This window comes from Dendrobates tinctorius, unplaced genomic scaffold, assembly GCF_039654945.1.
Source record: "Dendrobates tinctorius isolate UK_male_01 unplaced genomic scaffold, ASM3965494v1 ptg000226l, whole genome shotgun sequence".
Taxonomy (NCBI): domain Eukaryota; kingdom Metazoa; phylum Chordata; class Amphibia; order Anura; family Dendrobatidae; genus Dendrobates; species Dendrobates tinctorius.
Genome location: NW_027361893.1, coordinates 4,711,845 through 5,126,524, shown reverse-complemented (window position 1 = coordinate 5,126,524; position 414,680 = coordinate 4,711,845). Strand labels below are relative to the sequence as shown.

Below are 414,680 nucleotides of genomic sequence, written 5' to 3'. Positions count from 1 at the left end.
ATCCATACATCCAAAGGACCAAAGACAATACAGCAGCAATTTTACATCATGGTTCCATCACGAGGGACACGGATCTATCATTCTATAGGAAACAACCTAGGGGTTTTCAGCCTAGGAACAATACAGATTTGCTCCATTGACCATCGCTGAATCACGGATATGTTTGGAGAAGCCAGGTTGTGATCCTCGGATCAACTGGCCTTGTATGGACTCGATGTGATGTCATCTTCCTACGCTTGTTACCTCCTTTCTGTGTGCATGCCACAGGTGGGGCAACGACGCTGGAAGCTCCGAAGTCATAGCTGCTCTTATCGAATCAGCAGAAGGGTGAGACTCTGTAATGTGCACCATCTTGGATATTTTGCTGGGACTGCTCTGTGTTATCTGCCTGTTTTTTTTTTGGTTCAATGAAGCCCACATTAAAAGGAGAGCGGGAGTTTAGCTGGGCGATCTCTGGCCCATGCGGTTTCAGCTAGCGGACCGGGGCGCCCGCTGACCCTCCCATGTCTCCACAGGCATTCTTCAATAGTTTCCATGGGAGACTAGTAGCTGCCATAACCTGATCGGCTCAGGTCTGCTGGAGACCTCTGGTTGTCATGCCAACCCATCATCGGTGACCCGCGTTCACGTGACAGGGTCATCTATGGACGGGATTTCTGGCCTATCGTGTGCCGGAAAAGATGTGTGCTCAGCGCCAGAACCCAAATCAAAGGGAGGGAGTCTGACAGCGTACATTTACACCTGATGTCGGATAGGGGTTAAAGGAGATTGATTACCACTTCTGTTTCTGTAAAAACAATCATGTATACATACAAATAATTACAAAATTACTCAGCTTATAATGTTAAATAGTATATAGTTTATACAAGAAAATATAATGTGTGTAAACCATGTGTAGATATAAAAATTCAGGCAAATGTAGCTTCATCTAGTGGCTGTGTGCAGAAGTGCCATCATAGAGTAAAATGTATCCTAAGAGCGTGTCACTATCAAGGTGGAAATGAGATTAAGTGCACCGTATTTATTTAGTATAAGATACACTCCCATTCAAAAGTTTAGGGTCACTTAGAAATTTCCTTATTTTTGAAAGAAGCAGTTTTTTCCAATGAAGCTAAGATTAAATGATTCAGAAATACACCCTATAAATCGTTAGGCTATGTGCACACGTTGCGGAATTGCCGCGGAAATTTCCACGGCAATTCCGCAACTCCCTGCCGCAGGAAATATGCGAGAAAAACTAGCGGCTTTTTTTGCTTTAGTCGGACCAGTTTCATCTGAAACAAATTTTGTTTCATGAAACCCGATCCGACCAAAGTCGCTCAACTCTACTGTCCATTCATTAATTAAAATCATACAAGATCTCTCTCCCATTATTAATTTCCAGAATGGCGGGGTTGATTGCAAAAACAAGAATATTTATCATATGGGGCGTCGGTAGCACAAATCGGACTTTGCAGGTTATCTGTTTTAATGAGTGAGAAATGTCCTCCAGGTTCTTGATCAGGCGATAAATCAAATGCAAATTCACGATCTATGGCCATGGCACAATCAACCTTTTGCTTACTGGATATATGGGAAAGAGCCATATACTCTCTGATGGCTAAATCAACATTAAAATTAGGATTATAAGGCCTCGCCGGGATCTGTTGCCCGTCCAGATATAGCGTGGCTGACATTGTAGCAATGGAACAGCAAAAGGTTTTTAGCATACAAGCCGCTAAATGCTTCATCATCTACAATATAACCCAATATAGCCGTTTTAGGTATCTGTCCTGGGAAGAGGTTCTCGTGGTTTGTGATCCGTGTTCCGACGGCTAGACTACACTTTCATGCATGTTCGGTCAATAGCATACTTGGCTGTTGCGGATAAGAGTGCCTGACTGTGGAGATACCTGCACTCTCTTTACATAGAGAGCCGCTTGTGAGATTTGCACTTTCAGCAGTTCGGCTTCAGCCGACATGAGGCAGAAAGCGTCCATATTTCTCGTTAACTTAACCTTAATGTCCAGTCTGTTCAATATTAGCTTTGGCTGATAAAATATATCACCTAAAATGGAACCCAAGAGATCCACAGGTTTGGAGTGGGAGGTTGCAATGGCTCTTTTAACAAAACCGGCATTTGTGCCATCCAAGCTTCGGTCATTATGATGTCCCGCTGTGTCTTATAGAACAAACTGACGGTTAATTGTGAGGACAGCATCTGCGAACTGTAATTTAGAAGGGTCTCTATGTATGCTCTACAGCTGTAGAGATTGTCCGATTGTGAGATAACTCAGGCCCCCAGAGTAATATCGACCTGATTAAAAAGAGTGGCTAGAGGATAGTTTATGAGCGCTACACGCGCGCCATCAGCGATAGCCGAATTATCTTGCTTGAAGATGCGGCAATTTATGTACAGCAGGGTGTTCAGATCATAATAATAATCTCCGCTCCCGGATATGAAAAATTCCAACGGGACATTGTCTGACAGAGAGGCAACCGGTTGTACTTCTACAAATAGAGATTTCTCTATACTTGTCTGTGTCGGAGGTATGTCAAAAATATCTAGTTCAGATGTTATGCGCTCTACAGAAGCCATATTGATCAGAAGATGTCCTCCGCACTGAATCTCACTCTTTTCTGATGGGTTCGTCTCTTGGTTGTATTTTTATTCAAGAGCATCGGCGGTAAAGGCGGACACGTGCGTGTTTCTTTTTTGTGATTTTAGCCCAGCACCATCTTGCTGGGGCTGTATTTATCCTATTCATAATGGCTGATGAGACCGTAGTGACCGCATCTTTAGCAATGTTTCTGACAGCCGTCTTCACGTGCGGTTTTACTAATTCTAAACCTTTTCTGAAAAGCGTTACTGCACGGCGAAATAAGCCTTTAAATATCCCGGCCAGGCCGGAACCATACATGTACTCACTGCTGCTGAACCCCTCTAACTCGTGCCCGACTGGGCAAAATAGTAGCAGGGTTTCCGAACGGCCTTTGAGTAACCATTTTAGCGTGCTAATCGCGGCGCTTCCTAAAATGCAATCTCACTATACTGTTACCGTACTTGAATTTAACGGGTGTGCCTTGGTCTGATAAGATATTGTCACAGAATCAAAATGGTGCTTGCATAAGGGCATGTAATCGGGTCGTGTGTATTGAAGAGTGATAATATCGCCTCTCTTGCCGCTTATCTGCGCAGTTCTCAGAAGTTGGACGTAACTGTCCCCCACAAGTTGATGTTGAATTATTATATGTAAGTAGATACACTACTTACATTATACTATATGAGGGGGCGACATTGTATTCTGTGGGGGCTGCATTATACTATATGAGGAGGTTGCATTATATTCTATGGGGGTCTGTATTACACCTTATGAGGTGGCTGCATTATATTTTAGGGGGGACTAAATTATTTTGTATTGCGGGGCTACATTATAGTCTGTTGGGTGGCTGCATTATACTATATGGGGGCTGCATTATACTGTATTGAGGACTATGGGGAATATATTATACTATATGAAGAACTATTTGGTGCATTATACTATGGGAAGTGAATTCTACTACATGGAGGATTATGGGGGTGCATTATACTATACGGAGCACTATGAGGAGTGTATTATGCTATATGGAGGACTATGGGGAGTATATAATACTATATGGAGCACTATGAGGAGTGTATTATAATATATGGAGGACTGGACTGAACTGTATTTATATAGAGGACTGAGGAGTATATTCTACTATAATAAGGACTATAGGGAGTGTATTATACTATATGGAGGACTATAGAGAGTGTATTATACTATATGGAGGACTATAAGGAGTGTATTATACTATATGGAGGACTATAGGGCGTGTATTATATGACACATTTTATTATATGGAGGACTATGGGGTGTGCATTATACAATATGGAGGACTGTGGTGCACATTATACTACATGGAGGGCTATGGGGTGTATTATACCAAACAAGCAAAATGCTGCATATTCAAGTGATTGGATTGTTTATGCTGGAACAAAAATCATTGTTCTCAGCAGCACATCGCCGGCTTAAGTTGCAGATGTGCTGTTGATAGCATGATACTGTATGGGGACAGATTGATCTAATAGTGATTGTTCTGTCCCATCATTATTCCTGAACCGGTGGAAAGAAGTCGGGAAACAAGTGTTGAACGACTTCAGGCTGCTAAATGAGTGTGATCTACAATATTGAACTCAGAAGCACTTTGGTTGTATTTACGTGCGCTGTGTGATGGTGATAAAAAAAAAGGACACAGACAAAGTAAGTAATGTGATGTAAAAACAATATTAAAAAGCCACAAAAATAATCGAATGACAGAAGGCGGCAAGGAGGCAGGTGGGGGTTAACCTTGGTTTTACCCTTATTTTCAGATTGCACTTAGACACTTTTACTGCACAGGCACCTTATTTGGTATGTGTGCGCATGCGGGCTGTCTCCCCCATGCTATCTCCTCGCGTCCTCCTGTCTTCCGGCTTGTTGAGTTGCGTAACAACGGCCAGGCCCTGGCCGTACACATGACCTGGCTTGTCTGATGGGATGATGCAAGTTGCCACGGCGGCAATGCGCCGCCATGCCATCCTGATTGGTTTACGCCGATCATGTGATCGGGTGAATCCGATACATATTCAGGGACATCTGATCTAATAGGTCATGCCGCCTGATGAAGGAATTGTACCGTTGGGGGCCGCGTTTCCAGACGTACACTGCGCAATATGCTTATTTTTGTGTGCGCTGAGCTGATGTTTTTAATAATGCCATTTTGGTGCAGATAAGATCTTTTTGATTGCCCATTATTTCATTTTATTGCAATGTTACGGTGGCCGAAAAAATTTAATTCTGGCTTATTGACTTTTTTTCTCATTACGCCATTTAGCGATCGGGTTAATTCTTTGGTTATATTGATAGATCGAGCGATTCTGAACGTGGTGATACCAAATATGTGTATGTTTGATATTTATTTATTGTTTTATTTTGATTGGGCAAAAGGGGGGTAATTTACATGCCTCTGTATAAAGAGACAGAGAGAGAAACAGCCAGAGAGATTCTGCCAAGACATCCATACATCCAAAGGACCAGAGACAATACAGCAGCAATTTTACATCATGGCTCCATCACGAGGGACACGGATCTATAATTCTATAGTAAACAACCTAGGGGTTGTCAGCCTCGGAAGAATACAAATTTGCTCCATTGACCATCACTGAATCACGGATTTGTTTGGAGAAGCCAGGTTGTGATCCTCGGATCAACTGGCCTTGTACCTTGTATGGACTCAATGGAATGTCATCTTCCTATGCTTGTTACCTCCTTTCTGTGTGCATGTCACAGATGGGGCAACGACCCTGGGAGCTCTGAAGTCATAGCTGCTCTTATCGAATCACCGGAAGGGTGAGACTCTGTAGTGTGCACCATCTTGGCTATTTTGCTGGGGCTGTTGTATGTGTTATTTGCCTGTTTTTTGGTTCAATAAAGCATTGCCACACTTTTCCCTCACCCTGTGTTGTCGGAGTAGCGTTTTGCCCACATTAAAAGGAGAGCGGGAGTTCAACGAGATGATCCATGTGGTTTTGGCTAGCGGACCAGGGAGCCTGCTGACCCTCCCATGTCTCCACAGGCATGCTTCAATAGTTTCCATGGGAGACTAGTAGCTGCCATAACCCGATCGGTTCTGCTAGATAGAGGCGATGACCAGATCGCTTGTACAGTGTAGCAGAGTTGCTCACTTGCTATGAGCGCCAACCACCAGGCAGTAATCATAGGATCCAGCAGTGACAACCATACAGGTCTGCTGGAGACCTCTCGTCATGCCATCCCAGCGGTGACCCGCGATCATGTGACAGTCACCTATGGGCGGGATTTCTAGCCCATCATGTGCCGGAAAAGGTGTGTGCTCAGCGCCAGAACCCAAATCAAAGGGAGGGAGTCCGACATCCACATACATTTACACCCGATGTCGGAAATGGGTTAAAGGAGATTGTTTTTACAGAGACAAGTGGTAATCAATCATGTTTACATACAAATAATTACAAATACACAGCTTATAATGTTAGTATATAGTTAAGACAAGAAAATGTATGTAAACCATGTGTAGATATAAAAAGTCAGTCAAATGTTGTAACTCCATCTAGTGGCTATGTGCAAAAGTGCCATTATAGAGTAAAATGTATCCTAAGAGAGTGTCACTATCAAGGTTGAAATGAGATTAAGTGCACCGTATTTATTAAGTATAAGATACACTACCGTTCAAAAGTTTAGGGTCACTAAGAAATTTCCTTATTTTTGACAGAAAAGTGTTTTTTTTCTAATGAAGCTAAGATTAAATGATTCATAAATACACTATAAATTGTTAGGCTATGTGCACACGTGGCAGGCAACTCCCTGCCGCGGGAAATACGCGAGAAATCTGCATGCTTATTTCCCACGAAAAACTAGCGTTTTGCAAGCGTAGCATTTTCCAAGCGATCTGTAGGATCGCTTGGAAAACTGATTTGACAGGTTGGTTACACTTGTCAAACATAGTGTTTGACTAGTGTGACCAACTTTTTACTATTGAGGATGCCTATGTGGCATCAGTAGTAAAAAAGATATAATGTTTAAAATAATTTAAAAAAAAAATAAATTGTATTCTCACCTTCCGGCGTCCCATGCAGCGTCCCCAGGCCTCAGCGATGCTCCTGGCAAGTCCCGTTCCCAGCAATGCCGTGCAACAATGACCTTTGATGACGTAGCAGTCTCGCGAGACCGCTACGTTATCAAAGGTCATTGTCGCAAGGCATTGCTGGGAACGGGACTTGCCGGGAGCATCGCTGGGGACACTGCGGGGGATGCCGGAAGGTGAGAATATCACGATTTTTTATTTTAATATCTTTTTTTTTTTTTTAACGGGGATATGGTACCCAGGGCCTGGAGGAGAATCTCCTCTCCTCCAGACCCTGGGTACCATCCGCACATTTTCCTATGTGTGCGGAATTCCTGCTATTCCGCACAAAGAATGAGCCTGCTGCATATTTTTCCCCGATGCGATTCCACCGCGGAAAAATACGCAGCATTAGCACAGCATGTGCGGTGTCATTGAATTCAATGGGTTGCTTATTTTATGCATTTTTGCAGCAAAAAAACCATAAAATCCGCCAGATTTCCAGACGTGTGCACACAGCCTTAATGTGGTAAATGACTATTCCAGCTGCAAAACTCTGATTTGTAATGCAATATCTTCATAGGTGTATAGAGGCCCATTTCCAACAACCATCACTCCAGTGTTCTTATGGTACTGTGTATTTGCTAACTGTATAAGCAGGCTAACTGATGGTTAGAATACCCTTGAAAACCCTTGTGCAAGTATGTTAGCATAGCTGAAAACAGTTTGGCCAATTAGAGAAGCTATAAACCTGTCCTTCCTTTTGAGCTAGTTGAGAATCTGGAGCATTACATTTATTGGTTCCATTACACTCTCAAAATGGCCAGAAAAAAAATAACTTTCATGTGAAACTCGACAGTCTATTCTTGTTCTTAGAAATGAAGGCTATTCCATGCGAGAAATTGCCAAGAAACTGAAGATTTCCTACAACGGTGTGTACCACTCCCTTCAGAGGAGAGCACAAACAGGCTCTAACCAGAGTAGAAAGAGAAGTGGGAGGCCCCGCTGCACAACTGAGCAACAAGACAAGTACATTAGAGTCTGTAGTTTGAGAAATCGACGCCTCACAGGTCCTCAATTGGCAGCTTCATTAAATAGTACATGCAAAACACCAGTGTCAACATCTACATTGAAAAGGTGACTCCGGGATGCTGGCCTTCAGGGCAGAGTGGCAAAGAAAAAGCCATATTTGAGACTGACTAATAAAAGAAAAAGATTAATATGGGCAAAAGAACACAAACATTGGACAGAGGAAGATTGGTAAAAAGTGGTATGGACAGACGAATCCAAGTTTAAGGTGTTTGCATCACACAGAAGAACATTTCTGAGATGCAGAACAACTGAAAATATGCTGGAAGAGTGCCTGACACCATCTGTGAAGCATGGTGGAGGTAATGTGATGGTCTGGGGTTGCTTTTGTGCTGGTAAAGTGGGAGATTTGTACAAGGTAAAAGGGATTTTTGAATAAGGAAGGTTCACTCCATTTTGCAACGCCATGCCATACCCTGTGGACAGCGCATGATTGGAGCCAATTTCATCCTACAACAGGACAATGACCCAAAGCACACCTCCAAATTATGCAAGAACTATTTAGAATACCAGCTGTCTGCGTCTTCCCTATCTGTAATGGAGTGTCCAGCGCAGTCACCAGGTCTCAACCCCATTGAGCTGTTGTGGGAGCAGCTTGACCGTATGGTATGCAAAAAAGTGCCCATCAAGCCAAACCAACTTGTGGGAGGGGCTTCTGGAAGCATGGGGTGAAATTTCTCCTAATTACCTCAGCAAATTAACTGCTAGAATGCCAAAAGTCTGCAATGCTGTAATTGCTGCAAAGGGAGCATTCTGTGACGAAAGCAAAGTTGGAAGGAGAAAATTATTATTTCAAATAAAAATCTATTTTTTTTTAACCTTGTCAATGTCTGGACCAGATTTTAAATTCATTTGATTAAAAAAAAGTATGAGTTTTCATGGAAAACAAAATTGTCTTGGTGACCCCAAAATTTTGAATGGTAGTGCATATATAAACGAAATATAGATATATGACTTGGTATCAGTTTATAAGGTGAATAGATACTGTGCACTTATAGATGAATAGCTTATATAATGAGAGGGCACAGAGCAAAGGGTATAAATAGTAAGAAAATAGAGCTAACAGCGCATTACATTCCTGGAATACAAATAGGAGATATAAAGTGCAGCAAGTGCCATATGGAATATTCCAGGAATATATTACAGCCCATATAGTGTATAGGAGGAAACCTCCTAACAAGAGATGGAGATTACACATCCTATAGACGACATGCCAGTAGTGTACAGATAAAGATGGCAGATTCACCACTATTCCCTCTTACACGCGTTTCGCCACTCAGCTTCCTCAGAGAGGGTATGGATAAGGGTTTCCAAAGGTGTATTTATATGGGTTTCCAACAATCCAAGGTCCTGCACTAATCCAGGCATGGAGAGTAACTCTGGGATAGAGTGGGAGTGTTTCTAAAGGAATTTGGGCTGTTCCCTGGTCATATCTATGGAACACATGATTGGTTTACATTGGTAGACTCATTGGTGGTTATTGTTTATACCACCCCCAAGGCCAGCGTTGGCAGGAGGCAGACTAGACAGCTGCCTTCGGACCCTGCTCCCCCAGCAGGTGTCGTGCCGTTGATAGCACACCACGCAGCCGCTATGGGGTCCGTGAGTCAGGGGGGCCCGCCCGGCACCAGCACCGATTTCCCCCGACACGCCGCATCCAACTATATCGACATCATTATGCCAATACAGTTGGAAGCAATGATGGAGGAGAGAGCATTAGATCATGCTCCTTCTCCCATCATTCCTCTCTGCCTCACACTGCTGGTGCGCGATGACATCACTTCATCGTGCATCCACTGTGTGCCTGGCAATGTAGCCACTGACACTAGAGCTGAGTCGGGAGTAGCACAGGGAATGAGGAGAGATGAGGATTGTGTGGTTTGTTTGTTTTTAAATATATCAGTGAGTGAGTACTGGACTGTGGGGCAGAATTATATTCTCTGAGGTGGGGGGCTACATTATAGTCTGTGCAGGCTGTATTCTGAGAGGGTTGCATCATACACTGAGGGGGCTACATTATTTTTATAGGGAGGCGGGCTGAAGTTGGAGAGGGGCAATAGGGCACTGGGGGTAAATGTGAGAGGATGGGAGTCGGGGTGGTGTGACGACTCTTTTGGCTTTTCCCAATTATCTTCTATTGAGTGAAGTCAAACTAATCTAGTCGAAACGTTCAAATAGCAAACGTGGTCGCATGACCATCTGATCGCACCAATGGTATTGGGGTCTCATGACGGCAGGCGCACCCCATCATGATTTTGCAGTCCTTAGTCTCAGAGTGACTACAGACAATTATCCCAAGCCTTTATTAACTTTATATTAATAATTGCTTATTATTAAATTATTAAATAGAATACGGCTCGTGGTTTCTGTATGGTTATACATGTTAGTGGGCAGACAGACGGGCATATTTCTCGTGCGAGGATCGCATCTCAATCCACAGACTGGCCATCAGCTCTCCACACCAGAGTGACAGCTGCATAGTAATCCATCACGCTCATGTCAGGAGCGGTACCAGCCAGTCCAAAGATTGTGGTGCGATCCTCGTATGAGTTATATGGTCGTCTGTCTGTGCCCTTGTTATACTAATACTGAAATATTAATCTATTATTAAAGTATTAACGAGCTCACAAGTAAAAAAAAAAAAAAAGATCCCTACCTCCCCATCCCCCTCCCACACCCCATCAGCCCATCCTCTCACATGCACCCTTCAGTGCTCTGCCCCCCTGACCCCATAATACCCCCATCCTCTTACATTCTTCCCAAGTGACCTGTCCTCATTGCCTCACAATACCTCCATCCTCTCACATTCACCCCAAGTGACCTGTCCCCCCTGCCTCACAATACCCCCATCCTCTCACATTAACCCCCCCAGTGCCCTATTGCCCCTCTCCAACTTCAGCCCTCACAATACCCCATTCTCTCACAGTAACCCCCCAGTGCCCTTTACCTCCCCCCCACAATACCCCATCCTCTCACATTCACCTCCCCATGCCCTAGCCCCCACAATATCCCCCATCCTCTCACATTCACCCTATAGTGACCATGATATGCCTAAGCATCCTGTCATTCCAATTCTACATGCACTCCCTAAAACACTTAAGAATCTATTTCCCCCTCCCATGCGCCCAATAGTGGCAGACATAGGTTCAATGAATGAACGTTTGGGTCAGTGGTTGGATTCGGTTCTCCAGCCTTTAGTGCATCGTATTCCAGGGTTTATAAAAGATACAAAAGACGTCTTAGGTATTTTTCACAATGTTTCTTGGCACACTAATTGGACATGGCTTACATGTGACGTAGTTTCCCTATACATGTGTATTCCCCATAACATTGCAATGTCAGCCGTACGTTATCATCTATGCACATATAGTTCATATTGGATGGAACTACAGAACTCCATTGTTGCGGTGTTACAGCTTCTGCTGTCCCACAATTACTTCTTATTCAATGAGAAATTCTATCTACAGAATAGTGGTGTGTCGATGGGGCCAAGTTCACCCCTTCGGTCGCTGACTTGGTGATGGCATGGTGGGAGGAGCTGTTCATCTTTGATGTAAAGAATCCTTTCTTGGAAAACATTGAATGGTATATAAGATACACAGACGACCTGCTCATCATATGGACGGGTGACGTCTGCCTCATTCCTCTTTTTATTGATTACATTAATGTTAATCAATTTAATTTGAAATTCGCACATAGTGTTGATAGGTCTACAATTTGTTTTTTAGATCTCCGTTTAGTTGGGATACCGCCACAGTGCATTTCCTCCTCCACCTATCGCAACGAGGTTGCTGGCAGTACAATCCTGCATGCACATTCCTTCCACCCCGCTCACACAACTAAAGGCGATTCCTGTGGGTGAATTAATCAGAGCGAAGAGAAATCGAAGTGAAACTTCGTCTTTTGACAGGGAATTTATTTCTATAAAAAATCGTTTAAATAAACGTGGCTCTCCAAACTGGACTATAATAGAGCAGCTAATATCGTAAATGACAAAACAAGGGAAACATTACTCAAACCGAAACGTCATAGTAAAAATAGAACTCAGCAGAATGATAGTCCCACACTGGTTCTTACCTACAGTCCATACTTCAAAGAAATCAGTAAAATAATTAATAATAATTTACATTTACTCCATAATGACGATGTTATGGACAAGCTATTAAAAATGGGACCAGGATTGTCTCTAGGAGAGCCTCAACTTTGGGGAATTGTTTATCTCCTAGTTTATACAGTACTAATAAAAATTGGTTATCGGTAACGGGCTACCACAGGTGTGGTCGGTCTCCCTGTAGAACCTGCACCTTTTCATCCAAAACCCTGTCTTTTTTTGATTCCTCAAACAGCAAAGAATATAAAATAAAACATTTTTTGAACTGTAATTCAAACTTTGTTGTTTATATTGTGGACTGTACACATTGTAACCTAAAATATGTGGGTTCGACCATCCGTAGATTAAAGGATAGGATTCGGGAGCACCCGCATGACATTGTTCAGCCCACAGCCCGCAATATATCCAATGTGTCGAGGCATTTTGTGTCTGCTCACAATAGGGATCTTTCTTCCATTAAAATTTATGCTATAGAACAAATTCAAAAAAGAACCAGAGGTGGAAATAGAGAAAAATTACTAAGAGACAGGGAGGCATTTTGGATTTACCTTCTTGATACACGAACACCTATGGGTATGAATTTGAGGAAAGAGTTTATGCTTTATTATTAATTTTATTTTTTGTTTTATTGTTGATGTGATATATTAATTTAATGTCATGTATACTTCACTTATATTTGTGTTTTTGTACGTTTGGGATATATTCTTGTTTTTTTTTCTGTGTCTATTTTAAATAATTAATTATGTGCACCTGTGCACTTTCCTTATATTCTGCTGTGTTAGCTCTTTGGGGTTATTCTGAGTCTAAGAGCGTACACCGCTCGTACAGAACCTCCTGGGCACTCTCTGTGCGGCTATCCCATGTCAGGGTAAAAACCGCAATGACGACTATAGCAGCCAAAGAAAATTCTGGATTTTACTCCTTGAGCTAGACTTTCCTTTTTCTGTGAAGTATTCCAAGACGTCCAAGTGGAGACGTGTCCTTGCTCGGACCTTGCTGCAGCATCAATAAGGGGGGAGCTGAACGAAATCCTTTTTTCTCCAATGTGAGGGCATTTGTCCCTTACATATGGTATTATTGGTCATTTAAAAAAAATGTATATGACACATTCCCTTAAAGAAAAAAATAAAAATGAACCTAAAAAGAGTATTGGATGTTTAATAAGTTAGAGTAGAGTATTACCGTCCCAAAAGAGTCTACCTTGTCGTGGTGGTGGATGAAAAAAAACTTTTGGCCGAAACAAAACCTGTTGGCTAAGTGTGTGATCTGGTGTTCGATGGGAACTGATAATGTGTGATTGGTGAGGACGGAGTGCAGAAGTGGAGTTTTTCCAAGAGTGGGCAGTGGGATTGTGGAAAGTTCAATGGGTGGAAGCGGAGCTGGGGTGGAGCCTGGGCGGAGTCTCAAGGGGCCCCAAAAATTTTGCCAGTATGGAGCCCTGAAATTCCTGGTGGCAGCCCTGGCTGTTACTATCACGCAGCCATGACAAATGCAGCTGCGGCGCCGAACAGCTGATTATGGGGAGCGCAGCAGAGTCCTGCATACACTGAGGCCGCTGATCATGTGACCCCCTGACTCCTCCCCTCCTGTGACCTCATCACAGGTCCTGTGCGCACAGAGCAGCCATATATGTGGCAGACACTGGATCTTCTCCTTTCTGGGCCGGTTCGTTCTGTAAGTCCTATTAACCCTTTTACTCCCTGTATTCTCCTTCCTGACAGGACAATATCTGAATTCGGATTGTGTGACAGGAATTTAAGCAATGTGGAAGGAAAAAAAATGACAATTTTACTTTTTTCCTCAACAAAATGTCACTTTAGACCCAAATTTTGCATTTCCATAAAGGTAAGAGGAGCAATGACCCCATACACTGTGCTGTGCAATGTCTCCTGAGTGCGCCGATGCCCCATAGGCTCGGAAGGGAAGGGACGCCATTGTGGCTGGAATAGATTGCGGACGCCATGTCTCGTGTGAAGAGCCCCTGACAAACCAACAGCAGAGACCCCACAAGTGACCCCATGTTACACCCTCCACCTCTGGGGGACTCATCTCGGGGGCAGTGAGTATTCCTAACCCTCAGGGAGTCACAGAATGGTATAACACTGAGCGGAGTACATGAGATACGACCATTGTTTCCACTAAATTGTTGCTCTGTCCCCAAGTCTGGAATTATCAAAGGGAAAATAGGAGAAAACAAAAACAATTTGTTCCACAATTTCTCCTGAGTGCGCTGATACCCCATAAGTGGTGGAAAGCTACTTTACAGGCTCAGTGCAAGGCTCAGAAGGGAAGGAGCGACGGTCCGAGGGGGCCATGTCACATTATCAGAGTCCCAGAACAGCAGGATCCCCAATAAGAGACCCCATTCCACAAACTCCACCTCTTGATTAGTTCATCTTTGTCCCAGAATTTTATACCATTGGGCGATGAAGAAATAATAATTACATTTTACCACAAAAATATTGTTTAGCCCCATTTTTACCTTTTTACAAGGGGAAATAGGTCTGTAATTTTTATTGTAGGAGTACTTCAACTGTGCGAGACAGAATCTAACAATGAAAAACAGTAAATCACATTGTATGATTTTTAAATAACTAGTTTGAATTTTATTGCATGAAATAAGTATTTGATACAATAGAAAAGCAGGATTTTTGGAACACTCCTTCATACAGATCTTCTCCAGATATTTCAGTTTTCTTAGCTGTCGCTTGGCAACATTGAGTTTCAGTTCCCTCCAAAGATTTTCTGTTGGGTTCAGGTCTGGAGAGTGGAGACTGGCTAGGCCACTCCAGCACCTTGAAATTCTTCTTAAGTAGCCACTCCTTAGTTACCCTGTCTGTGTGTTTTGGGTCATTGTTCTGCTCGAAGACCCAGTCTCGACCCATCTTCAATGCTGTTACTGAGGGAAGGAGGTTGTTAGCCAAAATCTCCCGATACATGCCTCATCCATGCTTTATTCAATACGGTGCAGTCATCCTGTCCCCTTTGCAGAAAAGTACCCACAGAGTATGATGTTTACCCTACTATGCTTCATGGTTGGGATGGTGTTTTCGGAGTTATACTCATCCTTCTTGTTACTCCACACATAGCGTATGGAGTTGATACCAAAAAGTTCTCTTTTGGTCTCATCTGACCATATGACCTTCTCCCAAGCCTCCTATGGTTCATCCAGATGGTCATTTATGACCTTCAAATGAGCCTTGACACGGCCTGCTGGCGTGAAAAGGGGAACCTTGTGTGCCATGCAGGATTTTAATCCATGACGGTGTGGTTTATTACTAACGGTAATGTTTGAGACTGTGGTCCCAGATTTATTCAAGTCAATGACAGGTCCTCCTGTGTAGTTCTGGACTAATTCCTGACCTTTCTCAGGAACATAATTCCAGTTATAAAACCTCAGGACTTGTGCATATGACCACATACATCTGCCCCCTAGATTATGTAGGCACACCCAAGAGAGAGACTTGATGGAGGGAGGGGGGAGTATTTGGGCGATATATGCCATGGCTGGGATACCAAATTAGCGAGACACATGAACAGTGTACATCGAGGTGAAACCGTAGACGTCTCCTTTTGTATCATTGAGGTAGTTAAACCCAGTGTGAGAGGAGGTGATCACTATAAATGTGTCCTCAAATAGGAAAGTGAGTTGATTTTTAGACTGGATTCATGAGCCCCTTAGTGACTCAATGAGCAGATTTCCTATGCCTGTTTTGTGTGAATATAGCCCCATCCTGGATTACATTTTTGGATTTTATCCTCTACCTATTGCTACTCAGCTCCCTGTGAATGGGGTTCACATATTGTTGTACTTCATTGAGATATCTGAGCTTCTATATCAGAATTATTTCTTATCACTTACATCCCGCTTACTGTATACTATTTAGTAATTATCAAGTGTGGTGATCCTTGTGTATCTCTAATTATGCAATAGGGGTCACATTTGACCATTTAGGAATATACTGTGGGCCATCATCCCATATTTTATGGAGTGGTAAAGTAGATCTACATGCCTATTGTATGATGGGAGGATGTGCAATACTTGTTTTAGTCTCCCAATGGCGGTGATATCAAAGATTGGTGTTAGGGCTAGCGGAACGCACCAAATAATAAAATAATAGTAAGGTGCATTCGCAGCCCAGGGTCCACCGTGCAGGGGTGGTAAACTGCTGCTTAGTAATGGCGGAAGTATAAAGCGGTGTACAAAAGGTCACACATGGGATAATGTAACCCGGTGTGAACAGAAGCGAACTCTGTTAACTCACAGAGCTGAGCTACCGCAGAACATAAATGCCAGTGCCTGTTTAGCTCACAGAGCCCGGCCACGGAGCGCACAGAAAGCGGTCACAGAACTCTTCCCCAAGGACATGGGGTCAGAGTCCCTCTAGACCTTCTGAGCGCGCGGCATCGCACCTGCGGACGCCACTATAGACGCTGACTATGGCATGTCGAGCACGTGCACTGTGGACACTGATGCCTGTCTCGGACTCTGTCCTACCTACACCTAAGCCTGGGCGCTTAACAGGCTAGGCTGCACAACAGATGCGTACCAAGAGTAGGGGTTTCTTAATTAGTCATTCACCAGAGACATTCATACATGCATACGACACTCACTCCTCATAGTCTGATAATGCAGTCTTTACTAGCGCATGGCCGAGTGGCCATGCGAACCTTTTATAGCCGCGTCCTTCCGGGACCTTCCTGACATTTCTGATGGTCCAATCCGAGCTGGAGAAGGACCTGAGCATGTGACCTCCGATCTCCAATGAGAGATCGTCCCACAGGCATGCTCAGTGGACCAAAAGGAGGATTAAGTCCCTGGAGTAGCTCGCTGCTGACCACCATGCGTTGCTATAGCTGGGCCAGAGGTGGCAGCAGCAACCAAACCCACAGAGCTGGTTTGAGCAGAGCTCTGGGATCAATGAGTCTGCTGAGCAGGTTCCTCTGCAGCCAAAGAGGAAAGGGAGACTGCTGGATGCAAGGTTCGGGATTCCTGCTATGCAGCGACAGGAACTCGACGCCTAACAATTGGACTTTGCAATACTGGTGGAATGCAATCTAAATGCATTATGGTCTCCGGCGTGGAATGCATGCTTCTGGACATGCGCAGTCACAGATATGAGACAACGACCCTAGATGCGCTACGGTGTGGAACACATAACTACGGGTGTGTGCAGTCCCGGGTATGAGTGACACGGTGGCAATCAGTTTATCTGGCGTTTCAGTTTAAGGCTGCTTTCAAATATCAGTTTTTTGGCATCAGGCACAATCCGTCACAGATTGTGAAAAACTGATGCGATGGATCAGTTTTTTTACGGATCTGGCAAAAAAACGGATTCGTCGCATCAGTTTTTTCATCCGTTTCTTCCGTTATTTTATGGATCCATTTTTAAAAATGCCCACAGATAGATTGACAGATCTATAGATAGATAGGGGATAGATAGAATACAAAAATATATACATAGATATATCTCAATGATAAATATAGATATATTATTATTATTATTTATTATTATAGCGCCATTTATTCCATGGCGCTTTACATGTGAGGATGGGTATACATAATACATACAAGTACAGTAATCTTAAACAATACAAGTCACGACTGGTACAGGATGAGAGAGGACCCTGCCTGCGAGGGCTCACAATCTACAAAGGGATGGGTGAGGATACAGTAGGCGAGGGTAGAGCTGGTCGTGCAGCGGTTTGGTGGATCGGTGGTTACTGCAGGTTGTAGGCTTGTCGGAAGAGGTAGGTCTTCAAGTTCTTTTTGAATGTTTCCATGGTAGGCGAGAGTCTGATATGTTGTGGGAGAGAGTTCCAGAGTAGAGGGGATGCGCGGGAGAAATCTTGTATGAGATTGTGGGAAGAGGAGATAAGAGGGGAGTACAGAAGGAGATCTTGTGAGGATCGGAGGTTTCGTGCAGGTAAGTATCGGGAGACGAGGTCACAGATGTATGGAGGACTCAGGTTGTGGATGGCTTTGTATGTCATGGTTAGGGGTTTGAACTGGAGTCTTTGGGTAATGGGAAGCCAGTGCTGGGATTGACAGGGTAGAGGCCGGGGAATAGAGGGGGGACAGGTGGATTAGTCAGGCAGCAGAGTTTAGAATAGATTGAAGGGGTGCGAGAGTGTTAGAGGGAAGACCACAGAGCAGGAGGTTACAGTAGTCAAGGCAGGTGATGATGAGGGCATGGACTAGGGTTTTTGCAGATTCTTGGTTGAGGAATGTACGGATCCGTGAAATATTTTTGAGTTGAAGTCGGCAGGAAGTGGAAAGGGCTTGGATATGTGGTTTGAAAGAGAGATCAGTGTCAAGAATAACCCCAAGGCAGCGAGCTTGTGGGCAGCCGTTTACTTTAATGGATAGGTCCGTTGGGGGGGTCACGTGAGATGGGCGAAAGATAATTAATTCTGTTTTGTCCATATTAAGTTTTAAAAATCTAGCGGAGAAGAAGGATGAAATAGCAGACATTGAGGGATTCTGTTTAATAGGGACGTGATATCTGGTCCAGAGATGTAGATCTGTGTGTCATCAGCACAGAGGTGATACTGGAAGCCATGAGATTCTATGAGCTGTCCGAGGCCGAAGGTGTAAATGGAGAAGAGAAGGGGCCCTAGGACTGAACCTTGCGGGACTCCGACGGATAGGGGGCGCGGTGAGGAGGTGGTGTGCGAGTGGGAGGAGATGCTGAATGTCCGGTCTGCTAGGTATGACGCAATCCAAGATAGGGCCAAGTCTGTGATACCAAGAGATGAGAGGGTCTGTAGTAATAGGGAATGGTCCACTGTGTCAAAGGCAGGTCCAGGAAGAGGAGGACAGAGTAATGTCGCTTGGTCTTGGTGGTTAGTAGGCCATTGGTGACCTTAGTTAGGGCAGTTTCAGTGGAGTGGTGTGGCCGGAAGCCAAATTGCAAGTGGTCAAGGAGGGAGCAAGAAGAGAGGTGGGAGGACAGTTCAAGATGGACGTGTTGTTCCAGTAGTTTTGAGGCATAGGGGAGAAGTGATATAGGGCGATAGCTAGATACAGAGGATGGGTCAAGAGAGGGCTTTTTGAGGATAGGTGTGATTGAGGCATGTTTAAAGCTTGAGGGGAAAACACCAGTTGTTAGTGAAAGGTTGAAGAGATGGGTTAGGGTTGGGATGAAGACTGTGGTGAGGTTTGGGTTTATCTCCAGATATATATCCATACATGTATCTATGGATATATCCATAGATATATCTATAAATATATCCATAGATATATCTATAGATATATCCATGGATATATCTATGGATATATCAATGGATATATCTATGGATATACTGTATCTATCCATACTATCCATATCTATGGATATCTATCTTTTGATATATCTATGGATATAGATATATAGATAAATGATAGCAAGGCCATTGTTTATTAATGAACAATATTTTTTATTTAAAAAACAGAAAAAAAATGGCGTGGGCTCCCACGCAATTTTCTGTGCCAGAGGGGGAAACCCGGGGGCCAATATTTGTAGCCTGGGAAGGGGGTAATACCCATGTCCCCTTCCCAGGCTATGAATATCCGTCCACAGCTGTCTGCATAGCCTTTACTGGCTATTAAAATAGGGGAACCCCCCAAAAAAATGACTTGGGGTCCCCCTATATTTTATAGCCAGAAAGGCTACGCAGACAGCTGCAGGCTAATATTCATAGCCTAGGAAGGGGCCATGGATATTGGCCCCCCTGGCTATAAATACAAATGGTGCATCTCTAAGATGTGCCAATTCTGGCATTTAGCTCCTCTCTTCCAACTGCTGTGTAGCGGGTGGCATATGGGGTAATAAGGGGTTAATGTCACCTTGCTATTATAAGGTCACATTAAGCTCGGTTAATAATGGAGAGGCGTCAAAATGTTACGCCGATCCAGTCGAAGGCATCGATGACCTGCAAAAAAGTTTTTAAAAAAACCTACATATGGGGTATCGTTGTACTTAGTTCAAACTGCACAACAACTTTTGTGGTCCAATTTCTCCTGTTACCCTTGTGAAATTAAAAAATAGCGGGCTAAAAAATCATTTTTGAGGAAAAAAAATGAGTTTTTATTTTCACTGCTCTGCGTTATAAACTTCTGTGAAACACTTGGGGGTTCAAAGTGCTCACCACACATCTAGATAAGTTTGTTAGGGGGTCTAGTTTCCAAAATGGTGTCACTTGTTGGGAGTTTCCACTGTTTAGGTACATCAGGGGCTCTGCAAACGCGACATGGTGTCCAATCTCAATTCCAGCCAATTCTTAATTGAAAAAGTCAAATCGTGCTCCTTCTCTTCTGAGCTCTATCGTGTGCCCAAACAGTGGTTTATCTCCACATATGGGGTATAGGTGTATTCAGTAGAAATTGCACAACAAATTTTTGGGTTAATTTTCTCTCTTAACACTTGTGAAAATAAAAAAATTGGTTCTGAAGATAATTTTTTGCAAAAGAAGATAAATGTTAATTTTTTCCTTCCACATTGCTGCAGTTTCTGTGAAGCACGTAAAGGGTTAATAAACTTCTTGAATGTGGTTTTGAGCACCTTGAGGGGTGCAGTTTTTAGAATGGTGTCACTTTTGGGTATTTTCTGCCATATAGACCCCTCAAAATGACTTCAAATGTGATGTGGTCCCTAACAAAATGGTTTTGTAAATTTTGTTGTAAAAATGAGAAATCGCTGGTCAACTTTTAACCCTAATAACTTCCTAACAAAATCAAATTTTGTCTCCAAAATTGTGCTTATGTAAAGTAAACATGTGGGAAATGTTATATATTAAGAAATTTGTGTGACATATCTCTCTGATTTAAGGGCATAAAAAGTTAATGTTTGAAAATTGCAAAATTTTCAAAATTTTTGCCATATTTCAGCTTTTTTCCTAACTAAACACAAGTCATATCGAAGAAATGTTAGCACTAAAATGAAGTAAAATATGTCACAAAAAAAACAATCTCAGAATCACCGGGATCCATTAAAGCGTTACAGAGTTATAACCCCATAAAGTGACAGTGGTCAGAATTGTAAAAATTGGCCCGGTCATGAAGCTGCAAAATGGCTCTGTCACTAAAGGGTTAATATGGTAAAAAAAGAGAATGGACAGCACCTCCAATAGTCATACATTGATCTAATGCCGCTAGACAAAACTATATATAACTGAACATGAGGTTCTTAGATTAACATTCTGATCAGACTGTATGAAGCCCACTGCCACGTCACAGCAAACCGCTCAGTGGGCCCCTAGCGCCTTAAATGAGCGGCGTCGCGCGCCGGGGTCACCATGACTCAAGAAAGCACCACCCCACCAGCACAAAACCACAGCTAAAATGGGCGCCACACAGCACCAACCCCAAATGAAAGGCGCATTGAAACTCCCCTTCCTCAAGCTCTACAATGAGAACAAAAATAGACTGGATCCCTTTCTTTGCAGTTTCAGCTAATTTTCCGGTTCATTTTAAATTAGCAAGAGATTGCAAGGAAAGGGATCCAACCTGTTTTTGCTCTCACTGGAGAGCTTGAGGAAGGTGAGTTTCAATGTTCCTTTCATTTGGTGTTGGTGCTGTGGTTTTGTGCTGGTGGGGCGGTGCGATCAGGAGTCATGGGGGCTCAGTCTTGCAGCATGGGCGCTGTGAGGCACCAGGCCACCCATCCTGCTGGCGCATTGTCACTGTGTCTGTGGTTAACGTATGACATTGCTCCTTTAAAGTGATATGGACCCACTGAGCGGTTTGCTGTGACATGGCAGTGGGCTTCATACAGTCTGATCAGCATGTTAAACTAAGAACCTCATGTTTTGTAATATATAGTTTTACCTAGTGGCATTAGATCAACATATGATTTCTTTGGAGGTGTGGTCCATGCTCTTTTTTTGGCGTATGATATTTAAACATGTACACCTGGCTATTGGGCACACTTTGCTGAACATCATGAATTAACATTCCTGCATTAAACATTCTGTGATGGGTACCACACCCTTTCTTTTATATATCTGGTTCTATTTAATGTAATAGTGTATAAAAAAAACTTCCTTCCAATGGGGGTGGTTCTTTCTCATTCTCGGGTCCTCTACCAGAGGCCTGGGAGTTTGAGGGTTCTACGCAGGATCTTAGTTTTTCCCAACATTGCACTTTTCTGGACAGAGAGCTCAGAACTTAGGGGGTCACTGCTCCAAGTGCTCCTATCACCTCTGGAATCACTGTTGCCTTCACCTTCCACATTTTCTCAATTTCTCCTTTGAAAGGCCCTGGTATTTCTCCAGCTTCTCATATTCTTTCTTTCTGATAATGCTGTCACTTGGCACTGCCACATCTATTATCTTCTGATCCTTGTACACTCTCACAATATCTGGTTGGTTAGCCAACACCTCCTTATCTGTCTGGATCTTGAAGTCCCACAGAATTTTAGCCCTTTCAATCTCCACCACTTTTTCTGGGGTCTCCCACCTGGACTTAGGGGGGCTTAGCCCATAAGATGTTCCTGTATACAATTCCCACTACTTTGTTGTGGCATTCAGTATACGCTGTTCCTGCTTGCGATTTGCATCCTGCCACTATGTGTTGGACGGTTTCTGAGGTTTCTTTGCATAGTCTGCACCTTGGGTCTTGTCTTGTGTGATAGATTCCTGTTTCTAGGGATCTGGTACTTGGTGCTTGCTCTTGTGCTGCTATGATTAGTGCCTCTGTGCTGTCTCCAGCTTTCTCCAGCCATAGGTAGGATTTCTCCATGTCAGCCACCTCCATTAACTGTCGATGGTATGTAGTACGTGTGCCGACTTGGGGGTGGTCCCTTTCGGCTGTGGAACAGACTGGAGACAGATGCAGGAATCCTTTCAATCAGGTCCAAACTTTATTGGGTGTCCTCCTGACATCCACGGCATACACGACAGCTTTTGCCCCTATACCCGGGTACCCGTCATCTCCTGCTGTTCCTATTGACAAAGCCCCTCCGGGTTACTTCACCGTGGCTGCCGTAAGGCCCACGGCCACAGCGCTTCCCCCTGGCTGAGTCTGCCCGCTGTAACACTTACTCATTCTTCGATGTCCAGCCGTCCGGTACCTCAGACCTTCCATTAGTCACTGCGATCCTGTCCTGCGGCTGTCCTCTCAGGGCCACCCCCCTCTCTGAATGTCCGTCTCTCTCTTATATCTCTCCTGAGCTTCTCCTTTCTCCGTCCTCTCCTGAGCTCTTCTCGCTTCTCTCTTCCTCCTGGGTGTCTGCCCTACCCCTGGGACTCTCCTTCCTTATATCTCCTCCTTCTGGAAATCCCCTTCCCAGTCCCGTAACTCCACCCACCATGACTATGCAGTTTCCCTAGCCTAAAGCTTGCTGTTGAGTCCATTTCTCACTACTCTATATCCCCATCTTGTGGCCAAAACCCGGTACTACACCATCTTTCACTAATTCTAGCTGTTGTCCCACACATATACATACAAGTCAGAATAAAGCATTGTATGCATCATCTTTTTACATTTCCCTCTTTATCAGACAGGTCCATAGGTCAGCCAATCCCCTACAAGTACATCCCATGCAGCGACTTGCCTTGCCATGGCGCTTCATGTTCCTGTTCTTCCTTCCAGATCAGTTGTTGTTGCTACCTTAGGGTATGTGCACACGCTGCGGATTCCGCTGCGTTTCTGAAGCGGTTTTGGCCGCTACGGACCCGCAGCAGTTTTAGCTGCGGTGTACAGTACCATTCAAATGAATGGTAACAAAAAAACGCTGTGTAGACGTTGCGGAAAAATCCACGCGGATTTGCTGTGGTTTTGAAACCGCAGAAAGAAGTGACATGTCAATTCTTTCTGCGGAATCTGCAGCGGGTTCCTATCTCCACCATTGTGGAGATGGTGAATCCGCAGGACCACACCGCAGGCAAAACCGCAGATAATCTGCGGTTTTTGCAAAATCCGTGCGGATTAATCCGCAGCGGATTCCGCAGCGTCTGCACACACCCTGAGGCTTTCTCTCAGCATCTCATCTTTTGGTGTCATTTTTCTGATGTATTCCTGGATACTCCTTGTTTCATCCGTGATAGTGGCTTGGATGCTTGTCAAGCCTCGACCACCCTCCTTTCTGTTGGTATGCAATCTTTGGGTGCTATACTTAGGGTGGAGACCTCCATGCATTGTGAGATTTATTGTCTTCACATCTGCAGCTTACATCTCTTCTTTTGGCCAGCACACTATGACAGCAGGGTATCTGATAACTGGCCGGGCATATGTATTAATGTTGCGGATTTTATTCTTCCCATTGAGCTGGCTCTTCAGGACCCGTCTTACCCTTTGATGGTATTTGGACGTTGCTGCTTTCCTTGCCACCTCATCATGGTTACCATATCCCTGTGGGATGCCGAGGTACTTGTAGCATGTCTGTACATCTGCTTTGTGCCCTGCTGGTAATTCCAATCCATCAGTCTTGACTACCTTGCCTCTCTTTATTACCAACCGGCCGCACTTCTCGAGTCTGAAGGACATCCCGATGTCTTCACTGTAGATCCTTGTCAGCTGGATCAGTGTATTGATGTCTCATTCATTTTTCGCATACAGCTTGGTGTCATCCATGTGGAGGAGGTGGCTGATGGTGCTTCCACTTTTGAACTTGTATCCATAGCCAGACTCTGTAATTATCTGACTGAGGGGGTTCAAGCCAATGCAGAACAGCAATGGGGACAGTGCATCACCTTGGTATATGCCACATTTGATGGTTACTTGTGCTAGTTGTCTTGAGTTGACTTCCAATGTTGTTCTCCATAGCCCCATTGAGTTTCTGAGGAAGGTTCTTAATTTCCTGTTGACATTGTAGAGAGCCAAGCATTCACAGATCCATGTAATAGGCTTTTCTGTAGTCTATCCAGGCTGTGCTGAGATTGGTCTGTCTGGATCTTGAGTCTTGAGCGACTGCTCTATCTACTAGGAGCTGGTGCTTAAAGCCTCTGTTGTCGGTCCCAATGCCTTTCTGAGCTGGATTCATGTACTGGTTCATATGGTTCTGTAGCTTGGTGGCTATGATGCCTGACAGGAGTTTCCTTGTTATTGTAAGGCAGGTTTTTGGGCGGTAAGTGGATGGAACTGTTCCTTTATGAGGATCCTTCATGATCAGCACTGTTCTTTCTTGTGTTAGCCAAGCTGAGTGGTGGCCTCCTTTTAGCAGTTGGTACATCTGCTTTGCCATGCGTTCATGAACCGCTGTTAATTTCTTTAGCCAGTAGGTGTGGATCATGTCTGGGCCAGGTCCTGTCCAGCTCTTCATGTTCTTGACCCGCTGTTAGATGTCTGCTTCTGTAATGATGACTGGTTCTTGCTCTAAGTGGTTGCTGTGTTTCATTCTCAGGTCGTGCAGCGACATTGCATTGGTGATATGTTTTTTTTCCTTCTTCCATATGTTCCACCAGAATTGTTCAGTCTCTGCTATTGGTGGAGTTGCTGCCTTTGTGCTGTTACTCTGTAGCTGGGAGTACACCTTGCATGGTTCTTTGGAGAACTGGGCATTTATCCTCTTGGCTTCAGCTTCTCTAGTGTATGTCCCCAGTTTGCAGCGAATGCTGTGATTCTTTGTTTAGCTTTCTCTAGGGCTTCAGTTGGGGTCAGGCCTTTATACTTTTCCAGCTTGGTCTTATTCTTGATCTTTACACCCTTCTGTATTTCCGTAAGTTGGCTGACTTCCCTTCGTGTCACCTTGATCTTTGTCTCCAGTCTTTTTTTCCAAGGGAACATGTACTTCTGTTGTTGTTGCTGATTTCATAGCCACGCATTTCCATGATTGCTGAGGCAGTAGCATAGATCAGTTCATTAGTTTGAGTTATGGTGGTGGTAGCTATTGATGCAAGTGCTCTTTTGGCATCTTCTAGCATACTGTCTGGTGGTGTTTCTTTGCTGGGCCTTGCCAGTCGATCTCTGGTATTGATGGTATTTAGTTTATCTAAGATCTTCTGTTTCAGATCAACTGGAAAACTCTCTAGCTGCAGGATTGGATCAGGGTCTTCAGGGGGTAGAACATCTTGTTCTTCCAGATCTTCATACAGTGCAGTTGATGCATCTCAAGTTGTGATAATAGCTTTCTCTTTATGATATTGAATTGTTGGGTGACCTGCCCCCTAGTTTACATAATGAATACCATCACATACTGAATAAAAAAAAATGCTTCTGCAGGCAGGTGCCGGCCTTGATATCGCTGACATACGCTGGCGGTACCATCTTGGAGGAGGACATTTTTTTTTCTCGAGCAAGATACCGCCACCGGCGCCTGCTCAACAGCAGCTGTCGGATCTTTATGCAAACCGATAGTTGGTACTGCGCAGACGCCCTGGGCCCCATTTTCAGAATGACATTTTTTTCCTCACTCATGTAACTCTGCAAAAGGGATTAAGTGCACAGTAACCATGTGATTATGCTCCAGCGCTGGTGTCACAGCCGGCACCTTCCTGCAGAAGTGTTTTTTTTTTACTCAGTATGTGATGGCATTCATTATACTAACTAGGAAGCAGGTCAGTGAGGGAGCAGAGACCTCTCAGCAGTCTGCATTATGAATAGCTAATCAGAGCACCACATACACCAACACCACCTTAGGGCATGAGAAACCAAATTAAAACAAAACTGAAAATAAAGATTTAGAAATAGCAACAAGATGGATTTCATCACCCAAGGTATCATTGTAATCATTATAACGGCGCCGACCTGACACTGTCTGTAGGTTACTGTGCACAATCCTGCTGACAGGTTCCCTTTAAATTAAAAAGAACCTATACATATTTGGTGCCTTCAAACTCGTAATGACCTGGAAAATCATAATGTCAGGTAAGTTTTAGCATTTAGTGAACATTGTAAAAGAAAACACCCAAAAAACAATTGTGGAATTGCACTTTTTTTGCAATTTCACCACACTTGGAGTTTTTTTTTCCTGTTTTACAGTACACAATATGGTAAAGTAACTGGTGTCGTTCAGAAGCACAACTCATCCCGCAAAAACACAAACTCTCACATGGCCATATTGATAGAAAAATAAAAAAGTTATGGCTCTGGGAAGAAGGGGAACAAAAAACGAAAATGCAAAAGCGGAAAATCCCAACGTCGGGAAGGAGTTAAACCTTTTTAAACCCCTCTCATCAGTGAGGTCACACAACATACAAGTCTCTGGATTGCTTCGATGATGCACTGTGCTACTGTAGTGCCGTGTATCATCACTGCCTGTCAGTGTAATACTAACGGCCCCATACACATGAGATAAGAGTTGGCTGAACGGTCATTTGGCAGATGGCTATCTCTCCCGACTCCCCCATACACACAAATATTCCAGCTTTCCTGTGGTCTGTATGAGAGAGTAACCACCAGACTCCTCTAGGGGAGGATTATCTACAGGAAGAACTAACGATTATCCTCTGAAATTCAGGATGCCAGATCCTTCTCTGCCCTGACATCATCTGTCGGGAGGCCCCCAAACATATTATATAGTCGCCCAACCCCCCCAAAATTAGTGCTTTCATGCAAATTTAGTCTAATGTGTATGGGGGCGATAAAAGGCAGCTTATTGGATGCTGCCTCTGGCCTGGCCTAATAGACGTTCGTACATTGCAGGCCTAGACGCCATTATTAAGCATGTAAGTATCATAGTAACTAGGTCGCTCCATACTATCGAGTACTTGAGGGAGGAGGGCATTCAGCCGAACTCTGTCACACCTTCTTAGATGCCATGTCTGCAGCAAGTGGTTAAACTGTCAGGGTTTTTGTTGCAGCCGCATCTTTGCCATCCCTGCGGTATATATCTATGTCCTGGTGCCCAAAAGAGTTGAAAGAGGGACAAAGGCTGCGGCATGCACAGCGCACCGTGGCAAATTTTAAGCCATCCCCCAACCACACCCATTTCAAAACTAGTCACACCCATGTCCACACCCAACCACATCGATTTAGCAGTGCTGATCACAGTGACTGGTACTTAGGGCACAGTGGCTGGCATTATGGGCACAGTGGATGGTACTGAGGAAAACAAAGAAAGAACAGCGAGAGAAAAAAGAAAACAGAGAGATGGAAAGAACAGAGAGAAAGAAGAACAGAGAGAAAGAAAGGGGGAAATAAAGAACAGAGAGAGAGAACAGAGAGAAAGGAAGAACAAAGAGAGAGAAAGAAAGAAAGAAAGAAAGAGAAAGAAAGAAGAAAGAGGGGAAAGAAAGAACAGAAAAAGAGAACAGAGAGAGAAAGAAAGGGGAAAGAAAGAAAGAAAGAAAGAACAGAGAGAGAAATAAAGAGGGGAAAGAAAGAAAGAACAGAGAGAAAGAAAGAACAGAGCAAAAGAAAGTGGGGACAGAAAAAAAGAACAGAGAGCGAGAAAGAAAGAACAGAGAGCAAAAGAAAAGAGAGAGAAAGAAAGGGGAAAGAAAGAAAGAACAGAGAGAAATAAAGAGGGGAAAGAATGCAAGAACAGAGAAAAAGAAAGAAAGAACAGAGAGAAAGAAGGAGGGGACAGAAAAAAAAGAACAGAGAGAGAAAGAAGAAAGAACAGAGAGAAAGAAAGACGGGAAAGAAAGAACAGAGAGAAATAAAGAACAGAGATAGAAAGAGAAAGGAAGAACAGAGACAGAGAAAGAAAGAGGGGAAAGAGAAAGAACAGAGAGATAAAGAAAGGGGAAAGGAAAGAAAGGAGAGAGAAAGAAAGAACAGAGAGAGAAAGAAAGAGGGGACAGAAAAAAAGAACAGAGAGAGAAAGAAAGGGGAACGAAAGAAAGAACAGAGAGAGAAGTAAAGAGGGGAAAGAAAGCAAGAACAGAGAAAAAGAAAGAAAGAACAGAGAGAAAGAAGGAGGGGACAGAAAATAAGAACAGAGAGAGAAAGAAGAAAGAACAGAGAGAAAGAAAGAGGGGAAGAAAGAAGGGAAAGAAAGAACAGAGAGAAATAAAGAACAGAGTGAGAAAGAGAAAGGAAGAACAGAGACAGAGAAGGGAAGAGGGGAAAGAGAAAGAACAGAGAGAGAAAGAAGGGAAAGAAAGAAAGAACAGAGAAAAAGAAAGAACAGAGAGAGAAACAAAGAGGGGAGAGAAAAAAAGAACAGAGAGAAAGAAAGGGGAAAGAAAGAACAGAGAGAGGAAGAAAGAAGGTAAAGAAAGAACAGAGAGAGAGAAAGAAAGAACAGAGAGAGAGACAGAGAAAGAACAGAGAAAGAAAGATTAGAGAGAGAAAGAAAAAACAGAGAGAGAAAGAAACAGAGAGCGAGAGAGAGAAAAAAAACAGAGAAAGAAAGATTCTATAAAGATACTAAAGCAGCCCGGTTCCCACTGTAATGCCCACCTGAGCATCCCCGATGTCAAGGCGATCCCGCTGTCTCCGCTGGGACAGAAAGAAAGAACACAGAGAGAGAAAGAACAGAGAAAGAAAGAAATAACAGAGAAAGAGGAAAGAACAGAGAGAGAGAAAGAAAGAGGGGAAAGAAAGAGAACAGAGAGAGAAAGAAAGAACAAAGAGAGAAAGGAAAAACAGAGAGAGAGAAAGAAGGAGCAGAAAAAGAAATATTAGAGAGAGAAAGAAAGAGGGGAAAGAAAGAGAAGAAAAGAGAACAGAGCAAAAGAAAGAACAGAGAGAGAAAGAACAGAGAGAAAGAAAGAGCGAGAAAGAGAGGAAAGAAAGAAAGAACAGAGAGAAAAAAAAGATTAGAGAAAGAAAGAGAACAGAAAGAAAGAAATAAGATTCTATAAAGATACTACAGCAGCCCGGCTCACATTGTAATGCCCACCTGAGCCTCCCGGTGCAGGACATATCATGATCCGCTCACATGGCTGGCATCCCAGATTTCAAGGCGATCCCACTGTCCGTGCTGTCAGAGAACGACATGGGGATGGATCTGAAGCTTTCCCTGAAGTGCCACCATGGTTCCGTCACAATCTCCTCCCAAAATTACCTCATTTCCGGTCAGCTTCCAGCACATCACTTCCGGTGCACCGTCACATGCGAGTTTTAAATGCTCCTCAGGGCTCCGCCATGTACTCCTGTGTCCATGGGAAAAGTAAGCTCCCAGCTGGGACAGCGGGGCAGACTCTCAAAATCGGGACTTTTCCGCTGGATCCGGGACGGCTGGGAGGCATGAATGTTTCCACCATACACCTTGAACACGCATGGCTCCAGACACCTCATACACACATGGTTCCGCTTTGTATGCCTCGTACACACACAGCTCTGCTCTGTGCGCTTCACACACACACGGCTCCACTCAGTACACACGGCTCCACTCCGTAAACCTCGTACCCACACGGCTCAACTCAGTGCACACATGGCTCCACTCAGTGCACACATGGCTCCACTCTGTAAACCTCATACACACACGGCTAAGCTCCGCACACGCCATACACACGCGGCTCCGCTCCGTACACCTTGTATACACACGGCTCAGCTCCATACACCTCATACACGGATTTGCTCCATGCAACACGTACACATACTGCTCTGCTCCACTCCGTACACACATTGCTCAGCTTTGTACACTTCGTACACACACGGCTCCACTCCGTACACCTCGTACACACACGGCTAAGCTCCGCACACGCCATACACACGCGGCTCCGCTCCGTACACCTTGTACACACATGTCTCAGCTCCATACACCTCGTACACACACAGATCTGCTCCATGCACCAAGTACACATATTGCTCTGCTCATTACACCTTATACACACACGGCTCCGCTCCGCACACTCCATACACTGGATATTGGCCATTGCAGCTGAAAAGAGGAAATCGGTAAACCAGGGGAAGAGTCCTGAGGAGAGAATTTGCATATTCCCAGTGCTTTCTGGGATAAGTGAAGAGTCTCCGCGAGCTCAGCGATCACTGGATTTTGGCCGTTGCAGCTGAAAAGAGGAAATCGGTAAACCAGGGGAAGAGTCCTGAGGAGAGAATTTGCATATTCCCAGTGCTTTCTGGGATAAGTGAAGAGTCTCCACGAGGTCAACGATCACCTATCGGCGCGTGAATTTTGGCTCATTGTTTCATCGCTTTGCAATCTCTTTAACAATAACAATATGGAAGATGCCAGGAGACATTTGGTGAACTGCATTTCTTGCTACATGTTCACAGACTTACCAGTGGAAAAGCCAAACTTCACATGCCACAAATGCAAGCTTGTGTCCCTGTTGGAGGAAAAGTTGCAAAATCTCGAAGAGAGGTTAACTATATTGAAGATCATTAAGGAAGGTGACGAGTTCTTGGACAGAGCAGAATTATCTCTTCATGTTACAGAAAGAGAAGAAATTCTAAGTGCACCTGAAGAAATAGAGGAATGGAGACATGTGACCCAGAGAAGCCGGAGGATCAGGAGGCAGTCAGCACCCATACTGCTAAGGAACCAGTACCAGGCTCTTACACAGGAGAAAGATGAAGAAATACATCAGGATAAGACTTTACCTACAAACAGCAACCTTGTACGCTTTCAGAGTCCTCCTGGATGGAGAAAGAAAAATGTTGTGAAGAAGAAACGGAGAGTGGTGGTCATGGGGGATTCCCTGTTGAGAGGAACAGAGGCCGCTATCTGCAGACCGGATATAACCTCAAGAGAAATGTGCTGTCTTCCAGGTGCAAAAATTAGAGATGTGTCTGACAGGATATCAGGACTCTTCAGACCTACAGATGACTACCCATTCCTGCTATTACATGTGGGGACAAATGACACAGCAAGAAACGACCTGGAAACCATCTGCAGAGACTTTGAAGACTGAGGCTGTGTGCACACGCTGCGGATTTTGCTGCGGTTCCGCAGCAGTTTTGGCCGCTGCGGACCCGCAGCAGTTTTTGCTGCGGTGTACAGTACCATGATTCCCTATGGGAATCAAAAACCGCAGTGCAGACGGTGCGGAATTTTCCGCGCGGATTATCTGCGGTTTTCAATCCGCAGAAAGAATTGACATGTCAATTCTTTCTGCGGATTCTCCTGCGGTTTGCCATCTCCTCTATTGAGGAGATGAAAAACCGCAGGACAAAACCGCAGAGCAAGCAGGTCTTTTGACCTGCGGTTTCACCTGCGGATTTTACAAAATCCGCGCGGATGAATCCGCACCTAATCCGCAGCGTGTACACACAGCCTTAGGCAAGAAAGTGAAAGAACTGGGAGCGCAGGTGGTCTTCTCTTCCATCCTCCCAGTGGATGGCCATGGAACAAGAAGGTGGAGTAAGATTCTGCAGGTGAACAACTGGCTACGTCGATGGTGCCGTCAGCAACGATTTGGATTTCTGGATCACAGAGTGAATTACCTATATGATGGACTACTTGCTAGAGATGGGGTGCACCATACGAAGACTGGAAAACATGTATTTGGAAGTCGCCTTGCTACACTCATCAGGAGAGCTTTACACTAGAACAATGTGGGAAGGGAAGCAAAAGACCAGAAAAAGCCATACACCTGACAAATGCTATTGAGAACTCTGCTAGAAGTGGAAAGGAAGAACAAAGACAAAAGAATCTAAATAATAAAAATATTGGAGAAAGAGAAAAAAAAACTAAAATGTTTCTATACTAATGCACAAAGCATGGGCAACAAACAAGGAGAATTGGAACTACTAATGCAGGAAAAGAAATATGATGTCATTGGAATCACTGAAACTTGGTGGGACAATACACATGATTGGAATACAAGACTAGAAGGATACAACTTATTTGCAAGAAACAGACTTGATAAACGAGGAGGAGGTGTTGCATTGTATGTCAGAAACGCGTATATCTGCACAGAGATTGAAGCTTCAGAGACTGGGAGTTCTGTGGAAACTGTTTGGGTAAGAATACAAGGACAGAACAATGGAAAGGACACCATTGTAGGCATTTACTACAGGCCGCCTGTGCAAGCTGAAGATATGGATGAACTCTTTATGCATCAAATGGCCAAGTTCTCCAAAAATATGACATAGTTGTCATCGGAGATTTCAACTATCCTGACATTTGTTGGGAATCTCTTTCAGGAAAAACTAATAGATCAAGGAAGTTCTTATCCTCTCTTGCTCACAACTTTATCTTCCAAAAGGTAGGGGAGAAAACAAGGGGAACTGCTACCTTGGAACTAATCCTTGTAAACAGGGAGGAATTGGTTGAGGAGGTAAAAGTGGCTGGGACCCTAGGAGGAAGCAACCATGCTATTTGGAATTTTGAATAACTAGAGGAGGAAGACCTGTGAAGACTCAGACGTCAAGGATAGATTTCAGAAAGGCAGATTTTAAGGGATTCAGAAAGAGAATTGGAGGGATCCAATGGCTGGATATCCTTACGGACAAAAATGTCCAGGAAGGATGGGAAATCTTGAAAAATGAAATTCTCAAAGCACAATTATTAACAATTCCGAAAAGAGGGAAGAATAGGAAGCATTAAGGAAACCAGGATGGATGAACACAGAACTTAAGCACATGCTAAAAAGGAAAAAAAGAAATGTCTATAAAATGGAAAGAGGGAGGCATATCTAAAGAAGAATATAATGCTGTCTGCAGAACCTGCAGGGCACAAATCAGATTACTAAAGCTGACAATAAATTGAGGCTTGCAAGAGACGTCAAAAGCAATAATAAAGGATTTTGGGGATATGTCAAAAGTAAAAGAAAAGTCAAAGATACTATAGGATTTTTACAGGATGAAAATAATGAAATGTTAAGACAGGATGTAGAGAAGGCCGAACTTTTAAATTCCTATTTTGCATCTGTTTTCTCTCAGAAAGGAAATGTAACACGAACTGTTCTTCACTGTCCTATTAAGGGAATAGAAGAATCCAGGATATATATAAACAGAAATATAGTGAGGAAACACTTAGCTAACCTAAATTAATTCAAGTCTCCAGGTCCAGATGAATTACACCCTAGCGTACTGAAAGAGATAGCAGAAGAAATTTTTGAACCCCTCTCCATAATCTTTGAAAATTCTTGGAGAACAGGAGAAGTCCCAGAAGACTGGAGAAGAGCAAATATTGTTCCCATCTTCAAAAAGGGGAAGAAGGTGGACCCAGGCAACTATAGGCCAGTGAGTCTGACTTCTATACCAGGAAAGATCTTTGAACAAATTATTAAACAACATGTATGTCAGTACCTGGTTAAGAATGAAGTGATTAAACAGAGTCAGCATGGGTTTGTAACTAATAAGTCATGTCAGACTAACTTAATTTCCTTCTATGACAGAATCACTGATTGGGTGGATCAGGAAAATGCTGTAGATATAATATATCTTGACTTCAGCAAAGCATTTGACAAAGTATCTCACACAATCCTTATTGAAAAAATGGCTAAGTATAGAATGTACAAGGCAACTGTTAGGTGGATTCATAACTGGCTTAGTGATTGGACCCAAAGAGTGGTCGTAAATGGCTGCACATCCACTTGGAAGAATGTCTCAAGTGGGGTACCACAGGACTCTGTCCTGGGCCCTGTATTGTTCATCTTTATCAACGATTTAGATGAAGGAATTGAGGGTAAACTGATTAAATTTGTTGATGACACAAAGCTAGGAGGGATAGCTAATACTAGAGAAGAGAGAGAGAGGATTCAAAAAGATATAAATAAACTGGAGCAGTTGGCAGCAACTAACAGAATGGTTTTTAACAGGGAAAAATGCAAAGTACTACATCTGGGCAATAAAAATGAAAAAGCATATACAGAATGGGAGGAATAGGCCTAAGCAACAGCACATGTGAAAAAGACTTGGGTATACTAATAGATCACAAACTGAATATGAGTCAACAGTGTGATGCAGCAGCAAAAAAGGCAAATGCAATTCTAGGATGTATTAACAGAAGCATACAGTCTAGATCACGTGAAGTCATTATTGCCCTCTACTCCTCTTTGGTCAGATCTCATCTGGAATACTGGGTCCAGTTTTGGGCGCCACATTTTAAAAAAGACATCAACAAACTGGAGCAAGTTCAGAAAAGAGCGACCAGAATGGTGACCGGTCTGCAAACCCTGTCTTATGAGGAAAGGTAACAGGATTTGGGAATGTTTAGCTTGCAGAAGAGAAGACTGAGAGGAGACTTAATAGCTGTCTACAAATATCTCAAGGGTTGTCACATTGTAGAAGGATCATCGTTATTCTCATTTGCACAAGGAAAGACTAGAAGCAATGGGATGAAACTGAGTGGGAGGAGACACAGATTAGATATTAGAAAAAACTTTTTGACAGTTAGAGTGATCAATGATTGAAACAGGCTGCCACGAGAGGTGGTGAGTTCTCCTTCAATAGAATAGAAGTCTTCAAACAGAGGCTGGACAGACATCTGTCTGGGATGATTTAGCGAATCCTGCTTTTGAGCAGGGGGTTGGACCAGGAGGTCCCTTCCAACTCTACGATTCTATGATTCTACACACACGGCTCCGCTCTGCACACCTCGTACACACGCGGCTCCGCTCCGTACACCTCGTACACATGGTTCCGCTCCGCAAACCTCGTACACATGCGGCTCTGCTCGGTACACCTCATATAAACACGGCTCTGCTCCTTACCCTTCGTACACACACGGCTCTGCTCTGTACACCTCATACAGACACGGCTACACTTGGTACACCTCGTACACACGTGGCTCCGCTCTGTATGCCTCGTACACACACGGCTCTGCTCCGTACACCAAGTACACATACGGCTCTACTCCGTACACCTTGTACACACACGGCTCCACTCCGCACACTCCATGCACATACGGCTCCGCTCCGCACACCTCGTACACACACGGCTCCGCTCCATACGCCAAGAACACATACGGCTCTGCTCCGTACACCTTGTACACACACAGCTCTGCTCCGCACACTCCATACACACACGGCTCCGCTCCGTACACCTTGTACACACAGCTCTGCTCCGAACACTTCGTACACACACTGCTCTCCGTACACCAAGTACACACATGGCTCCGCTCCGCACAACCCATACACACGCATCTCCGCTCTGTACACCTCATACACACACGGATCCGCTCCGTATACCTCGTACAAACTCGGCTCCGCTCTGTACACCTTGCACACACGCAACTCCACTCCGCACACCTCGTACACATGTGGCTCTGCTCCGTACACCTCATACACACACGGCTCTGCTCCGTACACGTCGTACACAAGCGCGGCTATGTTCCGTACACCATGTACACCCATGGCTCCGCTCCGTACACTTCGTACACACACAGCTCTGCTACTTCCACCCTGTTAACCCCTCCTGACCTCACACAAACTTCCCCTCATCCAGCACCATAACAGCCAGCACAGCAGAGTCCTGAGCATACACTGAGGCCCTTGATCATGTGACCCCAGACTCCTCCCCTTCTGTAACCTCATCAAAGGTCCTGTGCACAGAGAGCAGCCCAGCGATGTCATTGCTGGGATTTATCAGTGAGGGGCTGCAGTGGCCGGTGGGTCTCTCTGGGAGGGCGAGGATGAGGTCAGTGCATGGGGGGCGTGGCAGCTCAGTGCAATGCAGGAAAAATAAGCTCCCGGGCGGAACAGCGGGGCTGGCGGTCAAAATCGGGACTGTTCCGCTGGATCCGGGATGGTTGGGAGGCTCGGTTAAACATTTGTTGTTAAAAAAAAATAATAAAATGTCCCTTCTGCTTTTTCCATGTTTTCTTTTACAAGAATTATTGGAGCAAATTTTCTTTTGAAACATTTCAATATCTGTTTTTTTCTGGTGTTTTTCTAGTAATATAGGAAAGCCTAAGGCGAGAAATAAACCTCATAAATCACTGTACATGGAGACTTTGGGATCAGATAATTTATGTCCATTGTGTTTGTGGAAACAAAAAATCTTTTCTAAAAGCCTCAAACTTCTGTGTGTGAATCAGAGCTGAGATCTAACGTGATAGAAGATTACAGTGCGGGGAAGACGGGAAACCTTCATATAGACGGCCGGTGGGGATGGAGTCAGTGACGGACTCTGGCCAAATATGTTTCTAGAGCCGTAGTAGAAGATGAAGATGTCGTCCTCATCATGAAGTAGTTATTTCTCCCGTCACGTGTAATGAATATCTCCTGCAGTATTGCTAATGCCGATTCCAGTGTCGGTAATGAGACGAGAATTAGCGTTATGGAAGATGAGTCTATGAGGAACGTATTCAGCTGCCGACTCCGAGGAAGAAACTGCTTGTTGTCTGTGGCCTAAATATATAGGTTTTATTAGTAGATGTAAAGAAGAAAACTAAATACTGTAAAATAATAAATCTCCTCATATGTTTCCCTTATTATCTCCAGTAATTGTATTATTACACAGGATTTCTATGATGTTACATCGGCTCATCTTCTCATTCAGGTCTCTACAATATCGGATCCTCTCAGTGAAGATCTTCTACATAACAAAATTTTCCTGATTCACCCATCAAAGATGGATATGGACAGAGACAAGATGGCGGAGAGGATATTACACCTCACCCTAGAGATCCTCTTCCGGCTTACTGGAGAGGTGAGAGATTCTGATGACGTCACATTACATCATTCTTATCTATGGGAATAACAGTTGGACAGAACTGGAGAGGTGAGGACTCTGGGAGTGTCTGTAGTGAGATTTGTTACTGTGTCTCTCCATAACCAGGATTACACAGTAGTGAAGAAGACCTCTAGTGAGCGCTGTCAGGACCCTGTGTCTGAGGGATGCGGAAGACCCCTGAGTCCAATTATGGGGCCTCCACCTCATCCCCTGTTACATGAGGACATCAATGACCAGAAGATCATAGATCTCATCTACAAGATGATTGAGCTGCTGACTGGAGAGGTGACACTGCTGGGATTGCTGGGACATTATACAGTAACACTATGAAGGGATCGGGGGGATGACAGTATCATTGTATGTGTCAGGTTCCTATAAAGTGTCAGGATGTCGCTGTCTATTTCTCCATGGAGGAGTGGGAGTATTTAGAAGGACACAGAGATCTGTACAAGGATGTTATGATGGAGGTTCCCCAGCCCCTCACATCACCAGGTAATAGACAGGACTAAATACACACGGCCTATAATTATCTGTATGTAAAGAATGAATTCAGTCCCTGTATGTGTTTCCTCCAGATCTATCCAGTAAGATGACAACACCAGAGAGATGTCCCCGTCCTCTTCTTCCACAGGACTGTAAGCAAGAAAATCCCAGTGTTCCGCAGGATCATCAGGTAGATGGAGAGAAGGTGTCAGGAGATCTCCCCTATGATGTGTAGACGGCTGTGAAGGTCTTGTGCTCAGTCTTGTTTTATCCACCAGTATTATATGTTTTATACTTGTGTAATGAGAATGGTGGAGATGGCAGGATTAGAGCTGATCATAGATGTGACTTCTCCATCTGTCTGTGACTTTTACAATATTTGTTTCAGGGTGAAGATCTGACCCATATTAATACTACAGAGACATATGTGACGGGTGATGAGTGGTGTAAAGAGGAGATTCCCACATATGACTACCCAGGTGAGTAGTAACCACTAAATGCAGAGAAGTCACAGATTCTTTTCAATCACCAGCTGTGGCTGCTTTATCAGTGGTGTAGTCCGGCCATATTACTATGTTCACCATTTTGCTTTCCGACTACAACATTCTTCACCCAAAACTGTATGTGTTTCCTCCAGTTCTATCCAGTATGATGACAACACCAGAGAGATGTCCCCGTCCTCTTCTTCCAGAGGACTGTAAACCAGAAGATCCCAGTGTTCCTCTGGATCATCAGGTAGATGGAGAGAAGGTGTCATGAGATCTCCCCTATGATGTGTAGACGGCTGTGAAGGTCTTGTGCTCAGTCTTGTTTTATCCCCCAGTATTATATGTTTTATACTTGTGTAATGAGAACGGTGGAGATGACAGGATTAGAGCTGATCATAGATGTGACTTCTCCATCTGTCTGTGACTTTTACAATATTTGTTTCAGGGTGAAGATCTGACCCATATTAATGCTACAGAGACATATGTGAGGGGTGATGAGTGGTGTAAAGAGGAGATTCCTACATATGACTACCCAGGTGAGTAGTAACCACTAAATGCAGAGAAGTCACAGATTCTTCCCTATCACCACTGTGGCTGCTTTATCGGTGGTGTAGTCTGGCCGTATTACTATTTTCACCATTTTGCCTCCCAACTACAACATTCTTCTCCACCCAAAACTGTTCTAATGACTTTGGGCATTGAAAGCCCTTTTCTATAGAACTTACCAACTGGAGAATCCACTTCACGTCATAAATTCCATTATGGTTTTGATCCTGAGGAATTCAGATTATTGCACAATCTCTCCTGAAATGACGAGTTCTAATACTTTCTCTACTCTTTTGGTCAGGACTCATAGTAGCTGCAATTGTCCACCGGACCACCACAAATGAATGCAATTCTGGTTTAGTGTTGGAGTTCTCCCCTCATACATACGTTGTTCTTGGGGATGTAACATAATTTTTTACTCTGTTTTTTTTACCTGTTTATTCTGTATGATAGTTTGATTGTGGTGGGATTGTCCTGCCTCAGTTATGTGAAGTCTGTAACTTCCTTGCTAGTCTTAATAAACTCTCTCCATCGCCTTTTCCAAATGCCTAAGATCTAAATTTAAAGTGAACCCTTCAGCAGGATTGTGCACAGTAACCTACAGACACTGTCAGGTCAACATTAGTGATGAGCAAGCACTAAAATGCATCAGTCGCCATTACTATTCTTAAAGGGCCATTATAAGGCTGAGTTCACACGTGGCATTTTTTTTGCGTGTCCGCGGCGGTTTTAGCCGCGCGATTTTGCCATGAAAACGTGAAAAATAAGCATCCCATGGATTCCTATGGGATTCCGCAATGCTGTGCTAATGCTGCGGTTTTTACCGCGGCGGAATCGCTTTGCGGTAAAAAACGCAGCATGCTCATTAATTTTGCAGAATCGCGGCGATCCCGCACCCATAGGAATGCATTGTTCTGCTTACTTTCCGCATATGGCTGTGCATACCATGCGAAAAGTAAGCAGAACAATTGCGGATGGTACCCACGGTCCGGAGGAGAGGAGACTGTCCTCCAGGTTTTGGGTACCATATCCCTGTAAAAAATAGAATTTAAAATAAAAAATATTGTTATTCTCACCTTCCGACGTCCCACGCAGCCTTCCCGCCTCTCTCCACGCTCCCGTTCCCAGTACTCCTTTGCGAAAATGCCCGCGATGACGTCTGTTCTCGCGGGATCGCGAAGTCTCGCGGTCATTCGCGCGACGTCATCTCGCAATTACCGCGAGACGTCGCGATCCCGCGAGAACGTACGTCATCGTGGGCATTTTCGCAAAGGATTACTGGGAACGGGAGCGTGGAGAGAGGCGGGAAGGCTGCGCGGGACGTCGGAAGGTAAGAATAACACCATTTTTTATTTTTTTAATTATTTTTTACATTTTATCTTTTACTACTGATGCTGCATAGGCGGCCTCAGTAGTAAAAAATTGGTCACACTTGTCAAACACTATGTTTGACGAGTGTGACCAACCTGTCAATCAGTTCTCCAAGCGATGCTACAGATCGCTTGGAAAACGCTAGCATTTTGCAAGCTAATTACGCTTGCAAAATGCTAGTTTTTCCGCAGAAAATCGCGGGAATTTAAAATGCGATTTTCCCGCGGAATGGAATTCCGGAACTCTCGCGGTAATTTCAGCGAGAATTCCGATACGTGTGAACCCAGCCTAAAGCAGTGTGTCTCCTATACAGTTATTGCCTATGCATTGGGTGGGTGAGCAGCCAAAAATTAGGACACACCCCAATACCCCTTTCATGAGATGTACAGGAGGACCTCCTGAAAAAACGTTCCCATTATATGAAAGTGGGTCTCCCATAGTGTTTGCCCATGCTTTGAATGCAAGGCCTGGCAAATATTAGGAGGCTTGTGTAGGAAGGCCTCTTAAAATTTTGTTCCCATTATAAAGGAGCAGGTCCTGAGGGGTGCATATTTTTTAAAAATTTTTGACGGGCATCTTAAAGACCCTTTCAACAAACTAGAGTGGCTGTAGCAGCACTGAATACGGTCACCCTCGTGTTCTAGTGCTGGTGGGCTGGTGGATGATGATGAGGAGGATGACACCAAATAGCCAAAATCAGGAAGCATATACCCATGTGTAGGTGTCAAGAGGTGCATGGGAATACACCTCCCAAAAAAAAGAAACTGTAATAGAGTTTATGTTTCGCTGTTATCATTCGGTGGTGTAGAGAAGTCTGACCCAATGCAGCCTTTGTTCATTTGTAAAGAGTCAGCCTGTCTGCATTTTCAGTTGGCAGGCAAATAAGTTTATCAGTGGGGTGTGGCGATGTAGTGGAGCAGAGAGGAAGTGTCTGGGCAGAGCTCTCATAATCCTGATGTAAAACTTGACCCAAGAGGACCTACCCGGACGTTGCTGTGATCCCCTGGGCTCCTGGAGACGTCGGGCTCCTGAGGAAGTGCGGAGTGCGGCTCCGGTTGGATTGGATTCGGGAAAGCTCAAGTGGAGGAGAGAGTCTGCAAGAGACGGTGACCATTTTCTTTGCTGCATGCTTCAGTGGTGGAGAGTGCGGTGTGAGGACATCTGTCTCAGGAGGAGCTGGCTGGACAATGCACGGAACTCCCGGAGGTACGTGAGGGGGTTTGCGCGGTGTGAGCCCTGAGAAATGGGCCCCATGCTCTCTCCCTCATTAATGACATAGAACGCCAGCCAGCCCCAGGAACTGCACTAACACTAGTGCTTTTCCCTCTGCTCCCACTACCCGGATCGAGGCTGCAGAAGCTGCAGCAATTAGCTGGTGGTATGATATATTGGTTAACACACTGAGGTCTGCTGTAAGTCTTTTATTATAATTATCGCTCAGAAGGAGAGACTGCAGTCTTGTCATAACAAGTTACAAGTAGGGAGGTGTGCATATCAGATTATGTGCTGAGCCCTCTCTACTTTCACTTTCACTTCCCTGGCCTTCTCCCCTCTGAGGCCACAGCTGCAAGTGTCCTAGCAAAATGCATTCTGTACAGCTACTCGGCACAGAACTGTTTATATTGCGTGAACCAGGCAGATAATGCCTGCACCTTACTAAAGTGCTGTTGTGGCTGAAAACAAAGGGATAAGAAATCTACTTAATCAGTCTATCATAATTTATAAAAACATCAACCATGCACCGCTCAAGAAACTCGGGTGCGGCTCAAAAGTTAAGAAAAATACATAAGATCTGACCCCACTGATAACCCACGGCCACACAGAGATAACCCATCAGGGGTGAAAGTCAGTGTCCCATGAAAAAATCTTGATTCTGATGGTGAGGAAAGTGGGGATCAAGACGATCTAACTTTGAAACAGGTATCCGAACAGTTAATGCAAGCTATATCTCTAACTAGGACATCCCTGACTGGGAAAATAGAAGAGGCGCATTCTGAGGTGGGGCGTCTCCGACAGGATATGCAGTCCATGGGAGGTTGAATCACGGGTGTCCCACCTAGAAGATAATATTATACCTATGGAGACTAAACTGACAAAAGTGGCTGGTTCCATAATTGCTTGGAGGCAGAAGGCAGAAGACTTAGAGAATAGACTATGCCGGAACAATATCCGCATTATTGGGCTACTAGAGCGTTCAGAGGGTCAGCAGCCAGAGCAGTTCCTGGAGAGCTGGCTTAAATATACTCTAGGGGATTAATTCTCCTCAACATTCTAATAGGGTTCCTACAAGGCCTCTTCCTCTGGGCACCCCACCGAGACCTTTCCTGGCACGCCTCTTAAATTGTAGAAAGAAAAAAGGGGGGAGACAAAAAGCGCAATAGGGTCTTATCCACGTTACAAAAGACAGTATATCTTGAAATATGCTCACCTGGTTAGGATGAGATAAAGGCGTGTAGGTAGCGGCTGCTGCAGATCCACAGGTCTTCAATGACCAGAAGAAATGATAAAACCAAGGGGAATTCGTAGTTATATTCCGCGCTGCCACTAAGACAAATTCCAGGAGAATGCTGTATGATTGCAGTGATTTTATTCTACGCGTTTCAGGGGTCTCATGCCCCCTTCATCAGGAAATATGGTATTTCCAGTTGAAGGGGGCATGAGACCCCTGAAACGCGTAGAATAAAACCACTGCAATCATACAGCATTCTCCTGGAATTTGTCTTAGCGGCAGCGCGGAATATAACTACGAATTCCCTTTGGTTTTATCTTAAATTGTAGAGACAGAGATCCTATACTCCGCATGGCAAGGCAAAAAAGCCCCATCAAATTTAATAATGCTACTATTTCCATATTTCCGGATTTTTCTATGGAGCTTTAGAAGCAGCGGCTCAATTCATGGAGATTAAGAAACAACTCCGAGAAAAAAATATTCTATACTCAATGATCTATCCAGCCCGACTTCGAATTGTTTATGAGGACGCTTCCTTTTTTTTACGGCCCCAGCGGAAGCCGAGGAGTGGATGCGGTCCCACATGGGAGCGAGTGGGAAAAAATCCTGATCTGTTTGCTGCCGTCTATATATATGGGTGCATAGGAAATGGAATTCTTTCATCATTTTTTATGATAGGAGCTCTTTCCGCCAATGTCCAATATAACAACCATACCTGTTATGAATGGGTCATCGAGGAGAGAAAAAACAAAACAAGCTAAGCCACAGAAAACCAGAGAAGTTGGTAACTATGCAGATTGCAGATCCCTGATCTTACCACACAACTAGCAGTAGCCGTGGAGCGTGCCTACGATGTTCCTAGACGCCTCGTCACAGCCGGAGGACTACATAAGCCTAAAGCAAGAAAAGGGAAAACTAACTGCCCCAGAGCAGACCCCAAAGGAGTAGATAGCCCCCACACATGTATTGACGGTGAAACAAGATGAAGGCACAAACACAGGCAGGAAAATAGGCTGAGCAAATGATGGGGCCCAAACTAACTAGACAGGAAAGGAAAGGCAAGTCACTGTCTGCAACCTGCAAAAAACCCTACAAAAATAATGTCCAACACTTCTGATAGCAAAATTAACCCTGAAGTCACTAGACTTCTCCCACTATATCAGCACTCTGGAATATTCTGAGACAGAGCAAAAAGAGACCGAACTAGTAAGGGACAAAAAGCCATTTGGCAAAATACTGATAAATAAGAGTGGAAATTCAGCACAGCCCCCAGCCGGGGCTGGCTGAACACACAAAAAACTTTATAGACCAACAAAATCAAGTGTGAACATTAGCAGAAAAACTTAGCTTTAGATGACTGGAACAGAGCTGAAAGCCAAGAGCTGACTAGCCAGAAGGAATCACCAGCAACTGAATAGGGCGTCGGCTGTCTTAAATCCAATCTGAGAATCCTGAGATCCAATCATCATCCTCATTTCCTCATTCTCAGGTGGCAGATCTCCACCGATCAAACCAGCCGCACCACCTCCCGTCACCACCAGAGGTAGTCCAGAAGGGAAACTCACAACTGGTGAGAATGAACTCACAACAGTACCCCCCCTTGAGGAGGGGTCACCGAACCCTCATCCACACCACCAGGCTGATCACGATGGGCCCGGTGAAAAGCACGAACCAATCTATTGGCATGAATATCGGAGTCAGAGACCCAAGAATTATCCTCCTGACCATAACCCTTCCATTTGACCAAATACTGGAGTCTCCGTCTAACCAAGCGAGAATCCAATATTTTCTCTACCTCATATTCCACATTGCCTTCGACCAACACAGGGTCAGGAGGTGCTGCCATAGGAACCACTGGCTCAACAAACCTCTTCAACAGAGATTTGTGAAATACGTTATGGATCTTGAACGTAACCGGAAGAGCCAATCGAAACGAAACAGGATTAAAAATTTCCAAAATCTTATAAGGACCAATAAATCTTGGCTTAAATTTAGAAGATGCAACCTTCATAGGAATATTCTTAGACGACAACCAAACCATATCACCCACTTTAAACCGGGGACCAATGGTCCTATGCCGGTTGTAAAATCGCTGGGCCTTTTCCTGAGAAAGTGACAACTTATCCACCACTTGGTCCCATATCTGCTGCATTCTCTTAACCACAGTGTCCACACCTGGGCAGGACGAAGATTCCACTTGCCCTGAAGAGAACCGAGGATGAAACCCAAAATTACAGAAAAAGGGTGAAATCAAAGTGGCAGAACTAGCTCTATTGTTCAGCGCGAATTCGGCCAAGGGCAAAAATGAGACCCAATCATCCTTATCAGCAGATATAAACATCTCAAATAAGACTCCAAGGTCTGGTTTGTTCTCTCAGTCTGTCCATTGGTCTGGGGATGAAACGCGGAGGAGAAGGATAACTGAATTCCCAGATTGGAACAAAAGGCTTTCCAGAATCTGGAAACAAACTGGACTCCTCTGTCGGACACAAAGTTCTCAAGAATCCCATGTAACCGAACCACTTGTTGTAAAAACAAGGGCACCAACTCAGCAGAAGATGGCAACTTTGGGAGTGGTACAAGATGGACCATCTTCGAAAATCTATCACAAATCACCCAGATAACAGTCATTCTCTGAGACAGGAAGATCAGAAATAAAATCCATTGAGATATGGGTCCATGGCCTCTTGGGCACCGGCAGGGGCATCAGCAACCCACTAGAACGAGAACAGGGTTTAGACCGAGAACAAGTCCCACAGGACTGCACAAAATTCCTGACATCACGAGATAAGGCAGGCCACCAAAAGGACCGACTCACCAAATCTCTGGTACCAAAAATACCTGGATGACCAGCCAATGCGGAGCAATGAATTTCAGACATCACTCTGTTTCTCCACTGGTCAGGAACATAAAATTTTCCCATAGGGCAACGCTCAGGTTTATCTTCCTGAAATTCCTCCAGGGCACGTCTCAAATCGGGTGAAATGGCAGAAAGAACTACCCCCTCACCTAGGATAGTAGTAGGCTCGGTCACATTAAGAGAATCGGCAAAGAAACTCCTAGAAAGAGCGTCTGCCTTAACATTCTTAGTGTCCGGAAGAAAAGAGACCACAAAATTAAAACGCGTAAAAAACAAGGCCCATCTAGCCTGTCTAGTATTCAAGCGTTTGGCCGACTCCAGATAAATCAAATTCTTGTGATCGGTGAGGACCACAACTTGATGTCTAGCTCCCTCCAACCAATGTCTCCACTCCTCAAATGCCCACTTCATGGCCAACAATTCCCGATTCCCCACGTCATAGTTGCGTTCAGATGGGGAGAACTTTCGAGAAAAGAAGGCACAGGGATTCATCTTAGAAGTCACAGGGTCTTTTTGGGACAAAACAGCTCCTACACCAATCTCAGAAGCATCTACCTCCACCTGAAATGGAAGTGAGACATCAGGTTGCCGTAAAACTGGAGCTGAAGTAAATCTCTGCTTAAGCTCCTGAAATGCTGAGATAACCTCAGGAGACCAATTCAGCACATCAGTGCCCTTCTTGGTCAGATCAGTCAGTGGTTTGACAATACCAGAAAAATTACCTATAAATTTACGATAGAAATTAGCAAAACCCAAAAACTTCTGGAGGGCCTTCAAAGAAGTAGGCTGAACCCAATCATAAATGGCCTGTACCTTGGCCGGGTCCATTTCAATAGTCGATGGAGATAAGATAAATCCCAAAAATAAAATCCTCTGTACACCAAAGAGGCATTTCGATCCCTTAACAAACAGGGAATTCTCTCTCAAAATCCGGAACACAGTCCGGACGTGTTCCACATGAGAATCCCAATCACTAGAAAAGATCAAAATATCATCCAAATAGATGATCAAAAACTTATCCACAAAGTGACGGAAAATATCATTCATAAAGGACTGGAAGACAGAAGAGCCATTAGTGAGCCCAAAAGGCGTCAACAGGTACTCAAAATGTTCCTCCGGAGTATTAAACGCCATCTTCTATTCATCCCCGTGCTTGATGCGAATAAGATTATACGCCCCCCTGAGGTCAAGCTTAGTAAACCAGCAGGCACTCTTAACTCTGGAGTAAAAATCAGACATCAGAGGTAATGGGTACCGATATTTAACCGTCATCTTGTTAAGGGAACGATAATCAATACACAGTCTTAATGAACCATCTTTCTTGGCCACAAAAAAAACAGCACCTAAAGGTGACGAGGATGGTCTAATATGACCCTTCTCCAATGACTCCTTAATATAGGATCGCATAGCATCATGTTCGGGTACTGATAAGTTGAAAAGCCGACCCTTGGGAAATTTACACCCAGGCATCAACTCAATTGCACAGTCATAACTCCTATGAGGAGGCAAAGACGCAGACTTGCTCTCACTAAATACATCAGAAAAATCGGCTAGATAATCAGGAATAACATGAGACTGAGGAGAGGTAGGGAAAACAGGAGCGTCCCTAAGAACACACTGACAACGCCAACTCACCACAGACCCAGATTTCTAATCCAAAACTGGATTATGAGTTTGCAACCAAGGAAAACCCAGAACAATAGTATCATGCAAATTATGCAGCACCAAAAATGTACAATTTTCTTGGTGGTCTGGGGCAACCCGCATTGTCACCTGGGTCCAAAACTGAGGTTTATTCTCCGCCAAAGGAGTAGCATCAATACCCCTCAAAGGAATAGGTGTCCGCAGAGGCGTCATGGAAAAACCACAACGTTTAGCAAAGTCCAAATCCATCAGATTCAACGCTGCTCCTGAATCCACAAAAGCCTTCGTGGAAAATGTGGATAAGGAGCAGATCAGTGTAATTGCCAAAAGGAACTTAGGTTGTACACTGCCCACAGAAAATGTGTGTGCAAAACGTTTCTCTCGTTTTGGGCAGACAGAAATAATATGAGAGACGTCTCCACAGAAAAAACACAGCTTATTACGCCTTCTAAACTCCTGACATTGCACCCTAGATAAAACTATCACATTGCATAGGTTCAGACATTTGTCCAAAAGGTGGCAACTCCTGTCGTGTAGTTTTGCATTCACGTAAACGCCGATCAATTTGAATGGCTAATGACATAGAATCGTCAAGACCAGAGGGAACAGGAAATCCCACCATAGTATCTTTTACGGTTTCTGACAGACCCTTCCGAAAGAGAGCTGCCAAGGCACCATCATTCCAGGTAGTAAGGACCGCCCACTTTCGGAATTTTTGACAGTATAACTCTGCAGAATCCTGACCCTTGTTCAATGCCAATAGGGCTTTCTCAGCTTGGTCAATAGCATTAGGTTCATCATACAACAACCCCAAGGCTTGAAAAAATGCATCCACATTAGTCAGAATAGGATCTTCAGGTGTCAAAGAAAACGCCCAATCCTGGAGATCGCCGCGCAGCAAAGAGTTGACAATTTTAACCTGCTGCGCATAGCTCCCCGATGAATTAGGCTTCAAGGCAAGAAATAATTTACAATTATTCTTAAAATTCAAAAATTTAGACCGATCCCCAAAAACACATCAGGAGTAGGGATCCTTGGTTCAGCAGCATGTGAATGAGCGAGATAGGCGGAAATTCCCTGCACTTCAGCAGCGAGCTGCTCCACACGATCAGACAATTGCTTAATCTCCATTTAAAAAAAAAAAAAATCCTCCTACGTCCCCAGAGAAAAAGAGGAAAAAATATACATATATAAAAAAAAAAACATTCTGACACTTTTTTTTTTTACAATTCTTTCCTGCTTTTGAGTACCCTAGAATATGCGGTAAGGCTGGTGATTCTGTTATGAATGGGTCACCGAGGAGAGAAAAAACAAAACAAGCTAAGCCACAGAAAACCAGAGAAGTTGGTAACTATGCAGATTGCAGATCCCTGATCTTACCACACAACTAGCAGTAGCCGTGGAGCGTGCCTACGATGTTCCTAGACGCCTCGTCACGGCTGGAGGACTACATAAGCCTAAAGCAAGAAAAGGGAAAACTAACTGCCCCAGAGCAGACCCCAAAGGAATAGATAGCCCCCACACATGTATTGACGATGAAACAAGATGAAGGCACAAACACAGGCAGGAAAATAGGCTGAGCAAATGATGGGGCCCAAACTAACTAGACAGGAAAGGAAAGACAAGTCACTGTCTGCAACCTGCAAAAAACCCTACAAAAATAATGTCCAACACTTCTGATAGCAAAATTAACCCTGAAGTCACTAGACTTCTCCCACTATATCAGTACTCTGGAATATTCTGAGACAGAGCAAAAAGAGACCGAACTAGTAAGGGACAAAAAGCCAATTGGCAAAATACTGATAAATAAAAGTGGAAATTCAGCACAGCCCCCAGCCGGGGCTGGCTGAACACACAAAAAACTGAATAGACCAACGAAATCAAGTGTGAACATTAGCATAAAAACTTAGCTTTAGATGACTGGAACAGAGCTGAAAGCCAAGAGCTGACTAGCCAGAAGGAATCACCAGCAACTGAATAGGGCGTCGGCTGTCTTAAATCCAATCTGAGAATCTTGAGATCCAATCATCATCCTCATTCTCAGGTGGCAGATCTCCACCGATCAAACCAGCCGCACCACCTCCCGTCACCACCAGAGGGAGTCCAGAAGGGGAACTCACAACTGGTGAGAATGAACTCACAACACATACCGGACTCTGTGTTCAGAGATGGTACCCTCTTTTTTGTACTGAAATTAAATGAAACTATGCTCCCTTTTGAAGCATATTTTGTTTTTTCTTGTTTTAGTTTTGTTAGTTGTTTATATAGAAACTACTGCCATGATATTATTCATTATACATGGAAAATGTGATCTGTGTGACAATGTATATGTCATGATCCAGGTTGGATCTGACAAGTTAAATGGACAAGTGAACTTTTTTCCTTTGGCTGTGTGCCAAAGTGTGGTGTGATTGCCCCCGGTGGCCATTAGAATTATTGCACTGTGGTGTCGTTTGTTCTAAGTTGCCCCGGTGGTGGTGAGCGGTAGTGCATATTAGTTTCTTTGGTTAAGTGCACGTAATTATAAAACAGGTGTGATGCTCTATAAAAGGGTGTCAGGTATGTTCAATCATGGTTGGTGATAGGTCTTCATTCATAAGTAAGCCTGGGTGAAAGATGGAGCTGAACAAGAGTCCTGGGCAGCCCAGCCAGAGGGGACGAATGGCAGCTATGGTGTCTGCAGGGAGTGCTGGCATGGATTGGTGGAGTCCAACAATGGGGTCTGTAGGAAGGGCTGGCATGGCATGGTGGAGTCGCAGTTTATGGTGTCAGCAGGAAGTGCTTGCTTGGCTTGGTGGAGTGGCGACTATGGTGAGAGTTGCACTCAGCATGCTGAACTTGGTTACTGAAAGCTGGACTCAAGCATGCTGGACTTATTGGCAGAAAAGTTGGACTCAAGCATGCTGGACTTTTTGGCAGAAGCTGGACTCATCTTTGGGACTCTGTTTACTCGGCAGCTGCAACTGGTGGTGGACTCTGCTCCAAGGCTGCACTATGGTGATGGATCCGGTTATGGTGATGGATCTGGTTGAAGGAGAAGATGCACGCAGGTGGTGGGCTCTGCTGCGGGGAGCATAAGCAACAGAGCAAAGCTAAGTGGTGTCCCCCTGTATTGTCATTTTTCCTTATGTGTGTTTAGTGCAGTGTTGGGATTAGCTTCCACACCGACCAATTCCCTAGTGAGGGTTTAGGTGCAGGGCGAGTCAGGGTTTTGACGTTCCTGTGCGTCGCCCGGTGCGGAACCGGCATAGGGAACGATAGGAGTGTAGAGACACTGACTCAGGGGAGTGCAGAAGGTCTCCACTTCTCCGTTTCCCTATCGCAAGGCCCTCCATTGTTATTGTTACCCAGGTTCCCCCTTTATTGTTTAAATTCGCCTTACTGGAGGCGGGGTTTCCAGACTTCCGTGTATTACCTAAATTCGCCTGTTGGAGGCGGCGTATGCAGCTGCATGTGTTATTATTTAAATTCGCCCAACTGGAGGCGGTGTATCCAGGGTCATGTGTGTCATATGGGTTCGCCTTGCGGTACTCGCTGCGTCCAGACACACGTGACCGTGACATTATCACCAACCCTACTTTTTTTTTCTGTGAGCCTTGGCCATGTGGAGACCTCTGAGTAATTGCTGCCGGGCCTCACTGAGGTGAGTGAGGAGCGGCATGGTGTGTTAGAGCCGCTGCAGCAGTAGTTATCAGGGTCTGGGGCCTTCCCTTTGGCTTCACCAGAGAATCAAATGGTGGCTGTGGTCTGGCAAAAAGCCCCTAGAGTCGCTGCTGGGGAGTGGGACTTGTTCATACAGGCGGACGTAACCAGACAGGTGGGTGGAGTTGGGGATCCCCATGGTGCTGTCTGGGGTTCCCCGAGGTGAAGGGGTACATCCCTGTAGTGAGCAGACTGGTGTGTAGTCCACGGGGCTCACGCCAAATCTTCAATACCACCGAAGAAGTCACCCCTCCTGGTCATGTGGAGGCGACCAGCGAGTGTGTATTTCTCCTACAGGTGTGACCAGCAGGTGCGCTGCAGGGGAGTGGGGGCATATCTCAACCCTCGCCATTAACCAACCCTGGGAGGAGCAGACCTCATGGTGAAAGGGTTGGAGGGTGGTGTCCCTTGGTGAATAGCGGGGGTGTGAGTGTGGTGACACAGGGGGACGCCTCTGTTGTCGATTCCAGAATGAGTTCACCGAAATATGACAATCGAATGTGTGGCAATAAACGTTCAGGTCCGGACCTGTGTGTGAACGAGCATGTATGGGTGGCCACCAAAAACCATCTTGTTGGAAGTGTGTTGTGGAGTCTTACCAGCTCATAACAAACATACACATACATAAACTTGTTCCCCGGGTCGGCGCTTTGGAGATGAGTGGTGCCTCCAGAACATATTTTGCCAATACCAGCGGTGCGTTTGTCATTAACCTGAAGTGTCAGGTAGTTGTGGGGTGAACTCAGGATCTCGGCATCCCTGCTGTAGGTGTTTCCCTAATGAGGAATGGTCTTGAGGGTCCTGAGGCCCCTCATTAAGGGGAGGGTACTGTCATGATCCAGGTTGGATCTGACAAGTTAAATGAACAAGTGAACTTTTTTCCTTTGGCTGTGTGCCAAAGTGTGGTGTGATTGCCCCCGGTGGCCAATAGAATTATTGCACTGTGGTGTCGTTTGTTCTAAGTTGCCCCGGTGGTGGTGAGCGGTAGTGCACTTTAGTTTCTTTGGTTAAGTGCACGTAATTATGAAACAGGTGTGATGCTCTACAAAAGGGTGTCAGGTGTGTTCTATCACGGTTGGTGATAGGTCTTCATTCACAAGTAAGCCTGGGTGAAAGATGGAGCTGAACAAGAGTCCTGGGCAGCCCAGCCAGAGGGGACGAGTGGCAGCTATGGTGTCTGCAGGGAGTGCTGGCATGGATTGGTGGAGTCCAACGATGGGGTCTGCAGGAAGGGCTGGCATGGCGTGGGGGAGTCGCAGTTTATGGTGTCAGCAGGAAGTGCTTGCATGGCTTGGTGGAGTGGCGACTATGGTGAGAGTTGCACTCAGCATGCTGGACTTGGTTGCTGAAAGCTGGACTCAAGCATGCTGGACTTATTGGCAGAAAAGTTGGACTCAAGCATGCTGGACTTTTTGGCAGAAGCTGGACTCATCTTTGGGACTCTGTTTACTCGGCAGCTGCAACTGGTGGTGGACTCTGCTCCAAGACTGCACTATGGTGATGGATCCGGTTATGGTGATGGATCCGGTTGAAGGAGAAGATGCACGCAGGTTTTGGGCTCTGCTGCGGGGAGCATAAGCAACAGAGCAAAGCTAAGTGGTGTCCCCCTGTATTGTCATTTTTCCTTATGTGTGTTTAGTGCAGTTGTGCGTTTAGTTTCCACACCGACCAATTCCCTAGTGAGGGTTTAGGTGCAGGGCGAGTCGGGGTTTTGAGGTTCCTGTGCGTCACCCGGTGCGGAACCGGCATAGGGAACGATAGCAGTGTAGAGACACTGACTCAGGGGAGTGCAGGAGGTCTCCACTTCCCCGTTTCCCTATCGCAGGGCCCTCCATTGTTATTGTTACCCAGGTTCCCCCTTTATTGTTTAAATTCATCTTACTGGAGGCGGGGTTTCCAGACTTCCGTGTATTACCTAAATTCGCCTGTTGGAGGCGGCGTATCCAGCTGCACGTCTTATTATTTAAATTCGCCCAACTGGAGGCGGTGTATCCAGGGTCATGTGTGTCATATGGGTTCGCCTTGCGGTACTCGCTGCGTCCAGACACACGTGACCGTGACAGTATATCATATTTGGATGAGGGGGCATTGAATTTGATATTATATGAATGACCTGGAATGTGAAAGGTCTTAGATCGCCCCGAAAGAGAGTTAAGGTCTTTTCCCAAATACGACGTTATCATCCTCATATTGTAGCCCTGGTTGAAACGCACCTGACCAGAGATTCGGCCCGTTGTGTGCAGAAGCCATGGGTACAATGGTCCATACACGCATTCCACACTACACTCCCTGGCAGAAGTTGTGTCGCTTATCCATGTTATGTAAATAAAAGCTTATAGCCTGATGTTAAATTCATCCATTGGTTGTATAAATTACTCTTTTGAAAGCTGAAACCCTCCGAAATGTGGTTTAGGTTAAGAAAATAAATTGCCATCAATGCAGAAATATTGATCATTTAATGGACACAGAATGGTGAGATTTTGGCAAGACAAAAGTTTTGTCGGACACAGAAAGTAATGTGATATTCAAGCAAATAATTAACTTAAAATACAACAATATGTTGCATAACATTGGGGAATGAAGTTGTGGTGCTATTAGAGTCATATTTAATATTTTGTGTGACTTCCATGAGCTTGAAGGACTGCATCCATGCTGTTCAACAATGATTCAAACAATTTATTGATGAAGTCATCAGGTAGCAAAGAATTCAGTCTTACATGCCTCCCAGAGTTCATCTAGATTCTTTGGTTTTGTCTTGCAAGCTTCCTCTTTCATCCTACCCCAAATATACTCAATGATGTTCATGTCTGGTGACTGGACTGGCCAGTCCTTGAGCACCTTGATCTTTGTTGCTTTGGGTAACTTTGTTGTAGAGATGGATGTATGAGATGGAGGACCATCCTGCTGCAGAATTTGACCCCTTTTATTATTTGGAATATAAGAGGTAGCTAATACTTCTTGATATTTTAGGCTATTGATATTGCCTTCCACCTTGCAAATGTTTCGCACACCCCCATACTGAATGTAACCCCAGACCATGATCTTTCCACCACCAAATTTAACTGTTTTCTGGGTGTATTTTGGATCCATACGGGCTCCAGTAGGTCTCCTGCAGTACTCGCGGCAGCTGTGTTGTAATTCTACTGAAGATTCATCAGAGAAATCCATCTTCTGCCACTTTTCCAGCATCCATCTGTTTAGCAGGCAGTGGGACTTTGCAAATGCCACACAGTTTTTTTAATTTGCCTTTTGTTTAGAGCTGGCTTCTGTGCACTGATTCGACCATGGAGGCCATTTCGATACAGAATCATACAAACTGTTCTAGTTGACACAGAGACTTGAGGTGACCAGGCCTGTTGGAGCTCTGCTGCAGTGGAAGAGGGGCTTGCTTTGGATTTTCTAACCAACAAACGTTCCTCCTGAGCAGTTGTCTTGCGAGGTCTGCCCGACCTGGGCTTGTCAAACACATCTCCAGTCTCTTCAAATCTTTTTTTAATTCTTTGTACTTGACGATGAGACACATTAAAGGTGCCAGCCACCTCTGCAGTGGATCTGGTCTTCAGCCTCTTCCTAATCCAGGCTTTGGTCGCAGGGTGGATTTTTGGCATGTTGTCAGAGCTCAAGTTGCAGCTCAAGTGAAGGTCTGGGATGCTGGGTTTCTTTTTATACACACCCACTAATTAACCGATCATTTACTGAGCACAGGTGAGGATGTAAACTAGGATTGGGTGCATTATATGACCTGGCGACAAAACTTTTGCTTTGCCAAAATCTGATCATTCTGTGTCCATTAAATGATCAATATTTCTGCATTGATGCCAATTTATTTTCTTAACCTAAACCACATTTCAGAGGATTTCAGCTTTCAAAAGAATAATTTATACAACCAATGGATGAAATTAACGTCAGGTCTATAAGCTTTTATTTACATAACATGGATAAGCGACATAACTTCTGTCAGGGAGTGTAGCTACGCAAGAGGGGTGTCTGTGTTAATTCACAAAGATGTTAGGTGGGAGGTTAGAGAGGTCCAGAGAGATCCCGAGGGGCGCTTTGTCTTTGTACATGCATCAGTGAACCTGAAAGACTTCGTTATAATGTGTATATACAATCCCCCCAGCTAATATGTCAATTTTAAAAAGGCCGTAAGTTTCGCTTTAAATTATCCAGATGCGCATGTTATGTGCATGGGGGATTTCAATCTAGTTATGGATAATTGCCTTGATAGGCTCAGATTGGATGGCGGGGTTTTGGGGGTCACGCCCTCTCCGTCTCGACTATCAGTAATCATGGAAGGTAGTGGTTGGTTAGATCTGTGGAGGATGCACCATTCTGACATGAGAGATTACACCTGTCATTCATCTGTTAGACGTATTCTGTCCCGATTGGACTATATATTTTAATCCAGTAACCTAGCGGTGTGGGTGGGGGAGGTCAAACATGGGAACAGGGGTATTTCAGATCATAGCCCGGTAATACTTAAACTTCGATTCGGCGAAGCAAAACATAGCTTAGTTTGGAAATTCAACCCATTCTGGCTGAAGCTGATAGGCCCCCAATGACAGGATCATAGACCAATTGGAGTACTTTGTCTCGTCCCATCTTGAGCCACAAAATATTAAAATGTTTTAGGATGCCCTCAAAGCATACTTGAGAGGGTGTCTATCCTCCACAATATCTTAGATTAAACAAGTGACTTCACAAGGGGATGATGACATAGAAAAGTGTTTGAGGGACTCAGAAGCAGCTTACATAGCTAATCAAACAAATGAGAACAGAGCTGAGTGGTTGAACTCTTATAGATTATATAATCAATATGCAGACACTAAATCTAAGCGTAAACTGTTCTTTACTTGACAGGCGTATTTTGAACTGGGAAACCAATCCAGTAAGCTTTTAGCATTTATAGTACACCAACATAATACATCTAATATTCTACTTAAAATTCGGAAACCAGACTGTTCAATAGTGACTTCGACAGATGAAATACTCTAATGTTTTCATGATTACTACAAAACATTATATAGATCCAAAGGGGGCTTTAGTACTTTGGATTGCCTTGATTATTTATCAGACATAGTTTCCCGCACTGAGTCCCATTCGACAAGCCTTTCTAGATGCAGATTTTACTCTTGAGGAGATAAATAAAGCTATGTCGGATATGGCGGATATGGCTTCTGGAAAGGCGCCCGGTCCGGATGGATTCCCCATAGAAATGTTTAGGAAATATCGAGATATTTTGGCACCACTCCTTCTGAAGGTGTTTCAGGGGTTTTGGGAGGAGGGCTCTCTACCAAACTCCTATTATGAAGCAAACATCATAATTCTAAAGAAAGAAGGGAAAGATCCCCTAAAATGTGGATCATATCGCCCTATATCATTGGTAAACGTGGACTATAAAATTTTTACTAAAATTCTGGCCACTAGGCTAAATTCAGTGATATTAGAAATAGTACACCCAGACCAGACTGGATTTATGCCTGGTAAGAGTACATCTGTTAATATTTGGAGGGTTCAATCAATAGCTCAATATAGCTCGCTAGTTTTAGGAAACAAATGGGCTATAGCCTTGTTGGACACGGCCAAGGCATTTGACTCTCTCGCGTCAGGGATGTCCTCTTTCCCCGGCCCTCTTTGCTCTTGCAATTGAAGCACAAACGTTAAATTTGACGTATAAAGACGTATAAATTTGATTAAAATGATACTACTTCCGAAGCTTAATTACTCCTTCCAACATAGTGCAGTACCGGTTCCTAGATCTTTCTTCTCAAGCCTAAATTCATTAACTTTGTCCTTTATATGGGGGGAAAGCTAGACCTAAACTCAAATTATCCACCTTGCATAGGCCTAAACAAATGGGGGGAGTGGCATTACCGGACTTTTTTTTGTATTATTTGGCCAGACAGATCAGGGCTTTGGGTAAATGGATGCCCGGGAGTTATTTACCAAATTCAGAGAGCCACCTGGCCCACATTTACCTAATGTAAATATAACGTAAATAATATCATCCTTCCCACTAATAGGGATCTTTAAATCACAGGGACCCCGAGGTCTAAAGGTACTGTCACACTTAGCGATGCACCAGCGATCCCGACCAGCGATATGACGCGGTCAGGATCGCTGGTGCATCGCTAAGTGGTCGCTAGTGAGCTGCCACACAGGCATATCTCACCAGTGCATAACAGCGGTCAGGGGTCGCTGCTTACCTGTCAGACGAGGCGATACTGACGTCCTCCCGCCCGAGTCCACGCGTCACTCGTCGGCGCCACAGGAAGCCCAGCAGGAAGCTGACGACGAGAAACGGTCCAGGATGTTCTCGCGCGATCAGCGATAACCAGCGGGGGAGCCGGTCGGAGGTAAGTATCAGACATAGCGATATCACTAGCAATATCGCTATAACGTCACAAAAACCAGTAACGTTATAGCGATATTGCTAGCGATATCGCTTAGTGTGACAGGCCCTTTATCTCTGCTCTATATACATACATGTTATCCGTGGGCGCTGATTCTGCTTCATTGACAGTAAGAGAAAAATGGAGACTCCTTGTTCCTGATCTCCAAAATAAGGACTGGGAGACGATCCTTGAATCCCCAACTGCAACCAGATGGCAGCAGTCGCATAACTCCTTGACTCCTGAGACTGTGGACCTAACACTGGCACACAGCAGCTTCCAGCCAGAATCTTTACCTCCATAACAGATTGCAGGTGTCTGAAGGTTCCGGCGGATGATGACCAGGGGGAAAACCCATAATCGTGGATCTCCATCAAGATTGGAGGACTTCTTTTCCAGAGGGAAGCCTGCTGGGAGTTCAGGTAAAATGGTGCCTGCATCTCACTCTGGGTCCTCTCACTCCTCACATGGCATGGAGGGAGGTGCAATGGACACAGGGGAGCAGGAGCATAATGTACCTCTCTCAAAAGGAGATATGGAGAGTCTCCTCTCTTCCTTAAGAGCCTCATTAAGAGAGGACTTGAAATCCATGCTGATGGAAATGAAGAGGGGAGAATGCACTTCCCATGTGGAAAATAAGATTGCAGAATTCACCACATCATATAATGCACTGATTAACGAGAATGAAGCTCTGAAAGAAGAATTAGCCCAGCTTAGTGACAAAGCATATGATCTAGAGGACAGATCTTGAAGGAATAATGTTCGCATAAGAGGCATCCCAGAGGGGATTGCTGATAACAGCCTACATGCTTTCCTGCAATCATTTCTGCAAGCAGTTCTCCCTGATTTAACCCCTAGAGATCTGATGGTGGATAGAGTTCATTGAACCCCTAAGCCACGGCATATAAATCCTGATCTCCCTAGAGACACATTAGCCAGAATGCATTTTTTCACCACGAAAGAAACATTTCTGCAGAGATTAAGGAAGAACCCAAGCCTGCCAGAGGATTTGCAAAACCTCCAAATTTTTCCATACCTTTCTGCAGCAACATTGGCCAAGAGGAGGGAATAGGCCCATGTTTGTAAGTCTCTCAGAGACAACAATGTCAGATACAGATGGGGTTTCTCGCCAGTGAAGTTATTGGTCTTGTATGAAGGTCGACTGGTGGTATGTCACTCTCCCAAAAGTAGAAAAAAGACTGTCTGAGTGGAAGATTCCTTTGTCTCCTGGGAAAATCAATCAGGGGAAGAAATCAACCTACTGTAGGAGTGGTCTAACCCATGATCTGGAGGTTTGGAGTAGGTCCATGTCTCTGAGGCCCAGTGTGGGGCTGGTGGAAATAGTGCCTTTGCAGCAACTTTTTCTGTTGATCCTTGACTTAACAGTTTGCATTCTGTTTTTTTTTCTTCTTTCTTTTTTTCTAGCTATCGCTACTTTTGATTTTTTTCGGTTGTTTTCTTCTTTTTGCTTGTTCAGGTAATGTGCGATTTTGAAACCCTGACTTGTTTAGAAGCATAGAATCGTAGAGTTGGAAGGGACCTCCTGGGCCATCTGGTCCAACCCCCTGTTTACATTTATTGATGCATCTATGTTCTCAAAGTAATACTACGATGGAAGAGTGTATAGTCAAATTGATTACATTGTTGGAATGTACTTGGAGGCATATGTTCCACCATGAGCATCCAAATACTATCACTCAATGTTAAAGGACCGAACTCTCCAGGGAAATCGTTCATGATGTGGAAGGGGAGGTGCGGAAATCACAGGCTGATGTATTGATTGCAGGAGACCCATTTGCTTGAGTCCGATAATGATAGGATTAATCATCCCCATTTCCCACACACATTCTTTGCAAATAACCCTGGCAAGAAAGCAGGGGTATGTATATTAATTAAAAATCCAGTGGCGTCTCAGTGTATAAATTCTTATAAAGACCCAGCAGGTGAATTCCTGATTTTAGTGTGCTCTCTTAATGGTGAGGCGCATACTATTGTTGCAGTATATGCTCCAAATAATGCACAGATTCCCTTTCTGCGCAAGGTATTTCAGAAGGTAACTGAATTATCTCAGGGAGAGCAAATTATTTGTGGAGATTTCAATATTCCTGTGGATAGACTTTAAAACTGTTCTATTAAATAGAACTAGTTCCGGAAAGAATTAACCCCTTCACCACCAAGGGTGGTTTGCACGTTAACTCCCGGGCCAATTTTTACAATTCTGACCACTGTCCCTTTATGAGGTAATAACTCTGAAACGCTTCCATGGATCCCGGTGATTCTGACATTGTTTTCTCGTGACATATTGTACTTCATGTTAGTGGTAAAATTTCATTCAAATAACTTGTGTTTATTTGGGAAAAAAATGGAAATTTGGCAAAAATTTTGAAAATTTTGCAATTTTCCAACTTTAAATTTGTATGCCCTTGAATCACAGAGATACGGCACACAAAAATCTTAATAAGTAACATTTCCCACATGTTTACTTTACATCAGCACAATTTTGGAACCAACATTTTTTTTTGTTAGGAAGTTATAAGGGTTAAAAGCTGACCAGCAATTTCTCATTTTTGCAACACCATTTTATTTTTACGGACCACCTCACATTTGAAGCCACTTTGAGGGGTCTATATGATAGAAAATACCACAAAGTGACACCATTCTAAAAACTGCACCCCTTAAGGTGCTCAAAACCACATTCAAGAAGTTTATTAACCCTTCAGGTGCTTCACAGGAATTTTTTGAATATTTAAAAAAAAAATGAACATTTAACTTTTTTCACAAAAAAAATACTTCAGGTTCAATTTTTTTTATTTTACCAAGGGTAACAGCAGAAATTGGACTGCAAAAGTTATTGTGCAATTTGTCCTGAGTACGCTGATACCTAATATGTGGGGGGAACCACTGTTTGGGCGCATGGTAGAGCTCAGAAGGCAAGGAGCGCCGTTTGACTTTTTCAATGCAAAATTGGCTGGATTTCAGATCGGACGCCATGTCACGTTTGGAAAGCCCCTAATGTACCTAAACAGTGGAAACCCCCCACAAGTGACCTCATTTTGTAAACTAGACCACCCAAGGAACTTATCTAGATATGTGGTGAGAACTTTGAACCCACAAGGGCTTCACAGAAGTTTATAACGTACAGCAGTACAATTAAAAAATCATATTTTTTCCACAAAAATGATCTTTTCACCCCCAATTTTTATTTTCCCAAAGGTCACAGGACCCTAAAAGTTATTGTGCAATTTGTCCTGAGTACGCTGATACCCCATATGTGGGTCTAAATGACTATTTGAGTACATGGCAGTGCTCAGAAGGGAAGCAGGGCCATCAGACTTTTTTGGGTGGAATTGAGATCGGAGACCATGTCGCGTTTGGAAAGCCCCTGATGTACCAAAACAGTGGAAACCCCCCACAAATGACACCATTTTGGAAACTAGACCCCCCAAGGAACTTATCTAGATGTGTGGTGAGAACTTTGAACCCCCAAGGGATTCACAGAAGTTTATAACGTACAGCAGTACAATTAAAAAATCATATTTTTTCCACAAAAATGATCTTTTCACCCTCAATTCTTATTTTTCCAAGGGTAACAGGACCCTATAAGTTATTGTGCAATTTGTCCTGAGTACGCTGATACCCCACATGTGGGTGTAAACGACTATTTGGGCGCATGGCAGAGCTCGGAAGGGAAGCAGGGCCATTTGACGTTTTTGGCTGGAATTGAGATCGGACACCATGTCGCGTTTGGAAAGCCCCTGATGTACCAAAACAGCGGAAACCCCCCACAAATGACACCATTTTGGAAACTAGACCCCCCAAGGAACTTATCTAGATGTGTGGTGAGCACTTTGAACCCCCAAGGGCATCACAGAAGTTTATAATGCCCGGGCGTTAAAATAAAAAAATTGTATTTTTTCCACAAACATGATCATTTAGTCCCCAATTTTTTTCTCTATTCCCAAGGGTATCAGGAGAAATTGGACCCCAAAAATTGTTTTGCAATTTGTCCTGAGTAGGCTGATACCCCATATGTGGGGGTAAAACACCACGTGGGCGCCGCTGATCGCTATGACGTAATATTCCGTCCATGGGAATTAGGTCCCAGGTCACATTGACGGAATATTACGTCCATTGTAGGAAAGGGGTTAAAATCATTGATTAGCGAGTTCCATTTACATGATTACTAGAGATATTCTCATGCTACCGAAAGGGACTTTACTTTCTATTCCTTTCGACATCATTCCTACAGTAGACTGGATTATTTTCTAGCCGATAGAAAGGCCTTAGGTAGATGCATCTCAGCAAAAATTGCTCGCCCTGCGACACCAAACAAATCCATCCTCTAGGTGGAGATTAAATACCTCTCTTCTCCTTGACAAGCATGGGATGGAGAAAGTGTTATCAGAACTTTTACATTACTTTACCACTAATGATGTGGGGGAGGTTTCAGATGAGACCTTATGGTCAGCACATTAGGCGGTCATTAGAGGAATATTCATTCAACAGGCGTCTTATTTGAAGCGGAAAAGAGAGAGGAGCAGAAATAAAATAATAATGCAACTCCATCAATTAGAACTAATTAATAAATCCAACCATTCTTTCAATAGCTCAGAGGCTATATGTAAGCTTAGATTAAAGTTAAGACAAAATCTCCTTTCTATTTATGCATATAATCTTAAAAAAATGAAAACGAGATTTTAAGCAACTGGAGCCAGAGCTGGAGCCCTACTGGCATGCAGAGTTAAAAAAACAGAATTGATCACCTTGTAGTCCCTCATGGAAATTATGTTCGGAACCCCACGGAGATAGCAGGCCTATTTGTCCAATACTATACCCATCTTTATAATCTACATAGCGACCCTCAAACTCCTCAACCATCTCAGTCGGAGATTGAGCAATATTTACAAAATATTAATTTATCCCGAGTATCCCAAAACCAGCTAAACTGTCTTAACGCTCCCTTCACTGAGGAGTAGATTGGGACTTCTATAAAATTGACGAAGAGTAATAAAGCCCCCCGGACCAGATGGGTTGCAAATGAATATTATCGCCATTTCCAGCAAATAGTATCCCCGTTTCTTTTGCGACTTTATAAGCATTGGCAGGTAAAAGAATCTGTGTCCACTTCTAATCAGGAGGCTACAATTGCTATATTACCGAAACCAGGTAAGCCACCTACATGCCCAGGTAACTTCAGACCTATTTCACTTTTGAATTGTGACGTGAAGACATTTTCAAAAATATTAGCAATGAGATTGTACCACATTATCCCTTCTCTTATCTCCCCTGACCAAGTTGGGTTTGTGGTGGGATGCGAGTCGAAGGATGTGACATGTAGAATGATTAATCTGATTAAAGTTGCTGAGCTATGTGGTTCCCCCAGTGCATTCTTGTCACTCGATGCTGAAAAAGCTTTTGATAGGGTGCACTGGGGTTACCTAAAAAGTGTACTAGGTAAATTTGGACTGGCAGGTCCCATCTTTTCAGCTGTGGTAGCCATATACTCTAACCCCCACGCAAGAGTGCTATCCTCAGGCTTCTTGTCATATCCATTTCAAATATCTAATGGTACCCATCAGGGGTGTCCTCTATCCCCCATTATTTTTGCCCTGTGTATGGAGCCATTGGCTGAAAGGATTAGAACTTCCTGTGGCATCTTGGGTATTAAGGTGTGGTCGGTGGAATATAAAATTGACCTATATAAGCAGATGATATTATATCATGTACAAATGTAGAATGATCTTTTCAAAATATTCTATCTGCATTGGAGGAGTTTGCCAAAGTATCTTATTACAAACTTAATGCCTCTAAATCTCCTGAAGCATCAATACCCTTTTGAGTGGGTGGAAGATGGAATCCCATACTTGGGTATTATGCTCACTCCCTCCAAAAGTCTCTAGACAGTAATATACCCAAATTATTGAAGTCTATAAAAAAGGACCTAGAGAATCTTCAAATTGTATCTGTGTCGTGGATAGCCAGAATTAATTCTTTTAAGATTATTTTACTTCCAAAAATTTTATATTGCTTTAGATGCCTCCTGATTAAGATTCCCCTGAGATATATATCTTCCCTTCAGAGGATGACCAACCAATTCATATGGGCTAATAAGAAGCCCAGAGTGGCCAGTAAAGCAATGTACTATCCTTATGATTTGGGGGAATGGGAGTTCTGAATATATTAGCATATCATAGAGCAGCCATTCTAGGGGGGATCCGGACTTGGTGGCTAGTCGACAACCCCAACAAATGTTTTCAAGCAGAATCTTTCTTTGCTAAAGGGGCTCAACCAGATCGGTATTGGAAACTGAGACAATTAACCATAGCTCCTATACTCCGTGCCTCACGACAATGGAGGTTACCTTAAAATATTGGAGAACACTGGCAACAAAATTTATAAAAATTTCCTTAACGGACATTTCACTAAGAGCCCATGAATCTCACATTCCCTTTCTTAATCTTCAAAAATGAGTAGAGGCGGGAGTAAAAAATGTACAAGACAATTGTATGGACAATTGGACAATTTCTCGGTCATTGCCTTTGATCGATTGACAGCAAAAAATTTCCAGAGATTCTGCGTTATTTTTTACCAATACCTACAACTTTGACACCTCATCCAGACCTCCCCTCAATCTGTATTTTTCACTCTCCCCATAGAACACTGTGCTAATAGTTATATTCTACGACCGGAATCTAATTCTAAAGGGGTTTACATTTTATACAAAGCTTTGAATGAGATAGATTTAGTTGATAAACTACCCTATATGAAGCAATGGGTATTAGAATTAGACATATCCCTGGAACCGGATGAGTTCAGAGTGGTTTGGGAGTGGTACAACGTGTATCCTCGTGTATAAACCATCTTGAACACATGAAAAAGATACACCTACGATGGTACCAGTGGCCAGCAAAACTAGCTCATTTTGTTCCAAATCAGTCCTCACTATGTTGGAAAGGATGTGGGGAGAAAGGCACATTAGGTCATCTGTGGTGGTTTTGTCCCATAGTCACTAAATTTTGGAATGGGGTAACTGATCTTATTAAAAAGTTCTCAAGATGCAGATATTATTGGACCCCAGTCTTAATGGTACTTCACATTGGAACGGGTAAGGTTCCTTTTGACCTTAGAGGTTCCCTAACTCATTTTAATTGCGGCTAGATTAACTCTCGCGGCTAAATGGAAAGATCAGAATGTACTTATTATTAGAGAAGTGGTTGACAGAATTAACGTAAATTGTCAACATGAATTATCTTTGGCTCAGTCCTTAGCAGCTAAGAATAGAATATCCCGCATATGGGATCCCTGGTTAGAGAGTCCTATGTCCACCCCACTTCATTGAGACAGGATGAGAATTAGAAAAGTAACGATGGAATCGCCAGCTCCTATGTGACCATGCACATGTTGATTTTTGGTGTAATTATAGAGTTACAGTTCATATTGCCTTCTTGTCCAATACATTATGTGTACTGCTTAATATTCAAAAGTTAATATACAATACATGATTACTTGATGAAAAGCTGAAATCACAGGGTTATTGCTAAATTGCACTGATATCCTATTAGTTATGTGGTTCTCTCCAGCCAAGTTGGCAGGTGGCTGTTTGTATTGAATCTTGAAAACTTAATAAAAATTTATTGGATTAAAAAAAAAAATACACAGTTGAACACCACGCACTACTCGTTCATCCAGTAAGGTTTTCGAATAGACTGTGAACTGTCATTGTCTTGGTAAATAAAGTTTTTTACATAGCTTGCTATTTTTAAGGACAATTTAAGTAGAACTGTTCAAAAATATAAAACTCAAGGATATTTTATTAAGCAATAATGATTGTTTTTTATCTTACTAGATGACTGTACCAGGAGATCAGAGGGACAGCTGACATCTTCAATTTTTAAATCTGATGATCTTGAGATCCTACAAGATACAATTGAAGTGATTGTTGTTACTCCAGATATACTATCATCCATTCACAGCAAAGATCTGTCATCTGATCCTATGGAACAGGTCCCATCTTCTGACTCATTACCGACTACTAAGGAAAATCAAAGTCACAAAAGAGGCATTAAAAAACAAACTTCTCCTGAAGCAAAGAAGTCATTTTCATGTTCAGAATGTGGGAAATGTTTTACATGGAAATCACATTTTGTTACTCACCAGAGAACCCACACAGGGGAGAAACCTTTTTCATGTTCAGAATGTGGGAAATGTTTTGCACGTAAATCATATTTTGTTAACCACCAGAGAATTCACACAGGGGAGAAGCCTTTTTCATGTTCAGAATGTGGGAAATGTTTTGCACGTAAATCATATTTTGTTATTCACCAGAGAACTCACACAGGGGACAAGCCTTTTTCATGCTCAGAATGTGGGAAAAGTTTTGCAAATAAATCACATTTTGTTGAGCACCAGAAAGCTCACACAGGGAAGAAGCCTTTTTCCTGTTCAGATTGTGGGAAATGTTTTAACCGGAAATCGGTTCTTGATAGCCACCAGAGAACTCACACAGGGGAGAAACCTTTTTCATGTTCAGAATGTGGGAATTGTTTTGCACGTAAATCAAATTTTGTTACCCACCAGAGAACTCACACAGGGGAGAGGCCTTTTTCCTGTTCAGAATGTGGGAAACGTTTTAGCCGGAAATCAGTTCTTGATTGCCACCAGAGAACCCACACAGGGAAGAAACCTTTTTGATGTTCAGAATGTGGGAAATGTTTTAAGCGGAAAGCACATCTTGTTAGACATCAGATCAGTCACACAGAGGAGAAGCCTTTTTCTGTAATGCTGTAGATAATCCCCCGATGTAACCTGAAAGATAAGAAAAAATAGTTATATTATACTCACTCCGGTGTTCGGTCCGGTCCGATGGGTATTTTGGTCTGGTACGGCGCCTCCCATCTTCATATGACGCCGTCTTCTTTCCTTTTCGTCGTGGCTCCTGCGCAGGCGACTGCGCACTGCAGTATTCTGCTCTGCTCTCAACAGGGCAGAGCAGTACGCCTGCGCCGGAGCCACGACAGGAAGCAAAGAAGAGGACGTCACCGATAGAAGATGGGAGGCGCCGGACCGCAACACCCATCGGACCAAGACCGGACCACCCCCGGTGAGTATAATTTAACTTTTTTCTTATCTTTCAGGTTACATCGGGGGCTTATCTACAGCATTACAGAATGCTGTAGATAAGCCCCTGATGTCAGTGGCGGCAGCTCATAATCGAAAAAAAGGGTGACAGATTCCCTTTAATGTGTGAAATATTTAACTTGGATATCAACTGTTAATAAACATCAGAGCTAGCTGTCACATAGGGGAGAAGCCTTTTTTATGTCCAGAACTAGCTGAAGAGCCCGGAGTTGCCCGAGCATAGTAACTAATTATGGTTAGTTATAACAAAGTTCTAACCAAAATTGGATCTTCTTAAAAGGGTTGTCTCTTGTCATTCCTCTTGTTTGCTGACAAAAGAATAAAACTAAACTTTATTAATTCCAAATGTAAAACTATACCCATATACCCTGAAAGTTAGTCAGGAGGTGACTAATAGAAAAAATATGTACCCCACATTTCAGCATATAGGGTGCGGTGACGTATACACACTCACTCTCCAAGCCTCTCATTTCTGCGGGTTTCATCGTTCTCACCAAAGGCGACTCATCAGGAGACTTTATTTAATATTGACCTACTGTATATTCAAGTGAGATTGGACAAAAAAAAGCCTAAAATCATGTATCGTTATCCAAAACAGTCAGAAAACTAGCCACATATAGGCAGATCCCTGACTTAAAATTATATACTTCGTAAGTTTACAAGCCACTCCAGTGGTGGTCAGTCAGGAATAGAAAGTGAGAGAAAATGCAGTATAGTTATCCTTTTAAATATTTTTAACTAACTGTGTGTGGTTTTTCAATAAAAATTCTTTTGTATTGTATCCAATCATTGTGCTTAAAATTGTGCCATTTCAGGCCTCCATAGAATTTTTATTGTTGTGTCTTAGCCTACTTATTGAATGAAGATGGATTTAAGGTACAATGATACATAATTCAAGGAACTTTATTGGTGCCTACGCGTTTCCTGAGCTGTTCCAGCTCACTTCATCAGTCCCAGCTCAGGAAACGCGTAGGCACCAATAAAGTTCCTTGAATTATACCTTCATTCACAAGTCTTTGGACTCTGTGCAGACTGCAGCAGCTGTTTCATGCGTTTGTAGGTGTTGTGACCGAAGCTTCACAACCCTATCAGGCGAGTCTCTCCTTGCCTCACCATTGCAATTGTGTTTTAAAGGTTTCACACAGTGGATGCACCCTGTTTTGTTTCTTTTATTAGCCTACTTATTGACATAATTTAGCTGGGCTAAAAAAACAAAAAACATAAAGGCCAGATATTTGAAAGTGGGCTATCTCCATCGGCGCCTCATCTATTTGTGGCCTACAAATTGTGTTATTTCAGGCCTCCAGTTGACTGTTTTTGCTGTGTCTTACCCTATTTCTATACAATATTTTGTGATAAAAAACAAAAATACAGGCCACATATGTTACAGTGTGGTATCTCGGTCACACGCCTCATCTATCTGTGGCCTACAAATTATGGCATTTCAGGCCTCCATTCAACTGTTTTTGCCGTGTCTTACCTTGATGCTATATACTATTTTGCAGGAAAAAAATAAAAATACAGGCCACGTATTTTACAGTGTAGTATCTCCGTCGGATATCTGTGGCCTACAAATTGTGGTATTTCAAGCCTCCAGTTAACTGTTTTTGCTGTGTCTTACCCTTTTTCTATATATTATTTTGCAGTAAAAAAACAAAAATACAGACCACATATTGAACAGTGTGGTATCTTGGTTACATGCCTCATCTATCTGTGGCCTACAAAATTGTGGCATTTCAGGCCTCCAGTTAACTGTTTTTGCTGTGTCTTACCCTATTTATATTCAATATTTTGCGGTAAAAAAAACAAAAATACAGGCCACATATTTAAGAGTGTAGTATCTCCATCAGATGCCTCATCTACCTGTGGGCTAAAAATTGGGGCATTTAAGGCCTCCATTCAACTGTTTTTGCTGTGACTTACCCTGGTGCTATACATTATTTTGCGGAAAAAAATAAAAATACAGGCCACATATTTTACAGTGTGTTATCTCCGTCAGACACCTCATCTATCTATGGCCTACAAATTGTGGCATTTTGTCATGGTTTGCTCAGCTTGTGGGATTAGGTAGTTCAGAGGTTAATGTGGACGGCCTCACTCTGAGATTCTAGGAGGCTTTTTATAGCATCATTATGGACTCATTCCTCGTCGCTTATACTCAGACCCTTGGCCGAGTATGTGACCCTGGTGTGCTTTGTGACTGTGATACTTTATGCTTGCTTGGTTTTGATCCCGTTCTGTCCCTGTTACGAGTTCTGCCTGTTCCCTTGTACTGCATTGCTATCTCTGTGTATGATTCATTGCTTACGTTTTGACTATTCTCTGCTTGTCCCTCTGGTACCGCGCCGCCCTCTCCGTATTTGACCCCCATTTGTCTGACCTTAGTTTCCTTAGCCTTTACTCCAGTATTCCTGTAAAAGAACCCTATAGTCCTCTCCTGCAGCAGGACGCTAAGCCACGCCCCCGTGGTCACATGATCGTAGGTCCTTGTACTGTTTACTACTTTCAGTGTTGCAGGTCCTGTTCTCTGAACTTTCCCTGCAGTATTGGACCCCGGGCCCTCCCGTAGCCTGGGTGAATTACCGGCTCAGCCGCGGCAGTCTGCCGGCGCTGACCGGATCCTGATATTATAAGCGACCGCACATTTATTAGGGTTGGGGAAAGTTGTGTATATTTTCTGGGCAAATTAGCACTATGGATCCCCTGCAGGCTTTGGCTGATCAGGTCTAACAGCTAACCCAAATGTTCCAAAAACTCAATGTGGAACAACGCACGATGGCCCATACACAACAGCAGTTGGTGGACACTCTGCAGGGGTCATGGCGGCAGGGTCTCCTGGTCCCAGCAATAGGGACGTATCTGTGGGATCCCCTGAGTCTCCGGTCAAATTGCCCGACCACTTTTCAGGGGATAAGAAGGAGTTTAGGTCCTTCAAGGAGGGAAGTAAGCTTTTTTTTTCTTTGAGGCCCCGTTCCTCTGGGGACGAGTTCCTGAGGGTGGGGGTTACTATTTCTCTGCTGCGGGGTGCCCCCCAAGCTTGGGCTTTCTCTCTGTCTCCCGTCGCCCCCGAGAGAATGACAGTGGATGCCTTCTTTGATGCCCTGGGCCGCATATATGATGAGCCTGACAGAGTACACGTGGCTGAAGATATGGTCATGAGTGTGCGTCAGGGTAAACGCTCGGCTGAGTGGTTTTGTGCAGAGTTCCAACGCTGGGCTGCGGAGGTCTCATGGAATGATGCCGCCCTTCGGGGCTTATTCTGCAGAGGCCTGTTCGAACGCCTCCAAGATGCTCTGGCCCTCCATTGCCCACCTGACACTTTGGAGGATGCCATTACTCAGGCCGTGCATATGGACCACAGACTGTGGGATAGGGGTGTCATGCATTCCGAGACATCCCAATTCTCCGGCAGCAAAGAGACCGGTGCTGCTCATGAACCCATGGAGATCGGCGCCACTTCGGTCAAAGAGAAGGAAAGGAAACGCTGTCGTGAGAAGCTGCTCTGCTTTTATTGTGGGGAGTCTGGTCATTGGAAAAAGGATTGTCCCTCATGCCCATCGTCCTCCAAGGCGACGGGAAATGACTAGGTCTGGGTAGTGATCGAGGAGGCTGCCCAGACCTTCAGGTACTTTCTTCCTCATGTTCTAAAGTTTTGCTAAGGGTTGAACTGTTGATAGACAATGTCCGTTTTTGATCTACAGCACTGGAGGACAGTGGTTCATCACTCAACCTGGTCAACTCTGAGGTTGTTTCCCAATACCAGATAGGGACAGTCAGGCTTTCCACACCACTTAAAGTCGTGGCTATCGACTCATCTCCTCTTACCCGAACTGGGATAATTTCGGTTTCTGAAAAATTTACATTGAAAATTGGTTCTTCCCATGTGGAAAAAAATTGAATGTTTTGTCATGGACAAATTACCAGCAAGACTGGTGCTGGGCATGCCGTGGCTTCGGTGCCATAACCCAGTGATTGACTGGAAATCTGGGGAGATTGTTAAGTGGGGGTCTAAGTGTGCTGATTGTTACCATAAATCAATCTGTTGCATGAAAATAGCAAAACCTGTCTCTGTGTCCTCTACTAGTCTGGAGGGTATTCCGGAGTGCCTGAAAGACTTTGAGGAAGTGTTTTCTGAGAGCGAGGCCGAGGCGTTACCCCCTCATAGGCCATTTGATTGTGCCATCGATCTGATTCCTGGAGCCAAATTGCCCAAAGCTCGCCTGTTCAAATTGTCAGGCCCCGAGCGCCTAGCTATGAAACAGTACATTTCTGAAAGTCTCCGTAAGGGGCACATAAGACCCTCGGTTTCCCCGGTTGCAGCGGGAGTTTTCTTTGTTAAGAAAAAAGATGGCGGCCTACGTCCCTGCCTCGACTTTCGTCAACTAAATAAAATTACTGTCAGGAACACATATCCCCCTACCGTTGATTCCTGATCTCTGTAACCAGCTCTCCGGTTCCAAATGGTTTTCTAAACTGGATCTGAGAGGGGCTTACAACTTAATAAGAATACGAGAAGGGGACGAATGGAAAACTGCTTTCCTTACATCTGAGGAGTTGTTTGAAAATCTAGTAATGCCTTTTGGTCTCACCAATGCACCCGCAGTGTTTCAGAATTTTATCAATGTGGTATTTTCGGATCTTATTGGCCACTTTGTAGTGGTATACCTAGATGATATCCTGATACATTCTGTTGACGAAGTTTCCCATTTGTTGCATGTTAAAACTGTACTCCAGAGGCTCAGAGAAAACCAATTGTTCGTCAAACTCGAGAAATGTTCATTTTTTGTTCATGAATTGTCATTTCTAGGTCTGATAATTTCACCTCAGGGGTTTCGCATGGATCCCAAGAAGGTGCAAGCTATTGTGGAGTGGGTCCAGCCCTGGGACCTTAGGGGACTCCAGCGCTTCTTGGGATTTGCGAATTATTATCGCAAGTTTATTAAAGGGTTTTCTCAGGTAACTAAGTCTCTCACGGACCTCACTTGTAAGGGGGCAGATGTCAGAAACTGGCCCTCATCAGCTAAACAGTCCTTTCTGACGCTAAAAAACTGTTTCTCATCTGCTCCTATCCTGGTCCAACCGGATCCTTCCAAACCATTCGTGGTCGAGGTGGATGCTTCCGAGGCGGGGGTTGGGGCAATTTTGTCACAAGGATCAGCTTCTCTGACGAATCTCAGGCCCTGTGCCAATTTTTCTAAGAAATTTTCTTCAGCGGAGAAAAATTATGATGTAGGCAACAGAGAGCTTCTGGCTATTAAATTGGCATTCGAGGAATGGAGGCACTTTTTGGAGGGGTCGGCTCACCCTATTACAGTTATCACTGACCATAAAAATTTAGAATACATCAAATCGGCTAAAAGACTGACTCCCAGGCAAGCCCGCTGGTCACTTTTTTTTTTCCAGATTTCAGTTTTCAATTACCTTTCGGCCAGGGTCTAAGAACGTAAAGGCTGATGCCTTATCACGTAGTTTTGAGCCGCTATCCGCCCCCGATCCGCCGTCCCCCATTCTTCAACCCAGTCTCGTGGTTGACGAGGTGTCGTCGGAATTGGAGTGAGAGATTGTGGGGGCTCAATCTTTGGCCCCAAGCTCCAAACCTGTAGACAGATTGTTTGTCCCGCAGCATTTGCGCAACAAACTCCTGTGGGAGTTCCATGATTCAAAGTTGAGTGCACACCCTGGTATAGCCGCCACACGGGAAGCAGTGGCAAGGGTCTTTTGGTGGCCTTTAATGGCCTCAGATGTCAAGAAACATGTTGCATCATGTGGGATATGTGCCCGTTCTAAGAGCTGGAGTTGCCGGCCGGCCGGGGAATTGGTGCCTTTGCCAGTCCCAGGAAGGCCATGGACTCACTTGTCCATGGACTTCACCAACCTTCCATCATCCCGTGGGTATACTGTTATTTGGGTTGTGGTGGACAGGTTTTCTATATTGGCACATTTTGTACCCATGACTAGTTTACCAGCAGCAGAAACGCTCTCAAGACATTTCCTGTCCCAGGTGGTACGCTTGCACGGGGTTCCCACTAATATTGTGTCAGACAGGGGGACTCAGTTTGTGTCTAAGTTCTGGCGGGCCTTCTGAAAAAAATTGGGGATATCTCTGTCTTTTTCCACAGCGTATCACCCAGAAACCAACGGACAAACTGAACGCACCAACCAGTCGCTTGAACAAATTCTTCGGTGCCTGACTTCTACCCTGCAGAGCGACTGGTCTGATGCCTTACCATTAGCTGAATTCGCCTTCAACAACCGGGTAAACCAATCTACTGGTAGGTCACCATTCTTTACTAATTATGGGATCAACCCTCATTTTGGCGAATTTTCTCGGATAGATTCTGGTTGTCCGGGGTCAGAGGACGGGGTCAATTGTCTCAAGGACCTTTGGACAAAGGTTTGTGTAAATATTTCTAAGGCTCAGGAGAAATATAAACGATAGGAAAAGGGACGCTGCTCAGACACTGTCTTGTGGGGATAAGGTGTGGCTGTCCACACGAAATATAAATCTTCGATTGCCTGCCCTCCACCAAACAGGCCTAAATTTATTGGCCCCTATGAGGTCATCGAAGTGGTGAACCCGGTAACCTACCGCCTCCGTCTCCCTCCCTCCTTAAAACTCCATAATGTTTTTCACAGGTCCTTACTTAAACCCTTGGGGTCAGTGAGGGAAGGTACTGACACTGTTCCTTCTCCAGTTTTGGTTGAGGGACATATGGAGTTCGAGGTACAACATATTGTGGACTCCAGGCGGGTTCGGGGCTCTTTGCAGTATTTGGTACATTGGAAGGGGTACGGTCTGGAGGAGCGGCCATGGGTACCAGCCAGGTCAGTACACGCTGACCGTCTGGTTTGTGCGTTTCATGCCCGGCATCCTGGGAAACCTGGGGGTCCGGAGGCCCCCCATTGAGAGGAGGGTACTGTCATGGTTTGCTCAGCTTGTGGGACTAGGTAGTTCAGAGGTTAATGTGGATGGCCTCACTCTGAGATTCTGGGAGGCTTTTTATAGCCTCATTGTGGGCTCATTCCTCGTCGCTTATACTCAGACCCTTGGCCGAGTGTGCGACCCTGGTGTGCTTTGTGATTGTGATACTTTATGCTTGCTTGGTTTTGATCCGGTTCTGTCCCTGTTATGAGTTCTGCCTGTTCCCTTGTACTGCATTGCTATCTCTGTGTATGATTCATTGCTTACGTTTTGACTATTCTCTGCTTGTCCCTCTGGTACCGCGCCGCCCTCTCCGTATTTGACCCCTGTTTGTCTGACCTTAGTTTCCCTAGCCTTTACTCCAGGATTCCTGTAAAAGAACCCTATAGTCCTCTCCTGCAGCAGGACGCTAAGCCACGCCCCCTGTGGTCACATGATCGTAGGTCATTGTACTGTTTACTACTTTCAGTGTTGCAGGTCCTGTTCTCTGAACTTTCCCTGCAGTATTGGACCCCGGGCCCTCCTATAGTCTGGGTGAGTTACCGGCTCAGCCACAGCAGTCTGCCGGCGCAGACCGGATCCTGATACCTGTTAACTGTTTTTACTGTGTCTTACCCTATTTCTATACAATATTTTGTGGTAAAAAACGCAAAAAATAGTATTAGTCTTACCGGTAATTCGGTTTCTAGGAACCTTCCACGACAGCCATATCGGAGGATGTCTCCCTGCCCTAATGGGGGACAGGAAATGCACAAGAGGTTAAATAACCCTCCCCTTCCTGCTACCTCCAGTGTTTTTTCTGTACACACTAGTATGCATAGTTAGCACCAAAGTGCAGGAAGCATTCAGTAGAGTATCAGATAGGGAGTACTAATACAGCACAGTACAAAAAGAGGACTTGAAAATCCTCCAATAATAGAAAACAGCAAGAGAACAACAAGGTCAACGTGGAGATCTTTGACGTAGGTTACGGGCTCACATATTTTGGCCAAAATATCAGCTAATACTCCACACTTTTTTTTTTTTTAAATGTGATTTTTGCACTTTTTATTCGGGGTGCAGCTGGGCCCATTTGGTCTTGTAAACTGCGGTGTCTGTTCACACGGCATGCATTTTGTTAGCGCTGGGCAGCCCGCCTGAGCTAATAGAAGGGTGTTGGTACTAGGCTGGCCTGGATGCTGTGCATGGCCTTAGTGTGAACAGCGCTGCATACAAGTTGTTTTGTGCATCAACATACCAGGCAACCGCCCCCTCCATGTATTGGTAGGCTGCGAGCGGTTTTTTGATTGGTATTCTTGCACCTGTGTTGCCATCTTAATTATATGGGTCCACTGCATTTGTTTGGAGGCCTGTACGGGTAAACCTTGTTGTTCTCTTGCTGTTTTCTATCAGATAGGGAGGGAAATTAGTGCTGTCGTGGAAGGTTCCTAGAAACCGAATTACCGGTAAGACTAATTCTATTTTCTCTAGTCACCTTCCACGACAGCCATATCGGAGGAATACCAACAAATAATTTCTTAGGGAGGGACAACAGCCTGCAGAACACGTCTGCCAAATATTAAATCCCTGTTGAAATTTAGTCTATAATGTCTGGTGAATGTATGGACAGACGACCAGGTGGCGGCTCTGCATATCTGCTCAGAAGATGCGTTTCCTCTTTCTGCCCATGATGTTGATACTGAACGAGTAGAGTGGGCTCTTAAAGATGTAGGAGGGGGAACGTTCTGTGATGAGTAGGCGAGGCTGATAGCTTGCTTGATCCAATTCGCGATTGTATTTTTTGCCGCTTTTTGCCTTTATTCCGACCGGAAATTTGAATGAATAAATTCTGGTCAATCCTCCAACTCTCCCTCTGCTGGAGGTAGAAGAGAACTATTCTACGGACGTCGAGGGTGTAAAACACTTCTTCTTTCGTTTTGGAGGGGTTTGGGCAGAAGGAAGGCAATACAATGTCCTGGAACCTATGAAAGTTCGAGACTACCTTAGGCATAAAGGAGAGATCTAACCTCAGGATGATGCTATCCTCTGTGATGGTTAAGTATGGCTCCTGTATTGAAAGGGCCTGCAATTCTCCTATGCACCTTGCGGTAGTAATTGCTACCAGGAACACAGTTTTTAGCGTTAAGTTTTTCAGAGTCATGGAAGACAGTGGTTCAAACTTCTCCCTGGTCAAGCCCCTGAGAACTAGGTTCAAGTCCCAGGGGGAACCTGACTACGGAGTCTGGGACAGATCCTAGATGTTGAGGTTATGAATCGCTTGATCCATCGATGGTTTGCCACATCTTGGTCGTAGAATGAACTAAGGGCTGACACCTGAACCTTTAAAGTACTAGGTGTTAACCCACAGATCTTGGCCGTCCTGAAGAAACTCTAAGATCTGTGCGATATTAGGATGAAAGGGATCTGGAGCATTTGGGGAACACCAAGATGAGAGCTTCTTCCAAACCTTCCCGTAAATGGCATTAGTCACTGGTTTCCTACTCTTCTGTAGAGTTAATGCTGCCTTCAATGCTTCTTCTACAGCTTTCAGTTCTCTCACATTTGAGGAGCTGGCTCTGACGTCTAGGGGCCATATCCCCTGGAATTGTCATTTCTCCAATATAGCACCCCAGCCTCTCTGACTGGCGTCTGTGGTGACAATTTTCAGGGAGAGCTGATCCCAGATGACACCCCGCTGGAGATTCTGGTAGTTCAGCCACCATAGGAGGGACGCCTTCACATGACCTGGAAGAGGGGTTCTCTTGGTCAGTGTATTCCAACATTTCTTCGACCATCGAAGTACATAGGACTGAAGGATCTGAGTATGGGCTTGAGCTCAGGAGACGGCTTGGATGCACGCTGTAAGCGAACCTACGATGGACATTGAGTCTCTCAGGGTTTGTGCCCTCTGGTCTCTGAACTTGGAGACTCTCTGAACAAGGTTGAGCTGTCGTTCCCTGGGTAGAAAAGATGTTCACTTTTCTGAGTCCAGGAGTATCCCCAAGAACTTTCTCCTTGCAGGGGGATGAAGGTCTGATTTTTCCAGGTTGGGAATCCAGCCCAAGGACTGTAAAATTTCCAGAGATTTCTCTACATCCTGGTTCAGGCGAGATATGGATGGAGCTATTATTAGAAGGTCGTCTAGGTATGGGACAATGCAGATCCCCTGCTGGCGAATGAAGATCATTGCCTCTGCCATCACCTTGGTAAACACTCGAGGGGCTGATGACACCCCAAGCGGCAGGACATTGAACTGGTAGTGGTTGACCTGGGACCCCTGGGACACCGCAAACCTGAGGAATCTCCTGTGGTCTGGATGAATCGGGTCGTGATAGTAAGCGTCCTTCAGGTCTATAGTGGCCATCACCCAGTTTTGTCTTGTGAGGGGGATTGCTGATTTGACCGACTCCATCTTGAATCGTCTGTACTTCTCCACTCGGTTCAAGGGCTTTAAGCTTATTATAACCCTGTGCTTCCCTGAGGGTTTTACAATTACGAAGAGGCGAGAGTAGTGGCCTCTGCCTATCTCCTGTTGTGGAACTGGGGAGATCGCTCTTGCTTGCAGAAGTGTTTTTATGTCTGACAGCAAGGATCTTTGGAGGTGCGCCTGTAGGGAGATTATTCTCAGGCATTGAGGGGAAGGACTCTCGAATTCCAAACTCATTCCGTCGCGAATGGTGCGAAGAACCCATTGGTTTGAGGTTATGGACTGCCATTGATCTATGAAATTCGAGAGTCGGCCCCCGACCGGAACACTGCCATTGTATGTCCGTAGGGTTTAGTTGTTCTTGGGGGACCAGAATATTTCTGCCCTTACCTCTTTTCGGATATCTCCACGGCCCGATTTGCCCTTCCCTTTGAAATCTCTCTGGGAGGGCTGGTCACGGGGGGGACGAAAAAATCGTTTCCTAGGTTTCTTTTGTTCTGGAAGCGACTTCTTCTTATCCGTGGCTTTCTCCAGGATGTCATCCAGAGCTGGGCCAAATACATAATTTCCCTGGAAGGGAGTCGCACAGAGTTTTGTTTTTGACGTAAAGTCTCCTCCCCAAGATTTCAGCCACAGTGTTCTTCTGGCTGAGTTGGAGAGGACCGCAGACTTTGCTGCTACTCGTATGGATTCTGCAGAAGCATCAGCTAGGAACCCTGTTGCTTTTTGTAATAGGGGAAGAGAGTCAAGAATTTCTTCTCTGGAGGTCCCTTGAGTGAGGTGATCTTCCAGCGTACGCAGCCAGCAAAATAGGGACCTGGCTACACACATAGAGGCTATATTGGCAGGGTTGAGGAGCCAACCCAGGATTTCCTGAGCAGGCTCTCCGTTTTCCGATCCATGGGATCCTTGAGCTGAGATGAATCTTCGAATGGAAGAGCCATTCTCTTAGTCACCCTGGACACCTGGACGTCCACTTTAGGGACCTCCCATAGGGCGCAATCACCCTCTAAGGAAAACCGATTTCTCAGATCTGAGGGGACACTAAGCCCCTTCTCGGGGAGGGCCCATTCCTGCATAACCAAGTTTCGGATGTTTTCGTGAATGGGAAACCCCTTTTGGTCTTTGGGCTTCAGTCCCCCAAACATTTCATCCTGAATAGAGCATTCCACTTCTCCAATCTCATAGTGCCCCTTACCATATTAACTAAATCCCCAATGTCCTCAGACGAGAAGTAGTATTTTTTATTATCGGGTTTGGGGGTGGAAGTGGAACTCTCATTTTCCAGGGCGTCCCTCCAGACAGCACCAGGGAGGACGTCCCTCGCCTCCTTGCAGGGACAGGAAGAGCACACAAGAGGTTAAAAACAGTCTCCACCCCCATTCCCTCAGTGTTTCTTCCTGTCCCTGCACGGAGGGACGCACAAGAGAAGTCGGCTTACCGGAGGGGTCCAGGGGGATCGGGCGGCCCTGCCATCCCTTCCTCCTGTGAAGCGGCCCCGGCGCTGAAACCCTCCTGGGTGGGGTCCCTCAGACATGCCCCCTGGGTAGAGCTGCTTCCTCTCGCAGTGGAGGCTCTCAGCTCTGACACCGGCAGCAGTGCGGGGACCAGAAGTCACGTGCAGTGAGACCGCGGCACACTTCCGGTGATGTCAGAGCGCCGGAAATACAGGCCACCAGCGGGCACTCTGAAGGAGCAGAGCGCAGCATCAGCGAGACAGGCAGCACCCGCATTTCCTGACCTCGCAGAGGCTCACAGCAAGGATGGAGAACCAGGGCAGAATCGACGCGGACAGGGTAAGTGCGCATAGCGCAAACCGACCGACACCCGGACTGCCCAGACCAGAGCCTGACTGTCCCTCTCTTGCACTATGCAGGAAAAGGCACAACCGACAGCGCCCACTCCCACGGCCAAGCAGGTGGAGAAAGACCCAGGGAAGCCCAATAAGTGTACGCAGGGTTAAGCTCCCCAGCAAGCACAATAAGTTTCTGTGCGACACCTGTTCGGCCAAAGTAATGAAGGGTGAACAGCCGTCCCTCCTATCGGAGATGAGATCGCTGATTCGAGAGGAGGTCCAGGCTTCCGTGGCCACCCTGTCCCGGCCACAACGAGCCAGTCCAGGCCCCAGTGCGAAACGAACCAGACAGGACATGGAGCCTAGTTCAGAGGAAGGTTCCTACTCCTCAGAGTTGGATCAGGAAGAAGGTGAGCTGGGCACTAACGAACTGGAGTATGGGAAAAGATACCTCTTTTCCTCGGATGATACAGACAATCTGGTACAGGCGGTCAGAGGCACAATGCAGATTGAGGAGGTCCAGAAACCTCAGTCCAGACAGGACATGATGTTCGGGGGCCTTAGGGCGCAGAGGAAAGTAGTATTCCCATTGAATGACCATGTGCGAGCTATCGTCCTGGAGGAATGGGAGGAGGTGGAAAAGCGTCTCGTGATATCTCGGGACTTTAAGAGATGTCTCCCCTTAGACCCCGAGGACATTAAAGAATGGGAGGTAGTTCCCAAAATTGATGTCCCTGTGGCAAAAGTGGCCAGGAAAACAATGATCCCCTTTGAGGATGCGTCTAGTCTGAGGGACCCCATGGATAGGAAGGCGGATAACCTACTAGAAGAAGAATCCAACTTCACCTGCCAGAAGTGTAGATTAGTGGTCCTTTTAGAAGAAAAGGTGCCTGGTCTGGAAAAAAGAATTGCAACTTTGAAACTCATCAAAGAAAATGAAGACTTCCTAGACAGAACAGAAGCATCTCTACTGGTCACAGAAGGTGAAGAAAGTGTCAGAGAACCTCCAAAAGCAGACAAGTGGAAGCATGTGACCAAAAGAAGCAAGAAGACCTTAGAGACATCACCAACCACACAACTGACAAACCGATACCAAGGCCTTGCAGAGGATGACGATGGTACATCTAATGATGAGGCACAACCAGCAAGCAAAGAAGAAAAGGGCACACAGCAACATCCAGAAGTGACAAAAAGTACAGCCAAGAAGAGTGGTAGTGGTGGGAGACTCACTACTGAGAGGCACAGAAGCAGCCATCTGCAGACCGGATATAACCGCAAGAGAAGTATGCTGCCTCCCAGGTGTGAAGATCAAGGATGTGACCGATAGGATACCAAAGCTCATCAGTTCCAGGGACGTCCACCCATTTCTTCTGATACATGTTGGCACCAATGACACGGCAAGGAAGGACCTACCGACAATCTGCAAGGACTTTGAAGAGTTGGGGAAGAAAGTAAAGGAACTGGATGCACAGGTAATATTTTCTTCTATCCTTCCAGTAGTCTGGCATGGCACCAGGAGATGGAACAGGATCCTTGATGCGAACAACTGGCTAAGACGATGGTGCAGACAACAAGGATTCGGATTCCTGGACCATGGTGTGAATTACCTGTATGATGGACTCCTCGCCAGAGACGGACTACACCTCAACAAACCTGGGAAACACACATTCGCCAGAAGACTCGCTGCACTCATCAGGAGAGCGTTAAACTAGAAGAAGAGGGGATGGGAAGAAAAACATTAGACATGAACATGAAACCAGATATTATACTGATGAATGATATGAGGTGTGGCAAAGAAAATCCAAGACAACATACTCAGAAGGGAGGTAAGAAAATTTCTAAAACAATCAACAGGGAGGAGATTGGAACAAAGCAAAATTCTCTAAAATGCACGCTCGCAAACACCAGAAGCCTGACAAACAAGATGGAATAACTAGAAGCAGAAATATCTATAGGTAACTATGATATAGTGGGAATAACCAAGACATGGTTAGATGAAAGCTATGACTGGGCAGTTAACTTACAGGGTTACAGTCTGTTTAGAAAGGATCGTAAAAATCGGAGTGGAGGAGGGGTTTGTCTTTATGTAAAGTCTTGCCTAAAGTCCACTTTAAGGGAAGATATTAGCGAAGGGAATGAGGATGTCGAGTCCATATGGGTCGAAATACATGGAGGGAAAAATAGTAACAAAATTCTTTTTGGGGTCTGTTACAAACCCCCAAATATAACAGAAATCATGGAAAGTTTACTACTAAGGCAGATAGATAAAGCTGCAACCCATAATGAGGTCCTTGTTATGGGGGACTTTAACTACCCGGATATTAACTGGGAAACAGAGACCTGCGAAACCCATAAAGGCAGCAGGTTTCTGCTAATAGCCAAGAATAATTATCTTTCACAATTGGTGCATAATCCAATCAGAGGAGCAGTACTTTTAGACCTAATACTATCTAATAGACCTGACGGAATAACAAATCTGCAGGTTGTTGGGCATCTAGGAAATAGCAACCACAATATTGTACAGTTTCACTTGTCTTTCGCTAGGGGGACATGTCAGGGAGTCACAAAAACACTGAACTTTAGGAAGGCAAAGTTTGACCAGCTTAGAGATGCCCTTAATCTGGTTGCCTGGGACAATGTCCTCAGAAATAAGAATACAGAAAATAAATGGGAAATGTTTAAGAACATCCTTAATAGACACTGTAAGCGGTTTATACCTTGTGGGAATAAAAGGACAAGAAACAGGAAAAACTCAATGTGGCTAAACAAAGAAGTAAGAGGGGCAATTAACAGTAAAAAGAAAGCATTTAAACTACTAAAGCAGGATGGCCCCGTTGAAGCTCTAAAAAACTATAAGGAGAAAAATTCTTTATCTAAAAAAATAATTAAAGCTGCCAAAAAGGAAACAGAGAAGCACATTGCTGAGGAGAGTAAAACTAATCCCAAGCTGTTCTTCAACTATATCAATAGTAAAAGAATCAAAAGTGAAAGTGTAGGCCCCTTAAAATATTGTGAGGAAAGAATGGTTATAGATGAGGAAAAAGCTAATATATTAAACACCATCTTCTCCACAGTATTCATGGTGGAAAATGAAATGCTAGATGAAATGCCGAGAGAAAAAGAAAACCCTATATTAAGGGTCACCAATCTAACCCAAGAAGAGGTGCAAAACCGTCTAAATAAGATTAAAATAGATAAATCTCCAGGTCCGGATGGCATTCACCCACGAGTACTAAGAGAGCTAAGTAATGTAATAGACAAACCATTATTTCTTATATTTAGTGACTTTATAGCAACGGGGTCTGTTCCATAGGACTGGCGCAAAGCAAATGTGGTACCAATATTCAAAAAGGGTTCTAAAAATGAACCTGGAAATTATAGGCCAGTAAGTCTATCCTCTACTGTTGGTAAAATATTTGAAGGGTTTCTGAGGGATGTTATTCTGGATTATCTCAATGAGAATAACTGTTTAACTCCATATCAGCATGGGTATATGAGGAATCGCTCCTGTCAAACCAATCTAATCAGCTTTCATGAAGAGGTAAGCTTTAGACTGGACCAAGGTGAGTCATTGGATGTGGTATACCTTGATTTTTCCAAAGCGTTTGATACCGTGCCACACAAGAGGTTGGTACACAAAATGAGAATGCTGGGTCTGGGGGAAAATGTGTGTAAATGGGTAAGTAACTGGGTTAGTGATAGAAAGCAGAGGGTGGTTATAAATGGTATATTCTCTAACTGGGTCGCTGTGACCAGTGGGGTACCGCAGGGGTCGGTGTTGGGACCTATTCTCTTCAACATATTTATTAACGATCTGGTAGAAGGTTTGCACAGTAAAATATCGATATTTGCAGATGATACAAAACTATGTAAAGCAGTCAATACAAGAGAAGATAGTATTCTGCTACAGATGGATCTGGATAAGTTGGGAACTTGGGCCGAAAGGTGGCAGATGCAGTTTAACAATGATAAATGTAAGGTTATACACATGGGAAGAAGGAATCAATATCACCATTACACACTGAACGGTAAACCACTGGGTAAATCTGACATGGAGAAGGACTTGGAGATCCTAGTTAATGATAAACTTACCTGGAGCGGCCAGTGCCAGGCAGCGGCTGCCAAGGCAAACAGGATCATGGGGTGCATTAAAAGAGGTCTGGATACACATGATGAGAGCATTATACTGCCTCTGTACAAATCTCTGGTTAGACCGCACATGGAGTACTGTGTAGAGTTTTGGGCACCGGTGCTCAGGAAGGATTTAATGGAACTAGAGCGGGTACAAAGGAGGGCAACAAAATTAATAAAGGGGATGGGGGAACTACAATACCCAGAGAGATTAGCAAAATTAGGATTATTTAGTCTAGAAAAATACAACTGAGGGACGATCTAATAACCATGTATAAGTATATAAGGGGACAATACCTTCTGATTATACCATGGAAGGTGACGGTCACAAGGGGGCATTCTCTGCGTCTGGAGGAGAAAAGGTTTTTTCACCAACATAGAAGAGGATTCTTTACTGTTGGGGCAGTGAGAATCTGGAATTCCCTGCCTGAGGAGGTGGTGATGGCAAACTCAGTCAAAGGTTTCAAGAGAGGCCTGGATGTCTTCCTGGAGCGTAACAATATTGTATCTTACAGTTATTGTTAGGTTAATTAGAAGGATGTAGATCTGGGGATTTATTCTGACAGAATTTTATATGCTGAACTGGATGGACTAATGTCTTTTTTCGGCCTTACTAACTATGTTACATGTTACTATGGCGGGCCTCGGAAAAATCAGCAGCCTTAATTAAAACAAACGTAGCAGCTACTTTGGTAGCAAGGTCTATGTTTTTATGGTTGGGGCAGTTAGAGGAACAATTAACTAATAAAACCCCAAGGGACGAAATTATAGATTCACTTCTGATCATGAAGTCAGCCACAGCTTTCCTAGCCGATGCATCAGCAGAATACGTTAGAATTTCTGCCCGGATTGGCTCTTTGTCAAATTCGGCACGCAGAGCCATCTGGTTAAAGACCTGGACGGGTGATGGAGCCTCTAGAATCAAGCTCTGTGCCCTTCCCTTCTCCGGGTTAAAAGTCTTTGGCCCAGCATTAGACGATATATTAGAAAAAACATCTGATTTAAAGAAAGGGTTCCCAGAGAAAAACCTAACCTAGGGACCAGCCCTTTTGTAGACCTGGGGGATATAGAAGACAGCAGTACTATAGATACCAGGGGAGCTCTCAGAGGGGTTCCTACGGTAGCACCCACTCTAGAGCTGGAAGATCTAGAGCCCCCCTTCTGGATATCGTACTAGATCCAGAAGAATATGACTATACCAACATAGGGGGTCGACTCAGAGAATTCAGTTCCCAGTGGTCTCAGATCACAAAAAATCAGTGGGTTCTGAGAGCCATAGCAGAGGGTTACCAAATAGAATTTTCATCCCCTCCCTCTGAAAGGTCCATTTCTCCCTGCAGAATAAAAGACGATTCCCAGATGTGGGTCGACGTGACAGACCTGGCAAACTCCGGTGTGATAATTCCAGTTCCCCGGGCAGAAATTAGAGCGGGTCACTATTTGTCCCTATTTGCCATCGCGAAACCATCCGGAGAATCCCGTACCATTATAAACCTGAAACCCTTAAATTCCTGGGTCACGTACAAAAAATTCCAAATGGAGTCAATCAGATCCACAGTCCATCTCATAGACAAGAATGCCCTGATGTGTACCCTGGACCTGAAAAGTGCCTACTATCAGGTACCATCAGAGTAGCAATGCGCGCTCTGGGCCTCATGACATCCTGCATCCCTTGTGTCCGATGGACATAGTTCCATTCAAGAACCCTTCAAAAAGAAGTACTTGCCGCCTGGGATCGTCACCAAGCCTCCCTAGACAAGAAAATGGCTTTGTCTCCAGCTGTAAAAAGATCCCTGGTGTGGGGGATGCAGGGACAAAACCTAAGGAAAGGTGTCCGCTGGATCACCTCCCCATGCGTCATAATCACTACAGACGGCAGCAAATGGGGCTGGGGGGCACATCTAGAAGGCAGAATTCTTCAGGGAGAATGGCAGGCAAACATGCAGTCTACTTCCTCCAACTACAAGGAACTTTACGCCAAATGGGAGGCCCTAAGAAGAAATCAGGACCGACTAAGAAACCAACACGTCAAGATTCTATCGGACAATGTGACGGCGGTAGCCTTCCTCCGGCATCAAGGGGGAACAAGGCATTAGGCACTCCAGGACCTGGCAAAAAAGATTTTTTCCTGGGCAGAGAATACGGTTCTGTCAGTAACAGCCGACCATCTCGAAGGATCACAAAATACAATCACAGATTATTTAAGCAGACAGAAGATCTGTCCCACGGAGTGGGAGCTGAACACAGAGATTTTCCAAGACCTATGCCAGCGCTGGGGAACTCCGCACATAGACCTCTTCGCAACCAGAAAGAATACCGAGACGTACAGGTTTTTCACTCTGAATCCGCTGGACAATCCAGAAGGGGTAGACGCCCTAAGCCAGAAGTGGGGGCAGACTCTCTCATACGCATTTTCCCCGATAGCTCTCATTCCAGCCATCCTCAGGAAGATTCAGGAGGATCAGGCAAGAGTGCTACTGATAGCACCTTATTGGCCGAAAAGGAGCTGGTTTCCACTCCTGGGGATTATGGCAGAAGATCGACCACTCCTGCTTCCACAGAGGGAAGGCATCATTCACCAGGGGCCAGTTCTTCACCAAGATCCAGGAAGATTCACCTGTCAGCCTGGATCCTGAACGACAGATCCTGAGGGCTCGAGGCCTGTCAGACCAGGTCATATCGACTATTCAGGCCAGCAGAAAGCCCGTAACTTCTGTGATATACCACAAAATTTGGAAAAGATTCTGTCTAGATTGTGGCAGGCCCGACTCAGCGGAAGGGAAACCAGACATCCCAAAGATACTAGATTTCCTTCAGGCAGGCTTTGATAAAGGACTTAGGCCTAGGACGCTGAAGGTCCAGATCTCGGCATTAAGCGCCTTTCTTGATTACCCCTTGGCCTCCCATCCCTGGGTAATAAGATTTATCAGGGCAATTCAGAGGTTACGTCCCACAATCAGGAGGTCAGTCCCCCCATGGGATCTTAGTCTTGTCCTGCGGTCCCTTTGCTTAGATCCCTTTATCCAGAGCCAGGAGATACCCATTTCACATCAAACCATGAAGGTAGCATTCTTAGTGGCGATCACCACAGCGAAACGGAAAAGTGAGATACAGGCGCTATCTATCCGAGACCCATATCTCCGAATCTGGGAGGATCGTATAATGATGAGACTAGACCCCACCTTTTTGCCCAAAGTTGCGTCAGTCCAAAACTTAAACCAGGAAATAATTTTGCCTTCCTTTTGTGAGAACCCCTCAAATGACAAAGAAAGGGCCCTGCACGAAATAGATGCACGCCAGGCAGTTATTGATTACATCAAGTCCACGCAGGGTTGGAGACAGGACTATAACCTATTCCTACTCTTTGGGGGGAAAAACAAAGGTAGGAAAGCCTCAAAAGAATCCATCGCGAGATGGATAACATCGCTAATCAGTTTAGCCTATGTCTCTCAGGGGGTTCCTCCCCCAGGGGGGTTAAAAGCTCACTCAACATGAGCATTATCAGTTTCCTGGGCAGAAAGGGCAGGGGATTCAGTAATCCAAATCTGTAGGGCCGCAACCTGGTCCAGGTTGGACACATTCTGTAAACATTACAAATTAGATGTATTGTCTAACCAACAGACTGCTTTCGGGAGAATGGTTCTCCAGGCAGTCATCCCAACCTAAGGGAATACTTTGGTATTCTCCCTGGTGCTGTGAGGAGGGACGTCCTGGAAAATAGGCATTAGACCTACCGCTAATTACGTTTCCAGGAGCCCATCCTGACAGCACGTATAGTTCCCTTCCCGAAATAATTATGTCATATGTTATGTCGTAATATGATTCTGTAAATAAAGTGTTCAGTTGCATCATCCATGGTGTGGTACTTGGAAAAACACTGAGGGAATGGGGTGGAGACTGTTTTTAACCTCTTGTGTGCTCTTCCTGTCCCTGCAAGGAGGCGAGGGATGTCCTCCCTGGTGCTGTCAGGATGGACTCCTGGAAACATAATTACTGGTAGGTCTAATGTCTATTTTCCCATACATCCTCTGAGTTAGAGGTATCAATTTCTTCTGAGTCAGATTCCACAGGGGCCGCTTTCCTTTTCCTAGCACGAGGGGGCTGTGGAGTCGGGGTCTGGGCAACAGTCATCATAGAAGTTTGGACTTCTTGTTTGATAAGGGTTTTTATACTGTCCAGTAGGGAGGGCTGCTCTGCACGTATTACGTCATCCGTGCAGGGCTGACATAGCTTCTTCCTATATGCCGAGGGAAGTTTGGTACCACACACACACTTGCGGCTCGGTTTCTTTATAGGGTCAGGGGTCTTGTCTCCCTAAAACAGAGAGAGAAGGCATTCTAAGTCACCTCAGAGGCCACCCAGACAGAATAAAGGGGGGACCCACCCTGCTACTTACAGAAGGAGGGTGAACGCTGTGCTCCGCAGAAGCAGATCGTGAGGGCTTCTGCGTGATGGTCAGTCTGTCAGTCACCTGTACAGAAATGGCCTTACCTGGACGCACCCAGTCCAGGGTTTTAATAGCCGAGGTCCAATCCAGTGTGTTCCGTGCTCCTCCTCCCCTGGTCCACAGGTGGGGGTCATTGCAATCACCCCTCCTCGTAGCTGATTCTGCAGCTGTAACGGCCATCCCTTTCCCCCACCCCGTTTGGGGTTGCTGGCTCCGCCCCATTGTCCCGGTCCAGCCTCTTGCTTAGCGGCCGGGCGGTGTGACGCTGGGGGTTGGTAAAGCCACTGATGGGGGTCCGAGACGCTATCGGCAGCCCGGTAATACCGGCCGCATAAGCGTTCCAGCCAGTAACGCAGGAGGGAGGCAAACCAGAAGTTCAGCGCCGATCCCTCCGTCACTTCCGGTGCGTGCGTGTGCCTGCCGCATGGGGAGGAGGATGCCGGGGAGCTCACAGAGGACCCTGGCCGCACATCACCGCCTCGCTTTACCCCGCAGAGGGGCGCAGGAGAGGCAGACAGGGGTCCCGTCTCGCCAAAGCGGAGACGGGAGCAGCCATCACGCGGAGGAGAGCTGAGCCCCCGACCGTCGGCCGCCCGGCTCCAGGTAGTCGTCGTAGTGCCTCCGGTCGCCGGCCACAGCAGCACTATCTGGACCTCTTCATTCCCCATAGGGGACAGGAAAAACACTGGAAGTTACAGGAAGGGGAGGGTTATTTAACCTCTTGTGCATTTCCTGTCCCCCCATTAGGGCGAGGAGACATCCTCCAATATGGCTGTCGTGGAAGGTGACTAGAGAAATACAGGCCACATATTGAACAGTGTGGTATCTCGGTCACATGCCTCATCTATCTGTGGCCTAAAAATTGTGGCATTTCAGGCCTCCATTCAACTGTTTTTGCTGTGTCTTACCCTATATATACAATATTTTGTGGTAAAAAAACAAAAATACAGGCCACATATTTTACAGTGTAGTATCTCTGTTAGAAGCCTCATCTATCTTTGGCTACAAATTGTGACATTTCAGGCCTCCATTCAACTGTTTTTGCTGTGCTAACCCTAGTGTTATACACTATTTTGCGGTTAAAAAAATACAGGCCACATATTTTACAGTGTAGTATCTCCGTCAGATGCCTCATCTATCTGTGGGCAAAAAATTGAAGCATATCAGGCCTCCATTCAAATGTTTTTGCTGTGTGTTACCCTAGTAACTAGGGCCTAGTTCTATACACTATTTTGCATTAAAAACAAAAATACAGGCCACATATTAAACAGTTTGGTATCTCATCTATCTGTGAGTTACAAATTGTGGCATTTGAGGCCTCCATTCAACAGTTTTTGCTGTGTGTTATCCTAGTTATTGACACCAGTTTGCTAAAATAAAATTGTTACCTACAGGCCAGATATTTTAAACTGTGGTTTTCCCACGCACGGATCACATATAAGTTGGCTCCAAATTCAGCCATTTGTAGTGAACGTGGAAAATATTGTAGTCCATTTAAAATGGGCAAGGCGCGTGGCAAGGGACGGGTAACTGAACGTAATGGTGATAGTGCATGCAGAGGCCGGGGGTGTGGGCAAGCAGAAATTGGGCCACAGCAAACAACTATATCTGCTCGCTCGATCTTCCTGTCCCAATTCCTAAGGGACCGCAGCAGCACACCACTAGTGAAGATAGAGCAGTGTCAAAAGGTTGTTGGTTGGATAGTGGATAATGCTTCCAGTCACATTTCCACCACCACCAGCACCCTGTTTTCCACAAGGTCAAGTCTGAGTAGCCGTGAGTCTGGACCGCATACTCCTCACCCTGATCCTCCTTCCTCCCACCATGCCGAGTGCCCGGAGACAACTGATCCCACACTTGGACACTCCGAAGAGCTGTTCACTTTTCCATTTATAGATTTGGGCCTCTCTCCCGGTCCACTTGACGCGGGGCAAGATAAGATCACATGTAGTGATGCCCAAATATTTGAGCAGCCACAGTCACATGAAGGTGATGGTGGGAACGTGTCACAAGAGGTGGACGATGATGAGACACAATTGCCAGAAAGTCAGGAGGAGGACCAGGGTGCTGATGTGGAAGACGAGATGGTTGATGATATAGTAACTGACCCAAGCAGGCAGGAGGACATGCAGAGAGAGGACAGCAGCACATAGGGGGGAGACGTAGCACCACAACAGTCAGGAAGAAGCAGTGTGGTGGCAGCAGACAGAAGGCGGGCAACCATTCCCTGTAACACCAACATGACGGAAGTTGACAGATCAACTGTTAGGTCTTCCTGAGTCTGGTTGTTTTTCAAAGACTCTGTCGATAACCCCAAACAGGCCATTTGCACCACCTTCCATGCCCGACTCAGCAGGGGTAGCAAAACTACCAGCCTGTCCACCACCAGCATGATCAGGCGCATGGCAGGAAAGCACCCGACTTTGTGGGTCGAACCCCAGGCTCCAAGAACAGTGTCTCTGGGTGACACCACTGCTTCTTCCACTGTTGTGCATGCAAGCCAATCCCCTTGTCCATGGTACATGCGAAGATGCCTCCTGCCCTGCATCTGTCGTTGCCCACACTCAACTAGCACCATCATCAAGCACGTCCACGTCCTTGTCCCAGCGCAGCCTTCAGTTGTCCATACCCCAGTCATTGGAATGTAAGTGGAAATACGCAGCCAATGCCCCGCAGGCCACAGTACTAAATTCACACATTTCTCATCTGCTCGCGCTTGAAATGTTACATTTTAGGCTTGTGGAGATGGAAGCTTTCCGCAACCTGATGGCGGCAGCCATCCCAAGATACTCGGTCCACAGCCGCCATGATTTCTCCCGGTGTGCCTTCCAGGCATTACACAAGCCTCAACATTACCCGTGCCCTGAACAATGCTGTTACTGGGAAAGTCCACCTAACCATGGACATGTGCCTGTGGGCAGGGACACTATATCTCACTGACGGCGCACTGGGTTAACATAGTGGAAGTCGGGACCCAGACAGACCTTGGAATGGAACATGTCCTTCCAACGCCGAGGATTGCGGGCCCTATGTCAATCAGGGTTGCCCCCAGAGTCTACAGCTCCTGCACCTCCTCCTCCTTCTCTTCAGCCTCCATCTCTGAAATGAGCAAATCAGTCACAAGTTGGAAGCACTGCAGCTCTGCCTCAGCAAAGCGGCAATGGGCTGAGCTGAAGCTAATATGCTTAGGTGACAAACCGCTCAATGCTGAAGAGTTGTGGACAGCTCTGAAAGAGCGGTCAGATCTGTGACTGACACCGCTGAACCTACAGCTAGGCATGGTCATGTGTGACAATGGCCGGAACCTGGTGGTGGCTCTGAGGTCAGACAAGCTCACACATGTACCATGCCTGGCCCATGTGCTTAACCTTATGGTTCAACATTTTCTCAAAAGCTAACCAGAGCTGCCGGATCTGCTTGTGAAAGTACGCCGCCTGTCTGCCCATTTTAGAAAGTCAGCTACAGCTTCAGCTGCCCTTGCCATGCTTCAGCAGCATTTGCAGTTTCCCGCTCTCCGACTGGTGTGTGATGTCCCCATGCATTGGAACACTACACTGCAGATGTTGGAAATGATTTGTGTGCAGAAGACGGCAGTTGTTGACTACCAGCATCAACAAGGCCGTCGGTATTCAGCTCACACTCCACACATAAAAACTCAGGAGTGGACATGGATGTCAGGCATATGTACCATCCTACAAAACTTTGAGTACTCTACCAAGATGGTGAGCGGCGATGATGCCATAATTAGCATCACCATCCCGATTCTCTGCATACTGAAAAGCTCTCTGCTCACAATGAAAGAGGATGCATTGCTGGCGGAGCACGATGAGATGGAGCAAGGAACCATACAGGGTGATTACGCACAGCCCAGCCTCATGTCATCACAATGTGGATTGGTTGAGAATGAGGAAGAGGAGGAGTAGGAAGAACAGGAACTAGTTTTATGCGCTATAGACGGTATTACAAGCACAACTGTCATACCATCTGTTCAGTGTGGATGGCCTCAGGATGGGGGGAGGAGGAGGAGGACATCATGGTCAGTCGTCCTCTTGGTGAGGACATGGAAGTCTTGCCTGTTAGTAGTCTGGCACAAATGGCTCACTTTATGTTGCGCTGCCTTTCCCATGACCCTCGCATTATCAAAATTTTCGGTGACACTCATTACTGGTTTTTGACACTTCTAGACTCATGCTACAAGGAGAGCTTTCAATCTCTTCTTCCAGAGGCAGACAAGTGTACTAAAATGGTGCTGTACCAGAGGGCCATTATTGTGGAATCATTAAAAAAATTCCCATCTGAAAATGCTGGCGGCAGAGTTTACAGCTCATTGGACAACCAAGGAGTACAGGTGAGAGAGACACAACTCCAATCCAGCAGAGGCAGGGGAACACTGACAAAGTTCTGGGAGAGTTTTCTCAGACCCTCACCCTGATCCAGAGGCGTGGGGTACTCTCCCAATGAGTGCAATGTTTGGGAAGATACTGAGGGAGTACCTTGCTCACCGTACCATCATCCTCCGTGATTCCTCTGTGCATTTTAATTATTGGGTATCCAAGCTGGATACGTGGCATGAACTGGCTCTCTACGCCTTGGAGGTCCTGGCCTGCCTTGCTGCTAGCGTTCTGTCAGAGAGTGTTTTTAGTGCTGCTGGTGGAATTATAACTGATAAGTGCATCCGCCTGTCAACTGAAAGTGCTGACAAGCTGACTCTTATGAAAATGAACAAGGGCTTGATTGGGCCAGACATTTCTACACCATCGAATGATAACAGCGAAACATAACCTCCAATAAAGTGCACCTTTTCACACCCACACATTGGTATACGCTTCCTGATATTGGCTATTTGCTGTTCTCCTCCTCCTTCTCCTCATCCTCATCATCCACCACCACTAGATCACCATGGTGACCGTGGTCCGTGATGCAACAGCCAACTTATTGTGTAAAAGGGTGTTTTTGATGCCCTTTAAAAAAATAATTACACAGTATGTTGATGTGTACCCCCCAAGGGAAATGTTTGTAGTATAGAAGACCTGCTCCTTTAAACTGGGAAAAGATTTATAGGAAGACATCCTCCACGTTTCTTCAGACACCACCACTAGAAGACCAGGGTGAACGTGTTCCGTGATGCAACAGCCACTAGAAATTTTTACAAGGGTGTTTATGATGCCCATAAAAAATTTAAAAAAAATATGTTGAGGTGTACCCTCCAGGAGGAAATGTTTGTCAGCCCATAGGAGCTGTATGAGTGTATGACCATTACAAGTATAGGAGACCCACTCCTTTATAAAGGCCCTCCTCCACGTCTCTTTCAAGGGACATTGGAGTGCCTCCTAATTTTTTGAACCTTGCATTCACAGCATAGGCAAACACTATGGGAGACCCACTTCCTAATAATGGGAACATTGTTTTCAGAAGAACCTCCTCTACGTCTCTTGAAAGGGGAATTGGGGTGCGTGTAAATTTGGTGAAAGGCAGGCCTTGCATTCAATGTATAGAAAAACAGTATAGCAGTACCAAATGAAAAAAAATGGGAGCTTTGGTTTCATGCGGCCATCCAGGACGTCTGATCCAAGTGTTATTGTGGTGCGTGTAACTTTGGGGAAAGGCAGTCCTTGCATTTAATGCATAGGCAAACTTTATGGGAGTAAAAAAAATCATAAAGGGGATCTCTGGCTTCATGTGACCATCCAGGACGTCTGTTCCAAGTGTTATTTGGGTGTGTGTAACTTTTCGGCAGGGAAGGTCTTGCATTCAATGCATAGGCTAACAGTATGGCAGCATTAAATGAAAAAAAGGGGAACTTTGGTTTCATGTGGCCATCCAGGACGTCTTTTCCAAGTGTTATGGGTGTGAGTAACTTTGTGGCAGGGCAGGCCTTGCATTCAATGCATGAGTTAAAATTATGGCAGTACCAAATGAAAAATAATGGGAATTTTGGTTTCATGGTGCCATCCAGGATCTCGGTTCAAAGGGTTATTGGGGTGCATGTAACTTTGGTGCAGGGCAGGCCTTGCATTCAATACATAGGCTAACAGTATGGGAGACCCTGTTCCTAATAATCGGAACTGTAGGGATTGGTCAACTGCTTCAACAATGCAATTCTCCACTTTTCGGTCTTCATCCTCAATACAGCAATTCTTGACTTCAATTTCTTCATCCTCGACATGGCAATTCTCCACTGCTAGGTTCTCTTTAGCCTCAACACTGCAATTCTCAACAACAGGTTCGTTCTTCAACCTCAACACTACAATTCACCAATGCAGGTTCTTCAGCGTCAACTCTGCAATTCTCCTCTGCCGGGTGTTCTTTAGCCTCAACACTGCTATTCTCCACTTCAAGTTCTTCAGCCTCAACACTGCCGTTCACCAATGCAGGTTCTTCAGCCTCAACACTGCAATTCTCCACTCCAGGTTCTTCAGGCTCACCACTGCGACTCAAAAATGCAGGTTCTTCAGGCTTAACACTGCAATTCAGTGCATAGTCAAACAGAATAGGAATACTAACTTACTAATAATGGGAAGCTTGGTTTCATGTGGCCATCCAGGATGTCTGTGTTTTGGGTTATTAGAGTGCATCTAGATTTGGAGCAGGCCTTGCATTCACTTAATAGGTAAACTTTATGGTAGTAAAAAAATTATAATGGGAACTTTGGTTTCCTGTGGGCATCCAGGACGTCAAGTTTTTTTGTTATTGGGGGTGTGTCCAAATTTGGAGCAAGCCTTGCATTCACTTCATGGGCAAACTGTATAGGAGTACAAAAATCATAATAATTAGAACTTTGGTTTCATGTGGCCATCCAGGACATTTGTTCAAATGGTTATTGGGGCAGGGCAGGCCTTGCATTCAATGCATAGGCAAACACTATAGGAGACACATTTTCTTCTAATGGGAACATTTTTGTCATGAGGCCCTCAAGTACATCTATGGAAAGGGTAATGGGGGGGTGCTTGTTAATTTGGTGCAGTGCAGGCCTTGCATTCAATGCATAGGCTAACAGTATGGCAGTACCAAATGAAAAAAATAGCAACTTTGGTTTCATGTGGCCATCCACTATGTCGGTTCATAGGGTTATTGGGGTGCGTGTAACTTTGGGACAAGGCAGGGCCTTGCATTAAATGCATAGGCAAATACTATGGGAGACCCATTTTCTTATAATGGAAACATTTTTTTCATGAGGCCCTCCTGTACGTCTCATCAAAGGGGTATTGGGGTGCGTCCAAATTTGGTGCAGGCCTAGCATTCAATGCATAGGCAATAACAGTATAGGAGAACCACTGTTTAATAATGGGAACAGCAAAGCATAGCCAGCTGATGGTCCTTTAAGAATATTAAAGTCCGCCTGATGGCCCTTCTCCTTTAACAGTCCCTCCTTTATGAATGAAACAGGATGTGTCTGATGATGTGTCACACACCACATGGCTAGATAAGGTTGTTAAATGTTAAAATGACATTTCCCAGTGAATGCATTTGTGTTGGTTGAAAGCAATGCTACAGTTGAAAAGCGCATCAAATACGCTACATGTGAACATAGCCCAAGTGGCAGAGGTACATTTTTTTTAGGGTTATTTATTTTGCCTTACATATAAGTCATTGCTCTGAGAAGGATGATCCTTAACATATTCCCCAGGAAAATCCATTTTGGTTTACTTTTTGTATGTTTTATTGTTCGCCTGTAAAAGTGGCGTAATACTCAGACAACATTGTTCACAGCTGCGACCTGGGAGTCAGAAATGCTTCCAGGGGTCTTCCCCATGATGTTCCCATGTCATTTGAGCACTATTCCCATCGTTTTCCCGGGGGGATTGCGGCAAAAATGCTCGGGTTTCCCATAGACTTACATTGGGCTCGTTGCTCGGGTCGAGCACCCGAGTATTCCAATGTGTTCGACCCGAGCAATGTGCACCTGAGCATTTTAGTGCTCGACCATAACTAGTGGCCCACTATGAAAAAGGGTGGACAGTGTGAAGTAGAGGGCATGTACCATAAGAGGGGGAGTTTGGGGTCATATTTTGTGCCGGGCATATAGTGAGGGGCAATTTTTTATTCAGGGGCTCATCGTAGGGCAGATATTTTTATTTATGAGCATTATAATGACACTGCTATCTTTAAAGGCGTTGTGTGGGGATGTGCTGCAGGAGACCGGAGAAGATGAGAGTCTGCAGAGACAGCTGTGGATGAGAAAACTCATGGAGTCTGGACAAGATGAAGAAGAAAAGAAAGAGAATGACTCCAGACAACATCATCTATTAGGTACCTGGAAGTAAATGTTTTTTTGTGATTCTATTTCTCATATTCTTATTTATGTTAGGAACATTAATGGGGTTGTCCAGGTTTGTGATGAGTCTGTAGTCATTCTATGTGACTGCAGACTTCTGAATTCTCACAGTGCACATTACACGCTGTCAGGATTCTCTGGTGCCGGTGATTTGCATACATGTGGTCATGTGCTGACTTGATATGCGTTGCCTCACTCAAAGAAAAAGAATTGAGCGAGTCCGGGTAAAAATTGAGCGAGACCGTGCACGTCTATTCGGAATGTGGCCAGAAGTGCACAAATCACATACTTGTGCAATGGAGAATCCTAAAAGTGTTCAGTGCATACACTGAGAATTCACTTATAGTGACTGCAGACTTTCATCTCAAACCTCGACGCACTCTTTAAATATAAAGTGACGCCCTGCAGCCAATCCTAACAGCATGTTATATCCTCACTGTCAGGATTCAGCTCTGCTTGCTGGTTCCTGCAATCATCACATGGCCGCTTCACTCATATGCGATTTTCATACTGTCGCGTAACAACGAGCTTCTCTTTTGCTTCTCTCAGTTTTCAACTGAATACTGAATTAGGGCGAGCAGCTCGTTGGTGCGTGACTAAGTGTGCAAATTGCATGTGTGCTTGAGGGGTGGGGGCGCCAAACTGAATTCTTGCCCCGGGTGCCAGAAAACCTAGGTACACCTTGGCCTGAGCGGTATATACTGTATTTTCACATACTTTCTATTCCTGACACTGGAGTGGCTTATAATGAAAGTATATAGTGTGAAGTCTGGGGTCTGCCAATATGTGGCTAGTTTTCTGACTGTTTCGGATATCATGATACACTTGATTTTACGGTTTTCTTCTTCTAGTCTCGCTTGAATATAGGTCAATATTAAATGAAGTCTCTTGATGAGTCGCCTCTGGTGAGGACGACGAAACCCGTAGAAATGAGAAGGTTGGAGAACGAGTGTGTGTATACGTCACCTCACCCTATACACTGACATGTGGGGTATATGTTTTTTCTATTAGGCACCTTCGACTAACCTTCAGGGGGTGAATTATGGGTATAGTTTTACATTTGGAATTAATAAAGTTTAGCTTCAAAAATTCATAATTCACCTGCCGGCTCCACTTCAGTGGTGTCGAGACTCGCTGTCCCGAGGCTTATGTGGGTTTGTCACATCACACGAGCCCTGCGCCCAATTAGCGGCAGCTTCACTGTTCCCACCCTCGGATGTATTGAACATCAACAGAAAGCCAGGGCCGCGGCTGCTCTCTGACTGCCTCACGATGCTCGATTTGTTCGAAGGTGAGAACAGTGACACCAGCGCTGATGTCGGGCCGTACTCCTAATGGAAGGTCAGGTGAGACTCTAAAAAAGCACTGAAAGGTAAAAGAAAATAAGAGGCACATACGTCCAATAATAAGTAAAAATTATTTCATGTTTATTCAAAACTCATGAAAAACATGGAATCCAAAAGATATACAGCTCTGGCAAAAATTAAGAGACCACCACATCAAAACTCTGTCATGGGCATCCCATTCTCCAGACCTGAACCCCATTGAAAACCTCTGGAATGTATTCAAGAGGATGATGGATAGTCACAAGCCATCAAACAAAGAAGAACTGCTTAAATTTTTTCACCAAAAGCAGTGTGAAACACTGGTGGAAAGCAGCCAAGACGCATGAAAGCGGTTTTTAAAAATCATGGTTGTTCCACAAAATATTGATTTCTGAACACTTCCTGAGTTAAAACATTAGTGTTGTTTCTAAATGATTCTGAACATGTTTTCTTTGCATTACTTGAGGTCTGAAAGCACTGGATTTTATTTTTAAATTTTGACAATTTTTCTTTGTCAGAAAAAAAATACAAAATTTATTGCTTGGAAATTCGGAGACATGTTGTCAGAAGTTTATAGACTAAAAGAACAATTTACATTTTACTCAAAAATATACCTATAAAGAGAAAAATCAGACAAACTGAACATTTGAAAGTGGTCTCTTAATTTTTTCCAGAGCTGTCTATAAAACCTGATATATTTATGGCGTCCAAGTGCCCTTAGTCATCGGATATGGCAGGATATTCTGAGTGAACTGATTTAATTACAGCATAGGTGGAAAATCATTGTGAAGCATGAAGCACAGGAGTTACCACAGATTACGTAGATCCATCATGCGAAGGCCTCTTCCACACTTCAGGTTTTTCCAATCAGTTGCAATCCGTCAAAGTTTGAAAAAAACGGATCCTGCGCAGATTGTAAAAAACCGATGCGACGGATCAGTTTTTTTTTATGGATTCGTTGCTGGAGCTTGAGGTAAACTTTGAGAGAGAGACCACTACCGACTACCACATTTTTTGTTCTTGATTTCTTTTAGTGTTTCTTAAAGCCAGAAAGTTGCCATTTGAATTGACTTTAGTTTTATGCCCTGTCTGTGATCTGCTTTTTTTTCTACAAAATTAAACAACTGAATGAACATTCTCCAAGGCCGGTGATTCCAGAATTTTTGCCAGGGGTTGTAGGTATAGAGAAAGTGGTCAAACCGTTCAGAGGTGGAGATCTGAGAAGAAAACTATTAAATAAGGAATCGTACGGGATAATCAAATTACAGAAAAGGATTCCGCAAGGTCTGAAGGTGCGACAAGATCTCACACTTCAGTACGATCTATAAAAAATGTTTTCTGTTTAATGTGTTTTTTCCGGGTTTGATTTCTATCAATTTGATCTTGCATTGGAATAAGAGTCTGTCTCATCCGTGGGATTAGTAATTTTGTGGTTGGATCATTTTTTTTGCTTAGTTTTTCTTTTCCACGTTTGCTTTCTCATCAGTATGAATATGCATTGGAATAATCTGTCTCATCCATGGCATTAATGATCTTGTGTTTGCAGATAATTATTTCCCCTCAGTTTGTCTGTTCCATGTCTGATTTCCTATCAGTCCGGATATTCATTGTAATAAGAGTCTGTCTCATCCATGGTATTAATTATCTTGTGTCTGCATATTGTCTTATCATGATGTATCGCTTTTATTTTACATGCTACATGCATGTTGCTGAAGTGCTTTCACAAAGAGTTAAATCTGCTCACTTTGTGATTTCATCAATAATTAGCACTGACTTTCTCACCTCTTTGTTTCACAAAAGGTTTCTAAGCCTCCAGTCTGACAACCTATACTAACCATGATTAAGACCGAAGTGTCGAAACGCGTCGGTTTCTCTCTGGGATCTGTTGAGACTACACATGCCTATATAATATTATGCTACTGGGGCCAAATAAATACATATACAGGAAGGGGTTTCAGCCCCTATGAGATTAGTGTGGCCCTGTATTGTGGGCATGGTCTTGTGTTGTGCTTTTTAGATAATCCATTGTGCTACGGATTTTACATGCTTCCACATTATATGTTCAGTTGCTGCAAAAAATGATATATTTTCTTTTGTGCCTTCTGCTTTTTATTATAGGCTTCTTGCATTTGAGCAGTAGGTCTGTATGATCTATGTCTTCTGTCTCTGATCCGTGACCTCTCGTTATTTCTTTTCTCTATCACTACGAGATATTAGACATACGGAGGATATATGTATGCAGCATCTTTTCTTCTCTGTAGCATCCATCCATATCTGTGCTCAGGACAGATTAAGCACAATGGGTCAGTTGTACTTTTTGCACCACTAGCACTTTGTTATAGGTGTTTGGTGGTGGCTTTTGGTAAGGAGTCATGCTGAGGGTCAATAAGGGTCAGTGGACGTGGAGCGGAGGCGCCAAATAGCTACCCAGGGTTCCAACCTCCGCTGTAAGGAAGGGATATCTACATAGGGTCATGCACAATCTACCTTCCCTAGATATTTCCTGTCTGCTATTTAATTAGTGCTAAACCAACACGTTATTTTTGCATCTTGGTGACTCAAGTTGACCGGCATTACTACCACCAGACCCCCCATTACTCCTTCACATTGAAAAGATTTTTCTTGGTTATTTTTGTTAAAATTAGATACTTTTTAACCCCTTTCTGCCATTTGACGTACTATTTCAATTGTCCAATTACTTTTGGTCCCTTTAAAAACAGGGTGGCACATGTTAAGGAACTGAAACTCCTAAACCTTTCATCCAATTTTAATGTGGATACCCTCAAATGAAAGCTGAAAGTCTGAACTTCAACTGCATCTGAATTGTTTTGTTTAAAATTCATTGTGGTAATGTCTAGAACCAAAATTAGAAAAATGTTGTCTCTGTCCAAATTTATATGGACCTAACTGTACAGTTGTGGCCAAATGTATTGACACCCCTGCAGTTCTGTCAGATAATACCCAGTTTCTTCCTGAAAATGATTGCAAACACAAATTCTTTGGTATTATCTTCATTTAATTTGTCTTAAATGAAAAAACACTAAAAGAATTGTCCTAAAGCCAAATTGGATATAATTCCACACCAAACATAAAAAAGAGGGTGGACAAAAGTATTGGCACTGTTCGAAAAATCATGTGATGCTTCTCTAATTTGTGTAATTAACAGCACCTGTAACTTACCTGTGGCACCTAACAGGTGTTGGCAATAACTAAATCACACTTGCAGCCAGTTGACATGGATTAAAGTTGACTCAACCTATGTCCTTTGTCCTTGTGTGTACCACATTGAGCATGGAGAAAAGAAGACCAAAGAACTGTCTGAGGAGTTGAGAAACCAAATTGTGAGGAAGCATGAGCAATCTCAAGGCTACAAGTCCATCTCCAAAGACCTGAATGTTCCTGTGTCTACCGTGCGCAGTGTCATCAAGAAGTTTAAAACCCATGGCACTGTGGCTAACCTCCCTAGATGTGGGCGGAAAAGAAAAATTGACAAGAGATTTCAACGCAAGATTGTGCGGATGTTGGATAAAGAACCTCGACTAACATCCAAACAAGTTCAAGCTGCCCTGCAGTCCGAGGGTACAAGTGTCAACCTGTACTATCAGTCGGCATCTGAATGAAAATGGACTATATGGTAGGAGATCCAGGAAGACACCACTTCTTACCCCGAGACATAAAAAAGCCAGGCTGGAGTTTGCCAAAACTTACCTGAAAAAGCCTAAAACGTTTTGGAAGAAAGTTCTCTGGTCAGATGAGACAAAAGTAGAGCTTTTTGGGCAAAGGCATCAACAGAGTTTACAGGAGAAAAAAAGAGGCATTCAAAGAAAAGAACACGGTCCCTACAGTCAAACATGGCGGAGGTTCCCTGATGTTTTGGGGTTGCGTTGCTGCCTCTGGCACTGGATTGCTTGACCGTGTGCATGGCATTATGAAGTCTGAAGACTATCAACAAATTTTGCAGCATAATGTAGGGCCCAGTGTGAGAAAGCTGGGTCTCCCTCAGAGGTCATGGGTCTTCCAGCAGGACAATGACCCAAAACACACTTCAAAAAGCACTAGAAAATGGTTTGAGAGAAAGCACTGGAGACTTCTAAGGTGGCCAGCAATGAGTCCAGACCTGAATCCCATAGAACACCTGTGGAGAGATCTAAAAATGGCAGTTTGGAGAAGGCACCTTTCAAATATCAGGGACCTGGAGCAGTTTGCCAAAGAAGAATGGTCTAAAATTCCAGCAGAGCATTGTAAGAAACTCATTGATGGTTACCGGAAGCGGTTGGTCGCAGTTATTTTGTCTAAAGGTTGTGCAACCAAGTATTAGGCTGAGGGTGCCAATACTTTTGTCTGGCCCATTTTTGGAGTTTTATGTGAAATGATCAATGTTTTGCTTCATTCTCTTTTGTGTTTTTTTCATTTAAAACAAATTAAATGAAGATAATAATACCAAAGAATTTGTGTTTGCAATCATTTTCAGGAAGAAACTGAGTATTATCTGACAGAATTGCAGGGGTGTCAATACTTTTGGCCACAACTGTATATACCATATGGGAATAAACATGCTAGAAATAGGAGGAAACCACTATGGCTAAATAGAGCTGTAAGGGGCGCAATAACAGATGAAAATAATGCATTTAGAGAATTAAAGCAAGTAGGTAGTGATGAGGCATTAAATAAATACAAAAAATTAAATAAATTCTGTAAAAAGCAAATCAAGACAGCAAAGATTGAGACAGAGAGACTCATTGCCAGAGAAAGTAAAAATAATCCCAAAATATTCTTTAACTACATAAATAGTAAGAAGCTAAAAAATGATAGTGTTGGCCCCCTTAAAAATAGTCTGGGTGAAATGGTGGATGAGGATGAGGAAAAAGCCAATATGCTAAATGACTTTATTTCAACAGTATTTACACAAGAAAATCCCATGACGGATAACATGATCAATGATAAAAATTCTCCATTAAATGTCATCCTCTTAACCCAGCAGGAAGTACGGCAGCGTCTAAAAATCACTAAAATTGACAAATCCCCGGGCCCGGATGGGATACACCCCCGAGTACTGCAGGAATTAAGCACAGTCATAGATAGACCATTATTTTTAATCTTTAAAGATTCCATAATAACAGGGTCTGTACCACAGGACTGGCATATAGCAAATGTGGTGCCAATATTCAAAAAGGGGACAAAAACTGAACTTGGAAATTATAGGCCAGTAAGTTTAACCTCAACTGTGGGTAAAATCCTGGAGGGTTTTCTAAGAGATACTATACTGGAGTATCTGGAGAATAACCTCATGACCCAATATCAACATGGGTTTACAAGGGACCGTTCCTGTCAGACTAATCTGATAAGCTTTTATGAAGAGGTAAGTTCCGGACTGGACCAAGGGAATGCAGTGGACGTGGTGTACATGGACTTTTCAAAAGCTTTTGATGCGGTGCCACACAAAAGGTTGATACATAAAATGAGCACAATGGGGATAGGGGAAAATATGTGTAGGTGGGTTAAGAGCTGGCTCAGGGATAGGAAACAAAGGGTGGTTATTAATGGAGCACACTCGGACTGGGTCACGGTTAGCAGTGGGGTACCACAGGGGTCAGTTTTGGGCCCGCTTCTTTTTAACATTTATTAATGACCTTGTAGGGGGCATAGAGAGTAGAATTTCAATATTTGCAGATGACACTAAACTCTGCAGGGTAATCAATATAGAGGACAATTTTATATTACAGGAGGATTTATGTAAACTAGAAGCTTGGGCTGATAAATGGCAAATGAGCTTTAATGGGGATAAATGTAAGGTCATGCACTTGGGTAGATCGAACAAGATGTATAATTATGTGCTTAATTGTAAAACACTGGGCAAAACTGTCACTGAAAAAGACCTGGGTGTATGGGTGGACGACAAACTCACATTTAGTGGCCAGTGTCAGGCAGTTGCTGCAAAGGCAAATAAAATAATGGGATGCATTAAAAGAGGCATAGATGCTCATGAGGAGAACATAATTTTACCTCTATATAAGTCACTAGTGCGACCACACTTAGAATACTGTGTACAGTTCTGGAGTGCATTCTGACAGCGCACTTAGTTTCCCTCCCTTAGAATGTCTAATGTTCATGTGAGTTAACATTTGTATAGAAAGATTCAATAAGGCAACTTTTACACATGCCTTTTTTTTTTTTGGCGGCCCGTTTTTACGGGCCATATTGCCATGATTTTTGCTGTCTCCCGCAAAAACGGGCCGCAAAAAACCTTCTCGGATCGCCGTTTTTCCCTGTTATAACAAATAGCAGGGAAAAAAACAGCGATCCGCAAATACGGTGTACCGCAAAAACAAGCTAACGTTGTTTTTGCAATACCATTGAAATGCATTGCGGCCGTGTCCATAAGCCGTGAAAAATATCGAGCAAACTTGATATTTTTTCATGACCGCAAATACGGCCCTCACAACCCTACGGAGCACAGCCCTCTTAGTAATTCTTGCGGCCCGTTTTTGCAGCCCCATAGAAATGCATTGAGGCTGCAAAAACGGCCAGCAAAAAAACGGCAAGTGTAAAACCAGCCTAAAATAGCGTCCTGGTGTGGAAAAGACACCACGACTATGTGCACATGCTGAGTAAATAGATGTGGAAATTTCTGCATCTCTTGGCAAGAAAAATGCAGCTGCAAAAACGTATTTTTGATGCATTTTTTCACTGATTTGAGTGAGGTTAATGGAGAAAAACACTGGCAAAAATGCACAGAGAATTGACATGCTGCAGATTATTTTCTGCACCAATACTGCAAGTCAAAAATACTCAATGTGGGCATGACATCTTGGGTTTATCATTCACTTTGCTGGCAAGAACGCACCAAATCTGCAATATGTGCACAAGCCCTTAAGGGTGGGATGGGCCTTTTAAAATTCTCATATGCTTCCGATAAGGATGTTAAGGATGAACTCCATGGTACTGTCAGAATGGACTCGTCGAAATATAATTACTAGTAGTACTAATTGTCCTTTTTTTTACTTTTATTGTTAGCCCCCTTAGGGGACTTGAAGATGCAATTATCTGATCACTTGTGTTATATACAATGATGTGACAGTATCGCTACATATAGCAGAAATCACGGTCTCCTTTGAAGCCCAGCCAAAGGAGCTATGACAGGCATGGAGGTCATCAGCTGACCCCTAGCTGTCATAACAACCCATCAGCCACCTGCGATCACATCATGTGCACACCGATGGGCGGAGATACTGACACATGCGTACGTTGGCGCAGAGATTAACAGCAACATTTAACAAGTTAACAATTGCGGGTGGAATAGTAATGCACAGTCATAACCTGCCTGGTATGGGGCGGTCTTACTGCTTGAGCCAGCTCCAGACACCTGCTTTCGACATGCGCCATACATTTAAGTTCCTTGATCTAACTTGGTGGAAAGTTCTTCAGCTAATCACTCAGGACGTGCAGCCTCTGTGCAGGTTCCAGTACCTTCCTCTCCTGCTCTTCATTAATCAGTTAGATAAGTGTTGGGCTACTGGACAGCAGTTCTCGTAGTGATCAGAAAGGACACTCTCTCAGCGTTCTGCTGTCACAGGAAGTTTCTTCCAGTCTAAGCAGCACTCACTTCTACTGAGCTATTTTTCATGGTCAACAAAATACAATTTTCCAGCAATTCATTTTTCACACTCTAGGTATGATATTGACTTCTATGTGTGATTTTTGATGTTTAATAGGGTTGTCCACCACTTGAACAACCCTTTCACATTCCTCGTGTTTTAAAATAACAACAATTATACAAACCTCCCATGCCGGCACAGTTCTACTGGTGTTAGCACTTGCGTTCCTGGAGCTTATGTGAGGTTGTTAAGTTATGTGAGCCTTGCATCAAATCAGCACTGGTGTTACTGTCCCCACCTTTAGACAAATCAAGCATCACAAGGAAATTAGAGAACGGCCACAGCTTTCTGTCGATGCTAAATACGTCCAAAGGTGGGGATAACTTCACGTGAGCCCCAGGAAGGCAAGTACAGACAACCCTGGAACGGCGCCAGCACGGAATCTGAGTATGACCATTTTTTATTTTAACGAGGCCAAAGATGAGGCATGACAAGGGGTTGTCCTAGTAGTTGACAACACCTTTAAGAAGTTACAATTTTTGATTAAAACATTTCTAACATTCTGAACATGAAAAAAACACTCAACTTTGTGACCTCTCTGATGTTTATTGAGAGTTGATTTCCGTGTAAAATATTTCACACATTAAGAACATGAAAAAAGCTCTTAACCTGTGTGGGTTCTCTGGTGGCCATCAAGATGCACTTTCTGAGCAAACATTTCCCACATTCTGAACATTTAAAAGGCTTCTCCCCTGTGTAGGTTCTTTGGTGTTAAACAACATCTAATTTCTGGTTAAAGCGTTTCCCATATTCTCAACAGGAAAATGGCTTCTCTCGTGTGTGAATTCTCTCGTGCTTAACAAGATATGCTTTCTGGTTAAAACATTTCCCACATTCTGAACATCTAAAAGGCTTCTCCCCTGTGTGGGTTCTTTGGTGTTTAACAACATCTGCTTTCTGGGTAAAACACTTCCCACATTGTGAACAAGAAAAAGGCTTCTCCCCTGTGTGAATTCTCAGGTGCTTAACAAGATATGCTTTCTGGTAAAAACATTTCCCACATTCTGAACATGAAAAAGGCTTCACCCCTGTGTGACTGCTCTGGTGCCTAACAAAAGATGATTTCCTTACAAAACATTTTCCACATTCTGAACAAGAAAATGGATGCTCCCCTGTGTGACTTTTCTGATGTGTAAAAAGAATTGCTTTCTTTGTAAAACATTTCCCACATTCTAAACATGAAAATGGCTTCTCCTCCCCTGTGTGAGTTCTCAGATGTGTAACAAGATCTGATTTCCACTTAAAACATTTCCCACATTCTGAGCAGGAAAAAGGCTTCTCCCCTGTGTGAGTTCTCTGGTGACTAACAAGATATGATTTCTGGTTAAAACATTTCCCACATTCTGAACAAGAAAAAGGCTTCTCGCCTGTGTGAATTCTCAGGTGCCTAACAAGAGATGCTTTCTGGTAAAAACATTTCCCACATTCTGAACATGAAAAAGGCTTCTCCCCTATGTGAGTTTTCTGGTGACTAGCCAGATCTGATTTCTGGTTGAAACATTTCCCACAATCTGAACAGGAAAAAGGCTTCTCCCCTGTGTGAGTTTTCTGGTGACTAACAAGTTCTGATTTCCGGTTAAAAAATTTCCCACATTCTGAACAGGAAAAGGGCTTCTCCCCTGTGTGAGTTCTCTGGTGAATAACAAGATCTGATTTCTGGTTAAAACATTTCCCACATTCTGAACAGGAAAAAGGCTTCTCCCCTGTATGAGTTCTCTGGTGTCTATGAAGATGTGATTTCTGGTTAAAACATCTCCCACACTTGGAACAAGAAAACCTATTCTCTGCTGTGTGAATTCTTTGATGTCTAAGAAAAGACTTTTTAAGAGGAAAACATTTCCCACATTCTGAACAGCAAAAAGGCTTCTCCCCTGAGTGAGTTCTCTGGTGACTAACAAGATCTGATTTCCAGTTAAAACATTTCCCACATTCTGAACAGGAAAAAGGCTTCTCCCCTGTGTGAGTTCTCAGGTGACTAACAATATATGATTTCCGGTTAAAAATTTTCCCACATTCTGAACAGGAAAAAGTCTTCTCCTCTGTGTGAGTTCTCTGATGACTAACAAGATGCAATTTCTGGTTAATACATATCCCACACTTACAACAAGAAAACTTATTCCCTGCTGTGTGAATTTTTTGATGTTTAAGTAAAGACTTTTTGAGGGAAAAACTATTTCCATATTCTGAATGTGAAAAAGGCTCCTTTGCTGTAGGAGTGGCTAATTTTTGAATGCTTATTTTTGAACTTTGATTCTCCCTCGTAGTCGGTAATGAATCAGAAGACAGGATCTGTTTCAAATCAGATGACTGATCTTTTCTGTGAGTGGATGATGGTATATCTGGAGTAATGGCTTTCACTTCAATTGTATCCTGTGAGAGCTCAAAATCATCGGATGTAAAAATTGAAGATGTCAGCTGTCCCTCTGATTGCCTGGTACAGTCATCTGCCAAAGAGAAAACCATATATTATTTTTGAATGAAATATAAATTTCAAAGATATTTTTGAACATTTCTACTTAAAACTGTCCCTAAAAATGGCAAGTTATGTAAAAATACTAAATTATTCACCAAGATAATGACAGTTCACAGCCAAATAAAAAACCTTATAGGATGAAACAGTAGAGCGTGGTGTTCAACCGTTTGTTCATTTTGACTCCCAAACATGGAATAAAAAGCCACTAATGAATGTTATCCAAGCGAGAAAATTACCAATGAAAACTACTTATCTCACGAAAAACAAGCCCCCACTCAAGTCCATCATCTGTCAATGGAAAAACAGAGGTTTCCACATTATTTGTGGCTCAAAGGCTCTTGAAGAGCAACATGGCTTCCATAAACCAATCCAGCAATACCCGCTCTCCCAAAGTCAAATCTCCTCCTTGCTTCTGAGCCTTGCCGTGTGGTTAAACCACATATAACATCCATGTATTTTGTATTTCTATATTTAGAACAACCCACTTAACTTCCAATATGTGCTTGTCTGCTGGAGCACAATCTGGACGCTAAATGTTGATTAATAAAATGGCAAATGTACAATTTTCACTCTGCAACATCCACTTAGTGCTAATTTACAGAATGTGGCTGTGGAGTCAAAATTGTCACTACTCCTATAAATTAATTCACTGAGGGTATAATTTCCAAAATGTAGTCACTCTATGGAGATTTCTACTGCACTGGTGGTTTTCTGTCATTTTGTTATAGTATGGCTTCTGCAAATGGTGTGTCCCTTTCTTCTCTGGGATCTGCTCCTGCGATGTCTGCTTCTGTGACCAGACGAGGCCTTATTCATTCTGCAGGCGGCGCTGCTAATGGAGGAGAAGTCGGAACCAGAAGCTCTGGCAGTATTGGTGAGTGTGCTGTCCAGCTGGAGTAATCTGCTCCCTGTTTCAGCCAACTGGAAAGCACCACACACTACTAAAGCCTGAAAAATGTTACCGGAAGCTGCCAGATACAGCCTTGTTCTCCGCAAGTTCAGTCCTGTGTGCTCAGCTCCAGCTTAGCTGTGATCCTGGCCCATCTACTGACTACTCTTGTGTCTTATGATTTTGCATTTTCTCTGCCCTCCTTGTTTTGACAAGGCTGCCTGACTATTCTTCTTGCCATCTCACATCACATATCAGCAGATAACACCGTGACCCAAGCCTAGAGGTCTCTGTGTACGTTCAGATCCATGTAGGAGGCTTAACCCCTTACCTACAATGGACGTAATATTCCGTCCATGTGACCCTGGACCTAATTACCATGGACGGAATATTACGTCCCAGCGATCAGCGGCGCCCACTTGGTGAGCGCCGCTGATCGCGGCCGGGTGTCAGCTGATTATCACAGCTGACACCCGGCACAATGTGTCAGGGGCGGTCACGGACTGCCCCCAACACGTTAACCCCTTGTATACCGCGATCAAACGCGATCGCGGTGTACCGGGGGTTAAAGGGAAGCATCGGCAGGGAGGGGGCTCCCTCCTTGCTTCCCTGAGCCCCCCACGGCAGCGCAATGTGCAGCGCTGCTGCGGGGGTCTCTTTCCCTACAGGCCCCCGGATCCAAGATGGCGACGGGGGCCTTCGGGGGCCTGTAGGGAGCTGACTTCCTCACTGCCTGCAAAGCGCAGGCATGAGGAAGTCTGCAGAACTGCCTGTGACAGATTGCTGATCTGTCACAGTGATCTGTGATGTGACAGATCAGCGATCTGTCACAGGACAGTGATGTCCCACCTGGGACAAGGTAATAAAGTAAAAAAAAAAAAAAAAAAGTGTTAAAAATAATTTTTAAAAAAATCGCTAAATAAATTAGTAAAAAAAAAAAAATATTCCCCAATAAATCCATTTTTTCAAAATAAAACAAAAAACAATAAAAGTACACATAATTGGTGACTAAAAGATGATGTTTGTTGAAAAAATACGATATTTTTATTTTCACGCCCGGGCGTTATAAACTTCTGTGAAGCACTGGGGGGTTCAAAGTGCTCACCACACATCTAGATAAGTTCATTAGGGGGTCTAGTTTCCAAAATGGGGTCACTTGTGGGGGTTTCCACTGTTTAGGTACATTAGGGGCTCTCCAAAGGCAACATGACACCCGCAGACCATTCCATCAAAGTCTGCATTCCAAAACGTCACTACTTCCCTTCCGAGCCCCGACGTGTGCCTATACAGTAGTTTTCTCCCACATATGGGGTATCAGCGTACTCAGGACAAATTGGACAACAACTTTTGGGGTCCAATTTCTCCTGTTACCCTTGGGAAAATAAAAAAATTGGAGACTAATTGATCATGTTTGTGGAAAAAATACGATTTTTTTATTTTCATGCCTGGGCATTATAAACTTCTGTGAAGCCCTTGGGGGTTCAAAGTGCTCACCACACATCTAGATAAGTTCCTCAGGGGGTCTAGTTTCCAAAATGGGGTCATTTGTGAGGGGTTTCCACTGTTTAGGTACATTAGGGGCTCTCCAAAGGCAACATGACACCCGCAGACCATGCCATCAAAGTCTGCATTCCAAAACGTCACTACTTCCCTTCCGAGCCCCGACGTGTCCCCATACAGTAGTTTTCTCCCACATATGAGGTGTCAGCGTACTCAGGACAAATTGGACAACAACTTTTGGGGTCCAATTTCTCCTGTTACCCTTGGGAAAATAAAAAAAAATGGGGACTAAAAGATGATGTTTGTGGAAAAAATACGATTTTTTTATTTTCACGCCCGGGCGTTATAAACTTCTGTGAAGCACTGGGGGGTTCAAAGTGCTCACCACACATCTAGATAAGTTCCTTGGGGGGTCTAGTTTCCAAAATGGTGTAATTTGTGGGGGGTTTGTACTGTTTTGGTACATCAGGGACTTTCCAAACGCGACATGGTGTCCGATCTCAATTCCAGCCAAAAACGTCAAATGGTGCTGCTTCCCTTCCGAGCTCTGCCATGCACCCAAATAGTGGTTTACCCCCACATGTGGGGTATCAGCGCACTCAGGATAAATTGCACAATATCTTTTAGGGCCCTGTTACCCTTGGAAAAATAAGAATTGTGGGTGAAAAGATCACTTTTGTGGAAAAAATATGATTTTTTTAATTGTACGGCTGTATGTTATAAACTTCTGTGAAGCCCTTGGGGGTTCAAAGTTCTCACCACACATCTAGATAAGTTCCTTGGGGGTCTAGATTCCAAAATGGTGTCATTTGTGGGGGGTTTCCACTGTTTTTGTACAACAGGGGTTTTCCAATCGCGACATGGTGTCCGATCTCAATTCTAGCCAAAAACATCAAATGGCGCTGCTTCCCTTCCGTGCTCTGCTATGCGCCCAAATAGTCATTTACACCCACATACGGGGTATCAGCGTATTCAGGACAAATTGCACAATAACTTTTAGGGTCCTGTTACCCTTGGAAAAATAAAAATTGGGGGTGAAAAGATCATTTTTGTGGAAAAAATATGATTTTTTAATTGTACCGCTGTACGTTATAAACTTCTGTGAAGCCCTTGTGGGTTCAAAGTTCTCACCATATATCTAGATAAGTTCCTTGGGGGGTCTGGTTTCCAAAATGGGGTCACTTGGGGGGGTTTCCACTGTTTAGGTGCATCAGGGGCTCTCCAAACACGACATGGCCTCCGATCTGAATTCCAGCCAATTTTGCATTGAAATAGTCAAACGGTGCTCCTTCCCTTCTGAGCTCTGCCATGTGCCGAAACAGTGGTTCCCCCCCACATAACAGGTATCAGCGTACTCAGGACAAATTGCACAATAACTTTTGCAGTTCAATTTCTCCTGTTACCCTTGGTAAAATAAAGAAAATTGAACCTGAAGTATTTTTTTTGTGAAAAAAAGTTAAATGTTCATTTTTTTTTTTAAATATTCAAAAAATTCCTGTGACGCACCTAAAGGGTTAATAAACTTCTTGAATGTGGTTTTAAGCACCTTAAGGGGTGCAGTTTTTAGAATGGTGTCTCTTTTGGGTATTTTCTATCATATAGACCCCTCAAAGTGGCTTCAAATGTGATGTGGTCCCTAAAAATAAAATGGTGTTGCAAAAATGAGAAATCGCTGGTCAATTTTTAACCCTTATAACTTCCTAACAAAAAAAAATTTTGGTTCCAAAATTGTGCTGATGTAAAGTTATCATGTGGGAAATGTTATTTATTAAGTTTTTTGTGTGCCGTATCGCTGTGATTTAAGGGCATAAAAATTCAAAGTTGGAAAATTGCGAAATTTTCAAAATTTTCGCCAAATTTCCATTTTTTTCACAAATAAACGCAAGTTATTTGAACAAAATTTTACCACTAACATGAAGTACAATATGTCACGAGAAAACAATGTCAGAATCACCGGGATCCATGGAAGCGTTTCAGAGTTATGACCTCATAAAGGGACAGTGGTCAGAATTGTAAAAATTGGCCCGGGAGTTAACGTGCAAATCACCCTTGGTAGTGAAGGGGTTAAAGGGTGATGAGAAAGGCAATCCCTGTGATCTGGAAAAGAGTAGATAGCGCCAAGCTTGTTCATAGTATCCAACTTATGAGCTGCCTGGTGACCACAATACATTGTGTTTGCAAACTATTCAAACAAGATCTTCATTCAAATAGCTAAATGGCGCTCCTTCCATTCTGAACACTGCCATGTGCGCAGACAGTAGTGTACAACCATGTATAGAGTATTGTGCAAAGATGGAAAATAATTTGCAAGATCGTTTTGTTTTCTATTATCCTTTGTGAATAATTCCAAAGTTATCACCACAAAGTGACACACGTCAGATTTTAAAAATGGAGCCTGATGAGGAACACAAAACTGGCTGCAGGAAGAGGTTAAATCAGAGTATTTTGGACACTACTGTAGTCAAAAACTGACTACAGACAATAACATCTACTGAAATGATCAAACCCAACAGTCTTCATCAGTAATAAATGAGTAAATAGTGGTGAAACCTCTCTGGGGTAATTAGAGTATGTGACTCTTGGAAATCGCAACTATCGTTGGGGCCAATATTTGCTATAAGATGAATTTATAAGAAAAAAAATATTAGACATTTAAAGAGAAGTTTTTAAAATAGTGCAGAGCTGAGGTGTCTTAAAAGGGAAATTGTCAGGTCCCCTGTGGTCTCAGAACCACCAGCAGTCGTCTCTACATACTGTAGCTAAATACCTTGCCTAACGGTCCCTTTATTACATTACACAAACAGATCTCTAACCCCTTTCTGTCATGTGACGTACTATCCCGTCCATGTGCCCTGGGACTTAATTCCCAGGGACGGGATAGTAAGTCACAGCGATCAGCAGCGCCCACGTGGTGAGCGCCACTGATCGCGGCCGGGTGTCAGCGGGTTAAAGGGAAGCAAAGGCAGGGAGTGGGCTCCCTCCGTGCTTCCCTGAGCCCCCCACAGCAGCGCAATGTGCAGTGCTGCTGCGGGGGGCTCTTTCCCTACAGGCCCCCGAATCCAAGATGGCGACGGGGGCCTTCGGGGGCCTGCAGGAAGCTGGCTTCCTCAGTGCCTGCAAAGCGCAGGCAAGGAGGAAGCCATGTGCAGTGCCTGTGACAGATCGATCAGATCAGCGATCTGTCACAGGACAGTGATATCCCACCTGGGACAATGTAATAAAGTTTAAAAAAAAAAAAAGTGTCAAAATAATTTTTAAAAAAATCGCTAAATAAATTAAAAAAAAAAATATTCCCTAATAAATTCATTTTTTGGAAATAAAAAAAAACAATAAAAGTACACATATTTGGTATCTCCGCGTCCGTAACGACCCGCCCTATAAAACTGTCCCATTAGTTAACCCCTTTAGTGAACCCCTTAAAAAATAAAAATAAAAAACGAAGCAAAAAATAATGATCTATTATCATACCACCAAACAAAAAGTGCAATAACGCGGGATCAAAAAGACACATATAAATATCCATGGTACCGCTGAAAACGTCATCTTGTCCCGCAAAAAACGAGCCACCATACAGCATCATCAGCAAAAAAATAAAAAAAAGTTATAGCTCGCAGAATAAAGCGATGCAAAAATAATTATTTTTTATATAAAATAGTTTTCATTGCATAAAAAACGACCTAAATGAGGTATCGCTGTAACCGTACTGACCCGAAGAATAAAACCGCTTTATCAATTTTACCGCAGGCAGAACGGTGTAAACGCACCCCACAAAAGAAATTCATGAAACGCTGGTTTTTGTTCATTCTGCGTCCCAAAACTCGGAATAAAAAGCGATATAAAGATGTCACGTGCCCGAAAATGATATTAATAAAAACGCCAACTTGTCCCACAAAAAATAAGACCTCACATGACTCGGTGGGTCAAAATATGGAAAAATTATAGCTCTCAATATGTGGTGATGCAAAAACTATTTTTACAATGAAAAGCATCTTTTAGCGTATGACAGCTGCCCAACATAAAAACCGCCATAAATAGTAAATCAAACCCCCCGTTATCACCCCCTTAGTTAGGGAAAAATAATAAAATAAAAAAATGTATTTATTTCCATTTTCCCATTAGGGTTAGGGTTAGGGTAGGGTTAGGGCTAGGGTTAGGGCTGAGATTAGGGTTAGGGGTGTGTTGGGGTTAGGGTTGGAGTTAGAATTGGGGGTTTCCACTGTTTGGGCACATCAGGGGCTCTCCAAATGCAACATGGCGTCTGATCTCAATTCCAGCCAATTCTGCGTTGAAAAAGTCAGATGGTGCTCCATCCCTTCCAAGCTCTGCCATGCGCCCCAAACAGAGTTTTACCCCCACATGTAGGGTATCAGCCTACTCAGGACAAGTTGCAAAACAACTTTTGGGGTCCAATTTCTCCTGTTACCCTTAGAAATTGGGGGCAAAAATATTTTTGTGGAAAAAAATGATTTTTTTATTTTCACGCCCGGGCGTTATAAACTTCTGTGAAGCACTTGGGGGTTCTAAGTGCTCACCACACATCTAGATAAGTTCATTAGGGGGTCTAGTTTCCAAAATGGTGTCATTTGTGGATGGTTTCCACTGTTTAGGTACATCAGGGGCTCTCCAAAAGCAACATGACACCCGCAGACTATTCCATCAAAGTCTGCATTCCAAAACGTCACTACTTCCCTTCCGAGCCCTGACGTGTGCCCATACAGTAGTTTTCTCCCACATATGGGGTATCAGTGTACTCAGGACAAATTGGACAACACCTTTTGGGGTCTAATTTCTCCTGGTACCCTTGGGAAAATAAAAAAATTGGTGACTAAAAGATCATGTTTGTGGAAAAAATACGATTTTTATATTTTCACGCCCGGGCATTCTAAACTTCTGTGAAGCACTGGGGGGTTCAAATGGCTCACCACACAACTAGATAAGTTGCTTGGGGGGTCTAGTTTCCAAAATGGAGTCATTTGTGGGGGGTTTTCACTGTTTTCGTACATCAGGGCCTTTCCAAACGCGACATGGTGTCCGATCTCAATTCCAGCCAAAAACGTCAAATGGCGCTGCTTCCCTTCCGAGCTCTGCCATTCGCCCAAATAGTGGTTTACCCCCACATGTGGGGTATCACCGTACTCAGGACAAATTGGACAATAACTTTTAGAGTCCTGTTACCCTTGGAAAACTAAGAATTGAGGGTGAAAAGATCATTTTTTGGTAAAAATATGATTTTTTAATTGTACGGCTGTACGTTATAAACTTCTGTGAAGCCCCTGGGGGTTCAAAGTTCTCACCACACATCTAGATAAGTTCCTTGGGGGGGTCTAGTTTCCAAAATGGTGTCATTTGTGGGGGGTTTCCACTCTTTTGGTACATCAGGGGTTTTCCAATTGCGACATGGTGTCCGATCTCAATTCCAGCCAAAAAAGTCAAATGGCGCTGCTTCCCTTCTGAGCTCTGCCATGCGCCCAAATAGTCGTTTACACCCACATATGGGGTATCCGCATACTCAGGACAAATTGCACAATAACTTTTAGGGTCCTGATACCCTTGGGAAAATAAAATTTGGGGGTGAAAAGATCATTTTTGTGGAAAAAATATGATTTTTAATTGTACCGCTGTACGTTATAAACTTATGTGAAGCCCTTGTGGGTTCAAAGTTCTCACCACATATCTAGAGAAGTTCCTTGGGGGGGTCTAGTTTCCAAAATGGGGTCACTTGTGGGGGGTTTCCACTGTTTAGGTACATCAGGGGCTCTCCAAACGTGACATGGCGTCCGATCTGAATTCCAGCCAATTTTGCATTGAAAAAGTCAAACGGCGCTCCTTCCCTTCTGAGCTCTGCCATGCGCTAAAACACTGGTTCCCCCCCACATGTCAGGTATCAGCGTACTCAGGACAACCTGCACAATAATTTTTGCAATCCAATTTTTCAAGATACCCTTGGTAAAATGAAAAAAATTGAACCTGAAGTATTTTTTTGTGAAAAAAAGTTAAATGTTCATTTTTTTTTTTTTAAATATTCAAAAAATTCCTGTGAAGAACCTGAAGGGTTAATAAACTTCTTGAATGTGGTTTTGAGCACCATAAGGGGTGCAGTTTTTAGAATGGTGTCACTTTTGGGTATTTTCTATCATATAGACCCCTCAAAGTGGCTTCAAATGTGATGTGGTCCGTAGAAATAAAATGGTGTTGTAAAAATGTGAAATCGCTGGTGAACTTTTAACCCTTATAATTTCCTAACAAAAAAAAATTTTGGTTCCAAAATTATGCTGATGTAAAGTAAACATGTGGGAAATGTTAGTTATCAAGTTTTTTGTGTGCCGTATCTCTGTGATTTAAGGGCATAAAAATTCAAAGTTGGAAAATTGCAAAATTTTCACCAAATTTCTGTTTTTTTCACAAATAAACGCAAGTTATATGAATGAAATTTTACCACTAACATGAAGTACAATATGCCATGAGAAAACAGTGTCAGAATCACCGGGATCCATGGAAGCGTTTCAGAGTTATTACCTCTTAAAGGGACAGTGGTCAGAATTGTAAAAATTGTCCCGGTCATGAACGTGCAAACCACCCTTGGGGGTTAAGCATGCCGGCTTCAGAAAGGCGCACTTGCGCATGACCGGAGATTTTCTACACTTCCGATCAAATGCAGTGCACCTCTCTGAAGCCGGGTGTACGCCCAGCTTCAGAGGATCAATGCAGTAAGGGAAAGATACAGCGTGTATGCACAAGATTTGTATAGCGTTGGCGAGGACGCTTGTAAGTCATGTTATTACGCACACATAGGCGTAAAAATATGCCATGTAGGCCCTCTAGTCTAGGGAGACTAACGCTCCATCGACTAGTCAAAGGCCTCATTTACATATTATAAAGGGACTTTAGAAATATGTTTTCTATGGATCTGTTTGAGACTGTTAGGCAGTGTATTTATCTATGTAGACACAACTGCTGGTGGTTCTGGAGGGAAAGGGGGACCTAACAGGTTTCCCTTAAATTTAGATGTCGTGCATTTGGAAGAGATTGTAGAGACCTAAGTGAGGCAAGCTAATACCACCAAAATCAAACATACCATACAGAATGAACCTGTAACAAAAAAATACAGACGTAGAATAAAAATATCTATCCCCAACAACAACATATGGTTAGGCAGAGAATTGCAATATTAACCCCTTTACCACCCTAGGTGTGTCCACATGTCCCTGTGACCTGGTACTTATTGACCGGGGATGTAAGGATACATCCTGCGAAATTGCCTCTATGCGCGCGAGGTCGCCGCTGGGTGTCAGCTGATTCTGACAACTGACACCCGGCACGCAGTGCCAGGAGCAGGTCACCAGTGCTAGCAAAGTTGCTAGATCATGCTCAGAGCATGATGAAGCATCTTTGTCAGTGCAGCGCTGACAGTTTGCATAGCATAGGGATGTTCCTGCATCCCCATGCTATACAAGCTATCAGCCTGCAAAAAGTGAAAGTCCCATAGAGGGACACAGTAAAAAGTAAAAAAAAAAAATGTAAAAAAAAAAAATTGTAAAAATATATATTTTTTAAATAATTATAAAAAAAAAAAATCAAAATACATTGTACCCATTAATATTTGTCTGAAAAAAATATAAATAAAAGTACAAATATTTGGTATCGCTATGTCCATATCGGCCCGACCTATTAAACTGTCCCACTAGTAAACTCCTTTATTTACCACCATAAAAAAATAGATAAGAAAAGTCAAAAAACAATACTTTATCATTATACAACTGAACAAAAAGTGGAATAAAAGGCAATCAAAAAGACAAATATAAATAAATATGATACCGCTGAAAACGTCATATGTCCTACAAAAAAACAAGCCATCATACAGCACCATTAGCGAAAAATAAAAAAAGTTATAGCTCTCACAATAGTGATGCAAAAATAATTATTTTTTTCTATAAAAGTTGTTATTGTGTAAAAGCGCCAAAACATAAAAAAAACTATAAATGGGGTATCACTGTAATGATACTGACACGAAGAATAAAGCTGCCTTATCAATTTTATCCACACGCAGAAAGACATAACCCCCCAAAAAACAAAAATTCCTGAATTGCTGCTGTTTGTTCATTCTGTCTCCCAAAAATCAGAATAGCAAGCAATCAACCAATGTCAAGTGTCTGAAAATGGTACCAATAAAAAAGTCAACTCATCCCGCAAAAAACAAGTCCTCACATGACTCTGTGGGCTGAAATATGTAAAAATTATAGATCTCAAAATATAGAGATGCGAAAACTAGTTTTTGCAATAAAAGAGTCAATGTGTGACAGCATCAAAACATAAAAACCAGATATAAAATCTGGTATCGCACCGACCCAAAGAATAAATGACCTAATCACTTACACCGCACAAAGAATGGTGTAAAAAAATATAAAACCAATTCTTCACATGCTGTTTTGTTCATTCTACCTCCCAAAGATCGCAGTAAGGCTTGGCACACATTTATCCTGTGCTCTACGCTGAGTGCTTACAACGGGGTTTCTATGTAAAGCTCTGAAATACGTGATTCAGATGGAACCCCTAGGGGAAGATTCCCTATGAGGCAGATGGAGGCACTATGGCTGCCATAGGATCGGTAATTGGGCTGTGTCCGTCGTTTTAGGGGTGTATAAAAGTGCTGTCGACCACAGTTTTGTGCACTTCTCAAAAGAAGGACATCTCTGAACAGAGGCCAGACGGCATCCAGATTAACTCTGCTGCCTCATTATAGTGAATGGATCCCTCAGGGGTTTCATCTGAATCACATCACTTGGAGATTTTGATGGAAATCCCACATTAGGTGCTCAGCGTAGAGCGCTGGATAAATGTGATCCCAAACGTTATGTAAAATGTTCCCAATAAAAGCTTCGAATCAATCTACAAAAAAAGGAAGTCTCCACTCAGATCTGTCATCCGTTATCGGAAATATAGGGATCTTCCACGTTACTGCTATATAATGGCTCTGGAAAAGTGAAATGGCTCCTTGCTCCTCAAATGAAATTTAGCAAATTCTGCGCTCCCGAATCCAAATTCCCCACTCTCTTCTGAGCCCCACAGTGTACCAAAACCACATATAGTGTCCACATGTTTGGCATTTCTGAAGCAATGAGAGCCTGACTAACTTCGGGTGCATGTCTCTACAAGCTTGATTTGGTCATAAAGTACTGGTGACTGCAATGTACTGGTCACTACGGCGTACTGGTCACTACAATTACAGTTTGCACTTTTCACTCGGCAACATTCATTGCTGCTTGTTTCTGGAAACCACCCATGGAGTCAAAATCTTCACTACACCTGTAGATAAATTCCGAGAGGGGTATATTTTCCAAAATGAAGTCACTTGAGGGGGGATTCTGCTCTTCTAAGCAATTAAGGGGCTCTGTATATGGAGTCCACAAAGTAATATAAGAAAATCTGCGCTCCAAGAGGCAAATGGCGCTCCATCCCTTCCAAGTCTCTCCTATGGCCAAACAGTACTCTACAGCCACAAAAGGGTGTAATGTCACCTTCAGTAGAAATTGTGGGACAAATTAGGGTGTTTACCCACTTTTTGTGTGAAAATGTAAAATCTTGGGCTAAAACAAAATTTTTGTGGTAAAATTGTAGTTATTTTTTCTTTACTGCCCAATGGTATAACATTGTGTGACACACCGTGATGTCAATATGATCACTGCGCCCCCTAGATGAATTTATTGAGAGGTGTAATTTGTAAAATGGAGTCACTAATGGAGGTTCTGTTGTTCTGGCAAATCAGGGGCTCTCCCAGTGGGTCATGGCACCCACAAACCATAACAATAAAATCTTCACTATAGTATGACGCTCTTTCCCTTCCTAGCTTTGCACTGTCGGAAAAATATTTCCTGATTACATGTAGGGTAATGGCGCACTCAGGAAAAATGGTCCTCAGTTTGTTGTAAAAAAATTCCTATTTGCCCTTAAAACAACATTTTAGTAGTAAAAATGTAATTTATTCTTTCTTCACCAGTCAGTGGTATAAAACTCTGTGAGGCACATGTGGTGTTAATATGATCACTGTACCTCTAGATGAATTCATTGGGGAGTGTAGATTGAAAAATGAGTTCACACATGGGGAGCTTCTGTTGTTCTAGCATCTCAGGGGCTCTGACAATGTGACACGGCACCCTCAAACCATTCCAGCAAACTCTAAACTCCAATATGGCGCCTCTTCCCTTCTGAGCTTTGCCTCAAAAGTAGTGTGAAGGAGAGAATGGCTAATGAAATCAAACCTTATAAGCTAGTTCAGATATGGTGTAGCAACATGGCATCTGTGTCCTGGGACAACACCCTGGAAGGAATCTTTGGAATGTGAAAGTGGAGACACACTGAAGACACCATATATGGAGTGGAGTTGGCATTGACCTATCATAGACTGTCACTGGCTGTTCAGAAGATTGTGTGATGCCCTTTTCCTGTCTGTTACAAGATTCTTTGTAAGAATAAAGTCCAATTGTGGGCCAGCCTTTGCTGAGAAAGGAGTATACATCTGACTCTCTGTTCGGTTTGTCTCTTTTAAGCGCGCTGTAAGGATTCCGGACTTTCCTTTGTGCCTGTTTGCCCTGATCCAAGATGGAGTCTTGTATCTCGCCCTGTCATGGAAATTCCTGTCTGTCTTGATTATTTAAGTCCGGGACGTGTGCTCCTCTTTGCCTGAGTATTTTGTTGCTGTTGGCTCCTGCTTTTCTGCTGGTGGACTCACGGCGGCTGCTGCTCGTTACTCGGTGTTCTGCCTCTCCTTGTTCTGCTGCCTACAGTCCTCTAGGCATCTCCCTGATGCTGTCTGTGCTTAACTACTGTCTGGATTTCTAGTTGGAGCTATTCACCCCGGGAACTGTTGTGGCTTGTAAGGAATCCTGACATCATCTTCTCCTCTAGGTCTGTGTTTGTGTGGCTGCTGTGTGGGACTCACAGCCCAAAAGGTACACATAGTGACCTTCTCTTGTTAACGCCAGTCCGGTATAAAGCTGGACTTCCATGTTTAAGTGCAGAGTGCATTCCCACCTTTATAATATCGCTGGACTGCCTCATTAAATGCGGTGTGCTTACATACTTTCTGCTGGACTCCTACATTCAGTGCCTTGTATACACCTGCATTATATTACTTTTGGTCTGGTTATATTAGCGGTCGTGCCACGCTCTTCAGTTACTCTAGACATTTCTATATTGAGCTGTGTTTTCGTTACAATTGCAGGAAGTGCTGTTTGTTTTGCTTTACTTGCATCATTCCATATTGTGCTGTGTTCTCGTTACTATTGCAGGAAGTGCCCTGTTAGTTTGGTTACACTTGTTAAATATACTTATTTGCATCAACTTTGGTCTCAGTGTCATATTATCCCACGCAATCAAATTCCGTAGTACTCATGTAATTGTTACACGTGCACTCGGCTCATATTTATAAGGTCAGGTACAAGCAATCATTTAGATCTCATTTTAATAGATGGTCGACTTTTAACCCTTATAACTTCCTACCAAAAACAATTGTGCTAATGTAAAGTAGGCATATAGGAAATGGTATTTATTGACTATTTTGTGTGACATATCTCTGATTTAAGGGCATAAGAATTCAAAGTTTGAAAATTGCAAAATTTTCCAAGTTTCCTTTTTTTTTTCCACAAAAAAAACTGGAAATATCAAGTTATATAAAATAAATTTTACCACTACCATGAAGTACAAGATGTCAGGAAAAAACAAGTCTCAGAATCAGTGGGATCCGTTGAAGCATCCCAGAGTTATTACCTCATAAAGTGACAGCGGTGAGAATTGCAAAAACTGGCCTGGTCAATGACGTGCAAATCACCTTGGTGGGTAAAGGGGTTAATGTTTTCTATCATAAAAGAAAAGTTTGGTCAGAAAGACTAGACCAGGTCTTGTAGGGACCATATGAGCACATTCAGCAGCACAGAAGGGAGAGAAGGTAGATTCATCCAATAAGACAGTGATGTCAATACAGAGAGGGCCAAATTAAAAAACTTGAACAAAGTGCCGTATATACTCGTGTATAAGCCGAGATTTTCAGCCCATTTTTTTGCTCTGAAAGTCCTCCTCTCGGCTTATACGCAAGTCATATACGCCAGGGGGTCGGCGGGGAGGGGGAGCAGGGGTGTCACCCCCTTGTGCGTCTCTGCAGCCCCCCCTTCTCCCACGGTATCAGGCTCCTTCCTTCAGCGATCACGTGGTATCACTCATTAAAGTCATGAATATGCGCATATTCGCATATATACGAGAGAAGCAGGGGGGCTGCATAGACCGTGCCAGGAGGAGGTAAGTATATGCAATATTCACCTGTCCCCAGCTCACCGCTCCGCATGGCTCTATGGAGCAGCATATGGGGGGCATAATCTATGGAGCATCTTATGGGGGCATAATCTATGGAGCATCTTATGGGGCCATAACCTTTATGGAGCAGCATATGGGGCATATTATTCTATGGAGCATCTTATGGGGCCATTATTAACCTTCGTGCAGAATTATATGGGGCGTATTTTGTATAGAGAATCATATGGGGCCATTATTAACCTTTGTGCAGCATTATATGGGGCATATTTTGTATGGAGCATCTTATGGTGCCATTATTAACCTTTGTGCAGCATTATTTGGGGTGTATTTTGTACGGAGCATCTTATGGGGCCATCATGAACTGTATGAAGCATTACATGGGGCTCCTGATTCAATATGGATATTCAAAAACATTTAACCTACTGATGTCTCAATTAATTTTACTTTTATTGGCATCTATTTTTATTTTTGAAATTTACCAGTAGCTGCTGCATTTTCCACCCTAGGCTTATACGCAAGTCAATAAGTTTTCCCAGTTTTTTGTGGCAAAATTGGGGGGTGGGGGGGGTGGGTCGGCTTATACACGAGTATATACGGTAGTGGGACAACCTTGATATGTATTAACAGCTCTCCACATAGTATAACAGGCACCACAGAGTCCTCCATACAGTAAAATGGGGGGACGGTGCCGGCATAGCGTTCCAAATTGGCCCACAAGACGTAGTTTGACATGTGTGCAATAAGATATCGGGGATCTAGGAAGCCAACAACATCATTACCCTCCACTTTCTCTTACAGACCATGGTAATATTTTTCTTCAAGTGGTTTTCTTACTTGTCAGCACATTCTACATATGCTGTCATTTGACTTTGTAGTTTACAGATCTGGGCAGGTAATGGTCAGCTTCTCCTAATCCCAGGGGGTAGGTGGATCCTCCAGGTTGTAAGTTCTATAGACTAGGGCTTTCAATGCCCAAAGTAATTTGATCTGTTTTGGGTAGAAGAACATTTTGTGGTCTAGAAGCAAAATAGTGATCACACAATTGTGATACGGCCAGACTACACCACCGATAAAGCAGCCACAGCCGGTGACTGAGAAGAATCTGTGACTTCTCTGCATTTAGTGGTTACTACTCACCTGGGTAGTCATATGTAGGAATCTCCTCTTTACACCGCTCATCACCCCTCACATATGTCTCTGTAGTATTAATATGGGTCAGATCTTCACCCTGAAACAAATATTGTAAAAGTCACAGACAGATGGAGAAGTCACATCTATGATCAGCTCTAATTCTGCCATCTCCATGTTCTTATTACACAATGTAAGGCAGTGACCCCTGTTACAGCTAGGGAGTGCTGTATGTGCTCCTCAGCGTATGCACAGAGGCGTATTGAGGCCACAGGACTGCATGGCAGTCGCAGGCGTATCTGTGATAGTGAAACAGTGTCTAGCAGGATTGTAAATGGCCGGTATGTGTCGCAGAGGTCCTCTGCAATGTAAGCCCGAAATGTAGTTGCTCTGAGACTTGTAGTTCCACAAGTGTTAATGTTTGTTTTGGTTTTTTTTAAATTCGTTTATTAAACCATAAGCAGTTATACAATACACACATTTAGTATATGATGTTACTCTTGATACAAAACATACATATGCTCAGGTGACATGAAAATGTGAAGCATAATGTGCGCATCAGTTGTATATAAATAAAGCAAAACATAATACCAACTAAATCACAATAGCTTCGTGTTATTATTCCAATGATGAAACCTGCCTAGCTTCTAAACCATACCTACGTCTACAAAAAACAAACTATTCCGCAGCCTACTTCCACATAATGGGCTGTTTACTGTGCGACATCTCTACTCTGCAAAGTGAGGTGAGAGGAATTCCACCTCTCCCAAATCTTTCCGAATTTACCCGGTCACCCTCTGTTTTGATACAACGTACGTTCATATGGGATAATCGAATTTACTAGAGTGATCCAGGACCCAAGAGAAGGAGGTGAATTTCCCATCCACCGTAATGCTAGTACCTTCCGTGGCAGAAACAGTGTCTCCCGTAGAAAAATCCCAACATAATGACCCCATGCCTCCTCATCCCATACTCCAAATACACAGATCAGTGGCTCAAGGGGAACAGGGGTTTGTACCAAGGATGTTAATAATGACGTCGCCCCCCTCCAGAATTGCGCAACAACAGGACAGCACCAGATCATATGAATAAAGTCTGCATCCATTGAGTGACATCTCAAACATTCTGATGACTGGTACTGGCCCATCTTAAAGAGTCGGATAGGAGTTAAATATGATTGATTAATAATATACAACTGTATCATCCTATTGTTGGCAGACAGAGACACCCAGATTGGTGACTCCAGGATTTCTTCCCATTCCTCACCCTGTGTATCTGGGATGAGCCTCTCCCATTTCTTCTTAACGGAATCTAAGGCACATTCTGTCCCCACTGACAACATATATGTATACAGAGAGGAGATGAGACCTTGAGGGCCCTGTGATTTAAGGATCCCTATCAAGGGTAGACACGAAATGGCATTATTTATGCCTACTGTATACATCTCATGTGCGATTGAAAAGCTGACATTAATTGCAAATAACGGAAAAACCTGGATCTCGGGACACTGCGATTAACTTGTAATTGTTCAAAGGACATCAAAGTTCCATGATCATATAGATCACCTATCGTAGAGACACTATACTGAACCCAAAACTTGGCAGATGGATGTTCAAGTAGCACCGGGAGGTAGTCATTATTCCATAGGGGCATTTCAGCTATAATATCCCTAAATCCAACCACCCCTTTAATCTGTCTCCATATCGATCGTGCCAGACGAAGCAGGGGTAACAGTCTCGAGACAGTTATTTTCCTCATTTCCAAAAATCCCAGTGGGAAACTAGCCTGTGCAGCATGAAACAGATGACTTTCAGAATTAGGGAGATGACCTCCAGGCATCCATGTACTTATGGCCTTGGCCTGTCCAGCCAAATAATATAGGAAGAAATCGGGTAACGCTGCCCCCCCTCCCCTCTTGGGTCTCTGTAGAGTGGATAGTTTAAGTTTAGGCCTGGTTTCCCCCCTTATAAAGGATGTGATCTGGGAATTTAGATTAGCGAAAAAGGATTTGGGCACCACTACCGCACTATGTTGAAGAAAGTAACAGAGCTTGGGGAGTAATATCATTTTAATTAATACGTCCGGCTACAGACAGTGGAAGTTTACCCCAGATCGCAAATTTACCTTTGACTGTCTCCAGCAATGGTTGTATATTGAGTTGCAGATCAAGTTTACTGCCCTGAGAAATATGGACACCCAGATATTTAAAATTGGTTACAATGGGCAATAAGGAGAGAGTCTCAAGTCTTGGCATTGGAGCGTGGGAAAGAGGCATCAAAGCAGACTTCTCCCAATTTATGTATAGGCCAGAATATTTACTGAATTTATTTATAGTAGTGATGACTCCTGTCAAGGTTTCCTCCGCTTTGTCCATAAATATCACCATATCGTCAGCATATAGGCCTATGGTGTCTGTCCGACCCGCTATTTCTATACCAACAACACTAGGGGAAGATCTTATACGAATTGCCAGCGCCTCAATAGCAAGAGCAAAAAGGGCCGGGGAAAGGGGACACCCCTGACGAGCTCCCCTATGCAGTAAAAATGGCTCAGATATGAAGTTATTTATGATGACCTGGGCCTTAGGCTTCATGTATAAAACACTGACCCATTTTTGGAATCTATCACCGAATCCATACCTCTGCAAACATGCATGGAGAAAAGGCCATTCAAGAGAGTCAAAGGCCTTGGCCGCATCCAGCGATGCCAAAGCCCATTCATTATCTGGTACCAGAGAGCTATATTGGACCACTGACTGGACTCGTCTAATACTGATGGAGGTGCTCTTACTGGGCATAAAGCCAGTTTGAAAAACCCAAGATCAACCTCTAATTGAAGTACAGACCAAAACCAGAGCATTTAAATAGTAAAACATCATTTCTTTTATTAGTACAAATGTCAAAAATTTAAAAGACATACATGTTCACAAGATTAGTGCAAGAAAAAAGGGACAAACGACTCCCATTATATGTATTTTGCTGCATAGTATTGAACCTCATAGCTAATAAACAATCAATTTGTATAAGCTGATAGAGACCTATACTATAGTGTCTGCTGTTCAATAAAACATGCAAAGTACATTCACTACACAGCTGATGCACATAGGCTAAGATAAACACTAGCCTAGGCTATCCTAATACTAGACCGAAGATATGTTTATGATTTATAACCAACTAGAAGGTATATATATATATTAACTAATTAGCGCTAAAGCTACTGAGGCCATTACCTGGATCCTGGCAGCGTTAATATAAGTCCCGTGGGAGACAAATCCCTCCACCCCGACGTGCACGTTTCGCCCAGCTTCCTCGGGGGGCGTGTCTAGGCCGTGGGTGTGTGGAGTTAAAATGCAAGCCTCAGCCAATCAGAAGGAATCTTTCTCCCACGCTTCAACCAATGAGCCAGGCTCTTCCAAGAAACGCTGTAGGGATGGTTGTAACGGCGCATGCGCCGATCGCACTCCACTCCACTTAAATAATTAGACATCCAGCCGCGGTCACAGTGAATGGCCTCCTATCCCCCACCATATAACCAATGCTGAGGGACGAGCGCCATCAGTGTAAGCGTCCACGGCACGTATGTCAGGAGGGTGCCGATCCACGCATGCGCACTCCAAACCCCAGGACTGCTCATATTTCTGGCCCACATAACTAAACGGCTGAAGCAAAATCAGTAAACTAATAAATCTAAAGCCTAAATAACATTTGTATGTGCACAAAATTCATTTATAATAATCAGAACAGAAAAATTTCCGTCCCCCCTATCTGATATAAATGTACATATTCAGAGGTGCCATAGGAAATTTACCCCAATCACCTTTCTTTACTATGTTTCACCATTTGTCATGGGTAAAGGATTGGAAAAGGCATATATACTTTATCAAAAATGACACATCACAATAAATACCTATCAAGAGATGCCCAATACTAAATATTAACAATTATTGCAGCAGTTATACAAAATTATCCAATAAATACGCCAAAATAATGGCAAAAATATTGGTGCATCTCAAAATACTAAATTCTAAACCCACAATACTCCAATAAACAGGCAAGGTCCACCAAATATGAAAGGCAGGGAAAAATCCTTCATAGATGATCTTATATCAATCCATTTTCTGTATGGCTTCACTCAGATGGATTCCGACCGACTTGCTTATAGGCTTTTCCTAAAACTCTCCTTTCATCCTGAATGAGGCTCGTAACACAAAACCCAAAAAATAGAAAAGAAAAAAAGGTAAGTACAACTACAACACAAACAATAAAAACACCCCTGCCCTAAAATTAAACAGGAGAAAACTCAATAATGTCCTATAGAAACGCACCAAAACCAGCATTCTCATTGAGACCTTGTGGTTGAAGTGTACCCAATTTAAATATCCACCTACACTCTAATTTGGCAAGTTCTTTACCTAAATCTCCTCCTCTTGAATTTAATACAATGCTGTCAATACCTTTAATTTTCAACAAATGTGCTTTGCATTCGTGGTATCTCAAATTAGCACAAGCCTTGCAGACCCCACAAGGAAAAAAGCCAGGATTATCACACATCATAGATTTTGTCCTTTTATTAGGTTCGTAGTGGCTATGCACCAATCACGTAATGTCCGTGAGCACCTTGCTACCATTGAGGGATATGGATCCAGAATTTTATTTAAAGTCGGATCACTCAGTAGCACATTCCAGTGTTTGTTTAAAATATCCCTACATTCGCTCCATTGATCATGGAACGTAGTTATAAACCTCACCTTGTTCCCAAATGAGTGATTATTCTGTGCTCTGCACAATAGAGAATCCCTTGGTGTCCAATGATATAGTTTCCTTGCCGCAAAAACGGTTTGGTCAATCTAATTTAACAGTCGAAGAGAAGAGGGCTCTGAAGACAATGGAATCTTGGGATGATGTGGTGTTTAAGATGGCGGATAAAGGGGGTAATATAGTGATCTGGCCTAATTGCATGTATATCATGCAGGCGGAGAAACTATTGAACAACAAGGACTGTTATAGACAGTTAACGTTTAATCCCTCAGTGAAGTTTCAACAGGAGTTAATTGAGATCTTGGAAACCGCACTTGAACACCACATCATTCCCAAAAGATTGGTTGACATCTTTAAGACCATGAAACCTAAGTTGCCAACATTCTACCTGATTCCCAAAGTCCACAAAGATATTCAAAATCCCCCTGGGAGACCTATTGTTTCGAGTAATGATGGCCTTTGTGAAATCATTTGTGATGTTGTGGATTATTTTCTGAAGCCATTGGTCCAGGAGTTGCCTTCATGTATTAGGGATACAACTGCGGCTTTAAACCATTTCAACCAGGTCCAATTGAGTGATGATATGTTACTCGTGACAGCCGATGTGGAGGCGCTCTATTCTTCGATTCGACATGAAGATGGCATTAGAGCGGTCCAATGGTTTCTGAAATCCAGCAACATACCGAAACCCATGGATGAATTACTTATCCAATTATTGGATTTTGTACTTAAACATAATGTTTTTACATTTAATAAAAAAATCTATTTACAAATACAGGGGACTGCGATGGGGGCCTCTTGTGCCCCCTCGTATGCAAATTTATTTTTGGGGTTTTGGGAGCGGGAGATATTTCTTGATGATGCCATACCAGGGATGAAGCAGATCCACAATTGGATCAGGTTCATAGATGACGTGCTATTTATTTGGGAGGGTTCGATGGATGAACTGAACGAGACAATGAAGGTCCTTAATGTCAATCCATATAATATTCCTCTGACACACACGTTTGGCCGAAGTATTGAATTTTTGGATATTCTCATTTCAGCATCTGATGATGGAGTTCTTTCCACAACTGTATTTCGTAAAAAAACAGCTACTAATTCCCTCTTGCATGCGGGATCTTTTCATCCGAAAACTTTGATACAAGGAATTCCGATTGGCCAGTTTTTACGTATTAAACGCATCTGCTCAGATGACCACCAGTTTGAACTACAAGCCAAGGAATTATCACAACGTTTTAAAGAACGTAATTATAGTCATAGGAGTATTCGCAAAGGTTACAATAGAGCAAACCAGACACCGAGGGATTCTCTATTGTGCAGAGCACAGAATAATCACTCATTTGGGAACAAGGTGAGGTTTATAACTACGTTCCATGATCAATGGAGCGAATGTAGGGATATTTTAAACAAACAATGGAATGTGCTACTGAGTGATCCGACTTTAAATAAAATTCTGGATCCATATCCCTCAATGGTAGCAAGGCGCTCACGGACATTACGTGATTGTCTGGTGCATAGCCACTACGAACCTAATAAAAGGACAAAATCTATGATGTGTGAGAATCCTGGCTTTTTTCCTTGTGGGGTCTGCAAGGCTTGTGCTAATTTGATAAGGGCAAACACTTTTAAGAATTTTAATGGTTCTAAATCTTTTGAAATTCGAAGACATTTAACATGTTCAAGTAAAGGGGTGATATACCATGCCACTTGCCCATGTAATAAAGTGTATGTGGGTTTAACCACTCGCGAATTAAAAATTTGCACAAGAGAGCATTGCTTGGATATAGAAAAGGCCAGAACAGTTGAGGATGAGAGTGTTCTCAAAACATTGCCAAGACATTTTAAGAGATACCACGAATGCAAAGCACATTTGTTGAAAATTAAAGGTATTGACAGCATTGTATTAAATTCAAGAGGAGGAGATTTAGGTAAAGAACTTGCCAAATTAGAGTGTAGGTGGATATTTAAATTGGGTACACTTCAACCACAAGGTCTCAATGAGAATGCTGGTTTTGGTGCGTTTCTATAGGACATTATTGAGTTTTCTCCTGATTAATTTTAGGGCAGGGGTGTTTTTATTGTTTGTGTTGTAGTTGTACTTACCTTTTTTTCTTTTCTATTTTTTGGGTTTTGTGTTACGAGCCTCATTCAGGATGAAAGGAGAGTTCTAGGAAAAGCCTATAAGCAAGACGGTCGGAATCCATCTGAGTGAAGCCATACAGAAAATGGATTGATATAAGATCATCTATGAAGGATTTTTCCCTGCCTTTCATATTTGGTGGACCTTGCCTGTTTATTGGAGTATTGTGGGTTTAGAATTTAGTATTTTGAGATGCACCAATATTTTTGCCATTATTTTGGCGTATTTATTGGATAATTTTGTATAACTGCTGCAATAATTGTTAATATTTAGTATTGGGCATCTCTTGATAGGTATTTATAGTGATGTGTCATTTTTGATAAAGTATATATGCCTTTTCCAATCCTTTACCCATGACAAATGGTGAAACATAGTAAAGAAAGGTGATTGGGGTAAATTTCCTATGGCACCTCTGAATATGTACATTTATATCAGATAGGGGGGACGGAAATTTTTCTGTTCTGATTATTATAAATGAATTTTGTGCACATACAAATGTTATTTAGGCTTTAGATTTATTAGTTTACTGATTTTGCTTCAGCCGTTTAGTTATGTGGGCCAGAAATATGAGCAGTCCTGGGGTTTGGAGTGCGCATGCGTGGATCGGCACCCTCCTGACATACGTGCCGTGGACGCTTACACTGATGGCGCTCGTCCCTCAGCATTGGTTATATGGTGGGGGATAGGAGGCCATTCACTGTGACCGCGGCTGGATGTCTAATTATTTAAGTGGAGTGGAGCGCGATCGGCGCATGTGCCGTTACAACCATCCCTACAGCGTTTCTTGGAAGAGCCTGGCTCATTGGTTGAAGCGTGGGAGAAAGATTCCTTCTGATTGGCTGAGGCTTGCATTTTAACTCCACACACCCACGGCCTAGACACGCCCCCCGAGGAAGCTGGGCGAAACGTGCACGTCGGGGTGGAGGGATTTGTCTCCCACGGGACTTATATTAACGCTGCCAGGATCCAGGTAATGGCCTCAGTAGCTTTAGCGCTAATTAGTTAATATATATATATACCTTCTAGTTGGTTATAAATCATAAACATATCTTCGGTCTAGTATTAGGATAGCCTAGGCTAGTGTTTATCTTAGCCTATGTGCATCAGCTGTGTAGTGAATGTACTTTGCATGTTTTATTGAACAGCAGACACTATAGTATAGGTCTCTATCAGCTTATACAAATTGATTGTTTATTAGCTATGAGGTTCAATACTATGCAGCAAAATACATATAATGGGAGTCGTTTGTCCCTTTTTTCTTGCACTAATCTTGTGAACATGTATGTCTTTTAAATTTTTGACATTTGTACTAATAAAAGAAATGATGTTTTACTATTTAAATGCTCTGGTTTTGGTCTGTACTTCAATTAGAGGTTGATCTTGGGTTTTTCTATTTGATTGTCTTGAGAGCATTACTTTTGATAATTTTTGGCTGGTTTAGCATAAAACCAGTTTGGTCAGAGTGTATAAGGTCTAATATGACTGAGTTCAACGTTTTGGCCAAAATTTTTGTAAAAATCTTATAATCCACATTTACTAGTGATATGGGCCTATAAGATCCACAATCTAAAGGGTCCTTCCCCTCCTTTTTAAGATCTATTATACTAGCCTCATAAAAGGATTCCGCCATACATCCCCCCTCCCAAATCCCATGAAACACCGTCAACAAAAGGGGCGCCAATATCTCCTGGTATTTCCTATACAATTCAACAGGAAATCCATCCGGTCCAGGGGCCTTCCCGGAGGCCATGTCTTTTATGGCATCCTCTACCTCCTCTAGAGTAAACTCAGCACCAATATAGGCCTGTTGGGAAGGACTCAGTGTAGGAAACTCTATATCTGACATATAATTTAGACACCCTGGGCCATCCACATCAGTCTTAGAATTGTATAATGAATCATAATAGTCAGAAAAGCACTTCAGCATCTCCTCAGTTGAGGAAACCAAAGTACCACCCGAATTGTGAATCTGTAGAACCATGTTAGTCGCATTATGCTGTCGTACTAAGTAAGCCAAAAATTTGCTTGCCTGATTCCCCATCTCAAAATAAGATTGTCAGGCAAAAAATAATTTACGTTTTGTTTTGGTGTCAATATATTGAACATATAACCTTTGAACAGTCAGCCACTCCACCCTATTACTGTTAGTTTGATCGGACATATAGGCTGCCTCTGAATCTTTCAGACGTCGCTCCATCTCGCCATCCTCCTCCGATGTCACCCGTTTAATGTAAGAAATCGTAGAGGATAAACAACCCCGTAAATAAGCTTTAAGAGCATCCCAAAATACATTAATATTTCGGGGTTCAGGGTGGGACGAGATGAAGCAACGTAACTGATCTATCGTTCTATATCAGGGGGTGTTATCAACTTCAGCCAAAAAGGGTTCAACTTCCATGTTATCCTATTGGTCGATCGTCCATATTTAAGTTTAAGAACAACTGGGCTATGATCTGAAATCCCCCTACTTCCATGTTCAATATCATCTACCCATGTCGCAAGGCTGCTGGATCCAAAGATATAATATATGCGAGACAGAGAGCGTTTAGTGGAAGAATGGCAAGTATACTCCCTTGTCTCAGGATGGCGCATTCTCCAAAGATCCAGCCACCCACTACCCGCCATGAATTGTGACAGTTGGGAAGCGCCCGGGGGGGCGGACCCCACTTTGTACTCCATCATCTAATCTCAATTTATCAAGATGACTGTTCATGACCAAATTAAAATCTCCCATACAGATGACATGTGCGTCTGAGTGATTCAGAGCGAAGCTCAATGCCTTCTGGATAATTGACATATTGGCCGGGGGGGGGGATTATAAATACACAGAATAACATATTTCTTAGAGTTGATCAGTGCATGTACAAACACAAATCGTCCCTCAGGGTCTTTCCGGGCCTCTCTGGTCTCCCACCGAACATCTTTATGGATTAACAGTGAAACTCCCCTCGAATAGCTGGTGTGAAAAGCATGTGTAAACCATTGCACCCACGGTTTCTGTACCCACCGAACAGTATCCCTGCTCAGGTGCGTCTCCACCAAAGCCACAATGTGAGGACGATAGTGTCTAATTTGTGAGAACACCTTAATTTTCTTTTGAGGGGTTTTTATGCCTCTTACATTCCAAGTCATACAAATCAACTCAGAACTCATTCCCGTCCATCTGGATATGTTGCATAATGGTGCCCGAACCAAGTGCAGAGATCCCACCCAGATAGCAATATTGGCGTCGGCTGCGGCATTTACCTAAATATCTATAAAAACAAACTTTTGAAAAAGAAAAAACAAAACAGGAACCTAGTAACATAGGAGCACAGTCTCTCGCCCCCATCAAAAAATAAACAAGGGGATACCATCACTGAGCACAGCGTCCGGTATTGTTGATATCTGGAAATTCGCCGAGAGAGCTCCAATTAGACCTTTGGTTGAAAGGATCGAAAGTAACAGCCGCCACATTAGGATTCCTTCGCAGGGGATCCCCTATGGGACCGCAGCCATTCAGTCGCCTCCGCTGGATCAGTGAAAAACACGGAGGAACCTTCATGAACAACCCGAAGTCGGGCCGGATATATCATCGAGTATAAAATGTTTCTGTCCCTGAGCCGTTTCTTGACCTCGATGAATTGTGCCCGCTGCTTCTGCAGTTCCATGGAAAAGTCCGGAAAGATGGAGCATTGTTGAACTTAACAGGACTTTTTAGTCGTGCAAGACGCAGAATGGTATCTCTGTCCTTACAATTGAGCAAGCGTGCCAGGAAAGGCCGAGGCGGGGCTCCCGGAGGAAGGGGTCTTGTAGGGACCCTGTGACCTCTTTGAATAGCGAACACTGAGGAGAATTCATCTCCCAGGGAGGCCTTAAGCCAATCATCCAGAAGCTGCTCAGGATGCTGACCGTCCGAGCGCTCAGGCAGACCAACGAAGCGGATATTGTTCCGGCGCATTCTGTTCTCCAAGTCATCTGCCTTTTGCTTCCAAGCATTCATGGAGCCCGCCACCTTCGTTAATTTAGCCTCCATAGGTGTAATGGTGTCTTCTACCCTGGACACCCTCGTCTCCATCTCCGTAATGCGTCCCTTCATGGCCTGCATATCCTGACGAAGTCTCCCTACCTCCGTATAAACATCCTCAATTTTCTCCGTCAGGGATGTCCTGGTCAGAGAGATAGCTTGCATCAACTGCTCAGACGCCTGTTTAAGGGTCAATTCCTCTTGTTCCGTCTCTTCCTCACCCCCAGAAGGGCGATTTTTGCGCTGAGCTTGAGAGGAAGTGCTCCTATTATGTCGTGCACTTTCAGCGGGGTCAGGTCTGACAAACTCTTTCAGTTTTTCCGCCGCTCCTGACCCTTTAAGTCGACTCATGGTTAACTGCAGTGCGGTCTAATGAAATAGTTGAAAACGTGTGGTCCGGGTATCACCCACCACAGATGGGGATCACAGCAGTGCTAGTAATGGTTAATTATAATTCGGGCCACAGAAAGGTGCCACAGGCATTATGAGGATGGCAACCAACACTATTCAGCACAGTTCCTTGTGGCCAGGGGAGGGAGAGGGGGCCCCACAGAGACAGCTGCAGTGGGGGAGGATGTACAGAGCCTCCCTTAATAATGGCGCCAGCCAGCGCAGTGAGCAAATGATAGAGGAGGGATAACACGCAGGGCCCACTTTTTCAGGGCACTCACCGCGCGTGCCCTCAAGACTGTCAGCCGGTATCTTCACTGCCCGGCGGCGGTGCAGCGGTGTGAGCTGACGCTGCAGCTCTCAGTGGCAGAGCTGCGCGTCCAAGATGGCCGCCGCCTCGTGGAGGAATAGCCACCTGCTCCTGTCTCCCCCGCAGCCCACTATCAGAAGTTGCCTCACGACCTGCTGCGGGGTACCCGGGGGGTCCCGACGTCTAGGGGGTCCAGACAGCGCCAAGCAAGCCAACAGGAAGGGGTCCAGAATCCAGGATGCAGCAGGATATTGAGGAGCTCTCCTAGCCAGCGTCCTCCCCTGTTCACTGCATAGCCACGCCCCCAGTGTTAATGTTTGTTTACTAGGGAGGCTTATAGGAATAGTCAGAGGGCTGGGCGGGAATGACTAACCACACATACACCGCCCACCTGTGGGGGTGGTTACAGGTACATATTGTGACCAGTAGAGTTGAGCGACTTTGGTCGGATTGGGTTTCATGAAACCCGACTGAAACAAAATTTGAGTCAGATGAAACTGGTCCGACTAGGGCAATAAAAAGTCGGAGTTTCGTCCGAAAACCGACCCCAATGCAAGTCAATGGGGAATAAAAGTCGGCATTGAGCGGATGACATTCATCCACTCAATGCCGACTTTTATTCCCCATTGACTTGCTTTGGGGTCGGGTTTTCGGACGAAACTCCGACTTTTTGTGCCCTAGTCGGACCAGTTTCATCTGACTCAAATTTTGTTTCAGTCGGGTTTCACGAAACCCAATCCGACAAAAGTCGCTCAACTCTAGTGACCAGGGTGTGGGTCACATGGTCCGAGTGTATGGACCTGAATGGTCTGTGTATAAGGTCCTGAAGGTCTCTGTGTTGGAAGGTCCTGTGTGTATGTGGATCGGATTCCTGGAAGCACGGGGTGAGGCCATGGACCCGCAGAGTCTGTGATGGCCGCTGCGTTGAGGAAGCTACCGACCTGCTGAGGATCTGGACTGTCGGGTGGCCTGGTGAGCAAGGCACTGTCCGGGACGGTGATCCCAGTCAGGCAGCTTCCTCGGGGACCTAGGACTGACAAGGAGTCAGCATGTGGAGCAAGAGCTCCAGTAAGTTAACTCTACAGACTGTTGGTGCTTGTGATGTTCCGTGGATGTTACTGAACTGTTCGGCGTGTGGTCTCCCACGGTAACTGGACGAAGTGAGAAGTCCGGCGTGTTTAGAGTCTGCAATATAATATTGTGTATTATGAAGTGCTCTGGACTATGAGTTAGGTCAGTGATGTGCAACATGGCCTACGGTGTGGTTTATGTTGAATAAAATAAACCCGAATAGACTGTTTTATGTGCAAAACCATGCCTGTCTACGTTAATCCCTTGCCAAGTGAGTTTCCCCTAACACACTCAGTAAGTGCTGTCTTACAATAAGTATAAAACATACTGTATAATACTGGTGGGTAAAACAAGACTGAGCACAAGACCTTCACAGCCATCTACACATCATAGGGGGAATCCCATGACACCTTCTCTCCATCTACCTGATGATCCTGAGGAACATTGGGATCTTCTTGTTTACAGTCCTGTGGAAGTAGAGGACGGGGACATCTCTCTGGTGTTGTCCTCTTATTGGATAGATCTGGAGGAAACACATACAGGGACTGAATTCATTCTTTACATACAGATAATTATAGGCCGTGTGTATTTAGTCCTGTCTGTCACCTGGTGATGTGAGGGGCTGGGGAACCTCCATCATGACGTCCTTGTACAGATCTTTGTGTCCTTCTAAATACTCCCACTCCTCCATGGAGAAATAGACAGCGACATCCTGACATCTTATAGGAACCTGACACATACAATGATACCGTCATCCCCCAATCCCTTCATAGTGTTACTGTATAATGTCCCAGCATTCCCAGCAGTGTCACCTCTCCAGTCAGCAGCTCAATCATCTTGTAGGCGAGTTCTAGGATCTTCTGGTCATTGATGTCCTCATGTATCAGGGAGTGAGGTGGAGGCCCAGTGATTGGGCCCAGGGGTCTTCCCCATCCCTCAGACACAGGGTCCTGACAGCGCTCACTAGAGGTCTTCTTCACTACTGTGTAATCCTGGTTATGGAGAGACACATTAATAAATCTCACTACAGACATTTCCAGAGTCCTCACCTCTCCAGTTCTGTCCATCTGTTATTCCCATAGATAAGAATGATGTAATGTGACGTCATCAGAATCTCTCACCTCTCCAGTAACCCGGAAGAGGATCTCTAGGGTGAGGTGTAATACCCTCTCCGCCATCTTGTCTCTGTCCATATCCATCTTTGATGGGTAAATCAGGAAAATTCTCTTATGTAGAAGATCTTCACTGAGAGGATCCGATATTGTAGAGACCTGAATGAGAAGATGAGCCGATGTAACATCATAAAAATCCTGTGTAATAATACAATTACTGGAGATAATAAGGGGAACATATGAGGAGAGTTATTATTTTACAGTATTTAGTTTTCTTCTTTACAGAAGCCACAGACATAAATGATCTGATCCCAAAGTCTCCATGTACAGTGATTTAAGGGGTTTATTTCTGGCCTTAGGTTTTCCTGTATTACAAGAAAAACACCAGAAAAAGCAGATATTAAAATGTTTCAAAAGAAAATTGTCACCAACAATTCTTGTAAAAAGAAAAAAAACATGGAAAAAGCAGAAGACACATTTTGTTATTTTTAACATCTTAACCCCTTTACCCCCAAGGGTGGTTTGCACATTAATGACCGGGCCAATTTCTACAATTCTGACCACTGTCCCTTTATGAGGTAATGGAACTCTGGAACGCTTCAATGGATCCCGGTGATTCTATGAATGTTTTCTCATGACATATTGTACTTCATAAAAGTGGTAAAATTTCTTTGATATGACTTGTGTTTATTTGTGAAAAAAACGGCAAAAATTTAGCAATTTTCCAAATTTCAATTTTCATACCCTTAAATCACAGAGATATGTCACATAAAATACTTAAAAGTAACATTTCCCACATGTCTAGTTTACATCATCACAATATTGGAAAAAAAAGTGTTCCGCAAAAACGGAAGTAACGGTCCATTGATTTTCAATGGGGACCGTGTCCGTACACCGTGAAAAAGATCGAGCAAACTTAATCTTTTATCATGGCTGCAGATATGGCCCTTACGGCCGTACGGTACACCGTGGATTTTTTGCGGGCCGATTTTGCAGACCCATAGAAATCTATTGGGGCCGCAAAATCGTCCCGCAAATTCACGGAAAGTGTAATAGCAGCCTTAGAGCCGTGAAAATAAAAAAATCATATTTTTTTCCACAACACTGATCCTTTCGCCCCAATTTTTTAATTTCCCAAGGGTAACAGAAGAAATTGGACCCCAAAAGTTATTGTGCAATTTGTCCTGAGTATGTTGATACCCCATATGTGGGGGTAAACCACTGTTTGGGCGCATGGCAGAGCTCGGAAGGGAAGGAGCGCCGTTAGACTTTTACAAAATTGATTGGAATTGAGATCGGACGCCATGTCGCGTTTGGAGAGCTCCTGATGTGCCTAAACAGTGGAAACACCACAAATGACACCATTTGGAAACTAGACCAACCCCCCCCAATGAACTTATCTAGACGTGTGGTGAGCACTTTGAACCCCCAACTGCTTCACAGAAGTTTATAATGTAGAGCTGTGAAAATAAAAAAAATCACGTTTTTCACAAAAATAATCTTTTCACCCCCAATCTTTTATTTTACCAAGGGTAACAGGAGAAATTGGACCCCAAAAGTTGTTGTGCAATGTCTCTTGAGCACACTGAAACCCCATATGTAAGTGAATACTACTTTTGTGGCGCAGTGCAAAGCTCAGAAGGGAAGAGGCGCCATACTGGAGTTAAGATTTTGCTGGAACTCTTTGAGGGTACCATGTCACATTGGCAGAGCCCCTGAGATACCTGAACAACAAACTCCCTATATGTGAACTCATTTTACAAACTAAACTCCCCAATGAATTCATCTAGGGTGTGCAGTGATCATATTAACACCACAAGTGCCTCATAGAATTTTATACCACTGATCGGTGAAGAAAGAATAAATTACATTTTTACCACTAAAATGTTGTTTTAACCCCAAGTTTTTAATTTTTCTAAGGGCTAATAGGAATTTTTTTTTACAACAAACTGAGGTCCATTTTTTCCTGAGTCTGCCAATACCCTACATGTAAATCGGGAAATATTTTTCAGGCACACTGCAAAGCTCATAAGGCTAGGAGCGCCAGATTTTACTGTTATGGTTTGCAGGTGCCATGACCCACTGGGAGAGCACATGAGGTGCCAGAACAGCAGAACCCCCCCCTCCCCATAAGTGACCCTATTTTATGAACTACACTTCTCAATGAATTCATCTAGGGGTGCAGTGATCACATTGACACCATGGGTGTGTGACAGGATTTTATACCATTGGGCAGTGTAGACAAAATAACTACATTTTTACCACCAAAATTTTGTGTTAGCCAAATATTTTACATTTTCACACAAGAAGTGGGTAAAAATGGCACCAAAATTTCTACTGAACGTGGTAATACCCCATATGTGGCTGTAAAGTACTACTTAGCCATGCGGAGAGACTTGGGAGGAACGGAGCGCTATTTGTCTATTCAAGTGAATGGTTCTGTGCACATGTCACGGTGTTTCAAAGGACAATGTGTCCGTGGGCAAAACATGCTGACATGTCCGTTTTTTAATGTCAGCACAGGACACAAAATGTCCCGCACACGTGCATACACAAAACACACATGGATATCATCCATGTCACATGCATTGGTGCCGGGGAAGAAGCGTTACAGTAAGCGCTGTTCCCCGGCACCGGGTGCTGAACACGGCTCTCATCATTCGCACCCCTGCTCTGCCGGTAATCGGCACAAGCAGGGGAGAATGATGAGAGTTATACTTAAGTAATAAAAGAGACAGCGGCTGGCGGCTGATGGGACTATTACTCCCATCAGCCTACCCCTGCTGTTGCTAAAAACAGTAAAAGCAGGAGTGGCTGATGGGGGTATTCATCAGCATCTGCGCTATAAATAAATAAAAGAAAAAAGTGGCGTGGGTTCCCCTGTACTTTCTATAACCAGCCAGGCAAAATTCACAGCTGGGGGCTGCAACCCTCAGCTGTCAGCTTCATCAAGGCTGGTTATCAAGAATAGAGGGGTCCCCATGCTGTTTTTTTTATTATATAAATAAATTAAAAAAAGGCATGGGGTCCGCCCCATTTTTGACAACCAGCCTTGCTAAAGCTCCCAGCTGGAGGCTGATATTCTCAGGCTGGTAGGGGGCCATGGATATTGACCCCCCAGCCTAAACATAGCAGCCCGCAGCTGCCCAGAAAAGGAACATCTATTAGGTACGCCAATTCTGGTGCTTTGCCCGGCTCTTCCCACTTGCCCTGAAGGTGTAGGGAAGGTGACCTGACGGACGGACGGACTAGTCAGAGTGAAGAAGGAAAGGTTTGCACAGTGTAGGTAGGTGTCAGTTATTACAGTGGGGAAACAGCTAGGAAAGTGTAGTGGACGTGCAGTACCTTGGGTTGACCATTAGATGGCAGGGAGGAGTGTGAGCAAAGGACTTGACATCAGCTTAGGGCTTTAGAAACCGTTGGTCATGAGGGGCGTGGTTACAGTGACAGGGGACCGGGAGAGCTATGAATACTGAGGGAGGGTTCCAGAAGGTTCCAGTCCCCAGGGGGAGCTCCAGTGACAGGAGGACTGCTACAGTCTGTGCGCTGAGGTGAATCCAGACCAGGGGGACTGAGCAGAGAGAACGTCAGGGGGGTGGTCCTGACAGGAAGAACCGCAGAAGGGACGAGGCACTGGGTGTGAGACACCGTATTTGACACGACGACTGATTAGTGGAAGCGCTGTTGGTTTACAGGCCTAAGGCGGCCATAGGGACGGACCTGTCAGGAGCGTTGACGAGTGAGGAGGGGACGGTGTGTGCAGACATGTCCCCAGCATAAGGTACGGTGTGAGAAGCGGCTCTGGAAACGGAGGGCCGTCAAGGGAAAGTGTATTGCTTGGAAGTGCGGTATACTGTGAAGGCTGTCAAGTGGATGGCCAGAGAATAAACTTGGACCTGTTGCACCCAGAATCTGCCTCATCGTGTCTCTGTTTCGTCTCTGCGCGGTAAGAAGAGGGACCACCCCCCCAGTCTGGCCCACCCACCTCTACAAAGGAGTGATAAGTGGGGTTCATATTTGTAGGGTTGATGTCACCTATGTTTTGTCAGGTGACATCAAGCCCACGGCTTAGTAATGGAGATCTTCTGTATTAAAATTAAAAAACAACAATATACCATACCTATCTGTCGTTGTGTCCCACGCCATAATCCATACCTGGGGGATAATTAGTTTTCAAACTGGACAGTGCCAAGATGTGACCGTCCAGACTGAGAACCACTGGTGAATGAGCTGCTGGGAATGCAACATCAGTGACCGGGGGTGATGTCATAGAGGTTACCTGTGGTCACTGGGCTCTGTTCCCAGCCAGGCTGAGCTGCGGTGAGGTCCCTGCTAGCGCTGTTTTTTGCCTTGTTTTTTATTTCTTTTTATGGTGTTCACTAAAGGGGTTATCTAGTGGGACAGTTTTATAGGTTAGGTCGTTGCGGACGCAGCAATACTAAATATGTTGTGAGAAAGCGCTGTCATTCACTTAGGGGATTCACGCTTGCAGCGAACAAAAAACCAGTTCCGGCACAGGAGTTTCCATCAAATCATGCAGTCCTTGCGGTTTATTCACGCCTCATAAACCACAGCAGCAACAGAAAGTTCACTTAATAGCATTACCAGCATAGCATCCATTATAATGCTTCACTCTTATTATCAATGTCCAGTACGCAGGCTCACTTAGCCTCACAATTATCTCACCCAAGTCAGGGCTCCTCATGCGGCTTCATTATTCCGCACACGTTCATTCCCTCCAGGGAACTCTCAGGCACACATCGCCATTGCTCACAGCCACTTCACACGTGCTGTCAGTCAGGAAGTTCCATCTCTGCAGGACCTTCCACACTGGACCAACCAGGTCCCAGAATTCACCACATGTGACCTACCCTGGCCACATTATATGGTCTATAGCCACACCCACCGGGTCACGTGACTATGACCTCATCACAGGTCCTTCACACCCTCACATAGTCTTTTACTACAGGCGTTTTCAGACACACCCCTGGGTGGGTTTGGAGGTAACTGGCCCGCCCAACTCCCAAGTTACCTAGAGACTTCTCCCTTATACCTTGAAATAACACCTCAGCAATACCATTGCTGATCAATATGCATAACTAAGGCTGTGTGCACACGCTGCGGATTCCGCTGCGTTTCCGCAGCGGTTTTGGCCGCTGCGGACACGCAGCAGTTTTAGCTGCGGTGTACAGTACCATTCATTTGAATGGGAAAAAACCGCTGTGCCGACGCTGCGGAAAAAAACGTGCGGATTTGCTGCGGTTTTGAATCCGCAGAAAGAATTGCATGTCAATTCTTTCTGCGGAAACCGCTGCGGGTGCCTATCTCCACCATTGTGGAGATAGTGAATCCGCAGGACCAAACCGCAGGCAAAACCGCAGATAATCCGCAGGTCTTTGGACCTGCGGATTATCTGCGGTTTTTGCAAAATCCGTGCGGATTAATCCACAGCGGAATCCGCAGCGTGTGAACGTGGCCTTAGTCTTCATCTCAAAGCCACCCCCTTTGATATACACAACCATCCTTCAGGATTCTGCCACTCATCCTCTCCCTTGGAACCTCCACACAGCGCCCCCTAGCGGACATAGTGGTTACTACACCACAATGTGTACTTTGATTGTTTGTTTTTTTTTCAAATATTTATTTACAGATATATTTTTTATTATTTTTGTTTTTCTAAAATATTTTTACAATTATTTTAAATTTTTCTTTTTACTTTTTTCTAACTTTTTTTTACTTAGTCCCACTATGGGACAATCATTTTTTGCAGGCTGAGCGTTTCTAAAGCATGCAAATTAAGCACCATCTGCATGCCATATAAGCTGTCAGCGCTGCACTGACAGAGACTTGCTGATCATGCACTGCACATGATCAACAAGTATCCTAGGCTCTGGTGACCCGGATGTCGTCATGATGACATCCGCTCTCCATGGCAACAATCGGGACCCCGCATCATGCTGCGGGTTCTCCGATCCAAAGGCAGAAGGGCTGTCAGCCCTGTGCTGGCTTCCGGAATGCTGCGATCATGTTCGATCACAGTATTTCGGGGGTTAAAGTGCCGGAAGCGGTCTGTGACCGCTCCTGGCACGTAGTGCCGGGCGTCAGCCGTCAGAATCAGCTGACATCCGGTGGCAATTGCCTGCGCACCCCCCATGAACGTGGCTAATCGCGATAACGTAATGATCCATTCCTGGTCAAATTGGCCCAGGTCACATGGACTGATCATTCTGTCTGATGTCAGAAAAGGGTTAAACGTTATTTTAAAAATAATTAAATCTTTTGGTCACCAGAACGTAGATGTACATCACAGGGATGGCACGGGTCTCCTGATACCTCGTCTGCCAAGATTTCAATCTACGTATGCCTTCAGATTATGAGAGACACCCCTCAAATTTGGAGGAAAAAAGTGTGCTTTATAATCCAAATAAGACGGTACATCAGATAGGAGACACTATACTTTATGAATGCTTCTTCTACATTATGTGGAGTCAGGAACATTCTGGTTACATGTGGCGGTACATAACTTTTGTTATAAGCTAACAAATCATCTTCTGTGTGGACCATACGGGGTGAGATGTGTCACTACGGCCCTTCAGAGCTCATCTCAGCTCCCAGATGATCTGTGAGGACCTCACTGGCTGAGGTGCATCAGTACGACTGCTCACTAGTACTCTCCTAGACCATTCGATGAGGGCCACACACACTCTGCTTGCTGTCACACTGCATCTTCAAATCTCTGTAGGAGAACTCATGTCCCAGTTTGGGGACACTGTTGCTTCCTCTTTAGTGTAGATAATTGTTTGCTTAAATCCTGGTCTAAAATAAGGAATCCATCCTAAAATTAATCCCCTTTAATTTAGCCTTCTTCTCACCCAGGGCAAAGGCTCCCTACCGCCTAAAGGGAAGGTGCCATAAAAAAAAATGTATAGTATAATAGTTTGAATTAAAAAAATATTTTTAATGAAGTTGATTAAAAATAATTTAAGGTTTGATAATTCCACTTTTAAACACTAGGGGGAGCAGATGCTGAAATTTGCCATGAAAACCTAGTGTACAGCTAGCTCACGGCAACTGCGTGGGCTGATCACATCTGTGTGATGTTACCACTCTCCTCCCCTTCTGGGTATTTGTAACAGGATAAGAGAGGATGAGGTTTAGGATCACAGTGAGGAGCCATTTTGTTGGTGACTGCCATCGATACTGACAAGTATACAGTGTCAACGAGGACGGACAGCAGCACCGATTCTGTTAGTTGGTGCTGCTCGCTGTATCATAAGCTGGAGTTAGATATGTGGAGTGTACCACGTGCTGTGATTAGATACGCTTAGAGTAACACATGCTAAGATTAGATACAGGGCTAAATGTAGTGTATCACATGATGGGATTAGATTTTGAGCTCAGCGGAGTGTATCACACAGCATGGGGTCCCGCTGCTCTCCATGAATCTCGGTGGCTGTGATAAGCAGTGACGTCAGTAACTACACTGCTCAACAGTCATCGAGCCCTCTATATAATGGTCCCATATAGTTGCCCCACAGTATAATGGCCTCATATAGTGCCCCACATAGTGACCCAAAGTGCGCACCCTGTGCCACCAGTATGTGACGATCCCACCACTGATACCAGTATGTCAGCGGACGGAGGGACGCGATGCACTGCCGGCACATGGCTATCACAGGCACAGTGGGGGCTTATCTTAGTTATCCCACCACCGGCACCATGTGACAAAAATATACAGCAAGCTAATCTTGCCCTAACAATTTACCGCAGGGGGGTAGTTTGGATGCCCCACCACTGCTAACAACCTTCCAAGAACTGCGGGGATTTATGGATATCCCATTTTCGAACTCGCAGCTCTCCGGCGCCCCCCTTACCCTCAAGTCAGTCAGGGAACTGCACCTAGGATAATTAGTCGCCGGATGGGCTGCTTGTTGTGCACGGGCAATTAGACTTACTGCAGTCAGGGAATTATCGATGCTTTGGCCGCGGCCACTCATTCAGCATCTAAGACCCTTCCGTACTGCCAACTAGCCCAACCAACCGAACACACCATGCTGCCACCAGCCACGATTCACTTAATCAAAGAGTTAATTAAGCGGGTCCGTGGCAAACCCCCGAATTAGTAGCGATTATCTAAAAAAGGCGCATAGTTCGTTTCTTAGAATATGGAGACAAACTGATGATTTTATCATTTATTCCCAAAAAGGTGGGCAGTGATTACACAGATAAAAGTTGTTACAAAGTTGAGACATTAAATATGTACATTGCAAATATAAAAAAATAACATGGATTAAAAAACATAATTTACACTAACAGCTGCTTATGGTTCTTTAGGCAACCCATGTGGCTCGGGGGAGGGGCAGTCAACCACACATCCCCGGACATCTGCAGGTCTCTCTAACATGGCATCTGCAGCTTCAACTGAGGTATTTCAAGGATGGATATCTTATAGCCTAGGGTCGGTTACATCACGAAAGGGGCAGTCTGCAGAAGTTCAGCCCCCCTTTCCCCAAGTTGCCATTTAACTAAAAACTTATAATAACCATATCTAAACAAGGGAAGCTCGTATAAACACACTGAGGGTCTCATTGGTTGTAGTTTATCGAATACAATAAAACAACATCAAACATGCCATAATTAAGACACTCGATTTGGGAGCAATCCATATCTCAGTTTCTGGAGGGGATAGAGTCGTGAAAATTAGGGGTTTGAAAGCAGGCTTTGTTGCCTATGCAGAGATGTGATTATTATATCTCTGTGGTGTATGGTTCTTGCGATATGACTTGTTTTAATACTTCCCATAGCTGAATCCAGCCTCATGGCCAGGACAAAGAAATCCTTTCCCTTAACTAATTAACATTCCTTTCTGTGGAGAGGGGCCAAATGCTTGTAGAGGAAGTGTTCCTATTACCAATGCGGACACAGAGCTGCTAAGGAGGGGGAAACAAAAGGAGGGGGGCTGCAGCTGTATGGCAAGCAGCTTTCTCATAGCATGGAAAATTCTGGAAGGTTCCAGCAGAATCAAAAGTTACTTAACATACATATCTTGCAGTACATTACAGGTCCCAAGTTGTGCACCACAGTATAATGGCCCCATATAGTGCCCCACAGTATAATGGTTCCATATAATGTCCCCCCAGTATAAAGGCCCCATGTAGTGCTCCACAGTATAATGTCCCCATGTAGTGCTCCAAAGTATAATGGTCTCATATAGTGCACCATAGCCCCATGTGAAGAGCCGGATTATATCTTAATTACCCAGACGACTATTTTTAACAAACTAAGAAGTCCATGCTGTTATTTACACTTTTGCTTGTGTAAGCCCGTAATACTGACTTGTAAACTGATATTTCATATAACATAGTGTGCTCTTATCTTTGATGACTAGTGATGTTTGCTGATATGCCAATTATGCATTGTGTTGTGGAGTCAGTTTCTTGACTCCGAAAGCAGAGAGGGAAAAACTATGCAAATATATTAAATAATCAAGTAATGCTACTTGAGCTCATCCCCATTGTTCCCCTAAACTGTGAGGCTGGACTGAAGGACACTTGTTAGATCTAAAAATAGGTTACATGCTTCTGTATAAAAAGAGACTCCGAGACAGACAGACAGCGATTCTGCCAAGACATATACATCCAAAGGACCAGGGACAGGACAGCAGCCAATATCATGGCTCCATCACGAGGGACACTGATCTGTCATTCTACAGGAAACACCTTAAGGGATTTCTGCTCCGGTTGGAAGAATACAGATCTGCTCCATTGACCATCGCTGAACCATGGATACATTTGGAGACAGCCAGGATTTTGACCCATTGGTCGCCTGGTTCCATGGAGACGTTTGGAGAAGGCAGTTCGGATCAATTGGCCTAGTACTTGTTATGGTCTGAATGGACTGTAATCTTCCTACGCTTGTTGTTACCTCCTCTCTGTGTACATGCTAAAGGTGGGGTAGCGACCCTGGAAGATGTGAATTCACAGCTGTTATTATCCCGGTGAGTCAGTAGAAGGGTGAGACTCTGTAATATGCACCATCTTGGGTACTATGCTGGGATTGTTTGTTCTTTTGAACATTTTTTCTTTCGTCAATTAAAAGGCTGCGCAATGGGGTTGAGATTCGCTCCCAGTTATGCAAATCTTTTTATGGGGGCATTTGAATCCATCTTCATCGCACAGTCTACTCTGGCAAGGGGTAAGATAGCCCTATACTGCCGCTTTATAGATAATTTATTCGTTATCTGGACTGCTTCTCCCCATGAAGTCTCTGATTTTATTCAAACATTGAATATTAACTCCAGGAGCCTCACTTTTTTCAGCTCAAACATCTAACACAGCTATACAATTTCTTGACTTAATGGTGCATGTAGATTCCACAGGCAAATTTTCCACATCCACACACTTCAAAAATGTTGAGTGAACAGTGATTTGGGTTTTAAATAGTGGTCACCTTCCGAAATGGATTTTAAACATCCCACATGGATAATATTGGAGGATAAGCAAAAAATTGTACACATGATAATGATTTTTTTCAAAGAAGCAAACATTTTGAAGTAATGTTTCCAACAGAGAAGGTATCCTAAGAAATTAATTCATGATGCCTTTTCCAAGGCCTAAAGATTCTCACAGGAATACCATCAAAATTAAAACTAAAGCCAATACAGTTACTAACAAAACTACCTCAGAAATTGGCAAATGGAGTCTTGTTACCACTACTTTCAATCAATCTCATACAATTATTCGTGACCTTCTTAAAAAATATTGGTTCATCCTGAAAGGTGACCCGATTCTTTCAATACCTCCCCACTCAACCAAGAACAGTCTATCGAAAAAAACGTACACATGGAACAAGGGAATTCAAATCCAAACACCATGGGAACCATTTTTAAAATTAATTGCCACGTCAACTGTCAACCAATATTTGTGATATATTTAATAGAGTGCACCTGTGGTGTTCAATATGTAGACCAGTACATCCAGACCATCCACATAAGCTGAAACCAACGGCGTCAAAATATCCAGAACGGTTTTCTATTACGTAATCTATCTAATAGTGTTGAGCGATACCATCCGATATCGTGAAATATCGGATCGGATTGGATCGGACCGATACCCAAAAAGTATCGGATATCGCCAATTCCGATACCGGAAACCAATGCAAGTCAATGGGACAGAACTATCGGAATTAAAAAAACCCCTTTCTTTCCTTGTAGGTTAATTCTACATGAAGAAAAACAACTAGTAATAATGTAGAATGTATTGGGGAGGTGGAGGAGATATTAAAGGCATAGAGGTTTAGCCCAATCAAATGGAATAGCAGGAATAATTTTTTTTTTTTTTTAAAGACGTTCGGAGTTACAAAGATATTGACTATGTTAACCTTTTTTATATTTTGTCAGATATATATGTTTCACTACTTCCATGCTCTTCACCTTCTTTTTTACTTCTCCCACACTTTCTCCTTCATGATCCTCAGCAGCAGCAGCATCTTCATCAACTTCTTCTTCACCTTATTCATCTTCTTCTTCACCTTCTTCCTATTATTCTTTTTTTTACATTCTTCAAATTCTTCTTATTCAACTATTCTTCTTCTTCATCTTTTTCCTATTCTTCTTCTTTATCATATTCTTATTTGTGACAGGCATTCCTGTAGTTGTTATCTATAAAAGTTTGAAGATTACACCTTCCGTTCTGCCTGTCACAAAAGATTTACAACAGGATTTGTCCGTGTTCAGTTTGGCCTGCAGCAGCAGGCATTTTCCAGGGGCACCACGAGGAGGAACGGACTCACCCCCATACACTGCTTAGTCTTCTTCTGCTTATAATTTAGATAATATCTTTTGCTCTGATTTTTAGTCTTATGCTTAATGTTCTTCTGCTACTTGGTCTTCTGCTTCTTGGTCTTCTGCTTCTTGGTCTTCTGTATCTTGGTCTTCTGTATCTTGGTCTTCTGTATCTTGGTGGTTGTCTTCATGTTCTTTGTCCTCTTGGTCATCTTCTTCAGGGTCATCTTTTTGGTCTTCTTCGGGGTGGTCTTCCGGGTCATCGTCTTCAGGGTCATCGTTTTCCTGGTCGTCGTCTTCTTCGGGGTGGTCTTCAGGGTCGTCGTCAGGGAGATCCAGAGTGATAACAAAAACCATTTCCAAAAGCTTGAACTTGGAAATGTAGCAGAAGGTACAAGAAGGCTGAGGAACTGCCGAGAACCAGCTGACGGTACTGGAACCCGGATGGGTAGCAGATGGAACAAGAGCAAATGGCACTACCGAGGACCAGCTGACGGTGCTGGAACCCGGAGGGGCAGCAGAAGGAACAAGAGCCAATGGCACTACCGAGGACCAGCTGATGGTGCTGGAACCTGGTTACTAAGCAGGAGGTACCTGTAATAGAAAGCACTACCAAGGACCAGCAGACGTTGCTGGAACTCGGATACCGAGATGGAGGCACCTAAGCCAAAGGCACTGCCAAGAACCAGCTGACAGTGCTGGAACCCGGAGGGGCAGCAGAAGGTACCCATGAAAAACAAAGTTGCAAGGCCACGAGCCGGCCGCAGTTACTGAAACCCACAGTCCTACAGAGGGTGCTTGTACTATTGGAACCAGCCTTTATTGCCAGAACCCGCAGCCCACATAGGAAGCACCTAAACTGCAGGCACCATAGTCAGCTAACCCGACCGCAACACGACAGGACAACGTATTGGTGGCAAAGTGACGCTGACACTACCCGGAAACAGCTGGCATGCTGGAACCATTCTGGGCAGGAGGGAGTACCCATGCCAAAGACACTGCCGAGAACCAGCTGACGGTGCTGGAACCCGGATGGGTAGCAGAAGCTACAACAGCCAATGGAACTACCGAGGACCAGCTGGCGGTGCTGGAACCCAGTGAAAATACTACAAACAGAGTGGAGACAGAGGCCTAATTGGAGTAAGTTTGAAATCAGTAGTAGTGTGAATGTGGAGACAGCAGTAGACTTTGCCGGATACACAGCAGGGGAGCAGCTGGAGTTACTGAACCCCACTAACACTGGAGCATGTTTTTCTCTGTGCAGACGGCACTTCTGAGCAGCAACTGGCGATGTTGGAGCCCAGGGTCAATCATGGAATAGGCTGAGGCCTACTTGGAGCAAGTGTAAAATCTGATGTAGTTTGAATGTGGAGGGAGCAGGAGATTTTGCCGTACACACAGCAGGGGAGCAGCTGGCGTTACTTAACCCCACTAACACTGGAGCATGTGTTTTTCTCTGTGCAGATGGCACGTCTGAGCAGCAACTGGCGGTGTTGGAGCCCAGGTTCAATTAGGGTTTAGGCTGATGCCTGTTATGAATGGGAAACCGAGGAGAAAAAAAAGACAACAAGCCAAGTCTCAGAAAACCAGAGAAGTTGGTAACTATGCAGATTGCAGATCCCTGATCTTAACCGCACAACTAGAAGCAGTCGTGGAGCGTTCCTACGTTGGTCCTAGACGCCTCGTCACAACCGGAGAACTACATAAGCCTAAAGCAGGAAAAGAGGAAAACTAACTGCCCCAGAGCAGAACCCAAAGGAAAGACAGCCCCCCACATGTATTGACGGTGAACAAGATGAAAATACAAACAAAGGCAGGAAAATAGGCTGAGCAAACGATGGGGCCCGGCTAACTAAAAAGGACAGAAAAGGAAAGACACTGTCTGCAATCTGCCAAAAACAACCCACAAAAATATTGTCCAACACTTCTGATAGCAAAATTAACCCTGAAGTCACTAGACTTCTAAACCTATATCAGCACTCTGAAATATTCTGAGACAGAGCAAAAAAGAGGCCAATCTAATAAGGGACAAAAAGCAGATTGGCAAATGCTGATTAATAGGAGTGGAATTTCAGCATAGCCCCAGCAGGGGCAGGCTGATTACACAAAAAACTGAATTGACCAACAAGCGCAAGTGTGAACAATAGCAAAAAACAAACTTAACTTGAGAAGACTGGAAGAGAGGTGAAGTCCAGGACCTGAGAAACAGACTGAATCACCAGCACCCGGATAGGGCGTTGGCTGTCTTATATCCAGTCTGATACTCCAGAGATCCAATCGTTATCTTCCTCATCAGGTGGCAAATCACTAACACTTAAACCAACCGCACTACCTCCTGTCACCACCAGAGGGAGAACGGAAGGGGAACTCTCAACTGGTGGAGCAGAAAATGAGTTCATGACAGTACCCCCCCCTTGAGGAGGGGTCACCGAACCCTCATCCATGCCACCAGGCCGATCAGGATGGGCCCGGTGAAAAGCACGAACCAATTTATTGGCAGGAATATCAGAGGCAGAGACCCAAGAATTATCCTCCTGGCCATAACCCTTCCTTTTGACCAAATACTGGAGTCTCCGTCTAACCAAACGAGAATCCAATATTTTCTCTATCTCATATTCCACATTGCCTTTAACCAATACAGGATCAGGAGGTGCCGCCACAGGAGCCACTGGCTCAACAAACCTCTTCAACAGTGACTTGTGAAATACGTTATGGATTTTGAACGTAACTGGAAGAGCCAATCGAAAAGAAACAGGATTAAGAATCTCCAAAATCTTATAAGGGCCAATAAATCTTGGCTTAAATTTTGGAGATGCAACCTTCATAGGAATATTCTTAGACGACAGCCAAACCATATCACCCACTTTAAACCGGGGACCAATGGTCCTACGCCGGTTGGAAAAACACTGGGCCTTTTCCTGAGAGTGACAACGTAATCACCACTTAGTCCCATATCTGCTGCATTCTCACAACCACAGTGTCCACACCTGGGCAGGACGAAGATTCCACTTGCCCTGAAGAGAATCGAGGATGAAACCCAGAAAAATTACAGAAAAAGGGTGACATCAGAGTGGCAAAACTAGCTCTACTGTTCTGCGCAAATTCGGCCTAGGGCAAAAATGAGACCCAATCAGCTTGATCAGCAGATATTAAACATCTTAAATAAGACTCCAGGGTCTGGTTTGTTCTCTGTCTGCCCATTGGTCTGGGGATGAAACGCGGAGGAGAAGGATAACTGAATTCCCAGATTGGAACAAAAGGCTTTCCAGAATCTGGAAACAAACTGGACCCCTCTATCGGACACAATGTTCTCAGGAATCCCATGTAACCGAACCACCTTTTTTAAAAACAAGGGCACCAACTCAGCTGAAGATGGTAACTTTGGGAGTGGTACAAGATGGACCATCTTAGAAAATCTATCACAAATCACCCAGATAACAGTCATTCTCTGAGAGACAGGAAGATCAGAAATAAAATCCATTGAGATATGGGTCCATGGCCTCTTGGGCACCGACAGGGGCATCAGCAACCCACTAGAAAGAGAACAGGGTTTAGACTGAGAACAAGTCCCACAGGACTGTACAAAATTCCTGACATCACGAGATAAGGCAGGCCACCAAAACGACCGACTCACCAAATCTCTGGTACCAAAAATACCTGGATGACCAGCCAATGCGGAGCAATGGACTTCAGACATCACTCTCTTTCTCCACTAGTCAGGAACATACAATCTTCCCATAGGGCAACGCTCAGGTTTATCCTCCTGAAATTCCTCCAGGGCGCGTCTCAAATCGGGCGAAATGGCAGAAAGAACTACCCCCTCACCTAGGATAGTAGTAGGCTCGGTCACATTAAGAGAATCAGCAAAGAAACTCCTAGAAAGGGCGTCTGCCTTAACATTCTTAGTGCCCGGAAGAAAAGAGACCACAAAATTAAAACGCGTGAAAAACAAGGCCCATCCAGCCTGTCTAGGATTCAAGCGTTTGGCCGACTCCAGATAAATCAGATTCTTGTGATAGGGGAGGACCACAAATTGATGTCTAGCTCCCTCCAACCAATGTCTCCACTCCTCAAATGCCCATTTCCTGGCCAACAATTCCCGATTCCCCACGTCATAGTTGCGTTCAGATGGGGAGAACTTTAGAGAAAGAAGGCACATGGATTCATCTTAGAAGTCACAGGGTCTTTTGGGGACAACACAGCTCCTGCACCAATCTCAGAAGCTTCCACCTCCACTTGAAATGGAAGTGAGACATCAGGTTGCCGTAAAACTGGAGCTGAAGTAAATCTCCGCTTAAGCTCCTGAAATGCTGAGACAGCCTCAGGCGACCAATACAGCACATCAGCTCCCTTCTTGGTCAGATCAGTCAGAGGTTTGACAATACTAGAAAAATGACCTATAAATTTACGATAGAAATTAGAAAAACCCCAAAACTTCTGGAGAGCCTTCAAAGAAGTAGGCTGAACCCAATCATAAATGGCCTGTACCTTCGCTGGGTCCATTTCAATAGTAGATGGAGACAAGATAAATCCCAAAAATGAAATCCTCTGTACACCAAAGAGGCACTTAGATCCCTTAACAAACAGGGAATTCTCCCTCAAAATCCGGAACACAGTCCGGACATGTTCCACATGGGAATCCCAATCACTAGAAAAGATCAAAATATCATCCAGATAGATGATCAAAAACTTATCCACAAAATCTCAGAAAATATCATTCATAAAGGATTGGAAGACAGAAGGGGCATTAGAGAGCCCAAATGGCATCACCAGGTACTCAAAATGTCCCTCCGGAGTATTAAACGCCGTCTTCCATTCATCCCTGTGCTTAATGTGAATAAGATTATATGCCCCCCTGAGGTCAAGCTTAGTAAACCAGCAGGCACTCTTAACTCTGGAGAATAAATCAGACATCAGAGGTAACGGGTACTGATATTTAACTGTCATCTTGTTAAGGGAACGATAATCAATACACGGTCTTAATGAACCATCTTTCTTGGCCACAAAAAAAAAAACAGCGCCTAACGGTGACGAGGATGGTCTAATATGACCCTTCTCCAACGACTCCTTAATATAGGATCGCATAGCATCATGTTCGGGTACAGATAAGTTGAAAAGCCGACCCTTGGGAAATTTACACCCAAGCATCAACTCAATTGCACAGTCATAACTCCTATGAGAAGGCAAAGACGCAGACTTACTCTCACTAAAAACATCAGAGAAATCAGCCAGATAATCAGGAATATCATGAGACTGAAGAAAGGTGGAGAAAACAGGAGCGTCCCTAAGAACGCACTGACAACCACAACTCACCACAGACACAGATTTCCAATCCAAAACAGGATTATGAGTTTGCAACCAAGGGAACCCCAGGACAATAGTATTATGCAAATTATGCAGCACCAAAAAATTACAATTTTCTTGGTGGTCTGGGGCAACTCGCATTATCACCTGGGTCCAAAACTGAGGTTTATTCTCCGCCAAAGGAGTGGCATCAATACCCCTCAAAGGAATGGGCGTCTGCAGAGGCGTCATGGACAAACCACAACGTTTAGCAAAGTCCAAATCCATCAGATTCAGAGCTGCTCCTGAATTCACAAAAGCCTTAGTGAAAAATGTGGACAAGGAGCAGATCAGAGTAATTGCCAAAAGGAACTTAGGTTGTATACTGCCCATAGCAAATGTGTGTGCAAAACGTTTCTCTCGTTTAGGGCAGACAGAAATAGTAAGAGGCGTCTCCACAGAAAAAACACAGCTTATTACGCCTTCTAAACTCCCGACGTTGCGCCCTAGAAAAAACCCCATCACATTGCATAGGTTCAGACATTTGTTCAAAAGGTGGCAGCGCCTCCCGTGTAGTTTTACGTTCACGTAAACGCCGATCAACTTGAATGGCTAATGACAGAGCCATCCAGACCAGAGGGAACAGGAAATCCCACCATAACATCTTTTACGGTCTCTGACAAACCTTTCCGAAAGAGAGCTGCCAATGCACTATCATTCCATGTAGTAAGGACCGCCCACTTTTGGAATTTTTGACAGTACAACTCTGCAGGATCCTGACCCTGGTTTAATGCCAACAAGGTTCTCTCAGCTTGATCAACGGAATTAGGTTCATCATACAACAACCCCAAGGCCTGAAAAAATGCATCCACATTAGTCAGAATAGGATTTTCAGGTGTCAGAAAAAAAGTCCAATCTTGGGGATCGCCGCGCAGCAAGGAGATGACAATTTTAACCTGCTGCACAGAGCTCCCCGATGAGTTAGGCTTCAAAGCAAGAAATAATTTACAATTATTCTTAAAAGTCACAAATTTAGACCGATCCTCAGAAAACACATCAGGAGTAGGAATCTTGGGTTCAGCAGCATGTGACTGAATAAGGTAGGTGGAAATTCCCTGTACTTCAGTAGCAAGCTGCTCAGACAGTTGCTTAATCTCCATTAGGAAAAAAAATCCTCCTACGGCCCCAGAGAAAAAAATACATAATAAAAAAAAAAAATTCTGACACTTTTTTTTCCTTTTTTTTTTCTTCTTTCTCTAACAATTCTTTTCTGCTTTTGAGTACCCTAGAATCTGCGGTATGGCTGGTGATTCTGTTATGAATGGGAAACCGAGGAGGAAAAAAAAGACAACAAGCTAAGTCTCAGAAAACCAGAGAAGTTGGTAACTATGCAGATTCCTGATCTTAACCGCACAACTAGAAGCAGTCGTGGAGCGTTCCTACGTTGGTCCTAGACGCCTCGTCACAACCGGAGAACTACATAAGCCTAAAGCAGGAAAAGAGGAAAACTAACTGCCCCAGAGCAGACCCCAAACAAGTATTGACGGTGAACAAGATGAAAATACAAACAAAGGCAGGAAAATAGGCTGAGCAAACGATGGGGCCTGGCTAACTAAAAAGGACAGAAAAGGAAAGACACTGTCTGCAATCTGCCAAAAAAAAACAACCTACAAAAATACTGTCCAACACTTCTGATAGCAAAATTAACCCTGAAGTCACTAGACTTCTAAACCTATATCAGCACTCTGAAATATTCTGAGACAGAGCAAAAAAGAGGCCAATCTAATAAGGGACAAAAAGCAGATTGGCAAATGCTGATTAATAGGAGTGGAATGTCAGCATAGCCCCAGCAGGGGCAGGCTGATTACACAAAAAACTGAATTGACCAACAAGCGCTAGTGTGAACAATAGCAAAAAACAAACTTAACTTGAGAAGACTGGAAGAGAGGTGAAGTCCAGGACCTGAGAAACAGACTGAATCACCAGCACCCGGATAGGGCGTCGGCTGTCTTATATCCAGTCTGATACTCCAGAGATCCAATCGTTATCTTCCTCATCAAGTGGCAAATCACTAACACTTAAACCAACCGCACTACCTCCTGTCACCACCAGAGGGAGAACGGAAGAGGAACTCTCAACTGGTGGAGCAGAAAATGAGTTCATGACAGTACCCCCCCTTGAGGAGGGGTCACCGAACCCTCATCCATGCCACCAGGCCGATCAGGATGGGCCCGGTGAAAAGCACGAACCAATTTATTGGCAGGAATATCAGAGGCAGAGACCCAAGAATTATCCTCCTGGCCATAACCCTTCCTTTTGACCAAATACTGGAGTCTCCGTCTAACCAAACGAGAATCCAATATTTTCTCTATCTCATATTCCACATTGCCTTTAACCAATACAGGATCAGGAGGTGCCGCCACAGGAGCCACTGGCTCAACAAACCTCTTCAACAGTGACTTGTGAAATACGTTATGGATTTTGAACGTAACTGGAAGAGCCAATCGAAAAGAAACAGGATTAAGAATCTCCAAAATCTTATAAGGGCCAATAAATCTTGGCTTAAATTTTGGAGATGCAACCTTCATAGGAATATTCTTAGACGACAGTCAAACCATATCACCCACTTTAAACCGGGGACCAATGGTCCTACGCCGGTTGGAAAAACACTGGGCCTTTTCCTGAGAGAGTGACAACGTAATCACCACTTAGTCCCATATCTGCTGCATTCTCACAACCACAGTGTCCACACCTGGGCAGGACGAAGATTCCACTTGCCCTGAAGAGAATCGAGGATGAAACCCAGAAAAATTACAGAAAAAGGGTGACATCAGAGTGGCAAAACTAGCTCTACTGTTCTGCGCAAATTCGGCCAAGGGCAAAAATGAGACCCAATCAGCTTGATCAGCAGATATAAAACATCTTAAATAAGACTCCAGGGTCTGGTTTGTTCTCTCAGTCTGCCCATTGGTCTGGGGATGAAACGCGGAGGAGAAGGATAACTGAATTCCCAGATTGGAACAAAAGCCTTTCCAGAATCTGGAAACAAACTGGACCCCTCTATCGGACACAATGTTCTCAGGAATCCCATGTAACCGAACCACCTTTTTTAAAAACAAGGGCACCAACTCAGCGGAAGATGGTAACTTTGGGAGTGGTACAAGATGGACCATCTTAGAAAATCTATCACAAATCACCCAGATAACAGTCATTCTCTGAGAGACAGGAAGATCAGAAATAAAATCCATTGAGATATGGGTCCATGGCCTCTTGGGCACCGACAGGGGCATCAGCAACCCACTAGAAAGAGAACAGGGTTTAGACCGAGAACAAGTCCCACAGGACTGTACAAAATTCCTGACATCACGAGATAAGGCAGGCCACCAAAACGACCGACTCACCAAATCTCTGGTACCAAAAATACCTAGATGACCAGCCAATGCGGAGCAATGGACTTCAGATATCACTCTCTTTCTCCACTGGTCAGGAACATACAATCTTCCCATAGGGCAACGCTCAGGTTTATCCTCCTGAAATTCCTCCAGGGCGCGTCTCAAATCGGGCGAAATGGCAGAAAGAACTACCCCCTCACCTAGGATAGTAGTAGGCTCGGTCACATTAAGAGAATCAGCAAAGAAACTCCTAGAAAGGGCATCTGCCTTAACATTCTTAGTGCCCGGAAGAAAAGAGACCACAAAATTAAAACGCGTGAAAAACAAGGCCCATCCAGCCTGTCTAGGATTCAAGCGTTTGGCCGACTCCAGATAAATCAGATTCTTGTGATAGGGGAGGACCACAAATTGATGTCTAGCTCCCTCCAACCAATGTCTCCACTCCTCAAATGTCCATTTCCTGGCCAACAATTCCCGATTCCCCACGTCATAGTTGCGTTCAGATGGGGAGAACTTTAGAGAAAGAAGGCACAGGGATTCATCTTAGAAGTCACAGGGTCTTTTGGGGACAACACAGCTCCTGCACCAATCTCAGAAGCTTCCACCTCCACTTGAAATGGAAGTGAGACATCAGGTTGCCGTAAAACTGGAGCTGAAGTAAATCTCCGCTTAAGCTCCTGAAATGCTGAGACAGCCTCAGGCGACCAATTCAGCACATCAGCTCCCTTCTTGGTCAGATCAGTCAGAGGTTTGACAATACTAGAAAAATGACCTATAAATTTACGATAGAAATTAGAAAAACCCCAAAACTTCTGGAGAGCCTTCAAAGAAGTAGGCTGAACCCAATCATAAATGGCCTGTACCTTCGCCGGGTCCATTTCAATAGTAGATGGAGACAAGATAAATCCCAAAAATGAAATCCTCTGTACACCAAAGAGGCACTTAGATCCCTTAACAAACAGGGAATTCTCCCTCAAAATCCGGAACACAGTCCGGACATGTTCCACATGGGAATCCCAATCACTAGAAAAGATCAAAATATCATCCAGATAGATGATCAAAAACTTATCCACAAAATCTCAGAAAATATCATTCATAAAGGATTGGAAGACAGAAGGGGCATTAGAGAGCCCAAAAGGCATCACCAGGTACTCAAAATGTCCCTCCGGAGTATTAAACGCCGTCTTCCATTCATCCCTGTGCTTAATGCGAATAAGATTATATGCCCACCTGAGGTCAAGCTTAGTAAACCAGCAGGCACTCTTAACTCTGGAGAATAAATCAGACATCAGAGGTAACGGGTACTGATATTTAACCGTCATCTTGTTAAGGGAACGATAATCAATACACAGTCTTAATGAACCATCTTTCTTGGCCACAAAAAAAAAAACAGCGCCTAACGGTGACGAGGATGGTCTAATATGACCCTTCTCCAACGACTCCTTAATATAGGATCGCATAGCATCATGTTCGGGTACAGATAAGTTGAAAAGCCGACCCTTGGGAAATTTACACCCAAGCATCAACTCAATTGCACAGTCATAACTCCTATGAAAAGGCAAAGACGCAGACTTACTCTCACTAAAAACATCAGAGAAATCAGCCAGATAATCAGGAATATCATGAGACTGAAGAGAGGTGGAGAATACAGGAGCGTCCCTAAGAACGCACTGACAACCCCAACTCACCACAGAGACAGATTTCCAATCCAAAACAGGATTATGAGTTTGCAACCAGGGGAACCCCAGGACAATAATATTATGCAAATTATGCAGCACCAAAAAATTACAATTTTCTTGGTGGTCTGGGGCAACTCCCATTATCACCTGGGTCCAAAACTGAGGTTTATTCTCCGCCAAAGGAGTGGCATCAATACCCCTCAAAGGAATGGGCGTCTGCAGAGGCGTCATGGACAAACCACAACGTTTAGCAAAGTCCAAATTCATCAGATTCAGAGCTGCTCCTGAATTCACAAAAGCCTTAGTGGAAAATGTGGACAAGGAGCAGATCAGAGTAATTGCCAAAAGGAACTTAGGTTGTATACTGCCCATAGCAAATGTGTGTGCAAAACGTTTCTCTCGTTTAGGGCAGACAGAAATAGTATGAGAGGCGTCTCCACAGAAAAAACACAGCTTATTACGCCTTCTAAACTCCCGACGTTGCGCCCTAGAAAAAACCCCATCACATTGCATAGGTTCAGACATTTGTTCAAAAGGTGGCAGCGCATCCCGTGTAGTGTTACGTTCACGTAAACGCCGATCAACTTGAATGGCTAATGACATAGAGCCATCCAGACCAGAGGGAACAGGAAATCCCACCATAACATCTTTTACGGTCTCTGACAAACCTTTCCGAAAGAGAGCTGCCAATGCACTATCATTCCATGTAGTAAGGACCGCCCACTTTTGGAATTTTTGACAGTACAACTCTGCAGGATCCTGACCCTGGTTTAATGCCAACAAGGTTCTCTCAGCTTGATCAACGGCATTAGGTTCATCATACAACAACCCCAAGGCCTGAAAAAATGCATCCACATTAGTCAGAATAGGATTTTCAGGTGTCAGAGAAAAAGTCCAATCTTGGGGATCGCCGCGCAGCAAGGAGATGACAATTTTAACCTGCTGCACAGAGCTCCCCGATGAGTTAGGCTTCAAAGCAAGAAATAATTTACAATATTCTTAAAAGTCACAAATTTAGACCGAGCCCCAGAAAACACATCAGGAGTAGGAATCTTGGGTTCAGCAGCATGTGACTGAATAAGGTAGGTGGAAATTCCCTGTACTTCAGTAGCAAGCTGCTCAGACAGTTGCTTAATCTCCATTAGGAAAAAAAATCCTCCTACGGCCCCAGAGAAAAAAATACATAATAAAAAAAAAAATTCTGACACTTTTTTTTCCTTTTTTTTTTCTTCTTTCTCTAACAATTCTTTTCTGCTTTTGAGTACCCTAGAATCTGCGGTATGGCTGGTGATTCTGTTATGAATGGGAAACCGAGGAGGAAAAAAAAGACAACAAGCTAAGTCTCAGAAAACCAGAGAAGTTGGTAACTATGCAGATTGCAGATCCCTGATCTTAACCGCACAACTAGAAGCAGTCGTGGAGCGTTCCTACGTTGGTCCTAGACGCCTCGTCACAACCGGAGAACTACATAAGCCTAAAGCAGGAAAAGAGGAAAACTAACTGCCCCAGAGCAGACCCCAAACAAGTATTGACGGTGAACAAGATGAAAATACAAACAAAGGCAGGAAAATAGGCTGATGGGGCCTGGCTAACTAAAAAGGACAGAAAAGGAAAGACACTGTCTGCAATTTGCCAAAAAAAACCAACCTACAAAAATACTGTCCAACACTTCTGATAGCAAAATTAACCCTGAAGTCACTAGACTTCTAAACCTATATCAGCACTCTGAAATATTCTGAGACAGAGCAAAAAAGAGGCCAATCTAATAAGGGACAAAAAGCAGATTGGCAAATACTGATTAATAGGAGTGGAATTTCAGCATAGCCCCAGCAGGGGCAGGCTGATTACACAAAAAACTGAATTGACCAACAAGCGCTAGTGTGAACAATAGCAAAAAACAAACTTAACTTGAGAAGACTGGAAGAGAGCTGAAGTCCAGGACCTGAGAAGCAGACTGAATCACCAGCACCCGGATAGGGCGTCGGCTGTCTTATATCCAGTCTGATACTCCAGAGATCCAATCGTTATCTTCCTCATCAGGTGGCAAATCACTACCACTTAAACCAACCACACTACCTCCTGTCACCACCAGAGGGAGAACGGAAGGGGAACTCACAACTGGTGGAGCAGAAAATGAGTTCATGACAGATGCCTAATTGGAGTAAGTTTTATATCTGATGTAGTTTGAATGTGGAGGCAGCAGCAGACTTTGCCGGACACACAGCAGAGAAGCAGCTGGCGTTACTGAACCCCACTAACACTGGAGCATGTGTTTTTCTCTGTGCAGACGGCACTTCTGAGCAGCAACAGGCGATGTTGGAGCCCAGGGTCAATCATGGAGTAGGCTGAGGCCTACTTGGAGCAAGTGTAAAATCTGATGTAGTTTGAATGTGGAGGGAGCAGGAGACATTGCCGGACATACAGCAGGGGAGCAGCTGGCGTTACTGAACCCCACTAACACAGGAGCTAGTGTTTTTCTCTGTGCAGACGGCACTTCTGAGCAACAACTGGCGGTGTTGGAGCCCAGGGATTACAGTTCAGGTGATAGAAACATGAACACAACAGGAGACCTGCATACTGTTGCCAACCAATTATTTATTCTGGAAGAGGACTGGCAAATTCCGGCGAGATCCAGGACTTGTTCATTTTCAGAAAAGTAAGCCGGTCAGCGTTATCGGAAGATAGTCGCGTGTGATGGTCTGTTAGTACACCACCTGTGGCACTAAAGACACATTCCGATAATACAGTAGCAGCAGGGCAAGTCAGCACCTCCAAAGCATACTGGCTAAGCTCTGGCCATGTATCCAGCTTAGAGACCCAAAACTTGAAGGGGGAAGAGCCATCTGGGAGTACACTGACAGGGCAAGACATGTAGTCTGTCACCATCTGATGAAAACGTTGCCTCCTGCTGACTGGAGCCGTCTGTGATGGTGTAGACATTTGTGGCGGGCACACAAACCTTTGCCACATTTGGGCCATACTGGTCTTGCCTTGTGCTGAGGCGCTGCCTCTGCTCCCTCTTTGTGCAGAGCTTCCTCCACTGCCTCGACACACAGAGCTGCTTTGTAAAGCACTATCAGCACTGTTCTCGGGTGGAATGGAGAACATGATGGAATGCACCAGTGTGTCTTGGTACTCCCGCATTTTACGCTCCCGGTTCAACGGTGTTATGAGGCTTTGTAAGTTGTCCCGGTAGCGAGGATCTAGGAGGGTGTACACCCAATAATCAGCCGTGTTGAGAATGTGGGCGATGCGGCGGTCGTTTCTCAGGCACTGCAGCATGAAATCAACCATGTGCTGCAGACTCCCAACTGCCCAAGAAACGCTGTCCCCTGCTTGAGGCGTCATCTCTGCCTGCTCTGCATCACCCCACCCTCGCTGTACATACTGACTACTAGAGCATTGTGTACCTCCCTCCTCTGGAGAGATGTCTTCCTCCTCCATTGACTCCTCCTCATCCTCCTCACAAAGTGTCCCCTGCCTAGGCCTTTGTGAGGAACCACTTTGAGCAGACTGTCCAGAAGCAGATGGCATTTGTGACTCATCCTCCACCTCTTCCAAAACCTCCTCCCTTAGTGCTTGCAGTGTTTTTTGAAGCAGGCAGATAAGGGGGACAGTCATGCTGACTAGTGCATCATCTGCACTCGCGATCCGCGTGGAATCATCGAAGGCACGCAAAACGTGGCAGATGTCCTTCATAGAGGCCCACTCAGTGGTGCTGAAGTGTGACCGGCGCACAGTGCGACTTGTTTGCGCCTGATGCAGCTGGTACTCCATTACTGCTGCCTGCTGCTCACACAACCGCTCCAACATATGTAACGTTGAATTCCAGCTGGTGGGTTGGTCACATATGATGCGATGTTCCGGAAGGCGGAATCGGCGCTGCAGAGCTCCAATGCGCGATCTTGCCATGCTGGAACGCCGCAAGTGAGCGCACTCTATGCGGACCTTGTGCAGCAGTGCATCAAGATCCGGATAGTCCCTCAGAAAGCTCTGCACGACCAAGTTCAGCACATGTGCCAGACATGGGATATGAGTGAGGTTGCCTAGGCCCAGAGCTGCCACCAGATTTCGGCCATTGTCACACACTACCAAGCCTGGCTGGAGATTCGCTGGCACAAACCACACGTCGCTCTCCTGCTTGATGGCATTCCAGAGCTCCTGCGCTGTGTGGCTTCGATTCCCCAAAGAAATTAATTTCAGTACGGCCTGTTGACGTTTGGCCATGGCTGTGCTCATATCGGTCGTAACAGGCTCCTGCAGCGCTGATTCTGAGGAACTGGAGTATGAGGAGGAGTCAATGTGTACAGACTGGATTCCTGCAATCCTTGGAGCTAGCAGAACATTTACAGCACCACTCTCAAGATCTGTACCCGGCTCCACAACATTGACCCAATGGGCAGTGAGGGAAAGGTATCGTCCCTGTCCATGGTTACTGGTCCACGCATCGGTGGTCAGGTGGACCTTGCTACTGACGGCGTTTAGTAGCGCATGTTTAATTTTTCCCTCCACATGCTTTTGCAGGGCAGGGACGGCTTGCCTGCTGAAATAAAAGCGGCTGGGCACTGTGTATTGTGGGACTGCCAATGCCATGAAGTTACGGAAGGTGTCAGTCTCCACCAGCCTGAATGAGAGCATTTCAAGGGCCAGTAGTTTTGCAATGCCAGCATTCAGAGCTTGTGCTCGGGGATGGTTTGCCGAGTATGGTCGCCTTTTCTCCCATGCCTGTGCTACCAATGGCTGTAGAGTGGCCTGGGAGTGTGAGGATGACAGGGAAAGTGGTGCTGTGGGTGGAATGTCACTGGGTCTCTGGACAACAGTGCCAGAGGTTCTTCCATGGTAATCCTGTGAAGTCGAACCAGCTGTGTGTGAGCTGGAGGAAGAGGCTACAACATGAGCTGAAGAGGTGGTAGGTGGTGCTGTAGGTTGGCCTACGTCTTCAGTGTGTCTTTGTAACTCCACCACGTGCTTGGTCCGCACATGTTTCCACATATTTGTGGTATTCAGGTTGCTGACACTTTTCCCTCTTTTGACTTTATGATTACACAGCTTGCATTTGACAAAGCAAATGTCATCCGCAACTGTGTCAAAAAAGGACCACGCACTGCAAGTCCTGGGAGCGCCCGTTTTGGGTTTTGGAAGAGGAATGCTCCTAACGGGTGCCGAAGTGGAGGCTACAGGCAACCAAGTCTGCCCCCTCCCTCCTGTTTTGGCCGTTCGGGGAATCTCAGAGCTGCTCCCACCACCTTCCTGTTCCTCACGCCATGATGGATCAAGGACCTCATCTTTTACACTCCCCTCTTCAAACACCTGCTTCTCCTGGGTAGTCTCGCCAGCACCGTACGCACCAGAAAGTGGCACCTGAGTCTCATCATCTGATGCGTACTGAGGTGTGCTGACCATAGGCACTGGCCCACCCGCCTCTTCAGATTCAGAGGGACAAAGCAGTTGCACATCACTGCATACTCCCTCTTCTTCACATTCTAGAATGCTGCTTGGCTGGCCCCCTCTTTCCAAGCCAACAGATTTAGAGAACAGAAGTAGAGAATGAGATGGCTCCTGTCCAGGGCTCTCTGACTGCCTGGGCAATTTGGCAGGTAGTGAAGAGACAGATGGTTGCTCTTCAGTGCTCTGGCCCTGAGAGGATGTGGAAGTAATTGAAGTTGATGCGTTAGCTGCCATCCATCCGACAACGGCTTCAATTTGTTCGTCCCGCAGCAGTGGGGTACGGCGAGGTCCTTCAAAGCTGAGCATAAAGGACTGTTGCCTGGTAAAACTGGGGGATGCTGAGTCACTGGTGCCCGCAGCAGGCACAGAATCCCCACGTCCTCTCCCTGCTGAAACTCCACGCTCACGACCACGTGCCTTACTCCCTGCCTTCTTCATCCTGGTAGACTGAAAAAGATAGGCAGAAAAGTACAAAGGGGGGCTTAGTGTGCTTATTCCTGAACAGCTGCTAACAGGTATAAGAAACACTAATTTTATAAAGTGTGTGGACTACACTTTAATATGAGCTAATGTGGCCTATACAACTGTCAAGTGGAGTGTTTGGTGAACTTTATTTACGTGTTTTTTAAAAAAAAAAACAAAAAGGATGTGACCAAAGTTGTGAAAGCGATAGTATCACAAACTTTTTGGAGCTATTACAATGCAGGAAGGTAACCTACAATGCAATAGAGGAGGCTCCAAAAAATAGGCTAGTACTAATCAGGGCACAAGCCAGCAAAAAGGCTCCTCTATCTACTCCTATATAAAGTAGTGTTTGCAACCAACCAATGTCCAAGAAGCATCATTTCTCCTTGCGGAGAATGACATGCTAAGCATGTCGAGTAGATGGATACAGATGGAATCACACTAATAGGAGAAAAAAAATCAGGAAAAATGAGCTGCAATAAAACAAAAAAAGGTCTATGTATGAGGCAGTGACGCACACTGAGCGGACTACAACCAGAGGTGGCTGCAGAGCACACTACAACGTGAGCTGCACTCACACACAGAGACCTCACAGACAGCCGTGAACAGTGCAGAAAACTGGGCACTAGCACTGAAAGGCTGCAGAAAGGCTCCGCTGTCTACTCCTATAGTGTTTGCAACCAATGTAGATGGATAAGGATGGATGCACACTAATAGGAGAATTAATGAAAAATGAGCAGCAATAAAACAAAAGTAAATATTTATGAGGCAGTGACGCACGCTGAGCGGCCTACAACCAGAGGTGGCTGCAGGACACACTACACAGCGTGAGCTGCACTCACACAGACCTTGCAGACAGCTGTGAACAGCCCTGCAAGGCAAAAGAAAGCTACAGTGATTGATAATGTAGCCTGGGTAAAGCACGATATTATATAGCAAATCGCTATCTCTAACTGTCCCTCAGAGTCTTGAACAGCAGCCTGTCCCTAACTGAATTCACAGCAGAGTGAACCTGAAATGGCGGCGGCGGCTTTTATAGTGCATCATGACATCATTTCAGCAGCCAATCACAGCCATGCCATTAGTTAACATGCCTACATGCCTAACAGGATGTACCCACACTTCTGAGGATTACCCATTGGCTGAATCAAATCAAACTGGCTCACAGCATTATGGGAACTTCCGATTTCGGTATTCGATATGCAAAAAGTATCGGAACTCAGTATCGGAATTCCGATACCGCGAATATCGGCCGATATTTGCGGTATCGGAATGCTCAACACTACTATCTAAACATTTTTCCTTAATGCACCAGAAAGATCCAAGGCATCTTAAACTTACCATCATTGATCAAATACCAGACAATGTCCCCAATCGTTACAGGAGTTTAATTAACAGAGAGAGCTACCGGATATTTAAATTAGGCACACTTGCTCCAGAAGGTCTGAATCGCATTATTGAGAATGTAACAAGATAATTTTATTGTATTTTATTTATTTTATGTTTATTTTATATTTTTAGATATTAATTTTGTTGCAACCATTTAAATTTTTATATATATATGTGTGTCACCATTTTTTATACTCATGATTGTTTTATTGAACGTGATTGGCAGTTCTATTCTTGATTCTTATTGGTTACTTCCATTTTAAATACCCCTTCCTCTTGATCTAATTATGTTGCCACCTGATGAAGACGGCGGTTGGCCGTGGAATCACGTTGTGGAATAAAGGAACATTTTCTGCAATATCCTCTGGCGCTGCTTTGACCTTGAAAGGTGGGAAGATCTGAATTCACAGCTGTTGTTATCCCAGCGAGTCAGCGGAAGGGCGAGACTCTGTAATGTGCACCATCTTGGGTACTGTGCTGGGACTGTTCTACGTGTTACCTGCCTGTTTTGTGGTTTAAAAAAAAGCATTGCCACACTGTTTTACCCTCACCCTGTGTTGTCTGAGTAGCATTACGCCCATGTTATAGGGAGAACGGGCGTTAGGCGGGACAATTCCTGGTCCATGTGGTTCCAGCTAGCAGATCTTGGGTGCCCGTTGACCCCCCCGTGTCTCCACACCCCATATAGTGCCCCACAGTATAATGGCCCCATATAGAGCTCCACAGTATAATGGCCCTATATGTTTCCCCACAGTATAATGGCCCCACATATTGCTCCACAGTATAATGGCCCCACATATTGCTCCACAGTATAATGGCTTCATATAGTGCTCTAAAGTATATTGGCCAGATAAAGTGCTCCACAGTATATTGACCTTATATAGTGTTCCACAGTATAATGGCCCCATATAGTGCCCTAAAGTATAATGGCCTCATATAGTACTCCGAAGTATAATGGCTCCATATAGTACCCCACAGTATAATGGCCCCATATAGTGCACCACAGTATAATGGCCTCATGTAGACAACATCTGCAAGGAATTTGTATGTTCTCCCCGTGTTTGCGTGGGTTTCCTCCCACAATCCAAAGACATACTGATAGGGAATTTAAATTGTGAGCCCCATCGGGGACAGCGATGATAATGTATGTAAATCGTTGCAGAATATGTTGGCGCAATATAAAAAGAGATTATTAATTATTATTATATAGTGCACCACACTATAATGGCTCCATATAGTGCTCCACAGTATATTGGCGCCACATAATGCTCTATAGTATAATGGCCTCATACAGTGCCCCGCCGTATAATGGCCCCATATAGTGCTCCAAAGTATATTGGCCCCATATAGTGCACCACAGTATAATGGCCCCATATAGTACTCCACAGTATAATGGTGTCATAGTACTCCTCAGCAAAATGGCCCCATATATTGCACCACAGGATAATGGCCCCATATAGAGCACCACAGTATAGTGGCAACAAATAGTGCCACACACTATAATAGCCTCTTATAGTACCCCGCAGTATAATTACCCCATATACTGTTTCACAGTATAAACAGCCTCTCATACTTCTCCACAGTATAATCGCCCCATGTAGTGACCTAAAGTATAATGGCCTCATATAGTGCTCCACAGTATAATTGCCTTATATAGTGCACTACAGTATAGTGCCCCACAATATAATGGCCCCAAATAGTGTTGCACAGTATATTGGCCCATACAGCGCTCCACAGTATAATGGCCTCATACAGTGCCCCACAGTGTAATGGCCCCATATAGTGCCCAACATTATAATGGACTCATATAGTTCTCCAAAGTATAATGGCCCCCATCCTGGCAGATGGCCCCATCTTGGCATATGTCCTTCAATCCTGGTATGTGGCCCATGATATATGGCACCCATCCTGGTATATGGCACCCATCCTGGTATATGTCCCACCAACTTGGTACGTGGCCCTCGATCCTGGTACACAGCCCCCATCCTAGTATATTGCTCCTCCATTCTGGTATATAGCCACCATCCTGTTATATGGCCCCTCCATCCTGATATATATGTCCCCACCCTCGTATATGGCCCCATATATTCTAATACATAGAAAAAACCTTCCCTGCGCTCCCACACAGCACTGCATCCTGTTAATTGTGTTCAGAGCACAGCAGATGGATGATCTCCCTGCTGTGCTCTGAACAGGTAGGCAGTGAGCGGTGATCAGCAGCCTGTAATGTAATACTGATAACAGGCTGCAATCACCGCTCCCTGACACCTCTGCAGATACTCACCTCACCCGGTACCTCCACTCCCTGGCAACTCCGATCATCGCACGCACTGAGTAGTGTGTACAATATGTCCGCTGCATACACTACAAGCTACACAAATATGGCCGCCCCAGGGGGCGTGCCCAGGTTACAGCTAAGAGGCAGGAGAAGCAGCATCAAAAGCAAGAGATGTGGTCAGACAGTGACCAGTTTCTTGTGCCCATGGGCTGCTGAATTTGAGGTGTATAAGTGTCATGCTCTCACACACACACCCAAAAGCAAAAGACAGCCCCAAGTGGCTGAAATAAAAATTAATTTAAAAGAAACTATTAAAGTTGTACATTTAATTTTGGAATTAAAATAATTGATTATATAATCAGTAATTATTAAATATAAAATTAAAAATCAAGGCACCTTCACTTTAATCAGGTCTCCTGGCTTGAGCTAAGGACCTCACCCTGCTGTTTGTCTCCACTATGCTCCTTGCCTGGAATCTGGATTCCCACTTCCATTTTGTCTTTGTTTTCCTTCAGAACGTACTATCACAGTATGATGGCCCCCATACACCCCACACAGTATTATGGCCACCGCAGTCTGCTACACAAAATAAGGACCCCCACTCAGTATGGAGACCCTTATAGTCTACCACATCCCTTTACTAATTGTGGTAATTACTCATTACCCTTTAATCCAATTTACTCAGTGAGGGGTGCACGCATCCCCTCAGCAAAGCATCCAAGAAGCTAAGCATCTAGAAAAAGCAGTTAATCCATGGCAAAGAATTAACATCCATCTTCACTTTTCACACAGGTGCAGCTACCCACCTCTGCTTCCTGTCTCATCTGCTTCAATATATTCTAATGGTACAGTTCCCCACTTCTGCTTGCTGTCTCATCTGCTGCAATATATTCTAATGAACTCTGCTTATTGAATATTTGCTATAATTCATCTGTAGCATTGTACCCAGTACTCACTGTTGTATATCCATGGATGTGGGTCACTGTAGATACTATCTTGGGAAAGGTGTTATAGCATAGAGATGGAGGCAAGACTATTGTCTTTGATCTATCCACACCAGGGTGTGTAGAGCAAATGCTGCTAATGTATCCCAAGCCAGCTCCCACAATCCCTCTCTCCTGACCCTGTATTGTGGCCTATAAATTTAAAAGCATTCTAAGGGGTCCATGCAGTGTGGAGTGCACGCATCCCCTCAGCAAAGCATCCCATAAGCATCTGGAAAAACAGTTAATCCATGGCAGTTAGTCAGGGCAGGAGACAGGTAACCCACACTTTGCTCTCTTTTTTAGCTATGTCCTTTATTTCTATCCTCCTATGTTCCCTTGCTATCCACATTCACTGCCCTATCTCCCTCCATCACAACTCATACACATCAGCCCTTTTATACTCCCCTCTCCCATGTACAGCTCCCATGCACTTCTTACCTTCCTGAAATACCTCAGCCAATCTTGCTCAAACACATCTTCCGACTCCTACTGATTTCAGGGGACATCTCCCCCAACCCAGGTCCACCATCCCAAACCTCAACCCCTACTCTACCTCACATCGAAACCTTACTAACCTTATTTACATTTGTTGCACTCCATCTCCTTCTTTTAATTGTGCCCTCTGGAATCCACGGTCTGGTACAAATTTCCTTTCCTGCACAACTACTTTATGACCAACTCTCTTAATCTATTGGTTTTCACTGAAACCTGGATTCAGGATTCTGACACTGTCTCCCTTGCTGCCATTTCCCATGGTGGCTTACAATTCTCCCATTTCCCGACCCCCACAAACAGACCTGGAGGTGGAGTCGGAATACTCCTGTCCCCACAATGCACCTGCTAGGTCATCCCCCCAGTTCAATCACTCTCATTCCCTTCTTTTGAGGTCCACACCATCTTTCTCTTCCGTCCCCTCTCCCCCAGGCTCACCCACCCAATTCCTTGACCATTTCTCGGCCTGGCTGCCGCATTTCATGTCTTCAGAACTATCAACCCTCATCCTGGGAGACTTCAACATCCCCATTAACAGCCACACCTCCACATCTGCATCCCAGCTCCTATCACTAACCACTTCTCTAGGCCTCTCACAGCTCTCAACCTCTGAAACACACAAAGACGGTAACACCCTTGGCCTGATCTTTGTGCGGCTGTGTTCAATCTCCTACCTAGATAATTCACCGATTCCCCTCTCTGACTACAACATTCTCTCCTTCACGCTCACAATTCCTCGCCCACCCCAGCACACGCCTACCTACCACACATTCAGAAAACAGAGCTGGTTGTTCGATTAATCCGGGCCATTGCTTACAGCACGGATTTACGGTACAGAGGTTGGTCCAGGCTAGTACAACAGACAGGAGGGTGTCCAATGAAGCAAAGACGGACCAGCGAGTCTTGATAGACTTTATCAAAAGGACTTGCAGCCTAGTGGGAAGAGCCAGAGACCCCTGCTAAGGCCCGTGTTCCCAGAAGACATAGTGTTATGGCCTATACAGTGGGGAAAAAAAGTATTTAGTCAGTCAGCAATAGTGCAAGTTCCACCACTTAAAAAGATGAGAGGCGTCTGTAATTTACATCATAGGTAGACCTCAACTATGGGAGACAAACTGAGAAAAAAAAATCTAGAAAATCACATTGTCTGTTTTTTTTTTCATTTTATTTGCATATTATGGTGGAAAATAAGTATTTGGTCAGAAACAAAATTTCATCTCAATACTTTGTGATATATCCTTTGTTGGCAATGACAGAGGTCAAACGTTTTCTGTAAGTCTTCACAAGGTTGCCACACACTGTTGTTGGTATGTTGGCCCATTCCTCCATGCAGCTCTCCTCTAGAGCAGTGATGTTTTTGGCTTTTCGCTTGGCAACACGGACTTTCAACTCCCTCCAAAGGTTTTCTATAGGGTTGAGATCTGGAGACTGGCTAGGCCACTCCAGGACCTTGAAATGCTTCTTACGAAGCCACTCCTTCGTTGCCCTGGCGGTGTGCTTTGGATCATTGTCATGTTGAAAGACCCAGCCACATTTCATCTTCAATGCCCTTGCTGATGGAAGGAGGTTTGCACTCAAAATCTCACGATACATGGCTTCATTCATTCTTTCATGTACCCGGATCAGTCGTCCTGGCCCCTTTGCAGAGAAACAGCCCCAAAGCATGATGTTTCCACCACCATGCTTTACAGTAGGTATGGTGTTTGATGGATGCAACTCAGTATTCTTTTTCCTCCAAACACGACAAGTTGTGTTTCTACCAAACAGTTCCAGTTTGGTTTCATCAGACCATAGGACATTCTCCCAAAACTCCTCTGGATCATCCAAATGCTCTCTAGCAAACTTCAGACGGGCCCGGACATGTACAGGCTTAAGCAGTGGGACACGTCTGGCACTGCAGGATCTGAGTCCATGGTGGCGTAGTGTGTTACTTATGGTAGGCCTTGTTACATTGGTCCCAGCTCTCTGCAGTTCATTCACTAGGTCCCCCCGCGTGGTTCTGGGATTTTTGCTCACCGTTCTTGTGATCATTCTGACCCCACGGGGTGGGATTTTGCGTGGAGCACCAGATCGAGGGAAATTATCAGTGGTCTTGAATGTCTTCCATTTTCTAACTATTGCTCCCACAGTTGATTCTTCACTCCAAGCTGGTTGGCTATTGCAGATTCAGTCTTCCCAGCCTGGTGCAGGGCTACAATTTTGTTTCTGGTGTCCTTTGACAGCTCTTTGGTCTTCACCATAGTGGAGTTTGGAGTCAGACTGTTTGAGGGTGTGCACAGGTGTATTTTTATACTGATAACAAGTTTAAACAGGTGCCATTACTACAGGTAATGAGTGGAGGAAAGAGGAGACTCTTAAAGAAGAAGTTACAGGTCTGTAAGAGCCAGAAATCTTGATTGCTTGTTTCTGACCAAATACTTATTTTCCACCATAATATGCAAATAAAATGAAAAAAAAACAGACAATGTGATTTTCTGGATTTTTTTTTCTCAGTTTGTCTCCCATAGTTGAGGTCTACCTATGATGTAAATTACAGACGCCTCTCATCTTTTTAAGTGGTGGAACTTGCACTATTGCTGACTGACTAAATACTTTTTTTCCCCCACTGTATGTGTCATGACTATCACCCTTGTCAGTAGCTAAGAAGTAACGTACGGTTAAGGGAGGTTATTAAACTTAGAGTGGGCAGGAGAATTCATTGTATAATGTGGCACGTAAAAGTTTGGGCACCCCTGGATAATTGTTATCGTGGACAGCTAAGCATGTTGATGATGAAATGATCTCTAAAAGGCTAAGGCTGGGTTCACACGTAACGGAACTCTCGCGGAAATTACCGCGAGAATTCCGGAATTCCATTCCGCGGGAAAATCGCATTTTAAATTCCCACGATTTTCCCGTGAAAAAAATTAGCATTTTGCAAGCATAATTAGCTTGCAGAATTGCTAGCGTTTTCCAAGCGATCTGGAGCATCGCTTGGAGAACTGATTGACAGGTTGGTCACACTCGTCAAACATAGTATTTGATGAGTGTGACCAACTTTTTACTATTGAGGCCGCCTATGCGGCACCAATGGTAAAAGATAGAATGTAAAAAATAATAATAATAAAAAAATATTGTTATTCTCACCTTCCGGCGTCCAGCGCAGCCTTCCCGCCTCTCTCCACGCTCCCGGTCCTAGTAATCCTTTGCGAGAATTACCGTGATGACGTCCGTTCTCGCAGGATCGCGACGTTTCGCGGTCATTCGCGATGACGTTGCGCGGATGACCGCGAGACTTCGCGATCCCGAGAGAACGGATGTCATAGCTCGCAAAGGCTTACTGGGACCGGGAGCGTGGAGAGAGGCGAGAAGGCTGCGCGGGACGTCGAAAGGTGAGAATAACAATATTTTTTATTTTAAATTCTATTTTTTACAGGGATATGGTACCCAAAGCCCGGAGGACAGTCTCCTCTCCTCCGGACCGTGGGTACCATCCGCAAATGTTCTGGTTACTTTTCGCATGGTGTGCACAGCCACATGCAGAAAGTAAGCAGAACAATGCATTCCCATGGGTGCGGGATCGCCGCGATTCCGCAAAATTAATGAGCATGCTGCGTTTTTTACCGCAAAGCGATTCCGCCGCGGTAAAAAGCGCAGCATTAGCACAGCATTGCGGAATCCCATAGGAATGCATGGGATGCTTATGTTTTGCGTTTTCGTGGCAAAATCGCGCGGTTAAAACCGCCGCGGAAACGCGAAAAAAACGCCACGTGTGAACTCAGCCTTAAAGTTAAAGATGACACATTCCCTTTGTAGTTTAGGCAAAAAAATACCGTATATACTCGAGTATAAGTCGATCCGAGTATAAGTCGACCCCCCTAATTTTGCCACAAAAAACTGGGAGAACTTATTGACTCGAGTATAAGTCTAGGGTGGGAAATGCTCCATAGATTATTCCCCCATATGCTGCCCCCATAAGAAGCTCCTTAGATTATGCCCCCCATATGCTGCCCCCATAAGAAGCTCCTTAGATTATGCCCCCATATGCTGCCCCCATAAGAAGCTCCTTAGATTATTCCCCCATGTGCTGCCGCAGCATGTAAAAATAAAAAAATGACATACTCTCCTCTCCGTCGCTGGGTGTCAGATACTCACCTGTCCTGCGTCCATGGCTGCTCACCGCTATCTGCCACGTCATCAGTCAGTGACGTTCAGACTGCAGGGGGCGCGGCGCGCAGTAACCACGTCACCGCGCCCTCTGCTGTCTGAAGTCACTGACCGATGACAGACAGCAGCAAGCAGCCATGGACGCAGGACAGGTGAGTATCGCTATACTTACCCGTCCTGATGCTGTGTCTTGAGCCCCCAGCTTCTCCACGCTCTCTCTTCCTGCCTTCAGCGGTCATGTGGTACCGCTCATTAAAACTCATGAATATGCGCAGGAGAGGTTTTCTTCTGATGACTCTTCCATGAAGGCCATATTTGTGCAGGTGTCTCTCAACAGTACAACAATGTATCAGAACTCCAGAGTCTGCTAAACTTTTCTGAAGGTCTTTTGCAGTCAAGTGGGGGGTTCTGATTTGCCTCTTTAACAATCCTACAAGCAGCTCTCACAGAAATTAGAAGACCATATCTTGACCTCCACTTTTCTTTTTAGCTGCCATTTTTTTATTACAATTTGAACTCAGGAAAGGGCAACTTGAATGTGCTTTTCTACCTTCTTATAGCCTTCTCCTGCTTTGTGGGCCTCCACCATTTTCAGAGTGCTAGGCAGCTGCTTAGAAGAATTAATGGCTGCTGTTTTTTTGGCACAAGGTTAGAGGAGGCTGGGTTCTTATAAAGATGGGAAATGTGCATCACCTGGCCTTTCCTAACGATGATAGTGAACAAGCGATAACCCTAACATGCTAATCAAGGGCTGAAACCTTGGTCAAAGTTATCTGAGCACTGAAATCTCCAAGGGGACCCAAACTTTTGCATCAGCCCATTTTCCTTTTCGTAATTTTTAAAATGTGAAAGATGGAAATTTTTTGCCTAAAATACAAAGTAAATGTGTCATCTTTACCTTTAGGTATTTTTAAGATCAATTCATCTTCAACTTGTTTAACCATTCACAACAGTAATTTTGACCAGGAGTGTCCAAACTTTTACATGCCACTGTATAAAACATATAATAATGGTGGATAAAACAAGACTGAGCACAAGACCTTCACAGCCGTCTACACATCATAGGGGAGATCTCATGACACCTTCTCTCCATCTACCTGATGATCCTGAGGAACACTGGGATTTTCTTGCTTACAGTCCCGTGGAAGAAGAGGACGGGGACATCTCTCTGGTGTTGTCATCATACTGGATAGATCTGGAGGAAACACATACAGGGACTGAATTCATTATATACATGCAGATAATTATAGGCCGTGTGTATTTAGTCCTGTCTATTACCTGGTGATGTGAGGGGTTGGGGAACCTCCATCATGACGTCCTTGTACACATCTTTGTGTCCTTCTAAATACTCCCACTCCTCCATGGAGAAATAGACAGCGACATCCTGACACCTTATAAGAACCTGACACATACAATGATACCGTCATCTCACCGATCCCTTCATAGCATTACTGTATAATGTCCCAGCATTCCCAGCAGTGTCACCTCTCCAGTCAGCAGTTCAATCATCTTGTAGATGAGTTCTAGGATCTTCTGGTCATCGATGTCCTCATGTATCAGGGGGTGAGGTGGAGGCCCCATGATTGGGCTCAGGGGTCTTCCCCATCCCTCAGACAGAGGGTCCTGACAGCGCTCACTAGAGGTCTTCTTCACTACTGTGTAATCCTGGTTATGGAGAGACATTAATAAATCTCACTACAGACATTTCCAGAGTCCTCACCTCTCCAGTTCTGTCCATCTGTTATTCCCATAGATAAGAATGATGTAATGTGACGTCATCAGAATCTCTCACCTCTCCAGTAAGCAGGAAGAGGATCTCTAGGGTGAGGTGTAATATCCTCTCCGCCATCTTGTCTCTGTCCATATCCATCTTTGATGGGTAAATCAGGAAAATTCTCTTATATAGAAGATCTTCACTGAGAGGATCCGATATTGTAGAGACCTGAATGAGAAGAAGATGAGCCGATGTAACATCATAAAAATCCTGTGTAATAATACAATTACTGGAGATAATAAGGGAAACATATGAGGAGATTTATTATTTTACAGTATTTAGTTTCCTTCTTTACATCTACTAATAAAACCTATATATTTAGGCCACAGACAACAAGCAGTTTCTCCCTCGGAGTCGGCAGCTGAATACGTTCCTCATAGACTCATCTTCCATAACGCTAATTCTCGTCTTATTTCCCGACACTGGAATCGGCATTAGCGATACTGCAGGAGATATTCATTACACGTGACAGGAGAAATAACTACTTCATGGTGAGGACGACATCTTCATCTTCTACTACGGCTCTAGACACATATCTGTCCAGAGTCCGTCACTGACTCCATCCCCACCGGCCGTCTATATGAAGGTTTCCCTACAATACTGAGTATGGCGGCCTTGTGCTATGAGAGTAATACAGGTTTCCTCGGTTCCCGTCTTTCATAGTTGGGTCGTTTGTATCAATCAGCGGAAAAGGAACAAAACCATTGTGATTCTTATAAGGAGACAACACAAAACCCCCTAAATATAACATTTTATAACAACCCCACAATTTGTGACTCTTCAGGGTAAATCGCTCTCTCACCATTGGATTAGAGCTGATACTATGAAGATAAAGAGACTAAACAGACTTTCTGTCCCCTCCATAAAGGGGCACTTTCCCGTGTTTGTCAGCACTGTCCGAGGATTATTAGGGGTGATAGTTTCCCCCAATTAGAAGGGACACCTGTGGATATCGGGGTCTTTACCTGCTACAGTCCTGGTGGGATTTCCTCCGTAAAGTGGACGTTCGACAAACATCACGATCAATTAACATCAGGCTAAAGGAACATCGCTCCTCTATTCAGCTCTAAAGATCTATGATGAAATTTACTGCGGCCCCTGCAAGAAAGGAATGTGAGACCACCGTGGCCAGATATTTCTATGGCAGCTCTGTGCGCACAGGACCTGTGATGATGTCACAGGAGGGGAGGAGTCAGGGGTCACATGATCAGGGGCCTCGGTGTATGCAGGACTCTGCTGTGCTGGTTGTCATGGTGCTGGATGAGGGGAAGTTTATGTGTGGGGTCAGGAGGGGTTTACAGGGTGGATGTAGCGGAGCTGTGTGTGTACGAGGTGTACGGAGCGGAGCCGTGTGTGTACGAGGTGTACGGAGCGGAGCCGTGTGTGTACGAGGTGTACGGAGCGGAGCTGCGTGTGTACGAGGTGTACGGAGCGGAGCCGCGTGTGTACGAGGTGTACGGAGCGGACCCGTGTGTGTACGAGGTGTCCGGAGCGGAGCCGTGTGTGTACGAGGTGTCCGGAGCGGAGCCGCGTGTGTACGAGGTGTCCGGAGCGGAGCCGCGTGTGTACGAGGTATACGGAGCGGTGCCGCATGTGTACGAGGCGTTCGGAGCGGAGCCGTGTATGTACGAGGTGTACGGAGCGGAGCCGCGTGTATACGGGGAGTACGGAGAGGAGCTGTGTGTGTACGAGGTGTACGGAGTGGAGCCGTGTGTGTACGAGGTGTACGGAGCGGAGCCTTGTGTGTACGAGGTGTACGGAGCGGAGCCGTGTGTGTACGAGGTGTACGGAGCGGAGCCGTGTGTGTACGAGGTGTACGGAGCGGAGCCGTGTGTGTACGAGGTGTACGGAGCGGAGCCGTGTGTGTACGAGGTGTACGGAGCGGAGCCGTGTGTGTACGAGGTGTACGGAGCGGAGCCTTGTGTGTACGAGGTGTACGGAGCGGAGCCGTGTGTGTACGAGGTGTCCGGAGCGGAGCCGTGTGTGTACGAGGTGTCCGGAGCGGAGCCGCGTGTGTACGAGGTATACAAAGCGGAGCCGCGTATGTACGAGGTGTACGGAGCGGTGCCGCATGTGTACGAGGTGTTCGGAGCGGAGCCGTGTGTGTACGAGGTGTCCGGAGCGGAGCCGCGTGTGTACGAGGTATACAAAGCGGAGCCGCGTATGTACGAGGTGTACGGAGCGGTGCCGCATGTGTACGAGGTGTTCGGAGCGGAGCCGTGTATGTACGAGGTGTACGGAGCGGAGCCGCGTGTATACGGGGAGTACGGAGAGGAGCTGTGTGTGTACGAGGTGTACGGAGTGGAGCCGTGTGTGTACGAGGTGTACGGATCGGAGCCGCATGTGTACGAGGTGTACGGAGCAGAGCCTTGTGTGTGTACAAGGTGTACGGAGCGGAGCCGCGTGTATACGAGGTGTACAGAGCGGAGCCGCGTGTATATGAGGTGTACAGAGTGGAGCCGTGTGTGTACGAGGTGTCCGGAGCGGAGCCGTGTGTGTACGAGGTATACCGAGCAGAGCCGTGTGTGTACGAGGAATACAGAGCGGAGCCGCGTGTGTATGAGGTGTACGGAGCGGAGCCGCATGTGTACGAGGTGTACGGAGCAGAGCCGTGTATGTACGAGGTGTACGGAGCAGAGCCGCGTGTGTACGAGGTGTACGGAGTGGAGCCGTGTGTGTTCGAGGTGTACGGAGCGGAGCCGTGTGTGTACGAGGTGTACGGAGTGGAGCCGTGTGTGTTCAAGGTGTACGGAGCGGAGCCGCGTGTATATGGGTCGCCCTCCCAGGGCTGTGGGGTACTCGGTACCGGGCCAGTGTCAGGGGGATGTGTCACAGCAGCGGTGACCCGGTCCATGGCCCTGGGCGCCCAAGCAATGGGGAGATGTAGTTAATGGTAGGATAGTTCGTGACACCACCTGTGGTGTTTGGCAAATATCAGCTGCAATGCGGGTGTCAAAAGTGTTCTTCAGCTTGGCCAGGACCTTTGCAACAGTCTCTTTATCAGTATCCTGCCAGGCTTTCACCTCCCTCAGTGCTGCACCCGTTAGCTGTCCAATCAGGTTATTCACTTTCTGGCTTTCAGACAGGGTAAACTTTAAACAAGCTGCACAGTCTCTCTTTAAATTCACTCAGGGTATGTGACTCACCCGAGTACTGCGGTAGCCAGACCGCTCCCGGTATGTAGGGCATGGATAGCGGCATTATGGGGTCCGCTGCGGCGGGTGCTCCTGGCGGTACTGTGGGGTTGGCAGCGGCGTCCGCCACTGCATTGGCTTGTGGCACAGACATTCTCTCCCCCCTAGTTAACGTTAGCCAGGGCCGGGGGTTGCGGGAGCTCACCGGCGGCCGCTTCGCAGGCCCGACGCTCCAGGCTGTAGGCCTCAGCTCCTCCTCCTCTCGCGCGCTGTCCTCTCTTCCCGCGCGGCACTTCTCTTCTTCGCGCTCTGCGGCAGGCTCCGCCCACGAACGCCGCCCCTCTTTCTTCCCGCGCGCCAAGCAGCGCGGCAATGGCGGCAAATTCACACAGTTCACAAACACAGTCTATGGCACACAGGACCCGGGGATACCGGGCTCCGTAATCCTGTTCGTGACGCCAAATTGGGTCGCCCTCCCAGGGCTGTGGGGTACTCGGTACCGGGCCGGTGTCAGGGGGATGTGTCACAGCAGCGGTGACCCGGTCCGTGGCCCTGGGCGCCCAAGCAATGGGGAGATGTAGTTAATGGTAGGATAGTTTGTGACGCCACCCGTGGTGTTTGGCAAATATGGTGTTAGGCCAACGCTGCATACAGATCCGCTGGGACTGATGGTATGTGCAGCTTAGATGGTAAAGCTCCCCACAGGTGGAGCTGTAGTCCCAGGGCAGTGTAGATGTAGCTGGCACGGGGTTGTAGCAGTGCCGAAAGCATAGGGAACAGACAAGACACAGCAGTTGTAGTTTCTGTACCTTTACTGAGTATATGCAGTCCAGAGTCCTGATTACAGATGGTATTGGAGCAGGTTAGCCTGGAAGCAGATCAGGATTCTCTCTCAGCAGAAGGGCTGTGCAGTCTCCTTCCTAGCGCTTTGTAGTGTGAAGCACTCCAGTACTTAGTTACTCTGAAATGCCTCTCTTTAGATGTTCCTAGAACTTTACTTGTATGACAGACAGCTGTAGCCTCTCTCGGGGACTCCTCTCCTGAGTCCTGGCTCACTAGTCAATTGCTGTTGTGTCCCAAGTCTTTGCTGGGAGCAGGGCATTTACAGCCTCCTACTCCTCTGGTGTCTGTGATAGGACCTTCAGTATCCGGACCACCGTGGAGACCAGGCTCCAGTTCTGTGCGATCTCAAGCTGAAGGAGCTCGCCTTCTGCAGCTCAACCTCTCAGCTTCGCACCTCGTGTCCGCACACTTCACCCTCCGCAGACTATATCCTCTCTTTCCCCCCTGGCCCTCAGAGGACACCCCTTTCCAGAATCCTGGTTCAGAGTTCCCCCTGCTGGCCCGGAGTGGAACTGTGTTGCATGCATTAGGTTAACTGCTGGAGAGACCCATCACTGCTTCCAAGCCTGGCATTACCCTCCCCTGGAGGATGGCAAAGCCAGTGTGGCAACCATACCCCTGGGGGCGCCATATTCCACCCTAGTGAAAGTCAGCACTCCTGGGCTGAACAAAAACATGAAAAACAACATATAGACATTTAAACAACAATAGTTGTACAAGATTTGAAAAAGAGAAAAATGTACAAAAACCAAGAGCTCAAAAATGGTCCTATGATGATAAGTCCAGCATCAATGTCCATGGTCCATCCCTGGGCAAATGGTAAAAGTTTTTAACCACACACAAGTCCTGTGGTTCAGTGTCCACAAAACAAACCAAAGAGAACTCTTACAGGTCACCTGTAGGTACAAAACTTGAAAAACAGTTACATATTTACACAATTTCAACAATTACATTACTTTATATACGATATCTAACTGGTAGTATGCCTTGTGTGGTGCGGGTAGATGTGCGTAAGACTGGTGCAGTGGGTAATGTACTGGATACACCACATGGCACAGGAATTCTAGATTGTCTAGTAACTCTTGGACTCACCATGGGCATAACAGGTTCACCACTGGCAGGGCGAGGGTTCTCTGGCTCCACTGCTGGTGTGGCCTCTGTTGCCTGATTTTCTCGATCTTCAAGGTCTTCTTGAGTCCTATTCCCCTGTGCTTCTACTTGGGGAAATAACAACACCGGCACCACAATTGCATCATTAACTCTAGTTCAATTCGCAGGGAACTCTCCCAGCACGGTACTGACTGTCTTTTCTTCCTCTGTAGGTGGGATGTTATCCGATCCTCCCTCTTTTTCTTTCAACTGGACAGGGCATAACTTCAAGTGATCCCTGGATACCGCTGCTGAGGTCTCTCCATCTTTGCTAACAAGGCATACTTTGGCATTATCAAAGTTCAAGGGCAGAATTGTATAGGGCTCCTCCACCCATTGATCATCCAGCTTACGCAGTCTTCTTTTTCTCTTGAGAACTTGTTCTCCTGGCGAAAAAGGAACAGCAGGTGCATTTTGGTTATAAAGTCTCTCCTGCTTCTGCCTTCCCTGAGCCAAACTCTTCTCCATACCCTCCTGTACCCTTCTGTACTGCTGCTGCCTCTCCTTGTCCCAGTCAGCATCTGGTGACATTACTTCAGGCGTCAGGACTCCCATGTCCAAGTCAATAGGCAGCTCACCAGGCCTTGCTCTCATCAGATACGCTGGAGTACAGTTGGTAGAGTTCACTGAGATATGGTTGTAGAGATCTACCAGATCGGGTAACTTTTCTGGCCACAGATTTCTCTCCTCCAAGGGCAATGTCTTCAGTAAATCAATCACTACCTGGTTCATCTTCTCGCACATGCCGTTGGTCTGTGGGTGATAAGGTGTTGTCCGGATCTTCTTACAACCATACAAGTTGCAGAACTCATGGAACACTTCTGCCTCGAAAGCTGGACCTTGATCTGTGAGTACTCTTTCAGGATACCCATGTGGCCTACAGAAGTGCTGTTGGAAGGCTCTGGCCGCTGTCCTGGCCGTTAGATCTTTGACGGGCACAACCACCAGGAATCTTGAATAGTGGTCCACAATGGTAAGGGCATAGAGGTAGCCTGACCGGCTTGGAACCAGCTTCACATGGTCCAGGACTACCAACTCCAGGGGCTGTTTGTTGATGATTGGCTGTAAGGGAGCTCTCTGGCTGTCTCAATCCTTTCTGCGCAGATTACACTGTCCACACTCCCAGCACCACCTCTCAATGGCCTTCCGCATGCCAGTCCAGTAGAACCTCTCTCGGAGCAATGTTTCCAACTTCTTCCAACCAAAGTGTCCAGCTTCATTGTGGTATGCTCCTAGGACCATTGATGCATCTCTCTTTGGGACCACCACCTGCCAGACCAGCTCATGTGTGCGGGCATTGATACTCCTCCGACACAGCTTCATTCATAAATGAACAGCCGACCTCTTTCCTTCCACAACTGATGAGTTTCTTCAGGAGCATTCAACTCTTGGCGTGAGTCACCTTGTGTCAGCAGCTCTTTCACCAGGCGGACTGCAGGGTCATTATCTTGTGCTTTTGCCCAATCATGATGGGGCAACGGATTCAGAGTGACTTCCTTCAAGCCAGGCCGCCTGTTTCTCACTCCTTGAGCACGTTGGGCCGCCAGTGGCTGGTGGAAGGGAGGCAATTCTACCTCTTCCAGAGCCTCAGGGTCTTCTCCTGCATCTGGCAGATTAGGCATCCTCGATAGCGCATCAGCATTGGCATTCTTGTGCCCTGCCCGGTACTTGATGGTAAACTCATAATTGGATAACCGAGCCATCCATCGCTGCTCCAGTGCTCCTAGCTTGGCAGTGTCCAAGTGGGTCAATGGGTTGTTGTCCGTGAAGATTGTAAATTTGGCCGAAGCTAGGTAATGCCTGAACCTTTCGGTGACAGCCCAGACTATGGCAAGGAACTCCAGCTTAAAAGAACTGTAATTATCAGGGTTCCTCTCAGTGGGACGCAGCTTCCTGCTGGCGTAGGAGATCACTCTCTCTTTTCCATTCTGTACCTGCGACCGTACTGCTCCTAATCCCACGTTGCTGGCATCGGTGTACAGCACAAAGGGTTTGTCATAATCTGGGTAGGCCAGAACTTCGTCACCTGTGAGAGCCATCTTCAATCTGGTGAAAGACCTCTCCAACTCTTCAGTCCATTCAAATGTGGAATTCTTCTGCTTGCCTTTCTTGGACAGCCCCACCAGAAGGTTTTGCATCGGGGTGGCTATTTCAGTAAAGCCTTTGATGAATCTCCGGTAGTAGCCTACTAGTCCAAGGAATTGGCGTACCTCATGGAGGTTGCTGGGCTTTGTCCAGTCCCGGATGACTGTGACCTTGTCAGGATCTGGTGCCACACCTTCTGCACTGACCACATGACCGAGGTACTGTACCTTAGGCTTCAGGAGGTGGCATTTTGAAGGCTTCACTTTCAGGCCAAAATTGGACAAAGCTTCAAACACTTCGGCCAGGTGTTCCAGATGCTCTTCATAGGTCTTGGAGAAAACAATGACATCATCCAGGTACAATAGGACTGTTTCAAAGTTCATGTGTCCCAGGCAACACTCCATCAGCCGTTGAAAGGTTCCTGGAGCAGTGCAGAGCCCAAATGGCATATAATTGAACTCACAGAAACCCATTGGAGTGGTAAATGCAGTTTTCTCCTTGTCTGCCTCTGCCACATCCAAGGTGGAAAAGTAGTTAGCAGTTTTAAGTGCAGCTAATGACTCTTCAATTCTAGGCAATGGGTAGGCATCTTTATGTGTGATACTGTTAATTTTCCTGTAATCAACACACATTCTCATAGTACCATCCTTTTTCTTTACAAACACTATTGGAGCTGCCCCTTGGCTACAACTGTCCCTAATGACCTCAGCTTCCTTCATCTCTTTCAACATACTCTTAGCACATTGGTACTGTGTTGGGGGTATAGGTCTGTACCTCTCCTTTATGGGTGGATGGTCTCCGGTGGGGATATCATGTTGGACCCCTTTTGCTTGCCCAAAATCTAGTGGGTGTTTGCTGAATACCCGCTCATACTCTTGTGTCACTCTGTAAACCCCATTTCTCTGGTATGAAGGTGTAGAGTCAGTTCCCACCTGCAGTTGCTGGCACCACTCTTCTAGCTGCTTCACAGGGCCATTGTCCTCCACCGGATCGGATGAGACCAAAGGCTCTGCTGCCTGCAATGAGTTGTTATTAACAGTGAGCAGTTTAGCAACTGTGGCATACCGAGGTATTGTGGCTTCCTCCTCCCCACAATTCAGAAGGCGTACAGGTACTCTCCCCTTTCGTACATCAACCACCCCTCTGGCTGTCAGGACAGTGGGTCTGCTATCTGAATATACTGGCTCTACCAATGCCTGGCAATCCTACCCTCTGAGCCCTATGGCTGCCCGACACCAAACCCACATTTCACATCTGGGGGGTATTACAATGGGAAAAGCATCACTCACTCTGACGCTGCCAATCTCTCCACCAGAGAGTTCTACCTGTTGCCTTTGCATCAGGGCTCGGATCTCCTTCTGCAGGACTCTTTGTTCTCCAGAACCAGCAGTCTCAGCCACCTGTTGCAACAAGACAATAACCTCGGACAGACAGTTTTCAATTACATTTGTACCAAGAGTCATCATGGGATTACATTCACGTCGATCAATATCAACAATTATCAGACCTTGTGATTTTAGCTCCACGCGGCCCACTTTAACAGTAATTTCCTTGCATCCAATCTGTGGCAAGGTATGCCCATTACTAGCAACTACTGTTAGTTCATCAGTTGGGCCACGGGTGAGTTCAGAATCAGCCCAGTACCTCTTGTACAAAATATACGGCATAGTGGTCACCTGGGAGCCAGTGTCCAGCAAAGCGTTCATGGGGATGCCGTCAATCACCACAGGAAGGATCGGTCTCCCTCCCACATACTTGGCTCTCCAGTTCTTTGGGCCTGGTGATCCTACTCCTGGGGGTTGGCCCTCTGCCCCAGGGGTTGCTCATTTAAAGGACAGTACCTTGCAAGATGACCTGCCTTGTAACAGCAGCGACAGATGGGACGTCCGTTCTGGTCGTAGCGATCGTTGTTCCTTCCTCGAAGTGGCGGGGTTCTCCTCCGGAGCCACGGGGCATCCTCTCGACTGGAAGCAAGCTGGACCTTTTCTTTGGAGGAATCCTGCAGGGACTGCACGGTTCTGGTGAGTGCAGCCATCCCTTTGGTCAGCTCCTGGACTTGAAGACGCAGCTCCTCAGTTGGATCTTTATCCAGGGTCTGGGCATCAGCCTCCACAGGGATGGAAGGAAAGGATGTAGCTTCCTGATGGTAGGTGATCGCTGGGCGCCTAGGGGGCGCTGGACGGCTGTCAGAGGATTCCTGTAGTACCCAGATAGCCCTGTCCTTGAAATTAGCAAAGTCCAGATCAGGGTCTTGCAGGGTTAAAATACGTAACTGCCCTCTGTGGGTACTGGACAGGAGTCCTTCAATGAACTGCTCCTTTAACAGTTGATCTTCCTTTACACTGTCAGGGTCAACTTGTTTAACTGCTCGCAGCGCCTCCTGCAGATTGACAGCATAGTCTCTGATACTGTCCTGTGCCCTCTGTTTACAGTCAAAGAACCTCATCTTGATTTCAGCTGCAATGCGGGTGTCAAAAGTGTTCTTCAGCTTGGCCAGGACCTTTGCAACAGTCTCTTTATCAGTATCCTGCCAGGCTTTCACCTCCCTCAGTGCTGCACCCGTTAGCTGTCCAATCAGGTTATTCACTTTCTGGCTTTCAGACAGGGTAAACTTTAAACAAGCTGCACGGTCTCTCTTTAAATTCACTCAGGGTATGTGACTCACCCGAGTACTGCGGTAGCCAGACCGCTCCCGGTATGTAGGGCATGGATAGCGGCATTATGGGGTCCGCTGCGGCGGGTGCTCCTCCTGGCGGTACTGTGGGGTTGGCAGCGGCGTCCGCCGCTGCATTGGCTTGTGGCACAGACATTCTCTCCCCCCTAGTTAACGTTAGCCAGGGCCGGGGGTTGCGGGAGCTCACCGGCGGCCGCTTCGCAGGCCCGACGCTCCGGGCTGTAGGCCTCAGCTCCTCCTCTCGTGCGCTGTCCTCTCTTCCCGCGCGGCACTTCTCTTCTTCGCGCTCTGCGGCAGGCTCCGCCCACGAACGCAGCCCCTCTTTCTTCCCGCGCGCCAAGCAGCGCGGCAATGGCGGCAAATTCACACAGTTCACAAACACAGTCTATGGCACACAGGACCCGGGGATACCGGGCTCCGTAATCCTGTTCGTGACGCCAAATTGGGTCGCCCTCCCAGGGCTGTGGGGTACTCGGTACCGGGCCGGTGTCAGGGGGATGTGTCACAGCAGCGGTGACCCGGTCCGTGGCCCTGGGCGCCCAAGCAATGGGGAGATGTAGTTAATGGTAGGATAGTTTGTGACGCCACCCGTGGTGTTTGGCAAATATGGTGTTAGGCCAACGCTGCATACAGATCCGCTGGGACTGATGGTATGTGCAGCTTAGATGGTAAAGCTCCCCACAGGTGGAGCTGTAGTCCCAGGGCAGTGTAGATGTAGCTGGCACGGGGTTGTAGCAGTGCCGAAAGCATAGGGAACAGACAAGACACAGCAGTTGTAGTTTCTGTACCTTTACTGAGTATATGCAGTCCAGAGTCCTGATTACAGATGGTATTGGAGCAGGTTAGCCTGGAAGCAGATCAGGATTCTCTCTCAGCAGAAGGGCTGTGCAGTCTCCTTCCTAGCGCTTTGTAGTGTGAAGCACTCCAGTACTTAGTTACTCTGAAATGCCTCTCTTTAGATGTTCCTAGAACTTTACTTGTATGACAGACAGCTGTAGCCTCTCTCGGGGACTCCTCTCCTGAGTCCTGGCTCACTAGTCAATTGCTGTTGTGTCCCAAGTCTTTGCTGGGAGCAGGGCATTTACAGCCTCCTACTCCTCTGGTGTCTGTGATAGGACCTTCAGTATCCGGACCACCGTGGAGACCAGGCTCCAGTTCTGTGCGATCTCAAGCTGAAGGAGCTCGCCTTCTGCAGCTCAACCTCTCAGCTTCGCACCTCGTGTCCGCACACTTCACCCTCCGCAGACTATATCCTCTCTTTCCCCCCCCTGGCCCTCAGAGGACACCCCTTTCCAGAATCCTGGTTCAGAGTTCCCCCTGCTGGCCCGGAGTGGAACTGTGTTGCATGCATTAGGTTAACTGCTGGAGAGACCCATCACTGCTTCCAAGCCTGGCATTACCCTCCCCTGGAGGATGGCAAAGCCAGTGTGGCAACCATACCCCTGGGGGCGCCATATTCCACCCTAGTGAAAGTCAGCACTCCTGGGCTGAACAAAAACATGAAAAACAACATATAAACATTTAAACAACAATAATTGTACAAGATTTGAAAAAGAGAAAAATGTACAAAAACCAAGAGCTCAAAAATGGTCCTATGATGATAAGTCCAGCATCAATGTCCATGGTCCATCCCTGGGCAAATGGTAAAAGTTTTTAACCACACACAAGTCCTGTGGTTCAGTGTCCACAAAACAAACCAAAGAGAACTCTTACAGGTCACCTGTAGGTACAAAACTTGAAAAACAGTTACATATTTACACAATTTCAACAATTACATTACTTTATATACGATATCTAACTGGTAGTATGCCTTGTGTGGTGCGGGTAGATGTGCGTAAGACTGGTGCAGTGGGTAATGTACTGGATACACCACATGGCACAGGAATTCTAGATTGTCTAGTAACTCTTGGACTCACCATGGGCATAACAGGTTCACCACTGGCAGGGCGAGGGTTCTCTGGCTCCACTGCTGGTGTGGCCTCTGTTGCCTGATTTTCTCGATCTTCAAGGTCTTCTTGAGTCCTATTCCCCTGTGCTTCTACTTGGGGAAATAACAACACCGGCACCACAATTGCATCATTAACTCTAGTTCAATTCGCAGGGAACTCTCCCAGCACGGTACTGACTGTCTTTTCTTCCTCTGTAGGTGGGATGTTATCCGATCCTCCCTCTTTTTCTTTCAACTGGTCAGGGCATAACTTCAAGTGATCCCTGGATACCGCTGCTGAGGTCTCTCCATCTTTGCTAACAAGGCATACTTTGGCATTATCAAAGTTCAAGGGCAGAATTGTATAGGGCTCCTCCACCCATTGATCATCCAGCTTATGCAGTCTTCTTTTTCTCTTGAGAACTTGTTCTCCTGGCGAAAAAGGAACAGCAGGTGCATTTTGGTTATAAAGTCTCTCCTGCTTCTGCCTTCCCTGAGCCAAACTCTTCTCCACACCCTCCTGTACCCTTCTGTACTGCTGCTGCCTCTCCTTGTCCCAGTCAGCATCTGGTGACATTACTTCAGGCGTCAGGACTCCCATGTCCAAGTCAATAGGCAGCTCACCAGGCCTTGCTCTCATCAGATACGCTGGAGTACAGTTGGTAGAGTTCACTGAGATATGGTTGTAGAGATCTACCAGATCGGGTAACTTTTCTGGCCACAGATTTCTCTCCTCCAAGGGCAATGTCTTCAGTAAATCAATCACTACCTGGTTCATCTTCTCGCACATGCCGTTGGTCTGTGGGTGATAAGGTGTTGTCCGGATCTTCTTACAACCATACAAGTTGCAGAACTCATGGAACACTTCTGCCTCGAAAGCTGGACCTTGATCTGTGAGTACTCTTTCAGGATACCCATGTGGCCTACAGATGTGCTGTTGGAAGGCTCTGGCCGCTGTCCTGGCCGTTAGATCTTTGATGAGCACAACCACCAGGAATCTTGAATAGTGGTCCACAATGGTAAGGGCATAGAGGTAGCCTGACCGGCTTGGAACCAGCTTCACATGGTCCAGGACTACCAACTCCAGGGGCTGTTTGTTGATGATTGGCTGTAAGGGAGCTCTCTGGCTGTCTCAATCCTTTCTGCGCAGATTACACTGTCCACACTCCCAGCACCACCTCTCAATGGCCTTCCGCATGCCAGTCCAGTAGAACCTCTCTCGGAGCAATGTTTCCAACTTCTTCCAACCAAAGTGTCCAGCTTCATTGTGGTATGCTCCTAGGACCATTGATGCATCTCTCTTTGGGACCACCACCTGCCAGACCAGCTCATGTGTGCGGGCATTGATACTCCTCCGACACAGCTTCATTCATAAATGAACAGCCGACCTCTTTCCTTCCACAACTGATGAGTTTCTTCAGGAGCATTCAACTCTTGGCGTGAGTCACCTTGTGTCAGCAGCTCTTTCACCAGGCGGACTGCAGGGTCATTATCTTGTGCTTCTGCCCAATCATGATGGGGCAACGGATTCAGAGTGACTTCCTTCAAGCCAGGCCGCCTGTTTCTCACTCCTTGAGCACGTTGGGCCGCCAGTGGCCGGTGGAAGGGAGGCAATTCTACCTCTTCCAGAGCCTCAGGGTCTTCTCCTGCATCTGGCAGATTAGGCATCCTCGATAGCGCATCAGCATTGGCATTCTTGTGCCCTGCCCGGTACTTGATGGTAAACTCATAATTGGATAACCGAGCCATCCATCGCTGCTCCAGTGCTCCTAGCTTGGCAGTGTCCAAGTGGGTCAACGGGTTGTTGTCCGTGAAGATTGTAAATTTGGCCGAAGCTAGGTAATGCCTGAACCTTTCGGTGACAGCCCAGACTATGGCAAGGAACTCCAGCTTAAAAGAACTGTAATTATCAGGGTTCCTCTCAGTGGGACGCAGCTTCCTGCTGGCGTAGGAGATCACTCTCTCTTTTCCATTCTGTACCTGCGACCGTACTGCTCCTAATCCCACGTTGCTGGCATCGGTGTACAGCACAAAGGGTTTGTCATAATCTGGGTAGGCCAGAACTTCGTCACCTGTGAGAGCCATCTTCAATCTGGTGAAAGACCTCTCCAACTCTTCAGTCCATTCAAATGTGGAATTCTTCTGCTTGCCTTTCTTGGACAGCCCCACCAGAAGGTTTTGCATCGGGGTGGCTATTTCAGTAAAGCCTTTGATGAATCTCCGGTAGTAGCCTACTAGTCCAAGGAATTGGCGTACCTCATGGAGGTTGCTGGGCTTTGTCCAGTCCCGGATGACTGTGACCTTGTCAGGATCTGGTGCCACACCTTCTGCACTGACCACATGACCGAGGTACTGTACCTTAGGCTTCAGGAGGTGGCATTTTGAAGGCTTCACTTTCAGGCCAAAATTGGACAAAGCTTCAAACACTTCGGCCAGGTGTTCCAGATGCTCTTCATAGGTCTTGGAGAAAACAATGACATCATCCAGGTACAATAGGACTGTTTCAAAGTTCATGTGTCCCAGGCAACACTCCATCAGCCGTTGAAAGGTTCCTGGAGCAGTGCAGAGCCCAAATGGCATATAATTGAACTCACAGAAACCCATTGGAGTGGTAAATGCAGTTTTCTCCTTGTCTGCCTCTGCCACATCCAAGGTGGAAAAGTAGTTAGCAGTTTTAAGTGCAGCTAATGACTCTTCAATTCTAGGCAATGGGTAGGCATCTTTATGTGTGATACTGTTAATTTTCCTGTAATCAACACACATTCTCATAGTACCATCCTTTTTCTTTACAAACACTATTGGAGCTGCCCCTTGGCTACAACTGTCCCTAATGACCTCAGCTTCCTTCATCTCTTTCAACATACTCTTAGCACATTGGTACTGTGTTGGGGGTATAGGTCTGTACCTCTCCTTTATGGGTGGATGGTCTCCGGTGGGGATATCATGTTGGACCCCTTTTGCTTGCCCAAAATCTAGTGGGTGTTTGCTGAATACCCGCTCATACTCTTGTGTCACTCTGTAAACCCCATTTCTCTGGTATGAAGGTGTAGAGTCAGTTCCCACCTGCAGTTGCTGGCACCACTCTTCTAGCTGCTTCACAGGGCCATTGTCCTCCACCGGATCGGATGAGACCAAAGGCTCTGCTGCCTGCAATGAGTTGTTATTAACAGTGAGCAGTTTAGCAACTGTGGCATACCGAGGTATTGTGGCTTCCTCCTCCCCACAATTCAGAAGGCGTACAGGTACTCTCCCCTTTCGTACATCAACCACCCCTCTGGCTGTCAGGACAGTGGGTCTGCTATCTGAATATACTGGCTCTACCAATGCCTGGCAATCCTGCCCTCTGAGCCCTATGGCTGCCCGACACCAAACCCACATTTCACATCTGGGGGGTATTACAATGGGAAAAGCATCACTCACTCTGACGCTGCCAATCTCTCCACCAGAGAGTTCTACCTGTTGCCTTTGCATCAGGGCTCGGATCTCCTTCTGCAGGACTCTTTGTTCTCCGGAACCAGCAGTCTCAGCCACCTGTTGCAACAAGACAATAACCTCGGACAGACAGTTTTCAATTATATTTGTACCAAGAGTCATCATGGGATTACATTCACGTCGATCAATATCAACAATTATCAGACCTTGTGATTTTAGCTCCACGCGGCCCACTTTAACAGTAATTTCCTTGCATCCAATCTGTGGCAAGGTATGCCCATTACTAGCAACTACTGTTAGTTCATCAGTTGGGCCACGGGTGAGTTCAGAATCAGCCCAGTACCTCTTGTACAAAATATACGGCATAGTGGTCACCTGGGAGCCAGTGTCCAGCAAAGCGTTCATGGGGATGCCGTCAATCACCACAGGAAGGATCGGTCTCCCTCCCACATACTTGGCTCTCCAGTTCTTTGGGCCTGGTGATCCTACTCCTGGGGGTTGGCCCTCTGCCCCAGGGGTTGCTCATTTAAAGGACAGTACCTTGCAAGATGACCTGCCTTGTAACAGCAGCGACAGATGGGACGTCCGTTCTGGTCGTAGCGATCGTTGTTCCTTCCTCGAAGTGGCGGGGTTCTCCTCCGGAGCCACGGGGCATCCTCTCGACTGGAAGCAAGCTGGACCTTTTCTTTGGAGGAATCCTGCAGGGACTGCACGGTTCTGGTGAGTGCAGCCATCCCTTTGGTCAGCTCCTGGACTTGAAGACGCAGCTCCTCAGTTGGATCTTTATCCAGGGTCTGGGCATCAGCCTCCACAGGGATGGAAGGAAAGGATGTAGCTTCCTGATGGTAGGTGATCGCTGGGCGCCTAGGGGGCGCTGGACGGCTGTCAGAGGATTCCTGTAGTACCCAGATAGCCCTGTCCTTGAAATTAGCAAAGTCCAGATCAGGGTCTTGCAGGGTTAAAATACGTAACTGCCCTCTGTGGGTACTGGACAGGAGTCCTTCAATGAACTGCTCCTTTAACAGTTGATCTTCCTTTACACTGTCAGGGTCAACTTGTTTAACTGCTCGCAGCGCCTCCTGCAGATTGACAGCATAGTCTCTGATACTGTCCTGTGCCCTCTGTTTACAGTCAAAGAACCTCATCTTGATTTCAGCTGCAATGCGGGTGTCAAAAGTGTTCTTCAGCTTGGCCAGGACCTTTGCAACAGTCTCTTTATCAGTATCCTGCCAGGCTTTCACCTCCCTCAGTGCTGCACCCGTTAGCTGTCCAATCAGGTTATTCACTTTCTGGCTTTCAGACAGGGTAAACTTTAAACAAGCTGCACGGTCTCTCTTTAAATTCACTCAGGGTATGTGACTCACCCGAGTACTGCGGTAGCCAGACCGCTCCCGGTATGTAGGGCATGGATAGCGGCATTATGGGGTCCGCTGCGGCGGGTGCTCCTCCTGGCGGTACTGTGGGGTTGGCAGCGGCGTCCGCCGCTGCATTGGCTTGTGGCACAGACATTCTCTCCCCCCTAGTTAACGTTAGCCAGGGCCGGGGGTTGCGGGAGCTCACCGGCGGCCGCTTCGCAGGCCCGACGCTCCGGGCTGTAGGCCTCAGCTCCTCCTCCTCTCGTGCGCTGTCCTCTCTTCCCGCGCGGCACTTCTCTTCTTCGCGCTCTGCGGCAGGCTCCGCCCACGAACGCAGCCCCTCTTTCTTCCCGCGCGCCAAGCAGCGCGGCAATGGCGGCAAATTCACACAGTTCACAAACACAGTCTATGGCACACAGGACCCGGGGATACCGGGCTCCGTAATCCTGTTCGTGACGCCAAATTGGGTCGCCCTCCCAGGGCTGTGGGGTACTCGGTACCGGGCCGGTGTCAGGGGGATGTGTCACAGCAGCGGTGACCCGGTCCGTGGCCCTGGGCGCCCAAGCAATGGGGAGATGTAGTTAATGGTAGGATAGTTTGTGACGCCACCCGTGGTGTTTGGCAAATATGGTGTTAGGCCAACGCTGCATACAGATCCGCTGGGACTGATGGTATGTGCAGCTTAGATGGTAAAGCTCCCCACAGGTGGAGCTGTAGTCCCAGGGCAGTGTAGATGTAGCTGGCACGGGGTTGTAGCAGTGCCGAAAGCATAGGGAACAGACAAGACACAGCAGTTGTAGTTTCTGTACCTTTACTGAGTATATGCAGTCCAGAGTCCTGATTACAGATGGTATTGGAGCAGGTTAGCCTGGAAGCAGATCAGGATTCTCTCTCAGCAGAAGGGCTGTGCAGTCTCCTTCCTAGCGCTTTGTAGTGTGAAGCACTCCAGTACTTAGTTACTCTGAAATGCCTCTCTTTAGATGTTCCTAGAACTTTACTTGTATGACAGACAGCTGTAGCCTCTCTCGGGGACTCCTCTCCTGAGTCCTGGCTCACTAGTCAATTGCTGTTGTGTCCCAAGTCTTTGCTGGGAGCAGGGCATTTACAGCCTCCTACTCCTCTGGTGTCTGTGATAGGACCTTCAGTATCCGGACCACCGTGGAGACCAGGCTCCAGTTCTGTGCGATCTCAAGCTGAAGGAGCTCGCCTTCTGCAGCTCAACCTCTCAGCTTCGCACCTCGTGTCCGCACACTTCACCCTCCGCAGACTATATCCTCTCTTTCCCCCCCCTGGCCCTCAGAGGACACCCCTTTCCAGAATCCTGGTTCAGAGTTCCCCCTGCTGGCCCGGAGTGGAACTGTGTTGCATGCATTAGGTTAACTGCTGGAGAGACCCATCACTGCTTCCAAGCCTGGCATTACCCTCCCCTGGAGGATGGCAAAGCCAGTGTGGCAACCATACCCCTGGGGGCGCCATATTCCACCCTAGTGAAAGTCAGCACTCCTGGGCTGAACAAAAACATGAAAAACAACATATAAACATTTAAACAACAATAATTGTACAAGATTTGAAAAAGAGAAAAATGTACAAAAACCAAGAGCTCAAAAATGGTCCTATGATGATAAGTCCAGCATCAATGTCCATGGTCCATCCCTGGGCAAATGGTAAAAGTTTTTAACCACACACAAGTCCTGTGGTTCAGTGTCCACAAAACAAACCAAAGAGAACTCTTACAGGTCACCTGTAGGTACAAAACTTGAAAAACAGTTACATATTTACACAATTTCAACAATTACATTACTTTATATACGATATCTAACTGGTAGTATGCCTTGTGTGGTGCGGGTAGATGTGCGTAAGACTGGTGCAGTGGGTAATGTACTGGATACACCACATGGCACAGGAATTCTAGATTGTCTAGTAACTCTTGGACTCACCATGGGCATAACAGGTTCACCACTGGCAGGGCGAGGGTTCTCTGGCTCCACTGCTGGTGTGGCCTCTGTTGCCTGATTTTCTCGATCTTCAAGGTCTTCTTGAGTCCTATTCCCCTGTGCTTCTACTTGGGGAAATAACAACACCGGCACCACAATTGCATCATTAACTCTAGTTCAATTCGCAGGGAACTCTCCCAGCACGGTACTGACTGTCTTTTCTTCCTCTGTAGGTGGGATGTTATCCGATCCTCCCTCTTTTTCTTTCAACTGGTCAGGGCATAACTTCAAGTGATCCCTGGATACCGCTGCTGAGGTCTCTCCATCTTTGCTAACAAGGCATACTTTGGCATTATCAAAGTTCAAGGGCAGAATTGTATAGGGCTCCTCCACCCATTGATCATCCAGCTTATGCAGTCTTCTTTTTCTCTTGAGAACTTGTTCTCCTGGCGAAAAAGGAACAGCAGGTGCATTTTGGTTATAAAGTCTCTCCTGCTTCTGCCTTCCCTGAGCCAAACTCTTCTCCACACCCTCCTGTACCCTTCTGTACTGCTGCTGCCTCTCCTTGTCCCAGTCAGCATCTGGTGACATTACTTCAGGCGTCAGGACTCCCATGTCCAAGTCAATAGGCAGCTCACCAGGCCTTGCTCTCATCAGATACGCTGGAGTACAGTTGGTAGAGTTCACTGAGATATGGTTGTAGAGATCTACCAGATCGGGTAACTTTTCTGGCCACAGATTTCTCTCCTCCAAGGGCAATGTCTTCAGTAAATCAATCACTACCTGGTTCATCTTCTCGCACATGCCGTTGGTCTGTGGGTGATAAGGTGTTGTCCGGATCTTCTTACAACCATACAAGTTGCAGAACTCATGGAACACTTCTGCCTCGAAAGCTGGACCTTGATCTGTGAGTACTCTTTCAGGATACCCATGTGGCCTACAGATGTGCTGTTGGAAGGCTCTGGCCGCTGTCCTGGCCGTTAGATCTTTGATGAGCACAACCACCAGGAATCTTGAATAGTGGTCCACAATGGTAAGGGCATAGAGGTAGCCTGACCGGCTTGGAACCAGCTTCACATGGTCCAGGACTACCAACTCCAGGGGCTGTTTGTTGATGATTGGCTGTAAGGGAGCTCTCTGGCTGTCTCAATCCTTTCTGCGCAGATTACACTGTCCACACTCCCAGCACCACCTCTCAATGGCCTTCCGCATGCCAGTCCAGTAGAACCTCTCTCGGAGCAATGTTTCCAACTTCTTCCAACCAAAGTGTCCAGCTTCATTGTGGTATGCTCCTAGGACCATTGATGCATCTCTCTTTGGGACCACCACCTGCCAGACCAGCTCATGTGTGCGGGCATTGATACTCCTCCGACACAGCTTCATTCATAAATGAACAGCCGACCTCTTTCCTTCCACAACTGATGAGTTTCTTCAGGAGCATTCAACTCTTGGCGTGAGTCACCTTGTGTCAGCAGCTCTTTCACCAGGCGGACTGCAGGGTCATTATCTTGTGCTTCTGCCCAATCATGATGGGGCAACGGATTCAGAGTGACTTCCTTCAAGCCAGGCCGCCTGTTTCTCACTCCTTGAGCACGTTGGGCCGCCAGTGGCCGGTGGAAGGGAGGCAATTCTACCTCTTCCAGAGCCTCAGGGTCTTCTCCTGCATCTGGCAGATTAGGCATCCTCGATAGCGCATCAGCATTGGCATTCTTGTGCCCTGCCCGGTACTTGATGGTAAACTCATAATTGGATAACCGAGCCATCCATCGCTGCTCCAGTGCTCCTAGCTTGGCAGTGTCCAAGTGGGTCAACGGGTTGTTGTCCGTGAAGATTGTAAATTTGGCCGAAGCTAGGTAATGCCTGAACCTTTCGGTGACAGCCCAGACTATGGCAAGGAACTCCAGCTTAAAAGAACTGTAATTATCAGGGTTCCTCTCAGTGGGACGCAGCTTCCTGCTGGCGTAGGAGATCACTCTCTTTTCCATTCTGTACCTGCGACCGTACTGCTCCTAATCCCACGTTGCTGGCATCGGTGTACAGCACAAAGGGTTTGTCATAATCTGGGTAGGCCAGAACTTCGTCACCTGTGAGAGCCATCTTCAATCTGGTGAAAGACCTCTCCAACTCTTCAGTCCATTCAAATGTGGAATTCTTCTGCTTGCCTTTCTTGGACAGCCCCACCAGAAGGTTTTGCATCGGGGTGGCTATTTCAGTAAAGCCTTTGATGAATCTCCGGTAGTAGCCTACTAGTCCAAGGAATTGGCGTACCTCATGGAGGTTGCTGGGCTTTGTCCAGTCCCGGATGACTGTGACCTTGTCAGGATCTGGTGCCACACCTTCTGCACTGACCACATGACCGAGGTACTGTACCTTAGGCTTCAGGAGGTGGCATTTTGAAGGCTTCACTTTCAGGCCAAAATTGGACAAAGCTTCAAACACTTCGGCCAGGTGTTCCAGATGCTCTTCATAGGTCTTGGAGAAAACAATGACATCATCCAGGTACAATAGGACTGTTTCAAAGTTCATGTGTCCCAGGCAACACTCCATCAGCCGTTGAAAGGTTCCTGGAGCAGTGCAGAGCCCAAATGGCATATAATTGAACTCACAGAAACCCATTGGAGTGGTAAATGCAGTTTTCTCCTTGTCTGCCTCTGCCACATCCAAGGTGGAAAAGTAGTTAGCAGTTTTAAGTGCAGCTAATGACTCTTCAATTCTAGGCAATGGGTAGGCATCTTTATGTGTGATACTGTTAATTTTCCTGTAATCAACACACATTCTCATAGTACCATCCTTTTTCTTTACAAACACTATTGGAGCTGCCCCTTGGCTACAACTGTCCCTAATGACCTCAGCTTCCTTCATCTCTTTCAACATACTCTTAGCACATTGGTACTGTGTTGGGGGTATAGGTCTGTACCTCTCCTTTATGGGTGGATGGTCTCCGGTGGGGATATCATGTTGGACCCCTTTTGCTTGCCCAAAATCTAGTGGGTGTTTGCTGAATACCCGCTCATACTCTTGTGTCACTCTGTAAACCCCATTTCTCTGGTATGAAGGTGTAGAGTCAGTTCCCACCTGCAGTTGCTGGCACCACTCTTCTAGCTGCTTCACAGGGCCATTGTCCTCCACCGGATCGGATGAGACCAAAGGCTCTGCTGCCTGCAATGAGTTGTTATTAACAGTGAGCAGTTTAGCAACTGTGGCATACCGAGGTATTGTGGCTTCCTCCTCCCCACAATTCAGAAGGCGTACAGGTACTCTCCCCTTTCGTACATCAACCACCCCTCTGGCTGTCAGGACAGTGGGTCTGCTATCTGAATATACTGGCTCTACCAATGCCTGGCAATCCTGCCCTCTGAGCCCTATGGCTGCCCGACACCAAACCCACATTTCACATCTGGGGGGTATTACAATGGGAAAAGCATCACTCACTCTGACGCTGCCAATCTCTCCACCAGAGAGTTCTACCTGTTGCCTTTGCATCAGGGCTCGGATCTCCTTCTGCAGGACTCTTTGTTCTCCGGAACCAGCAGTCTCAGCCACCTGTTGCAACAAGACAATAACCTCGGACAGACAGTTTTCAATTACATTTGTACCAAGAGTCATCATGGGATTACATTCACGTCGATCAATATCAACAATTATCAGACCTTGTGATTTTAGCTCCACGCGGCCCACTTTAACAGTAATTTCCTTGCATCCAATCTGTGGCAAGGTATGCCCATTACTAGCAACTACTGTTAGTTCATCAGTTGGGCCACGGGTGAGTTCAGAATCAGCCCAGTACCTCTTGTACAAAATATACGGCATAGTGGTCACCTGGGAGCCAGTGTCCAGCAAAGCGTTCATGGGGATGCCGTCAATCACCACAGGAAGGATCGGTCTCCCTCCCACATACTTGGCTCTCCAGTTCTTTGGGCCTGGTGATCCTACTCCTGGGGGTTGGCCCTCTGCCCCAGGGGTTGCTCGTTTAAAGGACAGTACCTTGCAAGATGACCTGCCTTGTAACAGCAGCGACAGATGGGACGTCCGTTCTGGTCGTAGCGATCGTTGTTCCTTCCTCGAAGTGGCGGGGTTCTCCTCCGGAGCCACGGGACATCCTCTCGACTGGAAGCAAGCTGGACCTTTTCTTTGGAGGAATCCTGCAGGGACTGCACGGTTCTGGTGAGTGCAGCCATCCCTTTGGTCAGCTCCTGGACTTGAAGACGCAGCTCCTCAGTTGGATCTTTATCCAGGGTCTGGGCATCAGCCTCCACAGGGATGGAAGGAAAGGATGTAGCTTCCTGATGGTAGGTGATCGCTGGGCGCCTAGGGGGCGCTGGACGGCTGTCAGAGGATTCCTGTAGTACCCAGATAGCCCTGTCCTTGAAATTAGCAAAGTCCAGATCAGGGTCTTGCAGGGTTAAAATACGTAACTGCCCTCTGTGGGTACTGGACAGGAGTCCTTCAATGAACTGCTCCTTTAACAGTTGATCTTCCTTTACACTGTCAGGGTCAACTTGTTTAACTGCTCGCAGCGCCTCCTGCAGATTGACAGCATAGTCTCTGATACTGTCCTGTGCCCTCTGTTTACAGTCAAAGAACCTCATCTTGATTTCAGCTGCAATGCGGGTGTCAAAAGTGTTCTTCAGCTTGGCCAGGACCTTTGCAACAGTCTCTTTATCAGTATCCTGCCAGGCTTTCACCTCCCTCAGTGCTGCACCCGTTAGCTGTCCAATCAGGTTATTCACTTTCTGGCTTTCAGACAGGGTAAACTTTAAACAAGCTGCACAGTCTCTCTTTAAATTCACTCAGGGTATGTGACTCACCCGAGTACTGCGGTAGCCAGACCGCTCCCGGTATGTAGGGCATGGATAGCGGCATTATGGGGTCCGCTGCGGCGGGTGCTCCTCCTGGCGGTACTGTGGGGTTGGCAGCGGCATCCGCCGCTGCATTGGCTTGTGGCACAGACATTCTCTCCCCCCTAGTTAACGTTAGCCAGGGCCGGGGGTTGCGGGAGCTCACCGGCGGCCGCTTCGCAGGCCCGACGCTCCGGGCTGTAGGCCTCAGCTCCTCCTCCTCTCGCGCGCTGTCCTCTCTTCCCGCGCGGCACTTCTCTTCTTCGCGCTCTGCGGCAGGCTCCGCCCACGAACGCCGCCCCTCTTTCTTCCCGCGCGCCAAGCAGCGCGGCAATGGCGGCAAATTCACACAGTTCACAAACACAGTCTATGGCACACAGGACCCGGGGATACCGGGCTCCGTAATCCTGTTCGTGACGCCAAATTGGGTCGACCTCCCAGGGCTGTGGGGTACTCGGTACCGGGCCGGTGTCAGGGGGATGTGTCAAAGCAGCGGTGACCCGGTCCGTGGCCCTGGGCGCCCAAGCAATGGGGAGATGTAGTTAATGGTAGGATAGTTTGTGACGCCACCCGTGGTGTTTGGCAAATATGGTGTTAGGCCAACGCTGCATACAGATCCGCTGGGACTGATGGTATGTGCAGCTTAGATGGTAAAGCTCCCCACAGGTGGAGCTGTAGTCCCAGGGCAGTGTAGATGTAGCTGGCACGGGGTTGTAGCAGTGCCGAAAGCATAGGGAACAGAAAAGACACAGCAGTTGTAGTTTCTGTACCTTTACTGAGTATATGCAGTCCAGAGTCCTGATTACAGATGGTATTGGAGCAGGTTAGCCTGGAAGCAGATCAGGATTCTCTCTCAGCAGAAGGGCTGTGCAGTCTCCTTCCTAGCGCTTTGTAGTGTGAAGCACTCCAGTACTTATTTACTCTGAAATGCCTCTCTTTAGATGTTCCTAGAACTTTACTTGTATGACAGACAGCTGTAGCCTCTCTCGGGGACTCCTCTCCTGAGTCCTGGCTCACTAGTCAATTGCTGTTGTGTCCCAAGTCTTTGCTGGGAGCAGGGCATTTACAGCCTCCTACTCCTCTGGTGTCTGTGATAGGACCTTCAGTATCCGGACCACCGTGGAGACCAGGCTCCAGTTCTGTGCGATCTCAAGCTGAAGGAGCTCGCCTTCTGCAGCTCAACCTCTCAGCTTCGCACCTCGTGTCCGCACACTTCACCCTCCGCAGACTATATCCTCTCTTTCCCCCCCTGGCCCTCAGAGGACACCCCTTTCCAGAATCCTGGTTCAGAGTTCCCCCTGCTGGCCCGGAGTGGAACTGTGTTGCATGCATTAGGTTAACTGCTGGAGAGACCCATCACTGCTTCCAAGCCTGGCATTACCCTCCCCTGGAGGATGGCAAAGCCAGTGTGGCAACCATACCCCTGGGGGCGCCATATTCCACCCTAGTGAAAGTCAGCACTCCTGGGCTGAACAAAAACATGAAAAACAACATATAAACATTTAAACAACAATAATTGTACAAGATTTGAAAAAGAGAAAAATGTACAAAAACCAAGAGCTCAAAAATGGTCCTATGATGATAAGTCCAGCATCAATGTCCATGGTCCATCCCTTTGCAAATGGTAAAAGTTTTTAACCACACACAAGTCCTGTGGTTCAGTGTCCACAAAACAAACCAAAGAGAACTCTTACAGGTCACCTGTAGGTACAAAACTTGAAAAACAGTTACATATTTACACAATTTCAACAATTACATTACTTTATATACGATATCTAACTGGTAGTATGCCTTGTGTGGTGCGGGTAGATGTGCGTAAGACTGGTGCAGTGGGTAATGTACTGGATACACCACATGGCACAGGAATTCTAGATTGTCTAGTAACTCTTGGACTCACCATGGGCATAACAGGTTCACCACTGGCAGGGCGAGGGTTCTCTGGCTCCACTGCTGGTGTGGCCTCTGTTGCCTGATTTTCTCGATCTTCAAGGTCTTCTTGAGTCCTATTCCCCTGTGCTTCTACTTGGGGAAATAACAACACCGGCACCACAATTGCATCATTAACTCTAGTTCAATTCGCAGGGAACTCTCCCAGCACGGTACTGACTGTCTTTTCTTCCTCTGTAGGTGGGATGTTATCCGATCCTCCCTCTTTTTCTTTCAACTGGTCAGGGCATAACTTCAAGTGATCCCTGGATACCGCTGCTGAGGTCTCTCCATCTTTGCTAACAAGGCATACTTTGGCATTATCAAAGTTCAAGGGCAGAATTGTATAGGGCTCCTCCACCCATTGATCATCCAGCTTATGCAGTCTTCTTTTTCTCTTGAGAACTTGTTCTCCTGGCGAAAAAGGAACAGCAGGTGCATTTTGGTTATTAAGTCTCTCCTGCTTCTGCCTTCCCTGAGCCAAACTCTTCTCCACACCCTCCTGTACCCTTCTGTACTGCTGCTGCCTCTCCTTGTCCCAGTCACCATCTGGTGACATTACTTCAGGCGTCAGGACTCCCATGTCCAAGTCAATAGGCAGCTCACCAGGCCTTGCTCTCATCAGATACGCTGGAGTACAGTTGGTAGAGTTCACTGAGATATGGTTGTAGAGATCTACCAGATCGGGTAACTTTTCTGGCCACAGATTTCTCTCCTCCAAAGGCAATGTCTTCAGTAAATCAATCACTACCTGGTTCATCTTCTCGCACATGCCGTTGGTCTGTGGGTGATAAGGTGTTGTCCGGATCTTCTTACAACCATACAAGTTGCAGAACTCATGGAACACTTCTGCCTCGAAAGCTGGACCTTGATCTGTGAGTACTCTTTCAGGATACCCATGTGGCCTACAGAAGTGCTGTTGGAAGGCTCTGGCCGCTGTCCTGGCCGTTAGATCTTTGACGGGAACAACCACCAGGAATCTTGAATAGTGGTCCACAATGGTAAGGGCATAGAGGTAGCCTGACCGGCTTGGAACCAGCTTCACATGGTCCAGGACTACCAACTCCAGGGGCTGTTTGTTGATGATTGGCTGTAAGGGAGCTCTCTGGCTGTCTCAATCCTTTCTGCGCAGATTACACTGTCCACACTCCCAGCACCACCTCTCAATGGCCTTCCGCATGCCAGTCCAGTAGAACCTCTCTCGGAGCAATGTTTCCAACTTCTTCCAACCAAAGTGTCCAGCTTCATTGTGGTATGCTCCTAGGACCATTGATGCATCTCTCTTTGGGACCACCACCTGCCAGACCAGCTCATGTGTGCGGGCATTGATACTCCTCCGACACAGCTTCATTCATAAATGAACAGCCGACCTCTTTCCTTCCACAACTGATGAGTTTCTTCAGGAGCATTCAACTCTTGGCGTGAGTCACCTTGTGTCAGCAGCTCTTTCACCAGGCGGACTGCAGGGTCATTATCTTGTGCTTCTGCCCAATCATGATGGGGCAACGGATTCAGAGTGACTTCCTTCAAGCCAGGCCGCCTGTTTCTCACTCCTTGAGCACGTTGGGCCGCCAGTGGCCGGTGGAAGGGAGGCAATTCTACCTCTTCCAGAGCCTCAGGGTCTTCTCCTGCATCTGGCAGATTAGGCATCCTCGATAGCGCATCAGCATTGGCATTCTTGTGCCCTGCCCGGTACTTGATGGTAAACTCATAATTGGATAACCGAGCCATCCATCGCTGCTCCAGTGCTCCTAGCTTGGCAGTGTCCAAGTGGGTCAACGGGTTGTTGTCCGTGAAGATTGTAAATTTGGCCGAAGCTAGGTAATGCCTGAACCTTTCGGTGACAGCCCAGACTATGGCAAGGAACTCCAGCTTAAAAGAACTGTAATTATCAGGGTTCCTCTCAGTGGGACGCAGCTTCCTGCTGGCGTAGGAGATCACTCTCTCTTTTCCATTCTGTACCTGCGACCGTACTGCTCCTAATCCCACGTTGCTGGCATCGGTGTACAGCACAAAGGGTTTGTCATAATCTGGGTAGGCCAGAACTTCGTCACCTGTGAGAGCCATCTTCAATCTGGTGAAAGACCTCTCCAACTCTTCAGTCCATTCAAATGTGGAATTCTTCTGCTTGCCTTTCTTGGACAGCCCCACCAGAAGGTTTTGCATCGGGGTGGCTATTTCAGTAAAGCCTTTGATGAATCTCCGGTAGTAGCCTACTAGTCCAAGGAATTGGCGTACCTCATGGAGGTTGCTGGGCTTTGTCCAGTCCCGGATGACTGTGACCTTGTCAGGATCTGGTGCCACACCTTCTGCACTGACCACATGACCGAGGTACTGTACCTTAGGCTTCAGGAGGTGGCATTTTGAAGGCTTCACTTTCAGGCCAAAATTGGACAAAGCTTCAAACACTTCGGCCAGGTGTTCCAGATGCTCTTCATAGGTCTTGGAGAAAACAATGACATCATCCAGGTACAATAGGACTGTTTCAAAGTTCATGTGTCCCAGGCAACACTCCATCAGCCGTTGAAAGGTTCCTGGAGCAGTGCAGAGCCCAAATGGCATATAATTGAACTCACAGAAACCCATTGGAGTGGTAAATGCAGTTTTCTCCTTGTCTGCCTCTGCCACATCCAAGGTGGAAAAGTAGTTAGCAGTTTTAAGTGCAGCTAATGACTCTTCAATTCTAGGCAATGGGTAGGCATCTTTATGTGTGATACTGTTAATTTTCCTGTAATCAACACACATTCTCATAGTACCATCCTTTTTCTTTACAAACACTATTGGAGCTGCCCCTTGGCTACAACTGTCCCTAATGACCTCAGCTTCCTTCATCTCTTTCAACATACTCTTAGCACATTGGTACTGTGTTGGGGGTATAGGTCTGTACCTCTCCTTTATGGGTGGATGGTCTCCGGTGGGGATATCATGTTGGACCCCTTTTGCTTGCCCAAAATCTAGTGGGTGTTTGCTGAATACCCGCTCATACTCTTGTGTCACTCTGTAAACCCCATTTCTCTGGTATGAAGGTGTAGAGTCAGTTCCCACCTGCAGTTGCTGGCACCACTCTTCTAGCTGCTTCACAGGGCCATTGTCCTCCACCGGATCGGATGAGACCAAAGGCTCTGCTGCCTGCAATGAGTTGTTATTAACAGTGAGCAGTTTAGCAACTGTGGCATACCGAGGTATTGTGGCTTCCTCCTCCCCACAATTCAGAAGGCGTACAGGTACTCTCCCCTTTCGTACATCAACCACCCCTCTGGCTGTCAGGACAGTGGGTCTGCTATCTGAATATACTGGCTCTACCAATGCCTGGCAATCCTGCCCTCTGAGCCCTATGGCTGCCCGACACCAAACCCACATTTCACATCTGGGGGGTATTACAATGGGAAAAGCATCACTCACTCTGACGCTGCCAATCTCTCCACCAGAGAGTTCTACCTGTTGCCTTTGCATCAGGGCTCGGATCTCCTTCTGCAGGACTCTTTGTTCTCCGGAACCAGCAGTCTCAGCCACCTGTTGCAACAAGACAATAACCTCGGACAGACAGTTTTCAATTACATTTGTACCAAGAGTCATCATGGGATTACATTCACGTCGATCAATATCAACAATTATCAGACCTTGTGATTTTAGCTCCACGCGGCCCACTTTAACAGTAATTTCCTTGCATCCAATCTGTGGCAAGGTATGCCCATTACTAGCAACTACTGTTAGTTCATCAGTTGGGCCACGGGTGAGTTCAGAATCAGCCCAGTACCTCTTGTACAAAATATACGGCATAGTGGTCACCTGGGAGCCAGTGTCCAGCAAAGCGTTCATGGGGATGCCGTCAATCACCACAGGAAGGATCGGTCTCCCTCCCACATACTTGGCTCTCCAGTTCTTTGGGCCTGGTGATCCTACTCCTGGGGGTTGGCCCTCTGCCCCAGGGGTTGCTCGTTTAAAGGACAGTACCTTGCAAGATGACCTGCCTTGTAACAGCAGCGACAGATGGGACGTCCGTTCTGGTCGTAGCGATCGTTGTTCCTTCCTCGAAGTGGCGGGGTTCTCCTCCGGAGCCACGGGACATCCTCTCGACTGGAAGCAAGCTGGACCTTTTCTTTGGAGGAATCCTGCAGGGACTGCACGGTTCTGGTGAGTGCAGCCATCCCTTTGGTCAGCTCCTGGACTTGAAGACGCAGCTCCTCAGTTGGATCTTTATCCAGGGTCTGGGCATCAGCCTCCACAGGGATGGAAGGAAAGGATGTAGCTTCCTGATGGTAGGTGATCGCTGGGCGCCTAGGGGGCGCTGGACGGCTGTCAGAGGATTCCTGTAGTACCCAGATAGCCCTGTCCTTGAAATTAGCAAAGTCCAGATCAGGGTCTTGCAGGGTTAAAATACGTAACTGCCCTCTGTGGGTACTGGACAGGAGTCCTTCAATGAACTGCTCCTTTAACAGTTGATCTTCCTTTACACTGTCAGGGTCAACTTGTTTAACTGCTCGCAGCGCCTCCTGCAGATTGACAGCATAGTCTCTGATAATGTCCTGTGCCCTCTGTTTACAGTCAAAGAACCTCATCTTGATTTCAGCTGCAATGCGGGTGTCAAAAGTGTTCTTCAGCTTGGCCAGGACCTTTGCAACAGTCTCTTTATCAGTATCCTGCCAGGCTTTCACCTCCCTCAGTGCTGCACCCGTTAGCTGTCCAATCAGGTTATTCACTTTCTGGCTTTCAGACAGGGTAAACTTTAAACAAGCTGCACAGTCTCTCTTTAAATTCACTCAGGGTATGTGACTCACCCGAGTACTGCGGTAGCCAGACCGCTCCCGGTATGTAGGGCATGGATAGCGGCATTATGGGGACCGCTGCGGCGGGTGCTCCTCCTGGCGGTACTGTGGGTTTGGCAGCGGCGTCCGCCGCTGCATTGGCTTGTGGCACAGACATTCTCTCCCCCCTAGTTAACGTTAGCCAGGGCCGGGGGTTGCGGGAGCTCACCGGCGGCCGCTTCGCAGGCCCGACGCTCCGGGCTGTAGGCCTCAGCTCCTCCTCCTCTCGCGTGCTGTCCTCTCTTCCCGCGCGGCACTTCTCTTCTTCGCGCTCTGCGGCAGGCTCCGCCCACGAACGCCGCCCCTCTTTCTTCCCGCGCGCCAAGCAGCGCGGCAATGGCGGCAAATTCACACAGTTCACAAACACAGTCTATGGCACACAGGACCCGGGGATACCGGGCTCCGTAATCCTGTTTGTGACGCCAAATTGGGTCGCCCTCCCAGGGCTGTGGGGTACTCGGTACCGGGCCGGTGTCAGGGGGATGTGTCACAGCAGCGGTGATCCGGTCCGTGGCCCTGGGCGCCCAAGCAATGGGGAGATGTAGTTAATGGTAGGATAGTTTGTGACGCCACCCGTGGTGTTTGGCAAATATGGTGTTAGGCCAACGCTGCATACAGATCCGCTGGGACTGATGGTATGCGCAGCTTAGATGGTAAAGCTCCCCACAGGTGGAGCTGTAGCCCCAGGGCAGTGTAGATGTAGCTGGCACGGGGTTGTAGCAGTGCCGAAAGCGTAGGGAACAGACAAGACACAGCGGTTGTAGTTTCTGTACCTTTACTGAGTATATGCAGTCCAGAGTCCTGATTACAGATGGTATTGGAGCAGGTTAGCCTGGAAGCAGATCAGGATTCTCTCTCAGCAGAAGGGCTGTGCAGTCTCCTTCCTAGCGCTTTGTAGTGTGAAGCACTCCAGTACTTAGTTACTCTGAAATGCCTCTCTTCAGATGTTCCTAGAACTTTACTTGTATGACAGACAGCTGTAGCCTCTCTCGGGGACTCCTCTCCTGAGTTCTGGCTCACTAGTCAATTGCTGTTGTGGCCCAAGTCTTTGCTGGGAGCAGGGCATTTACAGCCTCCTACTCCTCTGGTATCTGTGGTAGGACCGTCAGTATCCATACCACCGTGGAGACCAGGCTCCAGTTCTGTGTGCTCTCAAGCTGAGGGAGCTCGCCTTCTGCAGCTCAACCTCTCAGCTTCGCACCTCGTGTCCGCACACTTCACCCTCCGCAGACTATATCCTCTCTTTCCCCCCTGGCCCTCAGAGGACACCCCTTTCCAGAATCCTGGTTCAGAGTTCCCCCTGCTGGTCCAGAGTGGAACCGTGTTGCATGCATTAGGTTAACTGCTGGAGAGACCCATCACTGCTTCCAAGCCTGGCATTACCCTCCCCTGGAGGAAGGCAAAGCCAGTGTGGCGACCATACCCCTGGGGGCGCCACATATACGAGGTGTACGGAGCGGAGCCGTGTGTGTACGAGGTGTACGTGTTAGGGTCGGCGGAACGCACCAAATATAAATAATAGTAGGTGCGTTCGCCGCCCGGGGTCCACCGTGCGGTAGGTGACAAGACCGCTGCTGATTAATGGCAGCTGCACCTAGTAGGTGCGGGACTGCGCTCGGGTTAACGTCACCCGAACGCTAAGGGCGACTCCGTACAAACACAGAGTTGCTTGCAGAACACTAAAGCAAAGGCACAGGCCCTGTTAGCATCACAGAGGCCTGCGTGTGGCGTCGCAGCCGTGAACACCAATAGTTGCTGTTATTACAGCGCAGCGGCAGAGAAAAACCGCAAGCGTTGGCGCGAGGACCGGGTGCCGATGGACGCTAGTGTAGGTGTGGAGCAAGTGGCGTGTAGCTTGCCACAACCCTGGAGCTGACTATTCACACTCGGTCACCACTCGTAATATCAGAGGGTAGGGGTTTCATAATGAGTCAGACACCAGTCCATACATCCATCACCATACACACACAGAATAATATGCTACACTAGCGCATGGCCGAGACGCCATGCGGGCTTTTTATAGCCATGCTCTTCCGGGACCTTCCAGTACTTTGGGAAGGACCAATCAGATCCGACATAGGACCTGCACATGTGACCCCTGCTCTCCACTGAGAGGACAAGTTGCGGGCATGCCCAGTAGCACGGCACGAGGACTTAGCCTCTGGAGCAGTTCCCTGCAAAGCAGGTTGCGCTACCATTGCTGCACCAGAGGTGGCAGCAACATCCAGGCTCACAGAACGAGTCTGAGGGAAATGCCTGGCTCGCTGTGATTGCTGAGCAGGAGTCTGAGCGGTCGGAGGAGAACGAGAGACCACAGGATGTCTGGCTCTGGATTCCTGCTGTGCAGTGCCAGGAATCCGACGGTTAACAGTACAGAATGGAGCTGTGTGTGTACGACGTGTACAGAGGGGAGCAGCGTGTGTACGGAGCGGAGCTGCGTGTGTATGAGGTGTACGGAGCGGAGCTGCGTGTATACAGGGAGTACGGAGCAGAGCCGTGTGTTTATGATGTGTACAGAATGGAGCTGCGTATGTATGAGGTGTACGGAGCGGAGCTGCGTGTGTATAAGGTGTACGGAGCGGATCTGTGTGTACAAGGTATACTGAGCGCAGCCGTGTGTGTACGTAGAGGAGTCGCATGTGTACAGAGCTGAGCCGTGTGTGTACGAGGTATATGGAGTGGAACCGCATGTGTACTAGGTGAGCAGAGCTGTGTGTGTACAAGGTTTGCAGAGCTGTGTGTGTACGAGGTATACAGAGTGGAGCCGTGTATTTACCATGTGAATGGAGCCACGGGTTATTGGAGCGGAGCTGCATGTGTATAAGGTGTACAGAGTGGAACCGTGTGTACAAGGTATACTGAGCGCAGCTGTGTGTATACAAAGTGTATGGAGAAGAGTCGCATGTGTACAGAGCTGAGCTGTGGGTGTATGGAGCAGAACTGCATGTGTACTAGGTTTGTGGAGTGTAGATATACAGAGTGGAGCTGTGTGCATACAAGGTGTATGGACCAGAGCCATGTGTGTATGAGGTGTACAGAGTGGAGCTGTGTGTGAGCGGAGTGTAGATATACAGAGCGGAGTTGTGTGTACAAGGTGTATGGAGCAGAGCTGCCTGTGTATGAGGTGTACAGAGCAAAGCTATGTGTTTACAGATTATGTATTATGCTTATAGAGCGCTATCAAATTCCACAGCGCTTTCCAAACATCATCACTGTCCCCATTGGGGCTCACAATCTAAATTTCCTATCAGTATGTGTTTGAAGAGTGTGGGAGGAGACTGAATTCCAGAGGGAGGTAAAGAACAGACTGGTGTTCTATGGCCTAAACCCTGCAGTAGAGATCATACGAGAGGTGATTGCTGATGTGCGTACTGATCTGATGGAAAAGATGGCTGAGCGGACCAGGATAGAGCTAGCCAAGATGGAGATGGCAGAGAGGAGAGTCAGCGAGCAGGGGGAGCTCTGGCCTTCGACCAGGTACCTTCAACAGTAAGCCACAAAAAGATCCAGTAAAATGCCTTCTGACATTGATGGCTTTGAGCGGCAGTGTGCCCTTCATCAAGTGAAGCCGGAGGAACGGGTTCAGATTCTGGCCAGCAAGCTGACAGGCCGGGCAGCGGACGCCTATCGCACGGTACCTGATGAGGACTGTATGGACTATGAGCGGATCAAAGAAGTGATCTTGGCCCGGTATGCGCTGACACCAGAGGCCTACCGCCAAAAGTTCCCCGGACTTATAAAGCGCGTAACCGATACCCATGCTGAATGGGCCTGTAAATTACGGCGGTCACTGCTACAGCGGGTACAAGGGAGCCAAGCAACCACTAAGGAGGATGTCCTCCAGCTCTTCCTGTTAAAACGATTCTTTAATGGACTAAACCCCGAGGCACAGGAATGGCTTCGGGACAGGCGGCCAATGACTCTTGAGGAAGCCGCTCGTCTGGCCGATGAACATCATGATGCCAGGAGGCCGCAGTTGTCCGGATCAAAGGTGGTCACTAGGGGCCCACCCATGGACCCGGAGGGCCCCAAACCACCGAAGATTGTAGGGGGACCAGCTAGAAACCCGGCCTACCACAGTCCCCCTGGGGCGCGATGCCACACCTGTCGTCAGCTGGGCCACCTGCAAAGACAATGCCCCAACCGGACTCAGCATACCCAGTGGCCAAAGGCGGGAACAGCTACCTTCAGCCGGGCTGCTGTACACTGCTACCAAGGCGAAGCTGACCCGGCATTGGGGGCTACGATTAACCAAGGGGTGGAAGAGATGGAGGAAGTGCTGCATGAAGTAGACCCCGTGCAGGCAGCCCGGGCAGATAATCGACAACAGCATCGACAGGTCGTGTGGGTTAATGGGAAATGTATGCAGGGACTAAGAGATTCCGGGGCAACTTTGACCCTTGTGAAGCCTCATCTTGTCCGGGACCAAGAGAAGATGGACCGGACAGTGGCAGTCCGTGTAGCAGGGGGAGCTATACATCGACTACCCACTGCCAGGATTCACCTGAACTGGGGAGTCAGGGATGGCCTTGTTGAGGTCAGATTGATGGAGGATTTGCCTGCAGACGTCTTGCTGGGAAATGACTTGGGGCCCATGTTGTCTGCATTCTCGGTGGCCCCTCTGGCTGAGACCTATCCTGTGACCACCCAGAGACAAGCTCGAGCTACGGAGGCGGAATCACACTCAGAGGAGGCCCAGGTAAGACATCCCAGCCCTGCACGTATTCCCATAGCCAGACACATTTCTTGGGCCATCCCCAGATGAATTTAAGAGGGAGTTACTTGAGAATCCTTCATTATAGGGATATCGTGGGAAGGCACAGGAGGGGAGAGGAGTACAGGAAGGGGAACAGTTTGTATGGAAGCAGGGACTCCTCTACCGGATCACAGAGCAGCACCACACAGGGACGAGCCCCACTATAAAACAACAACTGGTAGTTCCCAAGAAGTATAGGCAGGAGTTACTGCGAATCTCTCATGATATACCCTTGGCTGGGCACGTCAGCGTCGGTCGCACCAGGCATCGTCTGACACAAAACTTCTTTTGGCCGGGGGTAACCTATGATGTTCGTCAGTACTGCCAGACCTGTGACAGTTGTCAGCGCATTGGCAAGAGGGGGGATCGATGCAAGGCCAAATTACACCCCCTCCCCATTGTGGAGGAACCATTTAGCCGAGTAGCGGTCGATCTGATAGGGCCGAGAGCCAAACCCAGTCCATCCGGGAAAAAGTATATATTGACAGTGGTAGATTATGCCACACGGTATTCAGAGGCGGTTGCATTACCTAACATACTGGCAGAGACGGTGGCGGCCTCCCGGCTCCAGGTTTTCTCACGGGTTGGATTTCCCCGGGAGATTATCTCGGACCAGGGTACCCAGTTTACACAGAGGTGACCAACCAACTGTGGAAGCTGTGCGGCGTAAAGTCCATTAGAAGCGCCCCGTACCACCCGCAAACCAATGGGTTGTGTGAATGCTTTAACGTGACATTAAAACAGCTCATTGGGACTTTTACCAGGACCTACAGGGACTGGGAGAAATTCTTGCCACACATCCTGTTTGCCTATTGGGAGGTGCCCCAAGAATCCACGGGGTTCTCCCCGTTCGAGCTGGTATACGGGAGACGGGTAAGGGGACCCCTAGACTTAGTGCTGGAACACTGGGAAGGGGAGGGCCTCATAGACGGGGTACCTATTGTACCCTATGTGCTGGAATTCTGGGACCGCCTACAGGAGCTGACCCAGGTTGTACGTGAGAACCTGCAGGCGACACAGCGGCGCCAGCGCGTATGGTACGATCGGAGGGCCAGAGAGCGCACTTTGGAAATAGGACAGAAGGTCCTGGTGTTAGAGCCCACTAAGCAGAATAAGTTTCAAGCTGCATGGCAGGGGCCCTACCAGGTAGTGGGGAAAATAGCCGACACAACCTATAATGTCGCCGATTGTGACGACCCCAGGGTTATCCGCATGTTCCACGTGAATATGCTGAAGCACTTCCGGGAGCGCCCTGAAGAGGTAGTGGCCATCTGTGCACCTGAAGCAGAGGATTTAGCTGGACTTCCCTTGCCGGATGTCTTAGGGGAAAGGACTCAGTCTAAAACTTGGGACCAGGTACACTTGGGTGAAGACCTAGGCCCCCGGGAGAGACAGCAGGCGGAGGCGTTGTTGAGGCTGCGACAGAGGATGTTTTCAGAGAGACCGGGGTACACTCGCCTGGCACAACACAAGGTTGAGACCTAGGATCGGACCCCCCTGCGACAAAACCCCTTCCGCGTCCCTGAGTCTGTACGAGAGGGGATGCGACAAGAGATGTTGCGTTTAGGGGTCATTGAAGAGTCAGATAGTCCCTGGGCATCCCCCATAGTGTTAGTGCCCAAGAAGGATGGGACTACACGGTTTTGTGTAGACTATCGTAAGCTCAATGAGAAAACAGTGACAGATGCATACCCCATGCCGCGTGTGGATGAGTTGTTAGACCGGCTGGCGGGGGCAAAATATTTTACCACCATCGATCTATGCAAAGGCTACTGGCAGATTCCCCTTAGTCCTGACGCTATTCCCAAGTCGGCATTTGTCACCCCGTTCGGCTTATTCCAGTTTCGAGTTATGCCATTCGGGATGAAGAATGCCTAGACGACCTTCCAACAGCTGGCTGACTGGCTTCTGGATGGTCTCCAGGACTATGCTTGTGCCTACCTGGACGACATCGCCATCTACAGTGCGACATGGGAAGAGCATCTAAATCATCTAGAGACAGTATTGGACAGGATCCACCAGGCCGGAATCACCCTGAACCCAAACAAGTGTCACGTGGGCAAAGCAGAGGTTCAGTATTTAGGGCATTGGGTGGGAAGTGGGAAACAGCGACTAGAACCAGCCAAGATTGAGGCCATAGCCAAATGGCCCATCCCACGCACTAAAACCCAGGTCATGGCGTTTCTAGGGACAGCGGGGTATTACAGGAAATTCGTTCCCAATTACAGCAGCCTAGCCAAGCTCCTCACTGATGTGACCCGTAAGAACCAACCCCGCCAGGTAACCTGGACCTCAGAGTGTGAGGAAGCCTTCCGCCAACTAAAGGACGCCCTCACCAATACCCCTGTATTGGCCGCACCCGATCCAACTAAACGTTTCCTGGTTCACACAGACGCTTCTATGTTTGGATTGGGGGCAGTACTGAGCCAAGTCGGGCCGGATGGCCAAGAAAACCCGGTAGCTTACCTGAGTCGGAAACTACTGCCCCGTGAAGTAAGCTATGCGGCCATCGAGAAGGAGGGCCTGGCGGTAGTATGGGCACTCAAGAAGTTGCAACCATATTTATATGGACAACAGTTTTCCCTCCTAACGGACCATAATCCCCTAGTCTGGCTTAATTGGGTCTCCGGAGACAACGCCAGATTGCTGCGGTGGAGTTTAGCCCTACAACCTCTGGACTTCACCATCCACCACAGACCCGGCAAAACAAATGGTAACGCCGATGGACTAAGTCGACAAACGGAACTTGTACCAACCCCATAAACTTCGGTCATCCCCAAACCGATCCGTTGAGGATCAGACTGTGTATGCCGATCGCGTCGCTGAAAAGGGGAGCCGTGTTACGTGTTACAGAACCACTCAGCACCCAGAATATGTTGTGCAGTTATATGTATGTATAATAGGTTCTATGTGAGATGCATGTCCCTAATGCATCAGCCGACAGGCTGCGCCCCTGGGCAGAGGGGACATGATATTCTCCTTTTGTCTGCCCTCCCCCCACCTTTGCAATTCCCACAGTAAACATCGGCAGGCTCCAGCCAACTGCGGCTATTGTAATGCATGTCTGGCCTGCCGCTTTTCTATTGGCCTGCCCTCTGTATCTGTGTGATATATTCTGTGTCCTGTGAGTAAAGTGTTGTCAGACTGGAAATACGTGGAGAAGCAGTGATCTTTTATATACGCCCATGTAACCAAGGAATTCCAGCCAGTGTCATTCATTCAGACTCCAGCCAACGCAGAGCGGACCTCCGAAAACATGGGGTGGTACTGAAAGAGGTACCCCAGCTTGGGTAGACCCCGTTACAGGGGCGCTGTGGGTGAGAATATCTTATGGGGCGCTGCACAATTTGTAAAGCAATTTCTCGAGAATGAGCCGACCCCCAGAATGTGACAGAAGGTCTTGCTTCTGCGGCTCCGGAGGGAAGAATCACTGACTGTTTTTGGATTGGACATTTGTCTGGAATAATATGCAGCTGCCAGAACAGCAACCTCCCTCTCCCCAAAGTGACCCCATTTCAGATCGACAGTCCTCAGCGAATCCATCTTGGGATGTGAGGGGCATTTTCATCCCACAAGTCCTTTATAGATCTTTATATTTCTGTGTTGTGGAAAATAAAAAATATTTTTTCCACAAAAATGTTGTTTTAAGTCCAAGTAATATTACATTTGTTCAAAGTTGCAGTGATGGGTTTAGCTCGGGGGGGGGGAGTCTGAGTGGGCTCCTAACCAAGTGTTATGGTGATATTTTACATTCCCTCTCAGCGCCTCTCTACTCACTATGGTCACCTCACAGTTTCTCAGCATGTTGCTTCCATTGTCCAGTCATTACAGGAATTTAACCCTGCTGTGTCATTCAGAGATTAGGTTCCCCAGCCTATCCTGTGCCGGCAGGTCCTATATTAGGCAGCTCCACCCACCACTCTCTGCTGAATGTTGGTTCCTAGGCAGTTCATGCTGTTGATGCTTAGTTTGTGTTTCTGACTCTTCCATCAGTTGCTACAGTAACGGGGACTATCCTTGAGTAGTACCTGGTGTCTACCGGCTGTTCAGCCTATCCTCTCCACCAGTTACACCCCTCCAGAGTAAGCCCAGCCTGTGGCGCAGTGGGTCCACATCCTCCAGTGTTACTCCAAGTAACCGTGCACACCTCCCAAATTTTGAAGAACAGAAAGAGACACAGATCATGTGGCGCGCATAGTGAGAAATATTGACCATGACCCAATTCACACACTTTTTCCACTTCTTTTTCCCCCAGCAGGAGTTGTCAGAGGTGCTCTGATAGTGAGGGAAATTCAGCAGATGCCTGAGACTGCAGCATATAGACCCAAATCCAGGATTGCCTGCTGTACAGGACAGTTGGGACTAGGGAGGAGGGGATAGATTCATGGGTCGCTGGTACTGTATGTGTACGGAGCAGCGATTGCACAGGCTCATGCTGAGCGCCGCCACGATTGGGTTCCGGTGTGAGCTCTACATAAGAACTGACACGCTACAGCAATGCCCACATTTGACACTAGCACCGATCATGGACTTTTAACTCCTTTGGTGCCGCATAGTGACAGTCGAGGAGCATCACACAGGGATTGAGCTCCCTGTGTGCTTCCATCAGCACAAAGCTGTGCAATCGCGTTGTGCCAATGGTCTCAATGGTGACCCTGGGCCTCAAGATGGCCACAGGGTCCTGCAGGGAAGGTGGCCTGTGAGCACCTGCTAAGAGCAGAAGCTGAAACTCCTCTCTGCCTGTCAGATGCTACTTTGATGTTGTGCAATGCAGAAGCATTTCAGAGTATCAGATCAGCGATCTGTCAGTATAAGGATGATGTCCCATAGTGAGACAATGTAAAAAAGTAAAAAAAGATATCAAAAAGTAGAGATATTTAAAAAATCCTAAAATAAAGAGCAAAAAAAAGAAAAAATATTAATCCAATAAATACATTTATGTAAAAAAAAGAGGTACACATATTTGGCATCACCTTGTCCATAACGACCTGCTGTATAAAACTGCCCCACTAGTTAATCCCTTCAGTGAACATCATAAAAAGAAAAAAAGTGGCAAAAACTATGCTTTATCATCATACCGCCAAACAAAAAGTGCAATAAAACGCGATGAAAAGATGAATGTAAATAAAAATGGAAACGTCATTTGTCCCTCAAAAAACAAGCCTCTATATAGATACGTCAGAGGAAAAATAAAAAAAGTTATAACTCTCAGAATAAAGCGATGCAAAAATATTTTTTTCTATAAAATAGTTTTTATTGTGTAAAAGCACCAAAACATAAAAAAAGATATAAATGTGGTATTGCTGTAATAGTACTGACGCAAAGAATAAAGCTGCCTTATCAATTTTACCACACGCGGAACGGCATAAAAAAACACAAAAAACAATTCCTGAATTGCTGGTTCATTCTGCCTTCCAAAAATCGGAATATAAAGCTATCAAAAAATGTCATGTGCCCAATAAAAATGTTAACTTGTCCCACAAAAAACAAGCCCTCACATGGCAGAAATAAAGGAAAATTATAGCTATCTAAATATGACGATGCAAAATCTTGATTTTTGCAAAAAATAAGGTTTCTTTTAGTGTGTGCCAGCAGGTAACAGAAAACAACAACATAAATCTGATATCACTGTAATTGCACCAACCCACAGAATAAAGTCACCTAATCACTTATACCACATGAGGAAAGGCCTAAAAAAAATAAAACTAATTCTTCACCTGCTGTTGATTTGTTCATTCTGCCTCCCAAAGATCGCAGTAAGACTCGGAGAACATTTATCCTGTGCTCTGCGCTGAGCGCTTACACCAGGGTTTCTATGTAAATCTCTGAAATACATGACTCAGACAGAAACTCGGGTGGAAGGTTCCCTATAATGAGGCAGATATAGACACTGTGGATGCCATTGGATCTGTGATTCGGCGATGTCTTTTTAGGCGAGTATAAAAATGCAGTCGACCACAGTTTTGTGCAAAACTATTTTATAGAAAAAATAATTTTTGCATCGCTTTATTCTAAGAGCTATAACTTTTTAATTTTCCGCTGACGGAGCTGTATAGTGGCTTGCTTTTTGCAGGACAAGATGATGTTTTCAGCGGTGCTATTCTTATTTACATTCGTCTTTTGATTGCGTTTTATTGAACTTTTTGTTCGACGGTATGATGATCAAGCATTATTTTTTGCCTGTTTTTTTTACGGTGTTCACTGAAGGAATTAACTAGTGGGACAGTTTTACTGTATATAATGGGTCTTTCCAGACGTGGCGATAACAAATATGTGTACTTTTTTATATAAATGTATTTATTGGATTAATTATTTTTTTTGTTCTTTATTATGGATTTTTTTATATTTTATACTTGTATAGTGATAGATCGCTAAACTGATACTCTGTAATGCTTCTGCACTGCAGAGCATCAGAGCAGCGTCTGACAGGCAGGGGAGGAGGTGTGTCAGGTACTGCTCTTAGTAGGCGTTCACAGGCCACCTTCCCTGAAGACCATCAGCACAACGCAATCGGATGGTGTTGTGCTGATGGAAGCACACAAGGAGCCCCTTCCCTGTGCGATGCTCCTCAATGTCACTCTTGACAGTGGCATCAGAGGTGTTAAACGTCCACAATCGATGCTAGCACCGATAGTGGGCTTTGCTGCAGGATGTCAGCTCTCATATAGACCGCCAATTGCATCAGCGCTCAGCAAGAGCCCACTTGATCGCTGTGTCGTGCATACAGTGGGTACTGTATTGTTCTCTTTGCAGGAACACAGCTCCAGCAGAGCAGTATATGTACGGCGCATGTCGAGAAGGGGTTATATGTCGCTTATTTTGCTTTTATTTGGTTCCTGTTTGAGTCTACATTACTGTGCATTTATAATCTGTCTCCATCCTGTTTTTACCCCATTCATGTAAAAGATCCTTAATAAAAACTACTTTAATATGAAAGGCACCCTCTGTGTGCCCAAAGACGCAGCTAATCTGTGCAGTTTTGGTGCTGTTTCCTCTCTCTTCTATGTGGAGCCTAATAAAAACGCAGATAAAAAACTGCAGAAACCTTTCTGTACTATAAAAAGCACATTATAAACGCGGCTTCACATCTGCACCAAAAACGCATCAAATAAGGGGGAGAAGATTGTTATCGTGTAGTTTGCTGTGGATCCTGCAGAAAACAAAAAAAAACAGTATTTCTGCAAAGTGTGAACACGGCCTTACAGACACAAAAAGCCGGATGTTGCATAGTGATGCGACATAAAGATGAAAGAGTTCTGGAGGGCTCCGACTGTGAATGAAGGAACAAAAAATAATCCACAGATCCCATGCACAATGAACCAGAGACCCATGAATACACTTCCCATCTCTAGTCCCAACTGCCCTGGAGACAGCGGGCAGTCCTGGATTTGGGTGTACTCCTTGCAGTCTTAGGCATCTGCTGAATTTCCCTCACTGCCAGTGCCCCTCTGACAACTCCTCCTGTCAGGGCAGAAAGAAATGGCAAATGGGCATGGATTGGGGTGTGGCCAAGATTTGCCGCTATGTGCGCCTCATGATCTGTGCCTCTTTCTTTTGGGAGGTGTGCACAGTTACTTGGTGTAACACTGATGGATGTGGACCCACTGCGCCATGGGCCAGGCTTAACCTGGAGGGGTGTAATTGGGTGTCCACCAGGTCTTCACTAGAGCTACTGGTGGAGAGGATAGGCTGGAAGTAGGTAGACACCAGGTACTAATCCAGGATAGTCCCTAGGACTGCCGCAGCTGATCGGAGGTCAGAGACACGAGTGTGAGGTACAACAGGCAAACCCAACTGGACACTTAAAGAATGAACTTCCTAGGATCCAACATTAAACAAAGAGCGGTGGAGCTGCCCAATATAGGACCTGCCGGCACGGGATAGGCGTGGGAACTTAATCTCTGAAGGACACAGCATGGTTACATTCCTGAAGAGACTAGCCAAAGTAAGCAACATGCTGAGAAGTCGTGCTGTGACCATAGTGAGTACGGTGGCGCTGAGAGGGCATGTGAGATAACGCATTAACAACAGGCTTCCGATCGGTAAATGCCACCCAGCTTGCTAGCCTCCAGCAGGAACTCTCAAAGCAGCGAGATACTCAATCTCGCATGCTGAGTTACTGTTAGGGCTGTCGGAACGCACCAAATTATAAAATAATAGTAGGTGTATTCGCAGCCCGGGGTCCACCATGCAGAGGTGGTACACTGCTGCTAAGTAATGACGGAAGAATTAAGCGGTTTGAAACCAGTCACTCGTGGGTTACGTCACCCAATGTGAACAGGGCGAACTCTGTTACTGCACAGAGCCGCACCACCACTGAAAGTAGATGCCGGAGCCTGTTAACTCACAGAGCTCGGCCAAAAGAGCGCACAGTGTACGGCCACAGAACTCTACCCCAAGGACACGGGGTTAGAGTCCTTCTAGGCCCACTGAACGCGCAGCGTCGCTGCCGCGAGCGCCGCTATAGACGCTGGCTATGGAGCAAGTGCACTGAGGCTTGCCGAATCCCTGGTGAGGCCAGATGCCTGACTCAACCTCAGACCTACCTACGGCTGAGCCTGAGTGCTAGCAGGCTAGGCTGCACAACACAAGCGTACCAAGGGTAGGGGTTTCTTAATGAGTCATTCACCAGAGACATTCATACGTGCATACATCACTCACTCCACATAGTCTGTAAATAAAGTCTATACTAGCGCATGGGCGAGCGGCCATGCAAACCTTTTATAGCTACGGGCGTCCGGGACCTTCCTGGCTTCTCGGATGGGCCAATCCGAACACGAGCAGAACCTCAGCACGTGACCCTCGATCTCCAATGGGTAATCACTCCACGGGCATGCTCAGTGGCCCGACATGAGGACTTAGTCCCTGGAGAATCTTGCTGCTGAGCAGCATGCATTGTCATATCTGTGGCAGAGGTGTGGACCGACGAATCTGCTGATCAGGCTCCACTGTGGCCGAAGAAGAATGGGAGACCGCTGGGTGCAAGGCTCTGGATTCCTGCTGTGCAGTGGCAGGAACCCGACACCTAACATTACCCCCTCTCCTAGGGCCCCCTCCCCTCTGAGCCTCGCTACGCTCAAACGCCGCAATGAGGCGCGGAGCGTGGATGTTCTCCACTGGCTCCCAGGTCTGAGCCTCTGGACCATGACCCTTCCAATCCACCAAATAAAACTTTTTGCCCCGCATCACCTTGCATCCCACGATGGCATTGACCTCAAACTCGTCCGAAGACAAGTCTGATGTCCCGGCAGATGACTCGGAGAACCGGGACAAGTGAACAGGCTTAAGGAGGGACACGTGGAATGTATCAGAGATAGCCAAGTGTGGTGGAAAGACCAGACGGTAGACCACAGAGCTGATCTGCTCGAGGACCTTGAAGGGGCCAATGTAGCACGGTGCGAACTTAGTGGACTCTACCCGCAGCCTGATGTTTTGGGCGGAGAGCCACACCAAGTCGCCAGGGGCAAAAGTCGGAGCAGGGCGCTGGTGTGCATCAGCGGAGGTCCTCATTCTCTCCGTGGAAGCCCGGATAGCATCCTGGGTGCGATGCCAAATGTCGCATGCCTCCACCGCCCAGTCTGCCACCCTGGAGTCGGTGGATGACACGGGCATGGGCACAGGGACGCGCGGATGCTGACCGTAATTTAGGAGGAATGGGGTCTGACCGGTGGAGTCGGCCACAGCATTGTTCAAAGCGAACTCTGCCCACGGCAGCAAGGATGCCCAGTCGCCCTGCCTGGCCGAGACAAAATGTCAGAGATATGTGATCAGGGTCTGGTTGGCTCTCTCTACCAACCCGCTCGTCTCGGGATGATAGGCCGAGGAGAGATTCAGTTCGATGCTGAGCAGGGAACAAAGCTTTCTCCAAAACCGGGACGCAAACTGAGGACCCCGGTCACTGACAATCTTGTTCGGCATGCCATGCAGGCGGAAAACGTGCTTAATGAACAACACTGCCAGGCCCCGCGCAGAAGGTAACCGGGAGAGAGGTACCAGGTGCACCATGTTAGAGAAATGGTCAGTGACAACCCAAATGACCATGCTGCCACTGGACTTGGGTAGCCCCACCACAAAATCCTTACCAACCATCTCCCAGGGCCTGTCCACTACTGGCAGAGGAAAAAGAATCCCAGCGGGCCGCTGCCAAGAGGACCTATTCTAGGCGCAAGAGACGCACGCCTGAATATAGTCCCTGACGTCTCGGGCCATATGCGGCCACCAGTACGTCCTCGCCAGAAGCTCAGAGGTCCGTTTTATCCCGAAATATCCACCCACCCTGGATGAATGAGCCCAAGAGAGGACCTCCGGTCGCAGACGGGCAGGGACAAATGTCTTGCCCGGAGGTACTGACTCAAGGGCAACCGGAGCCACAGTCCTCAGGCTCTCGGATGGGACGATCAGCCGAGGTTCCTCCTCCTTTTCCTCCGATGACACCACGGAGCGGGAGAGAGCATCGGCCCGGACGTTCTTCTCCGCGGAGAGAAAATGGAGGGTGAAGTGGAACCGGGAAAAGAACAAAGACCATCTGGCCTGGCGAGAATTTAGCCGCTGGGCTGTTTGTAAATACACCAAGTTTTTGTGGTCAGTGAACACCTGGAAAGGATGGCGAGCCCCCTCCAGGAGGTGTATCCACTCCGAGAAGGCCAACTTCATCGCTAGCAACTCCCTGTCCCCGATGGCATAATTCCTCTCCGCCGGTGTGAAGGTCTTGGAGAAAAAGAAGCATGGGTGCTTCCGACATTGCGTGTCCTTCTGAAACAGAACCGCTCCAGCACCGACGGAAGAGGCATCCACTTCCAGAATGAAGGGCTTATCTACATCGGGGCGATGTAGAATGGGAGCGCTAGCGAAATGGGACTTAATGGAGGAGAAGGCCTTGGACATCGGTTCCGACCACAACTTGGGGTTTGCACCCTTCTTGGTGAGGTCTACCAAGGGTGCTACCAAAGTCGAGAAGTGGGGGATGAATTGGTGATAGTAATTTATGAACCCCATAACCGCTTTAAGAGAATGAGTGTGACGTATACTGACCACAGGTAGGTTACGTCCGAGAGTGGACCCTCTGGATCGCGGCACTGGAGCTCCCAGGGGCGAGCGCGCCAGGTGGTGCCGACCCCTATGCAGGGGCCGTTAGGGGCAGGCCCTCGGAAGAAAGATGCCGCAACTGCTAAACCCAAGAGGGGCGGCTCACAAGACTGAGTGAGGGGTGCCGGACTGAGGCACGGAATGCAGAAGGGAGTAGGAAGTATGTAGTGGGAGCAGGGCGGAAACACGGAGTATAGGACCAGGCACTGAGAGGGGAATACGGGACGGAGACACGGAGTACCGGACTGGGCACTGGAGTAAAGGACGGAGACACAGAGTATAGGACGGGGCACTGGAGTACAGGACGGAGACACGGAGTACAGGACAGGGCACTGGAGTACAGGACGGAGACATGGAGTACAGGACTGGGCACTGGAGTACAGGATGGAGATACGGAGTACAGGACGGGCCACTGGAGTGCAGGACGGAGACACGGAGTACAGGACTGGGCACTGGAGTACAGGACGGAGACACGGAGTACAGGACGGGGCACTCGAGTACAGGACGGAGGCACGGAGTATAGGACGGAGACACGGAGTATAGGACTGAGACAGAGAGTGTGAAGGGGAAACCCCTAAACACTTGGCCAGGATACCGTAGGAAGGCACACAATAATCAGGCGTCTCCACCATGTTTAGCTCAGAGGCCGTAGGCAACCCGGGCAGCGGGATGAAATGGGCCATCTTGGAGAAGCGGTCGACCACTACTAAGATGGTAGTGCACCCGGAAGAGCATGGTAGATCGGTGATGAAATCCATACCAATCTGTCACCAAGGGGCTTCAGGAAGAGGCAAAGGGTGGAGCAGCCCGGACGGCAGACTTCTAGGTACCTTGTTCAGAGCACAAATCGTGCAGGAGGCTATATAATCGGTCACATCTTGGTGAAGGGATGGCCACCAGTAGTAGCCTGAAAGGAGGCTGAGGGTTTTCTTGACCCCAACGTGACCCGCAACCTTGGAGGAATGCCCCCAATCCAGGACCTCTGACCTCTTATTCTGCGGGACGAAGGTTTTGCCTGGCGGAATGGGAGAGAGCGTCACGGGCGCCACGGTGATAAGTTTGGCAGGCTCAATGATGTGAGACGAACCCTCCTCTACCTCAGGTGACTGTAGGGACCTGGACAGAGCGTCTGCCTTGATGTTTCTGTCCCCAGGCCGAAAATGAAGTTTGAAGTCAAACCGGGAGAAATATAGAGACCACCTGGCTTGCCTGGAGTTGAGCCTTTGCGCCGACTGAAGATACGCCAAATTCTTGTGGTCCATGAAGATTACAAAGGGATGAACTGCCCCTTCTAAAAGATACCGCCACTCCTCCAGAGCCATCTTAATGGCCAGTATGGCCAGTAATTCCTGGTCTCCAATTGCATAATTGCATTCTGCAGAAGAGAATGATTTAGAAAAGTACCCTCAAGGTACCACTTGACTCGAAGTTGTCCGCTGAGAAAGGACCGCTCCCCCACCAGTAGAAGAGGCATCCACCTCTAGGATGAAGGGCCTATTGACTAGCGGCCGATGTAAAATCGGGGTGGAAGCAAAGGACTGTTTTAAGGCGAGGAAGGCTTCTTCAGTCTCTGGAGTCCGGGCATTTGGTTTGGTCCCTTTCCGGGTCAACGCAGAGATGGGCTTAGTCACTGAAGAGAAGAAGGGCACGAACTGTCGGTAGTAATTTGCGAAGCCCAGGAACCGTTGGATGGCTTTTACTCCAACCGGACGTGGCCATTTGAGCACAGCAGATAACTTTTCGGGATCCATCTTTACTCCGGAGTCTGTGATGATATACCCTAGGAAGGGCAGTGAGGTTTGCTCGAACAGACATTTTTCTAGTTTAGCGTAGAGTCTGTTCTTTCGTAGACGTTGCAGAACCAGCCGAACACTCCTTCTGTGAGTGGATAAGTCAGGGGAAAAGATGAGAATGTCATCTAGGTATACGACGACACATGAGTTCGTTAACGAACTCCTGAAAAACCGCCGGAGCATTACAGAGACCAAAAGGCATAACTAAATACTCGTAATGCCCGTCCCGAGTATTGAAGGCCATCTGGATCGCGGCACTGGAGCTCCCAGGGGCGACCGTGCCAGATGGTGCCGACCCCTATGCAGGGGCCGTTAGGGGCAGGCCCTCGGAAGACAGATGCCGCGACTGCTAGACCCAAGAGGGGCGGCTCACAAGACTGAGTGAGGGGTGCCGGACTGAGGCACGGAATGCAGAAGGGAGTAGGAAGTACGGAGTGGGAGCAGGGCGAAAACACGGAGTATAGGACCAGGCACCAAGAGGGGAATACGGGACGGAGACACGGAGTACCGGACTGGGCATTGGAGTACAGGACGGAGACACGGAGTATAGGACGGGGCACTGGAGTACAGGACGGAGATACGGAGTACAAGACGGAGATACGGAGTACAGGACGGGGCACTGGAGTACAGGACGGAGACACTGAGTATAGGACGGAGACATGGAATATAGGACTGAGACAGAGAGTGTGAAGGGGAGACCCCTAAACACTTGGCCAGGATACCGTAGGAAGGCACACGATAATCAGGCGTCTCCACCATGTTTGAGACGCCTGATATACCCTGTGCTGCCGGCTGATTGGGCGCCTAGGCTTCTGGGCGGGCGCGCCAGGGTTAAGAAACCTGGAGAGCGTGCGCCCGCGGCCTAAGGCGCCCGCAGGAAGCAGGCATGCGCCGGACAGAGGGGAAGGAGGAGGAGGCGGGCACACAGCGGGGAGGCAAGCGCCGGTAAGTATAGGCGGCGGCAGGCCCCGCAGCTACTGGTGCGGCGGCTACCGCCGCCGACGTGACAATGAGGTTCCTGCCAATCCATCACCGCCTGTATCTTGGCAGGATCCATGGCCAACCCCCCGGGCGGAGATGATATAGCCCAGGAAAGGCAAGGACTCCTGCTCAAACACACACTTCTCCAACTTTGCATAAAGGGAGTTTGCCCGTAGGCGATCGAAAACTTTGCAAACATCTCTCCGGTGGGAGTCAATATCGGGTGAGTAGATGAGAATATTATCCAGATAGACTACAACCGAGGTGGTAAGCATATCCCGGAAGATATCGTTCACAAAGTCTTGGAAGACGGCCGGGGCATCACCAGGTATTCATTGCGAGGAACTGGATGGCAAAGTGGCTGACCATGGACGAGCCCTGTGATAATGCCAGCAGCCGGAGCGCGGTGTCATGGGTGACTCGTGGCCCCAGGAAGACCTGCTTCAGTGTCCAAGAACCGCGAGACTCTCTGCACCACATGATCACCATGCTCCCACAGCGGTGTGGCCCACTCCAAAGCCCTGCCCGACAAGAAGGAAATAATAAATCCCACTTTAGCCCGCTCAGAGGGGAATCGTGCGGCCAGCAGCTCCAGCTGTATAGAGCACTGGCTTACGAAACCCCTACAAGAAGCACTATCACCCGAGAACTTCTCGGGCAGCGGGAGGCGGGACAATGTCGGGGAAGGGATGGCTGTGGTCACACGGGAGACAGCCTCTGAGGCTGCCTGTATAGCGACTGCAGTAGCATCCGCAGCTGAGGCTGAACGCTCGAGAGCCGCCAACCTGCCCTGCAGCTGCCGGATGTACTGCAGCAGTCGCTGTTCATCCGCCATTACTAGCCAGACCCTGGCGCTAGTATAATGTAAGGGCTGGAGGAACGCACCAAATTATAAAAATAATAGTAGGTGTGTTCGCAGCCCAGGGTCCACCGTGCAGAGGTGGTACACTGCTGCTAAGTAATGGTGGAAGAATTAAGCGGTTTGAAACCAGTCACACGTGGGTTACGTCACCCAATGTGAACAGGGCGAACTCTGTTACTGCACAGAGCCGCACCACCGCTGAAAGTAGATGCTGGAGCCTGTTAACTCACAGAGCTCGGCCAAAAGAGCGCACAGTGTACGGCCACAGAACTCTACCCCAAGGACACGGGGTTAGAGTCCTTCTAGGCCCACTGAACGCGCGGCGTCGCTACCGCGAGCGCCGCTATAGACGCTGGCTATGGAACACGTGCACTGAGGCGTGCCAAGTCCCTGGTGAGGCCAGATGCCTGACTCAAACTCAGACCTACCTACGGCTAAACCTGGGCGCTAGCAGGCTAGGCTGCACAACACATGCGTACCAAGGGTAGGGGTTTCTTAATGAGTCATTCACCAGAGACATTCATACGTGCATACATCACTCACTCCACATAGTCTGTAAATACAATCTATACTAGCGCATGAGCGAGCGGCCATGCGAACCTTTTATAGCCACGGGCGTCCGGGACCTTCCTGGCTTCTCGGATGGGCCAATCTGAACACGAGCAGGACCTGAGCACGTGACCCTCGATCTCCAGTAGGAGATCACTCCACGGGCATGCTCAGTGGCCCGACATGAGAACTTAGTCCCTGGAGAATCTCGCTGCTGAGCAGCATGCATTGTCATAGCTGTGCCAGAGGTGGCAGCAGCAAGCAAACCCACGGAGTTGGCCTGGGCAGAGTGTCGGCACCGACGAATCTGCTGAGCAGGCTCCACTGCTGCCGAAAAAGAATGGGAGACCCCTGGGTGCAAGGCTCTGGATTCCTGCTGTGCAGTGGCAGGAACCCGACGCCTAACAGTTACATGGCTTCTGTGGATGACCGTTTGTACAGTCTCCAGTCTGCCGCCTCTGCCTCGGTTTTATCTCGTGACTCAGATCTTGTCCCTGCGCCACATTCTCTGCCACGCCTGGAGAGACCACCTAGGTATAACGGAGGGGGTTTCCTGAACCAGTGCAGTGTTCATTTCAAACTACTACCCCTACAATACTCCACTCACTGAGCCAAAGTGGCATTCATTGTGTCCCATCTTGAGGGAGAGGCCCTAGCTTGGGTAAACCCCCTGTTCGAACATGACGATCCTATAGTGTCTAGTTTACAGACCTTTATGGATACGTTTCGTAGTGTATTAGATGAACCAGGCCAGTTGGCCTCCGCCACAGAGTCCCTCTTTAATCTTCACCAGGGTGCCCTCATGGTTGGACAGTATGTTATTCGCTTTCGTACATTGTCTTCTGAGCTGAGGTGGAATAATGAGGCACTGGTTAGGGCTTTCTGGTGGGGAATTTCTAGCAAAATTAAAGATGAGCCTATGGGATGGTATACTCCATCTTCCTTGGAGGATCTAATATCTTTAGCCACACGTATTGACCTGCGCTTTCAGGAGTGTTCTCATGAGACAGTTAGGGAGAGGTCTTTCAGACCATCTCCCTCTATTCACAGGCCTCCCAGTCTGCTACCCACCGGGACTTCCAGTAGTTTTGCACTGGAACCGATGCAGGTGGATCGGCACAAAATGGCGGAGCTACGTCGGAGGGAGAGACTGGCGCAGGGCTTGTGCTTCCAATGTGGTGGAGCGTCTAACTTACTTTGTACTTGTCAGGTGAGGTCGGGAAACTCTTACACCTAGGTGAGGTAAGAGAGGCCTCCCTAGGTGTGTGTGACTCCTCTCTACCCCTAACTGTATTTGTTTTAATTATTTTGGGTCAGAGACGTGGTTCGGAGGTGGCTTATGTGGATTAGGGTGCGGCGGGAAACTTTATCAAGCTCAAAGATGTAAACAAGTATCGGATTCCCGTTATTACCCAGAAGAATCCACAAATGATTGCCTCGGTGGATGGCAAGCCCCTGCAAGAGCCCATTACCATGGTTACCGAGGAGCTGGTGCTGCAAATTGGAGCTCTGCATCAGGAGAAGATTGCTTTCTACGTGTTGCCCAACCTGTCTCATGCACTGCTTCTTGGCCTTCCCTGGTTTAGGGCGCATGAGCCCATCCTCAATTGGCGCTCGGGTGAGGTTCTCTGATGGGGGAACCCATGTCATGAAAGATGCCTGTTGCCCATTTGTCCAGCAAGATCTCAGTCTTTTTCGATTCCCGCAGGATTGCCTTCGACCTACTGGTCATTTGCCGATGTTTTTGACAAAAAGGAAGCAGAGAGTCTTCCGCCGCATCGGCCATATGATTGCCCAATTGAGCTAATTCCCGGGATGGCTCCGCCCAGGGGTAGAATCTACCCGCTGCCTCCTGCTGAAACCTCGGCCATGTCTGAATATATCCAGGTGAATCTGGCCAAGGGGTTTATACGGAAGTCTGTTATGAATGGGTCACCAAGGAGGAAAAAACCTAAACATGCTAAGCCCAGAAAAACTAGAGAGGTTGGTAACTATGCAGATGGCAGATCCCTGATCCCACCACATAACTAGCAGCAGCCGTGGAGCGTGCCTACAATGAACCTAGACGCCTCGTCACGGCCGGAGGACTAAATAAGCCTAAAGCAAGAAAAGGGAAAACTAACTGCCCCAGAGCAGACCCCAAAGGAATAGACAGCCCCCACACATGTATCGACGGTGAAACAAGATGAAAACACAAACACAGGTAGGAAAATAGGCTGAGCAAACGATGGGGCCCAAACTAACTAGAGAGGAGAGGAAAGGAAAGACACTGTCTGCAATCTGCCCTAAACCCTACAAAATAAAGTCCAACACTTCTGATAACAAAATTAACCCTGAAGTCACTAGACTTCTCCCACTATATCAGCACTCTGAAATATTCTGAGACAGAGCAAAAAAAGGCCAATCTAATAAGGGACAAAAAGCAAATTGGCAAATACAGATAAAAGAGAGTGGAAATTCAGCACAGCCCAAGCCGGGGCTGGCTGACCACACAAAAAACTGAATAGAACAACAAAATCAAGTGTGAACATTAACAGAGAAACTTAGCTTAAGCTGAATGGAACAGAGCTGAGAACCAAGACCTGACAAGCAGAAGGAATCACCAGCACCAGAGTAGGGCATCGGCTGTCTTAAATCCAATCTGAGATTCCTGAAGTCCAATCGTCATCCTCATTATCAGGTGGCAGATCTCTACTGATTAAATCAGCCTCACTACCTCCTGTTACCACCAGAGGGAGCCTGACTGGTAGACCAGAAAATGAACTCACAACAGTACCCCCCTTGAGGAGGGGTCACCGAACCCTCATCCACACCACCAGGCCGATCAGGATGGGCCCGGTGAAAAGCATGAACCAATCTATTGGCATGAATATCAGAGGCAGAGACCCAAGAATTATCCTCCTGGCCATAACCCTTCCATTTGACCAAATACTGGAGTCTCCGTCTAACCAAACGAGAATCCAAAATTTTCTCTACCTCATATTCCACATTGCCTTCAACCAACACAGGGTCAGGAGGTGCTGCCATAGGAACCACTGGCTCAACAAACCTCTTCAACAGAGATTTGTGAAATACGTTATGGATCTTGAACGTAACTGGAAGAGCCAATCGAAAAGAAACAGGATTAAGAATCTCCAAAATCTTATAAGGTCCAATAAATCTTGGCTTAAATTTTGGAGATGCAACCTTCATAGGAATATCCCTAGACGACAACCAAACCATATCACCCACTCTAAACCGGGGACCAATGGTCCTATGCCGGTTGGAAAATCGCTGGGCCTTTTCCTGAGAAAGTGACAACTTATCCACCACTTGGTCCCATATCTGCTGCATTCTCTCAACCACAGTGTCCACACCTGGGCAGGACGAAGATTCCACTTTCCCTGAAGAGAATCGAGGATGAAACCCGAAATTACAGAAAAAGGGTGACATCAAAGTGGCAGAACTAGCTCTATTGTTCAGCGCGAATTCGGCCAAGGGCAAAAATGAGACCCAATCATCCTGATCAGCAGATAAAACATCTTAAATAAGACTCCAAGGTCTGGTTTGTTCTCTCAGTCTGTCCATTGGTCTGGGGATGAAATGCGGAGGAGAAGGATAACTGAATTCCCAGACTGGAACAAAAGGTTTCCCAGAATCTGGAAACAAACTGAACTCCTCTGTCGGACACAATGTTCTCAGGAATCCCATGTAACCGAACCACCTGTTGTAAAAACAAGGGCACCAACTCAGCGGAAGATGGCAACTTTGGGAGTGGTACAAGATGGACCATCTTCGAAAATCTATCACAAATCACCCAGATAACAGTCATTCTCTGAGAGAGAGGAAGATTAGAAATAAAATCCATTGAGATATGGGTCCATGGCCTCTTGAGCACCGGCAGGGGCATCAGCAACCCACTAGAACGAGAACAGGGTTTAGACCGAGAACAAGTCACACAGGACTGTACAAAATTCCTGACATCACGAGATAAGGCGGGCCACCAAAAGGACCAACTCACCAAATCGCTGGTACCAAAAATACCTGGATGACCAGCCAATGCGGAGCAATGAATTTCAGACATCACTCTCTTTCTCGACTGGTCAGGAACATACAATTTTCCCATAGGGCAACGTTCAGGTTTATCCTCCTGAAATTCCTCCAGGGCGCGCGTCAAATCGGGCGAAATGGCAGAAAGAACTACCCCCTCACCTATGATGGTAATAGGCTCGGTCACATTAAGAGAATCGGCAAAGAAACTCCTAGAAAGGGCATCTGCCTTAACATTCTTAGTGCCCGGAAGAAAAGAGACCACAAAATTAAAACGCGTGAAAAACAAGGCCCATCTAGCCTGTCTAGGATTCAAGCGTTTGGCCGACTCCAGATAAATTAAATTCTTGTGATCAGTGAGGACCACAACTTGATGTCTAGCTCCCTCCAACCAATGTCTCCACTCCTCAAATGCCCATTTCATGGCCAACAATTCCCGATTCCCCACGTCATAGTTGCGTTCAGATGGGGAGAACTTTCGAGAAAAGAAGGCACAGGGATTCATCTTAGAAGTCACAGGGTCTTTTTGGGACAAAACAGCTCCTGCACCAATCTCAGAAGCATCTACCTCCACCTGAAATGGAAGTGAGACATCAGGTTGCCGTAAAACCGGAGCTGAAGTAAATCTCCGCTTAAGCTCCTGAAATGCTGAGACAGCCTCAGGAGACCAATTCAGCACATCAGCGCCCTTCTTGGTCAGATCAGTCAGTGGTTTGACAATACCAGAAAAATTACCTATAAATTTACGATAGAAATTAGCAAAACCCAAAAACTTCTGGAGGGCCTTCAAAGAAGGAGGCTGAACCCAATCATAAATGGCCTGTACCTTGGCCGGGTCCATTTCAAAAGTCAATGGAGACAAGATAATGTGACGACTCCTGGAGTGGACCCTCTGGGTCGTGGCACCAACCCTCCCAGGGCGAGCTGACTTAGAGAAGACCACCCCTATACAGGGAGTGTCAGGGGCAAGCCCCAGGGGGTGAGGTACCACGACTGCTGGCACCAGGTGGCCGGCTCACAGGAGACACGAGTGGGTGAGTGTGTCTGCAGGAATGTGTAAAGCGTGGACACGGGAACACGTGGTATACAGAGACTACGTACGTCCGGGTGTGAGTGAAACAGGATGCGTGCAAGGAGCACGTCAGAACACTGAATCAGGCAGCAGGTGTGCCAGGAGGTGTAACAGAGTACAGGAGCAGGGTGTGTGCCAGAGGGCACAACTGAGCATAAGACAGAGTGCAGGATTGGAACGTGTGCCAGGAGGCACAACTGAGTAAGAGACAGAGTACAGGATCAGAGCAGGTGCCAGGAGGCACAACTGAGTATGAGACAAGGCACAGGGTCCGAGTGTGTGCCAGGAGGCACAACTGAGTATAAGACAGAGCACAGGATCAAAGTGTGTGCCAGGAGGCACAACTAAGTACAAGACAGAGCACAGGGTCAGAGCGTATGCCAGGAGGCACAACCGAGTACAAGGCAGAGTGCAGGTTCAGAGCGGGTGCCAAGAGGCACAACAGAGTGCAAGGCTTGGGACCCAAATACAGCGCACAGCCAGGCAGGGACACGGCAGACCAAGCCAGGAAGCACAACAATAATCAGGCACCTCCCCTAGGAAGAGGTAGCCTGATATAGCACATGATCACGAGAGCTTCCGGGTCATGTCCTCCAGTACCATAGAGAGAACTGACCTGGAGACCGAACTGAGAAAAGCGCGCAAGCGCAGACATAACATGAAGGAGACAGGGACCTAGGTACGAGAGGTGCGCGTGCACACCCGGCGGGACCCCCGGAGTGACCGTGGCTCCGGAAGAGATGACGTCGGGGCCGAAGTCCCGCCCCCAGGTGAGCGTGGCGTGACAGTACCCCCCTTTATGCCCCCTCTTTCTAAAACTGGAGAGGAACTTAGACAAAATCTGGGGTGCGTGGATATTCTCCCTGGGCTCCCATGACCTCTCCTTGGGGCCAAAACCCTTCCAATCGATCAAGAACATGGTTCTCCCTCTTACCTTCTTCATGGCCAAAATGTCATTCACCTCAAACTCATCCCCCAAGCCAACAGGCTGGGGTGTGTGGCCTGGAGAAGGATGAAATTGGTTAAGAACCACAGGTTTAAGGAGAGACACATGGAAGGAATTGGGAATACGGAGTGAAGGAGGCAGCTTCAATTTGTAAGCAACATCTTTAATCCGCCTGAGGACCTCAAAAGGACCAATGTAACAGGGACCCAGTTTGTAAGATGGTACCTTAAGGCGGACGTATTTGGTGGAGAGCCACACTTGTCACCAGGGAGAAATGGAGGAATGTCCAGGCGCCTCTTGTCAGCGTGTAATTTCATTCTGTCCCGTGCTTTGAGAGCGGTTTTGGTCTCCTGCCATACCCTGGAGAACTTCACAGACAGACAGAGAATCGGCAGCAGGTACCCCCGAGACAGGAACTACCGGTAGAGGCACATTCGGATGCTGTCCAAAGACGATGAAGAAAGGAGACTTGGTAGACGATTCACTGGAGTGATTATTGTAGGCGAACTAAGCCCAAGGAAGTAGACCGACCCAGTCATTCTGATGAGCATTAGAAAAATGCCGGAAGTAGGATGTAAGGATCTGGTTGGTACGTTCCACCTGCCCATTGGTTTGGGGGTGATAGGCGGAAGAGAAATCCAATGACGCTTTCATGAGTCCGCATAGAGCTCTCCAGAACCGAGAGGTGAATTGGACCCCTCTGTCTGACACGATGTGATGGGGAAGCCGTGAATCCTGAAGATATGGGAAATGAAGATCTTCGCCAAGTCAGGAGCAGAGGGTAGTACGGGAAGAGGAATGAAGTGAGCCATCTTTGAAAATCGGTCTACAACCACCAAGACCACAGTACAACCGGAAGAACAAGGCAGATCAGTAATGAAATCCATGGCTATGTGCTGCCATGGAGCCGACGGAACGGGAAGCGGGAGCAGAAGACCAGAGGGTGGTTGTCTGGGTATCTTGTTCTGGACACAGGACGGGCAAGATGCCACAAAGTCTTTAACATCCTGGGAGAGTGAAGGCCACCAATAATAGCGAGAGATTAAGGCCAAAGTCTTTTAGACACCAACGTGGCCGGCAATCTTGGATGAATGTCCCCAATTTAACACTCGTTTTCGGTTATTCTCAGCCACAAAGGTTCTTCCCGGAGGTAACGTAGTTAACTTGACAGGAGCCACGGTAATTACTTTTGATGGATCAGTGATATGAGAGGGTTCTTCCTCTGCATCAGACGACAGGAATGATCTTGACAACGCATCCGCTCTAACGTTTTTATCGCCGGGCCGAAAATGTAGTTCAAAGTCAAAGCGGGCGAAGAATAGGGACCACCTGGCTTGCCGAGGATTGAGCCTCTGTGCGGACTGGATGTACGCCAGGTTCTTATGGTCCGTGAAGATCTTCAATGGATGTATGGTGCCTTCCAGTAAGTACCTCCACTCCTCCAAGGCCAATTTAATGGCCAATAGCTCTTTGTCGCCAATGGAGTAGTTCTGTTCAGTGGAGGAAAATACTTTAGAAAAGAAGCCACAGGTGACAAAACGTCCAGAAGAGGATTTCTGCAGAAGGACTGCGCCAGCCCTGGTAGAGGATGCGTCCACCTCGAGAGTGAAAGGTCTACTAACCTCAGGTCGGTGAAGCGCCGGAGCAGCGGCGAAGGCTTGTTTCAACGACTGGAAGGCCTCTTCAGCCTCAGAGGGCCAAGCCTTTGGGTTAGCTCCCTTGCAGATAAGGGACGAGATGGGGCGAACCAACGAGGAGAAATGAGGAACGAACTGTCGGTAGTAGTTGTTCGCAAAACCAAGAAAGCATTGGATTGCCTTCACCCCATGGGGCTGTGGCCAATCGAGGACGGCGGACACCTTTGCCGGATCCATGCGTAGACCTGATTCTGAGATAATGTACCCCAAGAATGGCAGGGACATTTGCTCGAAGGCACATTTCTCGAGCTTGGTATAAAGGCCGTTCTCTCTCAGGCACTGGAGGACTTGACACACGTTCTTTCTGTGGGCGGAGAGGTCTGGAGAAAAAACAAGGATGGCATCCAGATAGACTACCACGCAGGAGTATAGGATATCCCGGAAGAGGTCATTCACGAACTCCTGGAACACCGCTGGGGCATTGCAGAGGCCGAAGGGCATGACCAAGTACTCGTAGTGACCGTCTCTGGTGTTAAAGGCGGTCTTCCACTTATCACCGGAACGAATGCGGATCAAGTTGTAGGCCCCACGAAGATCCAGTTTGGTGAAAATTTGAGCTCCTCTAAGCCGGTCAAAGAGTTCCGGGATCAATGGCAATGGGTACTTGTTCTTGACCGTGATATCGTTCAGGCCTCGGTAGTCTATGCAAGGACCGAGGGAGCCGTCCTTCTTTTTGACAAAGAAAAATCCCGCTCCTGCGGGCGAGGAGGACTTACGGATAAAACCTCTCGCAAGGTTCTCCTGGACATACTCAGACATAGCTTTGGTTTCAGCAGGGGATAGCGGATATATTCTACCCCTGGGTGGCGTAGAACCAGGAATGAGGTCAATCGGACAGTCATATGGCCAATTTAGGGGCAGAGTCTCAGCCTCCTTCTTGTCGAAGACATCTGCAAAGGACCAGTAAGCCGACGGCAGACCTGTAGATGCCGGGGATGGACAGGCAGAGTTCATCGGATGGATGGGCAACAGGCACTTCTTCTGACAGGACGGTCCCCAACGGAGTATCTCGCCCGACCGCCAGTCCAGGGTTGGCTCATGAGTCCGTAGCCAAGGGAGACCTAGAAGAAGCGTGTGAGACATGGTAGACAAGACGAGGAAGGGGATCTTCTCCCGGTGCAGGGCTCCGATCTGCAGCTCAATGTCTTCGGTGGCCTGGGTAACGGTCTCCTGCACGGACGTACCATTGACCGAAACTATCGACAGAGGAGTCTCCAGGGATCTGACAGGAATCCGGTATTTTTTAACCACCTCGAGTGTGATAAAATTCCCCTCCGCGCCAGAATCCAGAAAAGCCTCCTCAGAATAACGCTTGGCACCGAGATTCAATAACACGGACACGAGCAGGGGAGGAGAGGGATCACGTACACCTAGGGAGGCCTCTCCTACCAACCCTAGGCGGAGAAGTTTCCCGGCTTCTTGGGGCAGGAACGAAGGAGGTGAGAGGAGCTCCTCTCTCTGGCTGATTCACGGGCACATTCCTGAAACCGCAGGTCAATGCGTGTCGCCAGAGAGATCAGATCCTATAAAGAGGTGGGAGTATCCCGACCTGCCAGTTCGTCTTTGATCCGACCGGACAGGCCACGCCAAAAGATCCCTACGAGAGCCTCGTTGTTCCAACCGAGTTTGGAGGACAAGGTACGAAAACGGATGGCATACTGTCCCACCCGTAGCGTACCCTGATGGAGGTTAAAGAGAGACACGGTGGTAGAGGCCAGCCTGTTGTGAGTTCATTTTCCCCTTCAACATTGAGGTCTGATGAACTCCCTCTTCTGGTGAAGGAAGGTAGTGAGGCTGATTACCAAGCACCTGAGCAGTATGATGATGACTGGGTGACTGGAATTGCTGACTGGATATAAGGCAGCCGACGCCCTTCTGCCTTGCGGGTGATTTCTCTGAGGGATTCTAGGAGACCAGTATGATTCCTGCTCCTCAAAAGCTAAGTTTTCTGCTCTGCTTTTTGCATTTGTGTTTTGGTTTTGTTTTGCCTTGTTTTTCTGGATTTCTGCTATTCCCTGCTGGGGTGAGCTGAATTCCTTTTTGCTCTGTCTTTAGAAAATACCTGAGTACTGATATAGTCTTTTTGAAGCCTAGCGTCTTCAGGGCTTTTTTCCCTATCAGTCTGTTGGCTCTTGTTTCGATAGGGTTTTGGTGGATTGCAGACATCAGCTTTTTCTATCCTGTCCTATTTAGTTAGCTTGGGCCCCATCATTTTCTCAGCCTATCTTTCTATCTGTGTGAGTGTTTTTTCATCTTGCTTCACCGTCATTATATGTTGGGGGCTGCCTATTGCTTTGGGGTCTGCTCTGGGGCAGTTTAGATTTCCCTTTCTGTCTTTAGGCTATTTAGTTCTCCGACTGTGATCAAGGGGTCTAGGGCACCGTAGGAACCCCCCCCACGGCTACTGCTAGTTGCTGTTGATAGGTTCAGGGGTCTGCAATCCGATAGCTGCCAACTTCTCTGGTTTTCTGGACTTAGCTAGAATTTCTGTTTTTGCCTCCTACAGTCACTCATTCATAACAGAATCACCCACCATACCGCAAATCCTAGGGTACTCAATAGCAGGAAAGAATTGTAAAAAAAAAAAAAAGTGTGTATATTTTTTCCTCTATATCTCTGAGGCCGTAGGGGGAATTTTTTTTTTCTCTCAATGGAGATAAAGCAATTGTCTGATCGTGTGGAGATGCCTCGCATATTTTTTCTGTCTGTCCTAAACGAGAGAAACGTTTTGCACACACGTTTTCTGTGGGTGGTGTTCAACCTAAGTTTCTTCTGGCAATTATTCTGATCTGCTCCCTGTCCACATTTTCCGCCAAGGCTTTTGTGGATTCGGGAGCAGCCCTGAACCTAATGGACTTGGATTTTGCTAAACGTTGTGGATTTCCGATGACACCTCTGCGAACGCCTATCCCTTTTAGGGGGATTGATGCTACTCCTTTGGCGAAAAATAAACCTCAGTTTTGGACCCAGGTGGTAATGCGGGTCGCCCCAGACCATCAAGAAAATTGCAGATTTTTGGTGTTGCATAATTTGCATGATACCATTGTTCTGGTGTTTCCCTGGTTGCAAATTCATAATCCAGTTTTGGATTGGAAATCTGTGTCTGTGGTGAGTTGGGGTTGTCGGTGCGCCCTTAGTGAGGCTCCAGTTTTTTCCACCTCTCCTCAGTCGCATGATGTTCCTGACTATTTGGCGGACTTTTATGATGTATTTAGTGAGAATGAGTCTGCGTCTTTGCCTCCTCATAGGAGTTATGACTGTGCAATTGAACTGAGCCCGGGGTGTAAATTTCCCAAGGGTCGGCTCTTCAATTTATCTGTACCCAACCACGAGGCTATGCGATCCTATATTAAGGAGGTGTTGGAGAAGGGTCATATTAGACCATCCTCTTCACCCTTAGGTGCCGGTTATTTTGTCGTGGCCAAAAAGGATGGTTCATTAAGGCCTTGTATTGATTATCGTGCCCTCAACAAAATTTCTATTAAATATCAGTATCCGTTACCCCTGATTTCGGATCTATTCTCCAGAGTTAAAGGTGCTTGCTGGTTTACCAAGCTTGACCTCGGGGGGGGGGGGGGGGGTATAATCTTATCCGCATACAATCAGGGTAACTGTCCATACAATCAGGGTAACTGTTACCACCCACCTTTCGTGTCTCCCTCTTTCCTCATAGACTGTAAGCTTGCGAGCAGGGCCCTCACTCCTCTTGGTATGTGTTATAATCTACTGTATGTGATTATTGTTATGCTGTAATGTCTATTGTCTGTACAAATCCCCTCTGAAATGTAAAGTGCTGCGGAATATGTCGGCGCTATAAAAATAAAATTTATTATTATTATTATCCGCATTAAGCATGGGGATGAATGGAATAATACTCCGGAGGGACATTTTGAGTACCTGGTGATGCCTTTTGGGCTCACTAATGCCCCTTCTGTCTTCCAGTGCTTCATGAACGACATTTTCCGAGACTTTGTGGATACATTTTTGATTATCTATCTGGATGATATTTTGATCTTCTCCAAGGATTGGGATTCTCATGTGGAACATGTTCGGACTGTGTTCCGGATCTTGAGGGAGAATTCCCTGTATGTCAAAGGATCGAAATGCCTTTTTGGGGTACAGAGGATTTCATTTTTGGGATTTATTTTGTCTCCGTCAACTATTGAAATGGACCCGGCCAAGGTACAGGCCATTTATGGTTGGGTTCAGCCCACTTCTTTGAAGGCCTTCCAGAAGTTTTTGGGTTTTGCTAATTTTTATCAGAAATTTATAGCAAAATTTTCTAGTATTGCCAAGCCATTGACTGATCTGACTAAGAAGGGTGCTGATGTGTTGAATTGGTCTCCAGAGGCTGTTTCTTCCTTTCAGGAGCTGAAGCGAAGATTCACTTCTGCCCCGGTTTTGCGGCAACCTGATGTCTCACTCCCGTTCAAGGTAGAGGTGGACGCTTCTGAGATTGGTGCAGGAGCTGTTTTGTCCCAAAAGGATCCTGTAACATCTAAAATGAATCCCTGTGCTTTCTTTTCCCGAAAGTTCTCTCCATCTGAACGTAACTATGATGTGGGGAATCGGGAACTGTTAGCCATGAAATGGGCATTTGAGGAGTGGAGACATTGGTTGGAGGGAGCTAAACATCAAGTCGTGGTCCTCACTGACCACAAGAATTTGATTTACCTGGAGTCGGCCAAACGCTTGAACCCTAGACAGGCTAGGTGGGCCTTGTTTCTTACACGTTTTGATTTTGTGGTCTCTTTTCTTCCTGGCACTAAGAATGTCAAGGCAGACGCCCTCTCTAGGAGCTTCTTTGCTGATTCTCCTGTGGTGACCAAGCCTGCTACCATCTTAGGCGAAGGGGTAGTTCATTCTGCCATCTCGCCCGATTTGAGACATGCTCTGGAAGAGTTCCAGGAGGACAAACCTGAGCGTTGTCCCAGTGGAAAGTTGTATGTTCCTGACCAGTGGAAGAAGAGAATGATGTCTGAAGTTCATTGCTCTGCATTGGCTGGTCATCCAGGTATTTTTGGTACTAGAGATCTGGTGAGTCGGTCTTTTTGGTGGCCCGCCTTGTCTCGTGATGTCAGGAATTTTGTGCAGTCCTGTGGGACTTGCTCACGGTCTAAACCTTGTTCTCGCTCTAGTGGGTTGTTGATGCCTTTGCCGGTCCCCAGGAGGCCATGGACCCATATTTCAATGGATTTAATCTCTGATATGCCTGTCTCTCAGAGAATGACTGTTATTTGGGTAATTTGTGATAGGTTCTCTAAGATGGTTCATCTTGTACCACTCCCTAAGTTGCCATCTTCCTCTGAGTTGGTGCCCCTGTTTTTGCAACAGTTGGTTCGCTTGCACGGGATTCCTGAGAACATTGTATCTGACAGAGGAGTTCAGTTTGTGTCTAGATTTTGGAGGACTTTCTGTTCCAAGCTGGGAATTCAGTTGTCCTTCTCCTCTGCTTTTCACCCTCAGACCAATGGGCAGACGGAGAGAACAAACCAGACCTTGGAGTTGTATTTGAGATGTTTTATTTCCGCTGATCAGGATGATTGGGTTTCATTTTTGCCCTTGGCCGAATTTGCTTTAAATAATAGAGCTAGTTCTGCCACTTTGATGTCACCTTTTTTTTGTAACTTTGGGTTTCATCCTCGATTTTCTTCAGGGCAGATGGAGCCTTCTGCCTGCCCAGGTGTTGACACTGTGGTGGAGAGAATGCACCACATCTGGGACCAAGTGGTGGATAAGTTATCTCTCTCCCAGGAAAAGGCCCAGCGGTTTTCCAACCGACATAGGACCATTGGTCCCCAGTTTAAGGTTGGTGATATGGTTTGGTTATCATCAAAAAATATCGCTATGAAGATGGCTTCTCCTAAGTTTAAGCCTAGATTTATTGGACCTTACAAGATTTTGGAGATTATTAATCCGGTCTCTTTTCGTTTGGCTCTTCCTGTCACATTTAAAATCCATAATGTGTTTCATAAGTCCTTGTTGAAGAGGTTTGTTGAACCAGTTGTTCCTGGGGTGGTACCTCCAGACCCTGTATTGGTTGAAGGTAACATGGAATATGAGGTAGAGAAGATACTGGATTCCCGTCTGGCTAGATGGAGATTCCAGTATTTGGTTAAGTGGAAGGGTTATGGTCAGGAGGATAATTCCTGGGTCTCTGCCTCTGATATTCATGCCAAAAAATTGGTGCGTGCCTTTCATCGGGCTCACCCTGATCGCCCTGGTGGCGTGGATGAGGGTTCGGTGACCCCTCCTCAAGGGGAGGTACTATTGTGAGTTCATTTTCCCCTTCACCATTGAGGTCTGATGAACTCCCTCTTCTGGTGAAGGAAGATAGTGAGGCTGATAACCAAGCACCTGAGCAGAATAATGATGACTGGGTGACTGGAATTGCTGACTGGATATAAAGCAGCCGACGCCCTTCTGCCTTGCGGGTGATTTCTCTGAGGGATTCTAGGAGACCAGTCTGATTCCTGCTCCTCAAAAGCTAAGTTTTCTGCTCTGCTTTTTGCATTTGTGTTTTGGTTTTGTTTTGCCTTGTTTTTCTGGATTTCTGCTATTCCCTGCTGGGGTGAGCTGAATTCCTTTTTGCTCTGTCTTCAGAAAATACCTGAGTACTGATATAGTCTTTTTGAAGCCTAGGGTCTTCAGGGCTTTTTTCCCTATCAGTCTGTTGGCTCTTGTTTTGATAGGGTTTTGGTGGATTGCAGACAGCAGCTTTTTCTATCCTGTCCTATTTAGTTAGCTTGGGCCCCATCATTTGCTCAGCCTATCTTTCTATCTGTGTGAGTGTTTTTTTATCTTGCTTCACCGTCATTATATGTTGGGGGCTGCCTATTGCTTTGGGGTCTGCTCTGGGGCAGTTTAGATTTCCCTTTCTGTCTTTAGGCTATTTAGTTCTCCAGCTGTGATCGAGGGGTCTAGGGCACCGTAGGAACCCCCCACGGCTACTGCTAGTTGTTGTTGATAGGTTCAGGGGTCTGCAATCCGATAGCTGCCAACTTCTCTGGTTTTCTGGACTTAGCTAGTATTTCTGTTTTTGCCTCCTACGGTCACTCATTCAAAACACCAGCCGACCCGGCTCGTCGAACACCTTGCGGAAGGTGTCCAAAAAGGTGGAAAGCTGAGAGACGAGTGGGTCATTGCGCTCCCAGAGGGGGTTCACTCATGCTAACGCCTCCCCCTCTAAGTGTGAAACAATAAAGGCAATTTGGACGCGCTCAGTGGGATAGTGCTGCGGCAAAAGCTCAAAATGTAACCGGCATTGGTTCAGAAATCCTCGACAAAACTTAAACAAACAAAACTCCCTGCTATATCGGGGTGGCTTGCTGAGGCGCGGCAGCGGGTGCGGGGCCGAGGACTGGGCAGAAACGGCTTGTATGGAAAGAAGCCGACTGTCTACCGACGCCATATAGTTGAGGATATGGACCTGGGTGTCGCGTTGCTGTGTGAGTTCTTGCTGGAGGCTGGCCAGCTGGGAAGCATTCCCAGGGTCAGAGGACTGCATGGCCGACAAACGGGACTCCATGGATTTCAGAGAGGACATGATCCTGGTCTGACTCTCCCGTAGGAACAACAGTTCCTTTTGGACGGAGGCGGTGGTACCAGCGGGGTCCATGGCCTGATTATACTGTGACAACTCCTGGAGTGGACCCTCTGGGGACCGGCAAAGGCACCAACCCTCCCAGGGCGAGCTGACCTAGTGAAGACCACCCCTATACAGGGAGAGTCAGGGGCAAGCCCCAGGGGGTGAGGTACCACGAATGCTGGCACCAGGCGGCTGGCTCACAGGAGACACAAGTGGGTGAGTGTGTCTGCAGGAACGTGTAAAGCGTGGACACGGGAACACGTGGTATACAGAGACTACGTACGTCCGGGTGTGAGTGAAGCAGGATGCGTGCAAGGAGCATGTCAGAGCACTGAGTCAGGCAGCAGGTATGCCAGGAGGTGTAACAGAGTACAGGAGCAGGGTGTGTGCCAGAGGGCACAACTGAGCATAAGACTGAGTGCAGGATTGGAACGTGTGCCAGGAGGCACAACTGAGTAAGAGACAGAGTACAGGATCAGAGCATGTGCCAGGAGGTACAACTGAGTATGAGACAAGGCACAGGGTCCGAGTGTGTGCCAGGAGGCACAACCGAGTACAAGGCAGAGTGCAGGCTCAGAGCGTGTGCCAAGAGGCACAACCGAGTACAAGGCAGAGTGCAGGTTCAGAGCGGGTGCCAAGAGGCACAACAGAGTGCAAGGCAGGGGATCCGAATACAGTGCACAGCCAGGCAGGGACACGGCAGACCAAGCCAGGAAGCACAACAATAATCAGGCCCCTAGGAAGAGGTAGCCTGATATAGCACATGATCACGAGAGCTTCCGGGTCAAGTCCTCCAGTACCATAGAGAGGACTGACCTGGAGACCGAACTGAGAAAAGTGCGCAAGCGCAGACATAACATGAAGGAGACAGGGACCTAGGTACGAGAGGTGCGCGTGTGCACCCGGCGGGACCCCCAGAGTGACCGCGGCTCCGGAAGAGATGACGTCGGGGCCGAGGTCCCGTCCCCAGGTGAGCGCGGCGTGACAGATAAATCCCAAAAATGAAATCCTCTGTACACCAAAGAGGCATTTCGATCCCTTAACAAACAGGGAATTCTCCCTCAAAATCCGAAACACAGTCCGGACGTGTTCCACATGAGAATCCCAATCACTAGAAAAGATCAAAATATCATCCAGATAGATGATCAAAAACTTATCCACAAAGTCACGGAAAATATTCATAAAGGACTGGAAGACAGAAGGGGCATTAGGGAGCCCAAAAGGCATCACCAGGTACTCAAAATGTCCCTCCGGAGTATTAAACACCGTCTTCCATTCATCCCCGTGCTTGATGCGAATAAGATTATACGCCCCCTGAGGTCAAGCTTAGTAAACCAACAGGCACTCTTAACTCTGGAGAACAAATCAGACATCAGAGGTAACCGGTACTGATATTTAACCGTCATCTTGTTAAGGGAATGATAATCAATACACGGTCTTAATGAACCATCTTTCTTGGCCACAAAAAAACCCCCAGCACCTAAAGGTGATGAGGATGGTCTAATATGACCCTTCTCCAACGACTCCTTAATATAGGATCGCATAGCATCATGTCCGGGTACAGATAAGTTGAAAAGCCGACCCTTGGGAAATTTACACCCAGGCATTAACGCAATTGCACAGTCATAACTCCTATGAGGAGGCAAAGATGCAGACTTACTCTCACTAAATACATCAGAAAAATCGGCCAGATAACCAGGAATATCATGAGACTGAGGAGAGGGGGAGAAAACAGGGGCGTCCCTAAGAACACACTGACAACCCAAACTCACCACAGACCCAGATTTCCAATCCAAAACTGGATTATGAGTTTGCAACCAAGGAAAACTCAGAACAATAGTATCATGCAAATTATGCAGCACCAAAAATTTACAATTTTCTTGGTGGTCTGGGGTAACTCGCATTATCACCTGGGTCCAAAACTGAGGTTTATTCTCCGCCAAAGGAGTAGCATCAATACCCCTCAAAGGAATAGGCGTCCGCAGAGGTGTCATGAAAAACCACAACGTTTAGCAAAGTCCAAATCCATCAGATTCAACGCTGCTCCTGAATCCACAAAAGCCTTAGTGGAAAACGTGGATAAGGAGCAGATCAGAGTAATTGCCAAAAGGAACTTAGGTTGTACACTGCCCACAGCAAATGTGTGTGCAAAACGTTTCTCTCATTTAGGGCAGACAGAAATAGTATGAGAGGCATCTCCACAGAAAAAACACAGCTTATTACGCCTTCTAAACTCCTGACGTTGTGCCCTAGACAAAACCCCATCACATTGCATAGGTTCAGACGTTTGTTCAAAAGGTGGCGGCGCCTCCTGTGTAGTTTTACGTTCACGTAAACGCCGATCAACTTGAATGGCTAATGACATGGAATCATCCAGACCAGAGGGGACAGGAAATCCCACCATAACATCTTTTACGGTCTCTGATAAACCCTTCCGAAAGAGAGCTGCCAAAGCACTATCATTCCATGTAGTAAGGACCGCCCACTTTCGGAATTTTTGACAGTATAACTCTGCAGAATCCTGACCCTGGTTTAATGCCAACAGGGTTCTCTCAGCTTGATCAACATCATTAGGTTCATCATACAACAAACCCAAGGCTTGAAAAAATGCATCCACATTAGTCAGAATAGGATTTTCAGGTATCAGAGAAAAAGCCCAATCCTGCGCAGAGCTCCCCCGATGAGTTGGGCTTCAAGGCAAGAAATAATTTACAATTATTCTTAAAATTCAGAAATTTAGACCGATCCCAGAAAACACATCAGGAGTAGGGATCTTAGGTTCAGCAGCATATGACTGAATGAGGTAGGTGGAAATTCCCTGCACTTCAGCAGCAAGTTGCTCCACACGATCAGACAATTGCTTAATCTCCATTAGGAAAAAAAAAGATCTTCCTACGGCCCCAGAGAAAGAGGAAAAAATATATATAACAAAAAAAATTCTGACACTTTTTTTTTTTTTAACAACTTTTTCCTGCTTTTGAGTACCCTAGAATCTGCGGTATGGCTGGTGATTCTGTTATGAATGGGTCACCGAGGAGGAAAAAACCTAAACATGTTAAGCCCAGAAAAACCAGAGATGTTGCTAACTATGCAGATTGCAGATCCCTGATCCTACCACACAACTAGCAGCAGCCGTGGAGCGTGCCTACGATGAACCTAGACGCCTCATGACGGCCAGAGGACTAAATAAGCCTAAAGAAAGAAAAGGGAAAACTAACTGCCCCAGAGCAGACTCCAAAGGAATAGACAGCCCCCACACATGTATTGACGGTGAAACAAGATGAAAACACAAACACAGGTAGGAAAATAGGCTGAGCAAACGATGGGGCCCAAACTAACTAGAGAGGAGAGGAAAGGAAAGACACTGTCTGCAATCTGCCCAAAACCCTACAAAATAAAGTCCAACACTTCTGATAACAAAATTAACCCTGAAGTCACTAGACTTCTCCCACTATATCAGCACTCTGAAATATTCTGAGACAGAGCAAAAAAAGGCCAATCTTATAAGGGACAAAAAGCAAATTGGCAAATACAGATAAAAGAGAGTGGAAATTCAGCACAGCCCAAGCCGGGGCTGGCTGACCACACAAAAAACTGAATAGAACAACAAAATCAAGTGTCAACATTAACAGAGAAACTTAACTTGAGCTGACTGGAACAGAGCTGAGAACCAAGACCTGACAAGCAGAAGGAATCACCAGCACCAGAGTAGGGTGACGGCTGTCTTAAATCCAATCTGAGATTCCTGAAGTCCAATCGTCATCCTCATTATCAGGTGGCAGATCTCTACTGATTAAATCAGCCTCACTACCTCCTGTTACCACCAGAGGGAGCCTGACTGGTGGACCAGAAAATGAACTCACAACAGAAGTCCTCCTCTCCGGCAGGAGCTGGATTTTTCTTTGTCAAGAAGAAGGACGGCTCTCTTTGGGCTTGTATAACTTCTGGGGCCTAAATAACATTACGATCAAAAACAAGTATCCCCTGCCGCTCATCCCTGAGCTTTTTGACCGCCTGAGAGGAGCCCAGATCTTCTCTTAACTAGCTCTCCGGGGAGCCTACAATCTTGTCCGTATATGATCAGGAGACGAGTGGAAGACCGCCTTTAATACACAGGATGGACATTACGAATATTTGGTCATGCCCTTTGGTCATTGCAATGCAACTGCGGTGTTTCAGGAATTTGTTAACGACATCGTCCGGGATCTGCTATATTCGTGTGTTGTGGTGTACCTAGACGACATCCTCGTCTTTTCGTCAGACCTTTCTTACCATAGGAGAAGTGTTCGTTTGGTGATGCAGCAACTGCGGGAGAATCGCCTCTATGCCAAGATCAAGAAGTGTGTTTTTGAGCAGACTTCTTTACCCTTCCTGGGGTATATTATCTCCGACTTTGGATTGAAGATGGATTCTGAGAAATTGTCCGCTATTCTCAAATGGCCACGTCGTGTTGGGACTAAGTCCATCCAACACTTCCTTGGCTTTGCAAACTATTACAGGCAGTTTGTTCCTCATTTTTCCTCAGTCATCAAGCCCATCTCTTCTCTCATTCCAAAGGGGGCTAATCCCACGGTCTGGACTCCAGAGGCCAAAGATGCTTTCCAGAACCTGAAACAATCCTTTGCGGTTGCTCCTGTGTTACATTGTCCCAAGGCCAACAGGCCATTCATCCTCGAGGTGGATGCTTCTTCCATGGGGGCTGTATTATCCCAAAGGTCTTCCTCTGGTCGAGTAGTTACTTGTGGTTTCTTCTCCAAGACCTACTCTACTTCAGAATGCAATTACTCAATTGGAGATCATGAGCTATTGGCCATAAAACTGGCTCTGGAAGAATGGCGCTCCCTGCTTGAGGGGGCAGTTCATCCCTTCATAATCTACACCAACCATAAAAATTTGGCCTACATACAGTCTGCTCAGAGGTTTAACCCCCGGCAAGCCAGATGGTCTCTGTTCTTTGGTCGCTTTGATTTTGAACTCCATTTCCGGCCAGGCTATAAGATTGTCAAGGCAGACGCGTTGTCCAGGTCCATTCAGCCTTCAGATATGGCAAAGAAACTCTCGCACATTATTGAACCATCCAAGACTATCACTGTGGCTCCCTTGAGTCTAGTTACCCCTCCACCAAGCAAGACTTTTGTGTCTGAGGCCGATAGAAGAAGAGTATTATGTTGAAGTCATTCCTCTAAGTTTGCTGGTTATGCTGGAGTTAAGAAGACTCTTGCCCTAGTCTCTCTTTACTACTGGTGGCCTTCTCTGCGCCAAGACCTTGCAGACTTCATTGCTTCCTGTCCCTCCTGTGCCAAGACCAACGTCACAAGACATTTACCCTCGGTTCTTCTGCTTCCTTTTCCAGTTCCATCAGCTCCTTGGCAACAAATAGCCCTGGACTTCATCACCGACCTCCCTCATTCTTCTGGTTGTACAGTTATTCTGGTGGTCGTGGACGGTTTCTCTAAAATGGCTCACTTCGTTCCCCTACCTGGGCTGCCTTCTGCTCCTGAGTTAACGAAGATTTTTATTCTTCACATCTTCTGACTCCATAGATTTCCTCATCAAATCGTGTATGATCGAGGAGCCCAGTTCACTTCCCGATTCTGGGGAGCTCTATGCAAACTCTTGGATGTGACTCTGGATTTCTCCTCTGCGTACCATCCTCAGACCAATGGTCAAATGGAGCATTTTAACCAAGTGTTAGCCTCTTACCTGCGTAATTTTTCCAATGCGCATCAAGACGACTGGGTCAGCCTTCTCCCCTGGGATTTGCTTTTAATAACCATCCCAGTGAATCTTCCAAGTCTTCGTTTTTCATGGTCTTTGGGCAACATTCTGGTATTCCGCTTCCAGTATTCCCAGCCTCGAGTGTGCCTGCAGCAGACTCTTTGTCTATGGAATTTTCAAAGATTTGGCAGGAGACTAAAGGCCCCATCACACACAGCAATCTCGATAGCGAGAGCGCTGATTTTGTGATGCCACAGCGATGTCACCAGCGAGATCACTGTGTGTGACGGGGATCAACGACCGGCCCCCCCCCGCTGGGTATTGCTGATCGTGCACGGCCGTTTTTTGATTGTTGCTCTCCCGCTGGCCAGCGCGCATCGCTGCGTGTGGCAGCGGGAGCCAACGATCAGCGAGTCTCCCAGCGCTCTAAGCAGGCACTGGGAGCTGGTTTCTAAGGTAAATAAGCGGCGACTAAGAGGCGTGAGTCACTTAGTTACCGATGTGTATCTTAGAAACCTGCGTGCTCGCGATGAGCTGCGAGCACGTAGGTTTCTAAGGTACACATCGGGTAACTAAGTGACGCGCGCTGCTTAGTAACCTGATGTGTACCTTAGAAACCAGCGTCCTTGCTGGTGCTGATCGCTGGTGAAGCTGCCTATTTGGCAGCTCACCAGCGATCATGTAGCGATGCACCAGCGATCCTGACAAGGTCGTATCGTTGTCGGGATCGCTGGTGCATCGTTTAGTGTAACGGGGCCTTAAGAGAGAGTCCGAAAGAGCCGGAGTTCGGATGAAGAGGCATGCTGAAAAGAGACAACTGGATTCCCCAGTTTATCTTCCGGGTGATAAGGTTTGGCTCTCTTCCAATTATATCAGACTGAAGATTCCCTCCTTCAAGTTGGGACCTGGTTACATTAGTCCTTTTGAAATCCTCAGACGCATCAATGATGTAGCCTATAAATTCAAGTTACCTCCGTATTCCCAATGCCTTACAGGTTTCTCTCCTAAAGCCTGTTATATTTAATCGTTTCCACTCTGCCTTACCCCTCAGCCGGTTTGTGCCGACAATGTTTTTGAAGTAAGGGATATTCTTGCCATGAAGAAAGTTAGGGGGAGAACATTCTTTCAAATTGATTGGAAAGGTTTTGGTCCTGAGGAGAGATCCTGGGAACCACGGGAGAACATTAAAGTGCCCTATATTCTTAAGAGATTTCTATCCAGTCTCAGGAGAGGGGCGTCTTGCTTACATTGCTGCTGCTCCTGCTGCCATTGCTGAGTGTTAGTTTTGAGACCACCCGCTCCTCCGCCACTGGCGGTGTGCCTGCCCGGCTCCCTGTTGCCACTGCTGGGTCTGTGCGATCCGCTGTGCCTCCTCTCCGCTCCTGCATCCGGACTGTCAGTTGCTCGGGGTTTGTGTCATGTTTCGCCTCCACTTTCAGTCTTGCGCACGGCTGTCTTGCGCATGCGCCTTAGGCCCCGGCCACGCGAACTCTCAGGATCTTTAGCTACTGCGGTTACCTGACCCTGAAGCACTGCTTGTCCAATGGGGGCATGCGCCAGGTATATCAGGCCGCCCACCCTTAGTGGAGGCGTCTGATTATTGTATATTTTTCTTGTACCTGTAGTTGGCTCTCTTGTTAGATCTCTCTCATACTTCAGTTTTCCCTGTGGTCTTTTGTGTTAACCCCTCTCTTTGTCTCCTGCAGTTGCAGTCTTCTCCGTCCGCTCCTGTTGGCCTTCTGTTCCTGTTCCCTTTCCAAGTACCTCCCGTTCCCAAATCCTGGTCTGACAGCTCCAGATCCTCTCCGGTCCTCCTACTACTGTCCTCATCTTCCACTTCCCAGTTCCTACTGTTTGTGTGCTCTGTTTTTTGCTCCATTGAGCCGCCCTCTTGCTCCGGCTGTCATGGTATTGGAAGCCCCTGGGCCTGTCCCTAATGATCCCTGTATAGGGGTTGGTTCCACCTGGTAAACTCACCCAGGGGAGGTTCAGTACCATGACCCTGAGGGTCCACTCTTGGAAGCTCGCCCCTCTAGGTGTGACACTGAGCGAGGACCAACTGCTTAAAAAGCTCCTCCATTTTGTCAGCAGGCTTGAGCTGTAGTGTTGCAGGCTTAATTACTGACATACAGTGGGCTTTGGGTATGCCTCAGTTCCCACTGCCCACATTCTACAACCATATGTAGTGCAGCGGGGTAGGTACAGAGTGACAGACAGGCAGTGACCACAGAAAAGTTCAAAATAAAGTCTCTTTAATGTCCATTGTACTCACAAATTGAAAATAAATGGTATCCTCTGAAGAGCAGCCAGGAATCAAGTCAGTCCGTATCCGAGACTAGTTGCAGTGAGCAAGGGGTGCCAGGCCTTATGGCTGCACTTGGCTCCGTGTTACTTCACACAGGCTAAGTTTTGCAGAGCCACCTGCTCTTCAAGTTTGCAAACCCAGACTGACACACTCAACCCTCTGCTGCAGGGTTTTTAAATGAAATCTGTAGCCATGGGCCACTTGTAAGACACGGCCTGGAAGAATCGAACTGCAACACTTCCATCCTGTAGTTCGCTCCAAAAATAAAAGCCCATGCCGGGTTTTCTTAGATCTGCCTTGGGCAAATAGCTTGGCCAAGACCAAACTTACTTATTTTGCACTGCAACCACAGCTACAGTTGTGTTCCAAAGTTTACATACCCTGGCAGAATTTTTGCTTTCCTGGCTTTTTTTCAGAGAACGTGAATGATAACACCAAAATTTTTTCTCCACTCATAGTTAGTGGTTTGGTGAAGCCATTTATAGTCAAACTACTGTGTTTTCTCTTTTTAAATCATAATGAAAACCCAAAACATCCAAATGACCCTGATCAAAAGTTCATATACTCCGCTCTGTACACCTTGTCCACACATGGCTCCGCTCCGTACACCTCGTACACATGCGGCTCCGCTCCATACACCTCGTACCCACGCGGTTCCGCTCCGTACACCTCATACACACGCGGCTCTGCTCCGTACACCTCGTACACACACGGCTCCGCTCCGTACACCTCGTACACACACGGCTCCGCTCCGTACACCTCGTACACACGCGGCTCCGCTCCGTACACCTCATACACACGCGGCTCTGCTCCGTACACCTCGTACACACACGGCTCCGCTCCGTACACCTCGTACACACGCGGCTCTGCTCCGTACACCTCGTACACACACGGCTCCGCTCCGTACACCTCGTACACACACGGCTCCGCTCCGTACACCTCATACACACGCGGCTCCGCTCCGTACACCTCATACACACGCGGCTCTGCTCCGTACACCTCGTACACACACGGCTCTGCTCCGTACACCTCGTACACACGCGGCTCTGCTCCGTACACCTCGTACACACACGGCTCCGCTCTGTACACCTCGTACACACACGGCTCCGCTCCGTACACCTCGTACACACGCGGCTCTGCTCCGTACACCTCGTACACACACGGCTCCGCTCTGTACACCTCGTACACACACGGCTCCGCTCCGTACACCTCGTACACACACGACTCTGCTCCGTACACCTCGTACACACACGACTCTGCTCCGTACACCTCATACACACGCGGCTCCGCTCCGTACACCTCATACACACGCGGCTCCGCTCCGTACACCTTGTACACACGCAGCTCCGCTCCGTACACCTCATACACACACGGCTCCGCTCTGTACACCTCATACACACACGGCTCCGCTCCGTACACCTCATACACACACCGCTCTGCTACATCCACACTGTAAACCCCTCCTGACCCCACACATAAACTTCCCCTCATCCAGCACCATGACAACCAGCACAGCAGAGTCCTGCACACACTGAGGCCCCTGATCATGTGACTCCCCACTCCTCCCCTCCTGTGACCTCATCACAGGTCCTGTGCGCACAGAGCAGCCATATATGTGGAGTGCGGCTCTGCGGGTGGATGCTCCTCACCAGGACTGTAGCAGGTAAAGACCCCAATATCCACAGGTGTCCCTTCTAATTGGGGGGGAAACTATCACCTCTAATAATCCTCGGATAGTTCTGACAAACACGGAAAAGTGCCCCTTTATGGAGGGGACAGAAAGTCTGTTTAGTCTCTTTAGCTTCATAGTATCAGCTGTAATCCAATGGTGAGAGAGCGATTTACCCTGAGGAGTCACAAATTGTGGGGTTGTTATAAAATGTTATATTTGGGGGGTTCTGTGTTGTCTCCTTATAAGAATCACAATGGGTTTGTTCCTTTTCCGCTGATAGATACAAACGACCCAACTATGAAAGACGGGAACCGAGGAAACCTGTATTACTCTCACAGTACGGGGCCCCCACACAATATAATGTTCCTCCAGTAATGCCATCCTCCACACACATTATGATAGTACAAGAAGCCCCACACAATATGTTTCCACCCAAACCATGAGATAATCAATTCTCACTTTTCCCCATACTTAATGCCATAGAGCCCCTTTCTTGGTTCCCACACACAGAATTATGTTCCACAGTATCTCCATCCCCAGTTTCCATTTTGGAAACTAGACCCCCTAAAGAACTTATCTAGATGTGTGGTGAGCACTTTGAACCCCCAAGGGCTTCACAGAAGTTTATAATGTAGAGCCGTAAAAATATCATTTTTTTCACAAAAATGATCTTTTCACCCCCAATTTTTTTTATTTTCCCAAGGGTAACAGGATAAATTGGACACTAAAAGTTGTTTTGCAATTTGTCCTGAGTAGGCTGATACCCCATATGTGGGGGTAAACCACTGTTTGGGCGCATGGCAGAGCTTGGAAGGGAAGGAGTACCGTCTGACTTTTTCAACACAGAATTGGCTGGAATTGAGATCAGACACCATGTTGCATTTGGAGAGCCCCTGATGTGCCCAAACAATGGAAACCCCCCCAATTATAACTCCAACCCTAACCGCAACACACCCCTAACCCTAATCCCAACCCTAACCCTAACTTTAGCCCCAACCCTAACCCTAATGGGAAAATGGAAATAAATACATTTCTTTTAGTTTTATTATTTTTCCCTAACTAAGGGGGTGATAACGGGGGGGGGTTTGATTTACTATTTACGGCGGGTTTTTATGTTTGGCAGCTGTCACACGCTAAAGTACGCTTTTTATTGTAAAAATAGTTTTTGCATCACAATTTGAGAGCTAAAATTTTTCCATATTTTGGCACTCAGAGTCATGTGAGGTCTTATTTTTTGCCGGACGACTTGACGTTTATATTGGTACCATTTTCGGGCACGTGACATTTTTTTATCGCTTTTTATTCCGATTTTTGGCAGACAGAATGAAAAAAACAGCAATTAATGAATTTCTTTTTTGGGGGGGTGCATTTACACCGTTCCGCGTGTGGTAAAATTGATAATGCAGTTTTTTAAGTTTTGGCGCTTTTATACAATAAAAACTATTTTATAGAAAAAATAATTAATTTTTCCGGTGATGGAGCTGTATGGCGGCTCGTTTTTTGCGGGACAAAATGACGTTTTCTGCGGTACCACGATTATTTATATCCGTCTTTTTGATCGCGTGTTATTCCACTTTTTGTTTGGCTGTATGATGATAAAGCATTGTTTTTTTGCCTTGGTTTTTTTTTAATGGTGTTCACTAAAGGGGTTAACTAGTGGGACAGTGTTATAGGGCAGGTCGCTACGGAAGCGGCGATACTAAATATATGTACTTTTATTGTTTAGATTTGTTTTAATTCAAATATTGATGATTAATTAATGATAGAATAAATATTGATTTTTTTTATTATTTTTTTAATATTTTTAAGATTATTGAACTTTTTTATTTATTTCATTCTATGTTTTACACTATGTCCCACTATTGAACACTGATTTTGTGCAGGCTGACCTCTTAGGGTATGTGCACACGTTGCGGATTCTGCTGCGGAACCGCAGCGGATTTGGCCCTGCGGATCCGCAGCAGATCCGCAGGCAGTGTACAGTATAATGCAAATCAATGGGATTTGAAAACATGCTGCGGATTTTTCCGCTCGGATTTGCTGCGGTTTTAAATCCACAGCATGTCAATTCTTTCTGCCGATTCCGCAGTGGTTTGACACCTGTTCCATTGCCCAGGGAGCAGTTTGTTGGATCCAGTTTCTATTACTTTTGCGTGTCTGCTCCTTAATTGTTTTTGTTTTTCATTGCCCAGGTGTCATATCGCAGGAGAAAACTGCAGGTCACTTTACCTCCGGTTTTACCTGCAAATCTGCAGATGATTCCGCACTGTTTGCACTCACCCTTATATGGCATGCAGATCTGCATGCCATATAAGCGGTCAGCGCTGCATGTAATTTCTCACTAACCTCAGAGACTTCCTAGCAGGCACTGAGCTCTAGCAACCCGGATGTTTCTGTGAGTGATTGGGAGAAGGTGCTGTGGTCAGAGGAGGCAAAAATTGAGCTCTTTGGCATTAACTGAACTCGCCGTGTTTGGAGGAAGAGAAATGCTGCCTGTGACCCAAAAAACACCTTCCCAAGTGTCAAGCATGGAGGTGGAAATATTATGTTTTGGTTGTGTTTCTCTGTTAAGGGCATAGGACTACTTCACCGCATCAATGGGAGAATGGATGGAGCCATGTACCATAAAATCATGAGTGACAACCTCCTTCCCTCCACCAGGACATTAAAAATGGGTCATGGCTGGGTCTTCCAGCAAGACAATGATCCAAAACATACAGCCAAGGCAAGAAAGGAGTGGCTCAAAAAGAAGCACATTAAGGTCATGGAGTGGCCTAGCCAGTCTCCAGACCTTAATCCCATAGAAAACTTATGGAGGGAGTTGAAGCTCCGAGTTTCCAAGCAACAGCCTCAAAATCTTAATGATTTAGAGATGATGTGTAAAGAGGAGTGGACCAAAATTCCTCCTGACATGTGCGCAAACCTCATCACCAACTACAAAAAATGTCTGACTGCTGTGCTTGCCAACAAGGGTTTTGCCACCAAGTATTAGGTCTTATTTGCCAGAGGGATCAAATACTTATTTTTCACTGCAAAATGCAAATTTATATAATTTATACAATGTGATTTTTTTGGATTTTTATTTTTGATATTCTATCTCTCAATGTTAAAATTAACCTACCCTTAAAATTTTAGATTGTTCGTCTTTGTCAGTGGGCAAACTTATAAAATCAGCAAGGGATCAAATAATTATTTTCTTCACTGTATATAAAGCAGAAAATGTGAGACTGCCTCACAGTCAGACTGTTCTAGTTGTCATTGGCAACCAATCAGAGCTCAGCTTTCACGTTATCTCAGTTGCTTTAATGCTGAAACTGCACTCTGGTTGCTATAGGTAATCAGAACGATCTTACTGTGAGACAATTCTCATAAATGAGGCCTCAGTTACTTCTCCAGCAGCCATTGTTATAATTATAGACTTTAGACTTTACCAGGTTGCCCCATCTTAGCGACTATATGGTTGCTGTCCCTTTAAGAATGACTCTTTGGGAGCCATCCTTCTTGATCTTTAGGACCTTTGGGCAACAACTGTCATTTTGCATTCAACACACAGACACCAATTTTCTCCTTTATTTCTGTAGTCTTATTCTGGGGGCCAAAACTCATGAAGGGGGGATATTTTGAGTTTTAATGTTCGCAGTATTTTTAGTCTGGTGTTAAAGACGAGCCATGCAAAATATCCCCAAAACCAGGTGAAATATGTGGTTTTGTATTCCACTGGCACCCACACAGATTTTCTCTTTTACGTATATAAATTTAAAGAAGAAAACTATATACTGTAAAATAATAAATCTCCTCATATGCTTCCCTTATTATCTCCAGTAATTGTATTATTACACAGGATTTTTATGATGTTACATCGGCTCTTCTTCTCATTCAGGTCTCTACAATATCGGATCCTCTCAGTGAAGATCTTCTACATAAGAGAATTTTCCTGATTTACCCATCAAAGATGGATATGGACAGAGACAAGATGGTGGAGAGGATATTACACCTCACCCTAGAGATCCTCTTCCGGCTTACTGGAGAGGTGAGAGTTTCTGATGACGTCACATTACATCATTCTTATCTATGGGAATAACAGATGGACAGAACTGGAGAGGTGAGGACTCTGGAAATGTCTGTAGTGAGGTTTATTAATGTGTCTCTCCATAACCAGGATTACACAGTAGTGAAGAAGACCTCTAGTGAGCGCTGTGAGAACCCTGTGTCTGAGGGATGGGGAAGATCCCAGAGGCCAATCATGGGGCCTCCACTTCACTCCCTGATACATGAGGACATCAATGACCAGAAGATCCTAGAACTCACCTACAAGATGATTGAGCTGCTGACTGGAGAGGTGACACTGCTGGGACATTATACAGTAACACTATGAAGGGATCGGGGGATGACGGTATCATTGTATGTGTCAGGTTCCTATAAGATGTCAGGATGTCGCTGTCTATTTCTCCATGGAGGAGTGGGAGTATTTAGAAGGACACAAAGATATGTACGAGGATGTCATGATGGAGGTTCCCCAGCCCCTCACATCACCAGGTAATAGACAGGACTAAATACACACGGCCTATAATTATCTGTATGTAAAGAATGAATTCAGTCCCTGTATGTGTTTCCTCCAGATCTATCCAGTAAGATGACAACACCAGAAAGATGTCCCCATCCTCTCCTTTCACAGGACTGTAAACATGAAGATCCAAATGTTCCTCAGGATCATCAGGTAGATGGAGAGAAGGTGTCATGAGATCCCCCCTATGATGTGTAGACGGCTGTGAAGGTCTTGTGCTCAGTCTTGTTTTATCCACCAGTATTATATGTTTTACTAGTAGAATACCCGTGGCTTCGCTCGCGGATATAAGTTAAATTGTTGATTATGGTAGCTAAAGTAAAATTTACAGCTGTCGTACCAAAGGATGTCATCTGTAAAGATGAATTGTATCTCCTAATTGTGACGCTCGCGCCCTGACTGATTGGCGCGAGCGTGGGGGTGTGACCGCACTGTGCCACAAACCAGACTACGCTGGAAGGGGCATGACTAAGCAGCTACCTTGGTGTTCACTGGAGCCTCTGATGGTGAGGTCAGGCTTGTGCAGCACATAGCTGCCAGGTGCCACTCCAGGGTGGTGTCTGACTGTGACTGCTTATCCCACTGGGGAACGGAATGCTAGGATAGGTGCGGGCGACAGGCACGACTGGCAGACAGGCAGGTGAGCACGGCTGACACTCGGATGAGTATGCAGGCTCGGCTGGTACTCAGGCAGGTGGGCGTGGCTGGCACTCAGGCAGGCGTGGCTGAGACACTGGCAGGCGGGCACGGCTGAGACACTGGCAGGCGGGCACGGCTGAGACACTGGCAGGCGGGCATGGCTGAGACACTGGCAGGCGGGCACGACTGAGACACAAGAGGCAGGAACTGACTCGGAAGGCACAGACACAGGCAGGAAAGAGTAGTGTCTGGAACAGGTAGAGACCTGTTCAGACTGGAGAAGCAGGGACGGACTCGGGAAGGACGGTAACACAGACAGGTAAGAGTAGTGTGTTGGAACAGATAGGGACATGTTCATACTGGAGGAGCAGGGACAGATAAAGAGCCGCAGGAGCAGAACCACAAGGTTGCGGAGCGACGAGCTGAACAGAGTCGCTGGTTGCAGTGCAGCGAGCTGAACCGCAAGGAGCGCGGAGCAAAGGCAGAGCCGCAAGAGCGCAGAGTAAAGGCAGAGCCGCAGGAGTTTGGAGCAAAGACGGAGCCGCAAGAGTGCAAAGCAAAGACGGAGCCGCAAGAGTGCGAAGCAAAGACGGAGCCACAAGACTGTGGAGCAAAGACAGAGCCGCAGAAGTGCGGAGTAAAGGTGAAGCCGCAGGAGTGTGGAGCATAGGCAGATGGAGAGGACACAAGGATAGACACAGCAGGGAAAGGAGCAACAGATAGGAGACCAACAGACAGAGGTTAGGACTTAGATCAGACAAAGTCAGGAACAGGACAAGATACAGGAATAGGACACAGTACACACAAGGACAGACACGGGAACAAATACTGGACAAAGACACAGGCCTGAGTTTGCAGCCCTCAGGAAGACGGAAACATAAAACACCAAGCGCACGGAAACAGATCTGGGTATGCAGCCCCCAGAGAAGACAGAAACAGGACAGGACCTGGCACCTCAGCAGCAAGACACTGACTGAGGGAAATAGTTGCCCAGGCATCCTCTTATGGGCGAGGATGCCTTAAGTACTGGAGACCTCTTGACAACTGGCCGGAGACACCCTAGGCAGATGCACACTGACTCAATAAGAGCCAGAGAGTGCCGGGCCACCCCCCTATTCACAGAGCCAGGAGGTATGCAGAGAGCAGGCAAGAGGCATACAGCATGGAGCCGGCTGAAGACAGAACTCACAGTATGGCCCTGAGTAGTGAGTAAGTTGGTGTGTAAGGCAGGTGGGGGATGGGAGGCCATGCAGTGATGCCGGCAGGGTTGTTACACTAATATTTTGCAGAAAATGCTTGGACTCAGGAGTTGTTCCTGACATGTATGAAAGAAGTGGTTCAGGAAGTAGATCTAAAGGTGGCAAACTGACTTTGCCATTTGAGCAGCACATACCATGCGATTCCAGGTTAAATTTCTTTGCTTGACAATGTTGTAATATTATGTCCATTTTGACAATTATGACTTTCTGATGTTACCTATATTATTGAATTGGGTTGTAGTGAAATGCTTCCAAACTCAAATCAGCCTGCCTACATCTTGGCACACGTTGCATATGTAGTATGCAATCATTTTCACAACGTTCATCCTTTTGTTCAGATGTTTCCATATTCCTTGTTTTAGCCTGCTTTATCCGATTCGTGTGAAGACAACATTCCAGTTGCTGTGATGTCTCAGCTGCCTTAAGGCCCCGTCACACGTAGCGATCTCGCTAGCGAGATCGCTGCTGAGTCACAAGTTTTGTGACGTAACAGCGATCTCACCAGCGAGATCGCTGTATGTGACAGCGATCAGCGACCGCCCCCCCTGCCGGTATTGCTGATCGCTGTAGGAATGCCCTGGACATTTTTTTGGTCGCTGGTCTCCCGCTGGCCAGCATGCATCGCTGCGTGTGACAGGCGGGAGACCAGCGATCAGCTGGTAACTAAGGTAAATGCAGGGTTTCTAAGCACAGCGCTGTGCTTAGAAACCCTCTGTGTACCTTAGTTACCAGCTCGCTGATGCAGGGAGCTGGTAACTAAGGTACACATCGGGTTTCTAAGTGACGCACGTCCCTTAGAAACCTGATGTGTACCGTAGTTACGTGCTCCCTGCATCAGCGCGCTGGTAACTAAAGTACACAGCGACGCCGCGCGCTCGGCGTCGCTGTGCTGATCGCTGGTGAAGCTGTCTGTTTGACAGCTCACCAGCGATCATGTAGCGACTCACCAGCGATCGTGACATGTTGATATCGTTGTTGGGATCGCTGGTGAGTCGCTATGTGTGACGGGGCCTTTACATTTAGCCTGTCTCATCCGTTTCTTTTTAAGCCGCGGGTCACGTTGTTCATTTGTCTCAGCTTTTTGACATAATTTTGCTTTCTTAGCTTTTGGATAAACCTGTCCAATAGATGGTCGTTTTTTGGGCGGCATTTTAAAAAACAGTCCTTAGTATTTTGACTCTTTAGTATTCACCTGACACTGATAAGAGATGTAATAGGATGAATAATAAATGAAGAGCAGCCCTCACACAGTATTACTATGACCTGAAGGAGCTCACATCTCAGTAATGGAAACCGCCTCGCAGGCAGACTTGTCTAGTTGCCCATAGCAACCAATCAGAGCGCAGCTTTCACTTTACATCAGCATCTTCAGTGATGAAAGCTCCCTGTATAGTAAGCAATAATGACAATCTTAATATGAGGCATTTTTTGCCTGACCAATATTGCTGCTCAGTAATGTTCGTCCGTGTGCGTAGGGTGTATCCATCTGAGTGTGTTTGCATGTGTGTGTGTGTGTGTGTGATGTGCATGTGGTATTTATGGGGTGGTGTTGTGGTATTTGTGGGGTGGTGTTTGTGTTGTGTGTGTCTAGAGTGGTCTGGTGTCTGTGTGCTGTTTGTATGGTGTTTGTGAAATGTTTGTGTGTTGTGTGTGGTGGTGCGGTTCCTTTAGCAGCGACTCTTTAGCGCCGTCGCTATAATCCGTCCCTGTCAGTCACAACTGTTGTTTTCCCCTAAGCACTTATACTTTCACCTTCACATTTCTCCATTATATGTATAGGGCTTTGGGAGCCCCAATCTCATGACGGGGGGACGCTAGCGAGATTTAACGTGCGCAGTATTCTGACCCTGTGGGTGGAGAGGGGGCTTGCCAAATTTCACCCAAATTGGACGAGAACTGTGGATTTGTATAGAGCGGGCTACTGCAGATTTTGTTTTATTTATATATATATATATATATATATATATATATATATATATATATATATATATACTTATGTAATTAGAACGATGGAGATGGCAGGATTAGACCTGATCATAGATGGAGAAGTCACATCTGTCTGTGACTTTTACAATATTTGTTTCAGGGTGAAGATCTGACCCGTATTAATACTGCAGAGCCATTTGCGAGGGGTGATGAGAGGTGTAAAGAGGAGATTCGTACATATGACTACCAAGGTGAGTAGTAACCACTAAATACAGAGAAGTCACAAATTCTTCTCAGTCACTGGCTGTGACTGCTTTATCGGTGGTGTAGTTCGGCCGTATCACAATCGAGTGATCACCATTTTGCCTCTCAACCACAACATATTCAAGCACCCAAAAGTTTTCAAATGACTTTAGGCATTGAAAGCCCTATCTATAGAACTTATATCCTGGTAGATCCAACTATCAACTGAAGTAAAAAGACTCTGACCGTTACCTGCCCAGATCTGTAAACTACAAAGCCAAATGACAGCGTACATAGAATGTGCTGACAAGTTGGAAATCATTTGAATAAAAAGATTATTATGGGCCTGTAAGAGAAAGTGGAGGGTAATGATGCTGTTGGCTTCCTAGATCTCTGATATCTTATTGGATGAATCTACCTTCTCTCCCTTCTGTGCTGCAGAATGTTCTCATATGGTCCCTACAAGACCAGGTCCAGTCTTTCTGGCCAAACTTCGCTTTTATGATCAACAACCTTAAATGTGCAGTGAGGCCAAGTGTGAATTTCTGTACAATAACAACAGAGTTTCTCTTTATCCTGACTTTTCAATTTATTTTTAAACCAACTAACTTCAAGGAGGACCGTGATAAACTACATAAAACCATTACACCTGTGCCATGATATAGCTATAAGCTGTGCGTGGCTGATGGCTGTAATATACATTTATTCACGCCTGCAGGAGATGTGTTGGCATGGCTCGAGCCCTGGTTTCATGGATTCACTCCACGTCATAAATTCCATTATGTTTTCAATCCTAAGGAATTCAGATTACTGCACAATCTCTCCTGAAATGGGGAGCAATAATACTTTCTCTACTCTTCTGGTCAGGACTCATAGTAGCTCCAATGGTCCACTGTTATGATGAGTCACCGAAGGAGGAAAAAACAAAATACCAGCTAAGTCCAGAAAAACCAGAGAGGTTGGCAGCTATCGGATTGCAGACCCCTGAACCTATCCACAACAACTAGCAGTAGCCGTGGGGGGTTCCTACGGTGCCCTAGACCCCTCGATCACAGCCGGAGAACTATATAGCCTAAAGACAGAAAGGGGAAAAACTAAACTGCCCCAGAGCAGACCCCAAAGCAATAGGCAGCCCCCAACATATAATGACGGTGAAGCAAGATGAAAACACCAACACAGATAGAAAGATAGGTTGAGCAAATGATGGGGCCCAAGCTAACTACATAGGACAGGATAGGAAAGCTGCTGTCTGCCATCCGCAAAAACCCTATAAAAATGAGCCAACCGACTGATAGGAAAAACAGGCCCTGAAGTCGCTAGGCTTCAAAAGACTATATCAGCACTCAGGTATATTCTGAAGACAGAGCAAAAGATCAACAGATCAGAGACAAAAATGGAATTCAGCTCACCCCCGGCCGGGGATGGCAGAACTCCCAAAAAACAAGGCAAAACAAAAAACAAAACTGAAGAGTACAAAGCAGAGCAGAAAAACTTAGCTTTGAGATGCAGGAATCAGACTGGTCTCCAAGAATCCAGCAGGAAAATCACCAGCCAGGAAGAAGGGCGTCGGCAGCCTTATATCCAGTCCTCAATTCCAGCCACCCAGTCATCATCTAGCTGCCCAGGTGTCTGATAATCAGCCTCACTACCTTCCTTCACCAGAGGAGGGAGTTCATCAGACCTCAATAGTGAAGGGAAAAATGAACTCACAACAGTCCACCATAAATGAGTGCAACTCCGGTTTACTGTTGGAGTTCTCCCCTCAAACATATGTTATTTTTAAAGATGCAATATAGAATAAGAAAATGTCTTTTTTTTACAAGTTCATTCTATATATTAGTTTGATTGTGTTGAGATTGAACTGCCACTACAATTCCCTGGTATCTTTAAAAAAAGGTCTCTATTTCTTCTGCCAAATGCGTGAGACCTAAATTTAAGACACATCAGCTCTGCACTATTATACACAGTTCTCTTTAAATGTGTAATATTTCTTCTTGAAACTCATCTGACAGAAAATATTGGCCCTTACGATAGTTTAGATTGTGAAGTCACCGAGACCCATACTCTAATTACCCCAGAGAGGTTTCACCACTAGTTACTCATTTATTACTGATGAAGACTGTTGGGTTTGATCATTTCAGTAGATGTTATTGTCTATAGTCAGTTTGTCACTACAGTAGTTAGTGTCCAAAATACTCTGATTTATCCTCTTCCCGCAGCCAGTTTTGTGTTCTTAATCAGGGCCTATTTTTCAAATTTGACGTGTGTCACTTTGTGGTGATAACTATGGAATTCTTCACAAAGGATAATAGGAAACAAAAATGGATCTTAAAAATTATTTTCCAATTTCGTACAATACCCTACATACGATTGTACACTACTGTCTGGGCACATGGCAAGTTAAGAAGAGAAGTATCACTATTTAGCTATTTGAATGCAGATCTTGCTGGAATAGTTTGCAGACACAATGTATTGGGGCATTGTTCATGGTCACCTGACAGCTCAAAAGATGTCCACCATGAACAGGCTTTGTGCTATCTACTCCGTTTTCCAGATCCCACAGATTGCCTCGCTCATCACACTTTTACTAATCTACAAGAATTTAGACTTACACAGAGACCCCTATACTTGGGCCACGGTGTTACCTGCTGTTCTGTCACGTGAGATGGCAAGAAGAATAATCAGATAGCTGGGTCAGAACCAGGAAAGCAGCGAAAATACAAAAATCAAAAGATGCAAGAGTAGTCAGTAAATGGGCTAGTGTCACAACAGCAAACAAATATACAAGCCGGGAGCTGAGCACGGAGCACTAAACCAGTGGAGAACAAGGCTGTGTCTGACAGCTTTCAGCAATATGCTTTGAGCTTTAGTAGGATGTGGTGATTTCCAATTGGTGGAAGCAGGGAGCAAATTACTCCAGCTCGACTATACACATCCATACTGCCAGGCTGGATGGTACTAATGGCCCAAGCAACCCTAATCTTAGTGGCTGGACAGAGCCTGCGCTGCCCAGACCTTATTGTTCCAACGTCTCCTCCATTACCAGCACTGTCTGCAGAATGAACAAGGCTCCTGGTGACAGAAGCAGATGTCGCAGGAGCAGGTCCCAGAGGAGATGGAACACACCATTTGCAGAAGCCCTAATATGAAAAATGTCAGAAAACCAGAGCAGTAGAAATCCCCATAAAGTGACTCTATATTAGAAATTATAAGTCTCAGTGAATTAATCTCTAGGAGTAGTGACTATTTTGAATCCACAGCCACTTTATGGAAATTAGTACGCAGCAGATGTTGGAGAATGAAAATGGCACATTTGCCATTTTATTGCCCAACATATAGTGCTCAGCTTGTGCTCCAGGAGACACACACACCGTAAATTATTTTGGATCTTCTCACTATAGTAATGCCAAATATATTGATGCTAAATGTGGTTTTGTCACAATGTAAGACTCAGAAGAGAGGGGAAGATTTGACTTTGGGAGAGCTGATATTACAGGATTGATTTAAGGAAGCCATGTTTCTTTTCAAGAGCTTTTAAGCCACTAATAATGTGGAAGCCTTTGTTTTTCCATTGACAGATGATGGAACCAAGTGGGGACTTGTTTTTTTGTGAGAAGAGTACATGTTTTTATTGGTATTATTTTCACCTATATAACATTCATTGGGGGCATTTTATTCCATATTTGGGAGGCAGAATGAACAAACATTTGAACACCACGCTCAACTGATTCATCCTATGAGGTTTTCAATTAGACTGAATTGTCATTGTCTTGGTGAATAATTCAATATTTTTACATATCTTGCTATTCTTCCAGACAGTTTCAGTAGAAATGTTCAAAAATATAAAATTCAAGGATATTTTATTCAAGAATAATTATTTATTTTATTTTTGGTAGGTGCCTTCACCAGGAGATCAGAGGGACAGCTGACATCTTCACAGCAATCACATTTTGTTATGCACCAGAGAAGTCACAAAGGGAAGAAGCCATTTTCATGTTCAGAATGTGGGAAATGTTTTACACAGAAATCAGATTTGGTTAAGCACCAGAGAACTCACACAGGGGAGAAGCCTTTTTCTTGTTCAGAATGTGGGAAATGTTTTACACAGAAATCACATTTTGTTAATCATCAGAGAATTCACACAGGGGACAAGCCTTTTTCATGTTCAGAATGTGGGAAATGTTTTATCCTGAAATCAGATTTGGTTAAGCACCAGAGAACTCACACAGGCGATAAGCCTTTTTCATGTTCAGAATGTGGAAAACGTTTTATCCAGAAATCAGATTTGGTTAAACACCAAAGAACTCACACAGGGGAGAAACCTTTTTCATGTTCAGAATGTGGAAAATGTTTTATCCAGAAATCAGATTTGGTTAAACACCAGAGAACTCACACAGGGGTAAAGCCTTTTTCATGTTCAAAATGTGGGAAATGTTTTAAACAGAACTCAGATTTGGTTAAGCACCAGAGAACTCACACAGGGGACAAGCCTTTTTCCTGTTCAGAATGTGGGAAATATTTTACACAAAAATCAAATTTTACTAAGCACCTGAGAATTCATATTGGAGAGAAGCCTTTTTCCTGTTCAGAATGTGGAAAAAAATTTCATCAGAAATCATATCTTGTTGTACACCAAAGGAAACACACAGGGGAGAAACCTTTTTCATGTTCAGAATGTGGGAAATGTTTTACACAGAAATCAGATTTAGTTAAGCACCAGAGAACTCACACAGGGGAGAAGCCTTTTTCCTGTTCAGAATGTGGGAAATCTTTTACACGGAAATCCCATTTTGTTATACACCAGAGAAGTCACACAGGGGAGAAGCCTTTTTCATGTTCAGAATGTGGGAAACGTTTTATCCAGAAATCAGATTTAATTAAGCACCTGAGAACTCACACCGAGAAGAAGCATTTTTCTTGTTCTGAATGTGGGAAATGTTTTAACCAGAAAGTGCATCTTGATAGCCACCAGAGAACCCACAGAGAGGAGAAGCATTTTTCATGTTATTAATAGCAAAAAGGAAATAGGACTGATGCAAAACTTTGGGCACACGTGGATATTTGTGTGCCGAGATAATTTTGAGCAAGGTTTCACACCTTACTCAGCCTGTTAGGGTTATGGCTTGTTCACTATCATCATTAGGAAAAGCCAGGTAATGAAAATTTCCCAGCTTTATAAAAGCACACCCTTTAACCTTGTGCTAAAAACAGCAGCCATGGGTTCTTATAAACAACTGCCTAGCACTCTGAAAATGAAAATGGTGGAGGCCCATAAAACAGGAGAAGGCTACAAGAAGATAGCAAAGTGTTTTCTTCAAGTTTCCCTTTCCTCAGTTCTAAATGTAATTAAGAAATGGTAGTTAACAGGAACAGTGGAGGTCAAGATAAAGTCTGGAATATCAAGCAAAGTTTCAGCAAGAGCTGCTCGTAGGATTGCTAGAGAAGCAAATCAGAACCCCCCGCTTGACTGCAAAAGACCTTCAGAAAGATTTAGCAGATTTTGGAGTTGTGGTACTTTGTTCTACTGTTCAGAGATACGTGCACAAATATGGCTTTCATGGAAGAACATCTTAACAAGCTTGATGCATTTTGGAAACAAGTCCTGTGGATCAACGAGGTTAAAGTAGAACTAACTCCTGCCACAGTTATTAAAGCTATGTGTGGAGAAAAAGTGCATAGAATTTCCAGAAAAGAGCATCATTCCCACTATTAAGCATGCTTTGGGGTTGTGCTGCAGCCAAAGGCACGGGGAACATTTTAGAGTAGAGGGGACAATGGATTCAATGCAATTTCAACAAATTCTTGATACAAACATAACAACATCTGTAAAAAAAAACTGGAGCTGAAAAGAGGATGGCTTCTACAAATGGATAATGATCCTAAACATACATCAAAATCCACACTAGACAACCTCAAAAGGCGCAAGCTGAAGGTTTTACAATGGCCCTCACAGTCCTATGATCTGAACATCATTGAAAATCTGTGGCTAGACCTCAAAATATCAGTGCATGCAAGATGACCCAGGAAGCTCAAATCTCAATCGTAACATTGAGTCCCTCATATGTTGCTTCCTCATTTAAAAACATCAACACATTCCCCCGCAGTGACATCACTAGAACTAATTAATTATATGCAAACACATGTAGTGGATCAATAAATTTGAATATCAACATATACACAATATTCCAAAATTTAAACATTGTTTCACACAACAAACAAAACAATATAATAATAATAATTTTATTTCTATAGCGCCAACATATTCCGCAGCACTTTACATTATAGAGGGGACTTCTACAGACAGTAGACATTACAGCATAGCAATAAAAACATAGATCAAAACAGATACCAAGAGGAATGAGGGCCATGCTCGCAAGCTTACAGTCTGTAAAGAAAAAGGGAGACACGAAAGATGGATGGTAACAATATCTGTTAACAATATCTATAACTTTGTATGTAACCCCCCTTCTCATGTACAGCACCATGGAATTAATGGCACTATATAAATAAAATAAAAAATTGCTTTTATTGTTTGGACGTGCTATAGTGTAAGAATCGAGTGTTCCTGTTGCTGCATGAACCAGTTAACAGTCTAAATATGCAACAGTACAGACACAGTGCTATTAAATGCATAAAGCATGTGAGCACATGATGCGAGGAACCGGGTTGAATGAGCCACACAGGGATATTTAAGTTAATGCATTGAGGCGATAGGCCAGTCTGAACAAATGCGTTGGGGATTGGGGATTAATCGTATTAACCTGGGTAGTGCATTCCAAAGAAATGACGCAGCACGTGAAAAGTCTTTGAGACGGGAGTGGGAGGTTATGATTAATGAGGATGTTAACCTCAGGTCATTAGCAGAACGGAGGGCACAGGTAGGGTGGTAGACTGAGATGAGGGAGGAGATGTAGGGTGGTAATGAGCCATGGAGTGCTTTGTGGGTGAGGGTAATAAGTTTATACTGAATTCTGGAGTGGATGGGTAACCAGCGTAAGGACTGGCACAAGGTAAAGGCATCGGTATAACGATTGGTGAGGAATATGATGCTAGCTGCAGCATTCAGGATGGATTGGAGAGGGAGAGTTTGGTAAGAGGGAGACCGATTAGTGGAGAGTTACAATAGTCCAGACGAGAATGAATAAGAGAAACAGTAAGAGGTTTTGCAGAGTCGAAAGTAAGAAAGGGTCGAATTCTAGAAATGTTTTTGAGGTGCCGATAACAAGAGCGAGCCAGTGATCGGATGTGGGGGGTGAATGAAAGCTCAGAATGAAGTATGACCCCCAAGACAGCGGGCATGTTGCTGGGGAGTAATGGTGGAACCACACATGGAAATGGCAATGTCGGGCATAGGTAGGTCAGAAGAGGAGGAAACACGAGGAGTTCAGTTTTTGACAGGTTCAGTTTCAGATATAGTGAGGACTAGAGTTGAGCGAAACGGGTCGAAAAAATTCAAAAGTCGCCGACTTTTGGCAAAGTCGGGTTTCATGAAACGAAACCCGACCCTAGGATGAGGTCGGCCACGAGGTCGGCGACTTACGCGCCAAAGTCGCGTTTCAAAAGTTTGTTTTGCGCTCTTTTTCAGCCAATCAGGATCCACGGACACTGTGGGCAACGTGATGACATAGGCACGGGTCACCACCATCTTTCAGAAGGGCATGCAAGTGATTGGCTTGCTTTGGTGGGCGTCACAGGGGGTATAAAAGGGCGTGCACGCAGACCACCATCTTACTTCTGCCGATCTCAGTATAGGGAGAGGTTGCTGCTGATTCTGTAGGGAGAGCGTTAGGCAGGGAAGAAGACCAAAAAACTGCTTCTGCTGCTAGCGATTTGGCCTGCACAACACACCAGTCACTGTGTGTGCAGTGCAAGGGGAGGCTCTATAGTGGTGTATCAGTGGTGTTGGTTGTTGGGCTGCCTTCTAAGGCTTCCTGACAGGCTGGCATTGCTGTTTACCCACTGCTCCGCAAACTGCTTTTTTAAAAGCAATCCAATCTCCCTTATCCTCTAGTCACTTTGGTCACAGCTGTGCCATCGAGCCTGTCACATAGCGCTCAGATATTCATTGGGCCTCAAACTGCTTTTTTAAAAGCAATCCCAATTTTTTTTTTTGTCCTGCTGAGAAGAAAAAAAAACTGCTTCTGCTGCTGATAGCAATTTGGCCTGCACAACACACCAGTCACTGTGTGTGCAGTGCAAGGGGAGGCTATATTGTGGTGTATCAGTGGTGTTGGTTGTTGGGCTGCCTTTTAAGGCTTCCTGACAGGATGGCATTGCTGTTTACCCACTGCTCCGCAAACTGCTTTTTTAAAAGCAATCCAATCTCCCTTATCCTCTAGTCACTTAGGTCACAGCTGTGCCATCGAGCCTGTCACATAGCGCTCAGATATCAGTGGGCCTCACACAATCCAAAAGTGTCCAGTGTCCAAAAGTGTGTGCAGAGATTCAAAATCTCACTTATCCTCTAGTCACTTAGGTCACAGCTGTGCCATCAAGCCTGTCACATAGCGCTCAGATATCAGTGGGCCTCACACAATCCAAAAGTGTCCAGTGTCCAAAAGTGTGTGCAGAGATTCAAAATCTCAATTATCCTCTAGTCACTAAGGTCACAGCTGTGCCATCGAGCCTGTCACATAGCGCTCAGATATTCATTGGGCCTCACACAATCCAAAAGTGTCCAGTGTCCAAAAGTGTGTGCAGAGATTCAAAATCTCACTTATCCTCTAGTCACTTAGGTCACAGCTGTGCCATCGAGCCTGTCACATAGCGCTCAGATATTCATTTGGCCTCACACAATCCAAAAGTGTCCAGTGTCCAAAAGTGTGTGCAGAGATTCAAAATCTCACTTATCCTCTAGTCACTTAGGTCACAGCTGTGCCATCGAGCCTGTCACATAGCGCTCAGATATTTATTGGGCCTCACACAATCCAAAAGTGTCCAGTGTCCAAAAGTGTGTGCAGAGATTCAAAATCTCACTTATCCTCTAGTCACTTAGGTCACAGCTGTTCCATCGAGCCTGTCACATAGCGCTCAGATATTCATTGGGCCTCACACAATCCAAAAGTGTCCAGTGTCCAAAAGTGTGTGCAGAGATTCAAAATCTCACTTATCCTCTAGTCACTTAGGTCACAGCTGTGCCATCGAGCCTGTCACATAGCGCTCAGATATTTATTGGGCCTCACACAATCCAAAAGTGTCCAGTGTCCAAAAGTGTGTGCAGAGATTCAAAATCTCACTTATCCTCTAGTCACTTAGGTCACAGCTGTTCCATCGAGCCTGTCACATAGCGCTCAGATATTCATTGGGCCTCACACAATCCAAAAGTGTCCAGTGTCCAAAAGTGTGTGCAGAGATTCAAAATCTCACTTATCCTCTAGTCACTTAGGTCACAGCTGTGCCATCGAGCCTGTCACATAGCGCTCAGATATCAGTGGGCCTCACACAATCCAAAAGTGTCCAGTGTCCAAAAGTGTGTGCAGAAATTCAAAATCTCCCCTGTCCTATAGACACCTTGTACCTTGTTTTACATACTATATAGTTTGTTGGATTTTGTCTACATTTCTACCAAAAATGAGGAAGGCTGGTGGAAGAGGCCGTGGAATTGGGCGGGGGTTGGCAGCTGGTAATGATGGTGTTGGTGGTGGATCTGATGGTAGTGGCAAGAGCAAAATAGGACCAAATGCAGGAGGTGTTGAGCCTGCGTCATCGTCTGGCTACATAAGGCCTCGAACGCTTAGTTTTCTAGGAGTTGGCAAACCGCTTTTAAAGCCAGAGCATCAGGAAAAAGTTTTGTCTTACATTGCTGACTCAGCCTCCAGCTCTATCGCCTCCTCTTCTTCAGTTGTAAAAAGTAAAAGCACTGAGTCGTCATTGGAGGCTCATGTTCATGAACCACACCTTTCCTTGTGTCCTTCACCCCAACCAAGATTGAAGCATGACTCAGGCCATACTACTGATTACTCCATGGAGCTGTTTTCACATACCATGCCTGGATTATCAAGTGAAATGGTGAATTACCCAGGCCAAGATGAATCTGACATGGAGTGCACTGATGCACAGCCGCTGATGGATGATTCTGCTGGTACATTCACTCAGAGCACTACATTGTCCTCGCAGTGTACAGAGCCAGATTCTGACCCTGATGAGACTCAGGTGCCCCTTCCCGCACACTATACCACCATACACGGTGACACAGAGGAAGGTGCACATGACATAGAAGAGGAGGTGATGGATGACCCAGTTGTTGACCCAGATTGGCATCCATTGGGGGAAGAGGGTGCTGCTTCCAATAGCTCAGATGAGGAGCATGCACAGCAGACATCGACATCGCAACAGCTGTTATCTGGCAGGCCCGGAGCACTCAAAAGACAGGTTCCAAACATCAAAAGAGTTGCTGGACAGCTTGTCCAGAGGGTCAAAAGATCACAGCGTGCTAGGCCGCAAAATGTCTGCCAAAGTAGGAAGAGTGCAGTGTGGCACTTTTTTGAACAAAATCCTCATGATCAGGCCAAGGTTATCTGTAAGAAGTGCGCAAAGACCTTTAGCCGAGGGAAAAATCTGAAAAATTTGAATACCAGTTGCATGCTTAGACATTTAACCAGCATGCACTTGCAAGCATGGACACAACACCAAACCTCAAGTGCCACATGTGCAACTGATCACAACGAAGGTAGTCATCAACGCTACATTGTTTCCCCCACTGTAAGCCCACCGGTTAGCACAGCAGCAAATGTTGAGGTGTCGTTGCAAGGCCACAGCAGTCAGGGAATCCCACTGTTATATCAACGAAAGACTGATTCTAGGCCATCAGAAAGAACACCAACTCCATCACCATCATCAACCCTCTCTCAGTCCGCCCTGTCCACCGCTACTTCCACCATATGCAGCTCTCAAGTCCAGCTCACCCTCCCAGACACTATGAGTAGGTCAAGAAAGTACTCAGTCTCTCATCCGCGTACACTGGGTATGAACGCCCACATTGCCAAACTAATCTCGTTTGAGATGATGCCGTTTCGGTTGGTGGAAAGCACAGCTTTCCGCGAACTCATGGCCTATGCAGTACCACGCTATGACCTACCCAGTCGCCACTTCTTCTCTCGCAAAGCCATCCCAGCCCTCCACCATCATGTGAAAGACCGCATTGTCCATGCACTCAAGCAGTCAGTGAGCGGAAAGGTGCACCTCACAACTGATGCATGGTCCAGTCGGCATGGCCAGGGCTGTTACGTGTCAATCACTGCGCACTGGGTTAATGTGGTGGATGCAGGGTCCACAGGGGACAGCGGTGGTGGGACAGTGCTGCCTAGCCCACGGTATAAGAAACAGTTGGCTGTAGGCGTTCCACCCTCCTCCTCCTCCTCCTCCTCCTCCTCCAGAAGCGAAAGCTCGTCCACAGAGCGCAGTCGTACGAGCACTCCATCTGCAGCTGCCACTGTTGCACACGATGTGTCCCCCTATCGAGCAGCTAGTGGAAAGCGTCAGCAGGCTGTGTTGCAGATGATGTGTTTGGGCGACAGACATACCGCCGAGGTGCTGGCCGAGTACTTGAAGCGACAAACTGAGTCATGGCTGGGCAGTGTACATCTTAAGGCAGGCAAGGTAGTTAGTGATAACGGCCGTAATTTTGTGGCAGCCATAGCCCTTTCAAAACTCAGCCACATACCTTGCTTGGCTCACACCTTGAACCTGGTGGTGCAGTGCTTCCTCAAAAATTATCCGGAGTTAACAGCCCTGCTCCAGAAGGTGCGAAGACTGTGCGCGCACATCCGCCGGTCGCCTGTACACTCCGTTCGTATGCAGAAGCTGCAGCGATTGCTCCACCTTCCCAACCACCGCCTCATTATCGACATTGCAACAAGGTGGAACTCCACCCTGCACATGGTGGAGCGGCTGTGCGAGCAGAGGCAGGCCATAATGCATTTGTGGGAGGATACACGGCCAGGCACTTTGAGAGCAGACATGGAGTTGACAGGTGTGCAGTGGTCGAAGCTGAAAGACCTCTGTAAAGTCCTTCAGTGTTTTGAGGAATGCACACGGCTGGTAAGCGCAGACGACGCCATCCTAAGCATGAGCATCCCACTTATGCGTCTGCTCATGCAAACTTTGACGCACCTTAAGGAGCAGGCGTCTGCAGCCAATGTTGATGAGGAGGAAGAGGAGGAGGGAATCCTTGATGACATTCAGCCATTGTCTGCTCAGGGACCTCTCCTGGACGAGGTGGAGGAAGAAGAGGAGGAGGAGGAGGATGATGATGGGGATGATTACTTAGGGGAAATTAGGGGAGGAGGATGCATCTCGTGGGGCAAGTGAAAATGTTGGCGTGGCAAGGTCTGGTACAGGGTTTGTGCGTGACTGGAGGGATGTGGATTTGCCAGAAAGTGCTCCTCCAACCAGCACTCGCAGTGCATCATTGACACCGGGAACATTGGCCCACATGTCAGATTATGCCTTGCGGATCCTAAAAAGGGACCCCCGCATTGCCAAAATGATGAACGATGACGACTACTGGTTGGCCAGCATCCTGGATCCACGCTATAAAGGCAAATTACAAAACATCATGCCACAGGAGAACCTTGACCTAATATTGGCTAATAAACAAGCAACTCTGGTAAATCGGTTGCTTGAGGCATTCCCAGCACACAGCAGCGGTGATGGTTCTCACACGAGCCGTACGGGCCGGGGGCAGCTTGGCAGAGGTGTTCGTGGTGCACACAGCAGAAGTGGCGTTGGAGACAGGGGTTTCATGACAATGTTGTGGACTGATTTTTCAAATACCGCTCACACAACTGGTAATACTGCATCGATGGAAAGTGACAGGAGACAGCAGTTGTCAACCATGGTTACAAACTACTTTTCCTCCCATATCGATGTTCTCCCACACAGGTCATTCCCCTTTGACTATTGGGCCGCTAAACTGGACACCTGGCCTGAATTGGCACAATATGCCTTACAGGAGCTCGCTTGCCCAGCTGCAAGTGTGCTATCGGAAAGAGTCTTCAGTGCAGCTGGATCAATCCTGACAGAAAAAAGGACCCGTCTGTCAACCCAAAATGTGGATGATCTAACCTTCATTAAAATGAACCATGCATGGGTTTCCAAGGATTTTGTCCCACCTTCCCCTGATGACACATAGGGTGACAGAAAAATGGCTTGCTTTGGTCCACCTCTTCCTGGGACTTGACCTATTTCGCCTTTTGCATCAGCTGAATGTCCAACATCAACATATGCCACTTTCTAAAACTCCCTAACTGTGCTGCCTCCCCCCCCATGGCCGGGGTCACCACCTAGCGCACGACACCGTGCGAGTGCCGTTGCCCTGGACAGGTGAGTAGGCCGACTCTTGGGCGCGGGCACTGGCACAGGGTCCCTCATAGTGCAATCAAGTGTCTCTGACGGTGGTGGTGCACACCCGCCGTCAGACACACCGCTGTACTATGAGGGGCCCAGTGCCAGTACCGACGCCCATGAGTGGGCCCCCCTTGCTTGGGCAGGGCCCCAGCATTTGCAATCTTTACCTCTCCCTGCTCCTCCGCTGTGTAATCTGGGCCGTCAAATCCATACTGTGCCTGACACCGTCTGAGCCTGCCTCCTGAGACATATATTTTGAATGTGTACGCTATCCATACATGTTATCCGGGGATACGGTACCCTTTCTAACCTTTGTGCAATCACGTGCAATCCATACTGGGCCTAACACCGTCTGAGCCTGCCTCCTGAGACATATATTTTGAATGTGTACGCTATCCATACATGTTATCTGGGGATACGGTACCCTTTCTAACCTTTGTGCAATCACGTGCAATCCATACTGGGCCTAACACCGTCTGAGCCTGCCTCCTGAGACATATATTTTGAATGTGTACGCTATCCATACATGTTATCCGGGGATACGGTACCCTTTCTAACCTTTGTGCAATCACGTGCAATCCATACTGGGCCTGACACCGTCTGAGCCTGCCTCCTGAGACATATATTTTGAATGTGTACGCTATCCATACATGTTATCCGGGGATACGGTACCCTTTCTAACCTTTGTGCAATCACGTGCAATCCATACTGGGCCTAACACCGTCTGAGCCTGCCTCCTGAGACATATATTTAGAATGTGTACGCTATCCATACATGTTATCCGGGGATACGGTACCCTTTCTAACCTTTGTGCAATCACGTGCAATCCATACTGGGCCTAACACCGTCTGAGCCTGCCTCCTGAGACATATATTTTGAATGTGTACGCTATCCATACATGTTATCCGGGGATACGGTACCCTTTCTAACCTTTGTGCAATCACGTGCAATCCATACTGGGCCTGACACCGTCTGAGCCTGCCTCCTGAGACATATATTTTGAATGTGTACGCTATCCATACATGTTATCCGGGGATACGGTACCCTTTCTAACCTTTGTGCAATCACGTGCAATCCATACTGGGCCTAACACCGTCTGAGCCTGCCTCCTGAGACATATATTTTGAATGTGTACGCTATCCATACATGTTATCCGGGGATACGGTACCCTTTCTAACCTTTGTGCAATCACGTGTAATCCATACTGGGCGTGAGAACGGCTGGCGAGCTGTTAAGCAAGCTACAGCACCTGTGGTTTGCACACGTAAGTTTTTCATTTTTTCAGGAATGATGGTTAGGCCTAATTCCGGAACTGCAGTTGACCTGCACTTACTGGGAAATCATTGTTCGCGGGTAATAATTGTAATCAGTGATCCCCATCACTAACGTTGTTCAGCGGGTTATCTGCACCTGTAAGCGACAAACGCTGGCCTTTTCAGTGTAGCGCACATGCAGCCACGGACATGTAAGGGCATGACACACCAGTTATTGGCCAATATCATGTTCCAGAGCCTCACGTGTCCCTCTAGTAAGCTGGACTCGGACCGCGGGGCATGACGGAGTCTCGTTCGTTAACGGAATTAAGCTTGCAATGTGTGCATCTGTTCTGTAGCTGGCATGGTTGAGGTTTCCCAGGTGGAGTCGAATTTAACCGTAGGCTCCACTCCTGGTGGTGCCCTTCTGGACATTCCTTTAAGGTTCAGCTTTGCAACCATACTGCCCACGTAAAACAAACACTTTGCCTTCATGAACGCTGTTTGGAGGGTCATGACTCGTGGGAATAACGCCGCCCAATCAGTTAACCTGCTAGAGAGATCGTTCGTTGCTCCCAAGCATGACATCACACTCCCTAGGAAGAAGGTAATGCCACTGTGGCGACCGTACTCCTGGGGGCGACACAAGTGCACTGATGCCCAGCCACTGCTCGATGAATCTGCTGGTACATTGACCCAGACCACTACATTCCCCTCGCACGCTACACGGCCTGAATCTGACCCTGATGAAACTCAGGTTACCCTTCCCATATACAGTTCCATCTTACACGGTGACAAAGAGGAAGCTGCAGATGAAAGTGCAGGTTCGGCCCACCCGCCATCAGACACACCACCGTACTATCAGAGGCCCTGTGCCAGTGCCGTCGCCAACGAGTGTGCCCCCCCTGCTTGCTCAGGATCACAGCACTTGCAAGGTTGAAATACTGTGCAGTGAGATGGAAGATGGGGACGACGAGGAGTCCAGACTAGTACAGGGATTCCCTAGCGAGGAGACTTATTTGATTGTTTTCAATGTTGGGACAGCAATTTTTGGGGAGCACTATACTCTGGAGAATGATAGATGGGGCCCACCATACACTGGAACATTCCAAAGGTGGACATCAGACACTGGAGCAGCATTTACAGGGCCCATTATACACTAGAGCATTAGAAATGGGGCCCATTATGTTTGGAGCATTATTTGGGCCCATAAGACAGTGGAGCTTCATCCATGGGGACCAACATATACTGTAGCATTATGTGGAGCTCATCATATACTGTTTCAAACATTATAAGGGACCAATGATTCTGTATGGAGAAATAGATGGGCCTTGTCATGAGATGTAAAAAGTGAAGTATTTTTCATTGTACTATACCGCTATTTCTCTGCCGTATCGGAGCATGATGAGTTGTGGTATGTGTTAAAGGGGCGCTCTTTCGCCCAGGGCACATGAAAACCTGGAGCCAGCCCCCCCCCACAACTTTAGCCAAATAACCCCCATTTTTCAGTGCGTAACTTGTATTATGAAGTTAATTAAGGTTGACAAGCTTAAGTAAGAAGAATTGATGCTTTTGGCATTCAAATGGGCACTGTAGGTGTGTTTCCTGTCCTCCTCTCACTGCCGACTTTTATTCCCCATTGACTTACATTGGGTTTCGTGTTTCGGGACGACCCCGACTTTTCCCTATAATCGGACGATCTTGCTCTACCCGACTTTTGGAAAAGTCGGGTTTCACGAAACGAAACGCGACCCTAAAAAACCAAAAGTCGCTCAACTCTAGTGAGGACATGATGTTAGACACAGCGTTTAGACAATCACTAGTGTTTTCCAAAAAGGCAGACGTGATATCAGAAGTGTATAATTGGGTGACATCAAAATAGAGATGGTACTGGAACCCAAATCTACTGATTGCTTGACCAATAGGGGAAGTATACAAAGAGAAGAGGAGGGGGCCTAGAACCGATACTTGAGGAACCCCAACAGTAAGGGGAAGATGAGAGGAGGAGGAGCCAGCAAAAGATACAGTAAAGGATTGGTCAGAGAGATAGGAGGAGAACCAAGAGAGAACGGTGTCCTTGAGGCCAATGGAACGAAGCATAGTGAGGAGGAGCTGATGATCCACAGTGTCGAATGCTGCGGAGAGATCCAAGAGAATTAGCATGTAGTAGTGACCATTAGATTTAGCTGTTAGAAGATAATTAGAGACTTTAGTGGGGGCAGTTTCAGTAGAGTGTAGAGAGTGGAACCCGGATTGTAGAGGGTCGAGGAGAGAGTTTTCTGACAGCGGATAAGTCAGGTGAGAACCAGGCATTCCAGGAGTTTAGAGATGAGGGGAAGATTACAGACAGGTCTATAGTTAGCGGCACAGTTTTGGTTGAGGGATGTTTTTTTTAAGTAATGGCTGTATGATTGCATGCTTAAATGAGGAAGGAAAGATACTGGAAGAGAGAGAGAGGTTAAATATTTTGGTTAGGTGAGTGGTGACAGCAGGGGAAAGGGACTGGAGGAGATGTGATGGAATGGGGTCACTGGTGCAAGTGGTAGGGCGAGAAGATGCAAGGAGCCTGATTACTTCTTCTGTTACTGGTTCAGAATCAGAGAGTGAGCTAGACGCAGTGGGGGGGAGGACAGTGCATGGTATGATATGATTGGGAGATAATTTCCTGTCCAATATGGTCAATTTTTTCTTTGAAATAATTGGCCAGATCATCAGCTCGGAGCTCCGTGGTTGGGGCCTGCACTCTTCGGTTGAGTAGGGAATGAAAAGTGCCAAAGAGACGTTTCGGGTTATTGGATAGTGAAGTGATGAGGGTGTTGAAATAGGTTTGTTTGGAGAGGTGAAGGGCAGTGTTGTATGTTCTAAGCATAAACTTATAATGGATGAAATCTTTGGGTAGATTGGATTTTCTCTACAGACGTTCGCCTCACCTGGAGCACCGCTGTAGGAAGCATGTTGGCAGCGTGTGCCAGGGTTGTCGCCGTCTGTGCCTAGTTATTCTATGTACTGTATAGGAGGTGCAATTTCATCCAGGACACTTTGAAGTGTTTCATTGTAATGCTTCAATGCAGAATCAGGACATGAGAGGGAGGAGATAGGGGCCAATGAAGACTGCAAGTTCTTCATAAGTTTCTGGGTGTTAGGCTACTTTCACACATGCGTTTTTTTGCACTGCGTACTGTGCGCAGTGCAAACGCACATAAAAAACACATGCGTTTGTGTGCGGGTTTTTGCGTTTTTGCGCATGGTTTTTAAAAACGCACCCATAGACTATAATGGGTTTTTGGGTGAATTTTGTGCGCATTGTGTGCACAGGCGTTTTTTTGAGACAAGTCAGGCGCACAAAAAATGCAACAGGATGCATTTTGTGCGCCCGGGCGCACACTACAAAAAAACGCATGCGCATACAAACGCGTACAAACGCATGTGTATGCGCACCCATGTAAAGTATAGGAAAAAAAACGCATGCGTTTTTTGTGCAAAAAAACGCAAGTGTGAAACCAGTCTAAATGGCCTGAACATAGCATAGCAGATGAGCATTTTAGCTACACACAGCAGGCTGAAGCGCTTCTATATGTAGCAGAGGCGACTGGATGATCGCAGCTTCTTGTGTCCCACGCAGACTATTGAAGTGAGTAAAAAGTGAGAAAAATGTTTTTAAAAATACAAAAAAAATAAAAGATATAAAAGTTCAAATCACCGCCTTTAGATCCATTCAAAATACACCAATTAAAAAATACACATATTTGATATCGAAGCATTAAGAATCACCCGATCTATCGATATATAAAAAGAATTCATCTGACCTGTAAACGGTGTAATGAGAAAAAAAATCAAAACGCCAGAATTACTTTTTCTTTAGGTCTCCACAACATTGAATTAAAATGCAATAACGGATGATCAAAAGATCAAATCTACATCAACATGGTATCAATAAAAACGTCAGCTCAGCACACAAAAAATAAGCCCTCACTCAGTCCCAGATCACGAAAAATGGAGGCGCTACGGGTCTTGGAAAATGGCGCTATTTTTTTTTTCAACAAAATTTTGAATTTTTTTCACCACCTAAATAAAAAAGAGCTTATACATGTTTGGTATCTACAAACTTGTAATGACCTAGGGAATCACATTGGCAGGTCATTTAGTGAACATTGTAAAAAAGAAACCTATTGTGGCATTGCACTTTTTTTTTTTTTTTTGCAATTTCACTGCATTTTGAATTTTTTCCCGTTTTCCAGTACACTATATGGTGAAACCAATGGTGTCCTTCAAAAGTACAGCTGATCCCACAAAAAAACAAGACCTCACATGGCCCTATTTACAGAAAAATAAAAAAAGTTATGGCTCTGGGAAGGAGAGCAAGAAAATGAAACACAAAAAATGAAAAATTCAAGGTGGTGAAGGGGTTAGTGTTATATTATTTTTTGTGTTTGCATATAATTAATTAATTCTAGTGATGTCACTGCGGGGGGAGTGTGTTAATGTTTATAAATGAGGACCCAACATACGAGTGACATAGAATCATAGAATGGTAGAGTTGGAAGGGACCTCCTGGGCCATCTGGTCCAACCCCCTGCTCAAAGCAGGATTCGCTAAATCATCCCAGTTAGATGTCTGTCCAGCCTCTGTTTGAAGACTTCCATTGAAGGAGAACTCACCACTTCTCGTGGCAGCCTGTTCCACTCATTGATCACTCTAACTGTCAAAAAGTTTTTTCTAATATCTAATCTGTGTCTCCTCCCATTCAGCTTCATCCCATTGCTTCTAGTCTTTCCTTGTGCAAATGAGAATAAAGTTGATCCTTCTACAATGTGACAGCCCTTTAGATATTTGTAGACAGCTATTAAGTCTCCTCTCAGTCTTCTCTTTTGCAAACTAAACATTCCCAAATCCTGCAACCTTTCCTCATAAGACAGGGTTTGCAGACCGGTCACCATTCTGGTCGCTCTTTTCTGAACTTGCTCCAGTTTGTTGATGTCTTTTTTAAATGTGGTGCCCAAAATTGGACACAATATTCCAGATGAGGTCTGACCAAAGAGGAGTAGAGGGAAATAATTACTTCACGTGATCTAGACTGTATGCTTCTGTTAATACATCCTAGAATTGCATTTGCCTTTTTTGCTGCTGCATCACACTGTTGACTCATATTCAGTCTGTGATCTATTAGTATACCCAAGTCTTTTTCACATGTGCTGTCACTTAGCCCTATTCCTCCCATTCTATATATGCTTTTTTCATTTTTATTGCCCAGATGTAGTACTTTGCATTTCTCCCTGTTAAAAACCATTCTGTTAGTTGCTGCCCACTTCTCCAGTTTATTTAAATCTTTATGAATCCTCTCTCTCTCTTCTCTAGTATTAGCTATCCCTCCTAGCTTTGTGTCATCAGCAAATTTAATCAGTTTACCCTCAATTCCTTCATCTAAATCGTTGATAAAGATGTTGAACAATACAGGGCCCAGGACAGAGCCCTGTGGTACCCCACTTGAGACATTCTTCCAACTGGATGTGCAGCCATTTACGACCACTCTTTGGGTCCGATCACTAAGCCAGTTATGAATCCACCTAACAGTTGCCTTGTCCATTCCATACTTAGTCATTTTTTCAATAAGGATTGTATGAGAGACTTTGTCAAATGCTTTGCTGAAGTCAAGATATACTATATCTACAGCATTTCCTTGATCCACCCAATCAGTAATACCGTCATAGAAGGAAATTAAATTAGTCTGACATGACTTATTAGTTACAAACCCATGCTGACTCTGTTTAATCACTTCATTCTTATCCAGGTATTGACATACATGTTGTTTAATAATTTGTTCAAAGATCTTTCCTGGTATAGAAGTCAGACTCACCGGCCTATAGTTGCCTGGGTCCACCTTCTTCCCCTTTTTGAAGATAGGAACAACATTTGCTCTTCTCCAGTCTTCTGGCACTTCTCCTGTTCTCCAAGAATTTTCAAAGATTATGGAGAGGGGTTCAAAAATTTCTTCTGCTATCTCCTTCAGTACTCTGGGGTGTAATTCATCTGGACCTGGAGACTTGAATTCATTTAGGTTAGCTAAGTGTTTCCTCACTGTCTTTCTGTTTATAGATATCCTGGATTCTTCTATTCCCTTAATAGGACAGTGAATAACAGTTGATGTTACATTTCCTTTCTGAGAGAAAACAGATGCAAAATAGGAATTTAAAAGTTCAGCCTTCTCAACATCCTGTCTTACCATTTCATCATTTTCATCCTGTAAAAATCCTATAGCATCTTTGACTTTTCTTTTACTTTTGACATATCCCCAAAATCCTTTATTATTGCTTTTGACATCTCTTGCAAGCCTCAATTCATTTTCAGCTTTAGATAATCTGATTTGTGCCCTGCAGGTTCTGCAGACAGCATTATATTCTTCTTTAGATATGCCTCCCTCTTTCCATTTTATAAACATTTTTTTCTTCCTTTTTAGCATGTGCTTAAGTTCTGTGTTCATCCATCCTGGTTTCCTTAAATGCTTCCTATTCTTCCCTCTTTTCGGAATTGTTAACAACTGTGCTTTGAGAATTTCATTTTTCAAGATTTCCCATCCTTCCTGGACATTTTTGTCTTTAAGGATATCCAGCCATTGGATCCCTCCAATTCTCTTTCTGAATCCCTTAAAATCTGCCTTTCTGAAATCTAACCTTGACGTCTGAGTCTTCACAGGTCTTCCGCCTCTAGTTATCCAAAATTCTAAAATAGCATGGTCGCTACCTCCTAGGGTCCCAGCCACTTTTACCTCCTCAACCATTTCCTCCCTGTTTATAAGGATTAGATCCAAGGTAGCAGTTCCCCTTGTTTTCTCCTTTACCTTTTGGAAGATAAAGTTGTCAGCAAGAGAGGATAAGAATTTCAAAGTTTGTGATTGGTTTCTCTTTCTCCAATATTTTTATTAATTAGATTCTTTCGTCTTTGTTCTTCCTTTCCACTTCTAATAGCAGAGTTCTCAATAGCATTTGTCAGGTGTATGGCTTTTTCTGGTCTTTTGCTTCCCTTCCCATGTTGTTCTAGTTTAAAGCTCTCCTTACAAGTGTAGCAAGGCGACTTCCAAATACCTGCTTTCCAGTCTTCGTAAGGTGCACCCCATCTCTAGCAAGTAGTCCATCGTATAAGTAGTTCACTCCGTGATCCAGAAATCCAAATCGTTGCTGACGGCACCATCGACGTAGCCAGTTGTTCACCTGCAGAATCTTATTCCACCTCCTTGTTCCATGGCCATCCACTGGGAGGATGGAAGAGAAGGCCACCTGCGCTCCCAGTTCTTTCACTTTCTTGCCTAAGTCTTCAAAGTCTCTGCAGATGGTTTCCAGGTCGTTTCTTGCGGTGTCATTTGTCCCCACATGTAGTAGCAGGAATGGGTAGTCATCTGTAGGTCTGAAGAGTCCTGATATCCTGTCAGACACATCTTTAATTTTTGCACCTGGAAGACAGCACATTTCTCTTGAAGTTATATCCGGTCTGCAGATAGCGGCCTCTGTTCCTCTCAACAGGGAATCCCCCATGACCACCACTCTCCGTTTCTTCTTCACAACATTTTTCTTTCTCCATCCAGGAGGACTCTGAAGGCGTACAAGGTTGCTGTTTGTTGGCAAAGTCTTATCCTGATGTATTTCTTCATCGTTTTCCTGCGTGAGAGCCTGGTACTGGTTTCTGAGCAGTATGGGTGCTGACTGCCTCCTGATCCTCCTGCTTCTCTGGGTCACATGTCTCCATTCCTCTGTTTCTTCAGGTGCACTTCGAATTTCTTCTCTTTCTGTATCATGAAGAGATAATTCTGCTCTGTCCAAGAACTCTTCACCTTCCTTAATGATCTTCAACGTAGCTAACCTCTCTTCGAGATTTTGCAACTTTTCCTCCAACAGGGTCACAAGCTTGCATTTGTGGCATGTGAAGTTTGGCTTTTCCACTGGTAAATCTGTGAACATGTAGCAAGAAATGCAGCTCACCAAATGGCTCCTGGCCTCTTCCATCTTGAGATTTCTTAAAAACGATGAAAGATGAGCCAAAATGGGAATATGCAAATGATCTCCTCAAGACTCTTCCCCTGGTTTTCCGATTTCCTCTTTTCAGCTGCAACGGCCAAAACCCAGTGATCGTTGAGCTCGCGGAGACTCTTCACTTATCCCAGAAGGCACTGGGAATATGCAAATGATCTCCTCAAGACTCTTCCCCTGGTTTTCCGATTTCCTCTTTTCAGCTGCAACGGCCAAAACCCAGTGATCGTTGAGCTCGCGGAGACTCTTCACTTATCCCAGAAGGCACTGGGAATATGCAAATGATCTCCTCAAGACTCTTCCCCTGGTTTTCCGATTTCCTCTTTTCAGCTGCAACGGCCAAAACCCAGTGATCGTTGAGCTCGCGGAGACTCTTCACTTATCCCAGAAGGCACTGGGAATATGCAAATGATCTCCTCAAGACTCTTCCCCTGGTTTTCCGATTTCCTCTTTTCAGCTGCAACGGCCAAAACCCAGTGATCGTTGAGCTCGCGGAGACTCTTCACTTATCCCAGAAGGCACTGGGAATATGCAAATGATCTCCTCAAGACTCTTCCCCTGGTTTTCCGATTTCCTCTTTTCAGCTGCAACGGCCAAAACCCAGTGATCGTTGAGCTCGCGGAGACTCTTCACTTATCCCAGAAGGCACTGGGAATATGCAAATGATCTCTTCAAGACTCTTCCCCTGGTTTTCCGATTTCCTCTTTTCAGCTGCAACGGCCAAAACCCAGTGATCGTTGAGCTCGCGGAGACTCTTCACTTATCCCAGAAGGCACTGGGAATATGCAAATGATCTCCTCAAGACTCTTCCCCTGGTTTTCCGATTTCCTCTATTCAGCTGCAACGGCCAAAACCCAGTGATCGTTGAGCTCGCGGAGACTCTTCACTTATCCCAGAAGGCACTGGGAATATGCAAATGATCTCCTCAAGACTCTTCCCCTGGTTTTCCGATTTCCTCTTTTCAGCTGCAACGGCCAAAACCCAGTGATCGTTGAGCTCGCGGAGACTCTTCACTTATCCCAGAAGGCACTGGGAATATGCAAATGATCTCCTCAAGACTCTTCCCCTGGTTTTCCGATTTCCTCTTTTCAGCTGCAACGGCCAAAACCCAGTGATCGTTGAGCTCGCGGAGACTCTTCACTTATCCCAGAAGGCACTGGCAATATGCAAATGATCTCCTCAAGACTCTTCCCCTGGTTTTCCGATTTCCTCTTTTCAGCTGCAACGGCCAAAACCCAGTGATCGTTGAGCTCGCGGAGACTCTTCACTTATCCCAGAAGGCACTGGGAATATGCAAATGATCTCCTCAAGACTCTTCCCCTGGTTTTCCGATTTCCTCTTTTCAGCTGCAACGGCCAAAACCCAGTGATCGTTGAGCTCGCGGAGACTCTTCACTTATCCCAGAAGGCACTGGGAATATGCAAATGATCTCCTCAAGACTCTTCCCCTGGTTTTCCGATTTCCTCTTTTCAGCTGCAACGGCCAAAACCCAGTGATCGTTGAGCTCGCGGAGACTCTTCACTTATCCCAGAAGGCACTGGGAATATGCAAATGATCTCCTCAAGACTCTTCCCCTGGTTTTCCGATTTCCTCTTTTCAGCTGCAACGGCCAAAACCCAGTGATCGTTGAGCTCGCGGAGACTCTTCACTTATCCCAGAAGGCACTGGGAATATGCAAATGATCTCCTCAAGACTCTTCCCCTGGTTTTCCGATTTCCTCTTTTCAGCTGCAACGGCCAAAACCCAGTGATCGTTGAGCTCGCGGAGACTCTTCACTTATCCCAGAAGGCACTGGGAATATGCAAATGATCTCCTCAAGACTCTTCCCCTGGTTTTCCGATTTCCTCTTTTCAGCTGCAACGGCCAAAACCCAGTGATCGTTGAGCTCGCGGAGACTCTTCACTTATCCCAGAAGGCACTGGGAATATGCAAATGATCTCCTCAAGACTCTTCCCCTGGTTTTGTGCGACATGTTACATCGCATTTGCTCAACGGACAAACTCTATGACCATTAAGCATTAGAATTGAAGAGTATAGATCGGCACTACAAAAATGACGTCAGCGAGGCCTTGAATGGGCAAAAGCCACCCCACGAGACCAGCTCGTAAAACCAGCCCAGCGAAATATTAACAACCAGGTAAGACTAATTACACCTTACCATGCATACTTCAGAGAAACGACGGACAACTTCAAAGGGTATTAGGGTACCCCTAATAGGGGCATTAAACATCTATTACATGACTGTATCACAATCACCTTATGATAACAATCTTAAGCACGTAAACTCTACCGGCTATAGGTTGTAGACAACAAAAACATGTTACAATATGCAAAACACTAATGTTACAACAGACAGAAATACAGAGAACAGATGTTAGTACATAATGTATTAACAATGACATTTAACAAACGAGAGCTCCGTATATTACTCTGTCGAGCATGAGGTTGTCGCACGGATTTTCTCAGCCATGTTTGGAGACTTTTTTGGGACGTAGTATTCATGCAGATGTTACAAAGAGATGAGTCACGTCAAAGGCAGGGTTAGGAGACACGTAGACACCATGAACAGATATTAAGGATTATTAGTCACTGAAAAAGAGGGACACAGACAAAGTAAGTAATGTGATGTAAAAACCATATTTAAAAAGCCACAAAAATAATCGAATGACAGAAGGCGGCAAGGGCACAGAGGCAGGTGGGGATGTTTCAGTAGTCCTTAATCGTATCTCACAAAAAGGAGGCAAACCCCCTGTGATTCATTTAGGCCATGATGGGACATCGTCCCCAAGATGGTAATCCACCTGCACTCCTATTGAGCTAGAAGGCGCATGATATCACCTCCCCTAATCCCACACTGGACATGCTGAATGCCTCTGACCATGAAGGATTTAGGGTTACACTGGTGGAATCATTTATAGTGCCTTGGTATGGTCTTTAACCTAGTTAGATCCGTAATGGTAGCTGCGGCTAGTATGTCCCTAACATGTTCCCTTGTGCGTGTGCCAACATATATTTTTTGACAGCCACACGTAGCATAGTATATAACCTGAGCAGCTACACAGGTGATATGTTGCTTATAAGAAAATTCCTGGGTACCATCGGCTATACAATTCCCACAAGGAAAACATCCCTGTGGTGTGCCTCGGGAGTTAAAAGGATTTTTTATGGCTTGGGCATAGTGACTGTGAACCAAAATATCAGCCAAATTTTGACTTCTTCTGGCTGTTATTAACCCCTTAAGCCCCAAGGGTGGTTTCCACGTTCATGACCGGGCCAAATTTTACAATTCTGACCACTGTACCTTTATGAGGTCATAACTCTGAAACGCTTCCATGGATCCCGGTGATTCTGACAATGTTTTCTCGTGACATATTGTACTTCATGTTAGTGGTAAAATTTCATTCAAATAACTTGCATTTATTTGTGAAAAAAACGTAACTTTGGCAAAAATTTTGAAAATTTCGCAATTTTCCATCTTTGCATTTTTATGCCTTTAAATCACAGAGATACCGCACACAAAAAACTTAATAAGTAACATTTCCCACATGTTTACTTTACATCAGCACAATTTTGGAACCAAATTTTTTTTTTTTAGGAAGTTATAAGGGTTAAAAATTGACCAGCGATTTCTCATTTTTGCAACACCATTTTAATTTTACGGACCACATCACATTTGAAGCCACTTTGAGGGGTCTATACGATAGAAAATACCCAAAAGTGACACCCTTCTAAAAACTGCACCCCTTAAGGTGCTCAAAACCACATTCAAGAAGTTTATTAACCCTTTAGGTGCATCACAGGAATTTTTTGAATATTTAAAAAAAAATGAACATTTAACTTTTTTTCACAAAAAAAAATACTTCAGGTTCAATTTTTTTTATTTTACCAAGGGTAACATGAGAAATTGGACTGCAAAATTTATTGTGTAATTTGTCCTGAGTACGCTGATACCTGATATGTGGGGGGGAACCACTGTTTCGGCGCATGGCTGAGCTCAGAAGGGAAGGAGCGCCGTTTGACTTTTTCAATGCAAAATTGGCTGGAATTCAGATCGGACGCCATGTCACGTTTGGAGAGCCCCTGATGTACCTAAACAGAGGAAACCCCCCACAAGTGACCCCATTTTGGAAAATAGTCCCCCCAAGGAACTTGTCTAGATGTGTGGTGAGAACTTTGAACCCCCAAGGGCTTCACAGAAGTTTATAACATACAGCCGTACAATTAAAAAATCATATTTTTTCCACAAAAATGATCTTTTCACCCTCAATTCTTATTTTTCCAAGGGTAACAGGACCCTAAAAATTATTGTGCAATTTGTCCTGAGTACGCTGATACCCCATATGTGGGTGTAAATGACTATTTGGGCGCATGGCAGAGCTCGGAAGGGAAGCAGCGCCATGTGACGTTTTTGGCTGGAATTGAGATCGGACACCATGTCGCGTTTGGAAAGCCCCTGATGTACCTAAACAGTAGAATCCCCTCACAAGTGACCCCATTTTGGAAACTAGACCCCCCCAAGGAACTTAGCTAGATGTGTGGTGAGCACTTTGACCCCTCCAGTGCTTCACAGAAGTTTATAACTCCCGGGCGTGAAAATAATAAATATTTAAATAATAAATATTTTTTCCACAAACATGATCTTTTAGTCACCAATTTTTTTATTTTCCCAAGGGTACCAGGAGAAATTGTACCCCAAAAGTTGTTGTCCAATTTGTCCTGAGTACGCTGATACCCTATATGTGTGAGAAAACTACTGTATGGGCACACGTCGGGTCTCGGAAGGGAAGTAGTTACGTTTTGGAATGCAGACTTTGATGGAATGGTCTGCGGGTGTCATGTTGCTTTTGGAGAGCCCCTGATGTACCTAAACAGTGGAAACCCCCCACAAATGACCCCGTTTTGGAAACTAGACCCCCTAAGGAACTTATCTAGATGTGTGGTGAGCACTTTGAACCCCCAAGGGCTTCACAGGAGTTTATAATGCCCGGGCATGAAAATAAAAAAAATCTTATTTTTTCCACAAACATGATCAATTAGTCCCCAATTTTTTATTTTCCCAAGGGTAACAGGAGAAATTAGACCCCAAAAGTTGTTGTCCAATTTGTCCTGAGTACGCTGATACCCGATATGTGGGAGAAAACTACTGTATGGGTACACGTCGGGTCTCGGAAGGGAAGTAGTGACATTTTGGAATGCAAACTTTGATGGAATGGTCTGCGGGTGTCATGTGCGTTTGGAGAGCCCCTGATGTACCTAAACTATTGAAACTCCCCACAAGTGACCCCATTTTGGAAACTAGACCCCCCACGGAACTTATCTAGATGTGTGGTGAGCACTTTGAACCCCCAAGTGCTTCACAGAAGTTTATAACGCCCGGGCGTGAAAATAAAAAAATCATTTTTTTCCACAAAAATGATATTTTTGCCCCCAATTTTTTATTTTCCTAAGGTTAACAGGAGAAATTGGACCCCAAAAGTTGTTTTGCAATTTGTCCTGAGTAGGCTGATACCCCATATGAGGGGGTAAAACACTATTTGGGCGCATGGCAGAGCTTGTAAGGGAAGGACCACCATTTAACTTTTTCCACTCAGAATTGGCTGGAATTGAGATCAGACGCCATATTGCATTTGGAGAGCACCTGATGTGCCCACACAGTGTAAACCCCCCAATTATAACTCCAACCCTAACCCCAACACACCCCTAACCCTAATCTCAGCCCTAACCCTAGCCCAAACCCTAACCCTAATGGGAAAATGGAAATAAATACATTTTCTTTTAGTTTTATTATTTTTCCCTAACTAAGGGGGTGATAACGGGGGGTTTGATTTACTATTTATGGCGGTTTTTATGTTTGGCGGCTGTCACATGTTAAAAGACGCTTTTTATTGTAAAAATAGTTTTTGCATCACCACATATTGAGAGCTATAATTTTTAGGTATTTTGACCCACAGAGTCATGTGAGGTCTTATTTTTTGCGGGACGAGTTGACGTTTTTATTGGTACCATGTTCGGGCACGTGACATTTTTGGATCGCTTTTTATTCCAATTTTTGGGACGCAGAATGAACAGAAACCAGCGTTTCATGAATTTTTTTGGTGGGGTGCGTTTACACCGTTCTGCGTGCGATAAAATTGATAAAGCGGTTTTATTCTTCGGGTCAGTACGGTTACAGCGGTACCTCATTTAGGTCTTTTTTATGTTTTGTCGGTTTTATGCAATGAAAACTATTTTCTATAAAAAATAATTATTTTTGCATCGCTTTATTCTGCGAGCTATAACTTTTTTTATTTTTTCGCTGATGATGCTGTATGGCAGCTCGTTTTTTGTGGGACAAGATGACGTTTTCAGCGGTACCATGGATATTTATATGCGTCTTTTTGATCGCGCGTTATTGCACTTTTTGTTCGGCTGAATGATAATAAATCATTATTTTTTGCTTCGTTTTTTAATTTTATTTTTTAAGGGGTTAACTAATGGGACAATTTTATAGGGTGGGTCATTACGGACGCGGCGATACCAAATATGTGTCCTTTTATTGTTGTTTTTTTTTTTTATTTCCAAAAAATGAATTTATTGGGGAATATTTTTTTTTCTAATTTATTTGGCGATTTTTTTAAAATTATTTTAACACTTTTTTTTAACTTTATTACATTGTCCCAGGTGGGACATCACTGTCCTGTGACAGATCGCTGATCTGTCACATCACAGATCACTGTGACAGATCAGCGATCTGTCACAGGCACTAAACAAGGCTTCCTCGTGCCTGCGCTTTGCAGGCACTGAGGAAGCCGGCTCCCTGCAGGCCCCCGAAGGTCCCCGTCGCCATCTTGGATTCAGGGGCCTGCAGGGAAGGAGCCCCCAGCAGCGCTGCACATTGCGCTGCCATGGGGGGCTCAGGGAAGCACGGAGGGAGCCCCCTCCCTGCCGATGCTTCCCTTTAACCCCTGGTACACCGCGATCGTGTTTGATCGCGGTGTGCAAGGGGTTAACATGTCGGGGGCGGTCCGTGACCGCCCCTGACACATTGTGCCGGGTGTCAGCTGTGATAATCAGCTGACACCTGGCCGCGATTAGCGGCGCTCACCACGTGGGCGCCGCTGATTGCGGTAGACGTACTATCCCGTCCCTGGGTATTAAGTCCCAGGGCACATGGATGGGATAGTACGTCATATGGGATTAAGGGAATGTGGGTTCACTCTGTAAGATATTCCAGTGGCGCTTGAGACATTCTCTCAGTTGCCCATTCCCCATTAAATGTAGATAGAAATCTAATTTGATCGTGTGCTTTTTTATCTATACATTGGGGATGTAAGAGTGTCGCATGGTGACTTCTTTTGGCTCCATTGTAGCCCTGCCTGATGCACCTATTACTATACCCTCTGGTATGGAATCTCTCCCTGAGATCTCCTGCCTGATGTTCAAATTTATCTTCGGACCAACAAATTTGCCTCATCCTAAGAAATGGTAGCATGAAGATGGCAAGAATCTGCATGTAACAATGAGTTGGCCGAGGTCGGCTTTTTCAGTAGACATCAGTCAGCAATTGCAGATGTTCATCCACTGATATTTTCATGTCCAGAAAGTCCAGCTCGGTCCTACTGGATATATAAGGCAATTTGATATTGAATGGATTAGAGTTCAAACCATCCATAAAATGTTGTAGCTGTAACACTGTGGCCACGGTGCAGGGTTATGCGTCGATGTTCACTTACTCCCGGATACACTCACATCTGATTTCATATAAAGGAGTAATTTTCACTCTGATCCCCCTTCTCTTTTATTATTGATCAGTATATAATGGGACTCGTATCTAAGTATTAGACTAGTACATTGCTTTACTAGCTCCGGTCAGCATTGTAGGATATTAGCAACCAATATACTGCATTTACCATCAGTGATACGTCTGGTGCTCGTGGTTATTATTTTTGGGTTTACATGTCACTTACCTGTCCTTATATTCACTGTATCTTTCTGATCAAGAAACCCCCTTTTTTTCTATATTTCATATGTGTTTATTATTAATTGTGAAATTAAAATTTATACCTTTTACTACATAGCTCAGACTCAGGTTCTCTTTTTATACAACTGAAAAATAAAGTGCAGAAAAATACATATAAATAAATGTGAGGTATTAGTCGATATTTTGGCCAAGATATACAAGCTCGCAACCCACGTCAAGGGAACTCATGCTTGCAAATCCTAACACTAAACAACAAACCAACTAAAAGAAGACCTAAATTCCTCCAAAAATTTTCAAAACCCAACAGAAGGAAGGCAGCGATGTTTACCTTTCCAGACCTCCAGATAAATGCAGCAGACCCATGTAGTTAAGATGGGTCTGCTGCATTTATCTGCAAAAATACTGATGAAACAACCACTCTCGGCTATTTCATCAGTATTTTTGCTCCTATGTTACCGCCATCTTAACTATATGGGTCTGCTGAATCCTGATACTGAATTAACTATGCTAAAAGATACCTGTGGAGCTGGGCATCAGCGGTGGAGATGCGTGCTTCAGGCAAACAGGACCTGAAGCACGTGACTGCCAAGGGGCGGAGCCGGATGTAGGTCTCACAGAGGGAGCAGGAGCAGAGAGAGATGCCGGCCAGAAATAAAGATCCTACCAGCAGGTATAGCACAAACAGAAGCGCCGATGAGCGCTAGACAGGAGGGATGTCAGGGACAGACTAAGGGTCAAACCGTATGGACAGCAAAAGTACCAGGGGCGTAGACAGGAGAATCACCAGAGACATAGCCGAAGTCAGAAACCAGGAAAATAGACACACAGTACCGAATCAGCAGTCAGAACGGATAGTCTGGACTTAGCAAGTGATCAGTAAACCAGAACGGGCAAGAGACGGTACAGAAACGGCAGGCAAGTGCACAACAGGGACAGACCGGGTCAGAAGCCAAGATATCATACACAGAAGCATGCACACTGCACAAGGCACAAACGCACAGGGGTCACTTAAACTAAGCCAAGGGAAAAAGTATAGCTGACAGAGAACCCTGGTAGAGAGTGAGGATAAATATCCCTCCCAGATCCAGAAAAAGGCCACATACACTTAACCCTGTGAGTGCATCGCAAGAACCCTGTCCAAACCATGACAATAATATACTCCTCAGTCCTCCATATATTAAAATACAATCCTTAGTCCTCCATATAGTATAATACACTCCTCATAGACCTCCATATAGTATAACACACCTCCTATAGTCCTCCGTATAGTATAATACACTTCCTATAGTCCTCCATATAGTATAATACACTCCCCATAGTCCTCCATATAGTATAATACAGTCCTCAGTCCTCCATATGATATAATACACGCCTCAGTCCTCGATATAGTATAATACACTCCTCATAGTCTTTCATATATTAAAATACACTCAATTCTCCATATAATATAATACACTCCTCAGTCCTCCATATGGTATAATACACTCCTCATAGTGCCCCATAATGTACCCCATATTCCTCCATGTAGTACAATTCACTTCCCATAGTATAATGCACCCCACAGTTCTTCATATACATATTCCTCGATATAGTATAATGCAGCCCCATATAGTATAATACAGCCACCTTAGAGAATAATGTAGCCACCCCACAAAATTAAATGTAGTCCCCTCAGAGTATAATGCAGCCCACCATACAAAATAATGTAGCCCCCACAGAATATAATGCAGCCCCCTCATATAGTATAATACAGCCCCTCCATAGAGTATAATGTAGCCCCCTCATAAGGCATAATGCAGACCTCCATAGAATATAATGCAGCCCCTTATATAGTATAATGTAGCCCCTCCATAGAATATAATGCAGCCTACCCATACAGTATAATGCAGCCCCTCATAGAATATAATGTAGCCCCCCCGTATAGTATAATGTAGCCAACACAGAATAAAATGTAGCACCATCATAGAGTATAATGAAGCCACCCCTTACATTATAATGCAGCCCCCAATAGAATATAATGCAGCCCCCAATAGAATATAATGCAGCCCCCCATAGAATACAATGTAGTCCCTTGATAGAATATCATGCAACTCCCCTCATAGAATACAGCCCCCATGGAATATAATGTAGCCCCCTCATAGTGTATAATGTAACCCCCCTCAGAATATAATGTAGCCCCCCATAGAATATAATGTAGCCCAATAGAATATAATGTAGCCCCCCACCCCAGAGAATATAATTCAGCCCCACAGTCCAGTACTCACTCACTAATATATTTAAAAAAACAAAAACAAAAAAAAAAAGCACAATCCTCACCTCTCCTCCTCGTTCTCCGTGCTGCTCCCGGCTCTGGTCTCAGTGGATGCACTGCCCAGCACAGTGGGTGTACAATGAAATTATGTCATCGCACAACCCACAGTGTCAGGAGCAGAGGGGAATGATGGGAGAGGGAGCGTCATCTGATGCTCTCTCCTCCAACATTGCTTTCAACTGTATCGGCAAATGACGGCGATATGGTTGATTGTGGCGCGTGGGGAGGAATCGGCACTGATGTCAGGCAGGCACCCCTGAGTCACGGGTCCCATAGCGGCTGTGTGGTGTGCCGCTATTAGCTGCACGCCACTGGCTGGGGGCCCCTGGGAGGAGCAGAAGTCCTAGGCAGCTGCCTGCCGCTAACGCTGGCCCTGGGAGTGGTATAAACAATAACCACCAGGCTTACATTGGCAGACTCTATCATGTGTTCCATAGATATGACCGGGGAGCAGCCCCAATTCCTTTAGAAACACTCCCACTCTATCCCAGAGTTACTCTCCGTGCCTGGATTAGTGCAGGACCTTGGATTGTTGGAAACCCATATAAATACACCTTTGGAAACCATGATCCATACCCTCTCTGAGGAAGCTGAGTGGTGAAACGTGTGTAAGAGGGAATAGTGGTGAATCTGTCATCTCTATCTGTACACTACTGGCATGTCGTCTATAGGATGTGTAATCTCCATCTCTTGTTAGGAGGTTTCCTCCTATACACTATATGGGCTGTAATATGTTCCTGGAATATTCCATATGGCACTTGCTGCACTTTATATCTCCTATTTGTATTCCAGGAGTGTAATGCGCTGTTAGTTCTTTATTCTCTTACTATTTATACCCTTTGCTCTGTGTCCTCTCATTATATAAGCTATTCATCTATAAGTGCACAGGATCTATTCACCTTATAAACTGATATCAGGTGATATATCTACAATCCGTTTATATATATCTATGTATGTATTTATCTTATGCTCAATAAATACGGTGCACTTATTCTCATCTCCACCTTGATAGTGACACTCTCTGGATACATTTTACTCTATGATGGCACTTTTGCACATAGCCACTAGATGGAGCTACAACATGTGACATTTGCCTGAATTTATATATCTACACATGATTTACACACATTATATTTTCTTGTCTTAACTATATAATATTTCACATTATAAGCTGTATATATTTGTAATTATATGTATACATGATTGATTACCACTTCTGTCTCTGTAAAAACAATCCCCTCTAACCCTTTTCCGACATCTAGTGTAAATATACGCTGATGTCGGACTCCCTCCCTTTGATTTGGGCTCTGGCGCTGAGCTCACAATTTTTCTGGCACATGATGGGCCAGAAATCCCGCCTATCGGTGACCCTGTCACGTGATTGTGGGTCATCAATGGGTTGGCATAACAACCAGAGGTCTCCAGCAGACATCTATGGTTGTCAATGCCGGATCCTATGATTGCTGCCCGGTGGTCGGCACACATAGCAAGTGAGCAACTCTGCTACATACAGGCGATCTGATCATCACCTGTATGTAGCAGAGCCAATCAAGCTACTAGTCTCCCATAAAACGCTACTCAGACAACACAGGGTGAGGGTAAATCAGTACGGCAATGCATTACTGAACCACAAAACAGACAGATTACACGTAGAAGAGTCCCAGCAAAATACCCAAGATGGTGCACACTACAGAGTCTCACCCTTCCATTGATTCGCCGGGATAAGACCATCTATGACTTCAGATCTTCCAGGGTCGCTACCCCACCTGTGGCACGCACACAGAGAGGAGGTAACAACATGCGTAGGAAGATGACAGTCCATTGTGTCCATACAAGGTACAAGGGCAGTTAATCTGACAATCACAACCTGGCTTCTCCAAATGTATCCATGGTTCAGCGATGGTCAATGGAGCAGATCTGTATTCTTCCAACCGAGGCTGAAAACCAAAAAGGTTGTTTCCTATAGAATGATACATTCGTGTCCCTCGTGATGGAGCCATAATGTAAAATGGCTGCTGTCCTGTCTCTGGTCCTTTGGATATATGGATGTCTTGGCAGAATCTCTGGCTGTTTCTCTCTCTCAGTCTCTTTATACAGAGGCATGTAACCTATTTTTAGACTTAACAAGTGTCCCTCATTCAATATTTACATGAAGGATAGGAATGGAGATGAGATCAAGCAGCATTACTTGATTATTTAAACTATTTGGATAGTTTTTCCCTCTCTACTTTTTTTTTTATTCGTTTATCCAAGAAAAACAAGAAAACAACATGTACACATATGCATACATCAAAATAATACAAGTGCATTTTGTCAAAATAATTATGGGAGAATAGCAATTCGCACATTAAATTTTTTATACAATTTAGTTTCACAGTTCTATGAGTTATTGCTTAAATAGTAGATAATTGAACAGGTGAGCAGAAGCCTAGTACATTACACAGTATCAGAGGTGTAGCTAGGGTTTTGGTTCAGGGGGGAGAAACTTCTGAGTGGGCCCCTAACCAGGTAACCTTGATTACAACTCGGTGACGCCCCCTAATAGTGGAGGAGAACCTCAGCAGATGACTGCGCTGTTACTGAAAATAATCTCTATATAAAGACCAACATGGATATTACCGCCATATGGTCAGGGGTAGCTACCAGTCATACAGAACATATACGTGATTACTGAAAATTTATAGTTGGTGTCTTACCGCTGACATTCTCTCTGATGGAATCGCTCACTTTTCACATCTTTTCCACCTGGCCCAGACTGACAATGACAACGTCTCCAGCCAGGACTCGGATACAGAGAATACAAGAAAGACATGTTTCACTTCTAATATTCCAGCCTCATCACCATCTATCCCCAACCTGTGGAAACCCCTTCATCCTGCTGATACCCCAATGCTGAGCCACTGCTGCTGTATGTGTCCCTATTACTGCACCTGATACCCCAATACTGAGCCACTGCTGCTGTATGTGTCCCTATTACTGCACCTGATATCCCAATGCTGAGCAGCTGCTGCCGTATGTGTCCCTATTACTGCACCTGATACCCCAATGCTGAACCGCTTCTGCCGTATGTGTCCCTATTACTGCACCTGATACCCCAATGCTAAGCCGCTGCTGCCGTATGTGTCCCTATTACTGCACCTGATACCGCAATACTGAGCCGCTGCTGCCGTATGTGTCCCTATTACTGCACCTAATACCCCAATACTGAGCCTCTGCTGCCGTATGTCCCTATTACTGCACCTGATACCCCAATGCTGAGCCGCTGCTGCCGTATGTGTCCCTATTACTGCACCTGATACCCCAATGCTGAGTCGCTGCTGCCGTATGTGTCCCTATTACTGCACCTGATACCCAAATACTGTGCCGCTGCTACCGTATATGTCCCTATTACTGCACCTGATACCCCAATGCTGAGCCGCTGCTGCCGTATGTCCCTATTACTGCACCTGATACCCCAATGCTGAGCCGCTGCTGCCGTATGTGTCCCTATTACTGCATCTGATACCCCAATACTGAGCCGCTGCTGCCGTATGTGTCCCTATTACTGCACCCGATACCCCAATGCTGAGCCACTGCTGCCGTATGTGTCCCTATTACTGCACCTGATACCCCAATGCTGAGCCACTGTTGCTGTATGTCTCTATTACTGCACCTGATACCCCAATACTGAGCCGTTGCTGCCGTATGTGTCCCTATTACTGCACCTGAAACCCCAATACTGAGTCTCTGCTGCCGTATGTGTCCCTATTACTGCACCTGATACCCCAATGCTGAGCCACTGTTGCTGTATGTGTCTCTATTACTGCACCTGATACCCCAATACTGAGCCGCTGCTGCCGTATGTGTCCCTATTACTGCACCTGAAACCCCAATACTGAGTCTCTGCTGCCGTATGTGTCCCTATTACTGCACCTGAAACCCCAATGCTGTGCCGCTGCTGCCGTATGTGTCCCTATTACTGCACCTGATATCCCAATGCTGAGCCACTGCTGCCATATGTGTCTCTATTACTGCAACTGATAACCCAATGCTGAGCGCTGCTGCCATATGTGTCCCTCTTACTGCACCTGATATCCCATTGCTGAGCGCTGCTGCCATATGTGTCCCTATTACTGCACCTTATACCTGAAGGCTGAGCCGCTGCTGCCGTATGTGTCCCTATTACTGCACTTGATACCCCAATACTGAGCCGCTGCTGCCGTGTGTCCCTATTACTTCACCAATTGTGTGGTTCTGTGTGACCTCTAAATTCTAAAGCATCCCTCTATAATATAGTAATGCCGGGTGCAAGTGCCCTAGAAAACAGTGCCCACATTTTGTCCTCTAGAAAGTAATATTGCCCTGTGTGTGCTCCTTTGACAGTCCCAGTTGCCCGAGTTCCACTATAACAATAAGTGCCCACTTTATATTTTATAATGTCCTGAGTCTCCCCCTGTACAGCTCCCCTATACACAGTATAATGCCCCCTCACTGTATACATACTGACCCCTTAGTATCCCCCACTGATGGCTCCAACACTGTATGATGGCCCTCCTCACTGTAATCTCCATATTGTATGATGGCCCCTTCACTGTAACCTCCACACTGTATGATGGCCCCCAAGATAGCCTCCATATAGTATACTACACCAGATAGTCCTCAATATAGTATAATGCAGCCCCCATAGGCAGACTCTACTGTATAATGCAACCCCCCCATAGGCAGACTCAATAGTATATTGCAGCCCCCCATAAGCAGTCTGTAATGTAAGGCAGCACCCAAGTATAGGCAGACTGCAATATAAGGCAGCACTCCCCCCATAGGCAGACTGTAGTATAAGGCAGCCCTCCCATCCCCTATAGGCAGTCTGTAGTATAAGGCATTACCCCCCATCCCCTATAGGCAGACTGTAGTATAAAGCAGCCTCCCCATCCCCTATAGGCAGACTGTAGTATAAGGCAGCACCCCTCATCCCCTATTGGCAGACTGTAGCATAAGACAGCACCCCCCATCCCCTATAGAAACAGAGAGAAAGAACAGAGAAAGAAAGAAGCAGAGAGAGAAAAAAAGATTCTATAAAGATACTATAGCAGCCCGGCTCTCATTGTAATGCCCACCTGAGCCTCCCGATGCAGGACATATCATGATCCGCTCACATGACCGGCATTCCTGATTCCAAGGCGATCCTGCTGTGCATGCTGTCAGAGGACATGGTGATGGATCTGAAGCATTCCCTGAAGTGCCTTCATGGTTCCGTCACAATCTCCTCCCAAAATTACCTCAATTCCACTTCCAGCACATCACTACCAGTGGAACGTCACGTGCGAGTTTTAAAGTGCTCCTTGGGGCTCCGCCATGTACTCCTGTGTCCGCAGGAAAAGTAAGCTCCCGGCCGGGACAGCATGGCAGACTCTCAAAATAGGGACTGTCCTGCTGGATCCGGGACGGTTAGGAGGTATGAATGCTCCCCACCATACACCTTGTACACGCACGGCTCCGCACACCTCATACACACGGTTCCGCTTTGTATGCTTCGTACACACACGGCTCCACTCCGTACACCTTGCACTCACCTGGCTCCACTCACTACACACATGGTTCCACTCCGTAAACCTCGTACACACACGGCTCTGCTCTGTACACACACTGCTCAGCTCTGTAACACTTCGACCACACATGGTTCCGCTTCGTACACCCCGTACACACACGGCTCCTCTCCGCACCCCCTATATACACACGGCTCCGCTCCATACACCTTGTACACTCACAACTTCACTCCACACACCCCGTACACTCATGGCTCTGCCCTGGCACACCCCATACACACACGGCTCTGCTCCGCACACCCCGTACACACGTGGCTCCACTCTGTACACCTTGTACACATATGGCTCCGCTCCGTACACCTTGTACACAAACGGCTCCGCTCACACCATTCACACAGGGCTCCACTACGTACACACATCTCTGCTCCGTACACCTTGTACACACACGGCTCCGCTCTGTACACCTCATACACACACGGCTCTGCTCCATACACCTTGTACACAAACGGCTCCACTCCGTACACCTTGTACACAAACAGCTCCGCTCACCCCATTCACACAGGGATCCGCTCCGTACACCTCATACACATCTCTGCTCCGTACACCTTGTACACACACAACTCCACTTTGTACACCTCGTACACACATCTCTCCTCCGTACACCTTGTACACACACGGCTCCACTCTGTACATCTCGTACACTCATCTCTGCTCCGTACACATTGTACACATACGGCTCCATTCCGTACACCTCATACACACACGGCTCCATTCCGTACACCTCATACACACACATATCCGCTCTGTACACCTCGAATACACACAGCTCTGCTACATCCACACTGTAAACCCCTCCTGACCCCACACATAAACCACCTCATCCAGCACCATGACAACCAGCACAGCAGAGTCCTGCAGTCACTGAGGCCCCTGATCATTTGACCCCTGACTCCTCCCCTCCTGTGACCTCATCACAGGTCCTGTGTGCACACAGGAGAGAGCAGCGAGCCCAGTGACATTATTTCTGGCTGTGAGGTGGGGGGCCCATAGCAGCCGGGCGGCAGAGTAGAGAGATCAATTCTCCTTGCTCTGCCGCAAAATGTAAATGTATCGGCGCGGGCCAGGTGGGCCCCCTCAGAGCGCTGGGCCACTGCCCCCTCTGCCCCCCCGGTAGCTACGCTACTGCACAGTATTTACAAAATATATACAGTATATAGTATGTGATGCCATAAATATATCTCAATGCATTTCAACTATAACAGTCACTGTGATACCGAGCCTCCATTCCCAGAAATATTGAGATGAGAGGAATTCCATTTATCCCAGATTTTGTCGAATTTCCCTAGACAACTCCTATTTTGTTAAAGTGTTCGCTCATATGGAATGACCGAGTTTACCAGGTCAATCCAGGCTCTAACAGAGGGGTGTGACCCTTCCATCCAACGTAGCGCCAACACCTTCCTAGCAAAAAAAAGTATCTTACATAGAAAGATCCTAACATAGTGTCCCCATGTCTCCTTGTCTAGCACCCTGAATAAACAAACTAATGGACTGAGAGGAACAGAAGTTTGCACTAAGGATGTTAACAATGATGTTACTTCAGACCAGTATGAAAGAACAATGGGGCATCCCCACACCATATGTATAAAGTTTGCTTCCATTATATGACACCTCAAACATTCCGAGGACTGGAAACAACCCATTTTGAAAAGTTGTGATGGAGTTAGGTACGACTGGTGTAAGATATATAATTGTGTCATTCTATTATTAATAGATGGAGAGACTTTAGTTGGAGATTCAAGAAACTCTTCCCAATCCTCAGCCTGAGCATCAGGAATGAGATCTCCCCACTTCCCCCTAATCATCATCATAGCAGTTCCCACAGACAACATGTACGTATAAAGAGTAGAGATAAGGCCCTGAAGGCCTTGGGATTTAAGGATTCCTATTAAAGGGAGAGATGAGATAGGTTGGGTCGTGCCTTAGGGTACCGTTACACGTAGTGATGCACCAGCGATCCCGACAACGATATGGATCGCTGGTGCATCGCTAAGTGGTCGTTAGTGAGCTGCCGCACAGGCAGATCTCACCAGCGACATCGCTGGGGTCGGGGGTCGCTACTTACCTGTCAGACGCGGCGATCCTGACGTCCTCCCGCCCGCCTCCACGCCTCGCTCATCAGCGCCGCAGGAAGCGCCCGACGAGAAATGGTCCAGGACCTTCTCGCGCGACCAACGATGAGCAGCGGGAGAGCCGGTCGGAGGTAAGTAACACATGCAGCGATATCGCTAGCAATATCGCTGCAATGTCACAAAATCGGTGACTTTACAGCGATATTGCTAGCGATATCGCAGTGTGTAACGGGGGCTTTAGATGTGACTGGACAGCTGATCTGAGTTGAAGATAACGAAAGAATTGGGATCTATGGACATTATATTAAAGCTGGATTTGTTTAAAAGACATTAGGATATTAGGATATTACCTTGATATAGGATATTACCTTGATATTAATCAAGGAAACATTATGTCAGATCCAAAAGCCAGCGGACGGGTGGTTCAACAGCACCGGGAAATAGTTATTGTTCCACAGTGGAATTTCAGCTATGGTACGCTTAAAGCGGATCACTTTTTTGACCTGTCTCCAGACCGACCTCGCCAAACGAAGTAGAGGCAACAATCGGGGGGCATTAATTTATCTGTTTCAAGAAAACCCAACGGACAGCCAATCTAGGCAGCATGAACAAGATGATTTTCCGAGGTGGGCAAATAATTATCCGGCATCCATTTACTTTAATCTTTCCGGCTAGATAATACAAATAAAAATCCGGCAGCGCCGCTCCCCCCATCCGCCTAGACCTCTGTAAAGTGGATAGTTTAAGCTTAAGTCTAGATTTCAACCATATAAAGGACGTAGTCAGGGAGCTCAGATTGGTGAAGATTGATTTAGGAACCAGCACCGCACTATGCTGGGGGGAGTATCAAGTTTGGGAAGTAGAATCATTTTAATTAGATTAATACGGCCGGTAACAGATAGAGGAATGTTATGAGTTCATTTTCCCCTTCACCATTGAGGTCTGATGAACTCCCTCTTCTGGTGAAGGAAGGTAGTGAGGCTGATAACCAAACACCTGAGCTGGTAGAGGGTGACTGGGTGACGGGAATTGCTGACTGGATATAAGGCAGCCGACGCCCTTCTGCCTCGCTGGTGATTTCTCTGAGGGATTCTAGGAGACCAGTCTGATTCCTGCTCCTCAAAAGCTAAGTTTTCTGCCTTGCTTTTTGCATTTGTGGTTTGGTTTTATTTTGCCTTGCTTTTCTGGATTCTGCCATTCCCTGCTGGGGTGAGCTGAATTCCTTTGTGTCTTTTTGCTCTGTCTTCAGAAAATACCTGAGTACTGACATAGTCTTTTTGAAGCCTAGTGCTTTCAGGGCCTTTTTCCCTGTCAGTCTGTTGGCTCTTGTTTTGATAGGGTTTTTGGCGGATTGCAGACAGCAGCTTTTCTATCCTGTCCTATCTAGTTAGCTTGGGCCCCATCATTTGCTCAGTCTATCTTTCTATCTGTGTTAGTGTTTTTTCTTCTTGCTTCACCGTCATTATATGTTGGGGGCTGCCTATTGCTTTGGGGTCTGCTCTGGGGCAGTTTAGATTTCCCTTTCTGTCTTTAGGCTATGTAGTTCTCCGGCTGTGATCGAGGGGTCTAGGGCACCGTAGGAACCCCCCACGGCTACTGCTAGTTGTTGTTGATAGGTTCAGGGGTCTGCAATCCGATAGCTGCCAACTTCTCTGGTTTTCTGGACTTAGCTAGCATTTCTTTTTTTGCCTCCTACGGTGACTCGTTCATAACAGAGGAAGTTTACTCCATGAGGCGAATTTGAGTTTGATTAGTTCCAGTAATGGGAAAATATTAAGTTATAAGTCAAGATCACTGCTTTTAGATATGTGGGTTCCTAAATATTTAAAATGAGACACCATAGGAAATAAGGACAAAGAATTAAGATGGGTCACAGAGCAGTGAAAGAAAGGCAAAGAGCGGATTTACTCCAGTTGATATATAGGCCGGAGTATTTACTACATTTATCTATGGTAGTAATGACATGTGGCATGTCTATATGTGCTATACTTATACCTCTAATACTTGGAGAGGACCTCACATGTATTGCCAATATTTCTATAACAAGGGCAAAGAGGGCCGGGGAGAGGGGGCACCCCTGGCGTGTCCCCCCTAGATAGAGAAAAGGATTCCGATATGGAGTTTTTTATGATTATACGAGCTTTATGTTTTGCGTATATTACACCAATCCATTTTTGAAATTTAGGACCAAAGCCATATCTCTGTAAACATGCAGACAAGAATGGCCATTCAAGGGAATTGAAGGCTTTGGCTGCTTCTAGCGATGCCAGGGCCCAGTTATTATCTGGTACCAGAGAGCTATATTGAACCACCAACTGGACCTTCCTAATGTTGATAGAGGTGCTTTTACCAGGCATGAAACCTGCTTGGTCCGGGTGTATAAGATCCAATATAACTGAGTTTAATCTAGTAGCCAGAATCTTAGTAAAGATTTTATAGTCTACATTTACCACTGATATGGGGCGATAAGAGCCTTCCCTTCTTTCTTAAGTATAATAATGTTTGCTTCATAAAATGAGTCAGGTAAGTATTCCCCCCTCCAAATCTTTTGAAATACCTTAGAAGAAGTGGTGCCAGAATATCTTTATGTTTTCTATACATTTCAAAAGGGAACCCATCTGGTCCAGGAGCCTTTCCAGGGGCCATAGCCATCATAGCATTTTTAATTTCCTCTATAGTAAAATCAGCGTCTAAAAAAGCCCCCTGGGTAGCATCCAGTGTGGGGAATTCTATATCTGATAGGTAATTTACGCATTGTGGAGTATCAAGACCACTCGTTGAATTATCTAATGTTGTATAATACTCGTAAAAACAGTGAAGTATATCTTCAGTTGAGGTCACTATTGAACTGTCCGATGTCCGGATTTGGAGTATAGTATTAGATGTGTTATATGTGTTATATTGATGCACTAGGAAGGCCAAAAATTTACCTGCCTGGTTTCCTAGTTCAAAATAGGATTGCCGAGTGAAAAATAATTTGCGCTTACCGTATATACTCGAGTATAAGCCGATCCGAGTATAAGCCGACCCCCCTAATTTTGCCACAAAAAACTGGGAAAACTTATTGACTCGAGTATAAGCCTAGGGTGGGAAATGCTTCATAGATTATTCCCCCATATGGTGTCCCCAGAAGAAGCTCCATAGATTATTCCCCCATATACTGCCCCCATAAGAAGCTCCATAGATTGTTCCCCCATATACTGCCCCCATTAGAAGCTCCTAAAGATTATTCCCCCATGTGCTGCCGCTGCTGCAGCATGTAAAAATAAAAAAAATGACATACTCACCTCTCCGTCGCTGGGTGTCAGATACTCAACTGTCCTGCGTCCATGGCTGCTCACCGCTATCTGCACGTCATCAGTCAGTGACATTCAGACTGCAGGGGGCGCGGCGCGCACTAACCACGTCACTGCACCCTCTGCTGTCTGAAGTCACTGACCGATGACAGACAGCAGCAAGCAACGATGGACGCAGGACAGGTGAGTATCTCTATACTTACCCGACCTGATGCTGTCTCTTGAGCCCCCAGCTTCTCCGCGCTCTCTCTTCCTGCGTTCAGCAGTCATGTGATACCGCTCATTAAAACGCATGAATATGCGCATATTCATGAGTTTTAATGAGCGGTACCACGTGACCGCTGAAGGCAGGAAGAGAGAGCGCGGAGAAGCTGGGGGCTCAAGAGACAGCGTCAGGACGGGTAAGTATGATCTGTCACCCCCGCCCCCCCTCCCCCTCCGACCCCCCGGTGTATATGACTTGAATATAAGCCGAGAGGGGGACTTTCAGCCCAAAAAATTGGGCTGAAAATCTCGGCTTATATTCGAGAATATAAGGTAGATTTGGTGTCCATCTGCTGAGTATATAGCCTATGGGAAGTCAGCCATATTACTCTATTCTCATTAGTCTGGTTAGATAGATATGCTGCTTCTGAATCTTTAAGTCGCCGTTCCATCTCATCATCTTCCCTCGAGGTCACCCGTTTAATATAAGAAATCATAGAGGATAAACATCCTCTCAAGTACGCCTTAAGGGTATCCCAAAACAGGTCAATATCTTGGGATTCAGGGTGAGACGAGATTAAGCAATTTAATTGGTCTGTAGCTCTGTCTTTAGAGCCTATCAATTTTAGCCGGATTTAGTTTCCAGAAAACATTATGTTTTGATTGACCAAAATTAAGTCTAAGTATAACCGGACTATGATCTGAAATCCCTATGTTACCATGTTCTATGTCAACTACCCACATCGCTAAGCTACTGGAACCAAATATGTAGTCTATACGGGATAGAGTACATTTAGTAGACAAGTGACAGCTGTATTCCTTTACCCTGGGTGGCGTATCCACCACAGATCCAGCCAACCACTACATGAACAACGTCAATGAAGAGGGAGATGAGGGTAAAGGGGAGGTCCCTCCAGAAATCTCGTTATCCAGTCTAATTCTATCAAGACAGTTATTCATAACTTGATTAAAGTCCCCATACATATAATGTGTGCATCAGGATAATTTTAAGCAAAGCTCATTGCAATTTGAAGAATTGACATATTGGCTGGGGGAGGATTGTATATACATAATATAGCGTATGTCTTTGAGTTGATCAATGTATATACAAAAACAAAGCGGCCTTCCGGGTCTTTTTGAGCCTTCTAACATCTTTGAGCATCTAACATCTCTGTGTATCAGTAATGAAACCCCCTTGAGTAACTGGTATGAAATGCGTGAATAAACCACTGTACCCATGACTTCTGTACAAATCGGGCTGAATCTCTGGTGAGATGTGTCTCAACCAGAGCTATGATGTGAGGGTGATAACGCTTAATCTGGGAAAAAAACCTTGATTCTCTTGCGATGAGTCCCAAGACCCCTCACATTCCAGGTCACACAGACAATTTCAGAACCCATGTCCCCTTATCCAGATATGAAGTACCGCATCACACGAGTAGAGGTTGCAGGCAACACATAGAGATTTTTGGCAGCAGTAGCTATATAAACTCCAACAAACAGAACTAGCAAAAAAAAGAGAACAACAAAGAGTTCAAAGATAAAGGAGCAGAGTCCTACGCTCCTACTGTAGATCAAATATGGGGATACCCTCACTGAAAACAGTGTCCGGTATGGTTGTAAAGTCGGACGCCAGAGGAAGGAGCTCCAATTCTACAATCATTTGGATAAAATTCAATTAGCTGAAAACATATCAAGACTTTTTGTCACGAGATGTTATATGGGAGCGGAACCACTCAGCTGCCTCCACCGCATCCGTAAAAAATATGGAAGAACCTTCATGGACAACGCGGAGACGAGCTGGAAACACCATGGAATATAAGACGCTCTTATCTCTGAGCTGCTTTTTAATGTCCATGAATTGTGCCTGTTGCTTTTGGAGTTCCATAGAGAAATCGGGGAATATCGAGATCGTGGCATTGTAAAACTTTATAGGGCTTTTTTGCGGTGTCAGATGTAATATAGCATCTATGTCTTTGCAATTGAGGAGGCACACCAAGAGTGGTCTGGGTGGACTGCCCGGTGGAATGTGGAGGAGAAATTACCTCTCAAATTATCTTTAAGCCAGCCCTCTAAAAATTGCTCAGGTAGCTGACCCTCCGAGCGCTCCGGCAATCCTATAATCCGAATGTTATTTCGGCGCAGTCTATTTTCAAGATCATCCGCTTTTTGCTTCCAGGCATTTATAGAGCCGGCCACTCTTGTTAGCTTAGTCTCTATGGGTGGGAGGTTATCTTCTAAGTGGGATACTCTCGATTCATCTTCTGTAATGCGCCCCCTCATGGTTTGCATATCCTGCTGGAGACGGCCCACTTCTGAGTGCACATCTTCTATCTTTTCGGTCAGGGATGCTCTAGTTAAAGACATGGCTTGCATTAACTGTTCGGATGCTTGCCTAAGAGTTAGATCCTCTCGATCCCCACTTTCCTCATTATCAAAAGCACAGTTTTTATGCTGATCTGTAGCTTTAGCATGTGATGAATTATGCCTAAGAGATCATGCACTGTCAGATGGATCAGTGCTTGCAAACTCTTTCAGTTTGTCAGCCATCCCCGACGTTTTGAACGATTTATATTTAACAGTGATGTAAAATGGCAGACTGAATAAGCGTTTACCCATAGAGTCCCCTCTTCCTCTGACTCCAGCCACAGTAGTGTTAATTCAGAGTATGTGTATATTCGTTTAGGCTTGATAATATAAATGAGAGCGAAGAGCTCAGAATAGGATAAGTAGATAGAGTGCTGAGCCTGTGACTAGCCCAAGGCCATCATCCAGGTCCTGTTACGCAGGGTATATTGCAGTGCCTGCAGGGGGGTGTAGCCTGGGTATACAGACCCCTAAAATGGTGGGAACCGCAGGCCAGCTGTTACCACCATGGGAGCACGGGGCTCATTTCCCAGAGCTCACACCGCGCTACTCCTTTGAGTACCTCCAGAGAATCACCGTGCCAGTCGGTCAGTCTCCTCAGGAGCAGGATCCACAGACTGGTATTCCTCTCCTAGCAGGGAGCGCAGGAGAAGATGGCCGCCATCCACCACAGGCCCCACTCTCCCGCCAAACACCCACGGAGTTCGCCTCAGCGGAGCCGCTTATCACACCTCTCGGGGAGCCAGAAGCTTTCAGGAGCCCAGGGGACTGTGTCATCGGCAGGTGCAGTGCACTCAGGGGGCTTTTTATGCAGGGTGAACACCAGGATTATGGGAGCTCCTTCTGAGTGAGTCCACACAGCAGTGCTACATCGCCACACCCCCTTCCCTCTCTACTTTAGAAGTCAACAAACTGGCTCCATACCACAATGCATAATTAGCATATCAGCAAACATCACAAGTGATCAAGGATAAGTGCACTATCAAAGTCAATATTACCGGCTAACACAAACAAAAGTCTGTTTTCTTGATGAACCAAAAATCAACACTTAAATGTGAAAGCCAACATACAGATAACATTGTTATTCTTTGTTTGCTAAAACTAGTCGTCTGGTTAATTAAGATACAATGCTATATGTCTTCACAATGCCAAAAGTAAAAAAAAAATTTTAATAACATTAAAAAAAAGCTCAAATTACCCCCTTTTTGCCCCATTCAAAATAAAACAATAAAAAACTCAAACAAGCACATATTTGATATTGCCGCATTCAGAATTACCTGATCTACCAATATAAAAAAAGAATTAACCCGATCGCTATTTGAAGTAACAAGAAAAAAAGTCAAAACACCAGAGTTACTTTTTTTAGTCACCGCAACATTGCAAAAAAATGCAATAATGGGCGATCAAAAGATGGTATCTGCACCAAAATGGTATTCATGAAAGGGAACCTGTCACCTCATTTGGCTGCTATAAGCTGTGGCCACTGCCTTTCAGGGCTCATCTGCAGCATTCTATAATGCTGTAGATAAGCCCCTGGTCCGACCTGAAAGATAAGAAAAATAAGTTTTATTATACTCACCCGGGGTGGGGGAAGCGGTCAGATGGGTGTCACAGGTCGGAGTATGGTGCATCCCATCTTCTTACGACGCTGCCCTCCTGCTTGCTTCATGACTCCCCGGCATCGCGCTCCTGGTCAGGCATACTTCTCTGCCCTCTGACCCTGGAAAGGTCAGAGAGGCCCAGCGCCTGCGCACTGCAGTATTTTGCTCTGCCCTCAACAGGACAGAGAAGTACACCTGCACAGAAGCGCTATGCCGGAGATCGATGAAGCAAGCAGGAGGGTGGTGTCGCAAGAAGATGGGAGGCGCCGGACCTGGACCTGCAATACCCATTGGACCGGACCGCATCGAACCGCCCCCCGAGTATAACAAAACTTATTTTTCTTATCTTGCAGGTTGGACCAGGGGCCAGAGGTATATCTAGGCTTTCTGGAACCTGGGGCAAGAATTTGATTCGGCGCCCCCCCTCCCCCCGCACACATGCAATTTGCACACTTAGTCATGTACCCACGAGCTGCTCTCCCTAATGCTCTCAATGTTCAGTAAAAAACTGAGAGAAACAGGAAGAGAAGCTCGTTGTCACAGGACTATAAGTATGAAAATCGCATATGAGTGAAGTGTCCATGTGATGACTACTGGAACCTGCAGAGCTGAATCCTGACATTGCACCTTCTGAATTCTCACAACTAATGCACTGCACACATTTAGAATTCTCCCTTGCTGATGTACAGTCCTGTCAGCACAAGTATGTGATTTGTATACTTCTGGCCACATTCCGACTAGACGTGCCCAGCCTCGCTCCGTTCATTTTCATGGAGTGAGGCCACACACGTCTAGTCAGCATGTGACCGTATGTATGTAAATTACCGGCATGAGAGAATCCTAACAGCGTACAGTGCGTACTGTGAGAGTTCAGACGTCTGTAGTCACATAGAATGACAGCAGACTCAGCACAAACCTGGACAACCCCTTTAATGCTCCTAACAAATAAAAACATGAGAATTAGTCAGTATCACAAATAATATTTACATCCAGGTACCTTATAGATGACGTTGTCTCTGCAGTTGTTCTCCTTTTCTTCTTCTTGTTGAGACCCTGTGATGAGTTTTCTCATCCACAGCTGTCTCTGCAGACTTCCATCTTCTCTGGTCTTCTGCAGCAAATCTCCACACGATGCCCTTAAAGATAGAAGTGTCATTATAATGCTCCTAAATAAAAATATCTGCAATATACTGTACTGTCGCCTCACACTATTCCCCTCCCTCCTCATACTGTCTCCTCTAACATTCCCCTGTTCACCATACTGTCTCCTCATATATTTACCCCCTCACTCTCTATACTGCCTACTCACACGTACCTCTGACTCCCCATACTGTGTCTGCACACATCCCATCACTCTCACTCCCCATACTGTGTCCACATACATTTACCCGTTCGCTCCCCATACTTTCTGCACTCATCCCCATTCACCATACTGTGTCTGCACCCATCCCCCATACTGTTTCCTCATACATACATACTCTTCATTTTGTGTCCTCAAATTTCCCCACATATTAAATCCCCCATCCCCACTCCAAATCCCCACACACACATTAAGTAGCCCCCATCCCCAGTCCAAATCCCCCCACACATTATGCACCACCCACACCAAATCCCCACACACATTAACCACCATCCCCACTCCAAATCCCCCACACATTAACCCCCATCCCCACTCATTAACCCCCATCCGCACTCCAAATCCCCCACACATGAACACCCATCCCCACTCATTAACCCCCATCCACACTCCAAATCCACCCACATGAAAACCCATCCCCACTCATTAACCCATATCCTCTCTCCAAATCCCCCCACACATTTACCCCCATCCCACTCCAAATCCCCCCACACATTAACCCCCAACCCCACTGCAAATCCCCCAAATCATTAACCCCTATCCCCACTCCAAATCCCCCCACACATTAACTCCCAACCCCACTCATTAACCCCCATCCCCACTCCTAATCCCCCTATATATTAACCCCCATCCCCACTCCAAATCCCCCCACACATTAACCCCATCCCCACTCCAAATCCCCCCACACATTAACCCCCATCCCCACTCCAAATCCCCCCACATTAACCCCCATCCCCACTCATTAACCCCCATCTGCACTCCAAATCCCCCCACACATTAACCCCCATCCCCACTGCAAATCCCCCCATTCATTAACCCATTTCCCTCTCCAAATCCCCCATGTTTGGTGGTTCTTCAGCTCCAGAGTGGAGCACACTTACCACCAGTGTTTGCTCGGGGCGCTGGGGAGTGACGTCAGCAGCGTGATCACATGACCTGATCATGTTGCTGGCGTCGCTCTGACCCGGTGGTCAGAGCTTCAATTGTACTGGCATCTGTACAGATGCCAGTACAATTGATCACTGGGAGCCAGCGCACGCAGCTTCACTGCGTCGGCTGTCAGCTTGACTCCCAGTCCGGGGGACGGCAGAACACAGCCGCCAGGGGAGACACTGTGGACCGCCGCATTAGGCAGCCCGACTGCGCCCCCTGCAGGCTGCTCCCAGGGCAAATGCCCCGGCTGCTCCCCCCTGGATACGCCTTTGCCAGGGGCTTATCTACAGCATTATAGAATGCTGTAGATACGTCCTGAAAGGTGGTGGACACATCTTATAGCGGCCAAAAGAGGTGACAGGTTCCTTTTTGAAAGCGTCAGCTCGGCATGAAAAAATAAGCCCTCATCCAACCCGAGATCATGAAAAATGGAGATACGACGGGTATTGTAAAATGGTGCAATTCCTTTATAATTTACCTAATAAAGATGAGTTATTTTTACTGATAAATGTCTGTTTTGGGTTGTTTATTTTCTGTTGGTATTTGGTTTATCCTATAAAACTCTTATATATCATTCTCACCATGAATTTATTCTATAAAACTCCCATATAATATTCCATCATTGAACGCACGCAGGGCGCATCACGTTTTTGCACAATTTGTACTAGCTTGGTCCATGCGAAATTTTCGCACATTGGTAGTCGGGTGCGCAGGCAATTTCAGAAAAAGCAAGCTGGTCAAATGTAAATGTATTTCATGAGCTGATGAACACAGACAGGTATTTATATATGTGAGGAATGTGGAAAACCACAGAAAAAATGCGACTCTAGATCCGTAGTATTAGCATATTGAACATCTTTATTAGACAAGGACAAAAAGGACAACTGGAAGACATGTGCAAATGGCAACCAAAGTGCAAGTAGTGCAAAGTGCAAATCAAGCAATCCAGCCCTAGTCCCCTGAGGAAGGAGCTTTAGAGCTCCGAAACGCGCGTCGGGGAGTCGAGCAGTCCGCCCGGTCATCCTGAAGTAGCGAGGTAATGTTTTGATGCAGGAGTAACCCTTTGAGGGTTGGCTATGTTTATATGTGAGTGGATTGGGAATTTCCCTTTTGTTTTTTCATATATGTAAACAGCCTTACTTACCTCTCATTGTTAAGTACTTTATGTGCTATATTTACCTCCTTATTTTTTGCTATTTATGGATATGTACAATGGTTTATTCTGGTACTGGGTCTGACTAGGGCTGGATTGCTTGATTTGCACTTTGCACTACTTGCACTTTGGTTGCCATTTGCACATGTCTTCCAGTTGTCCTTTTTGTCCTTGTCTAATAAAGATGTTCAATATGCTAATACTACGGATCTAGAGTCGCATTTTTTCTGTGGTTTTCCACATTCCTCACATTTTAAGTTTTGAGCGACTGATCCTTGATGGTCCGGTGTTTGCTGCACCTGTGTGTCAATTCATGACATGCAGGATGCAACACTTCATCATTGCTGTTTTGTGTAGGTATTTATATATGTAGATTGGTAATACAATAAATTGGTTTGATAAGTAGAGGCCAAAAACTGTCTTCCGGTTGAGTTGCCACCTGCAGGACATTATGTCTTTCTGCAGGTTTATGAAAATGAATATTTAAACTGTATTTAGTAGAGTTGAGCGAAACGGGTCGAACAATTTCAAAAGTCGCCGACTTTTGGCAAAGTCGGGTTTCATGAAACCCGACCCTAGAATGAGGTCGGCCACGAGGTCGGCGACTTACGCGCCAAAGTCGCATTTCAAAAGTTTGTTTAGCACTCTTTTTCAGCCAATCAGGATCCACGGACACTGTGGGCAACGTGATGACATAGGCAGGGGTCACCACCATCTTTCAGAAGGGCATGCAAGTGATTGGCTTGCTTTGGTGGGCGTCACAGGGGTTATAAAAGGGCGTGCACGCCGACCGCCATCTTACTTCTGCCGATCTTAGCATAGGGAGAGGTTGCTGATTCTGTAGGGAGAGCGTTAGGCAGGGAAGAAGAAAAAAAAACTGCTTCTGCTGCTAGCGATTTTGCCTGTGCAACACACCAGTCACTGTGTGTGCAGTGCAAGGGGAGGCTATATTGTGGTGTATCAGTGGTGTTGGTTGTTGGGCTGCCTTCTAAGGCTTCCTGACAGCTGCATTGCTGTTTACCCACTGCTCTGCAAACTGCTTTTTTAAAAGCAATCCCAATTTTTGTTTTTGTCCTGCTGAGGTACTGAGCGTGCATTTATTCACACCATACAGCGGTGTACGCTCCTCACACAGTTACCGTGTAACGGCTGTTATCACAGCCACATTGAAGCTATCTGTGTGTCACTGTGGAAGGATAAGTGGAGGACTTGTTCCGTTCTTACAGACCTACACTCTAGGGAGATTCCTATTCTGCCCAATTCTACAATTCACTTTTTTCACACCTGTGCCATCGAGCCTGTGACATATCGCTCTGATATTCAGTGGGCCTCACACAATCCAAAAGTGTCCAGTGTCCACAAGTGTCTGCAGAAACTCAAAATCTCCCTTATCCTGTAGTCACTTTTTTCACACCTGCTGCATCGAGCCTGTGACATAGCGCTCTGATATTCAGTGGGCCTCACACAATCCAAAAGTGTCCAGTGTCCACAAGTGTCTGCAGAAATTCAAAATCTCCCTTATCCTGTAGTCACTTTTTTCACACCTGTGCTATCGAGCCTGTGACATAGCGCTCTGATATTCAGTGGGCCTCACACAATCCAAAAGTGTCCAGTGTCCACAAGTGTCTGCAGAAATTCAAAATCTCCCTTATCCTGTAGTCACTTTTTTCACACCTGTGCCATCGAGCCTGTGACATAGCGCTCTGATATTCAGTGGGCCTCACACAATCCAAAAGTGTCCAGTGTCCACAAGTGTCTGCAGAAATTCAAAATCTCCCTTATCCTTTAGTCACTTTTTTCACACCTGCTGCATCGAGCCTGTGACATAGCGCTCTGATATTCAGTGGGCCTCACACAATCCAAGTGTCCAGTGTCCACAAGTGTCTGCAGAAATTCAAAATCTCCCTTATCCTGTAGTCACTTTTTTCACACCTGTGCTATCGAGCCTGTGACATAGCGCTCTGATATTCAGTGGGCCTCACACAATCCAAAAGTGTCCAGTGTCCACAAGTGTCTGCAGAAATTCAAAATCTCCCTTATCCTGTAGTCACTTTTTTCACACCTGTGCCATCGAGCCTGTGACATAGCGCTCTGATATTCAGTGGGCCTCACACAATCCAAAAGTGTCCAGTGTCCACAAGTGTCTGCAGAAATTCAAAATCTCCCTTATCCTGTAGTCACTTTTTTCACACCTGCTGCATCGAGCCTGTGACATAGCGCTCTGATATTCAGTGGGCCTCACACAATCCAAGTGTCCAGTGTCCACAAGTGTCTGCAGAAATTCAAAATCTCCCTTATCCTGTAGTCACTTTTTTCACACCTGTGCCATCGAGCCTGTGACATAGCGCTCTGATATTCAGTGGGCCTCACACAATCCAAAAGTGTCCAGTGTCCACAAGTGTCTGCAGAAATTCAAAATCTCCCTTATCCTGTAGTCACTTTTTTCACACCTGTGCCATCGAGCTTGTGACATAGCGCTCTGATATTCAGTGGGCCTCACACAATCCAAAAGTGTCCAGTGTCCACAAGTGTCTGCAGAAATTCAAAATCTCCCTTTATCCTGTAGTCACTTTTTTCACACCTGCTGCATCGAGCCTGTGACATAGCGCTCTGATATTCAGTGGGCCTCACACAATCCAAGTGTCCAGTGTCCACAAGTGTCTGCAGAAATTCAAAATCTCCCTTATCCTGTAGTCACTTTTTTCACACCTGTGCCATCGAGCCTGTGACATAGCGCTCTGATATTCAGTGGGCCTCACACAATCCAAAAGTGTCCAGTGTCCACAAGTGTCTGCAGAAATTCAAAATCTCCCTTATCCTGTAGTCACTTTTTTCGTACCTGCTGCATCGAGCCTGTGACATAGCGCTCTGATATTCAGTGGGCCTCACACAATCCAAGTATCCAGTGTCCACAAGTGTCTGCAGAAATTCAAAATCTCCCTTATCCTGTAGTCACTTTTTTCACACCTGCTGCATCGAGCCTGTGACATAGCGCTCTGATGTTCAGTGGGCCTCACACAATCCAAGTGTCCAGTGTCCACAAGTGTCTGCAGAAATTCAAAATCTCCCTTATCCTGTAGTCACTTTTTTCACACCTGCTGCATCGAGCCTGTGACATAGCGCTCTGATATTCAGTGGGCCTCACACAATCCAAGTGTCCAGTGTCCACAAGTGTCTGCAGAAATTCAAAATCTCCCTTCTCCTGTAGTCACTTTTTTCACACCTGTGCCATCGAGCCTGTGACATAGCGCTCTGATATTCAGTGGGCCTCACACAATCCAAAAGTGTCCAGTGTCCACAAGTGTCTGCAGAAATTCAAAATCTCCCTTATCCTGTAGTCACTTTTTTCACACCTGTGCCATCGAGCCTGTGACATAGCGCTCTGATATTCAGTGGGCCTCACACAATCCAAGTGTCCAGTGTCCACAAGTGTCTGCAGAAATTCAAAATCTCCCTTATCCTGTAGTCACTTTTTTCACACCTGTGCTATCGAGCCTGTGACATAGCGCTCTGATATTCAGTGGGCCTCACACAATCCAAGTGTCCAGTGTCCACAAGTGTCTGCAGAAATTCAAAATCTCCCTTATCCTGTAGTCACTTTTTTCACACCTGTGCCATCGAGCCTGTGACATAGCGCTCTGATATTCAGTGGGCCTCACACAATCCAAGTGTCCAGTGTCCACAAGTGTCTGCAGAAATTCAAAATCTCCCTTATCCTGTAGTCACTTTTTTCACACCTGTGCCATCGAGCCTGTGACATAGCTCTCTGATATTCAGTGGGCCTCACACAATCCAAGTGTCCAGTGTCCACAAGTGTCTGCAGAAAATCTAAATCTCCCCTGTCCTATAGACACCTTGTACCTTGTTTTACATTACTATATAGTTTGTTGGATTTTGTCTACATTTCTACCAAAAATGAGGAAGGCTGGTGGAAGAGGCCGTGGAATTGGGCGGGGGTTGGCAGCTGGTAATGATGGTGTTGGTGGTGGATCTGATGGTAGTGGCAAAAGCAAAATAGGACCGAATGCAGGAGGTGTTGAGCCTGCGTCATCGTCTGGCTCCATAAGGCTTCGAAGGCTTAGTTTTCTAGGAGTTGGCAAACCGCTTTTAACGCCAGAGCATCAGGAAAAAGTTTTGTCTTACATTGCTGACTCAGCCTCCAGCTCTATCGCCTCCTCTTCTGAAGTTGTAAAAAGTAAAAGCACTGAGTCGTCATTGGAGGCTCATGTTCATGAACCACACCTTTCCTTGTGTCCTTCACCCCAACCAAGATTGAAGGATGACGCAGGCCATACTACTGATTACTCCATGGAGCTGTTTTCACATACCATGCCTGGATTATCAAGTGAAATGGTGAATTACCCAGGCCAAGATGAATCTAACATGGAGTGCACTGATGCACAGCCGCTGATAGATGATTCTGCTGGTACATTCACTCAGAGCACTACATTGTCCTCGCAGTGTACAGAGCCAGATTCTGACCCTGATGAGACTCAGGTGCCCCTTCCCGCACACTATACCACCATACACGGTGACACAGAGGAAGGTGCACATGACATTGAAGAGGAGGTGATGGATGACCCAGTTGTTGACCCAGATTGGCATCCATTGGGGGAAGAGGGTGCTGCTTCCAATAGCTCAGATGAGGAGCATGCACAGCAGACATCGACATCGCAACAGCTGTTATCTGGCAGGCCCGGAGCACTCCAAAGACAGGTTCCAAAACTCAAAAGAGTTGCTGGACAACTTGTCCAGAGGGTCAAAACATCACAGCTTGCTAGGCCGCAAAATGTCTGCCAAAGTAGGAAGAGTACAGTGTGGCACTTTTTTGAGCAAAATCCTCATGGTCAGGCCAAGGTTATCTGTAAGAAGTGCGCAAAGACCTTTAGCCGAGGGAAAAATCTGAAAAATTTGAATACCAGTTGCATGCTTAGACATTTAACCAGCATGCACTTGCAAGCGTGGACACAACACCAAACCTCAAGTGCCACATGTGCAACTGATCACAAAGGTAGTCAGCAACGCTACATTGTTTCCCCCACTGTAAGCCCACCGGTTAGCACAGCAGCAAATGTTGAGGTGTCGTTGCAAGGCCACAGCAGTCAGGGAATCCCACTGTTATATCAACGAAATACTGAATCTAGGCCATCAGAAAGAACACCAACTCCATCACCATCATCAACCCTCTCTCAGTCCGCCCTGTCCACCGCTACTTCCACCATATGCAGCTCTCAAGTCCAGCTCACCCTCCCAGACACTATGAGTAGGTCAAGAAAGTACTCAGTCTCTCATCCGCGTACACTGGGTATGAACGCCCACATTGCCAAACTAATCTCGTTTGAGATGATGCCCTATCGGTTGGTGGAAAGCGCAGCTTTCCGCGTACTCATGGCCTATGCAGTACCACGCTATGACCTACCCAGTCGCCACTTCTTCTCTCGCAAAGCCATCCCAGCCCTCCACCATCATGTGAAAGATCGCATTGTCCATGCACTCAAGCAGTCAGTGAGTGGAAAGGTGCACCCCACAACTGATGCATGGTCCAGTCGGCATGGCCAGGGCCATTACGTGTCCATCACTGTGCACTGGGTTAATGTGGTGGATGCAGGGTCCACAGGGGACAGCGGTGGTGGGACAGTGCTGCCTAGCCCACGGTATAGGAAACAGTTGGCTGTAGGCATTCCACCCTCCTCCTACTCCAGAAGCGAAAGCTCGTCCACAGAGCGCAGTCGTACGAGCACTCCATCTGCAGCTGCCAGCAGGCTGTGTTGCAGATGATGAGTTTGGGCGACAGACACACCGCCGAGGTGCTGGCCGAGTACTTGAAGCGACAAACTGAGTCATGGCTGGGCAGTGTACATCTTGAGGCAGGCAAGGTAGTTAGTGATAACGGCCGTAATTTTGTGGCAGTCATAGCCCTTTCAAAACTCAGCCACATACCTTGCTTGGCTCACACCTTGAACCTGGTGGTGCAGTGCTTCCTCAAAAATTATCCGGAGATAACAGCCCTGCTCCATAAGGTGCGAAGACTGTGCGCGCACATCCGCCGGTCGCCTGTACACTCCGTTCGTATGCAGAAGCTGCAGCGATTGCTCCACCTTCCCAACCACCGCCTCATTATCGACATTGCAACAAGGTGGAACTCCACCCTGCACATGGTGGAGCGGCTGTGCGAGCAGAGGCAGGCCATAATGCATTTGTGGGAGGATACACGGCCAGGCACTTTGAGAGCAGACATGGAGTTGACAGGTGTGCAGTGGTCGAAGCTGAAAGACCTCTGTAAAGTCCTTCAGTGTTTTGAGGAATGCACACGGCTGGTAAGCGCAGACGACGCCATCCTAAGCATGAGCATCCCACTTATGCGTCTGCTCATGCAAACTTTGACGCACCTTAAGGAGCAGGCGTCTGCAGCCAATGTTGATGAGGAGGAAGAGGAGGAGGGAATCCTTGATGACATTCAGCCATTGTCTGCTCAGGGACCTCTCCTGGACGAGTTGGAGGAAGAAGAGGAGGAGGAGGATGATGATGGGGATGATTACTTAGGGGAGGAGGATGCATCTCGTGGGGCAAGTGAAAATGTTGGCGTGGCAAGGTCTGGTACAGGGTTTGTGCGTGACTGGAGGAATGTGGATTTGCCAGAAAGTGCTCCTCCAACCATCACTCGCAGTGCATCATTGACACCGGGAACATTGGCCCACATGTCAGATTATGCCTTGCGGATCCTAAAAAGGGACCCCCGCATTGCCAAAATGATGAACGATGACGACTACTGGTTGGCCAGCATCCTGGATCCACGCTATAAAGGCAAATTACAAAACATCATGCCACAGGAGAACCTTGACCTAATATTGGCTAATAAACAAGCAACTCTGGTAAATCGGTTGCTTGAGGCATTCCCAGCACACAGCAGCGGTGATGGTTCTCACACGAGCCGTACGGGCCGGGGGCAGCTTGGCAGAGGTGTTCATGGTGCACACAGCAGAAGTGGCGTTGGAGACAGGGGTTTCATGACAATGTTGTGGACTGATTTTTCAAGTACCGCTCACAAAACTGGTAATACAGCATCGATGGAAAGTGACAGGAGACAGCAGTTGTCAACTATGGTTACAAACTACTTTTCCTCCCATATCGATGTTCTCCCACACAGGTCATTCCCCTTTGACTATTGGGCCGCTAAACTGGACACCTGGCCTGAATTGGCACAATATGCCTTACAGGAGCTCGCTTGCCCAGCTGCAAGTGTGCTATCGGAAAGAGTCTTCAGTGCAGCTGGATCAATCCTGACAGAAAAAAGGACCCGTCTGTCAACCTTCATTAAAATGAACCATGCATGGGTTTCCAAGGATTTTGTCCCACCTTCCCCTGATGACACATAGGGTGACAGAAAAATGGCTTGCTTTGGTCCACCTCTTCCTGGGACTTGACCTATTTCGCCTTTTGCATCAGCTGAATGTCCAACATCAACATATGCCACTTTCTAAAACTCCCTAACTGTGCTGCCTCCCCTCCCCATGGCCGGGGTCACCACCTAGCGCACGACAGGTGGGTAGGCCGACTCTTGGGCACGGGCACTGGCACAGGGTCCCTCATAGTGCAATCAAGTGTCTCTGACGGTGGTGGTGCACACCCGCCGTCAGACACACCGCCGTCCTATGAGGGGCCCAGTGCCAGTACCGACGCCCACGAGTGGGCCCCCCTTGCTTGGGCAGGGCCCCAGCATTTGCAATCTTTACCTCTCCCTGCTCCTCCGCTGTGTAGTCTGGGCCGTCAAATCCATACTGTGCCTGACACCATCTGAGTCTGCCTCCTGATGTATAGACATATCTTTTGAATGTGTACGCTATCCATACATGTTATCCGGGGATGCGGTACCCTTTCTCACCTTTGTGCAATCACGTGCAAGCCATACTGGGCCTAACACCGTCTGAGCCTGCCTCCTGATGTATAGACATATCTTTTGAATGTGTACGCTAGCCATACATGTTATCCAGGGATACGGTACCCTTTCTCACCTTTGTGCAATCACTTGCAAGCCATACTGGGCCTAACACCGTCTGAGCCTGCCTCCTGATATATAGACATATCTTTTGAATGTGTACGCTATCCATACATGTTATCCGGGGATACGGTACCCTTTCTCACCTTTGTGCAATCACGTGCAAGCCATACTGGGCCTATCACCGTCTGAGCCTGCCTCCTGATGTATAGACATATCTTTTGAATGTGTACGCTATCCATACATGTTATCCGGGGATACGGTACCCTTTCTCACCTTTGTGCAATCACGTGCAAGCCATACTGGGCCTAACACCGTCTGAGCCTGCCTCCTGATGTATAGACATATCTTTTGAATGTGTACGCTATCCATACATGTTATCCTGGGATACGGTACCCTTTCTCACCTTTGTGCAATCACTTGCAAGCCATACTGGGCCTAACACCGTCTGAGCCTGCCTCCTGATGTATAGACATATCTTTTGAATGTGTACGCTATCCATACATGTTATCCGGGGATACGGTACCCTTTCTCAACTTTGTGCAATCACTTGCAAGCCATACTGGGCCTAACACCGTCTGAGCCTGCCTCCTGATGTATAGACATATCTTTTGTATGTGTACGCTATCCATACATGTTATCCGGGGATACGGTACCCTTTCTCACCTTTGTACAATCACGTGTAATCCATACTGGGTGTGAGAACGGCTGGCGAGCTGTTAAGCAAGCTACAGCACCTGTGGTTTGCACACGTAAGTTTTTCATTTTTTCAGGAATGACGGTTAGGCCTAATTCCGGAACTGCGGTTGACCTGCACTTACTGGGAAATCATTGTTCACGAGTAATAATTGTAATCAGTGATCCCCATCACTAACGTTGTTCAGCGGGTTATCTGCACCTGTAAGCGACAAACGCTGGCCTTTTCAGTGTAGCGCACATGCAGCCACGGACATGTAAGGGCATGACACACCAGTTATTGGCCAATCTCATGTGCCAGAGCCTCACGTGTCCCTCTAGTAAGCCGGACTCGGACCACGGGGCATGACGGAGTCTCGTTCGTTAATGGAATTAAGCTTGCAATGTGTGCATCTGTTCTGTAACTGGCATGGTTGAGGTTGCCCGTGTTGAGTCAAATTACGCCATAGGCTCCACTCCTGGTGGTGCCCTTCTGGACATTCCTTTAAGGTTCAGCTTTGCAACCATACTGCCCACGTAAAACAAACACTTTGCCTTCATGAACGCTGTTTGGAGGGTCATGACTCGTGGGAATAACGCCGCCCAATCAGTTAACCTGCTAGAGAGATCCTTCGTTGCTCCCAAGCATGACATCACACTCCCTAGGAGGAAGGTAATGCCACTGTGGCGACCGTACTCCTGGGGGCGACACAAGTGCACTGATGCCCAGCCGCTGCTCGATGAATCTGCTGGTACATTGACCCAGACCACTACATTCCCCTCGCACGCTACATGGCCTGAATCTGACCCTGATGAAACTCAGGTTACCCTTCCCATATACAGTTCCATCTTACACGGTGACAAAGAGGAAGCTGCAGATGAAAGTGCAGGATTGGCCCACCCGCCATCAGACACACCACCGTACTATCAGGGGCCCTGTGCCAGTGCCGTCGCCAACGAGTGGGCCCCCCCTGCTTGCTCAGGATCACAGCACTTGCAAGGTTGAAATACTGTGCAGTGAGATGGAAGATGGGGACGACGAGGAGTCCAGACTAGTACAGGGATTCCCTAGCGAGGAGACTTGATTGTTTTCAATGTTGGGACAGTAATTTTTGGGGAGCACTCTACTCTGGAGAATGATAGATGGGGCCCACCATACACTGGAACATTCCAAAGGTGGACATCAGACACTGGAGCAGCATTTACAGGGCCCATTATACACTAGAGCATTAGAAATGGGGCCCATTATGTTTGGAGCATTATTTGGGCCCATAAGACAGTGGAGCTTCATCCATGGGGACCAACATATACTGTAGCATTATGTGGAGCACATCATATACTGTTTCAAACATTATATGGGACCAATGATTCTGTATGGAGAAATAGATGGGCCTCGTCATGAGATGTAAAAAGTGAAGTATTTTTCATTGTACTATACCGCTATTTCTCTGCCGTATCGGAGCATGATGAGTTGTGGTATGTGTTAAAGGGGCGCTCTTTCGCCCAGGGCACATGAAAACCTGGAGCCAGCCCTACCCCCCCACAACTTTAGCCAAATAACCCCCATTTTTCAGTGCGTAACTTGTATTATGAAGTTAATTAAGGTTGACCAGCTTAAGTAAGAAGAATTGATGCTTTTGGCATTCAAATGAGCACTGTAGGTGTGTTTCCTGTCCTCCTCTCACTGCCGACTTTTATTCCCCATTGACTTACATTGGGCTTCGTGTTTCGGGACGACCCCGACTTTTCCCTATAATCGGCCGATCTTGCTCGACCCGACTTTTGGAAAAGTCGGGTTTCACGAAACGAAACTCGACCATAAAAAACCAAAAGTCGCTCAACTCTAGTATTTAGTGATAAAATCTTGTATGTGTGGTTCGCTTGGCTATTTTCTTGCTGAAGGGGGCAAGTTTACCTTTCAAATGGTGTATAATTTGTGTGTGTGTGACGAAGTAATCACCGAAAAAGCAGTGCATGTTTCCAAATGTGTTTGCATATGTGACTCACCATTTGTGTGTGTGGGGCGAAGTAATCAATGAAAAAGCAGTGTATGTATACAAATGTGTTTGCATATGTGACTCACCTTCAGTGAAGTGTGAAATCCTCCAATGTGCCTGAAATAGGCTGGGCAAGCACTTGAGCAAGCTGGAAAGACCCCAAGGCAAATGTTTGGATTTGTTTGTGATGTCTGTAAACAGCTTTGTGGTAGTGTGCTCTGGGGTAGTGTGCTGCTATCTGCAAGTCATTTGACCTTTCCAATGGTGTAGGATTTGTTTGTGTGGGTGGAGTATAAATGGAGCAAGTGTGCAATTCAATAGGCAGTGCATGTTTACAAATGTATTTGTGTCATGATCCATGCTGGATCATGACTGATATAAAGCACAGGTAACCTTTTTTTTTCCTAAGCTGTGCTTAACCCTCCGTCAGGAACAATATTCGTAATAACTCGTAATGGAACAATGTGCCTTTCAAGCGCAGGCTAGAAAAATGCCTAGAATATCTAATTTTCTCAATTTCAGTGATCTAAAAGTGATCAGAGACCTTCATAGGGATGTAATAAAAGAGACTACACATTATCAGGTGCAAAACAAACCCATTTACTCAACATAAAAGTAATAACTTTGATATACACAAATTTCAAAACTCCTGAGTACACTTTCATTTGTAAGAAAATCTGCCTTATTTATATGAAATATCCACAAACCTTTCTCTATCAATTCATAAAACAATCTTAATAAACAATAGTAATGACTAAAAACATTACATACCATCCTTATAAAGTGTGATGTGTTCGGGACCAATGAGCCTGAGAAGCCAGCACAGCTATATCTTCCTTCCTGAAGCTCTGCAGACCAACTGTGGTATCAGGCTTCACATAGCAGCTAGAGCCAGGAGACTATCTAGAGGGAGGGGGTTTCCTGAAAATCTGGTGAGAAGGGAGAAATGAAAGTAGAAGAGCTGCGCCTGTCAGATCCATTGTTCCTGATGGAGGGTTAAGGTGTTTTTGCCCCCGGTGGCCATTAGGATTATTGCACTGTGGTGTCGTTTGTTCTAAGTTCTCCCCCTGTGGTGGTGAACATCATTGCACTCTAGTTTCTTTTGTTTAGTGCACATGATTATAATGCAGGTGTGATTGCTGTCTCTGCTATAAAAAGAGTCACAGGTGTTGCAATCAGTGATGGTGATAGTGTTCATTTCAACCATCCTTGGTGGAGGAAGGGGTTTAATGTTATGATCCCAGTGCAGGCTCTTACCTGCACACCTGGGGCTTATTATTGTGGCCTCTCCTTGGTTCTGGGAAAGCTTTTTATAGACTCAGGAAGCTCCAATCCCCGTCAGTTATACTTTCGCCCTTGGCAGAGTGTGTTGACCCCTGAGTGTGTTTGTGCTGTGTTCTTGTTTGCCTGATACTTTGGTTACGACTCGGTCTGTTCTCTGGATACTGCTTGTTAGATTCTGCTTGGTACCTTCTATGTCTGTTTGGCTTTGACCACTGCCTGGCCCCGACTATTCGTTCTGTCTCACCCCTGGTTCTTTACTGCTATCTCCGTGTATGACCCCGTTTGTCTGACTTGAGTATTCCTTTATCATGTTCTGCCGATCTCTGGCAGCAGGACGCTAAGCCCCACCCCTTGCAGTCACATGACTGTAGGTCCTTAGCTGCTTGCTATCTACAGCGTCTCCAGGTCCGGTTGGCGTGAGCTGCCCGGCCGTATCTGACCCCGGGCCCCTCTGCAGTGTGGGTGAGTCCCCGCTCGGCAGTGGCTGCATGCCGGCGCTGACAGGACCGTGACATTATAACTGACTATTAAGTTTTTGCAGAGAATTATGGATCCCATACAATCTCTGGCTGAACAGATGAAAAATCTGAGTCAGATGTTACAGGGTTTATCTCTGGAGCAGCAATCTCTTGCTCGTTCTCAGCAGCAGGTTTCTGAGACTGTGCGAGAGGCTTTATCTGCTGGGTCTCTGGGGGCTGGGGTGAGTGATGTTGTTCTGGTGTCCCCAAAATCACCTGTTAAACTGCCTGACTTCTTTTCTGGGAACAAAAAGGAGTTCAGAATCTTCATGGAGGGTTGCAAACTCTTTTTTAGTTTGAGACCACGTTCCTCTGGGGACGAAAGCCAGAAGGTAGGGGTCATTATGTCCTTATTAAGAGGGTCCCCACAAGCTTGGGCTTTTTCCCTTCCTCCCACTGCCCCTGAGAGAGTGTCAGTGAATGCATTTTTTGAGGCCCTCGGGCACATATATGATGAGCCAGACCGAGTACGATTGGCAGAGGACATGGTGATGAGTGTCTGTCAGGGGAATCACTCGGCTGAGTGGTTTTGTACTGAATTCTGCCACTGGGCCGCAGAGGTCTCTTGGGACGATGCCACGCTCCGAGGACTCTTTTACCAGAGGCTTGTCCGAGCGGCTGCAGGATGCCTTGGCATTACATCCCCCACCTAACTCTCTCGAGGACGCCATGACCCAGGCCTTCCGGATGGACTGCAGGTTGCGGGCCAGGGGGATGATGCAGGTGGAAACTCCATTGTTCCCCAGTGGAAAAGAGACTGTTTCTGTGCCCATGGACGTAGACGCTCTCTCCCTGAAGGAAAAGGAGAGACAACGCCAGAGAGAAAAGCAGTTATAATATAAAAACCTCAGTGGCGCTCAAGTATATATAGGGACTCCAGCAGCAAAAGCAGAAAGACACCAGTCACCATAGATGTCAAAGGGAAAGTCTGTATAGATAAATTAATTACTACTGTGCTTAGAGTCACTGGTATCTATTGTCTTACTCAAATCGATTTGAAGAGAAAAAAAAAAAAATCAAAGTCCAGAGCACAATAAAAGAACCAGGTTTGGACAGAGAACAACAATAAGTAACACTAAAAAAGTCATATATATCCCTTTGGATGCTTAATGCCAATTGTAGAGCAAGAAACCAAGATTACCTTGTAAAGCAGTAGGGGTTAACAGCCACAGAGGGGGAGGGCGGGCTCAGTCTCACAAGTGAAGGCTGATTCTGTGTTTGGAGATCCCAAAAGTCCTTCTGTAAGTAATAACACTCCTCCGGTGGGTTGCTGATTAAATGCTTCTTGCTTAAGAACTGCAGTAATCCTTTTAGCGATGCTACCCCGGCCGGTGGCAGCAGTCGCTCTAATGGCAGGCTGGGTGGGAAAACACACTGAACTAGGTGCCTGAACTTCACACTATGCTCGTCAGCACAGGACCTGTGTGAAGTCAGAGACACGTGATGCACTGGGCTGCAGCCTAGAGATTGCAATGAGGACCAAAAAGCTATCCTACATGTTTCAGAGACTCCTGTCTCCTTCCTCCTGTCTTCTTTTTTTTTTTTTTTTCTTTCTTTCTCTTCAAATCCATTTTGAGTAAGACAATAGATACCAGTGACTCTAAGCGCAGTAGTAATTCATTTATCTATAAAAGCAGTTATGCTTCTACTGCGGAAAAACGGGACATTGGAAAAGGGAGTATCCTGATTGCCCGTCCTCGACCCGATCGGCGGGAAACGACTAGGTCTGGGTAGTCAGCGGGGAGACTACTCAGACCCTCAGGTACCCTTTTCCTCGTTTTCTAAGGTTTTGCTTCATGTGGAACTGTTAGTGGACGGTTGTTTTTTTCCCTCTACAGCCTTCGTGGACTGCAGATCATCCATCAATCTTATTGACTCCCAATTGGTCACATGCTGCAAGATAGGGACAGTTAGGTTCAAGGTTCCGATCAAGGTGGTGGCCATTGACTCCTCCCCCCTCACTAAATAGGGAATTCTCTTTATGTCTGATGTGTTTTCGCTCAGAGTGGGCGCTACCAGGGCTACCAGGGCCCAACTAGAGGGACAGCCCTTCTGGACTTAATTTTAAGCAACAGGGCAGATAGAATAACAGAAGTACGAGTCGATGGGCACCTAGGGAACAGTGACCACAATATAATACAATTCCACTTGTCCTTCAGTAAGGTGCCCTGGAAGGGGGTTATGAAAATGATGAATTTCAGGAAAACAAAGTTTGATCAGCTTAGAGTGGACCTTCGCCGAATTGATTGGGACAACGTCCTCAAAAATAGGAGCACAGAAAATAAATGGGAAATATTTAAATCAGTTTTACACACCCACTGCGAGCTAGCCATACCGTACAGAAATAAAAGGGCTAGGAACATGTGGCTAAATAAGGATGTAAAAAGGGCAAAAAATAACAAGAACAAGGCATTTAAGAAGCTAAAACAAGAAGGCAATGAAGAAGCATTAAAAAGTTATAGAAAAAAAAATAAAATGTGTAAAAAACAAATACATCTAGCAAAAGGTAAAACTGAGAGACTCATTGCTAAGGAAAGTAAAACAAACCCCAAACTATTCTTTAATTATATAAACAGTAAAATGATTAAAATTGATGATGTTGGCCCTTTAAAGAACAATGAGGGTGAAATCATAGAGAGCGATGTGGGAAAAGCAAATGTTTTAAATACTTTTTTCTCAACAGTGTTCACACAGGAAAAGGATTTGCCAGGGGAAATGCAGAGTGATAATGTAAACTTCCCATTAAGTATTACCTGCCTAACCCAGGAAGAAGTGCAGAACCGCCTTAGTAAGATTAAAATTGACAAATCACCAGGCCCTGATGGCATTCACCCTCGGGTATTAAGGGAGTTAAGTAATGTGATAGACAGGCCTCTATTCCTTATATTTAAAGACTCTATAGAAACAGGTGTACAAATTAGTGAACGTACCAATCTAATACAGATAAAGGTCCATTACTGTTAAACTACCTATGTCTAAATAGGGGTGTGTGATGGCTACGTTCTAATCTGCATAGTTTAGGACAAAATATTAGCACAAATATCGCACCGAGTGCATATAGGTACATTACCTTCAGTCATGGTTCGGTATGAACGTGTGACGGGGGGACAAATGGCGCTTCCTAGGGCCTCGACACGCATTTCACCACCTCTGTGGTTTCATCAGGAGGCGTGATAATAATGTCAGCGTCATGTGTTTAAATACTCCAGCCTTGATAACTTGACAAATCGGCGCACATCCAGCATGTTATGCCCGCCTATGGGAGGGGAAGACGCGCGCGCTCACAGCGATAGGTGGGAGGATCTGCCGATCATCACCACACATCGCCCAAGCGCCACACGCGTCGCCCCGACACCACGGCGGGATCACAGCGCATGCGTGGAGTGCGTCTGTGCCATGGTAACTAAAAGGGTTGGCGCACAACAAGAGCACTGTTGCTGCCCGTGGACAGGGGAGAACGGGGGCACGCCTGCAGCAGCGAGCAGGGGAGATCAAAGAGATCATTGCCGCTCGTCACCCGGGCACTGCGTCCGTCATCCCGAGGCCCAGTCAAGATTGTGGTGCACGCATGAAATGCGTATAAAATAGGGGCAATAAACAGTGGATTCTGACCAAGGATGGGAACTAGCTGCAAGAATGTAGTCTAAACTATCTGATAGGACTTTTTATGGTTCCGTATATTTTGGAATTGTATCGGTAACCTAAGCGGACCTCCGAAAACACGGGGTGGTGCTGAAAGAGGTACCCCAGCCTGGGTAGACCCCGTTACACTGGTGGCAGCAGTGGGATTTGATACCCCTTCTACAGGAGGAAAGGAATGAATGGAAAATAACTACCAGAAGTTAAAGAGGACTACATTAAAAGATCTGGTGGAAGCCCGAGGGTTGATCGCCAGCAACAAAACAAAAGCGGATTTGATAGCAGCCATCATGGAACATGACAGTGCAGCGCCCCCCAATGTGAATGTGGAGGAGACCGAACTCCAGAGGGAGGTAAAGAACAGACTGGTGTTCTATGGCCTAAACCCTGCAGTAGAGATCATACGAGAGGTGATGGCTGATGTGCGTACTGATCTGAAGGAAAAGATGGCCGAGCGGACCAGGATAGAACTAGCCAAGATGGAGATGGCAGAGCGGACCAAAGTGGAGCTGGCCAAGATGGAGATGGCAGAGCGGAGAGAGGAGAGCCAGCGAGCAGGGGGAGCTCTGGCCTTCGACCAGGTACCTTTAACAGTAAGCCACAAAAAGATCCAGTATAATGCCTTCCGACTGTTGGGGGAGGCAGAGGAAGACATTGATGGCTTGCTGCAGGACTTTGAGCGGCAGTGTGCACTTCATCAAGTGAAGCCGGAGGAACGGGTTCAGATTCTGGCCAGCAAGTTGACAGGCCGGGCAGCGGAAGCCTATCGCACGGTACCTGATGAGGACTGTATGGACTATGAGCGGATTAAAGAAGTGATCTTGGCCCGATATGCGCTGACACCAGAGGCCTACCGCCAAAAGTTCAGCGGACTTATAAAACGCGTAACCGATACCCACACTGAATGGGTCTGTAAATTACAGCGGTCACTGCTACAGTGGGTACAAGGGAGCCAAGCAACCATTAAGGAGGACGTCCTCCAGCTTTTCCTGCTAGAACGATTCTTTAATGGACTAAACCCCGAGGCACAGGAATGGCTTCGGGACAGGCTGCCAACGACTCTTGAGGAAGCCGCTCGTCTGGCCGATGAACATCATGATGCTAGGAGGCCGCAGTTGTCCGGATCAAAGGTGGTCACTAGGGGCCCACCCATAGACCTGGAGGGCCCCAAACCACCGAAGATTGTAGGGGGACCAGCTAGAAACCCAGCCTACCACATTCCCCCTGTGGCGCAATGCCACACCTGTCGTCAGCTGGGCCACCTGCAAAGACAATGTCCCAACCGGACTCAGCATACCCAGTGGCCAAAGGCGGGAACAGCTACCTTCAGCCAGGCTGCTGTACACTGCTACCAAGGCGAAGCTGACCCGGCATTGGGGGCTGCGACTAACCAAGGGGTGGAAGAGATGGAGGAAGTGCTGCATGAAGTAGACCCCGTGCAGGCAGCCCGGGCAGATAATCGACAACAGCATCGACAGGTCGTGTGGGTTAATGGGAAACATATGCAGGGACTAAGAGATTCCGGGGCAACTTTGACCCTTGTGAAGCCTCATCTCGTCCGGGACCAAGAGAAGACAGACCTGACAGTCGCAGTCTGTGTAGCAGGGGGAGCTATACATCGACTACCCACTGCCAGAATTCACCTAAACTGGGGAGTCGGGGATGGCCTTGTTGAGGTCGGCTTGATGGAGGATTTGCCTGCAGACGTCTTGCTGGGAAATGACTTGGGACCCATGTTGTCTGCATTCTCGGTGGCCCCTCTGGCTGAGACCTATCCTGTGACCACCCGAAGACAAGCTCGAGCTGCGGACGCGGAATCACACTTAGAGGAGGCCCAGGTAAGACATCCCAGCCCTGCACGTATTTCCATAGCCAGACACATTTCTTGGGCGACCCCAGATGAATTTAAGAGGGAGTTACTTGAGGATCCTTCATTAGAGGGATATCGTGGGAAGGCACAGGAGGGGAGAGGAGTACTGGAAGGGGAACAGTTTGTATGGAAGCAGGGACTCCTCTACCGGATCACAGAGCAGCACCACACAGGGACGAGCCCCACTATAAAACAACAGCTGGTAGTTCCCAAGAAGTATAGGCAGGAGTTACTGCGAATCTCTCATGATATATCCTTGGCCGGGCACTTCGGCGTCAGTCGCACCAGGCATCGTCTGACACAAAACTTCTTTTGGCCGGGGGTAACCTATGATGTTCGTCAGTACTGCCAGACCTGTGACAGTTGTCAGCGCATTGGCAAGAGGGGGGATCAATGCAAGGCCAAATTACGCCCCCTCCCCATTGTGGAGGAACCATTTAGCCGAGTAGCGGTCGATCTGATAGGGCCGTTAGCCAAACCCAGTCCGTCCGGGAAAAAGTATATATTGACGGTGGTAGATTATGCCACACGGTATCCAGAGGCGGTTGCGTAACCTAAAATACTGGCAGAGACGGTGGCGGCCGCCCTGCTCCAGGTTTTCTCACAAGTTGGATTTCCCCGGGAGATTATCTCGGACCAGGGTACCCAGTTTACAGCAGAGGTGACCAACCAACTGTGGAAGCTGTGCGGCGTAAAGTCCATTAGAAGCGCCCCGTACCACCCACAAACCAATGGGTTGTGTGAGCGCTTTAACGGGACATTAAAACAGCTCATTGGGACTTTTACCAGGACATACAGGGACTGGGAGAAATTTTTGCCACACCTCCTGTTTGCATATCGGGAGGTGCCCCAAGAATCCACGGGGTTCTTCCCGTTCGAGCTGGTATACGGGAGACGGGTAAGGGGACCCCTAGACTTAGTGTTGGAACACTGGGAAGGGGAGGGCCTCATAGAAGGGGTACCTATTGTAGCCTATGTGCTGGAATTCCGGGACCGCCTACAGGAGCTGACCCAGGTTGTACGTGAGAACCTGCAGGCGACACAGCTGCGCCAGCGCGTATGGTACGATCGGAGGGCCAGAGAGCGCACTTTGGAAATAGGACAGAAAGTCCTGGTGTTAGAGCCCACTAAGCAGAATAAGTTTCAAGCTGCATGGCAGGTGCCCTACCAGGTAGTGGGGAAAATAGCCGACACAACCTATAATGTCGCCGATTGTGACGACCCCAGGGTTATCCGCATGTTCCACGTGAATATGCTGAAGCCCTACCCGGAGCGCCCTGAAGAGGTAGTGGCCATCTGTGCACCTGAAGCAGAGGATTTAGCCGGACTTCCCTTGCCGGATGTCTTAGGGTAAAGGACTCAGTCTAAAACATGGGACCAGGTAAACTTGGGTGAAGACCTAGGCCCCCGGGAGAGACAGCAGGCGGAGGCGTTGTTGAGGCTGCGACAGAGGATGTTTTCAGAGAGACCGGGGTACACTCGCCTGGCACAACACAAGGTTGAGACCCAGGATCAGACCCCCCTGCGACAAAAACCCTTCCGCATCCCTGAGTCTGTACGAGAGGGGATGCGACAAGAGATACAAGAGATGTTGCGTTTAGGGGTCTTTGAAGAGTCACATAGTCGCTGGGCATCCCCTGTAGTGTTAGTGCCCAAGAAGGATGGGACTACATGGTTTTGTGTAGACTATCGTAAGCTCAATGAGAAAACAGTGACGGATGCATACCCCATGCCGCGTGTGGATGAGTTGTTAGACCGGCTAGCGGGGGCAAAGTATTTGACCACCATCGATCTATGCAAAGGCTACTGGCAGATTCCCCTCAGTCCTGACGCTATTCCCAAGTCGGCATTTGTCACCCCGTTCGGCTTATTCCAGTTTCGAGTTATGCCATTCGGGATGAAGAATGCCCCGGCGACCTTCCAAAGGCTGGCTGACCGGCTTCTGGATGGTCTCCAGGACTATGCTTGTGTCTACCTGGACGACATCGCCATCTACAGTGCGACATGGGAAGAGCATCTAAATCACCTAGAGACAGTATTGGACAGGATCCACCAGGCCGGAATCACCCTGAACCCAAACAAGTGTCACGTGGGCAAAGCAGAGGTTCAGTATTTAGGGCATTGGGTGGGAAGTGGGAAACAGCGACCAGAACCAGCCAAGATTGAGGCCATAGCCAAATGGACCATCCCACGCACTAAAACCCAGGTCATGGTGTTTCTAGGGACAGCGGGGTATTACAGGAAATTCGTTCCCAATTACAGCAGCGTAGCCAAGCCCCTCACTGATTTGACCCGTAAGAACCAACCCCGCCAGGTAACCTGGACCTCAGAGTGTGAGGAAGCCTTCCGCCAACTAAAGGACGCCCTCACCAATACCCCTGTATTGGCCGCACCCGATCCAACTAAACGTTTCCTTGTTCACACAGACGCTTCTATGTTTGGATTGGGGGCAGTACTGAGCCAAGTCGGGCCGGACGGCCAAGAACACCCGGTAGCTTACCTGAGTCGGAAACTACTGCCCCGTGAAGTAAGCTATGCGGCCATCGAGAAGGCGTGCCTGGCGGTAGTATGGGCACTCAAGAAGTTGCAACCATATTTGTATGGACGACAGTTTTCCCTCCTAACGGACCATAATCCCCTAGTCTGGCTTAATCGGGTCTCCGGAGACAACGCCAGATTGCTGCGGTGGAGTTTAGCCCTACAACCTCTGGACTTCACCATCCACCACAGACCCGGCAAACAAAATGGTAACGCCGATGGACTAAGTCGACAAACGGAACTTGTACCAACCTCATAAACTTCAGTCATCCCCAAACCGATCCGTTGAAGATCAGACTGTGTATGCCAATCGCGTCGCTGAAAAGGGGAGCCGTGTTACAGAACCACTTAGCACCCAGAATATGTTGTGCAGTTATATGTATGTATAATAGGTTCCATGTGAGATGCATGTCCCTAATGCATCAGCCCACAGGCTGCGCCCCTGGGCAGAGGGGACACTATATTCTCCTTTTGTCCGCCCTCGCCCCACCTTTGTAATTCCCACAGTAAGCATCGGCAGGCTCCGGCCACCTGCGGCTTTTGTAATGCATGTTTGGCCTGCAGCTTTTCTATTGGCCTGCCCTCTGTATCTGTGTGATATATTCTGTGTACTGTTAGTAAAGTGTTGTCAGACTGGAAATACAGGGAGAAGCAGTGATCTTTTATATGCGCCCATGTAACCAAGGAATTCCAGCCAGCGTCATTCATTCAGACTCCAGCCAACGCAGAGCGGACCTCCGAAAACACGGGTTGGTACTGAAAGAGGTACCCCAGCCTAGGTAGACCCCGTTACACCAAACATTATATATAAACATCTTATTATATTAAAATATACATATAGATGGAAACAGGCTATTGGCATAACCATTATTATGCAATGTAAGACATACAAATTACACATACTCATAAATCATATGAAATATAGGACAGATAAATTAGACAGACAAGAGATGTCCATCATCAAAAAATTCTCAGGAACAGGGAATGTCCATGATGACAAGTAGTTCCAACTGGTTACAGCAAAGAATCCATTTCAAGGCAGAATACCAATCAACATCAAAGGCATGGAAATGCTATGAAAAAGGAATAAGAAGAGGTTAAAAAACAAATAAAAATACCCTGACAAGAAAGTGAAAGAATTAAAATATTTTTTGAAACTAAAAACATCAGTACTGAAGAAAAGGCTTGAAGCTGATGGCCTCATTGAGACCTCTAGGAGTGAGTGTATTTAGGATTGTCATTCATCTGGTTTCTTTTTGAAGCAATCTGTTTTAGATTGCCACCACGAATTCCCATATAAACACGATCTATACCCCGAACTGTAAAACCCTTGGGGTCACAGCTGTGTTTATCAAAAAAGTGTTTGGGGATTGTTTTAAGAAGATGGGGTTCGGGACAGTCTAACGCATTTTTAATGTCTCTAATATGTTCCTGCACACTTTTTTTAACCCCTTCATGACCAAGCCTATTTTGACCTTAATGACCAGGCCATTTTTTGCAATTCTGACCCTTTATGAGGTAATAACTCAGGAACGCTTCAACGGATCCTAGCGATTCTGAGACTGTTTTTTCGTGACATATTGAGCTTCATGTTAGTGGTAAAATTTTGAATTTTTATTCTGTTAAACCAGAGAGTTATGTGACACAAAATAGTTACTAAATAACATTTCCCACATGTCTACTTTACATCAGCACAATTTTGGAAACAAAATTTTTTTTGTTAGGAAGTTATAAGGGTCAAAATTTACAAAACCATTTTTTTTTTTTAGGGACCACCTCACATTTGAAGTCACTTTGAGGGGTCTATATGGCAGAAAATACCCAAAAGTTACACCATTCTAAAAACTGCACCCCTCAAGCTACTCAAAACTACATTCAAGAAGATTATTAACCCTTCAGGTGTTTCACAGGAACTAAAGCAATGTGGAAAGAAAAAATGGACATTTTAATTTTTCCAACAAAAATTTTCTTTTAGCATCAATTTTTTCATTTTCACATGGGAAACAGGATAAAATGGATCCTAAAATTTGTTGGGCAATTTCTCCTGAGTACAACGATACCTCATATGTGGTCATAAACCACTGTTTGGGCGCACGGCACGGCTCAGAAGGGAAGGAGCGCCATTTGACTTTTTGAATGGAAAATATGCTGGAATATTTAGCGGTTGCCATGTCGTGTTTGGAGAGCCCCTGTGTGCATAAACATTGGATCTCCTCCACAAGTGACCCCATTTTGGAAACTAGACCCCCCAAGGAACTTATCTAGATGCATAGTGATCACTTTGAACCCCCAGGTACTTCACAAATTGATCTGTAAAAAAAAAAAAAATACTTTTTTTTCACAAAAATTTTCTTTTAACCTTAGTTTTTTCATTTTCACTGGGCAACAGGATAAAATGGATCCTAAAATTTGTTGAGCAATTTCTCCTGAGTGCACAGATACCTCATATGTGGTCATAAACCACTGTTTGGGTGCACGGCAGGGCCCGGAAGGCAAGGAGCACCATTTGACTTTTTGAATGGAAAATTAGCTCCAATCATTATCGGACACCATGTCGCATTTGGAGAGCCCCTGTGCACCTAAACATTGGAGCTCCCCACAAGTGACCCCATTTTGGAAACTAGACCCCCTAAGGAACTTATCTAGATGTGTAGGGAGCACTTTGAACCCCCAAGTGCTTCACAAAAGTTTATAACACAGAGCAGTGAAAATAAAAAATAATTTTTTTTCCTCAAAAATGATATTTAGCACACTATTTTTAATTTTCACAAGGCTAACAGGAGAAATTGGACCACAAATCTTGTTGTCCAGTTTGTCCTGAGTACGCTGGTACCCCATATGTGGGGGGGGGGAACCACTGTTTGGGCACACGACAGGGCTCAGAAGGGAAGGAGCGCCATTTGACTTTTTGAAATGCAAATTACTTCCAATCGTTAGCGGACACCATGTCGTGTTTGGAGAGCCCCTGTGTGCCTAAACATTGGAGCTCCCCACAAATGACCCCATTTTGGAAACTAGACCCCCTAAGGAACTTATCTAGATGTGTGGTGAGCACCTTGAACCCTCAAGTGCTTCACAAAAGTTTATGACGCAGAGCCGTGAAAATAAAAACAAAATTTTTTCCCTGAAAAAATTATTTTTTAGTGCGCAATTTTTTATTTTCACAAGGGTACCAGGATAAATTAGACCCCAAAATTGGTTGTCCAGTTTGTCCTGAGTACGCGGATACCTCATATGTGGGGGATGACCACTGTTTGGGTACACGTCGGGGCTCGGAAGGGAAGTAGTGACATTATGAAATGCTGACTTTGATGGAATGGCCTGCGGGCATCATGTTACATTTGCAGAACCCCTGATGTACCTAAACTTTGGAACCCCCCCACAAGTGACCCCATTTTGGAAACTAGACCCCCCAAGGAACTTGTCTAGATGTGTGGTGAGCACATTGAACCCCCAAGTGCTTCACAGAAGTTTATAACGCAGAGACGTGAAAATAAAAAATATTTTTTTTTCCCTCAAAAAAAATGATTTTTAGCCAGCAATTTTTTTTTTCACAAGGGTAGCAGGATAAATTGGACCCCAAAAGTTGTTGTACAGTTTGTCCTGAGTATGCTGGTGCCCCATATATGGGGGGGGACTATTGTTTGGGCATACGTAAGGGCTCGGAATGGAAGTAGTGGCGTTTTGAAATGCAGACTTTGATGGAATGGTCTGCGGTCGTCATTACGTTTGCAGAGCCCCTGATGTGCCTAAACAATAGAAACCCCCCACAAGTGACCCCATTTTGGAAACTAGACCTCCCAAGTAACTTATCTAGATGCCTGGTGAGCACTTTGGACCCCCAAGTGCTTCACAGAAGTTTATAACGCAGAGACGTGAAAATTAAAAAAAAAACTTTTTCCGCAAAAATATTTTTTTAGCCCCCAATTTTTTATTTTCCCAAGGGTACCAGGAGAAATTAGACCCCCAAAGTTATTGTGCAATTTTTCCTGAGTACGCTGATACCTCATATGTTGGGGTAAACCACTGTTTGGGCACACGTCGGGGCTTGGAAGGGATGAAGAACCGTTTAACTTTTTGAATGCAAAATTGGCTGGAATCAATGGTTGCACCATGTCGCGTTTGTAGACCCCCTGATGTGCCTAAAAAGTGGAAACCCCTCAATTCTAACTCCAGCCCTAACCCCAACACACCCCTAACCACAGCCCTAACCCCAACACATCCCTAACCCTAATTCCAACCCTAACCATAACCCCAACATACCCCTAACCCTAATCCCAACCCTAACCATAACCCTAATTCCAACCCTAACCCTCTTTCCAACCCTAACCCTCTTTTCAACCCTAACCCTCACCCTCTTTCCAACCCTAACCCTCTTTTTAACCCTAACCCTCTTTTCAACCCTAACCCTAACGGAAAAATAAAAATAAAAATATTTTATTTTATTAGTTCTGCCTACCTATGGGGGTGATAATCGGGGGGTTTATTTACTTTTTCTTTCATTTTGATCACTGTGAGAGTGATCAAAATGAAAGAATGGAATCTGCAGCCGGCAGATTCGGGCGGGCGCACTGCGCATGCGCCCGCCATTTTCCAAGATGGCGACGCCCATCATCCGGACCCGAGGGACACCGAGAGGGACGGGGGGACTCAGGAGGTTACGGGGGGGTGAGGGGGGGGAATCAGAGGCTGGCGGGGAGCAGAGGGAATGGGAGGGGGGGCAGATGATGACAGCGGCGGCAGATCGCCGCTGTCATTCAGTTGCGGGGGGGGGGGGGGGATCTCCGGTGGGGGGGTGGAATTGGTGTCTCCAGCCATGTCCGATGCTACAGCAGCGTCGGACATGGCTGGATTGTAATATTTCATCAATTTTCATTGATGAAATATTACTATCGCTCTGATTGGCTGTTAAAAGTGAAACAGCCAATCAGAGCGATCGTAGCCACATGGGGGCGAAGCCACGCCCCCTGTGGTGAATTACAAAGCCCCCTGTATCTGCGGGTCGGGTGACCTTTCAGTGACCCCGGTCACCCGACCCGCAGGGGGGCTTTAAAGTCATGACGCCACATAGGCGTCACTGGTCAGATTTGAACCAGGTTTCATGACGCCTATGTGGTGTCATTGGTTGTGAAGGGGTTAAAAGTCTCGTCGTCATACCTATATATATATGAGCTCACAGGGGCAGCTAGCATAATATACCACCGCCTCTGTGTTACAGGTAATATGATGGACAATCTTAAATTTTTTCAATTTAGAAGAGTCTGAAAATTCCTTAATCCGCAGGATATTGGGGCAAGCTGAACATTGGCCGCATGGAAAACATCCCCATGGTGGTCCCTTACTGGATGTCAGGAAGGGGTTCTTTATGGGTGGGATATAATGACTGCGGCAAAGAATATCACCCAGAGAGTGAGACTTCCGCCATGTAATAGATGGATATGGGGTCAAGTGCTGTAGTAAATCTCTGTCGGTTAACAATATTGACCAATGTCTTCTGAGGATATCATTAAGGTCCTTCCAATTTGAATTAAATTTAGTGATAAATCGTGGTATATGGTCATTGCTATCATTTGCTCTTTTGATAGAAACACGCTTTTGCATAAACCTATCGGCATATGTTGGTCGAGAGAAGCCTCTATGGATATCTCTGATGTTATAACCCCTATCTTTAAAGCGGCGAGATAATTCCCCTGCTTGATGGCGAAAAGTGGCTTCATCGGAACAGATGCGTCGTGCCCTCAGAAATTGACTGATTGGAATAGAAATTTTTAGTTTTGGAGGATGAGAAGATGTGTAATGCAACAATGCATTAGTAGCCGTACTTTTTCGGAAAATATCCGTATGGAGTAACCCATCACGGCCTTTTGAAATTAGAAGATCCAAAAAGTCAATATTTTGTTGACTGTATTTCCAAGCCAATCTGATGTTATGATCATTGTTAGTGAGGTGGTCAAGAAAGGCCTCCAGTTACGACGTGGAGCCCTGCCAAATGAACAAAATGTCGTCAATATATCTCAGCCACAAGATAATATGATTATGGCCAGGTGTGTCAAGGACCGTATCCCTCTCCCACAGCCCCAGGTAAAGGTTCGCATACGAGAGCGCACAAGCAGCCCCCATAGCGGTTCCCTGGAGCTGTAGGAAGGGGCGGTCCTTGAACACACAAAAATTATGGGTCAGAATAAAAAGCAATAAATCCAATATAAATTGTATTAAATTAGACTCCAAGTTGGTCATGTCAAGAAAAAAATTTACTAGCCTGCATCCCGTGACTGTGACATATCGACGTGTACAGGGACTCCACGTCGCAAGTGAGGAGCCACATATCCTCATCCAAAACAAGACCGTCCAATCTTCTAAGAACATCTGTAGTGTCCCGCACAAAAGAGGGAAGTGTTTCTACACATCTCTTAAAATGAAAGTCAATGAATCTGCAAGCTGGTTCACAGAGACCCCCCAGGCCCGAGACTATAGGTCTCCCTGGGGAGCATAGGGGGTCCTTGTGAACTTTAGGAAGTAGATAAAAAGTAGGGACTATTGGGAAGTCCGGTAACAATCCCTCCATCTTTTTGGAAATAACATTATTCTCGACACCATCATCAAGGACGTGGGCAAGCTCGTTATAGAATCCTGACAATGGTATTGAGTCAAGACGTCTATAACAGTCCCTATTATTAAGTTGTTTAAAAGCTTCTGCTTCATACATTTCCGTCGGCCACAGAACCACATTGCCCCCCTTGTCTGCCCATTTGATGACAACATCCTTCATCTCTTTTAATGAGCGTCGGGGCGACGCGTGTGGCGCTTGGGCAATGTGTGGTGATGATCGGCAGATCCTCCCACCTATCGCTGAGAGCGCGCGCGTCTTCCCCTCCCATAGGCGGGCATAACATGCTGGATGTGCACCGATTTGTCAAGTTATCAAGGCTGGAGTATTTAAACCCATGACGCTGACATTATAAATCACGCCTCCTGATGAAACCACAAGGGTGGTGAAACACGCGTCGAGGCCCTAGGAAGCGCCATTTGTCCCCTGTCTCATGTTCATGCCGCACCATGACTGAAGGTAATGTACCTATATGCACTTGGTGCGATATTTGTGCTAATATTTTGCCCTAAACTATGCAGATTAGAACATAGCCATCACACACCCCTATTTAGACATAGGTAGTTTAACAGTAATGGACCTTTATCTGTATTAGATTGGTACGTTCACTAATTTGTGCATCTGTGACACGTTTTCTCTGGCGGGCTCAGATGATTGCTTCCCCCATTTTTCTTATGTCCGGTGCATGTTTATAACTTATTGGTTCGCATGAATTCATAAATGACCACTGTGATATTTCATATATTATGTGTATTTCTATTATCTTGGATATTGCACTATTGCGAACCTGCCACCTTGTATTCCTACTCTGGACAATTTTCTCCCCTTTTTCCCTTCTCCCACTTCCTACCTTCTGTGTGTGCATACCCAGACACTTTGTCACATTGTCAATGTTCAATAAATTTTGTATTACTTTTGAAATCACTTTGAGCCTCTATTTTTCTTCAGGATGTTTTTGATGTATATGATTATATTCTGGAGCATTTAACTATATATTTACATTTGGCTGACGTGTGAGCATGCTCAGTTAATACTTCAATATCTTTCCTGCAATTGTTTGGTCTTTTTTGGTATAATTAATTGGTCTAGAGGCCTTTCCACCTGAGCATGTGGAATAGTTTTTTGGTTTAATCTATAGAAACAGGGTCTGTTACATTTGATTGGCGGCAAGAAAATGTGGTACCAATATTCAAAAAGGGGTGTAAAAGGGAACCTGGAAACTATAGGCCGGTAAGCTTAACATCTGTTGTGGGTAAAATTTTTGAAGGGTTTAATAAATGTTTAACTCCATATCAACATGGATTTATGAAGGATCGCTCCTGTCAAACTAACCTGATCAGCTTCTATGAAGATGTAAGCTCTCAAATGGACCAAGGAGAATCATTGGATGTCATTTATCTCGACTTCTCTAAAGCATTTGACACTGTCCCACATAAAAGATTGGTAAGTAAGATGAGAAAGCTTGGGCTAGGGGAAAATGTGTGTAGATGGGTAGGTAGCTGGCTTAGTGATAGAAAACAAAGAGTGGTTATTAGTGGTGCATACTCAGATAGGACCAGGATTACTAGTGGGGTACCACAGGGTTCTGTATTGGGCCCCCTACTATTTAATATAATAATGATCTAGTGGCTGGCTTACACAGTAAAATATCAGTATTTGCAGATGATCCAAAACTATGTAAGGTAGTTAACACAAAGGAGGACAGTTTGCAACTACAGACAGAATTGGGCTGAAAAATGGCAAATGAGGTTTAACACAGATAAGTGTAAGGTTATGCACATGGGAAGGAGAAACAGATGCTACAATTACTTACTAAATGGGAAACTGCTGGGGAAATCAGACATTGAAAAATACTTAGGCATCTTAGTCAATAAGAAGCTAAATTGGAGTGCCCCGTGTCAGGCAGCTGCCACCAAAGCAAATAGGGTCATGGGATGCATTAGAAGAGGTCTGGGGACACGAGATGAAAACATAATTCTCCCTCTGTACAAATCACTCGTCAGACCACACTTGTAGTATTGTATGCAATTTTGGACGCCGGTGCTCAAGAAAGACATTACTGAACTTGAAAGGGTTCAAAGGCGGGCAACTAAAATGATAAATGGAGTTGGTTCACTACAATACCCAGAAAGGTTATCAAAATTAGGTCTATTTACTCTAGAAAAGAGAAGACTTAGGGGAGACCTAATATATATGTGCAAGTATATCAGAGGGCAATACAGAGATCTCTCAAAAAAACTGTTTGTACCAAGGACTGTGACAAGAACAAGGAGGCATTCTCTTCGCTTGGAGGAATGACAATTTCTGCACCAGCATAGAAGAGGGTTCTTCACGGTAAGAGCAGTGAGGCTCTGGAATTCTCTTCCTGAGGAAGTGGTGATGGCCAACTCACTGAATGAATTTAAGAAAGGAATGGATGCTTTTCTTGTGAGTAACAGTATAGAAGGTTACAAATAACATAATATTATAGGTAGATGGTTGACCAAGCTTAGGGGAAGGAATTTTTTTCCCTATGGAGAAAATTGGCTTCTACTCTGTGGGTTTTTTGCCTTCCCCAGGATCAACAATGCTGAACAGCTGCACTAAAAATAGGCTGAACTAGATGGACATAAGGTCTTCCTTCAGCCTTCAAAACTATGTTACTCATGTGGAAAACTTAAGTTGTTTGGTTCTGGACAATCTTCCAGCAGGATTGGTGTTGGGCATGCCCTGGTTACAACGCCATAACCCAGTTATTAACTGGACCAGAGGGGAGATTGTTCAATGGGGGTTTAATGATTCTAAGTTATGTGATAAATCTGCACTACTGGTTGAACCTGTTAAATCTGTGTCTGTGTCATCTGTCGAGCTGGAAGGTATTCCTGAGTACCTAATAGACTTCGAAGATGTATTCTCTGAATGCGAGGCTGAGACGTTGTCGCCACATAGACCCTTTGACTGCACTATCGAGTTAGTCCCGGGGGCTAAATTGCCTAAAGCCCATCTGTTTAATTTATGTGGCCCAGAGCGCTTAGCTATGAAGGATTACATTGCTGAGAGCCTTTCGCGAGGGACACATATGTCCCTCAGTCTCACCTGTGGCGGCAGGGTTTTTTTTGTCAAGAAAATAGATGGCGGTTTACGTCCCGGTCTCGATTTTCGAGAGCTTAATAAGATTACTGTAAGGAATACGTACCCCCTTCCGTTGACTCCCGATTTGTGTAACCAAATTTCAGGGGCTAAATGGTTCTCCAAACTGGATCTTCGGGGGGCATATAATTTGATAAGGGTCCGGGGGGATGAAAGGAAAACCGCGTTCCTCACGACCGCGGGACTGTTTGAAAATTTAGTCATGCCGTTTGGTCTTACCAATGCCCCCATATTTCAGAATTTCATCAACGTAGTATTCTCACATCTCATTGGTCGTTTTGTGTTATTTACTTAGATCATATTCTGATATACTCCTCCGACAGTCATTCCCATCTGAAACATGTACGAACCATTCTCCAAAGACTGAGGGAAAATCATCTGTTTGCCAAATTGGAGAAATGTGTATTTTTTGTTCAGGAATTGTCTTTTTTGGGATTGTGTCCTGTGAGGGTTTTCGCATGGACCCCAACAAGGTGCAAGCCAATGTGGATTGGGTGCAACCCCAAGATCTTAAGGGTCTTTAGCGCTTCTTGGGGTTCGCCAATTTTTACCGCAAATTTATTCAGGGGTTTTCACAGGTGGTCAAACCACTCACAGATCTAACATGCAAAGGTGCGGATGTGAGAAATTGGTCCTCGCTCTCAAAAGAGGCCTTTGCGACCCTGAAAAAATGGTTTGTCTGCTCCTGTGTGAATACAGCCAGATCCGTCCAAACCATTTGTTGTGGACGTGGACACCTCTGAGGTGGGGGTGGGGCGGTGTTGTCCCAAGGGCCTGCCACTCTAACCAACCTCAGGCCATGTGCTTTCTTTTCCAGGAAGTTCTCTGCTGCTGAAAGAAATTACGATGTAGGCAATAGAGAGCTTCTTGCGGTCAAATTGGTATTTGAAGAAAGGAGGCACTTTTTGGAGGGGGCCAGTCCCCCGATTGCTGTGATCACAGATCACAAAAATTTGTCTTACATTGAGTCTGCTAAAAGACTAACGCCCAGACAGACCCGTTGGTCGCTTTTTTTTTTCCCATTTTCAATTTACTATTACATTTCATCCAGGGTCTAAGAATGTCAAGGCTGACGCCTTATCTCGCAGTTTTCAGCCTGTGTCTTCCCCTGAGCCACCGTCCTCAATTCATCACCCTGGGGTTGTGTTAGCAGGGGTCTCATCTGAATTGGAATGGGAGATTGAGGGGGCCCAGTCGCTGGCTCCTGCGGCCAAGCCAGGGGGTAAGTTGTTTGTCCCAGAGCAACTTCGCCTTAAACTCTTGCAGGAGTTCCATGAATCCAAGCTGAGTGCTCACCCTGGTATATCAGCCACGCGTCTGGGGGTGGCTAGGATCTTTCGGTGGCCTACCCTTAGCCCTGACATAAAAAAATTCATTTCTGGTTGTGGAGTCTGCGCTCGTTCTAAAAGCTCTCATAGCCGGCCGGTGGGGGAGCTGATGCCCTTGACAGTTGCCGAAAGACCATGGACCCACTTGTCCATGGATTTTGTTACCAATCTTCCTCCATCCAAGGGTAATACGGTGGTATGGGTAGTGGTGGACAGATTTTCAAAGCAGGCTCATTTTGTACCCCTGTCCGCACTACCTTCAGCTGAGACTTTATCCAGATTGTTTGTGCAGCATGTGACCCGGTTGCATGGGGTACCCCTGAATGTGGTGTCTGATCGTGGTGTGCAGTTTGTGGCTAAGTTTTGGCGTGCTTTCTGCAAAAAATTAGGGATGTCTCTGTCCTTTTCGTCTGCATACCATCCTGAGAGCAATGGTCAGACGGAACGCAAGACTCAGCCTCTGGAACAGATCCTCAGGTGTCCGACTTCTGCTAGATAGAATGACTGGTGTGATGTACTGCCGTTGGCTGAATTTGCCTTCAATTGTCGGGTCAGTCAATCCATGGGTATGTCTCCTTTTTTGATTAACTAATGGTTCAGTCCTCATTTTGGTGAGTTTTCTCGTCTGGATTTGGGGTGTCCCGGGGCTGAGTGCTCTGTTCAGCGGTTAAGGAATATGTGGGCGGAAGTCCAGCGGAATATATCTAGGTCTCAAGGAAGGTATAAGTTTTTCGCGGACAGCGTTTCGTTGTCCTCACCAAAGGCGACTCATCAGGAGACTATTTAATATTGACCTATATTCAAGTGAGACTAGATGGAAAAAAAACTAAAATCATGTATCATGTCATCCGAAACAGTCAGAAAACTAGCCACATATTGTCAGATCCCAGACTTCAAACTATATACTTTGTAAGTTTGTAAGCCACTCCAGTGTCAGGAATAGATAGTATGTGAAAATACAGTATATACCGCTCAGGGAACACTTAACTGCTCCAGATATTATTTCCATATTCATACTAAATAATGGCACAGATCTCCCAGACATTATGGTGGCACATATCCCTAGTCTTTATAATGATATTGCACTCATTCCCTGACAGACTGCAACATGGTCATTAGTTAGAAACTGCTAATGATCTTTGGAGCAGGTAAGTTTGCCAGTCGTGCCTGTCGCTCGCACCTGTCCTAGTGTTTCGTCTCCCCAAGTGGGATCAGTAGCCACAGCCAGACATCACCCTGGAGTGGCACCTGCCTGCTGCACAAGCCTGACCTCACCATCAGAGGCTCCAGTGAAAACCAAGGCAGTTTTCTTAGTCACGCCCCTTCCAGGGTAGACTGGATTGTGGCACAGTGGGGCCACAATCCCCTGGCTCACGCCCATCAATCAAGGCGTGAGTGTGACATATATGTCACCCAGGGATGGGATTCAAATTTTTAACAACAGGTTCTGTGTTTGTGTGTAGGAAAACCACACCCATTTTAAGCCACATCCATTATTAAGCCACACCCATTTAACCGCACCTTTTCCTCAAACATATACAAGTAGGGGCGCAGTCAAACAGTTGAAAAAAAATAAAATGGAATGAGATCAGAATAGTGCACATTCTGGCCAGCTGCATATACTTCTCCCCAATAGGCAGTACAGGTCCCCAATAGGCAGGCACAGGTTCCCAATAGGCAGCACATACTGACCTGGCGTGTACAGTACACAGTGCAGGCTGCATCTGAAGTAAGTCCCACGGTTTACCAGGCCTCCTGGATGGCCCCCAGGCCCCGCACCACTCATCCTGCTCCAGTGGCAGCAAACCACCGCACGGTCCGCATCGGTGACCGGGCCGGGTGATAGAAGAATGATGATCGATGTGGCACACAGGTAGGCCACAGTCCGAGTCCAGCGCATCTCACACTGGGCAGCGGCGCACGGTGAGTTACCTGCCAATAGCTGCACTGACGCCAGTATCAGTGCGCGGGGGCCGCCGGGGTGTGCATGCTCAGTCCCAGTAGTCAGAGCACGTATCGGCGCGCGGGGCTAGGAAGCAGAGCAAGAGTCCTCCTCTGCTCCGCCTCCTCCTGCAACAAAGTACCGAATCGCGGCTCTTGATCTCCCCGATTCGGGGAACCGGCTGCTTTTTTAACAACCGGTTCCACCGAACCGGGGAGAACCAGCTGAATCCCACCCCTGATGTCACCTCACCCTATATACTGAAATGTGGGGTATATGTTTTTTCTATTTGTCAGCTTCTGACTAATCTTCAGAGGGCGAATTATGGGTATAGTTTTACATTTGGAATTAAAGTTTATTTTTATTACCAAACATGAGAAATGACAAGAGACAACCCCTTTAAGAAGATCCAATTTTGGTTACAACTATTCCAACATTATGAACATAAATAAGGCTTTTCCCCTATGTGACATCTCTGATGTTTATTAACAGTTGATTTACAAATAAAATATTTCCCACATTAAGAAAATTAAAAAGGCTGCTCCTGTGTGTGACTGCTCTGATGTCTAACAAGACACTCTTTCCGGTTAAAACATTTCCCACATTCTGAACAGGAAAAAGGCTTCTCCCCTGTGTGAGTTCTCTGGTGACAATCAAGAGGCTCTTTCCGGTTAAAACATTTTCCACAATCTGAACAGGAAAATGGCTTCTCCCCTGTGTGAGTTCTCTGGTGATTAACAAGATGTGATTTCTGGAGAAAACATTTCCCACATTCTGAACAGGAAAAAGGCTTCTCCCCTGTGTGGATTCTCTGGTGCTTAACACAATCTGATTTATAGTTAAAACATTTCCCACATTCTGAACAAGAAAAAGGCTTCTTCCCTGTGTGGGTTCTCTGGTGATTAACACAATGTGATTTATTGTTAAAACATTTTCCACATTCTGAACAGGAAAAAGGCTTCTCCCCTGTGTGAGTTCTCTGGTGAATATCAAGAGGCTCTTTCCGGTTAAAACATTTTCCACATTCTGAACAGGAAAAAGGCTTCTCCCCTGTGTGAGTTCTCTGGTGCTTAACAAGATGTGATTTCTGGTGAAAACATTTCCCACATTCTGAACATGAAAAAGGTTTCTCCCCTGTGTGAGTTCTCTGGTGACTAACAAGTTGTGATTTCTGGTGAAAACATTTCCCACATTCTGAACAGGAAAAAGGCTTCTCCCCTGTGTGGATTCTCTGGTGCTTAATAAAATGTGATTTCCATGTAAAATATTTCCCACATTCTGAACATGAAAATGACTTCTTTGCTTTAGGAGCAGTTTGTTTTTTAACACCTCTTTTGTGACTTTTATTTTCCTTAGTAGTCATTAATGAATCAGAAGATGGGACCTGTTTCATAGGATCAGATGACAGATCTTTACTGTGAATGGATGATGGTATATCTGGAGTAGCAGCAATCACTTCAGTTGTATCTTGTAGGATCTCAAGATCATCAGATTTAAAAATTGAAGATGTCAGCTGTCCCTCTGATCTCCTGGTACAGCCATCTGCTAAGATAAAAAACAATTATTTTTTCATAAAATATCTTTGAGTTGTATATTTTTGAACATTTCTACTTAAACTGTCCATAAAAATGGCAAGCTACGTAAAAAACTTTAATTATTTATCAAGACAATGACAGTTCACAGTCTAATAGAAATCCTTATTGGATGAACCAGTAGTGTGTGGTGTTCAACTGTTTGTTCATTCTGCCTCCCAAATATTGAATAGAAAGAAACTGACGTTATGTAGGCAAAAATAATACCAATTCTCAACTCACAAAAATCAAGTCCCCACTCAGGTCCATCATCTGTCAATGGAAAATCAGAGGTTCCCACACTATTAGTGGCTCAAAGGCTGTTGAAAAGCAATAAGGTTTCTATAAACCAATCCAACAAAAACCACTCTCACTGCTGAGTCTTGCAGTGTGCTCAAACAACATTTAGGATCCCTGTATTTATCATTATTATAGTGATAAGAATCTAATTAATTTGCAGTGTGTGTCTCCTGGAGCACAAGCTGGGCACTATGTGTTGGGTACTAAAATGGTAAAAGTGAAATTTTCACTCTCCAACATCCACTGTGTGTTAATTTCCAGAAAGTGGCTATGGAGTCAAAATATTCAGTCCTACTATAGATTATAACCCTCAGTGAATTAATTTATAGAAATTGAATCACTTTATGGAGATTTCGACTATTCTGGTTTTCTGTCATTTAGTTATATTATGGCTTCTGCATATGGTGAGTCCAATCTCATCTGGGATCTGTTCCTGGTGTCCAGCTGGAGTAATCTGCTCCCTACTTGAGCCAATTGGAAAGTACCGCACCCTACTAAAGCTCAAAGCATATGGCCGGAATCTGCCAGAAACAGCGTTGTTCTCCTCTGGTTCATTCCTCTATGCTCAGCTTGCGACTTGTGTGTCATTTACTGTTGTGACAGTGGCCCATTTACTGACTACTCTTGTGTCTTGTGATTCTGTAGTCTGTCCTTCTGGTTCTGACCCAGCTACCTGACTATTATTCTTGCCATCTCACACAACAGAATAGCAGGTAACATCATGGTCCAAGTCTAGGGGTCCCAGTGTAGGTTCAGATCCATGTAAGGGTGTTGAAGGGTGATGAGCAAGGCAATCCACTGGATATGGAAAGCAGAGAAGATAGCACCAAGCATGTTCATGGTGGCCATCTTTTGAGCTGCCAGGTGACCACGAACATTGCTCCCAATACATTGTGTCTGCAAACTATTACAGCTAGATCTGCATTCAAATAGCTAAATGGCGCTCCTTCCTGTTAGAGACACCGCACTGAACTTGCTCTCTGAGCCAGTGCGCATGCCCTGAGTAAAGGGAAAGCGTGCTCAAAGCTACCTGTGGAGCGGGCAGCAACCGAATAGATGCGTACTTCAGAGCCGCAGGACCTGAAGCATGTGACTGCTAGAGGCGTGGCCTAAACTCCACAGAGCTAGGAGCTGCAAGACAATTCCTAGCAGAGTAACTGCGAGACAAAGTTACCAAGGGGCATAGACAGGGAGAATAGTCAGGACGTAGCCAATGAGTCACACACAGAGATAGCTGCAAGGTACCAGAGGGGAGAGCAGAGAGTAGTCAGGTCACAGGCAATGAGTCATACACAGATAATAACGCAGTACAAAAACAACAGGCAAACTCACAACGGGAAACAGAATCGGGTCAGAACCATATAAACAAGCTATAGCAACAAACAGGCACACAGGGGTCAGCACACTAGGCCAAAGGCAAAAGTATAACTGGCAGGGATTGAAGCTACCCAGAGGTTTATGAAGCTCTCCCAGAACCAGAAAGAGGCCACAATCATTAACCCCAAGTGTGCAGGTCAAAACCTGCACAGAGCTCCAGACATTAACCCCCGGTGTGCAGCTCAAAAACCTGCACTGGGATCATGACAGTACCCCCCTCTCAACGGGGGGCCTCTGGACCCCCAGGCTTCCCCGGGTACTTGGCATGGAACGCCTGAACCAGGCGATCTGCATGTACCGAACGAGCAGGGACCCATGAGCGCTCCTCTGGTCCATATCCCTTCCAGTGGACCAGCTACTGCAAAGAGCGGCGCACCCGCCGAGAGTGCACAATATGTCCGACCTCATACTCCAATTGACCCTCCACCAGCACTGGAGGAACAACAGTCTCAGAGTTCTCTTTGACAGATCCTGCTGGTTTCAACAGAGACTTATGGAACACATGAGATATTTTTAAGGAGGCGGGGAGACGCAACCTATATGCCACAGGGTTGACTATCTCCATAATCTCGTACGGACCAATGAACTTTGGTCCCAACTTCACTGATGGTACCTTTAAGTTGATGATACGCGTGGAGAGCCAAACCTTCTCTCCCACCTGAAACACGTCTCCCGAGGCTCTCTTTTTGCCCGCAAAATATTTGTATCTCCCCTGGGCCCGAGAGATATTACGCCGGACTTCAGCCCAGAGGTTTTTTAACCGTTGAACGGACCCCTCTGCTCCTGGACAACCGGAATCCACCCGAGAAAACTCCCCAAAATGCGGATTAAAGCCGTAGTTAATCAGGAATGGGGACATGTTGGTGGACTGACTCACCCGGTTGTTAAAAGCGAATTCAGCCAACGGTAACGCATCACACCAATTCTCCTGTCTGGCCGAGGTCAGACACCTGAGAATTTGTTCCAGGGATTGATTGGTGCGTTCCGTCTGACCATTGCTCTCCGGGTGATATGCCGACGAGAAGGAAAGTGAGATGCCCAATTTCATACAGAACGCCCTCCAAAATTTGGCCACAAACTGCACACCTCTGTCAGACACAACATTCAGGGGTACCACATGCTGCACAAACAACCTTGACAATGTTTCTGCTGAAGGTAATGCTGCCAAGGGAATGAAATGGGCCTGTTTAGAAAACCTGTCCACCACCACCCAGATCACGGTATTGCCCCCGGAAGGTGGAAGACCGGTAATAAAATCCATGGAAAGATGAGTCCATGGCCTATCAGGAACCGGTAAAGGTATGAGTTCCCCAGCCGGCCGGTTATGCGAGCTTTTTGAACAGGCACACATGCCACAAGCAGAAACAAATTCCTTGACATCGGACCTTAATGAAGGCCACCAAAAACCCCTGGTTACTGCCTCTCTAGTGGCCGTGATACCTTGATGAGCACTCAGCCTAGAATCATGAAACTCCTGCAGAAGTCTAGGCCGCAATGAATCTGGAACAAACAGTTTATCGCTTGGCCTGGTTGCCGGAGCTAGGGCCTGAGCCCTTAGGATTTCTTGTTCCAACTCAGTTGAGACCCCCGCCACTACCACCCCTGGGGGAAGAATGGAGGACGGAGGCTCAGGGGGAGACACTGGATCAAAACTTCTGGATAGGGCATCCGCTTTAACATTTTTGGATCCCGGTCGAAAAGTAATTGAGAACTGAAATCGTGAAAAAAAAAAGTGACCAACGGGCCTGTCTAGGAGTAAGCCTCTTAGCAGATTCAAGGTATGCCAAATTTTTGTGATCCGTGACAACCGTGATAGGGTGAGCCGCCCCTTCCAAAAAGTGCCTCCATTCCTCAAATGCCAGCTTGACCGCAAGAAGTTCTCTATTGCCTACATCATAGTTTTTCTCAGCTGAAGAGAACTTCTTGGAGAAGAAGGCACAGGGTTTGAGATTGGTAAGGGTGGCCGGACCCTGGGACAGCACAGCCCCCACCCCCACTTCAGAAGCATCCACCTCCACAATGAATGGTTTGGACGGGTCAGGTTGCACCAACACCGGGGCAGACATAAAACATTTCTTAATTGCTGAGAAGGATTCCTTAGCGAGTACAGACCAATTTTTTACATCAGCTCCCTTCTGGGTAAGATCCGTGAGTGGTTTAACCACTTGTGAGAAACCTTTAATGAATCTCCGGTAATAGTTCGCAAATCCTAAGAAGCGTTGGAGCCCCTTGAGATCTCAAGGCTGAACCCAGTCAGCGATCGCCAGCACCTTCTTAGGATCCATACGAAACCCCTCACAGGACACAATCAACCCCAAAAAAGACAGCTCCTGTACAAAAAACGAACATTTTTCCAATTTGGCGAACAATTGGTTCTCCCTGAGTCTCTGGAGAACTGTCTTTAGATGTTGCAAGTGAGATTGACTGTCCGGGGAATACACCAAAATATCATCCAAATAAATAATAACAAAACGGCCTATCAGATCAGAAAACACAACATTGATGAAATTTTGGAAAATAGCAGGTGCATTAGTTAACCCAAATGGCATTACCAGGTTCTCGAAGAGTCCTTCTGATGTGAGGAATGCCGTTTTCCACTCATCCCCTTCCCGAACCCTTATCAGATTGTAGGCCCCCCACAGATCCAACTTGGAGAACCATTGGGCCCCAGCTAACTGGTTACATAAGTCTGGGATGAGGGGAAGCGGGTAAGAGTTCCTAACCGTTATCTTGTTCAGTTCCCGAAAGTCGAGGCACAGCCGCAAACCACAATCTTTTTTCTTCACAAAGAAGAACCCTGCTGCCACAGGTGACACAGAAGGCCTGATATGCCCTTTGCGGAGACTCTCAGCTATGTACTCCTTCATGGCTTGGCACTCAGGCCCAGACAAATTGAACAACCGAGCCTTAGGTAACTTGGCTCTGGGTACTAAATCAATGGTACAATCATAGGGTCTATGTGGTGGCAGCGCCTCAGCCTCACTTTCAGAAAAAACGTCTTTGAAATCTTTCAGGTACTCCGGAATACCTTCCAGATCGACACAGACACTGATTTAACAGCGTTAACAAGATGTCCCCGGTTACCACATTTACTATTGCATCCCCATTGAGTGATTTCCCCTGTAACCCAATCAATGGTAGGATTATGGCGTTGAAGCCAAGGCATCCCCAGTAACAGTCCTGCAGGCAAGTTATCTACCACCAGACAACTTAGTTTCTCCACATGAGTGGAACCCACTTTTAGAGAAAAAAGTTGAGACTTGCAACAGATACCGTCTTGGGTAAGAGGAGATGAGTCAATTGCCACAAGTTTAACAGGATCATGAAGCCTGACTGTCCCTATCTTATAAAGAGTCATAACCTTGGTATCAATCAGGTTCACAGCCGAACCGCAGTCAATAAAAGCAGTAGTCTGAACAGGACCATAACCAAGTTCCAGTTCCACCTGCAGCACCATTTTTTGCACATGAGGAAAATTGTACCTGAAGGTCTGGGTAGCCTCCTCAATTACTACCCAGACCTAGTCGTTTCCCGCCATCTTGGAGGATGATGGACAGGAGGGGCAGTCCTTCTTCCAATGTCCAGATTTCCCACAATAGAAGCACAACTGCTTTTCCCGGCGGCGTCTTCTTTCCTTTCCCTCACAGGTGACAGCGTTCACCTCCATAGCCATAGGAAGAGTCTGGGTCTCATCTCCACTGAAGAATAAGGGCGCTTCCCGTTGCATAATGCCTCTAGCCCGCAGCCTGCGTTCCATGCGAACCGCTTGAACTATGGCATCCTCCAGGGAGTCAGGCGGAGGATGAAGTGCCAAAGCATCCTTCAGACGTTCACACAGGCCTCTGTGGAACAGCCCCCCGCAGGGCGCCATCACTCCAGGAAATCTCCGCTGCCCAACGTCTGAATTCAGTACAGAACCATTCGGCCGAGTGCTCCCCCTGACAGACACTCATCACTTTGTCCTCAGCCAACCGCACTCTATCAGGCTCATCATAAATAAGCCCTAAGGCTTCAAAAAATGCATCCACAGACATTCTCTCAGGGGCAGAAGAGGAAAGCGAGAATGCCCAGGCTTGTGGGGACCCCCTAAGCAGGGACATCACCACCCCCACCCTCTTTCTCATCCCCAGAGGAGCGGGGTCTCAAAGAAAAAAAAAAAAGCTTACAGCCCTCCTTAAATGCCCTGAAATCATCCTTGTTACCAGAAAATATATCTGGCAATTTTACCAGGGATTCAGGTGGGACTAAAATGACATCTCTATTCCCCACCTGCTGGAACCCTGCGGAAAGTACCCCCTGAACTGAGTCCTCAACCCGCCGTTGGGACTGGGCCAGAGCTTGGTGTTCCAAACTAAGCTTCTGCAGTGACTGAGTCAAGCTTTTCACCTGCTCAGATAAAGCACACATTGGGTCCATGCTGCAGAAGTGAGGAGAGAAAAAAAAAAATTGTAGGCCAGTTATAATGTCAGAGACACCGCACTGAACTTGCTCACTGAGCCAGTGCACGTGCCCTGAGTAAAGCGAAAGCGTGCTCAAAGCTACCTGTGGAGCGGGCAGCAACCGAATAGATGCGTACTTCAGAGCCGCAGGACCTGAAGCACGTGACTGCTAGAGGTGTGGCCTAAACTCCACAGAGCTAGGAGCTGCAAGACAATTCCTAGCAGAGTAACTGCGAGACAAAGTTACCAAGGGGCATAGACAGGGAGAATAGTCAGGACGTAGCCAATGAGTCACACACACAGATAGCTGCAAGGTACAAGAGGGGAGAGCAGAGAGTAGTCAGGTCACAGGCAATGAGTCATACACAGATAATAACGCAGTACAAAAACAACAGGCAAACTCACAACGGGAAACAGAATCGGGTCAGAACCATATAAACAAGCTATAGCAACAAACAGGCACACGGGGGTCAGCACACTAGGCCAAAGGCAAAAGTATAACTGGCAGGGATTGAAGCTACCCAGAGGTTTATGAAGCTCTCCCAGAACCAGAAAGAGACCACAATCATTAACCCCAAGTGTGCAGGTCAAAACCTGCACAGAGCTCCAGACATTAACCCCCGGTGTGCAGCTCAAAAACCTGCACTGGGATCATGACACTTCCCTTCTGAACACTGCCATGTGCCCAGACAGTAGTGTACAATCGTAAGTAGGGCAGCCGTACACTTGTATGAAGTTCCTACAAATTGCGAAGGCGGCCGACTCCGCGGTTTGGTCTCGAGTGGGAGTGACCACAGCGAACTTAGTGAAATGGTCCACCATGACGAGGCAATGTTCGTACCCCTGGAATGCGGGACCAATAGTCAAGCAATCCCCCGTCAAAAGCTTGAGGGGCGCTGAGGTCATTATTGTTTGCACTGGGGCTCGCTGTGTGGGCGGTTTGGCTAACTCGCATAGGCGGCAGGCCCGGCAAGTCTCGTCTACAACAGCATGTAAGCGTGGATGGTAAATTATCTGCTGCAACCATTGCAAGGTTTTTTGAGCTCCGAAGTGAGCCCCTTTTTTGTGGGCTTCTCTGGCCAGTTCCTTGAGTTGGGCTCCGGGAGCCAACTCAACTACCTGCCAAATCGTCATAGATGTTGCCCGCGATATCATTTTACGATACAATAGTCCTTTTCTCATAACCAGTTTCTCCCATTGTCGTAACATCAGAGACATATCCTGAGTCAAAGTCTGTCTTTGGGAGTCAGTGGGCAGTTCGCCAGCAGCCACCCATTGTTGGAGGAGTCCAATTTCTTTGTCTTCTTTCTGCTGTTGAATTCATTTGTCACGGGATTGTTCCAGCATACCCCTTAGGGTTTCCGAGGGGCATACTTTCTGAGTGTCAGCTGTGAGCACCGCAGCGGTGAGGGCGACCGGTATCTCTTCTCCTTCCAGTTCGTCGTCTCGACTGTTCCCTGGAGTGGGCATCAGCGTGTACATTTTCGGCCCCTCGTTTATAGATGATCTTATAGTTAAATTTAGCCATCCGGGCCACCCATCTTTGTTCCAGAGTTCCCAGTTTGGCATTCTCCAAATGGGCAAGCGGGTTATTGTCGGTCCGCACCACCACTTCGGAGCCCGTTAGGTACTCGGTACTCTGCGAACTGCTCCGTCATGGCCCACACTACTGCGAGGAGCTCGAGCTTAAAGGAGCTGTAATTGTCAGGTTTGCGCTCGGAGTCATGAAGTGATCGGCTTCCGTATGCAATCACTCTCTCCCGGCCATCTTAAACTTGTGACAATACAGCCCCTAGCCTGTGAAGACTCCCGTCAGTGTGTAGGATGAACGGTTGCGAGAAATCCGCATAAGCTAATACCGGGGCACCCAAGAGCGCAGCCTTAAGGTCTTGGAAGGCCTCTTCTTGGGGTTGTTGCCACTGGATTTTCCGTCCATTTGCCCCGCTGGGAGCCCCTTTCAGCAAGTCGTGCAGGGCTCGGGCTCGACGTGCAAAATTCTTTACAAAACGACGGTAGTATCCGGCCAACCCCAGAAAGGCCCGCACGTCTTTTATCGTCTCGGGGTAGGCCATCCCTGGATGGCAGCAACCTTTTCCCGGGATGGTCTTACACCCTCTGCCGAGATGATATGCCCCAAGTACTCGATCTGGATGTGAAATAGGTGGCATTTCTGGGGTTTTACCTTCAACCCGTACTTTTGCAGCCGGCCGAGTACCTGCCTCAACCGCCTCAGGTGGTCCTCAAACGTGGCAGCGTAGATGATATCGTCTAGGTATATTAATGTGGCCTCGAAATTGAGATCCCCCAGACACCGCTCCATCAACCGCTGAAAGGTTCCCAGGCGTTGGCCAACCCGAACGGCATTCGATTGAACTCAAATAGTCCCATGGGAAGAATGAACGCCGTCTTAGCCCTGTCTTCTTCGACACGGGCACCTGCCAGTACCCACTGGCCAGATCCAAAGTCGAGAAGTACGTCGCCTTCCCCAAGGCAGACAAGAATTCTTCTATCCAGGGTACTGGGTACGAGTCTTTGATGGTACAAGCATTCAGCTTTCGATATTCCACACAGAACCGTAGGGTGCCATCATTTTTGGGGACCAACACGATGGGAGCCGCCCAGGGGCTTTGGCTTTCTCGGATGACTCCCTTTCGTAGCATTTGAGCCAGTAAAGTTTTCACCTCTTGGTAGAGCTGTGGAGGAATCTGCCGATATCGTTCGCAGATGGGGGCCGCTCCTGCCGTGGGGATTCCATGGGTGATGGCGGTGGTGCATCCAAAATCATCCTCGTGACTAGCAAATAGCTCGTGGTACTGTCCGAGCAGTGTTTTTATCTGGGAAAGTTAAGCTGAAGTCAGGCCGGAGAGCTCGGCCCGCATTTGTTCCAGGATGTTTCGACCCTTCTCCTGGGTAGGGTTCTCGGCTGTCTGTAGAGTCCGTATAATCACTGCCCAAGGGTCCTCGGGTTGCACTCTCAATTGGACAGCAGGGGCCGGCAGCACTTCTTCCAAAGGTCTTACTAGCTTGGCCAGTTCGGCCCGGGGATTCAGGATGATGTCTTGGTCTTCAAGGTTGACGCAGCGCACCAGGACGGTCCCCTTCTGCACTGTGGTCAGGGAGCGGGCCACCAGTATGCCAGGAGGCAAGAGTTCTGAGTAGCATGGCTCCACCTGCATCTCTACACCTTCCAACGGTATCGAGGCTCAGATTGGCAGAGCCATCACTGTCTGCCCAGGGGGAGTACAAGCAGGGGAGCCGCTGGCGCAATGACTTTGCCCAGAGCTTCGCCCTCCCGGCAGTCCTGGTGTACTCACGCTTCCCGCACCAACTGCTGGAATACCTGTCCTTGGGCCATGCGAGAACCCCACTGCTTCAGGGTCTCGTGCGTGGGCTCATTGAGGAGGAGGTTTCGAACTCTCGTAGTATGTTCATACCCAGTGTAATCGGATGTTTGCTGTTCGTGTCTCCCTGGGTCAGGACCACTCCCCGGCGGCCGAGTGATTTGCCGCTTATGGAAATCTGCATCCAGGCTACTCCGATGACAGGAACTGGTAGCTGGTTGGTGGCTACTAACTTTATCACGGACCCCCACTGAGGTCTCACTGCTTCGGGAAAATGCTGCCGAAAATAAGTCTCTGGCATGGTCGTTACTTGCGACCCCGTATCTACTAGGCATCGGACGGCACGGCTCTCGACTTCTGCCCACACCACTGGACACCGCGCGACCAGGCCTTCGTGACTTCCACCACCTCATGTGGTGGGCTCAGGCTCCGGGCTGCGTCCCCACGGTTCAGGGTCCACTGATCTTCTTGGCCAGTGGGCACTCTCGAGCAGAGTGTCCCAATTCTCCACAATCGTAACAGGTGAATGGTCAGGGGAACCGACTTGGGTGAGGGCCGCGATGGTTCATGCCTCCTTGGCCCGGCCCTGGCCGACTCCTTGTGGCCTCTTTTTTGGCTTCGGCCAATTTGCCTTTAATACTTTGTATCTCTTGCTTCATCTTTTGTACCCAGTGAGGTTCGCCCAGGGCGCTTACGGATGCTTCGATACTCTGAGCCATCCCCACAGGGACCGTCACCACTTGCTCCTGTTCCAGAACACGTGCCTCCTTCCCTATCTCTGAAAAGGTCAGATGCGGGTCCACTCGCACCCGCTCTCGCAAAGCCTGCCTCGTCAGGGTGTCTCGTAGCCCGGTCACTAAAAGGTCACGTAATGTTACGTCCACGGTCCCCACGCCGACTCCATCCTTCCTTTCAATGGCTTCAAACAGTTCCTGCAAAACATTCATATACTGCGTCACTGTTTCCCCCCTCTTTCTGCATGCGACTAAACATCCGGGTTCTCAGTTCCCCAACATCGGTCGGGTCCCCATAGGTCCCTTCTAAGATCTGTAACACCCTGTCGAAGGTATTTCGCTGCCCTGGGGGCCTCAACATTACGGAATTCCAGGCCTCCCCGTCCAACGCCATCAGGGCCGCTTCTGCCTCTAGGTCAGGGGCAAGCGGAAGCATCCTAAATAGCCCACGCATTCGCTCCGTCCAGTTCCACAGCATAGTATTGCTGCCGGAGAACCTGGGCAGATTGCTTAGTATAGCCCTCAAAGAAATGCTGGGCCGGGGGCCCTTGTTGTCCGTGCTCGGAGACTGCATCCTGCCGACTACGCCAAATGTAGGTAGCAGCAGGTACGCAAGATGCAGTGACGAGACGCGAGACTGGGTGAACTTTGGTAACTTTGAGCCACTTGGGCTATGCTAAGCAACCAAACTATGACAATAGTAGATGCTGTCCTCGCAGGGACTTTGCACCAACAAGCACTTTAACTGAGTACACGAATAATCCGGCAACGGACGGTTGCTATAGGGCCACAATATGGCCGACTACGGGTCCTTATTTATAATGCGCCACTTATCCGTCTTGGCGTCCCTCGATGTCGCTGATGGGCTGCGATGGCGTCGCAGCCACTGGGCTCAGCTGCTGAAGGTCTGTCGTAATCTTCAGGCGATCCAGCACCCAGGAGAAGTTGAAGCACAGCAGGCCCTGGAGGAGTCTTGGAGTTGGGTCGCAACAGGCCCTGAAAGATTCCTGGAATTGGGCACTGCAGGCTCTGAAGGAGTCTTGACGTTGGGATGCAACAGGCCCTGAAGGAGTCCTGGAGGTGGGGCACAATGGGCCCTGAAGGAGTCTCTTGAAGAGGTAACCCCCTGTAAACACAACGAGGTTTGGCTTATTTGCGAGTTCAATCGGGCTTTTGTATCCAAGCAGGGTGGTGTCGCAGTCTTTAAGAGTGGCGGTTTACTGGCCACGAGCGCAGCCTGAGGCTGTGTGCAGAGTGTCTTTGTTGCCAAGGAACAGGCCCCAACTGCCAACTGCAGCGGGGTGATGGCGGCTGCGGGCGGTGATGGACAGGCCGCAGCCGCAGGCTGAAGCGGAGCGGCGGCGTCCACAGGCGGCAGCCGGAAGACCGCAACCGCGGACTGGAGTGGGGCGGGAATGGCTGCGAGAGGTGGCAGGCAGGAGTACAGCGGCACCGGCCGCAAGTGTCCGTGGGCAGGCCGCGACTACGGACTGGAGTGAAGCGTCAGTCTCTTGTCGGTAAGCCTGGCGCCTCCTCTCAGCAGGCCACGGTAAATCTCCCCTCTGCTCAGAGTTTGTTGTACTTGCTCTCTCACGCTCCCACCGTCTCTTGCTCAGTCTCCGCCGCTCTGCCAACTGTCCTCCCTGCGTGCTCCCTGCCCTTTATACTTGCCTCTCCCCATGTTGCTCTGTCACTCTCAGCCATCCTCCTTCCTCCTCTGCCCCCCAGGTACAGTTTCCTTGGGAACCTAGATGGTGGCCCTCTTGGTTCCGGCCCGGACACGCTGCGGGGGCCTTTCTCCGCACACTGAGGCAAAATGGTGATCACATAATTGTGGTACGGCCATACTACACGACTGATAAAGCAGCCACAGTGGTAACTGAGAAGAATCTGTGACTTCTCTGCATTTAGTGGTAACTACTCACCTGGGTAGTCATATGTAGGAATCTCCTCTTTACACTGCTCATCACCCCTCACATATGTCTCTGTAGTATTAATATGGGTCAGATCTTCACCCTGAAACAAATATTGTAAAAGTCACAGACAAATGGAGAAGTCACATCTATGATCAGCTCTAATCCTGCCATCTCCACTGTTCTCATTACACAAGTATAAAACATATAATACTGGTGGATAAAACAAGACTGAGCACAAGACCCTCACAGCCATCTACACATCATAGGGGAGATCTCATGACACCTTCTCTCCATCTACCTGGTGATCCTGAGGAACATTGGGATATTCTTGTTTATAGTCCTGTGGAAGAAGAGGACGGGGACAGCTCTCTGGTATTGTCCTCTTACTGGATAGAACTGGAGGAAACACATACAGGGACTGAATTCATTCTTTACATACAGATAATTATAGGCCGTGTGTATTTAGTCCGGTCTATTACCTGGTGATGTGAGGGGCTGGGGAACCTCCATCATGAAGTCCTTGTACAGATCTTTGTGTCCTTCTAAATACTCCCTCTCCTCCATGGAGAAATAGATAGCGACATCCTGACATCTTATAGGAACCTGACACAAACAAAGATACAGTCATCCACCCGATCGCTTCATAGCGTTACTGTATAATGTCCCAGCATTCCCAGCAGTGTCACCTCTCCAGTCAGCAGCTCAATGATCTTGTAGATTAATGCTAGGATCTTCTGGTCATTGATGTCCTCATGTATCAGGGGGTGAGGTGGAGGCCCCATGATTGGGCTCAGGGGTCTTCCCCATCCCTCAGACACAGGGTCCTGACAGCGCTCACTAGAGGTCTTCTTCACTACTGTGTAATCCTGGTTATGGAGAGACACATTAATAAATCTCACTACAGACATTTCCAGAGTCCTCACCTCTCCAGTTCTGTCCGTCTGTTATTCCCATAGATAAGAATGATGTAATGTGACATCATCAGAATCTCTCACCTCTCCAGTAAGCCGGAAGAGGATCTCTAGGGTTAGGTGTAATATTTTCTCTGCCATCTTGTCTCTGCCCATATCCATCCTTGATGGGTAAATCAGGAAAATTCTCTTATGTAGAAAATTTCACTGAGACGATGCGATATTGTAGAGACCTGAATGAGAAGATGAGCCGATGTAACATCATAAATTTCCTGTGTAATAATACAATTCCTGTAGATAATAAGGGAAACATATGAGATTTATTATTTTACAGTATTTAGTTTTCTTCTTTACATCCACTAATAAAACCTATATATGTTAGGTCACAGACAACAAGCAGTTTCTCCCTCGGAGTCGGCAGCTGAATACGTTTCTCATAGACTCATCTTCCATAACGCTAATTCTCATCTCATTGACCGAAAAATATTCAGGATTGAGAGTCCTCAGTAGTTGATACCTTTTAATGGCTAACTGAAAAGATGGTAATACATTGCAAGCTTTCGAGACTACTCAGGTCTCTTCATCAGGCTAGACTAATACAAAATCTGAAGTCACATATTTATGCACAATACAGCCTAGAAAAAATGCATTTTTTCTAGGCTGTATTGTGCATAAATATGTGACTTCAGATTTTGTATTAGTCTAGCCTGATGAAGAGACCTGAGTAGTCTCGAAAGCTTGCAATGTATTACCATCTTTTCAGTTAGCCATTAAAAGGTATCAACTACTGAGGACTCTCAATCCTGAATATTTTTCTATCTACTGGCTAACACGGTACAAAGATATACATCTTTCCTGCATCTCATTGACCGACACTGGAATCGGCATTAGCAATACTGCAGGAGATATTCATTACACATGACATGAGAAATAACTACTTCATCATGAGGACGACATCATCTTCTTCTACGGCTCTAGCAACATATTTGAACCGAGTCCGTCACTGACTCCATCCCCACCGGCCGTCTATATGAATGTTTCCAGTCTTCCCCGCACTGTAATTTTCTATCACGTTAGATCTCAGTTCTGATTCACGCACAGAAGTTTGAGGCTTTTATAAAAGCTTTTTTTGTTTGCACAAACAACATGGACAGAAATTATCTGATCCCAAAGTCTCCATGTACAGCGTTTTATAGGGTTTATTTCTGGCCTTAGGCTTTACTATATTACAGGAAAAACACCAGAACAAAACAGATATTTAAAGGTTTCAAATGAAAAACAATTTAGAAGACTGGAGAAGAGCAAATGTTGTTCCTATCTTCAAAAAGGGGAAGAAGGTGGACCCAGGGAACTATAGGCTGATGACTCTGACTTCTATACCAGGACAGATCTTTGAACAAATAATTAAACAACATGCATGTAAGTACCTAGGTAAGAATAAAGTGATTAAACAGTCAGCAAGGGTTTGTAACTAATAAGTCATATCAGACTAACTTAATTTCCTTCTATGGCAGAATCACTGACTGGGTGGATCAGGGAAATGTTGTAGATATAGTATATCTTGACTTCAGCAAAGCATTAGACAAAGTATCTCACACACGCCTTATTGAAAAAATGACTAAGTATGGAATGTACAATGCAACTTTTAGGTGGATTCACAACTGGCTTAGTGATCGGACCCAAAGAGTGATGGTAAATAGCTGCACATCTAGTTGGAAGAATGTCTCAAGTGGGGTACCACAGGGCTCTGTATTGTTCAATTATTTAGATGAAGGAATTGAAGGCAAACTCATTATATTCGCTGATGACACAAAGCTAGGAGGGATAGCTAATACTTGAAAGGAGAGGGAATTAAAAAAAATATATAAATAAACTGGAGCAGTGGGCAGCAATGAACAAAACGGTTTTTAACAGGGAATATGCAAAGTACTACATCCGGGCAATAAAAAAAAAAAAAGCATATACAGAATGGGAGAAATAGAACTAAGCAACAACACATGTGAAAGACTTGGGTATACTAATAGATCACAAACTGAACATGAGTCAACAGTGTGATGCAGCAGCAAAAAAGGCAAATACAATTCTGGGATGTATTAACAGAAGCATACAGTCTAGGTCACGTGAATTCACTATTTCCCTCTACTCCTCTTTGGTCAGACCTCATCTGGAATACTGTGTCCAGTTTTAGGCACCACATTCTAAAAAAGACATCAATAAACTGGAGTAAGTTCGGAGAAGATCGACCAGAATGGTGACCCGTCTGCAAACCATGTCCTATGAAGAACGGATACAGGATTTGGGAATGTTTAGCTTGCAAAAAAGAAGACTGAGAGGATACTTAATAGCTGTCTACAAATATCTAAAGGGCTGTCACATTGTAGAACGATCATCTTTATTCTCATTTGCACAAGGAAAGACTAGAAGCAATGGGATGAAACTGAATGGGAGAAGACAGATTAGCTATTAGAAAAAAACTTTTTGACAGGGTGATCAATGAGTGGAACAGACTGCCACGAGAGGTGGTGAGTTCTCCTTCAATGGAAGTCTTCAAACAGAAGCTGGACAGACATCTGTCTGGGATGATTTAATGAATCCTGCTTTGAGCAGTGGGTTGGACCAGATGACCCAGGAGGTCCCTTGCAACTCTACCATTCTATTATTCTATGATGTACACCGCAGGGACGGCACAGGTGCGGCTGCAACAAAAGCCCTGGCAGTTTCACCGCTTGCTGCTGTCAAATGCATATAAGAAGGTGTGACAGAGTTCAGCTGAATGCCCTCCTCCCCAAAGTACTCGATAGAATGAGGTGGCCTAGTTACTACGATACTTACATGCCTAATAATGGTGTCTGGGTTAGCAATGTATGAAGGTCTATTAGGCTGGGCCAGTGGCAGCGTTCAATAAGTTACCATTTATCGCCCCCATACACATTAGGCTAAAGTTACATGAAATCACTGATTTTGGGGGGTTTGAGCGACTAATGTATTTGGGGGCCTCCCGACAGATGATGTCAGGGCAGAGAAGGATCTGGCATCCTGAATTTCAGAGGATAATCCGTTTGTTCTTCCTGTAGATAATCCTCCTCTAGAGGAGTCTGGAGGCGACTCTCTCATACTTACCACAGGAAAGCTGGAATATTTGTGTGTATGGGGGAGTCGGGAGAGATAGCCGTCTGCCAAATGACCGTTCAGCCAACACTTATCTCATGTGTATGGGGCCATTAGTATTACACTGACAGTCTGTGATGATACATGGCACTATAGTAGTACAGTGCATCACCGGAGCCATCAGAGGCTTGTATGTTGTATGATCGCACTGATCAGAGGGGTTTAAAAAAGGGTTAAATGTGAAAAAAATAAAAAAAATCACAGTTTTAGTAACAAGAAATATGTTTCACTATATGGAAAACAGAGTCACTGCACAATGTTAGTTAAGTTATGTCCAAAACAATTTTATTATACCCTATTATCCTACACACGGTGTAGATAGAAATCACAGGTTCCACATCAATAGCTGGAATTGGACCCCTCAAAGTAAAAATTATACATACAGCTCTGGAAATAATTAAGAGACCACCACATCAAAAGCCTGTCATGGGCAGCCCATTCTCCAGACCCAAACTCCATTGGAAACCTATGGAATGTAATCAAGAGGATGATGGATAGTCACAAGCCATCAAACAAAGAAGAGCTGCTTAAAGGGAATCTGTCACCTATTTCTTCGCTTAAAAGCTGCAGCCACAGCCATCAGGGGCTTATCTGCATTCTGTAATGCTGCCCATTAACTAAAATACAAGAGAACATAGAATGACAGATTTGCAAAAATTCTCTGCAGCCAAAAATATATGGCAGTGATCAGCAAGTGCTGGAGAATAAACACAGGGTATTTAGTCGATACTTTTTTTGCAAAAAAAAAAAAATGTATACTAAGCTGCCTCACCAACGTCGAGGTAACCCGTGTCGAAGCAGTCCCTATCGTTGGTGAGGCAGCTTAGTATACATTTTTTTTGCAAAAAAACGTATCGACTAAATACCCTGTGTTTATTCTCCAGCACTTGCTGATCACTGCCATATATTTTTGGCTGCCGAGAATTTTTGCAAATCTGTCATTCTATGTTCTCTTGTATTCTGTAATGCTGTAGATAAGCCCCCGATGTAACCTGAAACATAAGAAAAACAAGTTAGATTATACTCACCCGGGGGGCGGTCCGGTCCAATGGGTGTCGCGGTCCGGTAACTCCCATCTTCATGCGATTATGTTCTTTTCATTGCTGCCTGTCGCGGCTCCTGTACAGGCATACTTTATCTGCCCTGTTGAGGGCAGAGTAAAGTACTTCAGTGCGCAGGCCCTCTTTGACCTTTCCCGGCGCCTGTGCATTGCAGTACTTTGCTCTGCCCTCAACAGGGCAGATAAAGTATGCCTGTACAGGAGCCGCGACAGGCAGCAAGGAAGAGGACATCATCGCATGAGGATGGGAGTCGCCGGACCAGACCGCCCCCCGGGTGAGTATAATCTAACTTGTTTTTCTTATCTTTCAGGTTACATCGGGGGCTTATCTACAGCATTCTAGAAGGCTGTAGATAAGCCCCTGATGGCAGTGGCTGCAGCTTATATAAGAAAACATAGGTGACAGATTCCCTTTAATTTTTTGCGCCAGAAGCAGTGTGAAAGACTGGTGGAAAGCATGCCAAGACGCATGAAAGCTGTTTTTGAAAATCACGGTTATTCCACAAAATATTGATTTCTGAACTCTTCCTGAGTTAAAACATTAGTATTGCTGATTCTAAATTATTATGAACTTGTTTTCTTTGCATTATTTGAGGTCTCAAAGCACTGTTTTTTTTTGTTTTTGTATTTTGATCATTTCTCCTTTTCAGAAAAAAATAAATAAATATTGCTTGTAAATTCAGAGATATGTTGTCAGAAGTTTGTAGACTAAAAGAACAATTTACATTTTACTCAAAAATATACCTATAAAAAGAGAAAAATCAGGCAAACTGAACATTTGAAAGTTAATTTTTGACAGAACTGTACATATTGTTGGGGTTTTACTCGCTCAGGTGCGACGGGAGGACAATAGGAGGCACGTTCCTTTAAACGTTTATTGCTTCATAAACCCCAGAAGCACAATCAGGAAATAAACAGCCTTTAGATCAGTAAAAACAAAGTATAAATGTCCATAGCAGTGCTCTGCTCCACCAAGCCTGTGGGCACATAGGATGGAATAATGCCCAGTACTTCAGGCTCAGTCTGGAGCCAAACACACACTGGAGACCTTCTCCCTCCCAACACACAGACCATGTGCCAAACAACAGCCTCCATTATATAGCGAGGTATGTGGGTAGCCAGACCCGCCCGTCTCTCCTAACTACCCGCAGCCCGGACCCAGGTGCAACAAACGAACATCTTCATGCTTTCATGCACTAGAGAAACATTCCAGGCTACATCACAGAAACAAGTCATCTCTGCGACACAAACCTCTGTCGACTATGCGACCCTTAGCCACATCAAATATATATATATATATATATTATATACACATACATACACACACATACATACACATACATATATATATATATGTGTATATATATATTATACATACACACACACACACACACACATATATCTTGTATAGAAGAAAGAGAGGTGGCACTCACCGGTCTCAGAAGTCCATACTTTATTGACGGCAATTAAAACATGCTGCCGGGAATGAGAACGGGAGTCTGCGAGCGACGACGGCCGTTTCACACTATTGCACTTCTACGGGTCAAAATACACAAGTCCAGGTTATCCCCTCCGGCAGACCCATTGTATCCTTAGCTGAACCCCTATCTCAGCACATGGGTTAGCTGATTCGTCCCATCTTATGTGACATGCCATCGTACATCAAGGATACTAATGAATTCTTAAATGTAATTCAGCAGTTCACCTGGCAAACAGGATTTCCTTTGGTATCCATTGATGAGGAAAGTTTAAATACTAACATTCCTCAGAGTATGGGAGTGGAAGCTATTATGGAGATATTAGTTTCCCTTGATAGAAATCTGGATTTTGTCAGTTTTGTATGTGATGGTATTGATTTTGTATTGTCACACAATGCGTTAATGTTTCAGGACACTTGGTTTTTGCAGAAAGTGTGTCATGCCCGCTTTGTCTGTTATGCCGCATGACTCTTGGAGCGGTGTGCACGTGCACTGAATTCTCATGCCCGTTATGTCTCGTGCTGCAAGATGCCTGGAGCAGTGTGCAAACGTGCGCCTTACCTCATGGCTGCACGCTGTTGCTGGGTAACCATTCGTCTCTGTCTGACTCTGCAATCCGCTGTACTCCTGGAACCCCTGATCATGTGATCTTTCCTATGTTCCAGCCCTGCTCTGGTTCTGCAATCTGCTGTATTCCTGGAAACCCCTGATCATGTGACTTTTCCTATGTTCCAGCCGTGCTCTGGTTCTGCAATCCACTGTATTCCTGGAACTCCTGATCATGTGACCTGCTCTATGGTTCTACCCAGGCTGTTCTAACGATGCTCTCTATGATCCTGCAGGATCTGAACCCAAAGTCCCTCCCTGCTCTTGACCCAGAAGTACTGGTGCTATGGGGCTATGTCAGGGCCTGAGTATTGTGTTGCTTCCCTGCATGGCTGCTTGGTCTGCTCGGTCGCTCCCTGTATTATGTGCCCCTGCACTCTGTCCTGTCGTGCGTCTCTGCACACGCTCTGTGCTTGTACTCTGCCTCTTGTCTCGTGCCATGTCTTGTGTTGTCTCTCGTGTCATGTTTGTATCTTGCCTAGCCTTGCCTTGTTTCTTCGTGTGCCCTTTGCATGCGCCTGGCCTTCCTAGCCTCCTGCTTGTGCCTCAGCCGTGCCCGCCTGCTTGTGCCTCAGCCGTGCTCGTTGGTCAGTGACAGCTGTGTCACCTGCTATGCCCCAGTCGGGTTCGCTGGAGTCTTTCCCGCCTGTTTGTGCTGCAGCCCGTCCAGCTAGCCAGTGCCCCAGCCGTGCTCTCTGTGCTTCCTTGCACTCACGATGTCTCTGCACTGTGCTCTCTGTGCTTCTCTTAGCACGCGCAGGCCCTCGCCTGCCCCGTGGCATACCTCCCCGTGCTTCTGTAAAAGTATGCGCAGGTCTTGCCATGTCCCTTGTTGTGCCCTATCGCACGCACAGGTACTAGCCTGTACTCTGTCCCTGGCGTGTCCTCTGCACGTGCAGGACTCTGCCTTGAACCTTGACCCTGGCATGCCCTTTGCACGCGCAGGACTCTGCCTTGAACCCTGACCCTGGCGTGTCTCTCTGCACGAGCAGGACCCTGCCTTGTACCTTGGCGTGTCTCTACACACGCACCCTGTCTTGTATGTTGAACTTTGAACCCTGGCGTGTCCCCTACACACGCACCTTGCCTTGCACCTTGCTTTGAACCCTGGCGTGTCCCCTATACACGCACCTTGCCTTGCACCTTGCCCTGGACCCTGTTGTGCCCCTAGCACGCACCCTGCCTGGAATCCTGCCTTGGACCTTGGCATGTTCCCTAACACGCACCATGCCTCGATATCTGTCGTGCCTCCTTGCCTGTTCCCTGGTTTGCCAGATGCCCGGATCCTGCCGATCGCCATCAGAGCTCCGGAACCTGATGTCCCTGTTGATCGTTGCCTGCTGTCCGGAGTCCGATGCCATTGAGACCCAGGTGTGCCACCTGGCACGTACCATGCTATGGACCTTGGCGTGCCCACGCACGCACCTTGACGTGTTTGCTTGTTATCACGTTTTTGCACTGAAAGTTTTCCTGAAGTTGTCTTAATGAAGATACCTTGAACTTACGTCTTGTCTTGTTTTGCTTCCTGCTCGTCCTGGTCGTCGGACACTCGTACCTAGTGTCTACCTGAGCCGGCCGTCTGGTGCCAGCAGTCATGGTGGCTCACCCCCTTGGTCTTGCCCCTGACACTCCCTGTATAGGGGGTGGTTCCTCACAAGGTCAGCTCGCCCTAGGTGGGTGGGTGCCACGACCCAGAGGGTCCACTCTAAAAAAAACGACTCAGCGTAAGCTGACGCTCGTCAAAAAGTGGGGACTGTGATGGGGACTCCGGTAGCATGCACTTTTGCAAATTTATTTTTAGGAGTATTTGAGGAGAAGGGGTTTTCACCACTATAACTCTAAAGTGAACCAATACACTAGTGCACAAAATACAAAAACACAATATAATAAAAACATTGGTTTACATCCCTATCCAGGATATTTTGTAAACTCATTCACTCCCTGTCTGGGACGAGAATTTGCTTCAATGACTTTTTTTTTCATTAAAACATTAGTTTAGTAACATTGAGTTGAAACATTAGTATTGCTGATTCTAAATTATTATGAACTTGTTTTCTTTGCATTATTTGAGGTCTCAAAGCACTGTTTTTTTGTTTTTGTATTTTGATCATTTCTCCTTTTCAGAAAAAAAAAATATTGCTTGTAAATTCAGAGATATGTTGTCAGAAGTTTGTAGACTAAAAGAACAATTTACAGTACATTTTACTCAAAAATATACCTATAAAAAGAGAAAAATCAGGCAAACTGAACATTTGAGAGTTAATTTTTGACAGAACTGTACATATTGTTGGGGTTTTACTCGCTCAGGTGCGACGGGAGGACAATAGGAGGCACGTTCCTTTAAACGTTTATTGCTTCATAAACCCCAGAAGCACAAACAGGAAATAAACAGCCTTTAGATCAGTAAAAACAAAGTATAAATGTCCATAGCAGGGCTCTGCTCCACCAAGCCTGTGGGCACATAGGATGGGATAATGCCCAGTACTTCAGGCCCAGTCTGGAGCCAAACACACACTGGAGGCCTTCTCCCTCCCAACACACAGACCATGTGCCAAACAACAGCCTCCATTATATAGCGAGGTATGTGGGTAGCCAGACCCGCCCATCTGAAGGGTCATTCAGCTGATTTACATATAAGATTTAAACAGAGAGGGTATCCTGATACACTTTTGAGGTCAGCTTTAGAGAAATCAAGAAGTGAGCCTTTGAGTGCCGTCAGACAAAAGAATAGAGCCGGAATAACAAAAGAAAAAAGATTTGTGTTTTGTTTCCAATTTGGCCCCTTGGACAACATTATCCGTTCAATGATAAGAAAGAACTGGCACATATTAGAACGTGAGAGAAAAATAAGCTAAATAAATAAGCGTATATGCCTAGGGTGGAAAATGCAGCAGCTACTGGTAAATTTCAAAAATAGATACCAATAATAGTAAAACTAATTGAGACATCAGTAGGCTAAATGTTTTTGAATATCCATATTGAAACAGGAGCCCCATATAATGCCCCATGCAGTTCACGATGGCCTCATAAGATGCTCCATACAAAATACACCCCATATAATGCTGCACAAAGGTTAATAATGGCCCCATAAGATGCTCCATTGAATAATATGCCCAGTATGCTGCTCCATAAAGCTTATGGCCCCATAAGATGCTCCATAGATATACTGCATATGCCCCATATGCTGCTCCATAAAGGCTATGGCCCCATAAGATGTTCCACAGATTATGCCCCCATATGCTGCCCCATAAGATGTTTCACAAATTATGCCCCATTTGATGCTTCATAAAATGCTCCATAGATTATGCCCCCATAAGATGCTACATAAGATGCTCCACAGATTATGCCCCATATGCTGCCCCATAAGATGCTCCATAGATTATGCCCCCATATGCTGCCCCATAAGATGCTCCATAGAAGAGGCCCCATATGCTGCCGCTGCTGCAAATAAAAATAAAATGACATACTCACCTCTCGTCGCTGGGGGCCAGGTGCCGGTGTTGCCACTGGCTCAGGGCCCTGGCATCTGAGATATTCACCTGTCCCCGGTCCACCGCTGTCTTCCGGGTCCTCTGTCAGAGACGTTCAGGCAGAGGGCGCACACTGACTACGTCATCACGCCCTCTGCTGCCTGAACGTCGCTGACAGATGACCTGGCAAACAGACGAGTGCATAGGGGTGGACCGAGGACAGGTGGATATTGAATATACTTACCCCCTCCTGGCGCGGTCTCTGCAGCTCCCCTGCTTCTCTCCGGCAGCTTTTCCTTCCGTCAGCGGTCACGTGATACCACTCATTAAAGTCATGAATATGCACATATTCATGACTTTACTGAGCAGTACCATGTGACCGCTGAAGGAAGGCGCCTGAGATCGTAGGAGAAGGGGGGGCTGCAGAGACGTGCCAGGAGGGGGTAAGTATGATCTGACACCCCCGCTCCCCGACCGACCCCCTGGCGTATATGACTCGCGTATAAGCCAAGAGGGGGACTTTCAGCTCAAAAAAAATTGGGCTGAAAATCTCGGTTTATACGCGAGTATATACATCAGATAGGAGGCACTACATTTTATGAATGCTTCTTCTGCATTATGCAGAGTCAGGAACTTTCCGGTTACATGTGGAGGTACATAACTTTTGTTATAAGCCAAATAGTCCAGCAAACCTGAGCTAAGAACCTCTCCCTGCTCTTTGCTTCTGTTATTGTCTCTGCTTGAAATCCAGATTCTCACTGCCATTATATCTTTGCTTTCCTTCACAACTTAATATCTGATGTCTCCCTCCTGGCACAAAACACCATATCAATTCAGGACTGCAACCAGCTAAACCAAAGGTCTGTATTTCTCACTTATTTATCCATATCTAACTCATCACAAGGAATTTGCTCTCCTGCGTGCCCACATAGTTCAGAATGATGGTTCCCACACAGCATGACGGCCCCTATTGCACAACACACAGTATTATAGCATCTACAACCTTCTACAGAAAATAAGGACCCCCAGTCAGTATGGAGGCATTTACAGTCCACCACAACCCCTTACTCAGTATAATGACCCTACCAGCCACACATTCAGTATGAGAGTCCCAACAGCTCTTCTCTTAATATTAAGCACCCATAATTCCTGATATTTAAAAATGAGAGTGTGGATATATCTAAAATTGTTATGATGGAAAGGAGAGGGTGACCAATACCAAACCCCACGAACCCTCTTAATTCATGGGCATCATAGCGACAAAGTGGGCTACCTTTATGGATGATACATTCTGCCTATCCAACTATTATATGGTAAATATCTCAGATCCTGGGTTCATTAGTATCTTCACCAAGAATTAGGCTGAGTATGTGTTAATTAGCTTAGGTTGTCGGTGGGGTGGATGGTACCATATTGTGCATGTCGGGGCCAGTACTGCGTAAAGTGGGGGAAGGCAGTACTGTGGGAACATTATACTGTATGTGAGGGGTATGGCAGTCCTGTGGAAACAGTATCCTGTGTGTATGGCAAGCTGCTATTGTGGTAACATTATAATATGTAGGGGAGAACATTATACTATGTAGGTGTCATGATCCAGCGTGGATCTGACAGATTAAATGGATAAGTGAACTTTTTTCCTTTGGCTAGGTGCCAAAGTGATGTGATTGCCCCCGGTGGCCATTAGAATTATTACACGTGGTGTCGTTCATTCTAAGTTGCCACGGTGGTGGTGGTGAGTGGTAGTGCACTTTAGTTTCTTTGGTTTAGTGCATGTAATTATAAATCAGGTGTGAGGCTCTTTAAAAGGGTTCAGGTGGGTTTGATGACTGTTGGTGATATTGTGAGTTAGTCATTTTGGAAGCAAGCCTGGGTGATGAAGGAGCTGAACATGAGTCCTGCGCAGCCAAGCCAGAGGAGACGAGTGGCAGCTATGTGGTCTGCAAGAAGGGCTGGCATTGCGTGGTGGAGTCACAGTTTATGGTGTCGGCAGGAAGTGCTTGCATGGCTTGGTGGAGTGACGACTATGGAGAGAGTTGCACTCAGCATGCGGGACTTGGTTGCTGAGAGCTGGACTCCAGCATGCTTGACTTTTTGGGCAGGAGCTGAACTCATCTTTGGGACTCTGTTATTGGACTTCTGCAATTGGTGGTGGACTCTGCTCCAAGGCTGGACTATGGTGAAGGATCCAGTTATGGTGATGGATCCGGGTGGAGAAGATGCACACAGGTGGTGGGCTCTGTTGCTAGGAGCGTACGCAACAGAGCAAAGCTAAGTGGTGTTTCCCCTGTATTGTCATTTTCCCTCATGTGTGTTTAGTGCAGTGGTGGGATTAGTTTCCACACCGACCAATTCCCTAGTGAGGGTTTAGGTTCAGGGCGAGCTAGGGTTTTTAGGTTCCTGTGCGTCGACCGGTGCGGAACCGGCATAGGGAACGTTAGGAGTGCAGGGACACTGGCTCAGGGGAGTACAGGAGGTCTCCACTTCCCTATTCCTTATTACAGGGCCCACCATTGTTAATGTTACCAAGGTTCCCCCTTTATTATTTAAATTCGCCTTACTGGAGGCGGGGTTTCCAGACTACTGTATGTATAACGTGTAATACCTAAATTCACCAGTTGGAGGCGGCGTATCCAGATGCACGTTTTATTATTTAAATTCGCCCCACTGGAGGAGCTGTATCCAGGGTCACGGGTGTCTTATGGGTTCGCCTTGCGGTACTCGCTGCATCCAGATACACGTGACCGTGACTGTAGGGGGATGGTGTTACCCTGGGAACATTATACTGTGTATGGTGGGATGATGGCACTATGGAAACATTATACTGTGTGGAGAGAATGGTGGTACTGTGAGTAGATTATACTATGTTTAGGGGTATAGCGATACTGTGGAAATATCTTTTGTGTGAGAGATGCCAGTACTGTGGAAACTTTATAATGCGTGAGGGGCATCATATATACTGCATAAGGGGTGTAAAAGGTGTTTCATAAGAAGAACAAATCCTCAGGGCTGTTGCGCAGTTGTACAAAAACACTGCCATCTGCCGTCCAAATGAGGCCCTAAGTAATCAATGGGAAGTGAGAGTTTCAGGAAGAAAAAGTCTAGATGGTACATCAGGTCAGGTGACCTTGATGACACAATTTCCTGTTATTATAAAGGCAATAGCCCCAAAGCCAGAACAGATTTGGCACCAAGCAAAATAACGGGGTGCCAGGGAAGAATCTGAGGTATCAGGCCATGGTAAAGTGCCCGAGGCAGCTGGTTGTGGTGGCAGAACCCAGGCGGCACCATACGAGTCCCAGAGTCCAGACTACACCAGCCAAGGTCAAGACCCGGAGTCCAGACTATGCCTGTCAAGGCGTGAGAACCTGACCTGTGCCAGTCAAGACTCAGAGTCCAGACTACACCAGGCAAGCGCAGAGTCCCAGCTCTTATTTCTTCTGGTACGAGAGATCTGATGTTGGTCAATCACTGAAGATCTGTGAGGAGATTCTGCTCAGTAGTATACGCCTGCAGTAAAGAGCAGGAGGTGCGAGTGAGCTGGCCCATTGCTTCCAGCACTGACGAAAGTACAGGTGTTGGTCCAGGGTAGTACAACAGATAAGGTGAAAGCTGGTTGAAGTGAAGGCGGCCCAACGAGCCTTGATAGACTTTTTCAGGAGGACTTATGGCCTAACGGGAAGAGGCGGAGACCCCGCTATGGCCTGTGTTCACAGAAGAGACTGTGTTGCCGACCATATGTGTCAGTAATATCACCCTTAGAATCACAGAATCGTAGAGTTGTAAGGGACCTCCCGGGCCATCTAGTCCAATCCCCTGCTCAAAGCAGGATTCTCTAAATCATCCCAGACAGATGTCTGTCCAGCCTCTGTTTGAAGACTTCTATTGAAGGAGAACTCACCACCTCTCGTGGCAGTCTGTTCCACTCATTGATCACTCTAACCGTCAAAAAAAGATTTTTCTAATATCTAATCTGTCTCTTCCCATTCATTTTCATCCCATTGCTTCGTCTTTCCTTGTGCAAATGAGAATAAAGATGATCCTTCTACAATGTGATAGCCCTTGAGATATTTGTAGACAGCTATTAAGTCTCCTCTCAGTCTTCTCTTTTGCAAGCTAAACATTCACAAATCCTGCAACCTTTCCTCATAAGACAGGGTTTGCAGACCGGTCACCATTCTGGTCGCTCTTTTCTGAACTTGCTCCAGTTTGATGATGTCTTTTTTAAAATGTGGCGCCCAAAACTGAACACAGTATTCCAGATGAGGTCTGACCAAAGAGGAGTAGAGGGCAATAATGACTTCACGTGATCTAGACTGTATGCTTCTGTTAATACATCCTAGAATTGCATTTGCCTTTTTTGCTGCTGCATCACACTGTTGACTCATATTCAGTCTGTGATCTATTAGTATACCCAAGTCTTTTCCACATGTGCTGTTGCTTAGCTCTATTCCTCCATTCTGTATATGCTTTTTGGATTTTTATTGCCCAGATGTAGTACTTTGCATTTTTCCCTGTTAAAAACCATTCTGTTAGTTGCTGCCCACTGCTCCAGTTTATTTATATCTTTTTGAATCCTCTATCTCTCTCTTCTCTAGTATTAGCTATCCCTCCTAGCTTTGTGTCATCAGCAAATTTAATCAGTTTACCCTCAATTCCTTCATCTAAATCGTTGATAAAGATGTTGAACAATACAGGGCCCAGGACAGAGCCCTGTGGTACCCCACTTGAGACATTCTTCCAACTGGATGTGCAGCCATTTAAGACCACTCTTTGGGTCCGATCACTAAGCCAGTTATGAATCCACGTAACAGTTGCCTTGTCCATTCCATACTTAGTCATTTTTTCAATAAGGATTGTATGAGACTTTGTAAAATGCTTTGCTGAAGTCAAGATATACTATATCTACAGCATTTCCTTGATCCACCCAATCAGTGATACCGCCATAGAAGGAAATTAAGTTAGTCTGACATGACTTATTAGTTACAAACCCATGCTGACTCTGTTTAATCACTTCATTCTTATCCAGATACTTACATACATGTTGTTTAGTAATTTGTTCAAAGATCTTTCCTGGTATAGAAGTCAGACTTACCGGCCTATAGCTGCCTGGGTCCCCTTCTTCCCCTTTTGAAGATAGGAACAACATTTGCTCTTCTCCAGTCTTCTGGGACTTCTCCTGTTCTCCAAGAATTTTCAAAGATTTTGGAGAGGGGTTCAAAAATGTCTTCTGCTATCTCCTTCAGCACTCTGGGGTGTAATTCATCTGGACCTGGAGACTAGAATTCATTTAGGTTAGCTAAGTGTTTCCTCACTATCTTTCTGTTTATAGATATCCTGGAGTCTTCTATTCCCTTAATAGGACAGTGAAGAACAGTTGATGTTACATTTCCTTTCTGAGAGAAAACAGATGCAAAATAGGAATTTAAAAGTTCGGCCTTCTCAACATCCTGCCTTACCATTTCATCATTTTCATCCTGTAAAAATCCTATAGTATCTTTGACTTTTCTTTTACTTTTGACATATCCCCAAAATCCTAAATTATTATCGCTTTTGACGTCTCTTGCAAGCCTCAATTCATTGTCAGCTTTAGATAATCTGATTTGTGCCCTGCAGGTTCTGCAGACAGCATTATATTCTTCTTTAGATATGCCTCCCTCTTTCCATTTTATAAACATCTTTCTTCTTTTTTAGCATGTGCTTAAGTTCTGTGTTCATCCATCCTGGTTTCCTTAAATGCCTTCTATTCTCCCTCTTTTCAGAATTGTTAACAATTGTGCTTTGAGAATTTCATTTTTCAAGATTTCCCATCCTTCCTGGACATTTTTGTCTTTAAGGATATCCAGTCATTGGATTCCTCCAATTCTCTTTCTGAGTCCCTTAATATCTGCCTTTCTGAAATCTAACCTTAACGTCTGAGTCTCCACATCTTCCTCCTCTAGTTATCCAAAATTCTAAAATAGCATGGTCGCTGCCTCCTAGGGTCCCAGCCACTTTTACCTCCTCAACCATTTCCTCCCTGTTTATAAGTATTAGATCCAAGGTAACAGATCCCCTTGTTTTCTCCCCTACCTTTTGGAAGATAAAGTTGTCAGCAAGAGAGGATAAGAATTTCCTTGACCTGTTAGTATTGCCCGAGAGAGATTCCCAACAAATGTCTGGATAGTTGAAATCTCCCAGGAAAACTATGTCATATTTTTTGGAGAACCTTTGTCAGTAGGTAAAGTAACATTTGGTTAGAGGCTGCTATTACAGTGAGAGTGAGCCGGAGAATTCATTGTATATCTGATATTGTATATTTCAACTCGTAATCACCCTGTTTTGCATTATTCACCATATCTCCCAACCGTCGCAATTCTAGCAGGACAGTCCCGATTTTGACCCCCCCACATCCTCTGTCCCACCCGGGTACTATTTTTCCTGCACTGAACTGAGCCGCCACTCCCCACCATGCACGGATCCCCATCCTCGCCCTCCCGGAGAGACCCACCGCAGCCCCTCACAGCCAGCAATGACATGGCTGGGCGCTCTTTGCGCAAAGGACCTGTGATGAGGTCACAGGAGGGGAGGAGTCAGGGGTCACATGATCACGGGCCTCAGTATGTGCAGGTTGTCATGGTGCTGGATGGGGGGGAAGTTTGTGTGTGGGGGTCAGGAGGGGTTTACAGGGTGTACGGAGCCGAGCCGCGTGTGTACGAGGTGAGCCGCGTGTGTACGAGGTGAGCCGCGTGTGTACGAGGTGAGCCGCGTGTGTACGAGGTGTACAGAGCCGAGCCGCGCGTGTACGGAGCCAAGCAGCGTGTTTACGAGGTATAAGGAGCGGAGCCGCGTGTGTAGGAAGCGGAGCCGCGTGGGTACGAGGTGTACGGAGAAGAGCCGCGTGGGTACGAGGTGTACGGAGAAGAGCCGCGTGGGTACGAGGTGTACGGAGAAGAGCCGCGTGGGTACGAGGTGTACGGAGAAGAGCCGCGTGGGTACGAGGTGTACGGAGAAGAGCCGCGTGGGTACGAGGTGTACGGAGAAGAGCCGCGTGGGTACGAGGTGTACGGAGAAGAGCCGCGTGGGTACGAGGTGTACGGAGAAGAGCCGCGTGGGTACGAGGTGTACGGAGAAGAGCCGCGTGGGTACGAGGTGTACGGAGAAGAGCCGCGTGGGTACGAGGTGTACGGAGAAGAGCCGCGTGGGTACGAGGTGTACGGAGAAGAGCCGCGTGGGTACGAGGTGTACGGAGAAGAGCCGCGTGGGTACGAGGTGTACGGAGAAGAGCCGCGTGGGTACGAGGTGTACGGAGAAGAGCCGCGTGGGTACGAGGTGTACGGAGAAGAGCCGCGTGGGTACGAGGTGTACGGAGAAGAGCCGCGTGGGTACGAGGTGTACGGAGAAGAGCCGCGTGGGTACGAGGTGTACGGAGAAGAGCCGCGTGGGTACGAGGTGTACGGAGAAGAGCCGCGTGGGTACGAGGTGTACGGAGAAGAGCCGCGTGGGTACGAGGTGTACGGAGAAGAGCCGCGTGGGTACGAGGTGTACGGAGAAGAGCCGCGTGGGTACGAGGTGTACGGAGAAGAGCCGCGTGGGTACGAGGTGTACGGAGAAGAGCCGCGTGGGTACGAGGTGTACGGAGAAGAGCCGTGTGGGTACAGGTTGTATGGAGAGGAGCCGCATGTGTACGGGGTGTACGAACGGAGCCCTGTGTGTATAGAGCGGAGCCGCGTGTTTACAAGGTGTATTGAGCGGAACCATGTGTGTACGAGGTGTATGGAGCAAAGCCGCATGTGTACAAGATTTACAGAGTGGAGCCATGTATGTACAAGCTGTACAGAGCATGGCTGCGTGTGTACAAGGTGTACGGAGCAGAGACGCATGCGTGCGAGGTTTACGGAGTGGAGCCATGTGTGTACTGAGTGGAGCTGTGTGTGCGCGTGAGGTGTACGGAACAGAGCCGTGTGTGTACAAGGCATACAAAACGGTACCGTGTGTATGAGGTGTGCGGAGCCATGCGTATGCAAGGTGTATGGTGGGGAGCATTCATACCACCCAACCGTCCCGGATTCAGTGGGACAGTCCCAATTTTGAGAGAGAGTCTGCCCCACTGCATCGTCCGGGAGCTTACTTTTCCCACAGACACAGGAGTACACAGCGGAGCCCCAAAGAGCACTTTAAAACTCGCATGTGACGTTCCACCGGAAGTGACGTGCTAGAAGCTGACCGGAAATTAGGTAATTTCAGGAGGAGATTGTGACGGAACTATGGAGGCACTTCAGGGAATGCTTCAGATCCATCACCGTGTCCTCCTCCGACAGCACGGACAGCGGGATTGCTTTGGACTTGGGGATGTTGGCCATGTGAGCAGATCATGATATGTCCTGCATCAGGAGGCTCAGGTGGGCAATATAATGTGAGCTGGGCTGCTATAGTATCTTTATAGAATCTTTATTTCTTTCTCTCTCGGTTTCTCTCCCCTATTTCTTTCTCGCTCTGTTCTTTCCCCATTTTCTTTCTCTGTTGTTTATTTCTTCCCCTTTCTCTGTCCCTCTCTGTTCTTTCTTTCCCCTCTCTTTTTTTTCCTGTTTCTTTTCTGTCCACTTTTTCTCTGTTCTTTTTCTCTCTTCTTTCTCTCTGTTCTTTCTTTTCCCTCTTTCTCTCTCCCTCTCTGTTCTTTCTTTCCCCTTTTTCTTTTTTTCTGTCCACTTTTTCTCTGTTCTTTTTCTCTCTGTTCTTTCTTTTCCCTCTTTCTTTATCTTTCTTTTGCTCTGTTCTTTCTTTCCCCTCTTTCTCTCTCCCTCTCTGTTCTTTCTCTCTGTTTTTTTTCTCTCTCTGTTCCTCAGTACCAGCCACTGTGCCCATAATGCCAGCCACTGTGCCCTCAGTACTAGTCAGCGTGACCAGCAGTGCTAAATGATGTGGTTGGGGCGTGGACATGGGTGTGGTCAGGCATGGCCTAAATTTTGTGTGCCGCAGCCTTTGTCCCTCTTTCCCTTCTTCAAAAGTTGGGAGGTATGTATTCACTGTTGATCACAATTACCATTATCAGGGAAACAAATAATTATATTGGTTACTTCCAATTTGTCTATGTGTTGTATCCAGTCAGCTATTACAGGGACATAATGGAAGCATTATACTGTGTGGGGGGCAACATATACACTGCATAAGGGGCATAATGGGGGCATTACACTGTGTGTGGCCAAGAAAGGGGCCCGGTACTATGAGAACAATCCCTTTCTTCCCTTCCTGTCTTCCATAGTTGGGTCGCATGTATCTATCACAGGAAACAGAACAAAAATGCTATAAAGTGGCAACAAAAACACCAAAAGAGTCTCCATTCTAAAGGTTAATGTCCCCCCGCGCTCAGTAATGGGGAATCTCCAGCACCTACCTCCACCCGCAGAGCCGCACTCCACAGAGAATAATAGAGCCTCCGTCACCGACCTCCACCCGCAGAGCCGCACTCCACATACAGAATACTGGAGCCTCCGGCACCGACCTCCACCCGCAGAGCCGCACTCCACATACAGAATAATGGAGCCTCTGGCACCTACCTCCACCCGCAGAGCCGCACTCCACAGAGAATAATGGAGCCTCCGTCACAGACCTCCACCCGCACTGACCTCCACCCGCAGAGCCGCACTCCACATAGAGAATAATGGAGCCTCCGGCACCGACCTCCACCCGCAGAGCCACACTCCACAGAGAATAATGGAGCCTCCGTCACAGACCTCCACCCGCACTGACCTCCACCCGCAGAGCCGCACTCCACATAGAGAATAATGGAGCCTCCGGCACCTACCTCCACCCGCAGAGCCAGGGGTGTGGAGTCGGAGTTGGAGTCGTGGAGTCGGAGTTAGTTTTGGTTGGAGTCGGAGTCGGAAGAAATGTACCGACTCCAGCTTTAAAAAAAAAAAAAAAAAATGTATTAATATTTCATAATTGAACTTTCATATGAATTTTATAAATGTTACTCAAATATATATGTTCTATCAAACTATGAACAACAGTGATAAGTAGTTCTGCTGGAGATAGAGACATTTCTTACTTCTTGTGTGTCACTGTTCTCCACTGCCCTTATCTAATCTTATACTTGGTTAACCTCATGCTGCCCCAACCCCCCTACTTACAATGTATGAAACTGAAAGTGAAAAGGTGTTGCAAATTCTTAGTAGTAAAGCTCCTCCTCTAGACTAGATCATACTAGGTGTGCGTCTTCCAAGCATCTCACAGCTGCCTGCTACTCAGAAGAGGAAGACTGTAAGAAGTATTATCCTTTCAACAAACTTTGCATCAGTTAACTGTGAGTACATGAGGAATAATAACAGTATTACTGACCACTATATCAGTTGTACGACCTGGCAATAATTTTGTACAATTGTTTTTAGGAAAAACAATTGTCATTTGGATTGTGAATGCAGAATTAAAAACCTGAGAATGTCAAAGAAGCATCACATTAAATCAGCTGTATTTGAACATTTCACCATCACTCAAGATAGAAAACATTATGTCTGTCAGTGTATGACAAATGATCCAGACGAAAACAAATGCTGTGAAGCCAAGATGAGTGCATATTCAGGCAAAGATAAAAATGCTCCTACCAGAGCTTCTAATCTAAAGAGACATTTACAGCGCTTTCATCCAGAAGTACTGAAAGCAGTGGATGAGAAAGACTGCATCCAAACCAATGAACCAGTGCCCAGCTCTTCCAGCCAAACAAAGAAGCAGAGAACTTTGCAGCCATCAGTTGCAAGATATTTTGTCAGTGACAAAGTTACTGTGACAATGACAGTAGATACATTTAAAAAACAGATCATAGAGCTTGTTGTAAAGGATAGTGTGCCTATTTCATTATTTTCACGACCAGCTTTTATGTGTCTGAATGGGGAAATGGCCCGCAAGCTTGGTGTTTCTCTGGAGAGAGAGAGTATTAGAAAATTAGTAATCGAAGAAGCTTTTAAACAAAAGGAAGAACTTAAAAAAACTCTCAAGGGACGCTTTCTGTTTCTTAAAATGGATGCCTGCACACGTCAGAGTGAACTATTTTGCCATCAATGTCCGATTTGTTTGTGACAAAAATGAAATAGTTACCAAGACATTGGCAGTAAAAGACACCAAAGCTCATCACACCAGTGAGTTTCTCCAGATCTTGGTGGAAAAGGTTCTGCAAGACTATGAACTTAAAAAAAGAGCAAGTTCTGTCGTAACTGACAATGCTTCAAATATGATAAGTACTATTAAGCTAATGAATGAGAATAATGATGGTGACCAGCAGCTAGAAGAACATTCTGGGTCCACAGACACAGAAATGTTTGAAATAGAGGAACACAGTATTGTAACTGAGGAGCAAACTGAAGTTGCTTCAGATGAACAGCAACATGATAGTTTAGATGATCTTGTTGAAACTGTCAATATGTTCTTTCATTCATCACATGCGCTGTGTTGTGCATACGCTACAGCTGGCTATAAGAGACAGTCTGCAAGAAGGACATGCTGCTGCACTGATTGGCAAGGTGAGAAAATTGGCTACTGTTGCCAGAACCCCTAAAGTTGACTCAATTTTGAAGAGACGTGCTGGAAAAGGGGCAATTATTGATCAAGCCACACGATGGGGCAGTACTTACTTAATGATTCAGCGCTTGGTTGAACTGAAAACCTTTCTTGTAGACACGGCTAACCCTCAACTGACGCTAAATGAAAGTCAGTGGAATCAGGTGACTGAGCTGGAAAAATTGCTAGAGCACCCATTTACAGTGACTAAAAAAGTACAAGCAGAGGACTTAACTCCAGGTATTTTCTTAAAGGAGTGGAAGAACCTGATGTTTCGCCTGTCCCAAAGAGGAGGGTTAATTGCAAGTGGCATTGCTACATCAATGAAACGGAGAGAGGAGCTACTATTACAAAATAACATTCTTTTGGCAGCTGTTTATGTAGACCCAATGCATCGGATTCTTCTAGATGATCAACAGCTAAGTAAAGGAAAAGAAGCTCTGTTTGAAATAGCAGTAAGGATGAAAGGGTTGCAGAACAGTCAGGAGGAACAAGAAGAATTTGGTCGTCCTGCCACATCTTCACCCTCATCATCAACTGATGAAGAATTTAATTTCGAAAAATATTTGGATCACAAGGACCGTGCAAAGCGTTCCCGCATAGAAGAGTCATCCCCATTAAGGAACACAGCCAGTACATTGCAGCAGAATTTTTCATGTGCACTAAAAGAAATTGAGAAATTTGACCGTTCATCAAAAATAACTGCAACAAGCGATTCCTCTGTATCCTGACATTGTCAGAGATGTTGCCCGAGTGGTTACTGCTTTGCCACCAACACAAGTTAGTGTAGAGAGGTTGTTCTCTGCTCTCAAAATAATTAGATCAGATTTGAGGGCATCCATGAAGGAGGATCTGACAGAGGCAATACTTTTTCTGAGGACAAATTTATAGATTTCTTCTTATTAACTGCATAAAAGTGTTTATTGCATATTTACTTACAGTTTAGAAAAGTTTATAAAAGTTATTTGCTATATTCTAATTGTATTCTAATAAATGTAGTTTTTGCTCTAAGTGGTCTGATTACTTATATGATGGTGAGAAACTGAATAAGCACGATGTTTAATATTTTACAACAGTAAATTTGTTGTTATGAATTGGCCATTTATGAAGGAGTCGGAGTCGGAGCCGGAGCCTGATAAAATCCAGGAGTCGGAGTCGCAACTGTGGCTTACCGACTCCACAGCCCTGCGCAGAGCCGCACTCCACATAGAGAATAATGGAGCCTTTGGCACTGACCTCCACCCGCACTCCACATAGAGAATAATGGAGCCTCCAGCACCTACCTCCACTCACAGAGCCGCACTCCACATAGAGAATAATGGAGCCTCAGGCACCTACCTCCACCCGCAGAGCAGCACTCCACATAGAGAATAATGGAGCCTCCAGCACCAACCTCCACCCGCAGAGCCGCACTCCACAGAGAATAATGGAGCCTTTGGCACTGACCTCCACCCGCACTCCACATAGAGAATAATGGAGCCTCCAGCACCTACCTCCACTCACAGAGCCGCACTCCACATAGAGAATAATGGAGCCTCAGGCACCTACCTCCACCCGCAGAGCAGCACTCCACATAGAGAATAATGGAGCCTCCGGCACCGACCTCCACCCGCAGAGCAGCACTCCACATAGAGAATAATGGAGCCTCCAGCACCGACCTCCACCCGCAGAGCAGCACTCCACATAGAGAATAATGGAGCCTCCAGCACCGACCTCCACCCGCAGAGCAGCACTCCACATAGAGAATAATGGAGCCTCCAGCACCGACCTCCACCCGCAGAGCAGCACTCCACATAGAGAATAATGGAGCCTACAGCACAGACCTCCACCCGCAGAGCCACACTCCACATAGAGAATAATGGAGCCTCCAGCACTTACCTCCACCCGCAGAGCCGCACTCCACATAGAGAATAATGGAGCCTCCAGCACCTACCTCCACCCGCAGAGCCGCACTCCACATAGAGAATAATGGAGCCTCCGGCACCGACCTCCACCCGCAGAGCCGCACTCCACATATAGAATACTGGAGCCTCCAGCACCGACCTCCACCCGCAGAGCCACAGTCCACATAGAGAATAATGGAGCCTCCAGCACTGACCTCCACCCGCAGAGCCACACTCCACATATAGAATACTGGAGCCTCCAGCACCGACCTCCACCCGCAGAGCCGCACTCCACATAGAGAATAATGGAGCCTCCAGCACCGACCTCCACATAGAGAATAATGGAGCCTCGAGCACTGACCTCCACCCGCAGAGCCGCACTCCACATAGAGAATAATGGAGCCTCCAGCACCGACCTCCACCCGCAGAGCCGCACTCCACATAGAGAATAATGGAGCCTCCAGCACCGACCTCCACCCGCAGAGCCACACTCTACATAGAGAATAATGGAGCCTCCAGCACCTACCTCCACCCGCAGAGCCGCACTCCACATATAGAATACTGGAGCCTCCAGCACCGACCTCCACCCGCAGAGCCACACTCCACATAGAGAATAATGGAGCCTCCGGCACTTACCTCCACCCGCAGAGCCGCACTCCACATAGAGAATAATGGAGCCTCCAGCACTTACCTCCACCCGCAGAGCCGCACTCCACATAGAGAATAATGGCGCCTCAAGCACCGACCTCCACCCGCAGAGCCACACTCCACATAGAGAATAATGGAGCCTCCAGCACCGACCTCCACCCGCAGAGCCGCACTCCACATATAGAATACTGGAGCCTCCAGCACCGACCTCCACCCGCAGAGCCGCACTCCACATAGAGAATAATGGAGCCTCCAGCACCGACCTCCACCCGCAGAGCCACACTCCACATAGAGAATAATGGAGCCTCCGGCACTTACCTCCACCTGCAGAGCCGCACTCCACATAGAGAATAATGGAGCCTCCGGCACCGACCTCCACCCGCACAGCCACACTCCACATAGAGAATAATGGAGCCTCCAGCACCGACCTCCACCCGCAGAGCCGCACTCCACATAGAGAATAATGGAGCCTCCAGCACCGACCTCCACCCGCAGAGCCACACTCCACATAGAGAATAATGGAGCCTCCAGCACCGACCTCCACCCGCAGAGCCGCACTCCACATAGAGAATAATGGAGCCTCCAGCACCTACCTCCACCCACAGAGCCGCACTCCACATAGAGAATAATGGAGCCTCCAGCACTTACCTCCACCCGCAGAGCCGCACTCCACATAGAGAATAATGGAGCCTCCAGCACCTACCTCCACCCGCAGAGCCGCACTCCACATAGAGAATAATGGAGCCTCCAGCACTTACCTCCACCCGCAGAGCCGCACTCCACATAGAGAATAATGGAGCCTCCAGCACCGACCTCCACCCGCAGAGCCACACTCCACATAGAGAATAATGGAGCCTCCAGCACCGACCTCCACCCGCAGAGCCGCACTCCACATAGAGAATAATGGAGCCTCCAGCACCGACCTCCACCCGCAGAGCCGCACTCCACATAGAGAATAATGGAGCCTCCAGCACCGACCTCCACCCGCAGAGCCACACTCCACATAGAGAATAATGGAGCCTCCAGCACCGACCTCCACCCGCAGAGCCGCACTCCACATAGAGAATAATGGAGCCTCCGGCACCGACCTCCACCCGCAGAGCCGCACTCCACATAGAGAATAATGGAGCCTCCAGCACCTACCTCCACCCGCAGAGCCACACTCCACATAGAGAATAATGGAGCCTCCAGCACCGACCTCCACCCGCAGAGCCACACTCCACATAGAGAATAATGGAGCTTCCAGCACCGACCTCCACCCGCAGAGCCGCACTCCACATAGAGAATAATGGAGCCTCCAGCACCTACCTCCACCCGCAGAGCAACACTCCACATAGAGAATAATGGAGCCTCCAGCACCAGCCTCCAGCACCGACCTCCACCCGCAGAGCCACAGTCCACATAGAGAATAATGGAGCCTCCAGCACTGACCTCCACCCGCAGAGCCACACTCCACATATAGAATACTGGAGCCTCCAGCACCGACCTCCACCCGCAGAGCCGCACTCCACATAGAGAATAATGGAGCCTCCAGCACCGACCTCCACCCGCAGAGCCACACTCTACATAGAGAATAATGGAGCCTCCAGCACCTACCTCCACCCGCAGAGCCGCACTCCACATATAGAATACTGGAGCCTCCAGCACCGACCTCCACCCGCAGAGCCATACTCCACATAGAGAATAATGGAGCCTCCGGCACTTACCTCCACCCGCAGAGCCGCACTCCACATAGAGAATAATGGAGCCTCCAGCACTTACCTCCACCCGCAGAGCCGCACTCCACATAGAGAATAATGGCGCCTCCAGCACCGACCTCCACCCGCAGAGCCACACTCCACATAGAGAATAATGGAGCCTCCAGCACCGACCTCCACCCGCAGAGCCGCACTCCACATATAGAATACTGGAGCCTCCAGCACCGACCTCCACCAGCAGAGCCACACTCCACATAGAGAATAATGGAGCCTCCAGCACCGACCTCCACCCGCAGAGCCACACTCCACATAGAGAATAATGGAGCCTCCAGCACCGACCTCCACCCGCAGAGCCGCACTCCACATAGAGAATAATGGAGCCTCCAGCACCGACCTCCACCCGCAGAGCCGCACTCCACATAGAGAATAATGGAGCCTCCAGCACCGACCTCCACCCGCAGAGCCGCACTCCACATAGAGAATAATGGAGCCTCCGGCACCGACCTCCACCCGCAGAGCCGCACTCCACATAGAGAATAATGGAGCCTCCAGCACCGACCTCCACCCGCAGAGCCACACTCCACATAGAGAATAATGGAGCCTCCGGCACCGACCTCCACCCGCAGAGCCGCACTCCACATAGAGAATAATGGAGCCTCCAGCACCTACCTCCACCCGCAGAGCCACACTCCACATAGAGAATAATGGAGCCTCCAGCACCGACCTCCACCCGCAGAGCCACACTCTACATAGAGAATAATGGAGCTTCCAGCACCGACCTCCACCCGCAGAGCCACACTCCACATAGAGAATAATGGAGCCTCCAGCACCGACCTCCACCCGCAGAGCCGCACTCCACATAGAGAATAATGGAGCCTCCAGCACTTACCTCCACCCGCAGAGCCGCACTCCACATATATGGCTGCTCTGTGCGCACAGGACCTGTGATGAGGTCACAGGAGGGGAGGAGTCAGGGGTCACATGATCTCCGGAGTGCAGAGGCTACATGGAGACTTCTCCTCAGTCAGTGACCTTCCCGCCATTCAGGGCCAGTTTTAGGCTTAGTGGGGCCATAGTCAAAGTGTAAAATGGGGCCCCAAATGCTAACATATTGTACATCACACAGAAGCATTTCGGTTGTAGTTACATGCGCTGAGTTCAGGCCGCTAAATGAGTGTGATCGACAAAATTGAAGTCGTCGTTCAACACTTGTTTCCACCGTCTGAGAAAGAATGATGGGGACAGAACGATCACTAATGGATCTAAGGGTGTGGGCACGTGTTGCGGAAAATTCTGTGAAGATTTGCTGCGGTTTATTTTCCACAGCATGTTACTTCTTTTTTGCGGAACCGCAGCTGCAGTGCACGTTCCGGGACATACAAATCAATCTCTCTCATCCGCACTGCCAAACCGCACTAGAACAAATCCACTGTACGCATGCTAGGAATCCGCAGGAAAAATGCATGTGTTTTACCCTGTGGTTGATTCTCTGCAGAAAAAGCCTCAGACTAATCCACAATGTGTGCACACACCCTAACAGATCACCATACAGTATCATGTTATCAGCAGCACATCTACAGTTTACACCCCATAGTCCTCCATATAATATAATGTGCCCCATAGTCCTCCATATAGTATAATACGCTCTTCATAGTCCTCCATATAGTATAATACACCGCCATAGTCACCCATTAGTACAATTCACTTCCCATAGCATAATGCACCCCATAGTTCTTCATATAATGTATTCCCCATAGTCTTCGATACAGTATAGCCCCCATATAGTATAATGCAGCCACCCCTTAGAAAATAATGCAGCTACCCCAGAGTATAATGTAACCCCCCCAAAGTATATAATGCAGCCCCACCACCCATATAGTAAAATGTAGCCCCTCCATATAATATATGGCAACCCCCTCATAGGATATAATGCAGCCCCTTATATAGTATAATGTAGCCCCTCCATAGAATACAATGTAGCCCTCATAGTATAATGCAGCCCCCATCGAATATAATAAATATAATACAGCCCTCCCATAGAATGTAATGTAGCCCTAAATAGAATATAATACAGCTCACCTCCCCATAAAATATAATGTAGCCCCCCATATTATATAACACAGCCTCCCCCTATAGAATATCATGTAAAATGTACCTCCCATGGTATATAACACAGCCGCATAGTATATAGCCCAGCACCACATGGTATATAGCCCAGCACCACATAGTATATACCCCAGCACCACATGGTATACAGCCCACCATGGTATATAGCCCACCATGGCATAATACAGCCCACCATGGTATAATACAGCCCACCATGGTATACAGGCTGTATACCGTGCTGGACTGTATACTATGGTGGGCTGTATAATACAGCCCACCATGGTATACAGCCCACCATGGTATAATACAGCCGAGCATGGTATATAGCCCCCCAGAATGGTATAATACAACCCAGCATGGTATATAGCCCCCCAAAATGGTATACTACAGCCCAGCATGGTATATATCCCCCCAAAATGGTATAATACAGCCCAGCATGGTATAATACAGCCCAGCATGGTATATAGCCCTTCAGAATGGAATAATACAGCCCAGTATGGTATAATACAGCCCAGCATGGTATATAGCCCCTCCCAGAATGATATAATACAGCCCAGCATGGTATAAAGCCCACCATGGTATAATAGCCCAGCATAGTATAATACAGCCCAGCATGGTATATAGCCCCTCAGAATGGTATAATACAGCCCAGCATGGTCTAATACAGCCTAGCATGGTATATAGCCCCCCAGAATGGTATAATACAGCCCAGCATGGTATATAGCCCCCCAAAATGGTATAATATAGCCCAGCATGGTATAATACAGCCCAGCATGGTATATAGCCCCCCAGAATGGAATAATACAGCCCAGTATGGTATAATACAGCCCAGCATGGTATATAGCCCCCCTAGAATGGTATAATACAGCCCAGCGCGGTATAATACAGCCCAGCATGGTATATAGCCCCCCCAGAATAGTATAATACAGCCCTGCATGGTATAATACAGCCCAGCATGGTATATAGCCCCCCCAGAATGGTATAATACAGCCCAGCATGGTATATAGCCCCTCAGAATGGTATAATACAGCCCAGCATGGTCTAATACAGCCCAGCATGGCATATAGCCCCCCAGAATGGTATAATACAGCCCAGCATGGTATATAGCCCCCCCAGAATGGTATAATACAGCCCAGCACGGTAAAATACAGCCCAGCATGGTATATAGCACCCCCAGAAAGGAATAATACAGCCCAGTATGGTATAATACAGCCCAGCATGGCATATAGCCCCTCCTAGAATGGTATAATACAGCCCAGCATGGTATATAGCTCCCCCAGAATGGTATAATACAGCCCAGCGCGGTATAATACAGCCCAGCATGGTATATAGCACCCCCAGAATGGTATAATACAGCCCTGCATGGTATAATACAGCCCAGCATGGTATATAGCCCCCCCCAGAATTGTATAATACAGCCCAGCACGGTATAATACAACCCAGCATGGTATATAGCCCCCCCAGAATGGTATAATACAGCCCAGTATGGTATAATACAGCCCAGCCTGGTATTTAGCCCCCCCAGAATGGTATAATACAGCCCAGCATGGTATATAGCCCCCCCAGAATGGTATAATACAGCCCTGCATGGTATAATACACCCAGCATGGTATATAGCCCCCCCAGAATGGAATAATACAGCCCAGTATGGTATAATACAGCCCAGCATGGTATATAGCCCCCCAGAATGGAATAATACAGCCCAGTATGGTATAATACAGCCCAGCATGGTATATAGCCCCCCTAGAATGGTATAATACAGCCCAGCGCGGTATAATACAGCCCAGCATGGTATATAGCCCCCCCAGAATAGTATAATACAGCCCTGCACGGTATAATACAGCCCAGCATGGTATATAGCCCCCCCAGAATGGTATAATACAGCCCAGCATGGTATATAGCCCCTCAGAATGGTATAATACAGCCCAGAATGGTATAATACAGCCCAGCATGGTATATAGCCCCCCAGAATGGTATAATACAGCCCAGCATGGTATATAGCCCCCCCAGAATGGTATAATACAGCCCAGCACAGTAAAATACAGCCCAGCATGGTATATAGCACCCCCAGAAAGGAATAATACAGCCCAGTATGGTATAATACAGCCCAGCATGGTATATAGCCCCCCCATAGAATGGTATAATACAGCCCAGCATGGTATATAGCTCCCCCAGAATGGTATAATAAAGCCCAGTGCATTATAATACAGCCCAGCATGGTATATAGCACCCCCAGAATGGTATAATACAGCCCTGCATGGTATAATACAGCCCAGCATGGTATATAGCCCCCCCAGAATTGTATAATACAGCCCAGCACGGTATAATACAACCCAGCATGGTATATAGCCCCCCAGCATGGTATAATACAGCCCAGCATGGTATATAGCCCCCCCAGAATTGTATAATACAGCCCAGCACGGTATAATACAACCCAGCATGGTATATAGCCCCCCCAGAATGGTATAATACAGCCCAGTATGGTATATAGCCCCCCCAGAATAGTATAATACAGCCCTGCATGGTATAATACAGCCCAGCATGGTATATAGCCCCCCTGGAATGGTATAATACAGCCCAGCGCGGTATAATACAGCCCAGCATGGTATATAGCACCCCCAGAATGGTATAATACAGCCCTGCATGGTATAATACAGCCCAGCATGGTATATAGCCCCCCCCCAGAATTGTATAATACAGCCCAGCACGGTATAATACAACCCAGCATGGTATATAGCCCCCCCAGAATGGTATAATACAGCCCAGTATGGTATAATACAGCCCAGCCTGGTATTTAGCCCCCCCAGAATGGTATAATACAGCCCAGCATGGTATATAGCCCCCCCCAGAATAGTATAATACAGCCCTGCATGGTATAATACAGCCCAGCATGGTATATAGCCCCCCCAGAATGGAATAATACAGCCCAGTATGGTATAATACAGCCCAGCATGGTATATAGCCCCCCAGAATGGAATAATACAGCCCAGTATGGTATAATACAGCCCAGCATGGTATATAGCCCCCCTAGAATGGTATAATACAGCCCAGCGCGGTATAATACAGCCCAGCATGGTATATAGCCCCCCCAGAATAGTATAATACAGCCCTGCACGGTATAATACAGCCCAGCATGGTATATAGCCCCCCCAGAATGGTATAATACAGCCCAGCATGGTATATAGCCCCTCAGAATGGTATAATACAGCCCAGCATGGTCTAATACAGCCCAGCATGGCATATAGCCCCCCAGAATGGTATAATACAGCCCAGCATGGTATATAGCCCCCCCAGAATGGTATAATACAGCCCAGCACAGTAAAATACAGCCCAGCATGGTATATAGCACCCCCAGAAAGGAATAATACAGCCCAGTATGGTATAATACAGCCCAGCATGGTATATAGCCCCCCCTAGAATGGTATAATACAGCCCAGCATGGTATATAGCTCCCCCAGAATGGTATAATACAGCCCAGTGCGTTATAATACAGCCCAGCATGGTATATAGCACCCCCAGAATGGTATAATACAGCCCAGCATGGTATAATACAGCCCAGCATGGTATATAGCCCCCCCCAGAATTGTATAATACAGCCCAGCACGGTATAATACAACCCAGCATGGTATATAGCCCTCCAGAATGGTATAATACAGCCCAGTATGGTATAATACAGCCCAGCCTGGTATTTAGCCCCCCCAGAATGGTATAATACAGCCCAGCATGGTATATAGCCCCCCCAGAATAGTATAATACAGCCCTGCACGGTATAATACAGCCCAGCATGGTATATAGCCCCCCCAGAATGGTATAATACAGCCCAGCATGGTATATAGCCCCCCAGAATGGTATAATACAGTCCAGCATGGTATATAGCCCCCCCAGAATAGTATAATACAGCCCTGCACGGTATAATACAGCCCAGCATGGTATATAGCCCCCCCAGAATGGTATAATACAGCCCAGCACAATATAATACAGCCCAGCATGGTATATAGCCCCCCAGAATGGTATAATACAGCCCAGCATGGTATATAGCCCCCCCTAGAATGGTATAATACAGCCCAGCATGGTATATAGCCCCCCCAGAATGGTATAATACAGCCCAGCGCGGTATAATACAGCCCAGCATGGTATATAGCCCCCCCTAGAATGGTATAATACAGCCCAGCATGGTATAATACAGCCCAGCATGGTATATAGCCCCCCAGAATGGTATAATACAGCCCAGCATGGTATATAGCCCCCCCTAGAATGGTATAATACAGCCCAGCATGGTATATAGCTCCCCCAGAATGGTATAATACAGCCCAGCGCGGTATAATACAGCCCAGCATGGTATATAGCCCCCCCAGAATGGTATAATACAGCCCTGCATGGTATAATACAGCCCAGCATGGTATTTAGCCCCCCCAGAATGGTATAATACAGCCCATCATGGTATAATACAGCCCAGCATGGTATATAGCCCCCCTAGAATGGTATAATACAGCCCAGCATGGTATAATACAGCCCAGCATGGTATATAGCCCCCCTAGAATGGTATAATACAGCCCAGCATGGTATATAGCCCCCCAGCATGGTATGATACAGCCGAGCATGGTATATAGCCCCCCAGCATGGTGTATAGCCCCCCCCAGTATGGTATATAGCCCCCCTAGAATGGTATAATACAGCCCAGCATGGTATATAGCCCCCCAGCATGGTATGATACAGCCGAGCATGGTATATAGCCCCCCCAGCATGGTATAATACAGCACAGCATGGTATATAGCCCCCCTAGAATGGTATAATACAGCCCAGCATGGTATATAGCCCCCCAGCATGGTATGATACAGCCGAGCATGGTATATAGCCCCCCAGCATGGTGTATAGCCCCCCCCCAGCATGGTATATAGCCCCCCCATAGTGGCCCCACAGTCCAGTACTCACACTGATTTAAAAAAAAAAAACACTTCTCCTCGTGCCCGCGCTGCTGACTGCTCCTGTCTCCTCCTGCTCTGTGTGGCACACAGTGAGAGCGCGATGACGTTATCACGCCCCCGCTATGTCAGAGGCAGAGTGGGGAATAATGGTAGAGGGAGCGTCAGCTGACGCTCTCTCCTCCATCATTGCCTCCTTCAATGCGGCGGCGGTAGTCGGCCCTGAAGGCAGGCGGGCCCCCGTGCCTCACGGGGGCCCCATAGTGGCTGTGTGATGTGCCGATGGTTGAGGGCCCCTGGAGGAGAGGGGGGCCCTAGGCAGCTGCTGTTCGGCCTGCCCCTAACGCCGGCCCTGCCGCCATTATTTCCCCTCACTACTGGCACAATTACCCCGCGCCGCCTTTTCTACACAGTGTTGTGTGTGGAATGTAACGTGTGATTTCTCTGGAGACAAATAGACCCCACACATGAGGGAATTATCACCAGTTACCGGACGGCTACTATATGGCGGCATATGATTGTGCTATCGACTCCATACCAGGAGCCAAAATGCAGAAATCTCCTTTATTTAACCCCTTCCAGAGTCCGGCTGAGGCTCATATACGGCGTCCACCTCTCCGGTCACCATGCGTCCGTGCTTGGATTTTAGAGAGATTAACCCCTTAAGCCCCAAGGGTGGTTTGCACGTTCATGACAGGGCCATTTTTTACAATTCTGACCACTGTCCCTTTATGAGGTAATAACTCTGGAACTCTTCCATGGATCCCGGTGATTCTGACATTGTTTTCTCGTGACATATTGTACTTCATGTTAGTGGTAAAATTTCATTCATATAACTTGCGTTTATTTGTGAAAAAAATGAAAATTTGGTGAAAATTTTTAAAATTTCGCAATTTTCCAACTTTGAATTTTTATGCCCTTAAATCACAGCGATACGGCACACAAAAAACTTAATAAGTAACATTTCCCACATGTTTACTTTACATCAGCACAATTTTGGAACCAAAATTTTTTTCTTGTTAGGAAGTTATAAGGGTTAAAAATTGACCAGCGATTTCTCATTTTTGCAACACCATTTTATTTTTACGGACCACATCACATTTGAAGCCACTTTGAGGAGTCTATATGATAGAAAATACCCAAAAGTGACACCATTCTAAAAACTGCACCCCTTAAGGTGCTCAAAACCACATTCAAAAAGTTTATTAACCCTTTAGGTGCGTCACAGGAATTTTTTGAATATTTAAAAAAAATGAACATTTAACTTTTTTTCACAAAAAAAACTTCAGGTTCAATTTTTTTTATTTTACCAAGGGTAACAGGAGAAATTGGACTGCAAAATTTATTATGCAATTTGTCCTGAGTACGCTGATACCTGATATGTGGGGGGGAACCACTGTTTCGGCACATGGCTGAGCTCAGAAGGGAAGGAGCGCCGTTTGACCTTTTCAATGCAAAATTGGCTGGAATTCTGATCCATGTCACGTTTGGAGAGACCCTGATGTGCCTAAACAGTGGAAACCCCCCCACAAGTGACCCCATTTTGGAAACTAGACCTCCCAAAGAACTTATATGTGGTGAGAACTTTGAACCCACAAGGGCTTCACAGAAGTTTATAACGTACAGCCGTACAATTAAAAAAATCATATTTTTTCCACAAAAATGATCTTTTCACCCCCAATTTTTATTTTCCCAAGGGTAACAGGGCCCTAAAAGTTATTGTGCAATTTGTCCTGAGTATGCTGATACCCCACATGTGGGGGTAAACCACTATTTGGGTACATGGCAGAGCTCGGAAGGGAAGCAGCGCCATTTGACGTTTTTGGCTGGAATTGAGATCGGACACCATGTCGCGATTGGAAAACCCCTGATGTAACAAAACAGTGGAAACCCCCCACAAATGACACCATTTTGGAAACTAGACCCCCTAAGGAACTTATCTAGATGTGTGGTGAGCACTTTGAACCCCCAAGGGCTTCACAGAAGTTTATAATGCCCAGGCATGAAAATAAAAAAAATCGTATTTTTTCCACAAACATGATCAATTAGTCCCCAATTTTTTTATTTTCCCAAGGGTAACAGGAGAAATTGGACCCCAAAAGTTGTTGTCCAATTTGTCCTGAGTACGCTGATACCCCATATGTGGGATAAAGCTACTGTATGGGCACACGTCGGGTCTCAGAAGGGAAGTAGTGGCGTTTTGGAATGCAGACTTTGATGGAATGGTCTGCGGGGGTCATGTGCGTTTGGAGAGCCCCTGATGTACCTAAACTATTGAAACTCCCTACAAGTGACCCCATTTTGGAAACTAGACCCCCCACGGAACTTATCTAGATGTGTGGTGAGCACTTTGAACCCCCAAGTGCTTCACAGAAGTTTATAATGCCCGGGCGTGAAAATAAAAAGATCATTTTTTTCCACAAAAATGATATTTTTGCCCCCAATTTTTTTATTTTCCTAAGGGTAACAGGAGAAATTGGACCCCAAAAGTTGTTTTGCAATTTGTCCTGAGTAGGCTGATACCCCATATGTTGGGGTAAAACACTGTTTGGGCGCATGGCAGAGGTTGGAAGGGAAGGACCACCATTTGACTTTTTCACCTCAGAATTGGCTGGAATTGAGATCAGATGCCATGTTGCATTTGGAGAGCACCTGATGTGCCCAAACAGTGGAAACCCCCAATTCTAACTCCAACCCTAACCTCAACACACCCCTAATCCTAATCTCAGCCCTAGCCCTAACCCTAGCCCTGGCCCTAACCCTAGCCCTAGCCCTAACCCTAATGGGAAAATGGAAATAAATACATTTTCTTTTAATTTTATTATTTTTCCCTAACTAAGGGGGTGATAACGGGGGGTTTGATTTAGGCTACTTTCACACATCCATTTTTTTAAATCCGGCATGATGCTGCGAAATTTGTGAAAACCGGATCCGGAATTGGATCCGGTTTTTTCACATAGAATGTAATGATCACCGCATCATGCCGGATGGACATGCAGCGCCTCCGGGTTTTGCCGGATACGGCAAACATGCGCCGTCCGGCGTCTGCAAAAAATGTTGGCTGCAACGTTTTTTTGCAGCGCCAGACCGGCTTTTTCAACTGCGCATGCCTGGGCACTGTGAGTTTTAACCCCACAAGTGCCCGGCGCGCATCTCTCTCTCTCCCTCCCCTTCTCTCTCTCTTTCTCTCCATACGCTCCATACCTTTCTTTGGCTGGCTCTCTCGTCCCCCTCTATCTCTCTGGCTGCTCTCTCATCCCCCGCTGTCTCTCTGGCTGCTCTCTCGTCCCCCGCTCTCTCTTCGGCTGCTCTCTCGTCCCCCGCTGTCTCTCTGGCTGCTCTCTCGTCCCCCGCTGTCTCTTTGGCTGCTCTCTCGTCCCCCGCTGTCTCTCTGGCTGCTCTCTCGCCTCCCGATCTCTCTCCGGCTGGCTCTCTCGACCCCCGGTGCTGCGGCTCCTTTAAATGTCCTCAAGCCGCATCAGGGGCCGCATGTACATCCGGTGTCATCGCTGCCGGCCGGATCCGGCGGCCCGGCTTTTCGCCGCCGGACCCCTGACACCGGATGTGTGAAAGAGGCCTTACTATTTATAGCGGTATTTATGTTTGGCAGCTGTCGCACGCTAAAAGACGCTTTTTATTTTAAAAATAGTTTTTGCATCACCACATATTGAGCGCTATAATTTTTCCGTATTTTGACCCACTGAGTCATGTGAGGTCTTATTTTTTGCGGGACGAGTTGACGCTTTTATTGGTACCATTTTCGGGCACGTGACATTTTTTGATCGCTTTTTATTCCGATTTTTGGGACGCAGAATGAACAAAAACCAGCGTTTCATGAATTTCTTTTGGGTGGTGCGTTTACACCGTTCCGCGTGCAATAAAATTGATAAAGCGGCTTTATTCTTCGGGTCAGTACGGTTACAGCGATACCTCTTTTAGGTCTTTTTTTATGTTTTGTCGGTTTTATGCAATGAAAACTATTTTATTTAAAAAATAATTATTTTTGCATCGCTTTATTCTGCGAGCTATAACTTTTTTATTTTTTCGCTGATGATGCTGTATGGTGGCTCGTTATTTGCGGGACAAGATGACGTTTTCAGCGGTACCATGGATATGTATATGCGTCTTTTTGATCGCGCGTTATTGCACTTTCTGTTCAGCGGTATGATAATAAATCATTATTTTTTGCTTCGTTTTTTATTTTTATTTTTTAAGGGGTTCACTAAAGGGGTTAACTAATGGGACAGTATTATAGGGCAGGTCGTTATGGATGTGGCGATACCAAATATGTGTACTTTTATTGTTTTTTGTTTTTTTTATTTCCAAAAAATGAATTTATTGGGGGAATATTTTTTTTTTTCTAATTTATTTGGCGATTTTTTTACTTATTTTAACACTTTTTTTTTTAACTTTATTACATTGTCCCAGGTGGGACATCGCTGATCTGTCACATCACAGATCACTGTGACAGATCAGCGATCTGTCACAGGCAGTGCAGCAGGCTTCCTCGTGCCTGCGCTTTGCAGGCACTGAGGAAGCCGGCTCCCTGCAGGCCCCCGAAGGTCCCCGTCGCCATCTTGGATTCGGGGGCCTGCAGGGAAGGAGCCCCCCGCAGCAGCGCTGCACATTGCGCTGCTGTGGGGGGCTCCTTCCCAACATCCGACGCTTCCGTCCGGACCACAAATTCCTTGGAGATATCAAGTGCTACCGGCACCAGCTGTTTACACAGGGACAGCTTCAGTTCCTGGAAGGTCGTCTCAGCTTCAGGAGACCACTTAGATAGGGATGAGCGAGCATAATCGTAGGGTATTGAGTACTCGGCGAATAATGCGATACTCGCGGTACTCGGAACATAGCAAGTATTTCACTACTCGCCTCGCATTACTCGGATCTCCCACGCAGCAGTTGCCAATCACAGTAATGCTGCAGCCTTCTTGGTTGTGGGCAGCATTACTATGATTGGATGTGTCACAGACCCCGCCGCTGACACCGGTATGTCACGGACGGAAGGATGTGATGCACTGCCGACACACGGCTATCACAGGTGCAGGGGGGCTTATCTTAGCTATCCCACTACTGCCACCATGTGACAAAAAAACAGCAAGCTAGTCTTGCCCTATCAATTTATCGCAGGGGGTTTATTTTGGATGTCCCACCACTGCTAACAATCTTCCACGAACTGCAGGGATTTATGGATATCGCACTTTGCAGTTCCACTTTGGAACTCGCAGCTCTCTGGCACCCCCCTTATCCTCAGGTCAGTCAGGGAACTACACCTAGGATAATTAGTCACCGGACGGGCTGCTTGTTGTGCAAGGGCGATCGGTCCGCTGCAGTGAGGGAATTATCAATGCTTTGGCCGCAGCCACCCAATCAGCATATAAAACCCTTCCGTCACTGCCAGCTAGCCCAACCAAGCAAGACACAACACGCCGCCACCAGCTCCATATTTCTCTGCTTAAGTTATAGACTTAATAGAGGGGTTCGAAGCCAACCCAATCAGTAGCATAATTATCTTAAAGGCACATGTTCGTTTCTAGAGCATGAAGACAAACTAATAAATTTATCATTTATTCCCAAAAGGTGGGCTGTTATTACACAGTTAAAAGTTGTTACAAAGTCGAGACATTTGATATGTACAATGCAAATATAAAATAAAAGGGATTAACAGCAGAAATTAAACTTACAGTTGCTTAGATGGTCTGTAGGCTAGCCATGTAGCTTGGGGAGGGGCAGCAGCCACATGACGCCCTGCATTTGGGGGGTCCTTCTGGCATCAAACCTCCCGCTCGAATGCCTCATTTCAGGGGGAGTACCTTATAGGTTTGGACTTGTGACATCATAAAAGGGGCCGTTTGGGGTCGGTCCTCCCCCCTTTTCTAAGTTACAATTCTGACTACAAAACTTATAATGACTATATCCCGTAGGGGGTACCTCGTATAAACGCGCACATGGTATCATTCTTTGTAGTTTGCTGAATACAATAATTCATAACCAAACATGCGGTAGTTATGACACACCATTTAGAAGGAATCCATTTCTCAGTTTCTGGGGGTGCTAGAACCGTGAAAATTATGGGCCAGAATGCTGGTTTCGTGCCCTGCGCAGAGATGTGATTTTTATATCTCTGTGGCATATCGTTTTCACGATTGAGTCTCTTTAATATAACCCATAGTTTTATTCAGCCGCATGGTGCTTAAAAACAAAAGAGATCTTTTCCTTGCTAGGGGGGAAGGGAGAAGAATCCTCACTAGAGTCTCAGATTTCACAGAGCTGCAGGCAGAGAGACACTGGTGTGTGTGTGGAAGGACTATGGGGAAAAGAGGAGGGGGTCACCTCTGCAGCGTGTGACAATCAGAAATCTAATCTAGTGTAACAATGGGAGATTCTGGAATGTTTCAGCGACGTCATATCTTGCTTATTATTAATTAAATAATTCACTGGACTATCATGGCAAAATGATGGAATTATTATCAGATTGTACTGTCTATGAGAAAATAAAATATAATCCTTTACATGAATTCATAAAGAAAAGTGATGGGATTATAAATGAGGGTAAAAATTTAGGAGTCTTAACGAAAAACATGCAGAATATTTAGAAGTTAATAACCCAGTCCTTCCAATTATACATGGAGTTCCAAAAATCCATAAAACAGATGGTATTCCTCCTATGTGACCCATTGTAGCCGGGATCGGAACAGCCAATGAACATTTATGTCAGTGGGTTGACTCATTGTTGCAACCCCTTGTTCAGAGGACTCCCGGATACATTAGGGATTCTAAACAAGTCCTAGACACATTTGCGCAGAAAATCTGGCTGCCTCAATATTCTTGGCTATGTTGTGAAGTAGTGTCATTATATACTGGTATCCCTCATGACTTAACAATTCAGGCACTGCAATTTCATTTGACTCATTTCAGCAATTATTCTGTGGATTTGATTAATTATATTATACATGTCACAAGTTTTTTGTTATCACACAATTTTTTCTCTTTTGATGGAGATTTTTTTCTGCAAAAAACGGGTGTGGCAATGGGGGCGAAATACTCACCCTCCGTCCCCAACCTTGTTATGTCTTTTTGGGAGTTAAAATATATTTTTTCTGCATCAAATCCATTCCTGGATCAGATAATTTGGTATGGCAGATACATTGATGATACCCTTCTCATATGGGGTGGAGATGTATCTGCCATACCAGATTTCATCCAGTACATAAATTCCAACGATTACAACTTTAAATTTACATATAGACATGATCTCAAAAATAATCATTTCTGGATTTGGATCTTGTTGGTATTGATCAACACATTATCTCTACCAAAACACATCACAAACCATTATGTGGCAATACCATATTGCATGCCACAAGTAGCCATAACAAGCATACCATTAAATCTATTCCGGTAGGAGAATTCACCAGAATTAAACGCAATTGCAGCATAAATGCTGACCTAATGGGTAAATTTTCATATGTATCAGGAAAATTAAAAAATCGTAAATATCCTTACTGGATGATTAATAGAGTTCAAAAAATTGTTCAGCGAAAAAAATCGCAATGATTTAATTTCCTCAGATAATAAGAACAAGCATAATGATAAATAAACCATATATTTGTTTCCAGTATAGTCCACAGTTCTCAAAAATTAAAACAATAGTGAATAGGTATCTACCCATTCATTATGAGGATGAAAAACTTGCTGAAAATTTAAACGAGGGTATAAATGTAATTTCACGAAGGGCACCCACAATTGGCAACAAAATATCGCCCAGTATGTTTCTGTTGGAGAGCAGAAAAACCACAAAAACTTGGTTGAATTGTTCTGGATTTTTTAAATGTGGTACTAATAATTGTGAAACCTGCAAACATGCGGTTATAACAAAAAATTTTCAATCTGCATTTAATCCAGTCAATTTAAAAATCAAACCATACATAAACTGCAATACCACTAATGTAGTTTATAAAATAGATTGCAGTGCTTGTAAGCTCTCTTATGTGGGGTGCACTTCTAGAAAGCTCAAAATACGTATTAGGGAACATCTATATGACATTACTAATACTAGCAGTCATGATCGCAGCATGTCCGCTGAGTCTAAGCATTTTATTGTACATCATGCTCGTAGCACGGCATTTTTCCAAGTCTATGGTATAGAACATGTGACTATGTCCTCACGTGGAGGAGATTCCAGACGGCGTCTCCTCACACGTGAGGCTTTTTGGATTTACCATTTAAATACCCGATCTCCCGCAGGATTGAATAAACGCAATGATCTGATGCTACATTATTAATACCATTTTTTTAGGTACTTTGCTATATATGTATATAAATATATACACACTAATGTTTTTATTTTGTAAAGGACCTTTGAACATATCATGTGATCACAGAGTATATCGTCATTGGTGATTTCTGTCTATATAGAGGGTCCTGCACTAACGCTGGTATGGCTTGAATTAGATCTCTCAGATCGAAACGCGTTGCCTCTGTATGTGCCTTGGCAATGTCTACAGGAGAGCATGTCATTTCATGTGAATTTTTAAGATGACTAAATAAAGAAATTGTTTCTAAGGAGCCGGAACCAATTCATCTTTTCTGCGGAATGTCACAAACAACGTCGGAACAGGAGACACCACAACAAACTGCCGCTAGACAGGAACACGATGCGGAATCCCACAGACAACGTCGGGTGAATGAATCTCCACAATCCAGGGCAAACAGACAACAACATGATTGCAAAATTAATAAAAAACAAATGCTCTACCAACTAAGGCAAGCTCAGCAGAATATTCAACAACTTGCACGGTACGTAACAGACAACGAAACCACAATTATCCAACACTACTGTGGGAATATGAATGCAGTTTGCTCTAAATGCAACTCTCTGAATTGAAAAACCATCTGACAATCAGTTTACTCAATGCTGCCAAAAAGGAAAAGTTATGCTACCGAGACCTCATTACTCAGATCTGTTTGAGCGATTGATGAAAGGAATGCATCAACACAGTAGAAATTTTGTGGAAAATATCAGAAGCATCAACAGTTCTCAAGCGCTTGCTTCATTTGGTGCCAACATTGCACCGCCCCCTGGATTCGGACCGTATTGTTTTAAAATTCACGGCCAGATCTTCCACCACACTGGAACACTTCACCCAGAATTAGGATAACCATCAAAATTTGCACAATTATACATCCTGGATACAAATGAGGCTACAGAACAAGGGATGAACCTGAAAGAAAATGAAAAGTGTGATGCTGAACTGATGAACCAAATTGCCGTACATTTACAAAAAATCAGCCCATTTGCTGCCCCATATCGCATGCTAAAAGACGTCAAAGCTGAGGAGGAACAGAGGGCTATACAAAATGGAACTGAAATGCCTTCTATTGTCATGGCCATTAAACAAGAACGTAAACAGGATCCCTGACTTTACAACAAACCACGTGTAAGTGAGGACGCAGTTGTTTTCCAAAACGATGACGGAGAGCCTCCTTTTCAAAGGGATATATTAGTCTATCTGAAGCCAGACCAAAACAACCATTTGGTACCTAAGACACAAGGAATTAGCATTTTCCACAGCAACCTTGATGCTCCTCTGTACCCGCTATTCTCTCCAAGAGGTGATCAAGGGTGGCATGAAAACCTACACTAGCAAGGAACTTCAAGAAGAATTACACAACTGCAGTACTACAGTTTTCTTCTGTCTGTCCGAAATGACTTCAGTCCTATTTTAAACAGTGGGAAACTGACACAACAGTACTTAGTCAACACATACGTTAAAATTGAAACTAATCATCTAAATTTCATACGAATGAACCAAAAACAACTTAAGGCTAAGTGCACACGTACCGGAACTCTCGCGGAAATTACCGCGAGAATTCCTGAATTCCATTCCACGGGAAAATCGCATTTTAAATTCCCGCGATTTTCCCGCGGAAAAACTAGCATTTTGCAAGCGTATTTAGCTTGCAAAATGCTAGCGTTTTCCAAGCGATCTGTAGCATCGCTTGGAGAACTGATTGACAGGTTGGTCACACTCGTCAAACATAGTGTTTGACGAGTGTGACCAACTTTTTACTACTGAGGCCATCTATGCAGCATCAGTAGTAAAAGATAGAATGTAAAAAAAAATAAAAAATGGTTTTATTTTTTGCAGCAGCAAAAAAGGCAAATGCAATTCTAGGATGTATTAACAGAAGCATACAGTCTAGATCACGTGAAGTCATTATTTCCCTCTACTCCTCTTTGGTCAGACCTCATCTGGAATATTGTGTCCAGTTTTGGGCACCACATTTTAAAAAAGAGATCAACAAACTGGAGCAAGTTCAGAAAAGAGCGACCAGAATGGTGACCGGTCTGCAAACCCTGTCTTATGAGGAAAGATTGCAGGATTTGGGAATGTTCAGTTTGCAAAAGAGAAGACTGAGAGGAGACTTAATAGCTGTCTACAAATATCTAAAGGTCTGTCACATTATAGAAGGATCAACTTTATTCTCATTTGCTCAAGGAAAGACTAGAAGCAATGGGATGAAACTGAATGGGAGGAGACACAGATTAGATATTAGAAAAAACTTTTTGACAGTTAGAGTGATCAATGAGTGGAACAGGCTGCCACGAGAAGTGGTGAGTTCTCCTTCAATGGAAGTCTTCAAACAGAGGTTGGACAGACATCTGACTGGGATGATTTAGCGAATCCTGCTTTGAGCAGGGGGTTGGACCTGATGGCCCAGGAGGTCCCTTCCAACTCTACGATTCTATGATTCTATGATTCCGACCTCCCGCGCATCCGTTCCCAGTAATCCTTTGCGAAAATGCCCGCGATGGCGTCCGTTCTCGCGGGATCGCGATGTCTCGCGGTAATTCGCGATGACGTCGCGTGAATGACAGCGAGATTTCGCGATCCCGCGAGAACGGACGCCATCGCGGGCATTTTCGCAAAGGCTTACTGGGACCGGGAGCGTGGAGAGAGGCGGGAATGCAGCGCGGGACGCCAGAAGGTGAGAATAACAATATTTTTTATTTTAAATTCTATTTTTTACAGGGATATGGTACCCAAAGCCCGGAGGACAGTCTCCTCTCCTCCGGCCCGTGGGTACCATCCACAATTGTTCTGCTTACTTTCCGCATGGTGTGCACAGCCACATGCGGGAAGTAAGCGGAACAATGCATTCCTATGGGTGCAGGATCGCCGCAATTCGGCAAATTAATGAGCATGCTGCGTTTTTTACCGCGAAGCGATTCCGCCGCGGTAAAAACCGCAGCATTAGCACAGCATTGCGGAATCCCATAGGAATGCATGGGATGCTTATTTTTCGCGGTTTCGCGGCAAAATCGCGCGGTTAAAACGCCGCGGAAACGCGAAAAAACGCCACATGTGAACTCAGCCTAAAGTTGAAGACTACTGCGTTGTTCAAGAACATTTGCAAAAACAATCAAATCAAAAGGGAATTCCAATTGGAAAAACAGTAATTCTCCCGTCGTCATTTGAAGGTAGCCCCAACAACATGCAACAGCGTTATCAAGATGCAATGGCAATAGTAACAAAGTATGGAAGACCTGACATTTTTGTGACAATGACCTGTAATCCTAAATGGATGGAAATTACCGAAAATCTAGAACCCTGGCAACAAGTTGAACACAAGCCGGACTTAGTCGCATGTGTATTTCGACTAAAACTCAACAGCCTTTTGAAAGACATCAAAAATGGGCTTTTTAGAACTGTCGTAGCAATGGTACATATAATAGAGTTTCAGAAAAGAGGTCTCCCACATGCGCATATACTAATTATTTTAGATGCGCATTACAAGTTTCGCACGGAAGAAGAAATAGACAACATAGTGTGGGCTGAAATTCCTAGCCAAGAAAAGTATCCTGAACTGTATAATATTGTAGTGTCTAATATGGTTCATGGCCCATGCGGTGTAGCAAATCCAAAAAGTCCATGCTTGGAAAACGGAAAGTGTACAAAAGGGTTTCCAAAGGAGTTCAAACAGCACACTGTTAAAGACTCAGATGGCTACCCATCCTACCGGCGACAACACATTGATAACATTGTTCACAACAAAAAAATTATAAATAACTCATGGATAGTCCCATACAACCTATACTTATTAAAACGCTACAACTGTCACATCAACGTAGAAATCTGTGCTGCAATAAAAAGTGTAAAATATCTTTTCAAGTACATCTACAAGGCGCATGACAAAGCTAACGTTGAAATACAACAGAAAACAGTCAATCACGATGAATCATCAACTTTTGTTGATGTTTGGACTCAAGATATGTGAGTGCTCCAGAAGCTGCTTGGAGGATATTTGCGTTTCCAATGCATTCACAGTCCCATGCCATTATACGTTTAGGTATTCATTTACCGAATCAACAGCAGCTTTATTTCTTTGAAGATGCTCAAGTTGAAGATGTCTCAAAAACTTTAAGCACGACATCAACATTAATGGAATGGTTATTGCTAAACCAAAGTGATGAAAATGCAAGGCAGTATTTGTATCGAGAGATTCCAGAGCATTACGTTTGGAATAAAACCAGGAATCCAAGACAACGAGGACTTAGCAGAATAATTGGACACATGTATACTGTTAGTGTCAAGGATCAAGAAAGATATTGCCTTCGGCTGTTACTATTGCATGTCAAAGGAACTACAAGTTATCACGATTTGAAAACAGTTAACAGAGTATTGCATGATACATTTAAAGCTGCAGGTTTGGCTTTAGGACTTCTATTGGATGATACTGTGTGGAGACTTACTTTAGAAGACGCAGTTACCCTACATATGCCTAAGCAACTTTGCGAATTGTTTGCCTACATCTGCGTATTTTTACCGCCTACAAATCCGCCTCAACTTTGGACAAATTTCAAAGAACATATAATCGAGGATTACTGCTTATGTTTTCACAACAGAAGTGTAAATTGTCAAAATTGCAAATCTTATGCCATGCAAGATGTCTAAAATGTCTTACTACTGCATGGAAAAACTTTTTCAGACTTTAATTTGCCACAGCTTGCAACTCAAGTTCCACAAGTTCCAGAGTATGACGAAGCTTACAAATTATTGTTGGCAACAGAGAAGAGAAACTCCTTAAATCAGGGGTGGGGAACCTTTTTTCTGCCAAGGGCCATTTGGAATTTTATAATAGCGTTCGGGGGCCGTATAAAATTATTAATAAAGATGAGCGAGTATACTCATTGCTCGGGTTTTCCCGAGCATGCTTGGGTGTCCTATGAGTATTTTGGCGTGCTCTGAGACTTAGTTTCTGTCGACGCATTTGCATGATTTGCAGCTGCTGGTATGAGATTGGGGACCTCCGGAGTGAACCCTCAGGACCGCGACGACGAACCTCCCTCGGGCGAGCTGAACCAGGTGGACCACCCCCTATACAGGGAGCATTAGGGGCAGACCCAAGGGAGACTATCGCCGCGGAAGCTGACACCTGGGAACAGCTGGGTAAGTAAGCAGGCAGGGAAATACAGGCGACCAGATGAGAGATGACGACGGCCACAGGGATGGCTGCTGAGACTGCGGGAATGGTGGTGGACGGCAGACGAGATTGGCAATGGCGGGAGGCAGGAACCGGTACAGGACAAGACACAGGAGCAGGAGGACGGAAGCAGGAACGGACTGGATCTAGGTGGAAACACAGGAAAGTCACAAACAGGAAGAACAGCGGAGGCCACGGAGAGGTAGACAGCGCAGGAACGAAGAGGAACGCAGGAGCGCGTGGACCCGATACCACAAATGATAGTCAGGCAGTGAGCATCGTGTGACACTGCCTGATATAGGACATGCTAGAGAACTTCCGGGTCAGAGTGCAGCTGAACCATGGGACCAGGCGATAGGACGCCAGGTCTAGGGGGCATATCTAGCAGTACGTCTGTGTGAAGGAGCAGGAGCCGGCCGCAGGAAGGATGATTGACAGGTGCCAACAGAGGGGGCGGAGCGAGAGGAGCGGACGCGCCGGAGAGGCCCAGATGGCGTGGAGGCGCGGGAGGCGGCAGGGACCGAAGGCGCCGCAAGCGGTGGAGCCGCGGCATCGGCAGATGGAGAGACCCGGGCAGAGGTAGCAGAGACAGTGGCGGTCGGGACAGCGGCCGCATACACCGCAGAGCGGACCAGAGCCGGGGAGGTGAGCATGCCAGGCGCCAGGGAGGAGGTGAGCGTGACAGTTGGCCAGCCTGAATAGATGTGGGGATTCCTTACCAAACAGGCATTCCTCACATGTATTCAGGCTGTCCAGCAGCCATAAATCATGCAGCTGAGGCGACGAAAACTAAATCTCCGAGCACGCCAAAATACTCAGAGGACATCCGAGCATGCTCGGGAAAACCCGAGCAACGAGTATACTCGCTCATCACTCATTAATAACTGTCTTAAACATTAGCCAACTATATTTATTCAAACATTTAAATAACTCCTACCTAATGTGATGGCTGGAATGACTTCTTTTTGGTGAGGCGTTTGATATTGGGAGGTATTGATGATGTTGCTACTCGCAACTGGTTTTCTAAGTTTGCATCAGTCAATCTTGAGCGAAGGCGACACTTTGCGATGGAAAGTTTTGAAAAGAACTGCTCACAGCAATACGTTGTTCCGAACACAGATGCATATTTCAATGCATGTCTCCTCACAGTGGGAAAATCATCATTGTTCACATATCGTTTATAAAACTCAAGCAATGGGAGGTTATTGTACCTAGCTTTCAGCTCAGCATTGTTTTTTGCAGCTGAATGATTTTGTGATGTAGGTCATCAGGCACATCAGCTGGTTCCACATTGAAAGGTGCAGCAAAGATGTCCAGTTCCATTTGCTTACTTTTGATATCCTTGAATCTTTCATCAAATGCTTCAATTAGTTTGGCACATTCATCAGCATATTCAAGTGTCGTGGAAGGCTTTTGTCTTTCCAGAGTGGGGAAATGAACTGTGCTATTCCTTTCAAGTTGCACTTTCCACAGCCTTAGTTTAGCTTCAAATGATTTCACGTTTGAAAGCAGAGAGCTAAGAAGCTGATTGGGGCCTTGCAGCTTAACGTTCAGCTCTGAGAGGTACTTGGTAATATTTACCATGAACGCTAGATCACACTGCCACTTGCCATCATTGAGTTCACTGATAGGTTTCCCTTTCATCTCCATGAACTGCTTGACTTCTTCCCACAATTCGTAAAACCTCATGAGCATGTTCCCGCGACTCACCCGCCGCACTTCACAGTGATAAACAAGATCACCATACTCCGATTCAAGATCATTCAGTAACTCCTTAAACTGGCGACTGTTCAGTGCTCGGCTTTTGCTAAAGTTTATGCATGACACAACAGTTGACATCACATTGTTGAGCCGCAGCCGCAATGACTGTGCACAGAGACTTTCTTGGTGTATGATGCAGTGGCATACAACTAAATCACTTGGATCAAGACTAAGACGATTCATTTCTTTCTTGACAAATGCAATTAACGCTTTTTGAGGGCCAACCATGGCTGGAGCTCCATCTGTAGTAAGGCCAGTTAACTTTTCAAATGGTAGTTGAGGTTTCTTCATTGATGAGACAAGTCTCTCAAACAAGTCTTCACCTTTTGTACTGCCATGCATGGCTTCCAGTGACAGCAGCTCTTCTCGTGTGTCAAATTCTGCAGTGATTCCACGAATGAAAATGGCCAGTTGGGCAGTATTTGTTATGTCTGTTGTCTCGTCACAAGCCAGAGAGAAAAATTGGAAATCTCCTGCTGAATCTTTGAGCGTTTTTTCAATATCTTGTGCTAAATCAGTAATCCGATCAGAGACGGTTCTCCGAGACAAACTAACAATCTGAAACAATTTTACTTTGGTGCTAACAGCTCTGCAGCAGCCACCATGCACTCTTTCACAAACTCTCCCTCTACATGAGGTCTCAGCTTCTTTGCAATTAGCTCACTAACTACATAGCTCATCTCGATAACATTGCCTCTGTCACAATGCAATTACAATCTCCATCGAAGTGCATTGATTTTATCCAGACGCAGTTGGCCTTTCAATTCATTGAGCTTTGCATGTTTTGTGCTGTAATGACGCTCCAGATTGGCTTTTTTCATTACTGCTAATGCATCAGCACAAACCAGGCACACAGGTTTGCCTTTGACTTCAACAAAAAAATAATCATTTGTCCATTTATCTTAAAAACCTCGACACTCTGCATCAACTTTTCTTTTCTTTACACTGGCCATTTTGTCTCACCACTACCTTAACCTATTTGAAAAATAAAAAGCATGACTGAGCAAAATAATTTCAAGGGAACCTGTCGCCTGTAAAAACGCTATTAACCTGCAGCTATGGGTTAATAGCATTTGAATCCTGCTTTGCGCCTGCAGATTGAACCCCGCTGCCCCACTGAACTTTAATTCTCCCAGCAGCGTTATGGTTTCCGTCATGGAGGTGGCGCCGGTTGGGTTCAGTCACCGCTCTGTGTATGGAGAGCAGCGGCTGTAACCGCAGCCTTCTGCACTGACTGACAGCTGCTCTGCATTGGAAACCATGAAGGTGGGGGCGCAGTTACAGCCGCTGCTCTAGATTTACAAAGCCGTGACTGAACACCTCCGGGAGGACTAGGGCCCCTTCAGGACTAGGGCCCCTTCAATGTCCCAGCGATCCCACCAACGATCTGACGTGGATGAGATCGCTGGGACATACAGCACATCGGGGGTACATGGAGCCTGAGGCATACAGCACATGGGTGCTACATGGGGCCTGAGGTATACAGCACATTGGGGGTACATGGAGCCTGCGGTATACAGCACATGGGAGGTACATGGAGCCTGAGGTATACAGCACATGGGGGGTACATGGAGCCTGAGGTGTTATGATTGAGTCACCGTAGGAGGCAAAAACAGAAATGCTAGCTAAGTCCTAAAAACCAGAGAAGTTGGCAGCTATCGGATTGCAGACCCCTGAACCTATCAACACAACTAGCAGTAGCCGTGGGGGGTTCCTACGATGCCCTAGACCCCTCGATCAAGCCGGAGAATTAAATAGGCCTAAAGAAAGAAAGGGGAAATCTAAACTGCCCCAGAGCAGACCCCAAAGCAATAGGCAGCCCCCAACATATAATGATGGTGAAGCAAGATGAAAACACTAACACAGACAGAAAGATAGACTGAGCAAAGACGGGCCCAAGCTAACTAGATAGAAAAGGACAGGAAGGCTGCTGTCTGCAATCCGTGAAAAACCCTATGAAAATAAGAGCCAACAGACTGACAGCGAAAAAGGCCCTGAAGACGCCAGGCTTCAAAAAGCTACGTCAGCACTCTGGAATATTCTGAAGACAGAGCAACAGGCAAAAGGAGATTCAGCTCACCCCAGCAGGGAATGGCAGAATCCAGAAAAGCAAGGAAAACAAAAACAAAACACAAATGCAACAGGCAAAGCAAAAAACTTAGCTTTAGAGGAGCAGGAATCAGACTGGTGTCCTAGAAGTCCACAGAGAAATCACCCGCAGGGCAGAAGGGCGTCGGCAGCCTTATATCCAGTCCGTGACTCCACTCAGCCAGTCATCCTCATTAGACTCAGGTGCCTGATAATCAGGCTCATTACCTTCCTTTACCAGAATAGGGAGTTCACCAGACCTCAGTGACGAAGGGGAAAATGAACTCACAACAAAACCTCCCCCTTGAGGAGGGGTCACCGAACCCTCAACCACGCCACCAGGGCGATCAGGGTGAGCCCGATGAAAGGCACGCACCAATCTTTTGGCATGAATATCAGAGGCAGAGACCCAGGAATTATCCTCCTGACCATAACCCTTCCACTTAACCAAATACTGGAGTCTCCGTCTAGCCAGACGGGAATCCAGTACTTTCTCTACCTCATATTCCATGTTACCTTCAACCAATACAGGGTCTGGAGGTGCCACCCCAGGAACAACTGGTTCAACAAACCTCTTCAACAAGGACTTATGGAACACATTATGGATTTTAAATGTGACAGGAAGAGCCAAACGAAAAGAGACCGGATTAATAATCTCCAAAATCTTGTAAGGTCCAATAAATCTAGGCTTAAACTTAGGAGAAGCCACCTTCATAGCAATATTTTTTGATGATAACCACACCATATCACCAATCTTAAACTGGGGACCAATGGTCCTATGTCGATTGGAAAACCGCTGGGCCTTTTCCTGGGAGAGAGATAACTTATCCACCACTTGGTCCCAGATCTGGTGCATTCTCTCCACCACAGTGTCAACACCTGGGCAGGCAGAAGGCTCCACCTGCCATGAAGAAAATCGAGGATGAAACCCAAAGTTACAAAAAAAAGGTGACATCAAAGTGGCAGAACTAGCTCTATTATTTAAAGCAAATTCGGCCAAGGGCAAAAATGAAACCCAATCATCCTGATCAGCGGAAATAAAACATCTCAAATACGACTCCAAGGTGTGGTTTGTTCTCTCTGTCTGCCCATTGGTCTGGGGGTGAAAAGCAGAGGAGAAGGACAACTGAATTCCCAGCTTGGAACAGAAAGTCCTCCAAAATCTAGACATAAACTGAACTCCTCTGTCAGATACAATGTTCTCAGGAATCCCGTGTAAGCGAACCACCTGTTGCAAAAACAGGGGCACCAACTCAGAGGAAGATGGCAACTTAGGGAGTGGTACAAGATGAACCATCTTAGAGAACCTATCACAAATCACCCAAATAACAGTAATTCTTTGAGAGACCGGCATATCAGAGATGAAATCCATTGAAATATGGGTCCATGGCCTCCTGGGGGCCGGCAAAGGCATCAACAACCCACTAGAGCGAGAACAAGATTTAGACCGGGAGCAAGTCCCACAGGACTGCACAAAATTCCTGGCATCATGAGACAAGGCGGGCCACCAAAAAGAGCGACTCACCAGATCTCTAGTACCAAAAATACCTGGATGACCAGCCAATGCAGAGCAATGAACTTCAGACATGACTCTCTTCTTCCACTGGTCAGGAACATACAACTTTCCACTGGGACAACGCTCAGGTTTGTCCTCCTGGAACTCTTGCAGCGCAAGTCTCAAATCGGGCGAGATGGCAGAAAGAACTACCCCTTCGCCTAAGATGGTAGCAGGCTTGGCCACCACAGGAGAATCAGCAAAGAAACTCCTAGAGAGGGCGTCTGCCTTGACATTCTTAGTTCCAGGAAGAAAAGAGACCACAAAATCAAAACGTGTAAAAAAACAAGGCCCACCTAGCCTGTCTAGGGTTCAAGCGTTTAGCCGACTCCAGGTAAATCAAATTCTTGTGGTCAGTGAGGACCACAACTTGATGTTTAGCTCCCTCCAACCAATGTCTCCACTCCTCAAATGCCCATTACATGGCCAACAGTTCCCGATTCCCCACATCATAGTTACGTTCAGATGGAGAGAACTTTCGGGAAAAGAAAGCACAGGGATTCATTTTAGATGTTACAGGATCCTTTTGGGACAAAACAGCTCCTGCACCAATCTCAGAAGCATCCACCTCTACCTGGAACGGGAGTGAGACATCAGGTTGCCGCAAAACCGGAGCGGAGGTAAATCTTCGCTTCAGCTCCTGAAAGGAAGCAACAGCCTCCGGAGACCAATTCAACACATCAGCACCCTTCTTAGTCAGATCAGTCAATGGCTTGGCAATACTAGAAAATTTTGCTATAAATTTCCGATAAAAATTAGCAAAACCCAAAAACTTCTGGAGGGCCTTCAAAGAAGTGGGCTGAACCCAATCATAAATGGCCTGTACCTTGGCCGAGTCCATTTCAACAGTTGACGGAGACAAAATAAATCCCAAAAATGAAATCCTCTGTACTCCAAAAAGGCATTTCGATCTTTTGACATACAGGGAATTCTCCCTCAAGATCCGGAACACAGTCCAAATATGTTCCACATGAGAATCCCAATCCTTGGAGAAGATCAAAATATCATCCAGATAGATAATCAAAAATTTATCGACAAAGTCTCGGAAAATATCGTTCATGAAGCACTGGAAGACAGAAGGGGCATTAGTGAGCCCAAAAGGCATCACCAGGTACTCAAAATGTCCCTCCGGAGTATTAAACGCCATCTTCCATTCATCCCCCTGCTTAATGCGGATAAGATTATACGCCCCCCTGAGGTCAAGCTTGGTAAACCAGCAAGCACCTCTAACTCTAGAGAATAGATCCGAAATCAGGGGTAACGGATACTGATATTTAATAGTAATTTTATTGAGGGCACGATAATCAATACAAGGCCTTAAAGAACCATCCTTTTTGGCCACAAAAAAAAAACCCGGCACCTAAGGGTGAAGAGGATGGTCTAATATGACCCTTCTCCAACGCCTCCTTAATATAGGACCGCATAGCCTCGTGCTCGGGTACAGATAAATTGAAGAGCCGACCCTTGGGAAATTTACACCCCGGGCTTAGTTCAATTGCACAGTCATAACTCCTATGAGGAGGCAAGGACGCAGACTCATTCTCACTAAATACATCATAAAAGTCAGCCAAATAGTCAGGAACATCATGCGACTGAGGAGAGGTGGAAAAAACCGGAGCCTCACTAAAGGCACACCGACAACCCCAACTCACCACAGACACAGATTTCCAATCCAAAACTGGATTATGAATTTGCAACCAGGGAAACCCCAGAACAACGGCATCATGCAGACCATGCAACACCAAAAATCTGCAATTTTCTTGATGGTCTGGGGCGACCCGCATGACCACCTGGGTCCAAAACTGAGGTTTATTTCTAGCCAAAGGAGTAGCATCAATCCCCCTCAAAGGGATAGGCATCTGCAGAGGTGTCATGGAAATCCACAACGTTTAGCAAAATCCAAGTCCATTAGGTTTAGCGCTGCTCCCGAATCCACAAAACCCTTGGCAGAAAATGTGGACAGGGAGCAGATCAGAGTAATTGCCAGAAGAAACTTAGGTTGAACACCACCAGCAGAAAACGTGTGTGCAAAGCGTTTCTCTCGTTTAGGACAAACAGAAATAATATGTGAGGCATCTCCACAGAAAAAACACAGCTTATTACGCCTTCTGAACTCCTGACGTTGCGCCTTAGACAAAACTCTATCACATTGCATAGGTTCAGACGTTTGTTCAACCGGTGGCAACACCTCTCGTGCAATCCTGCGTTCACGCAAACGCCGACCAACCTGAATGGCTAATGACATAGAATCGTCCAGACCAGAGGGAACAGGAAATCCCACCATATTATCTTTTACGGCTTCTGACAAACCCTTCCGAAAGAGAGCAGCCAAGGCATTATCATTCCAGGTAGTAAGGACCGCCTACTTTCGGAACTTTTGACAGTACAACTCTGCAGAATCTCGACCCTGGTTCAATGCCAACAGGGTCTTTTCAGCATTAGGTTCGTCATACAACAACCCCAAAGCTTGAAAGAATGCGTTCACATTAGTCAGAATAGGATCATCTGGTTTCAAAGAAAATGCCCAATCCTGGGGATCGCCACGCAGCAAAGAGATGACAATTTTAACCTGCTACGCGGAGCTCCCTGACGAGTTAGGCTTCAAGGCAAAAAATAATTTACAATTATTTTTGAAACTCAAAAATTTAGATCGATCCCCAAAAAATACATCAGGTGTAGGGATCTTTGGTTCAACAGCATGCGAATGAGCAAGGTAGGCGGAAATTCCCCGCACTTCCGCAGCGAGCTGCTCCACACGATCAGACAATTGCTTTATCTCCATTGAGAGAAAAAAAAAAAATTCCCACTATGGCCTCAGATATAGAGGAAAGAATATACACACACTTTTTTTTTTTTCTTTTTTTTTTAAGCACAATTCTTTCCTGCTATTGAGTACCCTAGGATCTGCGGTATGGCGGGTGATTCTGTTATGATTGAGTTACCGTAGGAGGCAAAAACAGAAATGCTAGCTCAGTCCGAAAAACCAGAGAAGTTGGCAGCTGTCGGATTGCAGACCCCTGAACCTATCAACACAACTAGCAGTAGCCGTGGGGGGTTCCTACGATGCCCTAGACCCCTCGATCAAGCCGGAGAATTAAATAGGCCTAAATAAAGAAAGGGGAAATCTAAACTGCCCCAGAGCAGACCCCCAAAGCAATAGGCAGCCCCCAACATATAATGATGGTGAAGCAAGATGAAAACACTAACACAGACAGAAAGATAGACTGAGCAAAGACGGGGCCCAAGCTAACTAGATAGAAAAGGACAGGAAGGCTGCTGTCTGCAATCCGTGAAAAACCCTATGAAAATAAGAGCCAACAGACTGACAGCGAAAAAGGCCCTGAAGACGCCAGGCTTCAAAAAGCTACGTCAGCACTCAGGAATATTCTGAAGACAGAGCAACAGGCAAAATGAGATCCAGCTCACCCCAGCAGGGAATGGCAGAATCCAGAAAAGCAAGGAAAACAAAAACAAAACACAAATGCAACAGGCAAAGCAAAAAACTTAGCTTTAGAGGAGCAGGAATCAGACTGGTGTCCTAGAAGTCCACAGAGAAATCACCCGCAGGGCAGAAGGGCGTCGGCAGCCTTATATCCAGTCTGTGACTCCACTCAGCCAGTCATCCTCATTAGACTCAGGTGCCTGATAATCAGGCTCATTACCTTCCTTTACCAGAATAGGGAGTTCACCAGACCTCAGTGACGAAGGGGAAAATGAACTCACAACACTGAGGTATACAGCACATGGGGGTACATGGAGCCTGAGGCATACAGCACATGGGTGCTACATGGGGCCTGAGGTATACAGCACATGGGGGTACATGGAGCCTGCGGTATACAGCACATGGGGGGTACATGGAGTCTGAGGTATACAGCACATGGGGGGTACATGGAGTCTGAGGTATACAGCACATGGGGGGTACATGGAGCCTGCGGTATACAGCACATGGGGGGTACATGGAGCCTGTGGTATACAGCACATGGGGGGTACATGGGGCCTGAAGTTCCTTGATTACCTTGCACATTGCAGCCGCACAGGAGGACGTGACACTTTCAGCTCTCCTATCTCGCTCAGCAGAGGATGGAGCGGGGGAGGGCAGCGACTCCTGTCAGGGTTGGTTCCTGTGTGCGGAGTCCGGCGCCTCCCTGGTGCAGAAGCAGCCCCTGTGTCTATTGCTGCATCCTGAACTGTCCCTCACCTGGAGCCGGCACCGCAGGAGTCTCCCCACTGACAGTCCCTCACAGACACCTGCAGCCGCACCGCAGGAGTTTCCCCACAGACAGTCCCTCACAGACACCTGCAGCCGCACTGCAGGAGTCTCCCCACTGATGGGAAGTGTGGCAAAATACCGCGCTGAATTCTTAAAGGGCCCGCAGCCAAAAAATAGGGAAAGTGGGGAAAGCGGC

The 414,680-nt window shown here is 46.1% G+C and overlaps 4 protein-coding genes across 10 annotated transcripts; 2 read left to right on the top strand and 2 right to left on the bottom strand.

The window, feature by feature from the left end:
• The first annotated feature begins 13,437 nt into the window (after window positions 1-13,437).
• Window positions 13,438-265,776, top strand: LOC141059255 (uncharacterized). 3 transcript variants are annotated; one of them, XM_073555566.1, is made up of 9 exons: window positions 13,438-13,513; window positions 37,059-37,208; window positions 37,338-37,517; window positions 37,601-37,724; window positions 37,808-37,905; window positions 38,104-38,194; window positions 38,353-38,450; window positions 38,649-38,739; window positions 65,014-67,086. In XM_073555566.1, exons 1-9 carry the CDS (start codon window positions 13,469-13,471, stop codon window positions 65,856-65,858), a joined length of 1,722 nt encoding a protein of 573 aa, XP_073411667.1. In that variant the 5' UTR covers window positions 13,438-13,468; the 3' UTR covers window positions 65,859-67,086. The 3 variants fall into 3 exon arrangements, with proteins under 3 accessions (XP_073411667.1, XP_073411666.1, XP_073411668.1); XM_073555565.1 differs by lacking the exons at window positions 37,338-37,517; window positions 37,601-37,724; window positions 37,808-37,905; ... (2 more) ...; window positions 38,649-38,739; window positions 65,014-67,086 and adding exons at window positions 254,772-254,951; window positions 255,025-255,148; window positions 255,232-255,329; window positions 259,161-259,251; window positions 263,140-265,776; XM_073555567.1 differs by lacking the exons at window positions 13,438-13,513; window positions 37,059-37,208; window positions 37,338-37,517; ... (4 more) ...; window positions 38,649-38,739; window positions 65,014-67,086 and adding exons at window positions 250,525-250,603; window positions 254,493-254,642; window positions 254,772-254,951; ... (2 more) ...; window positions 259,161-259,251; window positions 263,140-265,776.
• On the bottom strand, window positions 104,788-176,676 carry LOC141059242 (uncharacterized). Its single transcript, XM_073555543.1, has 11 exons — window positions 176,423-176,676; window positions 175,476-175,625; window positions 175,169-175,348; window positions 174,962-175,085; window positions 174,781-174,878; window positions 136,353-136,502; window positions 136,044-136,223; window positions 135,838-135,961; window positions 135,657-135,754; window positions 122,564-122,654; window positions 104,788-106,705 (listed from the first exon to the last, which is right to left on the bottom strand). The coding sequence occupies exons 2-11, from the start codon at window positions 175,551-175,553 to the stop codon at window positions 105,015-105,017; spliced, it is 2,814 nt and encodes a 937-aa protein (XP_073411644.1). The 5' UTR covers window positions 175,554-175,625; window positions 176,423-176,676; the 3' UTR covers window positions 104,788-105,014.
• Window positions 265,777-344,557: 78,781 nt separating the features above from the next.
• Window positions 344,558-385,349, bottom strand: LOC141059259 (uncharacterized). 5 transcript variants are annotated; one of them, XM_073555575.1, is made up of 8 exons: window positions 385,241-385,344; window positions 378,376-378,475; window positions 358,897-359,045; window positions 358,588-358,767; window positions 358,381-358,504; window positions 358,200-358,297; window positions 357,911-358,001; window positions 344,558-345,768 (listed from the first exon to the last, which is right to left on the bottom strand). In XM_073555575.1, exons 3-8 carry the CDS (start codon window positions 358,972-358,974, stop codon window positions 344,753-344,755), a joined length of 1,587 nt encoding a protein of 528 aa, XP_073411676.1. In that variant the 5' UTR covers window positions 358,975-359,045; window positions 378,376-378,475; window positions 385,241-385,344; the 3' UTR covers window positions 344,558-344,752. The 5 variants fall into 5 exon arrangements, with proteins under 5 accessions (XP_073411676.1, XP_073411680.1, XP_073411678.1 ...); XM_073555579.1 differs by having other exon boundaries at window positions 344,558-345,765; XM_073555577.1 differs by lacking the exon at window positions 378,376-378,475 and having other exon boundaries at window positions 385,241-385,349.
• Window positions 385,350-400,600: 15,251 nt separating this feature from the next.
• On the top strand, window positions 400,601-403,664 carry LOC141059337 (uncharacterized). Its single transcript, XM_073555663.1, has 2 exons — window positions 400,601-400,787; window positions 402,793-403,664. The coding sequence occupies exons 1-2, from the start codon at window positions 400,601-400,603 to the stop codon at window positions 403,662-403,664; spliced, it is 1,059 nt and encodes a 352-aa protein (XP_073411764.1).
• The last annotated feature ends 11,016 nt before the right edge of the window (window positions 403,665-414,680 follow it).

Excerpts from the sequence above, each read along its gene's own strand:
- LOC141059255 (XM_073555565.1), top strand. The coding sequence starts at position 13,469 with ATGTGGCAGACACTGGATCTTCTCCTTTCTGGGCCGGTTCGTTCT. Across the intron at positions 37,209-254,771 it reads TCTTCCGGCTTACTGGAGAG|GATTACACAGTAGTGAAGAA; the intron begins GTGAGAGATTCT and ends CTCCATAACCAG. Across the intron at positions 259,252-263,139 it reads TCGTACATATGACTACCAAG|GTGCCTTCACCAGGAGATCA; the intron begins GTGAGTAGTAAC and ends TATTTTTGGTAG.
- LOC141059259 (XM_073555577.1), bottom strand. The coding sequence starts at position 358,974 with ATGGATATGGGCAGAGACAAGATGGCAGAGAAAATATTACACCTAACC. Across the intron at positions 358,768-358,896 it reads TCTTCCGGCTTACTGGAGAG|GATTACACAGTAGTGAAGAA; the intron begins GTGAGAGATTCT and ends CTCCATAACCAG. Across the intron at positions 345,769-357,910 it reads TCCTACATATGACTACCCAG|CAGATGGCTGTACCAGGAGA; the intron begins GTGAGTAGTTAC and ends TTTTTATCTTAG.
- LOC141059242 (XM_073555543.1), bottom strand. The coding sequence starts at position 175,553 with ATGGATATGGACAGAGACAAGATGGCGGAGAGGATATTACACCTCACC. Across the intron at positions 136,503-174,780 it reads GTGTTCCTCAGGATCATCAG|GTCTCTACAATATCGGATCC; the intron begins GTAGATGGAGAG and ends CTTCTCATTCAG. Across the intron at positions 135,755-135,837 it reads CCAGCCCCTCACATCACCAG|ATCTATCCAATAAGAGGACA; the intron begins GTGACAGACAGG and ends TGTTTCCTCCAG.
- LOC141059337 (XM_073555663.1), top strand. The coding sequence starts at position 400,601 with ATGAACCTGAAAGAAAATGAAAAGTGTGATGCTGAACTGATGAACCAA. Across the intron at positions 400,788-402,792 it reads CATGGCCATTAAACAAGAAC|AACATTTGCAAAAACAATCA; the intron begins GTAAACAGGATC and ends GCGTTGTTCAAG.